Here is a 475,581-nt window from a genome sequence, read left to right as displayed (position 1 = left end):
ACCCTAACCCTAACCCTAACCCTAACCCTAACCCTAACCCTAACCCTAACCCTAACCCTAACCCTAACCCTAACCCTAACCCTAACCCTAACCCTAACCCTAACCCTAACCCTAACCCTAACCCTAACCCTAACCCTAACCCTAACCCTAACCCTAACCCTAACCCTAACCCTAACCCTAACCCTAACCCTAACCCTAACCCTAACCCTAACCCTAACCCTAACCCTAACCCTAACCCTAACCCTAACCCTAACCCTAACCCTAACCCTAACCCTAACCCTAACCCTAACCCTAACCCTAACCCTAACCCTAACCCTAACCCTAACCCTAACCCTAACCCTAACCCTAACCCTAACCCTAACCCTAACCCTAACCCTAACCCTAACCCTAACCCTAACCCTAACCCTAACCCTAACCCTAACCCTAACCCTAACCCTAACCCTAACCCTAACCCTAACCCTAACCCTAACCCTAACCCTAACCCTAACCCTAACCCTAACCCTAACCCTAACCCTAACCCTAACCCTAACCCTAACCCTAACCCTAACCCTAACCCTAACCCTAACCCTAACCCTAACCCTAACCCTAACCCTAACCCTAACCCTAACCCTAACCCTAACCCTAACCCTAACCCTAACCCTAACCCTAACCCTAACCCTAACCCTAACCCTAACCCTAACCCTAACCCTAACCCTAACCCTAACCCTAACCCTAACCCTAACCCTAACCCTAACCCTAACCCTAACCCTAACCCTAACCCTAACCCTAACCCTAACCCTAACCCTAACCCTAACCCTAACCCTAACCCTAACCCTAACCCTAACCCTAACCCTAACCCTAACCCTAACCCTAACCCTAACCCTAACCCTAACCCTAACCCTAACCCTAACCCTAACCCTAACCCTAACCCTAACCCTAACCCTAACCCTAACCCTAACCCTAACCCTAACCCTAACCCTAACCCTAACCCTAACCCTAACCCTAACCCTAACCCTAACCCTAACCCTAACCCTAACCCTAACCCTAACCCTAACCCTAACCCTAACCCTAACCCTAACCCTAACCCTAACCCTAACCCTAACCCTAACCCTAACCCTAACCCTAACCCTAACCCTAACCCTAACCCTAACCCTAACCCTAACCCTAACCCTAACCCTAACCCTAACCCTAACCCTAACCCTAACCCTAACCCTAACCCTAACCCTAACCCTAACCCTAACCCTAACCCTAACCCTAACCCTAACCCTAACCCTAACCCTAACCCTAACCCTAACCCTAACCCTAACCCTAACCCTAACCCTAACCCTAACCCTAACCCTAACCCTAACCCTAACCCTAACCCTAACCCTAACCCTAACCCTAACCCTAACCCTAACCCTAACCCTAACCCTAACCCTAACCCTAACCCTAACCCTAACCCTAACCCTAACCCTAACCCTAATTAGGACCAATGCCCTCTTGGGACGTCAAAATGCCCACTTGGGACGTGATGGGTCCGAACGTAACTTTTTTTTTTCGGCATTCTCACCCCCACGGGACCCCCCTGGGGGGGTTAAAAAAAAATATTTGGGGGGGTGCCAAATTTTTTTTTTTATTTCACAACATGCGTCTGCACGAGTAGAGTGACCAGAAGCGAAAAATTTTTGAAAAAAGTTGACCGGAAGTGACCAAAAAATTATGTTATGTAATAGGTGCCTACGTCCCAAGAGGGCACTTTCACGTCCCGGGTGTCCATTTTTTGGGGTCGATCTCGGAAAGTTGGGCATCGGGAAGTCCAATATTTGGTCAAAGGGTTGAACTGTTGTCACTGTACACCCACCCACACTTCCGGTCAGTTTGGGTCACATGACTTTTTATTACAGCCATAAAATGCAGTTGACTTAATATAGTACCTTACTGTTTCATTTTTGAAAATGACTACCCCTAGGGTTATGGTCGAAAATCGTAAACTTTGACCTTTGACCTCCAAATTTCTTGTGGATGTTAAGGCTCAATAGGGCACTGACATATGCAAAGGGCAAGTATATGTCACTTCCGGTTAATGTGTTATAGGGGGTCAAAGGTAAAAAATGTCGTTCCTTCAAAAAAAGGTCAAAAATCGTGAGAGTGACCGATTTCCACGAAACTTGCAACGATGACCTGTGAGGTCATAAGGAATGGTCACCTGAAAAATTTCGGCCATGAGGTCATCGGGTCAAAGGTCAATCAGAGGTCAAAAATTTACTTCATCATTTTTTATTAGTTTTTATTGGATATCATAAGTCGGACCACCGAAAATGGTCTAAAAGTTTTTTTTTGACCTAAGGTCATACCAATCCAAGATGGCTGCCACTCAAAGTTAACCCCAACCCCTAGCTTTGGCTAGGGTTAGCTTGGGGTTAGCATATTCGACTCCTGTGTGTACACGATATGGTTTTTCGGGACACAAATTGGTGTCGTGATGTAACTCGATGCGTACTATCACGTGATTATCTTAAACTTGTTTCAAGTCGTTTACTTTCTGAATGAGGGCGCTGTAAAGTTTTACCTAGGGGTCCGTTTCTGAGACGGGAGGAATAAGCTATCGACCTGTAACTCACACCGAAGACTTATCACTTGAGCCTGTACAAAATAAGTTCCGCTTTTGACCCTTTTTTATTTTGACCGGAAGTGACGTCACAAAACACATTATCATCGATTATTACAAAATTAGATATTTGATTACCTTTTGAATAGCAGCAAAAATATGTCGCAACATGTTCTATCGATTCTGTGAATTTAAAAAAATTTCATCAATGTTTGACAAAATGGCGGCCAAAATAAAATATTAATAAGATAATATTTAACAAAAGTATAAAAAAATAATCAAAGACCGGAATTAGATTAAACGACATTTATATAATCTCTAATTATTAGTTTTAACTAAATCTGAAATTTCGAGCAAATTGGGTGAATCTGAATTTTTCGCCGAAAATAGCGCCACCACCGGATGACGTCAGAAAATAAAAATCGCGCGAAATACATGAAAATATTGTTCCCGATAGTATCGGACATGCCGAATCCATTAGTGCTATTTTTGGAACGATCGAATGTTCCGTTCTTGAGATATGGGTACAGATGAGTCGAAAAGTGGGTCGATGTGACGTCACGCTACAGCAAAACCGGGCATCCGGTGGAAACGGGACATCCGGTAATTAAAGATCACAGATAGGGCTATCCATCGATTATAACTTTGCCTGATTTCCATTTGACCTAAGGTATTAAAAAAGCTGCTCGAATGTTGACGTCGGCGCTGGCGTCCTTGTTCAGGGTTATCATAGCTGCTACCGGTGAAAAACACCTATTTTTGGGGGGACCTCAAAAACGTATAGACTATACCCCCTTCCCGAAATTTAATGCTACCGTATGAGTTGTCTACACGTAGCTACGACTCTTGTCTCCCACATAGCCAAAATTCAGCCCCGTCACATACCCTCGGTGGAAAGGAAGGGGTACCGAAAAGAGGTACTTTTTTCAACTTTTCAAGACAAAAACACCTATTTTTGGCGCAAGTAGAAATCATATAGACAAAGAGCTTTTCCGGTCAGATAATTAGACGAAAGTGACGTATGACAAAGACGAGGGTGTCTTCTACTACACGTCAAAATTTCATTTCAATGGGTACTTCAATGAGGACAGGAGGGGGGGTTGAAAGAGGGGGTTTTCCGACTTTTGCACGTATGAAGAACACGTATTTCTATCGGGTCCTCTGGGACCCTATATCTCCCGAACGGAAGCAGGTATGGACATGGGAGTTGCAGATTTGGACTCCTGGGCATCGATTACCCCCTGTGACGTCATTTTGACCAAATCCATTTTGGGGCAATTTCGGTAAAAACCGTAAGGGGTACCCCTTATGGTTTTTTTGGGTGAAAATAATTTTTGTCGCAAAGACGGGCAGTGTGTATCTTTTCTGATTGTTCTCGACACGCTGATCACGAATCTGAAGTTAATTTTGGAATTAGGTGTTGTGTGGGGGCTGGGGGGGCCAAAAACCATTGGGAGGGGGGCACCACCCCATGTGGGTGTCTCCATAAACGAACGAAATACACCTGTTCTGGTGCTTCTTGGGGTGCTGATGATGAATCTGAGATTATTTTGGCGGTTTGGAGACGTGGGGAGTGGTGGGGGAATTTAATGCCTTCCGGGCGTTCCATGGCGCACAATACAGAGACTCTTTTTGCTGAATGTTGGTACTTTTTCTCAAAATGCCCCCCTACCACCCCGGAAAAGAGACGCACCTACAAGTTTCATCATATTTTGGAAAGGGGACACCCTAGCGGTGGTACCCTTAGTAGATGGCCGTAATCGGACCACCCCAGTAACCATGGTAACGCTCCAAAGTAGAAGGGTCGGGATTTTCCAGTACATAGTAACACTAATTATTATGACTTTTTTTCGGATTTTTTCAAAACTAACCCCCCTACCACCCCGGAGAAGAGACCCACCTACAAGTTTTATTCAAATGTGGTAAGGGGACACCCTAGCGGTGGTACCCCGAAAAGATGGCCGTAATCGGACCACCCCAGTAACCATGGTAACGCTCCAGAGTAGAAGAGTCGGGATTTTCCCGTACATAGTAACACTAATTATTATGACCTATTCGGATTTTTTCCAAACTGACCCCCCTATCACCCGGAGAAGAGACCCACTCACAAGTTTTATTCAAATGTGGGAAGGGGACACCCTAGCGGTGGTACCCCGAAAAGATGGCCGTAATCGGACCACCCCAGTAACCATGGTAACGCTCCAGAGTAGAAGAGTCGGGATTTTCCCGTACATAGTAACACTAATTATTATGACCTATTCGGATTTTTTCCTAACTGACCCCCCTATCACCCGGAGAAGAGACCCACTCACAAGTTTTATTCAAATGTGGGAAGGGGACACCCTAGCGGTGGTACCCCGAAAAGATGGTCAAAATCGGACCACCCCAGTAACCATGGTAACGCTCGAAAGTAGAAGGGTCGTGATTTTCCCGTACATAGTAACACTGATTATTTTGACTTTTTCGGATTTTTTCCAAAATGACCCCCCCACCACCCCGGAGGAGGGACGCACCTACAAGTTTATTTTATTTTGGAAAGGGGAAACCCTAGCGGTGATAACCTGAAAATATGGGGGAAATCGGACTGATTCCCATAACCATGGTAACGCTCAAAAGTATAAATGTCGGGATTTCGAAAAAACGTTTACAACTACTACCGGTGAAAAACACCTACTTTGGGGGGGACTTCAAAAACGTATAGATTATACCCCCTTCCCGAAAATTAATGCTACCGTATGAGTTGTCTACACGTAGCTACGACTCTCTTCTCCCACATAACCAAAATTCAGCCCCGTCACATACCCTCGGTGGAAAGGAAGGGGTACCGAAAATAGGTATTTTTTTTAACTTTTCAAGACAAAAACACCTATTTTTGGCGCAGATAGAAATCATATATACAAAGAGCCTTTTCCGGTCGTATAATTACACGAAATTGATGTATGACAATGACGAGGGTGTCTTCTACTACACGTCAAAATTTCATTTCGATGGGTACTTCAGAGAGGACAGGAGGGGGGGGGGTTGAAAAGAGGGGGTTTTCCAACTTTTGCACGTATGAAGAACACGTATTTCTATCGGGTCCTCTGGGACCCTATATCTCCCGAACGGAAGCAGGTATGGACCTGGGAGTTGCAGATTTGGACTCCTGGGCATCGATTACCCCCTGTGACGTCATTTTGACCAAATCCATTTTGGGGCAATTTCGGTAAAAACCGTAAGGGGTACCCCTTATGGTTTTTTTGGGTGGAAATAATTTTTGTCGCAAAGACGGGCAGTGTGTATCTTTTCTGATTGTTCTCGACACGCTGATCACGAATCTGAAGTTAATTTTGGAATTGGGTGTTGTGTGGGGGCATGGGGGGCCAAAAACCATTGGGAGGGGGGCACGACCCCAAGTGGGTGTCTCCAAAAAAGAACGAAATACACCTGTTCTGGTGCTTCTTGGGGTGCTGATGATGAATCTGAGATTATTTTGGCGGTTCGTAGGCGTGGGGAGTGGTGGGGGAATTTAATGCCTTCCGGGCGTCCCATGGCGCACGCTACCGAGAGTTTTTTGCTGACTGTTTGTACTTTTCCTCAAAATGACCCCCCTACCACCCCGGAGAAGTGACAAACCTAAAAGTTTTATTCTAATTTTGGAAAGGGGACACCCTAGCGGTGGTACCCTTAAAAGATGGCCGTAATCGGACCACTCCAGTAACCATGGTAACGCTCCAAAGTAGAAGGGTCGTGATTTTCCCGTACATAGTAACACTAATTATTATGACTTTTTCGGTTTTTTTCCAAAATGACCCCCCTACCACCCCGGAGAAGAGACCCACCTACAAGTTTTATTCAAATGTGGGAAGGGGACACACTAGCGGTGACAACCTGAAAATATGGGGGAAATCGGACTGATTCACATAACCATGGTAACGCTCAAAAGTATAAATGTCGGGATTTCGAAAAAAACGTTTATAACTACTACCGGTGAAAAACACCTACTTTGGGGGAGAACCTCAAAAACGTATAGACTATACCCCCTTCCCGAAATTTAATGCTACCGTATGAGTTGTCTACACGTAGCTACGACTCTTGTCTCCCACATAGCCAAAATTCAGCTCCGTCACATACCCTCGGTGGAAAGGAAGGGGTACCGAAAAGAGGTACTTTTTTAACTTTTCAAGACAAAAACACCTATTTTTGGCGTAAGTAGAAATCATATAGACAAAGAGCCTTTTCCGGTCAGATAATTACACGAAATTGACGTATGACAAAGACGAGGGTGTCTTCTACTACACGTCAAAATTTCATTTCAATGGGTACTTCAATGAGGACAGGAGGGGGGTTGAAAAGAGGGGATTTTCCAACTTTTGCACGTATGAAGAACACGTATTTCTATCGGGTCCTCTGGGACCCTATATCTCCCGAACGGAAGCAGGTATGGACCTGGGAGTTGCAGATTTGGACTCCTGGGCATCGATTACCCCCTGTGACGTCATTTTGATCAAATCCATTTTTGGGCAATTTCGGTAAAAACCGTAAGGGGTACCCCTTATGGTTTTTTTGGGTGAAAATAATTTTTGTCGCAAAGACGGGCAGTGTGTATCTTTTCTGGTTGTTCTCGACACGCTGAACACGATTTTGAAGTTAATTTTGGAATTAGGCGTTGTGTGGGGGCATGGGGGGCCAAAAAACCATTGGGAGGGGGGCACGACCCCAAGTGGGTGTCTCCAAAAAAGAACGAAATACACCTGTTCTGGTGCTTCTTGGGGTGCTGATGATGAATCTGAGATTATTTTGGCGGTTCGTAGGCGTGGGGAGTGGTGGGGGAATTTAATACCTTCCGGGCGTCCCATGGCGCACGCTACCGAGAGTTTTTTGCTGACTGTTTGTACTTTTCCTCAAAATGACCCCCCTACCACCCCGGAGAAGTGACAAACCTAAAAGTTTTATTCTAATTTTGGAAAGGGGACACCCTAGCGGTGGTACCCTTAAAAGATGGCCGTAATCGGACCACTCCAGTAACCATGGTAACGCTCCAAAGTAGAAGGGTCGTGATTTTCCCGTACATAGTAACACTAATTATTATTACTTTTTCGGATTTTTTTCAAACTGACCCCCCTACCACCCCGGAGAAGAGACCCACCTACAGGTTTCATCCTATTTTAGAAAGGGGACACCCTAGCGGTGGTACCCCGAAAAGATGGCCGTAATCGGACCACCCCAGTAACCATGGTAACGCTCCAGACTAGAAGAGTCGGGATTTTCCCGTACATAGTAACACTAATTATTATGGCCTTTTCGGTTTTTTTTCCAAAATGACCCCCCTACCACCCCGGAGAAGAGACCCACCTACAAGTTTTATTCAAATGTGGGAAGGGGACACACTAGCGGTGACAACCTGAAAATATGGGGGAAATCGGACTGATTCCCATAACCATGGTAACGCTCAAAAGTATAAATGTCGGGATTTCGAAAAAAACGTTTATAACTACTACCGGTGAAAAACACCTACTTTGGGGGGGGGACCTCAAAAACGTATAGACTATACCCCCTTCCCGAAAATTAATGCTACCGTATGAGTTGTCTACACGTAGCTACGACTCTTGTCTCCCACATAACCAAAATTCAGCCCCGTCACATACCCTCGGTGGAAAGGAAGGGGTACCGAAAATAGGTATTTTTTTTAACTTTTCAAGACAAAAACACCTATTTTTGGCGCAGATAGAAATCATATATACAAAGAGCCTTTTCCGGTCATATAATTACACGAAATTGATGTATGACAATGACGAGGGTGTCTTCTACTACACGTCAAAATTTCATTTCGATGGGTACTTCAGAGAGGACAGGAGGGGGGGGTTGAAAAGAGGGGGTTTTCCAACTTTTGCACGTATGAAGAACACGTATTTCTATCGGGTCCTCTGGGACCCTATATCTCCCGAACGGAAGCAGGTATGGACCTGGGAGTTGCAGATTTGGACTCCTGGGCATCGATTACCCCCTGTGACGTCATTTTGACCAAATCCATTTTGGGGCAATTTCGGTAAAAACCGTAAGGGGTACCCCTTATGGTTTTTTTGGGTGGAAATAATTTTTGTCGCAAAGACGGGCAGTGTGTATCTTTTCTGATTGTTCTCGACACGCTGATCACGAATCTGAAGTTAATTTTGGAATTGGGTGTTGTGTGGGGGCATGGGGGGCCAAAAACCATTGGGAGGGGGGCACGACCCCAAGTGGGTGTCTCCAAAAAAGAACGAAATACACCTGTTCTGGTGCTTCTTGGGGTGCTGATGATGAATCTGAGATTATTTTGGCGGTTCGTAGGCGTGGGGAGTGGTGGGGGAATTTAATGCCTTCCGGGCGTCCCATGGCGCACGCTACCGAGAGTTTTTTGCTGACTGTTTGTACTTTTCCTCAAAATGACCCCCCTACCACCCCGGAGAAGTGACAAACCTAAAAGTTTTATTCTAATTTTGGAAAGGGGACACCCTAGCGGTGGTACCCTTAAAAGATGGCCGTAATCGGACCACTCCAGTAACCATGGTAACGCTCCAAAGTAGAAGGGTCGTGATTTTCCCGTACATAGTAACACTAATTATTATGACTTTTTCGGTTTTTTTCCAAAATGACCCCCCTACCACCCCGGAGAAGAGACCCACCTACAAGTTTTATTCAAATGTGGGAAGGGGACACACTAGCGGTGACAACCTGAAAATATGGGGGAAATCGGACTGATTCACATAACCATGGTAACGCTCAAAAGTATAAATGTCGGGATTTCGAAAAAAACGTTTATAACTACTACCGGTGAAAAACACCTACTTTGGGGGAGAACCTCAAAAACGTATAGACTATACCCCCTTCCCGAAATTTAATGCTACCGTATGAGTTGTCTACACGTAGCTACGACTCTTGTCTCCCACATAGCCAAAATTCAGCTCCGTCACATACCCTCGGTGGAAAGGAAGGGGTACCGAAAAGAGGTACTTTTTTAACTTTTCAAGACAAAAACACCTATTTTTGGCGTAAGTAGAAATCATATAGACAAAGAGCCTTTTCCGGTCAGATAATTACACGAAATTGACGTATGACAAAGACGAGGGTGTCTTCTACTACACGTCAAAATTTCATTTCAATGGGTACTTCAATGAGGACAGGAGGGGGGTTGAAAAGAGGGGATTTTCCAACTTTTGCACGTATGAAGAACACGTATTTCTATCGGGTCCTCTGGGACCCTATATCTCCCGAACGGAAGCAGGTATGGACCTGGGAGTTGCAGATTTGGACTCCTGGGCATCGATTACCCCCTGTGACGTCATTTTGATCAAATCCATTTTTGGGCAATTTCGGTAAAAACCGTAAGGGGTACCCCTTATGGTTTTTTTGGGTGAAAATAATTTTTGTCGCAAAGACGGGCAGTGTGTATCTTTTCTGGTTGTTCTCGACACGCTGAACACGATTTTGAAGTTAATTTTGGAATTAGGCGTTGTGTGGGGGCATGGGGGGCCAAAAAACCATTGGGAGGGGGGCACGACCCCAAGTGGGTGTCTCCAAAAAAGAACGAAATACACCTGTTCTGGTGCTTCTTGGGGTGCTGATGATGAATCTGAGATTATTTTGGCGGTTCGTAGGCGTGGGGAGTGGTGGGGGAATTTAATGCCTTCCGGGCGTCCCATGGCGCACGCTACCGAGAGTTTTTTGCTGACTGTTTGTACTTTTCCTCAAAATGACCCCCCTACCACCCCGGAGAAGTGACAAACCTAAAAGTTTTATTCTAATTTTGGAAAGGGGACACCCTAGCGGTGGTACCCTTAAAAGATGGCCGTAATCGGACCACTCCAGTAACCATGGTAACGCTCCAAAGTAGAAGGGTCGTGATTTTCCCGTACATAGTAACACTAATTATTATGACTTTTTCGGTTTTTTTCCAAAATGACCCCCCTACCACCCCGGAGAAGAGACCCACCTACAAGTTTTATTCAAATGTGGGAAGGGGACACACTAGCGGTGACAACCTGAAAATATGGGGGAAATCGGACTGATTCACATAACCATGGTAACGCTCAAAAGTATAAATGTCGGGATTTCGAAAAAAACGTTTATAACTACTACCGGTGAAAAACACCTACTTTGGGGGAGAACCTCAAAAACGTATAGACTATACCCCCTTCCCGAAATTTAATGCTACCGTATGAGTTGTCTACACGTAGCTACGACTCTTGTCTCCCACATAACCAAAATTCAGCCCCGTCACATACCCTCGGTGGAAAGGAAGGGGTACCGAAAATAGGTATTTTTTTTAACTTTTCAAGACAAAAACACCTATTTTTGGCGCAGATAGAAATCATATATACAAAGAGCCTTTTCCGGTCATATAATTACACGAAATTGATGTATGACAATGACGAGGGTGTCTTCTACTACACGTCAAAATTTCATTTCGATGGGTACTTCAGAGAGGACAGGAGGGGGGGGTTGAAAAGAGGGGGTTTTCCAACTTTTGCACGTATGAAGAACACGTATTTCTATCGGGTCCTCTGGGACCCTATATCTCCCGAACGGAAGCAGGTATGGACCTGGGAGTTGCAGATTTGGACTCCTGGGCATCGATTACCCCCTGTGACGTCATTTTGACCAAATCCATTTTGGGGCAATTTCGGTAAAAACCGTAAGGGGTACCCCTTATGGTTTTTTTGGGTGGAAATAATTTTTGTCGCAAAGACGGGCAGTGTGTATCTTTTCTGATTGTTCTCGACACGCTGATCACGAATCTGAAGTTAATTTTGGAATTGGGTGTTGTGTGGGGGCATGGGGGGCCAAAAACCATTGGGAGGGGGGCACGACCCCAAGTGGGTGTCTCCAAAAAAGAACGAAATACACCTGTTCTGGTGCTTCTTGGGGTGCTGATGATGAATCTGAGATTATTTTGGCGGTTCGTAGGCGTGGGGAGTGGTGGGGGAATTTAATGCCTTCCGGGCGTCCCATGGCGCACGCTACCGAGAGTTTTTTGCTGACTGTTTGTACTTTTCCTCAAAATGACCCCCCTACCACCCCGGAGAAGTGACAAACCTAAAAGTTTTATTCTAATTTTGGAAAGGGGACACCCTAGCGGTGGTACCCTTAAAAGATGGCCGTAATCGGACCACTCCAGTAACCATGGTAACGCTCCAAAGTAGAAGGGTCGTGATTTTCCCGTACATAGTAACACTAATTATTATGACTTTTTCGGTTTTTTTCCAAAATGACCCCCCTACCACCCCGGAGAAGAGACCCACCTACAAGTTTTATTCAAATGTGGGAAGGGGACACACTAGCGGTGACAACCTGAAAATATGGGGGAAATCGGACTGATTCACATAACCATGGTAACGCTCAAAAGTATAAATGTCGGGATTTCGAAAAAAACGTTTATAACTACTACCGGTGAAAAACACCTACTTTGGGGGAGAACCTCAAAAACGTATAGACTATACCCCCTTCCCGAAATTTAATGCTACCGTATGAGTTGTCTACACGTAGCTACGACTCTTGTCTCCCACATAGCCAAAATTCAGCTCCGTCACATACCCTCGGTGGAAAGGAAGGGGTACCGAAAAGAGGTACTTTTTTAACTTTTCAAGACAAAAACACCTATTTTTGGCGTAAGTAGAAATCATATAGACAAAGAGCCTTTTCCGGTCAGATAATTACACGAAATTGACGTATGACAAAGACGAGGGTGTCTTCTACTACACGTCAAAATTTCATTTCAATGGGTACTTCAATGAGGACAGGAGGGGGGTTGAAAAGAGGGGATTTTCCAACTTTTGCACGTATGAAGAACACGTATTTCTATCGGGTCCTCTGGGACCCTATATCTCCCGAACGGAAGCAGGTATGGACCTGGGAGTTGCAGATTTGGACTCCTGGGCATCGATTACCCCCTGTGACGTCATTTTGATCAAATCCATTTTTGGGCAATTTCGGTAAAAACCGTAAGGGGTACCCCTTATGGTTTTTTTGGGTGAAAATAATTTTTGTCGCAAAGACGGGCAGTGTGTATCTTTTCTGGTTGTTCTCGACACGCTGAACACGATTTTGAAGTTAATTTTGGAATTAGGCGTTGTGTGGGGGCATGGGGGGCCAAAAAACCATTGGGAGGGGGGCACGACCCCAAGTGGGTGTCTCCAAAAAAGAACGAAATACACCTGTTCTGGTGCTTCTTGGGGTGCTGATGATGAATCTGAGATTATTTTGGCGGTTCGTAGGCGTGGGGAGTGGTGGGGGAATTTAATACCTTCCGGGCGTCCCATGGCGCACGCTACCGAGAGTTTTTTGCTGACTGTTTGTACTTTTCCTCAAAATGACCCCCCTACCACCCCGGAGAAGTGACAAACCTAAAAGTTTTATTCTAATTTTGGAAAGGGGACACCCTAGCGGTGGTACCCTTAAAAGATGGCCGTAATCGGACCACTCCAGTAACCATGGTAACGCTCCAAAGTAGAAGGGTCGTGATTTTCCCGTACATAGTAACACTAATTATTATGACTTTTTCGGATTTTTTTCAAACTGACCCCCCTACCACCCCGGAGAAGAGACCCACCTACAGGTTTCATCCTATTTTAGAAAGGGGACACCCTAGCGGTGGTACCCCGAAAAGATGGCCGTAATCGGACCACCCCAGTAACCATGGTAACGCTCCAGACTAGAAGAGTCGGGATTTTCCCGTACATAGTAACACTAATTATTATGGCCTTTTCGGTTTTTTTCCAAAATGACCCCCCTACCACCCCGGAGAAGAGACCCACCTACAAGTTTTATTCAAATGTGGGAAGGGGACACACTAGCGGTGACAACCTGAAAATATGGGGGAAATCGGACTGATTCCCATAACCATGGTAACGCTCAAAAGTATAAATGTCGGGATTTCGAAAAAACGTTTATAACTACTACCGGTGAAAAACACCTACTTTGGGGGGGGGACCTCAAAAACGTATAGATTATACCCCCTTCCCGAAAATTAATGCTACCGTATGAGTTGTCTACACGTAGCTACGACTCTCTTCTCCCACATAACCAAAATTCAGCCCCGTCACATACCCTCGGTGGAAAGGAAGGGGTACCGAAAATAGGTATTTTTTTTAACTTTTCAAGACAAAAACACCTATTTTTGGCGCAGATAGAAATCATATATACAAAGAGCCTTTTCCGGTCGTATAATTACACGAAATTGATGTATGACAATGACGAGGGTGTCTTCTACTACACGTCAAAATTTCATTTCGATGGGTACTTCAGAGAGGACAGGAGGGGGGGGGGTTGAAAAGAGGGGGTTTTCCAACTTTTGCACGTATGAAGAACACGTATTTCTATCGGGTCCTCTGGGACCCTATATCTCCCGAACGGAAGCAGGTATGGACCTGGGAGTTGCAGATTTGGACTCCTGGGCATCGATTACCCCCTGTGACGTCATTTTGACCAAATCCATTTTGGGGCAATTTCGGTAAAAACCGTAAGGGGTACCCCTTATGGTTTTTTTGGGTGGAAATAATTTTTGTCGCAAAGACGGGCAGTGTGTATCTTTTCTGATTGTTCTCGACACGCTGATCACGAATCTGAAGTTAATTTTGGAATTGGGTGTTGTGTGGGGGCATGGGGGGCCAAAAACCATTGGGAGGGGGGCACGACCCCAAGTGGGTGTCTCCAAAAAAGAACGAAATACACCTGTTCTGGTGCTTCTTGGGGTGCTGATGATGAATCTGAGATTATTTTGGCGGTTCGTAGGCGTGGGGAGTGGTGGGGGAATTTAATGCCTTCCGGGCGTCCCATGGCGCACGCTACCGAGAGTTTTTTGCTGACTGTTTGTACTTTTCCTCAAAATGACCCCCCTACCACCCCGGAGAAGTGACACACCTGGGAGTTTCATTCTATTTTGGAAAGGGGACACCCTAGCGGTGGTACCCTTAAAAGAGGGCCGTAATCGGACCACCCCAGTAACCATGGTAACGCTCAAGAGTAGAAGGGACGGGATTATCCCGTACATAGTAACACTAAGTAACACTAATTATTATGACCTCTTCGGATTTTTTTCCAAAATGACCCCCCACCACCCCGGAGAAGAGACGCGCACCTACAAGTTTCATCCTATTTCGGCAAGGGGACACCCTAGCGGTGGTACCCCGAAAAGATGGCCGTAGTCGGACCACCACAGTAACCATGGTAACGCTCCAAAGTAGAAGGGTCGGGATTTTCAAAAACGTATATAGCAAATTATTATGCCTTTTCAGATTTTGTTTCAAAATGACCCCCTATCACCCAGGAATGAGAAGCACCTACACGTTTAATCCTATTTTGGAAAGGGGACACCCTAGCGGTGGTACCCTGAAAGGATGGCCGTAGTCGGACCACCACAGTAACCATGGTAACGCTCCAAAGTAGAAGGGTCGGGATTTTCAAAAACGTATATAGCAAATTATTATGCCTTTTCAGATTTTGTTTCAAAATGACCCCCTATCACCCAGGAATGAGAAGCACCTACAAGTTTAATCCTATTTTGGAAAGGGGACACCCTAGCGGTGGTACCCTGACAGGATGGCCGTAATCGGACCACCACAGTAACCATGGTAATGCTCCAAAGTAGAAGGGTCGGGATTTTCCCGTACGTAGTAATACTAATTATTATGACCGTTTTAGACTTTTTTTCAAAAATACCCCCCTACCACCCCGGGAAAGAGACGCACCTACAAGTTTCATCCTATTTCGGACAGGTGACACCCTAGCGGTGGTACCCTGAAAAGATGGGGGAAATCGGACTGACCCAGTAACCATGGTAACGCTCCAAAGTATAAAAGTAGGTATTTTCCCGTATATAGAGTAATTTAGTGTTAGGCAGATCGGTTAATGAATTTTAATTAATTAACCGAATATGCAAATGAGCTGAAATTTTTATGACGTCATCAATAGGATGTAACGGAAGGGTAAAAAAAGTTTGAAGATGCCCCCCCAAGTTTTGCACTGGGGGTGGGGTCCCCCACCCCAAAAATTCACCCCCCTCAAATTTTTACCAAAATGACGCCAATTTGTCGAAGGGGTGCAGGGGTATCTAAAAGTATGAATTACGACACCCCCACCCCCGGGGAAGTATTTTTTTTATAATATTTTGTCACGTCCCGACTGTCCATTTTCTTCACGTCCCGATTGGGCACTTTCACGTCCCGATTGGGCACTTTCACGTCCCGACAGGGCATTCTCACGTCCCGATAGGGCATTCTCACGTCCCGAAAGGGCATTTTCACGTCCCGATAGGGCATTTTGTACTTAGAAATTTTTTCACGTCCCGACTGGGCATTTTCACGTCCCGAGTGGGCATTTTGACGTCCCGACTGGGCATTCTGACGTCCCGACTGGGCATTCTGACGTCCCAAGTGGGCATTGGTCTGAACCCTAACCCTAACCCTAACCCTAACCCTAACCCTAACCCTAACCCTAACCCTAACCCTAACCCTAACCCTAACCCTAACCCTAACCCTAACCCTAACCCTAACCCTAACCCTAACCCTAACCCTAACCCTAACCCTAACCCTAACCCTAACCCTAACCCTAACCCTAACCCTAACCCTAACCCTAACCCTAACCCTAACCCTAACCCTAACCCTAACCCTAACCCTAACCCTAACCCTAACCCTAACCCTAACCCTAACCCTAACCCTAACCCTAACCCTAACCCTAACCCTAACCCTAACCCTAACCCTAACCCTAACCCTAACCCTAACCCTAACCCTAACCCTAACCCTAACCCTAACCCTAACCCTAACCCTAACCCTAACCCTAACCCTAACCCTAACCCTAACCCTAACCCTAACCCTAACCCTAACCCTAACCCTAACCCTAACCCTAACCCTAACCCTAACCCTAACCCTAACCCTAACCCTAACCCTAACCCTAACCCTAACCCTAACCCTAACCCTAACCCTAACCCTAACCCTAACCCTAACCCTAACCCTAACCCTAACCCTAACCCTAACCCTAACCCTAACCCTAACCCTAACCCTAACCCTAACCCTAACCCTAACCCTAACCCTAACCCTAACCCTAACCCTAACCCTAACCCTAACCCTAACCCTAACCCTAACCCTAACCCTAACCCTAACCCTAACCCTAACCCTAACCCTAACCCTAACCCTAACCCTAACCCTAACCCTAACCCTAACCCTAACCCTAACCCTAACCCTAACCCTAACCCTAACCCTAACCCTAACCCTAACCCTAACCCTAACCCTAACCCTAACCCTAACCCTAACCCTAACCCTAACCCTAACCCTAACCCTAACCCTAACCCTAACCCTAACCCTAACCCTAACCCTAACCCTAACCCTAACCCTAACCCTAACCCTAACCCTAACCCTAACCCTAACCCTAACCCTAACCCTAACCCTAACCCTAACCCTAACCCTAACCCTAACCCTAACCCTAACCCTAACCCTAACCCTAACCCTAACCCTAACCCTAACCCTAACCCTAACCCTAACCCTAACCCTAACCCTAACCCTAACCCTAACCCTAACCCTAACCCTAACCCTAACCCTAACCCTAACCCTAACCCTAACCCTAACCCTAACCCTAACCCTAACCCTAACCCTAACCCTAACCCTAACCCTAACCCTAACCCTAACCCTAACCCTAACCCTAACCCTAACCCTAACCCTAACCCTAACCCTAACCCTAACCCTAACCCTAACCCTAACCCTAACCCTAACCCTAACCCTAACCCTAACCCTAACCCTAACCCTAACCCTAACCCTAACCCTAACCCTAACCCTAACCCTAACCCTAACCCTAACCCTAACCCTAACCCTAACCCTAACCCTAACCCTAACCCTAACCCTAACCCTAACCCTAACCCTAACCCTAACCCTAACCCTAACCCTAACCCTAACCCTAACCCTAACCCTAACCCTAACCCTAACCCTAACCCTAACCCTAACCCTAACCCTAACCCTAACCCTAACCCTAACCCTAACCCTAACCCTAACCCTAACCCTAACCCTAACCCTAACCCTAACCCTAACCCTAACCCTAACCCTAACCCTAACCCTAACCCTAACCCTAACCCTAACCCTAACCCTAACCCTAACCCTAACCCTAACCCTAACCCTAACCCTAACCCTAACCCTAACCCTAACCCTAACCCTAACCCTAACCCTAACCCTAACCCTAACCCTAACCCTAACCCTAACCCTAACCCTAACCCTAACCCTAACCCTAACCCTAACCCTAACCCTAACCCTAACCCTAACCCTAACCCTAACCCTAACCCTAACCCTAACCCTAACCCTAACCCTAACCCTAACCCTAACCCTAACCCTAACCCTAACCCTAACCCTAACCCTAACCCTAACCCTAACCCTAACCCTAACCCTAACCCTAACCCTAACCCTAACCCTAACCCTAACCCTAACCCTAACCCTAACCCTAACCCTAACCCTAACCCTAACCCTAACCCTAACCCTAACCCTAACCCTAACCCTAACCCTAACCCTAACCCTAACCCTAACCCTAACCCTAACCCTAACCCTAACCCTAACCCTAACCCTAACCCTAACCCTAACCCTAACCCTAACCCTAACCCTAACCCTAACCCTAACCCTAACCCTAACCCTAACCCTAACCCTAACCCTAACCCTAACCCTAACCCTAACCCTAACCCTAACCCTAACCCTAACCCTAACCCTAACCCTAACCCTAACCCTAACCCTAACCCTAACCCTAACCCTAACCCTAACCCTAACCCTAACCCTAACCCTAACCCTAACCCTAACCCTAACCCTAACCCTAACCCTAACCCTAACCCTAACCCTAACCCTAACCCTAACCCTAACCCTAACCCTAACCCTAACCCTAACCCTAACCCTAACCCTAACCCTAACCCTAACCCTAACCCTAACCCTAACCCTAACCCTAACCCTAACCCTAACCCTAACCCTAACCCTAACCCTAACCCTAACCCTAACAACCCTAACCCTAACCCTAACCCTAACCCTGCGAACCCTAACCCTGCGAACCCTAACCCTAACCCTGCGAACCCTAACAACCCTAACCCTAACCCTAACCCTAACCCTGCGAACCCTAACCCTAACCCTAACCCTAACCCTAACCCTAACCCTAAGCCTAACCCGAACCCTAACCCGAACCCTAACCCGAACCCTAACCCGAACCCTAACCCGAACCCTAACCCTGCGAACCCTAATAACCCTGCGAACCCTAACCCTAACCCTGCGAACCCTAACCCTAACCCTGCGAACCCTAACCCTAACCCTGCGAACCCTAACCCTAACCCTGCGAACCCTAACCCTAACCCTAACCCTAACCCTAACCATAACCCTAACCATAACCCTAACCCTAATATATATGAAATGTCCTTTTTTTCCAGGCGGACATCTTTGATTCTGGCCGCCATCTTGGAAATGGATGACCCAAGCAACGTTACATGACCATCATCTGTTTCAGTGACACCCGAAACACCTGAATTGAACCCTCATTTGTTCATTTATGATTTTTACAGCCAGATATATGACATTTCAGGTTTTTCTGGCGGCCATCTTGGATTTTGGCCGCCATCTTGAAAAATCGGAGCCGATTAAGTGGGTTCTACTGATAAAATCGATAGATAGGTCGAAAAGAAACTCCATGCCAAATTTGGTACTTTTGTCCGGCCGGTAACTTTAAAGTTGCTAAGCCACCTGACTATTAACAAGAAGCTCACGCTTCAATGTCTTTGTTTACATTGCAGCAAGCAGTAAGAATGTCGGTTCCTTTCAAGACGTAAATGAAAATGTACAATAGGTTTATGCCCCGATACTATCGATGAATTCGAAGCAAGTATAAAAGAAAAAACGGATTCCGAAAAATCTTCTTATTCACAAAAGGTTGCTTAAGATTATGCTCGCAAGAGAGGTCTCGCTGTAAGTTGTCTCCCTTTACAACTATATTCGATGCAGACGATCATGTACTAGGAGCCTGAAATTTCAGTAAACAATACCTATTCACATTTTCAGACCTTTTGGAATGAGGAAGGGACAATACTTATTAAGTCAAACACGTTAACTACATGTGACTAATCTGAATGGCTGGAAATAACACGGTAATTCGACACCCGATACAGGATTCATAGGGTTTTGAGTTTATGCAAGTAGATTTGGGAACACGGGGATCTGGAAATTCGTCAACTAAAAGACTTTGATTAGTCCGCAGTGACTTGATGTATTTATTGATCCTCTGAAACTGCCGTATTTGCGTGTTTAGCGCCCCCCCCCCCACCATGACTGTGTTACACACACATAATGTTTATTTAATTAAATACAAATATTAAATACAAAATATTAGAATCATCTATATAAATGTCAAATTTTGATCTATTTTCAACCAACGTTGTTTTATAGCTTTTCTCAACACTGACATGGTCGACTCTATCAGCAGCTAAAATCTTTATCAAGCATTATTATAAGTTATAGGAGGCAATAGTTATAGGAGGCAATATCATCCCTTTCAAGGTCGTAGCTGCTCTCCTTTCACCGCCACCCCTCCTCATTTCATTTGCCGATACGTTACTGAACCATGAAAATTGTATCTCAGATCTCTATAACAAAGAAATAAACGAACGAAATAAATAAAAATTAAGTTTGCTCCTCCTATTGATTCTAAAAGAGGTATTTGCGTCACCTCTCATAGAGTTTGGGTTGGAAATAATTGACATAGAACAACAAATTATTGGTCTTTCATCCAGAACTCTGCGGTAATGCACATTCGATTGAACAGTACCGTACATTCGATTTAACGTTACCGAACATTCGATTGAACAGTACCACACGTTCGATTGAACGGTACTGCTCAATCGAATGTGCGGTACAGCTCATTACATTTAAAGGTACGGCACATTCACGCAAATTCCATTGAACGGTACCGAACATTCGAAATAACAGTACCGCACCATCGAATGAACGAATATGCGGTACCGTCAAATCGAATGTGCGGTTCCGCACATTAGATCGAGCGGTACCGTTCAATCGAACGCGTGGTACTGTTCAATCGAATGTTCGGTAGCGTAACATCGAATGTGCAGTACCGTTAAATAGAATGTGACGTACCGATAAATAGAATGTGTGATACCGTTAAATTGATTGACCGGTAACGTTAAATAGATTGTGCGGTACCGTTTAATCGAAGGTGTTGTACCGTTAAGTAGAATGTTGCTTACCATTAAATCTAATCTGCAGTACCGTTTAATCGAAGGTGTTGTACCGTTAAGTAGAATGTTGCTTACCATTAAATCTAATCTGCAGTTTTTTTCAAACGAATATGCGGTACCGTTCAATCGAATGTGCAGTACCTCACATTCGAATGTGCGCAACCGGTAGATCAAATGTGTGGTACCGTTCAATCGAATGTGCAGTACACCACATTCGAATTAGCTTTAACTGTAAATCGAATGTGCAGTACCGGTTAATTGAATGTGCAGTATCGTTACATAGAATGTGCGATACCGTTAAATCGAATGGGCGGTACCGTGGTATAGAATGGGCGGTACTGTTCAATCGAATGTGCGGTACCTCACATTATAATGTGCTGTCACGGTAAATAGAATGTGCGATATCGTTAAATCCAATGTGCAGTGAAGTTATATAGTATGTGCGACACCGTTAAATAGAATGTGCTGTACCGATCAATCAAATGCGGTATTGATCAATCGAATGTGCGGTACCGTTTAGTACAATGTGCGGTACTGGTAAATCGAATGTGCTGTACCGGTAAATTGAATGTGCGGTACCTTTAATAGAATTTAAGGTACAGGTAAACTGAATGTGCCGAACCGGTAATTCGAATGTGCGGTACCGTTTGATGGAATGTGCGGTACCGTTTAATGGAATGTGCGGTACCGTTAAATGGAATGTGCGGTACCGCCAAATAGAATGTGCTGTACCGGTAAATAGAATGTGCAGTACCTAACATTCGAATGTGCTGTACCGTTGAATCGAATGTGCGGTACCGTGCAATAGAATTATCGGTATCGTTAAATTGAATCAGCGGTACCGTGAAATAGAAAGTCCGGTAAAAGTTAAATCGAAGGTCCGGTACCGGTAAATTGATTGTGCGTCAACGTTCCATCGAATATGCTGTGCCGCTGAAACGATTGTGCGGTACGATTCCTTCAATTGTGCTGTACCTTTAATTGAATATGTGGTACCGGTAAATTGAATGTGAGGGACCGTTAAAACGATTGTGCGGAACCGTTAAATAGAATGAGCGGTAACGTTAACTCGAATGTTTTTTACCACACATTCGATTGAGCGTTACCGATCAATAAAATGTGCGGTACTGGGAAATAGAATGTGCGATACCGATAAATCGATTGTCCGGTACCATTAAATCGATTGTGCAGTACCGTTAAACATTATGTTCGGTACTGTTCAATAGAATGTGCGGTACCGTTTAATCCAGTGTGCGGTACCTTTAATAGAATGTGCGGTACCGTTAAATAGAATGTGCGGTACTGGTAAATAGAATGTGTGATACCGTTAAATAAATTGTCCGGTACTTTTCAATCTATTGTACTGTAACGTTCACTTGAATGCGTGGTACCATTTCATAGAATGTGCGGTACCGTTAAATAGAATGTGCAGTACCAAACATTCGAATGTGCTGTACTGTTGAATCGATTGTGCTGTACCGTTAAATAGAATGTGCGATACCGTTTAATCGAATGAGCTGTACCGTTAAATCTACTGTTCGGCACATTCTATTGAGCGGTACCGTTTAATTGAATTCGCGATAGCGTTTAAAGGAATGTTCGACATCGTTAAAACCAATGTGCAGTACCATAAGGTCGACTGTGCGGTCCCGTTTCATCAAATTTGTAGAACCTCACAATCGAATGTGCGGTACCTTTATTGGAACGTGCGGTAACGTAAATTGAATGTGTAGTACAGTTCAAACGAAATGGCCGTACCTTAAAATCGAATGTGCGGTACCGTTAAATAGAATGTGCGGTAACGTTTAATAGAAAGTGCTGTACCGTTAAATCTATTGTTCGGCGCATTCGATTGAGCGGTACCGTTAAATCGAACTCGCGATAGCGTTTAAAGGAATGTGCGACAACGTTAAAACCAATGTGCAGTACTGTTAATCGACTGTTCGGTCCCGTTTAATCACACTTGCAGAACCTCACAATCAAATGTGCGGTAGGTATAAATAAAATGCGCGATACCGTTAAATCGATTGTCCAGTACTGTTAAATAGATTGTGCGGTAACGTTAAATTTGATGTGCGGTAACGTAAAATAAAATGTGCGGTTCAATAGAATGTGAGGTACAGTTAAATGGAATGTGCGGTACCCGTTTAATAGAATTTGCTGTACCGGTAAATAGTATGTGTGATACCGTTAAATTGATTTCCCGGTACCGTTAAATAGAATGTGCAGTACCCGTTAAATAGAATGTGCCGTACCGGTAAATCGAATGTGCTGTACCGGTAAATAGAATGTGTGATACCGTTAAATTGATTGACCGGTCACGTTAAATAGATTGTGACTTTTCGAACATGCACTACCGTTTAATCTAATGTGCGGCACCGTTAAGTACAATGTGCGGTACCGTGAAGTATAATGTGCAGTACCTCACATTCGAATGTGCAGAACCGGTAGATCGAATGTGCGGTACCGTTCAATAGAATGTGTCGTGCCGTTCAATCGAATGTGCGGTACCTCACATTCGAATTAGCTCTAACTGTTAATCGAATGTGCAGTCCCGGTTAATAGAATGTGCAGTATCGTTAAATAAAATGTGCGACACCGTTACATCGAATGTGCGCTAACGATCAATCAAATGTGCGGTACTGGTAAATCGAATGTGCTGTACCGGTAAATAGAATGTGCAATACCGTTAGATTGATTTTCCGGTACCGTTAAATCGATATTGCCGTACCGTTATACAGAACGTGCAGTACACTTCAATCGAATGTGCGAGACCGTTAAAATTGAATGTGCGGCAGCGTTCAATCGAATTGGCGGTGCTGTACCGGTAAACCGAATGTGCGATACCGTTAAATAGATGAGCGATATCATGGTAAAGAATGGGCTGTACCGTTTAATTGAATGTGCCATACCGTTCAATCGAATGTGCGGTACCTCACATTGGAATGTGCTTTACCGGTTAATAGAATTTGCGATACCGTTAAAGAGAATGTGCGGTACTGTGAAATAGGATGTGCGGTACTGTGAAATAGGATGTGCGGTACTGTGAAATAGGATGTGCAGTACAACTATACATCGAATATGCGGTACCGTTCATAAGATTGTCCGGTACCTTAAGTGAAATGTGCGGTACCTTTAAATAGATTTTGCGGTACAGTTAAATCGAATGTGCGATACCTGTTAATCGATCGTGTGGTATCGTTCATTCGATTGTGCGATATCTTTAATGGAATGTGAGGTACCGTAAATTGTATGTGCAGTACCAGTAAATCGAATGTGCGAGACCATTGAATAGATTGTGCAGTACCGTTAAATCGAGTATTGGCACACGGTTAAATTGAATGTGCAGTACCAGTTTATCGAATGTGCGGTAACATTTTATCGAATGTACGGTACAGTTAAATCAAATGTGCAGACCCTCACATACGAATGTGAGGAACCGGTAATTAATAGAATTCACGAAACCGTTAAATCGAATGTTCAGTTCTGTTTAATAGATTTTTATGTACCCTTAAATCGAATATGCGGTACTTTTAAATCGAACGTGCGTTACAGTTAAATCAAATGTGCGGTACCTTGTAATAGAATGTGCCGTACTGTGAAATGGAATGTGCTGTACCGGTAATTAGAAATGTGCGATACCGTTAAATAGAATGTGCGGAACCGTGAAATAGAATATATGCGGTACAGTTAAATCGAATGTGCTGTACCCGTTCAATCGAATGTGCGGTACCGTTAAGTCGATTGTGGGGTACTGTTCATCGATAGTGCGGTATCTTTAAAAGAATATGCGAGACCGTTAAATCCAATGTGCGGTAGCATTAAATCCAATGTGCGGTACCGTTAAGTCTAATGTGCGGTATCGTTCAATCGAATGTGCGGTACCTCACGTCCGAATGTGCTGTACCTCACATTCGAATGTGCGGTACCGGTAAACGGAATTTGCGATATCTTTAAAGAGAAAGTGCGATACCGTTAAATCAAATGCTCGGAACCGCGGTGCGGTACCTTTACTCGGATGTGCGGTACCGGTAAATTGAATTTGCGGTACCTATGAATCGAATATGCGGTACTGTTCAATATATTGTGCGCTACAGTCAAATCGAATGTGCGTAACCGTTAAATCTTATGTGCGGTACCGTTCTATAGAATGTGCGGTAACGTTTAATCGAGTGAGTGGTACCGTTAAATAGAATTTGCGGCACCCTTCAATTGAACGTGCGGTACTGTTAATCGAATGGGTGGTGGCTTAATCGAATGGGCGGAACCGTTCAATTGAATGTTCCTTACCGTTATATCGAATGTACGGTACCTCACATTGGAATTTTTGGTACCGGTAAATAGAATGTGCGGTTCTGTTAAATCAAATGTGCGATGCCGATAAATAGAATGTGCGATACCGTTATAGAATGTGCATTACCGACAAAAAGAATGTGAGGTACAGTTAAATTGAATGTCCGGTACCTTTTAATCGATTGTGCGTTAACGTTCAATCGAATGTGCGGTCAGTTATATCGATTGTGGGGTACCGTTATTCGATTGTGCTGTACCTTTACTTGAATGTGCGGTACCACTAAATCGAATGTGCGGGACCGTTAAATCAAAGTGTGGTAACGTGGTATAAAATGAGCGGTACCGTTCACTCGAATGTGCGGTACCTCATAATCGAAGGTGCTGCACCGGTGTATCTAATTTGCGGTACCAGTAAACGGAATGCGCGATATCGTTAAGAAGAATGTGCGATTCCATTAAATCCAATGCTCGGAACTGTTAAGTCGAATGTTCGGTACCGTTCAATCGAATGTGCGGTACCCGTAAATCGTATGTGCGTTAATGCTAAATCGAATGTGCGGTACCGTGAAATAGAATGTGCAGTATACAGTTAAATCGATTGTTCGGTACCAGTAAATTGATTGTGCGTTAACGTTCAATCGAATGTACGGTAGCGTTAAATCAATTGTTCGGTACCTTTAATGGAATGTGCGGTACCGTTAATTAAATGTGCGGTACTGTTCAATCGAAATGGCGGAACCGTTAAAAAGACTGTGTGGTACCGTTAAATCGAATGTGCGGTACCGTTCATTAGAATGTGCCGTACCGATAAATCGAATGTGCGGTACCGATAAATCGAATGTGCGATACCGTTGCAATGCGGAGCTCAAACTTTTAGGTTAATGTCACGGACGAAGAAAAACTGTCGGCCGCTAGCCACAATACTATACAGTAGGAAATGGTCCTTAAGATATAAGATATAAGAATCTTTATTGGCCATAAAAGGAATTGGAGTTCACTCCATCTCAGTATAACATACATAAAACAGTCATAAATACATCAAAACATACGATTTATAATATATACATTTCTTAAGACAATAAATATCCATGTACTGGAATATAGAAAAAAAAACTATTTCCTACAAAACTCGTTGGCAAGACTAAGAATGGCCCTTGGCAAGAACGAACTTCTGTATCTTTCTGTCAGGCATCTGATGACAATTGGCCTGTCAGTTCGACTGCTATACTCAACCTGATTTCCTAGAGGATGTTCCGACGACGTAATTGACATAATATTTCTTTTAGTTACCCTGACAAGCAACTCATCTACTGATCTGAGATCATCAGACCGGCAAATTCGCCTCGCTTTTCTAACAAGTGTATTCATCTTAGCCATGTCTCTAGCAGTCGTATTGCCACCCCATGCAGCCAAGCAGAATGTAATAATGGTCTCGATGGCCGCATTGTAGAACAAAGAAATGAGAGGGGCGTCTAGTCTGAATAAATTGAGCTTCCGTAGAAAGAACATACGTTGATTAGTTTTGGCCAGAACAGTATTTACATGTTCACCCCACTCCAATTTATCAGTAATGGAAACTCCCAGATACTTATAAGAATGGACTTTTTCTACTGGCTCGTTCCTAATTTCAATTCTCTCTAGTTGGTGCCCCCTAATCCGGAAATCAACAACAAGCTCCTTTGTTTTAGACACATTCAGTTGTAATCTGTTTTCGTCACACCAATTCGTAAAGGTGGATATTTCATGCCTATACCCGGTTTCGTCACCATTCTTCTCAATAAGACCTAAAATGCGTGTGTCGTCAGCAAATTTAACAATATGCGTGTTGGGTTGTGTGCTGCGACAGTCAGAAGTATAGAGGGTGAAAAGAACGGGTGATAAAACAACCTTGTGGGGCACCAGTATTCATCACAATATAGCTAGAAACTCTGCCATTCACAAATACTCTTTGTGTCCTATTTGTCCAACACCCACTTTGTCAGATTATAGTTGATTCCATAACCACACATTTTGTCAACTAAGATGTGTGGAAGGATGGTGTTGAATGCAGATGAAAAATCTACAAATAGGACTCTAGCAAAATTACCAGGACTGTCCAAGTGCCTATACATGGAGTCAACAAAAAACAAGATTGCATCTTCCACAGAGCGCTTTTCCCTGTAAGCAAACTGCAGGGGATCCTCATGATCAAGAATTTGGGGGCGCAATCGTGAAAGTACGAGACGTTCCAAGATTTTCATGGGGATCGAGGTGAGTGCCACTGGTCTTAAAGCAGCATTTTGCGTTGATTCTCGAGATTTTACAATACTAGGATACTATACCAATGACGTAAACTAAGCTAACTGTAAAGTTTCAACTCAAATTATTCCCGAAAAGTGCAAAAAATATGACATTTTCTGGCTCGTATTTTGAATCTTTGACTTCGATAGACTCCTCCCACTAAAAGGAACCTTGTGAATATGTATAACGGACAAGGTACTTTTAATAGCAAGGTAAACAGTAAACAAAAATCAGCTGAGGAGATGTACATACTGCGCGAAGGGACAGTTACGGCATATCTCATTGCATACGATGCCCTAAAAACCCAAGAAAATTCGTCGCTCCGCGGAAATAAAACCTTCTTTGCAGCAAGGATACATAAGAGAGAAAGTCATTGAACCAGCAAGAACTCGATCGGTACGTAACATTCTCTAGAACGATATTGTATCACTCTACTCGGTGTTACATAGGATAGTTACTGTAGTACAATCAGACCTATTAGTGTGTGACTTACATTGGTTAGGCCTGAATAGCGTTATGTACACGCTGTGAATTGTGCACTAAAATCAATGTAGCTATGAGTGTAGCGCAATGGGGGCCGTTAGTTTCCGGATCCGTTAGTTTCCTCTCTTGAAAAACGTTAGTTTCCTCCTCTAACAACATGGGAGAAAATAACGTTTTTCAGGAGAGGAAAGTAACGTTTCTCATAAGGGAATGCAATGAGGCATACTGGCTAGGCCATGTGGAGATGTAAGCGAGAGGTCCCGGGTTCAATTCCCGGACAGGCCCCCATAAATGTCACGGATTCTTTTCAAGAGAGCAGTCGACAACGGTGTAAAGACGGACAGAGAGAGTATATGAGTTTCACAAGTTCAATATAATTGTTAACAACAACAATAACATTAATATTGGTTACATAGAACAAAATAAATCATCATTTTCTATATCCTTTTAATCTTCCACCTCTATACTTCATATGGCTTTCTTTCTTATGGTCCTAGTTTTGTTTCGTTGAGGGTTCTGTCAACGTGTATGGTTAATACAAATGAATGTTCCTTAATTCTTTCTATATACGAGCGTCGGCCGTTTCCTTTTCGTAGTTTCACGTTCTCTTCCTTTTCCTCGTTCAAGCTTTAATTTAGCCTCTTCCCTGCCTCTTTTGCCATCTATAAAAGTACCAAAAACACCGAATTTAATTCGTAAAGTAATGAGTCCATGTTATCTCAATGAAGGTGGAAATTGGTTTCTTTTGAACTAAATTCTGAGCTAACATGTTATAATTAAACAAGAGCAACTTACGGTTTTGCTTTCGGTTCAAGACCGAGATTGAAAAGAGAGAGCACGTGGCTTTACTGTTCTATTTATACGCCATGCCGACGGAATTCCGATACTCGTTAACAAAAGCTGATTACGTAATGCTTAAGGATGCACAAAACCATGGCTAAATAATTAGCATCCAATTAAATAAACACGTAAAGCAATCAATAAAATACTTGAGGGGTTATCCCCGAACGGGTTGTGACAAGTGCTTTGTAGCAAGTGCTTTGCAAAACTGAAGTAATTGTAATTGATTATTTAGGCGATTTTTATGATTATGTGTGAGTGTAGTAAGTAACCCTTTTTTTTAGTTTCATTCAACAAGCATGGTTAGTTTCCTAACCTGAATGCGATAGTTTACTACCTTGATGTAGGGGAGGAAAGTAACGTTTTTAGAAGAGGAAACTAACATTTTCAGGGTAGGAAACTAACAGGTCGGGAAACTGAAACCTAGGGCAACATGCAATGTCTGCTGTTCTATAAATGTCATAGTAAAGTGTACAACCATTCCATGAAAGTGATAAATAACATGTAGTCCTATGACACCAGTAAATGAGAGCAATACATTTTAGCAGCTGATCCCAAGACACGTTTATAATTTGTAACCTTTTGCTACCTTCCTAGCAACCATCTGGTGATGAAACACCAAGGAGGGCTGGCAGAAGTAGAGGTTGGATAGGCCTCAGGTAACACCAGACAACGGGACAAGCCGGCTAACAGCAGCTGCAGCTAGGAGGCAGGTAGAAGAACACCAACAGGAGCGAATGGGAAATATTCTTGGGTAAGTTTGAGTAAGTTTCAATATGCATAATTGTGGGATTTGGTGCAAAGTAACAGCTGATAATTCTTTAAACAGTAAAACTCAGTGTAATAACAGGATGGCTTTCTCAATTAAAGAATACTAGCAACATAAGTAGCTGGCTAGATTGTCATACTGAATATAGTTATTTTACAGTGACATCAATTATCAAAGGGTTATATTTGCTAAACCTTTTTGGAAGCAAAATACAGTTTGTCTGAAAGCAAGTTTTGAAAAACAGAGCACTTCGTAGTACTTGGTGTAGTGTTCAAACAATAATTTTATGTCTATCTTCAAATATCACATGTATATTAAACACCCAAAGCTACACAATCAATCAGTGCTGTCTATCATCAAAGCAATGATATTGTTACTTAGGCAAAATAAATGATACTCTTTTTTCTTCACTTTTCTTTTTAGGCAATGGTTGGTAATGTAGATGTTCAACAGCCCCGACAACTGGTAATGCAACTGCTTGAAACCCATCCGGCACTCTTTTTTGATATATGTACACTCAACATCTCAAGAAGTAAAAGTTGCTTGAATTCAAACTTGGTATATAGGTAGTCTTTGAAGAGTAGATGGTCCTTATTGTTTTGCATCGAGTTTAAAGGTCATTTGAGGTCAACTCTTGAAATCTGTGTAAAAACAGTATCTCAAGAAGTGCTAGTTGGTTTGACATCCAACTTGCTATGTAGATAGCACTTGGTATGTAGATCAACCCTATTGTTTTTCATGGAGGTTAAAGGTCATTTTAGGTCAAGAGATGTTCAACTCTTGAAAATTTATAAACAATATCAAGAAATGAAAGTCGGTTGAACTTCAAACTAGCTATGTAGGTGGCCCTTGGTGAGTAGGTAAAACATTTTGTTAACCATGAAGGTCATTTTGAGGACAATAGTTCATATCCCAAGAAGTGAAAGTTGGTGTCATTGCAAATGTTGATAACACTCGGTGGGTAGATAATCCCATTGTTATGCTTATGGCCAGTAGTGCTAATGCCATATCTCAAGAAGAGAAGTTGGTTAACTGTTACATTTTAATATGTAGCCCCTGGAGAGTAATTGATTGCTATTGTTTTCCATGGGTCAAAGATATTCTCTATTTCCTTGACTTAATCATTCACTTGTATTCATTTCTTTATTTCTTGATCAGTTGTATTCCTAGCCAAATATAGACTTGTTTTCACTATCATCTAAGATTATAGACATGTTATTAGTATTACATTTTCTTTTTGTGAAAGACGTGATCATGGTTTTTCTCTATTTTTCTGTGTTCCTTAACTTTACCATTCAGGGCTTTTTCTTTCACTGCTGTTCTTACTTCAATCTGAAAAATCTTCCAATTTAATGTGCTAATTTATTCTTAAACATGGACATTAAGAAGCTTCAATACACATAACAAGTTCAATTAAGTGTTCATTTGTTATTGATGAATGTGCTTAGAATAAGTCTGCTGATTTTTACAATAACAAAAATTTAAAAAAAAGGAATAGTTCTTCGAGTCCAAACCTGATTCCAAACTAGTACATGCATTATGTTTTAGATCAATTGGCATGACTGATGACTTTGAGAAAAGAAGCCCCCCCCCCACCCCTACCACTTTTTAAATTACTGCAAAGTTGTAGGAGACATGCAGGTTGCAATCACTTCAACCTCCCCCCACCCCCCAAATAATATTACTTGCTGAAGCGAGGAAGATTAATAGATTTGACTTATTACAAATAGAACTAGGCCCCATGCTGCTCTGATGGCTTGCAACAAGCTGTGCAACAACTCCATCCCACCCCCCCCCCACCCAAAAAAATGATATCACTTGCTGATGCAAGGAAGACTTATAGATTTGACTCATTACAACAGTAGAACTTGGTCCCATCCTGCTATGATGGCTTGCAAGAAGCTGTAAAACTGATGGAGGTTGGCTCGGGCGAATTGTACCAGAGATGTGCCTTGGGTCATCCTCGGCAAGAACAACACGTCCTAGTTGAGAATTGTCATCATCAAGCCTCCGTCTAAATATGTCCTTCATCAGTTGCGGAATGTACTTGTAACTATTCTTTTCCATAACAGGAACACGGGTCCATCTGCCTGCAGACTTCGAGAAATTTCTTGTTAACTTGAAAGTAGAATCACAAAAATAAACTATCACTCAGAGAGGAAAGTACTGTTTCTCAGGGGAGGAATTCAAGCAAGAAGACATTTGGCTAGGCTACGTAGAAAGAGTTAGGTACTGAAGTAACTGTAATTTTTGATTTAGGAGAGAAAATAACTATTTCAATCAAAGAAACATTTTTCAATGGAGGTAAATTGGCTAGGCTATATGGGAAGAGATATTTGTAGAAAAGGTAGAAATGATAAGAAATTCCTACAGTTATTCCACTTAGGCCCTAGGCCTACTAAATTTATTCTTTCCACATAGCCTAGCCAATATGCTTTCATCAGCTTCCTCCCTGGAAAAACGATAATTTCCTCCACATGATTGAGGAGGTACAGAAATAAGAAACGTTTTTAGGGGAGGAAACAAACATTATTTAGGGCAAGAAACTAACGGGAACCGCCAGAACGTAGACCTCGTGATTTCGGTTACTGCATACGAAATTACTGCCATCATAGCCCATGCCTTGTAAGGTATCCAGTCAAAACGTCCCTTTACCAAAACGTCCCCGCTTTTTTAAGACCAAAACGTCCCCGCTTTTTACCAAAACGTCTCCGTAGTAAAAACGTCCCGGTAAGCTGTAAGTTATCCAGTCAAAACGTCCCTTTACCAAAACGTCCCAGCTTTTTTAAGACCAAAACGTCCCGCTTTTTACCACAACGTCTCCGTAGTCAAAACGTCCCCGTGTATGGCAAGCCATGTGGGACAAACACCGCATAATATATCCGCGTATTAATTCGAATATATACGCGTATTAATTCGAATATACATGTGTTGTAGCCTACATGTGTAAAGTTTCGCTTTTTGAAGCGATCTCGCAAGCCCGCCAAAACATTTATCGTTGGTATATGTACACAGCAAGAGCGGAAATGTTTTTTCGTGTATATTCTAATTAATCCGTGCATATATTGGATTTAATCCCCATATGTATTTTATTTAATACGTGTATATATTCGACTTAATACGTGTATATATTCGAATTAATACGTGTATATATTCGAATTAATACGTGTATATATTCGAATTAATACGTGTATATATTCGAATTAATACGCGGATATAGTTAAGCCATATGATTGGCTAATAATATATACGCTTATATATTCCAATTAATACGCGTATAAATTCCAATTAATACGCGGATATATTATGCAGTGTTTGTCCCACATGGCTTGCCATACCCGTGAGTCAAAACGTCCCCGCTTTTAAAATCAGTTGGAATGCTAGTGTGGATGTTTTTAGTTCAAATCAACTTACGACTAAGGATAAGTATAGTTCAGGTTGAAAACACAGTTTTTATGGAGTGGGAAGTGCCGGTTATGAGGGCGGAAACATTTTTGAGTATAATTTTCTGAGGTTAGATAATATAAATAGAAAAGGGAATGCAAGAGGGCTGTAGGTTAATAGGATTTTTTTTAAACACGATTTGCTTTCTGAATTAATATCGATATTGAGGGAAGGGAATTTTTTTTTTTTTTACTTACTTTTGGAATATGCGAGACGGGCTGGATGAAAGTGATATATATTTTCCTACAGCACACTACGTTGAATTTTTTTTTTCTGAATTCAAATTATAACTTAAAATTAATATATATTTACAACTGTGAATGAATGTGATAGACTGGGACGTTTTGACTTAAGGGGACGTTTTGACCAAAAGCGGGGACGTTTTGGTACGGGGACGTTTTGGTAAAGGGACGTTTTGACTGGTAAGCCCTTGTAAAGTCTAGTGTAAAGTATCTATGCGTCGGCGTGAACGTTAGTTAGCACTGTATCAAGAACAAAAACTTGTCGCAATTTGATAAGACTATGATTGTGAAGAAAGAGTTAGAAAAGTAAGAGCGTTTAGCCTAACTGGCCTTGGTTGTGCTAGTAAATAGTAGGCTAAGTACACTATACTACTAGTAGTACCATAGACTTAGTAAAGGCCCCTAAACTGGCCTAGGCTAAACTAGATACTGTAGTAATAATAGTGGAGGCAGAGGTTCGGTCTCAGTTTCTCTCACCGATAATGAGAAGTAACGTTAAATCATGTAAACAAAAATTGTAACGAACAATTCTATCCTTTGCTTACCTGTCGAGTAGAAGTCGAGCGACTTCTGAATCACTCTTCAGATGTAAATTCCTCTTCACTTCGCTCCATCTTTCCCAGTGATTCCCGAGAGGGACACGGTGTCGTGGTATTTTTTCTTCTGGGCTTTCCGCCATTTTCTCTTTTCAGGTGAAGTTAGGTTCTTCAAAAATTTATATTTCCCTTTTGAGCGCTTCTCCATTGTTTTATTCTTTTGTCACTTCGTCACCAGGTTATAGTATTATGTGCATGTAGCAATTATACGACGCTAAATACTTTGCTACTACGTACAGTAGGCTTACGGGCGTGTATATTTTACTCACGGTAAAGACGCTGAGGGATTACCATGCCAATGACTGAGTCTATTTTAAGCTCTAAGTCATACATAAACATCTCTTCACTGATTGGTTGAATTTAAATAGGCGGTTTGTAGAGCTGCATGTGATAAATAGTAATGTCGATTGTGTCAGGGAGACACAATTCTCAGAATCATATAATATCCTTAATTACTTGCTAATTAACGTTCGATGTGGGGAAAAAAGTATGAGAAAGTCTTAGTTTTGTCTTTTGTAATCGTATTATGATAAAAACTCGATAGACACGGAAAAATTCTGGACAAACGCAAAATGCAGCTTTAAGTCATTTAAAACACTAAAGGCAGATTTTTTAGGGATTGGCAACAAATGGGAAGTTTTCCAGGAGACTGGGAATTGATGAGTGAGTAGAGACATGTTAAAAATATGATGATAAATGTAAGAGAGCTGTTCATGACACAATTTGAGGACTTTACCATTAATACCATCTGGTCCAGAGGCCTTGCCAGGTGTGACCGGCCTCAATTCCCGGGAGACTTCACCAAGGGTAAACTCTATTCTTTCAGATTGACAAAAACCATCTAGTCTAAGAGAGGCACGCCGAAGCTCTGCTGAAAATTCATGGTTATCAAACCTAGCATAAAACTTGTTCAAAACATCAGGCATGTTGTCAGAGGTTATATTGTCTACAGTGTGATATCATTGGTTTTATGGTTTTCCCACCCAGTCATGCTTTTCATGCCTTTCCATACCATGCTAGTGTCATTTGATTTGAAATGACTTTCTATTTTGTCCTTGTACACTGAAAACTTAAATTGGTTCACCGACTAACAAAACGTTAGTCCATCTGGTGCCTCTCCCGACTAACATAGCCTTAGTCAGTTGCTATACCGACTAATTTATTCCTTAGTCAGTTGGATTTCTTAGTCGGTCATCTTAGTCCGTCAGCTTAGTCGATCAACAATTTTTATCGGTAAATGTTTATTAGTCAGTTACATTAGTTGGTGACATTAGTCGGTCTTTACCGACTAATTTATATGAGCCACCGACTAGTTTATAGCAGGTTTTACATTAGTCAGGATGGTGCCTCTCCCGACTAACCTTTCTTAGTCGGTATCGAATGACTAGTTGCACTGACTAGATTCACTGAAAGAATTAAACCCGACTAGTTTCACTGACTAGTATCACTGAAAGAAAAGAGAGCAGAAGAAACACAAATAATGTGTACGTTGGCAGTATTTATATCTGATAAAACTTCTGATGTCTACAAAAGGCTGACTTTCGACAGATAGAGAAGAAATCACTGTAAATAAAATCTGAAAATCTGATTTTTTTTCCAACAAAGTTAAGACAAGTTAATGGATCAAACATGAATCGCAAAAGTATAGCACTGCACAATAATGCAAAGTTGAGTCTTGGGCAAGGGTTCCTCATGACTTTCGTTTTAAAGTGGTACCCCAAATCGACACCAGTTAAGTCTTCACGAACAAAGAGTGTTTCTCTTAACTACAAATGGCCTCCCACTTGTCTTCAGGAAGCCAAAATCTGCACCATTATTGACCTGTGAACAGAAAATATGATATACGTGTAAGCACAGATACAGATATAGCACATGATAACTCACATTATCATAAACATACAAATTTACATTAAAATTTTATAACATATTGGGAGGTATACATTTAAATCTAGATCCCTCAAATTATAAGCCAGGAATAGCAACTTTACCAAATTATTATTAGCTTTGCACAGCATAACACCAAGTTATTTCTCAAAGCTTAATAATTATGTTAATCATGTTAATAATGATCCCAATAGACCGGGATCCCAGAGGGTTTGGTTAGCTGGGAAGGTAACCAATCGCCTTGTACATCACAATGTTCACAGTGCATTCCTGTATATGAAACCAGACGACTGGCAAACCGACTGTGGTGGGTGTGGCTGGGAGAGCAATTTTAAAGTCACCTGATAGCTAACCTAGATCAGTTTTCATGGTAACACATCAAAGTAAGTACAATATGTCAGGTATGGCCCCAAGAGCAACAAATGGCCATTGCCAGTAATTATTGGTGGTGGGGTACCCCTGCCAGTGATCTATAATTGACCCCTCAAGGCTGACCTAGGTCAGCTCATGAGGTAACCACTTGAAACCTACTGGAAAATGTTGGTTAGGGCTTCAGATACAACTGATGGGCATTGCCAGTAATTTTTATTGGTGGGGTACCCCTGCCAGTAGACCCCCAAAATGCCCATCCCCCATTGACCTAGATGAGCTCATGATGTAACCAGTTGAAAACTACTGGAAAATGGTATCACTTCATATGTAAGGGATGGGAATTTCCAGTAATTTATATTGGGGGGGGGTACCCCTGCCAGTAGACCCCCAAAATGCCCATTCCCTCATTGACTTAGGTCAGCTCATGAGATAACCAGTTGAAAAATTACTGGAAAATGATAGGTATCACTTCATATGTAAGGGATGGGCATTTCCAGTCATTTACATTGGTGGGGTAACCCTGTCAGTAGACCCCCAAAATGCCCATCCCCCATTGACCTAGATTAGCTCATGAGGTAACCAGTTGAAAACTACTGTAAAATGATTGGCAGGACTCTATATATATGTAAGGGATGGGCATTTCCAGTAATTTATATTAGTGGGGTACCCCTGCCAGTAGACCCCCAAAAAGCCCCCCCCCCCCTCATTGATCTAGGTCAGCTCATGATTTAACCAGTTGAAAACTACTGGAAAATTATTGACAGGATTCTATATGTAAGGGATGGGCGGACTCTGGCAGTGGTGGCCCACCAATATAAAATACTGGAAATGCCCATCCTTACATATGAAGTGATACCTATCATTTTCCTGTAGGTTTCAACTGGTCAAATCATGAGCTCACCTAGGTCAATGAGGGGATGGGCATATTGGGGGTCTACTAGCAGGGGTACCCCACCAATAAAAATTACTGGCAATGCCCATCAGTTGTATCTGAAGTCCTAACCAACATTTTCCAGTAGGTTTCAAGTGGTTAACTCATGAGCTGACCTAGGTCAGCCGTGAGGGGTCAATTATAGATCACTGGCAGGGGTACCCCACCACCAATAATTACTGGCAATGGCCATTTGTTGCTCTTGGGGCCATACCTGACACATTGTTCTTACTTTGATGTGGTTACCATGAAAGCTGCTCTAGGTTAGCTATTAGGTGACTTTAAAATTGCTCTCCCAGCCACATCCACCACAGTCGGTTTGCCAGTCATCAGGTTTCATATACAGGAATGCATTGTGAACATTGTGATGTATTAGGCAATTGGTTACCTTCCCAGCTAACCAAACCCTCTGGACTCCCGCTCTACAGATCAGTGAAAATTTGACCAAACCTATGAAGCTTGCACGTAAATGATATACTAGGCTGGTTTTTTTTTTAAAACAGGTTATGAAAAGTATCTTAAATATCATTAAACAGTTGGGTACAATAGTTAAACTCACTCTTCCATTTTTTTTTCTATGGTACTTGTTCCTTTGCTTTTTGGACTCTTGGATAAACTCTTTTGTTCTGCGAAGGGTACCAATATATCATCTTAAAACATGTCTTTAAGCCATATATAACACAGTTCTCCTCTTCTGTTGTTGCCTCCACACTGGTGTCGTACATCACAGGAAAGCTCACCCTTGACTTAGATATTTGGCTTTTCAATTCCTGCTGGAAGAAAGAAACAGCAAAGTATTCATCATTTGAAAAAAAAAAAAATAAAGTTGTCACCACAAAGTTATGTGAGATTTGCTTCCACTATAGTCTCAAAAAACAATCCCAAAGTTTGAAGCAGACTGTATAAAGCTGAAAATTTGAACGAGAGTGTCATCACCATTGCAACCAGAATCAAATGCCCAGAATACAGAGATAATAAAACATGGGCTAAATCTTTGTTTGTTTTTATGATCTTTAAAAATATAAAATTTTAGAAACAGAAATGCACTAAGCCAACTTATTTATAGGCCTAATCGTTTTTAGTTGTTATTTTGCTTGCTCACATAACAAGCCTGTTTAGACCTAGGCTAGAGGAGAATCAGTACTTTGTTACACTAAGTTTGTCTTCGGTTGTTTTGATATAGTCTTACTAGTAGTACTAAAGTATATAATGGACCGGCGAAGACTAGAGAATACCCAGAGTTTTAGCAACTGCGTTAAACTGTATCATCTGATCTATTATTTACGCCAATGAGTTTCATTCAATCTAGGATCAAAAAGAGAAAACTAATTAATCTTAACCTTTAAACTTTGCTACTAAACAGATATGCTTGAATTACAAATAAATGTCAAACAAAACATCATAATCTAAGAATCGATGCATATACATATACATAAACAGAATAATTTGAATTCGCGCAAGTGAACCCTGCACTACATTGGACAGAAAAAAAAAAACGTGCAATTAGACCAAACTAAACATACTCAATTTTCCGTTACTTCTACATAAAATATCAATGCAAATACAACAACTTACTCTTTTGGCAGTATACTAAAAGCACATGTTATAATAACTTCAGACTATCAAGCTTTCCTGAGAAAAAAACGGTTAATACTTCTTACAGTAAGCAAGTCGACCGTGAAGGAATGTCGCAATTGTTTCCTGGGCGTGACCGGAAATTAAATACTAAAAAATGATAAATGAAAACGTTAAATAGAACTGAAGCGTGCATCCTGACTGCTCGCAACATATAATACCGTTGACTAGCCAACATAATGTGTTCAGCCGAATGTGACTGTACGTTTGAAGGTCTAGCCTTGCTTATTCAATATCACAAAGCCTACCCATTTAGATTCACATGGGAAATTACAGGAAATCTTTACAAAATGAGTGTAGACTTCAAATAAACTATTGAGCCTTATAGTTCCAGCATTTGTTTGGGAATAAATAAGAAGATTATGTGCCACTGTTCAATCTAGCCCAATACACACATAACACATTGTTAATTGGTGTTTAGGATGCACACTTTAGTGTTGAGAATGCACTGCAGTACCCAGTAGAAGCCTATAGGCTACTCACTGTCATTGCACTTGTGTATTGCGAAACGCCAACGTGACAACGGTAGCGTTACACTAACCATAATACAGTACTATTGCCAGTGGCCTAGCAATTAACTTTAATTTTACCTTCAAATTAAAGGAATAACAGGTAGGCCGATGATGCAGTTAATACCTCCATTCTTCTAAAGACCTTCTTGGGTGATTTACGGTTGAAAGTTGCTTAGAGTGATCGTATGAAACTATGCCAAGCCCAGCAAGCCGCCGTTGCCTCTCGGTTTCCAAATTGAAGTGAATCGAATTGGGTTAAAATACATTAGTCTGTCGACACCGACTAAGCTACGATTATGGCGTAAATCGGGTGTCCGTATCGTTCTTAGTCCATGGGTTAAAATACCTTAGTCCGTCGCCACCGACTAAGCTGCGATTATATTTTTCTTAGTCAGTGTAAACTAACTAAGAAGCAGCGATGAAACGAAGATTTTTGCTAGTCCGTGTGCATTGACTAACGTTACAGACTAATTTAACGTTAGTCCGTGGCAATATTGACTAGTTTATTTTTTCAGTGTATCTATCCTTGGCCTTCCGTATTTCACCATCTAATTTCCGGTTCACCGTTCTCAGTTTATCTCGATCACCTTCTCTGAAGCAAGTTTTCTTCTCGTTGATAACAGCTTTCAGTTCTGACTCAAAAAAACAACAACTAAAACTCAATCTTGGTGATATCAAAAGTTAATTGTTATGTATTGCCCTCATTTACACACTCAACAGAGTAACCAGGTGGTAACATAAACATGAAACTTCTTGTGATTCTTACGTAAAAGTAAAAACTAAGAAAACACAATACTACAATGAAGCTAGCAAGCCTGGTGGACATACAATATGTTTATTATTTGGAAACCATCTTCAGTATCTCTAAACTGCACTGTCAATTACTTAGTGAAAGAAATAAAAAGAAAAACACCTAATATGTTTAGCGATCTATTGTTCTACTTAATGGGTAATAGTAACAACGTAAATTATATATATTAAATCAATTTAATAGTCAATAAAGCATAACAATTCTTTGTCAAATTTCATGCAGTTTTTATTAATATTTGTAATGAAACTGAAAGAAATGACACTAGCGCAATGTACTAAGACCTATATCATACTTTATATTAGATAGTGACATGTGATATGATCTCACAGGAAATTTAATTCATAAAGTAGAAAGCAGAAAAGAAGAAACCAAATTTCATATTTACTTCGCTGTTGCCAATTATTACACTTAAGGTGAAGGTGCGTATGTTTAAATAACTTCTGGAAGATTCATGTTTGGGGAATTCATCGACCGATATTATGGGTAAACACGAAACATATTGTTGCCAGTACGACTATTAAAGTAAATTACCGTCTCAAAGAGGGAATTTTATAACCTTTTATGAGGGCGGCATAAGGTTATAGCTTTCAAATATATCAGAGTTTACACCTCCTATTGGTAGAAATATAGAATATTCCGTACTAGTAGTGCGTGCTTCAATAAATTCACTTGGGATTGAATAGTATAACAGATCGTTCCAGGAGTTTTGTTAGCATAGGTAATTAATTGATATGTTGTCCAGTATATTTTACAGTGTTCATAGACTGGGCTTTTGTCAATTTAAGACTTCAAGTTTTTGATTGTCTTCTTTCTTCTCTTAATTGGAAAGAGGATTTTCACATGAAACTTAATAGTCACTGTATTGCAAGATCATTTTTAGCGACTCTTCACCTATAAACAAGTATTTAGGTCATCCGCCTAGAACATTGAGAGAGCTTTTCCAGTTCATGAAGTGACTGTAAGCTAAAGTAAAAAATAATAAACAATTACAGAAACTCCTTCATTGGATAACCTTCCAGCTCGTTGGGCAAATGACCTTTATCGTAATTATTATCCAGCACAGTGTAGAAGGTAGACCCAGGAAGGGAACTATACTCGTAGTCTTCATACCAACTCTGTTAATAAATAAATCACAGAACAAAAATAGACATGAAGGAGACAAAACATTATTTGTACGGTCAACTCAACATTCTTGTACGCGGTTAGTGTGGACTGAGTACCAATGGAAAGCTTACTTCAAGAAGTATTTTAATAATAACGTAGTCTTACCGTATCAGTAGAATCTTTCAGGCTTGTCAGCTCTTCATAAATGTTGTTGAACATCTTTCTTTCGCTGGCGTTATTCTTCCAGCAAGATAACATCAGGGAGTATCTGAATAAAGATTAACGTACACAGTTTTCACTGAGCTATACCCAATACGACATGAAACCCCTTACATATACATATATATGTGGGAATGTACCATGAGAAAAGCTCTTGACGAAACACAATCTAAAGCTTCCAAATAGTTCATTCCACTTCTGTGTAGACATTCAAGGGCGGCGGAGCCGGGGGGCACAGGGGGCACATGCCCCCCCCACTTTTCCTCAGGTTAAAAATGTGCCCTTTTTCTACATAAAAATTCTAAATAAAAAAGAGTTTACAAAGCGAAACCCACTTCGAATGAAATATTTCGGGAAGTTTAAATGTTTACTACCATAGGCGTAGAAGCGCATTTTATTTGGGGGGCTGTAACGACTTACCGGAAAAATATTACCAAAATTTTTCGCGCGCTCCGAGCGCGTTCAACATGTGCATATCATATAGGCATGCGTCGGTTATCACATCGCATGCCAATAACATACAATCATTTACCGTGTTATTACCCTTCCATATTGGTTATAATTATCGGGAAAGTTGTTACAATAATAATGATCATAATGCAGCCCCCCCCCTCCCCTCCTCCTACCCCTTTTTTACTACCACAAGGCTTCTTACATTGTGGTGAGTGCCATTATGCATATTCAATTTGCCCAAAAAATCCTAATGCATTTCAAAAAATGCATTGCTGTATTACATTGTGACTTTGTAATAAGCAGTGCCCCCCCCCCCCAATTAAAGTGCTTCCGCCGCCCTTGTAGACATTACAGGCGAAACCGCAGTAAATTTGATTTTGATTGGATTTGGACTCAATGAAAGTATCTCACATTGCGCCAGGACAGTTGTTTGGCTGAACTAAGAATCGCTGATTTCGTAAATCGAGTTCCAGATTCTCACGAGATTTTCCACAATGTGGAGTTCTCCCTGTAAATTGAAAATACAATATCATAAGCGATATGGAAATACGTTCAATGGTAACGCCAATATATTTTACCCTCACTTTGAATGTTTTACACTAGACGAAATTTTGTTTGTATCATAAAGTCATACAGAGTCAACTGTTTTATACTCAAATGTGCATAATGATATCGCATCATAAAATTAACAATGTGAACAGATTCTAAATCAAGCCAAGTTAGTGCGCATGCGATTCGTGCGTCGTATATATGCAGGTTATAGAGTTTGGTGAATCACTGAGCACTCAGAACATAGGGACGCCCGTATGGCAGGCCGTTTTATTTCAATTCAAAACAAACAATTGCTGATATCATCAAGTATTCATTGATATCAGCATATATTTGGTGATATCAACAAACGAATTGGTGATATCATAAAATGAATTGTTGATAACAGTACATGAATTGCTGATAACAGCAATTTTTTATGCTGATATCATCAAGTAATTCCATCTTCGTTTGAAACGTGTCTCTATTGTATTAAGCAGAAGCCTGCTCCGACAATTATGACATATCGCGGCCAGTCTTCCCACATTACATAATTGTCAATACATTGCTCTATCAATACATTACTATGACAAACCGCCGCACCAGAGTTCCCACATTACCTCATTGTCAATACATTGCTCTATCAATACATTATTATGACATACCGCCGCACCAGAGTTCCCACATTACCTCATTGTCAATACATTGCTCTATCAATACATTACTATGACATACCGCCGCACCAGAGTTCCCACATTACCTCATTGTCAATACATTGCTCTATCAATACATTATTATGACATACCGCCGCACCAGAGTTCCCACATTACCTCATTGTCAATACATTGCTCTATCAATACATTACTATGACATACCGCCGCACCAGAGTTCCCACATTACCTCATTGTCAATACATTGCTCTATCAATACATTACTATGACATACCGCCGCACCAGAGTTCCCACATTACCTCATTGTCAATACATTGCTCTATCAATACATTATTATGACATACCGCCGCACCAGAGTTCCCACATTACCTCATTGTCAATACATTGCTCTATCAATACATTATTATGACATACCGCCGCACCAGAGTTCCCACATTACCTCATTGTCAATACATTGCTCTATCAATACATTATTATGACATACCGCCGCACCAGAGTTCCCACATTACCTCATTGTCAATACATTGCTCTATCAATACATTACTATGACATACCGCCGCACCAGAGTTCCCACATTACCTCATTGTCAATACATTGCTCTATCAATACATTATTATGACATACCGCCGCACCAGAGTTCCCACATTACCTCATTGTCAATAAATTGCTCTATCAATACATAACTATGACATACCGCCGCACCAGAGTTCCCACATTACCTCATTGTCAATACATTGCTCTATCAATACATTATTATGACATACCGCCGCACCAGAGTTCCCACATTACCTCATTGTCAATACATTGCTCTATCAATACATTACTATGACATACCGCCGCACCAGAGTTCCCACATTACCTCATTGTCAATAAATTGCTCTATCAATACATTACTATGACATACCGCCGCACCAGAGTTCCCACATTACCTCATTGTCAATACATTGCTCTATCAATACATTACTATGACATACCGCCGCACCAGAGTTCCCACATTACCTCATTGTCAATACATTGCTCTATCAATACATTATTATGACATACCGCCGCACCAGAGTTCCCACATTACCTCATTGTCAATAAATTGCTCTATCAATACATTATTATGACATACCGCCGCACCAGAGTTCCCACATTACCTCATTGTCAATACATTGCTCTATCAATACATTACTATGACATACCGCCGCACCAGAGTTCCCACATGACCTCATTGTCAATAAATTGCTCTATCAATACATTACTATGACATACCGCCGCACCAGAGTTCCCACATGACCTCATTGTCAATACATTGCTCTATCAATACATAACTATGACATACCGCCGCACCAGAGTTCCCACATTACCTCATTGTCAATACATTGCTCTATCAATACATTATTATGACATACCGCCGCACCAGAGTTCCCACATTACCTCATTGTCAATAAATTGCTCTATCAATACATTACTATGACATACCGCCGCACCAGAGTTCCCACATGACCTCATTGTCAATACATTGCTCTATCAATACATAACTATGACATACCGCCGCACCAGAGTTCCCACATTACCTCATTGTCAATACATTGCTCTATCAATACATTATTATGACATACCGCCGCACCAGAGTTCCCACATGACCTCATTGTCAATAAATTGCTCTATCAATACATTACTATGACATACCGCCGCACCAGAGTTCCCACATGACCTCATTGTCAATACATTGCTCTATCAATACATAACTATGACATACCGCCGCACCAGAGTTCCCACATTACCTCATTGTCAATACATTGCTCTATCAATACATTATTATGACATACCGCCGCACCAGAGTTCCCACATTACCTCATTGTCAATACATTGCTCTATCAATACATTACTATGACATACCGCCGCACCAGAGTTCCCACATTACCTCATTGTCAATACATTGCTCTATCAATACATTACTATGACATACCGCCGCACCAGAGTTCCCACATGACCTCATTGTCAATAAATTGCTCTATCAATACATTACTATGACATACCGCCGCACCAGAGTTCCCACATTACCTCATTGTCAATACATTGCTCTATCAATACATTATTATGACATACCGCCGCACCAGAGTTCCCACATTACCTCATTGTCAATAAATTGCTCTATCAATACATTATTATGACATACCGCCGCACCAGAGTTCCCACATTACCTCATTGTCAATACATTGCTCTATCAATACATTACTATGACATACCGCCGCACCAGAGTTCCCACATTACCTCATTGTCAATACATTGCTCTATCAATACATTATTATGACATACCGCCGCACCAGAGTTCCCACATTACCACACCAAACGCCCAGATATCAGTCCACTGATTGTATTCTTCAAGGAAAATCAGTTCAGGTGCAAGCCAAGCCAGTAGTTCGCTCTGCATAAAGATATGGTCACATTAAATATAGCCTTTACCAACGATCACTACAAACAAGGCTCGCATTTTAAAATGGTGTTAAATAATGAACGTTTGGCGTCTGGAAGCAACATGAATTCTAAAAGTCACAGTAGACATTCAGTTAAAGGAAGTTTTGGTCCCAATAATAATAATAGGCTTAAAGTTAATAGAAATTGTTAAAAGTACTTTCTTGGTGATTCTGCAACTCCAAGTTACTTCCAGACATTAAGTATTAAATTAGACAATAACAGTTTTCAGTGTCAGAGGAACACAGTGAGGGTTGTAATAATGTGTTTGTTGAGGTTGGAGCACCAGATACCATTGTTTGACTTTATATCATATTTGGTGCCAATATTAAAGATTTTTAAGGCAAATTTAAACAGCATATCTTACAGCTAATCATAATTGTAATAAACTTTGGTATCGAATATACCTTAGGGTGTCAACATACCTCATTCAGGAAACCTACCGCAGTCCGTTGAGATTGCGACGAGAGACAAAAGTCGTAAAGTTTGCAGCTTGTTGTTTGATCTATCAATATCTTTTCAGTTCTGAGTGCGACATGATCGAACTGCAAATGTAGGAAATAGAGAAATCGGGTCACTAGAGTTTTCCAGTACTCTGGTGATCGTGAAAATCACAACTATGATGGTACTAAAACTGAGACATTTAACATAGAATTGATATTTAATTTCTTCAATGTTTTATGATAGATTCTTGGGAAAGCCGCCATGCATCGATGTAAAGGTAAAAACAGACATTTGACGACACCATGGTATCCATCTGTGCAGTTAACCTCTTGAAGTTTCAGAGGTGACGGTAATTTGAAAAAAAAAATCAGAAGTATTAAAGTAATGTTAGATGCGATTCTGGCAAATACAGCGTCAATCGATTCAAATAAATTACAATACAGAAATTCATTGTTAGGTTTACTAAGTTGATGTCACTGTTGTAGAATAATTTTAGTGCTTCATTTCAATTAATAATAAGTTCATCGAATCCAACTTACGGCGTAAGACTTCAAGAACACCATGCCGTTTGCAATACCAGTTGCTAATGCTATTAAAGTCTGTGTCTGTCGCACTCCGTTCTCAGAAAGACCATCAGATGATTGGAAGTTACCGAGAAGATACTCGCGAATTGAGGTTGAGATGTGAAACTCGTAACATATTCGATAAGGCACTGTGAGTTATAAGGTCGCAACAATACAATGTCAGTAGTAAATAAATTGTTACTGTATAGAATATGGAATAAGTTGACAATGATGAAAAATAGGAGAAGTGATCCTATTTTGCTCCAACATTAGTATTACTAGTTTTCATTTTACTCTGTAAGTCTCAGCGTGCCATGCTCCTGTCTTCTCTTAGATACACCACACCACTTCACTACTGCAGGTAGAGATTAGTATAAACGAATCAGGACCATGTAAATGCTGACATGTATAAATATAAATAACCCTCCCCCCACCCTCCCATGTCCATCAGTAATGAAGATTATAAATGCCACTCACGTTTGTCTGTACAACATCCCAGGACATTCCATACGTTTGGGTGTGATGGAAGATCATTCAGTCCAACCTGAAATTTTCGAAATTCTTCCAGAAGATCTACAGTAGCTTTACCTTAAATATATAAAAATAAAATTGATACAGATAATTCTTCCTAATATCAACATAATTGCATCGAAATGAAAGATATTCTAATCAGGCTTATGTGAAGCATCGCTGTTTTTTTGTTGTTGAAGAAATTAGGATTTCCCCCTCCCTGCAATATGTTCCCCCTTCAAATTCTTTGTGCTCATGGAGTTCAATGGCCTGTCATATCCTTGCAAGAAGTTGGTATGACTATGTCTTTATTACAGTACAATACATATCAAACATGTTTAATACTCGTCCGGGCCATCACGTTGCAGTTGAGACGGCACGTCAGGTGTTTGCGGCTGTCCACGACCCGACTGCAATCCGATACTAATGGATAGCCAATGATGAAGCGTCGTGAAATCAGTTGACGGCTGCAGAAAGTCAAAATTGCGGCCCCGGATGGATTGATGGACATGAGATTAAACTGTTGGGTCAAGTCGGGTTGGGCTAGTGTGCGGCTAACCTACGATCTAACTAGGTGTCCACGACTATCTCCAACTCACGCAGGAAGTTGTGTTATCTTAGGATACTTTGTTTCCTGGCTCTATATAATAATGCCAGTCTACCTCAGCCGTCTAGGATGTCAAAGACATCACCATTAGAAATGCTACATTAATTTCTATGCAGGTATGAACCAATTTGTTTATCCAGAAGCAAGGGTTTTAGTTAATAATGTCTTAGTTACTCTGTGATGGCTCCGAACACACAGATGCGTGTTATGTTTAATGTAGTCATACTATATATGAATATTTTATATATTCCATTGTGTATTTTAATTATTGTAGTGCGCATGCGCGGTACAATATTGGGATTACTAGCCCGCTCCATATGCGTAGGAGGCGGAGGGGGGCTTGGGGATGCATCCCCAACGGGGGGGGGGGGCTGGGGCCGCAGCCCCATAACAAAATATTTATGGGAAAATTCTGGCAATATGCTGAGAATGTTTCGGGCACCTACTGAAAGAAATAAAGATTGGAATGTGTTTTTTCAATGGTTAAACTTCTAATATTATGATCATTATTATTGTAACGACCTCCAAAAAATTCAAATCAATACGGAATGGTCATAACAAGGCAAATGATAATATGTAATTGGCATGCGATGTAATAACCGATGTCTGTCTATATAATATGCACATTAACATGTTGGTTAAATTTTTCGGGTAAGTCGTTAACCCCCCTCCAATCAAATTGGGCTCCTACGCCTATGGCCCGCTCCATCATCTACATAACTGGCTTGTGAATGCCAGCTGAACATACACTCTTCCTAGCAATCTCAAATTCACAGGTTGGCTACGCAGGCAAAAATATTCATAGAATTGTGTCGGCGAACAGTTAATTCTGCACACTTAAATACAATGGATCTCCTTGCGTATCACACTTCTTCAAAACAATACGTAAAGTTCTCCACTCTGGTGCATTATTCTCGAATTGCACATGACATGCAACATTTGAACGCATTTGGGTTAACAACATCCTGCCGTAAAGTTACACGCAACAAAGCGTATTTATATGCAACGATTCCTCGTTATCTGTGCTATTTCAGCTCTTGCAACACAGGCACTTGTAACGTTATTATTGTACGTATATGGTTGGCCTTTTATGATTGGATGATGAACAACCAGGACCAGGAAATCGACCAAGAAGTTTTTAATAGACCGGAGAGTTACTTATCTGCAATGATATAGACTAGATATGTACATTTTATTCCTTAGATTAACAGTGCACTAGGCCTTCGGTGTATAAACAATTATGTTCGTTAAATTCCGCCATCTAGCATCTAGTAACGTTAACGTGTTGTTCAATTTGACCAATCAGTGTCCAGGACTCTGTGTATTCTCTGTCACGTTCGAAATAGGCGTGATTCGTGATTGAGAGCTTCGTTGTCCGGTTAATCTGTGACGGTTTTATTCATCATTTTCTTCGTTTATATTGCAGGCGCATGCTAGCTAGATCACTGTTTATAATCATTACACAATATAGCATAGCTTTACGTTAAAGGACCAAACGCCGAACTGGTTTATTCGTGACCGAAATAACTTCAAAAGGGTTGCAGTAACAAAGACCCCTCCATTGAATATCGACAACTAACTAACTTTCACCGCGCATTACAATGACATGTATTTGTATAAAAATACAGTTGTCCTATTTTAGGTATCTCCTTCAGTTCCGTTTGTGACAGTTTGAGTGAGAAGTTGACCCACAATAGTTTAACTATTTAGTGGTATCTATGTCATGTATCTGACGAGAGGATGATATATTGCAGTTCCTATGTCAGTTGAGGCATATACGGCTATGTCAATTGCCATAGCAACAGTTGCCAAGGTAATGTTAATTACCTGAGTAGCTCCTCCTGGGGAGCACCCATGATGGGATAACCCCCAGGGTGACAGGAAGTCCATGACTGAGGAAAGGCGCACAACGTATGCCCGCGCGTGTATGTGTGTGCGTGTTTGTGTCAACTAGTAGGAAGGTACCCCATGGTAAACCTTGTGTCTTGCAGGCCTCCTGGACGAAAGGTCACAGTTCAAAGGTCAACGTAGTGCAAATCGAGTTTTTCCTATAACTCCAGAGAGAACCATGGAATCGACATGGAACCTTTACAGGTATCATGGCAATATCAAATACTATCAAAATATGTGGTTGCCATGGTTAAAGGTCAAATTTCTAGTTTATACCAGTAGCCAGTCCTAATTTACATACTTAGCGAAAATGAGGAGCAAGACGTAGCCTATACTCAACCAATACCTAGCTAAAAGCCGCACTAGACTGAACCTAACTGTTAGGCCTTGGGCAAATGATTAATTCAACTGGGCTACAAAGTTCAATATTTTGCCTGGCCTGGTCAAGTAATGTGTGAAAACTTGTCTTAATTTCCTGCGTTAAGGAGCGCAAGAGGACAAAGTCGGCCTAGTTGTACGGTAACCTTAACGCGACATTATAATTTCACTGATTTAAAATGAGTGGTTATTTTTCTATTAGTACAAAATGGACACAAAAATGATATTTAAAATATGATTCTGTAGTCAGGACTCCCAGCCTAGCTTTGTTAAGTGTTTGGTTCACAAAAGAATGTAGTCATATTAACTTTACATGACTACATTAAAAACGGTATTGTCAGATTGCACACCTAATAATATATTTGTTTATCTGAATGAGTGTTTGCTGGCGATGAGATATGCAACTCTGTGGATTGCCTCTCTGTGTAAGGTATATGGTGTTATATAGGGTTAGTATTAATGCATTTAGTTGTCTGTTACGAACCTGCTGGTTATTAGCACTTGAGTGCCGAGACTCGCTGGATGATATCCATTACTGCATGACTGTCACACCGTCTTGATGTAAGCTTTATACTTATGCTAATTGTTCAAAAGTTCATGGGCTATCACAAGTTTGAAAGTATGTTTACTTAAAAATACATAATGCGCAAGGGCATCACGCATCTGGCCCACCCGTTGTTTTTGCATCTGTGAATCGGCATCAGAACAAAAGCCATATTACGCAATATGCGGTAACGGCAGCGCTCAGGGGGGCGGCGATTTGTTTCAAATATTGGGTGTTTACAGGCGCGTAACCAGGATTTTCTAATCCGAGGGGTGCGAATTACTATCTAAGCGGAGCGCCATCATTGTTTGGCACGCAGCGTACAAGTAAATTTCTGGCTTTGATAGCCCCCCCCCCTCCCACCCCCCAGATCACCGGAAAAGGCAGTTCTCGGGCTTGAAAATGACCAACCAGATGTACACTTTTGCCCGAAAATAAAGTTTTTCCCAATATTTTTTTTTCCATCCATAACCTTTTTTCAAGATTGTCACCAGTCACACATCGTGTTCGACCTCATCGCATCTCCTGTGGATCATTGCTTTTGTATGTAATTCTACGTAACGGCCGACAATACCCGTCAGCCACACTTTTCAAGGTTTAAAGCCCATTATTTGTTCAGAATTTTAATAATAAATTTACTTTAGAACATACCCATAATGTTGCGAACATTTTATCTATGGACAACCAATATAGAAAAAAACCTACAACCCCTCACAGACCGGTCAAAATAACACGAGTAGTGGGAAGTATGATGAAGAATGTTGGTCAGGGAATCTTCGAAAATTCAGACACAGTTCATTTATTGATGTACAAATATTAAAACCTCTTATAACGGCTACTATAAAACTTCAGTATCATAAAAGAAATTTAAAAAAAAATATGCTCGAAGGGGCGGTATCTCCCTTCGCCCCATCCCCTTGTCTACGCGCCTGCGGTTAAAAATCTTGTAGGAAACAGGCCAAATGGAAACCCAGTGAACCCATATCGATGTGGATCATATATATGATTGTACGTACTTATACTCATACACCAGAGATGTACAGGCATGACCATGAGTGACAACATGCTATACGGTCACATGTCACAGAAACGACCACGAAGAGTCATTTACCTCATGCAGCATGTGTTGCCAAATATGATTGGGATAAATAATCTCACGCATTATTTTCTATTCATAGCCACAACAAAAAGCTATGCCACCAAATATTGGGGGGATATTAGATTCTATATCCCCCACCTAACATATTGGGGGACATGCCCCCCGTGCCCGTCCCCTCATGATCGCCGCCCATGGCCGCGCTAACGATATCACCTGAATCTGTATACAGAGCCTTATGGTCGTTCGCACTGTGTTTAATGACGCTGTCCTGACCTTATCATTCCTGCCGTCATGTATCTGTCTTCCTCCTCAGACTATTTTCGGGAAGTTTCTGAGAGGGTTTCAGTTTCTTTATTTTACATACTTTCCTTTTCAACCGATTAAATTACTTTCACTGGATTCAGACACTTCTGCTGTGAAAGGACTTTTATTTTCCATTTAACTTACCGCCTACTTTCATCCAATTTCGAGGCACCTTCCAGGGAAAGCGAAACTCGCCAACTTCGCGGTAGCCAACGCTCCAGCTTATGGAAACCGACAGTGTTGTAGTACTCAATGCTCGGGTATATTTGAGTGATACTCGGTACTCGAGTACTGACTTTTGAAGTACTCGTACGACATGACTCGTACTCGATCATCGATACTCGACAGTCGAATTACTTGTACAAAGGTACTCGGTGCTCGGAATGAAGAGTACTCGAATATACAAGTACTTTACGAGTCCTTTCAAAAAATTACTCCTGAAAAATACCGAATATATGCAACATTTCTCTAAATTTTTCTCTCCCTTTCGGCAATAAATAACTTAATTTATCAATTTCATAACACGCAACATTATGCAGTGTACGAGTGTTTCCACGTTCAACACATTATTGCTGTATCTGTTATTGCGACATTGGCTCATTGCCTGTAAATGCCCAGAATTAATCACGGAGATGCAAACTGGAGGGTGGAAACACACTGCAATCACTAACGTTACAAGTTTGTTGCACTCAGTCTCACCAGGGAAATTCATAACAACACACTGCAATCACTAACGTTACAAGTTTGTTGCACTCACTCTCACCAGGGAAATTCATAACAACACACTGCAATCACTAACGTTACAAGTTTGTTGCACTCACTCTCACCAGGGAAATTCATAACAACACACTGCAATCACTAACGTTACAAGTTTGTTGCACTCACTCTCACCAGGGAAATTCATAACAACCCACTGCAATCACTAACGTTACAAGTTTGTTGCACTCACTCTCACCAGGGAAATTCATAACAACACACTGCAATCACTAACGTTACAAGTTTGTTGTACTCACTCTCACCAGGGAAATTCATAACATCCCACTGCAATCACTAACGTTACAAGTTTGTTGCACTCACTCTCACCAGGGAAATTCATAACAACACACTGCAATCACTAACGTTACAAGTTTGTTGCACTCACTCTCACCAGGGAAATGCATAACAACCCACTGCATTCACTAACGTTACAAGTTTGTTGCACTCAGTCTCACCAGGGAAATTCATAACAACCCACTGCAATCACTGACGTTACAAGTTTGTTGCACTCAGTCTCACCAGGGAAATTCATAACAACACACTGCAATCACTAACGTTACAAGTTTGTTGCACTCAGTCTCACCAGGGAAATTCATAACAACCCACTGCAATCACTAACGTTACAAGTTTATTGCACTCAGTCTCACCAGGGAAATCCATAACAAATCACTGCAATCACTAACGTTACAAGTTTATTGCACTCACTCTCACCAGGGAAATTCATAACAAATCACTGCAATCACTAACGTTACAAGTTTGTTGCACTCAGTCTCACCAGGGAAATCCATAACAACACACTGCAATCACTAACGTTACAAGTTTGTTGCACTCACTCTCACCAGGGAAATCCATAACAACACACTGCAATCACTAACGTTACAAGTTTGTTGCACTCAGTCTCACCAGGGAAATCCATAACAACACACTGCAATCACTAACGTTACAAGTTTGTTGCACTCAGTCTCACCAGGGAAATTCATAACAACCCACTGCAATCACTAACGTTACAAGTTTATTGCACTCACTCTCACCAGGGAAATTCATAACAACACACTGCAATCACTAACGTTACAAGTTTGTTGCACTCACTCTCACCAGGGAAATTCATAACATCCCACTGCAATCACTAACGTTACAAGTTTGTTGCACTCACTCTCACCAGGGAAATTCATAACAACACACTGCAATCACTAACGTTACAAGTTTGTTGCACTCACTCTCACCAGGGAAATCCATAACAACCCACTGCAATCACTAACGTTACAAGTTTGTTGCACTCACTCTCACCAGGGAAATTCATAACAACCCACTGCAATCACTAACGTTACAAGTTTGTTGCACTCACTCTCACCAGGGAAATTCATAACAACACACTGCAATCACTAACGTTACAAGTTTATTGCACTCACTCTCACCAGGGAAATTCATAACAACCCACTGCAATCACTAACGTTACAAGTTTGTTGCACTCACTCTCACCAGGGAAATTCATAACAACCCACTGCAATCACTAACGTTACAAGTTTGTTGCACTCAGTCTCACCAGGGAAATCCATAACAACACACTGCAATCACTAACGTTACAAGTTTATTGCACTCACTCTCACCAGGGAAATTCATAACAACCCACTGCAATCACTAACGTTACAAGTTTGTTGCACTCACTCTCACCAGGGAAATTCATAACAACCCACTGCAATCACTAACGTTACAAGTTTGTTGCACTCACTCTCACCAGAGAAATCCATAACAACCCACTGCAATCACTAACGTTACAAGTTTGTTGCACTCACTCTCACCAGGGAAATTCATAACAACCCACTGCAATCACTAACGTTACAAGTTTGTTGGACTCACTCTCACCAGGGAAATCCATAACAACCCACTGCAATCACTAACGTTACAAGTTTGTTGCACTCACTCTCACCAGGGAAATTCATAACAACACACTGCAATCACTAACGTTACAAGTTTATTGCACTCAGTCTCACCAGGGAAATTCATAACAAATCACTGCAATCACTAACGTTACAAGTTTGTTGCACTCACTCTCACCAGGGAAATTCATAACAACACACTGCAATCACTAACGTTACAAGTTTATTGCACTCAGTCTCACCAGGGAAATTCATAACAAATCACTGCAATCACTAACGTTACAAGTTTATTGCACTCACTCTCACCAGGGAAATTCATAACAACCCACTGCAATCACTAACGTTACAAGTTTATTGCACTCACTCTCACCAGGGAAATTCATAACAACCCACTGCAATCACTAACGTTACAAGTTTGTTGCACTCACTCTCACCAGGGAAATTCATAACAACACACTGCAATCACTAACGTTACAAGTTTGTTGCACTCACTCTCACCAGGGAAATCCATAACAACACACTGCAATCACTAACGTTACAAGTTTGTTGCACTCAGTCTCACCAGGGAAATTCATAACAACCCACTGCAATCACTAACGTTACAAGTTTGTTGCACTCACTCTCACCAGGGAAATTCATAACAACACACTGCAATCACTAACGTTACAAGTTTGTTGCACTCAGTCTCACCAGGGAAATCCATAACAACCCACTGCAATCACTAACGTTACAAGTTTGTTGCACTCAGTCTCACCAGGGAAATTCATAACAACACACTGCAATCACTAACGTTACAAGTTTGTTGCACTCACTCTCACCAGGGAAATTCATAACAACCCACTGCAATCACTAACGTTACAAGTTTGTTGCACTCACTCTCACCAGGGAAATCCATAACAACTCCCTAATTTCACTTTCTGTCAGTCAGTCAGTAGCATACTCTTTGCCTTGGCAGTTTTAAAATAATTCTTTTCAAAACTATTAATTTTTTAACTTCTTTCAGTGATTAACATATGTAATGAATATCTTACTGTGCTAACATTTGTTAAAGCTTCAGCAGGCTACGTAAACATTACTTCCTCTTATATTCACAATATCACATATTAAATTACTGGAATTAATAGTTTGCTCAGAGGGGTTATTTTCCACAGAAAACCGCCCTCGTGAGCAAGTTCACATGGGCTCTTTTGCATTACACGGGTCTATTCATTTTCATTATTTATGTTAGCCTAAATATAGGCTACATTAGATGTACTTCTAAAAGGGGTTTAATTGGCCCTTTGCCAAGGTTGTACTGCAACATGAAGCCTATTTTATGCTCAAAACAATTGCCCACCTAAAGTGTTTTGGGGTAAATTTTGGGTACTCTGGGGGCAAATCGTTCATCGCCCCTGCAGTATTTTCAGCCCTGACTGGTATTGTGTTATGTTTCTCTATTGACACATGTTGATAGACAAAATGTATGAAGGATTATGTCATATTTACTGTTGTACAACATTAACTTCGGGAGATTTTTAAGGGAGGTTTCAAAAGTATACCCTCGAAAGAGGGAGGAGGTATGTACAAAATGCATTATTTATATACAAAATTAGTCGTTTAATATAATACACCACAGCTTAATTAAAAGAAATTTTGTAAGGTGTACTATACTTTAAAGTATCATAAATGAGTTATCAACATATGCTTTACAATATATTTATCATCGATTTATCTCATACTGTACATTCATCCTATGATCATATCTGCATATTCCAATCGTCTTCAGTAGGGTATTTGTTAACACATTTGGTTGCGTGATGTAGATTCACATCAACGTGCATTGTAACACAATGACTTGTTGCTGTGACTAAAAGGGGTCCAAAATATTTCATACTTTGTTTCCCTAAATGAAGATATATACTAATTGAAGCTGTAACAGTTTATATGTGTTGAAATAAACGCATACAATGCTTGCAGTTTTATTAAACAGTATGTCTACTGGAAACTAATCGAAAAATACTCGAAAAGTACTCGGATGATAAAGTTCTCGTAGTCGATATTCGGAACCCCAAGTACTCGGACTCGGACAGTGGTACTTGCAAACTAGGATCATAAAATACTCGGACTCGGATAGTGGTACTTGCAAACTAGGATCATAAAATACTCGGACTCGGACAGTGGTACTTGCAAACTAGGATCATAAAATACTCGGACTCGGACAGTGGTACTTGCAAACTAGGATCATAAAATACTCGGACTCGGACAGTGGTACTTGCAAACTAGGATCATACAATACTCGGACTCGGATAGTGGTACTTGCAAACTAGGATCATACAATACTCGGACTCGCACAGTGGTACTTGCAAACTAGGATCATAAAATACTCGGACTCGGACAGTGGTATACTTGGTACTCGGACACAAAAGTAATCGGAAGTACTTAGTACTCGGATACAAGTACTCGACTACAACACTATAAACGAACCAGCCAACTACGCAGTAGCCACCATAGACACCATAGCCACCATAGACACCATAGCCAGCCTAGCCACCATAGCTAGCCTAGCCACCATATCCAGCCTAGCAACCATTTACACCATAGCCAGCCTAGCCACCATAGCTAGCCTAGCCAGCCTAGCCAACCTAGCCAGCCTAGCCACCATAGCCAGCCTAGCCACCATAGCCAGCCTAGCCAGCCTAGCCACAATAGCCAGCCTAGCCAGCCTAACCACCATATCTAGCCCAGCCGTTGACGAGTGTTCCGGGAGGTATACATCCTCGCGCGTTAGATTGTGTAAGCTTAACATTTTTGTAATTTGTAAGGTACCACTGCCCATGACCGTGTTATGATGGATAGTTAAATATGATACATTTCTCTTTGTTCCTTGTTTCGATTATACTTTCATGTTCATGTTGTTTTTAAGACGAGTCAGTAGAAGTAAGAGAGTTTTCATACGTCACAAGGTGCAATGTGATAGTGTGCCTAACCGGGTATCTCGGTGCAGGTGAGAACTGCAGAGGGTATGTATTGCACGCTACATAAAGAGGAAGACATCAAATTACTTTCTCAAAGCAAAGCTGCATATGTTTCATATTGAAAGGACATGAGCTCATATAACAGCAAATAGTCATAACCACCAGTGTCTTACTTAGCGCACAAGTTTATTATTCCGCGTGATGGGATTTTTTTGCTGTTTTGTCGGGTTTTTTCTTTCTGGTTTCTTTGTATGTAAACAAAATGTGAAATGCGAAAAGTGTCAAAATCTTGTTTTGTCTGTAAATGTGTGTTTTTTACCTGCTTTCTTGTAAACGTAGACTGGCCGGGGGGGGGGGGGGGTACCGACACGCTCTTGTTTTTAGGGAATGGTTCGACGTGGTGAACCATTACCATGCCAAGTTAGTCATTCGTCGGACAACCATAAACAGTGGATTTGGTTGTCCGACGCGATTTGTAGTAGTCGCAGTCAATCAAATGACCACTTTATATAACATGTTAAAAGTTGTAAAAAGCGGGTTGATGAAAAGTGATACATTTCTTACATGTGAAATTCATTTTGTTGTTACACGGTAAATTTCGGTTAATCCGGATTTGCAGGCAACATGCATATTAACTTTAATGCTGCAAAGTAATATATTTTTAATGTTAAGTAAAGGAGCCATACAAATACAAACTAGAAACTGCAGGAACGATACTCGAGCACTGTCGGCATCACCACATCATGAAACAAGATAATGAAAACTGATGACACCGTGTTATCCATACAATTAGCCTATCACGTATAACACTGATGACACCGTGTTATCCATACAATTAGCCTACCACGTATAACACTGATTACACCGTGCTATCCATATAATTAGCTAATCACGTATAATACTAATGACACCGTGCTATCAATACAATTAGCCTACCACGTATATAGTAACACTGATGACACCGTGCTATCCATATAATTAGCCTATCACGTATAATACTAATGACACCGTGTTATCCATACAATTAGCCTATCACGTATAACACTGATGACACCGTGTTATCCATACAGTTAGCCTACCACGTATAACACTGATTACACCGTGTTATCCATATAATTAGCCTATCACGTATAACACTGATTACACCGTGTTATCCATATAATTAGCCTATCACGTATAACACTGATTACACCGTGCTATCCATATAATTAGCCTATCACGTATAACACTGATGACACCGTGTTATCCATACAATTAGCCTACCACGTATAACACTGATTACACCGTGTTATCCATACAATTAGCCTATCACGTATAACACTGATGACACCGTGTTATCCATACAATTAGCCTATCACGTATAACACTGATTACACCGTGCTATCCATATAATTAGCTAATCACGTATAATACTAATGACACCGTGCTACCCATACAATAAGCCCATTACGTATAATACTAATGACACCGTGCTATCAATACAATTAGCCTACCACGTATATAATAACACTGATGACACCGTGCAATCCATTCAACCAGCCTATCACGTATCATAATAATAATAATAATAATTGATTACATTTTATAGCGCTTTAATACAGCGTTTCAAAGCGCTTTTCAAAGTAGGAAAGAGACAAAGGAAACCAAGGGGAAACAAAAGACTAGGAATCAAACAGAAATGTTTTAAGTTGTCTATTGAAAATACAAAGGGAGGGATAGTCACGAACCTGAAACGTATAATGGACACTGCTTACCCCTAATCACTGTCTATATGAATCAAATATGTTTCTACAAACATTACTTATGAATAGTCCATAGGTAAAAACAGAATATGAGACATATCAACGCAGTGAACCTCTAAGTCGACCTATATACCCTATCAGTTATCACCGATAATAACACTCCGTCCAATAGTCAATATTAACAGCCAAGATCACTTACCACTGAGACTTCTAACGACAAACTTATCCTTAAGGGTCCCGTCATACAGAGAAGCCTCCCAAAATTCATTGAGAGCGTCAGCAGACCTGAAGGACTGTAGATTTATCCCAAACTGTTGCACCTGACGTTCAAATGAGTTGCAGCTTTCATTCTTTGTCTGCACCTTGTTGTCACATTCCTCTTGCTCTGTAGACTCTACCGGAGCGTAAGAATAATCAATAGAAATGTAATGTTTATGGGCATATTCCACTTTCCAGTCGAGAATCCCGACATACACCCGTCCTGACATCTTACATACACCAGTCATGCAGTCTTACATACACCAGTCATGCAGTCTTACATACACCAGTCATGACATCTTACATACACCAGTCATGACATCTTACATACACCAGTCATGACATCTTACATACACCAGTCATGACATCTTACATACACCAGTCATGACATCTTACATACACCAGTCATGACATATTACATACACCAGTCCTGACATCTTATATGCAAAAGTCCTGACATCTTACATACACCAGTCCTGACATCTTATATACACCAGTCATGACATCTTACATACACCAGTCAAGACATCTTACATACACCAGTCATGACATCTTACATACACCAGTCATGACATATTACATACACCAGTCATGACATCTTATATACACCAGTCATGACATCTTACATACACCAGTCAAGACATCTTACATACACCAGTCATGACATCTTACATACACCAGTCATGACATCTTACATACACCAGTCATGACATCTTACATACACAAGTCATGACATCTTACATACACCAGTCATGACATATTACATACACCAGTCATGACATCTTACATACACCAGTCATGACATCTTACATACACCAGTCATGACATCTTACATACACCAGTCATGACATCTTACATACACCAGTCATGACATCTTACATACACCAGTCATGACATCTTACATACACCAGTCATGACATCTTACATACACCAGTCCTGACATCTTACATACACCAGTCATGACATCTTATATACACCAGTCATGACATCTTACATACACCAGTCATGACATCTTACATACACCAGTCATGACATCTTACATACACCAGTCATGCCATCTTATATACACCAGTCAAGACATCTTACATACACCAGTCATGACATCTTACATACACCAGTCATGACATCTTACATACACCAGTCATGACATATTACAAACACCAGTAATGACATCTTATATACACCAGTCATGACATATTACATACACCAGTCATGACATATTACATACACCAGTCATGACATATTATATACACCAGTCATGACATCTTATATGCACCAATCAAGACATCTTACATACACCAGTCATGACATATTACATACACCAGTCATGACATATTACATACACCAGTCATGACATCTTATATACACCAGTCATGACATCTTATATGCACCAGTCATGCCATCTTATATGCACCAGTCAAGACATCTTATATGCAACAGTCAAGACATCTTACATACACCAGTCATGACATATTACATACACCAGTCATGAAGTCTTACATACACCAGTCATGACATCTTATATTAACCAATCAAGACATCTTACATACACCAGTCATGACATATTACATACACCAGTCATGACATATTACATACACCAGTCATGACATCTTATATACACCAGTCATGCCATCTTATATGCACCAGTCATGACATCTTATATGCACCAGGCAAGACATATTACATACACCAGTCATGACATATTACATACACCAGTCATGAAGTCTTACATACACCAGTCATGACATATTACATACACCAGTCATGACATATTACATACACCAGTCATAACATCTTATATACACCAGTCATGACATCTTATATGCATCAGTCATGGCATCTTATATGCACCAGTCAAGACATCTTACATACACCAGTAATGACATCTTACATACACCAGTCATGACATCTTATATACACCAGTCATGGCATCTTATATGCATCAGTCAAGACATCTTACATACACCAGTAATGACATCTTACATACACCAGTCATGACATCTTACATACACCAGTCATGACATCTTACATACACCAGTCCTGACATCTTATATACACCAGTCATGCCATCTTATATACACCAGTCAAGACATCTTACATACACCAGTCATGACATATTACATACACCAGTCATGACATATTACATACACCAGTCATGACATCTTATAAACACCAGTCATGACATCTTACATACACCAGTCAAGACATCTTACATACACCAGTCATGACATCTTACATACACCAGTCATGACATCTTACATACACCAGTCCTGACATCTTATATACACCAGTCATGACATCTTATGTGCACCAGTCAAGACATCTTACATACACCAGTAATGACATATTACATACACCAGTCATGACATATTACATACACCAGTCATGACATCTTACATACACCAGTCATGACATCTTATCTGCACCAGTAATGACATCTTACATACGCCAGTCCTGATATGTTACATACAACAGTCCTGACATCTTACATACACCAGTCATGACATCTTACATACACCAGTCCTGACATATTACATACACCAGTCATGACATCTTACATACACCAGTCATGCCATCTTATATACACCAGTCAAGACATCTTACATACACCAGTCATGACATATTACATACACCAGTCATGACATCTTATATACACCAGTCATGACATCTTACATACACCAGTCATGACATCTTATATACACCAGTCATGACATCTTACATACACCAGTCAAGACATCTTACATACACCAGTCATGAAGTCTTACATACACCAGTCCTGACATCTTATATACACCAGTCATGACATCTTATGTGCACCAGTCCTGACATCTTACATACACCAGTCATGACATATTACATACACCAGTCAAGACATCTTATATACACCAGTCATGACATCTTACATACACCAGTCATGACATCTTATATACACCAGTCAAGACATGTTACATACACCAGTCATGACATATTACATACACCAGTCATGACATCTTATATACACCAGTCCTGACATCTTACATATACCAGTCATGACATCTTACATACACCAGTCCTGACATCTTATATACACCAGTCATGACATCTTATGTGCACCAGTCAAGACATCTTACATACACCAGTAATGACATATTACATACACCAGTCATGACATATTACATACACCAGTCATGACATCTTACATACACCAGTCATGACATCTTATCTGCACCAGTAATGACATCTTACATACGCCAGTCCTGATATGTTACATACACCAGTCCTGACATCTTATATACACCAGTAATGACATCTTATATACACCAGTCATGCCATCGTATATGCACCAGTCAAGACATCTTACATACACCAGTCATGACATCTTACATACACCAGTCATGACATATTACATACACCAGTCATGACATCTTACATACACCAGTCATGACATATTACATACACCAGTCATGACATCTTACATACACCAGTCATGACATATTACATACACCAGTAATGACATCTTACATACACCAGTCATGACATCTTACATACACCAGTCATGACATCTTACATACACCAGTCCTGACATCTTACATACACCAGTCATGACATCTTACATACACCAGTCATGACATCTTATATACACCAGTCAAGACATGTTACATACACCAGTCATGACATATTACATACACCAGTCATGACATCTTATATACACCAGTCCTGACATCTTACATATACCAGTCATGACATCTTACATACACCAGTCCTGACATCTTATATACACCAGTCATGACATCTTATGTGCACCAGTCAAGACATCTTACATACACCAGTAATGACATATTACATACACCAGTCATGACATATTACATACACCAGTCATGACATCTTACATACACCAGTCATGACATCTTATCTGCACCAGTAATGACATCTTACATACGCCAGTCCTGATATGTTACATACACCAGTCCTGACATCTTATATACACCAGTAATGACATCTTATATACACCAGTCATGCCATCGTATATGCACCAGTCAAGACATCTTACATACACCAGTCATGACATCTTACATACACCAGTCATGACATATTACATACACCAGTCATGACATATTACATACACCAGTCATGACATCTTACATACACCAGTCATGACATATTACATACACCAGTAATGACATCTTACATACACCAGTCATGACATCTTACATACACCAGTCATGACATCTTACATACACCAGTCCTGACATATTACATACACCAGTCATGACATCTTACATACACCAGTCATGCCATATTACATACACCAGTCATGACATATTACATACACCAGTCATGACATATTACATACACCAGTAATGACATCTTACATACACCAGTCCTGACATCTTACATACACCAGTCATGACATCTTACATACACCAGTCATGACATCTTACATACACCAGTCATGACATCTTACATACACCAGTCATGACATCTTATATACACCAGTCATGACATCTTACATACACCAGTCATGACATCTTATATACACCAGTCATGACATCTTACATACACCAGTCAAGACATCTTACATACACCAGTCATGACATCTTACATACACCAGTCCTGACATCTTATATACACCAGTCATGACATCTTATGTGCACCAGTCCTGGCATCTTACATACACCAGTCATGACATATTACATACACCAGTCATGACATCTTATATACACCAGTCATGACATCTTACATACACCAGTCATGACATCTTATATACACCAGTCAAGACATCTTACATACACCAGTCATGACATATTACATACACCAGTCATGACATCTTATATACACCAGTCCTGACATCTTACATACACCAGTCATGACATATTACATACACCAGTCATGACATCTTATATACACCAGTCATGACATCTTACATACACCAGTCATGACATCTTATATACACCAGTCATGACATATTACATACACCAGTCATGACATCTTATATACACCAGTCATGACATCTTACATACACCAGTCAAGACATCTTACATACACCAGTCATGACATATTACATACACCAGTCAAGACATCTTACATACACCAGTCATGACATCTTACATACACCAGTCATGACATATTACATACACCAGTCATGACATCTTACATACACCAGTCATAACATATTACATACATCAGTCATGACATATTACATACACCAGTCATGACATCTTACATACACCAGTCATGACATCTTATATGCACCAGTCATGACATCTTATATGCACCAGTCATGACATCTTACATATATGCACCAGTCATGACAGCGCCACCTCAGGAAAATCAAACTATAGTGCCAGAAATATCTAAAATGCTATAGCTTTCCGAGGTTTCGCATCCTGGACCCCAACCAGTGATATCTCTATCTGAGATAAACTGATGTATCTGAAGTTGAAATTTCAAAGCTAACGCTGAATGACTTACAATAGGGCTTAGAAAACATTCCAGAGCAATTTAATTGCTCTCTCTGACTTTTATTTCCAATCTTTACTAGCTATGAGAGAACAAGAAGTGTTTGAAACGCTGCAACTTAGGAGAATTCTCTGCCTGAATCTACTATTGGGGTCTGAGATACATTCCACAGAATAAAATACGAGAAATTCCTCTTTCTGATATGTATTTAAATGCATCATAATCTCAAGCATCTAAACAAAACTACACAATAGGAAATACTTCATACTGTCCCACGCGTATGAGTATACACAGTAACTATAAACACATTTCCTATTTGTTTAATTTTGATTTCGTTGCACGGCAAGAGACGGTCTTCCCAGATTCTTAGAGTCTTCATCTGCCAAAATTCTTGAAAAAAGCAAACAATTGCCAAAATAGGATGCAATCGACCAAATGACCAGATAGGGTACGGTACTGATATAAAATCTGGAGAAAGACCCTCAGAAAGTCGCGTGACAAGTACCGAAAAAACAATTCACTTAATTATAAGATCATATTCTGCCCGATACCCACCAACATGGGAATTAAAAAACCTTTCCTCAACAGAGAAAGCCCGAGAGTGCCATAACATTGTTCACTACAGCCCAAACCATTTGGTATCTCTTTTGGAGTCCACACCACTCCCACAAGCCCCTGGACCAAACAAAGGCTGGTCAACTATTAAAGTTAAACCAGTTTACTCTTTGGGCAATTAGCCGATCATTCAAAACAGAAGTACTTGCCCCCTCCCCCCCCCCCCCATATTTACTGCGAACGACCAAACCTCAAAAAGGTTGATATGTAAGAGTTTTATATTCAGTGAAGTGAAGGTATCAAAAAGCTTACCTAGGCGATATGATTTCCAATTATCACAGTCTGAATATTTCAATTATTTGGTTTTCGCTAAAACTGTGCCATTATGAGTGATATCTGACCACTCTACTCCCGGCTTGAATCTAGTATTTCCTTATAGAATGGCGTAAGTTTCGGTTAAACTCACTTTAGCTAATGTAGGAGTTATTAAACCTACCCTGCTTGGAGACTGCGTCAGCACGACGTTGTCTGTCAGAGGATGCGGTGCTCGGTATTCTGTATCATGCGAAGAAATATCAGCAATGAAATAAGCTAATTAAAGTTACATTATTCATATACCGAATGACACAAATTAGGGAAAGAATATGTACAAATGGTACTTTTAAATTATTGAAGAGCTCAAAGGAGAGAAATCTACATCATTTCATAAATTATTTCTATGCACATGTTGTCACTATATTACTGATATAAAAATGGTGGGATTACTTACGAATAAATTGATGACCGGCGGGACTCCTGATCTATCAGTACAAGAGAATATCAGTGATTACATTAAGGGTCAATATTACATCCTATGTTCTGAAACACACAGTTTGATAAGGAGAGAGGATTACATACAGATATATATATATATATATATATATATATATATATATATATATATATATATATATATATATATATATATATTATATATATATATATATATATATATATATATATATATATATATATATATATATATATACTGCCTTACTTGCCGCTGTTTCCTGCTCACAAGACGACCTGTGAAATATTTATATAGTTTATTATATTAATACATCGGGTACATAATACAGGCAAGTGTTGAAGACACCGATCTTACATCTAGACCTAATACGTACATGAAATGCCGTGATAGAGATATTTCGTTGTTGTTAGGTCTAATACGTGCAAACAGCTTTACAATGCTTCAAGTTTTCTTTGCATATACCGGTAGGCCTATAAACTTAGTTTCATACTTGGTTGATCTACCTTTCGATATTGGATAGGCATATGTGAACACCACGTATGAGAATGAGGCTATAACCAAAATTATGACAGCGCTGGCTCCTGTTATCCAGAAAAAATATATTGATTCTTGTGTGTCATCTGCTGAAGAGGAGATGAGAAAACAACATTCTGAACAACTCCGACTAATAAGGATATTATACTCTGTTAAAATAATTGATTTCTGTTTTTTCTATTCATCTGTATCTGAAGTCTTTTAAACTATTAATCTCGCTAACTGCTCTATAATGCATCGTCAATAAAACAATATCGATCAAGCGTTAACATTCGTATACCAATCCGGAATAAGGATCTCGATGAGTCCTGGGTGATACTGCTTTACATATTACACCAATAAAAAGATGAAAAATGAATCGGCCAAATCTATATGGAGGGGTTGACTTATGTTTGGTGTTTCGTCGCTGTGTTTAATACTGGGCCAGACTGAAAAAAAGCTACGAACAAAACATTATTCTATTGAATCTGAATTGATTCTATTCTCTTTGTTATAGACAGAACTTTCAGAAGTATTCAGTTTGAGACGCTCAACTCTCCCGTAGGGTCCACGAGTAAAACTATGAGGATGGGTAAAGCTGTGAGGATGGGTCAAAACTATGAGGATGGGTAAAACTATGTAGCTTTATGGTTGAACTTAAAACTATATAGAACTTGCAACACACAACATATGTAATTGCTGCAGCATTGTCCATTGAATCAGGGACCAGGGATCATCGCCTTTATAAGAGCAGCCCTATACTGCCTGGCAACAGATTATCCAGGGGGGGGGGGGGCTTATCAGAGAAGTACTCTCATATCCCTCTTACAACTTGATCATATGGGTCCTTGCGTCACCTTTCCTCTACTTGGGAATTCTAAACATAAAAATGCCAATAAAAATATCGGCCATGTAACACATATGATAAAGGAGAGGCTGTCAAAATATGACTGAGCGTTTCCGTAATAAATTGTCCACCACATTATAGCATGAAAATGAACAAGGGAAGGTAGCACAAGGTTTAGCAGCAATCCAAAGTTACATGCACTATTAACCAAGCAATTGATTGCAAATTGAATTAGTGTAGCGACATAATACAAGTTGCTTCTTATTTTCGTTATTACTATCTTAACGTATCTCCATTTAAGATTTGAACATCATGACATTTACTTAATATGGTAATCAAAATTGTTTTGCTACATTAGTACTATGTACTTCCTTGTTAGCATTAAAACATTAATAGAAATTACCGTACCTGTTTTTTCATCTAGGTTTTTCGAAACTGATACACTTCCGTGTTCGCACGTGACTGTTTTATTGGCGCTGCTCCGTGGGAGAATTAAAATAGATGCATTAACAAAACCTTCTGAAGTATTATGCATAACTACATAACTGTCTTTAACAGCAATTTCTCCATCGATTCTCCATACAAACGGCTCTGTTGGCTGCTGGTCCCCGAAACAGAGGATATAATAATCCGAGTCATTTGAAACTTCAAGAAATAGCTTTGAGATGGGCACTGGAAATGAAAACAAGACAGTAAAAAACATGTATTCCTCAGTTATTGCATTCCTTACAGGATAGTGAAAAACATGTAATGCTCAGTTATTGCATACCTTACAGGATAGTAAAGAACATGTAATGCTCAGTTATTTCATACCTTACAGGATAGTAAAGAACATGTAATGCTCAGTTATTGCATACCTTACAGGATAGTAAAGAACATGTAATGTTCAGTTATTGTATACCTTACAGGATGGTAAAGAACATGTAATGCTCAGTTATTTCCTTACAGGATAGTAAAGAACATGTAATGCTCAGTTATTGTATACCTTACAGGATAGTAAAGAACATGTAATGCTCAGTTATTGCATACCTTACAGGATAGTAAAGAACATGTAATGCTCAGTTATTGCATACCTTACAGGATAGTAAATAACATGTAATGCTCAGTTATTGCATACCTTACGGGATAGTAAAGAACACGTAATGCTCAGTTATTGCATACCTTACAGGATAGTAAAGTACATGTAATGCTCAGTTATTGCATACCTTACAGGATAGTAAAGAACATGTAATGCTCAGTTATTGCATACCTTACAGGATAGTAAAGTACATGTAATGCTCAGTTATTGCATACCTTACAGGATAGTAAAGAACATGCAATGCTCAGTTATTGCATACCTTACAGGATAGTAAAGAACATGTAATGCTCAGTTATTGCATACCTTACAGGATAGTAAAGAACATGCAATGCTCAGTTATTGCATACCTTACAGGATAGTAAAGAACATGTTATGCTCAGTTATTGCATACCTTACAGGATAGTAAAGAACATGTTATGCTCAGTTATTAGCATTCCTTACAGGATAGTAAAGTACATGTAATGCTCAGTTATTGCATACCTTACAGGATAGTAAAGAACATGCAATGCTCAGTTATTGCATACCTTACAGGATAGTAAAGAACATGAAATGCTCAGTTATTGCATACCTTACAGGATAGTAAAGAACATGCAATGCTCAGTTATTGCATACCTTACAGGATAGTAAAGAACATGTTATGCTCAGTTATTGCATACCTTACAGGATAGTAAAGAACATGTTATGCTCAGTTATTAGCATTCCTTACAGGATGGTAAAGAACATGTAATGCTCAGTTATTGCATACCTTACAGGATAGTAAAGAACATGCAATGCTCAGTTATTGCATACCTTACAGGATAGTAAAGAACATGTAATGCTCAGTTATTGCATACCTTACAGGATAGTAAAGAACATGCAATGCTCAGTTATTGCATACCTTACAGGATAGTAAAGAACATGTTATGCTCAGTAATTGCATACCTTACAGGATAGTAAAGAACATGTTATGCTCAGTTATTAGCATTCCTTACAGGATAGTAAAGAACATGTAATGCTCAGTTATTGCATACCTTACAGGATAGTAAAGAACACGTAATGCTCAGTTATTGCATAGCTTACAGGATAGTAAAGGACATGTAATGCTCAGTAATTGCATATCGTTGTTACATGACATCACGTTCCCATATTGAGATTGTAAACGCAGGATTCATATGCAAAACCTGTAGAATCACTTATACTATTTTACTTATAACGAATCTGGAGATTCATATTTGATACCGAAGGTGATGATTTTGAGATTTGGAAGATGCATTGCAAGTAGACATATTCACAAACTTACCTCTTACATCGATTTTATAGATTGAAATAGTTTTATTTCCGAGAGTACACTTATATTCCCCTGTATTATTTGTAGTACTGTTGATGATGTGCAGTCGTGTATATTCTTCATCCAGTGTCACATTCAAGTTATGTTCAGTACCGATAGCTTGTCCTCCATGGTAAACTATCAAGTGGTTGAACCACCATATGGACGTGTTAGTGTTGTTAATGCAACACGTTAAGTTAGTAGAAGTGCCAGGAAGAATGGATTGGTGGGATCCATTCTTATTCATCATACCTTGTATAAAAAAGAGCAATTGATCATATACTGTGCTGGATCATCGGGCCAGCATCATCAATCTAGCTCTAGCCTCCCATCAGCTAACAAATTACAAAAGGAAGAGGCAGGGGAAGGGGGGGGTTGTAGTAACCTACGAAACACATTAAACCTTTTAATCTTTCAAATCTTTTAATAAACGATTTCTCCCTCCTCATATCACTTTCCTCATTATACTGCACCCTTACAATTTAATAGCTCCCTGCAGCACTGGGTGTTCCCCTCATCTGTCAGAAATTTTGACAATCGAGATATTCAATAATGCAAACTGGTGCGACTTGGAGATATTTTTGCTCTTTTTCCTCACATGAATCACACAAAATTTCACATTTAAGATGTGAAAAGGAAATATACAACTTCCATCTGAAGAAATTTGTAATCATTCCCGTTAATTCCGTTAACAGTCTCCAAATACGGCTTACCAAAGGGCAGCGATAGGACCAACTCTACCGAGCTACATAAAGCACAGTCATGACGACATATCCAGGTTACATAACAGTATTCACATCTGTGTAGCTTCCTAGCGATATCAACTTATAGGGTCTAATCTATAACATGGTACAGATGATTACATGGGTCATTCCTAGTAAAATGTTAGGGAATATGTCACCGTATTCCACCGATCTTGTAATGTTGTAAAGAATTAAAACGCATCTTAAATTGTCACTTTCTTAATTAATCATAATTTTTCATGTGGAGAAATGTGCTTTCTGGCATATCTATAACATTGGGGATGGCGCGGGGGGGGGGGGGGGTGGGGGTGTGATTACATCGATCGTCGCCCTAGTGTAATGTTGAGGATACATCCACCCACCCCGGCAAACCAAGCATCTTTACAGTCCTTCTTAAAATCAATCTATAACACATTCTTTGATCTATTGGCAAACACAAACAAATGGAATCGATTATAGATTACATGTATCATGCGGCTGATTCGCCTGGCTTTCTTGAGTGATCGAAACCATGTTCGTTGGTGAGGCTGACGACAACTCTGTAACGGCTAGTAAGAAAAACAGCAATAACACAGCTATAAACATTACAAACACACACTTCATTATTTTTTACTAGTAGTAAGTCAATGTATACAATGAGATTGTGTTGTGACATGTTAAGAGAAACACATATATTATTTCAACGTAAGCGTTGCATAAGAATCAAATACTTTCAAGTACACAACAAAGACAGGAATCTTCGACAATATACATTATTGAGACAATAAAATTCTACCTAAATTAATCGTAATAATTCACAACATCATCCTCCCAGAAAGTTAACAAACGAAAGATGTTTATGAAAATAAGACCCCTGTGGCTGTTACTCTTCTCTCGTTCAACTTGGAAGCTACGCACCTGCTGCTGTAAGTGGCATCCATGTTACGGCATAGAGAAACACCGTTACAGTGTTGATATGGCGGCTAGAAAACAACAATGCACAAAAAGACTGTTACTATGTTAAACACGATTTCATAGCAGATGTCATGTCCGCCTATCAACGAGCTACCGACGCGCATAAGTGGTAACAACTGCAGCAAAAAGATATTTGATATATTATGTCTAAGGAGAATATAAAACATAGACTTAATCATTTGACAGTTCGCGGTCAATTTCCACATCCTCAATTGAAGAAAATGATGATAGCAAAGAGCCCCCCCCCCCACCCACCCATTTGCACAGATTTCAGAAAATTAGATCTTAATATTGTTCAAACATTAACATTATATACATTAATATATCATTGTATTATGATATGTGTTATTTACATATAAAAGTATTAAGAAATGCTCAGATATAAAACATAACTAATATCCATCAATTTTGAAGTCCATCAGTTTGAAGGTTTTAAAAACTTGTGAATCATTCCTTCTTTTTGCACAAATCTGGTCAAATTTAACTTTTTTGGACGTTTCGGGGTGGGGGGGGGGGATCTTTACTTTCATCACTTTCTTAAATTCCGGATGTGGAAATTGACCGCGAACTGTCAAATGATCAAGTCTATGTTTTATATTCTCCTTAATCCGTTGTAAGACCCTTTCCGCTAAAGTTATATAGAAAGTCGAAATTCTGTTGAACCAATGAAATTATTCAACAGTTTATTTCGAACTTTCGTTAATATTAGATGCTAGACTAAACTTGAAAGAAAGTGACAAAAGTCGACATTTTCCGATGAAAAAAAGACAATTTCAGTACAACCGGTTGAAATTTAGAAGAAAATGGCATTTTTCAGTAAAGGATAAAACTACTTCTTAATGTCAGACGGAGATCTTCTAGCTGTTGCAATATAACATACCGTAGGACTTGTTATCAGCAAGATATGTGTTAGAGTGGTATATTCTGCACCAGGGGTTTCTTGGACAAATATGTGACATTTCATGACGAGTTCTGACATGACATTATTGACGAAATAATATTGAAGAAATCTTTCAGACTTAAAAAGCTTTCTGGATTTTCAAAAGCGTGGTTCAAAGTTTCAAAGTTTGGTAACAAAAATACCTATGGCTTGTGAGTGGCTGGAGGTTGTTTCCGATAAGGCTATCTAATAAAACCCTAAGCTATTTGGCTTACAACTACAAATTGACTGACTAACGTTGTAAAAGGTCTTCGGCTTGGCATGATACATATCTTCCAGCTCACACGTACATGCACTAGAAACACACTCCACTTGTTCTTTCATTTCAACATGCATATTGCAGATATATATCTTCCAGCTCACACTTACATGCACTAGAAACACACTCCACTTGTTCTTTCATTTCAACATGCATATTGCAGCCCATAGTTTGGAAGGTGAAATCATACGTCATAACTTCTATTCTAGGGAATTGTCATCTTTTTGAAAGTTAATAGTGTGGCGTAATGATTACAGTGTCCGCCCCACAATTATAAGGTTCCTGGGTTAAATCCTCATCAAAACAAACTCTCCTGACCTATTCAAAATTACTGCTTTTGCAGTGTTGCTGAGAGGAGTTGTGTTTCTGTTCTTTCGATAGTTTCAAAACAACTTTGTTCAAAATATCTGCGCTGCAATGATGATGATTCATAGTGGGTGCCTTCACCTCCCTCAGTACTTGAGAGAGTGGTCTGGTGCGGAGGTACAATCCTGTCCGTCGGATGGGGACGTTAGGTTATATTAAGACATCAGAGTAATATTCCGTTTACCTTTTTGTGGTGGATGTGCAATTTCTTTCATGTGTGGGCACTAATATAGTTAATATGTATAGTCTGTTGTGAATGCAGAAAATAAACTTATCCTTCTTATTTACTACCATTAATGGAGGAGTAAAACGGCTGTTCTGCGACTGTCTTTTATCATTAGGTTAAGTTATGAGGCAGGGATGGGGCAAGGAATGCGTTGAGGTATTTTGCTAGATGACATTCTGATGCTGTCTGTAGTTAATAGGTCTATTACAACATACTCTTTCTTAATTTGGCGATCCAATTTTCCTACTTTATACCACTGCCTAGTACCACTACGGCATGTTTTCCACATCACTGAATTGTGTTTTGTTAAAAGCACATAGCCTGTACTTGCATACTGATTTAAAAACGACATCGTGTTCAGAGTTCGAATTGTCAAAATAGCCTAAGCCAGCTACCAAGAGGGACAATAAATACATTTCTGGACGCTTTGCCCCCTTAGTTCCGCCCCTCCCTCATGCACTGGCACACAGAATATTACAACAACAGAAAATACTAGTGTAGTTGAGTACATTACCTAACTATGTATGTTCAGTAAACTCTTCAATATTGTTCCAGACTAAGATCACCATATAAGCAACCTCTCTTTTTCCAAGATTTCTCAGAGAGGAGGGTATGCCCCTATCCTTAGCCCCTCCCTCCGATATCATAACATATTAACTTTCTCTCCCCTCACCAGTACAAAACTTGAAGGCTATAGGGTCTACTATGAAGGCTAGTGTCTGCTAGGAAGGCTATTGTCTACTAGAACGGTTATGTGTCTGCTAGGAAGGCTAGTGTCTGCTATGAAGGTTATGTCTACAGTTGAAGGCTATAGAGTCTACTATGAAGGCTAGTGTCTGCTAGGAAGGCTGGTGTCTACTAGAACGGTTATGTGTCTGCTAGGAAGGCTAGTGTCTGATATGAAGATTATGTCTACAGTTGAAGGCTATAGAGTCTACTATGAAGGCTAGTGTCTGCTAGGAAGGCTAGTGTCTACTAGAACGGTTATGTGTCTGCTAAGAAGGCTAGTGTCTGCTATGAATTTTAGTGTCTGCTATGAAGGTTAGAGTCTACTTTGAAGGCTACTGTCTACTATCAAGTCTAGAGTCTACTATGAAGGATAAATTCGATATTTGTTTAGAGAAGCAAAGAGTGTAATCATCCGTTGTTTTCAACTAAGTATAATAACTATATGAAACGTCTCTGTTCAAGTTGAAGGCGAGTCCAGTGATCATAGAAACGCAACCTGTATCCCTTATACCCTGAATATCAGTCAAAAATGTCAGATTTTAAATTATGAAATTTTGGAAACAAATAGCAAAACGCTAAATTGAAAGACTACTTACATCATCTCCCGTTTTAAGTGATTTGATGAAACCTAATCCTGGTTTACTCACAACACGGTGAGCTGTTGAATCTTCAGTGTTTGTTACAAAATAATGGCATGTGTGATAATGGCATGTGTGATGTAAACATACGAGGAAATACGATTAAGTGAAAGTTAGCCCCTTATACACTTCTGTATGGAAAATGAAAGAATGAATACTCAGTGACCATTAACTATTAGGTATTAACTACAATACAATACAGAACAATAGTTCTACCTGAAACAGAAAGAGGAAGAGGACAGCTATAATGTAATAGAGCTCAATATACATAGTAGTATTACAGCATGCTAGAATATTAAATATAACTTCCTGGTGACTTAACCTTCAATTAAACATATATATATATATATATATATATATATATATATATATATATATATATATATATATATATATATATATATATATATATATATATATATATATATATATATATATATATATATATATATATATATATATATATATATATATAATGTATTGCACATAAGTACATACCTACCTAAACATGTATGACAATATGAAAATCACAATACGAGTTCATATTTGCAGTAAAACAACATGATGACATTACATGGAGTTGCAGATCTAATCGCAGACGTTGGTCACATTTCTATCATGATGTTATCATTTATACTTTACAAATATCCTCTAAGCATACTTCCTACAGTATGTTAACTCCACTGACTTTATAACCGGTGACGTTTTACATAAATACACTTTTAAACTTCCCGAAGCTGATCTCTTATATCAGTCAGTCACCAACGAGAGCAGTTTCCTTGTAGCCCCGTCCCTAAAATATGGTCAGACGTATGACATTTCGAGAAACTGCCTGCGACATACCCCTCTGTTTTGAAATGGAGGATAACTAGGAGTGATAAATTTCTGGCCATGACAAATGTATATGACAGCACAATTATTCTTTCAGATTGACTGAAAGGCTCAACAAAAAATGCAAGTTTCTTTTGAGAAATGTAATAACAATTGATGGAAACTAGTCAGAATGATAAGAAGTCACTGTTTGCACATATTTCATCTGAGCCCTACTATAGTTACCAGTTGGGCAATTATTTATTGTCAACAGTTTAACCTGCATGTCTCCACAAAACTAGTTAAAAGGCCCCTGTCTTGTTACCATCAGGGCTCCACATGCTGATTACTAGCAGCCGTACAAATTCAGGAGGGTGCATTTGAAGGGGGGACTGGCAGGGATTGTACTCGTTGCAGTGGAAGTAGCGGGGCTGGTACTTGGAAGAGCACCAGGATGAATCAATCTTCGTGAGAGCCTCTAAAATAAAATGATTGCAGGGAAGAAATGCAAACCAGTGTTGAGTGTCTGATTGTACAGCTAGTACTGCTGCATTTCATCTCAGAGGCATCTACAAATTACGAAAATATTTAAATGATAAGGCAACTGAACAAATTGTACATTCTTTTATCACTTCAAAGTTGGATATGGGCAATTCCTTACTCCTCGGTCTTCCACAAGAACAGATTCATAGACTCCAATTAATCCAGAACTCAGCCGCGCGTATTATAACTCATTCTCATAAGCATTGTCATATCCACCCTGTCTTAAAAATCCTGTACTGGCTACCTGTAAAATATCGTTTTATGTATAAAATTTTCCTTATTGTTTATAAATCACTTAAAGGACATGGTCCAATGTATATTTCTCACTTATTACATATTTATGTCCCCTCTCGTAATCTAAGATCCAGCTCTCAATTTTTATTATCTGAAATTAAGTAAAAAACATTCTTGGGGGGGGGGGGGGGGAGGTCATTTATTGTTTCTGCCCCTCGCTTAAGGAATCAACTTCCCTTAAATATCAGACAAGCATCTACTCTCTCTAACTTTAAGAAGAGCATTAAATTCTACATAATGACAAAAGCTTTGATATAATCTTGTACCATTAAGTTTTTCTTCTGTCATTGTTTTGTATTATTCTGTATTATTTGTATCGTTTCTAATTGTCAATTGCGCCATGAACATTCTTTGAGTGGTGTGTGCGCATTATAAGTCGTATTATTATTAATATTATTACTGAGTACTGGAAGTAGCGATTGTTACGATACGGCATTGCTTGCATACGTTGTTGATTATTGCGTGATCTACAAGCATCCTCATGCCACAACCCACACAGAAAATAATAGTTCCTCCTATCATTCGATGTATGCAATTCAATGCATTTAGTTTAATCACGCTTAGTTAGAGCATTTCGCGCAATACGTACCAACGAGGATCGGCACAGTCACCATACACGTAACCTGTATTTGTACCCTGTGTGTCCGTATATATTTCACTGGCGGATCCAGAGCCTTTGTTTGGGAGGGGCCAAAGTGGCATTAGAGTGATATGGGGAGGGGTCTAAGGGGAGGGGGTGCCCCCTCCCCTTTGGAAAATTTTCTATTGCTCAATGCCCTCAGATGCAATTTGGTGCGACAAAAGTGTACAATGGTGATGTTAATTTACTTCTAAAAAAATGTTTCCCAGGTGTAATTTTCTAAAATATTTATAAAACAAAGTTGGGATCATCTTTCTCAAGAAATTTTATTTCTCATAGGTTATAAATTTCTTACAACCAGCCTGTAACTGCAAAATGGTGTTAAACTATAAATCCTCATGCTCATACATTTACATAGCTCCCAACTCTTGAGAAGGCAAATGCTGGTCCATGCCACGAATCGCAGTCCTGGGGGAGGGGTATAAGGGGAGGGGGTGTCCCCCTCCCCTTTTGAATTTTTTGGGAATCCTGGTGATGCCCCAATGTAAAATGGTGGCACTTAGAAAGGCTTTTGCCACCCAAAATTTTCTGAGAATTATGCATTTTTTTTGTGTGTAACATCAATCAATTGAATAGTAGGTGATAATTCATTCTTTCCCGTGGCATGAAAATGTTCGCTGCTCGTCCCAATGAACAGTGGCGTCACCAGACTTTTCAGTCTGAGGGGGCACAGGGGGGGGGCACCAGTATTTGATGGGGGGTACCTAGGTGGATATGGATCGCCGTTCTGGGGGAGGGGTCTAAGGGGAGGGGGTGCCCCCTCCAGGCGCGGCAGAACGGGAAAATTATTGGGGGGGGCTAATGTGTAGAGACTATCTAAGCAGAGCGCCACCATCGGTTGGCGCGGAGCGTACAAGAAAATTTGGGGTTTTTCAAACCCCCCAATGGCCGGAAACGGCACTTCCCAAGTGTTTTATGCTGCGAATACCTAGCCCTAAAATATGGGTCTCAAGCCTGCAATTTCTCAGATTGCACGTAAAAGTCTGTAAGAACATTGTAATTTGCATATTCGATGGTGTTTTAAGAGAGTAGCTATTACTCGTAGTGTACTCGCAAAGACGTTTTTGAGTGTAGTAAGGGGATGTTGGAGAACTGGCTGAAATGAAGCAAGTCATTGGCCTAAGACGAAGTTGTGTTGCGCTTACCGGTACTCACACTCACTGCTTCCACTTTTCACGGGGCGTGAAGACGCGGTTGGGGTGACAATGTGGTCTATAGCCAGGGGACGGGCCGAGGGTCCCCCAGCATTTACTAAAATTATTACACCTATATAGTATACGTGTGCATCGGACAGATCGACAAGTATGCATTGAAAAATGGGCAGATGCACGTTTCGGAGCCTTGGTAAATATTGGGGGGGGGGGGGCTTTTCATGCATTTGCAACCTCATCTTTTTCATTGGGGGCTGAGTCCCCCAAGCCCCCCCCCCCCCGGTGCCGCCGCCACTGCCCCCTCCCCTTTGGAAAATTTTCGCATACGGAGGATGAGCTAGATGCAAAATGCTGCCACATTTGATGCTAAATTCGATCTGAAGATATCTCCAGAAATTGCTATTTTTGAGGTAATGATTTTAACAAGGGGCAGAATTTTGCAGAGGATATGAACCACTTGCTGTCGATATTATGCCTAACCCTATATCAATAGAACCTACATTTGTTGAATTAATGTGTGCATGACCCCCGACTCCTTTCTTGTCTTTCTCGTTTTCGCCCATTATCTATTAAGATGTAACAGGTTCCAGCATCGTTATTGTCTCCTATCAGGGATCTCACCATGCAATCCAAAGTTTGATCACACATCGAGTATGGCTCAGTATGCAGGTGTGAACATTCGCCATTTGTTCCTACAAGCATCTGACCTCAAATGACCTCTGCACCCCCTACACAACAGGGATAATATATGGGTCCACAAATATAGGCAAGTATGGTGCCTGCGGACCCTCACATTCTCACATTTCGTCAGCTCCTAACCTGTCAACCTCAGACCAAGGCAGAATATCGCAGTACCCTCCCTTCTCACAGTCATGTAGCTCGCGAAGCGGACGTGTACTGTATGTCCGTTGGTATGGCGTGAGCACTGACACATTCAATGTAAATATCGACACCTGTTGTGATGGCGCAGGTCACGACTTCGATACCGGACGTTCAAGGATAAACTTTTTCATTTTTTCGCAGCTCATTTGAAGAAAATACGAATTACTGTGCTTCTTTGTCCTTATGAAAAACCAACTCAGATGATGGGAGTTGAATATAACAAAATATATATATATTTTTTTACCAACCCAAATCTCAGATGGGGGGGGGGGGCACTCGGGGGGGGCACTGGGTTTTCCAGGGGGCACGTGCCCCCCTGCCACCCCCCCCCCCCCCTTGGCGACGCCACTGCCAATGAAAAGAAATATAGGCTAATTTGAGGTTCAAATGATGCTGTAAAGGAGGTTTTATACTATATTATGCTAAATGCTAAAGAAATGATGGTTGCTAAGTCAAAATTTGATGCAAATTTTTTTATGTATACTTGACAATTACAACGCGTTTTTTCGGACGCTTGTGCCGGTCAGCGGGTTTGGGTGTTAGAATGCGGGTCTAATTCCCGCGAATTGAGGGTCAGTTGGGAGCTCTGCATTTAATTTTAAACCAGAAAACGAAAAGGTTTAGACTAGTCTACCATGATTGCTATTCCTCTCGATTTTTTTAATTTCCAATCATATGATTTAGCGGATGTTCGGAAAAACTTTTTGGCTCACCTTTGGGGGGCATGGCCCCCCTTGCCCCCCCCCCCCCTTGGATCCGCCAGTGATATATTTGTTGTGACCTTGACCTCGTTACAGGAAGATTTAAGTGAAATGGATATACAAGGAGCGTTAAAGGAGTTTCTTCCGCGAATATACCAGTTTTTAAAATTGGAAATCATGACATTGATGCCAACGAACAATTTTATAAACAATTCAAAAGTGGTTAAGTACGTTCGGAAAATACGGCCAAAATTCCCTTGCACTTCTTAAATGTGTCTGCATGTTGTAAATAACGATTGGATTAAACACCTTTCCTTCATCAAATTCAACTCTTATCAGACATATTTGGTTAATGGCTGAAAAATTGACTTTCGAAAATGACAAGTTTTACCTAATTAAATATTAATGAATGTGTAAAAGTAAGTTGGCCTGACGTTTCGATCCTAGCAGGATCTTCTTTAAAGGCTACATGACAAGTAACAGTAACAGAAGGGACAAAAACACACAGAGAATACAGACAGGTTAATGAGCATGGTGAACACAAAGAGATAGATGTAAGGGATTAATAGACAAGGGATGGAGAGAAGAAAGAAAGAAACCAACAGGGGAAGAGGAGAGGTAGGAGATAAATAGTGGAGATACAAAGAGAGGATTAAGGGATAGGGAATAAACTACAGAAGGACAAAGACAGAAAGGTGTGGAGGCAGGAGAGCTATGAGAAGAGGAGTGACGAGGGGGGGGGGGGAAGGGGAGAAGGAGGGGGACAGAAGAAAAGTTAGTCATGTCCTTCCTGAATGTTGAGCCCATGAGGTTTAATGGTGCGAAGGCGTTGCATCCACAGCCTCTCTCTGCTGATTCATACTAGGTGAGGACGGCTACCTAAGGATCCAATCCCCTGTAGGGATATGTCGTTATTGGTATGGTTGGGAAGGTTTAAGTGTTTTCCAACTGGAGTCTCAGTCTTCATGGTGTTGAGTGTAGATCTGTGACCATAGAATCGCTTCTTGAGGGTGGTTTTGGTTTCGCCAACATACTGGATGCTGCAAACTCTACAAGAGATCAGATAGATGACATTAGAGGTTGTGCAAGTAATGTGACCCTTGGTCTTGTGTGTGAGTTGGGTGCTTTGGCTGGTGATGGAATTGGATTCAACAATGTGGTGGCTGCAGACGATGCATCTCGAAGTACGATCACATTTGTAAGTACCATGCTGAATGGGTGTGGGGTTAGAAGTTAGAGGTGGAACAGCACTACAGCAGCACGCAAAGAAGGTCTGGTATGTTGCGGGTCGTTTGTAGGCGATGGTGGGTTTTTCAGGGACGGCTCGTCAGGCGCGGCGGAACGGAAAAATTATTGGGGGGGGGGGGGGGAGGCTAATGTGTGGAGACTATCTAAGCGGAGCGCCACCATCGGTTGGCGCGGAGCGTACAAGAAAATTTGGGTTTTTTTCAAACCCCCAGATGGCCGGAAACGGCGCTTCCCGAGTGTTTTATGCTGCGAATACCTAGCCCTAAAATACGGGTCTCAAGCCTGCAATTTCTCAGATTGCACGTAAAAGTCTGTAAAAACATTGTAATTTGTATATTCGATGGTGTTTTAAGAGAGTAGCTATTACTCGTAGTGTACTGGCAAAGACGTTTTTGAGTGCAGTAAGGGCAGTGGCGGAGCTACGGGTATTGTTCAGGGGGGGGGGGCAAGAATGGTCTGTATATGTAGCTTTCGACACTATCTAAGCGGAGCGCCACCACAGGTTGGCGCGGAGCGTACAGAAAATTTTGAGTAAAGTTACTCCCTAGATTGCAGGAAATGACCCTTTCCGGGCCTTGCTAATTTGCAGATAAACGGAGAATAAAAAGGTGTCTTTGCCATCTTGTCGGAAAATTACACCAACAGAATATGACAAATGTCAATAAGTATATGAGAGCGCAATAAAATAGTCAATAATCGCGAATAAGTTAAAAGTAGTGAAAAGCTGAAAAGGGCGCCAGCAGTCCATTTGAGTCCGTCAGGAGGGGGGGGGGGGATCCGCCCCCTGACTGTATATATGGACGCTCCGCCACTAAGTAAGGGGATGTTGGAGAACTGGCTGAAATGAGGCAAGTCATTGGCCTAAGACGAAGTTGTGTTACGCTTACCGGTACTCACACTCACTGCTTCCACTTTTCACGGGGCGTGAAGACGCGGTTGGGGTGACAATGTAGTCTATAGCCAGGGGACGGGCCGAGGGACCAGGGTCCTCCAGCAATTACTAAAATTATTACACCTATATAGTATACGTGTGCATCGGACAGATCGACAAGTATGCATTTAAAAATGGGCAGATGCACGTTTCGGAGCCTTGGTAAATATTGGGGGGGGGGGGCTTATCATGCATTTGCCCCCTCAACTTTTTCATTGGGGGCTGAGCCCCCCCCCCAAGCCCCCCCCCCCCCCCGGTTCCGCCGCCACTGCGGCTCGTTGGAGTTTATCTGAAGTAAGGAGAATGTTGTGGTTGTTAGAGGTGATTTTCTGGAGAGGAGGAAGATTTGGGTGAAAAGTAACAACAAGGGGAGCTTGCTGTCGCAACCTCGCCCCTTTTTGTCCTTCACTGCCAAAGTAGATGATCTGGAAAGGGAGCGGACTCTCTGAATGGCTTCACGCACCCTTCTGGCACTATAGCCTCTGGCAGTAAGGTGTTTTTCCAAATGTATGGCGAATGAAAGAGGAATTGTTAGAGCAAATGCAACGAAGACGAAGTGCTTGACAGGGATAGCAGTCTGAAGAATGGAGACACTGGTGTGTGTCTGTGAGCTTGGTGTATAAGTCTGTAGAGAGAGAACCGTGTTCCTTGCGAACAGTCACATGGAGAAAGTTAACCTGTTGGTGAGAGTAATCAGTTGAGAATTTGATAGTGCTGTGGAAAGAATTGATGTGTTAATGAAGGTGAGCAGGCTGTCCTCATCACTGGTCCAAATGAAGAAGATGTCAGCAATGTAGCGCCACCAGTTAAGAGGACGGCAGGGAGCTGTACTGAGCATGCGCTCTTCAAGGCTTAGGCATAAACAGGCAAGCAAAGGAAGGAGCCATCTCATTGAATATTAATGACGAGGGACTTCATGTTACGTCGTACATATTCTACAAGAAAAAGAAAGCACGTTTTGACCACTGGGGACGGATATAAGCTACACGTTTCAAGGTTTTTGGACATTTTGGTACGGACGCAATGGTCAAAATGTTGTTATCTTAAACTTTCACAACAAGGATATAGGGAAGAGATGTTATATACTCTACTGTACTATTTCGAATGTGTGTTACCGATCAATGGAATTTGCGCTACCGATCAATGGAGAGTCAGTCACGTTCAATCATATGTGCGACACCCATCAATCGAATGTTCGACAGAGATCCATTGAATGTGCGGTACCGATCAATCGAATGTGCAACACACATCAATGGAATGTTCGACACCGATCAATCGAATGTGCGGTACCGATAAATCGAATGTGCAACACACATCAATGGAATGTTCGACACCGATCAATCGAATGTGCGGTACCGATAAATCGAATTTGCGGCACCGATCAATTGAATGTTCGGTACCGATAAATCGAATGTGCGGTACCGATCAATCGAATGTGCGAAACCGATGAATCTTACGTGCAACACCGATCAATCGAATGTGCGAAATCGACGAATCGAATGTTCGGTACCGATTATTAGAATGTGCAACACCAATCAATCGAATCTTCGACGACCAATCGAATGTGCGGTCCCGTAAATCGAATGTGCGGCACCGATCAATTAAAAGTTCGGTACCGATCAATCGAATTTGCGGTCCCGTAAATCTAATGTGCGGCACCGATCAATTGAATGTTCGGTACCGATCAATCGAATATTCGACACCAATCGATCGTATGAGACACACCGATCAATCCAATGTGCAAAACCGATGAATCGAATGTTCGGTACCGATCAATCGAATGTGCGACACACATCAATCGAAGTTTCGACACCTATCAATCGAATGTTCGACACCGATCAATCGAAAGTGCGGTACCGATCAATCGAATGTGCGGTACCCATCAAGCGAATATTCGACACCATTAAATAGAGTGTGCGGCACCGATCAATCGAATGTTCGGTACCGATAAATCGAATGTGGGGTACCGATCAATCGGATGTGCGATACCCATCAATCGAATTTTCGACACCTATGTATCGAATGTTCGACACCGATCAATCGAATGTTCGGTACCGATAAATAGAATGTGCGGTACCGATCAATCGAATGTGCGACACCCATCAATCGAATTTTCCACACCTATCAATCGAATGTTCGACACCGATCAATCGAATGTGCGGTACCGATCAGTCGAATGTGCGACACCGATCGATCAAATGTGCGGTACCGATAAATTGAGAGTGTGGTACCGTTCAATCGAATGTGCGACACCCATCAATGGAATGTTTCGCACCGATCAATCGAATATTCGACACCCATTAATCGAATGTGCGGTACCGATAAATAGAATGTGCGGCACCGATCAATCGAATGTGCGGTACCGATCAATCGAATGTGCGACACCCATCAATCGAATGTTCGACACCGATCAATCAAATGTCTGATCGATCAATCGAATAGTGCGACACCCATCAATCGAATGTTCGACACCGATCGATCGAATGTGCGGCACCGATTAATAGAATGTGCGGTACCGATCAATTAAATGTGCGTAACCAATGAATCGTATGTGCCACCACGTTCAATCGAATGTGCGAAACCGATTAATTGAATGTGCGGTACGCATCAAGCGAATATTCAACACCATTAAATAGAGTGAGCGGCACCGATCAATCGAATGTGCGACACCCATCAATCGAATATTCAACACCATTAAATAGAGTGAGCGGCACCGATCAATCCATTTTTCGACACCTATCAATCGAATGTTCGACACCCATCAATCGAATGTGCGGTACCTATCATTCGAATGTGCGAAACCCAACGATCGATCAAATGTGCGGTACCGATAAATTGAGAGTGTGGTACCGTTCAATCGATAGTGCGACACCCATCAATCGAATGTTTCGCACCGATCAATCGAATATTCGACAACTATCAATCTAATGTACGAAACCGATGAATCGTATGTACCACACCGATCAAACGAATGTGGGAAACCGATGAATCGAATGTGCGACACCTATCAATCCGAAATTCGACACCGATCGATCGAATGTGCGGTACCGATCAATCGAATGTACGACACCCGTCAATCGAATGTGCGGTACCGATCAATCGAATGTGCGACATCCATCAATCGAATTTTCGACACCTATCAATCGAATGTTCGACACCGATCAATCGGATGTTCGTTACCGATAAATAGAATGTGCGCTACCGATCAATCGAATGTGCGACACCCATCAATCAAATTTTCGACACCTATCAATCGAATGTTCGACACCGATCAATCGAATGTGCGGTACCGATCATTCGAATGTGCGACACCGATCGATCAAATGTGCGGTACCGATAAATTGAGAACGTGGTACCGTTCAATCGAATGTGCGATACCCATTGATCAAATGTTTCGCACCGATCAATCGAATATTCGACACCGATCAATCGAATGTTCGACACCCATTAATCGAATTTGCTGCACCGATTAATAGAATGTGCGACACCGATCAATCGAAGGTTCGACACCCATTGATCAAATGTTCGACACCGATGAATCGAATGTGCGGTACCGATCAATCGAATGTGCGAAACCCATCAATCGAATGTGCGATACCCATCAAACGAATGTGCAGTACCGGTGAATCGAATGTGCGGCATCCATCAATCGAATGTTCGACACCGATCAATCGAATGTGCGGTACCGATAAATCCTAGCGCCACCGGATAAGAGGACGGTATGGAGCTGTACTGAGCATGCGTTCTTCAAAGCTTGACATAATAAGGCAAGCAAAGGAAGGAGCCATCTCATTGAATATTAATGAGGAGGGACTGCATTTTACGTCGTGCATATTCTACAAGAAAAGAAAGCACGTTTTGACCACTGGGGACTGACGGATATAAGCTACACGTTTCAAGGTTTTCGGACATTTTGGTACAGAAGCAACGGTCAAAATGTTGTTATCTTAAACTTTCACAACATAGATAGGGATGAGATGTTATATACTCTACTGTACTATTTCGAATGTGTGTTACCGATCAATGGAATTTGCGATACCTATCAATGGAAAGTTCAGTAGCGATCAATGGAATGTGCGGCACCGATCAATCGAATGTTCCGCACCGATCAATCGAATATTCGACATCGATCATTCGAATATGCGGTACCGATAAATCGAATGTTAGAAACCGATAAATCGTATGTGCGACACGCATTAATCGAATGTGCGGCACCGATCAATCAAATGTGCGACACCCATCAATCGAATGTGCGGCAACGATTAAGGGAATGGGCAAAACCGATCAATCGAATGTGCGACACCCATCAATCGAAAGTTCGACACCGATGAATCGAATGTGCGGTACCGATCAATCGAATGTGCGAAACCCATTAATCGAATGTGGAACGCCAATCAATCGAATGTACGGCACCGATGAATCGAATGTGCGACACCCATGAATGGCATGTTCGACACCGATGAATCGAATGTGTGACATCCATCAATCGAATGTTCGACACCGATCAAACAAATGTGCGGTACCGATCAATCCAATGTGCGACACCCATCAATCGAATGTTCGACACCGATCGATCGAATGTGCGGTACCGATCGATCAAATGTTCGACATCGATCAATCGAATGTGCGGTACCAATCAATCGAATGTGCGACACCCTGGTGACCCCAAATGACCTTTGACCTGCACCAAAAACAAATGGTTAGTGGTACTTAAATAGGTGACCCTACACACCAAGTACGAAGTTAGTCCGGCTTTCCCCACTTGAGATATCGTGTTTACGAGAATTTTACAATTTGACCCCTGGTAACCCCAAATGACCTTTGACCTGCACTAAAAACATAGGGTTAGTGGCACTCAAATAAGTGCTCCTACACACCAAATATGTAGTTGGTCTGACCTTCCCCACTTGAGATATCGTGTTTACGAGATTTTTACAATTTGACCCCTGGTGACCCAAATGACTTTGACCTGCTGTTACTATTGTTTTTGATCCGGAGTTTTTTACCAGTTGTTGTTTGTTACTTCTAGAATCTACTGGACATTCCTACGTGGCATCTTTGTTTGGATTTCGTGAGTTTTTAATGATTTTCTGGTCAACATCTCCCCTGTTTTTAACACTGACTGTATAATATAGTGCACCATATTAGCCACAGACATTCCAATAGACTAGAGCCATTAGCTAGCTCGACCATGCATATCATCTAAGCTTTTGTAAGGATTTTGGAATTCAACCATGGCACTAGTTCAACTCTTTATGCTGTATGGATTAGGTCTGCTGTTTGGAACTCAAAGTAATAAGCTTGGTGTATTCTCCTATTCATACAATGGAATCAGCTCTGTTCATAGACCTTTGGTTAGTCAATCAATAACTAAGAAACATCTTGTGGGCAAGAGCATTACCCTGTATTCCAACTCATCAGTAACTCTTCATTATCGCTTTCTCATCGCCGGTGATATAAATCCCAATCCCGGCCCACAATGCGACAATAACAATGATATTACCATATTACTATTATTCAAGTGCTATCTTACCAGCCGGCACACAAACCAAGTTGCACATCACATACAGTCGGGAGGCTCTTCTGAATGTGAATGGTTCTCATCGTTTGCCCACTGAAGTTTGGTAGAAGTTGAAAGATCTTAAATTAAATACAAACCGTCCCACTCGTCGTAGGAAAAAGCGTCGTAGCCACAGAAACAAAACTTCTAGTGTACCCGCACCATTAGATCTAAAGGTGATGACTCTGATACTAGACATGATGTGTGCTGGCTACTCGAAGACAGAAGCTAACTCAGCGCCAAAGCCAAGTTCAACAACTTTAACCGACAATAATTGTGATAATGACATTAATGACTGTTTCCGTACCAAAGACTTTCACTGTATTCACTTGAATGCTAGATCCCTCACTCCTAAAATGTCTGAGGTTAGGCTGATTGCCTCTGAAACTAAACCTAGTGTGTTTGGCATCAACGAGAGTTGGATTGAATACTCTGTAACCAACAGTGAAATTGAAATTCCCGGCTTTTCGGTGATTCGCAATGACCGTAACAGACATGGAGGAGGTGTCTGTATTTATGTGAGATCTAGTCTAGCTTTTAATCCCAGGCCAGATTTACATGTGCCTAATATTGAAGCAGTTTGGGTAGAGATTCTGCTACCAATGTCAAAACCCGTTATTATTGGTATATGTTATCGGTCTCAAACCCATCTTGAATCTGATTTCACCACTAAGGTGGAGCATGTTCTGACTAAACTTCCTAATGACTTTGATGTTATAGTTCTCGGTGTATTGACATGTGTAGTATCAAGGCGGATGATAAGTATAAATACTACCAAAATATTTTGAATATGTCTGGTTTCAAGCAGATGATATATACTCCTACAAGTCACTAACACATCATCCTCAGCCATTGATCATTTTATAAGTAACAATATGATAAAAAAAATCCAGCAATATGGGGTCATACCATATGGTATAAGCGACCATTACATTGTTTATTGTACAATGGGTAACATCAAAACCAAGTTTGATTCCCATAAAGGGATTCAGATTAGGTCCCTTAAAATGTACAATAAGGAATATTTTGTTGATGAGCTGAAACATGTTGACTGGTCTTCTGTTTATATGTCTGATAATGTTGACGAATCGTGGGTATGTTTCCGGGGTTTATTTACCACTGTTCTTGATTCTGTGGCTCCAGTTAAGGAAGTTAGGATCAAAAATCAGTCTGATCCTTGGATTTCAGCTGAGATTCTCGAGAGTATTCGTGAACGGGACAGTTGGTTACGTAAGTCCCGGGGGGATACCCACTCATCTGAAAATTACCAAATGTACCGTAAGATGCGCAACAAAGTTCATAATGACATAAGAAACGCCAAACGTCATTACATGATTGGAAAAATAGACGAATACAAGCCTAAAGAGTTATGGAAACATCTCAAGACTCTTGGCTACCAATCAAAGACTAATGCATCGACGGATATTGTTTTAGATGTGAATGGCGAAAAATGCCATGATAAAAAGGATGTTGCTGATCATTTCAATCATGTTTTTACTCATGTTGCATCAGATCTTGTGAGTCACCTTCCAAAGCAAGAGTTTAACTCGTACGATGTGGACTCACCTGTTTTGAAAATTCAGTATAAAAGTATTGTTCCAGATTCTTTCCAGCTTCAAGAAGTTAATGAGGAATTTGTCCTGAATGAGATCCAGTCTTGACATAAGTAAAAGTACTAATCTCGATGGTATCCCAGAGCGTCTTACTAAATATGCTGCTGAGATTATAACAGGCCCCATCACAAGCATATTATTAATGCTTCTTTAAGATGTGGTGTTGTTCCTAATGACATGAAAATCGCAAAAGTCATTCCTCTTCATAGAAAGAAGAGTAAGCTTGAAGCTGGAAACTATAGACCAGTGAGCATCCTCTCTGTTGTGTCAAAATTCTTAGAGAAAGCTGTTTTCATTAACTAAACGGTTATCTGGCTAACAATAATCTCATTTACCATTTCCAATTTGGTTTTACAAGATCATATTCAACCGACACTTGCCTTATTCGTCTGCAAGATCATATCAGGAAACAAAATGCCGCTGGTAATTATACCGGCATGATCTTATTGGATATCAGAGGGCGTCCGATACTGTAAACTTTCTGTAATACGCTGTCCGCAATGGGTGTCCACAGTACATCAACTGACTGGTTCCAATCTTATCTTTCTGGTAGACGGCAAGTTGTTAGCATAAATAGAGTTGAATCTGATCCTCTGACCATCACTTGCGGGGTGCCTCAAGGCGGTATATTTGGCCCCATTTTATTTCTTTGCTATGTAAATGATATGCCAAACTCCATCAATTGCTTGTTTTTACAATATGCCGATGACAGTGCTTTAATTTACTCTGACAAAGATCCTAATAATATTGGTAAAATCTTTCATCTAACCTGGAGAGTGGCAATAAATGGCTCATTGAAACAAATTGTCGTTACACATGGGTAAGACTGAGTTGATTTTGTTTGGGACGAAACGTAAACTTAGTCAGTATACTGACTTTTCGATTGTTTGTGATGGACAACTGATTAAGGCCAAACATTCTGATGTTTACCTCGGTCTGGAGTTAAACCAATACCTTGATGGCGAACAAATTGTTCTTTGCATTATTAGTAAAACAAAATGTCGGCTCAAATTCCTCTACAGGCAAGCTTATTATTTTAATCAAAATGTGAAAGAGACCATCTGTACCAGTGGCGTAGGAAGGTACTTTTGAGTGGGGGGCGGGGGCTGAAGACTGATGGCTGGCCTGGGGAGGGGTCTAAGGGGAGGGGGTGTCCCCCTTTGAATTTTTTTTGCATTTCCAGGTGGCCTCAGATGCAATTTGGTGCAATATAGCACACTTCAACCCACCCACTCCATTTTGTATATAATTTTGCATTTTCACCTGGCCTTAGATGCAATTTGGTGCTCCAAATGAGATTTTTTTTCTCATTTGGAAATGAAAAAGGGGTTTTCTGACTTGCGAAGCTGGGGGGCGGAATGATACTTCTGCCCTCCATATTTTTCACTGGGGGCCGGCGCCCCCCCCCCCCGGTTCCTACGCCCTTGATCTGTACAGCCCTTGTTCTTTGTCAGTTCAATTATTCCATCTCATCTTGGTATGGAGGTATATCTAAATACCACGCTCGTAGATTACAATGTGCCTAGAACAAAGTTATCAGATTCATTCTGGGTAAAGATTTTTGTTATCACATTAACCATGCTGACTTCAAAACTCTTAGTATTTTAAACATCACTTAGGGCTAGGGCTGAACAGCTTTGTCTGAATCATGTTTTTAATGTTTTACATGGTGCCTCTGCAGTTTATATGAGGGAGTGTCTAATTAGAGTAAATAGTGTTCATAGCCATAACAAAAGAGGTAGTGTTTTTAATTTTCAACTTCCAAAAATTAAAACACACAGTGCTGGGTCTTTTTATTACAATGCAATTAAAAACTGCAACAGGCTACCTGAAAACATAAAATCCATCCTGCTGAAATACAAATGTAAAAAAGATGCCAAAAAAAGATGTGCAATATTTTTGTATGTAGATGAAGAATGATATTTAGCCGAATAAAATAAAACCAAACTCCTACACCAAGTATGAAGTTGATCCGACCTTCCCCACTTGAGATATCGTGTTTACCAGATTTTTACAAATTTGACCCCTGGTGACCTTTGATCAGCACCAAAAACATGGGGTTAGTGGTACTTGAGGGGTGCTCCTACACACCAAATATGAAGTTGGTCTGACCTTCCCCACTTGAGATAATGAAAAATTATCCTATCATTTTCCTTTCTGCCATCGCTACGAGACCCCATCCCTCAATATTAGGCAAATCATATGAAGCAGGGTAAATAAACAATACTGTTTCAAGTGTTTGGGAATAATGACCAAACTGGATACGCATGAAACTTGCCCCTCACTCGAACTTTTTGCCCCCCTCAGCGTGACAATGCATACACAACTGTTATAGTCAAACCCATTAAGAAGATATTAAATAAGAACCATTTGTATAATTATACTGACACATCCAGTGCCTGCAACTGTATTTAGCAAAGAGAAAAACAAGTCTACAGGAATATCTGAATTACTCTTAAAATGTCAAAGACTAAACTAGAATAGGTTAGTTTATCTGGGGCTGGACAAGGCATACTAATTAAGTTAAATACTGGTCAATGGTATTATATGGGGTTACACAATGCATACTTATTAATTACGTGCAGGTCAATGTTGGCAGCAAATTGGGATAGACTTTCATAACTCTAAAAACTAAACTATGGGGTTGCATAAGTCCCATCAGTTTTATGCCAACTGTTCAATCGAACACACGTAACCAACTGTTCAATCAAACACACATAACCAACTGTTCAATCAAACACACCTAACCAACTGTTCAATCAAACACACGTAACCAACTGTTCAATCAAACACACATAACCAACTGTTCAATCAAACACACGTAACCAACTGTTCAATCAAACACACATAACCAACTGTTCAATCAAAAACGTAACCGACTGTTCAATCAAACACACGTAACCAACTGTTCGATCAAACACAGGTAACCAACTGTTCAATCAAACACAGGTAACCGACTGTTCAATCAAACACAGGTAACCAACTGCTCAATCAAACACACGTAACCAACTGTTCAATCAAACACACGTAACCAACTGTTCAATCAAACACACGTAACCAACTGTTAAATCAAACACACCTAACCAACTGTTCAATCAAACATACCTAACCAACTGTTCAATCAAACACACTTAACCAACTGTTCAATCAAACATACCTAACCAACTGTTCAATCAAACACACTTAACCAACTGTTCAATCAAACACACGTAACCAACTGTTCAATCAAACACACCTAACCAACTGTTCAATCAAACACACCTAACCAACTGTTCAATCAAACACACGTAACCAACTGTTCAATCAAACACACGTAACCAACTGTTCAATCAAACACACGTAACCAACTGTACAATCAAACACAGGTAACCGACTGTACAATCAAACACATGTAACCAACTGTTCAATCAAACACACGTAACAATGTAGAATAGCAGTTCAAGGTTGATTAAAATTTGATTAAAAATTTTCAGTATGAAGAAGCAAAACCTTTCACAATTTTTCAAAGAAATGTCCCTTTGTATACTTAGGACATAAATATTACAACAACAATATGAAAACCTTCACAAGCTGTATGTAACACTTTAGTTGTACTGATGAAAAATTTAAGTGAAAGTTAAATAATTTTCAAATAGTTGAAGCTGTTCTAATGAGATGTCAGGTTTTAATAGAGTATGTCAAACTCAAAACAATAAAAATTAAAAAAGCCGAGTCTTCATCCCACTTGTTGATGGTGACTTATTGCTACTGAAATTGTAAGTTAAAATTGGTAGATAAGTCAGACAAAAATAAAGAGTACAAATGTGTGTGGAGATGAGGGGGAGGTTAGCACTATACCACCTTGTCATCAAAATGTATATGAAACATTCCAAGATAAGTCCTCATCAATATGAAGTGCATAGAACTAACAGAAATGACAGCCAACACTCTTAATTTAGTTGCACATAAAGGAAATTGCATAAGGTAAAAGATGCATTAGAACTAACATAGCTAAGTATATAGATAATGGATAACTTTTAAGCTCTTTTAACCCCAAACACATAATTTGGATATTTTATACAGCTGGACCACACTGGTTCCTCTATTCTACACCCCAACAACATATATATGTTGTTGGGGTGTAGAGTAGAGGAACCAGTGTGGTCCAGTTGTGACCCCCCCCCCTCCCATACCATTTGTATGAGCAAATAGAAAAAAATAATGAAACAAATCTTTGCATACTTTCAAAACCAAACAACCAATTAACTACAACCAATCAATTACAATGGTCTTCATTTGTGCTGTTATAAGTGTTACAAAGCATTGACTACATAAAGTAGGATATACCACAGAAGTAACACAAAAAGTTCTGGTGATATGTCTTAATGTTGCTCCACATGTGGGGCTTAAAAGTTGTACAAGTATTTGTTGTGTGGTAACATAAATTAACATAAAACACTATTGATTGCAGAAGATAAAGATCAAAGTAAGACATGATCTCAGAACATCAATCATGAAAACATTAAAGTAAATCAGGTTAAGGCAAATCAATAGTTCAATCAAAATGATGTTGTTAAATATAGGAAACAAACACAAATTATTTATGGAAGTACTACTACGATCTTACATGTAAAGAAGCCCATTATATATCCTACTGAATAGGATTATTTCAGTTTAGGGACATTTTTCATAGATATATCATAGATCAATCATAGATATGTTGTTGGGGTGTAGAGTAGAGGAACCAGTCTGACCCAGCTGTGTCCCCCCCCCCCCCCCCACATCCCATACAATTTGTAGGAACAAATAGAAAACAATTAATCTCATTTCATATCTTCTTCCTTTTTCTCATTGCACATTCAAGAGATCTCCAAGCAGACTGAATAGAATTACCCTGAAAGTCAAGAAGTTGTTTTGGTACATAAGTCATTGAACTCTGTCTTAATGTTAGGGCAGAGAATAAATCTTTGGCTTAGAGGTGTTGTTTAATAAAACTCAAAGGCATTTCACTTCAATACCACTCATTGCGATAAACATTTCTACATTAAATATTGAATTTGTACAGTAATAAATAGACATGAGTATTAATATTTGCACACTTCCATGTTTGACATCTTCTGTTTATCAGCATTCTGCTGTGAGTGAAAAGAAAAACCACAATTTGATTAATAAAGAGTCAAGAGTTCTCACACAACAGTGTACTATAGCATTTCACAAAGCAATATCAAAACAAGATGTAGAAATGTTTACACTTTTTTTTTGAAAGGTGTGAAAAGTTTATTGAAGCATCGTGCCCCCCACCCCCCCCCCCCAAAAAAAAAAAAAAAAAAAAAAAAAGTATTGTAACATCATCCAGTCAGACAAAACAAATTTCAGCGGATCACTATTTATATGATGAATAGATTTATGGCAGTGTCAAGAATAGTTGCTCATGGAAACTAATACTGTTAAGGTGAACTGACTGACCTTCAAGTGACATCAGACGTTTGACTCTGTGTAAGATAACCTGTCAACACTGATCTGACTACCACTTGATGGAGCTGGTTGTCTGAACGGCTCTCGATCAACAGTTAAGTATCTTTCATACTTAATATCACCTGCAAGGAAGAACAACAGTCATAATATTAATCATTCAAGACATAAATACCTAGTGTTTGCACAGGGATACCTGGGTACCCACCCGGTTCCTAAATTATTACCCGAATCCTATGCAAAGTGTGATTTTTTTGTTAGTAGAGAATATAGTTCATTTAGTATAGCATCCAATATGTAATTTCTTGAAAATCATGATACATGAGGGTAAACAATTGTTTTCAGCTACCAGGATACACGATGGGTAAAGGCTCTCTGGTACCTGGTCCTGGACCCGTGTAAGCACTTTAAATACCCTTACTAATTTATATCAGAGTTGCTTAAGATGATCAGCAACCAAAAAATTATTTGTTTGCCACATATATATATATAAATCAGAAAGCTTTGCTAGGTGTTTTACAGATTGTTCAATATGTGAATTAAAGCAATGTCATTTTTGGCAATATGAGAATCAAGATGAGTTATAAATTAAATGCATTTAATTTTAAAGTCTTTTCTTTCCTTGTTTCAGCAACACATATCTGCAAGTCAGAATTTTATTTACAGAATAGCAGTAACAAATTACTCCTGTTTTTTAGGTTACAATACCAATGAAGAAAATTGTATCATTTGCTATAAATCATAAAGAAAACTTATTGTAGAAGCTGAACTGATTAATCCAATGATCAAGTAGACACTGCTAATGATTACAATGTCAAGCTTGTTTTACATATTCTTTTAATTTCTTACCTGTACTGGCAGATCTTGTATACTGATTGGATGCAGGCACTTTCAAGGTATTTACACTCTTTTGCCTGGTAGCAGTTGGTGTATCTGACATTGTAGCATCCTCTGTTTCAGTCTTAAGATTGATACTAGAGTGATATTGCCGCTCCTTTGGCTTTTTCCTTCTGATAAAGCCCAAAAAGCGTTTCTTTTTCTTTTTGGGTGACTTTTCTGTGAATAGAAGAAATGGTTTGTGATAAAATTGGAACATATGAATGGGTGAGTATATTTCCATCATACATTGATATGTCAAAATAATAAGTGTTTACTGAAATCAATGATAAACTGTCTATCATGACAATTGCAGCTCATACAGTACGTTGTTTCCAGTTACCCTAGACATCCATTTTGTATCATGTCTCTTACACCTAATGAACATATTACAGAACGAGCTGGCAAACAAAAGTACCAACCAATCATAGAGTTGTATCCAATGTTATGTGGTGACAGAACTACTAAATTTGTAAACCAATTTTCAAAATCACTATGAATTTATGACTACACCTAGGCAACTAGGATAGTGTCGAGGCTCGCATGGTTCTAATTTATGACTAGAACTGGGAAATTAGTAAAGTGTGGAAGCTCGCATGGTTCTAATTTATGACTAGAACTGGAAAATAGTAGAGTGTGGAAGCTTGCATGGTTCTAACTTATGACTAGAACTGGAAAATAGTAGAGTGTGGAAGCTCGCATGGTTCTAATTTATGACTAGAACTGGAAAATAGTAGAGTGTGGAAGCTTGCATGGTTCTAATTTATGACTAGAACTGGAAAATAGTTAAGTGTGGAAGCTCGCATGGTTCTAATTTATGACTAGAACTGGAAAATAGTAGAGTGTGGAAGCTCGCATGGTTCTAATTTATGACTAGAACTGGAAAATAGTTAAGTGTGGAAGCTCGCATGGTTCTAATTTATGACTAGAACTGGAAAATAGTAGAGTGTGGAAGCTCGCATGGTTCTAACTTATGACTAGAACTGGAAAATAGTAGAGTGTGGAAGCTCGCATGGTTCTAATTTATGACTAGAACTGGAAAATAGTAGAGTGTGGAAGCTTGCATGGTTCTAACTTATGACTAGAACTGGAAAATAGTAGAGTGTGGAAGCTCGCATGGTTCTAATTTATGACTAGAACTGGAAAATAGTAGAGTGTGGAAGCTCGCATGGTTCTAACTTATGACTAGAACTGGAAAATAGTTAAGTGTGGAAGCTCGCATGGTTCTTATTTATGACTAGAACTGGAAAATAGTAGAGTGTGGAAGCTCGCATGGTTCTAATTTATGACTAGAACTGGAAAATAGTTAAGTGTGGAAGCTCGCATGGTTCTTATTTATGACTAGAACTGGAAAATAGTAGAGTGTGGAAGCTCGCATGGTTCTAATTTATGACTAGACCTGGAAAATAGTAGAGTGTGGAATCTCGCATGGTTCTAATTTATGACTAGAACTGGAAAATAGTTAAGTGTGGAAGCTCGCATGGTTCTAATTTATGACTAGACCTGGAAAATAGTAGAGTGTGGAATCTCGCATGGTTCTAATTTATGACTAGAACTGGAAAATAGTTAAGTGTGGAAGCTCGCATGGTTCTAATTTATGACTAGAACTGGAAAATAGTTGAGTGTGGAATCTCGCATGGTTCTAATTTATGACTAGAACTGGAAAATAGTTAAGTGTGGAAGCTCGCATGGTTCTAATTTATGACTAGACCTGGAAAATAGTAGAGTGTGGAATCTCGCATGGTTCTAATTTATGACTAGAACTGGAAAATAGTTAAGTGTGGAAGCTCGCATGGTTCTAATTTATGACTATAACTGGAAAATAGTAGAGTGTGGAATCTCGCATGGTTCTAATTTATGACTAGAACTGGAAAATAGTTAAGTGTGGAAGCTCACATGGTTCTAATTTATGACTATAACTGGAAAATAGTAGAGTGTGGAATCTCGCATGGTTCTAATTTATGACTAAAACTGGAAAATAGTTAAGTGTGGAAGCTCGCATGGTTCTAATTTATGACTAGAACTGGGCAATGAGGAAATTGTCTAAGCTCCTCTCCACTGTTTATCTCCTACCTCTCCTCTTCCCCTGTTGGTTTCTTTCTTTCTTCTCTCCATCCCTTGTCTACTAATCTCCTTACATCTATCTCTTTGTGTTCACCATGCTCATTAACCTGTCTGTATTCTGTGCATGTTTTTGTCCCTTCTGTTACCGTTACTTGTCATTTAGCCTCTGAGGAAGATCCTGCTAGGATCGAAACATCAGGCCAACTTACTTTTACACACTCATATGATTCTGATTAGCTTGGACAAACTTTTGAAAAGCCAGGATGTCTTAGCATACAAGTCTTCAAGACTGCCCACTGTGTTGGTAAACTTCCATTATTCTTGTCACATTATGCAATGTAAGTAGTCTAAGTATAGATATTTCATGTTTTTCTTGGAAATATCAGTGATTAAAACCTGGAAGGAGGACAATGACATAGGTAGCTTTTAATGTTTCATTAATAACAAACTATGAGTTCTAATGATTTGTTTTATAATTGGATGGTTTGTGTCAGTCTATGAATCATAGCAAACAGATGACATAACAGACCAATGGACACAAACAGGTACAAGGAATTGTATACATAATAAAGTCCCTCAGTGAGGTACTCACCAGATGCTATAGAACCACTAACATCAGAATCAGGAATATCCAGAGTCTTGGCCCTCCTTAACTGGGGCTCTGGAGACCGACTACTGACACTGCTCTCATCAAAACTTGAACTCCTAGAGCTTCCCTTTCCCCCTCCTCCATCCTTGCTCTTCCGTCGGAAAAACAGGAACCGTCGTTTACTTGCTTTAGAAGAATTGCCTAAAAATAACAATTACCAGAAATACCATTCAGTCATACGTACATGCTTGCAGCAGTCTTCATCCACATTACTACATACGACATTGTCCCACTTCTGAGTTTTATCACTGACATTTACAAGAAAGACATGAAATATCTATACCTAGGCTACTTACATTGCATAATGTTACAAGAAATATGCTATGTAAGAACACAGACAGTCTTGCAGTCATGGTACAGTATCAGACAGCAGGCATAAACCTGTCTGTCTCTCACTAGATTCTGAGATCAGTACAGCTTTGTCAGTTCATCATGTCCACTAATAACTTGCATCAAAGTAAAACAGCTGTCCTTATTAAGCTTAAATGTTGTTTTATTTACCAATAAGAATAAGCTGTAATGTATTCATGTTGTCTTAGAGTAGTTGGTAAAGTGCATACAATTGTTCAAAACAGTTTTATGTATGAGGACATTGGGAACAGTGATTAAATTCAGCCATACAAGGTTATACACATGTGCTATACCATGCCTTGCTATTTCTCTATTTGGATTGCTTCAAAGACTGTTCTGCCGGTGATGATAAAGTAATGGCAACATTTCATGTAGCAGACTTATCATCAACTTAGACTGTTCTGCCGGTGATGATAAAGTAATGGCAACATTTCATGTAGCAGACTTATCATCAACTTAGACTGTTCTGCCGGTGATGATAAAGTAATGGCAACATTTCATGTAGCAGACTTATCATCAACTTAGACTGTTCTGCCGGTGATGATAAAGTAATGGCAACATTTCATGTAGCAGACTTATCATCAACTTAGACTGTTCTGCCGGTGATGATAAAGTAATGGCAACATTTCATGTAGCAGACTTATCATCAACTTAGACTGTTCTGCCGGTGATGATAAAGTAATGGCAACATTTCATGTAGCAGACTTATCATCAACTTAGACTGTTCTGCCGGTGATGATAAAGTAATGGCAACATTTCATGTAGCAGACTTATCATCAACTTAGACTGTTCTGCCGGTGATGATAAAGTAATGGCAACATTTCATGTAGCAGACTTATCATCAACTTAGACTGTTCTGCCGGTGATGATAAAGTAATGGCAACATTTCATGTAGCAGACTTATCATCAACTTAGACTGTTCTGCCGGTGATGATAAAGTAATGGCAACATTTGATGTAACAGACTTATCATCAACTTGTTCTTTTCTTTGTTCTTCTTGTATTTTAAAATGTTATAGGAGAGCTGAAAACTTCAGTTCAAGCAATTCTTGGACAGGATTCAAGCAAGTCCTTTGAATATAACCTCACCAACCCATCACAGAAGAGGGAGGTTGTAAATGTAAACTAATGCATATTTCAACTTGATTCTTTGAGAGGTTGTGTTTGATTTCATAATGCTTTGTTGTGGAAAATCCTGCAAAGTTAATGATTGCTCATTTCAAACTTGCAGAATTTGTCCAATTAATCAAGAGTTAAACATTGTCTGACCAATTGCAATAGCTTAATAGAGTATTGTCTTTACCTGCAATAATAACAATTAATCAGTGAGATGTATCTTACCTCTAGTCATTGTTTCTGAGATTTTTGAGTCATCTGTTGAATCTTGTAGATTAGAGTAATCATCCGTTGGACTCTGTTGTAAAAATAAAAAAATATTAATAATAAAAACATCAATACAAAAATTATTCTGAAAAGTGACCAATTCTGAGTTACCAAAGTGATTGGATGCTCTGTCACAAGAAATAGCCACTTTAAATTCCAGCCTTCAAAAGAAACTAATGAACATCAGAATTAATTCCATCATTTCCTAAAAAGTCAGCACTAAAAGCACAAAGTATGTAAGCAATCTAGAAACCCCAATGTTCAAGGTAAAATACTTGTGTGTTCCTGATTGTACTAGATATTACTTTATGACAAGATCAGTGATAAAGTTACACAGATGTTTGCTTCAAGATATTTAGAGCACTTTCTTAGATTACTCTATAGAAAGTTGTGAGTTAACATACCTGTGTTAACAGAAATGATAAGAATAGATGTTCTCTCTGCCAAGGTACCAGCTTCCATCAAACTATACAATGTATTAAACTAGGCCATGAAACATGGTTGACTGTTCTTTAAACATATCCCAAAAACTATAATTTCTACGCAAGTATCGTCTTGGTTCTCATAGTTTATGAAGCGAACGGAAACTATGGAATCAGACTTGAGCAGGACTGAACATTGCTTACTGATTTAATTTTACATGTTGTTGAAAATCCCTTTTACTTTGAAGAATTTATGTTTTCCCTACATCATCTTTCCTTACATTGTGTTTAGCCAGGAGGTTTATGTTAAAACAGAATCCCTACACATCTGACATATCCATGTTGAGTGTGATATTTTAAATGGTGGTTATGTTACATACTAATTAGTAGTTACATCTGTGGATTGTAATTCAAAAGAACAGGATCACATTGCTTAGAGGTAATTCAGGTATTAGACATTTATGTCAATAAATCACATGCAGTGAAAGCATTGTCTTGAATATCATTTTGATTGTTGCTATGGCAAATGTAACCTAGCAATTGCTGGCAAGTTACCAAAACTCTGAAAGGGGTATAGGCTCAAAGCAAAACACAAAGTTGGATATTAATCAATGAAAAAATCATGAATTGCATGTTGTATGAAAATATGACATTAAATGTATGGATAATTATCAACCTCGAAGGAGGTGTATATTAAGGTACAAAGAAAAAATGAAACAAACGTAATATGCAACACCTCAAGCTCCTGATTATATTCCATTCATTAGGTGTGGCATAGTGTAAAGGACTGGCTACAATTCTGTGGGAAACATATAGATGGAATGTTACGTGCCACAATAACAGATAATTTGGAAAAGATGATTTGTCTCAATGGCCATATTTTCGATGACGGGAAAATTGCACTCTGCAGGTGCCATTGCCCCCTCAGCATGAACAGATGCATACGGTTGGATGGACTGAAAGGTTAGGAGACTATGTTGTTTTTACAGCAGTAATTACTGTAACCATTTTAACTTTATCGCGCACATGCCATACAGTCAGTATCTTAGAGTATTGATAATCTTTCTCACATAGCTACAGTATCAATCAGCACTAGTATCCCAATTTCTTCAGCAAGCATCTTTCAATATTGTATTTTTTTTTTAAATTAGATGGGACTGTAAGAGTTGCATGAATAACTGAGAAAAGCAAAAGAAAGCAGGGAAAACCATATTTAATGCAAGGGAAATGTGACTATTTTTGATGATACTGCAGAGTTGTAACTGCACGAGGACATGTCATGACATAACTGTGCCATCAAACAGTCATTTTAGCTAAAGTTGTGTTCATCCTAACCATATGAAAGAGAAATTGGCTAGCTGTCAGACTGCTTAAATTGTAAATATCTAAATATGGAGCTTTTTCATTATAGCCATGATACAAGTGACTCTTACAATCAATAATTTCCAGACTATCACCACCTCAGCACAACACTTTCTGGACTAGCAACTCACTGGTCCTAACAGTTGCTATATATATGCTGACTAGCAACTCACTGGTATGACTATATGCACACTCTCTGGATATGTTAAGAGAGTCAGCTCCTAACAGTTACTATATGCTGACTAGCAACTCACTGGTAGGACTATATGCAGACTCTCTGGATATGTTTCGAGAGTCAGCTCCTAACAGTTACTATATGCTGACTAGCAACTCACTGGTAGGACTATATGCAGACTCTCTGGATATGTTTAGAGAGTCAGCTCCTAACAGTTACTATATGCTGACTAGCAACGACTGGTAGGACTATATGCACACTCTCTGGATATGTTTAGGGAGTCAGCTCCTAACAGTTACTATATGCTGACTAGCAACTCACTGGTACTGTAGGACTATATGCACACTCTCTGGATATGTTTAGAGAGTCAGCTCCTAACAGTTACTATATGCTGACTAGCAACTCACTGGTACTGTAGGACTATATGCACACTCTCTGGATATGTTTAGAGAGTCAGCTCCTAACAGTTACTATATGCTGACTAAGCAACTCACTGGTAGGACTATATGCAGACTCTCTGGATATGTTTAGAGAGTCAGCTCCTAACAGTTACTATATGCTGACTAAGCAACTCACTGGTAGGACTATATGCAGACTCTCTGGATATGTTTAGAGAGTCAGCTCCTAACAGTTACTATATGCTGACTAGCAACTCACTGGTAGGACTATATGCAGACTCTCTGGATATGTTTAGAGTCAGCTTCTAACAGTTACTATATGCTGACTAGCAACTCACTGGTAGGACTATATGCAGACTCTCTGGATATGTTTAGAGAGTCAGCTCCTAACAGTTGCAATATGCTGACTAGCAACTCACTGGTATGACTATATGCACACTCTCTGGATATGTTTAGAGAGTCAGCTCCTAACAGTTACTATATGCTGACTAGCAACTCACTGGTAGGACTATATGCACACTCTCTGGATATGTTTAGGGAGTCAGTTCCTAACAGTTACTATATGCTGACTAGCAACTCACTGGTAGGACTATATGCAGACTCTCTGGATATGTTTAGAGAGTCAACTCCTAACAGTTACTATATGCTGACTAAGCAACTCACTGGTAGGACTATATGCAGACTCTCTGGATATGTTAAGAGAGTCAGCTCCTAACAGTTACTATATGCTGACTAGCAACTCACTGGTAGGACTATATGCAGACTCTCTGGATATGTTTAGAGAGTCAGCTCCTAACAGTTACTATATGCTGACTAGCAACTCACTGGTAGGACTATATGCAGACTCTCTGGATATGTTTAGAGTCAGCTTCTAACAGTTACTATATGCTGACTAGCAACTCACTGGTAGGACTATATGCAGACTCTCTGGATATGTTTAGAGAGTCAGCTCCTAACAGTTACTATATGCTGACTAGCAACTCACTGGTATGACTATATGCACACTCTCTGGATATGTTTAGAGAGTCAGCTCCTAACAGTTACTATATGCTGACTAGCAACTCACTGGTAGGACTATATGCAGACTCTCTGGATATGTTTAGAGAGTCAGCTCCTAACAGTTACTATATGCTGACTAGCAACTCACTGGTAGGACTATATGCAGACTCTCTGGATATGTTTAGAGTCAACTTGTTACAGTTACTATATGTGGACTAGCAACTCACTGGTGTATGTAGTTCAGATGAGCACCTCACTGGATCAAAATTGTTCCATTTTCTTCTCTGGTAACTCTTGGATTTAAGTACTTAAATTAAATCATTCACAGGGATTAAGGTACACTCTAATCTCTTTAATAAATAAACAGGGTCAATAAAAGTTGTATACACCTTGCTATTTCACAACTATTTATTTCTGATTTACCTTTTTTCATTGTAAAATGGTTTAACACAGTCCTTGCATTATCTTGAGAACTTAAATAAGCTTTAGATCAATGGGAGAAGCAGCACTCCTCGTAAGGAATATTACAGACACTTACCTGAACCGGTAAAGTAAATCTTGTTATTTTTAACATATTCAAGATTTATGCAAGTCATTTATCAATGGCTTAAAGCACTCCAGAAATAGACTTTCATATAAATTCTCTTATTCATCTTAAATGGCTTGCCAGTTAGAAAAAGGTTTCACAATTATTAGTGTTTACACAGGTCCAAAAATCGGGAACATGTTATGAAAATGTAAGGCAAATTAATATGTAACTGCTAAACATCAAGCATCTCCAATACAACATTTTGCAAAAATGTTTGTCCGACTTATGTATTGGCTTATGTCTATATACATCTTACAGTACGTTACCAGTGATTGCAAAACTTAGTGACTGCTTGACTTGAAAGTTATCAACAAGTAATAATTATCATGAATTTTATAGTTTACTCATTAACCACAAAGAATACAATACTAGTCCCATACATCAATCATGACTCACTGAATATTAAAAAATCCTACGGCAAAAGCGCTAATGGTTTGGAAATAATAAAACACACGAATGGTGATATGAAAGTGAATGAAGAATTAAACCAAACAATAGGGTCAGCAGTGTTGAGGGTGTTTCAATACTTGTAAGATAGGTGTCAGATTCACATCAAACTGTTGTGAAAGTAAGCATCAAGATAACTTAAAATAACATCATACTTTTTTTCACCAAAACTCAAATTTAGAAGCTATGATACAATTTTAGTAAAATATTGAAAAAAAAAACTGTCCCAAAAGCATCTTAAATATGAAATAATACTTACAAACAACTGATAAGTTCAATCGATAATAGTAATCATAAAAATGATCCATTTAAATGTTCTTTTATGTACACTTTTGTGGGAAATTTGACAATTTGTAAGTAGACTTCAATTTTAACAAATGTTTTGTTGAGCTTATTCACTGAAAAACATAAAGTGAGCCATCTGATTATAGAAGGCATACATGGAAACTATGAGGCCAAACACTTAAATCTTTAGTGACATATAGTGGCGTAATATACAGACATCCACAAACACTCACAATGTTCCTGAAACTCAAGGCATTGGAACCATGAACACTTTAAACTAATAGACTCTGGCTTTGGGTCATATTTGCTTCCCTCCAGACTAAAACAGCCATAGCACCAAGAATCATTGAGTCCATGGTACAACCTAACTAAAAAGTTATCAGACTTTAGGCATGTATTCATTTCTTAAATCTCAATGTGACAAGAAGAGTTGAGAAGCGACTGCTAACACTCAAATTGTATGATGGCAAAGAAAAGCTCTTACTGTTTATGAAAGCACTGTGAAGTTAATACAAGAACAGTCACTGCAGACACTTAATAATGATTTACTTAAATGGAGGACAGAACTCAAGATAGACTTGTGTAGTGAAGGATACTAAACACTGTGAGAGCTTTCAATTCATGTGAGTGTGATGAAAGCATGTGTGGAGAAATGAAGTGATGATGATGGTGATAGAAAACCATTACCTCAGGGACATAGGCTTCCTTGAAAGACAAAAGTAATTACATAAAGCATCACAAAACAGAATTTATAGCAATAGAAATAAAAAAAAAAACATGTTTGTCAGGATGTTATCTATGAGTGAAGGAGAGGCAGGATTTACTGCTATATAGAACACTATCAGATCTAACAACTAGAATTATTAATGATAGATGAACAATGTGTTCGTACAAAATTCCTCAAGTGCCTCTCAAGGCATAGTTTTGCAAAGTTTGACACTTAAAAGAATATAACATGCTGACGCAAACTTTATGCAATAACTTCATTTCTTATTGTAAATATTTACAATTAACAGATAATTTACCAATCCTAAAGCCATTTCCAGGAATTTATGATGTTAGGAAGAAACAATGAAAATGGATTCTTTCTTGGAATCATTAATTTTCTCTAACAATAAACTGTTTCAGCTTTTTTAAACTAACATGCTACAGCATGGTTTGAAAATAAGGGTGATGTTTACAATTTGTTTGTATATTTTGGGTGCTATCCTTTAAATTTGATGACGGTGCAAGAACAATCAGCCAACAATTGAAACCACATGACTCTACAAAACAATTAAAACAATGAAGCATGTTGTTCATGTCATAGCTTTTCTACTGCAAAGGGTACAAAGCAAGATCCAAAGGAAATCCAGGGAAGCAAGGGGAGAAAAGATAAAACAATGAGTAATACTGACACTGTTAACAGTGTTAAACCAATCATTATGGCTTGCACACAAATACTGAAGCACAATTATCCTAAGAGCCCTATTTCAAATCCCCAGTGAATCCATTGGTTTTATCACACAACTAAACCAGATGAGTCTAAAATTTACAGTTTTGCTGACACATCCAAACTTCCAAACTAAATCAGTAACATTGAAGGAGTTAATGAAACTGAATATAAAATTTGACTATCACAATTGTCAATAGTTCAACTTGAAGTAAAAACAAAACCACAGTTAGACAACAGTTTTAGCTCTACCTTTATTTTCAGCTTCACAATAAACTGAGGTTACTGCACATCTTGGGTGGAAGTAGCGTGTTGTTTGTCAAAAGATTCATAACACACCTTTCCTTCCAAGTAAATTCCTCTTTTAACAAAATGTGAAACTTAACTTCATCCAAACATCCATCAATAGGGTTTGAGATACCAAAAAATTAAGAAATGATCTCACCTCTGAGACACCATGAATAATGAGTGTGCTTTTTTTGGTGGGTGTTTTCTGGTTAGACTCAAGGGCTTGCTGCTCCTGAAAGTGACGGATGGCTGTATCTGCCACTGCTGAACGAGAGTGTGGTGATTCCCTTCCTGAATCTAACCAACAAAGTACAGATGTAAAAATGTACAACATGAGTATTAATACAAGAATTTCATGTTGTAATCACCAACATCTTACACTTTTCAAAACCACTTCATGACAATTAGGAAACTCATATGGTGCAAGTCTTAATCACCCCAGATCCACAATTATATTTATTGTAGATTTTGAAGCTTTGTGACATCTACACAAACTGCTGTTGGGGAGATCTATAAACTTTAGATTATGGATAAATATCCTGCCTTTAAGATTCAGAGCTACTCCAAATCCAACAGACAATGCAACCAATCAAACGTAAACAACAACCAGCTGTTTATGACAGAAGAGGATGCATTAAGGGATAATTCAAGGGGGTGGGGTAGGGGGTAGGGGGTAGGGTGAGGGCATAAAACACTTCTCTTGAGGAGACACACCCACTACAGACACCACAACATCCAAAATAACACATCAACAACACTACTGAACAAAAAATCACAAGACAATATGGTGTTCTTTGGAATAAGTCATGGTGCCAATGTTTCCTAAAGTCAGAACCAGGTGGTATCAAATAAAAGCTAATGACTCATTGTTCCATCAAGGCAAAGCTATATAGGACCAGGTTATCATGACAAACCATTACCTTGTACCAATAGGTACCCTGCACATTAATGCTGATGACACATTCATCATGGCAGTACACTCAAATGGTACCATACATGACACAATGTTCCATCAATGTGGTAACCTCTTGTAAGTCCTATTACATTGTTTCATCACAGAGCCATGTGGTATTCTGTTAAAGCCTATGACAAATTGTTCCATCAGGACAAAACTATGATCACTTGCTCCATCATAAGAACAAGTTAAGTGTGCAATGCTTGCCAGTATGGCTGCTGTGATGTCATGTTAGACAACATGTTAAGCTTCTTCTGATTAGTTGATGATGTTCTAATTCATTAGTATGATGTAACCCATCCACCAGAGTGTGACTAAAGAAATCTACAGTAACAGAAATCATCTAAGGAATATGAAAATAAGTATCTCTTAATAAATCTACAGTAACAGGAATCATCTAAGGAATATGCAAATAAGTATCTCTTAAGAAATCTTCAGTTACAGGAATCATCTAAGGAATATGCAAATAAGTATCTCCATGACATGTTACCAAACTCATCTGATCAAGAGTGTTTATACTTGTTTCAGGGCTAAAACACTCATTTTTTAGATTGTATATAACTCACTAAATCTGCTACTAGACAACCAAGATAGGTCTAAAACAACTCCCACAGTGTAACCAGCCTCAACCAGAAGCCAACTAGTTTAGTCATTTCTTTAACAACATTTCATAACAGCATATGTAACATATATCATTTCAAGTATTTGAACATTGCTGAAATGAAGTGATCAGGAATCTTACACATCAAGTTATAATTTAATTTGGAGATCTCTGTGTTTACGAAAGGTTTAATGAGCTCAAATGACTGCTATGTTCTAAACAAGAGGGTTCTTTAGTTACTGTGATGAACCTGCAAACAACATATGTAATTAAAACATCATTCAATAGGATTTGTATTAACACAAGTCAAGGTGTTAAAAGATCCCTATTTTGTGAAAAATTATAAAAGATATGTCTGCAACAGCAATTTTTAGAAGAGTCAAACTCATACGATTTTCACTTTAGTGGTCCCTAGTCCTCCCTTTCCCCTCCTCTACTAACCTGAGTGACCTATTGAGTTAACTATACAATATGTATGTACAATATATGCTACTGCATGTATGAAAACTTCAACTGCTACTATATGCTTTCATCAAAATATACTGGCTTTTTGTTGACTTTATCTTGCCTTGCCTATAATGCATGTTTAATGTTCTATAGTGCTGTTGACTTTATCTTGCCTTGCCTATAATGCATGTTTAAGGTTCTATAGTGCTGTTGACTTTATCTTGCCTTGCCTATAATGCATGTTTAAGGTTCTATAGTGCTGTTGACTTTATCTTGCCTTGCCTATAATGCATGTTTAAGGTTCTATAGTGCTGTTGACTTTATCTTGCCTTGCCTATAATGCATGTTTAAGGTTCTATAGTGCTGTTAAGAATAAAGCAAAAAATTCAAATGTAATTTATTTGGTAGTTAGTACTGAAAATCCATTGCCTCAAAGAAATATTGGTCAACACTTCCAATATGAATAAAGAAATCTTCCATTACATGTGAGCTCTGCCCATGTGGTTATTATACAAACAGTGAGACATTTCATTCAGACTTATCTTTAAGATGGACTAAAAGAGCCCCTGAAAACACATATTTGTAGGTTTCAACATATAAGGATTTAACATAATTACTTTCACTAGCCGAAGCGATTCCTATAACTATGTACATCAACATAGTTTATTACATGTAACAAGTGTGAATGTACTTCCATTCCCTAACAAATTACATTTTCTTTTAGTAGTATAATTTTCTTTCATATTTTCTTTCTCATTGAATGAGTCAAAGATGAACTTCACAAAACTTTAATTCAGCCTGTTATGAGAATTGCCACAACAATTCAGCAGAATTTATGGCTTAAAACACTGATAAATATGAGAGTGGACAGTTTTCAGGTTTTGATCATTTTAATGTATTTGGTGATAATGCTGTATCACATATAACAGAGCTGAAGGAAACATTGTAGACCTGGAAAGATGAAGATGAAGAGACTAATGGTGTTAAGATTCATTGTTTTTATATATCAATGATCATATTGATGTTAATAGGCCTTGTAGTACAACATATTAGCTGCTATAGCAGTATATTAAGAGCAGTCAGCATATTATATTGAAGAAGAAGCATTGAGACAGCTTTACAGGCTTAAAAAGAAAAAACTCATCAAACTAAATCATTCATGAGTCAGGACACATTCAACATTGTCACTCTTAAAGTGTGCTGATTTGTGTTTCTGATTACAGCATTGATATTTTCAATTTCCAAGAAATGGAGAATACCATTATATGCAATTTGGACAAACTAAGTCTAAAATAATGCAGCAAAAACTCCAAATTTAATAGCATTCCTGTAAGGCAAAAGTCATTCATACAAAACATAGCAGTCCAAAAGATTAGAAGCATTGAACTAAAGGTTAGTGAAGCTACAGGAAATGAAGCATGCAGATATATAAGGCTATAGAAGGGATTTAACAAGAATGGCTAACAACCTCAAATAAATACAAACCAGCAATGGTAATTGATGGTGTCTTTTTAGTAGTTACTGAATGCACTGCAAAGTAAGGAAAAACATATATGCATAGGTGTATTAAACCATATTCTAACAGGAAAATAAAGTATTGCCATCATTTGGAGGGTTGCCTCACCAATTTCATCCATACTTACAAGGAAGATGAAATGCAAGTGTCTATGATTAAACAGACACAGGACAATTCTTATCAGCTCTATCATAAACACTACAAATGCTATAGAAGCCTTCTCCATACAAAAGGTTACATGTTGGCTTTGTAACTTCGTCAAATGCACTTTTTTTTTTAATTATTGACTTGTAACTTAAATGAAGCAAGTAAGGTTGATATGACCAGTAACAGCTAAGCTAATATCTTTGACATCTTCAATAATGGTCAAAAATTAACATGCTTGTGCAGACATGCACAACATAAGTTATAAAGAATAGTGATATGCTGTAATGCTTTCCGTTGTCATTCACTCTCAGTTCTCTAATGAAACCTGTCATTTCTACACATCCTATTATGTGCTATACTTCACTTTGTTCAAATGAAACCGTCAATGGCATAATGATTGCAGTTTTAATGTGACCTGATCCATATTTGTGGCAGAATGTTGTTGATCTAAACCAACTTCTTTCACATAATTTTTGAATGACAGCAGTGTTCATATAATGTAGCTGAAAGCCTACTGTACACATTTTTGTTTCAAAAGAAATTAATTTACTTGTTATTTTAAAACCAGCTTTAGATGTTTTGCCTGAATAGAACAGTCTTACTGGATTAGCATTAAAATTTTAAGAAGAATTAGAACCAAAGCAGACTCAATGGCAATATATTATCAACACCAGACCATATATATCTGAGGATATTGTACAACTGTAACATCACACAATATATCTGAGGATATTGTACAACTGTAACTTCACACCATCTATCTGAGGATATTGTACAACTGCAACATCACCCAATATATATGATGATATTATCCAACTGTAACATCACACAATATATCTGAGGATATTGTACAACTGTAACATCACCATATATCTGAGGATATTGTACAACTGTAGCATCACACAATATATCTGAGGATATTGTACAACTGTAGCATCACACAATATATCTGATGATATTGTACAACTGTAGCATCACACAATATATCTGATGATATTGTACAACTGTAACATCACACAATATATCTGATGATATTGTACAACTGTAACATCACACAATATATCTGAGGATATTGTACAACTGTATCATCACACAATATATCTGAGGATATTGTACAACTGTAGCATCACACAATATATCTGAGGATATTGTACAACTGCAACATCACCCAATATATATGATGATATTATCCAACTGTAACATCACACAATATATCTGAGGATATTGTACAACTGTAGCATCACACAATATATCTGATGATATTGTACAACTGCAACATCACCCAATATATATGATGATATTATCCAACTGTAACATCACACAATATATCTGAGGATATTGTACAACTGTAACATCACCCAATATATCTGATGATATTGTACAACTGTATCATCACACAATATATCTGAGGATATTGTACAACTGTAGCATCACACAATATATCTGAGGATATTGTACAACTGTAACACCACACCATATATCTGAGGATATTGTACAACTGTAACATCACACAATATATCTGATGATATTATACAACTGTACATCACACAATATATCTGAGGATATTGTACAACTGTAACATCACACAATATATCTGAAGATATTATACAACTGTAACATCACACAATATATCTGATGATATTGTACAACTGTATCATCACACAATATATCTGAGGATATTATACAACTGTAACATCACACAATATATCTGATGATATTGTACAACTGTATCATCACACAATATATCTGAGGATATTATACAACTGTAACATCACACAATATATCTGATGATATTGTACAACTGTAACATCACACAATATATCTGAGGATATTGTACTAGTGTTCAACCGATTATGCATAACAGAAAATACCGATTACCGATTATTTTTTTCATAATCGTACCGATTCCGATTCCGATTATTTGAAAATGAGAAAATATCCCGTTTATACGAAATCGGCAATAAAGTTTGACAGAAACAATTATTGTTGTGATTTTCCCCTGTTTCCTTTTGCTTCGTTGTTATATAAGGCTCTAAGGTATCATTTTGTATGTACCAAATTACCTCTGACGTTTCTCGGAAAGAAAAAAAAAAGTTTTTTTTTTTGCTTTTTTTTTGTAATTTCCAAAATACGGAGATATGACATCCTACCTAGTCAGCACTGTGCTAAGCGAATGGCCTAACCACCTCGACGTGAATGTCACCTGTTAATGGCTTGAAATGGGCTAAGAATAGTTACTCAAAATATCCATCTCAAAAAGTATCTCAGACAAACCATCCATCTTCAATCTTTACCAAAGTGTAAACTTTAATGACATATTGCCTTCATTCCGACATTATTTTGTACTTATTTTCAGTATTATACCGTTTACGAACAAATAGAAATGTTACGAACTTGAAGTTAAACATACCTATTCGTTACCTATATAACTCCATTCAGGTTCAATTAGAATGTGTAAGATTAGGCCAATCAAACTGAAAAGCAAATTGTACCATCGTAACTTGTTTAAAATTACTCTAAAATGTAATACCAGATTGATGTAAAGAAATAATAACAACTAGAAACTACTCCAATATAAAATATAACATTCCCTCTATAAGACATATCACTTACAGTACCTTCCAAACAAATGCCGATTTCCAGCAAATTGAAAGTTGTAAACTAAGCTACGCATTTTTTTTTTTTTTTTGCAAACCGATGGTTAGGCAACATTTCCCATTGACTTACTGTGGTTGTTAGGCTAACATGTGGTCGAAGATTGCAGTTTCCGTGGATATTTTTAGTTTTTATTTGCGACACAACTAGAGCGAATAAACAGATGTCAAGTTTAGATTTCCATGCAGTTGATTTAGTGTGAAGTAAGGCTACCATGTGGTCCGAGATTTGTGAGGATTTTAGGTTATTTTCGCTGGTACTGCAGGCCGTAATTTACCACAGGAAGTTCCCGGTGATTGTGCGCGACCCTCTCGCACTGCTTCAAATTTGATGCGGGATGTGAGAAAACTGCACGATTCGCGATGCAACTGCAATTCCTAGCTAAAGCAAACGCATGTCACAATTAATTTTACACAGACACCTGATATAACAAGGGTGATTTTTTTATATTTCAGTTTTCTTTTACGCACTCGTAATTGCGCTTTAGGAGGGCTTTTTAGCACTTGCGAGGGCGAATCGCCCGTCGCCCAGCTTATTTCCTACCCTGTCCAGCACATTCCTGAATTCGCGAAATCAGGCACGTAGCCAAGGGGGGGGGGCGAAGGGGGCAGCCGCCCCCCCTTGAGCATAATTTTTTATATTTTTTTTAATGTGTTTATGATATCGCTAGTATTTTCAAAAGAGAAAATACTAAGATGCAACTTACAAGGCCTGGGAAGTGCCTTTTCCAGCGATCTGGGAGGCATTCTGAGGCAAAATTTTCTTGTACGCTTCGCGCCAACCATGGTGGCGCTACGCTTAGATAGTTTTCAATGCCGAATCTACAGTTTCGCCCCTCCCTTGGCAAATTCCTGGCTACGCGCTTGCGCGAAATTGCTATTGCTGTTATGCTTACTTTGCCAAGAAATATGAAGTCAATAACCACGAGGGAAGCAATATCGGCGACCCTGGCAGCCTAATTTGATGAAAGTATACACTGTGAAAGACGTATAGGGGGTGCCTTTTTTTAATATTTCGTAGTAAAAGAACAAACCTAATTCATCAGTTGATATTTTCAACTTCCATATGTTTTTGAATAATGATATTTTCACCTTCCATATATTTTTGAATAATCGGTATGACATAACTGGTATTCCACGTAATTTTTACCGATTCCGATTAGGTACCGATTATGCAATATTCGTACCGATTCCGATTAGGTTAATCGGTTGAACACTATATTGTACAACTGTAACATCACCCAATATATATGATGATATTGTACAACTGTAACATCACACAATATATCTGAGGATATTATACAACTGTAACATCACCCAATATATCTGAGGATATTGTACAACTGTAACATCACACCATATATCTGAGGATGTTATACAACTGTAACATCACCCAATATATCTGAGGATATTGTACAACTGTAACATCACACAATATATCTGAGGATATTATCCAACTGTAACATCACACAATATATCTGATGATATTGTACAACTGTAACATCACACAATATATCTGAGGATATTGTACAACTGTAACATCACACAATATATCTGAGGATATTGTACAACTGTAACACCACACCATATTTGTGAGGATATTGTACAACTGTAACATCACACAATGTATCTGAGGATATTGTACAACTGTCACATCACACCATATATCTGAGGATATGGTACAACTGTAACATCACACAATATATCTGATGATATTGTACAACTGTAACATCACACAATATATCTGAGGATATTGTACAACTGTAACACCACACCATATATCTGAGGATATTGTACAACTGTAACATCACACAATATATCTGATGATATTGTACAACTGTAACATCACACAATATATCTGATGATATTGTACAACTGTACATCACACAATATATCTGAGGATATTGTACAACTGTAACATCACACAATATATCTGAGGATATTGTACAACTGTAACACCACACCATATATCTGAGGATATTGTACAACTGTAACATCACACAATATATCTGAGGATATTGTACAACTGTCACATCACACCATATATCTGAGGATATGGTACAACTGTAACATCACACAATATATCTGATGATATTGTACAACTGTAACATCACACAATATATCTGAGGATATTGTACAACTGTAACACCACACCATATATCTGAGGATATTGTACAACTGTAACATCACACAATATATCTGAGGATATTGTACAACTGTCACATCACACCATATATCTGAGGATATGGTACAACTGTAACATCACACAATATATCTGATGATATTGTACAACTGTAACATCACACAATATATCTGATGATATTGTACAACTGTAACATCACACAATATATCTGAGGATATTGTACAACTGTAACATCACCCAATATGTCTGATGATATTGTACAACTGTACATCACACAATATATCTGAGGATATTGTACAACTGTAACATCACACAATATGTCTGAGGATATTGTACAACTGTCACATCACACCATATATCTGAGGATATGGTACAACTGTAACATCACACAATATATCTGATGATATTGTACAACTGTAACATCACACAATATATCTGATGATATTGTACAACTGTAATATCACACAATATATCTGATGATATTGTACAACTGTAACATCACACAATATATCTGATGATATTGTACAACTGTAACATCACACAATACTGTATATCTGAGAATATTGTAAAACTGTAACATCACACAATATATCTGATGATATTGTACAACTGTAATATCACACAATATATCTGATGATATTGTACAACTGTAACATCACACAATATATCTGATGATATTGTACAACTGTAACATCACACAATACTGTATATCTGAGAATATTGTAAAACTGTAACATCACAATAAGAGACATAGGCAATGATTGCAAAAAGAACTGATTTAAATAGGACATAGCAAATAGCAAAAAAAGTACAAGATCAGAGACAATAAAGAGAAGTAGAAAAGACAACTATAAAGAGAAAAAAAAAGAGAAGTACAGTACATTGGGTCAAAAGAAGCTGAAACAGCTGCATCCAGTCAGAATATGCAAGCATTATACGGACTTATAAGGAAAAGCCAAGTGAGAGTGTTTTCATTATGAATAAAGCTGGACACCTAGTCAGCAGTATGGACAAAGTAATGGAACAATGGACAGAGTACTTCACTGATATTTTAAATAGACCGGAACCAATGAATCAACTAACTGTAGACGATGAGGACAATTATCCAATAGAGGAAATTGATATTGAGGAAACAAGCCTAATACTTAATGCATTACAGCACCTAAAGCATGACAAAGCCCTGGTGTAGATATGCTCACAACCAAACATTTAAAGGAAGATAAAGAGTTTAATGCAACTAAAATCAAGCAACTAACTGACAAAATTTGGAGAGCCTAGAAATCCCAACAAACTGGAAGAAAGGGCTCATCATTAAATTACCAAAGAAAGGAAGCCCGAAAGAGTGCAAAAACTGGAAGAAAGGGCTCATCATTAAATTACCAAAGAAAGGAAACCCGAAAGAGTGCAAACACTGGAAGAAAGGGCTCATCATTAAATTACCAAAGAAAGGAAACCCGAAAGAGTGCAAAAACTGGAAGGAAGGGCTCATCATTAAATTACCAAAGAAAGGAAACCCGAAAGAGTGCAAAAACTGGAAGGAAGGGCTCATCATTAAATTACCAAAGGAAGGAAACCCGAAAGAGTGCAAACACTGGAAGAAAGGGCTCATCATTAAATTACCAAAGAAAGGAAACCCGAAAGAGTGCAAACACTGGAAGAAAGGGCTCATCATTAAATTACCAAAGAAAGGAAACCCGAAAGAGTGCAAACACTGGAAGAAAGGGCTCATCATTAAATTACCAAAGAAAGGAAACCCGAAAGAGTGCAAACACTGGATGAAAGGGCTCATCATTAAATTACCAAAGAAAGGAAACCCGAAAGAGTGCAAACACTGGAAGAAAGGGCTCATCATTAAATTACCAAAGAAAGGAAACCCGAAAGAGTGCAAACACTGGAAGAAAGGGCTCATCATTAAATTACCAAAGAAAGGAAACCCGAAAGAGTGCAAACACTGGAAGAAAGGGCTCATCATTAAATTACCAAAGAAAGGAAACCCGAAAGAGTGCAAAAACTGGAAGAAAGGGCTCATCATTAAATTACCAAAGAAAGGAAACCCGAAAGAGTGCAAAAACTGGACGAAAGGGCTCATCATTAAATTACCAAAGAAAGGAAACCCGAAAGAGTGCAAACACTGGACGAAAGGGCTCATCATTAAATTACCAAAGAAAGGAAACCCGAAAGAGTGCAAAAACTGGACGAAAGGGCTCATCATTAAATTACCAAAGAAAGGAAACCTGAAAGAGTGCAAAAACTGGACGAAAGGGCTCATCATTAAATTACCAAAGAAAGGAAACCTGAAAGAGTGCAAAAACTGGACGAAAGGGCTCATCATTAAATTACCAAAGAAAGGAAACCCGAAAGAGTGCAAAAACTGGACGAAAGGGCTCATCATTAAATTACCAAAGAAAGGAAACCCGAAAGAGTGCAAAAACTGGAAGAAAGGGCTCATCATTAAATTACCAAAGAAAGGAAACCCGAAAGAGTGCAAACACTGGAAGAAAGGGCTCATCATTAAATTACCAAAGAAAGGAAACCCGAAAGAGTGCAAAAACTGGAAGAAAGGGCTCATCATTAAATTACCAAAGAAAGGAAACCTGAAAGAGTGCAAAAACTGGCGTGGAATGACACTGCTGTCTGTCACAAGTAAAATTCTTAGTAAAATTGTGATAGATAGAATAAGGAACGGTATTGACCACAAACTGAGAAAGGAACAAGCAGGATTTAGAAAGGGCAGAGGGACAACTGAACAGATATTGATACTCCAGAATATTATTGAGCAATCTAACGAAATGGCAGGCAGCACTGTATCTAAACTTCATTGACTTTCAAAAGGCTTTCTACTCTATACACCGCGAGAGCCTCTGATAATTTTGAGAAATGTTACAATGGTGAAAGCCTTTTATGAGAACTTCCAATGTGCAGTAGTGGACAATGGTGAGAAATCAGAGTGGTTTGACATAAAGACTGGAGTCAAACAAGGGTGCAGTATGTCAGGCTTCTTATTCCTTACAGTGTTGGACTTAAAGACTGGAGTCAAACAAGGGTGCAGTATGTAAGGCTTCTTATTCCTTACAGTGATGGACTGGGTGATGAGAAAGGCAACTTTGAACGGTGAAAATAGAATCAGATGGAAATTCACTAATAAACTGGATGACATTGATTTTTGCAGATGACATTGCCCTCATGTCTTAAACCAAGATGCAAATAAAACAAATTTACTAGCTTATGAGGCAAGTAGAGTGGGTCTTGACATTAATGAATAGAAGACCGAAGTGATGCGTATAAACACTGGGAACCAGGAACATATTTATATTGGACAGGAAGAGTTAACAAGAAGTGGACAGATTTGTATACTTGGGTGCGACAATGACAAAAGATGGTGGCAGAATGGGAGACATTGCCAACAGAATTGGGAAAGCCAGGGGTGCACTAATACGTCTACAAAATATTTGTGTCTCCAAAAGCATCTGTAGAAGAACAAAAATAAGGCTATACCAAGCAATGGTACTACCGTTCCTACTATATGGATGCAAGACCTGGAAAATGAATAAGGGGGATGAAAAGACAAGCGATGTCTTTTATAACAAATGCCTCAGGAGATTGCTAGGGATGAGATGGCAAGGACGGATCAGCACAAAGGAACTGCTATTAAAGAGAGCAAAAATGGGACCACTAAGCATCAAATTAAGAAAAGAAGATGGAAATTCACTGGGCATTTATTGCACACCAGAGGGCAGGAGAAAGAGAGGGCGACCAAAAGGACAGTGGATATTTAGAGAGAGAGAGGGCTGGTTAGCGATCCTGGAATGAGGCCAGAAACGCAGCTGCCGACCAAGTCTGTGGAAGCCTTATTTGCCTCTAGGCATCACACCAATTCTTTGAACTATGACACATTCAAATCATGATGCACCGTTTGCAGTGGCAAATCTGCATATATGCAAGGAAGAAAACAACTATCATGAATTGCTTCAGTAAGTATGGTGATAGCAGAGCATTGGTTCATAAAGTATAAGAGAGAAAAACAAATGAACATGCCAACAATGCAAACAATCGCTCAGGATTCAAGAAACTTTAGATCAAGCAGTTTGAACATAATAGGAATAACAAATCAAGCAATTTAACAGCATGTTTTCTGAATGCTGTTACCAAGAAGCACAAACATTATCACTGCTGATCAAGTAATGTAGTAAGAAGTATGGATATACTCGCTGTGACAAGATTATAAGCTATTAGACAAAGCAATGGTACAGTGTAAAGGTCAGCTAACGTATGTGTAGCCCCTCTTAGTTAGCTTAGTACATCCAATTTATATATAACTGATCCTCATATTTAGAACACACTGAATGAAATATTTCAGCTTACTTACAAAAATATACCTTCTGAAGGCTAATCCATTCTAATCCAAGGCTAATCCTTGGATACTGTATATCCAGAGAGCTGATGAATCCTACATTTGACGTACCTTCCATAGTAGAGGTCTACTAAACATTAGCTAATATGATACTTCTATCAGACCTATAGCAAAGTATCAAGATTTCTTCTAGGAAATGGCGGCAGACAAAAAGTTATCTTACAAATACTTAACTCCATATTAAAGTGCTTCTATGGGATCTTGGCATTTATATACTCATTGGAATCTGTAATAGTTGACATCACACTTTTGCAATTAAGCAATGCACAACTTCTGTAGTCTGTCAGAGGGCTATGTAAGTAATAAATTGAATATTCCAACAGTTACCATAATAATGAACAAAGTAAATACTTTGTTCATTATTAAAGAAAAATAACTTTTCTTTGTGCTGAAGGTGTCTACTGTATCTTGAAATTTATTTCTCAATCTTGTTTTTTCCCCTTTTGATTGGTGAAACATTAGTGATCCAGCTTGAAACTACTACATTGCACAACAACATAAAACACAGAACAGCAACCTTACCTTGGGGCACCTCTTGGGAAGAGAGGCCATTAGTGGCAGTTCCTGTTGAACAGACAATCTATTACATGGTCACATGGTCAACTTTACAGGAACTAACATTTTAGGACATTTTCTTCTCAGATTTAACACTTGCCTCAAAGTTTGGTAAAATCCAAATGTAATGATTGCACTGCAGCAAGAACCTGAGACTAGACTGAAAGATGACTTCATATGGTGATCTAGACATTTTTCAGGAACTTTAAAAATCAGGCAAAATTATCTGCTACAAATGCCAAATACTTTTAAGTGGTAGGTTGTTTGCGTACGACACCAAACAGCCACATGATGCATGTGGGGGAAGTGAAATGGTTTGTTGCAAACACTCCACTTATAGGTGGCTATGTATAACTACCAGGTTTAGCTTTGTTAAAGGTTCTTAAACCATTAACAAAATCATTTCAGAAAACAGACAATTACTCTTAGAAGAAAAGCCGACCCCTTACTATTGCAGGGCATGGGGAATAAACATTGACCCGTTGCACGTTTCCAAAAGCCTAGTTAATGAATTGCCAAACTAAATTGTCTTTTAATTTTACTTGTAGGTTTGGGGAACAGATTATCTTATCAGCTGAGTATACAACTTCCAAAATTTCTAGATCAAAGTTAGGTGACTATGAATTGTAAGATACAGGATTTATAATTATTTATTTCACTTCTACACACATCTTTATTTAAGACTGAACAGGAAAACAATCATGTAACCAATTCATGATATAACAAAGTGTTCCCTGCTCTTATAAAAACATTTTTTAGGATTGTCAGGATAACATGCTTTGTTGATCATTTTCAATGATGTTATTTCTGTTCTTCTGCTGGCAGTTCTAAACTTCTTAGACATAATCAGCTTGCAGTATTAAGTCCATTGTAAAATGCAGCAGGGCTTGATTACTGGGGATCCATGCAGTCAAGATGCTTAATGGATAGAAACATTATAATCTTTCATTACCTGAGGTTGGAGTCCAGTAACCATCTCTGTCAGGGCTTCCTGGGGACATAGATCCATTCATTGGTGCAGCATGTTCTATTGTCTGAGCTCTGTCTGTATATACCTTTGTAGGGATTTCTAAGATAGGCCAGCAAACACTATGTTAAAATAGCTTTCAAAATGTTTTTTAGTGATTTGTAACCATTACTACATGTATCATTCCAAAGTTAATCTCAAGGAAGGCCAAATTTGAGAGAACTAGATGCAATTTATAGAAAGTATTTAGAACAATGCATTGTTTGCATATATTGTTCCTGCAGCAAAATGGGTGTAATACTTGACCACTCTATTGTATAACTATAGTTGCAGTGTTGCTCATACAGTAACACTGAAAATTCAACGTCAAGAGTAGTAAACTTTATTTCAATAACAGTTCATCTAGCACAAATACAAGGAAAAAAACTTCTTAGAAAATTTACATTCTATATCATTGTTACATAACAATTACAGTAAAATACAAATTAATTGTACCTTTTGAAATATAATTTCAAAGAGTAACAATATTTCTTTACAAATGTCATTGCAATACCAGTGTGGTATCTACCAATGATTTCACAATATTATTATATAACTAGAGCAACAAGCTGCTGCTGTCTCAATACTCTGATAGGAGTAGCACGTATTAGCTCAAAGTATGATCATTTAATACAGTAAAATACAAATTAATTGTACCTTTTGAAATATAATTTCAAAGAATAACAATATTTCTTTACAAATGTCATTGTAATACCAGTGTGGTATCTACCAATGATTTCACAATATTATTATATAACTAGAGCAACAAGCTGCTGCTGTCTCAATACTCTGATAGGAGTAGCACGTATTAGCTCAAAGTATGATCATTTCTGTCTCTGCACTTTCTGTTATGTAGGTAGTCATCTCAAGATTCTTTGCATTCATTGTGAGTTTTGGGTCTAGTAGTAGATGTGACATACATGATTAACAAGCAGCCAACTTGGCTATTTGAGGCTCACCATATTTGATTCGAACAATTTACAATTCATGACATACTGCATCTACAAACCTTTGAGAAAAAAACATTAAGCCTGCTCACCATTCTTGATGTAAAAACTTGTCTATCGCTGAGGCCATTGTGCCATGGTTATTTTGTGAACTATTAATACACAAACTGCACTGATCCATACAACCTTAAATTAACACTGAGGCCACAATCAGAATTGCACAGAAGTCACAGTAAATAGTAGTCCTAGTAGGCATAAATATATCAACACAACTATTTCTTGATGGAATTTGAGCATTGATATGTTTTGCATATTAATAAGTGTTTGGATAATTGAAAGGGTGCAACTTCTATTCCTAGCACTGTTTCACCATGTTTGTCGAAGACTTCACAAATTCAATTCGGTGTCTCACAAATATTTCAAGGGCAGAGTGATCCTTTGCAAGGACACATTGATCAAATACCTTTGAGTAAATAATTACCACCCATGACAGCTGATTCTATGACTTTACTGATCTTCCAATCGACAGGCAGGGAAACATTTACTGTTCAAATTTACTGTAGCAATTTTGAAGGTTCAGAGTTGTGTTTCTTGATACTATGGTTCCTAAAACTGCTATATATCTTTGCAATTGTGTAGCAATTTGACCATTTTGCGATACCGGATAACTATTCCCTGACAAGGGCACATGTATCCTATGTTTTCTTTTTCTGACGCTATAGCCAAACTTGCTTACTCTGAACATTGCTTTCATGAATATTATGAACACAAATGGTGACTACAATTGCTTGTGCATGCGTTATTGTTTACAATTAGGAACATAAACAGAGCCAGTTGCATTTGCTGTAACTTCTGCATGGGCCCAAAGTTTGGCAAAACTGTAGAGAATTATACTTGTTGAATTAATTATATAAATGGTGTCACAAAAGATTGTGTTGACCTTTCTTGGTTTGTTTATAAATGGAAGGCATCTTGAAATAATGAAATAGAACTTACCATTGTTGTTGGCAGTGAGATATTTGGGTCTGGATGTCTTTGTGGTGACAGTGGTAATGATAGTGCCATCAGGGGCAAGCATTTGTTTCTTTTCTATCTTCCTGGATGGGGAAAGAGGCTTCTTTGCTACATCAGGATTTTGCATGAACAATAGCTGTAGGAAGCATACACAGGAAAACAACACACACTTTTATCAGAATGTTTGTAATTCTTAAGATTTTGGTTTCTTAGATTAAATGAATCAAGATATATTTTACTCACCACAAAGGCTATAAAGCTATAAAGAATAAACTTGATTACGAACAAAGATACTTATCTAGGCCTTACTCGCTGATGATGGAGTATTGCAAGAGAAAGGGAACACCTTCTTCTGGAAGGGAAAGAAGCAAGGCGAGAGGCGTGAGTACGGGGTTGGTTTCGCTGTCAAAGAACTCTCCTACCGATAATAGAACCACCAACAGCTGGCTCTGAGAGACTGCTTAAACTCCACGTCAACACCACAACTGGTTCAGTCAACCTTGTGTCTGCTTATGCCCCCACCCTCGCCTCCAACCCAGATGCAAAAGACCAGTTCTACAATGAGCTAGCCGAACTCACTGGACAAATACCGCAGAATGAAGACCTCTTCCTCCTGGGAGATTTCAATGCTAGAGTTGGCACCAACCACCAAGTGTGGCCAACTTGCATTGGTCACCATGGCATTGGGAAGCTAAACGAGAATGGTCAGCGACTGCTGGAGCTATGCTGTGCCAAAGGGCTTTGTATTACAAACACTTATTTCAAGCACAAAGATAAACACCGAGTCTCGTGGATGCATCCCAGATCGAAGAAATGGCATCAACTCGACCTAGTAATTGCCAGAAGGAATCGCATCCAAGATGTTAACTCCACTCGGATCTATCATAGTGCTGACTGTGACACTGATCACTCCCTCGTCATCAGCAAGGTTAGTCTAAAGGCAAAGAGGCTGCACCATTCAAAGCCGAAAGGTCTCTCAAAGATCAACATCGCCCACACCAGAGATTCAGAAAGGACACAAGAATTCATCTCTCTGGTCAGTGACATCCGCCCTGCGGATCTGGTGGAATCTGCGGAATCCAGGTGGTACCATCTCAGCTCTACCATCCATAAGTCTGCAATCCAAGCATATGGGATGAAAGAAAGAAGGAATACTGACTGGTATGATGCCAATCTGTCTGTTATGGAACCGGCAACTACAGCCAAACGACAGGCTCTCATCAAATGGAAGCAGAACTCCAGCGAAACTTGAGCTCTCTGAGGAAGGTAAGATGTGAAAGCCAAGCGAGCGCTAGAAAATGTGCAAACGACTATTGGCTCCAGTTATGCTCATCCATTGAACAGGCATCTGTGACGGGTAACATCAGAGTTATGTATGAGGGCATTAAGAAAGCCACTGGCCCAGCTGTGAAGAAAACAGCCCAGCTGAAAGCTAAATCAGGTCAGGTCCTTACAGACCGCAGAAAACAGTTGGAAAGATGGGTGGAGCCTTACTCTGAGCTCTACTCTACAGAGAACACCGTTTCAGAGGAAGCCATGAACATTCCAGCCCTACCAACCCTGGACGAACTCGACAAAGAGCCCACCACATCAGAACTAGAAAAAGCCATCAATGGCTTGGCGAGTGGTAAAGCCCAAGGAAAGGATGCCATCCCTCCCGAGATCATCAAGAAAGGGAAACCAGCTCTCTTGCCCCATCTTTACGAACTCCTCTGTCTCTGTTGGAAGGAAGGTGAGGTGCCGCAAGACATGAGAGATGCCAGGATCGTAACTCTTTTCAAGAATAAAGGTGATCGGAGCGATTGTAACAACTATCGCGGAATCTCCCTCCTGAGCATTGTTGGCAAGCTGTTCGCCAGAGTTGCGCTGAACTGACTACAGACATTAGCGGATCGTGTCTACCCAGAAACAGTGTGGCTTCCGTTCCGGCAGATCCACCACCGACATAATCTTTTCCGTGAAACAGGAAAATGCAGGGAGCAACGTCAACCATTGTACCTAGCTTTTGTTGACCTAACCAAGGCCTTTGATCTAGTCAGCCGCAGCGGACTCTTCAAATTGTTACAGAGGATCGGCTGTCCACCAGTACTTCTCAGCATCATTATGTCATTCCACAACAACATGAAGGGCACTGTGAGCTTCGATGGCGATACATCCACACCCTTCAAGATCTCCAGTGGTGTCAAGCAGGGTTGTGTGCTCGCTCCGACACTCTTCGGCATCTTTCTCTCCCTCCTGCTGACCTACGCATTCCAGTCCTCCTCTGATGGTGTTTACATCCACACCCGGCATGATGGCAAGCTGTATAATTTGGCCCGATTGCGTGCAAAGACCAAAATAACCCGTGTCTTGATAAGGGAAATGCTGTTCGCCGATGACGCAGCCCTAGTCAGTCACACCAATGATGGCCTTCAGCGACTCATGGATCATTTCGCCGGTGCTTGCAAAGAATTTGCATTGACCATCAGTATCAAGAAAACAAGAGTATATAACACATAACAAGAGTATATGACACAGGATGCGCCCATCCCTCCCACCATTTCAGTCAACGATTCCAGGCTTGAAACAGTTGACAACTTCAGATACCTGGGCTCTATAATATCAAGTAATGTGAGTCTGGACGCTGAGATTAATGCTCGCATTGGAAATGCAGCTGCAGTGATGTCCAAGCTTCAGAAGAGAGTGTGGGAAAACAAAACTTTGACACTTAACACCAAGATGAAAGTCTACCAGGCTTGTGTCCTCAGCACCCTCCTCTACGGTAGCAAAACCTGGACTACACATGCCAAGCAAGAGAAAAAGTTAAATGTCTTCCCCATGAGATGTCTTTGCAAGATACTGGGCATTACATGGGAAGACAAAGTCACCAACAGCGAGGTCCTCAGCAAGGCGAAGCTATCAACCCTCTTTGCAATGCTCAGTGAACGCCGCCTGCGCTGGCTTGTCCATGTCCATCGAATGGAAGAGGGTCGTATCCCAAAGGACCTCTTGTATGGACAGCTGGAATGTGGCTCCCGTCCCAGAGGCCGCCCCCATCTACGTTACAGGGACTCGTGTAAGAGGGATCTTCAGTCAGCAAACATCAACATCAACAGCTGGGATGACTTAGCATCACAACGCTCAGCCTGGTGTGTTGCCCTTAAATCAGGAATAAACAGAGCTGAGGAAGACCGTTGCAAGAATCAGGCATCCAAGCGAGAGAAGAGGAAGGCATTTGTCTCACCACCTGACACTACTTTCATCTGCGACACCTGCACGAAAGACTGCCACTCCAGGATTGGCCTTTACAGTCATTGCAGATCGTGTTCTTTAGCAGCAAGGCGCAACCCATCATCTTCTGTGATGGACGGAGGCCAATGAATGGAATGAAAATGGACTAAACATTCTTTACAGGCAGTGAAATTTGAATTCATGATTGTTACACTTCTTCATTAAATATTTAGAAGTAAGACAGTGTGTCTCCCTCCACAACAACTCTTTGATCTATCCTTTGGAAAACGATCCCAGTAATTGTCTGACAGAATTAACTAAGACTTGTGAATTACAATACTATCATGATATGACTTAAGATAGTGCACTCCAAGTGATACTTAAAATGTAAAAGAATAGATAAGAACTTTGAACAGGTGTTTATTGTATGGATTTCTTGTTAACAATAAAGAACTTTACACCAAAGCTGATACTGTACCAATCTTACTGACACTAAAATGTCATTTAAAAATTATCCAAATACCCTAACATTGGAACCAGTTCAAACACAGATTCAATTTGTCCATTACTTATAATTTCATTAAGGGCTCCAAGAAAGGTTTTTACCATTTCAAAGCCCTTAGACTGATTAAAACACAGATCAGGTGTAATTACTTGGAGAAATACCAGTGAATGTCTCAATGCTATCAAATATTTATAGGACTTAAAGCAGCAGTTCAACTCTCTTTATTAAGTTCATTATACGTTGTCTCACTCCTTCAACACTAATTTCAAGTCACGATGATATGTATGTATTGACACAACATTGATTGAGTATGGTCTGAAATACTATTACACATTAATGGCTAGGAAGCGTTTTCCTGCATGCACAGTATGGTTCATTCAAAGAGGTCATCAAAATATTGTGCAGTCCAGACAAGGTAAATCTGTAATGTTCGAGCCATCTTCATACAGTTTTGAGGTAAATTCAGATGCTTCGATAAATGTTGTTATCTGATTATTCATGAAAAATATGAGAAACCTCTGAACTTTGAATGTTCAGTCATCAAGTATGTATTAAAGTAGACTTACAAACAATACTATTGATCCCTTGACGTTGTCATTCTGTGCAGGTCTTGACTGTAGTTGTATAATGTGTCTGCTTCCTCTGCTTCTGTCTATAGAGGCTAATGGCAGTGTAGTTCCTCCTTGAAATCGATCTGGTTATATTTAAATCACACATATAAGTTACCACATTATTACAGTATTGCATGATAGGCCATTAATTACAAGGTCATTAGTTTCCATAAATACTAGTCCTTTTCTCTTCTTGTTCAGTTCATAGATTAAAATATCCAGGAAATGTGTGTAATAATGTAATTTATACCACTGAAGCAAAACTGCATACAGTATGTATCCTTGACCAGAAGCAGCATGAACATCAGTTTATAAAGCTTCATATAATACCTTAATTTATGTAAATTTGTGCATGCCATTATAGCAAAACTGCCTCCCTAATACAAACCTTGGGTAGCTACAACATAGTCCAATAAGACCTAAGAAGATATCAGAACCACCTATTCAATTGTCATTCAATCATAGGCAAACATATTTGTAGGACATACAGGCACAGATCCATGGGGGTTTACCCTTTCCCACTCTGTTTTCAAGCCCAAATGAGCAATCCATGGTGTTGCAGATCTCATCTCCTCCATGACAGAAGTGATTGTTGGTTTACTTATGAATGTATCTGGTTGTCATCTTTGACCATTGACCTCAACCCTTAACAATCACATAAGTACTATTTTAAAGCTGTCCCTTTATTCTTGTGGTTTAATAACTTTTTCCAACATACTGACAAGCAGGAAATGGCTTAAAACAAAGTTTTGGGCTATTTGAACTTTGACATCACCAATCAGACAGGCACAAGTGTTCATGGTCAGGCACCTTTCCACCAAGTTTGAATGGATAGGACTTATGGTCTAGGAGGAGTTTGCGACACACTTTGCACAATTTAGGCCAATGTGACCTTTGACTTTGACCCTAAACACCTGAATATGTCCTATTTTAAAACTTGTCTTTGCACTCTCAACATATCGTGTTGCATAATGAGTAGCAAATGGCTAAAAACCAATTAATAGGCTTCTTGACCTTTGAGGTCATCAATCATGCAGACACAATTTGACATGATCAGTCACCTTCCCACCAAATATGAACTTGGTTGGACTATGGTCTAGGAGGAGTATGAGACACACTTTCTTGCACAATTATGGGTCTAGGAGTTTGCAACACACTTCTTTCGCTCACTCTGAAACACACTCACATTTTCCTCACATTTCTGATGCGGGGTGAAGTACAATATCTCATCCAATTATATGTAAGGAGATGAGATAAAAAATAGTTATTATCACAAACTTTCATGCAGACCTCATTTATAGCCTAAATGTGCCTCAGAATGCACCATTTGATGTCTAGTATTTCTAGGGGAAGAACCCCCACACCCAACATGGAAAACCCATTCCACTGCCTAAGGGCCACACCCCAGCCTTTCCCCTGAAAGTCCCAGCAGGAAAGCCAATTTGCTGTTCGACAATTGCAATTTATGAACATGCAAGAAAAATGGAGATATAAATATATGAAGATGTAGTGTCCTCACTCACCATTGTGGCCCCGATCATGAACCTCAAAAGTAATCTCACCACTTTCATTGACAATATGACTGTAAAATGAAAACAATAAAAGAAAATACTCCAATATCAATTACTGCAACTACCACCTATGTTTACATATTGTATATGTCACTAAATAGGAACTTGATATCAGCTCAGAGATCAACTATGTCCTTTGCTTGGAATGATTGCATTGAAATGTCCTTTACAATCCAAAAACAACTTATTCCATCTCAGATGCTGTCAGCTTGGAGTTGTGCATATTGCCTTGTTGGGTTGGATATTTGCAACTATTAGTATTATACTCAAGTACTTGAGGTTTCAGAGAACAAATACCATAGCCAAAGTACTGCTATTTTGATTGGAGTACTAAGTACCAATGTCTGAGTACAGCAGTTTAGAATCTGAGTACGGAGTACAAGTACTGTTTCATCTGAGTACTTTTTAAGTACTTTTCATTTATTGAACACGCAAGCACCTTATGCTTTATAACTGCTTCCTGATGATCATCTTAATCAAATGATATTACAGTCGAATGATGTCGCTTGGATCTTGTTATTGTTTGCCTAATACAGAATGTCTGAAATAATCAGTAAGTTTTTGGAAGTAGGAATGTGAATGTGGCAGTATCACTCAGGGGCGTAGCCAAGGGGTTTTTGTTGGGGGGGTGTGGAGAATTTAATTTGCCGACGGATCTGGAAGTGGTAACTGAAATGGGGGAGGGGTCTAATGGGAGGGGGTGTCCCCCTCCCCTTTGGCAATTTTTTAGTTTTGAAACGTCCTTAGATGCAATCTGGTGTATATTTTAAGTCAAATTTGATTTGCCGACGGATCTGGAAGTGGTGACTGAAATGGGGGAGGAGTCTAAGGGGAGGGGGTGTCCCCCTCCCCTTTGGCAATTTTTTAGTTTTGAAACGTCCTTAGATGCAATCTGGTGTATATTCTAAGTCAAATTTGATTTGCCGACGGATCTGGAAGTGGTGACTGAAATGGGGGAGGGGTCTAAGGAGAAGGGGTGTCCCCCTCCCCCTTTGAAAAATTGTTAGTTTTGAAACGTCCTTAGATGCAATCTGGTGTATATTTTAAGTCAAATTTAATTTGCCGACGGATCTTGAAGTGGTGACTGAAATGGGGGAGGTGTCTAAGGGGAGGGGGTGTCCCCCTCCCCTTTGGAAAATTTTTAGTTTTGAAACGTCCTTAGATGCAATCTGGTGCATATTTTAAGTCAAATTTGATTTGCCGACGGATCTGGAAGTGGTGACTGAAATGGGGGAGGGGTCTAAGGGTAGGAGGTCTACCCCTCCCTTTGGAAAATTTTTAGTTTTGAAACGTCCTTAGATGCAATGTGGTGCATATTTTAAGTCAAATTTGGCACGGAAGAAGCTCCCGTTCTCCTTTTCTCTATTCAGCTTTCCTTCTTTCTTCCCCTTCCGCTCTCTTCACCTTTTCTCCTTTTGCCGACAGACCCAAAATTTGCCGACAGCGACCAAATTATTGGGGGGTGTGACACCCCCCCACACCCCCCCGCTCGCTACGCCCCTGGTATAACTTCACTCCTCACTTACCTGTCTCTCATGGACACAGGTCTATCTACCTTAGTAAATTAACTGGTAGCATTCTTGCACTGCGCACCTATGACCCCCTGCAAGGTCACTTACCTACACCTTCCCAATGTACCATTCAGAAGCCTATCACGAGTGTTTCCATCGCAAGTTTTCATACCTTCGTTTCATGCCTGGTTAACGATCTTTGTTGACTGTTTTGAAGTCAAGAAGAAACTGCTTCATCTAGTTTTCATCTACATGAATGACTGATTAAGTACCCTTGAATTGTCCATATTTTTAATGCGTGTGTTTTTCCTTTCAGGATTGCCCATCACATGTATTTTCTGTTGCACCGGTTATGCGAAAAGTGTGGGTACTTGTTGGTGCCATCAACACCATGATGTTTACATACTAGTAAATAATGCAATCATGTTGTTTATTGTTCAAATGCATCCCTCATGAATTCTTCATCTTCGTCAGCCTCTATGTACTGTACTTGGCAATATACTAAGCTAGTAGTTGACAAGATGTGTTACCGCCTGAGTGAAGACGCAGGAGTACAGTACTATATTACAGAGTAACATAATGGAATGTCAAAAGAGTGGAAAAATGGTGCAGCTTCCTCTTGTAACATCAGTTTTACCAAACATTTTACCTTACATAAAGCACTTGTAAAGTACTCATCATCACGAGCAAGAACCAAGTACTTTAAATCCAGTGTAAGTACTGTATGAGTACTTTTCAGATTGTGAGTGCTGAGTACTTGCCAAAAGATACTGGCATAACACTCAAGTTGGGAGTACTTTTAAAGTACTACATCACTGGCTTAAACTTTCAAAGAACTGAACACTGCAATCATCAGTACTAATACTTGTTGAACAAATAAGCTTGTAGAAATAAGATGCTTGCCATTTCCAGCTATTTGATCCTACCAAGCAACATTTTGTGTTGATGCTAATAAATTTAATACACGATACCAATACTAAACCCCTTAACAATAAAGTTCTTTAGTTTCACTACTCCAATTTAAATCAAACTTATATAAATGACAAAAAGTCCCAAACACTTACAATTTCCAATTTGTTCATGTATGTGGATTAATACCAACAACAAAATTATCTGGCCTAAAAAACTATTCCAAATCAAATATAATCCTGACTTTTAAATGATTAATGTTTATGACAATAAAGAAAGCTGGAAGAGTAGTTTTGCTTGATCAGTAGTTTGTATAATACCTTTTGCATGAACAATACAACCAAACACATTGCTCTTATTCTGTACAGGAATGGATAACAGAAGACAGTACTATTTAATATGACAGCTTCACTCCACACAGGACTTAGAACTACTACCATATCGATTTATAGTAATGAATCCTATCCAGCTTGGAAATAAATTATTCTCTTCATGTACACTAAAGATTTTAAATGTTACTTTGTTACTGACAACAGAGAATTATTACCAAAAGAAGAGAAATACCAGCAATGGGAACCTGCATCAAACATTGTAATATTAAGAGTTAAATATAACTACAATTTAACAAGTGAAGAAGAGTTTCTGAGCAAAGCAAAGTAAACCAGAATGCAACATGGATTGTGGTTTCGATGATGTAACATGAACCGTTTTCTTTATGTGTCTGACGTAATGTATAGTGAGGGAATACATGTTTACAAAGCTGTCACAATTTGACCTGTTGTCCCCAAATGGCCTTTGATCCCCACCAAAATCATCAGGCTAGTTTTTTACTCAATGTTATACACCTTCATAGCAAGTATGAGATCTGCCCAAGCTTCCAATATTGAGATATCTAGTTTAAGGTTTTCACAACTTGATCCTTGATGACCCCAAATGACCTTTTGACCTCCACCAAAATGATAGGTTTCTTGCACTCAATGTGGTAATTCTACTCTCTACATATGAAGTCTGCCCATGCTTCCCCTCTTGAGATATCTCATTTGACCCCTGGTGACCCCAAATGACCTTTGACCTCCACCAATGTACTCAATGTGGTACTTCACCACACTAAATATGAAGTCTGCCCATGCTTCCTATCTTGAGATATCGTGTTTACAAGGTATTCACAATGTGACCCCAGGTGACCCCAAGTGATCTTTGACCTCCACCAAAAACAATAGGCTTTTTGTACTTAATGTGTTTCTTCTACACACCATATATGAAATTGGTCTGACTTTCCCTTCTTGAGATGTCATGTTTACAAGCTGGGCATCAGAAACCCACTCCAACAAACACCCACCATCATGAAATGCAAGGGTTACGACTATCATCGAAACCAAGAAACCAGAATACCAAAAGGCCTAGTGATTCCTGCCATCTTTTTGTACTTCTTGACTTTCAGACTTCAAGTTCTTCATCAGGATGAGTCCGCATACCGCATATTATGTTCATCCAAGCTTCATTTTTAGAGGTGTTTTACAGACTTTGACCTCTATTGACCTGAAATGACCAATAACCTCTGCAGAAAATACTTCTGCTATATTAAGGTGCATCCACATACGAAATATGTTTGCGGATTGTAAAGTTTTTCTTGAGTAATTTTTGCCTCTGCAGCTCTGCAGCCCTACAAATGCTTTGAATGCTTCTATAGTCATGGAGCTGTTGTGCCTTCATGAGCCCCCCCCCCCCCAAGTGTTTTGGCCATTATGCACAAGGCAAAATGACAAAATACCCATGTAGCAAATAAGAACCTCCAGTTACATCTTATCAACATAAAATGTCACATGCTCAATGAAGGTCAAAGGATTAATAAACTTGGCCAAAGAATTGGGCTAAACTATGTCCAGATTATAACCTTCTTTGAACAATAATCCATTGGATTTGAAACTTGGGGTTTTATTCACATTTGAGAATGCATAACTAGTTAATTTCAAATGAAAACAAACATTATTTATCAGTGTGTAACAATGACATCACACCTGCTTGCTTCAAGTTCATTTCGGTAGAATATCAGATAACTTCAAATGTCAATATCTCAAAATGATACATAGGAATTGAATGCAAATTTCACTAGAATGCTAAGATTATGTTCCTCTGTAACATATCAAAAAAGAATTTTTACCTGGACTATTCTTTTAATTGTGTTACATCTGTTTAGTTGTTGGAATCAATATTTCTGTTAGGCCTACAGTACTAAAAGAACTAATGTGAGTTCACACGTGAATTGTTGAAATTACACCATATATTGTGAGCACAGCTTCCCAGTAACAATATCAGATTAACTTTGAACGGTCGTTATACAACGATGGTACAAAGTTAAAAACATACACATGATATAACAAGCAGGGGGTGCAGGTTATCAGGTTGGGTAGCGTGTATAGCAAAGGTATAAGATAGTATTTAATTGCAATTGGTTGGTATTAATTTGAGAATTACTGTCAAATACAAATTAACATCAACTGCAAACTAGTTTAACTGAGCCTTTACATGCATCTTGTAATTTTGGACCAAAATTTGTTTTTTGCCCACTAACGTCACTTGGGCTGGGTAAAGGCATTTGACTGGGGCTCCCACCCCTTGCCCCTTCTGGTTATGCCACTACTAATGGTACATTGCTAAGCTTAACAACAAAGCAATTCATTGCCATACAGATTCACCTATGCTGGCTACTCTGTGATCCAAATATGAATCTACATTCAAAGAGTACACATATAATGCTGTGACCTACTTAACATCTTTACAAATGTACATTTCATAAATTTAGCCATTTAGATTTACACGAGGAGGTGAGGCAATGAGATATGACATTCCATCTGGAGTCACTTCAGCCTACTGAATTCAATAGAGCACTTGGAATTCTAGAAGACTCATACGAAAGTTATTTGAAGAATGGATGTTGTGTATCAACAGCATATCCAATTTATTTCAGCACTTCCATAGGCAATGCATGAATTCTACAGATGTAAACTTCTATGTACTAGTCTACCAGGAGAAGGTATTGAGATGTGACAAAGACACCCAAGATCTTTAGTCAAACATCACACAATTGTTTCAACAAATTCTCAGTACTTAGTTCTGATTAATTCTCACTGACAGAAATACTTTGGTGGATTCAGAGAAAATACAGCCATGCTCATACAGAATTCAAAGGGGAAATATTTTTTACAATATCCTTTATTGATGTTAATTACCAATTTACAGACAACATAGGGAAACAGCAGTTTATCACCACTGGATGGACTCGATAAATGCAGAAGTTCTGATATTAAAGGAAACATCAAACTAGAAAGGAAACCAACAAGACAGTCAAAATAAATTTAAACAGGAATATAGCAACTTAAAGGAATTGTCTGGTGGAAGATCTTGATAACAATGTCCTTTTAGTTATTATTTTTCTCTTTCTAACCATGTAAAAATTGTTTCCATTCGACGTTTTCTTCTTGTAGAAATCTGGTTTTCAAATTCACCAGTTTCTCACCAAAAGTACAGTTTGTTCGAACGCATCAATATGGTGATTGACGTAGTGCAGGCAAATAGGCAAAACAGACGACTTGAAGTTAGCACTCCCATTACCGCAGCAAATACACTCTCACGTGTACACGCACAGGTGATTGCCATAACATAGATATCGCGAATGTATACAGCCTACTGTACCATGCCCAGTTGGTATATGTTGAACATAATATACTCTCACACTCAAACCACAGTTCATAAACAGTTCTTCGAAATCGAAATAAAATTCACAGATCAAATTTACAGCAAAAGAAAGCTTGAAAAGTATTTGGAACACCGTAAAATGAAACTTGGCAGAATCAATGTCAGAGCAGAATGTAGTACTGAGAAGCTTAGGCTTCGCAGAACTGTCCGATTGTAAACGTTTGAGTAGCCTGCATGGGAACATTCTTAGCGCAGGAACTGGATAGCGGGATGTATTTATACATCAACAACAAAGAGTCTGCTTTTAAAACTTATCTTGTGTTATAAAAAGACCACAAAACCACTGATCTACTACATATATGGTGGTTTAAGGAGTTTTTAAAACATATCTAATTTATAAGAAATTTCACCGAATATTAAGGAAGAAATTAATCTGTAGGCAAATGCGGTTTTTGTTGTGATTACTGTAGGTACTGTACGGAGCGGGGGTTTCTGTATTAGCGTAGAAGACGTCACGTTCTATACTGTTCAAATCATATTGGAAATGTCCATCTTTAACGATTAAAAATCGTTTCTTTGTCAAACGCAACATTAGCGTTCTCATACTCTGACAACATGTTTGGAAAATTATTTATCATTTTTTAAGGTAACTTCTATGGGCCACCAGACAATCCTTTTAAGAATGTTAACATTCAAAAGGAAGATGAGGGGACCAAATGCGAGAATGCCGAATATGCTGACATAAATTGTTGCCATTATTTATGTAAACCAATGTTTTGTCACTGAATAAGGGAAAACACTTCCTAAACCTATATTCAATGTACAGCACCCTTGATGAAGCATAAATGTAGGTTGCTGAGTCTTATCGAGGTAAATTAGAGTTTTATGCCACAATTACAATATTATCATTAGTATACTATATACCCTACAGTTATGTATGAAATAGAACAATGTGACATTCAACTTACAATAAGAACTGTTCATCCCAGAAAGGATTCGTGGTGTTCTTGATGAAGTTAGTTTTATGCCTTTGGAAAGGTTGGTCAAGGGTCACCACACAGTAAGGGTCTCCATCAAATTCTGCTGAATGCCTTTGTAAATTATTGGCCTTAATCACTGCAATAGAAACAGTCAAATTAGAAACAAGATATCAAACAATCATTTATGGCATCATTTAGGTTAAAGGCTATCACTTAATTCTGTACAGGGATCAGAGGAACCAAAGATGTCTTTGCTAGGTGTGACAGAATGGCATCATTTAGGCTAAAAGCTAACACTTAATTCTGTACAGGGATCAGAGGAACCAAAGATGTCACTGCTAGGTGTGACAGAATGGCATCATTTAGGTTAAAAGCTATCACTTAATTCTGTACAGGGATCAGAGGAACCAAAGATGTCGTTGCTAGGTGTGACAGAATGGCATCATTTAGGTTAAAAGCTAACACTTAATTCTGTACAGGGATCAGAGGAACCAAAGATGTCGCTGCTAGGTGTGACAGAATGGCATCATTTAGGTTAAAAGCTATCACTTAATTCTGTACAGGGATCAGAGGAACCAAAGATGTCGCTGCTAGGTGTGACAGAATGGCATCATTTAGGTTAAAAGCTAACACTTAATTCTGTACAGGGATCAGAGGAACCAAAGATGCCGTTGCTAGGTGTGACAGAATGGCATCATTTAGGTTAAAAGCTAACACGTAATTCTGTACAGGGATCAGAGGAACCAAAGATGTCGCTGCTAGGTGTGACAGAATGGCATCATTTAGGTTAAAAGCTAACACTTAATTCTGTACAGGGATCAGAGGAACCAAATATGTCGCTGCTAGGTGTGACAGAATGGCATCATTTAGGTTAAAAGCTAACACTTAATTCTGTACAGGGATCAGAGGAACCAAAGATGTCGCTGCTAGGTGTGACAGAATGGCATCATTTAGGCTAAAAGCTAACACTTAATTCTGTACAGGGATCAGAGGAACCAAATATGTCGCTGCTAGGTGTGACAGAATGGCATCATTTAGGTTAAAAGCTAACACTTAATTCTGTACAGGGATCAGAGGAACCAAATATGTCGTTGCTAGGTGTGACAGAATGGCATCATTTAGGTTAAAAGCTAACACTTAATTCTGTACAGGGATCAGAGGAACCAAATATGTCGTTGCTAGGTGTGACAGAATGGCATCATTTAGGTTAAAAGCTAACACTTAATTCTGTACAGGGATCAGAGGAACCAAAGATGAAAATAAACAGCTAAGGTACATTGAAAATCAAAAGGGAAACAATATCTTCCCTGCTAAAGGAGATATGAATATATCACATTATATTTGCAGATTTAGCAATGCAGATAACACTTCATGTTTGGTATGGTTTGAAAACATACACCAAACTTACAATTTTTCAACTGTGCTGAGATAATTAATGGCTTCACAAAACATGCAGGGATATTTTTAGCAATGCTTTTCTGTACATAATGGCTTGAATATTAGAAGTAAAATTTGTAAAGTTTCAACAACATGAATGAAAACAATGAAACTTGCTTGAAGCTGGAAAGTGTCAAAATGATTTACATTTCCTTATTACCAACTTCTGTAAGCTAGATTGATTTGAGTACATATTTAGAATGGAGACACGTAAGATACTAACCTCTGACAAGGAGTCTTGGCTCTTGTGGAACTTTTGCAGCAACATGATTTGATCCTGAAACATCACTCCTACGTTCAGAAGGACTGGTCTATCAAAACCACATGAAACAATATATGAAAAACATGATACAAAAACATGAGAGCACAGGCAAGTTACTTCCTAACATTAACATCTAGGTGTATTTTGTGTTGGGATTATAACTTTCCATGGTTCTGAGCCATGCAATCTGTACACATAACTTTATTACACAAAATATAAACAAAAGTTCCATGTCGATGTACTGTAGGCATTGTATGTACCCTTAATGAAGGGGTTAATAGCCAACTGCACAATATGTGAGCAATGAATGAATTGGCATCACTAGAATATCCACTATAAAGCTTTAATCTTATCTTATGATGAATATCAACTAGTTCATGTGCAGAACATACATGCACAGGCAAGCTTGCACTGGTCAGATTCAGCAAGGAATACGAACTACACAAACACCTTTATGCATAAATTTACAGAGATGGCACACTAATCTGTAACAAAAACAGGAAGCTTCATGCAAATCATCATATATCTTCTTCTCAATGACTATAAAGAAAGAGCTTCTCCAGCTGTCACATGTTCCTGTATCGTTTCTTGCATTTCATGTTTTCTGTGGTAAAGCACTGTTTGTACAGCTTTCCATGATAGAAATTTGAAAATGTCAACCGCACTAAATTGAAATGTTTCAAGCAGTTCTAGTGTACAAACAACAACTTGCACAATATGGTTAAAGAATTGTGTATTGGGCCCTACACAATTTAGAAACCTTACAACATCCTTTAAAGTAGCATATATTGCCTTTAAGTATCACCCCAAAGGGATGCCTGCATACCATTATTGTGATCTTTTATGCTACTCCAAACATGTACCTAACAAATTTTGCACAAAAAATGTCTTGAATGTTGGCAGTTCCGTAAACTAGTAAACCTTTTCACCAAAAATTAAAAAGCGTTGAATCATTACATGTAGGGTATCAGATGAAAGCTAAAACTCTGAAGTTTCATAATATTTAGCTAATTTTTGTAGAACACATTGTTTTCAGGCAGATTAAGGTGTGTATTAGTCAACCGAAAAACTCTCAAATTTGCTTCACAAAAATCACCCCAAAACAAAATGCCTATTTTTGCCTACAGTGTATCTCCAGAGGAATAAATATTCTTGGATTGGTTAAAGTGATATAATATGTAGATTCAATTTACAAACAGATAAAGTTGCAGGGATTTTCAGTTTTCTGAGACTAACTTTTCTTACATGTGTCACTTGTCATGTGTACGTCCGTCACAGAAAAATCACATTTTTTAAAATTTCATACAGAAGGAAGTACCAAGATTTCAAGACGTCTACAATTCAATGCACATTTTGAACACTCAATAGCTACATAATGTGCCTTTACCTGTAATCCCTTGGATTTTATTTTTTCAGAAAATGCTCTGACAGACTTACGTATTTCCGTCACATACGTCCGTCACGCGTACGTCCGTCACATTATTTTTGTTTAGATAAACAATGTATTTTAACATGTTTATCACTACATTACCTCTGAATTTAATTATCAAACCCATTTATTCATTTACACAGACATTAGGTAGTTTTGTGGTCAATTCATTAGCATAAATGTAGTGGTAGGCAAACACTGCATACTACAGTGTTAACTAACATATGTTTGTGTTATTAGTTAGCACTTGGCAAGGTATCAAAGAATGGCATGGTATTGAACCACATGTACAGTATGCTATTGTCTACATTGATATACTTTCATCTGAAAGCCTTGTTCACATTAGAAAACACACAGAGGGGATCTGATCCAATCATATCCCCTGCTCGAGATCAACATCCTAGTGTAAATACTATCCTACTCAGGGTCGGACCGCGACATGTTGGTCCCCTGTTCTGGGGATATCAGTTCCAGAGTGTGAACACTCGGGGGACCAAGGTGACCGGAGATCAAGGCAAACGAGCTACATAACACCATGCCTGTTCCATGCGCTATTAGGCAAATTAACCATGGACATATGGAACTATTAGCTACAAACTATTTGATTGTGAACAACATTGTTTCTTTGTAGTTCTGCCATTTATTCTTCCCTCTGACCATGAGGTTTCCTTTTCGATATCCAACATATTTATTACCATATGTTCAACCAGTTTTGAGTAAAATAATATATTAGTTTTGGAAGGAAGATTGTCAGAGAGTCATCAAGAACTGTTATTGCAATTGTTAGTATTTTGTTACGGCTGTAGTATGCATGTTATTATTTTGATGTAATTTGTTCTACATTTGCTTTAGGTTCATTACCTTTTGTGGTAGGTCTCAGGTATCATTATGTGGAAGAAAAGTTAATTTTGAACCACATGTGCTCATAGTTTAATGTTGGTGGACAGTTACCAGATGGTTCTTCCTTAACTTCACAGTGTTTGTGTGTATTACTTTTATACATGTTTCATAGTTGCTATACTAACCAAGGGTGTGTCTCTGTATCTCTGTACCTTGACATTAGATATTTAAGAACTATTGCCAGTAAATGCTCTCATAGCTATTCAGCAGTACTGCTGAATAGGGTTGGGCGATATATCGAAAATTATTATTATCGCGATAATTTTTTTTGAAGACGATATTTTTGAGGATTGAACAAATGACGATAATTTCTTGTGAAAGAAATTTGAAATAATTTTTTTTTTTAAATTCTCCGTTTTATGTGTAAATGTTATTCTAGCATTCCATGGTTAAGAAAGTTGAAAAGAAATAAAGTTTATCAACTTCATTTACTGATTTTGAACTTAGTAAAAAACCCGTCCTTTACAACATTGACTGTATAGAGAACAAACCTCTGAAAATCAGTAGAAAAATTACCAATTGTGTACGAAAAGTAAGTTGGTACACCTTTCTAATTTTACGAAAGTTCGAGCAAAATACTTTCGAAAAATTCACGCGAAACTTGCATATCGTGCTAAATGCAAGAAATGTCATGTAAACAAGGCTCTGGTACACCCATTTATGAATAAACCAGAAGACCACATCTGGTGTTATGCGGGGGGAAAAGAAAGTATTTTCTAGAATTTCCAAAAAAAGGAAAAATTAATATCCTACCATAGTTAAGTGTATAGTAAATAGCCTAACCACTTCGTAGGTTACGTTTCTCACGTAACAACAAAAACACAACAAATTGTATTTTGCGAAGTTGACGTTTTCCACAAGGACATTGAAACAATATTTAGCATTAAGTTTATCATGCCTTGTGGCATAAAACATGGGATTAGAAGGTTTACTTTCATAAAGATGGCAATACTGTAGCTATTGGGGCCTTGATATCGTGCTATGTCTGTATGGTATAGCTAGACTCTGCCTTGTGTATCATGGGGAAAAGATTGTTTTGTTCATGCGGAGGAGTCGGTTGGCTTGAGGTGTGTTTACTTACCTTAATGTTACGGGGATATTTACCTATACTTTCCTTGAACGTCTTATATAATATTTCGCATAACTTTACCGATCCTTTACAAACTGACCTAATTAATTCTTGAGTGGAGCCAATATAGTTTACCCCATGAAAAGTTCTTTGGAACCGTGCCAAAAATGTTAACAAACAGGTGTTAGACAGGGGGGTTGTTTGTCAAGGTACTTAGGAAAGAAGCACATGTAGCCTACCGTGATATTTAAGTAGGGTAAACACTGCAGTTGTAAACTGACTGCTAGGCAGTCTTACGTAGTTTGTTTCATAATATCGAGAGTTTTGTAAGTTAAACTTTATAAAGATTGTAAGACAGATTAAATCTCTTTTCATTTTATCACAAAATATAGCTACTCTAACTTGTCATTTTAGAACTTTCATCAGTTTCGTGACAATTTAAATTCAAAAAGTTAGTCAGTATTTTGAATCCTCAATTGCGAATTTTTATCGCCAGACACGCAAAAATACTTAACTTTTCCGGGGGCCTTCGCCCCCTGGACCCCCACAAGGGGTTCACCCTTGACCTCACCGGGGCTCTAAGGCGGGCCCACTGATCTGTACAGATCAGTGGGCGGGCCCCTGGACCCCACGCCATTATGCTCGGTGTGTTTGCTGCGCGAAAACACCGGTGGGAAATCGGCAGTTGTTTTTAGTGTGTTCGCGAACACACTAAAAACAACAAGAAAAAATTATCGTAATTATCGAAATATCGCGATAATTTTTGAAGTATTTATCGTCACATTAAAAAGCAAATATCGCCCAACCCTACTGCTGAATAGCTATTTGTAATATGCACACCCTGGTTAACACTGACTTCTTTCTCCCACTTTCACCTCAATCTTGAATACACTGCATGCAGAAGTTTGTGACACTCATCTTTATTAGAAATTTGCCATACACTTTGTGCATTCGCACTTTTGTGAGGGTCACCCTACAAATATTGTAACTTCCTGTTCATTGACTCAGAGTGGGCAATCAGAGCTGGAGTATGAGTTCAAGTGTGAACAAAATAGATTTTGGTATGACATATTTGCGGTTAAATTGTCAACATAGGACCAAGAACAGGGGATCCAAGGTGAACACAGCATAAGAGCTCCTGAAGCAATCCAACATACTGTATCACACATCTGAAATTCTTCCTTGCTGAAAATTGCTGTTATATCATTCATACAGAAGCTTGCAGTACATGTATTTTAATAAACAAAAATTGTCAAGTAATTAAACAGGGTGTCAAGAAAAGTGAAAGAAAAATGGTTTGGTGCTCATACCATCTTAATGTTAATAAAGACCAATCATTCTGACCCACTAGAGAACTTCAACACCCTAGGGGTCTAACATCTGTATTGTTTATAATGATTCACACAACATTTAAATGAGCTTACCATTATCATTTCCAGTGATGATTTGCATACAACTTAAAGTGAAATATAGATTTCCAATGGAATAGAAATTTTGTGAGAGGGTAAACCTTCTTTTCACTATTACTGTTACCTAAGTTGTACCATTAGCCACAAGTAAATGCTGCAGTATTGTGTACCGTGCTGTCAACATGGAAACTCTCCAGGGGTGAAGCTCTGTCACAAATTGAAATTTTAGGGATACCAAAGTAGCACTTTTGTTTGTGACGGACATACATTTACCATATAATTTCACACGTGTACGTCCGTCGCAAAAAATTGTACGTCCGTCACAGAGGAATTTGAAAATATTGCAGGGAAGTGATAAAGGTTTCAACTGCTTGTTTACTGATATGTGTAGTTAAGAGTCTTCTTAATAACATGTATAGTAGATTTTTATTGCATCCCATTCCAGTTCACAGAAATTTCAAAAGAAAAATACGATCTGAAAAAGTCACTTTCTCTGGGTACGTCCGTCACAGGGACGTTTTTTGAGTATTTTTGTAGTTTATTTGGATGGACCACGAATGCAACTCCATACAAGAATAGTACAAGGTACAGGTAGATGTTCCATTAAACCCAAATGAAAAGTTATCTCCTATTTATAGCCATTGAGATATGGATCAACGAAAATGTACGTCCGACTTTACGGAATTGCCCATCTCACCAAATTTAGCAAAAAGTTTTGGTCAGCAATATGGCTAATTATCAAATGATAAGCCACGCCTATAACATTCTCTGTATTACATATGCATTTCATGAATAATGGGACAGGGCAAAACTTGTGAAATTTCAAAATTAATACTGACCGTCCCATATACTGTACCAGTGTGTGAATAATATATAAATAAATGTACACAATACAGGGCATTATAGTCCTATACGAACGTCATAAAATGAGCTCGCATATTGCTTTGAATATCTGTTGATTTAGATTCAACACTTTAAAATGTAAAATAAAACTTAACTGAACAAAATTTAAAATATAAACAAAGAAATCATGGCTAAAGCTATCATCAGTTTACGTAAAATCCAAACTCAAAGTCAGAAATGACTGACTATGCAATAAAGTTGTCATTACGAATTGGATGTGAGAGAAAATAATTACTCACTGATTGGTCAATTTGAACAACACGTTAAATTGAAATTTGGAGAACAGTCAGGGAAATTTTAGAACATACCATCCAGGATTATATCGAAGGCCTAATGCCTTAGGACTATACTGTAGCATAAGTAGAGTCTATAATATATTGATACACCTTGCATTTGCCATGTTTGATTCGTTTTATGAACATTTAATACACCAGCTAATGTTAATATACTAATAGCATGTACAGGCTGCATATGATATACTTACCGAAGGTAGCTCATTCGTGTTAACGAAGCTTCAATACATGTAATGAATATTTGTATACTCCTATCTAGAACTTCTTTTTCTTCTTTTTGGGGGTTTTGATTACGTGTTAAGGAAATTGCTAAAAATGAATGGCCCAGTTACATCTACTAGTATAGGCCTAGTACATCAATGTATGTATAAAACAGGGGCGTATCCAGGATTTTCCAATAGGGGGGGCGCCAGGCATGAATGATCGCCTGGAGGGATGGGTCTAAGGGGAGGGGTGTACAATTTTTGCTTTCAAAGGGCTGAAATGCAAATTGGTGTCATATGCATGGGCGGCGATCCGTACTTCCGAGTTGGGGGGGGGATATGACCTTGTTGACTATCTAAGCGTAGCGCCACCATGGGTTGGCGCGAAGCGTACGAGAAAATTTTGGGATTAACAAACCCTCTAGATGGCCGGAAACGGCACTTCCCGAGGCTTCCAAGCGGCATATACCCAACTTTAAAATAGGGATGTCATGTCCGAAATATCTCATAATCAGGATCCAAAATCCTTTTTTTTTTAAATTTCGGGTGTTATTTTGGGAAAATTGCCCCTGTCAATCTTGTTTCAGGCGCAACGTTAGAATGTTCGAGAGCTCTGTTATATTATTCGATGAAGAAAATGGCCTCATGCAGGCTATTATAGGCCTATACACATGCAATACACAATTACACATAGTTACATTCCTAGGTACCGATTGCTAGGGCATCCAGGTGAAACGTGTATTAAGCATTACCCTGGTTACATGAGATTCTCAGCTGTTCGAGGGAACATGTACGTGTGTAGGCCTACTATAGGGCCTATATGAATACTATGAGGGTGCATATATGTACTATATCAATACCGTGGGCGCAATAATACATTTTGTTGTTATAGGGCCAATGAAGCCTACAGGACACTATTTTTGCTTTATAAAGAGGCTTTTAAAAGATCGCACTGCGTTTATGGTAGGCGAGAAATGAAGCTAAAAAAGAGCCGTACATTAACGAAGATGCATAAATGTAGGCATGAAAATATTCTTATCCCTGGCATTTGGTGGGGGGTGGGGGGATATGGTGCATTACATCCCCTCCACCCATTTTCATGGGGGGATATATCCCCCCTCCACCCAGGATCGCCGCCCATGGCCATATGTGATCCATTTTTCGACCTTAATAATAAGCAACATTTCCAGTAAATATGGACACAAAATGCACAATTTAGTATGGCTGGCATGTCATTTAGTGTTTATAGTGATAATACAAACACAATTACTGTACCATCTATGTTTCTAAAACTATTATGCCGCCGAACTTCGCCAGAACCTTTTTTTGGCAAACAAAAAATAAAGCATACGGGAGGGGGGGGGGGGGTTGAGCGATCACCGACATCTCACATAAAGGTCGTCATCAATTTTTTTTTTTTTTTTTTGGCTAAACTTTTTTTTTTTTTGGTGACGGCCAATAGGGGGGGCGCGCGCCTGTTGCGCCTCCCCCTGGATACGCCCCTGTATAAAATGAATGAAACAGGTCGCTTCTTACATCTACTAGTATAGGCCTAGTACATCAATGTATGTATAAAATGAATGAAACAGGTCGCTTCTTACATCTACTAGTATAGGCCTAGTACATCAATGTATGTATACAATGAATGAAATAGGTCGCTTCTTACATCTACTAGTATAGGCCTAGTACATCAATGTATGTATACAATGAATGAAACAGGTCGCTTCTTACATCTACTAGTATAGGCCTAGTACATCAATGTATGTATAAAATGAATGAAATAGGTCGCTTCTTACATCTACTAGTATAGGCCTAGTACATCAATGTATGTATACAATGAATGAAATAGGTCGCTTCTTACATCTACTAGTATAGGCCTAGTACATCAATGTATGTATACAATGAATGAAATAGGTCGCTTCTTACATCTACTAGTATAGGCCTAGTACATCAATGTATGTATACAATGAATGAAATAGGTTGCTTCTTACATCTACTAGTATAGGCCTAGTACATCAATGTATGTATACAATGAATGAAACAGGTCGCTTCTTACATCTACTAGTATAGGCCTAGTACATCAATGTATGTATACAATGAATGAAATAGGTCGCTTCTTACATCTACTAGTATAGGCCTAGTACATCAATGTATGTATACAATGAATGAAATAGGTCGCTTCTTACATCTACTAGTATAGGCCTAGTACATCAATGTATGTATACAATGAATGAAATAGGTCGCTTCTTACATCTACTAGTATAGGCCTAGTACATCAATGTATGTATACAATGAATGAAATAGGTCGCTTCTTACATCTACTAGTATAGGCCTAGTACATCAATGTATGTATACAATGAATGAAACAGGTCGCTTCTTACATCTACTAGTATAGGCCTAGTACATCAATGTATGTATACAATGAATGAAATAGGTCGCTTCTTACATCTACTAGTATAGGCCTAGTACATCAATGTATGTATAAAATGAATGAAGCAGGTCGCTTCTTACATCTACTAGTATAGGCCTAGTACATCAATGTATGTATAAAATGAATGAAACAGGTCGCTTCTTACATCTACTAGTATAGGCCTAGTACATCAATGTATGTATACAATGAATGAAACAGGTCGCTTCTTACATCTACTAGTATAGGCCTAGTACATCAATGTATGTATACAATGAATGAAACAGGTCGCTTCTTACATCTACTAGTATAGGCCTAGTACATCAATGTATGTATAAAATGAATGAAACAGGTCGCTTCTTACATCTACTAGTATAGGCCTAGTACATCAATGTATGTATACAATGAATGAAACAGGTCGCTTCTTACATCTACTAGTATAGGCCTAGTACATCAATGTATGTATAAAATGAATGAAACAGGTCGCTTCTTACATCTACTAGTATAGGCCTAGTACATCAATGTATGTATAAAATGAATGAAACAGGTCGCTTCTTACATCTACTAGTATAGGCCTAGTACATCAATGTATGTATACAATGAATGAAACAGGTCGCTTCTTACATCTACTAGTATAGGCCTAGTACATCAATGTATGTATAAAATGAAACAAATAGGTCGCTTCTTACATCTACTAGTATAGGCCTAGTACATCAATGTATGTATAAAATGAAACAAACAGGTCGCTTCTTACATCTACTAGTATAGGCCTAGTACATCAATGTATGTATAAAATGAATGAAACAGGTCGCTTCTTACATCTACTAGTATAGGCCTAGTACATCAATGTATGTATAAAATGAATGAAACAGGTCGCTTCTTACATCTACTAGTATAGGCCTAGTACATCAATGTATGTATACAATGAATGAAACAGGTCGCTTCTTACATCTACTAGTATAGGCCTAGTACATCAATGTATGTATACAATGAATGAAACAGGTCGCTTCTTACATCTACTAGTATAGGCCTAGTACATCAATGTATGTATACAATGAATGAAACAGGTCGCTTCTTACATCTACTAGTATAGGCCTAGTACATCAATGTATGTATACAATGAATGAAACAGGTCGCTTCTTACATCTACTAGTATAGGCCTAGTACATCAATGTATGTATAAAATGAATGAAACAGGTCGCTTCTTACATCTACTAGTATAGGCCTAGTACATCAATGTATGTATAAAATGAATGAAACAGGTCGCTTCTTACATCTACTAGTATAGGCCTAGTACATCAATGTATGTATAAAATGAATGAAACAGGTCGCTTCTTACATCTACTAGTATAGGCCTAGTACATCAATGTATGTATACAATGAATGAAACAGGTCGCTTCTTACATCTACTAGTATAGGCCTAGTACATCAATGTATGTATAAAATGAATGAAACAGGTCGCTTCTTACATCTACTAGTATAGGCCTAGTACATCAATGTATGTATAAAATGAATGAAACAGGTCGCTTCTTACATCTACTAGTATAGGCCTAGTACATCAATGTATGTATAAAATGAATGAAATAGGTCGCTTCTTACATCTACTAGTATAGGCCTAGTACATCAATGTATGTATACAATGAATGAAACAGGTCGCTTCTTACATCTACTAGTATAGGCCTAGTACATCAATGTATGTATACAATGAATGAAACAGGTCGCTTCTTACATCTACTAGTATAGGCCTAGTACATCAATGTATGTATACAATGAATGAAACAGGTCGCTTCTTACATCTACTAGTATAGGCCTAGTACATCAATGTATGTATAAAATGAATGAAACAGGTCGCTTCTTACATCTACTAGTATAGGCCTAGTACATCAATGTATGTATACAATGAATGAAACAGGTCGCTTCTTACATCTACTAGTATAGGCCTAGTACATCAATGTATGTATAAAATGAATGAAACAGGTCGCTTCTTACATCTACTAGTATAGGCCTAGTACATCAATGTATGTATAAAATGAATGAAACAGGTCGCTTCTTACATCTACTAGTATAGGCCTAGTACATCAATGTATGTATAAAATGAATGAAACAGGTCGCTTCTTACATCTACTAGTATAGGCCTAGTACATCAATGTATGTATACAATGAATGAAACAGGTCGCTTCTTACATCTACTAGTATAGGCCTAGTACATCAATGTATGTATAAAATGAATGAAACAGGTCGCTTCTTACATCTACTAGTATAGGCCTAGTACATCAATGTATGTATAAAATGAATGAAACAGGTCGCTTCTTACATCTACTAGTATAGGCCTAGTACATCAATGTATGTATAAAATGAATGAAACAGGTCGCTTCTTACATCTACTAGTATAGGCCTAGTACATCAATGTATGTATAAAATGAATGAAACAGGTCGCTTCTTACATCTACTAGTATAGGCCTAGTACATCAATGTATGTATAAAATGAATGAAACAGGTCGCTTCTTACATCTACTAGTATAGGCCTAGTACATCAATGTATGTATACAATGAATGAAACAGGTCGCTTCTTACATCTACTAGTATAGGCCTAGTACATCAATGTATGTATAAAATGAATGAAACAGGTCGCTTCTTACATCTACTAGTATAGGCCTAGTACATCAATGTATGTATAAAATGAATGAAACAGGTCGCTTCTTACATCTACTAGTATAGGCCTAGTACATCAATGTATGTATACAATGAATGAAACAGGTCGCTTCTTACATCTGCTAGTATAGGCCTAGTACATCAATGTATGTATAAAATGAATGAAACAGGTCGCTTCTTACATCTACTAGTATAGGCCTAGTACATCAATGTATTTATAAAATGAATGAAACAGGTCGCTTCTTACATCTACTAGTATAGGCCTAGTACATCAATGTATGTATACAATGAATGAAACAGGTCGCTTCTTACATCTACTAGTATAGGCCTAGTACATCAATGTATGTATAAAATGAATGAAACAGGTCGCTTCTTACATCTACTAGTATAGGCCTAGTACATCAATGTATGTATAAAATGAATGAAACAGGTCGCTTCTTACATCTACTAGTATAGGCCTAGTACATCAATGTATGTATAAAATGAATGAAACAGGTCGCTTCTTACATCTACTAGTATAGGCCTAGTACATCAATGTATGTATAAAATGAATGAAACAGGTCGCTTCTTACATCTGCTAGTATAGGCCTAGTACATCAATGTATGTATACAATGAATGAAACAGGTCGCTTCTTACATCTGCTAGTATAGGCCTAGTACATCAATGTATGTATACAATGAATGAAACAGGTCGCTTCTTACATCTACTAGTATAGGCCTAGTACATCAATGTATTTATAAAATGAATGAAACAGGTCGCTTCTTACATCTACTAGTATAGGCCTAGTACATCAATGTATGTATAAAATGAATGAAACAGGTCGCTTCTTACATCTACTAGTATAGGCCTAGTACATCAATGTATGTATACAATGAATGAAACAGGTCGCTTCTTACATCTACTAGTATAGGCCTAGTACATCAATGTATGTATACAATGAATGAAACAGGTCGCTTCTTACATCTACTAGTATAGGCCTAGTACATCAATGTATGTACACAATGAATGAAACAGGTCGCTTCTTACATCTACTAGTATAGGCCTAGTACATCAATGTATGTACACAATGAATGAAACAGGTCGCTTCTTACATCTACTAGTATAGGCCTAGTACATCAATGTATGTATAAAATGAATGAAACAGGTCGCTTCTTACATCTACTAGTATAGGCCTAGTACATCAATGTATGTATAAAATGAATGAAACAGGTCGCTTCTTACATCTACTAGTATAGGCCTAGTACATCAATGTATGTATACAATGAATGAAATAGGTCGCTTCTTACATCTACTAGTATAGGCCTAGTACATCAATGTATGTATAAAATGAATGAAACAGGTCGCTTCTTACATCTACTAGTATAGGCCTAGTACATCAATGTATTTATAAAATGAATGAAACAGGTCGCTTCTTACATCTACTAGTATAGGCCTAGTACATCAATGTATGTATAAAATGAATGAAATAGGTCGCTTCTTACATCTACTAGTATAGGCCTAGTACATCAATGTATGTATAAAATGAATGAAACAGGTCGCTTCTTACATCTACTAGTATAGGCCTAGTACATCAATGTATGTATACAATGAATGAAATAGGTCGCTTCTTACATCTACTAGTATAGGCCTAGTACATCAATGTATGTATAAAATGAATGAAATAGGTCGCTTCTTACATCTACTAGTATAGGCCTAGTACATCAATGTATGTATAAAATGAATGAAACAGGTCGCTTCTTACATCTACTAGTATAGGCCTAGTACATCAATGTATGTATACAATGAATGAAACAGGTCGCTTCTTACATCTACTAGTATAGGCCTAGTACATCAATGTATGTATACAATGAATGAAACAGGTCGCTTCTTACATCTACTAGTATAGGCCTAGTACATCAATGTATTTATAAAATGAATGAAACAGGTCGCTTCTTACATCTACTAGTATAGGCCTAGTACATCAATGTATGTATACAATGAATGAAATAGGTCGCTTCTTACATCTGCTAGTATACTGTAGGCCTAGTACATCAATGTATGTATAAAATGAATGAAACAGGTCGCTTCTTACATCTACTAGTATAGGCCTAGTACATCAATGTATGTATAAAATGAATGAAACAGGTCGCTTCTTACATCTACTAGTATAGGCCTAGTACATCAATGTATGTATAAAATGAATGAAATAGGTCGCTTCTTACATCTACTAGTATAGGCCTAGTACATCAATGTATGTATAAAATGAATGAAATAGGTCGCTTCTTACATCTACTAGTATAGGCCTAGTACATCAATGTATGTATAAAATGAATGAAACAGGTCGCTTCTTACATCTACTAGTATAGGCCTAGTACATCAATGTATGTATAAAATGAATGAAATAGGTCGCTTCTTACATCTACTAGTATAGGCCTAGTACATCAATGTATGTATAAAATGAATGAAACAGGTCGCTTCTTACATCTACTAGTATAGGCCTAGTACATCAATGTATGTATACAATGAATGAAATAGGTCGCTTCTTACATCTACTAGTATAGGCCTAGTACATCAATGTATGTATAAAATGAATGAAATAGGTCGCTTCTTACATCTACTAGTATAGGCCTAGTACATCAATGTATGTATACAATGAATGAAACAGGTCGCTTCTTACATCTACTAGTATAGGCCTAGTACATCAATGTATGTATACAATGAATGAAACAGGTCGCTTCTTACATCTACTAGTATAGGCCTAGTACATCAATGTATGTATACAATGAATGAAACAGGTCGCTTCTTACATCTACTAGTATAGGCCTAGTACATCAATGTATGTATACAATGAATGAAACAGGTCGCTTCTTACATCTACTAGTATAGGCCTAGTACATCAATGTATGTATACAATGAATGAAACAGGTCGCTTCTTACATCTACTAGTATAGGCCTAGTACATCAATGTATGTATACAATGAATGAAACAGGTTGCTTCTTACATCTACTAGTATAGGCCTAGTACATCAATGTATGTATAAAATGAATGAAACAGGTCGCTTCTTACATCTACTAGTATAGGCCTAGTACATCAATGTATGTATACAATGAATGAAACAGGTCGCTTCTTATTGCCTGACATCATGTGATAGATATGATTTGATTGGCTGATTTTAAAATTAAAATAAGAAGTTTTGTTGTGTGCATGCATAATTGTTTGCGCCAATAAAATTGTCAATTTTTATGAAAAGGGAAATTACTTGTTAATTCAGGTTCGCAAAGTACAAATTGTACCATAGTCATCTCCATTGTAACATCAATCGCAAATTGCTAATATGTAAATTATGAAGTGACAATGGAATGCTAAATTTCCAGATAAATATCCTTTGATGTAAGACCATTTGCTTACCCCTGGTGGACTTGGTTTTTGCCTGGACCAGGCTAAAGTTGCCATATCCCTCGGCAATGCTCTAGTTGGTATGACAGTGGTGAAGGTGGCAGACAGGATAGCATTACGAATTATTGCCTCCATAGCATGGATGTCAACACTCTCATTCTGTGAATAGATAAAATCAACCAGTAACGACATAGCATGGATGTCAACACTCTCATTCTGTGAATAGATAAAATCAACCAGTAACGACATAGCATGGATGTCAACACTCTCATTCTGTGAATAGATAAAAATCAACCATGTACCAGAAAAGACATGTCTCTTCAGGGAATTGAATCCTTAGGTAGCATTCCTGACCTACAGTAGTACCAATCAGCAGAGAGAGGCTGTGGATGCAACCATACTAGTAATGACATGTCCCTACAGGGGATTGAATCCTTAGGTAGCATTCCTGACCTACAGTAGTACCAATCAGCAGAGAGAGGCTGTGGATGCAACCATACCAGTAACGACATGTCCCTACAGGGGATTGAATCCTGAGGTAGCATTCCTGACCTACAGTAGTACCAATCAGCAGAGAGAGGCTGTGGATGCAACCATACCAGTAACGACATGTCTCTTCAGGGGATTGAATCCTTAGGTAGCATTCCTGACCTACAGTAGTACCAATCAGCAGAGAGAGGCTGTGTATGCAACCATACCAGTAACGACATGTCCCTACAGGGGATTGAATCCTTAGGTAGCATGACTGACCTACAGTAGTACCAATCAGCAGAGAGAGGCTGTGTATGCAACCATACCAGTAACGACATGTCCCTACAGGGGATTGAATCCTTAGGTAGCATTACTGACCTACAGTAGTACCAATCAGCAGAGAGAGGCTGTGTATGCAACCATACCAGTAACGACATGTCTCTTCAGGGAATTGAATCCTTAGGTAGCATTACTGACCTACAGTAGTACCAATCAGCAGAGAGAGGCTGTGGATGCAATGCCTCAGCACCATTCAGACTCATGGGCTCAACATTCAGGAAGGACATGACTAACTTTTCTTCTGCCCCCCTCCCCATCTCCCCTTGTCCCCCCCCCCATCACTCCTCTTTTCATAGCTCTCTTCCACCCTTTTTCTCCACTCCTTTCTGTCTTTGTCCTTCTCCAGTTTACACCCTACCCCCTTCCCTTAATCCTCTCTTTGTCCCTGCACTGTTAATCTCCTACCTCTCCTCTTCCCCTGTTGGTTTCTTTCTTTCTTCTCTCCATCCCTTGTCTACTAATCTCCTTACATCTATCTCTTTGTGTTCACCATGCTCATTAACCTGTCTGTATTCTGTGTGTTTTTTTCCCTTCTGTTACTGTTACTTGCCATTAGCCTTTGAAGAAGATCCTGCTAGGATCGAAACATCAGGCCAACTTACTTTTACACAATTTAGATAAAATCATCAACATTGTCATTTTGCTGTGTTAAGTGGAATATCTGAAACAGAGTGAATATAGAGTCAAATGATATCACTGATAACACTGACGACATGAAGTGAATTGACAGTACTGATAACACTAATGACATAGAGTGAAATGACAACACTGATAACACTGATGAAATAGAATGAAATGACATAACTGACAACAGAGTGAAATGATGTCAATGAAAACACTGATGACAGAGTAGAATGACATCAATGAAAACACTGATGACAGTGGAATGACAACACTGATAACACTGATGACAGAGTGGAATGACAACACTGATAACACTGATGACAGAGTGGAATGACAACACTGATAACACTGATGACAGAGTGGAATGACAACACTGATAACACTGATGACAGAGTGGAATGACATCAATAATAACACTGATGAAATAGAATGAAATGACATAACTGACAACAGAGTGAAATGACAACACTGATAACACTGATGACATACAGTGCAATGACATCAATGATAACACTGATGAAATAGAATGAAATGACATAACTGACAACAGAGTGAAATGATGTCAATGAAAACACTGATGACAGAGTAGAATGACATCAATGAAAACACTGATGACAGTGGAATGACAACACTGATAACACTGATGACAGAGTGGAATGACAACACAGATAACACTGATGACAGAGTGGAATGACAACACTGATAACACTGATGACAGAGTGGAATGACATCAATAATAACACTGATGAAATAGAATGAAATGACATAACTGACAAGAGAGTGAAATGACAACACTGATAACACTGATGACATACAGTGCAATGACATCAATGATAACACTGATGAAATAGAATGAAATGACAACACTGATGACAGAGTGAAATGACAACACTGATAACACTGATGACATAGAGTGAAATGACATCACTGAAAACAGAGTGAAATGACAACACTGATAACACTGATGACAGAGTGGAATGACATCAATGAAAACACTGATGACAGAGTGGAATGACAACACTGATAACACTGATGACATAGAGTGGAATGGCAGAGGGTATAAAAGTGTATTGGTTACTGTGATATTTGTAGTTTATATGTTGCCATAGATTTGTGTGTATTCAATGAATATATTTCAATGCAAATTGTTGCAGAGCTGTCCATATAGCTGAATACATCTCAACTCTCTCTGCAATATCAACACAATTAAACTTAATTACTTGTACACCACAAGGCTGATCAAGCTGAAGAGCATTTGTTTATACCAACAAAAATGTGACACAACAACTTGGTTTAATAATAATTGCCCCACTTATCTGTGTAAAAGCTGTGTGGAAACCAAGAAAGTACCACTACATTGAGAGTATACCACGACACAAAATCTGACAGAAAAAAAAACACAAAATTCTGCCAAATCATGCATAATCAGAGTAGTTTTCAATGGCACAGCAGTCCATTGTTCAGGCAACTCATCACAATAAGAGTTTACTTTCTGTTGTCATGGTGACAGAAAGCCTACAATGATGGAACAGATGACCAGGCTTAGCTAATTGCTATTTTTGTTGTTGAAAGGATGGATGCTTCCAGAGTTAATTCTGCCTACAGGTATAATACAAAATGACTACAATGATACTCAGTATAGCATAGCACTGATATAGATAACAGCAGCAGTACAGTACATGAATATCAATTTCTTTCTTGATGATTGTATTATGGGTTGACTTGATGACAATCAATTCTACTGATACACTCTGCTACATAAACAGCTTCACTGAATGCTGACTACAACAAGCAACATGATACAGTGTCAGCCATCAATTTAACACAGAAACAGTTTTTGTAAGCTTTAAGAATGGTACATTTGTATTAAAAGAGAATGGGCGTGGACCAAGAAGTTGGCCAGTGGGGCAAAGGGCTAACATGTTATCAAAATTGATATGCTGTGTACATACATCTAAGACAGTGCATATATTGATTGGAGATAGGTAACAGATCTATGAAATAAATATACATTTTACTAGAACTTTCAATTAGTCTCATTTTTCTAGTGTGGACAGATTGGCCCACTGGTTTCTCTGCTGTGAACCAGTTCATTTGCCCAGGATGTCTGAGGTACCACCAAGTTGAGTTGACAAACTGTCCAATATAATAAGTGTAGAAAGAAAGACACAGCTTTACTATTTAACTTAGGATATTGTTACCAATTACATCAATGTGTTAGGATTGGACAATTCAAGTATTTCTTATGAATTAGTCAACACTGACAAGGAACAGACTGGAACTCCATACCTTCCTTCTTCATGTTCCCATTGAAAAGTAACCATATATACCCTTAATATTAGCCTGAAGTAACCATATATACCCTTTATATTAGCCTTTCTGTGATAGAAGACGTTCATTCACTGGGAGTGACCAGTCACTGAGTGCTTCATGTTCCCATTGCAAAGTAACCATATATACCCTTTATATTAGCCTTTCTGTGATAGAATGAAGACGTTCATTGACTGGGAGTGACCAGTCACTGAGTGCTTCATGTTCCCATTGAAAAGTAACCATATAGACCCTTTATATTAGCCTTTCTGTGATAGAATGAAGACGTTCATTGACTGGGAGTGACCAGTCACTGAGTGCTTCAAGTTTTACAAGATCACTCTAGGCAAGGAGTGAGATCTGTGCTGAGGTTGTGAGGAGATAAGTAAGCAAAGTAAATGTATGTATACAGTTCCCTTCATGTTGGGTGAACTATTCATTCATATTCTACAGTGTTTATTACCTGTGTGATCTGAGGAGTGATCTTAAGATGCAACACTGTATCTTCTTCTAAGGTTGCTGTAATGTGCCAGTCCTCTCCAAAGGTTCTGATGATACACTGTACCTACAGTAGAACAAACATAGAACAAGAATGGTAACAGATTGCAGATATGGCTGCCAACCGAAGGACAGAAAACATTAAATCTAGGCTGCATTAAGTGCTATAATAATTATCATGCACTGATTGAATTTAAGGCATCATTTATAACAAATGAAGGCTCCTTCTGGAAAATTAATCTCAGGAAAATTGTCAAGAGTAACAATATTCTCCATTCTCCAATAGTGAAAACTAATGTAACTTTTCATTTAAGTAACATATACAGTAATGGAAGCTGATAAATCCAATATGTGTAGCTAAAGTATTTTGAAGAAAGTTATAAACAAGTGCGAAACATAAATATCAGATGATAATATCACATACAGGATTTAGAACAATGGAACAATCTTGACAATCTGCTGCAGTTATAATGCACCACTTATTGGGCAATATTTACAGACACTCACTATCTTGCACTCTCTTGTTACAGTTCTTTATAACATCTGGACTAACATAGGGCCTTGTTATGTTTGCCAAAAAAACATATTGTTTGCACATTTCTAATGTGGAAACTTCTTTTATTGATGGCAAGAAACATCATATCCTACATATTTGGCCATGGTTGTAATGGCTGTCATAATTGTTTTATTGTGGTGGCAAAGAATCACTAGCTGTGAAGAGGGTTCAAATAGTACCTATCAGGGAATATACTGCATGTGTTGCATATGATTTGTGTGTACATAAGCAGTAGAGGCTAATATTCGCTGAGAGAATCAAACCTGCTGTATGAAATGTTTCCCGAAGTAAACATTGGTCCTACCTGTACTGAGCGTATAGCATGGTAGCCGGTGAGCACTTTAATCCCTTGACCAATCATAAATCATACGCAGTTGGCCAAACCTTCTATATACGGCTCTGTACCTGTGCTGCGTAAAGTTTGTCACAGGAGTTTGCTCGTAATGCATAAGGTTGGCATGTAATAAACATTTCGAGTAGTCAAATAATAACTTTATTTCAGAATTCATCAACAATATGTGTGTTCCTTATCATCATCTGCCGAGCAAGCCGTTATTTTCCATATATATATTTCCATTATTGACTTTATGTAAAGCCAACTTATGCAACTCCTAAACATAATGGTACTAACCTCTAAAGCTTCAGGTACAAGGACTATAGCTTGGTGATTTTCTACAATGTTGAAAACCTGTGCACCTGTGTGCCTTCCAAATCAATGTGTATGTTCTTGGATGGGGATAAGATATTTAGTATGGCAGTGAAAACACTTACTGAGTAGAGACTATTTCAAAGGTGAGAGTAGACTATCATATCTGATATCACTTTCCCAAATCATTGGCCATTTTAAACAAGGAAAAGCGCTGAAAAATTAGGTACATGAGGTGGCAAAATAAATTTGGTTCTAAACACCGATATTACAGGTAACTGGATCTAAATATTCGTAAGTTCTTACAAAGCAAGTAAACACACTTTTTTTAGAATTCTACACACAGACAACACAGCTTTATGCTCTCCCATCTTATTAATGAAGACTTGTTGAAGTGGTGCTTTTTACATTGTAATGCTTTATAAACCACATGGCCCTACACAGATGCACAAAACACTGTTTCCTGACAAATGACAAGGCATAAACACTGAAGACAATACTTGATATCCATTGAGAGCTGCAACATGAAACAATAATGCCTGGTGAGATTAATGATAGAGAAGGGATATCCTATTTATATACCATGAATACTGGGGTGTCTCTAGTCATCATCTCAACATATCTTATTATGATAATGTGATGACATGAAATCGTGTGCAGTGTGCAAAACAAGTAACTGATCTACAAAAAATTGAAACCATCTGTAAGAAAGATAAAGCCTTTTTAGGGAACAGTTAGACATAGAGAAGCAAGTAAGATACTACTGCCCTTTAACTTGATAGTCATTATCACTCTGAATCTGTAATGCTAATTTCCACCTCAAATAAAATCTCCTTTGTGAGCTATTGACTTTAAACCTATGGTTTACCTGCATTACATAAAACCTATGGGTTACCTGCATTACATAAAATCTATGGGTTACCTGCATTACATAAAACCTATGGGTTACAGGCTGCATTACATAAAACCTATGGGTTACCTGCATTACATTTGTAAGCAACGCCAACTCTGTTGGTCACACACGTCACTTCCTGTACAGTTTGCCTTGGGTCACTTAAATAGAGTGAAAATACTGCAGTTTGTAGTGTGAATTGAATGCAATTGTGTATGCATACAAAATGGTTCAATAAGTTTAATAATAATCAGCATTTATTTTTACAATGCTTAAGCGGCCACAAATGTGGAGAAACCCGCAAGGGTTTATGGATTACAACTTACATGTCGGGTAGCTTCCAATTCAACATTTTGACTCAAATTTGGAATCTTTTCAATTTAGAAAGTCATTTCAGATAGGAAAACCGTAGATTGCTCTTGGATGAAAATCCACCTTACTATGACCCGGCCGGGAATCGAACCCCAAACCTCCCGATTGCTAAGCCTCATTGCTTCAAATGCCACCGCCTTTATCCACTCGGCCACAGCACCGGTTTGCAAAGATAGTTACAATTTTTCCTTCTGAATGCAACCATTGGGTCTATAGTTTTTCCATAGTCCAAAACTGATCATCGATTCATCCTTTGCATTGAGCATTTGTCCACTTCTGAATGTGTTCTGATATAGTGAGCCTTCTTTATAGAAAAAATTCCAGTGATACACAATATTTACACACAATTATGAAGTTTAAAATGATGTGGACTGCATGTTTTCACAGTTCACTCTATTTCCTGCAATTTGACCTAGGGTCAGGAATAACCCACATGACCAGGGACATAATTGCTAGTTTCTGTTCTCTCATTACCGGTTCATTCATTGAAATTGTTGGTATTTAGCTGTCCCCATGGCAATAAACAGTAAAGTAAAAGATACACAGGATACCATTTTTGCAAACTTACCACAACTTACACAGGTTTTGTAAGGAAGAACTTCATACTATATTGTATGCTAATATTGTAGTGTTCAAACAGCTATTTTGCCATTATGAAAGCTGCAAGTATTCCCTGCTAACTATTTTGGCAACTATACATGTTAAAGTCTCAGTGTGTGTTTGCCAAATTGCAAACTTTGATCTTTCCAGCTTACTGCTCTAAAAGCTTAGTGAAAATCACTGTTCTATGCAATTTTCATATTAATGATCATTATATTTATTGAGTTACAGTATCTGTGGCTAACCATTTTAAGCTGAATAAAATTTGCCAGATTTTTAACGAGTCCGTAGATTCTACAAACTTCACTCAAAATTTGCAAGCCCCGCCCAACAGGTCATGCACCAATCAAATCTCTGTTTTGTTTACGATCGTTATAGGCATATAGGTTATATAGGTCACAATTGTGTAATGAACATGCTGATATGGGCGGTCCACCTGGTCAGAGTGCATGTAGAATAAGAAACATTGAATCTGCTTAAGAAGTTTGTTTTCAGAAATTCATCAGCAAACACGTATTGAGACTTTAATAGCTTTCACATTAGCATCCAACCCCAGTGTCAAGCCTAATATTTGACTTGCTTACACCATACTTAAATGGTCTACAGGTTTATTCATGGTTTTTCATGACTTTGGTAAAATTCATGACTTTGGTACACAATTCAAATTTATTACCTAAAAAAGGACTTACCAGGCTTTACATGGAACGATATTTTCACAGAGTAAAACATAAATTTGTACCGACATGATCAAGGCATAGCTCAAGAGACCAAAGACAATTCAAAGACTTAAACCAAGATTTCTTGTTTGAACAGATTCAACAAATAAATGTTTAACAAGAGTGGAAACATCCACAAGGAAATATTACAAAGAAATATTACAAAGAAGAAAGGGAGAAAAAAAATATGTTCTCTGCTGAGTAATCATTAAACAACAAAGACAACCTTGGCTTACTTGTCAACAGAATTACAGTAAATGATAACCATATACTGTAAAATAATATACAATACTTCACCACATTAATGATCTACAGACAGTTTAAAACATAAATACACAATGTGAGACACTGTTCTACAAGTAGCTTGTCAACTTTCATTGTAACAGTTTTAGAAATAATGAGCAATTACTAGTAAACAATGCATCTACAAACAGACATAAAGACTAATGTGCCTCTACAGAATTAAATTGATTCCGTGATGAGTGACCACTAAGAGCTGGTACTGTATCAGCAGCATGTGTAGACACAGAGTGCAGCATGCAAGAATGAAGATAAACATTGGCCAAACAATGTTCATGCAACCCACCTTCAATTTCAGCTGACCATTTTATGTAATAAATAAAAGGTAAAAACAATTAAATTGTAACTACACAGATTAACTTGTAATTCTTCAAATAGACCTGCCGACTCTTCCCATTCTCCAGAGAGCCTCCCAGTTTTTAAGGCAATTCTCCCGGCCTCCACATTTCATATGCTAATCTCCCGGCCTCCACATTTTCATATGCTAATCTCCCGGCCTCCACATTTCATATGCTAATCTCCCGGCCTCCACATTTCATATGCTAATCTCCCAGCCTCCACATTTCATATGCTAATCTCCCGGCCTCCACATTTCATATGCTAATCTCTTGGCCTTTACATTTCATATACTAATCTTCCGTCCTCCACATTTTATTTGCTAATCTCCCGGCCTCCACATTTTTATGCTTATCTCCCGTCCCGGCCTCCACTTTTGCTAATCTCCTGCAACTTCTCTTTGTAAAGTTGTTTTTCCCAATAGGCCAAACATAGCTTATGTTTCCCCTGCAATAAGAACATGAAGAAAATTCAATTCAGGTTTTGTGAATATTTGTATAAAATGTTTATGCCAGTGATTTGTTTGGCAGTACTAACATTAGTGCGACAAATCTACTTTTACATACTGTACCTGTACCCGGTTTTATTGTCCAGGTGACAATTCTGTGTTTCTTTTTATATCCCTATCTTAGTTTATTTGAATATCCCAAAACTTACTGGTCTGGATATTTATGAGTGACGAGCTTACCTGTCTCCCCACAAACCTAGCACCCTCTTTTTACAGAGCCTAAAATGAAGTGGTAACCTTTTAACACTATCACAAGCCCCTTCGGTCAATGTTCTTCCTTCTCATTCTATCATCCAAAGTGCCAGCATTGTATGTTTTATCATCTGGATATTTCTTAACGTAATTTGTACGGAACTGTGACCAGTTCATTTTAGGCACGGTAGAACAAGGGTCCTGGGTAGACAGGTGAGCAAGGAGCAAAGTAAATGTTGCATAATTCTCCCCAGTTTTCTCATAATCTCCCAATTTTAGGAGATAAAGAGGCTTGTAAGTTTTTGTGAAAGAGAAGGTTGGTAGGTCTGAGCTTCCCTCACCACAATGTACAGTAGTTCATAAGCTTAGCTAGTCTTTACTAATAAATTTTTTCAAATCATCAAATAGAGGTGAGGAATTAGGTATCTGAATTCTTCTCAGATGTCTGGTTAACAACATTTTTTAAACAAATGGAAACCTGGATCAAACTTTTTGGTGAAAATTACTTGAGACAATATTAGTTTGTTCACTTCAATCTTGTGTTGAGGTTGTCTCTGTCACATTTTATGCTTTATGAAAGACTTTGTGATCATGAGAACTCTGTTGCATATTTTTGGCATGTGTCGTATACATAGCACTATTTATGACTAAAATCATAATTATGGCAAATATAACCTAAGATCTGTATTTGTTGCTGCAGTCACTACAAGTTGTCACCTACCCTACTTAAATCAATCATATTAATTGTATAATACACACCTTACTTTACAAGCTGACACACAAAGATCTGATGTTATACTTTGATTCCAGCATTGATGCTGAAGTGGCACAGTTATTAAAAGTCAGCACTCAGATTCTCCCCCACCAATGCTATCTCTACAATGTGTATGATGTAAATTTACTCTAATATTATGAAATTACATTATGTGTGTTCTAATTAACGATACCAAGGTCCATTTCTAGCTTTCTGTAGTTACACATGCACTGATGAATTACTGATTTGATTCTTTGCACAAGGAAGCGAACAGTACTACAGTTCAAGAGATGATTAATGAAGAATTCCCCTCAAAAGTACAGTACCAGTAGTACACGGCTGCAGTATATACTGTACAGTATGCAGCGTGTGTTTGATCTCTAATCAATTCACACACACAATGATGGAAAGAATACGACATGAAGTATTGTAATAACAGTACATAAGTATATTATCAAGCAGAGGCATAGTAATTAGGGGGATGTGATGGTGAACTTATATTCAGATGATACATAACGGTGTAATGTTCAACTAGCCCCATATTAGGGGGATGTGATGGTGAACTTATATTCAGATGATGTAATGTTCAACTAGCCCCATATTAGGGGGATGTGATGGTGAACTTATATTCAGATGATGTAATGTTCAACTAGCCCCATATTAGGGGGATGTGATGGTGAACTTATATTCATATGATATGACGATAACGGTGTAATGTTCAACTTGCCCCATATTAGGGGGATATGATGGTGAACTTACATTCAGATGATACATAACGGTGTAATGTTCAACTAGCCCCATATTAGGGGGATGTGATGGTGAACTTATATTCAGATGATATATGACAATAACGGTGTAATGTTCAACTAGCCCCATATTAGGGGGATGTGATGGTGAACTTACATTCAGATGATACATAACGGTGTAATGTTCAATTAGCCCCATATTAGGGGGATGTGATGGTGAACTTACATTCAGATGATACATAACGGTGTAATGTTCAACTAGCCCCATATTAGGGGGATATGATGGTGAACTTACATTCAGATGATACATAACGGTGTAATGTTCATCAACCCCTATATTAGGGGGATGTGATGGTGAACTTATATTCAGATGATACATAACGGTGTAATGTTCAACTAGCCCCATATTAGGGGGATGTGATGGTGAACTTATATTCAGATGATACATAACGGTGTAATGTTCAACTAGCCCCATATTAGGGGGATGTGATGGTGAACTTACATTCAGATGATACATAACGGTGTAATGTTCAACTAGCCCCATATTAGGGGGATATGATGGTGAACTTACATTCAGATGATACATAACGGTGTAATGTTCAACTAGCCCCATATTAGGGGGATGTGATGGTGAACTTATATTCAGATGATACATAACGGTGTAATGTTCAACTAGCCCCATATTAGGGGGATGTGATGGTGAACCTTACATTGAACAGATGATATGATAATAACAGTGTAATGTTCAACTAGCCCCATATTAGGGGGATGTGATGGTGAACTTATATTCAGATGATACATAACGGTGTAATGTTCAAGTAGCCCCATATTAGGGGGATATGATGGTGAACTTACATTCAGATGATACATAACGGTGTAATGTTCAACTAGCCCCATATTAGGGGGATGTGATGGTGAACTTACATTCAGATGATACATAACGGTGTAATGTTCAAGTAGCCCCATATTAGGGGGATATGATGGTGAACTTACATTCAGATGATACATAACGGTGTAATGTTCAACTAGCCCCATATTAAGGGGATATGATGGTGAACTTACATTCAGATGATACATAACGGTGTAATGTTCAACTAGCCCCATATTATGGGGATATGATGGTGAATTTACATTCAGATGATACATAACGGTGTAATGTTCAACTAGCCCCATATTAGGGGGATATGATGGTGAACTTACATTCAGATGATACATAACGGTGTAATGTTCAACTAGCCCCATATTAGGGGGATGTGATGGTGAACTTACATTCAGATGATACATAACGGTGTAATGTTCAACTAGCCCCATATTAGGGGGATATGATGGTGAACTTACTGTACATTCAGATGATACATAACGGTGTAATGTTCATCTAGCCCCATATTAGGGGGATATGATGGTGAACTTACATTCAGATGATACATAACGGTGTAATGTTCAACTAGCCCCATATTAGGGGGATGTGATGGTGAACTTACATTCAGATGATACATAACGGTGTAATGTTCAACTAGCCCCATATTAGGGGGATGTGATGGTGAACTTACATTCAGATGATACATAACGGTGTAATGTTCAACTAGCCCCATATTAGGGGGATGTGATGGTGAACTTACATTCAGATGATACATAACGGTGTAATGGTCAACTAGCCCCATATTAGGGGGATATGATGGTGAACTTACATTCAGATGATACATAACGGTGTAATGTTCAACTAGCCCCATATTAGGGGGATATGATGGTGAACTTACACTCAGATGATACATAACGGTGTAATGTTCAACTAGCCCCATATTAGGGGGATGTGATGGTGAACTTATATTCAGATGATGTAATGTTCAACTAGCCCCATATTAGGGGGATGTGATGGTGAACTTACATTCAGATGATACATAACGGTGTAATGTTCAACTAGCCCCATATTAGGGGGATGTGATGGTGAACTTACATTCAGATGATACATAACGGTGTAATGTTCAACTAGCCCCATATTAGGGGGATGTGATGGTGAACTTACATTCAGATGATACATAACGGTGTAATGTTCAACTAGCCCCATATTAGGGGGATATGATGGTGAACTTACATTCAGATGATACATAACGGTGTAATGTTCAACTAGCCCCATATTAGGGGGATGTGATGGTGAACTTACATTCAGATGATACATAACGGTGTAATGTTCAACTAGCCCCATATTAGGGGGATATGATGGTGAACTTACTGTACATTCAGATGATACATAACGGTGTAATGTTCATCTAGCCCCATATTAGGGGGATATGATGGTGAACTTACATTCAGATGATACATAACGGTGTAATGTTCAACTAGCCCCATATTAGGGGGATGTGATGGTGAACTTACATTCAGATGATATATGACAATAACGGTGTAATGTTCAACTAGCCCCATATTAGGGGGATGTGATGGTGAACTTCTATTCAGATGATACATAACGGTGTAATGTTCAACTAGCCCCATATTAGGGGGATGTGATGGTGAACTTACATTCAGATGATACATAACGGTGTAATGTTCAACTAGCCCCATATTAGGGGGATGTGATGGTGAACTTATATTCAGATGATATGACAATAATGGTGTAATGTTCAACTAGCCCCATATTTGCCTACATTTAAGCAGAATGTACTTTACTGTACTTTTATGGGAAAACAAAAGAGGCATCATTTGATGGTAGGCATTCATGGTACACTGCATTTACCCTTGTGGCTATTTGAAGGGCACTCACCGCTTGGTACACCCAAAGGGTGCTTACTGTAGTTGTAGTAACAAGGTTCAACAAAATACTGATCTTATTGTTGAACTATTTTTCATTTTCACATATAGAAACACTAACAGGGCTCAAATTTAAGGGTCGTCCAATTGTCCGAGATGACCCAAAATCACGTCGGACAACCTGTGGGACAACCTAAATCCTGCTCAGGTTGTCCGACAGAAGACTAGCTTATTTCCAGTAAGTGGTCAACACTTCAAACAAAACTCGGAAATTCCCTATTCTTTAAAATCAAAATCTGCCTGAAAATTGATAGTAGCTTGTTGTTATCGCCTTCCATTCATATTAGAAACAACTTAGGAAATAAATTTGTCCGTTCCTTAATGAGGGGATTTAAATCCTACACTTTAGCTGTTTGCACAAACTGTACCTTTTCACATCACTAACTTGCAGTTAGCATGTTTCGTTATTATAAGAGACTAGTGTTTACGCGGGTCAAACTGGGTACCCGACAGCTGTTACCCGTCTGGTATTGTTACCCCTCCGTGTTTCGCGATTTTCAAGAAACTACATATTTGATGCTATACTACTGTAAATGAATGATATTCTCTACTGACAATGTTTTCATGTTCAAATACGTAGGTGTAAGATAAGGTATAAAACCTTCTTCAATAATTTCTACTTTTGCTTTTGTTTCTTTCATTAACTTGTTAATAACTTCATATAATTAGCACCACTACTAACATTGCACTGCCACTGCTAATGCTTGCTCTCCACCTCTATTGCATCAGCCACATAAATATCAAATTTAGCTCTTGAATAGTTTTTACTACTACTACAGTATCTATTATGCAGGCCCAGGGATTCGCATTTGCCGCTAGATTGCGCGATTCGCAATATTTGGAATATATAAACGTTTAGCAAAAAGGCCATTTGCGATAATTAGTTTTTAGTTTATCACGTCTATAATCCATTAGTAACATCTCGTAAAATTCCTTGTCAGTCTTTCCTTCTATGAAATAATCATATGAATAAATAATAATTGTGAGAATTCTTTCAATTTCTTCCAGAAGCCTATCACCACACTAAGTTTATGGGGAAAATCTATCCTAACCATCTATTTATTCGCTGAAATTGTGACACAGTTACAAGATATCCATGGAATCATTGCTGTTATCTTCGCCCACATAGTAGCCTAACACCACACTAAGTCAATGGGAAATATCTTGCCTAACCATGGGTTTGCCCCCCAAAAAAAACAACCACACTTTGCGTAGGATTCAGGTAATAAATTAGGAACTGGGTAGTATCGCGTCGGGCAGGTACCCTGTGCAAACATTAGTAAAGACAGAATGTGCATCTAGTGTATAAATGCACTAATGGTTACGTAAAGTGTCATATACCTCGTACTACAGAATCTGGTGGCTGCGACCGTGCTTGCTTTCTACCTCACGGACCAATGCACGTATGACAAGCTAGCTGGAGTACAACATGTATGCAGTACAATAATGTGCATGCAGGCATACCGCATGCTAGTTTATATTGCTGCAATGTACGAGCTGTATACCCCTGGGCTTAACCTCGGTCTCTGGAAATGATCGGAAACCATTACGGCAATCATTTTTCACTACGCATGATTAATATTGAACAGTGTCATACACCACATAAAATATCTATAACTCTGCAAAACAGTTCTGTCCAAGAACTCGGTCGTATTGCATCTTAGGCTCCTTAGTTTGCAATTTCTTAATTGGCAGTTTGGCCAATATAGGCAAACAGCAAGAGTAGATTGTCATCTCAGTCCCAACAAAGTTTGCTATCACCATTACTTGAGTTGAACTTTACTATCCTAGCAATTAGATATAGCCTAGCCCTGGTAACTACTGTAGCTTAAATACAACAAAACTTAATATTAATACTATTCAGGCTAGCTTGGCTAGGCACGCCATAAATACTATCGCACGTCTGTGTAAAATGCCAAAGGACAGATGCAGTCTAGCAGTAATCTAATAATGATTGATGAAAGCTTCGGTAACATCCTACGAGTTCTATTCTTTTTGCAAGTTAAAAGCTGTATTTCCATTTCTTGGAACCTTGAAAATTGTTTAACTTGCACTATCCTTAGATAAATAATGTTATATGTTAAATACGTCCCAGCAGTACAGATCCAGTAATAGAAAACTATTTTGTGGAACCAAGTTTTTTATTAATAGAAACAGGATAAGATACTGTTTTGTTTTCCATTCCGCACAGGTATAAAAATATCTTACAATCTGGAAAATTCCATGGGCACTTCATTGTCTAACGTTAAGACTCTATGTAAAATAGCAGGTAGGTTGACACTTTTGGTTGAGCTGTTGAATCTCAATTTGCTGCAAGCGACAAGCCGGAACTGGCTTCTATGTTTAAATTTCTGTCATAGAGAGTTGTATAAATCTAAACAGAGTCAGTACTTACATGATTTGATGACAGAATCTTGTGACATAAAACCACAATGATGTAAGAAATACAGAGGGTCATTGTTTGTTATTGGTAATTTATTGGCATGCTCACTCAGATTACAACAAAGAGCTGATTAGCATTTGTAATATAGTTAACCTGATGTGATCCTTATGATATTTTGACATATCTTCTGACCACAAATGAACTCCATCCAAAATAATAGGGTTCTTGTAGTCACTAGAAAGACACATGTCTTACATAAGCTTTATGATGTGACCTATCTTCAGTAATGTTATAAGTGAAAATAATAGCAGGAGAACTTTTGGTTCTTGTAAGAAGAAGTTGTGGTTTTTTGAAAAGACATAATGAAAGCTGTTCATTCAAAAATGTGTTTTGTTATTTTTTCCGTTGACCCAGTTGTGGATGTGTATACTTGGGGTTTGTTTCTCAACAAAAAAAATGTGCGTCTGCTGGACGCAAGCAATTTGAAGATTTTGGGTACCTGGCCAGACATTGCGTCCCGAAGGCAGAATCCTGCATTCGTAACGATGCTGCATCTTGGTATATTGTGCTTACAATGTTTGTGTTTGAGAGGCTTTATCCTAATGTGACCTTTGATGACCCCAAATGACCTCCATCAAAAACAATAAAGTTCTTATATTCATTATAAGGAAGCCACATCCTATTTGGACATATTGTAATAATGAGGATTTTGAGTTTTGACGACTGGTAACCTTTAAATGAACTCTGACCTACACTAAATTGTGTAAAAACTTACACTACATAAGGCTATCCTACCACACAAATATGACCTCCCTTCATACAGGTTCTGGAGACAGTGTTTTTGAGATTTCACATTTTGCCCTCTGCTGACCCCAAATGACCTTTGACTTCCACCTGAAACAATAGGGTTCTTGTACTGTTTATGGTAAAGCCACATGCCAAATATGAAAACTGCAGAGGTTGCCTATCTTGAGATATCATGTTTACAAGCTAGGGTGTAACTTACACACACACCAGCCAAGTTGACTGCATCTACAGTACACATTACTTGCCTGCCTATAGATGGCAAGTATCCAAAACGGAGGTAACACGTTATCAAAAGTACAAATGCTTTTGGTGTGTAATAAGTTTCTGGGACATGGTATCATGTCAGCATATATGCATATTTGTTATATGTTGGTCACTTACTACAGCATATAATTCCTGCTATACACTGGGTGTGAATTCAAATGCAGCAATGGTCTCCTGCAATATCAAACAAGCCCATTGGTTTCAATATTACATTATAAGGCCTAATTTTGTTGAGCACATGTTACTTCAGAATTGGGACTTGCTTGATGGATTTCAACACCCCAGGAAGGGCTTGCCTTTCTTGAGCTTGCAGACAGTGAGAGAAAATTAAATTGAATAAGAGACTATGCGAGCCTAAGGGTTTGACTGCCGCCATATTATCATTACCAGTATAAAACAATCAACAATCAATCATACATAAAATGAACCAATAAGACATCACAACAATGCAGAACTTACAATACAGACAACTTCACAAGCAACTTACATATGAACAACATAAGAAGGACCACAGACAATACAGACAACTTCACAAGCAACTTACATATGAACAATATAAGAAGGGCCACAGACAATTTTCTGCACAGAAGAACCATGACATATGCCTAAAATTCAGTTAAAGATCTTCAAAGACACTAGTGGAAAAGAACTCTCATTAATATCATATGGAGCATTATCAGATTCAACCAACAGACTGAAAACAAAACTGAAAACTGATACACATTGCCTTTAAGGAATCGGCACGTCATTAGGTTTACTTCAGGTAGTGAATACTTTTTCATTTTCTGTGAGTATCAATTCCTACACAATTTGTATGTTAGGAACTACCATCAAAAAGACGGAAATTTGTTCACATTTTTCAGAGAGATAAATATTTAAGTATAAACTTAACTGTAAACATGTCACTGACGAACCTTTAATATGAATGAAATGACTAACCAACTAGCAGTATAAAAGAAAACATATCGTGAAAATCGTGGACAGCCTGAAAGAGATATTGCTCAACCAATATGCATTGTGGTTTCGATGATGTAACATGAGTAGTTTTCTTCATGAATTTGACGTAATGTATAGTGAAGGTGTACATGTTTAGAAGGGTTTCACGATTTGACCGCTGATGACCTGAAATGATCTTTGACCTCCACCAAAAACAATAGGGTTCTTGTACTCAATGTGGTCCTTTTATACATTTAATATGAAGTTGGTCCAACCTTCCTTTCTAGAGATATCGTGTTTACAAGCTGTGCATCACAAACGCACTAACACACACACATGCGCCATCATGGATGCAAAGGTTAAGATTATCATCGAAACCAAAAACTGCCTAAACGTCATATTTCAGAACATTCACTGCTATTATAGGCCAGTATGCTGTGCTGTATGATATTGAGGTCTTGCCGCAATTGAAATGCATACCTTGTGAAATACAGTATGTCAACATCTTGGGTAGTGAAGGGAACACCACAGTAAAAAGGCACCTGACAGATTCCATACTCCATACACGAGTTTCAAATATATGCAAAACTGTTACCATCTGAGTACAATATATACATGCCTACAGTACAATACATATCGTACATTCATGTAAGTGTGCATCACTAAGTTACAGTAGCTCCATGCGTGGTGTCGTTGGTTTTGCTAAGTCACACAGGGCCAATTGTACAGTGTTCTCTTTTGTATTATGATCTTTTTTCCTGCACCTATGGGGTAAATCACGTCTGAATATTAAAAATCGAGTATGTACATTAGAATAACTGGGCAAGTATGGCTAATGAGTTTAGGCATATACCAAATTTAGGGAGTCTTTACCTTTAGAGGGCCTCTGCGTAGTCAATATTGCCTATAATACGTGTTGGAGTCGAAGTGCACTGAAAATATATTCGCTGGCAGATGGTGGGAAACCATGGGAGCAGTGTTGGAAAATCTTCTTCAATTTCCCGCCAACACACTTAAAGCAACTGCCGATTTCCTGCTGGTGTTCACGCAGCAAACAAACCGAGCACGCAGAGCGTGCGAGCATAATGGCGTGTGGTCCAGGGGCCCGCCTTATAGCCCCGGTGGGGTCAAGGGGTCGAACCCCTTGTGGCGGTCCAGGGGGGAAGGCCACCGGAAAATGTTGGGTATTTTTGCTATCCGAGGATAAAAAAATTCACAGTTTGAGGATGCAAAATACTGAAAACTTTTTTAATTTAAATTGTCATGAAACTGATGAAAATTTTAAAATGACAAGTTAGACTAGAGCTCTTTTTTATGTTATAAAATGAAAAGAGATTTAATCTGTCTTACAATCTTTAAAAAGTTAACTTAGAAAACTTCCGATATTATGAAACAAACAACGTTCAGCAAAGCCGCGTTTCTAGACTGCCTAACAATCAATAGAGTGCACTTTACTTACAGTTTACAACTGCAGTGTTAAACCCTACCCAAATACTACGGTACATGTGCTGCGAATCTATGAGCTCATTCCCTGTCTTACACTCGTTGTTAACATTTTTGGCACGTTTCCAAGGAACGTTTCATGGAGTTAACTGTTTTGGCTCCATTCTAGAATTAGGTCAGTCAGAAAGGATCGGTAAAGTTATGCAAAATATTAACTTAGATGTTCAAGAAAAGTAGGTAAAATATCCCTGTACATTCAGGTAAGTAAAATACACCTCAAGCCAACTGATTCCTCTGCATGAACAAAGCAAGCTATTCCCCATGAAACACAGTCCATACCATGTATGTACAGCATGTGGCCCCTACTGTAGCTATGGCCATCTATATGAAAGTAACCCTTGTAATCACATGTTTTAGTCCACTTGGCATGATTAACTAAGTGCTAAATATTGTTTCCATGTCCTTGTAGAAAACATCAACTCCGCAAAATACAATTAGTTGTGTTTTTGTACTTATATGTGAGATCAGTTGCATAGCCAGGATTTTTCAGTGGGGGGCGCTGGGGGGGCTTGACCTTTTCCTGGGAGGGTGTCTTGTTACGATCTAAGCGGAGCGCCACCATGGGTTAACGTGCAGCGTACTGAAAAATTTTAGCTAGAAAGGCCTCCTAGATCGTTGGAAATGACACTTCCCAGGCCTTGTAAGCTGCTCTGAAGTTTTCTCAACATCCTTTATTTTGAGATCCCATGTCTTGATATGGTCATCAAATAGTTTAGTGAAATAGAAAGAAATCCAGTCTGGTAACTTACTTTGAAATATCATGACATATCTTTTGTGAGTTTGACACCATTGACATATTTCGACAAATCTGCAAATTGCGCATGGAAAATAAGGAAGATTGACTGGGCTTTCAGCCAATGAACATACTGAAATGACTGAACTATAGTTAAACTGACATAAAAGATTGTGTCTGAAATATTATTAGGTTGATAGACTGATTGGCCAGTAGTTCTCAGCGAAAGTATTGTCTCCTTTCTTGAAAATTTGGTTTTTAGCGGTTGTAAGAGCATCAGGGTACGTCCCAGAATTGAAAACAGATTGAAAATGTAACAGAGTATCTAGAGGAAATGTCGTGAGCAATGATGTGAGAAACCTGTATGATGTCAGCATTTTTTACCTTTTAACATCTTCTTTGGCATTCCAGTAACTGGAAACTACCTTTCTGTAACCTGGGTATAGTATATTGATCAGTTAATGCGCACTGGTTACAAGATCCTGATTGGCTGTTTGTATTAGTATTTATTTGTATGTTAGGGATTAGGGTTAGTGTTAACCAATTAGGGAAATTCTTGTAAACCAGTGCGCATCGACCCTGTTTTTTTTCTGTGGAGACACTACATAACATGATAGTGTTGCTGTGTTGTTAAACCCAACTAACCGACCAACCACGAGAAAGGATAGGATATGTAACGGATAATTAGTTAATGAAAAATTCATCAAGTCAATGTGATTATGCATAGACAAGTTTGATCCTCCTGTTGTTATGTGCTGATGCGAACATTCATCAAGTCAATGTGATTATGCATAGACAAGTTTGATCCTCCTGTTGTTATGTGCTGATGCGAACATTCATCAAGTCAATGTGATTATGCATGGACAAGTTTGATCCTCCTGTTGTTATGTGCTGATGCGAACATTCATCAAGTCAATGTGATTATGCATAGACAAGTTTGATCCTCCTGTTGTTATGTGCTGATGCGAACATTCATCAAGTCAATGTGATTATGCAGACAAGTTTGATCCTCCTGTTGTTATGTGCTGATGCGAACATTCATCAAGTCAATGTGATTATGCATAGACAAGTTTGATCCTCCTGTTGTTATGTGCTGATGCGAACTTGTCAACAAACTCATCCATGTTCAGCTTTTCAGCTCTCCTGCTCTCCATAGACAGCATACCAAGGTCGCTCAGGCCTTCATGCCCCATGGAGTTCCTGAGATATGTTTGATGAGCTTCATTGTAGAAAAGCTTCTTTCACATGAGGCTGAAGTGACTGGATTAATTGCAGCGATCTTTGATAGTCGATATATCTCGAAGAACGCATCCTTGTAGGGCTCCAAAAAGACAACAAGACCCTGCATGCTGGTTGGTACTGCTTCATCTCTAGAAGTCTTCCTCTCTATCAGCCTCTTCACTTGATGAAGCTCATGTCTCAGGTCTTCTTCATCCACACCAAATAACTTCTGTTTAGCCTTCAGGTTCTCAAGGGACAGAAAGTTCCCATTGGACGGTGTCAGGGCATCTATAGCCTTCATCAGACTGCAGTTTTGTAGAGCAGGAATTATATAATTCGACAGTCGTTAACATGCGTTTTCAGTACAGTGCAACTACTGTAGATGTCTTCTCGGCCTATGCGTAATGTCACGTCAGGTTTTCCAGCAACTATAGCCTATTCCCGATCCGCGAGTTCGAATGGTCGTTCATGAGTGGTCATCATGGAGATTCGAGACCATTCAGACCAATGATATATTTTTCGCACATGTAATTTCTTTCGACACCCAAAATCCCAGTTAGAGGGCAACTTTGGGGGGCGACAAGCTTCCATGGGGGCTGTCGCCCCGCTTTGGCTACGTCACTGCGTGAGATCCGTAACAGCCGAGGTGGATAGGCTATCTGCTATACACTTAACTATGGAAGGATATTATTTTTTCCATATTTTTGGAAATTCTTAAAATACTTTCTTTTCCCCCAGCTGAACACCAGATGTGGTCTTACAGTATTTTTATAAATGGGTGTCCTAGAGCCTTGTTTACATGATATTAGTTGCATTTAGCATGATATGCCAGTATCGCGTGAAATTTTCAATAGTGTTTTTCTGGATCTTTCAAAAATTTTGAGAGGTGTACCACCTGAACACTGAACTGAAGTCAAATTAATACAAAGAAAACGTTTACTAACTAACAAACAAACAAATGTGGAATGGCAATATTGTTCACAACATATCCCGTGAGGCTGATTTATTACAGCAACCTTCCTGCGCTGGGCCGTGGGTTTCCGTGTGACACGTATACCCTGAAGTGTGCGAAAGTAGCCATGACATTGCCCTTGTGAGTGGGTTGGTGACACATCATTTACTCGTTGGTATTGTGACCTAAATTGAGAGCACGCTCTCTGAACATTTTCCTTTGTTTCTGAAACTTTTCGTGGTGAAATTTTACTTTTTGTTTCTCACAGATGTAATTTTTTCCTTTGTGTTTTTTTAAAATATGTTTTGTCCAGGTTGTTTATTCTGATTTTTTTTCTCCAGCTAGGCTGGATTTCCCGTGAGCATCGCGGATTTCCCGCAAACCTGGTTCGGAAGGTATGCAAGGTTTTGCATGGGAACGAGAAATTCTTTTCGGGTGTTACTAAAAATTTAAACCAAAGCCTGTAATGTTTATCGACGGTTTGTAATAGGAAAGAAAAAGAAACTTAAATTTTGGTTTTCAGAAGTGTTTTTGCAACCTCCTACCACACAATTTGTTGGCATTTGATTTTAACAGCAGGGCAGAGTGTCATATCAGCGTAGTGTTATTGCAGACTCCGCACATGTACATCACAGGGTGTTACAGTAGGCAGTCACATTAATTTTTGCGTAAAGAGTAAATTCCTTGTCCAAAAATGCTAGGTTTGATTAACTTTTACTGAGTCCCAAAGGAAAATAAACATACAATGTACCATACATCCAACTCTATTTGCCTCCAGCAAGGAATAGAAACAATCTGCTTATTGGGCCAACTTAGATGAATACGACAAGTATGAAAATCATCCAAGCTTTACTTGAAGTAACCACTACAATGTTTCAGTCTTTCACAGGTCAATATCACAGCCATTTCAACTACTTGCAGTATATGTCCTGTGTTGTATATTCAAAGTTAAAATTGTGTGTTCAAACTGCAAATTAGTCTACCATAAAAAGGTTTGGATATTCATGACCAGCTTACCTGTCTCCTCACAACCTCAACAAACTTGCCCTACGTGTCTAGAGTGAACTGGTAATGTTTAAACACTATGTGGCCTTCTATGACCAGACCCTGCCAGCCAATATCTACGTTCTCAGGAGACCAACAACTCTCCCAAAGTGATTCCCTACTGTAACTTAAATGCTAGCTAAGTATACCCACAACTGCCCAGGCTATAACTCTGGAAAACTCCTGTGGCTATGTTGATATGCCTGACGGTAGGTCATTACCGTTGATGTTAGTGGTGAATTGGAATGTGCATGTACACACGCATATGAGATCGATGCTAGTTGCACATATGCCCTCTCTGAGAACCAGGATGATTAGGTGAGGTTTCCATATCAGAAATAATTTGTTTTTACAGTTTGAGTCGTCTTAAATTTAGAATGGGATATCATGAGCCATCCCTGTTCTTGATTAGAAATAATGAGAACCAGAAGAGTTGTCCTCACCCTCAGGATACCATTACTAACCTTGAAGCAACGCCAAACTTTCCCCCTCTAGTACAAGCCTTTTCACAGGAACTTTGGGTACTGGAGTGATTCTTCCTGGGTCATTGGGACTTGAGGTAAACTGTTTTTTGTACTAGTGTTCGACCGATTACATGATAATCGGTTATTACCGATAACCATTCATGTGAAATCAGGCTGATGCTGATTACCGATTATTTCATCATTTTCGTGGAACTGGCCAAATGCATGATTTAGTATTACCATGATTACCAACTTCTAGGTCTATAGATTTAAAGATGTAAGTTTACGACTTAACGTTTCAAAATAAAGATTAATGGAGCAAGTAAAAAACACTGTAAACAAAATATTTGTGTCATTCTTCCTTTCTTTTTCTGAATGAATATGAAGTATTGACTAATTGATTGTCCCATCGTGGCCATCTTTACATCGAACGTTGACTCCACGCTTGCTCGTAATTAGTGGCAGTGGTAATTGTTCTCAACTCCTACTCTGAGGCATAGAATAATAAAGAATAAAAAATACATGGGGCCTGTACTTTTACAACTATGAGTGGCAATATTGCAAGCCTACCACAACACAGTAAATGGCAGTGCTGTACATACTACAGAAGGGGGAAAATAGTGGCCAATGGCTATGAATGAAAAAAAAAAATTAGGGCCAGCTTTTACAACTGGTATGATAACCATTATCAGTGTTGCAACTCCAATGTAAATAGAGTGAAAAGTACAGTAGACCGGTTCATCAGGAAATAAAATATTCATAATTCTGATCTCGATATGAAACAATCCCGGATGTTTTCAACGATTACCATCTGCGTAGTCCTCTTCCGATCGAACGTTGTTTCAAACTTTGTACAGTAACACAGTACTTTAATGACCCTGACCCATTAACTTATCTTCACACACCTACTGTAAGTCCCATTGACTTTGTAGTGCGTGTCGCTGGAAATCAGACTTGCTTTAGTTGCTTGTAGTTAAAGAGTTCAGTTACTGCAAAGGGGTTATTTTAGCAAGTATGTATACACGTGGTCAGGAAAAGAAGTTGCCTCGGGTTTTTTTGCAAAAATGTGCATAAGTGTGTTTGACAAATCACAAATACTGTAACGCAGTAGAACACCTGAAGACTTGTTTGTTTGCTTTTTGGAGATAACTGCAAACTAAACAGTTATGAGGCTCAAACGTTCTCCAGTCAGACTAGCCTAATGTACGTAGAACTCACAATGAACAAAGCATCATGTTATCGTTTTCACTTTCCAGTTTTCACAGTGAAACGGCCAAAGTGGTTAAAGTATAATAAATTGGTTTATATTTAGTCAAGACAAATCTTTCTTATCAATCATTAAACATGATAACAGGTCTCGCACCCCTAAGCTTATAGCAAGTATACTGTATGAGGTTAATTGTCAAAACTGGATAGTTTATTGAACAGCATTACTCCAATCTAGAGTGTGGGACTTGCTACCGTTACACAGTGGATTAGTGCACCTTATCAGCTATGAATAGCGTTGAATCTACATTTTTCGCCCATTGTGGTTGTGGTGAATCAAAAGCATGGAAAAATACATTCCTTTATGTGGAACATAATAGTACCTGTAGGCAATGGATTTTTCCGATGCCGTTTATTTACCAATTGCCTGATAATCGGCCCCATGACTATTATCTGACCTATTATCGTTCAAACACTATTTTGTACCCTTTCGAAATTGTTCTCAATATCCACTTATCCGCCCCAAAAAGTACACAATGGGCATTAGATCTCCCCTCACCTTGGTTTCACCAAGTTGTAGTTGGGCACCCGTAGGGTAGGTTGACGGTTCTACTGGAGGAGTCTGGTCATAGAAGACATGCTTCCTCTGTTAAATGGCTCCTCTGGTGCCTATTCATGATCCCTTTAAACATTCCTTTGTGAACTGCCCTATTCTCTCTGGATGGTATGACGTCTCTGTAGGGTCCACGTCTGCTCCTTTCCGTCAGTCTAAAGTCAGACTTGGAAAGCGTCTCCCAAAGGCCCACTTCCTCCTACAATTTCTGCTGGAAACTTTGAGCATACAGTGGTGTTCCGTCGAGGTTGACCTAATCGTCCGATTTCAAAACGTCCGAAATCGTCCGAAAACGTCTGAAAGTGTCTGAAAGTGTCTGGTTCCGTCCAAGTGTCCGGTTAGAAAAAAAACCCGTCATACCCAGTATTCAAAGCCAAAAGCGTCCGAAAACGTCCGATGTAAAGTTTACTAGCCCAATAGTAACAAAAGAGTGGAGTGTTTATCTAGAGCATTTGCGGTCACACGGCCGCGACCATTCCTAAGCGTGATAACAATAGCCTGTAAGGATTACAAGTTCACTGAAAAAACTCTATTTACTCACTATCATTTACTATTTTGAGACTTACAGCTACCAAGGAAATGTTGTTAGTGTCATACGACAATTTAATATCGGTAAATACATACAGCACTTTTTGTTAACAAATATTATTAAAAGCGTGCTACAGGTAAGTTCAAAGTTCGATTCCCCCACGAGGTGGTACAGTAACGTCTCGTCCATTTTGACACGAGAGACGGACGAAGCTCTGTGCCTAAATTGAGATTTTAAAGGTTACTAGGAAAAATACTCAGGCCAGGAAAAAAGAGGTAACACGGGAACCTCGTTCCCGGGAAATTTTAGTGACTCGCGGGAAATTTTGGAGCAGAGATAAAAAAATCTTCGTCACTCGCGGGAAATTTTGGAGCAGAGATAAAAAAAAAAAACAACAACAGACAGCACAAACATGGGGAGGGAGAAATAAAGAAAGATGGAAAGGGAAAAATGAAAAGAAATAAGACGTGTCCGACAATAAAACATCATATGTGAACCATTAAATTAGCACATTAAACTCTATTATTACCGATTTACCGTCAGTCACTATCTGCGGGTCAATATAGGCCTGCGTGCACTACGTGACCTAGGCTACACCAAATATCGAACGTTACTTGGGCTCAGCATGTTACGGGACTTCAAAGTTATTCTGAAATTTTCGTTATTTATTTTTCCTTCAAACGAGGATTGTGAAGGTTCCCATGTACAAAATCTTACCCTTATACATTTCACCTCACTTTGTTATAATAATTATAACGATTTAATAAATTTTGGGCCAAAACCCCAGGGAGTATATCCAGTTTAAATCCATCTTCGCACGGGACTATATTATTATAGCGTAGGGTACAGTACTGGTACACACTGCTTGCGGTACTTGAGAGTTGATGCTATAATGAAATGGATTCGTTTATTAATGCGGGGGGTTCTACGATGTCATTTATAGTTATATTTCTCCACTTTTTTTCATTTTTAAGATTTTTTGTACGAAAGATTGATATTGTACGTATTGAAAGTTTATTTTCTGGAGTAAACAACAGCCGATTAACGATATGAATAAATCTGTACTATTCTTATGTATGTAGTTTATAATCCCGTATTTACGTAGCCCCTATGTTACATTCTTATTGTCTGAAGTTCCAAACACGTGGTGACTTGTTGATAGTTAAAAACTTTTCATTGTGAACTTTTGAACTTGAAGGGGTTGCAGGTGCGCGCACAAAGTATTGACTACCCTGGAAATCTAGGTCATGTCCCGGTTTCTGCTCACAAGCCTGACACCTGTTAATTTGCATTCTATTCTGACCTAACAAGGAGTTGTTAAAACCCTGGCAAACTGCCAAGAAAACGTGCAACACTATATTAACCCGTGTCGCAAGAGAGGAGGGGTGGCCCAAGCAGTCTCCCAGGTACCTTGCTTAGCGCGTATGAGCTCAACCTTTGCTGCAATGTGCTTTACCCTGGATTCCTGGAAGTAAAAGTATGTGCGCCAGATTTAACGCCCTGTTGTTTGTTTCTCAACATGTTCAAATTTTGCGAATAACATTTCCTCATCGTCAAAAAACAGACTTCGATAGCCATTGAAGAAAAAAAAAGGAAAATAGCCGGACGATTGAACGGTGAGAAAAAATACACCGTAGGGGTAAAAAGTTCGTAATATTTGCATATTACTAGTACTTTCAGATGTTTCCGACAGTGTTACATTTCGTGGCGCCTTGTGTGTCTGGTAATGGGGTACGTTCGGCGTTATCAATAAAAAGCTTAGCAACTTTGGAGGAGCTACGGGGGTGACATGTTACATCATTGAAATTATTTTAAAAAAGGTTCAATACGTGTTACATATTAAACATTAAACATTTTCGGTTGTGTCGGCAGGAGGAGGTAAACAATACAGTAACGATGCTGTAGTGTATTTATATTCGTTATTCAGTCTGGGATTTATTGGATTACTTCATGTGTACCGTTGTTTTAAAAATGTTTTGGCCGACGTTTGAGCCTAGGTAAAACGATATTTTTGTTGAACGGAAGCAACTAAGAACCAGGATAAGATATAGTGGGAATGGTTGATTGTCGCCCAACACCGATGGGCATTATCATCAATATGTCGTTATTTCTCTTATTTCTTGTGACTGTTCCCCACTCCTTCTGCTTGAATTTTTGTTTCAAAAGGTTAGTAAATAGTTGTTGTACATTGCATGCTTTTGTCAAAACATGACGTTACTTCAATATATTTCTTCGCAGTTATTTTGTGTTCAAACTTGTATCACCTTTGACTTTGTTTGTAGCAGAAATACTACCCTGTACTGAAAGTTTATTCCGTCCGGATTATCGGACGGTTTCAGACGTTTTGCGGGCTGATAATAGAACTGCCTCTAAAATCGCTTTTGAATAGAAACATAGTTTAGCTTTAAGCGTCCGGATTATCGGACACATGACGCTTTTCTGAAATGAAAGGGTTCTTGCCTCTGTAATCCTTACTGTTTTGTTACTTTGAGTCGGGCTAAAAACGTCCGGATTATCGGACAGAATCGGACATATCACCATTGTAACTTCTATTGTAACAAACTGAGAAGATCGATTTAATCTGGTGTGAAAAAGTAGGCAGTAAACCGCATGTTCCGTCCGGATTAAAAGTGAATATTGTTGGAGTAAAATGTACAAAAGCGTCCGACCGTCCGGAGGTGTCAGAAAACATCCTAAAGTGTCCTAAAGTGTCTGGAAATGTCTGAAAACGTCGCGTCCGGACGGTCGTGTCAACCTCGACGGAACACCACTGTATAGTTCATCCGCTAGAAAAGGGAGGACCAGCATTCTAGTCTGAACTTCAATCGATGGCCATCTACTTGCTGAAACTATATTTTTAATCTCAAGGCAAATAGAGTTTGTAGAGTTTGATAAACTAATAGTATGTCAGCCTCGCTAATGGACGCATAAATAACAGGAACTGCAGTAACCTTTCTTATTAGGTGAGACTTGTGTCTGGTCTTCATGTACATGTTGGTGATACCATATCAACACCTACAGTACTGTTTTCGCTTATCGCCCGTTGAAAAAAATTCAACGATCATCAAATTTCGATAAAAATCATCAAAAAATTTGATAAAAATCGATGAAAATTTAAAGACTGAATCGGACAGGATTCTCAACGAAATTTCAACGAAAATTATCCTGAACACCGCAAATGTAACTCGAGACATCTGCTGGTTGTGAGTTTCATTTAGTCTGTAGAATAACCGCAGTCGTTTCTCTGACAATGCCAGAAGTTGAGGAATATTACAGACGAAGTAAATGTGGTTTCTTAGTCCATTACGGCGTTCTCTGAACGTTTATTAAGCAATAGTTGACTGTTAGCTAGGATTGAAGTCGAGTACAAGAACAATAGCCAAAGGTCGATTGTAAACGGCCGAGTTACGTGTGTTTACCCGCCGGTAAACGTAGATGAATAAACTCAACTGTGACATTAGTAACAATATTAGAGAGAAGGTTACTCACCAAGGTAAGCAAGTCGGATCAACTAGAAATATGTTAAGAAAGCGTAGCTGGATATCAGTGAGGTTTATTTCCAATAACAAATTACGCACGCACGTGTTATGCGATGGGTTGTAAAAATCAAGTTGAAACTGGTTTGAGCAGCCACCTATTTCAGCGTCGTCATGTGCCATACAGTACTTAACATTTGATACAAAAGTTACTTCAACAACAGCTTCCCAAAATTTGTGTCGCAATACAGTAGGTTAAGTTTTAACCGCGTAGCATAGCACAGTACCATTTATAATTTGCATATTACACCAAAATTTACACTCGGCATCCAGATGGCGGGAAAATGTAACATCGTGTTCAATGTGTTGTGTCGTTCCCATGGTGCGATGAACTTGGGCAAGTTCAAATTTCGATGACCTATTTATGTTCTGTGACCAATTTCAGTGGGAATTATGTGTGTAAAAACTCAGGTTTTTGCACGTGTATAGAAGTTTTACGTAAGCAGAGCAAATTTTGGGGCGGCTCGTTGATTGTGAGGAAGCACTTATCTAAGCATCAATATTTGTGAAAAATATCGTAAGGTTTTTCAGATATTCTCTTTGAATGTCCCCTCCATATACAGTACCTCTCATCAATCGTCTCAATCCTGTAAAAACTTATTTTGCTTATTTCCGCTTATTCGTGAAGTGCAGATTCTTATAATAGATTAACAAGTTCCTTTAAAAATAATTTTCCGAACAGAAGTTAAATTTTATTTATCAGTGTTGATAACAGATCTACTATGAAACATTAAGTAAGGCTTTCGCAACATTTTTTTTTTTTCAATTTCCGTGACCGTATTCGACACTTGCTGCCATTTCACTTTCATCGGTATATTATTTTCGTACCCGTTGTTGAAGTTGAAGTTGAAAAAAACAAATTGCGTGTTTTCCCTTTTCAAGATTTTATGTCCTACACATTTTACCACAATGTTCCGCGATCACAGAAAAACCCTGGCTAGACCAGTGAGCGCCTACACTTTTTATTTCATTAATTCGTTTTCATCGAAGTCTTTTACAAATGGTTGCCGATCGTGATGTCATAAAGTTAATGCAAACGACTGTATATAGACTACTTGGGAATTTTTCAACAATTTTACGCGACTTTCAACGTTCCGCGAAGCCACAGTTTGACCTCGCATTTCGTTGAAAATTCATTTTCAACGCATCGTTGAAAAATCAACGAATGCAGTAACTTAAAATCCCAATCGTTGAAAATCAATAAATTTCGATAAAATTGGATAAATTGCGATAAAAATCGTCGAAATTCGTGGATTTTTTTTTTCAACAAATTTTAACGGGCGTTAAAAGGATTGTCTGGTGGCCCAAAGAAGTTACCTTAAAAATTGATCAATAATTTTCCAAACATGTTGTCAAAGTATGAGAACGCTAATGTTGCGTTTGACAGAGAAACGATTTTTTAAACATTAAGGATAGACATTTCAAATATGATTTGAACAGTACAGAACGTGACGTCAGCTATGCTAATGCAGATTGCGACATAACCTACCCTCCGCACAGTACCTATACCGTAATCACAACAAAAACCGCGTTTGTATACAGATAAAGTTCTTTATTAACTTTCGGTGAAATTTCTTAGAAATTAGATATGTTTTCAAAATCTCCTTAAGCCGCCATACCATATATGTAGGAGATGGGTGGTTTTGTGGTCTTTGTGTAACACAAGATAAATTTTAACAACAGACTCTTCGTTGTTTATACATCGCGCTATCCAGCTCCAACGCGAAGAATGTTCGCATATACAGTACAGTAGGCTACTCTAACGTTTACAATTAGACAGTTCTGTGAAGCCTAAGCTTCTCAGTGCTACATTCTGCTCTGACATCGATTCCGATAAATTTCTTCCTAAATTTTCGGTGAAATTTCTTAGAAATTAGATATGATTTATAAAACCCCTTAAACCGCCAAATATGTAGTAGATCGGTGGTTTCGAGGTCTTTGTGTAACACAAGATAAGTTTTAACAGCAGACTCTTCGTTGTTTATACATCGCGCTACCCAGCTCCACAGGAACGATGTTCGCGTGAAGGCTACTCTAACGTTAACAATCGGACAGTTCTGCGAAGCCTAAGCTTCTCGGTGCTACATTCTGCTCTGACATCGATTCCACCAAGTTTCATCTTTCGGTGTTACGAATACTTTTCCAGTTAACTTTTACTATTAATTTGAACCATGAATTTTATTTCAGCGATTTCGAAGAACAGTTTATGAACTGTGGTTTGAGTGTCAGAGTATATTATGTGCCACGCTATACGTACTGTATACCAACTGGGCATGGTAGGCTGTAACGTTTGCGATAGGTACGTTATATGTAATAGCAGGGAGCTGCTAGAATAGCAGCTCCTGGGTAATAGGCGGTCACCTGTGCATGTACAAACGTGAGAGTGTATTTGTTGTGGAAATGGGAGTGCTATCTTCAAGTCGCCTGGTTTGCCTATTTGCCTGCACTACGTCAATCACCATATTGATGCGTTCGAACAAACGGTACTACCTGTAATTTGAAAACCAGATTTCTACAAGAAGAAAACGTTGAATGGGGAAACTTTTTACATGGTTAGAAAGAGAAAAATAAAAACTACAAGGACAATGTATCAAAATCTTCCACCAGACAATTCCTTTAAGCGAAAACAGTACTGCAGGCAACCAGCATTATACTGAAGTGAACATGACTAACCGGATGGCAACATCCATATCCACCAGAATTTCTTCCTCTGTGTGTTAAATCCTTGTAAACCTGACAGTACAATGACCCCAGTTTGGCCTGAACTTTTCTTTTGGCCTCATGTGGAATTACTTGGCATCTGAACAGCTTCTTCAACCTGTTATCTTGGACTCTTGGCCCTATCTTCTTTTCTTGCATTGAACCTTTTAAAGCAGGATACATCCACTTGTGGTATGCTATGCGCCTTTTAAAAATGTTGACTGTATTGATAGTAAACATGTAAGCAACGGGAGGGAAGGTGGGTAAAGTAGTGGTAGCAATTGGTAAAACCAAACTTTAGACACTTTGGATGGTAGAATGAGAAGGGAGGTCATTGATCGGAGATTGTCCAGTAATAGAGGATGCACAGTAGAAAATGGTTACCAGTTCACTCTAGAGCTAAGGTAGAATGAGAGTGATGAGGTTGTGAGGGAACAGGTAAGAGAGCCTGAGTGAAGTAAATTCACTATTTTTCTGCAGGTCTTGGCCTCTGTACAGCTGCATTTAGCTGTCACAATAAGTAAACTTTCTGAAGAGAGAGTTTGTTGGTATACAAGCGCGTAGAGGGGGGGCGAAGGGGGAGCCGCCCCCCCTTGAGCATCATTTTTTTTATTTTTTTTTAATGTTTTTATGAAATCGCTAGTGTTTTCAAAAGAGAAAATGCTAAGATGCAACTTACAAGGCCTGGGAAGTGCCGTTTCCAGCGATCTACAGTAGGAGGCATTTTCATCCAAAATTTTCTTGTACACTTCGCGCCAACCATGGTGGCGCTGCGCTTAAATAGTTTGCAATGCCGAATCTACAGTTTCGCCCCTCCCCTGGCAAATTCCTGGCTACGCGCCTGTTGGTATATCATTTGCAGTAAAACTTTTCATGCACAATCTGTCCATAACATAACATACCATATTTATTACAACCACAAATGGGGCCCAAGTCATGCACCCTAGTGTGATTCATTAATACAGTATATGTCTCTAGTACAACCCTTGCTGTGATACAAAGCTAAGCAGTTTGTATTATGAGGTGGTATTAAGTGACATTCTGTTAATGTACTTACCTTTCCAGAGAGCTTCTGGACAGTTGCATTGCAATTGGATACTTTCACAGTGGAGGCTGTGTGCTGAGATGCAAACACACCAAAATCAATTCCCTCTGCTTGCAAGTCACAGGTAACAGTCTACAAAAGAAGAAAAGATGGGAAATTCCAGAACTAGACACTTTGGTTATAGGATGAGGAGGCTGGTTGAAAAGTCAACATGGGATATTAGTGCTAAAGCTTGCCAGGTTACTTGAGATATGGTAGAGGGTGCAGTAGTTGTGAGGAGACAGGTAAGTGAGGAAGCAACATAAATTCCCCAAACTTATACTTTGAATCAAGAATTTAAATGTTAACATTTACAGACTGAAACTAATCAGTTCAATATTGTTACAGATGTGTGAACCTATAGCATCAAGTTCATCCAAGCTGTGTCAAATACACATTGACACAAGTCTGGTCTCTGGCAAGACCTTCACCTTCTTGAAACCAAATGATGGCTAATGAGCACATAATCAATTATTTCATTGGGTACTCAATTGCATTTCTTCATTGAACAATGTCACAAGTTTGCATGTAAAATGCAAATTGGACAAAAGGCAACCTTTAATGTCATTATTTAAAATGAAAATTTCATTTAGCATTATGGAATTTAAGTATCATGAACAGTAGCCTTGCCCCTCATTTCACTTCATAATTCACTAAGTTGGATTTAAGTAAAATTAAACAGTACATAGAAACTATGCATAAAATGTACACCTTCTCGCACAGCAGAGTTACACTGTAGGGCAGTTCATCCTCAAATTCACTTCTTATGAATGATAGATTGCCTGAGTATATACTGGTTCTAAGTACAAATTTCAACCATGGGTCGATATTAACCAGCACTCAGAGATTTCAAAATTCTTGATTTCATTAGAGAGCACTAAATATTACAAACCTTGATGAGTGGCAATGACAAAATACTATACTCCTTTCTCAGCTAATAATCATATGTGCTTCTAAGATAAACTGAAAATTAGCACTAACTTCTACGTACTGTAACACAGAAGCCAGCTTTCGTGTGACATTTAAAGGTAAATTAATTTTTGCTTTTACAAGGCACAGCAGGACTTGCATTGATGAGAAGGTTTAGCGTTTGAATATGTAGCTGCAACGGCATCTGAAGAATGCAACATTATAAAGATGAATTGAGATGTTCGTTTAGCCAAGGGACCTGAATGATATATGCAGAAAGCCTATGATGTTTGAACCATGAACAAATCTAAATGTTCTCTGAAACCAAAGTCACTAAGAGTAGTATACAGTAAACAGAGAATTTCTAAGAGCTGTAGTGGATATCATCTTCACATATCAGAGTGCTCACATAAATTATACAGGTTTAAAAACATTGCAGTAATGAATCAGAACAACATATGGGTTAGTAGCTCTTTGTGGAGAGTGAAAGAATATAGCCACAGCCATGTATACTGTATGTGTCAAGTCCACAGACTTTACAAAGCTCTTGGCTTGCAAGCTCATGGCAGTCTGTCTACTGTATATCTGTTTTTCACTGACATACCATATGAGTGCCTATGAATAGCAATCACCTGAATCTCTAAGGGTTGGTACTGTGACAAAATGTATGTCAATTTGAACCATATTCTGAGAATACAATGAGCTCAGTTCACCACATGCAAGAGAAACTGTTCTTATGAAGCTAAAAGAATATCATTTGGTTGAATTAAGTACCGTAATTTATAAAACAGCTGATTGACATCTCGCACAGAGGAACAGACCTAGTCAACAATTTAGGCCAAAAGGACCATTCCAAAGATTTAGCATACAGTAATAGGCTAAGTAGATGGGAAGGTGCATTCATATAGTGGAAACAGGTAACAGAGGAGCAGAGGTTATTTAGCATTTCAAAATTGAATATCTTGATTTCCTGAATAGCTATAGAATCTAATTAATTAACCAGCACTCATTTTGTTATTGACTTTCTTTTGTGCTAGCATTTTCAGTTGTAGTCACCATACTGTATATTACAGCTGTTTTGCTTTCTGTAAAGATAGCAGCAAAATAGCTAAGACAATTACATGTATATCAAGGCTAACATTCAGCTGTAGTCACCATATTGCTAATTACAGCTGTTTTGCTTTCTGTTAATATAGCAGCAAAATAGCTAAGTCAATTACATGTATATCAAGGCTAAAATTCAGCTGTAGTCACCATATATATTACTAATTACAGCTGTTTTGCTTTCTGTAAATATAGCAGCAAAATAGCTAAGACAATTACATGTATATCAAGGCTAACATTCAGCTGTAGTCACCATATATTACTAATTACAGCTGTTTTGCTTTCTGTAAAGATAGCAGCAAAATAGCTAAGACAATTACATGTATATCAAGGCTAACATTCAGCTGTAGTCACCATATATATTACTAATTACAGCTGTTTTGCTTCAATGTGTAAAGATAGCAGCAAAATAGCTAAGACAATTACATATATATCAAGACTAACATTCAGCTGTAATCACCATATATTACTAATTACAGCTGTTTTACTTCAATGTGTAAATATAGCAGCAAAATAGCTAAGACAATTACATGTATATCAAGGCTAACATTCAGCTGTAGTCACCATATATTACTAATTACAGCTGTTTTACTTCAATGTGTAAATATAGCAGCAAAATAGCTAAGACAATTACATGTATATCAAGGCTAACATTCAGCTGTAATCACCATATATTACTAATTACAGCTGTTTTACTTCAATGTGTAAATATAGCAGCAAAATAGCTAAGACAATTACATGTATATCAAGGCTAACATTCAGCTGTAATCACCATATATTACTAATTACAGCTGTTTTACTTCAATGTGTAAATATAGCAGCAAAATAGCTAAGACAATTACATGTATATATATCAAGGCTAACATTCAGCTGTAGTCACCATATATTACTAATTACAGCTGTTTTACTTCAATGTGTAAATATAGCAGCAAAATAGCTAAGACAATTACATGTACTGTATATCAAGGCTAACATTCAGCACATACAGTAGTCACCATGTTGCTAAAATTTTACAGCTGTTTTGCTTTTTGTAAAGATAGCAGCAAATAAGCTAATTAGACAATGACATATCAAGGCTAACATTCATCTGTAGTCACAAACATCAGCACAGCACAAACAAAAGATCCTGTTGGAATCTTACCAAGACATTATTTGGTTCTGTCTCAATGGTGATGTTGCTGAACTTTGGAGGAACTGGTCCAAGAGCCATTGCTTCAAATGTTACCTGTACAGAGCTCTGTAGAGAACAAAATCACATATATACTGTAATAAGTATTTAGCTGCAATGATCTGATAAACCCTGTTAAGGATCATAATTAACAGTGCAGTCTAACTGTATACATGTACACGAAATAAGTTATACACTTTTACTCATAAATGCAGTTGTGTTTTCTAACTGTTTCTTCAACATAATTATCAGCCGCAATTAATGCAAAATATATGCATAGGATCCGATGCATAGGATCAAAAGCAGTTTTTGCTTGTGAGGTGATCCATTGATTGATACATGTGAGAGTAGAGCATCTCCAGAGAGCGTATGAAAAAGTTGCAAAAGTTGCAAAGTTGCAAAAGTTGCGAAAGTTGCAAAAGTTGAAGCTTAAGACCTACTGTACTTGCACAACAGTATTTACTTGAGGTGTTATCAGACAGAGATACAGTACTGTAGTTGCTCATGGGTGACACACTACACAAATATATATCATGTTCACTTTATCTACAATTAACATTGTTTTTACCTCAGATTCACTGTACAGGCAGTATCAAAGTTACAATCACAATACCAATTGGCTGTTACCCAGTGTCCCCTTTATTCCTTTAATGTAGTACACTTAAAACACACATTGTGCCTGTCTTCTAAACACCCACCCCAACTGACTCTTGCCAATACATCTACTGCAAGAATGTTGCTCAACCAACGAAAGCTCTTGAAGCATTTCTGGGACAAGTTTTATGAAGCACTTTGTCTCAAAGGAATGGAACACTGGCATGAGGAAAATTGTAAATGATATCTAAGTTTTAATGCACATAACAATGACCACAATCAGCTTTTGGAACTTTCAAAAGTTTAGAAGCAAGGGATGAAATCCAGTTACAAGTTGTGCCTTCAAAAAGACCTCATTACATCCTTTCTTTTCCTTTCTTTACCCACTCCCCTCCCTTTCATTCCACTTCAATTAGATGGCAGATTATATTAATGTTGCATTCCAGTGTCACCAAGCAACATTTATGTGCACTACAACAAATCATCGAATTGGCAGTATATTCAATTTGTACGATGTGTGCTTGCTGATGATTGAGATAGCTTCATGCAATGACATCCACCCATTCCCTGCTGTACTTGACTGCTAAATATGAATTAAACTTGCTCAATACATTCCTTGCGCATTGCTAAGAAACATGGCATAAGTTCTGTAAATATTGAAGATATCAACAAACAAATGATCAAGCCTATGCAATATATCACAAAAGATTCCTTCCACAGTTAATAAAGAATATTTACTGATCACTCAAAATTGATTTTTGGTTCAATTCTCATCACTCTTGAAAGTCATATGGCTTCCTTTGCAAATAGACTGGCCTGCAACCACGAATGAATATGGGCATTGGAATGAGTATAAAGCCCGCAACAACAATGTCAAATATAAACCTCTGTGAGAGCATAGTCACTGAAGTGGTCTCGAGCTGGTGATGCAACCTATGTTAAATTTGTGTATCTGAGATTCTGTGCGATTACTGTACTGTATGCCCAATAGCAAACTTATTATTATTTGGAGTAAAAACACCAATAAACTATGTGCTTACAGTATATTCTTTTAGGCAACAGATGCATTTTGAAATGTTATCACAACTATTAGAGAAGTATATACTGTACATGTATATAATTAAAAATACTGCTGACTGGTAGTCTGACTTCGGAGAACATAATTTAATAATAATTATTGTAATAATTGTTCTTCTTATAATAATTCTAATAATTAGGGATGCACCGGGTCCGGCCGGAATATCCGGCCGGATAGTGAGCAATTATCCGGTTCCGGCCGGATATTTTTCAAAATCAGGCTGAATATTTTTCAAAATCTGGTTTGAATTGTTCCTTTAAAAGGTGTTGACCAGTAATCAGGGGTCGAAATTTACGCTATTCCGCTATCCCGCGATAGTGAAATCATGAACGGAATACCAAGTTGCTTGGGTTCACTATTCCGTATGGATAGTGCTAAAAGTGATAGCTAACAACAAACTTTGACAAATCCATCTAAATTTACTTGCCTGTCACTAGTCAGGCAACAATTTTAATTTTATTTGTTTCCCGGGCGTAAAAACTTGCCCAAAAATACAAAAGAAACTCTCTTTACACGTGAGTTGCAGTTACGTACAGTACATACATGTTCCGTAGCCAACATATTCCTCCGATTTATTGCACTTTACACGTTCCGTATACCATCGCGTATGTAGGGAAAATTATCACCTCGTGTGTAACAGGTAGTACAGTGTTGGAAATCCTTGTTCAATTTCCCGCGAACACACTAAAAACAACTGCCGATTTCCCGATTTTGGTTATATTTTTCGGGCAAGTCGTTTCAGCCCCCAAATCAAATTAGGCTCCTACGCCTATGCTTGTGGGTGTCCAGGGGCAAAGGCCCCCGGAAAATATTGGTAATTTTGCGTGTCTGGCGATAAAAAATTAGCAGTTGAAGATGCGCAAAATAATAACAAATTTGGGAATTTAAATTGTCACGAAACTGATGAAAATTTTAAAATGACAAGTTGGAGACTGTACGTAGCAATATTATGTTATGAAAAGAGATTTAAAATGTCTTACAATCTTTAAAAAGTTTAACTTACAAAACTTCCGATATTATGAAACAAACAACGTTCGGCAAAGCCCCGTTTCTAGACTGCCTAACAATGAATATACGTACATAAGTTTACAACTGCAGTGTTTAATCCTAGTTAAATACTATACGTTAGGCTATACATGTGTTGCGAATTTCCCCAGGTACAGTACCTTGCCAAACAACTGTGAGCTCATCCCCTGTTATAACACCTGTTTGTTAAGATTTTTTGGCAGGTTTCCAAGAAACGTTACATGGAGTTATTAAACTGTTTTGGTTCCATTCTAGAATTAATTAGGTCAGTCAGTAAAGGATCGGTAAAGTTATGTGAAATACTATCTAAGACGTTCAAGAAAAGTAGGTAAAATATCCCCGTAACATTTAGATAAGTAAAACACACCTCAAAACTACTGACTCCTCCGCATGAACAAAACAATATATTCCCCATGATACACGAGGCACAGTCCATACTATACAAGCATAGCACGATATCAAGGCCCCTATAGCTACAGTATGGCCATCTTTATGAAAGTAACCCTTGTAATGACATGTTTTAGGCCACTTGGCATGATTCACTAAATGCTTAATATTGTTTCCATGTTCTTGTAAAAAACGTCAACTTCGCAAAATACAATGAGTTGTGTTTTGTAGTTACGTGTGATCCGTAACCGACGATCGAGGTGGTTAGGCTATTTGCTATACACTTAACTATGGTAGGATATTATTTTTGCGTATTTTTGGAAATTCTAGAAAATACTTTTTCTCCCGCTTAATACCAGATGTGGTCTTCCGTTTTATTCATAGATGGGTGTACTAGAGCCTTGTTAACATGACATTAGTTGCATTTAGCACGATATGCCAGATTCGCGTGAATTTTTCGAAAGTGTTTTGTTCAATCTTTTCGTAAAATTTGAAAGGTGTACCAACTTACTTTTCTTACACAATTGGTAATTTCTCTACTGATTTTCGTTTTTTCCCCTCAATACAGTGAAGTGAATACCTTGTGCATTGAGTATAAACTTATCGCGAATGCAAGAAAACGATGCGGGGATTTCCAGCAGACAAATGTTTTCTTTGCGGGATTACTGAGTCAGTTGAAGGGAATCCCGCACCTTAGAGGGAACACTGAATTGAAGTCAAATTTATATGAAAGAAAACGTTTACTAACATTCAATATAAATTAAAAATTTAAAAAAAAATGTGGAATGGCAATATTGTTCAAAACATTTCCCGCGAGGCTGATTTATTACAGCAACCTTCCCGCGCTGGGCCGTGGGTGTCCGTGTGACTCATATACCCTGAAGTGTGCGAAACTAGCCATTGACATTGCCCTTGTGAGTAGGTTTTACAACCTCCGTCCTGGGTTACATGCTTTCTTGCCTCAGTACACAAAACACTAATTATTATCAATAACCCAACAGAAGACTCAACATATAATTTTGTTATGTTATTTTTTTTTCTTTTTATAGTTTGAAAGGAAATTAAGGAATAGTGGAAAATGAGACGGAATAGTGTATTTTCAAATCCACTATTCCGCTGGAATAGTGGTAAATATTCTAAATTTCGACCCCTGGTAATTAACTTAAATCAACGTAAACTATTTCCAAAAATTAATAAAAATATTCAAAGTAAGGAAAAATTAGGTTTACAGGTAACATGTTTAATTTAATTTTCTCAATGGTCTGACCTAAGATTTGCTCCTTGTTTCATACTTCTACTTCTTATTAATGATTGTCTTTTAAGTAATGAAAAAATCTGGTTCCGGCCGGATTTCATGTACTGTACTATCCGGCAAAATGTGGTTCCGGCCGAATCCAAAAATTTGGATCCGGTACATCCCTACTAATAACTAGAGCACCAATGGTGCAGAAGCTCATACCTTTTCGAGCTTAAAAATGTAGGGCCCACAAAACTTTATGGCCCACCAAATTTCAGGCTATTTTTCAGATTCCACCAATTTTGGGCCCATGAGGGATAACCCCCCCCCCCTCCGTTAGCAGAATCCTGGCCACACCACTGGCTATAATTCCTATTTTCCCCCTTTAAATCCTATTTTACCCACTCTCTCAAACAATACCACTGACCTACCCTATTAAACTTTTTCCCCTGTTCCTGAGCAGACCTGAAGCACTCCTTGCCAACATTTTGGCTGGCTGCCTACATACCTCAGGCTCAAAGCCTTCTAAGAATCAGCAAGTGCTGATTGGCTATAGGGTTCTCATGTTTACAGTTCAACAGTTAATAACAACTCCCAGTCCTGCTTTAATTCCACTAGTTCAGCCTCTGCAGAGCTTAACAACAAATGTAAACAAACACTGCAGAGACTGGGAGACAAATTAAAGGAGCTTTGGCAATAGGTGAAGGCTCAGATTTTTTTAAACAATGGGGATTAATTGTAATTAACTTTTGACCAAAAATTATTAGGCATCACCTTATTCATACACAATCCAACAATCATCAGTTCAACTCTGAATATGATCAATGGAAATCTTGAGGAGATTGAGATATTTGAAAATATTACAAAGAATGACCCCCGATGACCCCCTAAATGACAGTTGACCTCAATTTTCCGAACAACCCTCATAACTCTCATCCCAAGGAACGTTGTGACAAGTTTCATTATAACTGGCCATACACTGTACGAACAGGAGCAATTTGAAAATATAGGGCCGCGGCCCGGGCCACAAAAGACCCCTAGTTGATCTTTGATCTCAAATTCATGAACACCCTGATGGTAAAACTTCCATAGTACTATCGTGACAAACCCTCAACATTGTACCATGGAATCTGTAGGAGAAGAAGTATTTTGCGTATTTCCACAAAATGACCCATTACGGCCCACAGGTGATCTTTGACCCCAAATTTCGGACCATCTCTGATGGCCCTATACCGAATGGTCCTTGTGTCTAAGTTTCATGAAATTCCATCAAACACTGTGCGAGTTGAAGCAGTTTTACCAATTGTTGACGGATAGAGTGACATATAGAGTGATAGACGCCGCACTGTAACAATAGCTCACACCAGCATGCTGGTATGAGCTAATAATAATAGCAACGAGAAACGATGATGATATTAATAATAAGTATAATTATAACGATAATTATAATCATAATAACAACAACAAATGGACCATGTTTCTAATTATTTAAATTTAGAAGATATATATACAAAATATTTTACTATCTACAGTAGCCTGCTAGGGTTAAGGTACATTTCATGTTCTCTTACACCTAAGATAATGTGCATTGAGTTAGCCCAAAACACTGACCTGTCGGAAATAAGAGGTGTTTACCTGGCTTCACATACTGGAGAATCAGAGGTACAGGCAGTGGTAAACCAGGAAATATTTCTACCCCCACACACACAAAAAAGGTCCACCAACCTGACTCCTCCACCCCTCCCTCTCGCTTCACTAAAATTCTTCACTGATTATTAACTTCAGCCTTCAGGTCCTCTTTGTGTCTAAAAACTTTGGCAGCTCTATAGAGTACATACTGTATAACTACTGTACATATACTTTGGGTGGTACAGTACATCTCATGCATAGCCTTGCACTAATACTCATACCAAGGGGAGTGCTACTGGTACTCATGTACTTTGCTTTTGTACAGTACTAATACTCATATCAAGGGGAGTGCTACTGGTTCTCATGTACTTTGCTTATGTACAGTACGAATACTCACACCAAGGGGAGTGCTACTGGTACTCATGTACTTTGCTTATGTACAGTACTAATACTCATATCAAGGGGAGTGCTACTGGTACTCATGTACTTTGCTTTTGTACAGTACTAATACTAATACCAAGGGGAGTGCTACTGGTACTCATGTACTGTACTTTGCTTATGTACAGTACTAATACTCATACCAAGGGGAGTGCTACTGGTTCTCATGTACTTTGTTTTTGTACAGTACTAATACTCATACCAAGGGGAGTGCTACTGGTACTCATGTACTTTGCTTATGTACAGTACTAATACTAATACCAAGGGGAGTGCTACTGGTTCTCATGTACTTTGCTTATGTACAGTACTAATACTCATACCAAGGGAGTGCTACAAGTTCTCATGTACTTTGCTTATGTACAGTACTAATACTCATACCAAGAGGAGTGCTACTGGTTCTCATGTTCTTTAAATGTACAGTACTAATACTCATACCAAGGGGAGTGCTACTGGTTCTCATGTACCCTAAATGTACAGAACTAATACTCATACCAATGGGAGTGCTACTGGTTCTCATGTACTTTAAATGTACAGAACTAATACTCATACCAAGGGGAGTGCTACTGGTACTCATGTACTTTGCTTTTGTACAGTACTAATACTCATACCAAGGGGAGTGCTGCTGGTACTCATGTACTTTGCTTTTGTACAGTACTAATACTCATACCAAGGGGAGTGCTACTGGTACTCATGTACTTTGCTTATGTACAGTACTAATACTCATACCAAGGGGAGTGCTACTGGTACTCATGTACTTTGCTTTTGTACAGTACTAATACTCATACCAAGGGGAGTGCTACTGGTACTCATGTACAAGCTTATGTACAGTACTAATACTAATACCAAGGGGAGTGCTACTGGTACTCATGTACTTTGCTTATGTACAGTACTAATACTCACACCAAGGGGAGTGCTACTGGTACTCATGTACTTTGCTTATGTACAGTACTAATACTCATATCAAGGGGAGTGCTACTGGTTCTCATGTACTTTGCTTATGTACAGTACTAATACTCATACCAAGGGAGTGCTACAAGTTCTCATGTACTTTGCTTTTGTACAGTACTAATACTCATACCAAGAGGAGTGCTACTGGTTCTCATGTACTTTGCTTTTGTACAGTACGTATGTGTCTGCTGCATAATGAGAAACAGGCACAACTGTACCAAAAAACTAAATCGATAACCATTTCATGATCCATTTCTATTCAAATGTGCTACAAAGACCATGTAATGCAAGTTGTAGCAAAACAAGTTGGCAGAACTGGTAAAAACAAACTTGGATGGCTCAAACACAGTTGTAGACATCGAGGTAAATGAATGGAGGGTCATGCATGGAGGGTCATGTGATGTGTTCCAGGGTGGTACCAAACTGATATTTCTCTGTAGCAGTTCGAAAATAGTGTTAGTGACTTCGTGAAAGATTTGCACCAAGACGGATCGGACATGGGAACTAACGGCGTAAGAAGGTACTGGTACTTCAGGCAGGCGAAATAGTGCTAATATGCTAACGTTCAGCCTTATTCTCTTGAATGAAGGCAGGCCTTCTACATAATAGATCTTACTTATAAATGCAGCTCCAGGGGCAAGCTTTGTCTCATACGGCCTAACGTTATTACTACTTGCTGTAAGTGAATGTAGAAATGGGAAATGTGGGGAAATGTTTAGTTCAGTGCAACCCCGGAATTCTCCATGGAACAGAGCCTAATGCTGCTCGACGGGAATATAGCTATCACGTTAGGCTACAGGCACGGTTATTGCTAGGTAACGGGTGTCGTCTGCTGCTCTAAGCACGCACACACATTTACGTACTAGTTGAAATCATCATGCGTAATGGGGAGAGTAATATATTAGTACCACCCTGGAACACATCACATGACCCTCCATGCATGGTACGCGCATATTTACTGTGTGATAGTTTCTCCAGATTCATTTACCTCGATGGTTGTAGAGGTATGTGGAAGTATGCTAGTTTATAATCACCTATTGTGAGTTGCAGTATATGCTACTGCAGTAGCTACAATCTTCGACAAAAATAGATGGGACACCCCACTCCCCGTATCAATGTTGCAGTTTCTGAGCGCTGTTGGCTACAACATTGAACGGGGAGAAGGGGGTGTGCTTAAGCCAATATCGCTCGTTGTTGCTCATACTGTCCCATCATTTTTGTCGAAGATTGTCTGAATGGCTGTACAACGGTTCATTGGGGTATATATCGAGGTCTAAGCTGCCCCAAGCGTTGCGCGATAGCAATAGTTGTTAATATTGCCTCGTAAAATTATTATAAGTCGCAATTGCTGATTAATTCGAAGAATTAGGTCGAACCTCATATTCAATAGGCACGCATCTTTCAGCGAATAAAGCGAATAATTTCACAAGAAAAACATAATATTTTCGATCCGTTTCTTTCATTTATTTCGTATGTATCTTATACTGGTTTCTTACTGATGTTTCACATTATATGTCCTAATATATATACATATTACACTTAATTCCGTGTGAGAGGAAAATAGTAAATAGATGATAGCATGATTTTAACATAAATTCTTGAGTTTTTCTTTCTAAACTCTCAGGATAAGAAAGAAGAATAATGTTAATTAGTGTCCGGTGTAAATGTTATTGTTGGGTGTGGGCTGGGTGGGTTGGGGGGGGCGCTTTAGGCAAGTAGGGTTTCACAATTTCAATGTGCTGCAATACAATAGCCCCAGAAAATTATGTGAGAAAGTTTAGTTGTATATATAGGTTGCCAGGGCAACCCTGGGCAGGAAGCAACTTGTGGATGTACAATGACGGATTTCTAAATTGAGGTGTCAATACTATTGTTTAGCTTCTAAACAACGGAAAGCCGCCCATTGTATGATGCATGTAAGCCTTTAATACATCGGTTAGTGGTGTAATAATTCTCCAAAGTGTTAGTTTATAGACATATAGCCTCATTGCTACACACGAAACATCTACAACAACGACACCATTTCAAAAATGGCTTCTTATTCTCTCATTTCACCGGAGAGTAAGGCATATGCGCGCCTATTGCGCGAAAGAGAAAACCTTGCAGTAAACGTTTATTGTGGGGCGAGGCTCTACCAAGTACTCATGGAGAGGGACCGGTTCGAAAGAGGGGGCGGCCACCCAAGTTGAGCGTTCGTCAAAAGCGTGCTATTTTGAAGGAACTTAGAAAAACAAGGAGTGAGGGACAGTTTTCTGTGAGAACTCTCAGGACAAAATGTGAGTTACATACAGTGTCGGAGAGAACAATATCTCGATTTCTCAACAAGAGTGGTTATAAGTACTATCAAGCCAGAAAGAAGGGTCTCCTATTTCCCAAGGACCTGCATCAACGCTGGAAATTCGCCAGAGGAATTAAACGGTCTCGAGGTGAGGCATTCTGGACTAAAGATATATCTTTTTATTTTGATGCCACCGCATTTAATTATAAGAGCCACCCACGACAGCACGCAAACACTTTAAGTGGGCGTGTTTGGCGTAAGAAAAGTGAGGGATTATCATTCGGTTGCACGGCCAAAGGGAGTAAGGTCGGGAGTGGCGGAAAAGTTGTAAGGGTGTATGCCGCCATCTCATATGGAAACGGCGTGGTGTTGGCTAAACCATACCGCAAGTTAACTGGGAAGCGTTTTTCGAAATTTATGAAAAAGGAATTCCCGGCAGTCTTCCAAAAATGTGAAGCAACCCATAACACTCCACGGATTTTTCTTCAAGATGGCGACCCTTCTCAGAACTCAAAGAAAGCTATCAAAACACTAAGTCGCATGGATGCAACCATTTTTAAGATCCCTCCTAGGAGCCCCGACTTAAATCCAATAGAAAATATCTTCAAACTTTTGGGGGATAAACTGAAGTACGATGCCATCGAGAACAATATTGAATTTGAGACATTTCGAGCTTTCAGAAGTCGAGTTGTTACAACTCTCCTCCAGATGCCGCGTGCTATCATTGACAAAACAATCGCTTCAATGGGTAAACGAATTGATGAAATTATTCGAAGAAAAGGAGAGAGACTGAAATATTAGTATTTTGGCTGTAATGCGCTATCCATGCTATGCTTTTATATTATGATCTGCCACATGAGGGCGGTAATCTCCCGAACTGATGGTGAACATTGTACGATTTACCAACGATGGACCCCATGTTTTTCCCAAATTTCAGCTCCAGAATACCAATATTCCGAGTTTGGAGCACACTCAGTTACAGTTCAAGTTTCTTTAAATCATCACGTTCGTGAAAATTGGACGAACATATACATAATCGCCGATATACGAACGGTTAACCATTTATTAACGATAAAAGGCTTTGGTTAACTTGATGCTTTTAGACTATTTCAACGGTTGACCATCCATCCACATTGAAATACTGTGTAGGTCAATGGTATACCGTGCTCGGGTCAAGTGTGTATCGTGGCGGTCTTTCACTAGGATGTCAGTCGATGTCAGTCGAACCTAATATTCAATAGGCACGCAATAGTTGTTAATATTTCCTCGTAAAATTATTATAAGTCGCAATTGCTGATTAATTCGAGGAATTAGGTCGAACCTCATATTCAATAGGCACGCATCTTTCAGCGAATAAAGCGAATAATTTCACCAGAAAAAACATAATATTTTCGATTCGTTCTTTCCTTTATTTCGTATGTATCTTATACTGGTTTCTTACTGATGTATCACATTACATGTCCTAATATATAATTCCGTGTGAGAGGAAATTAGTAATAAATGATAGCATGATTTTAACAGAAATTCTTGAGTTTTTCTTTATAAACTCTCAGTTTAGTGACGGTGGAACCCCCTCCCCTCCCCTCCCCTCCCCTCTGTTCCCCCTCCGTTCCCCTCCCCTCCCCTCCGTCCCCCTCCCCTCCGTTCCCGTCCGTTCCCCCTCCCCTCCCCCTCCCCTCCCCTCCGTTCCCCTCCGTTCCCCTCCCCCTCCCCTCCCCATTCCCTTCTCCCTCTCCCCCTCCCCTTCCTATCCCCACCCCTTTCCCTCTCCCACCCCTCCCTCAACTCATTCCCCTCCCACACCTCCCACTCCCTGTCACTACCACACCCCTCCCAACGCTACTCGACGACGTAGTTTGAATAATAGTGTAACCAAATATGGAGGGTTGGATTAAGTTAGAATAAACTTGGCAAAACATGGTCCACATGGGGGGACATCAACCTGTTCGTTGGCTTGGATTTGCGAGCGGAAGGTAAAATATCGCCATCGAACCGTCATCATCTCCGTTTCTCTTTCTTCAATTTGGCCCCCCTTTATGTATATCAGTGGATTCTTGCCAGTTGCGAACACTGGTGTTGAACCACTAAGGACAAAATCTTGCGAGAAGTGTGTTTTTGGAGCGGGTAGATGTACCATTTGACCTTCTAATAGAAGCAGGAGGTCATGCCACGGCATGATCTGCGGACTCCATCTGAAGTCATTTAGGAAAATGACTTCAGCTTTCTCAGCACCAACCCATGCGAAGCTCGTTGAAGCGGGATTGGAAAAGACTTTGAAGATTGGGTCAGAGGCGCCAGAATAAACGTTTTGCCGCAATTCGCGGGACCAGTTATAAAAATGTTCCGGTATTTACCCCGGCCCTTCTCGAGGACGTCGACAACAGCTCGTTTAAATGTACCGGCGGGAATATCATTCCGGCGCAGAATGTCTTCCGCGATTGTGGACCATAGCCCGTTGCAGCCAGGTACACAGGGTTGACCTTTAAAGGAGTCCAAGATTTCCGCTCCAGCTTACTCTCGGCGTCGTGTAGTTCCCACGCGACCTATCGAAAAAAGACCTTTATATAGTGACAAATATAGTGAATTCGAGGAATTAGGTCGAACCTAATATTCAATAGGCACGCAATAGTTGCGTGCCCTCCCCCTCCCCGTTCCCCTCCCCCTCCCCTCCCCTTCCTATACCCAACTCATTCCCCTCCCACACCTCCCACTCCCTGTCACTACCACACCCCTCCCAACGCTACTCTACCACGATCCTTACCCACAACTTCATCACGCACGACCCCCCACCACCAGACCATGGCATGGTGAATGATTTATACCGTATATTCAAAATGTTGGGACAATGTATTTATGAATTATTGGAAAATGGATTTGCGTACCTCGATCGCTTCCGCGACACACTTTTGTCCCCGATTCACCACAAAGTTCAGCCAAGTCGGTTTTCCCCTCTCGTTTCTGCATTTCGGGCAAAGCCAGCAGTTCTGTCCGGGTCTTTATGTTCCGCTGAACCACCATCTGGGACACATCGAACGCGCTAAGCCGTTTGCGCTTTTTTAGTGGCGCACGTGCTGATTGTTCCCCCGATGCCTGGAGGACCCTAGAGGTACTGGCCGATGTTGTAGCTGGTGGGCTGGCCCCCAGGTCCGGGTGACCTGGGCTTTGCAGGACGCCAGCGTCCTCTTTAACAACACACTGCCATGCCGTGTAGTAATTAGCATGGGTTGAGGAGAAATGCACAATTCCATGCTGGTTTTCTAACAGACTCTTAACTCTTAACCATCGACGTGGCCGATCAAGCTTTACCGCTATGTGATAGTGTTTGCCGCCATCTTGGTGGGTTTCTTGACAACATACCCATTGGATGATATGTGCCCCTATCGACTCGAACGAACTTCGTACCTGTTCTGCGAAATTTTCACGCGAAGCGCATAGAGTTTCATCGGCTTGGCTATATGTTATCAAATATACCATCCGAACTTGACGTACTCCTAATGTATCAGCCATGATGTTGGATAATACCTGCAATACTGAAATCTCCCGGTCCTATGTTATGAATTCTATATTAGCCTATATCTATACATATATATATGTGTATATAAGACTTGCTGATATCATGTGGTGATCTTTATATGTCTGGTTGCATTTACACATGACGTGTTCATCTGTCTAATAGCTAACAATTGGCCCTGAATCTCATTTACCAAATTTGGGTATTTACTGACGTGTTATACTGTCAGTGGCTGGATTATAGGTTTGAAGGTGTAAGATCTTCCTGTTGTGATGAAACGGCTGATGATGCAAGCTTATAAAATCATTCTATGAACCCTTTCCCTGGCTGGGTATTGCGACTGTCAGATGTTCTCTCACGCAGTCACGTGGTGTTGATCTACGTAGATATACGTACCGTACTGTTTCTCTATATATGTACAATCCGAGTTTATCGAGTCGAGTGCGCCCTCCAACGTATGCTATGCACATGCGCATATGCACATGCGCCTACAATCATCTGGGCTGTTAACTAATACTGATCGAAATTACCAAGTAACCATGAAGGAATCATATTTCATTTATATGCTATATTGAGAACCATGGGTATTAGCCTTACACTATATATATATATATATATATATATATATATATATATATATATATATATATACACTATATATACACTATATATACACTATATATACACTATATATACACTATATATATACTATATAACAATGTACTAATCCTACAATGTCTAATGCCCAGTAGTAAATCCTTATGGTCCTATACTTATACACAGGCTTTCAGACAATCTTCGACAAAAATAGATGGGACACCCCACTCCCCGTATCAATGTTGCAGTTTCTGAGCGCTTTTGGCTACAACATTGAACGGGGGGAAGGGGGTGCGCTTAAGCCAATATCGCTCGTTGTTGCTCATACTGTCCCATCATTTTTGTCGAAGATTGTAGACGCTAGTTAAATGTAATCACCTATTGTGAGTATGCTAGTTAAATGTAATCACCTATTGTTCTCATGCCTTGTTGTAATGGCTAGATTGAATGCTGAGGGGGTAATAGAAACAGTACACTGGGTGTGGTACAAGGAAAAAAGGAGTTCAGCTCTGACATCGGTTGTGTAGTGTTCTCTTTGACTGTCTCGAGTCTCTCACTCCCACCCAACCTCTACACAGTTGACAGTTAAATTGGATTATTTGGAATATATACATGTACTCAACTCTAATGCAGCTTTGCAAGAGTGTTCTTCTTGACATTACTGGCACTTTAAAGGTTATTATTAAGTGCTCTCTAGTATGCTAGCAATGACCAAAAAACATCATTTTTTGTACCTCTACCCTACTGTCACCTTCCCTTCAACTCAGTGTATGCAATGTATAGTAGTCTAGCCTACAGTAGGTATCAGGTATGGACTGGGGCATAATTACTAGCACTCATTGATTCCACTTGCAGTCTTGAGCCCTTCGTAAGAAGAACAATTGATGCTTCAGGAGTTTGTATGAAACTAGTTTTCTTCATGCCCAAGAGCCAATCTGTGGCTGCTTGGAAGTATGTACAGTTCCTTAGAAAATGATTTTGTCCCTAGGTACTTTAAGTGTTGCTGGTGTTTTCACATATGTACACACAAAAAACCATGTTCAGTGGTGACATGTTGTGGAGGTAACTCTTCCATATATTGTTCATTTATGGTTTGTCATGGGCTTTTTAAACAAGTTCATGCACCATGGCTACACTCCAATGCTGAGGTACTACACTTTTAATCCATAAGAAGGGAATGTTCAATGGCAGTCCCCTGAGCATGAACAGCTGAGCACTACAAATGCATGCCTGCCTCGTAACACTCTGATCACTAATCAAAAAGAGAAGGCTTGATATTAGCAGGTGTTTTTCAACAATCATCACTTGGTTATGGTTGCAAATGAGCTCATTTATTCCGTTGGGTTCTTCACCCTCCGGATTCATTACACCAACCTTAGCCTCGGCCTAAACTTTCATAAATTAAAGAACATGTAAACCAAACTTCTGTAGGTAAAGTGTCTAGAAAAGACAAATAGCAACATCTTCCTTGTTCAGTATTGACTAATGTTTTAATAAACTAACATTTTGTTTCTACATTATATTTGTCTGGTTTTCTAGAGCTGTCAAGTTAACCTAGGCTTATACAGCCTCAGGTAACTGTTAAGCTTGAATCATTGTTTGTTCAGCAACCTGACCATCACTCGTACATGTGAAATCTCCAAACATTTAGAAACAATATCAGTAGATCACATCCAGTAGGTGGAGCAATGATAACAAATGCCTAGCCTAGCATGCTGGAAACATTTGTATGCCTACCCCTTGTCTCTTAGCTTCATCATTGAGGGCCTTCAGCCATGACGAGGACACTTGCTGTGGGGTGCACAGTGATTGTTGAGAGTAAATCCACTGAGCGATAGAATTAACCCAGTCATTGTTGTAAGCGCCACTACTTGGACCGCCAGGCCTATGTGTAAAATCACTGCCTGGACTGGACATCTGGGAGTATCCATCATTGTATAAAGACTGGTATACCGATGGTGTGTTGGAAGTTGTTTGTCTGGGTTCAACAATTACTTCACGACTTTGAAGCTCTGTTTTCCGCCTTGTTTTGATGGCTTTTGCTTGATCATACAAGGTAAAACCTAGGTAAACGAGAACAGTTGCTAAAATCCAAAATAAGAAGTAAACATCCAACACATTTACATTCCCCATCCTAATGTCATGTAGAAAAAGCGCAACGTCTGCCAAGAACGACCCTCCAGACTCTTCTGCACTACTCGAAGAAGTCATCTCAGCTATTTAAGGGAACGGCACTAACACTGAAGACGAATGTGATGGGTAATTAATGAAATACAAGTCCAATGATGAAACCTAAAGCAACCCTATCACGAGCCTCGCAATTATACCACAGACATGCGAGGGTTCGTAAGCCTCGAATTCTTAACCACATTCCTTGTCGGGTCAGTTGTGTTCAACTGAAAGTACAAGTTTTAACTCGCCTAGGCCTACGTACGTAGTGCAACTGATATCCTCCACGTAGCATGTACACTGTACTACTGGCCTAATAATAACTCAGCATGTCTGTCACACATCAATTTATGCATTCGGCTGACAACGATATCATTTCCAGCGGTTTGATTGTGGCTCGCGCCACCTTCCTCATCCCCAAAACAAGAACTCGCGCAAATGATTCATACGTTTACTGTAACGACGTTGCAACGAAATCCTGATCTATTATTTTGTTGTCACATATATACAAAAGCAAACATTAAAATTATTTCAAATTTGGAAAAAAAATAACAATAAGGTTGAAACGTACAGCCACTTGTGGCTTCTCAGCTTTAGCTGATAGGAATGGTGTACTTATCAAAATATTTAAAAACAAAAATACGGTATAATTATAACTTGATTCTTTGTTGCGTTGTGTTGTACAATATGATGTTAGGCCAGTGTACATACGCACCCGGACTGTTACCAGATAGCAAAGTTGTGACACGGTCTGAGTTTCTTGCATTTTTGCCCGACACAAATGTGTGCTTAACCCGAACCTTAAAAGTTTTGAATCATGTCACCAAATCCAAAACGACAATGGACGGACATCATACATTAGAAGCTGACAGACATTTTACTCTCATTGGACTAATTCCATCGCATAGGCGAATTTTATGTCGACATTCGTGAACAGAAACATATATAAAATCCAATTGAAACGTCCAAAGTTGGACATAGGCGTACGAGGCGGGGGAGGGGGGCAGGGGGGGCAGGCTGCCCCCAAATTTCCAGAGGACAAGAAATTCGGGCAAAAGTCCTGAAAAATTCGGGCAGCCTAAGAGGAGAAAAATATATATATATATATCTTCTTTTTTTTTTCTCCACTTAGGCTGCCCGAATTTTTCAGGACTTTTGCCCGAATTTCTTGTCCTCTGGAAATATATATATATATTAATATGCAGTAGCTTGCCCGAATCTTCTTCAAATTTTTGCCCGACAATTCCATGATTTTCTTTATTTAGCATCATGATGCCCGAATATTTCCGTGTAACACCACCGTAAGCGCAGTTCATCTGGGCTACCACGCTTTTTGCACAATCAATTTCTTTTCTAACTAGTCAATTGTATATGTGGACCAAGGGCGGCGGAACCGAGGGGGGCACAGGGGGCACGTGCCCCCCCCCCACTTTTCCTCAGGTTAAAAATGTGCCTTTTTTCGACATAAAAATTGAGGTGCCTCAAGTTAGCAAGAGGCCAGGGAACCAGAATGAACACTCGGGAAGGGCCGTTTCCAGCCATCTGAGGGGTTTGTAAAACCAACAATTTTCTAGTACGCTCCGCGCCAACCGATGGTGGCGCTCCGCTCAGATAGTCGTACATACAACTTTGCAAATCCTGGCCAAGCCCGTGACTTTTAATGAATTTCTGTTGGTCAAACTCAAAGCTATTTCGAATGGAAAAAAAATTGTTAAGATATTAACAAGAAAAAAAAAACTGTAATTCGGAAGATTCCTACATTAGCAACTAGCATGATTTCACCTCATTTTGTCTCAAAAGAAAACTTGTTCCTTGTTTCCCAATTTGCGCATTGGATATTGCAGTGCTAGTATGCATATTTTCCCTTGGGGGGGGGGGGGCGTTGATGGAGTGATGTGTATACACAAATAAGATGATAAAATAAGAGTTATACAGGGTATTAATTATAAGGCTGTATCATTCCAATCGAATTTCTGCAAAGTGCCCTTTGATGTCGGTGCCCCCCCCCCCCCAGAATAAAAGTGCTTCCGCCGCCCTTGACCTGGACATCCCCAACATGAGTGTATATAAGAAACATTTTCTTTTTCATGGATGGTGGGGGGGGGGGGAAGTACAGGTTTATCATATATATATTTTATACTTTTTTGTGAGACAAATTGCAGTCTCACCCGACACAGCGACATTATCGCGCCTACGTGTCGTTGAACAATGCATGTTTTTTCTGGAGGTAGCTGAGTACTGTGTTAAAATAATAAATAAGGTAACTAAATAGGAGCTTAAAAAATATACTGTCCCATTTTTCCCCTTCAAAGTGATGTAACCATTTTTTCTTCTTCTAATTTACCAAATTTTTCGGGAAGTGTAAATTTCTAAAACGTGAGATTATAAAATAAAGAATGTTTAGATGCAACTTGCAAGGCCTCAGAAGTGCCGTTTCCGGCAATCTGAGAGGCATTGTGTGCCAAAAATTTTCTTGTGCGCTACGCGCCAACCGATGGTGGCGCTCCGCTTAGATAGTGTCACGGGAACTTTCGGGCACAAATAGTTCTGCCCCCAAACTGAAATGGTCCCGTGCGCCTATGAAGTTGGAGATCATTTATAAAGGCAATGAAACATCAAAGATTAGACATGACACATCAATTCTATGTCAAAATTTGAAGGGGCCACAAATCCAATTGAAATGTGGGGAGGGGGAGGGGCCGGTGGTAAAAGACAAAATGACTGAACATTAATAAAACTGAAGGATCCGGTTCGCGTGTGGTCCCTGAATTGATATGCCAATCATAAATATATTTTAACAATAGTCAAAGCTGACAAGTAATTAGAAAGACATATCTATTGAACATCCAGTATACTACACCAGTGGCGGAGAAACATGGGGTGGGGGGGGGGGGTAACCCCCCCCACTTTTTGAAGAGGGGTGGATTGGCCCGCACAATCAACCCCCCCCCCCCCTAGTTTTTGCCAGTAATGTTCTGTTACAGCCTATGTTATGTGCTCCAAATGGCATAATAAATCAAATTATTAAATTTGAAATTGTTAAAGTCATTTCAACCTTTTACCTGGTAGGCTGCATCAACAATTAACGACCGAAAACCGAGTTAGAATTGACCCACACATTATTTCTAGCCCATTTCCCCCACCTTGCGCAATTGGAACTTGTACTGTAGCTCATATAAATATGCTCATATATAAATATGTTCATATAAATATGCTGTAGCTCATATAAATATAAATATGAATATTAAATATGAATGTGAGAGACTGACTTCAGTCATCTTGCGGCTTTGATATGCCAATTAGGCTTCTTCGCGAGTTCCTGCTTGCAGGAGGATCTAATATACATACATACATACACTCATACACGCATACATACATACATACATACACATACACATACATACATACGTAAACACATACACGCACACACACCCATACATACATACATACATACATACACTCATACATACATACATACACACACGCACACACATGTTTGTGTTTCATTCAGACCGAGGACCCCATTGTGTTTTCCATTGTTCAAATCCACGTACCCTAACTTTAACAATACCCCATACAATAGAATTCTTCCGAGGACCTGGTGATTCTTTAGAAATCACAACCGAGGACCTGAAATTCTTTTGTTCAAGTCCTCGGTTAGATAGCAAAACAAGTGCACACACACACGCATGATTGCAAAGGTTACGATTATCATCGAAACCAAAAAGGTCTTGAAATGTGCATATAGGTATTGTTTGTTGAAATTTCAGGCTTAATAACAGTTCATTACCAATTACCAATAGATTGTATCCAACCAATAATACCAATTTAAGCTCCCAGAGGGTAGAGCAGTGGAGTGGTAACCTGATGAACTGAGTTCGACTCCATCAATGGTTGGTTATACACGTGTAAAAAATTCTTTTTCTCTTTCAGTAGTCGACGCTGAAGTCTTGATACATTAATTCAACCATATAATTTACTAGCTGATGTGATGGCCGATGCTGTTAAGAGGGTGACGAAAGACTCATTCTCGTCGGTCGTGTAAATCGTGGCTAGGGTTCAAGACAGGCCTGAGGCGTTCATACCTCGGGCTGTGGCATGGTGCTTTTTGTGGTCTAGGATCCCGTACCATGTCTCCCTTGTTGTCGCAAAAGAACCCGGGAGGATGCGCAGAGGGTCGGTCAAATCGACCAGAAGCGTACTAGGTGGCGTGCGTGAATCCTTGCCTTTGGCCAGAGGTGGGGACACTCTCTGCGACCGGCATGCTTGCAGCCACCGTCCACTGAATACGTGGTCTGATGAGGCGCTATTCTCCTAAAAATGTATCTATGGATGCTTTTAAAAGCCATACAATTATTTTATATTAAAAAACACCCTGTTTCAATCTAGCGCCATCGAATTCCTTAAAAGCCGTTTTTTTTTCTTGTCACTCTGAAGGTGGAATGGATTTCATTGTAATAGGTTATTTGTGGTAAGCTAAGCAACACATTCAAACAGTCATGCGGTTCACAAGGTTACAGGAACAACCCCCCCCCCCCCTCTGCTACTCAACAATGGCTTGGACTATCATGGCACCTACATGTTACCATACCACCACCGTTGACATGATTGCGCTATAAGAGGTAAACTGAAAGGATGACTTCTGCCACAATATTACTTTTATTTTGACCGTTAGAACAGACAGCAGTGCCGGTTGCATTTCTATAACACTTCTAGTTTTTGAGATATGACCCTTTAAACATTTAAAGCTCAGACCACGGCTGGACTACGGTACTTATTATAACGCGCGTATATACATTCAGTCAGTTCCTCAGATGCAACACGAAACTCAATAAGAAGCATGAGATGTTAATGGACTCAAATAACACGTTTAAAATGTCATTACAAATGATGCAAGGACAAATAATCCAAGGGTACTCTGTTGTTCATGTGAAGATAGGAAAACATGGTTTGGTTGCGGTATCAGGATTGATAAAACATTGGATTATAGTTTTAACTTGAATTAAGCTGATGACGTCATCATTCATTATTTTTCAGGAGATGTAGCATATTTTTGTTTAAGTTAACGTAATTGAAAAGACCAGAACACCTTAAGAAACGTTACCACATCTCATCCCTTCAAGTTCCTTCTTTATTTAGTTTTCAGCTTATGCTATTATTACTTTTTTTTTTTTTTTTAAATCTTAGGCTATGACATTTCAAGATAACATTCCACCTAACGTGTCATTCTCTAAGGCACAGCAAACTCTTATAACGTAATTGTCCCATTTCAACAACAAATGTCTGAAATGCAGTTATGAAGACCCCGTCAATCCTCCTAATATATTTAACATTATTGTAAAGGTCTTACATTGTTTTAAGACTCTTTTGACTTATCACGTCAATTTGTTCCTTTTGGCAAACATCTATTGTTCTTACTTTTGGCCAATCCCTCGTCACAGATTCGATATCAAACCTGACTAGATGTTGTCTTGATGCTTAGTATAGCATACGTCAGTACGGAAAGGATATGTTTATCAATCCTCATTAAGGTTTTTGTTTTTCAATCAGTTGGTTGAACACACTCCTTGATTAAACCGGGGATATATATATATATACATAGTATAAACAAATCAAAACAGTGTCTAGGAAATTGGCTGTTATCCCATAATGAGTGAGGTCTGAAGAGAGAGTGGCGTAGACGGTCCAGTGTCCAATGGCAGGTATGATAAGCGCCACGTCGTAATTATACAAACTTACATCACACAATAGAGGTGACAGCAACGTAGACTGTGATCATTACTGCCCATTTCTATTGCCGAGTAGTCCATACAAAGAATTGAAGGTGATATAACGTGTGAATTTTCTAGAACAGACATAAATTGAACATATTGTGTTGAAGATATTTAGCCCGACTGGTTTATAACATCAAAAGCTGTCTCTTTCTCTTGTGATTGGCTCTTTGGATCATATTGCTAAATGATATCCCATAATATCGCGCCGTTCGATTCACGACCGATCGTCTTATATAGGTCCAACAAGGTTCACAATGCTTTGTTGTACTTCGATCCTTTCACGGACAAAGACAATGAAAGTCAAATGACGACTTAAATAAATTTCAAATTTGAATAAAACCCATGAAGCCTTAAATTGATATGCGAAATGATTATTTTCCAGTTAAATAAATGACATTACCAAATAAGGTGAAAAGAAACTGAATATTTTCATGTTTTATCACATCTAGCTGTTTATACTGAATTACGCCAAACGAAACCTTAAAGTTAGTTAAAGTCGCGTTCCACTCATAAATTTTACATTCAGTACCGTAGACAATTATCACGTATCAAAACGACGAAAGGAACTCAGTAAGAGAATAAATATGCAAATTTATGCTAAATATTTTGATTTTAATTCGAAAAAATATCTATTGGAGTTCATTGACTTACACTACATGTATTCAGTTCTTTCGTTTTATATGTTGTAATCAACATTGAACAGTCGTTCCTCACTTTTAAATCTAAGAGGAATTTATTACTTATTGAGGGTTCGAATTTTTCATTTGTTATGTTGTTCAACGGGAAAGCTCGTGTCATAACAATGTAATAAATGGCGGCACGTGACGTAACATCTTATTGCACGTTCAGCATCTTTCTACCGCAGTGCCTTATCAGACTCTAGCAAAAACCACAATGATAAAAAAAAATTATCGTCGGGTACAGGTGACACTTTCCATTCTGTTTAAGACGTGCATTACGCTTTTAAGTTTAATCAATGACGTCAGAACACCAGGCATGACGTCAATCTTTTCCATCAACAGGGAGGAAACAAGGTCATCAAGTCGGGAATTAATCCAGTGTGTATAGTTTTTTTTCGGGAGATTCTGATATCAAGGTTGGTGTGTACTCTACGTCCTGCAGAGTCGACGAAGAGACCTTTGCCTACTGGCAAAGGTCTCGTGACCCCCTCCCCTTTGGAAAATTTTCGCATACGGAGCATGGGCTAGATGCAAAATGGTGCCACATTTGATGCTAAATTCGATCTGAAGATATCTCCAGAAATTGCTATTTTTGAGGTAATGATTTTAACAACGCGCAGAATTTTGCAGAGGATATGAACCACATGCTGTCGATATTATGCCTAACCCTATCAATAGAACCTACATTTGTTGAATTAATGTGTGCATGACCAGGGCCGTCTTAGCGCATGGGCCCACTGAGCCCTGGCCCAAGGCCCCGCGATGTCAGGGGCCCCGCAATCGTAGTAACCCCATGTCTTAATCTGGGAGGAAAACTTATTGAATAGGCCATTATGCCTTATTGAATTCGATACTTGACAACTTGTGACGAGAGTTGGTGAAACACTTGAAAGTTTGACATTAAAATATTCGAATCTGAGTTGGCAACCCTGGAATATACAATGCCCCGAAGGCTTACAACACCAGACAACTCGGGTCCGCGGTCCGAGCACCAGTCATTTTTTCAGTGCAATTCTCACCCAGGAGAATATATCCGGTAAATTGCCCTCCGAATTGTCCTATGCATGATGGTTACAAATTGTAATGGGGAACGTTCATTTTCAAGAATAATCTCCGGAACAGAATGGGGCAACGGCGCCTTAATAGGCTCTCCCTCATGTGCATAGAAAGTGACATCCTCAAAAAGATTGACTTTCAGCCAATCATACAACAGTTTACGATCAAGAAATACCGCAAGTCCCGTTAGTTTCCCCAGTTGAAAGACTCAACACAAGGGTGTTACAAATGGTGAGTCCAGTATTGTTAGGGAAGGGATGGAGGGCAACTGGAAGATTACTCTTCTATAATGTATTTCAGCTTTTAGATATATCACGTATGTTATTCAGCTCAAGTTTTATGCTTTACCCGCGACATAGGGAGGGGTGGTAAATGCAGGCATGTCTATGCTTGAGCGATTGTCAAGGATGTCAATTTTTCACGCAACTTTTTTCGATCTCACTTGATTGAGGGGCCCCTCTCCATTGCCGGGCCCAGGGTCCGGTGATCTCTTAAGACGGCCCTGTGCATGACCCCCGACTCCTTTCTTGTCCTTCGCGTTTTCGCCCATTATCTATTAAGATGTAACAGGTTCCAGCATCGTTATTGGCTCCTATCAGGGATCTCACCATGCATGCAATCCAAAGTTTGATCACACATCGAGTATGGCTCAGTATGCAGGTGTGAACATTCGCCATTTGTTCCTACAAGCATTTGACCTCAAATGACCTCTGCACCCCCTACACAACAGGGTTAATATATGGGTCCACAAATATAGGCAAGTATGGTGCCTGCGGACCCTCACATTCTCACATTTCGTGGTATGGCGTGAGCACTGACACATTCAATGTAAATATCGACACCTGTTGTGATGGCCCGGGTTATGACTTCGATACCCGACGGTCAAGGATAAACTTTTTCATTTTTTTCGCAGCTCATTTGAAGAAAATACGAATTAATGTGCTTCTTTGTCTTTATGAAAAAACAACTCAGATGATGGGAGTTGAATATAACAAAATATATATATAAATTTTTTTACCAATACAAATCTCAGATGGGGGGCACTCGGGGGGGGGCACTAGGTTTTCCAGGGGGAACGTGCCCCCCTGCCCCCCCCCACTTGGCGACGCCACTGAATACTAATTACTTCGCACCACCTTCGGGAAGTTCCAACCACGGCTTGGCGTAAAGATTCTCACGCCACCGATCTAAGCTTGGACTGAGCGACGGTGTACTGTGTGTATTTCTTGTGTACTGAAGGACCGGCCACTTCTCATATAGTTTACTAGACGGACTGATCCGAATTATAAAGATCAGAGGTGAGTATTTTACAACACCTTTATTAAATCTCTGATTTAGAGAACGTTAGCACTAAAGAGGTGTGTATTGTCAGGTGCAGTAGACTGACCTGTGATTATCATGCCATAGTGTTACTGTATCAAAATGGTGGTTTGGGCCATTTCTATTGTTACAGCTAGTTCTGGTTATTCTAACAAGCAGAAGTCTAGTGCACTGGAGTCATCGAAACCTCATTGCATTTTGCATTCTAGTTATAGAAGAAATAAGAATTTATTCCTTGAGAAGTGTCTAGTTTTGCTGCTTGTATACAAGCATATCATTAACCAAATGGGTGTCATATATTCTATTTTCACGTTACTCATTTCGCAATTGGTTCATGATGTGCGTAATTGTATTTATCAATGTTTTGAGAACATGTTAGTTGTTACTATCAACTGGTAAATTGAACTAAGTAAGCTGCGGAAGAAATTCCTCGTACCGCTTACCTTTCCTGGAAAATGATTTCGAAAGATAACTGGATATTTGGATTCTGGTACGTAAGACATTACCGATCAGCAACAGATTTCAAATAAACACGATTTCCATTCAGTCAATGCCTCAAACTTCATACGTCAATTTGACTTCAACATGATTCCCTGAACGTCTGTTGTGGTTTTTCTATTAACACTTATAATTGAATGCTACAGTTTTCTACGGTAGTGCTGAAGGGTCAGGCGAGTTCTAAACTTGGAGTGTTAGACAACTTGACAAATTTCTATATTTTGGTTTGGTTTGGTTGTCGAATTACGTATATACATAAATACTTGTGAGGGTTGACAAAAGAGGGGGAGGGGGTGGGAGTGGATTGATAGAGTGGTGTATATCTGTAGTAGTACTCCCATTCTTCCCTGGAAATACAAACAATCCCTTGGGGCATGCCACTGATTACGAATGCATTCAATGAAAAGTATCATGAATGCTCAAACAAGAAAAAGAGTTTTAATGCACAATTAAAAAGAACTTTAACAAATTTATTTCCCTAAAACGTTTCTTCTCCCAAGACATCATGCATTAATTAACAGACAGTCACAATATTAAGAATACTTTAGAAATTTGGATTATCATCCGAATACTGCTATACATGTGATAAAATCGCCAACACTGTAGGTCATCATTAAAAAGATAAGAACAAACTAGGAATGATATGATAATAAGTATGGTGTGTGTGAATTAGAAATGAGATCCCCTGGAGAATGGAAAGCTTCAAATGTTTGAAGCATCAATCTAGTTATTTGGAATGGTTTCTCAAAACCTATTCAGTGAATATATTTTCTTACTAGAGTACTATCCCAGTTTACTCTCCCACTCTTACTAAATTTTACCAATCCTTTCTCCTTCATACCAACCGACACTTTTTTCATACCCAAGGTTTTGTACCTTCCAAATTCCTGTACATGAAAGTAAAATATGAAAAAGAAATGAAAAGACAAGCATTCAATACTTAATAATAATTAAGAGAGCAGAGATGCAGATATCTTATTTGAATACACACCTTGGTACTGTACTCCCAGGTATGTGCTGACACCGGGAGGGGGGGGGGGGCATGCTGCTGCCTCTGGCAGTTCTGAATGCCGCCAAGCATAAACAGTATTTTAAACATTTACGCCTGACACTGTTTTTGGTGATCAATTTAACAAATGTTACCATTACTATATGGGTGAATAATTGGAACACAACTTAGCTCCAGAACAGGATAGAGATAGCACCATTCGTCTTCTAAGCATACTTCATTTGCAAAAAGTTTCCAAGGGGGATGGGAAAACCCCACCCTTTAACCCCTCCCTGTGGGTAACACTACCACACAGATCCGCCCGACACTAAAATATTCCTTAAGTTATTTGCAGGATATTTTGGTCAGCCTACAATTAATACTTCTTTAAATTACTACCAAACCACAAATTCAGAAATTGTTATTGATGATGTAATTATTTGCAATTTCTGTTTCTGCCCCTCTCAAACCTCTCTGCCCCTCCTACATACACTGCAAAATATTATATGTAAAATGTCTACTGTTTTGAAAGCTTCTCAATAATCAATGCATTAACATCAATAAATGTGTTTCCTTCATTAATATGGATATCAGTGAACATGGAGAAATGACATGACTCATTTTGTACAGTCTGTACGCAAGAGATGATTCTGTTGGACTGAGGTCAGTATATATGCCTCATGCTACCCCATATATATACTGGAAATGTCAGCCTTTTTGTGTGATACAGATGTTTTTAAATGTTTTTTCTTATCTTTTTCTTGTAAGACGTAAGGTTGTGGGGTGGGGGGGGTGGGATGATCACCAATCCACGCTCCCCCTCTGGATCCACCCTTGAACAAACACAATTTATTTGGTACATGCATGATTCAAGTGGTGACATTATATAAAATAAATTAAATTAAGTTAAATTATCAATTGTGGAGAACATGTCACCACAGTGTCCAAGTGTACTGTTTAAGTGTACAAATGAGAGTGGAAGATACTTCTGTACCCTACCACCTTCCTGCTTCACCACCATTACCTTGCCAGCAAATGCACAATATTTTTATTAAAATGAAAACAATAAACATGAAAAAAACGGAGCAATTACTTGAGTATTTGTGTAATAGTGTCTATATATACAAGTTATATATTCTCATCTCATTTCTCAGTCTTTTTCATTGTAAACATATATTGTAAACATATAACCCCCCCCCCCCCCCATTGCCACAGCCTTCTATCTCCCTTCCCCTGTGATAAATACAATCTAACTCAATGTTATTAGAAAACCCACCACAAATGATTTCAATGAATGGACCAAAATTCTCAAATTAGCAGAAAGAGCTTTTCACATCAATTAAAATGAACATTTCAGAAATATAGCCACAGTATTAAGAATACTTGAGAAAGATTTATTATCCAATGCTGTCATGGGCAAAACATTATTGACCACTGTTTGTACCTGGGTCATAGTGTATCATAACAAGAAGTCACTGTGTGGTTTTGCTATGCACGTGCAATGACCAAAATGCTGTATTTATGTTATTTGACATTGACCTCTGACCCTATGACGTTATAGGTTCCTTGGCCTACCTGCTTTGGCGTGAAGTTTAAAACTTGTTCTGAAGACCAGCAGCTATTATTCATTAAAGTGACTTTGCAATGAGAGATATGCAACTCTGTGGATTGCCCTCTAGTTTTTATTATTAGACAACCTATGCTTAATGATAGAAAAGTATGTTTTCCATCAATAAATGCATCTAGAGTAATAAAAACTTCTCTCCATGTGAAACTACAGCTTGTGAAATCTTCAACATCTTGGCTCTGAAACAACTGGTCCAAACATGAGTTGGTCATTGCAGTAGTGCTCTATAGTCATAGATGCTCCACCTATGATCTCATTGTCCCCACAACTCAATACCCACCATGCCCTTGGATTCATTCTTAGCCATAGATGTATTGGTGTTAGACAGCTGGGTGATGCCTGCTCTGTGTCTCTGCTACAATAAATTACTATAGCGCTGCTTCTCATCTAGCATACTTTCAATGGTTACATATCCTGTCATATATCCATTGATGGCCGTTTCTGGTGTAGATAAGGCAAATTCAAATGCTGTCTGACACTTTTGCAGTTCAAGTCAACATCATCTATTCTTCTTCACTGTATAGAAATCCAAATTGAATTATGAAAAATGAGAACAACTAACTGACGTCACATATAATGTTTCTTGTAATTGGTCATTTAAAGATTCGTCTGTTGGTTTGATTTATTTCGTATCTGGTGATCATTGAGATCAGTTTTTCTCTAAATGTAGTACTTTTAGCAACATTTAATCACATTGAAATATATTTAGAGACCTTTAATTCATCAGGTAATACTACAACTTTCTCATAAATTATTAACAATGATCCTATTGGTCAATTACCACAGCTTGACAGTATTTGCATTTGACAAAGGTTTCATAGTAAAGCTATTGTCACCAAACTCAAATACATTTAGTAATTCCACTATTAAATTTAACAAATAAATCAAATAATGAAAAAGAGGCACAAAAAACGTAGGACATTGGTAATAGATAATGTCTAAAAGTGTAAAATGGCTTTGTTACATCATGAAGGTAAATCTGTTTTACCTGCATGGTTGAACATCAATTAGGTCAAGAACTTTTAATCACATTCCTTCTTGAATGGTACATCAGTCGATATTATTTGGAAAGACACTGAATATATGTAACTTTGCACTTCTTGGCAAATCGCTTAAACTTAGCTCTACTGACTTTGCTGTCGCAGATTTGGGTAAGAAGAAACAATGTCTCAAAAGCAGTGTAAAACATGCACAATGCATACCTGGCATAACATATGAAGATCACCAAGCTTTCGTAAGTGCTTGGATACAGCTGTTATATACACATCGCAACAGTGTAGGATATGCAGAAAGAAACATCCCAGGCTGATACAGTTCATGATATCATGTACGCATCTAAAAAGAACAACAAAACATATTACTAAGCAGTTGAATCAAGATAACTTTGTTATGTAATTTGGTAAGAACTACTAAATTATACTAATGGTGACACCCATGTTTGAAATCTGACTGTTAACATTTAACTAATATATATTATGACAAGATGATTTGAGATGGTCTTGTAACTTGTGGTAGAAGACCAATCAATCCTGGTTATTAGTAATGAGACCAGAAATAGATCAAACAGTGAAAATGTGGGAATCTCTTGTACCTTGTTTGAATATTGCTTCCAATTCCAATGAGGATATCTGATCCAGTCATACCTACTGACTCTGAAATGATCAATGATATAAATGTTGTAAACATAACAACGTGAAAACTGATATGCATATTCATAGCTGTAACTATGATGGAAGCTCATTACAAATTCAAGTCTACCATTGATATGTTATGAATGTGATCAATATCAGTCTAAAAGCTGAAATTTACAAATAACTAAAAAGTAAATGAAAGTTGATACGCAACTGTAATATGTGATCATTGCTTTAAGAGAGTTTTAGGTTTGTTACTATTATTTTCTCATATCTATTCAAGTTAGGTACTATCAGCTCCCATTTTAAACATTTCAAATATGAGTTATCACAGTTACAATTTTTCAAATGTACTCACCTTGACTTAACACATATTTTTTTCCACAATAATATGTCAATTGTTGTAATGAACATTACAAGTTGTCTCACTACCGTATTTGTTGATCCATGAAATGAGCAGTTGTGAGATCTCTTCCGTCCGACAAGCAGAACGGATTGGCTGCATATTGGACGCTTTTACCTCAGTATGAACTCCCGCCTGTTTCTAGCCACTCATTAGCTTTCTTGTTTGATACCAGCTGAACAGGTGAGATGAGTAAAACAAATATTTAATGAAATAAAGTGGTCTATATGTAAAGACAACAATATATTTTAATGCTGAATGGCTTTTTTTATCAATATAAACATTATTAAAATGCTTTAGGTGCATATGGAATGATACAGAATACCCTACACAGACAAGGGAGGAAAAATGGAGAACTTTCTGACATACAGAGCAGTTTCAGGCTGGAGATTTGCATTTAACTGTGATCTATCACTGTGAGTTGGCAAAGCACTTGCCTGGATCTAACCAATCATCAGTTATCATTTTTGGTAGTGGTTAAAAAGGTAGAAAAGAGTTAAGAAAATAAAAGTTGATGGTCAAATATGTTCTAAGTGCCAAAGGCCAAAAGAACTTCTTAATGCAGAATACTATTTTACAAAACGAACACAATAAAGACAGGTTTCTGGCAGTGTTAATTTAAACCAAAGAAGTGTAGCCTACACAGAAATGACATATAAAGTATCCTTACAAAAATTAGTGTTGTTTTATGTTGAAGATGTTACTTGGTGTCTTACTTGAACATAGGTGGAAGCTTAGTGATTATAAAGCGACGAGATATTATGGATATTTTACCTGGAATACTGAAATTAGATTCTATCTGTACACTTAATTAATACGAAAGTTGTTAAAGTGAGATTCTAAACAGTTTATTTGCTGTTTTAATGTTGCAGAAGGAAATCAAGTTTACTTTATTTGGGAAGTTGGTATCTGTAGCAGAAAGTAGTTTTACGTATAATTCAGTTATATATTTAATTGCTAAGGTCCTTTGAGGTATTTGTATGATTACATTAATTATTTACCCTGAATGTACAGTATCTCTTGCAGGTCTCTGCGACCAGCTGCTTCTAAAGCCTCTCCCAGTACTCTGTATGTGGAATTACTACCATTGCTTTGTTTCCAAGTCAGCAACATCTGATAAACAGTTTCCTTGTGTCCCTGGTTGTTAGAATCTGTCTGAAGTATATAAAGCTCTTCATCTTTTCGTCCAAGATTTCTACCTACATTTTTCCATTCTTTTGGAATTTTCCCAGAGAGATCCTGTAATATGATAAAAATATATGAACATTGAGTGTTACATGATTAGAACATCCACAAACTATATCAGTTCTCTATCAGGTCCCCTGTCAAAAGTATTTTATAACGTTTAATGAATTGATTACAGAGTGAATTAATATGAATCCATTGTGTTCCAATTATTGTTCATTTACAAATTAATTATACTATAACTGACACCTGATGTATATCGTTTATGTATATATTAAAGCATGATACAGAATGGCAGAGTTAACATGTGCGTCATGAGTCACTAAAGTCTAAGAGTGGAGTCACTTAAAGGAGTTCGTGAATTTCCCCCAATAAGGCAACTATGGTGCCTTTCTTCACTGTAATAGTTGTCACTGGCTAGATGTCTCTCATATGTGATGAAAATAATAAAGATTCTCCCAACTCATTTGCACACGTCCAGAACAAGAAGATCGAGAACATAATGAAATAAAACAAAAATGGTGACAAGTTGTGAGTCACCACCCAACCGGAGTGTGTAGCACACTCAATTTATATACAACAAATGTTCTGGTTGCACATTGCACCGTGGAGCCCTTGCACATTTCTGGAAGGAATGGCAGTGTGCCACCACGCACAATGCTGTGTAATTTTATTCAAAATGTTTGCAATGTCCTTGTTCTGGGCGCATTTCAACAATTAGACAAGGCGGTGAGAAGAGACGTGCCCAGTCAATCAGTTGCATTGTGCATTTCCAACTAATTAAGTCTCTGAGGGAACAAAGGATCCAATGAACATGCTTGTATCAATTATTTATTGGAACTTTTTGATCACCATAAACACTTCTTGAGGTAAAGAAATCTAATCATATAGAACCCCCAAAACTCGTATTTACGTGATTGCAATTAAGTTTGTACACTCACTTCAACTTTACACACTCAGGGAAACTGAAGCTGGACCCAAAACTAGAATCTGTGCACAAGGCAATGGTTGAAACTGTGAAAAGTTGTGCTTAGTACTTAATTTATTGTATGTAATCTCCAAAAGATGACTTATGAACCAACATTGTGCCGGTTGTATCCTTCTTGTGTACAAGTTGCTAACATGTGTGTCAGTTGTGTACGTTACACATTGTTGGCAAAAGGCGCACAGTCAGCATTTAATTGACACACTCTAATTTGTTAAGCTCTTTCACAAAACATGGCACGAAATCATGAGGGCTTGGTCGTATGCTGTCAAATATCTTGATAAGTTACTGCATTCACTATTGTAACATTTCAGTCTTAATCTAACTGCAGCAAGAACATACCTCATAAAACTGAGGTATCATCAACAGCATCAGTACTAGAAGGCAAGCATTTTAGTAGAAATAAATCATGATGTAATATATACAAGCAAACCATGGAACTTGAACGTCAAAGTAGGTATGCCTTAAGGGCCAGTATGGACTGTAAAGCCCCAATTTATGTAATATGTTCTAAAAAGACTCTTTTTTTAGGACAACAGAATCATGTATGTAAATTATTACCCTGAGACATCCTGTTCTGACTTCTAGATCAATGTTTTCCATGGGTTGTTTGACAGTTAGACTTTCATCATCAGTCTTCTTCTGTGACTGAGATGGTCCTGCATCAACTACTTTATCAGAGCTGCTAGCTGCAGAATCTTCCACTCCATCCTAACATCAGAAAACAAGAAAAATATATTAACTATGTTAACATGGACTTTTAATTTTATTTGATCCAGTGTTGTAACCAAGTCGTATATCGTTCTCATAAGTAAACCAGTCAATCTTCTCAAGTCAAGTCACAGGTAAAGTTTATTTCATCAGGTCAGGTCTTTACCAGGTCATAGACTTCATTGCAAGTCAATCAAGTCACAAGTCAATGCTTCTTAATTCAATTGATGTCACCCCGTACAATTGATTTCATCAGGTCTAGTTCTATCACAAGTCATTTGACTTCATTGCAAGTCAAATCAAGTCACAAGTTAACGTTTCTCAGTTTAATTTAAGTTACAAGTCAAAATATAAAAGCAACTTATAGTCATGCTATAGGTATGGGCATTTCAATACTAATGATGCAATATTATCAGTTGCAAATATTCATTCTCAACAATTGTAGTCAAGGTTTCCCAGATGATATGCTGGTGTCAATGCCAAGTTTTCTGAAGAAAAATACCACACAAAATTCATAGTCTACACCAGAATCCAGCAAGTTAGGATATGCCAAGAAAACAGTTTAAAATGCTCAATATTTATCCACTTCTGCAATACACAACATGTGTCTTCCTTTATAAGTGCAATGTACGTGTAAGAACAAAATACACTGATTATTTGTTTCAATTGGGCAGAGTATTTCCTCCCAATTTTTATAAAAAATCCATAGTGTCTACTCTAATAATTTCCATGAAAAAAATTCCATTAAATTCAAGTCAAGTCACAAGTCATTGTACAAGCAAGTCAAGTCATATCAAGTCATTGTCCATTTGTTGTCAAGTCACATCAACAAGTCCACAAAAATGTGAGTCAAGTCTGACTAGTCACAGGAAAAAAAATTGACGTGTTCAGCAATTAGGAGAATATATCATATGACAGCATAACCAAAGACCCAATTTCCATCACATAGATTCAATCTGGTCACTAGCAAGGTACAAAAAGGCCACAGTTTTAAATTTAAAGTATGAAACTCAACATTTTCATATATTTTTATTGTCTTTATCTGATCATCATAACTGTGTAAGACCTTTGTGACCTTTAAATTCCATCTTTGAAAATTACATAACTTCATCTAATTGATTCAATTTTTTAGGTCCCGCTTAGTTCTCACCAGTGTTTCCTCTAAGAAATTTCCCATTGAGTCAAAATGGCTAATATCTGATTATTTGACTCACTTCTGTCCTGGGGGAGGGGTCTAAGGGGAGGGGTAAAATTCCATGCCTTTTTTCACGATGTTACATTTTGCCGACAGTATTAGTACCAGGGGTAAGCCAGGATTTTCAAAGTTGTAGGCACGACTATCTGAGCGGAGCGCAACCATCGGTTGGCGCGGACCGTACAAGAAAATTTTTGGTTTTACAAACCCCCCAGATGGCCGGAAACGGCCCTTCCCGAGTGTTCATTCTGGTTCCCTGGCCTCTTGGTTACTTGAGACACCTCATTTAATATCACTTTTAAACCACAAAAAACAAACAAGCTAAAATAGTACGTAATTCGATACTACATAATGTATTTAAAATTAATGCAAGGTACATGTACAGAGTAAGCCAGTAACAACAGCCAACAAAGTGCTGCAGCTCTATAAGGTCTGTTAATCAACAACTATAGGCTTATTTGACTGTGGAATGTTTCTCAACTGAAATATCATCTTCATAAACGGGTTCTTAACTAGATGTTAAAAAACTGACAAGATCGGATCCTAGTCTTTTTCAGTGGGTAGAGTGTTGATTGAAACGGCACGCAATAGAAATGACAGCCTACTGTAGATGACAGAAGAATAGGTCACCTAATTAAGCCATATTCTTGCTACGTTCATTTCAATATTTTTTCCTGTCTAGACTCTAAAACTCGTCCAGCAAGCTGGATTTGAATTATGGGTGTTTTTAAAAAAAAGATAACTTGGCCAAAAAAAGTGTAGGCCCGGGCCTACAGTGCTACATACGGGCTACGCCCCTGTGTACTAAACATCGGCCAATCCAATGTCTGATTTTAAATTGAGGCATGGAACCCTGAGCTTTATTTAAACAATGATTGCTAAATAATAATAAATTAGTTCGTTGCATATTACGCTTTATTTTTACAAGCTAAATTTGGCTCAAATAGTGCACCACTTGCAATGCAGGGTAGGAATTAAGATTTGGCTTTGGGGCTATTTTGGAAAATGAAAAGTTAAAACCACCCCCCTTAATGTATTTACGAGGGCTTTGTTAAGGTTTAAGGGGCGCTTTTCCAGTTCAATATGCTGAATACGGAAAGGTTGTAAGCATTCATCAGGATCAAGTAAGCACAATTACCGTCTTCCTAGTTAGCTGCGACCGTATAGCAAATTCATTGAAAGTTTAATTGCCAAAATTTGCGATCGTTTAGCAAATAACATCAATCCACCGAATACATGACGAAAAACCAATAACCCATCAACTGAAATAGAAAACACTGAGGTTTACTTCCACTGAAGGTGCCCTTTCCTTTAATCATGTATTTTTTCGTGTGTGGATAAAATCACTGACCACCAAATACGAAACCATTATACCGCTGAAAAGTAATCAAAGTTAAAACCTTCAATCCATCGCCACAGCAACGGTGTACGTAAAATACAACATTCCCTCTTTAAGAGATACCACATACCTTCCAAACAACTGCCGATTTCCAGCAAATTGAAGTTGTAAACAAAGCTACGATTTTTTTTTTTTTTGCAAACCGATGGTTAGGCTACATTTCCCATTGACTTAGTGTGGTTGTTAGGCTAACATGTGGTCGAAGGTTGCAGTATTTCATGGATATTTTAGTTCTAGCTAACTGCGTCACAATTTCAGCGAATAAAGAGATGCTTAGGGTAGATTTTCCCGCTGACTACGTGTGGTGTTCGGCTACCATGCGCGCGACGATAGCAGCAAGGAAATATGTAAACAAAGCTACGCAAAGTATTCTTATTATTATATTTTTGCAAACCGATGGTTAGGCTACATTTCCCATTGACTTAGTGTGGTTGTTAGGCTAACATGTTGTTGAAGATAGCAGTTTTTCTTGGATATTTTTATTTTTTATTTGCGACACAACTTGAGCGAATAAACAGATAGCTAGATTAGAGTTCCATGTTGACTTAGTGTGAAATTAGGCTACCATGTGGTCGGAGATTTAAGGGGATTTTAGGTTATTGTCGCTGGTACTGAAATTGCTTAGTGAAGGCAATTAAAGGACGTTAATATTAACAATTTCTAGGAAGCAATAAACCTTGCGCAAGATTGTGATACGTGGCGGAGGTTAATCACTGAGCAGGTCGGATAGACGAGACTCAACTTACTACTAAGGCCGGTGAAGACCCGGTGATTGTGCGCGACCCTCCCGCACTGCTTCAAATTTGATGCAGGATTGTGAGAACTGTTTGTGTGATTCGCGCTGCTACTTGCAACCCCTACTGTAGCTAAAGCAAAAGCATGTCACAATTAAATTTACACAGACACCTGATATTACGAGGGCGACTTTCTTATATTTCTCTTTTCTTTTTCGCCCTCGCAATTGTGCTTTCGGAGGGCTTTTTTTTAGCACTTGCTAGGGCGAATCGCCCGTCGCCCCCGCTTATTTCTGACCCTGTTGCAATGTAATGTAAGGTAGGCTATACAGATATTATATTTAGTACACTGGTAGTGCGAACCATCGTAGTGTAGGCAATGCATCAGTGCGTTATATGATTTAGCTTTACAGCAATCGAGCTACAGTAAATCTGCGTGACTGTATAGAAAAACATAGCTACGGTAAAGTAAACGATCGCTAATTTAACATTTCTGACGAAAAATTGGAAACAATTTACAGTAATAACTTTTTCACTTCAAGTTGAAGTTCTGAACACCATGCCTTTTGAAACGTTTTTTTTCTATTCACACTGTATAAAATTCAGGAGAAAATGAAACCCTCTTTCTTTCCCTCCTCTCTCTCTGAACGCCAGTGCGTCAAATCGGCAAGCCATTGCGTCAAAATCGCGTCATAGCTGAAACACTGGTTCTCACTCTGAATACAAAGTTACCATTACATTATACATGCTATTCATTACATTCCTCTCATTGCTAAGTTAAAACTAAATAGCAGTTTGATTTTCCTGGCAGTTTGTTCACTAAATTCACCCTTCCTGTAATTCAAACATTTATCATTTATGTTGTTCCTTCTGGTTTCATTCCCTTTATCTCACCATCAAGTTTTTTTATTTAACCACATCTTAATGACAATAATGAAAACTATCGCATGACTGTTAATTTACCTAAATTTCAACACAGAGTTTCTCTTTCAATATTGCATTCAGTAATTTATTGTGATTTTAACAGATTTGTTAACTGATAGTCTACCACCTTCATCAAATTGACTTTGCTTCCTTCTTACAGGCAAATTACATATTCAATACCAATCATGAAATACTTCCTTCTGGAAATCAAGGTACGAGATATGAAATAAGTAGAAACATTTGGCCAGGAATGTTACAATTAGCTTAAAAGTTACTGTAAAATATTCCAAACATTCTATACCTTTAGAATAAAGAGTAATTCCACAATCTCTGATCCTTGCCTAGCCTTGAAGTAACACGTACATTTGTGCCTTTCCTGCGTACCTTCCTTGATATTTAACACAAATGTGCAGAAACCTCCCTTGGAAGTGGCAACCCTTATGAAAGATATTTCCTGAAATGAGAATGGCGACAGTTGTTAACAGTTTTTTTAATTACTCACTATCCTATCCTATGATATAGTGCTTGATACACCAACCTAATGGTAGGATGTCTCATGGGCAATTAGTACTAACAAGAATCACAAGTCCTCCCAGTGGATATATACTGACCATCGTAGGAAAACTAAAATCCAACAGACAAATAGCTGATTTGGAAGGGAATCGTACACAGTATACATTATTAAGATATATCTGAAGAAACTGTTTAAAATCCTTTCGACATCGTATGTCAGATCTGCAGTTGCAGATAATATCTTGCCACTTCTTGGGAATGTATGCACTGAACGCAACCGATAATTGATGCCACTTTTGTCCCTTGTAAAGTGGTTGACTTGTTTGTGACTAACTGTACTATCAAAGGAACCTCCAAATTGTTGTTCTGAAAGAATTAATGGAATTTCCTGAAGGATAAAGCTTCTACTATGCACACAAACTGCATTCAGCAATGTTAGCATGTTTAAATATTGACACATATTAATGCAGCTTTCGGCACCTATTCTAGCTACCTGCAGACCTGTCAAACATCATCAAAGCAATCTGCAATGCAAATATTACCTTGCAAAACTTCTTATTTTCTATTTCTTAAAGAGCGTTTGACTTCCACTAAAATGTAAAGAAGTTGTTCTCACAGCTCTGCTCAAACTGCATACGTGGTATGACATTTATCAAGATTCCCTTTCTTGAGATATTACAGTTATAAAGTTTTCAGGTTTGAGATCTGTTCACCTGAGATAACCTGTGACCTACCCTGGAAAGTTTAGATTTGTTACATAGTACCATAACACCAATTCATTGTGCATGTGCAGAATTTAATCTCTCAACATTGAAGAATCAGTTGAAGTTTAGTTTCTTAATGTATCAGGTGTTTTTGGTCTTTACATTTTGACCTCTGCTGTTGTTTGGTTCTTAAACCATTAAATACCTCACAGTCAGAATGTGCAAGCCACATACCAAGGGCTGTGAGTATGATATTTGCCATCATCATCTCCTATCTGCAACATCATTCTTTTCAAGATTTGTGGGATTTGACCCCAACGTACCTTTCAAACCATGAAAAGCAATATTGCTTGATACACATCTTCTGCCAGATATAAATGGCATTTTGCAAACAAACAGTACTATTTTGGTAAGATGTAAAGATGATGTAACATTACTTATTTTTAAATTACATTTTGCATTTTTTCTAATGTTAAGAGCAGTTCACACACTCACGATATTCCTCATTTAACTGTTTAAATTATGTTAAGTTTAATAGTTTCCACTTCATGAATATTATTGACACAATATTTAACATTTGTATGATTAGAATCCACCTTACCTTTGAGTTTTCTTCTTCAGAGCCACAGGTCCAAGCTGGTGGCTCTATTTTGTCAAAAAGACATTTCAGGGGCAATTGTCCTTTTTTAAAAAATACTGCAGACTGTTTTACCAACACAGAGACTTCATTTATGCTGACAATCTTCAAACAGAGAAGGGAGAAAACAAGCAAAAATGGGGTAGAAGAAACAGTTGACAAGATGCTACAGATATCAATATGTGAACTACAGTAGCAACGAAAGGTGCAGTACTTCACACCAAATTGATCATTTGGATAAGTGTGTCTCAATGAATGATCCTGAATTTGGCACCCTAAGTGTAGGTGCCACCACTTTTATAACTCACCCACCTCCAGACACTACCTGAACCAACTGAGTGTTCGGCTGGACGGTGCATGCGGAGTAGTATTAATGCTTGATTCGATAGTCTTTTCACTTTCTCTGAGTTTCAGCGGACATATGTATATATTAACAAAGTATCTACTATCTAACCACAAACACAAATCTTGTTGAGATCATTCTTGATTCGTCCTTTGCAGAAACATTGAGGCAACGATCTTTTACTATTACACAGAAAGTCAATGGACCTTTTCCATTGAGTTTACAGCAAAATCACACACTCACAGCCCATTGACTTGGTCACATGACATCACACTTGCTTTAGTACAGAACCCCTTAATAGAAGTAGTAACCTCCACTTTGGAGATAATATCAGTCAACAGTTAGTTGGAACAAAGTAGTAATGTACAGTATCATGTTGTACGACATATGCCACGTAAGGAAAGGGGGGGGGTGGAGGGTACACTAACCATATCACTTTAACTGAGCTCAACAGAAGGCTGGCAATAACCCAATTGATACAGAAATAAACTTATTTCGTGTACAAATACTATTTATAAATTTATTTGCGGAAAACTTACCAAAAATTATTAAAAACTATATTGTTTCATCACTTTATCCCTCTAAAACAAAAAATGTAACATTTGGTCCTGATGAACACTTTAGTTTTTTCATGCCAGTTTCATTTTCCAGAGAATGGCCCTACGTATGATCTATATACTGACATCATATTATCCAAGTATATGTATAAAGCTAATTAGACATACTATTTCAGAGATATCTTCTTAAAAAATTTTTGTTCACTGATTATATTCATGATATCCACACACACACAAAAAAACAGGTAGATAGTATGCATGTAGTGTAGCAAACCTTATATCGTACGGACTAAAACTATGGAATATTTAAAACCATGGAATTTGCTTTTTGTCTTGTGTTTGAAAGCCATTCCTTGCAATTTGATGAATATTAATGACAAAGTTGGAGACCTCATGAAAATGTGTTTTATATGTACCAACATCACCATACCAGTATGAATAAAATTTTATGTTAAGCCTGCCCACTCATTAATATTAATGAGATGAGAACAAAGAACAATAGGTCATATTTACACACCATGGGCATCTACCAATTATCACAATGATTCAACTTGAGGTTGTTGAGATATCTTGTTTTCAGTTGTTTTTGACAACTTTCCATTAACCCCCCCCCCCAACCATAAATAAAAATGATGTAAACAATGTTGTTGCAAAGAACATGCTCTTACTATGTAGTTACATACGGTGGAAGAGAAATTGACATTTTAAGAATTTTATGCCCCATCCACTGTTTAATTTTCATGATATGCAAATCACAAACAATAGGGAACATCTACACCACATCATAAGGCATCTACCTACTGAGTACTACATTCATTCAACTTGTGATTATTGAGATATCATGTAACTTACAAGCTAGCTGTCGCATACACAAACACACCCACCCAATCCAGCACGGTTGCAAAGGTTACTGAGCCTTCAGCATCGTAACCAAAAATCACATCTTGACTTCTTGATTAATGTGAATTATAGCAAATATCAACACAACCCCACCATTTATCTCCCAGGAATCCAAATGGCAACCAATATCAACAAGTAAAGAACCTCACCTTTTCACCCCCTGGAAGTTCCCAGTAATACCCAACATGAATATGTGTTATGCTTTCAGAGGATGACAGATCTTTAGCAGCATATAACACGATACGTTTGCCTTCAACTATTTCATCGCCGATGTCAAATTTCTCCCAGCTGAAATTTTTTAATTTGATCACACAATTTCGCTCAGTTAGTACATAAGGTGTGTCTGGTTGTGGTCTCCACAGAGGCTGGGTGCCTATATAATCCAGATGAAACAGAAATGTATTTTACATTTATTAATCATAATAATAATAATAATAATAATACGTTTTAACAGGTAGCATTTATATGACAGATAGATTGTATTATGCAGGAACTAGTCTATAAAATGCAATGACTGAACATTGCAAGAGACTGAGTTCTATCATAACTAAATACAACCTATTTGTATAGGTGGAATCAATTAAAAAGCGATACACATGCATTTAAATATACCTTCTTCATGATGGCTGCTATATATCTTTGCTTTCCATTCACATCCTTTCTTGAGAACCAAGCAGTGAGGCAATGTCAGTTTTACTGGTTTCAGTAGCTTCAGGTTACTAGGCAGGAGCTCAACCACAACTGATGAATTACTACTGAAGGAAAGATCAGAATCACCCTGGAAATTATCTGGAATAATTCTCATCTGGATTAACTGATCCTTCTCCAGAGCACCAGGAGGTATTTCTAAGCTGACACCGGTATCTGGAATCTCTAGCACTCCTCCATCCTTGTTGATCCAAAGCTCCATTTGCAGTGGGTAAGGTAAGTTGTCTGCAATATAAATAATCAGACAAGTTCAGGGACATTCAGCAAGAGTATTTTACAACATTGTTTTCAGTGAAGAGTGGTCTCCTTAATGGTCTTATTCTTCTTTGCTAGTAGTTGTAGTATATATGAGTACACAGGCATTGATTCATTCTGCTAAACTAAAGTTGTAGGGAAAAGCTAATATCTCATATTTGCTTATTTGCCCAAAGCTATTATTTCCTTCAATGCTACTTTTCATATTAAAACCTGATATTAATTAAACTTTGATCTTTCTGCATTTATCAGTTGCCAAGTTTATATTGTTGTTACTTAAATAACAAAACACAGAAATATACAAGCTCAACTATTACACATAATTGATGTTTACAAATACTCAAATTAAATTACTCAGAGAGGATTGATACTTGTTGCTGATGATGTTCAAAGCAAGATTAACATTCACTTCTTTACATAATACTAACAAACTTGAAAATTACTTAGTACTACTGTGGCAAACGTCATTATGTGGAAAATAACTATGAAAATGGCAAAGTTACCATGAGAATAAAGACACACCCTCCCATTTTTTTAGGAATGACTAACAGTAAGTAAACTACATCATGCATGTTAGGAAGCCTTAAGACAATGATGTGGATTTTTTTTTCATCAGAGCAAACCTTTCTTGGCGGCTTACCCTTTCCCATTCTCCATGAGTGGTTGTTCCACTGTGTCATTGATACCATGCAGCCATACTGACAACATTATTTCAGTATTTGTTTCTTTAACCTGATGTTAACACTAGTTACTTCATGCTGAGTGTAGTAGTTCATCATTAGCTACCATTGTGAATCTTACTGCAAAGACTGGTAAGCCTATAGTTATGCTATGATGGCATTCAAGTCCTACTAACCAAGGATTTATAATTCTTTTGCACAGTATAAATTGACTTTCTCAATGTATTTAAGTTTGTTGTCACAATGATGTTAGAATTATCAATCACATATTTCGCTGTGCATGTGCTTATGTACGATCTGCATGACTTGGTAAAGTTAGGGTGAATATGAATTCAACTGCCCAATAGTACCTCAGTAGCATGAGAATCAAAATAGACCCACCTTCTAGCTCAAACACAATTGTCGGCAGAAATATTTATGATACTATTGGGTTCTTAATACTAGGAGAACACGATTAGGATTTCATAAGCAAATCAGCAACAATCTAAGGTAAAAGGAAATAGCACTTTAAGGAAAGAAGTGAATGCCACAGAATGGTCAGATAGTCTCCATATAGCTATATTCATACATGATGTGGTCTTCATAAATCTCAACGAGAACAACAGTTCAAAAGCTGTTGAACTTCAGTTTGCTTGTTGATGTTCTATCCATTGTATTTATCATGAATATTCAGCACTAACCTGTTCCAAGCATAGATCCCTGTTCTTCATGAACTGTTCCTGAAGACTTGATCTTACTCTGAAGAACAACAACATATAATTACAAATCTTATTTGAGTTAATGCTTAAAGGAGTTTGGGTAAGTTGAGCAATTTACAACATTGTATAGACGTCTGTTAGCTGTCACAAACGAGCCTAATAATGATATTAATGAACACACTTCACCAATTATACAAATATCAGAATTGAGGAAATAGAGTTAGATAATAAAATGACTTGCAGTTTGTAGGCCTTTGTCATCCTACAGCACCCCTGATTTTATGAGAAAAATACCACTTATAACTAAATTGTATAAGATATGACTGAGAGGATGTATCTACAAGTTCCACTTCTTATGTGTGATATCACTTAAGAAGATAATTTTGATATGTACATATATACATTATTGATCTGGACAATCCAAACATTTCCGATGGGTCTTATTACATTGTAGAACATCTCAAAAATGAGTCATGAGTTTAACTTACCTTTCCTCTGCTTGAAACATCACTGCTTTTGTCTTCTTGTTGTTCCACTGTTTTATTTGTTTTGTCTTTTTCTGATGAAGTAAAGTGACATTAACAATTATGTGAGTTAACCACATCAACTGAACCAATCTTTCATCATACATGCACTATATAAAACATCATAAACCAACCCAACAACAAAACAGTCTCAAAAGACTAGTTTTGTCCTTACGTTTTCTAAAGTTGACTGATCTTTCAGTAAGTATACTTTAAGGCCAGCCTCCAAAGTTTGTTCCAAGGCTGGTCAATAAGGACACAGCTATTATTGTGAAGTTAGTAACATTTAGTGAAAGGACAGAGCTCATAGGAACATCGGGGCAAAGAATGTCAATATCAATACTGAGGATGAAAAACCCTTCATATATCAGCAGAACTCCAGTCGTGAGTGAACAACTAACTATGTATGTCTGCTTCAACTGTGGTTACACATTAGTGTATGTAAAACGGTTTGAAAATTTGTAAGCTGACCAACATTTACGGCAAATTCTTGATAGATTTCATTTCTACTGTAGGGATGTCCCTATTGATAGTTACTTTTTTTTTAATTAGTAGATTGTGAGACACCCTTCAAAGATTGACACACAACGGTATTAAAATAGTGAGACCAAATGAATATCTCAGAATACTGCCAAATATCTCACTTGCATATAAATGTTTACATGATTGTTGTTGCAATTAACATGATAATCTCACACCTCTTTCAATGCATTGTTATCGGAAGTCATGTATAAGGAGAACTAAATTGATATTTAATTTGTTTCAAACATATCAACGTTTTATAACATAGTCAGAGAATTAAAGGTATGCATGACATAACACAGGTTGTAGGCTGTATCATAGAAATGCCCTTTTCAAGGGGAATAACCTGCATATGGATTTAAAAAAAAAAAAATTATGCAGTTCTACATCGCGTTATAAAGAAGTACACATTAGGCTCCTTTACAACTTATTGTTCTTTACAGCTGCTTGCTAACTGATAATTTGAAGATTGCTTTACTAGTCATATTTCCATTCAAAATTGCTTCTAGACTTATATAAGCTTTTCTTGCAAAAAAAGTAGGTTTTTCATAAGTAATGTTAATTGTTCTTACTATGCTAATATTTTTTCCATATTGTATTTGGATATTGAATGTACACCTGTATAGTGTAAAAACAAAACAAGAGATACATAATCCTCCTTAAAGGTCTCATGTTTTGTTGTATTTAACTAACCTGACGTTGTTCCACATTGTTCCCTATTGAGAAGATAATCGGACAGGTCCTTACGATCAGTTGCTATTAGAGCATCTCTCAGTGTTTTGTTTGTTGCTTTCATCCCATGTTTGCGTTTCCATAGTAGCAACATGTGGTACACCACTTCTGCCTCTATGTTGTCAAGCTCTGTCTCATCAAGCTTCAGATTTCTTCCCACATCCCGCCATTCTCTGAAAAAATTTCCTGACAAGTCCTTGAAATAACAAGAAACCAAAAATTGTTTCATCGTTCTAATGCTATTTCACGATGCCAATTGATATTGAGCCAATCCATATAAGAACCTCAATAGACGGTTAAAAACTAAAACACAATAAGGCAAATGCTCATATCATGTACTTTTAATGAAATTGAGTTGTGTAGTTGACAGTTAAAAGGGCTAATGTTATGGTTTAATTCTGATCCACACATTCATTAATATGCTTTACTAAAGCTATCATTATCCATGGACACAGCAGCAATTTTGTGTGAAAACTGTAACTTTGACACAAATACACACAGAATAGACAGAAAACTCAGAAAACCTGGAATCTGTACGAATGCGGAAATTCTTGCACAATCTCAATACTACCAATGTGCTTGTAGTATATGTTTGTTTAGAGTTAGAGTAACAGTTAATATAGGTATTTCAGGTGGAAGTTATTTAATCCATCTTGGTTGACAGACGTTTTCCAAACAGAGCATACGTTACAAAATTAATTACAAATATCACAGATTCATGTGGGGACAAAATTGGGAAGCCATTATACCATTAAAGTCAATCCCAAAAAACAGTACATAGTTCCTAGCAAAACTCTGAAAATTGCTATGATTTCATTATTGTGTTATATGTTTTGTGGGACAACAAACTAAAGCAAACATTTTTTTTTTCAAGAGTACAATCCAAGCTGTCTAGACCGTTGCAGTTCCATGGTAAAATGAAGCCTTTAATGCCAGGTACAGAATATATCAGTCACTTACAAGCTACCAATACCACTGTCACATTAGCTCAGTCTGCTACATTATTGTTCAGTTAAGTATGTCAGTGGCTCCTGCAGCACTACACGTGGTTATTGATCATACCATAGATGCACAACATCCTTCTTAACACCTCCAATGCTATGCTAAGATCAGCAACCATGTAACGTAGGTACTGCAAGACTGTGGTTGACATTTAGGTGTAACCTTATGTGAGTGTTTCAGGCATCAAAATATGGCAAAATGCCTCAAAATTGGTTTCTGAAACAATATTTCAAGTATTGAGATAAAAAGTGACAAAAAATCCTGTCTACCATTTGAATAATTGATTTCATTTCAACAATTTAATATTAAACATAAACACTACTCATGATACAAACATGCCAAATATGAAAGATATAAAACATGTACGTGACCATATTAATATTGTTTACAAAATGCCCCACCGGTATAACTTCTTACAACAATAGGAAGCATATAGGGCAACTATATTTGTATACTTTTTAGTAATGTGTGGGATGCTTTATTGTTAAATTGGGAACAAGACGCAAACCGAATTTAGCAATTATAACTTTCAGTAATGTCTAAATGTCGGTGTTTAATCACGTAGTGAAAAAAGCAAGTTATAAGTCACGACTCTTTCAATAAAGGAACCAGTGGTATCAGTCAGAAGTCACAGATTTAGAGAGATATTGGTCAAAGTCATCAATCCTACTTGTAAGTTCTCAATCACTAATACTTACTTGCAAAGTTTCATTTGTTACTTCTTCGCTATCTGTTGTCTTTGCCTCAGCTCCTGCTGGGATCCCTTCGGCTTCTCCTCTAGTTGCTTGATGAGATGGCAAAGAAGGATTCTGTGAGAAAGAAATTGCAAAGGAGTTGAGAAGCAGAAAGCTCATATGATTCATATTTATAACAAATGTTTAGCTGGTTGATGGAACATTATTTTTGTATAGTATGTCACTGACTATGTAGTCATTATGTAATGTAAAGGAATTTTGCAAAATTTTGTATTACTATGTAGATTCAATACACATAAATCAGCTGATTCTGGGCACAACTTCTTAATAGAATGACAAACAGAATGTCATTAATTACACAGTTTGTTATAAATAATGAGATCACAATTATCTTGATGATGCTTGCACTTATTTTCTTTCACCTGCAGAGTATAATGATCCGCTACTGAAGTCTAGCCTAATAAGACTATGCTTATGTTTCTAGTAAGGCTTATGTGTGAATTAAAGTTCTTGAGTTTCAGTGAACTTGAGTTTCAGTGAAATGTTAAATATTTTACAGATATCATTATTCTGATATACGATGTGAATATTATTTTTGTATCACTAACTGTTAAAATTTAATATTAACCAGGATAAGTAGGAGGTAATGTGAAATTTGTCGTTATTTGTTGGCACAATTGACTTACTGAGACACACTCATACAGAGACCTCACAACGGTGACAAATCAGCAGTTGTCCTTTAACCTCTTAAATGTCTACATCAGTCATAATTGTAATTTTAAACTATATATATATCAAATTGAAGAAGTCATCTTCCAAAAAAGGGCAAAGTTATGAGCCAAATCAAGCGAATAAACGTATAATAATAATAATAAATAATAATAATAATTTCCCTAGAAGGCAGCTCTGTCCATAAATTATATATGTATTACAAGGCAAAACATAATCATTTACAGCCCAATTATCATAATGACATCATTTGCTCTACTGTCTCCAGATGAATCCGAAACCGAACACTACACACATAGACAGTTTGAAGGCTGTTCATCCTGGAATGCCATTTTTATGCTCACTGATATGATGTGATATCTGCTGTTTGCTTTATAAATTCGAATAATTGAAATGAGACTGAAATTAATAACTTTTATTTGTTCATTGGCAATGCCCCACATTCTTTTCATTTCGAAAGACGCACAGTTTTAAGTTCATTACACACTGAAGGTTTCGATTCTTTATTCGCCTTCAGTTTAGGGAAGATCTTATAGATATCGCTAGATATTGCTAGATATCCATACAGTTCAGTGTCTTTGGGATTTTTCGGGGTCTGATCTTGGGATATTGACAAATCGGGAGTGGTCACACTCCACGTAGGTCAGTGCAAGACCTCTAGACGTCACCAAAACACAACCCGATAGGGTTGTGGGGCGCGCGTTTTCACGCAGATGGGAACAATCTCAAGAGGTGATGGGTGCGTCCGCCCCCCCCCCCCCCCCTCAGCAGTGATACGCCCTTGGATCCACTACATGATATTCACAGGAAATGTGCTCGATTCTCAAATCGCATGCGGAATTAATTTTTTAGATACATTGTATGAGTAAAGGTACTAGGTTTGGGGTAACTATTAGCAATTAGTTCGGAGTGTATAGCATTTTACCTCTGGATGGCAGTGTTGCATCGAAGGACATAGGTCTAGTGCAGTTCGCATATCTCTCTCTCTCTAGTCGACAGAAGTCGGAATCATGATGAGATTTGCCCAATTATTTCTGTCCCTCATTAAGTTAGGAAGATCAGTTTGAAGCACCCCGATGTCCCTAGCAACTACATCTATATAGCTGAGCTTATGTTTTCCCCTATTTCTCCTTCCATGTTTTGGTGTCCACATGATAAGTTGAGAGACTGGTTCCTTGGTGTTCCTGTATGAGTGCCCTGCTAGTTTGAGACGGCGTTGTTGAATCTTACAGGATAGTTTTGGTTCATTGCCATACAGTTCAGTATTTGTCATATGTTGACTCCAATGAACATTTAAACATTTCCCTAAAAGTCTTGTGTAGCACCCATCTAATTTTGCTTCCAATTCCTTCGTAACTGTCCATGTATCGGAGCCATACATGATGACAGACTGTACAGTTGATTTAAAAATGTCTAGTTTGGTCTTTCTGTTGAGGCCAGATTTCCACACAGTGTCCATTTTATTACAAGCAGACCATGCCATGCCAATTCTACTGTTGATTTCACTTTTACTGTCTCTCACAAGGGAACCAAGGTACTTGTAGTTGTCGACTTCATTTAGTTTTGCGCCACTACTTATTTTGATGTCGATTTTGTCCTGGGTTTTGATGTTGACTGTGAGATATTCAGTTTTTGACTCATTAAGTCTAAGGCCCACACTTCTAGCATGCTTTTCAACCTTTTGCAGTAGCTCTTGACCGTTGTGCTGATCATCGCTACATAGGACAATATCATCCGCAAAATCTAGATTACATAGGACTTCTTTTGGATATCTTGAGCTTCTTCTTTGGTTGAGTTCGCATATATATCCTGGGCTAATACCGAAATGCGTCATGTTCCCCGATGACACGGTCGAGTTCAAGACCTACAGCCACAGTTGGTTTCATAGCACGATTGTACATTTGTTTAAGGCGTCCATACACACACACGTCATTATATATTACTATATCTAGTATATATATGTATATATATATATATATATATATATATATATATATATATATACATAACATTTGATCAACCGCTGCAGTTTTACAGTATCATCTCATTTAAACAGCCCATGTAATTGGCTTTATTTTTTTTTCCTCACAATTCTTAAGCTCAAAGCAAAATTGTAATTAACCATCTATATGATTCTGTCTTCATAGTATATCCGTACCATTTCTCTGCAAGACAAGCTTTCCACTTAACGAGCCTTTTTTTTTTCCTTTAGCCCTTTGTTCATTTCCTTCAAAAATTGTTTCTGATATCTTTACTTCTATTTCTTGATGGTCAAACAATGATCATGTTGTTCCACCTTAGCTCATCCATCCCATTTTTCTCACATTCAAGTTAAAACGTGGAGAGTAATGCAAGAGGCAGAGCATAGATATGCTAAAGTGCACCATTGCATGACGAACCATTAGTCAGCAAGTTTATATTAAACACAAGATGCTTGCCATTAATGCAACAACACAGAGTAGCACTGCATGGTAGCATATCACACAGGTGAGTATAACATGGCATTGTATTGACTTTTCTCCATCATATCAAAGTAACCTCACATCGTTGGACCAGACTTGTAGTGAGTGTACAAAGTGTACTCATACTCAGCCCTGTTCTAGCATAGTAATGTGTACTCATACTCAGCACTGTTCTTGCATATTTATGTGTACTCATACTCATCCCTGTTCTAACATAGTTATGTGTACTCATACTCAGCCCTGTTCTAGCATTGTAATGTGTTCTCATACTCATCCCTTTTCTAGCATAGTTATGTGTGCTCATAGTCAGCCCTGTTCTAGCATAGTAATGTGTTCTCATACTCAGCCCTGTTCTAGCATAACAGTGTAAAAAGGTATTATCTGCATGGTAGCCAATGACGCAGGTGACTATAACATGACATTAAATTGACTTTTCTCCATCATATCAAAGTTAACCTAACTACTTTGGACCAGACTTGTAGTGAGCTCATACTCACCCTCATATTCTACCATAGTTATGTTAACTCATACTCAAACCTGTTCTAGCATAGTTATGTGTTCTCATACTCAGTCCTGTTCTAGCATTGTTTTTTGTACACATTCTCAGCCCTGTTCTAGCATAGTTGGGTGTACCTATAGTTACACCTGTGGGTGTGTACTTACAAAACTAAACAACTAACGGTTCTGTTCTCTAACTGTATATTTCATCTTTGTCTCTTAAGAACCTACTCTACGCAAGAAATTTCTCATTTCTCAATGTACTCTGTCTGCACCCAACGTTTGAGAAAATTTATGTGGTATTTGCTAGTATTTTATCAGTTTTATTCAGGTTTTTACCTGGTTTCAACGCATAGTTTATTTATTTATTTATATCAAGTTTCAAGTTATTTATGAATCATCCAGTAGAGTCAAGAGCTTAATATTTATTAGTAACTTAAAGCAATGTTGATAAACTGAATTACATTGGTAAAGATGGCACAATATGGTACCATGTCGATAAAATTGCTTGTCATTTCCTCAAGCTCAAACATAAGCAGTGTGTTCCGAAATGATCTAAACATGTGCAACTCCAACATTCCAGCATTGTCATTATCACTGGTAATCAGTCCTTAGTGGGCTCGCTTTTTATTTCATCTTTATATAGTTGAAAGTATAAACTTGTCAATGTTTTGGAAAAAAACCTGAGATGACAAATAGACTGAATTTTACCATCGCTGCAGCTGTATATTCATTAAAGCATCTCTTCTTTGAGTGTGGGACATCTGCTGACTGTGATGGCACACGACTGTCTAAATGGGATGATGTTGATACGTCCTGCAGATAAAAAGTTTGAAATGAGTTAATAGATACACAGTAAGGAGTTTACAAAATAACCAGGTAGGCTTAGTGAATCCTGACTTGCCAGATTAATATGTATTTGATAGCAGTGCAGACAAGATTTAAGGTTTGACCATTGGTGAATTCACAAACTATTCATGAAATTTCTTACTTAACCAAAACAACCAAAGGAGTCTAGTTCTTGAGAACCTCTACATAGCAAGTAGGAAGTTCATCTAAGATTTACATTTGTTGTGAAACTGAAAAGATACATGTACTTACTAAAGCAGATCCACATTCCATGTACAAAGGTCATGCAAATTATTAGACATTAAATCCTATCAATTTGCGCAGAGGTGCAAGGTCATTTCAGGTCAATATGGCAAAAATGAACTATAATAGTAAACTTCAATATTGTGTGCTAACAAGGATTTTAGACTAGTTGAACTCAACTCACCTATGACTTCTACAACTAACAAATCTTGTAATTACCTTGGAGAATCCACATGGAATTATGAAATGCATCAAAGCTGAACTTTTGGAGTTACCATGCTTGAAAGTTTCCTACATTGCCAAATGACACTTTAAAACTGTAGCAATGCATAAAATTCCTATCATTTTCAAAATAGATTCACAAATCATGTATGCAAGTTCACACAAGCTTTATATAATTTGACCATGATAAATTAGTTTTCAGATCAAGCTTACACGAGGAAGAAATTTCACAAAATAAATTGTGTGTTTTTTATTCATCATGTCCTTGTACAAAAATACCATTCTGTAAAGCTAGTTTTATTATAGTAATCAAAATATTGAGAATTATCATCATTCAATCAGTGTCGGCAACAATTGGGCATCCCGCCCCCTTCCAATCATGACAATTGCCCCCCCCTTGCCATATTTGAATCAAAGTCGACTGCAGGAAACAAACCTGACTCTGCCTTCGGTTCAATTTCCTTTATTTGGGTAATATTAGGCTAACAAAATTGTGACACCTTCGGGTATTTTCCATCTGAACCCATATATTCCAATGACATTGCTATGTATTTCTGTGCTATTGTGCTTCACAGTCGCTACAAGGTAACAAGAAATATCTTAAAATCCAGCAACTTCTGGGGTCCCTCCCCCCCCCCCCCTGACCCCAGCACTGCTTTGAAATGCATTCCATAGAAATTGATTTCTTTCTCCCATATATTGTGTGCTTTTAAATTGCTTTTAGAAATATAGCTCAGCTAGTCACTGCAGTCAATATTATTCATTGTAAAAAAAAAACAAGGGATATCTTAACATGCTGAAGCTTCCAGGGGCCAGCTTCGTGGACTCTTCAAAGGTCCCTGAGATATATTAGTGTAATTCCTTTTTCTGACTTGTTTTTTCTAAATTGAAAGGTGAATAAGTGCAGTATTAAATAGCTGCTGCTTCTGGGCACTGAGCTCCTAGCCAATATCAGTGTCCAGTTGCAATCATAAAGCAAGTTGCTGCATTGTTGGTTGGTTTTACGAAATGTTGCTCAGCTAGTCACTACAGTCAATCACAAAGAGCGAAGTCGGTCTTGAAATTGTTTCACAACCTTCTTGAAGGATGGTGAATGTAAGACCCTGGTTATATGATACAATTTTTCATTTCATACAAAATAAAAGTTTTGATAATTTTAATTTCAACATGTGCAACGGCAACATCCAACATTGTCATAGTCAATTTTGATCAGTCCTTTACAGGCTTGCTTTTCTGTATGATATTAATATTGTTTAACAGTCGAAATCATCAATATTTTGGAAGATATTCTGAGATGACCAATAGACTGAAATTTACCGTCACTGCAGCTGTAGATTCATTAAAGCGTCTCTTCTTTGAGTGTTGGACATCTGCTGACTGTGATGGCACAGGATTGCCTGAGAGGGATGATGCTGATATGTCCTGCAATTAAATACGTTGAAATGAGTTAGACACATATTATGATAATATTGACTAGTAAACAGGTAGCCATAATTGGGCTTAAAAGTAAATCCTTACTTGCCACAATTGAGGATATTAAGTGCAGCACTGCAGACAAGATTGAAAGGTGAATTCACAAGAATTTCATACTTTGACTTTTGTTGACCGTAAAAGACCTTCCACGGTTTGATTCCTATACTTGAGCATCTCAACGTATTATAGCAAGTATGAAGCTCAACCAAGCGTTACATTTGGAGTTCAACTGAAGGATATGTAATTACTAAAGCAGATCCACATTCCAGGTACAAAGTCATGCAAATTGTATTACTGAAGTTTCCCATAAGTATTGCTTTAGAACCCTATCGATATGAATAGAGGTCAAAGTTCATTTGAGTTCATCAGAGATCAGAGTCATTAAACAGGATCTATCATTGTAAACTCCAACCAGAAAATGAAAAAGTTTAGTTGTTTCGATAGCCAAACGGATATATAGTGTGGTAAGCCATAGGTGTAAATATTCATGAACTTGTGCACACCACAATGAAGATGATTATCTATTGACATTGTGTGGCAACATTTAAAGGAAGGTACCAGGAATCTGTTATCATTTTGATAAAGCCTATGAAGTGACATAGTATGAAAACATATTTATGCATGAACATCAGTGAGGTCAACGTTTATGTGGCATAAAATCTATAAACTATCTCTATACTTACATTATCTTATCCAAGTACATGATGTATAAAGCTAATTAGAAATATATTTCAGAGATATCTAAAGTTCTAAGAAGAAGTATATGTTCACTGATTTATATTCATTATATGAATACAGGAACAACATGGTTGATTGTATGAATATAGTGTGACAAACCTAATATGCCAAGGATGAAAACCATTGAACACTTAGTTCTTGTCTTGCAATTTGATGAATATAAATGACATAGAGTTGGATACGTCATAAAAATGTGATTATTATGCAGCAACATCACCATACCAATGTGAACCAAATGTTAGTTTAGCCTCAACCACTCATTAATATTCATGAGATGAGAACCAAGAACAATAGGGTACATTTATTCACCACGGAGAATCTATCTACCATGTATCCCATTGATTCAAGTTGTGGTTGTTGAAATATCATGTTTACAAACGCTTTTGACAATTTCTGTTAAGCCCAACCACCATGAATAGAAACACGGTGAAAAGTGTTGTTGCAAACAACATGTACATACTCTGTACTTACATCACCATACCAAGTATAAACTTAATGGGACATAAGGTTGCAGAGATATTGACATAATCATAAATTATGGTAAGCCCTGCCAACTCATTAATATTCATGAGATGGGAAACACATCAAAGGGCATCTGGCTACCAAGTATGACATTGATTCAACTTGTTTTTGTTGAGATATTATGTTTACAAGCTGTTTTTGACGATTTTCTATTAAGCCTCAGTGCCTCACCAACTAATGAATATTAACGAGGTAAAACTTGTTGTTGCAAAGAACATGTACTTACAACCTACCTGTCACATACACACATATACACACCCAGACATGCCAGCGCGATTGCAGATGTTTACTGACCCTTCAGTGTCGTAACCAAAATTGCATTCACATATATCTTGTATGCAAGTAATAGTTTGAACATGATTACTAGCTCTTTATACATTTCAAGCTTACAGGAGAAAGAAGGTTTAATATTAGTTATTGAGATTTTATTAATCATGTCCTTGTATAAATATCACTCCTGTTAAAATTTTCTTTTTCGTTGACAGCTTAAAAGATTCAGAATTATCTTCATGAACTCAGTGTTGACAACAAGGGGGGCATTGTCCGACCCCTACCCCTTTTTTTATGATACCTCCCCCCCTATTTGACCTCCAAGTCATCTAATGTAAACAACAAGAGCATAAGGGCACTCTGGTTTCTTGCTTGTAAGGAATATTTACAAGCCAGCAGCACTGTCCTTAAATTGTTATGTGGTCTGATGTACACACACCATATTATTGCCAAAATTATCACAAATCAACCGTTGGTCCTTCTGAGAACCTTTTGAGTACCAGGTGTCTGATATGAGCAAGAGTTGTTTTTTTTTTTTTACAGAACTCACAGCATGATCCTAACTGTACTTATTAAGAATTTTAACAAAACCAAACAAAACCTTGATCTCTAATAACTTAACACACAAAGGTTGCAGAGGAGTCAACTTATGGACAATTTAGAACAGAATATGGCCACAAAAATTCATATCAACTTGAAAGAAACTAATACAGGTCACTGGAGGTCAACCTGAGGTCAAAGGTCACCTAAAGGCAGGTCAAATATTAGATTACAATAGCGTAACTTCCAACCTTGATAGACATTTGGTTCTTAAGTTATGGCAAAATTACTAGTTTTTGACCCCTAATTGTCCTTTGTTAACCTTGGATCACATGACTGTTATGTTTGGAAACGATCCTTTACCCCATTCACAACTAGTCCACAAATGTCAACAATGTCTGACCCTGTCAATGGTAGTTTCACAAGTTTATTGCCAAAAAACACATTTTGACCCCTAATTGACCTTTGCTAACCCTGGATAACATGACTGTTATGTTTGGAAACGATCCCTGACGCCATTTACAACAATATCATCCATGTCAGACCCGTCAGGGGAAATTTCACAAGTTATTGCACACAAAAAAAACACATTTTGACCCCTAATTGACCTTTGCTATAACCCTGGATAACATGACCGTTATGTTTGGAAACGATCCCTTACGCCATTTACAACAATATCATCCATGTCAGTGGAAATTTCACAAGTAATTGCACACAAAAAACACACATTTTGACCCATAATTGACCTTTGGTGACCTTGGATCACATAACAGTTATTTTGGAAAACGTGCCCCTACTTCATTCACAACTTGTCCCAATATATCAGCCATGTCAGACTTCGTGACTAGAAGTTGTTGCCAAAACTTGCAAAAGTTGGCAGTGTTTTGCACATAAGCAACCTTGAATGACCTTGGATGACCTGATGGTTTTATCAAAAAATGTTCCCATCGATGATGTGAAATGTGTCCTAAGATTTTTATGCGCTCCAATTTACACACACAATGTTATTGCTAAGGTATCAAAACCAACCTTTGGCCCCTCATGACTTGAGAACAGGGTGTCCGATTGAAGAGGAAGTTGGTTTCTCTATAAATCACAGAGAACTTTATGTGATATCAAAATATTGACAATTTTTTTTGGGGCCCTGTATCTCCTAAAATGAGTATATTTTTCAAGATTGACCTTTGACGTTTTGACCTCACAGTCAGATGTAGTGTGACACGCTGATTCCAAAAAGCAACATGAAAAGCCTGTAGGACCATCCTAACTCTACTTATTTAAAAAAAACTTAACCTCTGATAACTTCGCATAAGAAGGTGGCACAGTGGTGAACCCATGGACAATTTTGATCAGAACGTACCTTTGAGATCCAATTAGCCAAACAGCTTGAGAAATCTGTGAGTATGTGAAAGATCTGTTTTTCTCCCTTTTCCTTTTCGTCTGCGTCTGAATATCCTTCAGATGCTCTTAGTTTGATGTACTTAATATTTTAGTAACTATAAGAAAAATGATATCTACAAGGTCCACTTCTTATGTGTGAGGGTACTCAAGAAAACAATTTGATATGTATATATGATCTGGACAAACCATAAACTCCCAACAAGCCTTATTACAATGTAGAACATTTCAAAAGTAGGTCATGATTCTTAACTTACATTTCCTTTGCTTGGAACATCGTTGCGTTTGTCCTCTTGTTGTTCCACTGTTTTATTTGTTTCGTCTTTCATTGATGGAGAAAAGTGACATAAACACTCATGTGAGTTAACCACAAAAAAGGTTATGGAAGACATTATATCATCAGCTGTACCAATCTTTCATGCAATATATAAAACATCATAAGCCAGCCCAACGACAAAAAAGTCTCAAGGACTAGTTTTGTCGTGAAGTTTTCAAAAGTTGACTGAACCTTTAGTAAGTATACTTTAATGTCAGCCTCCATGGTTTGTTCCAAGGCTGGTCAATAAGGAAACAGGTATATTATTGTGAAGTTAGTAAAAATTAATGAAAGGACAGGGCTTGTAGGACCATCAGGGCAAAGAACGTCATCAAAACTGAGGATGAAAAACCCTTATTTATCAGCAGAATTACAACCAGGACTATGTATGCCTGCTTCAATTGTGGTTACAGATTATTGCATGTACTTCAGCACTTGTTCTAGAGTGACAGGTATTGTTTTGACAATAAAAAAGAAAACCTTGTTAATTACACATTTTAAGTTTTAAATGATTGTTCCTATTAATACCAGAAACTCACCAGAGATTGGTTTCAGTGATGATGATCTTTCTGACATCCTCCCCGGTATTCTTAAGTCCATCTAAATGAAGATTTCATCAGACAAGAAAAGACAAAAATAAATATTGTGGAAAATCATACAAACCTGAATGAAACTATATCATGAACCAGAAATCCCAGAAAATTTGTGATGCATTGTTATATATATTTTTTCATTTAAAGAGTTTGCTGATGTAGGTCAACTCAATAAAATGTAATCAGAATTAGAAGATCACCAAATTCAAGCTCCATTTGCCATTACATCAATATATTTTTATAATCACTTATCACGAAAGGATCTTATAATATACAACAAAATGACCCAAATCCAGACCAAACAGCTTTCTAATGTTGGCTAAAAAAGTCAGATGGATGTTTTATATAATAAGGGATATTTTCCTGTTGAGCTTTAGAATAAATTAGATCCATCATTAGCCCTTTCAGAACTGTTACTAAGGAAGGAAGCTCATGGCATTATATAATTCATTGTGAAATATTTGGATAATTTGCAACTTTCCTTAACAAAAACTTCTAGTGTATATCACAGAGAATTAGGTAAAATACTGCAGACAGCAAAGATAACATGTGTGACAAGACATAGGTTGTTAAAGTCCCCCAATACAAGAGCATAAATTCTCTGATATATATTTCATCTTCTGACTACTGTATACAGTGTTCCAAATTGATTGAGCCCTATGTACAATATTGTGCCTCATCACAAAATGTGGCAACCAAGAAGTCACTATCAAGAAGTATGAACATACTAAGTATGACACTCATCAATGGTGAATTTCATGAGTAATTTTTTACACAGTTTTCAAATTTTGACCATAGCTGACATTAAAATGACATATGATCCCTGCCAAAACTACTACAAGGATAGTATTCATGAAGGGGTACATACCTACTGTACCAAGTATGAGATTCACTGACACTAAATTATATTGGCCAATGGTGACCTTAAATTTTCTTTACCTAATTCTATAACAAACAGCCAAGAATTCACTAGGAATATCTATAAACCAAGCATGATATTCAGCAAAGCTACAATTATTAAGTAAGGTTGGTTTGAAATTTTGTATTCTTCAGTTCTCCATTGACCTTTAATCTCCACTAAAACATACTAAAATCTAGGATTCAGATGACCTCTGACCACCACAATAATGAAAACAGCCAACAGCTTTCCCATAGAAATCTTGATGCAATGCTTAAAATTCAATGATGCTTGATAATGCTTTAGCAGACATATCTCATTCACACACCCCCAAACACACAAAAATCACATATACTTGTTTGCACTTTGTTAAAGAATAAACCAGGAAGCCAAGAGGCTTAGATATTCCATGCAACATTTACAGTGTGTCAGAACATTTACTGAATTCTGTGCACAGACAGTTTTAATACGTAATAGGCTTGATTCACATACCAAGTGTGAAGTTCATCCAAGTTTTACTTTTGGAGCTAAAATTGTCACCATGAGTGACACTTGAACTCATTATGGTTGAGCCACATACCATGTGTAAAGTTCGTCAAAGCTATCCTTTGACTTTTGGAGTTTTCAAAATTACAATTATTTGAGATTTGACAACTACTAACCCCAATTGAAATTTCCCAATAACTAAAGCAACCTTGAACTTACTGATTGAGGGGCACCCACATACCAACTATGTGATTTGTCAGGCCAGATTAATTGAGTCTGCTTGTTTATGTTGTCAGAGTTTTCCTCCTGTTGACATCACTTGACCTTTGACCTCTACCAAAGCTGCTTTATGGAGCACCTAACACCCAAGTATGCTATTGATGTCCAGTAAGTTTGTTTACAATGTTTCCATATTTTGTCCACAGGTGAACTCAAATGACATTTGACATTGTAAATAAACTAAAACAGCCCAGAGAGCTTTGTAACTGTTATCAACATACAGAGTTTGAAGTTCGTGGACCACACGCTTGGTGAGTTATTGTGTTTACAAGACAGTGATTATTGTGCTTACGAGATTGTGTTTGCAAACTTGTTTTTTAATAAATGTTAGAACACAATCTGAATTGAAAGACAATAATTGCAAAAAATACAAGATAATGCATCTCACCATCCATTCTCCAGTTGTCACATTTAATGTGTGAATACAGTTTGCTCCAATGATCCATTCAACTGAAATGAGTATAAGTATAACAATAGGACCCTTAGCCACTCTCACATGGAATATTTTATTGAACACATTTTTGTATTCATTGCCACATTTCTCTGCTTTGAGGATAAAAAGAACATTTCAAAGTTACAGGTTATATTGGCACTAATTCTTATCATCATATAAACTGCTTCACGATCAACTTAATGAAAACCACAACATTTTGCACTGATTTAATCTTAAATATTTCCTCCCTCCTGAACAAATAGAGCACTAATGCAGTTAAACTGTGCATAATCCCTTTCAATGTAGTAATTTATTTTACTCAGCTGATGATGTTCAAGCTACTCTACTGCTCTACACTCATACACACACTAAAACAAATGTAACACCTTCTTGAATTGCTGTCTTCATGAAGTGTGCTTATTTCCTTGTGATGAATGTTATCACTGTTAATATTTCTAGTTCTGTATGAAATGAAGTTTTCTGATTTCAGGCTATTATCACTATTATCATAATCTATCTAGCTTAACTGTTGATACAATTAGTACCATTTTGCGGGCTACAAGCCTTAAGTTACATTTTTTCAACATGCTGGACAGAGCTACGTTTCTTACCACTATGCAGAAGCAGGACTAGAATGAAACAGCTTAAAACAAATGTCAGGCTAAGATCTTGTATCACATACAGAGGAATATATTTTGTATCTAATCATCAATCTCTTGTTATTCATAAAATAAAGCGTACATTACCTGAAATGTTTCGGGATTGTAAGTTACTTAGAACTTTTTCATCTTTAACAGCCACCGGTGGACTTGGTAATAGTAAGCTGAGAATAAAAAAAGTAAAATGTACGATAGAATATCTCCCTGTGCTGAATTTTCTAAGAAATGAAAAGAATAGAATTGTTAGATAAATTAACATAGAAAGAATTTTGTAGAGGGCATAGGCCTCAATTTTTCAGGAAAATGCTTAGTTTTCTACAATTATATATCATATGATAAGTACTGTATTTTGTAAAGGGAGAATTGACACCAGCCATGCTCACCCACCCACCCTCGATACTGTACATACATACCAACTCTTGGAATTACCTTTTTACACAAGATTTTAATATTTTGACCATTGCTGACCTCAAATGGCCTTTGATCTACTGTAGAAGTCTCATGTTAAGTATGGGGCACCTATCAATCTAGTCTACATTTTACAGATATTATAAATGTTGAGTAGGCTTGTTTCAGTTTTGGATCTGGTGAACCCAGATATCTAATGAGCTCTCATGATAGTGAGAGCAGTTGAGAACTTACCATTTAAGAGTAGAACTATTAACTGGAAATTTGAAGACCAAAAAGATCCTGATATAATGATACTTAATAATATGCAGATCAAAAAGACAAATGATGCTTACAGTCCATGATAACACTTCTAGGCACCATGGGTGGAAGAGTTTGATTGACTTTAACCAATAGCACTGGTCATAGAGGGCGTACAGTGCTAAAAAGATTACCAGTTCACCGTAGACATGGTCGAATGAGAATGAGCTCAGCTTGTGGGGAGACAGGTAAGCAAGGAGTGGAGTAATTTATGACTAAGTAATCTCGTAGTAGCAGACTGTCAGAAAAAGTAATGATGCAGTGAGAAAGCCAAACATTTTACATGGTTCCCATTGTTCATAGATGTCAAATGCTTGGGGATATTTCTGCTGAATGTTCTCCCATTAGCTCTATAAATCACACATTCCAATATAACCTTATTTTCAATATCACATATAACGAAAGCTTTAGTTTGGTTTGCCAACTTTGAATTAGTCCTCACCGTGCTACTTCAACCTTTTCATTGTTGATAATGAATTTAATGAGATCTTTATAATCTTGTTCAATCAGCTTCTGGTCCCACCGATTCACTTCAATAGCCCTCAGGGTATTCAAAACTCCCAGCGAGACATCAGCCTTCAAGATCAGGGCTTTCTCTGCAATTTTTTCCACAACATCTGAAAGCTTCAGACGTTTGATTGGAATCTGGAATATAATCCACAGATATTGTAGTATTTCAACCTGAAATCAGTACCTAACAATAACAAATGGAAACCATAAAACTAGAAACCTGATGAGAGACATTAAGATTAACTTTGTTTGCTAGTGAAGATATGAACATTGTAATATGTCCTATGTTGTGTATTCAATCAGCTAGAGTTGTCTCATGCATCACAATATCCTAAGCATTGATTAATAGCCAACCTTTGTTTCATACCATTGACGAAATGTGTACTTTACGATACACTGATCTTGTAAATTAAATAGATAGTTCAGCAAATGATGATGTTGTATTGAAAATGATTCACACATCCCAGAATGATCTGCCACTGTATAATACCTGTAGATCAATTCATATTTTAGTCTGATATCCCCAGAATGAGTACATTAGGTCGATCTTGTACCAAGATCAAATTTAATCTCTGGATTGATAACTACATTTCAAGAAGTAACATATTTAAAATAAACTTACACCATTAATATCTCAACATACTAGATTTACTTAAGGTCTGGCACAAATTGGTGGTAGACCTATAATGTTGCATCCTACAGATTGATGCTGTACTCGACACTGGACAATTGAATGTTGTATTCATGCACATTTCAGATTATGTATCACATATATCTGGATATAAGCAGAGGTTTGCTGTGTATTTGAGCTAAGAAAGTTGTATTCACACTTTACCTGTGATCTTGAAGCAAAGGTGAGCATAGAAACCTTTGACCTCAGTAGCAGTCGAGTATCTTCAGAGCTGAAGTTGACGGAATCTCTTCTACAGACCTCTTTGACAATGTCCTTGAACTTGTGCCCTTTGTAACCATCATACTCAGCAAAACAGAGGCAGATGCAGTTCATGATGTAATCAGGAATCTCACCATCTCCTGTTTTAAAGTCTCTCATTAGAAAACTGGCAATGACATGAAAGCTGGGAGGACAGATGTGACAAGTGAAGCGCAAGACATAATGGAGATCAGCTGGGTCTATGTTATCCAGGTGTTCTCTGAACAATTGATACTTGTAATGTTGTTCAGTTGATTTGTGACCCCAGAACAGGAGAGCTAAATACTGTGCTGCAAACCACTCTTGGATTAACTTATGGAGGAATTTGACCTGTAACGAGATATAGTTCGTAGTTTTTCTGTTCAGTAAAGGTTCTGATTTTTCCTCTGTTGATTCCAATATTGGATTACTCTCTGATTGATTGACAGATGCCAAAATATCAGGTTCAAGGGATACTCCTCTATTTATCTTTGTAGTAACATTAGACTCATCACTGATGGAATCATTCTGGGGACTTCCACTGCCTGAGTCAGTCTGAAGATCTGGAGTTCCTTCCTCAACAACAAGTATCCCAGCATCTGTCCACGTTTTGCTATTACTGACACATCTATCCACGAAGTTTTTCTGCCAAAACAATTGTTGGTTTCCTTTACAGAGGCCGTTAAAGGCAAGTTTCTTCAATGTAATGTGGGGTTCTATTGATACTTCACTCTCTAATCTGCTCTCATCCTCTTCACGAACTGATTCCGGCTGCTGGTTAAATAGATGACTCTGGTTGTCTTCCTCATCCTGCACAGAACACAGAATATCTACAATGGCCTTCACGAAAGGAGTAACCCTGTCAAGCTGACCCTCTTGTAGCTTTCCTAAACTATCAATGTTATGTACTAACAGCACAAAGAGTAGTGGAACATTAATAAGATCAAGAATAAATGGAACATTATCAATCAATTCCTTTACTTCTTCTTGCCTTTTTCGATCATCAGAGTAGACCTTTTCAATGTATTCATTCCTCTCATCCTCACCGAAGCTTCCTATCTTCAACATTGGACCTGTAGGTAGATGCTTGGTATAATCTGTCCTAGCTGTGATTATAACAATGCAGTTGGACAGTTTCTCCTTTGTCATTACTCTCATGACTTCTGAGGGACTTCCATCTTTGGTTCCACCATTGTATTCTTCTAACCCATCCAATATAAGGTAGACTTTCTTCTTACCACTGTTAAGCATAGACTCAATATCCTCTTCTGTGATGGGAATGTCTTTACGGATGTAGAACATCTTGATAGCTTGAATAATTGTCATGTCATCAACAATTTTCAAGGGCAGATAGATGACCATGGGGATATCCATAAGCTTTCCACAACACCAATCATAGGCCAACTGAGAGGAGAGCATTGTCTTGCCGGAGCCTGGCTGTCCTTCCACAATGATTCGAGTCTCTGCTTTTAGTCTTTCATCAGTAAAGATATCTAGGTAGTGCAGCTTACATTTTCGATCAACTTCTCTGCTAGATATTTTTGAACCAGAATTTGTTAAGACTAAGCGGCTGGCAATAAAGAGATCATTAGATTTCCATTGACAAGACTTCATCCAGGGGACAGGAGTCATTGTTTCAAACCAACTCTTCATCTTCTGTTGTAAGCATTTCAGGAATAAGCTCTCTTTGTCTTTAAAACAAGGAAACAGAAACCACAGTTCAATTTATATTGAAACAAGTTAAAATGTTACACAGTTTATGACAATATAAAGAATATCTACCATACTGAAAAACAAGTGTACTTTGATATCAATAGTTTGGGCAATCTCGTAACACTGTATCTTTAGTAACATTTCTTAACAACTACAGTAGTATAATCTTCAAATGTAAAGGAAACTCACTCCTAACACAAACTAAGACACTGTCATTGCTCAAACATGCTAGTCAGTTTAAAAATTACTCAATAAATACAAACAGCAATAACAATATTTATTTAATAACAAATAGTGCCATACATCGAGACTTGAATTGGAAATGCAGATGTTATTATATTTCCTTCATACCATCAGATACTGTTCTCTATCTGCAATTTATTTTCAACGACACTACATGTACCACTATTGAAAAATCCAAATTTAAAGATTAATTTTCTTTTATTTAGAGACAAAACTTGCACAATGATTGCTGTCATAAATGGAAAGAATTGATACTGTCCTTATTTATTTGTCACTGATCAAGTAGGACTCCTCCATAATTAGGAGCATTGTTTAATTGTGAAGTCATTTGAGTACACTGCAAACTGCAGCTTCCTGGGACACGACTAAATCATTTTCAAAGGATTAATATCATAACTTTAATTTTACAAGAGAAAGAGCTGTTGGTATAGTCACTGTATGACATCACAGATTACACAGTAGAACAATGCACTCATCATAATAAAGTGAAAACCTGCATTATTATATTTCTCAACAACATACAATGCTATGAAGCTGTGAGTTGCATCAATGTGCTTCAGTTCAAAACATATTTTGACATCTCAGTCTTCATTCTATCCCTAAAATATTTATATATTCATTGTATATTTATTATATCCCTTATATATATATATATATATATATATATATATATAAATATATTTTATAACATATCAATATATATATATATATATATATATATGTGTGTGTGTGTGTGTAAATATAAATATTATAAAAGATATAAATATAAGATATAAATATTATAAGATATAAGGTATAAATATATAAGATTCATTATATCCCTAAAATATATTATATCTATATAATATATCTAATATATTTTATCTAAAATCTATAATATATTATATTATATCTTCATTATATTCCTAAAATATCCTGTAATCCACACATAATATTTTTAGATAATGAGTGCATTTTGTGTGTTTAACTGTTTTCGAGCTATGAAATATAAAGTCAGGAATGTTCCTTAAAACTGGCATGAAACTTGTACCAGTGGGGTATAAAAGTTTGTTACATGTACACATGAATTTACAATACCTTCATCTCGTGGCATAGTTTCGTCAGAAAGTACCAAGGACTGGTATTCGTGTATCTTAGCTACTGCCTGGAGAAGACGATATTCCTCTAAAGGAGTCTCTAATTTGCTGACATCAGAAGGATTAATGATACCCATCTTATCAATTGTCAGGAGGAAGGAGAGTCCTGGATTCTGACTGGAGATAACTGTCTTCTTGTTCTTATCAGTAACTTCAAAGTTATCACACAGTTTCACTGTTATGGAAAATGTCAAATGAGCAGAGAGGCCGGCGAGGAATCTATCGTATTCAGTCTCTTGATCTGAAATGTTTAAGGTAAAACATTAAATTAAGTTTCCAGTTTTTGTTAAATATCCACAGATACGTACAGGCACACTGATAAATGCATAATCCACATCATGGCACAGGGTGACTTTTGCTCACTCACACAAATGTACATATGTACTATGTTTTGGTGTGCACATTTTGGTTGCCAGCATCTAGAATAAATCACCACCTGTGTTATGTTTCAATACTTAAAGTGGGATCTTTCTGGGGGGGGGTAGGGGTGGGGAAGGGGAATAGGGCAAGTTAGGGGCAGGGGTATGGCTTTTTAAGTAAGTGCATTTTGGAACTACCAAAGGTGAAGCAAAATACATAATTACAAGAGAGCTAGTGATTATTGGCCTACCTCTCAGCTTCATGTACGTCTCTGTTAATAAGTGAGTATGGTTGATCTTCAGCTCAGTTAGTGCATTAGTTAATCGATTCACATTTGAAGGGTGTATGTATCCTCTCTCTTCAAGTGCAAGTAGAAAGTTCTTGGAGTACAAGGGACTTGTAATCATGGTCTTCACTTGATCGGGTGGTAGTGAAAAGTAGCGGCCTAAGTTCCCACAGTCAGTTTGGGTAAGCTTTGAAGAAAGTTCTTCTTTGAGATGGCTGAAGGTGAAGATGGATGCCTAGGGAAGAGAGAAACAACAATCAATCCATTGATTTAGTAAATCTTTGCCAACTAATCACATCAATTACTTTCATTTTAGACTAGCCTTGGTCAGAAGATTTCTGAAACGTGATGTTTGAGATCTAACCAACAGCTCATCTGAGACTGGAACTTCTCTTGAGCTCCACATAAGAGAGTAAGATTCTGGTTACTTGCACAGAAGATCCTCACACTAAATGAAGTCAAAGCAGCTACTATACTGTAGGTATTGACCTCTGATAGGCTTAATGGGATATACTGTACATCACATATATTGTAAGGAAGGAAAGAAAATCTACGAAACCACATCTAAAGTTAACTGTGTGTTCTCTCCATTTGTTTCTTATTGATATTTAGGTGAACTGACCTATGACCTCTATCTAATAAGAAAGTAAGAAGGTTATTGTAGATGTACATTATTTAGGGTATATTTGTTCACAGACATTTTAATGCACACAGACTCAGTGTCATGTGCAAAAGTAATTACTGATCTATTCTACTTTACAGAATGATTTAAGGACAAACAATATGTATATCCTTCATTATGTACAGTGCTTTAAAGCCAATTCCAACAAACAAAATATCGTTAAAAGAGCACTAGCTATCTGCTCACTGAAAGCAGACCTTTCAAACTTGATATGATTTCACAATTGTATAATATACAGTACTTTCAAGCAAACAATATCTTTGCAACAGTTCAATCTAAGATGTTTAGACTTTTGTAACTCCACTGTCAAATCAAGGCTTCACTGCCAGGTAAGAAGGAAACTGTAAGACACTTCCGGCTACTGGTGGTATTACTGGTCACATTTGCACAGAGCTCTCTAAACTTCAGATGCCTAACATCCTTTGTTTATTGCTTTACTGCTTGCAAGCATTTCTGGAACCAGTAGGTCAGGTGATTACAGCAAAACTGTGGTTGACACCTAGATGTAACCTTCTATCAGATGAGATGTAACCACAGATGATTAATGCACCAAATTAAGCCATAATTGCCTCATAATTTGTGGCTGAAATGCTTTGAGGCTACAAAACATTACATTCTGTAAACGATTCCATGTAGTTAGTACCAAGGGAATATATTTCAAGAGCATTGATTAAGCAATGTGGCAGAAGAAGTAAAACACCATGATGCTGTCAAGTATTACAATATTAATATACATAGAGGTATTGAGATGTATACTGTAGGGCTTTAATGTTAAGTAACTGCACATTTGTGATGTTTTACAAATTTATTAAGGTTTTGGTCCTGTTGGATGTCATCTACAGTAAACATGCTTTAAAATGTATACAGGGGACTGTACTCTAGCCATTGTCTGTCATTTTCTAACAAAACTAATCTAGAATGTCCTCGAAGTTGCTTTGGTGTATGTGCAGGGCTGTAGCCACAGTCTGTTCAAAAACATGAAATCTTAAACTGCACAATGCAGTTAGAATGTTGGAATTGATAGACACATTTTGCGTTTAACCCCTAATCCAGAGAAATTATCCAATGGGTGGACAATACTGTGTCTGAGACCCCTCTTTCAGGGGGACATCAGACTCCCTCTCCCACTTCAAACTCTGGCTAGATGGCATTGTAAACTGCATGTGTAAAGTTTAAGAAACATTGTTGCTTGTTATACGCCAAATCCAACTGGCTGGAGTCTTGAAATTTTTTGTGTTTAGGCATCACATGCAGACACAGTAATACAAATACAGTACTGTAAAAGCAAACTTGAAATTTAATATAGGTTCCTGATGCTTTCAGCATAGGAACTGAATAAGATACCAAAATGGCAAACTACATTAAAGGTTTGATGAAATAACTGGTTGCGAATCGAGACATTGTTTAAAATTACAAGGCTTTCACATATTTTGTCCCTGCTGACCTCAAATGACCTATGACCACGATAAAAAGATAAAGAGTTCACCTAATCAATTGAGGGATATTGGTGTGCTAGACTACAGTGAGACCCATCTATGTTTCTCTTTCATACTTATCAATTTTACAAGAATTTCCCATTTTTGACCTTCATGAAAGCAGGATTCATCTAATTACTAAACAAGAGCCCAAGGGCACTATGGTTCTTTGCTTATAAATAAGGACTAAGCACTATCCTAAAATTGTTATTTCAGGGTTGAATGTACACACACAATATCATTGCCATAAATATCACAAATCAGTGATTGGTCCTTTTGAGAATCAATTGACTTTTGTTAGATTTGTTTATAAGAACTTGCAGAATCATCCAAACTGTACTTAATAACTTTGGTTGCACAGGAGTCAACCCATGGACATTTAGAATATATGGCCACACAAATTCAAAAATTCAACAAAAAAAAACTAATACAGGTCACTGGAGGCACTATTCCAAGGTCATGTGAGGTCAACAGTGGTCCACCTCTCAAAACCAAACAAAACCGCATGAAGGTCACACAGGAGGGTCAACCATGGACAATTTTGATCAGTTTGGAGATTGAGTTTTTGACCCTTGTTGACCTTGAATGACATGACCATTATGTTTGGAAACGATCGCTTACCCTTTACACAACTAGTCCAAAAAAAAAGCATATTTAACCCATAATTGGCCTTTGGTGACCTTGGATTACATAACGGTTATTTTGGAAAATGTGCCCCTACTTCATTCACAACTGGTCCCAATATATCAGCTATTTTATATTTCGTAATTGGAAGTTGTTGCAAAAATTGGCATGAGTGGGCAGATTTTTTGCCCATAGGCGACCTTGAATGACCTTGGGTGACATGACTGATTTTATTAAAAATTTCCCCTCATTGATGTGCACATTCTCGCATAATTGCTATGCACTCCAATGTACACACACAATGTTATTGCTAAAAAGGTATCAAATCCAACCTTTGGGACCAACCGTTTCGACTATAGAGCACAGAGCTATATAAAATATTGACAAACTTTTTTTCTTTGCCCTGTATCTCCTAAATTTAGCATATTTTATATAAAAACCTTAACCTCTGATTAACTTTGCACCAGAAGGTCGCACAGGGGTCAACCCATGGACAATTTTGATCGGAAGACCATTTGAGATCTGAATATGGCTACAAGAATTCAAATATATAACCAAAGAAACTAATACAGGTCACAAGGGTTCAACATAAAGTTGAAGGTCACAAAGATGACTAATGGATTACAATAGCGTAACTCGGACATTTTGTTCTCAAGTTATTGCAGAAATACTAGTTTTTGACCCCTAATTGACCTTTGATGACCTTGGATCACACGACTGTTATGGTTAAAACGATCCCCTACCCCATTTACAACTAGTTCTAAAACAAACATGTCGGACCCTGTCAATGGGAGTTATTGCTTTGTTTATTATTTTGGCTTTTTGGCCCTAACTGACCTTTGGTGACCTTTACAAGCAGCGAAAACAATAGGGCCCACCTTCTCACTATGGCGAATCTAAATACCAAGTTAGATATCATTCAACGTTTCCTTGTTGATGAAAACATCCCAAACATCCCTAGGACTGTGGCGATGGTAATTCCAAATCCAGTATTCATACAGTAGGTAAGGCTTTCTTTCATTCTTGATTAAGTCTTTATAGTTATTTCATGTTCTGTGTAATCTCTGGAGGAATAAGTTAAAGGTATGGGAAGACAGTCTGCCTACTTCCTGGAGAATTTGTGACCAAGGCTTAAGTAAAATCTTGTCTCTAGGGTGGGGAAAATGATTTCTCTCAAAGCTTCTTTGTTTTTCTTTAAATTTCTAAAAAACACTTAAGTTTGCAAGCAACTCTACCATTCACCAAGAGACTCCAAGCTGTCATGCATGTGCAGTAGAGACAAGCTAGAAAACTGTTAGAAATTAGTTACATTAATTTCAATACAGGTAAAGAGTTCATCTTTTAATTTTGCCCCAAACCCCTCAGGAGCCTAGTCAGTTTCATTGTGCATACCTTCTGTATATTACCTGTGAATGTATGCACTAATGCAGGTTAATTCTGTGATAGCAATGTGCACACAGAGTACCAGCCCTTATTAAGTGTAATTTGGAATTAATTAGTATATTGATCTCCTATGATTGCAGAATGCACAAAGAATGTATTTATTATTTAGGACTTAATAGCAGTAACAGCTATAGTGAGTCTACAGGTACAGTAATTACTATTGTAATGTGTGTAAAGTCTGTATCATTTTAACTGAACATTGTTTAATAGCTGTTTACAGGGTTGATTATGGCACTTATATTCCCTCAGCCATAATGTGTGTATGGTTAAGTCCTAACCTACATTGAATTAATGTGAGAGAATTGAAAGTGCTTCAGGTTATTGGTCCAACGAGAACCCACATTGGGATATAAATTTATAAGGTTTATTATGTATTGCTGTGATTATGTCGAGCATTACCCGTCCCTCTCACATGCACTCACATTTATTTTTCAGTTGGTATAAGTGTCGCCATTCGAGCTATGTTTAGATCCCATGATGCAATGCTACACTTTTACTAGTTGCCATGGTGACAGGATTTGCTGAACTTTCCATCAACTTCTGGGTTGAAAAGATCTGTAGCAATATATTTTAGTAGATAGGACTGAGGCTCTGTTAAGGTTTTGTTAGAATGTTAGCAAGTATTAGCAGCCTTAATAGTCACTACTAATTGGTACAGATTCCATCAGACCAGATAAAGCTGATATTCTTCTATGTGATATAGTCTCTGCTTAATTGTAGCCTACTTTTGGTCCAAGGGGTTGCTTAGACCTGTACATGCAGCCTAAACAAAGGTGTTTGTTGCCATGGCAACCTGTTGTCTGAGCCAGAAGTTGCAAATGGGCCGAAGTGGTTAGAGTGCTACTTGTTGTCGTTATTATTACTAGATGAGGGATTTCCCCGTTAGAGTTTACTGAAAAATTTCCCGCTCCCGAACTTGGCAGTCATTTGTTGCTGTTAATTAGCTACAAAATTCATCATAAATTTAATTTTTCTTTCTTGACCTATAACTATGGGCTTCTGTTGGGCACAAGCCAATGTCTTGTCAGGAGTCATTATAGCTAAGTATTGTGTTCATGTAAGGGTATTTTAAAGGGCATGTTTTCATGGACTGCAGGGACATAAGTTTTTCTGAGCGAGTTTTCAAAACTTTTTAATTCCTAGTATCAATACTGTATTAAGGGTCCACACAGTATTAATAATGAAAGAAATTTCAGAGGATTTTGGCATTTATTTGCCCTGTGCTGTATGTATGTGTTTGCTATGAGAGGTTTTGCTACTTCAATCCTATTCAAATTTCTTCTCATTTTTTCCCTTAATTTATTGATATTGTCACAAAATAGTAATAAGTGTGCTCTTAGGAGATGTTCGTATGCACCGAACCCAAATATTGTTCTATTTGAGGTCTTAACAGTATTTATAAAGCAAGAAATTTCAGACGATTTTGAAAATTATTCGCCCTGTACAGTATGTATGTGTTGCTATGAGAGGTTTTGCTAGTTCAATCCTATTAACATTTTTCCCTAAATTTATTGATATTGCCACAAAATAGCAATAAGTGTGCTCTTTGAAGATGTTCGTATGCACCGAACCCAAATATGTTTCTATTGGAGGTCTACACAGTTTTTTACAATGCAAGAAATTTCAGACGATTTTGAAAATTATTTGCCCTGTACTGTATGTATGTGTTGCTATGAGAGGTTTTGCTACTTCAATCCTATTAAAATTTTCTTCTCATTTTTGCTCTAAATTCATTCATGTTGCCTTAAAATAGCAATAAGTTTGATCTTAGGAGATGTTCGTATGCACCGGACCCAAATACGTTTCTATTTGAGGTCTACACAAGTTTTCATAATGCAAGAAATTTCAGACGATTTTGGAATTTATTAGCCCTGTACTGTATGTATGTGTTGCAAAGAGAGGTTTTGCTACTTTAATCCTACACAATTTTTCTTCTCTTTTTTGCTCGAAATTCATTCATATTGCCACAAAATTGCAATAAGTGTGCTCTTAGGAGATGTTTGTATGCACCGAGCCCAAATATTGTTCTATTGGAGGTCTACACAATTTTTATAATGCAAGGAATTTCAGAGGATTTTGAAAATTATTCGCCCTGTACTGTATGTATGTGTCACTATGAGAGGTTTTGCTTCTTCAGTCCTATTAAAATGTTCTTCTCATTTTTGCTCTAAATTCATTCATATTGCCTTAAAACAGAAATAAGTGTGCTCTTTGGAGATGTTCGTATGCACCGGACCCAAATACGTTTCTAATGGAGGTCTACACAGTTTTTTATAATGCAAGAAATTTCAGAGGATTTTGAAAATTATTTGCCCTATACTGTATATATGTGTTGCTATGAGAGGTTTTGCTACTTCAATCCTATTAAAATTTTCTTCTCATTTTTGCTCTAAATTCATTCATATTGCCTTACAAGAGCCCAAGGGCACTGTGGTTCCTTGCTTGGGGTATATGACAATACACATAATATTATCAAGCAAGATTGGGCTCAAATAGTCCAAGTAATTGTGGTCCTACATGTTCCCATAAAGTAACCAACACTATGGCCAACACTTTTGTGATCACAAAATGTGATCGGATTTTTGATCAAAAGGCACTTTTGAGATCTAAATATGGCGTCGAAAATGTAAGAAATATAAGAGACCTACAAGCGTGTCAACAGATATGATAACATTGGTGACCTCAGATGACATGACCTTTAAGTTTCAAAATGTTCCACCACCCCATTCACAACTTGTCCCAAACTATCAACCATGTCACACCTTGGAATTGTATTTGTTGCATTTGTTGCATTAAATGTCAAAAAATTAACTTTGAACTTGTATACATAACTTCACACACAAAGGTCACCCGGCGGTCAACCAATTGACATTTTTGATCGGCGAGACCTAAATAGAGCATGACTGTAAAAATTCAAACATTTTTTCTTTGCCCATTTTCTCCCCCCAAAATACTACTTTTTTAACATTAGCTGACCTTTGGTGACATTGGATCACATGACCGTTAAGTTTGAAAAAATTCCCCTATACCATTTGCAACTTGTCCAAAAAAATCAACCTTGTCACACCTTGGCACTGGGAGTTATTGCATTAAATGTGTGAAAATTAACTTTGACCTCATATAACTTCACACACGAAGGTCAACCCATTGACATTTATGATCAGAAGGTACCTTTAACATCTGAAAATAGCATCAAAACTGTAAAAATCCACAAAACACAAAAAGGTCACCAGAGGTCAAATTGAGGTCAAGGGTCACCCAGATGCGGGTCGACAATTGGATTACATTGAAGCAACTCCCAACCCTAACGGACAATTTGTTCTCAAGTTATCGCAAAAATACTAGTTTTTTATTATTAATTGACCTTTGGTGACCTCGGATCACGTGACCGTTAAGTTTGAAAATATTCCCCTATACCATTTGCAACTTGTCCCAAAATATCAACCGTGTAATACCTTGGCACTGGGAGTTATTACACTAAATGTCTGAAAATTAACTTTGACCTCATATAACTTAACATACAAAGGTCACCTTGGGTCAACTTTTTGACATTTTTGATCGATGAGACCTAAATAGAGCATCAAACTATACAAATTTAAACATTTTTTCTTTGCCCATTTTTTCCCCCCAAAATACTAGTTTTTTTAACTTTAATTGACCTTTGGTGACCTCGGATCACATGACCGTTAAGTTTGAAAATATTCCCCTATACCATTTGCAACTTGTCCAAAAATATCAACCATGTCACACCTTGGAAGTGGGAGTTATTGCATTAAATGTCTGAAAAATAACTTTGACCTTGTATAACTTCGCACATAAAGGTCACACGGGGTCAACCTATTGACATTTATGATCAGAAGGTACCTTTGACATCTGAAAACTGTAAAAATCCCCCAAAACACGTAAAGGTCACCAGAGGTCACCAGAGGTCAAATTGAGGTCAAGGGTCACCCAGATGCGAGTCGACAATTGGATTACATTGAAGCAACTCCCAGCCCTAACGGACATTTCGTTCTCAAGTTATCGCAAAAATACTAGTTTTTTATCATTAATTGACCTTTGTTGACCTTCGATCACATTACCGTTAAATTTCAAAATGTTCCCCTAACCAGTTCACAACTTGTCCCAAAATATAAACCTTGTCGCACATTGGCACCGGGAGTTATTGCAGTTTTAATATTTTGGGTTTTTGGACCACAACTGACCTTTGGTGACCTTTGTGGGCACCAAAAACAATAGGGATCTTCCTCTGACTATGTGCTATCCACCCACCAAATTTGATCATGATACATCTTTTCCTTATTGAGACACACACACACACACACACACACACCAAGTTGAATGCATAGGTTCCTTGCTTTGCAAAAAGCAAGGAACCAAAAATAGCAATAAGTTTGATCTAAGGAGATGTTCGTATGCACCGGACCCAAATATGTTTCTATTTGAGGTCTACACAAGTTTTCATAATGCAAGAAATTTCAGACGATTTTGGAATTTATTAGCCCTGTACTGTATGTATGTGTTGCAAACAGAGGTTTTGCTACTTTAATCCTACACAATTTTTCCTCTCTTTTTTGCTCAAAATTCATTCATATTGCCACAAAATTGCAATAAGTGTGCTCTTAGGAGATGTTCGTATGCACCGAGCCCAAATATTGTTCTATTGGAGGTCAACACAGTTTTTATAATGCAAGAAATTCAGACGATTTTGGAATTTTTTAGCCCTGTACTGTATGTATGTGTTGCAAAGAGAGGTTTTGCTACTTCAATCCTACACAATTTTTCTTCTCTTTTTTGCTCGAAATTCATTCATATTGCCACAAAATTGTAATAAGTGTGCTCTTATGAGATGTTCGTATGCACCGAGCCCAAATATTGTTCTATTGGAGGTCAACACAGTTTTTATAATGCAAGAAATTCAGAGGATCTTGAAAATTATTCGCCCTGTACTGTATGTATGTGTTGCTATGAGAGGTTTTGTTACTTTAATCCTACACAATATTTCTCCTCATTTTTGCTCTAGATTTATTGATATTGCCACAAAATAGCAATAAGTGTGCTCTTAGGAGATGTTTGTATGCAGTCAGCTCAATTATGCTTCTATTGGAGGTCTACACAGTTTTTTATAATGCAAGTAATTTCAGAGGATTTTTGGAATTTATTCACCCTGTGCTGTATGTATGTAATTGCTTTGAGAAGTTTTGCTTCTTCAGTCCTATTAAAATTTTCTTCTCATTTTTTATCTAAATTTATTCATATTGCCACAAAATAGCAATAAATGTGCTCTTAGAAGATGTTTGTATGCACCGAACCCAAATATGTTTCTATTCTAGGTCTACACAGTTTTTTATAATGCAAGAAATTTCAGACGATTTTGAAAATTATTGCCCTGTACTGTATAATAATAATCATATAATAATAAATGAGACTTATATAGCGCCAAATCAGTAAACAAAAGTTACTGCTCAAAGCGCTTTACAAAGAAAGTAAATTAATTTACAAAAGAACAAGTGAAAAAATGGGTCTTAAGTAGACTTTTGAAAGTAGAAAGTTTATAGCATGTCCGAATGTGATCTGGTAACTTGTTCCAGAGATAAGACCCAGAGTATTGGAAGCTTCTGTAACCATAGTTCTTCAATCGTGGTTTTGGAACAGTTAAAAACAGTTTGTTGGAGGAACGAAGTGTGCGAGTTGGAGTATATGGCAAGAGAAGTTGTGACAGGTACACAGGCCGTTCAAGATGATGAGCACAGAAGGTGAGAAGAAGTATTTTATACTGGATTCTGTAGCTGATAGGTAGCCAATGAAGTTCCTTCAGAAGTGGGGTGGTGCGGCACTTTCTTCCTTTCCTTTTCACAATACGGGCAGCGGTGTTTTGGATCTTTTGGAGTTTCTTGATGGTCGAATCAGGAAGGCCAAATAAAAGTGAATTAAGAAAATCAAGCTTTGATGTCACAAACGCATGGACCAGTATCTCGCAAGTCTTATTATCGAGGTAATTCCTCATCAAACTGATTTTCCTAAGTTGCCAATTTGCAGAACGACAGAGATTAGTAACGTGATTTTCAAGTGACATGGTCTGGTCAAAATATGCACCAAGGTTTCTAACAGTTGAGGAGATATTAATAGAGTCTTTACCAACAGTAAGTGGTGGAAAATTAGGTGTAACTTCAGAGAAACGTGATCGAAAAACAATAAACTCTGTTTTATGTATGTATGTGTTGCTATGAGAGGTTTTGCTACTTCAGTCCTATTAAAATTTTCTTCTCATTTTTTCTCTAAATTTATTGATATTGCCACAAAATAGCAATAAGTGTGCTCTTAGGAGATGTTTCTATGCAGTCAGCTCAATTAAGCTTCTATTGGAGGTCTACACAGTTTTTATAATGCAAGAAATTTCAGACGATTTTGGAATTGATTAGCCCTGTACTGTATGTATATATGTCATTGCTTATGAGAGGTTTTGCTACTTCAATCCTATTAAAATTTTCTTCTCATTTTTGCTCTAAATTCATTCGTATTGCCTTAAAATAGCAATAAGTGTGCTCTTAGAAGATGTTCGTATGCACCGAGCCCAAATATTGTTCTATTGGAGGTCGACACAAATTTTATAATGCAAGGAATTTCAGAGGATTTTGAAAATTATTCGACCTGTGCTGTATGTATGTGTCGCTATGAGAGGTTTTGCTACTTCAGTCCTATTAAAATTTTCTTCTCATTTTTTGCTCTAAATTCATTCATATTGCCTTAAAACAGAAATAAGTGTGCTCTTTGGAGATGTTCGTATGCGCTGGACCCAAATACGTTTCTAATGGAGGTCAACACAGTTTTCATAATGCAAGAAATTTCAGACGATTTTGGAATTTATTAGCCCTGTACTGTATATGAGAGGTTATGCTACTTTAATCCTACACAATTTTTCTTCTCTTTTTTGCTTGAAATTCATTCTTATTGCCACAAAATAGCAATAACTGTGCTCTTAGGAGATGTTCGTATGCACCGAGCCCAAATATTGTTTTATTGGAGGTCTACACAGTTTATATAATGCAAGAAATTTCAGACGATTTTGGAATTGATTAGCCCTGTACTGTATATGTCATTGCTATGAGAGGTTTTGCTACTTCAATCCTATTAAAATTTTCTTCTCATTTTTGCTCTAAATTCATTCATATTGCCTTAAAATAGCAATAAGTGTGCTCCTAGAAGATGTTCGTATGCACCGGACCCAAATATGTTTCTATTGGAGGTCTACACAGTTTTTTATATTGCAAGAAATTTCAGAGGATTTTGAAAATTATTCACCCTGTACTGTATGTATGTGTTGCTATGAGAGGTTTTGCTACTTCAGTCCTATTAAAATTGTCTTCTCATTTTTTCTCTAAATTTATTGATATTGCCTTAAAATAGCAATAACTGTGCTCTTAGGAGATGTTCGAATGCAGCAAATCCACCTCAGTTTCTATTGGAGGTCTACACAGATTTTTTAATGCAAGTAATTTCAGACGATTTTGGAATTGATTAGCCCTGTACTGTATGTATGTCATTGCTATGAGAGGTTTTGCTACTTCAATCCTATTAAAATTTTCTTCTCATTTTTGCTCTAAATTCATTCATAATACCTTAAAATAGCAATAAGTGTGCTCCTAGAAGATGTTCGTATGCACCGGACCCAAATATGTTTCTATTGGAGGTCTACACAGTTTTTTATATTGCAAGAAATTTCAGAGGATTTTGAAAATTATTCACCCTGTACTGTATGTATGTGTTGCTATGGGAGGTTTTGCTACTTCAATCCTATTAAAATTTTCTTCTCATTTTTTCTCTAAATTTATTGATATTGCCTTAAAATAGCAATAACTGTGGTCTTAGGAGATGTTCGTATGCAGCAAATCCACCTCTGTTTCTATTGGAGGTCTACACAGATTTTTTAATGCAAGTAATTTCAGACGATTTTGGAATTGATTAGCCCTGTACTGTATGTATGTCATTGCTATGAGAGGTTTTGCTACTTCAATCCTATTAAAATTTTCTTCTCATTTTTTCTCTAAATTTATTAATATTGCCTTAAAATAGCAATAAGTGTGCTCTTAGGAGATGTTGGTATGCACCGAACCCAAATATGTTTCTATTGGAGGTCTACACATTTTTTTATAATGCAAGTAACTTCAGACGATTTTTTGAATTCATTTACACTGTACTGTATGTATGTGTTGCTATGAGAGGTTTTGCTGCTTCAATCCTATTAAAATGTTAGTCCTAAATTTCATATTATTTCCAAGACTCGCAAAAACAGTACAAATAAACGTTATCTACAGAAATGTTCGCAGTCACTGATACCTAACTTGGTAGTTTTTCTAGCCTATTTTCATTATTCTAGATGTAAAATAAAATTCCTATGTTTACTTTTTTACACTATCCTACTGTACTTACTGTGCTGTATACACTCAGTATTCCTCGTCTTGTTGTTGTAAACATAAACCTGTTTACATCGTTTATCCTGATTCTAGTCAACAAATCATCAATAACTTGGAAAGAAAACAATGTATGATTCTCAGAGAGAGAGTAAACAACAACAGCAGGAACAGCAGCAGCAGGAGCAGGGAACCAACATGATACAAACACCAGACCAAACTCACTGCTTACAGTGATACTGCGTTCATTTGAGTAGCTTGATGGTGTGTTGTATTCATGTAACATCACTCCCTCCATGTTGTATCTAATGGCACTACCAATGCGTGTAGATATAAACAGATTATCTCCATAAACTGTTATATCTACAAGATAATCACTTACTACTAATCCTTCCAAGGTGATTGTCTTGATTTTATTCAAACTTAAATCAAACACAATCACCTCGTTAGAACGTGACAAACCAATAAATATCTCTCCCTCTCTGACACTAGTCATACACTCGGCTGTTCCATCGCGTAACAGATCACTGTGTGTGTGTATGTCGTCTGTATTGATATTGAAGACATCCAACTGATCACCACACACAGTGACTATACGAGAATCATCCAAGAATGAAACACAACGAGGCCGCCATCTTGAATGATTCTTAAATTTTTTAGAATAAAACCGAGTTATAAATGGCGACGAAGAATCAGGAATATTCAATGAAAACAGGTCTATGAATGATGTGTCTTCGTTGTAACCGCTAACAGCAACTTTAGTAGAATCCACCGTCATATCGCACAGCGTCCATGCCCGACGAGCTTCACCGGTAAACCTGGGCAACTGCGTACGATGAACTCTTTAATATATACAAGGCAAAAAAAAGTACAATATTAGGTCAAGTTAACAAGGCCGTATCCATGGTGACGGAGAATGTTGTCAGACAATGCCGCTGGAGAATGGAGAATGTGTTCATTATAAAAACAAGAAAATAACTGAAGAACCCTCCCCACTACCAAATAATAAACAAATAAATAAGGAAATAAAGAAACAACTAATTAACTAACGGATCGAGTATATTTGCGAACATATTGAGAGGAATTTCGCCCTAAACACGAGCTCTGGGATATGGAAATAGCTATTTACACGATCGAGTGTATCAATTCATATGACATACAGTATAAGCGATTGGCCCGTAAGACGGGCTTTCGTCGAGCACCCGGATGACGGGTGAACATTATGCTGTGATTGATTAATTATTAAAATTAACAAACAAACAATAAAATAATTGTGGATCAATGAGACGCGAGGGCTTAATTAGGTTTCTCAGAAACTTGGCATATAGCTGCTGGTGATAATGTGTATTATATTCTCAGACTGAACTCCTCCCCGTGCAAATTAAGAAAGAACGTAAAAAAAGAATTAACAGGAAAAATTTACAGAACCTGATCGAAGCCCCCCCCCCCCCCCATGCCAATTCAGAATAAATTGTAAACAACTATTAATAAATAAGCAAACAATTACACTAACGGATCGAGTATGTTGAGAGAATTTTCGCTCTAAGAACGAGCTATAGGATATGGAGATACATGTTTACACGATTGAGTGTATTAATTCATATGACATATATACAGTATATATAATAGGCGATTGACCCGTAAGACGGGCTGTCGTCGAGCGCCCAGATCACGGGCGTACATTATATGCTGAAAAGTAACACCATATGGAATTGATCGATGAAATATTTATGATATAATACAATATCTTTCTTACCCGCCGGCCGTTCCCTATATAGATATATACGCCGTACCATTCCGTAAGAATGGCACTATGTATAGTGCATGCATGGATGGCGTAATATGACGCAAACGACAATATTAAGCCGTAGCGTATGATCACAACTTACAGAGGAGCATTAATTGTTTCAGTCATATTCCTCTTGACGGATCGTAGGCTTATAATGAAAAGGTCGGCTAATTCGAGGGAATGCGAAATTGGATCCGAAAAAAGTTACACCACATGGAAACGATCGATGAAATATTTATGATATAATAAAATATCTTTCTTACCCGCCCGTTTCCTACTTTCTATGTATATATAACATATTTGAGGCCAATAAATTTCAATCGATTTTAGGCCATTCTTTCAATAAAAGTAGGCAAAAAACTGAGCGAAAACAGCAAGGAAAACATCGCTAAGAAAGTAGGAAACGGGCGGGTAAGAAAGATATTGTATTATATCATTCAAATATGCCGGTCACGTTTGGTCAAAAATGTTTTAATGTCAACCTTCAAGGAAATTTTCCTCACTCGGATTTTCAGTTATCTTGAGTGTTCCTTAAAAATGTTGAGAACAATCTGGAGAGTAAAGACCTGAAGGAAAGTACTTTTTGAAAACTTCTAGCAATTTTAGCGTTCTATAATTTAGGGCCACATACTGGCTATACCGACCTTTAAGGACCTTAATTCTCCACAAATCTTGCAGTTGTCTGCAACATGCGTAGCAAGCAATAAGGCCCTATACTGATCCTTCTTCCTCTTTTGAGAAAGTTCTTTTCTTAATTAATTTCGGGTCGGAAGATACTTGTCCCTTGGCCAACTATCAGAAGTTGCAACACCTAACAGAAAAGAACTGATCCAGGACCTCCGCACAATTTTGCAAACATACACAACGGGGCGAAAGTTTTAAATCGATGGCGCTATACCAATGTAAATAAAGCGAAAATGTAAAAATCGATGGCGGGCTTCCACAATTCATTATTGTTATACCCTGGATTAATGGAGGATTATCCTGATTCCTAGCGATATAACAAGAAGACAAATGCTAAGTGTTTACAGCACATGCGGCCATATTGAACTGTTTATTTTCATCAGGTCACATGCAGGTCACAACAACTTTACCAAAATAGATGGCGTGATACTGATATATAACACTCCTTCCTACCAGATGATGAAACAATCAAATATTTTTCTTCATTAAACAACCCAACTTTTATTAAATCAATCAATCGTTTATCAAATCAAACAAACAAAACTAACAACTTGAGGGTATAGTTAAATCTCTAACCTCTTGGGTGGTCTGACAACTCTGCCTGACCTGGTTACTGTAGTTGATGGTGCAGGTGACTCTGCTACCACAACTGGGGTTTGACCTGTGTGGACAGGACTACCAGATACTACTGGGGATGTGGTGGAAGATCCTGGCTGATCCAAGTTAGAGCTCTGCCCTAATTCCCTAGTTGTCTGAGGTACATTAACTGGAACTGACACAACATCATCATCCATAGGGGAGTTGATGTTTGGTTTTCCAGCCATAACATTTGCACCAGTATCGTCAGGGATAAGATGATCTGAGTGTACAAACCTACGATTATTGCCAGGGATCCTAACAATATATGTACGAGGCCCCTTGACTTTCACTATGGTACCAGGAATCCATCGATCCTTCCCCCCCCCCCTAACATTTCGCACCCTCACTGGTTGATAAAGGTCGAACTGCCGCACTGATGAACTGCGGTCCCTTTGCTGTTTTGCAGCATCCTGTCTCTTTTCCACCTTCCTCTGCAGGTTAGGTTTCACTAAAGAGAGCCTAGTCCTTGGGGATCTCTTAAGAAATAACTCTGATGGAGTTTTCCCGGTAGTTGTGTTCGGGGTATTTCTAAGAGTAAATAAAACATTAGCTACCTTGTGACCCAATGTCTCCCCACTTGACTTAGCAAAAGCATTCTTGAAAGTTTGAACATTGCGTTCTGCAAGCCCATTTGTAGCTGGATGGTAGTATGGTCCACACCATTGGACTTCAGAAAGTTCTGAAATTCCTCAGATCTAAACTGAGGACCATTATCACTTACTAGCTGAATGGGTAACCCATAACGTGCAAAAAGTGTTCTCAACACATTAATCGTGGCAGTACTTGTTGTGGTATTCATTGGTAATACCTCCAACCACTTTGAATGGCTATCCACCACTAGCAAGAAATTCTGACCTTTGACCTCTGCATAGTCTATGTGAACCCGCTGCCACGGCTGTGTGGCCCATGGCCATAACAGCAATGGTTCCGGGTTAGGCGCCTTCTGCACTTGTATACATTGCGTGCACAGCCTAACTTTATCCTCAATATCCTTGTCTAAACCTGGCCACCACACATAACACCTAGCAAGTGCCTTCATCCGACTCATGCCCGGATGACATTCATGAAGTTCACTCAGGATAAGCTCATGCAATTTGGATGGAATAATTACTCTACGCCCCCAAATAAGGCATCCATCCTCCAGGGATAGCTCATCTCTGCGTGTGAAGTATGGTTGTATGGCAGGGTCAACACAATGATTTGGCCAGCCGGATAGAGTAAACTCTAAAACTTTGGCTAAAACTGGGTCCTTGTCTGTATGTTTTGAAATTTCAGTCGCAGTAATAGGGGTTTCCATTAGGACTGTCTCAAAAACAAAATACTCCTCTGGGTCACCACTGGAGGCTTCCCCAACTGGGAGTCTGCTGAGCAAATCTGCATTTGCATTCTTTGCAGAAGAGCGGTACTCAATATTGTACTGATATGCGGACAATAACACTGCCCATCTCTGCATCCTAGCTGCCGCCAAAGCCGGGATACCATGTTTTGGTCCGAAGATCTTAGTCAACGGTTGGTGATCTGTGATAAGTGTGAAATTAGTGCCATACATACAAGTGGAATTTCTTGATCCCAAAAATAATGGCAAGAGCCTCTTTTTCGATTTGGGCATAATTCTTCTCGGTCTGACTCAATGTCCTAGAGGCATATGCTATGGGGCGATCTGAACCATCTGGATATCGATGGCCCAAAACAGCTCCAAGTCCACATGGACTAGCATCCACACTCAACACTAGAGGTTTATTTGGATCAAAATGGGTGAGCACCTGATTACTAGCTAAAGCATTCTTTGCATTAACAAAAGCTTGCTCACAGTCATCACTCCAGACCCAACTAATGTTGTGTTGCAGTAGGGCATACAATGGTTGCATCTGAGAAGAGAGATTCCTTACAAATTTGCCATAATAGTTCACCATGCCCAGAAAGGACTTCAATTCAGATACATTGGTTGGTCGAGGTGCCTTTTGTATGGCCTCGATTTTGTCCTGCAAAGGGCTCACACCTTCACTGGTGAGCTCATGACCAAGATACCTGATCTTTGATTTCATGAATTGACATTTTGTGCCATTCAGCCGAACATTGAGCATGTTTAACCTCGCAAACACTGCATCGAGGGCCTTAAGGTGACTATTCTCATTCTCAGTTGCAATCAAGATATCATCTATGTAACAAAATACATTGTCTAATCCAGATAATATTTTGTCCATCGTTTCCTGGAAAATAGCTGGTGCAGTTTTCACCCCATAACACAAACGTTTTGGTGACAGTAACCCCTTATGTGTATTCATTACTAGGAGCCTAGCTGATTCGTCATCAAGAAACAGCTGATTGAAGGCACCAGATAAATCAAGCACTGAAAATACCTTAGGGTGTGTACCTCCCTGTGCCAGTTTTGCAAATAAATCATTAGTATTTGGTAATTTGTATCCCTCATCTTCAATACAATCATTCAAAGCTTTGTAGTCTCCACATACTCTTATTTCACCGTTTCCCTTCTGTACATGCACAACTGGTGAAGCCCATTCACTATAGTTGACTTGGGTAACTATATCATTCTTGATAAGTTTCTCATATTCATTTTCCACCTTTGACAACAATGAGTAAGGCACTGGCCTACTCTTTTGGTATTTGGGTCTACTTTTTGCTTTCACCCTCAACCTAGCAGAGAATCCCTTAATACCCATTTCCCTTGATGAGAATATTTTCTGATTTTGACTCAACAAATTTTCCAAGGTTGGTGACACAGGATTCCCCAAATTTTGGATTCCAACCTTTGCTGGTTTTGGCTCAGATACCACAAAAATATTCTCCCAGTCCAGTTTGATTTTACTCAAGTGGTCTCTGCCGAAAACGGATGGACGGCTTCCCTTGACAACCAATAAATCCATCCTACAACTAGTACCTCCATACTTTGCCGTGACTACAATACTCCCTATCACAGGCACCTTTTCACCTGAATAGCCACGTAGGGTTATATTGGTATCCTTTATGGGGTAATGGGCCAAACTGGACTTGTACACATACTCCGAAATGGTGGAACGAGCCGCACCGGTGTCAATTTCCATGGTTATTGGAACATTAGTGTCCCCTACCACTAACGTAATCAAATACGGCTTATTGGTCTTTACACCTGATAATGTATGATATAAACCATAATGTAAATCACTTTCATCAGTTTTAACACTATCTACATACTGTTCATTAGTGTCCTTATTACTAGAACTAACGTTAGGCTCACCATCCTCCATAGGCCTATAGCTAGTTGAGACGGAGTGGTTGCGGTGACCCCCTGTCCTTGTCTGATTCTGCAAACTTTTCTGGCTTTGAGGTCCCTTAGCCCCAGATCGGCAAGCTCTTTGAATATGACCCTTCTTCCCGCACGAATGACAGTTTACCTCGCGAAACCTGCAATCATCGGGCTTGTGGTTGCTTCCCCCGCAGCGATAGCATGATTGTGCACTGTTAGCTTGCCAGGGTTGCTGATTAGGCCTATTGTGCTTGTCGTTGTTTCTATTAGTCCCCTGACCCCTTCGTCCTTGACCTTGAGGGCTCCGCCAATTCAATCTGTTTGTACTCACAGAACTTCCAGCATCGATATGTTCCCTTGTTGCTATGCCAGCCATTTCGTCTGCAAGGCACTTGGTTTTAGCTTTTTCAATCGTCAGATCAGCGGTTGAGAGTAGCTGCGTCTGAGTTTTCACAAATCTTGTGTGCAGTCCCGAGACCAGTCTGTCTCGCAGTGCCTCCAGTAGAAATGCGTTGAAATCGCAATGGGTTGCTAAGTTCTTCAAGCGAACAATAAAGTCTGCAACTGACTCGGTTTCAGACTGTGAAGCAGCCCAAAATTTAAAACGTTCAGCGATCACGATCGGTTTCGGTGAAAAATGTCCTTTCAGGATGGTTTTCAGATGCGCGTACGTCTGTGTACACGGCTTGTCTGGGCTACATACCGTTTTCAAGAGCTTGAAAGTGTCAGCGCCCACCATAGCGAGAAAAAAATTAGCCTGTCTCGCCTCGGCAATATCGTTTGCCACTATAAAGGCATCGCAGCGATCTGCGTAATCTTCGAAGCTTTCGACTGTGTTGTCAAACGGCCCGATATTCCCGTAAACTGCCATGTTTACGATACAGAAATATTCTGGGTTATATTATAGGTTCTTCCTTAGTTCGTCGCCAGTTTGTTATACCCTGGATTAATGGAGGATTATCCTGATTCCTAGCGATATAACAAGAAGACAAATGCTAAGTGTTTACAGCACATGCGGCCATATTGAACTGTTTATTTTCCATCAGGTCACATGCATGTCACAACAACTTTACCAAAATAGATGGCGATATACTGATATATAACACTCCTTCCTCCCATCCTCGTCGCCAGTTTGTTATACCCTGGATTAATGGAGGATTATCCTGATTCCTAGCGATATAACAAGAAGACAAATGCTAAGTGTTTACAGCACATGCGGCCATATTGAACTGTTTATTTTCATCAGGTCACATGCAGGTCACAACAACTTTACCAAAATAGATGGCGTGATACTGATATATAACAATTATCAAATAAAGTTTTACACTCTACAAAGCGGCCGCAATGTGCTTTTCGCATTAGGGGACGTCATATTCTTATCAAAGATAGGTTTAATTATAAGGATATATCATATAGAAAGTGCATTTCCATGAACAAAGGGACCCCTTGTCTACGCTTATATATCCTTCACAAAGAAGCACATCCAGAAGGGAATTTCAAATATTATGCAGTATTGTAGTGAATTACCAAAATTTATGATATTGCCCGTGTACGGCGTTAATCTGTTCTCTGAGCTCCAAACCCGAAATGCGAACCACAAAAGATAGATTTATGGAAGGGATCACGCGTAAAGTTCCTCTGGTTCAATATAATATGGATATTTCAAAGACATATAATGGTTGTATATGGCATGAGAAATGCCTATAGCTAAATTATACTTTCGTTTAAAATATCCACAGCTCTTCATTGTTCACTAATCAAATCAAATCATACAAATACCTCATTTATACGACAAACTACATTAATGGTACATTAATAATAAACCTGGCTAATCATTCATAGATAAACCTGGCTTTTATCCGTATGACATCTATTCAATAAGATCAATAATAAAAGTAAAATGATACATTAATGTTTGAACGGAAACTCTAGTCTACAAGGATCACACGGAGCATACATTCAATCAATCAAGGGGAGCGGTGGGGCAATCACACCTAATTCAGGCTGGTTTTACACCCCTTGAGGGATGTTGGAGCGGTGCGGTTTGTCTCTTGGTTAGTATTTCAGCACTTGATTGTGTTCACGAATATCGAATCCGGATTACAATGAAATGAAACCACTTATTTATCTGTACCCTTGATGTAAAAGTACTTCATTTCTCTCACATTTATTATTATGCTTCCAAGTCTCTGCGAAGGAATTTCTCACACTTTAACAGCTTCCGGTGAATTCGTCACCCCCCCCCCACCAGGGCTTTAAACAAATTCCAGTGATATAAAAAAAGTTCGCTCTGAAAAGTAATATGTGTGCGTGTTTCGAGAACAAGAATATCCAAACCTACACAGATCCAGGACACCAGGGCTAAAAACACATCCCAAGGAATGGTCCTCTTGAAAAGAAATAACACCGCGGCGTAAATATTCTGGTAAGGCGGATCCCAACGAAAATAAAATAACCTTGCACCCACCCTCCAAAGACAACGTTTCAAAAAAATATCACTTTCTTACGTCTCTTCGTACACCCACCAAAATGGTAAGTAAAGCGATTTAGGGGGGGGAGGTGCTGTGGGGGGGGGGGGGGGCTGTTGCTCCTTGCTATACGCCACTTAAATATTTCAAAACGCTTCAATGTCTGAAGGCTTGGCCCTCTAAACCCCGCCGGGCCTCTTTCGAATATATTTGACGATTAAGCAGTTAACATGATGATTCTTTTAATGTAAATCAATGAACCAGTTATCGAGATCCCTATGTTTGTTTGACCGCTCAGATATTTTCTGCAGACGCCGATAAATCGCTCGCAAAAAACAGAGGGGGACGTTAAATTAACATGTGATTTACCGTATTCCACGCCCCTTAGCCATTTCTCTGTCTAAGCTAGTGAATTTAAACAAAGCTACCAGTATCTAAGTCTTGTCCGTCGCCAATAGATGGAGCTACTTATTTACCTCAGAGATGACTTTTTCCTGCTTGTTTCCAGTTACCACCATTCCGTCTGCACCATAGCAGTCAAAGCACTTATGTATATATTGGCATTGATATACAACGGTTTTATTTACTTCTAAATCTAAATTTAAGAACGGTATAATCGTTCTAGTTTCAGTTTCAAACTTCTGATTGACAGGTTTTGAATTTCACTTGTCAATGTTGTTTGATATTCTTCTCTATCGTGAGGTTTCCTTGAAGACTATTTGCTGTCTGGAAACGATGCTATGAAAACGAACTAGTTGCCGCCAATGCAACATGTATAACTGACAAGTAACGGTTGTTTACATTTATCAGCAAACGCACTGCCTTTTACTATGAAATGTATCTCAACAAAACAACCTACTACACACCAACTATAAGACTTCCCTTTGAATATCAAAATATATAAATTCCGCATTTCTCCTCATTATTTCTAGTATTTATATTCCACAGCCTCAAATACGAGAGCGCAACCCTCTAGCTTCATTATGAAGAGAGATAAAGAATTTGAAATTAGATTTACGGTCGCATTAATGAATACTGAGATTTCATCAGTGAGTAATACTATATTTATAGGTCTGTGTGCTAAGCATACCTGTTTGTTTCTACACACGGGTTAGTCCTGAATGTATCAGTGACGTTGGCGTCTTATATATAATGACCTTTGACCTCATAAAAAGCAATATATTTGTACTGACCCAGGTGAATGTAGGCCTACTTACAAATTATTTAGTTCATTTAAGTTGCACCTCTGGAGTTATGGTGTTTACATGATTCTCAGACTTCCATCACTGTTAACCTTGAACGATCTTTGACCTCCACTATAAATACAGAATGATTCTTGCACTCACTAATATGAATCTCTATACCACACATTCAGCCCATTCAAGTTTCAATATTTGTGGCACTGTCACAACAACATTATCAGACTTTGACCACTATTGACCTCACATGAGCTTTGACCGCAACATAACAAAATGCTTTCTTTGTACTCACTACGGTAAAGTGTCTTACAACGTATGTTTTAAGCTTGGAGTTATGTTTATATCAAGATTATGTGTTATTATTATTATTACAAGGTTTTAATTTTTGGACCTCATTAGAACATAATAAGGTTCTTGAACTAGCTTAGATGGATTCACATACGACTTATGAATTTCATCTAAACTTTAATTTAGAGTTTTTACAATGTTTTCAGACTGTAACCTGTGTTGAACTCAAGTGATCTTTAATCTCCATATAAAACAACAAATTATTGTCCTCATTAAAGAAATAACACACCAAGTATTAAGTCCATCCGAGCTTGGCTTATGGCTAGAAGTTTAACGACATTGTCCTTCCTTCTTGGGTTATCTTGTTTATAAAGTTTTCAGACTTTGACATCAGTTGACGTCGTATGTCTATTTGCATCCACCAATTTCAATTGGGTTCTTATACTAACTTAAAGACAAATCCATATACAATGCATTAACTTCGGCCATCATATACTTTTTGAGTTATTGTGTTTACAAACACAGTGTCGCATACACACAGACGCACCCGCACAAATAACGACATCACCATCAAACAAATTCGTTATGCCTCCGCCAATTTAATGAAAAAAGAGCCGAGGAAGAAATTAACCGTAGCATCGCTAAAAGGAACACATGGATATATTTATGCCATATTAGAATAATGCATTGTTAAGTGGGAGATGGGTGTAACCTTCAGTCTAAACAGATGGGGGACTTAATTCGGTAAAGTGGGAGGGGGTCACATTAGAGGCAATTGATTAAGGCGGGTTACTAGAGAGGGTATTACTTACGGTGTGATGGTGGGCTGCTTCCAAAGTTTCACAGGTTTCCAAACCATCTTCTGACAGATATCTCAAAACTTCGCACGATCCTGCTCAACTAAACCGAAATAATAGTACTTAATTAAAGGTTCATAGTAATCATATAACACAAGTGCAAAATGTTTCTGTCTTTCGTATAAGTAAGCAGTATTGCACCTTCAACATATACTGATTTGAAAACTATATATATAAATATGTCTAACATACGCACAGCGTTGTTTGGTCTATGTAGACATGTTCAATAGGCTACTTTCGGAACACATAATTTTAATACAAGGTGTCATCGATGTTGAGAAATATACAGCATAAAATAAGTGCGTCCCAGAAGTGATTGAATCTTTGGAAGAATTAATGTGTTGAACTAAGTACAGTCAAATTAAATCATATTTAGTAGAAATATCATTTTTTTTTAATGTACCTCAAATGCAGTATCAAATGGTATTATAAATAACTAGTGTGATGTACGTAAACAAAATAGTGTAACAGTGAGAAATATTGATGCAAACATGTTAGTTCTCTCATTAAGATTTCCAATAATGAAGTAAGTATTTTACGAGTTGACAATAGGCTTACACTACAAGAGCGTCAAGAGGAGTCTACAGTTTTTCATCTGAATCGAGTTTGACCACTCACTAAGAGTGAATGTTTTATAATGGAGTGATATGTAAGATACAGTAATAACGCTATAATAACTTCACGCTTAAACTTGATATACTAATCAATCTACTTAAAGCATATTCCCATAGCTGCATTGAAATAATTATTGAAAATCTTCAATCCCATCACAAATTTTGATGAACGTATCTGGCAACAGTTCCATATTGTTTGTTTCTATCCACAATTTACGAATCGCTTAATCACCGATGAAAACAATACAATATATCAGTAGAAAGTTGATTAAATTTAACAATATAAATTAACATGATATAACAGGAACGTAAAGCTTGCCACGATCATCTGCCATTATGAAACCCATATAACTTAACCTACACTTCCTGGTGGACAAACGGTTTATACGGTAATGGGTATATAACCATATCTAGAGTTAGTAATAGGATATTACGGTGGTGGTCTCAGCTAAGACTATAGACTACCTTTCTCTTTAAACTTAAGTGTCACGTTGCCTACTGCCGGAATAACTCATAAAGCTACCGTCTAAACCATAGCCATTTACAAGTATAATACGATATAACTGTGTAATGCTGTAATACATACAGAAAGTGGAACACTTACATTGAAAGTCAATATAATTCACTTGTGTGATGTTGCCTTGAATCCTTCTTCGTCAGCTTAAAAGAGACACCCGAGCTGAAAATGATGACGGAGAGTGTATTGATGTAGCCCGAAGAGGAGGAAGTTATCCCGATATGCTGAGGATGACGCCACTTAAAGACGACAAATAGAAATGAGCCGTGAGAGTAGCAATATGAAAGCAGAATATTGAACTGAACTAGACTGTACATATCAAAACTGATCGCGTGACTGACTAACAACGCCCACTACAATAAGTACCCTATTGTTGCATTGAGCGCCACAGCTGGGTTCTCAGGTTGATTTGTATTTTGTGCTTTGCAAATACGCCTACTCCAAAAATGACAAAGGTGTCTTCTACATTTATTAAAGTCAGGGTTGTTTGAGTTAAACTGAAAGCATACCGCTGACCTTAAAAGTTATGAAAGCTTTCAACTGAGGTACAGTTATCACGCCATTTTGGAAACTTTCTGTCACTTTTTGACACCTTGTTTGAATGACTGCCTCTGCAGCATTGCTGGTCTTAATTGTTCCTTCGTGTATCACACCTTTCTAACAGTACTTTTCACAGTAGAATGTATACGTGGTGTTCATTGTGTAGGCACACTATGGATGTATCAACAGAACCTTGTATTACCATTGTATTACATATTATGTAGACCGTGTACTGAGTCATAGTAGGAAGTCAGTAGTGAACTCGAATTAGCTGTTTTGTACTCTCGAACAGAAAATTGTGAATGCAGGGACACCCACATATTATATTCCCATTGTGAAATTACAGCAAGTTTTAACGTTATCCTGCCAGCTTAAGTCGCCAGAAAAGTACTCTTTAAGAGAAGTTCCTTTGTTGCTATTAGTGGCTGAAACAGAAATTCTGAAGTGGGGGAGATGTCATGTGCGGGGCAATCATTCAACTTGGAAGTGCAAAACACAATCTACAAAGTGTACTGGACAGTTTAAGGGGCTAGGGAACACTTCTAACCCATCCTCATATCAAGCTTAACGGTGAACCAATGATCAATTTTTAATATTTTAGAAATTCAAATTTGGGATGAAACTTTTGTACATTCAACATTTTTCAAGAGAGATCAGATGTTAACCGATGTCGAGACCGACTTTCAGTGAATAGCTGAACAACTGCACAATGTCTTAGCTGAGAACTCAGGTCCCCCAGAAGCTTAAACACTTTAAGATAGGTCTTGTACGATTTGGGAATGCAAATATACAAGTAAACAAAAGGTATTACACATACATTTCTGTGGAATGTATCCGAGGTCGTAGTGGTCATCAAGGGGCCAGACCGCTCCCCCCCCCCGCCGTTGGCTGAAGCTTTCAGATAACCCCTGCAAAGGACAAAATCACATCTCAGCAAGGGTGATTTAATTTCTGTAGGTGGTACGTATTGAAAGCTTCCTCACTAGACCCGATCAGCGCTTTAACATATCTTCCATAACAATGGAAATACTTTTCATATAAGTTTAAGTGTAAACTACTCCTTCCGAAATGCATTTCTTTCTTCTGGGGGCCCGTACCTCCTGGCCGCCCCTTTTCTCCTGAGGCCAATAACAATGTACAGTTGTAAAATATTACGCACCCTCCTCCCCACCACCACTACCAATTGTGAATTATTTAAAACGACGGTGAGGTATTCAGCTCCGATAGCACTCACAGCAGTAAACTTGAGGAGACCTGGAAAAACAACCAGTAGTGTGAGAATGTGGAATACCACTGCACGTTTGAACAGGGCTACGCATAAACAAACAAAATTGATCTAGGTTAATTGCTTAACTTGAATACCCCATCTTAATATCATGTTCATAAAGTTATTTGAACTTGAGACTTAATTAACTTGATTTGTTGTTGCTATTAATGCGTGTATTTCAATAAGAGGTTAGTTGGCACATCGTCCTAACAAAGGATATTTTGGTTTATATCTCCTAGCCTGGAATGTTTCACAACTGGTCACGTAAGTTGACTTTAAGTCAAAACAAACATGACAATATAGCTATGACGAATATACCTGCTTGTACGGCAGAAGGGTGAATAGGGAACACACGTATTTTGTGTATGTATTCTGAAAACATTTCTAGGCTCATTTGACTACTCAGAAATGTACTTTGCATGCCTAATATTTACGACTCAAAACAAAATGAGGGAGAATTGAGTAAAACTATTCAATTTTGCATGGGTAAATATGCATTCATACTCGTTACTTACTCATTAACCAACTAAAATACATTACATTTATTTTACTTGACTAAGTAAATTTAGTATCAATAATACATCTTGGAAGTTGCAAACATATCTTTTATTGTCTTTCCAAGCTATTACTCAGATTTGTTTAACCTAAAACAAACTGAGTAAGGAAGGCACGATGATTCCCAGTAACGCGTAAACGAACTGGAAAGAACCAGGTATGTTTAAGGAATACGAGGCATATTAAATTTCGGTGGCTACTACTAATATTATATTGGTCAAGGCATCATCATCATCATCATCATCATCATCATCATCATCATCATCATCATCATCATCATCATCATCATCATCATCATCATCATCTTCATCATCACCGCCACCGCCATCGCCATCGCCCCACCATCACCACCACCACCATCATCACCACCATCATCACCTTCGATCATCAACTAGCAATTCGAACAAATCTGAGATTTAAGAGCTACATTGGCGTAAGTTCGTAATGGTTTAATATACTAGACGGTAATATACTAGACATGTTGCAATCTATGGTTATTTTGTCAAGATTTAGACTAGGTTCACTGACAAGAGACATCAAAGTCAACCCATACAATGGTTGCACATACACGGGCGCTTACCACGCTGTCGTATATGGAAGTAACTTAAATGAACATTTACAAACATAAAGTTAGACCTACATTAGGCTATGTAATATGTATAATTATAAGGCTGGCATATCTAAGTAATATTACCTCAGGCACTTTTTAATCCACTATGCAGATCAGATGTCACATTTTGAGCCTCTTGTATACTGCACTAGCTTGCGGATTGAATCCAAACAAAGCTATTTCAGAACCTTAGCGAGAAAAACCAAAAATATGAAGAAAAAATTCTCCTTGAATTTGGCACTAAACATCAGTTGATGCAGTGTTTGTATACCATGTCTCCTTGTTTTTTTGGAAGCAGATAATATAGCTTCAACACGAGGAAAGGTTATTGACATCAGTAGTTTGAATTGTAAGGTAAAAGAGGCAGCACAAGTTTGGCTTAGGTCTTGGTGATGGACAAATGGTCTACAGAGCCTTATCTATGTTAGTTAATGGTGTTTTGTACAGTGAGCGGGCTTGGGCAGCGCTTCCTCCAGTTTGCCTTCTCACTTGTTTTATTTGTGAAATCAGGAAAAATTTATTTCTAAGTAGGTGAGCTTGAAACTGTATTTATTCATAACACTACCATGCTTATGTTGCCAGGCTTAGCTCACCAACAAGCTATAAGGTCTTACAGGAGCAGCATCTCCTTGATCCTCTGCCATTGCAGTTTTATGTATGCAATACTGGGATGTGTGTGCCACAGAAGTACCGTTTGTTGTTAGAATTCTAGTAACTAGACATAAGTTTTACAATTTTACCTAATTTCTGCTTCAGTTTACCACAGGCAGTCCAATACACATCATTTGCCATATTCTTTCAAAAAGAGAACAATTTGCCACTGAATTAGAAATTAGTGGAACACGGTTTGACGTAACTAATACCCTAATTTGTGAAGAGGGTTCAATTTTTTTCATTTGAATGGCTTTATAACTATTATTAATGAAATGTTAAGGAAATCCTGGTCGGCTCGGGTACACATTGCCATTAATTGTGCTTAGTACGTGCAGTACGTCATTAAAACAAGACTATGGGGTTTCTAGTATCATATAACAATGATTGTGTTATCATAGAAGTAATCAATAATGAGTAAGTCTTTAGTTATTATCCAAGATAGGCTGAAAAAAATAACAAAGTTAATGTTGTTGAGAATTCAAACAACTCCAAGAATGAAAATCCCAACTTTCTATTATGATGCAGTTAGGAGATGAAAAAACTGTTCACCAACTTAAATAAATGGGGAAGTCCATTCAGTGATGACATCATTTCCTTGCAATTAAAATTAATTATTTTTTAACATTGAAATTTAAGCAATGGAATTGAGAGCTTATGATTATGAAGAGATGCCGTTATATGTATTTTATCATTTCAATACATCAACATATTCCATTTAGAAAGCATCTGGTATCCCTCAAGCCATGGACAGTGCCCTTCAGTACCCCTAAAGAGAATATGTCATCGCAGCTTGTAAAGTATCTTAATACCGGTCTCTTTCCAACCGAAAAGCAGAGAAAAAAAGATTGTCCACTACGTTTTTGACAAAACCTCAGAATAAGTAAGGTGGGCATGTCTTTCATATGATAATTTCCAGCTATGGTATATTTTACCATGTTTAAGATGTGTTTAACCCTGCTGTAATAGACAAAAATAAATGCACACTATATTTGATTATGAAACTTAAAAAACGTACTGTAAATTAACTGAACAATTAAGAAATAGCAAGTAAGATTGACAAGCGCCATAACCCAATTACAGCCGGTTAACGCTCTCTACAGTGCTATACGAATATGAGCTAACCCCGCCCCACTGTCTATACACCCCTAGTTCCCCGTATACTAAGAACAAAGGCGGCCTTGTCCACCGGACTGATTACATAAAGCCCCGGAAGCAAGAACCAACTCTCTCAGCCAGCAATAAACTGATATTTAAATTACACAAACTAGGGACCTCCCAACTTAAACATTAAAGTAAGAAACATTTTGTAAGGGTAAAACAGGCAAGATAGAAAATACGTACACACGAGAAAAGTAGGTTGCTTTCTCGTAACACTCTTCCCACCCAAGATACAAATGCGTCCTCGCATTTCTTTACCATCTAAATCATGAACTAGATGTGTAACCTAAATCAAAATGGAAAACCTCGTTAGTCGAAACAACGGAATACCTATCAAGTGCATAACCCGCAAAGTGAACGTTCATGTATGCAAGAACAAACTTAACATTAAAATGTTACTTAACGTGGAAAACATGACATAAACTCAAAATATAATAGCATGGAAAATAAATAAAAAAAGTAAACATAAACAAAATATTTGAAAAAAAATAGTAAAACTTGTTTGGTGGAAACAAACTCAGGAGAAGAAAATTCAACGATAAACTTAGATGTCGCACGGTTATATACATTTCACAATAGTGTCTGACTTTGACTTTACCTGTGCAGAAACTACTACTGCTAACCCACTCCGCCACACCTGACAGACAACAAAATAAACAATGAGAGAGAACATCAGCAACACAACAATTTGAGTTTCACCCATGCAACGCTTAAATACAGCAGGATAAAAACATTAATTTGATTTTACTACCCCTTCTTGCCCAAGAACCAAATGCGTCCTCGCATTTAACGGCAAAACAAAACAAAAATCAAAATTCAAGTTACAACCTACGTCGGCTAATTAGAATCATGAATACAGGACTGACCTGCGTACGATCCAAACAGAACACATGAATGGAAATATTCATAAACAAGTAATAAAGTCGTCCATGTAAAAGTATAACAAAATTAATCTTTAAGTGTCCAACTGTCCATGAACAACTTGTAACTTTCAACTCCATGAAAAGTAAATACCGTAGCAGAGCGTCCAAAGTAAAACACGTAAAATATAAGTTTCCGCGGTCCACAGACAATCAAATTGGGTGGTTACTAAATAAAGCAGAAACGAGCAGAAGTTTCGTGTGGTATAAGTGTCACTAAAATTTCGGAAGTAATGTGAGATACACCGCGATTATCAGGCAGGGAAAGATTTTGCGTGTTCTTGTTGCTTTATCTGCCTCACCTCTAAATTGGACGTGTGAGTTACATTTAAAGCTTTCTTTTCAAATTTGTCGACCGTTACAAAAACTTTACAGTGGTGATAGCTCCGGAGGTGTTGGTCTGAGCAGGGAGTTAATAAAAAATGGCCTGCGATGGTAGGGCGCTACGTGGGTATCTTCCCCAGCGGGATATCTTCCTTCTTTTGTTTCTGTTTTCCGGGGAAACTTTTGGACGAGAGATGGTAGAGCCACCAAACAAAGTGATATTTTCTTCTCTGTTTTAGTGTTTTCGCAGTTCCTCTATAGTGGGTACAACCAGGAGCGTTGAAGACTGAGTTTTCAGTGGTGTCAGTAACCACAATGGTGGATCGTCTCCTATATAACGGTTATGGTGTACAACGGTTGGTTTCTTCTTAGGTCCCATCTACACTCGATATACAACATCCGTTGGTTTCTTAATCACCCGTCCCGGACCGTCCCATCGTTTCCGTAACTTGGGAGACACACCTTTCTTTCTCTTGGTGTTCAAGAGCCAAAATATGTCTCCAGCTTTACAGGTATGGATGTGTACGGCCTTGTCATGGAACTTTTTTTGCTTCTCACCATATAGTTTTAACCGTTTTCTCACCGGGCGGATCATAGTAGGTTTCGCAGTACCAGTATCGATCTCGTGTTTACACAAGTCCATACGACCAAGGTCTTCTTTCGATCGAGCGAAAACATTTGCGTTATCCTCAAGAAGCTGTCTTACCCTATCCATCTCTTCCTTCGAAAGGTTGACGCAACTCTTTTCGGCTAGAATTTCAAGGTGTTCTCCCAACGCAGTTATCCCTCTAGCTCCTGACCTCTCCCCTTTAGTCACCGTCCGGCATTTCGCCCGCTCAGAAGCGACTCTGTCTACTAGCTCAACGGGCTTGCATTGCCCTACAGAAGCTCCTTCATAAAGGGTCACTGGTTGGTCTGTCACATTCATCAGCCTCGAAAGAATCACTCCCTTGTACGGGTCCACGAGTGCCCTAGCCCCCATCAACTGTCGACGTCTCAAGAGGTTTTCGCTGCACTCCACAATTGCACATGCCGTCATATCCATCTGCGCAGACGTTCTCGCAATTTTCTCGCTGTTGGCAGGAACAACTACAGTGTTAGCAACAACAACCCGAGTTCCAACAGACTTATCCACATCTGTACTCAATTGCTCCAGTTGCCTCTTCCCTATTGTTAACCTTCCTGCTCCAGCGTCAATTGTGCAGTTGTATAACTTCAAAAAGTCATAGCCCAGAAGCGCATCAGCATCGATATCCGCCATCAAAACTTCGTGCCCCACTTCAAGTTCACCCCCTTTCAGAAGGAGATTCCTCTTCCAAGAAATGTCAGCGGCCTACCGTCAGCAGCAGCCAAATCTAAAGGAACTTTATCCTGTCGCAAAGCTTTTCCCGTGGTCAGTCTCCTAAACACTCCCGTCTGTATTACAGTAACTTCAGCACCAGTGTGTACCAGGAAATTCACCCTAACACCTTCCAGCTACCCAGTTACATACAAACTATTGGATCCAACTGACCACAATCGCTTCCGCGAAAGTGCTAGCTCTGTGGGCTCATTTTGGAAACAAGTTGACCTTCGCCCCGCAAGGTCAACTCCTAGCAGTTTTCCTTCTGAAGTTCAGTTCCCTTCGATGCTTCCTCCTTTCTAGAGCTCGTGCAATCTCTCCTGACGTGGCCCACTTCCCCACAGTTCCAACTTGTTATGGTCGTATTCTTCCCTTTTCCCTCATATAAGTTATTCTTTGTGTCTTTCCGCAGTAATTTCTTGAGGTTTTCCGTCAACTCAGCGAAACCCTTCGACAAAGCATTGCTTAAGACTTCACTCATCCCTTTGAGACTTTCGTCCTCTTTCACACTTCTCGTTCTTTCGCCTACCGCCCTCACTCTCTTCATGTTCACTCTCTTCTGTTTAGACAACGCAAAAGCCTCGAGCTCAACAGCGATGCTAACCGCCTCGTTAAAGGTTTTCGGGCGCCCCTGGTAAATCTTCCACCTGAAGTCACTATCGCCTACAGCGTCAATGAAGAATTCTCTTGCAAGAGTTTCCTTCATCTCAACTGGTGCGTGAGGGTACGCTCTAGATAGGAGGCGCTGAGTGTCGTGCGCAAGCTCAGATACCGTCTCACCGGGTTGCCTACTCCTATTCCTTAGGAGTGTCCGGAACAGCTCCGTCTGATTCGCCTAACCAAATCTCTGTTCAAGGGCCCAAGCCACACAATGAAATACGCGACGTTTTGCGCTCTCGAGGTCACTTAAAACCGCCTGAGCCGGCCCTCGTAGGCTTGCCGCTAATTGTAGCGCCTTCGTTTGCTCAGTCCAACCATTAAGTTCTGATATCAGTTCAAACTGTACCACGTAGTCTTCCCACGGGGTTGAACCGTCATATGTGGGGGCCGTTACTCTGTTCACTTGAGGCCTATATTCGGAAAATGGTGGCTCATAGGTCACCACTCTATCTGGGGGCTTCTCTGCAAATGTGTTCTTTAGAGAAACCTTGTTACCCATGACACCAACAGTTGGATACCCAACGTATCCAGGTCTACAAGGCTCTCCCTCACCAGGGTGGCATGATAACCCCCATCTCTCCAGCGTAACATCCCTCCTCCTATCCCGCTAGGACTATTATTACCCCTGGTATTACACCAGTGACCCTCCTGTCTGTGAGCTCTCCCCCTTCACGCTCTCCTCCGGCCATCCTGAAGGTCGGTTCATATTGTCATTCCTTTCATGTACATCTACCCAGTCCCATACTGGGGTTTGTTAGTCCACACCTAGATTATTGTCAACAATGTCCCTGACCCTCTCAGGACCCTTAAATGGATTCCCAGAAACCCGCCGGTTGTAGGTGTCATCCATCTGCCTGTACCCAGGAGCACCGAACCCGAGATCACCTTCCCGTCTCTCGTCCCAGTCTCTACGTCCAGATGGCTCCAGCCTCAGTTCCTGTACAGCCTTCGGGGATCCTCAGCCTGCATAGTAAAGGTCCTCCTCGCCTCCAAGTAAGAGGAAACACCATATCCCTCACTTGTCCTCGTCTCTGACGCCCCTCGATCTGCAAGGTCCGATCTGCCACCAGTACCTCCAGCAGCACCCGGTCTGCGCCACGCCTGTCTGTGATCGCATTTTGAGAATCTCCGCTGTCCCTCGTCTAGTAGCTGGATTAGATCCCCGACACCAGATGATCTCTCAGGAAGAGTCCACGCCACCTGATCACTGCAGACTGAACTGCCATCAAAAGGGTTGGTCCCAGACATCGTTGTCAACTCACCATATGTAACTGCTCTTGGGCTCAGAGCCAGTTTGGTGTAGAGGGCGTTCTACGGTCTCTACGGTCACGTCACACAAACACGAAGAATGACAATTACTTAGACGACCATCAGTTAAACTCTTTATTTGGTTCTAACTGTGTCTTACTTTCTTCAAGTTGTACATTCGTTGTTCGGTGACTACATAAGAATCAAGGAAATAACAAAAAAACATGCTTAATTGATAAATCTACAACGTAACACGATATCAAACATTATATATGATGACACTGAAATTGGGTTGATGAAGAGAAACACGGTAGGAATATGGGAATATGTCACAATCGTCTTCTGACCACAATATCTCAACCTGCAGGTTGTGACCATTAGCATTAATGCAAATATAAGACTTTACAATAGACTGATTCACAGCGATACACAAATACAGTGCTACATTCTATGAAACCTATAAATAATACAACAGTGCTCACGTGAATATGACCGCTCTAGGCCTCACAAATCGTAAACATTCTCTCAATTAAGACATCAACTTTCCCGACTTCAACCCTGTAACATAAACATGACAACAATTACATCTTTTCATTAGTACATCTTGCGATACAACTTGCAGTAAAACACAATAATAACAAACTGAACAAATCTGCGTTGTTTATAACACAATAGAGGCTATCACAAAGTCTCCACAAGGTCACTGAACCTTTACAACAACTGAATCCACATAGCTCATGAATATTCATGACACCATGACAACCAGCGTGACCCCTGTCTTAGCACAGACCATGTGTATAAATATCCTATAATAATTAACCGCAGCTCTCACGGTGCATAAGCCATCGATAAAACACACAATTTCTACTGAAATATTCCCACTCATAAAACCCTGAAATATCGTGAACATAATATGAACGATCGTGTGTGTGTTTGATAGAATTAAAGGACATATATGACTTAGTAGATTACCATTTAAACTGTTACGAATCACGCTACTTTCCAACAACATAACGCTAGGCTAATTTACAATGGCCGCACTGGCGGTAACGTTTCATTGGAATCACTAAATAATACATGAAATTTGGTCATCTTGGATACCAAGACTTAGACTTATGATACAAGCTTATAATTACAAAATACATCTTACCCATTATCGACTGTTTCTGATGACAATGTCCACGTAAACACAACAAAGATTAAGTTCAGTGGCTTAGCATAAATTTGTTAGATTACGCAGCCAGTGTGAAAATGTGCAGTGCACGACAGTCCGACGAACCTGCTGAGTACTGATATTTTTGGCAGGCCGACTGAGCAAAAATGGGAGCGCACTAACAAAGCAGGGAAATACCTAACACCATACGACCGGAAATGCACCTAAAATTCCATTGCTGCCACCAATGTAACGCTTTCCGCTTCGGTAGTATGGTGAAGTACCCATTCGGCAAGTAAGGAAGGGGGTTGTAGAGAGAGAGACTCGAGGACACCGTTGAAAAGAATACACTCACAGGGCATTAAGAGTTTAAAAAGTATAATTATATATACAATGTACCTGTCGTACATCTTTCGTAAAGTAATAAACAAATAATATAAACAGAAAGTAATACAGTAAAACCTAAACACAATAACAAGGGTGGCGTACATTAACTAGCCCTGTCAAGGCAAGCTAATCCCTAATATGTAAGCTGCCTAGCAGCGCAGCTAATTATATGCGCTGCATCAAGGACAATGCAGCGCAGGCACAGCGCAGCCTAACTATAGGTACTGCGTCAAGGGCGGCGCAGCGTAAGGACAACGCAGCGCAGCTAACGATGAGATTCGTCAGCCCGCGAACCCTACGCTGCGACGACCTTGCGCAGGCACAATCAGTTACGCAGCGCAGCTGCAGAGTGCATAACTCGATCCTCTGCAGAAGCCAAAGTCCCTAAAACAACGTACGAATTCGGCATAGATTCTGCCTAGCAACTTACACTAAATATACCCCAACTTAATGCCTAAAACGCTCCTTGCACGACATTACAAATGACTCCGTAACTGTGCAGAATCCTATACACAAATTAACTGACCAATTAAGAAATAGCAAGTAAGATTGACAAGCGACATAACCCAATTACAGCCGGTCAACGCTCTCTACAGTGCTATACGAAATATGAGCTAACCCCGCCCCACTGTCTATACACCCCTAGTTCCCCGTATACTAAGAACAAAGGCGGTCTTGTCCACCGTGTTGTGATCTTCACGTTCTGTGCTCAAACTGACACAAAGAAGGCAAATAAACGCTTGATAAAGTTAACAAAATTTAATTACGTTCTCGTGCTTCGCTTGACAACCACAGAGTGGTGTCATACAAGTATACAAACTTTCATATCGTTACACCCTTCCTTCTTTAAAAGAACACTTTCTTAGATCTAACTTCTATTTTTAAACTCTAATTTCCTTTTTTCAAAACTAATCATATTTCTTACTATTAAAAGTATTAAAACATATTTGCAAACACTTAACGCTAACAAGTGTTCATCAATGGCCTAATATAGGTCATTTACAGCAAACACAATCGGGTCTCTGCTTACGGTTCCTTTGGCTTCTTCTTAAATATGGTTCTGGTTCCTGAGTTGTGCTTGAACTCTCATTACGTGCTGCATCGTTGTTGCTGCAATCGACACTGGTTGGCAGTGCGTTTTGTGAGTCATTTACATCATAGAACAGCTCGCTTCTGTCAATCAGTGGTTCTTTGGTAGCTCGTAAATGTTTACGATTACGACGGAATTCACGTCCATCTTCTGTGATGATTTTGTAGGAGCGTTTGTTGACGAGTTCTTCAACGCTAGCTTTTTCCCATACTTTCTCTCGTCCTGATGGTTGAACGCGTACTGTTTGCCCTTTGTTCAGTTCTGGAAGAAGCTTAGCACTACGATTGTAATATCGTGCTTGTTTTTCATTTCTCTTCTTTTTCTTCTGCTTGACTTCCTTCACAACCTTAGGTGTGAGAAGTTTCTTGGCAGTAGGTATAACTGTTCTAGTCCTTCGACTAAAATGACGTTGTGATGGCGATGACGACAGACCCTCTGAAGGAGTATTCCTCCAGCTAAGCAAGCTAAGATAGAAATCTTGCTTATCGTGCTTCGCTTTCTTGATCAAGTTCTTAGCGGTCTTTATCGCGTTTTCGACTTTACCATTGCTTTTTGGGAAGAGCGGCGAACTGGTTACATGGTCGAACTGATATGATTGCGCGAAATCAGCGAACTCACGGGAGGAGAAAGGTGGTCCGTTGTCTGACTGAACTGTAACTGGTATACCATGTGTAGAGAAATATCGCCTCATGATTTTGATCACTGCCGGCGCATCTTTCTTGTTTAAGAGCGTGTCAACTTCGAAGTAATCCGAAAAATAGTCCACAATACAGAGATAATCTGTACCATCGATGGTGAAAATATCGACACCAACTTTTTCTCTCTGGTGATCTGGTATGTCGTGGCTCACCAATGGTTCTTTGGATTGCTGAGTGCGGTATGTATTACAGATACTGCACTGTTCCACATAGTCTTTGACTTCTTTACTCATACCTGGCCAATAAACCGTATCTCTCGCTCTCCTCAGCGTACTTTCGATACCAGTGTGTGAGTTGTGAAGTTTTTCTTTAATGTCCCTTCTCAGAGGTGTAGGGATGACACATCTCTGTGCTTTGAATATGATACCATCTTGGATGGAAAGCTCTTCGCGAATTTGGAAGTATAGGCTAGCTCCGGTTGGCAATAGCTTTTTGTCTTCAGGCCAGCCCTCTGTAATGTATCGTTTCAGATTCTGACAGACAGGGTCACTGTTGGTCGAATCCTGAATTTGCTTGCGAGTTGCTTTAGATACCGGAAGGAAGTCTATAATGTTTACACTTTCTGTCTCGACTTCCACTGCAGATCGTTCCTCATTCTGTAGGAAAGCTCGCGATAATGTATCTGCGAGATACATTTCCTTTCCCGGCTTGTACACAATGTCAACATCATACTGCACCAGTCTTAGAAGTAGCCGTTGGAGGCGCTTTGGGGCAGTCGTGATTTGTTTCTTAGAGATTGAAACCAATGGCTTGTGATCTGTCCAAAGCTTTCTCTTGCGTCCATAGGTGAATTGGTGGTTTCGCTCCAAACCAAAGATTAACGCAAGAAGTTCTTTCTCAATTTGTGAGTATCGAGTCTCTGCGGTGGTTAACGCTCTACTCGAAAATGTTACCGGCTGTCCCTGTTGCATCAGTGTGAAACCGATTCCTTTTTCCGATGCGTCTCCCTGACCTTCAGTTTCGCTTTGCGGATCGAAGTACTTCAATACTGGTGTGCTGCTGACACTACGCTTCACCTCCTTGAATGCTGCATCTTGGTCTTGTCCCCAGCTCCATTTCGCGTCCTTATGTGTTAGACGTCGAATCGGTTCGCACGTGTCTGATAAGCTTGGAAGGAACTTAGACAAGTATTTCACCATTCCAACGAACCGTTGTACTGCAGCAATGTCGGTTGGTTTAGGCATATCTCCAATTGCCTCAACTTTCTTTGGGTCGACTTTAATACCATCTTTAGTAACGACATGCCCTATAAAATTGATTTCTTTGCACTTAAATTCAAACTTATCTCTGTTAAGCTTAATAGATCTCTCTCTGCATCTTGCAAGCAGCTTAGTCATGTTTCGGTCATGATCTTTGTCTGCTTCGGCTTCTGTTTTTCCTTTGCCAGTGAACAATATGTCATCAGCTATGATATGAACACCCTCGAGCCCTTCAAGGTTTTGATCTAGCCTTTGTTGGAAGAGTTCAGGTGCTGGGGAGATTCCAAACGGCATGCGTTTATACTTGTACCTCCCCCATGGGGTTTGGAATGTGGTCAACTTGGAAGAACTTTCATCCAACTCACATTGGAGAAATCCTTCTTTCAGATCACATTTGCTAAATACCTTTACATCATTAAGACTTGGCAAAATATCTTCGATAACAGGCAACGGATAGTGTTCCCGTTTTAGAGCCTTATTTAATGGTTGAGGGTCAATACAAACACGCAGTTTACCACTGGGTTTGATTATGCTAACCAGACTTGACACCCAGTCAGAAGGTTCATCAACCTTCTCTATCACATGCAATTTTTTCCAATCGTTTCAGCTCCTCTTTAAGCTTAAGCTTTATAGATAGTGGAACACGTCTTGGTGGTATAATAACTGGCATGACATCAGGATCAGTTTCCAGGTGTACTTTACCTGGCATACACCCTAGGCCTGTGAATACATCATGATAATCTTTTATCACATTTTCTTTTTTCAGAGGTAAGTTAGTTTTCTCTATTTGCTTTACTTCCCCTTTAATTTCAGAACTTTCAGTTGGTTTGTTATCTATGTTTTCATACAACACTTAATCAATTTCATTTGCTGTGATGCCCGCGATCCAAGAAGTGGCACTTGCTTGTTTCCTTGCACAACAACAAACTGCACAGAATATTTCTTCATATTCTTTATGTTTCTCAACCTCAGTTTACAAGTCCCCACAATTGGTATTGGATCATTGTTGTACATGCTCAGATTTTTGTGGTCTGACTCCTTAATCGCAGTGCCTTCAGGGACATACCTTTCAGGTATCACATTACATGATGCCCCTGAATCAATTTGAAACTTTGCAAGTGATCCTTCAACTTGGAACGTGGCATATAATTTGGACGCATATGGACTCACTGTTTATATCAACATTGTTAACATCTTCCTGTAATGTTACAGACAGAACGGATTCACTCGAAGATTGTGCCTTTTCGTCACTACTTTCACTACTCAAGTCAACCTGTTTGACTGATTTCCCATGACTCTTATGAAAATCTGACTTTTTCTTTGACTTCCATTTGGTTTTACATTTCACTGCGAAATGATTCATATTTCCACATTTCGAACAAGATTGGTCATATGCTGGACATTTCATTTTGTCTGCCTCATGACTTCTTCCGCAGTACCTACAGTCTTCAACCCATTTACCTTTGTGGCATCTTGTCTTTGGGTTGTACTTGACAGCATGGACTTCAGTACTTTGATCACTCATACCTTTTATTTGTGCTGCAGCCACTTCAGCCGCCTTACAAATGTTAATACATTTTGGGAGATCTAAATCTGCTGTTTGCAATAATTTTTTCTGAGTATTTCTACTAGCTATGCCGCATACAATACGATCTCGAATCATTTGATCCTTTAGTGTGCCATATTCGCACGAGGATGCAGAAATTCTCAGTTTCACAACAAATTCGTCAAACAATTCATTCGGTTCCTGAGTGCAGTTATTAAACTTGTATCTTTCAAAGATTACGTTTGTCTGCCCAATACAGTATGCTTCCCATAAGCTCATTATTTTTGCAATTTTTGTACGATCTACAGCATTTTCATATGGCAAATTGTTGTGGATTTTCAATGCCTCAGGGCCTATACAAGTTACAAATGTTGCCACCTGGATTTTCTCATCTTTTTTATCCAACTCAGTCAGAGTGACATAACTATCCCACAACAATCTAAATTGCTCCCAGTTCTTCTTCAAATTACCCCTGAGGTCCAAGTTTTGTGGTAATGGCACTGTAATAGTACTCATTTTTGTCCCAAAATTATGCTACTCTACGGCTAAAGTCTGATCTAACAATGATATTGAATTTGAAAAACAGACCTTAACTCTTTTCAATTACTTTTATGTACTTTGGGAGTTTGGCCTATCACAAAATGACTCTTTTATTACTGTCGACTTCAATGTGACGACTTTACTTTGACTCTGTGGTGTCAACACAAAACGTTATTTAGCAACCCTTCTAGACGATACCCGCTGTAAATTGCTTCAGTACTATGATCATTTATGTTCACACAAAATACAACGCAATACTCGGAAACGTCTCCACACAGGCTATGCTCATAAACACGGCAATCACCAATGTTATACTGTACGTGCAAAAGGCCTACTGTACGTTATCTTTAACGTCTACACGTGCAATAACTGTATTAGATGCTACGGCAGCCTAACACGCTTACGTAAAATAGACTAGATTCGGATATTACCCTCAGGTTGATCATACAAGATCGCCAATTTGTGACCTTGGACGTTAAACAAAACCCTATACTTTGGTCATTAAACCACTCACTTCTGACACCATGTTGTGATCTTCACGTTCTGTGCTCAAACTGACACAGAGAAGGCAAATAAACGCTTGATAAAGTTAACAAAATTTAATTACGTTCTCGTGCTTCGCTTGACAACCACAGAGTGGTGTCATACAAGTATACAAACTTTCATATCGTTACACACCGGACTGTTTACATAAAGCCCCGGAAGCAAGAACCAACTCTCTCAGCCAGCAATAAACTGATACTTAAATTACACAAACTAGGGACCTCCCAGCTTACACATTAAAGTAAGAAACATTTTATAAGAGTAAAACAGGCAAGATAGAAAATACGTATACACGAGAAAAGAAGGTTGCTTTCTCGTAACAGTACTATTTTGTTTTGTCCTCAAACATATTTTCTGTCACATAAATTAATATTATTCACATTGGTATGGGAGATTGAAGCAATAATACCCCGAGTTAACTGATTTTATCAGATATCAACCTAGTCCGCCATTGCCCATTTACTCATTAACGCTTTTGCTCGGGTGTTTAATTGAGGTTTTTAAGGGGGTTATTTGGTGTGACGGAAAACATGCGAACATACTCCTTCAGTATGTATGATAGAATTTGATGAAACTTAATTAAATTAAATTAAATGATCTTTTAGCTAGCAACACTAAGGGAATTCATGTAATAGTAATTAATACACATTATTATACAGTGCTTCACATAAAGCATATATCAAAGCACTTTTCAATGAATAACAGAGCATAATAGAGAAAACGGAAATTATATACAAAACAATTTAATAATTATAATACTTAGCAAAGAGGAAGGCCTTAAGAAAAATCTCATACGCAAAGAGACAGTCATAAGGCTTTCAATAATGTTGGTACGCTAACATTACACAGAACGGCCTACCGCCTAAGCCATGATTGAAACTCACTACCTCCCACACCATACCCAAGTGCTCTAATTACTGAGCTACTGTATGTTCCCTCTCAATTCTACAAATTACTAACCCTAAAACTAGCAAAAAAAATTCACATCTGTTTTGTAATTTCTTGGCCAAAACTACAAATAGGCCCAGTCCTGTTCTTGATATCCTTATATGAAAAGAAATTATTTTGTAAAGAACCATGAGGTGAAAATGTCATCACATAGGTTCGTAAGATAGAACTGTAGAATGTAAGACCAAATATATCGGCAACAAAAACACTACTTTATATGTTATCATTACTTTCAAACAAGCCCTTGGTGTTATTTATATGTGATATAAAGGATCATGAGACTTAAGTCACATGACACTTTGATGAACATGCTTGGTAAATAACGAACTTTTGGTTTCGATGCGTGTAATTATGTATGTGTACCATTAGCTTGTGGACATGATATCTCAAGAACTAAGTGTTGCATTGATATCATACGTTATACATGTTGGTAATGGGCAGTAGACGATCCCTGATGATTTTGGTGCATTCAACATGAATATCAATAAGTGAGCGGCCTTCAGGTAAAATTCTTAAAATCGCAATATCCTTACAACTGTCAGCATGAGTTGCCTTGTATTTGGTGCATATATATCACAGTTCGCGGGTGTTTATATACAGTAGGAACTGATATCATCACATTAATTATTCACGAGAGGTAGAATTAGTATCTTATTACGTGTTGGATTTATATCATTATTGGTAGATCATGGGTACTGGATAATCCATATTGATTCTAGTGAAGGTCCCATGAAAAGGAGTGATGAGCATGAATTAATTAAGACAAATTAAAATATCAGCACTGTATATTTGCAGCCGTAAGCATAATTTTGCCCATATTGTTTATAAATGTATATATTGGTGGTGTGCAAGTATTTATATTTGTTTAGCATTTCAGCTAGGAGAGTGATATACATGATACTTATTCACACGCCACATTAGCAAAACAATTGAAGAATTTCCTTTGGAATCGGAATATCGCCTGATTTGTGTCTGGTTTAGTATTAGTGAACTCACGCAGTCATGGCAATGTGGAGTATTGTGATATAGTTTGTCTCTAGGAATGTCATGACTGAGGTCAGACGTTCTACAATTTTCAGTTACTTGGAGGTTTTACACGTTGAGCTTAAATATAAAGTTTTATTACCTCCAGTATAAGAGAAGTTGATTTCCTAATTTCAGTTGGAAGTTGCAAGAGATGAAAAAGACAAAGAGAAATGAAAAGAAACTTCAAGGACTGATGACTTATCACCATCGAAGAAAAACCATATTGAAGGGGAAATGTCTGTAACAGAAGTTAAGGAACTCCTAGCCAGCTTTACTGGAAGAACGTGAGGTAATTTGCTGTACCCTCTGTTAAATATAAGGGTATTTTATGAGGGGGGGGGGGTAGGCATAGGTCATCTGAGGGATGAGAGTTAACAAAATTTCTTTTTCATTCTACTTGGAATGTTGATTAAGCTTTGGGACAATGATTTTTGTGCTTTGAACCATAAGTGGTGTTTCAAATGGGAGATCAAAGGTCATATACAGGTCATTTGGGGTTATTGTTTTGAAAATGGTCAGGTCCTTCTCATAAAATTATAATAAAAATAATAAGTTGATAATATATGTTGCTTAACACTGCCATCATTATCACAACTGGTATGAACACCGTATTTGACACTTTCTATACATTGAGTAAAATACACTCTTGGTTGGAGCAGAAATGAAAAGTCAGTTAGGTGAAAAATATATATGAAATGTTGCATTATAGGTTGGGCTATTCAAAGCCAAAATCAGAATCATTCTAAGGGCCACCATATTGTAAGTACCTCTGGGACATTTTATAGTGTTCGCAGGTGAGTGATAGCACATTCAGGAAAAGGAATCACAGAGACTTGTTTTCCTGTTAAAAATGCGTTGAGCAGAAATATATGGTAAGAAATATACTGATGTAGGACTCACTGCAACATAATGTTTTAGTTCTGTCCTGAAAAGCCGTTAGGTTACATGCTGGAAGCAAAGGAACATATGCAGTCAGGTTGGCGTGTGTGTGTATACGTCTGTGACACTTGCTTTGGTCCGTCATAACTCAACAATGGAGTGGTGGATATTTGTCATACTTGTTGTGTAGGTGTATTCAAATGAGAAGGTATGCCCTATTGCGTTTGGCAATGACCTTATGAATATTAATGAGGAATGGGTTCAAATGTAAAATATTACATTGTAATAACACTGCAATCTCAAGACGGATTATAACCAAACTTGGTTTACAGTTGTTGGTTAATAACATGTAAGCCTAACTGCGTTGAGACCATCTGGGTCCCCCAAAATTTTGGGCTCATTTTTGGGCATGGTGGACCCAGATTTTATTTCCACCTCAAATGCATTTTAGGACACACTGTTTAGGCCCCAAATTATGAAGACCAATTTTTGTGGGGCCATTTTTGCACTCAAATCTAGAGCTTCAATGAAATAAGGGGGGGGGGGCTCAAATATATGTGTAACCCAGTTTGTTTTGGCCACATATTTTGGGACCAGGCAAACTTTTTTCTCGCCTAATTTGTTTTGAGGAGGGGCCAAATTGTTAAAACTGCTTCAACTCCACAACTTTAAATTAATTGTTTCCAAATATGGAATACAGTTTTTGTTTAATAGGTGGTACATGTGGGCGTAATTATTTTTGGCCCATTTGAGCCCAATATTTTGTTGAGCCCTTTTTGGGGTGAGTGGTTTCAAATGTTATTCCCATCTCAAATGCAACACTTTGTTATTTTACTTAGCATTTGGCTGTTGTTTCTTTATATTTTTTTATGATTTGGTTGGTGAGTGGACCCCTTGTTCCATTATACTGCATGAACCAATTTCATAACTATTTAATTTAATTTTAGTTACAGAGAGAGTTTGAGAGAATAACTGGAGAAGATATTTAATTACTTCATGACAACCTTTCTGCAGTGGCTTAAAGAGTCAAGGAGTTTGCAGAGGGTAATCAGCTACTGCATGAGTCTTTGAAGACTTGAAACCTGGACATACAGGCATTAACAATTGATGAGAAAAAAAGCAAGGTATGTTTTAATGCACTATTTACTAGTCATTTGTAATCGTTACATACCTTTGCAAGATTAATACTGTTTGTAAATTACTATTAGGCAAAACAACTCTCATATGCAGCATGGCAGATGAAAACTACATTTCACTAGCACATTAATTCTTCTATGCTGCTGCTTAAATATTGTGTCTGTGTGTTGGTTGTTGTATAATTATCTGATATTTACAAGTATTTTTTAAAGGTCAACAAATGCACACAATGAATGTTTGCAACCAAGACCTCTCAATAATGCGACAGGGAAGGTGAAAGGGCCACTTTGTGGAAATATTGGAAACCTATTATGCAGTGATATACAGACACTATGTATGTTCCTTGTCATGGGTAGACATAGCCCAGTGCTTATGGTAGTGGTCAATGATTAGTGCAGGTCAACATAAATCCAAAACTTAATCCTTGTAATGTTGTGAGTGGCAAGTTGGATAAATACCATAGGCCTCTACCTAGTTGAGATGGTTGCACAATTCAGTCTGCCTCTCCAAATAGAACTTGTTATTGACTTTTACCACAGTTGATGAGGGTTGGAAAATGATTTGGAGGTTGCAGTAGATTGATAACAGTGATCAAGTGGGTGATGCTACATCACGACTACTAAGACAGATTGCTTTGCTATTTGTAATCGGGTTATTTGAATTTGAATTTCCAATCAGAAGTCCATCTTGCTTTGTTAGGCCAGTTGCCATACTGCTATGTTGAGGTATCATATAGCCTAAGTAATGCATATATACACACAAAACTGAGATCTAGCATTTGAACTGTGCACTGATGTGTTCGATCGAAGTAGACACTAACAATGGAAACAATTCCATACATTCTGTAGCTATAGGAATTTTCTGCCATAAGACTAGTAACAATACAATCAACTGAACTCTACATGTACTGTATTATTTGTTGGAATGACGATGTTTATTTAACAGAAGTTTTATGGCTATAGCCTGTGATTCCTTTAAATAAATCTGGTTTAGAAGTAGGCAACAATAGTTTGTTCGTTGAGTTTGACGCACTCATGCAAAGCTTACATATTGTGCGTTGTAGATCGAACGGGTTGTAAAAATGCAGGCAAAAAAATTATGATTGTCGAGAATCCTACATGAACACAATCTGTGAATCCGTGTAGTACAAAATACTTTACTATGGTAAGAAAATGTTTGGTGTTTATGTATGACTTATAAGTGAATAGGGCATCTTTCAAGTACTGGTAATCGAGTGTTACCTGTTCTTAATCATTACAAATAACGGTACCAAAATGTCTTGGTACCACCCGAAACTACTGCTGTTCTTTGTGTTAGCCATAATAAGAACTACACTCAGTGTCATTGACATTGACATTGACATCATTTATTTCCATCATCAATTAAATACAAGAATGTTGAGCGTAACATTTTTAAGCTCACAGAAAGCACAATGCAATATAGAGACAACATTCGTTGAATGGATATATATATAGATAAATCAAGATTTAATGGAAATGGAGAAAAAAGAAGCAAAATGCTTATAAATACTTTCCCCAGTTATGTATCTGTCTATACATGTAATACAGTGAAGGTAAATTGGTGATGGCAATAATAAATGGAAGAAAAAAAAAATACAGAAAGCACTAAAAATAAAAACACAGATGTTGTGGCATATAAGAGAAGGTGTATAACTTAATTTAAACAATCATCATCATAGGCTGTCAGGAAATTGTTTTTAAGTCTTTTTTTAAACAAACTTAATGTAACAGCAGATTTAATGGTTTTATCCAATGAATTCCAAATTTTAACACCAGAGAAGGAAATAGAAAATTGTTTTTTCTTTGTTCTTGCATAATTCAAATAAAAATTGCCATAAAATCTCTTATTGTTACTAAGTACATAATAGCTTTGCAAAGTTGATGGCAGACTATTATGAAAAGCTTTATACATGAAAATACTTGTATTGAAATCAATAAGATCAAAAAACTTAAGTGCTCGTAACTTATGAAATAGTGGGGAAGTATGGTCCAAAAATTTAGCCTTACAGACAATATGAATAACCTTTTTCTGTTTTAAAAATATTGGATGTACATTGGTTTTGTAAGTGTTACCCCATGCTTCCACACAATAATTCAAATAAGGAAGGAAAATAGCACAATATAAAGAATACAGAGCATGTGTATTAAGAACATGGCTAGCTTTGTAAATAGCACCAATACTTTTGGAAAGTTTACTTGAAATATGGGAAATGTGATCTTTCCAGGAGAGTTTGCAGTCAAGGAACACACCAAGAAACTTGACACAGTTAACTTGGTCAATTTCTAAACCATCTATAGTAATGTTGACATTGTTACATGTGGTATGGTTGGAGAAAATCATATAATTTGTTTTGTTTACATTCAATGATAATTTATTAAGGGCAAACCATCTGCTTAACTTCTTAAGTTCGGTACTGACCAAATTACATAATGTTTTGATGTCACTATGACTGCAGAATATGTTTGTGTCATCTGCAAAAAAAATGAAATTCAATATATTGGTAACATTGCAAATATCATTCAAGTACAAAATGAAAAGTTTAGGTCCAAGGATTGATCCTTGCGGAACCCCACACAATACATTACATAAACCAGACTTTTTATTGTTAACTTGAACATACTGATTCCGGTTTGATAAATAGCTTGAGAGCCAATTTTGGACAATACCACGACAACCATAATGATTTAATTTCTTAAGTGTCAGTGTAACTTTACACTTTGTTATTATTGTGTAGATTCTTCTACAGCTCAATAACATATGATCATTTCTAAAATGCTATCGAATGAGGATATAATATGCAAAAGAAAATAAGAGCAGCTTGGTAAAGATTTCTACAATTTAGTTGCGCATCATTAGTAATAAGATGCTTTAAACATATTTATTGCAAAGAGGACCAGCTCTTTCATCACCTGTCAATGATGCAGTTAATGAAACATTTAATACACCAAATTAAAAAAAATCTACAAACTTGTCACGACAAATGTTTACATTAAAACTACTTGAAATACCTCACAATAAATTATTGATCCGAAGAAAACTTAAACCAGTAACTACTGGTACATACTAACTGTTACAATTGTGGAGATATCACATCTGAAACTGTTTTCAGTTTTACCCCAAAATAAGTATTAGGACATCAGTCCTGGGAGGCTGATTGGTGTAAACATAGAGAGTTGCTTTTCCTCCTATTAATTTTTGGTTCCTTATATTCAGCCAAGGAACCTATGTATTCACCCCTGTATGTGTGTGTGGATGGGGTAGGGGTGGCATTGGGAGTGTAAGTCTGTGTGTCTATGTGGCGATATCTCGACACCATAAATCGACGAGTAAATGATGGATCATTGTTATGTTTGGTGGGTGGATGGCCCATGGTCTCATCTCATGAATACTAATGAGGTTGTGGGGTAAAAAGTCAAATTCTTCAAATTAAAATAATTCTGCAACTGGAAGCTTTCATTTGTTTCAAATGAATGTATATTTGTTATGTTTATTACTCATATTTGGTTGATGGTTTCTGGTAAGTACATTTGAATGTGTATTCAAATTTTACATGAATAAACATTATATTTTTGATAATAATTTGTATGATATACACAATAACTCAAGAAAATAATGATGGATCATTGTCATACTTAGTGGTTGTAGATAGCCCATAGTGAGTAGATGAACTCATTGCAATGACTTTGCAACTGGAATTTAATTTGGTTTCCAACCAATTTCTTGTTATATATGTTGATGACAGTTTGATATGCCCCCAAAAATTTAAAACTTTGTCGACATCATGGAAATGTTCCTCATTGAAAATAACACCGTGACTCGTATCAGTGACACGACGAGTCAGAAAAATAGATCAGCCCACTTGAGTCAATATTTGAGAGGCTTTTCAAAAACTCTGACGAAAGTAATTGTTTTTTCTGTTATTGACAGGATGACCACACCACTTTACCACGTATTTTCTGAGAAGGTAATATTCTGTTTTTGCCAGGTCTTTCTATATAATTGCTGAAGAAGAGAAGTTTGGAAGAACAACATACCTTTGAGCAGGTCTGACTAACCTGGTGGCTTCATTTCGGGTGTTTAACATGTCACACTCAAAAGATCAAAGGACTTTGTAACCTTTATAAAAATCGGATTGCCTGAAGATATTTTCAGTGAAGCCCAAAAGAGCTGTGAGAAAACTAGTAACTAACATGAAGAGTCTGTAAACAATTAGGTACAATCCTACATATTGTGACTAACCATGATTTTTTCAACCAGGAAACTGTAATTAACCAGTAAAATTCTTAAAATGGTTTGCATACAATATAGCAGCAGAGCTAATATGCAAATTTTATATAAATTCTGTAATTGGTTTTCAGCCAATAAATTATCACTAAATGTACAAAAAAGTAATAACATTGTCTTTAATACTCGTAATACACTTATCTATCGGAAAACTACTCAGAACACTATATCAGACCCTGGTTGTACCGCATCTCACTTATTGTTCCATTATTTGGTCTGGTACATACAACACCAACTTTAACAATCTTATAATACTCCAAAAGGCAGCCATTCGCCACATAACACACTCAGCCCCACGTGAGCACACCAGTCCCCTATTTAAAAAAACTCAACTTACTAAAATTGTACGATCTCATTAAAGCTAAGCTTGCATTGTTTGCCTACAAGACCTGGAATGGATTACTACCAGCTGCCTTTGACATTTTTTTAACCAGTAACAGAAATGTTCATAATCATATCACGAGGCATGCTAATCATGCCCACTATAATCTCTACAATACCACCATTGGAACTTAAGCCTACAAAACCGTGCAACAAAAACATGGAATCTTCTAACGAACGATTAAAAGAGTAAAAAGTCAGTCACATCCTTTAAGAAGTGGTTTTGTAAGGAAATAATAGCTAGTTACTGACTAAAACTAAATTATACCTGTATGTAATTACTATATATATATATATATATATATATATATATATATATATATATATATTGAACATCTAGTTTGTACTTATATTTATGTATGTATTTATACAAATATATATATATATATATATATATATATATATATATATATATATATATATATTGTCTCTTTTTTGTCTTTTCTTTTCTTTCTTCAGGAAGTCTTCCACATTGTTAAGCTTTATGGAAGACTTCCCTCCACTTTGTACTTTTGTGGCAAACAAATAAGTAAATAAATAAATTTGAATTCTGGTTTTAGTGGATGCTGGTCTTCTTATATCATGTGACTGATATTGTTAAAGGGGAAGAAAACTCACAGGGAGTACTTGCATGAGCTTATAGTTATTAGTTTGCATATTGGATTTAACACTAGTTACACACTTTCTCAGATATAGTAGACTATGTAATTGGATATATCACATCAATCATTGATATGACTAAACCATATTTTGGTTTCTTTCACATTTGAAAACTGGTTTAAAACAATGAATTTTCTCTGCTATTCAAAACACTTACTAAATGACACTTGTGTCAGCACATTGTATCTGCTATTCAAAATACTAACTTACCTTGGTAAGCAGGGCAGGTATATGTTTTCATGGGGAAACGTCACAAAAGGTGCAATTTTCATGACAGAGAAGAAAGGAAAATGGAGTAACCTATGAAATATAGCTGATTTTCGGTGTTTCATGTTCGAACCAATTTCAAGTTTAACACAGGCAGTCCAAAACACTTCATTTGCCATATCCTTTCATAAAGGAGAACAATTTGTGGAACACGGTTTGACATAACTGTTACTTAAGTTTTTTAAGATATTTTCAACTACTTGTTTTGCTTGATTGGCTTCATAACTCAGATTAATGAAATGTTAAGCAAATCCATATTACATACTTTCATATTCACACCAACCTTTTTAATCCTCTATGCAAGTCAAGTGTCTTCGGTAATTTATGTGATGTGACAAATTTAGTTGATATGAGTTCTGGATCATTATTATTTGCCAATAACTTTAATTTTATTTTGATTTTTAATTAATATCAAGTGCAGTATAATCTATGTATATCTGTTCTCTTCTGGTGGGGTGTAAGCCTGGGAAGTTTCTACTTCATACATATGTATGAAGTAGAGAGCTTTTCTTGCGCTGTAAATCATATGGTTTACAGCGCAAGAAAAGCTCTCTTAAAGAGAACGTTCTCTTGTCTTCAGTGGCGTCACAAAGAGGCGACCTGTGGGGCACGTCCCCCTCCCCCAGAAAAATCGTGCAAACCAGATGCGATTTGTAGTTCTAAAAAACTACTCAAACAATTTTGTTTACAAAGGAAGAAACGTATTATGTTCATCAGTTAAACTTCTTTCCACCGACTATGACAATAACCATTCGTTTTCTCACTAACAAGGTCACAGAAGCCTAGGTGTGAACCGCTAGTGCTTAAACTTCACTACTACTTTGCATAAATTTAAATTTCATATTTTCAACACTTTTATTTAAAACATTATCAAAGCAAAAGGATTAATTTCCATTTTTTGTATAACTCTTTTGCTCACCTCAGTTGAAAACAAAAATATCGGACAGGCTAAGCCCGAAAATTCTTGAACAAAAATTTACTCCAAGCTGCAAATTATAGCACCAGATTGCACCTAAAGACCCTTAATCGATCAAACATTCCCCTTAGACCCTCCTTCAGAACAGTATTCACAAATATACTCTTATTAAGTGCTGTGGCCCCCCCCCCCACTGCCTTTCTTGTAAAACATTTCATATACATAAAAAAGGAATTATGAATGATGGATCTCCTATGCATAGCAACAACATAGCATCCCACTTAGTAGTATTCTGGGATGACAGTACAGTGCTTTACAGAAACTATAAAGTGCGTATTCCTTTCTTAGACTCAATTTAACTGAAATATGTCCTTCATTCCCTTCTAACATAGTACAATTATTTTTCCATGGAAAGTTGGTTAACATTTACAAGTCTTGGAAGCCATCTTATGTCAAGATCATGCGGCCTTTGGCATTATCAGTCTCAATGTCTGAGCTAACAAGTTTCAGAAGATGAAATAGGTCATGGGTTATCACAATTTGGTCACGGAAAACTCAAGTCAGGGACCTTAAGTTTAAGTGGTAATTTACATCTCGTAATTGCAATTACCATTGATCTCTTAACCCATCATGTTGATCAAGATGCTATTTTTGTTCCTGTGTTAGTGAATAAAAAGAGAAAACTTATGTATGATTTGAATGTGCATGTTTTAACTGTCCTGAGTAATGTAACTTAAAGTGGCCATGACACGAAAATTTCAAAGTCCTATATTTTTTGGATCCATCAAAGAATGTTCTCTAGAACATGTATCAACCAATCTGCCAGTTTAAAACTTGATTTTTCAAGTCGAAAATTGAGAATGAATTTACCCTTTTCGGCGTTTGAAACTTTGTTTACTCGAAAATTTTCCGATTCGCATGACGTCATGTGACGTCACGTTTTGAACACATTTGTTGTCGCTGCTTGCGATCCTCCGAACATACCATTCACGTACACAGTAGACAAGTACACATACCGCTAGTAGTTACTAAACAAAACACCGATCACAAGTGCGATATCAAATCAAAATTTCCTGTGAAATGGCGGATCCAGAACCAATTGCGGCAACCGAAGTTCAAAGTGATAATGGTTCTTCACTAGGCAGTGATATTGGGCTATAATTGGAGTGCCCTTTCTCATATTCGAAGCAGAGAGTGAAGGCGATGATCATTCCAATATCGAACCGAACGTTGAGGGTGGAGCGGAGGTGTTAGAACCGTATCAGTTCGAGCCTGTTAAACGAGCCGAAATTGAAGCTCCACAACATATCGAAGAAGAAATCCGTTCGAAACCATTGCAAGGAACATACAACGTGGTAAGAATTTATTAACGAAGCATTTAAAAACAAAATCCAGTCCATTTTGTGCATGTGTTGTTGGAATTCGCGGAACACCCTAAACCGTATTGTGCGTTGTGTTACGGTAACTTACAACCCATATGTAGAGTGTGTAGTACTAGTAGGGTTGGTTGCATACTGAAAGTTTGGCTCGGGGATGTAAGTTGCATTATGCAGCCATGCTAGGTAGGCATATGTGTTATTTCATACTCATTATTACTTGGCTAGTACTTTGGCCTGGAGTTTTGCAAATCAATTTTCTGAAACAAAAGAATGTTTCATGATACATGGAAGGTGTAAAATCACAACAAATGTAACCATAACTGTACATTGTATGCCTGCTTGATATTGTGGACATCATGGCCAACATTAATACATTTTGAACTTTCATAAAATTTTTCCCAGGCAGTACAGATACATAGCCTACGGTCAACAGGTTCAATGATACTTGGGGTTCCTAGCAAGACACGTCAGGTTGTGCTACCATCATGTGCAGTCCAAAGGATCAGAAGTGATTTTCCAGCCAATGGTCATTACACTGGATTCAAGTTGCCAGGAGAAAACTCATTGTATAGGAAGCCTTGGTTGAGAAATTCCTCCAGAAACACCTTTTCTAAACTACGATTGTGTTGGATTATCAATCCGTCAGGGTTCCCTCAGTGTTGATATATTGAAATTCAAGACTTTTAATTCAGGATGAAAAGGTTATTTTCCAGACCCAACATCAACAATGAAAGAAAAGGCATGTTTTGAAGCATTTGGACACAAGTATTGGCATGACCGTGATGTCATATAATATGTGCATAAGGGAACGGGCATTGACCTTTTTAGGGGCATTTACCTCCCAGACGTTTGATTCGTACCTTTAATCTGGAAGCCAAAATATCCATATCACCAATGATATTTGACAGAAAAGTCATAATAAAGACCAATGGAGGCAGCAGAACTCTTGAATGTTTAGACTTTGTTTCTTCAGCAGCAGTTGGTTTGTTTTGTAGTCTTTCTTCAAAAACTCAGCTGTACACCCTGTTAATGGTCTTCGATTGTTTTAATGCGTGTGATGCTGTGTTTCACATTGCCCATTTTGTACGTGTCGTCGTGCTTGTGTAACATTTTTGCATGTGAGTTACTTCGTGCAGTGTTTCTTGGTTTAAATAACCCTTTATTGTATTTGCTTCTGGATTATTCTAATTAATTTGTCATAACAACGATTGATAGCGATGGACATGCAACTGCTTTGTAGGCTTAAAGCCCAAAAATTCATGTAAGTTGTTTTCTTTTAACCTCCTTTGATGTCACAAATTACATTAGTGTAATTTAAGAATGATAATGTTTATGGAAAGTACAGTTTTACTGTTATGTCATATAATACAATGATTGCTGTTAATGTTAGTTCAGATTGTCCAGAATGACTGTCTAGAACTGATATTGAATAAATTTTGTTCAATGATTTAACACTTGAACTATGTGGTGTGAATTTTTGGCTCTGTGACTTTAAAATAAATCGCTTTGAGATTTAATTAAACACCCTTTGGAATAAAATCTTTTTACCTACCTATTTTGACCCATCCCCATTACCCCCACTCCCTCCACAACATAAAAAATGGTTTTCCTGGAATAGGAATAAGAAATTATTGCTATAACTAACTGATCCAGCATATTCCAGAAATAAATTGGGGCACTGAGATTTGTTCACAAGAAGATGTAACCCATCGCATCTGAAGGTAACCTCATAGCTTATTAGTATACAATAGAGCAATGAAGGGGGTGTTAATTTAGATGATACAGTAAAATCTCTTCGTCTATTGCGACTTCAGTGTAGTAACGCTAATACTATAGTACTACTAGTGCTCGGCGCGCTACCTCCTAAGGATCGCCACTTGCCCCATTGGAGGTTTCCTGTTCCCCGATCTGGTCTTCAGAGTAGTTTTTTTGTGGATTACTGGACAGAAGAATGACTCTTTTATGTCGAACCGTTAAAGTCCATTTGTTTTATTTCATAACAAAAAGGAGGGATCGTAGTATGCTTCCGTGAAGTGTTCGCTTCATTCGGAGCTGCATACTGGCTAGGCCCAGTGAAATCGGCGCTGGTGTTGTGCACTACCTTGGTCATAATCGCCGTGTTTTTTTCGTCCTTCAGCCATGGATGAAGGCTAATTGCATGGGAAATGATATTTATGCAGCCCCCAACAACACAACGGACCGGCATTTCTCTCGGATAGTTTACAACAGTTGTAAAACAAACTTGAAATTTCTAACGATATAGCGTAATACAGTGGTTGCTCTCTCCGTGTAAATGTGCGTGTACTGTATATGGAACGGTATGATCGTCGCGCATCCGATACATGCCTGGGCTTTGCACGTGTGTTCCTAACATGACGTCATCATTGTCTTGTTGTGAAATCGCATTCTCAGATATCTATTTTCGGATGCGAATATTAAAACGTTAATTACTAATTAGTCCTTGAGGTTTTCAAGGTGTTGAGGATAGTTTTGAACATAGATTTTCTCATAGATTCAGAGGAAGTTACTCTCGATGAGTTGGATTTTTCGTGTCATGGCCTCTTTAAGGTGAGTAACTTAACATAGTGAGTACTACAGTGGATGGGAAGGAGAACTCGTCTATCCAAGTCATTGAACTATGCCTCTAAGTATATACCAGGGGCGGATCCAGGATTTTGAGAAAGGAGGGGCCGACATCCCGATGGTAGCACTTTAGTGATCTGCGTCCTGGGGAAGGGGTCTAGGGGGGGGGGGGTTGTCCCCCTCCCCCTTGGACATTTTTGGTTAATTGTGAGTGCTTAGATGCAAAATGGTGAAACATTTCGCCAAAAACTAGAAAAACCAGAAACGTTGCAGACACGCTTTTTTGTGCACATATTTTTTCTCCATAGACACATATTTAACAACGCTCAACAGTGCATGTACAATGGATACACTATTATTGCGTCGATTCGTTTTTTCTTTTGCGCGAAAATTATGACACCAGATTCACCCCAAGAAAAAACATAAAACAAGATATATTCAATGAGATAATTATGATATACTTATTAATGAAAGGGGGTGTAGGCGGTTTTACACTATCTAACGCAACGTAGTCGTCAAGAACCTGAAGTATTTTTAAGGGAGGGCCCGATAATAAGCGGAAACGGATCACCGACCGAAAAAATATCGGAATTTGTGGACTATTTCTTGCTTCCTATTGTATTAAAACAAAGCACCTATGTGAAAGACACAAATCACATTCTGAAAATTGTGGAAGCCACCCCGTTACCAAAAGCAGTAGTACTTGCTACACTCGATGTCGTCGCCATGTATACCAATACTCCCCAAGAGGAGGCATTAGATATATGTCAAGAAGTCTATGAAAAGGCGGAAAAAAAGCGAATATGGAATAAAGAAAATATCTTCCATATCCATGCGCAAACTAATTGAACTTATTTTTAACAAGAAACTGTTTCGAGTTCAATAATCAATTCTATCTACATAAGATCGGTTGCGCCATGGGTAGCCAAGCATCTCCGGAAATCTGTGATATCGTCATGCATAGACTGGAAAACCAGATTTTACCGACAGATAATAAAATCTTAAAATGGCTCCGCTATAGAGATGAAATTCTATTGCTTTACGACGGTTCACCTCAGGAACTTGAACAATTCACCGCTTCTTAAAGTTTACGGTAGAAATATTACACACCGAGGTAACATACCTAGATTTGAAAATCTTCAAAGGTCCAAGGTTTGAAACCAATGGGTTATTAGACACCAAAGTCTACACCAAACCCACGGAAACCTTAAATACCTCGACAGAAACTCTGCACACCCACTTGCCACTTTTAAAGGCAGGCTTCATTAAAGGGGAAGTCTTACGATACGCACGTCTATGTAACAATGAGACTGATTTCTTACAGAAAAAGAATGCGTTCACAGAGAAACTGTTACTCCGTAACTATAAGAAAGAGGAAATTGCCTCAGCCACGAAAGGCATAACATTTTAAAACCGTGGGCAATACCCCACTACCAAACCTAAACAAAAGGAACCACCAATGGTGTTCAAGCTTACCTATACACCCCATATCAAAACCACGCATTTGAAATTTTTTAGTTTTGAAACATTGGCACTTAATCTCACAACACGCGGACAGGGGCGTAGCGAAGGTTTTTTGTTGGGGGGGGGGGGGGGGTGTGGAGGATTTGATTTGCCGACGGATCTGGAAGATGTGACTGAAATGGGGGAGGGGTCTGGGGGAAACGTCCTTATATGCAATCTGGTGCATATTTTAAGTCAAATTTGGCACCGTAGAATTTCCATTTCGATATTATTTTTATGGCAGTCGGCAGAAGAAGAATTAATTGGGACCAATTATCGAACTGTGTTTTCTCTTTCACCGATCGTTGAAATAGTGAAACTTCGTGATGAAATGTTCAGAAAACTTTCCGGTAATGATGAGAAATAACAACATTCATTGATATACAAGCGAGAAACGTTAAAAATTGTGTACAATTCGTGAGCCGTGTCCTTAAGTTTTCCACGGAGAACGAATGACATCTGCGATGACGTCATTCTGAACAGAGGATAATAACAACACGTTGTCACACGATAGCACGACTCATGGGCTGCGGCCTATACGGAAGCCTTTAATTCCATTTCTTTCACTGAGTTGCCGGCGATTCTGGCACTCGTCTAGCTGAGCCTGACTACAGTAGCTATACTGACGGCCGTGACATTATCAGTTATTTGCCGAGAGGTTTTTAACTTGCAGGCGTCGGGTGATTGGATTGGTGAATGAGTTTATCAGATGAAGAACTGGAAAATCGAAATAACCGATAAAGAAGCTCCCGTTCTCCTTTTCTCTATTAAGCTTTCCTTCTTTCTTCCCCTTCCGCTCTCTTCACCTTTTCTCCTTTTGCCGACAGACCCAAAATTTGCCGACAGCGACCAAATTATTGGGGGGTGTGACACCCCACCCCCCCCCCCCCCCCCCCCCCGCTCGCTACGCCCCTGCACGCGGAATTATCCAAACTGTTTCCAAAAGAACCGATTCTAGCCTACAAAAGGGCCCAAAATCTCAAAGATTTACTTGTTAACTCAAGGTTTCATACTAACGAAGAATCAGCTGACTCTCAAGGTTCACACGAAGCTCTTTTAGATGCTCTTATAGCTGCACTATGAGTCCATAAAAACTCGTGCACAGAAAAAAGATGCATTTTGAGAACAAGACGCCCAGGCCGAATATAAAATATTCAAAGGCTACTACTGATGAAGCTCCTCCTATAAAGTTTGAGAGCAGAAACCGGTCTAGTTGGTCATAAGAACCTACACTAGTCTCTCCTACTATTAACAGTACACTCAATTCACCTAATAGGTGCAATTATGTTTCACCACGAGGAGCATGCTATAAGTTCATGTTCCTCGGGCCCTCCCTTAAAAATACTTCAGGTTCTTGGCGACTACGTTGCGTTAGATAGTGTAAAACCGCCTACACCCCCTTTCATTCAGATAATTATGATATACTTGCTAACTGTGCATTGATTTTCCCTGACAGTAATAGTCAGCACTATAGTACTGAGCCGTATCTAATTAATACGTGATGTCGCGTAGGCCTGATAATTGCCTTAGTTTCAAATTTGGAATAAAAACGATCGCGTTTCAGGGAAGAGCAGCTGGATATATATTAGGCTTTTCTTTCACCAAGTTATGCCTATTAGGAATTTGAATTACTCCCACATAAAAAAACGCAACTGATTTCCAAAAAGGGGGGGCCGGGACCGGGTCGGCCCCCCCTGGATCCGCCCCTGTATACTGTCATTTTAAACGAGTATTGTTTCTCACATTGATAGGCTGGATAATATTACTCATGTCTTCTAACTGTTTTTTTTTCTCACTGTAGAACCCATGTGAAAACAATCTTATATTGTACGAAATAAGCAGGTCAAACATCCAGAGTCTAAGCATGCTACGTTCTTCAATACCACTCTCATTCCCTTTCGTGGAACATTTCATAGTATAGTTTTGATTTATCAAATTTCGCCACTAGATGAAAATATTAAGAAAACACGGTCATGGGTAGGATATTCACCTGTCGTTGATCCAGCCTACACTAATAGCACAAAAAATGATACAAATGCAGTATACATCAGTGACTCGCATTGAAATTAAAAGGTAGAGGGGGCGATTGTAAATTCTTCCCAAACTGAGCTAGGTAGAGCCATGGACAGGTACAGAAGCGGATTTGATAAGGAGGGTGTGGTTTTGGGGCCATTGAATCCGAATTTAATGAATGGTAGTCTGGCGGTCCTCCCATTTCACATAATGCATCTGAAGGCGTATTCAGAATATATTCGATCTACAATTAGATATAAATGTAAAGCTGTACTAATAAATGCTCATCCGCGCCAGAGTGCGTCGTGGATTAATTCTTTCGCGATTGAACGTATACACACAGCTTTGCAACGCCTATATATATATATACACACACACACACATATATATATATATATATATATTTATATATGTATGTATATATATATATATATATATCCTTATATATATATATATATATATATATATATATTTATATATATATATATATATATATATCCTTATATATATATATATATATATATATCCTTATATATATATATATATATATATCCTTATATATATATATATATATATATATATATATATATATATATATATATATATATATATATATATATATATATATATATATATATATATATATCTCCCGGTTTGGTAAAAGTAAAAGATTTAGGGATATAAATTTCCAACGGCGATAAGAAAGTTCCCTGAAGTTCTGTACAACTATCCGTATGATTTTGCGGGCTATCTGCCCTTTTAAGATTACCAAGTGTACCTAATGTAGGCACACTGACCCTGAACATAGTTTTCATAAAATCTTAATAGAATATAAATTATAGATTGTAGGAGTCAAAAGGAATATGTTTCAAGGTTAACATTGGTACTTGCTGCAGTATTCGCAAGTAGGTTTATTGAAAAGGGGCATCGCCTGGGCATTATTCACGGTGGGGGGGGGGTGGTGGTGTCATCTTCTGCGGCCGAAAAGGAAGAAAACACGGGCAGGAAGTGTTGATAAAGGAAGTGAGAGTCCAACAGGGTTTATTCCAGTGGGAGGGGTCCACTTGAGCCTGAAGGACCCATAGTTAGGTTTAGGCCCTCCTACAGAAATGCTGAGATTTTCGTTCTCTTTGAGCTGAAACGGGGCTTACATTCGACCTGTACTATGGCATACGTTCGTAAAGCAAATATAGGGCGTTGTCTGCAGTTTACACAGACATTCCAATCTCCTTTCCTCCCCGCACTTCCCTTTTCCTTAAGTCTTTATCTCGCCCCCCCCCTCTCTCTTTCTCCAGTGACATACCAAAAATAGTTACCACCCGGTTCGGATCCTTCCTTTGTTACCCCGTGCAGCGGATGCTGTCCTGGGGCAGGTATAGATCTAAAGGAAGTGGTGACCCACTTTGAGAAATTGTTATGTAATGTGGCTTAGACGCAAACTGGTTCTATCTTTGGCAAAACGTTCACCTGAAAACATGTTTAGGAATTCTCATTCTAAATTAAATGTTTGCTATTTTTTCCTATTGTTTGTTCACAATATTCGTTTTTTACTAGAAAATTTACATCGACTTAAACAACCACAATGATATACACAAATTTCCACTTTTCCTCTATAGCTGGCCGCCACTAGCTATATCTATTTATTATTTTATCTCAGTTTTCATTTATTAATTGGGGGCTGTGGCATCGCAACCCCCTAACAGGTAACCAGGAGGACCACCCCATCCCCATTATGTACGCCACTGCCTCTCACTTCTTCTCTTTATTCTATCTTTCTTTTTCTTTTATTTGCCGTCTGGTGCAGATTCTATGAGTGAATGGGGTGTCAACCCCACCGCACTCTATCTACGGCCCTGCTATGGAGGTATGTGTGGCTAAATGCAGTTTTATTCGATGTTTATCCAACCAATGCAAGTATCAACAGAGTTTTGTAAATCCATAGGAAGCATTTCCATAAGAAACATAAGAATCTTATTGAGAACAAACGGTACTCAACCATTACCGGTAAGGATTTTACAGTATATACTTTTATTCCAATTCCTATGTGAAATATATTGCAGACCATTAGATTGTATGAATAAAAAAACGTTTTCCGTTACTAATTTTGAGCTTCCAGATCCCTAGAAATGATTTGTTATTATAGACTGAGAGCTCTGTATGACACTAATTAAATGCACTGTGGAATATCTTGACAACCTACAAATCATCTGATATAAATCACAAATTGCTTAAAGCAATACCACATATCAACTTTATTTGAACTATCCTGGATGACTCTATGTTCTGTTAAAGACTTATTGAGCCCTTCCACAAAACTTAACTGAACTGAATTTTACCAAAAGAAAAGTTTAGAGAACTGACAGATATATTGCAGCTTCAATTTTGGATTATGATGCTTGAAAGGTTTTTTATACTTTGGCACCCGTTGACCTCATACGACCTTGACCGATTTCAATCATGGGACTCTTTGTTTACGAGATGTTATTGACAACTTCCCTTTACGTTATATATTTACTATGTAGTTACATCATCACACCAAGTATGCACTAAATCAGACATACTGTTCAAGAGATATCGATATTTCAAGAATTTTGTTAAGCCCCGTCCACTCACTAATATTCATGAGATGGGAACCACAAACAATATTGCATATCTAAACATCATGGGGCATCCACCTACCCACTATAACATTACTTTAATTTATTGGTCTTGATATATAGTGTTTACAAGCTTTTACCGTGATAACACTCTTGGTTGGAGAGATATTGACATTTTAAGAATTTTAGGTAAAGCCCCCTCCAATCATTAATATTCATAAAAATGGGAACCACCTCTACATCTAGGCCTACACATCATGGGGCATCTACCTATAAAATTTGACGTTGATTTAACTTGTATTTAAAAATATCGTGTCTACAAGCTGACCTTCATATTCACATTAAACACACGCCGACGCCCAAGCTCGATTATATAGGTTACTGAGCCTTCGCCATCGTAACCAAAATGATTGAAGGGCCAAACCCGCGCGCCTCCTCATTAACAGACCCTCTCCTCCATCCTCATCCCTGTTCTCCCTGTGAGGTGGCATACATAATAAGACTCACTCCTCCCTCTCATTATTTTTCATAAATCTTTCTCAGTGTTTTCGAAAAACGTGCAATGCAGATTCCCCAAATGTTTGTTGGCACTGTTCAAAAACTATTACTAGAGCTTTTCATTCTGTAATGATAAATTCTTTAACTGTGAACCATTCACCTATACTTGAATCTTCTAATTATTGCTACCAAAACTGTGACTGTATCTCATTAAAAACATACTAACAACCAGTAATGGCGGTTTTAAGGTTTTGGAAGTAACTGAAATGGGGGAATGATTTCTTATACGACATAGCACCAATGGCCATTTACAAACTTTATCATTTAATTTTCCATATCTGGTACGAATAACAGGTAGAGAAAGAGGGTGTGTGAGTAGATAAAGTGAGACACGAAGGGAACTGACAACTTAAAATCTTTGAAGTACTATTTACAAATAGGAATGGCCTCTGGTGGACATTTCAGCAGTGACAATTTTCCTACCCCTCTCACAGTGTTCTTTCCCACTTTTCCTCAACCTTCAACCGCAAATCTTTGACCACACCCAATCCCTTGTTGTTCCTAAACAATCTTTACAATCTTCTAAATCTCTGAAAAGATACACTTATAAAGCAAACAGACAAGCGTCCAATGTATACAATAATTAAGAGGTCAGAGATGCAGAATTTTTGTTTAAATGTACACGTATACTTTACTCCTCAACTAATTTCTTCTGTTGATTTTATTTGTTTTATTTCCGTCAAATGTGCAACTTTACCAATTTTTATCGACGGTGTATTTATCACCATATGTGATCCTGTCTGTCTTACGCTTGACTGTCCAAACATATACACTACAATCTATATATAAATAAATTGACTGATTGTGTAGTATGGCTCAATCTTTAACCCTTCCAAGTTCCTCAATTTATGCCCCTCCTCGCGTTTTCACAGCACTTGACTTCATTTAACAATAACACAGAATATTCAAGTTATTGATTTAGATTTTTTTATATGCAGAAAAAATACATATACACTAGAAGTGATTTGTGTATGAACACACATCATTTATTTGGTACTGTAAGCCTTTAATCGCTCAGACAGCTGTCGGTAAATTTCGCACATGATTCATCTAGTGACAGTACCTTATATCATCAACTCAATTAATATTAGTTAAAATCTAACATAGCCAAAAAATATATAGTTTCACCAGTGTCCTACATCAGAAAGTGTTTAACTGTACATATGAGAGGGAAGGTTGCTACTGTACCCTTCCATCACCTTGTTTCCCTTACCATAATCTACCTATGAGATGTACAAAATATGTTTATTTTATTTGAAATACCAAACATGGGTAGAGCATTTGAGTACTTTAGTTAAAGTGTCTGTATACTTCACAACTCATTTCTTACTGATTGTTGTCACATACTCTGCCACACCCGTCTACCACCCCACCCCTAATGTGTTCAATACAATATCACTCAATGTTCTTAGAAGACCCACCATGAATACTTCAACTCAAGAAAGATTAATTCTTCAGATAACAGGATAAGATTTTTACAGCAATTGAAATGAACATTTTTTATGAAATCGGTTCTCTCATTTTTCTACCAAGACAATATGCAATATTAAGCAGACAGCCAAAGTATTAAGAATATTTGAGAAAGATTTATCATCCAAATGCTGTAACGTGAAAAAAAAAATAATCTTGACCACTGTTTGTACAAGTCCAGTGTGTAATAACAAGATGTTGGCAATGGCCAACATGCTGTGTTTAGGTTATTTGACATTGGACATCTGACCCTATGATGGTATAAGTCATATATGCCTGCAGCCCCCAATCAAATATTATTTTTTGAAAATTCGGGCAATATGCTGAGAATATTTCCCATCCTATACCCCGCACATACCCACCATACTTGAAGTCATTTGCAAAACGCTTACTTGTTCACATTTAGCCAACCTTTACAGTTGACCTCCTTTGATCTAATTACCTTTGGTGCAATAATTAATGCACTGTAGACATAGCCTGTTGATATACTACATGGAGTTGAGGGTTTCGGCCCTTTTGTCATGTTAACAATTTTCAAAATGATTTCTGGTAACTTCAACGCTGACTCCATGACAAAAGTAATAATGCAGACACTACCACCCATGCCCAGGCACTTACCCACCAAATTTGTTGTCAATCTCCTTCACTGTTAAGAAGCAGTCACCATAATTATTTTTGTACAAATTTGGCTATTTCCGACCTCTTTGATCACATGACATTTGGCATTTTTCATTAATTAATGAGCTGCAAGTTTCCAGTTTGAAATCCCACATGTGTTATTTCGTCATTTCGCTTGGCGGCAAAATTGTTGTTTTTAGTCATGTGATCTCTGAAGTGGTAAGTCACAATTTCAGTTCAGTACCTCAAGGGTGGGTAGCAATTTTACAACCAAATTTGCAAATAAAGGTCGATAGAGTAAAATATCTCATCCCAATACACTACGTGTAAGGACGAGTTAGAGTCCAAAGCATAGAAGTATTTAGAAATCAGAGTTACAGAAATCTTGTTTGAATGAACAAGACTCCCGTGATGCAAGTACTATACAGCTGATATATTTTTCTTGAGAATAGAGTATTGTTATCTTGCCTCCTCAAAGATTATTCAAACTCCATTTTATTCCGGCCTACAAACATTCCATTAAGTTGCTATGTGTGAGAAATTTCCTTATTAAAATTGAATAGATGCCTAAAGCTTAAATCTTGGCCAATAATTTGAATACAAGTCTTAAGACCAGAAATTAATTCAAATAAGAAATTAAGCTGCATTGAATTCATTAGTTTTATCCAATATTTATTATTCGTCAGTGCATGCACCAATCTTGTTAATAGTGTCAGGTACATTATGTGGAATACAAACTATCAATGGGCATGTATGTTGCAACACAAAGGAAATATGTGGTGGTGGGGGTCTCCCTTCCATACTTTGTAAAGTACATGTAGGCAAATTTGATTATCCCCGTTATGGTTTTTTTCTTAATTCTGAGCCTTTGCTCTTTGTCATAGTATGTCCCAATATCCTCTGTCCAAGCATTGTATTTTGGAAGGTGGAAATATCATATTAAGGACAGTAGCTTGTACGAAAGTTTTGAAGGAGTAGGATTTTGCAATGAAGTCCATCATGCAATCCATGTTAGAGTGAGTAATGCAAGTACATAATCACAAGCTGAGATATGGTCACATTTGAATTTTCTGTATGTCATCAGTTTTCTTTTCTTCATATAGCTGACCAATGAAAGCTCTATGGTTTTTACAGTGACCAATCTTCATTATCCAGCTTTAAAATTGTATAAACTACTCTCAAGCAACTGTTTTCATCACCAGGTCACAGGATCCCTACTTTACTACGCCATGCCATTCAGCCATTTACTCCATGATGCTACAAGTCCCTACTCTAAAGAACCAAGCAAAGCCAACAATAATGTTATGAACGAAACTTCTTTTAAGTAAAATTGATTGTTTTGCAGTTATGAAAACTACCATCCTAGCTATGACATGTTCACAAGAGCAACAATGAACAACAGTAGATTTTGTCATCAATCGTTACTACAATATAACTGAATGAGGTTTGCTTCAATATAAAGATGAAATGTGGAAACAATTCTTCCTATACCTTGCAGGCTTATTATTCTGCCAGAAAAACCTGAACAGCATCCACACTTTGTGTAAAAAGGGTTTGTTAGGATAATGGTTGCCTGGGGTTTTAACATGGATAAGTTGTTGTCCTTTACCTGACAAGTAAACAAATGAGCACAAGCAAAGTTAGCTGTTGATATTGTACAAAAACATGCCCAGTGAAAGGGTTATCTTTTCTATACATGTTGTATTTGCATCTGCAGTTGTGTTTGGGGCCACTCGAATAAAAGGGATACACGTTGTTATTGTCTGTTTTGTGAGACAAGGCATAGAAAGCTAGCAAGGCATTGTATGATAAATCACTCCAATAAGTTGATGTAGCGAAGGCAGTTAATTTAGAAGATGGGAATCAAAGACATGAGGGAGACATGATATAGACCAAAATATGAAACCTTAGCAACCATAGAAAATACGTAATTGTGCAAAGAGGTGAATGCTATAACTTCATTGAAATTATCAACGAAACTATGGAAGTGCTGTAGGCATCAACATGTTTGTTCTTTGTATTGACTGCTACAACTAATGTCATGTTAAAATTCTATGCTACCATCAAAGAGAACATTGTCTGTGTAGGAAGGTCTCTTAATACCAAACACAGGTAATTTTGCAGGACATTTTAAAATAGTTATTGACAGCATGCTCCCAGATGAAACAACGCTCATTGCAAAGTCTGATTTATACATTTTGGATGTGGGACTGAAAGAGTTTGACAGAAAAGCAACTCTACAAAGAAAAGTTACCTTGCAAGTGAAAAACTGACAAATATTGCCAATTTACTTTAGATGGCAAGATCATATCATAAGGAAATAGATGCTGCAGTTGATGTTCTGACACCATTGGCATTTAACAACACATTCAATGCTGCATAGTGCTTGTCTGGTTATGACAAGGAGCACAGAAGGATGCAAACTATTCATATGTATTGGTTTTGTTATAACTACAAGGCAAAGTATCACATTGTCCATCATAGGTGTAATGAATACGTCAAGTACTATAAAACAATGCGACTAAAATGGTAACTGAGGTCAAATGTCAAAATCAAAGGTCATATGAATCAAAAAGTTACTTTTTGCTATATTACTACAAAGGCGAAGTATTGAATTGACTTGCAACCTTCACAGGTATAGTAGGTATGTCAAGTAATATAAAAACATGTGGTTACTATGACAGCAAACATGAACAGTCAGGTTGAAAGGTCAATATAGGATGGCACTGCTTGCTTTTATTCCAAGGGAACCATTTAATTGACTTGCAACCTACACAGGTATGAATATGTTATCACATTATATGTAAGATGTAACTGAGATAATAGTCAAATGTCTGAGTATCAATTGCCAAGGCACTATAGCAAATCTTTGGGTATATAATCAAATAATTTTCAAAAGCCTATTAGATTACTGCCTGTACTTCTTAAACACTTCTTAAACAGGTGATGCCAGTGCACTCACCTAACAGCCTGCACATGTGTTTCACAACAAGATTTCTTAATACACTTAATGATGATGCAACCTAGTGTGTGTTCCCGCCCACATTCCTATGATTTGATTGATGATGTGTTTGCAGACGTATTCGTAAGGTGTGGTTGATCATTTGGCTTTCATATAAGATGATTTCTTCAAATGTGGTCAGGAGGTGCCCCTCCTAGGAACTCAAGATAGGTGAGAGGTCAATTAAAGCAAACAAGTGACTTTCTGCTTTGAATACAAGGACAAATGTTGAACAGACTTGACACTTTCACAAAAAAAAGTAGAAAACTGAAAGGAACACTATAATTCATTTAAGTGATTTTTGCAATGAGATGTTTAACTTTGTGGATTGCCCTCTAGTTAATATTACTAGATAATGTTTAATGCTAGAGAAGTATGTTTTCAATCAATAAACGCATAGAGTAATTAACACTTCTCTCCATGTGAAACTATAGTTTGATATATGGCATTAAATTAAATCTTCAACATCTTGGCTACATTAGGTAGTCATCACAGTAGTGCTCTTTTGTCATAGATGCTAAGCCAATGATCTGTGTCCACAAAACTGGTCAAAACATTAGGGGGTAGTCACAATAATGCTCTATAGTCATAGACGCTATGCCAATGGTGTCAGTGTCCACACAACTAGTCCAAACATTAGGTGGTAGTCACAGTAGTGCTCTATAGTCACAGATGCCCCACCAATGATCTCAGTGTCCCCACAACTGGTCCAAACATTAGGTGGTAGTCACTGTAGTGCTCTATAGTCATAGACGCTACGCCAATGATCTCAGTGTTCACACAACTGGTCCAAACATTAGGTGGTAGTCACAGTTGTGCTCTATACTCATTGATGATCCACCAATGATCTCAGTATCCCCACAACTCAGTCAATACCCACCATACCCTTGTGTTCATTCTTAGCCATAGATGTATTGTTTTTTAGACAGCTGGGTGATGCCTGCTCTGTGTCTCTGCTACAATTAATAAATATAGCGCTGCTTCTCATCTAGCATACTTTCAATGCTCACATATCTTGTCTGTTCACTTATCCATTGATGGCCGTTTCTGGTGTAGATAAGGCAAATTCAAATACTGTCTGGAACTTCTGGAGTTCAAGTCAACATCATCTTCTCTTCTTCACTGTATAGAAATCCAAATTGAATTATGAAAAATGAGAAGGACTAAGTGACGTCTTATATAATGTTTCTTGTAATTGGTCATTTGTAGATCCGTCTGTTGGTTTGATTTATTTCGTATCTGGTGATCATTGAGATCAGTTTTCTCTAAATGTAGTACTTTTAGCAACATTTAATCACATTTAAATATATTTAGGGACATTTAATTCATCAGGTAATACTACAACTTTCTCATAAATTATTAACAATGATCCTGTTGGTCAATTACCTAAGCTTGACAGTATTTGCATTTGACAAAGGTTTCATAGTAAAGCTATTGTCACCAAACTCAAATACATTTAGTAATTCCACTATTAAATTTAACAAATAAATCAAATAATGAAAAAGAGGCACAAAAAACGTAGGACATTGGTAATAGATAATGTCTAAAAGTGTAAAATGGCTTTGAACATTACATCATGGAGGTAAATCTGTTTTACCTCCATGGTTACATCAATTAGGTCAAGAACTTTTAATCGCATTCCTTCTTGAATGGTACATCAGTCGATATTATTTGGAAAGACACTCGATATATGTAACTTTGCACTTCTTGGCAAATCGCTTAAACTTAGCTCTACTGACTTAGCTGTCGCAGATTTGGGTAAGAAGAAACAATGTCTCAAAAGCAGTGTAAAACATGCACAATGCATACCTGGCATAACATATGAAGATCACCAAGCTTTCGTAAGTGCTTGGATACAGCTGTTATATACACATCGCAACAGTGTAGGATATGCAGAAAGAAACATCCCAGGCTGATACAGTTCATGATATCATGTACGCATCTAAAAAGAACAACAAAACATATTACTAAGCAGTTGAATCAAGATAACTTTGTTATGTAATTTGGTAAGAACTACTAAAATTATACTAATGGTGACACCCATGTTTGAAATCTGACTGTGAACATTTAACTAATATATTATGACAAGATGATTTGAGACGGTCTTGTATCTAGCGGTAGAAGACCAATCAATCCTGGTTATTAGTAATGAGACCAGAAATAGATCAAACAGTGAAAATGTAGGAATCTTTTGTACCTTGTTTGAATATTGCTTCCAATTCCAATAAGGATATCTGATTCAGTCATACCTACTGACTCTGAATGATTAATGATATAAATGTTGTAAACATAACAACGTGAAAACTGATATGCATATTCATAGCTGTAACTATGATGGAAGCTCATTACAAATGAAAGTCTACCATTGATATGCTATGATATCAGTCTAAAAGCTGAAATTTACGAATAACTAAAAAGTAAATGAAAGTTGATACGCAACTGTAAAATGTGATCATTGCTTTAAGAGAGTTTTAGGTTTGTTACTATTATTTTCTCATATCTATTCAAGTTAGGTACTATCAGCTCCCATTTTAAATATTTCAAACATCATTAGTTATCATAGTTACAATGTTTCAAATGTGCTCACCTTGACTTAACACATATTTTTTTCCACAATAATATGTCAATTGTTGTAATGAACACTACAAGTCATCTCACTATCGTATTTCTTCCTCCAAGAAATGAGCAGTTGTGAGATCTCTTCCGTCAGACAAGCAGAACGGATTGGCTGCATATTGGACGCTTTTACCTCAGTATGAACTCCCGCCTGTTTCTAGCCACTCATTAGCTTTCTTGTTTGATACCAGCTGAACAGGTGAGATGAGTAAAACAAATATTTAATGATATAAAGTGTTCTATGGTAGAGAATACAAGATATTTTAATGCTGAATGGCTTTTTTTATCAATATAAACACTATTAAAATGCTTTAGGTGCATATGGAATGATACAGAATACCCTACACAGACAAGGGAGGAAAAATGGAGAACTTTTTTGACATACAGAGCAGTTTGGCTGGAGATTTGCATTTAACTGTGATCTATCACTGTGAGTTGGCAAAGCACTTGCCTGGATCTAACCAATCATCAGTTATCATTTTTGGTAGTGGTTAAAAAGGTAGAAAAGAGTTAAGAAAATAAAAGTTGATGGTCAAATATGTTCTAAGTGCCAAAGGCCAAAAGAACTTCTTAATGCAGAATACTATTTTACAAAACGAACACAATAAAGACAGGTTTCTGGCAGTGTTAATTTAAACCAAAGAAGTGTAGCCTACACAGAAATGACATATAAAGTATCCTTACAAAAATTAGTGTTGTTTTATGTTGAAGATGTTACTTGGTGTCTTACTTGAACATAGGTGGAAGCTTAGTGATTATAAAGCGACGAGATATTATGGATATTTTACCTGGAATACTGAAATTAGATTCTATCTGTACACTTAATTAATACGAAAGTTGTTAAAGTGAGATTCTAAACAGTTTATTTGCTGTTTTAATGTTGCAGAAGGAAATCAAGTTTACTTTATTTGGGAAGTTGGTATCTGTAGCAGAAAGTAGTTTTACGTATAATTCAGTTATATATTTAATTGCTAAGGTCCTTTGAGGTATTTGTATGATTACATTAATTATTTACCCTGAATGTACAGTATCTCTTGCAGGTCTCTGCGACCAGCTGCTTCTAAAGCCTCTCCCAGTACTCTGTATGTGGAATTACTACCATTGCTTTGTTTCCAAGTCAGCAACATCTGATAAACAGTTTCCTTGTGTCCCTGGTTGTTAGAATCTGTCTGAAGTATATAAAGCTCTTCATCTTTTCGTCCAAGATTTCTACCTACATTTTTCCATTCTTTTGGAATTTTCCCAGAGAGATCCTGTAATATGATAAAAATATATGAACATTGAGTGTTACATGATTAGAACATCCACAAACTATATCAGTTCTCTATCAGGTCCCCTGTCAAAAGTATTTAATAACGTTTAATGAATTGATTACAGAGTGAATTAATATGAATCCATTGTGTTCCAATTATTGTTCATTTACAAATTAATTATACTATAACTGACACCTGATGTATATCGTTTATGTATATATTAAAGCATGATACAGAATGGCAGAGTTAACATGTGCGTCATGAGTCACTAAAGTCTAAGAGTGGAGTCACTTAAAGGAGTTCGTGAATTTCCCCCAATAAGGCAACTATGGTGCCTTTCTTCACTGTAATAGTTGTCACTGGCTAGATGTCTCTCATATGTGATGAAAATAATAAAGATTCTCCCAACTCATTTGCACACGTCCAGAACAAGAAGATCGAGAACATAATGAAATAAAACAAAAATGGTGACAAGTTGTGAGTCACCACCCAACCGGAGTGTGTAGCACACTCAATTTATATACAACAAATGTTCTGGTTGCACATTGCACCGTGGAGCCCTGGCACAGTACTACAAAATGTTTGCAATGGCCTTGTTCTGGGCGCATTTCAACAATTAGACAAGGCGGTGAGAAGAGACGTGCCCGGTCAATCATTTGCATTGTGCATTTCCAACCAATTAAGTCTCTGAGAGACAAAGGATCCAATGAACATGCTAATATCAATTATTTATTGGAACTTTTTGATCACCATAAACACTTCTTGAGGTAAAGAAATCTAATCATATAGAACCCCCAAAACTCGTATTTACGTGATTGCAATTAAGTTTGTACACTCACTTCAACTTTACACACTCAGGGAAACTGAAGCTGGACCCAAAACTAGAATCTGTGCACAAGGCAATGGTTGAAACTGTGAAAAGTTGTGCTTAGTACTTAATTTATTGTATGTAATCTCCAAAAGATGACTTATGAACCAACATTGTGCCGGTTGTATCCTTCTTGTGTACAAGTTGCTAACATGTGTGTCAGCTGTGTACGTTACACATTGTTGGCAAAAGGCGCACAGTCAGCATTTAATTGACACACTCTAATTTGTTAAGCTCTTTCACAAAACATGGCACGAAATCATGAGGGCTTGGTCGTGTGCTGTCAAATATCTTTATAAGTTACTGCATTCACTATTGTAACATTTCAGTCTCCTTAATCTAACTGCAGCAAGAACATACCTCATAAAGCTGAGGTATCATAAACAGCATCAGTACTAGAAGGCAAGCATTTTAGTAGAAATAAATCATGATGTAATATATACAAGCAAACCATGGAACTTTAACGTCAAAGTAGGTATGCCTGAAGGGCCAGTATGGACTGTAAAGCCCCAATTTATGTAATATGTTCTAAAAAGACTCTTTTTTTAGGACAACAGAATCATGTATGTAAATTATTACCCTGAGACATCCTGTTCTGACTTCTAGATCAATGTTTTCCATGGGTTGTTTGACAGTTAGACTTTCATCATCAGTCTTCTTCTGTGACTGAGATGGTCCTGCATCAACTACTTTTTTAGAGCTGCTAGCTGCAGAATCTTCCACTCCAGCCTAACATCAGAAAACAAGAAAATATAAATATATATATTGCACATGGACTTTTTACTTAAAAATGTTTTGCAATAAGCTATTTTCGACAGAAGCAACACAAATGCTTGTAAACATTACTTTCAAGCTTACAAATTGATTTAATTGTCACCCATTTTGAACTTTGAATTTGTTTGAATTCCGACAGTTCCCGCTTGTTTGGTAAGGGAGCCACATATTGCATTTCAAGACAAACATTTACTACGTGCCATTCACGATAACTTTTTCTAAACATGAGAACATGGATGTATTTGGACTTGACCTGCTATCAAATCCAGCCTGAATACACAGTAGAGGATTTGAGACAACAAGACCTATAAACCTTGTTAAGCAGATTGGAACTGTGGCCGACACTGGCAGTTACTGTGATGTTAGAACTTCTAACACTAGTAACAGTTCTGCGAGGAGGGGCCAGTCTGGTGCTTTTGTTTGTTCCTTTTTCTATGAAACCCTATTCCCGTCAGAAATAACATAATATAATTTTCCCTTCCCTGCTCCTTTTCCGCTCTCCTTTTTGAACAACCAAATGCTCGGTACTCCAGCATTTTCGACCAGCTTCGAAACAATCTCTGAGAGCAAGTGTACAGTTCATATGCAGAGAGGAGAATGTGTAACTTATGATGTGGCTGCAAGAAGTCATTTTGGAAGCGCCATCTTTACATAATGGCCGCCAACAGTTGGTTAGAAGAAGAAAAAACTAGAGCATTCCTGGAAATTTGGGGAAAGGTAATTTTGCCTAGTTATTTCACAGAGGGTGTAAGAATATTAGTCTCTACGATAAGGTCAGTGAAAAACCCCAGGGTTTAATTCTTCTTTAAATCTCGTGATTCAGCGTCTTAACCAAGTCATTTATTTTGTGACATCAATACATCAGTCAATGTTTCTCAATTCAAGTAAAGTCAAAGGTAAAGTTGATTTCATCAGGCTAAGACTGTAACAGGTCATTCGATTTTATCACAAGTCATATCAAGTCATAAATGTTTCTCAATTTAAGCAAAGCTACAGGTAAATTTTATATCATTATGTCATGTCTATCACAAGTCATTTGACTTTATTGCAAATCAAACCAAGTCACAAGTCAATGTTTCTCAGTCCAAGACAAGTTGTAAGTCAAATTTAAAAGCAACTTATATAGTCATACTATAGGTATAGGCATTAAAACACATCAACAGTTCAGCAGGCCAACAGGTTATTTATGTGTCTAAGCGATGCTGGTATGCGGTGAATGGCATGCATCAAAGAACTCCAGCTGCATTGCTTTTTATTGAAAGTGACAATTTGGCCAATAACTAGACAGGAAATGAACTTTATAGTAAACCAGGTACTTTTTAATTCCCTCTCCCAATTAAATATCCTACATAGTATACATAAATATACACGTACTCATGAAATAATTCAACATTCAAATGGTGAATGTTCCGCCATGGTTACATGATACAATATTTGATTTCCTTCCATTTTACATTTCAATTCAGTATGCGCAACATCCCACATTGTCACTTGTGATCAGTATCTAACAGGCTCGCTTTTCTGTTTGCTACTAATATAGTTTTAAATTCGAAATTATCAATATTTTGGAAGATATTCTGAGATGATCAATAGACTGAACTTTACCATCACTACAGCGGTAGATTCATTAAAGCGTCTCTTCTTTGAGTGTTGGAGATCTGCTGACTGTGATGGCACAGGAAAGCCTGAGAGGGATGATGATGATACGTCCTGCAGATAAATATGTTGAAATGAGTAAATAGACACACAGTTAGGATATTGCTAAATATACCAGGTAGCCAGTTAGGCTTAGTGAATCCTTATTTGCCAGATTAATATATATTTGATGTAGCAGTGCAGACAAGATTGAAAGCTTGACCACTGGTGAATTCACAAACTGTTCATGAGATTTCATACTTTCACTATGTTGACCTCAACAGACATTTACCAACAAAACCAAAGGAGTCTTGTACTTGAGAGCACCTATATAGAGCAAGTATGAAGTTCATCCAGGCTTAACATTTGTTGTAAGACTGAAATGATACATGTAATTACTAAAGCAGATCCAAATTACATGTACAAACATGAAATCCTATTGATTGTGTGGAGGTGAAAGGTCATTTGAGGTCAATAATAACTACCATGGTAAACTTCAATGATGTTTGCTTACAAGGATTTTAGACTTGTTGACCTCAAATCACCTATGACTTCTACAATTAACAAGTACAGTAGTCACCTTGGTGAATCCACATGGAATTATGTAATGCAGCTCTCAATTGTTAGAGTTAATGTGTTTAAAGTTTTCCTACATTGCCATATGACGCTTTAAATATGTAGCAATACATAAAGTACTATCATTATCAAAATGCATTCACAAATCATGTGTGCAAGTTCACAAGCTTTATATAATTTGCCATGATTACTAGGCTTTCAGGCCAAGCTTACAGGAAGAAATTTAAGACAAGAAATGGTGTGTTTTTATTCATCATGTCCTTGTACAAACATCACATCCTTTAAAGGTATATTTGATAACGATCACAAGGTTTAGAATTATCATAATTTAACCAGTGTCTGCAAAATTGGGGAATCCCCCAATCAAGACACTTGCCCCCACCTCCGCCATATTTGACTTCAAGTTGGCTGCAGTAAGCAAACCTCACTTTGCCTTCTGCCCAATTTCCTTTATTTGGGTAATATTAGGCTAACAAAATTGTGGCACCTTGGTGGTTATTTCCCTCTGAATCCCCCACAGGGGTTTGAAATTTATTCCAATGACATTGCTGTATATTTCTCTGCTGAAGCTAAAATAGCTATATGAAGTTTCTGAAGGTGTCCAGGCTTGAGACATTTCCCACAGACATAAAATTCCTCTTCCTGACATGTGCTATTATGCTACGAAATCGCTACAAGGAAACAAGAACATTTTTAAAATTTACAACTTCTGGGGGTTCCCCCTATCTAGACAATCGGCACTGCTTTGAAATGCATTCCATATAAGTTGATTTCTCTCTTTCACACATATTTTGCTTTTAAATTGCTGTTAGAAACATAGCTCAGCTAGTCACTGCAGTCAATTTTCAAAAAGCCAAGTCAGTTCAGTGCTGTTTTATCTCTCACACGTATATTGTGCTTTTATTTTGTTTCTAAAAGACAATGGATATCTGAAAAAGTTTGAGCTAAAAGTGGTTGCGTCCCTGGACCCTCTCAAGGTCCCTGAGATACACCCCATGAGATACACCCTATACATACCATGTCATGGTAGTTATATTTTCTGACTTGTCTTTTAGTGCTCTAAAATTGCTTGAAGGGTAAACAAGTGTAGTCTTAAGGAGCTGCTTCTTCTGGGACTTTGAACTCCCAGCCAACATTAAACAGTGTCCAGTTACAATCAAGCAAGTTGCTGCTTTTATTGGTTAGTTTTTCGAAATGTTGCTCAGCTAGTCACTGCAGTCAATCACAAAGAGCAGTTGGTCTTGAAGTCGGTCTTTGTCTCATAAAAAAATACCCCATTAAAAAACTTACTTTTACACAAAAGAATATCCCACTTGACAAATGGTGAATGTACGACCATGGCTTTATGATACAATTTTTTATTTCCTAAAAAAATTATAAATTTCATTTCAACATGTGCAACTGCAACATCTAACATTGTCACTTGTGATCAGTACTTGACAGGCTCCCTTTTCTGTTTGCTGCTTTATAATTTTTCTGTCGAAAATATCAATATTTTGGAAGATATTCTGAGATGATCAATAGAAATAACTTTACCATCACTACAGCTGTAGATTCATTAAACCGTCTTTTCTTTGAGTGTTGGACATCTGCTGACTGTGATGGCACAGGATTGCCGGAGAGGGATGATGCTGATACGTTCTGCAGATAAATATGTTGAAATGATGTTAGACACAAAGTATATATTATAATATTGACTAGTAAACAAGCAGCCATAATTGGGCTTAACAGTGATCCTTACTGGCCACAATTGAGAATATTTAATGTAACACTGCAGACAAGATTACAAGTTTGACCACTGGTGAATTCACAAGATTTTCATACTGTACTTTGACATATGTTGACCTCAAAAGACCTTTCATCTTCTGATTCTCAAGACCTGACCTTAAGAAATTTTGTTGGGTTTGACTTCTGCAAACCTGAAATGATCTTTCACCTGTACAAAATTGTTGAGCAATTTAACTTACCATTTGGATAATGTACCATGCATATATTCTCTCCCGAACTTAAAGTTCTCAAGATACAGTACTTTTGATATTTGGACCTCAGCTGACCCCACATGACCTGTGACCTTCATCAAAAGTAATAGGATTCTTGTACACACTATATGAAAGACACATGCTAAATACGAGAGCTAGTAAAGTTTCCCATAACTTAAAGTTCTCAAGATACAGTACTTTTGATATCTAGGCCTCAGCTGACCCCACATGACCTGTGACCTTCATCAAAAGTAATAGGATTCTTGTACACACTATATGAAAGACACATGCTAAATACGAGAGCTAATAAAGTTTCCCATAACTTAAAGTTCTCAAGATACAGTACTTTTGATATCTAGGCCTCAGCTGACCCCACATGACCTGTGACCTTCATCAAAAGTAATAGGATTCTTGTACACACTATATGAAAGACACATGCTAAATACGAGAGCTAATAAAGTTTCCCATAACTTAAAGTTCTCAAGATACAGTACTTTTGATATCTAGGCCTCAGCTGACCCCACATGACCTGTGACCTTCATCAAAAGTAATAGGATTCTTGTACACACTATATGAAAGACACATGCTAAATACGAGAGGTAATAAAGTTTCCCATAACTTAAAGTTCTCAAGATACAGTACTTTTGATATTTAGGCCTCAGCTGACCCCACATGACCTGTGACCTTCATCAAAAGTAATAGGATTCTTGTACACACTATATGAAAGACACATGCTAATACAAGAGCTAATAAATTTTCCCATCTGGAAATCCTCGTGTTTACAAGGATTTCAAGTTTTGACCAATGGTGACTTATAATGAACTGTGACCTACTCCAAATTCTCTAAACTCTTTACAGTACAGAAGATATCCTACCATGCATACAACCTCAATTGATGCCCATGTTCTGGAGATTTAAAATGTTCAAAATTTACCCTCCGCTGGCCCCAATAAGCTAAGTCAGTAGCCAAGATTTAACCCATCCTTTTTTCCATGTTGAAATGCTAGATGCAATTCAAAGCACAAGAAATGTTGTTATTATTGTTAAGCTTGCAAAAGCGTACAAAAGAAGTTGTGTTGTAGGACAGGACAATCCCATAACCAGAATAACAGATTTGATATTGATCTAAGGCAGTAAATGGGACTGTAGTTTGTAACGCAGGTGTGCGAGGGGAAAAAAAGCTCTAGGTGGGGGTGGGGGGGGGGAAGACATGTGTTGTCTATCAATTGCATAGTGCGTTTCCAACGAACTCATTCCAGGGAATAAAGGACGCAATGAACATGTTAATATCTATTAAGTTTATAGGAACTATTTGATCAACATAACCACTTCTTGAGGGAAAGAAATTTAATTACACAGCTGAACCCCCAAACCTAGTCAGTACTAATTGCTTGCTGCTACTCAGTTTGCACACTCACAGAAACTCTTAGTATTATTTACGTGATTGCATTGATGTTTGTACACTCACTTCCACGCTCAAAGAAACTGATGCTGCACCGAAGACTAGAATCTATGCACAAGACAGTTGTTGAAACTTTGGGAAGTTGTGCTCAGTACTTAGCAAAACTTATTGTATGTAATCTCTTAAAGTTGACTTGTTAACCAACATTGTGCCAGTTGTATCCTTCTTATGCACAAGTTGCAAATGTGTGTCAGCTGTGTACATTACAAATTATTGGCTAGAGGTGCACAATCAGCATTTAATTGATGCACTCAAATGTGTTAAAGCTCATTCACAAAAAATGGCACGGTTTCATGAGGGCTTGGTTGTATGACAAAAATATTTAGAAGTTACTGCATTTACTATTGAAACATTTCAGTCTCATAAATGAAACTAACTGCAGCAAGAACATACCTCAAAAAACTGAGGTATCATAAACAGCATCCGTACTAGATGGCAAGCATTTTAGAAGAAATAAATCATGATGTAATATTATACAAGCAAACCATTGAACTTAAACATCAAAGTAGGTATGCCTTAAGAGCCAGTATGGACAAACTGTAAAGCACCAAATGGTGTTATATGCTTTGAAGAAGACTGTTTCCAGGAAAACAGAATCTTGTATGTAAATTATTACCCTGAGACTTTCTGTTCTAACTTCTAGTTCAATGTTTTCTAGGGGTTGTTTGACCGTTTGACTTTCATCACCAGTCTTCTTCTGTGACTGAGATAGTCCTGCATCAACTACTTTATTAGAGCTGCTAGCGGCAGAATCTGCCCCTCCATCCTAACATCAGAAAACAAGAAAAATATAAATAAACTATGTTAACATGGACTTTTAATTTTATTTGATCCAGTGTTGTAACCAAGTCATAGGAAACCAAGAGGCTTAGATATTCAACATTTACACTGTGTCAGAACATTTACTGAATTCTATGCACAGACAGTTTTAATACTTAATAGGCTTGATTCACATACCAAGTGTGAAGTTCATCCAAGTTTTACTTTTGGAGCTAAAATTGTCACCATGAGTGACATTTGAGTACTCATTATGGTTGAGCCACATACCATGTGTAAAGTTCGTCAAAGCTATCCTTTGACTTTTGGAGTTTTCAAAATTACAATTATTTGAGACTTGACATCTACTGACCCCAATTGAAATTTCCCAATAACTAAAACAACCTTGAACTTACTGACTGAGGGGCACCCACATACCAACTATGTGATTTGTAAGGCCAGATTAATTGAGTCTGCTTGTTTACGTTGTCAGAGTTTTCCTCCTGTTGACATCACTTGACCTTTGACCTCTACCAAAGCTGCTTTATGGAGCACCTAACACCCAAGTATGACATTTATCAATGCTATTGCTGTCCAGTAAGTTTGTTTACAATGTTTCCATATTTTGTCCACAGGTGAACTCAAATGACAGTTGACATTGTAAATAAACTAAAACAGCCCAGAGAGCTTTGTAACTGTTATCAACATACAGAGTTTAAAGTTCGTGGATCACACGCTTGGTGAGTTATTGTGTTTACAAGACAGTGATTATTGTGCCTACGAGATTGTGTTTACAAACTTGTTTTTTAATAAATGTCAGAACACAATCTGAAATGAATGACAATAATTAAAAAAATACAAGATAATGCATCTCACCATCCATTCTCCAGTTGTCACATTTAATGTGTGAATTAAGTTTGCTCCAATGATCCATTCAACTGAAATGAGTATAAGTAGATAACAATAAGACCCTTAGCCACTCTCACATGGAATGTTTTATTGAACACATTTTTGTATTCATTGCCACATTTCTCTGCTTTGAGTATAAAAAGAACATTTCAAAGTTACAGGTTATATTGGCACTAATTCTTATCATCATATAAACTGCTTCACGATCAACTTAATGAAAACCACAACATTTTGCACTGATTTAATCTAAAATATTTCCTCCCTCCTGAACAAAGAGAGCACTAATGCAGTTAAACTGTGCATAATCCCTTTCAATGTAGTAATTTATTTTACTCAGCTGATAATGTTCAAGCTACTCTACTGCTCTACACTCATATACACACACTAAAACAAATGTTAAACCTTCTTGAATTGCTGTCTTCATTAAGTGTGCTTATTTCCTTGTGATGAATGTTATCACTGTTAATATTTCTAGTTCTGTATGAAATGAAGTTTTCTGATTTCAGGCTATTATCCAGGCTATTATCATAATCTATCTCGCTTAACTGTTGATACAAATAGTACCATTTTGTGGGCTAAAGGCCTTAAAGATTAACGATAGTGATTTTTCAGCATCGACAAACAAATACGATTTTATTCAAGAGTATTCCAGTTGGTTTCCATATTACACATGTGAAAATTCAAGTCAATCCGATGTTGGGAAAGGCTTAAATAAAATTCCTAAACTCGTTGATATTTTAAACAAAAATTGGGTTTTTCTCGAAAAGCGATATCATGATCACGTGATCTACAGTGACATGTGACGTCATTATGATGATAACAAAGTGAGCTCGGCGTAGTGTACTTCAGCAGTGTGCACTTAGTGTGTAAGTTTAGTTGCAACCTACTCTATATTGGACTCGACGAACAACCTAAACCACTAGCAAAATGCCAAAAAATTGCGTTGTAGGGGATGCAACAGAACAAATGTGGACTCTACAATAAGTTTTTTTTTCAATTTTCCAAGCGGAAAAAGTAGTAAGAGATATCGGAAACTATGGATACGATTTGTGAGGAGAACCAGGAAAGACTTCATCACACCAGGAGTTTCTCATGGCAAGAATGTGAAAGTTTTTTCTGCCCACTTCACAGAAGATGATTGGGACCCTAAATATTTGATGCAGAAAAAGTTGCATGTGTCAGGAAAATTCAGACCGCTGTTAAAGACCACTGCAGTGTATGTCATGGGTATGACGTTAAACTGCAACCAGGCAGAGTGGGGAGGCTGTGTGTGGGGTTAGTCAGTCCCAGGCTAACGTCCTATAAAAAGCGCACAAGAAGCCATTTTTACCTACAATGTGACTGGCGGGTCGGTCGGCGCCATAAAACCGAGCGGGCCCATGGGTTGGGTTGGGAGCAGTCTGCATGGCGGAATTGGCGTTCTACGGTATTGAAGGCATGCAGCAGAACCAGCAGTAGGTGTGCGTGTAGTAAAGGGCGGTTGTACTTGCTAGTATGTTCCGGCCAGCTGCATTCGTAGCGGTTTGACGTCCCAGCGGATTATTAGTCTAAATTTCTCTTGTATTTGAATGATGTATGATAATGAACAGAACGTTATGGAGTCTGCAATTAGGACCCCCAGGATTGACCGTGCTCCTAGAGCTACTGGGGAAGGATCAATTCCAGATAGGAGCTCTGAGTTATACAATGACGAGCCACGCATTTGAGAGGCATGGTTCTGATACTTCTCAGGCAACTTCTGGTAGAGGTCTACGATATCTGAACATCGCAACATGGAATGTCCGTACTTTGAATGATTGTGGCAAATTACATCAGGTCCGCATGGAAGCAGAGCGTTTGAGTTTGGATGTACTAGGGCTTGCAGAAGTTAGATGGACATCATCTGGACAGGTGAATACAAATGGATGGATGTTCTACTACACAGGCGATGACAAAGTTCACCAAAGAGGTGTGGGTTTCCTTGTAGCACCAAAGACTGTCAAAACGGTACTGAAAGTTCAGCCAATTTCAGATAGAATTTTTGTGATCCGTCTCAAGTCAAAGCCACAGCCAATGACAATTATCCAGGTCTACATGCCAACATCTGAGGCAGAGGATGATGAGGTGCTTTCGATATATGCAATGTTGCAAAAAGTAGTGGATGATTGTCCAAAGAAAGACCGTCTTGTGGTGTTGGGAGACTTCAATGCTCAAATTGGTGCAAATTGCCAGCACATGTCCTGTGGAAAGTTTGGTGTCGGAGAAGGTAATGACCGGGGGCAAATGTTCCTTGACTGGCTCAGTGATAACAAATTAATTGCTGTAAACACCTGCTCTCAACACAGAAAGAACCAGTTGTATACTTGGTGCTCCCCTGGAGGTCAATGGAAGAACCAAATTGACTTCATTTCCATAAGGCTACGTGACAGAAGAGAATGCAAGGATAGCCGGGCATTACGCAGTGCTGACTGTGTTTCAGACCACCAACTAGTTTGGATGAAACTGAAGGGACGCAGTTGGAACAACAAAAAACTGCTTACCAAGAAGCTCAAGCTAAATCTGGAACAGTTCAAAGATCCAGTCACTGCAGCTTCATTCGAATCCAGTGTCAAAGGTCATCTAGAAGGCAAGGATGTCACATGGCCAGTTTTGGCAGATGCACTTACTTCAGCAACAAAAGAACATTGTCCGGTTGTAAGGAAGACAGAGAAACCGTGGATAAATGACCCAGACTGCCAAGACTTGATTGACCAAAGACGACAAGCGAAGATAACCAACTTTCAAGGCGCAGATTACAGAAACCTATGCAAAGCTGTCAGGACAGTATGTCGCAAGGCCAAACGGAAGTGGTTGGCTGGTTTGAGTGCTGAAGCAGATCAATCATTCAGGTCTGGAAATACCAAGCGTACCTACCAGCTGATAAAGCAGAATAGTGGGAGGAGATCTCCTCAGCCACGCATTGGTATCAAGGATAAGAATGGAGAGATGCTTTATGAAGCCGATAAGATCAAAGACCGAATGGTTAGAGTATGGCACACAACTCTTTAGCTCAGACCTACCAGGGCACACTCCTGATGAACTTCCACCAGAAGCACTGGAACCAGAAGTTGTGCCAAGTGAAATTAGAGCAGCCATAAAGAAACTAAAGGTTGGCAAAGCGGCTGGTCTGGATGGGACTTCTGGAGAAATGATAAAGGCAGGAGGAGAGACCGTAGTACAAGCCATGAAAACAATAAGTGATAACATCTGGAGGACTGGTGTTTGGCCAAGCGACTGGACACAATCTGAAATTATTACCCTACCAAAGGTACCAGGAACACAGGACTGCTCCAAGCATAGAACCATCAGTTTGTTGTGCCACGCTTCTAAAGTGCTGCTGGAAGTTATTCGTAACAGGTTAGCACACTTTGTAATGCCGCAGATCGCTGAGGAGCAGTTTGGTTTTGTTGCCGGCAAAGGGACAACTGATGCTATCCTCACCATACGTAACATCATTGAGAAAACAGTGAAAACACAAGATCAACAACAGTGGCTGATGTTGGTTGATTACAGCAAAGCCTTTGACACAGTCAACCACGCTGTCCTGTGGAAAACTCTCTTGGATTATGGCACACCTAAACACCTAGTCTGGCTACTGGAGAGACTATACTCAGAAGCTACTGGAGTTATTAGAGTCGAAGATGACCACACAGACCAGTTTCCATTTGAGAAAGGAGTTCGTCAGGGCTGCATTGTGTCCCCCTTGCTTTTCAATGCCTGTGGTGAAGCCATCTTGCGACAGGTGAAAGAGACACTAGATGAAAGATCGGGTAGCATTGTTGGTGGGAGAGCAATATGGAATATACGCTATGCTGATGACACCACACTGATTGCACGCTCAAAAACGAAACTGGAAAAGCAAGCAGTAGAATTGGAGAAATGCAGCCACACCTTTGGTCTCCATATAAACTCAGCCAAAACTCATGTTATGGTTCATGGTAGCAAAGAACAGATCTTTCTTGGCGGAAGTGAAATCAACCAGGTGGACAGCTTCAAATACCTTGGCTCAATGGTAAGGATTGATGGAGACTCTACACCAGAGATTTGTACTAGGTTGGCAATTGCAAGAGATGCCACCAGCCAACTAATTGGATTGTGGAAGGCAAAAGAGATCAGCCTGAAACTGAAGAAACAGCTGGTGAAATTTTTTGTGTGGAGTGTAGCTCTCTATGGTGCAGAAAGTTGGGCATTAAAGCAGAAAGACATGAAGAAAATAGATTTATTTGAGCTGTGGGTGTGGCGTAGAATGCTTCAGGTCAGCTGGAAAGATAGAAAGACAAATGCTTGGATCCGCCAAAGGGTAGGAGTTTCAGAAGAGGGAGGTCTACTTGTCCAGTTAAGGAAGAGGAAGCTGTCCATGTATGGACATTGGAAGCGCCGATCAGATAGCCTAATTCAGATGACAGTAGAAGGAGAAGTAGAAGGGAAGGCCAGGCCAGGACGCAGGAAAACAGGATGGATCGATAACATCAGGAAGTGGACAGATGGAGGAATGGCCGTGGTAAGAGCAAAGGCAAACAAGAGAATGCCGACGGTTCTATGAGGACTATGGCAATACAGCAGCAGCAGTGCCAACAAAGCTGGCGAAGAAAAACATGGATTCGCCTATGAAGAAAAGACGTCGTCTTTCAATCATTGTGTGGCAAGGTCACTAAAGTAAAAAAAGTTTGAAAGTTTGATGCTTTTATGCCGCATTATTTATATATATCCCGATAAATGCAACAGTAAGTGTTGGAACTGGAAGACATGTCAGACGTGAACAACCTAATGACTATGTGAGGAGAGAATCCACATGCAAATTTCAATTGGGGCATGGACGTCACTTAGGCAGTTTTTTTTGGGGGGGAAGAGATGTGTTCATACCCTCCAAACCACTTTAAATGTAATACGAATAGGAAATGTGTGTATGCCAGTGGCGGTGGAACCGGGGGGGGGGGGGGCTTGGGGGTTAATGGCTCTGAAAAAGGCTCTGAAACGTGCATCTGCCCAGTTTTCAATGCATACTTGTCGATCTGTCCGATGCACACGTATACTATGTAGGTGTAATAATTTAAGTAAAAGCTGGGGGGAACCTTGGCCCGTCCCCTGGCTATAGACCACATAGTCAGCCCAACCGTGTCTTCACGCCATGTGAAAAGTGGAAGCAGTGAGTGTGAGTACCGGTAAGCGCAACACAACTTCGTCTTAAGCCAATGACTTGCCTCATTTCAGCCAGTTCTCCAACATCCCCTTATACTACACTCAAAAACGTCTTTGCGAGTACACTACGAGTAATAGCTACTCTCTTAAAACACCATCGAATGTACAAATTACAATGTTTTTACAGACTTTTGCGTGCAATCTGAGAAATTGCAGGCTTGAGACCAATATTTTAGGGCTAGTTATTTGCAGCATGAAACACTCGGGAAGTGCCGTTTCCGGCCACCTGGGGGTTTGAAAAACCCAAAATTTTATTGTAAGCTCCGCGCCAACCCATGGTGGCGCTCCGCTTAGATAGTCTCCACACATTAGCCCCCCCCCCAATAATTTTTCCGTTCCGCCGCACCTGGTGTATGCTCGAGCAAAACAAAACATCGTGTAAGTATTACTTACAGTAGCGCACACTGTCACTAATGTTTGCACAGTGGGAAAGTACCATTTGCGGACTACGTGAAGTTGGGCTAGAATACGATTCCTCCTGAAGCCCAATCCACGAGGCATGCATGTGAATAAACGCAATAGGCATGTAGTGAGAAAATTGTTCGAGCTAGACTAACTACTCGATTGAGTTCAAATGCGGTTGTATTTCAAGCTCAATGAAACCTTTCTGTTGGATTTAATGAGGCACGGTACAAGGAACGTTTATGTTTTACAGTAGGCCTAGTGCATACAAGCCAATCTACTTTGTTTAGAACTTTGGATTTTCTTTCGGATGTTATACTAAACTACGTTTGAGACTATCATCACTATTGTTATTGTGCCAGTTTGACTGGTAAGTGAGCACATTCATACATCACTCTGTATAAAACCCGCCAAAAATGTGATCTTGAGATTTACGTTACTTTGGGTCAGCTTGCGAGTTACCTCTTCAGATATTAGGAAATCGCTGCAAAATTGCAGCAAATTTTGTAAAAAAACTTGTAAACACGTGGTGAAGAAATCAAGAAACACCATGATATTCATTATCTGTTTATGTCTTGAACATTACGCCGGAAAATTAAACTAAAATAACAGTTATGCTGACATGAAATGCACACACCGCTCCGTACTGAACAGTGCACAAACAGAAAAGATCATCACAGTGACGTCATGCACTGACATGAGGGCTGTTCAAGGTCGTTGCAGTGTTTGCAAATTCCTAAATTACGGAGACGAAAAAACGATGTTATAATTCCCCTTTTTATAACTTTCCGGTGTGCTCTTTGGAAAATTAAAAAAAACATGTTGCTTGGTAACATATAAACTACATTATATATGAAAATGAGAGATATTTTTTCTGTCACTATCGATCTACTTTAAGTAACATTTTTTCAACATGCTGGACAGAGCTACGTTTCTTACCACCATGCAGAAGCAGGACTAGAATGAAACAGCTTAAAACAAATGTCAGGCTAAGATCTTGTACCACATACAGAGGAATATATTTTGTATCTAATCATAAAGCTCTTGTTATTCATGAAATAGAATGTATGTTACCTGAAATGTTTCGGGATTGTAAGTTACTTAGAACTTTTTCATCTTTCACAGCCACCGGTGGACTTGGTAATAGTAAGCTGTTAAAAAAAGAGTAAAATGTACGATAGAATACCTCCCACTGTGCTGAATTTTCTAAGAAAAGAAATATAATTGTTAGATACAGTAAATTAACATAGAAAGAATTATGTAGAGGGCATAGGCCTTCATTTTTCAGGAAAATGCTTAGTTTTCTACAATTATATAATATGATAAGTACTGTATTTTGTAAAGGGAGAATTGGCACCAGCCACATTCACCCACCCACCCTAGATACTGTACATACATACCAACTCTTGGAATTACCTTTTTACACAAGATTTAATATTTTGACCATTGCTGACCTCAAATGGCCTTTGATCTACTGTAGAAGTCTCATGTTAAGTATGGGGCACCTATCTAGTTACATTTTACAGATATTATAAATGTTGAGTAGGCTTGTTTTCAGTTTTGGATCTGGTGAACCCAGATATCTAATGAGCTTTCATCATAGTGAGAGCAGTTGAGAACTTACCATTTAAGAGTAGAGCTTTTAACTGGAAATTTGAAGACCAAAAAAATCCTGATATAATGATACTTAATAATATGCAGATCAAAAAGACAAATGATACTTTGTGCACGATAACACTTTTAGGCAGCATGGGTGGAAGAGAAGGATTGACTTTGACCTATAGCACTGGTCGTAGAAGGTGTACAGTGCTAAAAAGATTACCAGTTCACCCTAGACATGGTCGAATGAAAAGGAGCTAAGCTTGTGGGGAGACAGGTAAGCAAGGAGTGGAGTAAATTATGACTACTGTAGGTAATCTCGATATAGCAGACTGTCACACATTCCAATACAACCTAATTTTCAATATCACATAGAGCAAAAGCTTCAGTTTGGTTTGCCAACTTTGACTTATTCCTCACCGTGCTACTTCAACCTTTTCATTGTTGATAATGAATTTAATGAGGTCTTTATAATCTTGTTCAATCAGCTTCTGGTCCCACCTATTCACTTCAATAGCACTCAGGGTATTCAAAACTCCCAGCGAGACATCAGCCTTCAAGATCAGGGCTTTCTCTGTAATTTTTTCCACAACATCTGAAAGCTTCAGACATTTGATTGGAATCTGGAAAATAATCCACAGATATGTCAACCTGAAATCAGTACCCAACAATAACAAGTGGAAAACATAAACCTAGAAACCTGAAGAGAGACATGATGATTTTTGTTTGCTATTGAATATATGAAAATTGTAATTTATGTCCCATGTAGTGCATAAAATTAGCTAAAGTTGTCCCATGCATCACAATATCCTAAAGCAACACTGAGGATTGATTAATAGCCAACCTTTGTTTCATACCATTGACGAAATGTGTACATTACGATACACTGATCTTGTAAATTAAACAGATGGTTCAGCATATGATGATGTTGTATTAAAAATGATTCACACATCCCAGAATGATCTTTCACTGTATCATACCTGTAGATCAATTCATATCTTAGTCTGATATAACCAGAATGAGTACATTAGGTTGATCTTGTACTAACGATCAAATTAGTTCTCTGGATTGAGAGCTACATTTCAAGAGGTAACATATATTTGAATAAACTTACATCATCAATATCTCAACATACTAGATTTACTTACGTTTTAGCACAAATTGGTGAAAATATACACCTTGAATTTTGTATCCTACGGATTGAATACTGTACTCGATTACTGGAAAAATTAACGTTGTATTCATGCACACTTCAGATTATGTATCACAGATATCGGGATATAAGCAGAGGTTTGCTGTGTATTTGAGGTAAGAAAGTTGTATTCACACTTTACCTTTGATCTTGAAGCAAAGGTGAGCATAGAAACCTTTGACCTCAGCAGCAGTCGACTATCTTCAGAGCTGAAGTTGACGGATTCTCTTCTACAGATCTCTGTGACACTGTCTTTGAAATTATGTCCTTTGTAACCATCATACTCAGCAAAACAGAGACAGATGCAATTGATGATGTAATCAGGAATCTCACCATCTCCTGTTTTAAAGTCTCTCATTAGAAAACTGGCAATCATATGAAAGCTGGGAGGACATATGTGACAAGTGAAGCGCAAAACATAATGGAGATCAGCAGGGTCTATGTTAGCCAGGTGTTCTCTGAACAATTGATACTTGTAATGGTGTTCAGTTGATTTGTGACCCCAGAACAGGAGAGCTAAATACTGTGCTGCAAACCACTCTTGGATTAACTTATGAAGGAATTTAACCTGTAAAGAGACATATTTTGCAGCTTTTCCATTCTGTAAAGGTTTTGATTTTTTCTCTTTCGATTCCAATGTTGGTTTACTCTCTGATTGACTGACAGATGCTGAGAGATCAGGATCAGGGGATGCCCCTCTCTTCATCTCTGAAGTAACATTAGATGTGTTCAGTGACTCATCACTGATGGAATCAGTCTGGGGAGTTCCATTGCCTGAGTCAGTCTGAAGATTCCTATCAGTGGAATTTGGAGTTCCTTCCTCAACAACAAGTATCCCAGAATCTATCCATGCTTTGCTATTAGTGACACTGCTATCTACAAAGTCTTTCTGCCAAAACAATTGTTGGTTTCCTTTACAGAGGCCATTAAATGCAAGTTCCTCCAATGTAATGTATGTTTTCTGGCCAGACAGATGACTATGTTTTTCTTCATCATCCTGCATAGGACACAGAATGTCTACAATGGCCTTCACAAAAGGAGTAACCCTGTCAAGCTGAACCTCGCATAACTTTCCTAATCTATCAATGTTATGTACTAACAGCACAAAGAGTAGTGGAACATTACAAAGATCAAGAATAAATGGAACATTATCAATCAATTCCTTTACTTCTTCTTGCCTTTTGACATCATCAGAGAAGACTTTTTTAATGTATTCATTCCTTTCGTCCTCACCGAAGCTTCCTATCTTCAACATTGGACCTGGAGGTAGATGTTTGGCATAATCTGTCCTAGCTGTGATTATAACAATGCAGTTGGACAGTTTCTCCTTTGTCATTACTCTCATGACCTCTGAGGGACTTCCATCTTTGGTTCCACCATTGTATTCTTCTAACCCATCCAATATGAGGTAGACTTTCTTCTTACCACTGTTAAGCATAGACTCAATATCCTCTTCTGTGATGGGAATGCCTTTACGGATGTAAAACATCTTGATAGCTTGAATAATTGTCATGTCATCAACAATTTTCAAGGGCAGATAGATGACCATTGGGATATCCATAAGCTTTCCACAACACCAGTCATAGGCCAACTGAGAGGAGAGCATTGTCTTGCCAGAGCCTGGCTGTCCTTCCAGAATGATTCGAGTCTCTGCTTTTAGTCTTTCATCAGTAAAGATATCTCGGTAGTGCAGCTTACATTTTCGGTCAACTTCTCTGCTAGATATTTTTGAACCAGAATTTGTTAAGACTAAGCGGCTGGCAATAAAGAGATCACTTGATTTCCATTGACAAGACTTCATCCAGGGGACAGGAGTCATTGTTTCAAACCAACTCTTCATCTTCTGTTGTAAGCATTTCAGGAATAAGCTCTCTTTGTCTTTAAAACAAGGAAACAGAAAGCACAGTTCAATTTCTATTTGAAACAAGTTAAAATGTTTCAAAATTTACGACAGAATATTTAAGAATATCTACCATACTGAAAAACTAGTGTGCTTTGATATCAATAGTTTGGGCAATCTTGTAACACTGTATCTTTGGTAACATTTATTAACAACTAATGAAGTATAATCTTCAAATGTAAAGGAAACTCACTCCTAACACAAACTAAGACACTGTCATTGCTCAAACATGCTAGTCAGTTTAAAAATTACTCAGTAATACAAACAGCAATAACAAATTGTGTCATACATCGAAACTTGAAACTATTGGAAACCCAAATGTTATTTTATTTCATGCATACCATCAGATACTGTTCTCTATATCTACAATTTAATTAAAAAAGACACTACATGACCACTATTGAAAAATCCAAATTAAAAAATTTATTTTATTTTATTTTAGCGCTAGACAAACATTGCACGATGATTGCTGTCATAAATGGAAAGAATTTATTTATTTATTTTAATATATATATATATATATATATATATATATATATATATATATATATATATATATCATATTAATTATATATAATATCATATTAAATATATCATATTAAAATTATAAATATTAATAAAAATATGTAAAAAAATTAAATATTAATAATATATAATATTTATTTATAAATTCTTTATTTATTTGTCACTGATCAAGTAGGACTCCTCCATAATTAGGAGCATTGTTTTACTGTGAAGTCATTTGAGTACACTGCAAACTGCAGCTTCCTGGGACACGACTAAATCATTTCCAAAGGATTAATATCATAACTTTAATTTTACAGGAGAAAGAGCTGTTGGTATAGTCACTGTATGACATCACAGCTTACACAGTAGAACAATGCACTCATCATAATAAAGTGAAAACCTGCATTATATTTCTCAACAACATACAATGCTATGAAGCTGTGAGTTCCATCAATGTGCTTCAGTTCAAAACATATTTTGACATTTCATTCTTCATTATCTCTAAAATATCCTGTAATCCACACATAATACAGTATGTTTAGATAAAAAGTGCATTTTGTGTATTTAACTGTTTTGAGCTATGAAGTCTTAAGTCAGGAATGTTCCTTATAACTGGCACAACACTTGTACCAGTGGAGTGTAAAGTTTGTAACATACACATGAATTTACAATACCTTCATCTTGTGCCTTTGTTTTGTCAGAAAGTGCCAAGGACTGGTATTCGTGTATCTTAGCTACTGCCTGGAGAAGACGATATTCCTCTAAAGGAGTCTCTAATTTGCTGACATCAGAAGGATTAATGATACCCATCTTATCAATTGTCAGGAGGAAGGAGAGTCCTGGATTCTGACTGGAGATAACTGTGTTCTTGTTCTTATCAGTAACTTCAAAGTTATCACACAGTTTCACTGTTATGGAAAATGTCAAATGAGCAGAGAGGCCGGCGAGGAATCTATCGTATTCAGTCTCTTGATCTGAAATGATTAAGGTAAAACATTAAATTAAGTTTCCACTTCCAGTTTTGTTAAATATCCACAGAGACGTACAGGCACACTGTTAAATGCATAATCCACATCATGGCACAGGGTGACTTTTGCTCACTTGTACAAATGTACATATGTACTATGTTTTGGTGTGCACATTTTGGTTGCCAGCATCTAGAATAAATCACCACCTGTGTTTTGTATCAATAATTCAAGTGGGATCTTTCTGGGGGTAGGGGTGGGGAAGGGGTAGGGTGATTGGGCAAGTTGGGGAAGGGGTAGGGCTTTTTAAGTAAGTGCATTTTGCAAGTACAAATGGTGAAGCAAAAAAACATTACAAGAGAGCTAGTGATTAGGGGCCTACCTCTCAGCTTCATGTACGTCTCTGTTAATAAGTGAGTACGGTTGATCTTCAGCTCAGTGAGTGCATCAGTTAATCGATTCACATTTGAAGGATGTATGAATCCTCTCTCTTCCAGGGCAAGCAGAAAGTTCTTGGAGTACAAGGGACTTGTAATAATGGTCTTCACTTGATCGGGTGGTAGTGAAAAGTAGCGGCCTAAGTTCCCACAGTCAGTTTGGGTAAGCTTTGAAGAAAGTTCTTCTTTGAGATGGCTGAAGGTGAAGATGGATGCCTATGGAAGAGAGAAACAACAATCAATCCAATGAGTTAGTTATTCTTTGCCAACTTATCACACCAATAACTTTCATTTTAGACTAGCCTTGGTCAGAATATTTCTGAAACGTGATGTTTGAGATGTAACCAACAGCTCATCTGAGACTTGAACTTCTCTTGAGCTCCACATAAGAGAGTAAGATTCTGGTTACTTGCACAGAAGATCCACACACTAAATGAAGTCAAAGCAGCTACTATAGGTATTGACCTGTGATCGGCTTAATGGGATATACATCACTTGATACAAATTGATATACATGAACTGGAAGCAGATCACTTCGCCCAACAACCATTTCGCCCAGCTGCCGTTTCGCCTAACCTTACCATTTCGCCCAACCAGCCTGATCATTTCGCCCAACCAGCCTGGTCATTTTGCCCAACCAGCCTGGTCATTTCGCCCAACCAGCCTGGTCATTTCGTCCAACCTTGATTAAATATGATACTTTAGTAAGGACACGTTCAGGAATTGTTAACGTTAGTTACGGGATACGAACCGAATATTAAGGAAACTTGAAGTCGTGGTTAAATTGATCACATATGTGATTACATACTGTATATGGTTACATTGATATATTATATGTATTTTTTAATTTAATAAGGAAACGTTTGGGAATTGTTAGTCGGTAGGATTGATCAGTGTTTCAGGGGTTAGGTTTTATAGGTTTTTATGGAGACCTATTCCCCTTTGTTTGTATAACATTAAATTAACACTACTGTATGTAGAACTAGATAAATGCCTAACTGCTGTGAACAATACCTTGATTAATGCCTGGCGGACTTGATAAATGCTTGACCGAAGTCATCAAGTAGAACAGAGCTCTATGGATTAATAAACCAAATTGAACTAGTAAAATAGAAAAGGTGATATTATTCCACACCGATTCCCCTTTGTTTGTGTAATAAAATAACTTCTGTTGTATGCGTAACCGCCTAAAGTGATGTAATCCTCTCATTATACCCGAAATAACTGCTTAGACTCCTATCGATATCGAGCGGACCTCACTTTATTTACCTACCACGAAGTAACATAACCCAAAATAAATCAAATTGAACTAGTGAAATAGAAAAAGTAATATTATTTTAACTGAATATTAGTAAAAAAAATGGTTGGGCCAAATGACCAACAAGGTTGGGCGAAATGACCAGGCTGGTTGGGCGAAATGACCAGGCTGGTTGGGCGAAATGACCAGGCGTGTTGGGCGAAATGGCATTTGGGCGAAATGGTTGTTGGGCGAAGTGACCAGAAAGCCATGTTCAAACTTATTAAAAAAAAAAACTTGACCTCTGATAACTTCGCACACAAAGGTCGCACAGAAGTCAACCAAGGACAATTTTGATCGGAAGGTACCTTTGAGATCCGATTATGGCCACGAAAATTTGAATAACCAAAGAAACTGATAAAGGTCACGGGAGGTCAAACTGAGGTCAAAGGTCACCTAGATGCGGGTCGACTAATGGATTACAATAGCATAACACCCAACCTTAACGGACATTCTGTTCTCAAGTTATTGCTAAAATACTAGTTTCTGACCCCTAATTGACCTTTGTTGACCTTCAATTACTTGACCGTGGAAACAATCCCTTACCCCATTCACAACTACTCCCAAAATATCAACCATGTCGGAACCTCTCAATGGGAGTTATTGCTGTTTTTAATATATTGGTTTTTGGCATCTAACTGACCTTTGCAGGCACCAAAAACAATAGGGATCTTCCTCTTACTATGGGCTATCCACCCACCAAATTTGATCATGATACATCATTTCCTTATTGAGATATCGTGTACATAAGCCAAGCGACACATCCACATGTTTGTATTACATTCAGACCGAGGACCCCATTGTATTTTCCATTGTTCAAATCCACGTACCCTAACCTTAACAATACCCCATACAATAGAATTCTTCTGAGGACGTGGTGATTCTTTAGAAATCACAACCAAGGACCTGAAATTCTTTCGTTCAAGTCCTCGGTCAGATGGCAAAACAAACGCACACACACACACGCACCCACACACACACGCCAAGTTGAATGCATAGGTTCCTTGCTTTGCAAAAAGCAAGGAACCAAAAACACTTAAGTTTGCAAGCAACTCTACCATTCATCAAGACACTCCAAGCTGTCATGCATCTGCAGTAGAGACAACCTATAAGACAGTCAGAAATTAGTTACATTAATTTCAATACAGGTAAAGAGTTCATCTTTTAACTTTGCCCCAAACACCTCAGGAGCCTAGTCAGTTTCATTGTGCGTACAGAGTAGCAGCCCTTATTAAGTGTAATTTGGAATTAATTAGTATATTGATCTCCTATGATGGCAGAATGCACAAAGAATGTATTTATTATTTAGGAATTAATACCAGTAACAGCTATAGTGAATCTACAGGTACAGTAATTACTAAATTGTAATGTGTTCAAATTCTGTATCACTTTAACTGAACATGTTTAATAGCTGTTTACAGGGTTATTATGGCACTTATATTCCCTCAGCCATAATGTGTGTATGATTAAGTCTTAACCTACATTGAATTAATGTGAGAGAATTGAAAGTGCTTCAGGTTATTGGTCCAACGAGAACCCACTTTGGGATATTTATTAGTTTTATTATGTATTGCTGTGATTATGTCGAGCATTACCCGTCCCTCTAATGCACTCATATTTATTTTTCAGTTGGTATAAGTGTCGCCTATTCGAGCTATGTTTAGATCCCATGATGCAATGCTACACTTTTACTAGTTGCCATGGTGACAGGATTTGCTGAACTTTCCATCAACTTCTGGGTTGAAAGATTTGTAGCAATATATTTTAGTAGATAGGACTGAGGCTCTATTAAGGATTTGTTAGAATGTTAGCAAGTATTAGCAGCCTTAATAGTCACTCTTAGTTGGTACAAACTCCATCAGACCAGATAAAGCTGATATTCTATGTGATATAGTCTCTGCTTTGTAGCCTACTTTTAGTCCAAGGGGTTGCCTAGGTACATGCAGCCTAAACAAAGGTGTTTGTTGCCATGGCAACCTGTTGTCTAAGTCAGAAGTTGCAAATGGGCCGAAGTGGTTAGAGTGCTACTTGTTGTTGTTATTATTACTAGATGAGGGATTTCCCCGTTAGAGTTTACTGAAAAATTTCCTGCTCCCGAACTTGACAGTTTTGTTCCTGTGAAGTAGCTACAAAATTCATCATGAATTTGATTTTTTTTCTTGACCTATAACTATGGGCTTCTGTTGGGCACAAGCCAATGTCTTGTCAGGAGTCATTATAGCTAAGTATTGTGTTTTCATGTACAGGAATTTTAATGGGCATGTTTTCATGGACTGCAGGGACATTAGTTTTTCTGAGCGAGTTTCAAGACTTTTTAAATCCTAGTAACGGAACTGTATTAAGGGTCCACACAGTTTATATAATGAAAGAAAATTTCAGAGGATTTTGTCATTTATTTGCCCTGTACAGTATGTATGTGTTCCTATGAGAGGTTTTGTTACTTCAAGCCTATTAAAATTTCTTCTCATATTTTAACTAAATTTATTGATATTGCCACAAAATAGCAATAAGTGTGCTCTTAGGAGATGTTCGTATGCACCGAACACAAATATTTTTCTGTTGGAGGTCTACACAGTTTTAATAATGCAAATAATTTCAGAGGATTTTGGAATTTATTAGCCCTGTACTGTATGTATGTGTTGCTATGAAAGGTTTTGCTTCTTCAATCCTATTAAAATTTGAGTCCCAAATTTCATATTATTTCCAAGACTCGCAAAAACAGTACAAATAAACGTAATCTACAGAAATGTTCGCAGTCACTGATACCTAACTTGGTAGTTTTTCTGGCCTATTTTCATGATTCTAGATGTAAAATAAAATTCCTATGTAGGCCTATACTTTTTTCACTATCCTACTGTACTTACTGTGCTGTATACACGCAGTATTCCTCGTTCTATTGATGTAAACATAAACCTGTTTACATCGTTTATCCTGATTCTAAGCAACAAATCATCAATAACTTGGAAAGAAAACAATGTATGATTCTCAGAGAGAGAGTAAACAACAACAGGAGAAACAGTAACAGAAGACCAACATGATACAAACACCAGACCAAACTCACTGCTTACAGTGATACTGCGTGTATGTGAGTAGCTTGGTGTACCGTATTCATGTAACATCACTCCCTCCATGTTGTATCTAATGGCTCTACCAATGACTGTAGATATAAACAGATTATCTCCATAAACTGTTATATCGTCAAGATTATGACTTACTATTCCTTCCAAGGTGATTGTCTTGATTTTATTTAAACTAAAATCAAACACAATCACCTTGTTAGAACGTAACAAACCAATAAATATCTCTCCCTCTCTGATAGTCATACACTCGGCTGTTCCATCGCGTAACCGATCACTGTGTGTGGGTATGTCGTCTGTCTTGATATTGAAGACATCCAACTGTTTACCACACACAGTGACTATACGAGAATCATCCAAGAATGAAACATAACGACGAGGCCGCGATCTTAAATGATTCTTAAATTCTTTAGAATAAATCCGAGTTATAAATGAAGACGAAGAATCAGGAATATTTAATGCAAACAGGTCTATGAATGATATCCCTGTTTCTTTGTTGTAACTGCTAACAGCAACTTTGGTAGAATCCACTGTTATATCGCACAGCACCAAACGATTTCCACCGGTAAACCTGGGCAACATCGTAAGTTGAACTCTATTATATACAAGGCAAAAAGTACAATATTAGGTCAAGTTTACAAGGCCGTATCCATGGTTACGGAGAATGTTGTCAGACATTATGCATATAGCCGCTGGAGAATGTGTTCATTATAAAAACAAGAAAATATCGGAAGCTGAAGCACCCTCCCACAATACCAAATAATAAACAAATAAGGAAATAAACAAACAACTAAACAATTAACTAACGGATCGAGTATATTTGTGAACATGTTGAGAGGAATTTCGCTCTAAACACGAGCTCTGGGATATGGAGTATATACTATAGCTGTTTACACGATTGAGTGTATCATTTCATAGGACATAGGCGTAGGCCTACAGTATAATAAGCGATTGGCCCGTAAGACGGGCTTTCGTCGAGCGCCCGGATCACGGGTGAACATTATGCTGTGATTTATTAGTTATTAAAATTAAGAAACAAGCAATAAAATAATTGTGGATCAATGAGGCACGAGGGCTTAATTAGGTTACTCAGAAACTAGGCATATATAGCCGCTGGTGATTATGTTTTTATATTTTCAGGCTGACCCCTCCCTGTGAAAGAGAAAGAACGTGAAAAATGAAAGAAACTTAACAGAAAAAAAAATTACAGAAGCTGCTTCATGAAGCCCGCCCCCCCCCCTCAATTCAGAATAAATTGTAAACAACTATCGATAAATAAGCAAAACAATAAACAAACGGATCGAGTATGTTGAAATAATCTCCGCTCTAAACACGAGTTATATGGAGATATACATGTTTAGCCTACACGATTGAGTGTATTAATTCATATGACATACGGTACTATAATAGGCGATTGACCCGTAAGACGGGCTTTCGTCGAACAAATAATTGTGGATCAGTATAAGGCGCGACGGCTATTATAGGGTTCAAAGAAACTTGGCGTATGCGGCAAACAACAATATTAAGCCGTAGCGTATATGATATCACAAATTAGAGAGCATTAAATTGTTTCAGTCATATTCCTCTTGATGGATCGTAGCTGGCCTATAATTAATACTAGCCTACTACTTAATAGGTCGGCTAAACAGCGGGAATGCGAAATTGGATCCGAGAAAAGTACCACCACATGGAAACGATCGAAGATACCTGTCCCTTGGCAAACTATCAGAAGCATAACACCTAACAGAAAAGAACTGATCCAGGACCTCCGCACGATTTTGTAAACAGACACAACGGGGCGAAAGTTTTTAAGTAAATGGCGCTATATATACCAATTAGTGTTCTGGATTAATCAATGTAAATAAAGCGGTTATGTTTAAATAGATGGCGGGCTTCCACAATTCATTCTCAAATAAAGTTTACACCCTACAAAGCAGCCGCAAGTGCTTTTCGCAGTAGGGGGGGGGGGGGCGAAATCTTATAATCAATGATAGGCTTAATTGTAACGATATCATTCACAAATTGCAATTCCATGAACGGAAGAACACATGTCCTACGCGTTTATACTGAACAAAGAAGCACATTCCGAATTGAATTTCAAATATTATGCAGTATGTAGTGAATTACCAAAATTTATGATATTGCCATCGTACGCCGTTAATCTGTTCTCTGAGCTCCAAAGCCGAAATGTGTACCACAAAAGATAGATTTATGGAAGGGATCATGCGTAAAGGTCCTCTGCTTCAATATAATATGGATATTTCAAAGACATTGTAATGGTTGCAATATGGCGTTGAGAAAGGCTTGTAGCTAAACTGATCTATCGTTTAAAATATCTACAGCTCTTTATTGTTCACTAATCAAATCAATTCATACAAATACCTCATTTATGCGACAAACTAAATGTTCTGTTAATAGTAAATAATAAGCTGGCTAATCTTTCATAGATAAACCTGGCTTATATCCTTCTATTATATATAAGTAAAATGATACATTAATGTTTGAACAGAAATTCTAGTCTACAAGGATCACATGGAGCATACATTCAACCAAGCAATTGGTATTGTATAGCTGTGGGGCAATCACACCTAATTTAGGCTGGTGTTACACCCGTTGAGGGTGTTTCAGCGGTGGGGTTTGCGGTGGTGTTTCTTGGTTAGTATTTCATTACTTGATGGTGTTCATGGATATCGAATCGGAAAGAATAATTCCTTTCCTGACATTTATTGTAATGCTTCCAAGTCTTTGCGAAGGAATTTCTCACAATTGAAACCCGGTGAATTCGTCACACCCCCCCCCCTTCCACCACTCCACCAGGGCTTCAAACAAATTCCGGTGAAATAAAACCAAATCTCTCTGAAAAGTAACATGTGTGTTTGTTTCAAAGCGAGATTCGAGAACAAGAATATCCAAACCTCCACAGATCCAGAACACCAGGGCTAAAAAAAATCCCAAGGAATGATCCTCTTAGGAAGAAATAACACCGCTACGTAAATAGTCTGGTAAGGCGGATCCCATCGAAAATAAAATAACCTTGCACCCATCCGCCAAAGACAACGTTTAACAGTCAAAATATTATTCACTTTCTTTAAGTACAGTGACAATGAAATTTGTCTCTTGCATACACCCACCAAATGGTAAGTTAAGCGAAATAATATTGGTTGGGGGGGGGGGGGCTGTTGCTCCTTGCTATATACGCCACTTAAATACTTCAAAACGCTTCAATGTCTGAGGGCTTGGCCCTCTAAACCCCGCCTGACCTCTTTAGAATATATTTGACGGTTTACTTCAGTTATATAACATGTTGATTCTTTTAATGTAAATCAATGGACCGGTTATCGAGATCCTGAAATTCGTTTGACCAGGGAGTTCATAACAACTCCCTGATTTGACCGCTCTGATATTTGACGCCGATGAATCGCTAGCAAAAACAGAGGGGAACATGATACGCCTCTTAGCCATCTCTATGTCTAAGCTAGTGAAGTTAAACAAAGCTGCCAGTATCTAAGTCTTGTTTGATATTCTTCTCTATCGTGAGGTTTCCTTCAAGACTATATGCTGTCGGGAAACGATGCTTTGAAAACGAGCTTATTGCCGCCAATGTCACATGAATAACTCACAAGAAAGTGAAATCGGCTGTTTACATTTATTAGCAAATGCACTGCCTGTAACTATGAAATGTATCTCAACAGAACAACCTAACACACACACACACACAAACTATAAGACTTCCCTTTGAATTTCAAAAAATATTAATTTCGCATTTTTCCTCATTATTTCTAATATTGATATTACACAGCCTCAAATACGAGAGCGCAACCCTCTTGCTTCATTATGAAGATAGATAAAGAATTTAAAAATTAGATTTACGGTCGCATTAATGAATACTGAGATTTCATCAGTGAGTAATACTATATTTATAGGTCTGTGTGCTAAGCATACCTGTTTGTTTCTACACACGGGTGAGTCCTGAATGAATCAGTGACGTTGACGTCTTATATAGAATGACCTTTGACCTCATAAAAAGCAATATATTTGTACTGACCCAGGTGAATGTACTTACAAATTATGAAGTTCGTTTAAGTTGTACCTCTGGAGTGATGGTGTTTACATGATTCTCAGACTTCCATCACTGTTAACCTTAAACGATCTTTGACCTCCACTATAAATACATAATGATTCTTGCACTCACTAATATGAATCTCTATACCACACATTCAGCCCATTCAAGTTTCAATATTTGTGGCACTGTCACAACAACATTATCAGACTTTGACCACTATTGACCTCACATGAGCTTTGACCCCAACATAACAAAATGCTTTCTTTGTACTCATTACGGTAAAGTGTCTTACAACGTATGAAGTTTAAAGTTTGGATTTATGTTTATATCAAAATTATGTGTTATTATTATTACAATGTTTTAATTTGTGGAGCTCATTAGAACATAATAAGTTTGTTAAACTAGCTAGATGGATTCACATACGACGTATGCATTTCATCTAAACTTTAATTTAGAGTGTTTACAAGGTTTTCAGACTGTAACCTGTGTTGAACTCAGGTGATCATTATTCTCCATATAAACCAACAAATTATTGTCATCATTAAAGTAATTACACACACCAAGTATTCAGTCCATCCGAGCTTGCCTTATGGCTATGAAGATTAACGACGTTGTCCCTCGTTCTTAAGTTATCTCGTTTATAAAGTTTTCAGACTTTGACCTCAGTTGACCTCGTATGTCCATTTGCATCCACCAATTTCAATTGGGTTCTTTTACTTACTTAAAGACAAATCCATATACAGTGCATTAACTTCGGTTATCATATACTTTTTGAGTTATTGTGTTTACAAACAGTGTCGCATACACACGGACGCTTCCGCAAAAATAACGACATCACCATGAAACAAATTCCTTATGCCTCCGCCAATTTAATGAAAAAAGAACCGAGGAAGAAATTAACCGTAGCATCGCTGAAAGGAACACAGTGATATATTTATGACATATTAGAATGAAGCAATTGTGAAGTGGGAGATGGGTGTAACCTTCAGTCTAAAGAGAACGGGACATGAGGGTAAAGTGGGAGGAGGGCCAAATAAAGCGGGTTACTATAGAGGGTAGTTACTTACGGTGTGATGATGGGAGGCTCTCTAAAGTCCATCTTCTGACAGATTTCTCAAAGTTGTGTACGATCCTGCTCAACTAAACCGAAATAATAGTACTAAATTAAAGGTTCATATTAATCATACAAAACAAATACAAAATGTTTCCATCTTTCGTATCAGTAAGCAGCATTGCAACTATAACATATACTGATTTGAAAACTATATATAAATATGTCTAACATACGCACAGCGTTGTTCGTTCTATGTAGACATGTTCAAAAGGCTATTTTCGGAACCGTACACAATTTGGATACAAGGTTTCATTGATGTTGAGAAATATACAGCATAAAATAAGTGCGTCCCAATTGAAGTGATTGAATCTTTGGACGAATTAATGTGTTGAGCTAAGAACAGTCAAATAAGATTATATTTAGTAGAAATATCATTTTTTTTTAAATTTACCCGAAATACAGATTATAATGGTATTATAAATAACTAGTATGATGTACATAACCAAAATAGTGTAACAGTAGGAAATATTGATGCAAACATGTTACAGTAGTTCTCTCATTAATATTTACAATAATGAACGAAGTATTTTTCGAGTTGACAGATATGGCTACATTGCAAGAGCATCAAGAGGAGTCTACAGTTTTTCACCTGAATTGAGGTTGACCACTCACTAAGAGTGAATGTTATAAAATGGAGTGATATGTAAGCTACAGTAATAACGCTATAAGAACTTCACGCTTAAACATGATATACTAATATCAATTCAGTCAAAGAATATTCCCATAGCTGGACTGAAGTTCATTGTCTAAAATAATTACTGAAAATCTTAATTCATCACAAAATTTGATGAACGTATCTGGCAACAGTTCAATATTGTTTGTGTTTCTCCATGCACAATGTACGAAAACAAAACAATAAATAAGTAGACAATTTATGAAATTTAATAATGTTAGTTAACATTATATATGAGGAATATAAAGCTTGTCAAGATCATCTGCCATATATTACTTGGAATGATCAGGAAGTTGTAAACCTACACTTCCTGTAGTAGAAACGGTTTATAGGTAAAGGGTATACATAGAAGTAACCATATCTAACGTTAGAAGTAGTGTATTAAGATGGTGGTCTCATTTAATTAATACTATAGACTATCTTTCTCAAGTCTCACGCAAAAAGAAACGTCTAATGCCGGTAATTTGACCTAGTTTCGAATGAGGTGTAACAGAAGTGTTAAACACAACCATCGATTCCAGAAACTCCAGCTTGCTACCGTCGGTAATTAGACACTAGTGTACAATTCAGTACATACAGCTGAGGTCAATACCCACAGCACAGTACACAAACGATACAGCGATGGACATCTCAGGTCCAGCTAAAGATAACAAGGTATCACGTTTCATTACTGTACTGTCTGCATTTTGTAGCGACACGAACAAAACGGCACTTGCAAGCAACAGATCAAAGTTAACTTTTTCAGATGGCCGCACACGGTTTGGGGCGAGTCTTCAATGCCTTTAATTAAGCTTATGTGTCACAGTATACCCGCTACCGGAGTACCCATAACGCTACCTTCTAAACCACAGCCATTGACAAATATAATACTGATAACTGTGTACTGCTGTAATACAAAGGGTTACACTTACATTGAAAGCCACTCTAATTCACTTGTGTAATATTGCAGAGTGAATCAAGGATCCTTTGAATCCTTCTTCTTCAACTTAAAACACACCCGAGCTGAAAATTATCACGAATAGTACCTTGATGTAACCCGAAGAGGAGGAAGCTACCCCAATGTAGTAAGAACGACGTTATGGAAATACGATAAATAGAAATGAGTTGTGAGAGTGGCAATATGAAAGCAGATTATTACACTGAACAACACTGTACATATCAATACTGATCGCGTGACTGATAAACAACGCCCACTGTACACGTACGCGACTGTGCATTGAGCTCCACAGTTGGGTTCAAAGGTTCATTTGTACACGTACACACAAACTAGCAGATTTATGGTTTGTATATTCAAGTCAACTAGTGTAGATTTTCCTTTCCTTTGTTTCCCCTTCCAATATTCAGTTTCACAGTAGAATGGATATATGATATTTATTGTGTAGCCACACGACTATGGCAAGCCATATGGGACGAACACCGTATAAAATATCCACGTATTAATACGAATATACGCAGTGGCGTAGGAAGGTACTTTTGAGTGGGGGAGGGGGGCTAAGACTGATGGCCCGCCTGGGGGAGGGGTCTAAAGGGAGGGGGTGTCCCCCTCCCCTTTGGATTTTTTTGCATTTCCAGGTAGCCTCAGATGCAATTTGGTGCAACATAGCACACTTCAACACCCACTCCATTTTGTAAACTTAATTTTGTATTTTCACCAGGCCTTAGATGTAATTTGGTGCTCCAAATGATTTTTTTTTCTCATTTGGAAATAAAAAAGGGGTTTTCTGACTTGCGAAGCGGGGGGGGGGGGGGGGCGGAATGATACTTCCGCCCCTTCAAATTTTTCACTGGGGGGCTGGCGCCCCCAGCCCCCCGGTTCCTACGCCCTTGAATATACGCGTATTAATTCGAATATATACGCCTCTGGAAATCGCTTTCCTACCGCTTCTCGGATTGTATCGAATGGAACTGTAGCGTGATGCCTGATTACACAGCATGTACTGTTCTGTGGCCAGAGCCGTATATAGCCCTATATACGGCTCTGACTGTGGCTTCTGACTGGCGCCCCAACAAAGAAATGTCCAAATAGGGATCGCCACCAACTAAGGGCTGGTTAATGTTGCTATGCTGCTTACTTATATATTGTATACATCTACGTTTATGCTCTAAGTATGATTAATATAAACCATAACTATTATTTTGGTACAGTTGAGCAGGAACGTGTGCAACATTGAGATATCTGTCAGGAGATGGACACTTGGAACCAGCCCACCATCACACCGTATGTAATGATTTCTTCTGTAGCTCGGTGGTTAACGCCAGTGCCTTTCAATCATAAGGTCCCGAGTTCGAGTCACTCCAAGATCAATGTATGTTGTCCAATTACAGAGTTGTGGAAAATTGAAAATAAGGGGTTAATCAACGGTCTAGCGTGCGCTACTCACAGGATTAATGCACGATCGGGGATAATGCAAGCGATGCACAGCGATGATCAGTCAGAAAATCCATCGTTACTCTAGGAATCATCACAAACAATACTAAACTGCATTATTATACACGTAGGAAAGATACGAGAGTTCGTGTTTTTAATCACCAATGACCAGTATGCTGGTACTGATATGGGTACAAGGTTCCTAGTACAAATATGAGTATGAGTTACAAGGTCCCGGATAGGTGACCGAGTACACATCCATACTTACGAGTACGCGTGTATATGATTGTCACATATTACTCTGCGTATTTGAACCTTCAAAACTCCCATGTGTTTAGAAAATCATTACTCGAGATAGGAATACACTAGGGAGCTTCCTATAGCTTTATTTTGCACGTAAGACAGCCTGCATCAATAAACAACCTTTTTTTCCGAGGGGGTCACATGGACCTTTTTTTTTTTTCTCAAAAAACCGGTCGTTTTGACATTTTTTCAAAAAAATGTTGAGAACAGTGAAAAATGTCAAGTTAACTGACCTTATCTTATACAATTAGCTAATACATACAAGGAATCAAATCAGAAGTCTCACAGGCATATGTAGAGAGATGGCTCTATAATTGGGGAAAATATGTCAAAAATGACATTTTTTGGTCTAAGTTTAGGCCAAAACACTGTCAGATTTCCGAAATTTTTTCTCCAGAATGCCTCACCCTACAGAGTAGATTTTTAGCTCTCCAGAAGCGCCACACTGAAACGCCTGTCTACATAAAAACGATTTAGCAATAGCGCCTCCACTTTGTGAGTAATCCCTAGCAATTCAACTCGAGCATTTCTACGGTATAGAATTTCGGTCAACCACAGTTGACCTATGCAATCACTCACGTAATTGAAACTGTAACTATTTAGCACATATTATCATGGCTAAATACTTCTTAGAGGCGTTAGACCTTCTTTTTATGGGCAATTTGACCATCCAGCCGTTGGAGAAGAAGATTCTGACGATGAAATTCTGAAATTCTGATACGGTAAGCCGCATAGTTGCACACTGTACAGTATGTACTATGTATTGTGTATGTAGCGCAATTGGTATATATAGACTTACCGTTACGCGTGGCTACCATTGTATTACAGAATACATTTGTTTGTTTGGAGGGGGGGGGGGGGGAATCAGTCATATTCCTCACATTCAAACATCAAATTATACTTTACTTATGAAATAACATGTCTTGAACTCATCAAACTATCAAAAGTCCAGCAAATTTCATCAAAATAATTTCAAATGGGCAAAAAAAGTACATTGTTTGTATCATAACCTCATTTGCATATTTGCATATCTTATCAGCTTAATTATAAAAAATTATAAAAATTAAAACCTCATTTCAATACCTATCTGTCAATACTTGGGTCCCTATTGACAAAAATGAACAGATTTTAAGTAATTACAATGTGTAAATAGTTTCCCCTAAGGGACAATGATATGACAGGAAAGAGTCTATAAGGAGTTAAGAGCTAACACATGAGTAAGGTACAGATAAATCGTCTTGAGTGCCTGGACAGACTGGGTACTAGAAGGATGATTTATCCCGCGACTACCTTAACCTCCGCACTTTTTGGCTCTATAAAATTCTAGCATACTGTAGAATTATTATCGTGCCCTTACATGATGTACGTAACAAGGTAAGGCTAAAAGAAATAGAAAATAAATATTTGGTTTAAATACCCTTATGGGTGTAATGTTAGTAGTGTGGTCCTCTTGTAGCGCCTCATGTTTAGAAACGGTTGAATGGACCTGGGAATGTATAGTCCCACGTCTAACTTGTGTATGACGACTATTCGAGCATAACTATTAACAGTCAATTTCTAGGGCACGATTGTTTTATTTCGTATTCATATGAGACATTCTAACAGAAATAAGTTTTATATTTCAATGGCAGTATTAGTAAAAAAGGAAGATTCTATTACTTCCTTTTAATAATCACAAGTTTAGAGACAAAGCTGTTGTCAGCTGAAGAAGCTAAAACTAATTAAACTCCTTGATTTGAAAATTCAATGAAATGCTTTTAGAATATTAATGTATGGAGACCAGTATACGGGACTTTCGATAGGTTACTATTATAAACATTTCATTATTGGGATGAATTGTCTTAAATTTGATTTACAAACAATTATTGAGTACCACTGCACCTTCACCGTTGGTTATCTCCTTGATTCCTGATTGCCCGTAAATGAGCACATGTGAAGACATGCTTTTAGAAAATCATTACTCGAGATAGGAATACACTAGAGAGCTTCCCATAGCTTTATTTTGCACATAAGACAGCCTGCATCAATAAACAACCTTTTTCCGAGGGGGTCACATGGACTTTTTTTTTTTTGTCTTCAAAGATTTGTTTACATTCAAAACACCGGTCGTTTTGACCTTTTTAAAAAAAAAAAACGTGAGAACAGAGAAAACTTTCAAGTCAACTGACCCTATCTCATACAAATAGCTAAGACATACAAGGAATCAAATCAGGAGCCTCACAGGCATATGTAGAGAGATGGCTCTATATTTGGGGGAAATATGTCAAAAAATTACGTTTTTCGGTCTATGTTAATGCCAAAAAAACGGTCAACTTTCCGAAAATATTTCTCCCGAATGCCTCAACCTACAGAAAAGATTTTTAGCTCTCCAGAAGCGCCACACTGAACTTCAATTCTACATAGAAACAATTTAGCAATAGCGCCTCCACTTTGTGAGTAATCCCTAGCAATTCAACTCGAGCATTTCTACGGTATAGAATTTCGGTCAACCACAGTTGATATGCTAGCGTCGTGAGGGCCAATGCAACCACTCACGTAATTGAAACGGTAACTATTTAGCACATATTATCATGGCTAAATACTTCGAAGAGGCGTTAGACCTTCTTTTTATGGGCAATTTGACCATCCAGCCGTTGGAGAAGAAGATTCTGATGATTAAATTCAGATATGGTAAGCCGCACAGTTGCACACTGTATGTACTATGTATTGTGTATACATGTGCTGTCGTAGCGCAATTGGTATAGCCTATATGACTTACCGTTACGCGTGGCTACCATTGTATTACATAATACAGTACTTTGAAGAAAGGGGGGAAAATCAGTCATATTCCTCACATTCAAACATCAAATTATAGTTTACTTATGAAATAACATGTCTTGAACTCATCAAACTATCAAAAGTCCAGCAGATTTCATCAAAATAATTTCAAATGGGCAAAAAAAGTACATTGTTTGTATCATAACCTCATTTGCATATTTAAATATCTAATTAGCTTAATTATAAAAAAAAAATTATAAAAATTAAAACCTCATTTCAATACCTATATGTCAATACTTGGGTCCCTATTGACAAAATGAACAGATTTTAAGTAATTACAATGTGTAAATATTTTCCCCCAGGGGGACAATTATATGATCACAACATGGGAAAGAGGAGTTATTGTCCGCTAGAAAATAGATGGCGCCCTCCGCTTTTCTCCTTATTATCTGCTCTTATTGTCCGCTACTAATGTCCGCTACTAATGTCCGCTACCTTCAAGCAGGTAATGTGGGCCGGGTGGCGTATTTTTTTTTCCCAAACTGAACTGACACTGAAATTATTTCCTCGATTCTGATTGGCTGATCAAAGCCGGAATGGTAGTCTGCGTTTATCAATGAATGTATGTGACACTGTTAGTGTTGGTCATGCCAATCCTCATGGGCCGCATCATGTCAAAAATATGTGTGTAGGCCTTATATAGGCTAAGTTAGTATGTAGGCCTAAGTGTGCCTGCATGTACAGTAGATACAATGTGAGGCTTCCACTTTCACTGTTTCAGTTATCAAGAGCTACTGTAAAGGCGGTACGGCCTATATTAGTGAATTTGAGATCTCGAACTAATACGAATACGTATATACGGTTAATGCAGGCCTACTAGGTCACCATGTACAAGAAATTCTAATGGTGCTGGTAAACATGTGTTTCCGTACGTACAAATGCCATGTTACAAGTGTACACTCAATGGCTGACACACACTCGCGCGTCTTCATGGCCAATGCATATTCGATTAGGCCTATCTAGATTCATTTACTGTATACATTTTGAATTTATGATTATAAAACTAGAAGTATCGCAACCCTGAATGTACACAAACACCTCGTACACACGTACATCGGCTTCAAGTATACAATTACAAATGCACTGTTTTATTGTGTTGTATACTATACACAGTACAATAGGCTACATTACATGTATGTGCTGTGTAGAGCGGAGTCAAGCAAGTAAACAAACGATCGAGGACTGCCTATAATGGGCGCAGTAGTTGGGAATAGTTGCTTCACTACATACTTTCGTTCATATATACCTACCAAAATTTCTGGGAAGTTGCTAATGTGAATATCTTAAATTTGTTCGGGTTGATCAAACTGATATCGACAGATTATGGAGGATCGATGTTGAAAACTAAAGTATATCACATGCTCGCTGAGAACCAATCAGAATCGAGGAAATAATTTCAGTGTCAGTTCAGTTTGGGAAAAAAATATTCGCGGCCGGGTGTCCGAACTTCGCAATACTCTAGCAAAGAAACACCAGTTCCACAATCACGAAGAATCTTCTTGGAATGCAACGTGAAAACAGTTTGCAGGAAAGAACGTTTGGCCCTGTATCGTACTATGACACACTTTTCCCACCATATCAAGTATATTTTCAGGTGATTTATACCAGAAGATATAGTTTTATAGGTTTAGGTGTCCGAACTTCGAAGTGTCCATGCTACTAGTACTAGGCCTAGTATACCCTGCATCGTGCGTTGGTTTTTGCAAATGCGGGAGTGTTTGATGGTCAGAATTGAACACAAGTCCCACTAGGCCTAGGTTATTAAAGTCGTACAGCCTCTATGCCAGGTACCTAAGGTTTTTCCCTAACAAAAGTAAACATAGTAGTATTTAACCCGAATCTAGGTCTAGTGCCATTCCGCCATAGCCTAGGTACATGCCGCCATATTTTTCCGCCATAGGATTCGTGCATTTCCCCCATGGCACCGTCTCTTGCGGAACGTACATTTTTGGAAGGACTTTACACTGGTGTACAGGAATGCACCCGTGAAACTTACTTTAAATCGCATGGAAGGAGAGGTATACCATCTTCAAATGTTCAAAGGTTGGTCAAAGTAATTGAATTAAAATAAAAATTGAGAGATTCTAGTTGTTGATATAGAAATTAGAACTTTAGAAGACCTATTTGGGGACAGACGGGCCCTTATTGGTTGTGTGAAGTGGAGCAATATACAGTGCATGTGTTGAACATTGAACAGTGCTTGAATCATAAGTTGTCCTAACAAAGCTTTACAACTATTCCTAATTACCTCATAATTCTGGGAATTTCTTGTTCCCTAGCCCATCTTTACCCCATCCTAACAATCCATTCCTTGTTATTCCTAACCTACATATTAACGTTATCCCTACCCACAGTTATGTACTCTTACCGCCATCATACAGTAGAAAAAGTGCTCTACCGCCATGGTGTTAACATGGCGGAAAGGCATGCACTTTTCTAAGTGGTAAGTACCCCTTTTGACCCTAATTCCTAAAGGCGTGTGTAGTTGAAGAAACCATAGATATTTTTGTGACATTTAGGTTAGGCCTAAACGGTCATTAAGCCGACAGACAGGCATTCCTGGTGTTATACAATTTACACAGTAATATATAGGCCTATGTACAAGAAGGTGAATCACTTCTAAGCAATGTACAGTAGCACCAAATTATCCACCCTTGCCCTTAAGTCGCGGAAAAAAAACAGGTACTTTATGCAATCGTTAATACCTTGCCACTGAAAAGTATAACCTTTTGGTTTGAACTGAGCAGTAAACTATATATACTAAATGCATGAGAAACAACTCTGGAACACTTGTATGTAATTTGAAGGGGGAAAATGTAACACAATTAAGGCAGAGGAAATAGGATTTGTTTTCTTTTGAGTTTGGTGCTAGATTGACGAGACGGGGTTCTCCTACTCGCATATATGATATAGGCATAAATATTTATATTAACCTACTGTGGAAATTGTATAATGCTAGGAAACAAAAATGGTCACTGTTTGTGATAAACCTAACTGAAAGCATGCCAAAGACATTAAAGGTGTGTCCTACATACAGTATAGCACATTTGTTTTCTTTTTTTGCAAATGCCAATTATTCAATCAAGGTGGTGCAGTTTTCAACACAAATCCTCATAATACTACAACATGCAGACCTAGGCGTCATTGAAGTATCGCTGGGTACGGTGTTTTATTCTTCGTATATTATCTAGTCTATTATCATTTAGTCTAACCTGCCAAGCCTAGGATAGGTCTTCTGTGCATTAGAAAATGAAATTTGCCCCTTAAGAAATGTCTGCTTTAGCTAGTTATCAAAGGGGTGATAAACTTCAGCTTCTCAATCTGTATGCAACTAAAATAATGTCACTGCTAATTTGTTTACAGTATGTGTGATCATCACATTTGGTGATTACATTAAGTTGCTGGTAACCAGACAGTTTGAAAAACCAGGAGAAATCTGTCAGCCAGTGGGTGTGCACGAGTCACGCGTGACATATCCCATGGCGGCACATAGCTGTTATTTCCCAATATCCGACGGTGCAGTATATAATTGTAATGTACTTCAATACAGTATAGGCCCACAAGAAGGGTAGTCAAGTTCAATTAGCGTCTGGCAAGAAGTGAAGAAATCACATATGCGATATGAAGGTGTACCACCAAATTGAGTACCAGACGCCTATTATTTTTGTGAGAGGTAGTGAAGATCAGAGGTCATTTGGGTCAACAGTGGTCATATTGTGAAAACATTGTAAGCATCATACCTCAAGAGACGATTTGACAAATCTTTAATTTGGTATGCAGGTGGACCACATTGAGCACCGTTTTTTATTGTGTGGAGGTCAGACTGGGTCAGATTGTAAAAACTTTGTTACTTTAATATCACATGTTCAAAGGAAACTTGGAGGCATATCTCATGTTTAGTATTGTAGGGAAGGTGTTCCATACTGAGTACAAGTAGCCTTTTCCTTTTAATGGAGATCACAGGTCATTTGGGTCAAGAGGGGTCAAAATATGACCTCATATGTACACAATATCTTAAAACCAGAAACAACCTCTGTTAATAATGGTTGTTAAAATTGGAAAGAATTCAAATGTAATGTGGTATTGTTTTTCTTGAAGGTTTCATGGACTTTATCTTTCCTGTGATTCATCTTTTGGTTTAAGTACTTAAACAAACTAAACGCAGTATCTGTAGTACTAATAGGCTTTCGCCAACTTATTGTATGAGCCCATTGCTATTTACTCAGTATTTTTTTGGATATCAGTTGTAGTTTGAATGTGAAATGTGTATGTACACGACAGTTGCATCATGAATAGAAATAATATCTTTTATATCTTGAAACTTTAACTAGGAAACAAATGTAGTTAAATGACTCACATATTTTCACTGTTATATTGTACAACAGAGGAGAAGCTTTCTCACATTAAATTTTCATAGAAAGTCGCGCTTACTCACCACTTCGATAACATGTTACGTTGGTTACTCAGCATCCCTCTGAACCTAGAAGTGACTCTCTAAAGCTCTCTAATAATGCCTGTGTTCTTTGCCAAATTACAATAACAATAAGTCATTCAAGCTTCCATGTGGCAATATAACCAAAGAAAAGTAAAACCAACTGCCAGACATGTACAGGATTGTAAGAAAATATAAAAAAAAATACTTGTCATCATCTTTTCACAGAGTATCATGCCTCTGAAGCCACCAATTAAAAAGCAGAAAGTAAAGTTTTTCCATATAAAGGTAAACAACGACCTGACCCAGACGAGGGCCCCATTTGTGTACACAAGAAGTACGGCAATTCCGTAAAGTCGGACGTACATTTCCGACAGTTTGTTGATCCATATCTCAATGGCTATATATAGGAGATAACTTTTCATTTGGGTTTTATGGAACATCTACCTTGTACTATTCTTGTATGGAGTTTCATTCCTTGTCCATCCAAATAAACTACAAAAATACTCAAAAAACCTCCCTGTGACGGACGTACCCAGAGAAAGTGACTTTTTCAGATCATATTTTTCTTTTGAAAGTTTCTGTGAATTGGAATGTGATGCAATTAAAAACTACTATACATGCTATGGAGAGGACTCTTAACTACGCATGTCATTAAACAAGCAGTTGAAACCTTTATCACTTCCCTGAAATATTTTCAAAAATTCCTCTGTGACGGACGTACAATTTTTTGTGACGGACGTAAACGTGTGAAATTATATGGTAAATGTACGTCCGTCACAAACAAGAGTGTTACTGGGTATCCCTAAAATTTCAATTTGTGACAGAGCTTCACCCAGAGTTTCCATGTTGACAGCTGTTCACAATACTGCAGCATTTACTTGTGGCTAATGGAACAACTTAGGTAACAGTAATAGTGAAAAGAAGGTTTACCGTCTCACAAAATTTTTATTCCATTGGAAATCTATATTTCACTTTCAGTTAAGTATGCAAATCATCACTTGAAATGATAATGGTAAGCTCATTTAAATTTTGTGTGCATCACTTTAAACAATACAGATGTTAGACCCCTAGGGTGTGGAAGTTCTCTAGTGGGTCAGAATGATGGGTCTTTATTAACATTGAGATGGTATGAGCACCAAACCATTTTTCTTTCACTTTTCTTGACACCCTGTTTATTGACAATTTTTGTTTATTAAAATACATATACTGCAAGCTTCTGTATGGATGATATAATAGCACTTTTCAGCAAAGAAGAATTTCAGATGTGTGATGCAGTATGTTGCATTACTTCAGGAGCTCTTAGGCTGTGTTCACATTGGATCACCTGGTCTTGGTCCTGTGTTGACAATTTAACCGCAAATATGTTAAATACCAAAATCTCCTACAGTTTATATGTGTTCATACTTGAACTCATGCTCCAGCTCTGATTGCCAACTCTGAGTCAATGAACAAGAAGTTACAATATTTGTAGGGTGACCCTCATAAAAGTTCGAATGCACAAAGTGTATGGCAAATTTCTAATAAAGTGTCACAAACTTCTGCATGCAATGTATTCAAGATTTTGGTGATAATGGGAGAAAGAAGTTAGTGTTTTAACCAGGGTGTGCATACTACAAATATACGGTAGCTATGAGAGCATTTACTGGCAATAGTTCTGAAATATCTAATGTCAAGATACAGAGATACAGAGGCACCTCTTTGTTTAGTATAGCAATTATGAAACATGTATAAAAGTAATACACACAAACACTGTGAAGTTAAGGAAGAACCATCTGGTAACTGTCCACCAACACATAAAACTATGAGCACATGTGGTTTCAAAATTAACTTTTCTTCCACATAACGATAACCTGAAAGGCTGAAACCCACCACAATAGGTAATGAACCTAAAGCAAATGTAGAACAAATTACATCAAACAATAACATGCATACTACAGCCGTAACAAAATACGAACAATTGCAATAACAGTTCTCGGTGACTCTCTGACAATCTTCCTTCCAAAACTGATTTATTATTTTACTCAAAACTGGTTGAACACATTGTAAAACTAATACATATGTTGGATATCGAAAGGAAACCTGATGGTCAGAGGGAAGAATAAATGGCAGAACTACAAAGAAACAATGTTCACAATCAAGTAGTTTGTAGCTAATAGTTCCATATATCTCCATGGTTAATTTGCCTAATAGTGTTTGGAACAGAGCAACAGGCATGCACCCTAACCCTAACCCTAACCCTAAGTCTTCCGTATTTTTACAGAAATCCTTTTTTTTTTTTAAATTCCAATAAAGTTCCGCCAAATTGTACAAATATCAAAGACACAGCGCGGCAAAAATGCCTGGCCCGTTGCAGCAAGCTAACTTCAAGTTTTACTCATCGATCAACCAAAATACCATTTCCTGTTACACATCGCATTGCACTGTACAACATTGTGTGTGCCATGTGAACATCGTTGCGTACGTGCGAACTTCAAATCGCCATAGCTCATTTCTGTCGTTGAAAAACCTTGCCTAATTCAAGTTATGCACAGGGAGCGATAGCTCCCACTAGTCTATGGAACGCGAATAGGGCAAACATATTTCGTTGCTAAGTTTAACGGAATTTTAGACATCAACGTGAGTTTGAGCAACAGCATGGTAAAACAGCAGCAACAACTTTAGTTTAGGCAACAACAAACTTAGATTAGACAACGAAATCAGTTTGCCCTAAACTTACGTTGTTGCCATCGGCGCTGTTCAACAATTGCTTTACCACGCTGCCTTCATATGATTACTATACGCAGGGGGTTGGTTCTTACGAAGATCTAGAGAGGACATGGTACAAAAAAAATATTACGTACGTACGTAATATTTATAACGTACGTAATAAATATTACGTATGTACGTAATATTTATAACGTACATAATAAATATTACGTATGTACGTAATATTTATTACGTACGTACGTAATATTTATAACGAACGTACGTAATAAATATTACGTACGTACGTAATATTTATCACGTACGTACGGTACGTGATAATTTTACGTTCTATACTGAAGATAGTAAGAAGTGGCAGTACATACTGTAACATATTTGTCAACATGCAAGATACGTATACCACAGAAGTCAAGCTTATACTTATAGTTAAGTAAAAAATGCCGGAGACAGACAATTGGTACGTTCGTTCGACTAACACCGCAGGAATGTATGTGCTTAGGCTTGCCACAATATAAAAATCTCCACATCCACAATGTCTGAATGTTTCATGCGATACAAGAAAAGGCTCCTCAGAATGCGCCTGAGATGTCTTTCGCCTAACTATTATCCGATGCTTTGCTGTCAAAGTAATAAAGGATTTCCTTCTGGCTAAACCCTAAATTAATGTACATACGAACAAGTTCATCCCTCTCCATCTTTGATATGAAGATGTATCACCCGCAGTATATAACGTAGGCTCGCTTACGTTAGACAAGTGTTAACATAGGCTATATCACTAAACACGTACATTCGTTATAATTATTAAATACGTACGTGATAATCCCTATATAAGTACGTAGTAATTATTATGTACGTACGTAGTAATTATCACGTACGTACGTAGTAATTATGACGTACGTACGTAGTAATATGACGGACGTACGTGATATTATTACGTACGTACGTAGTATAAGCACGCTCGTACGTGATAATTATTACGTACGTACGTTGTATTATTACGTACGTACGTACGTAATATTTTTTTTTTAACCATGTCCTCTCTAGATCTTCGTACGTTATTGCTGCCTGGGTTTAGGAAAACAGTCCTGTGGACAAGGCCGCCTTTGTTCTTCGCATATACGGGAAGTTACTAGAGGAGCAAAGTGGGCAGCGTCAGCTCATATATGTAGCATGGTGGAGAGCGTTGACCGGCTTGTAATTGGGTCGGGATATGTGTCAAACTTACTGACTATTTCGTAATTGGTCAGTAAATTAACGACGCGTTTGTATACAGCGCAAGTCGAATTTCGCGCGAAATGCCCATATTTTTTATATCACGTGATTGGGCAATAACGTTAGTTTAGACAAGTTTAGACAACAACGTAAGTTTAGACAACAATGTAAGCTTAGACAACAATGTAAGTTTGAGCAACAACATGATAAAACAGCAGCAACAACTTTAGTTTAGACAGCGAAATATGGTTTCCCTTTTCGCGTTCCATATCTGCATTCCATAGACTAGTGGGAGCTATCGCTCCCCTGTGCAAAAATTGCCTAATTCACGTTGATTCGTAACTGCTGGTGCTCGACATAAGTTTCGGAATTTACGCTTGTGATATTTGTGAGAGGCTAAATCTACGGGATACGCATATGATAGTCGATATTCGTGATCGCTTTCAAATGTGAGACTGTTTTTTATTCCGGATTTCGCTGCGACGTATTCGTTACTCGGAGCTAGCCTAACATAACGATAGTGTGTAAGTAGTCAGAACCAACGGTAGGATGTGTTAGCGCTAATACTTTTGAGCTAGCCTAACATAACGATAGTGCTTAAGTATTCAGAGCAAGGAGTAGGATGTGTTAGGACGGCATTCCCCGGTTTCTCCGAAGTTTTCCGTTTTTTTTTTTTTTGGGGGGGGGGCTGCACTTACATCCCTGGGCATGGTGTTATGTAGTTCGTTTGCCTTGATCTCAGGTCACCTTGGTCCCCCGAGTGTTCACACTCTGGAACTGATATCCCCCAGAACAGGGGATCAACATGTCGCGGTCTGACCCTGAGTAGGATAGTATTTACACTAAGATGTTGATCTCGAGCAGGGGATATTATTCGATCAGATCCCCTCTGTATGTTTTCTAATGTGAACAAGGCTTTTAGATGAAAGTGTTATATCAATGTAGACAATAGCACACTGTACATGTGGTTCAATACCATGCCATTCCTTTGATATCTTGCCAAGTGCTTACCAATAACACAAACATATATGCTAGTTGACACTGTAGTATGCAGTTTGCCTACCACTACATTTATGCTAATGAAACAACCACAAAACTACCTAAAGTCTTTGTAAATGACTAAATGGGTTTGACTATTAAATTCAGATGTAATATAGTGATAAACATGCTATAATACATTATGTGACGGACGTAAGCTTGACGGACGTACTTGACGGACGTACCAAAATACGTACGTCTGTCACAGCATTTTCTAAAAAAATAAAATCCAAGGGATTAAAAGCACATGATGTAGTTATTGACTGTTCAAAATGTGCATTGAATTGCAGATGTCTTGAAATCTGGGTACTTCCTTCTGTATGAAATTTTTAAAAATGTGATTTTTCTGTGACGGACGTACACATGACAATTTACATTTGTAAAAAATGTTATTCTCAGAAAACTGAAAATCCCTGCAACTTTATCTGTTTGTAAATTGAATCTACATATTATATCACTTAAACGAATCCAAAAATATTTATTCCTCTGGCGATACACAGGCAAAAATAGGCATTTTGTTTTGGAGTGATTTTTGTGAAGCAAATTTTAGATTTTTTCGGTTGATTAATACACACCTTAATCTGCCGAAAAACAATGTGTTCTACAAAAATTAGCTACATATTATAAAACTGCATAGTTTTAGCTTTCATCTGATACCCTACATGTTATGATTCAACGTTTTTTCATATTTGATGAAAAGGTTTACTAGTTTACGGAACTGCCCTGTAGTCAACAGAAAGAGAGGAGTGGCCCTTTGACTAGGACATACCCTGAGAGCAGTTTATTTGCTGGGGAGACATACCCATATCCACCTGCTACCGAGGAGCTCCTTCAAGGTGATCCAAGCCCTCTCACAGGAGAACTCAGTATTCGTACTGTGTCAGCATCATCATCACCATCATCTGATGGCTGGAGAAACAGGAAGAGAAGCTGCAAATGCTTGGCAGGCACTTCGTTCCAAGCTTACCAAGGCTTTCATTGAGTCAGTTGCCCCAAGCTCCAACATGTGTGATTCCTGCAACACTGTAACTTCATAACCAGTAATGAGTGAAGACTGCACCTCAAGACCTATCTTCTGTGGGGTCACAGAGAGAATGCACAGTTCCACCACTTACTACAGTTTAAGGTAAAAGCCATTTTTGTGTTCAGAGAGCATATTTTACATCAGTCCCTCCAGATTGAGGTAGCCAATGCTCTAGTTGAAGATTACCAAACTACACACAAATAACTTCAAACCCAATTATTATAATCACACAAAGTAAAAAAAGATAATAATGAGAATATGTGACTTTGTTCTTTAGCACCATGTTTAGGGGTTGGCACTGCGATGCCAATTCCTGAAATTGGATCACAGTGAAGTAGATTGTCTTGGTCTGTGCGCTGTGATCTGTAAGTACTTACACATGTATGTCCTGTCAAGTACAGGTTATCATTATTTCATGCCCAAAATTATAACCTTATTGATGTATAATTTGAACTGTGGCTAATTTTTCTGCATTGGCATTTGGCTCCAAGAGATAGCTGTTCTGAAAGAGATATTGAAACAGTAGTATACATTGGCATTTGCTGCAAATTTCACAACATGGAATGCTCATGATTGCTTTGGTACCTTTCACTGAATGATCCCAAGGTGGGATTTACAGTATGGAAATCACGGCTTCCACTAACAGTAGTTCCTCCTAGCAGGAACTTACAGTATATGCCAATTTCTAGTGTTCTTGTATGGTTACATTTCTAGGGTACTGTAATGTGTAGTGGCATGGATGAATTAAAACAGTACACTCAATGAAGCTACAAATTCTGATTCTCCCCTCACCTATTACAGTATGAGCTTTGTGAATTATGAATGTAATGCATTTTGTCACACTGTGTGTTCCACAGTTAAAAAAAACTATGATGTTCTGTGAAGTTCCTACTTAGATTAAACTGCAGGTTAGGACAATTGATTTTCATGCTTGTTTCGATCATGACCTTATACAATACCACACTGTACTCTACTAGGCTGAGCTTTATGTAACACAATAACATGCAGGGGAGGGGTTGGGGAGAGGGTCATTGAAGAGACCTATTCGCTACTGGTTGATCATTTCTGGTAAATTAGGATCGATAGCGACTAACTGTGTAATTTAACAGAAAAAGTTTAGAGTAACCTACTTCAATGCATGCAAGTCTCGTAGAAGGCTGCCTGCAATGATATGCAACCTATTAATGTAAAATCATGTTCAGGAAGAGGAATATGACACCTGCACACCTGGTACACTGGGCCTTCCATTTTTGATGGAGTCAAACTGTCTGCTTGGGGCCTACAAATCTGGTGCCCTATATTCAGATAAAAAAGTACAATGGGCATGGCAGAAAGAGACAATACTCTAAGATCCAAGATATTAAAAAGACATGTTATTTAAAGCAACAGTCTGTGCAAGGCAACCTCTCTTGCTCAAGACACCTCCCATCTGCACCCCCCCCCCCTTTCAAAAAACCATCAAACCATCAAAGCCATCAAAAAACAGTACAAGGAATCTTGCACATATGAAGCTTTCATAAACTTTCTACACATCACTTGTAATACACACATTTTCAAAATTCTTTATTAAAACTACCTTCTGGAGAGATTAAAGGGGACCCTGCTGCACAGTATTATAAAAATCTTCAAGAAATGAAAGTTGCTTTTATTTGACAAAACTTTTTTTGACCTTTTAAGTGATGAGCATAATGTTGTCTAGATAGCTATCTATCTGCTTTTTATATGTATTTGCTCACAGAATGGATACCGCTCAACTTTCAATTTCTGCAGAGAGCTCATTGCCACACAACACAGTTGTAACAAGAAATATTTGAAGTCAATGAGGTTATTTGACAAACATGGTAAGAGTTATACACCATAGTGGAATACATATACACTGTATAATATCATGCTGTGATATGCTTCTATGTGCCATTCAACTGATAATGCTATGTTGCATTTTTGTATTGAAGGATATGGGTACTCGCACTACAGTACCCTAGTTGCCATGTTTGGTAATGCACTGAATTCCATGGGCAAGTTTGAGGGTATAGCTTAGGATCTTACAACCACTTGGGCTGAATATGCCATTTTGATGTGGTTGGGAATGGCCGATAGATTTAAAGCCTGTAAAATGTTTGTCATAGTGCAGATGCTCTGTAAACATATCTTTGACTCTTTCAAGATCCTCTGCCATATTTTAAGCCTAATTTATGTGTCACAACTATGAAATGTTGAGCATTAATAGAGAATACCAAGATATCCAGGGATCGACAGGCCACAGCTACTGTTATTTCTAACATAATCTCATTCCATAAGTTATTGTATCTTTAACAAAGGAATATAATTACTGAAACATCCTTTCTGGGCTCTGTGCCACATACTGTACACTTCCTTGACCATAGGTCTGATGAAATGGATTAGTAGGCAAAGTACAAATGCATAATGTTTGTGTTGCTTTGATTTATGATGATATAAGTGAAGTTCAAGTGATGTAAACCAAAACTTCAAACCTATTTGGCACATTTGCATGTCAAACTCAACTTGCAAGAACTCTTTTGACTCTCAGGAATGAAATTTAGTTTGCATACTTCAGAAACTAGTGCATTGTTTGTAGTAACTCTTGAAGGTTATTCATCACGTGAACACAATGAGATATGCTGGTGGTTGTCGTGAGCATTCCTGAATGAAGTCCTGAACTGCTGTTCTTTGCCCTCTTTTTATTTGAAGACTATGCCTTTCTTCAGACCCAACTACTATATCCTTTTAGAGATGTTAACATCTTTTCTTAGTGATGATAAGATGCATCAGAGGTGCAAAGCACACTCAGTATCCACAATCGAATTAATGCATTCATTGATCTTGTCATCCTAGAAGCCTGCACATGTATCGTAAAGTGTATGCCCTCCCTAAGCTGCATGTTAATTTAATTGTATGTAATTGGTTTCTGTAGCATTTACACACCATATATTAATGTTTATGTGGTGTAACTTGGCCATTGTGGTTGCATGGATATCCAGATCGCTGGAAATAACACTTCCCAGACCCAATAATGCTCCAAAAGGGCAGGTCCAAGCTATTTGCACTGTGACGTACGGGACATTTCAGAGACTTAAATGTGTCTAAAAATTATAAAAAATCTGTTTTCCAGAAACTTTTTCAGGTTTTCATATTTGTTATTGCTGCTACTGTATTACAAACTCATGAAGATTTCCTACACTTGCTTTAATTAGGTCGCATCTTAATTAATGTACAGTGTGACGTACGGGACCAGAGAAATTTGTGTGTTTTTTACTAAAGAGCAAAGCTGAAATCGCTCTGAAATTAGGAGGGCAGTGATCAAGCTGTTATAACTAGTGAATAGTCTAACCTTCCAAGGGCTAAGCTGTAACATATTAGAAAAAAATATGAAGCCATTCCAGTTCAGTGATTACACAAATGAAAATTGTCCTGTGACGTACGGGACATGTGACGTACGGGACAATTTGTCCAAATAAAAATTGACTATGAAAACTCATATTTTTATTCCTGAATATACCATAACAAGCTGATTTCTACATAAAAACATTAATTTGGATATGCCAAAACAATGTCATTGGTAATTTCATGCCATATTTCCTTCTTTCTGGGATCGAAAAGAGCAGTGACTGTACTTGTGAGATCATTCCACTACATAAAACATGGAATGCATAAAGTATAAATCTACTCTACACATTCATCAAATACTCATAACATCAATTCTAGCTTTGTTAGACCACAAATGATTCAGGATGTAAAGTTTTGATGCAAATCTGTTTCGGTATATACTGTACAACACTGTATCATACTCCCCACTATTGACCCTGAATTTGAAATATGATCCATCCCATTCAAAACATACCAAAATGTCCACAGTAACGTCCACATAATGTCCATCTATGAAACTAGTACAAGAAAGAAAACTCTATAGACCTAACACTGGTTACCAGACCAAATACTCATAACATCAATTCTAGCTTTGTTAGACCACAAATGATTCGAGATGCAAAGTTTTGGTGCAAAACTGTTTTGGTTTACACTGTACAACACTGTATCATACTCACCACTATTGACCCTGAAGTTGAAATATGATCCATCCCATTCAAAACATATCAAAATCTCCACAGTAACGCCAACGTAATGTCCATCTATGACACTAGTACAACAAAGAAAACTCTATAGACCTAATACTGATTATGGAACAAACTCATGAGTGATTGTCCTCTGCAAAAATTGGGCGAGCGAAACTCTACACTTGTAACTAAAAGTCTCAATGTCTACTATCTAAGTTCAGGACACAAGAACATTGCTGCACAGTCATGATAGTCACCTTTCACAATAGGCCTAGGAAATGTTGAAATGCAAACTCAACATTCTTGAAGTCATCCTCATTCAATGTCAATGTTGAAAAGCATTGTAGATGATTCTGTATTCCACACACACACACACAATTGACTTCCCGATAGTTTATTGAACAACACCTGGGCTGTTGGTGGTCATCGGTCAATAGTTTATTTGAAGCTACCATCTTTCAACAAAATCAATTTGTAAGCATTGGAAGGTTTCCAGTAGAGGTCCCCATTGGAGCCCATGCATGTTTATTATGTATAAATACAGGGTTTCCCCCACACTATGTCCCGTACGTCACATTTTGTCCCGTACGTCACATTTTTAATTTTGATAATTAGATTTGCTGTGAATATTATTCCAATTTTTTTGGGATGGATTTTGTTGAACAATGTTCTTAATTAGAACTTTACAGAATATCACCCAAAAAAAATTGTTCGTCCATATCAAAACTTGAAAAAAAGTGCTGAAAATTGTGACGTACGGGACATCATTATTTGGACACTAGCTAATTAGCATATTTAATTGATGAACCCCCAAACATAATATGTCAAAATTATTGGAAGGAAGGGTGTATCATGTCCCACATAACTTATATTCAATAAGTTCATATTGCTGGCAGGGAAATAGGATTCCAAATGTCCCGTACGTCACACTGCAATTTGAATTTATGCAAATTAGCCGGCTGTAATTGTTCGAATAGGCAAAACCATTCAAAAAATTTTGAAAATCTGAAACTTCAATAATTCAGCTTTAACATGACACCACATTTAGGGTGCTTCAGTAAAGTTTGAAATTTGGCTTCTAGGGATACAATAGCTTGGACCTGCCCAAAACCTCCTTAAATTTGAAATCTCATGGCTTAGAAATTTAAGTTGGGAGAACACATGGGCGTCTGCAGAAATAAAAATCAGGAGACAAATAATCCAAGTAGACTTTTGTATACAAAACTTTTGTCTGGGTCCTCTCCCAGAAAACAATTATAGACTGCCGCAAATGCGATTTCCTTCCAAAATTTAACAAAGTTTTGTGGATTAATGTAATAAAGTGAGAACAGCTGCATGCCATTTGCACAATGCTGGATCAAACTGCGCCAAAGTTCAATACAGGGAAATTTGGAATGCAGCGTTTGGTCAAGACAAATTGGTGGGGACACAGTATATCATGTCCCCACAACTGAAAAAGTTGGTGGGGACGCGTCCCGCTGTCCCCACCAGGATCTGCGCCCATGGTCTGTCTAGCTAATTCATTAAAATAAGTAAAAACTACTCTCGGTGAAAGTCTGTGTTGTTTTTTGGTGATATTTAGTAACAAATTGTGACACGGTTAGACATGTGCGTAGCGAGGAATGAGTTGGCGCCAAGCGTTAAAGAAAATTTTGGCCGAAAATGCCTCCCAGATCGCTGGAAATGGCACTTCCCACCAATTGTAAGTTGCATCTAAGCATTTTCTATTTTGAAATTACTAGCAATAACATAAAAAAATATGCTCTTATAGCCACAAAGAAAAAACTATGCCACCAAATATTGGGGGGATATTAGATTCTATATCCCCCACCTAAACTATTGGAGGGGGGACATGTCCCCCCCTCCCGTCCCCCCCATGATCGCCGCCCATGGTGGCAGTACTGTACATTACACTATCATGTAAGTTATGATATTGTGTGCAAATTCAAAGAACACATTCAGGTGCATACCTCTTACACCTGTATGTGGAATACAATATGCCCAATACGTAATGTATTTTCCTTAGCATTGGAAACAGATTCACAATGTAGAGTTAATCTAGGTTTCAGAGTGATTTCTAAATCTTATTCCTTGAATTTGTTGCGGCACATTGTTCTATTAATTGAATTTCATGTAGGAGGAAAATATGCATCACATTCTTAGCTCACACTAGTATCCGCCGTAGACATCGCCCAATTTCAGATCCATCTATCTGAAACTATCTGTCTATAGATCTGTCTGACCGTCGGTCTGCCCATCTGTCCGTCTATCTACCATGTCTGTACGTCTGCCTATCCGTCTTTCAATAACTACAAATAGAATGCTACTATTCCTGCATTCTGTCGTGAAAATTTATCACAGTGCATAATCACCATGTTAGGGGCATTTTTAGTGCTCAGGAAGCTTAGATCAAAGGTCACTTACAGTAAGAGTCATTTGTTCCATTTATCACTAAGGAGTTTAAAATGTTTGAAATGATGATAGCTCTCTAAGGTGTAGGAGTAAGCATGTAGCCAACAGCCATATGCCCCCAGTCTGTATCAAGTATACATCAGCATGCGTGAGTGAGAATTAATTGCCTTTGCATAATTTTAACTTTATCTGAAACATCAATGACAGGAATCCAATTAGAGCACATTAAAGTGCATGCAGTGCAAACCTTCTTTGCCAACTCATGTCTCCTAACCATATAACATTTCTTGGTACTGACCAGAACTGAGCCTTTCAATGGCAATGATCCACAGCACAAACCACTGTATACAGGTACATTTTGTTGACCTTATAAGTGGTCATTTCCTTTGCAGTAATGTGATACTCATTTCTTATACAGATTAGCAAGGATATTACAGTGTAAATGTTACAGAACAAAAAGATAAGTTTTGTACAAAAATGGAAAAAATGTTATGAAATAGTAGTTAAGTACCTTTTACCAATCTAAGATATTAAATGCTTTTACTACAACTATCTCCTTTTTGGCAACTTGGTAACAGTAAGTGATTAGTGTGTTTATTGGTCATTGCATGAAAACTACAGCCCCCTTTCTACCATAGCCTTGCAAAATCCATCTTCCCTAAATACTTTTTACCTCATAGTAAGATATTATGCACTGTTGGTGCTCTTGTTACTGTAGTACATGATAAATGACCACAAAACTGTCTAATTAATGTCCATGAAATTGCCAATTGAGTATAATGCAAACAACAAATTTATATTTTGAATTAAATAAATCATTAACAATTGTTCTTTATCCACAGAGGAATATGCCGGAATTGGGAGGTTTTGATATGACACTGCCTGTATTTCATGCATATGGACATAAACTTCATTGCCAGGTAAACACATGCACGTTTCTGACAAGTTGTCTGCTTTACTATTCATTTTTTAGAACAGGCTTGCAAGTGTCATATGCCACCTAGTTTTATAATTGAGGTAGTTGTATGAGTATGTATGTACAAATACTATTTTATTGGGTGTGTGTGTGTGCGAGGGTGCGTTTGTTTTTCTATCTGACCGAGGACTTGAACAAAAGAATTTCAGGTCCTCGGTTGTGATTTCTAAAGAATCACCACGTCCTCGGAAGAATTCTATTGTATGGGGTATTGTTAGGGTTAGGGTACGTGGATTTGAACAATGGAAAATACAATAGGGTCCTCGGTCTGGATGTAATACAAACATGTGTGCAGGTGAGTGTGTGTGCCTTGAGTTAATTGGAGACCATTACAGTTTTAAAATTGTGCATGTGACTATGAACCTAAAGTAAGTACAGTACCAGTATTATATTGTTTTTGGTGGAACCAAATCACAGAATGTTGATAAGGAAAAAGCTAGTGTACTAGATGTATATATGGAGCACATGTATTGCATTATATGTTAGTCCGCTGGGAGTTGGGGCACGGTGAGGGGAAGGCTGGTTTAACCTGCGTCATTTGCAGAAATTTGTAAATTAATTTTTGGTCTTAATTCGTTTAGTTGATCTATCAACTTAAGTGCTCCCATTTCACCTTGTCAGTGCATGTTATATTTTGAAAAAATCTGTGGTTACATAACATCATTCGTAAGAGACATTACAGGCTAGACAGGAACAGTCTGCTCTGCTTACATTCTGCTTAGATGCTTTTTGTACAGAGAACATGTGTGTTGGCTTTAAAGCAATATCTTCATTGGTTGGTAGCTCAAGCACATCAGATCATGCGGCGAGTAATGACTTATTAATTAAGGGCCAATACACCAGACCTTGACTTTACTAATAGAGATTTGTGAATTTTGCTTTAAATTAATAACTATCAGCATTCTCTGTTTTTGTTTTTGGTGGTGTAGATGTCATATAGCACAAGATGGAAGAAAGCATTTGGCCGAACGGACGGGGAATGTATGGAAAGATTATGGTCAGTTCTGAGAAAGTTCTCTCATATCACCAAAGAGATGGCCCAATCACACAGGATCGATCTTCTAAGCGATGCACTGTTGCATTATTCTGCATGCAAACTTGCAAACCTCAGTGAGTTATTTTAATGAATGCGCCTTACATGATCAGTTATTGATGTTAAGTTAATGACTACCATGTGCATATACATCAACTATCTCAGTCAGTACAGTAAGACAGCTTTCTCAAACCATATGACAGACCATTTCTACCAAGTAATACTGTGTGCCACAACCAATTTGTTTCAGTAATACACAATTGATGAACTTCCAAGATTATGCAATTTGAGTGATTTGCAGCACTTACAGAGAAATTGGTTTTGTAGGCTAAGTCTTGATATGTGTTACTTATTAAAATTTGTTTTGTGACATAACTAAAAAAAAGCAAAGAATCACCATATTGTGATATTTTTTGTTTCAGCCAGCACCGCAAATACATTGTAGAGATATGATTCTTTTTGTGGTAGTAGGCCTACATACATTACGGATACAGACATCTCATCTATATGCGCTGGGATATGTAAGCAGAAATTTGGTAGTGTTTACATTAAGATTCACCATACTTGTAAAAGGTTAATTCATAAATAAAATCAGGAGCAAAGTAGACTAAGGGTTTTTTTTCCATGGAGAATCAAAATCACCACAACCCTGATTACTGCACACATGCTATAATTATGCCTGCATTAGCTAGAAGTTACAGCTGATAGAGCTGATAAGTGAACAGGTACAATCGAACTATTTTAAGTTAAGTATGCACACATTACTCAATATCAGAACCTGCCACTTTGGTCACAAATGGTGAACTATAGAGTATCTTGTTTCCAAATTTATGTCATTAATTGCCAATTAATAGGGTATTTAGGTTTATTTGCATAATGAAGCATTTTTATCTTAGAAAATTGGCATACGTATGATGCATGGTTAGCTGTATAGGGAAGGTTTAAGGTAAGTAACAGAAGTTCTCATGTGTAGAACCCTGTTGTGTGGACAATCCTGTGGATCGACCATCAAAAGAAAAAGGAATGTAGTTAGTCACCCACACATACCATCACCTCCAACCCTCCCCTCTTAAAATGACTAATTGTTATAACTCAGCTGCTTTTACCCCCCCCCCCCCTCTCAAGTGCACAAAATCTAAGAAACACAACTTGGGAAGATTCTCTCACCACACTTCCCTAACCCTTCCCCCTTTGCAACTCTCACTGAGGTATGCATATACAAGTGAGGTAGGCCTATATACTGCTATATTATTGGTTCTTGACCTTGTGAGCCATTATAATTGCTAATGATTCCACTCAAAAATATTGATATTTATACTATATTCTTTGTTTTCCTTTTCCAAATTTAGGCACATTACTCTGTGTGTCATTGCAGAAGGCAAAAGATATCACCAAACAGTCTGAAAGCAAATTAAGTCGCATTTGTCAAGAATGTAAGTTACAATTAGCATCAAACACACTCGTTCATGACGTACAACAATATCAGTTTCATTGCAGGATGAAAATTGTCAACAGCACCACTATTTTTCCAATATTTTCAATAGCCTTTTCTTGCAGAGGTGTTTCAGTTTTAGTTCTTTCATCCTAGCTCTTTTTGCATTCTCCATATATTGGCAAGTAGATGTAAAATTATGATATGTTTGTGCTTTCATATTATTCCTATAGCTAACTGTCACAATGAACACCATTAAGTCATGGCATGAGGAAGCAAAAACAATCTTGGCAAAGAAGCAAAAAACATCAAAGAGTGAGTTTATGACTTCTCTCAATAATTCAGGGCTGGATGCTTGGAGAAGAGGGTAGTATCTATAGGATTGCTATGCTTTTTGTATTATACTTTTTCATTTCAGTCAAGATTCCACTAATAAGATAAACAATGCTAAAACCCTTTTATATCAACATGGCAAAAGTAATTCTAGGCCTGATGTTTTGATCTTGACAGATTATTCTTCAGAGCAAACAGTTCGCCGTTGAAGAAGATTTGTTAAGATTGAAACATATTTTAAATATATTGTTCTTATGCTGAATCTGTTTGCTATGAATTTTCCTAAGACTTCATTTGTCATTATCCTTTACAATAAGAGTCAGCTGCCAGGGTTTTTTTTTCTTGTATCTTTCAAGATTGACAATTTTTTCCCTAAATTGTTACTTTACTGTCTTCCTGGAATGCATACTGCTTGGCCAGATTTCTCAAAGTGAAGGACTCTTCGAATGGGACAAAAAAACGAAACAAAAGTTAGATGCAAATTGTTTTTTTTTTGTTACCTGCAAGCTCTTGCACATATAATATGTTTTTGGCTGGAAGAGCTTGTATGTAAATTGTATGTAACCTTTAATGGAATGTACCTGCATTTGTTGCTTACATGGCTATTTTCAAGCAAAAGAGAAAGTATCTTCTGTTCATCTTTTACAGAAATCAATCTTTCTTGGAAAGACATTTACGTTAAAAATCTGGATCTGTATCAAGCTTTGTGGTATGTTATGAAATTGGTTGCAATGAAATCATACACTTTGTATAAACCATGCTGCCTTGTGAGTGTGCATACAGTATCTGTTTGCATGCGTGCGTGTCTGTGTGTGATACCTTGCTTGTACCCACCATATATCACAGACTGAAAAAGAAGTTCATGCAGATCTGAAGTATACATAGGTGAAGGGTAACAGAAGGGTAACACTGTTTCCCAAGAAGATTACAGTACATCTGAGACATATCTTTACTTCGATTTGTTAGATTCTTCACAAAAAACATGCTTCATTTAAACCCAAGTGATTTCTCACATTTCTGTACATATTCCTGATAGTACTACATGATTGCATGCCACCACTGTAACTCTCTGTATATGTAGTGGAATCAGAAGGAAGGGGGGGGAGGGAGTTGTCATGGATGATATCATTATTTTCATATTGTGTAATGAATTTTTTAGTGCACACACATGGCATTGTCTAAGGAGGTCTGCCCCCTCTCATATACTGGTCCCCACATGTTGTATATATTTAATGCAGTTTGAATGTGTTTGCAATGTATCAGTGTCATTGGCTCTAGGATGTACAATTGGGTTGCTGTCTGTTACTTTTTTTTGGAGGGGGGGCAGGGGGAAAGAATATGTCAGTGAACTAAAGCGTTTTCAGAGTTTGAAATCATGCAGCTATGAGTTAATCATATTTAGTGTAGTAGCCAATGGAACGTTCTATATCTTTCTAAATTTCATTACCCATTTATTAATAACGCAGTGAAAGAATTAATCAACAGTAAGTGATTTAAGGCAATAAACTGCAACCCTACACTTCAAAACCAAAATTTGAGTTTCCTTTTCCATGCAGGTATTAAGCTGGATACTTAAAAAAGGAGGGGCGGGGGGGGGTCACCAAATGGTCAAAATAAAATGGAAATTTATACAAGAATAAAAAAAAAATAATCACAACAAGTGTGCAGAATTTGAACCTTTCACCATTCTTCGCAAAAAAAGTGAATGTTGGCTGTTTGACTTGAAGCTGTTTACACTTGACTTAAATGTATTGCAAAAACAAATGGGACATACAACAACACATCTTAATAACAACTGTGTCATTAAATGAAACTAGAAGACACTAATTTTAGGATGAAAGCTGAAATACTTGCAGCTGATGTGGGGGACTATCATTTCATCAGTGATTGGGGAAGAGTCTAACCGGGCCACTTTATGCCTCTGCCATCAATCAATACAAGGTACTGTATGAAGTCAGTCAACCATTATTCTACATAATAATGGTGACAATACCAATTGTTCATTTTCCATCTACTCATAGCTAATTGGCACATTGTTCTTATTGCTCTAAATATTTTCAAATGTTTTACAGGTACCTTATCTAACATTCTGTATACAGGGCAGTTACAACATAAGCCTATAGTTTGTTTTCATTCCCCCCATCCTCAATCAATGTAGTGATATTCTTGTAACTGTTCCTAAAGCAGGTTTTCTTTTAGCTGTTACCGGGCCTGTTGATTAGTGCTGTAGAAACTAAGTGTTTCTGAAATAAATAAATATAAATTCCACTGCAATTTGTAACTGCATCCTGTCCTTGGAATTTATCTCAGCTTGAGAAGATTTTGAGGTTAAAGTTATGGCGTTAACCCTCAGCAGCAGCTGTGATGACATTTACCCTGGTTACAACCTTCTAAAGTCTTGCCATATTCCCCGTTGACAAATTAGAGAGGAATCAACTGAGGTAGCATATAACCTTTAAGTCACTTGTAAAACAAATAGTGAGGACAAGCTATAAGGCATAATGTAGGAAAGACCTGGGCACCTTGCATGCTCACCTGAATATTGCCAAGTAAGGACATGCAGAAATGGTAAATTTCCTCTAGATTGGTAATAAAAAGATTAAGAATTTTGTCCAAAGGTGATCATATTTGAAAATCTAGCATATAGGGCCAAATACAGTAAACCTTCAATTTTTTAAAGTCAATTATAAAGTTGCTAGTACATGTAATATTGGTTGGTTTAATTAAAACGTAAATAAAAATTTAACAAGCATTTAAGCAATTATGCTTTTGAAATATGACTACATGTTGCTAAATAGGCTTCTTGTAAATTAAATTTAATTGCTTCCCCAGCAGAATTTACATTTCTGTTTCTTTTGTAGGAATTAACTTACTGCTGATGAGATTAAACTACTTGAGGAATATTGGTGTAATGGGCTGCAGAGTTATGGGAGCAGTTTGAACAAGAAAAAGACATTGGAGTTAACAAAACAAACTTCATTAAGTGCCAGAAGAATAAAGGTCAGTTTAATATTTATTATTTTGCTCAAATTTGAACAATGAGTTAATTTTCTGCCACCGCTGTTTCGTTTCCTATGAGTTTGATATTTTGAGAGCTCAACCCGGGCGTGATGTTAGAAAGCCCACTTAAATGTACTCTAGGGTCTTTCCAGTAAGAAAGCCAATAATGACTGGTAGAGTCAGTTGTGCCATGTAAAATTAATCCATAATTCATCAGAATGTGAAAGTTGGTGAACCGCTGTACTGTACATCGGCTAGGGATGGTGCAGGTGTAAATTGTGCAAACTGTTCTGTCAATTCAGAGGTCATCACTTCTGCATCTCTCAGAAACCTCATAAATAGGTCTTGCCTGGACACATTGTATAGCACTTGTCTATGTGTTCTCAATATACTGTAGGAAAAACTCCCTGTTTAATTTCCCATAGGAGCAGTACTCTGTGACTCACAGACCAGAGTGAGCAGTTTCATGCAAGCCATGATACATACCTGTCTGTTCTCTTGAGAATTGTGATAAATGCATTCTTTTATACCCTTATACAGTGTTTACATAGTACATAGGCCTACTCATTCTTACCCTGGTCAGCAGTATAATTTAGTCATTAACCTTTAAGAAATGCTGCAAACATGACATGTATCTGACATTTGTAAGATTGCAAATTTGGATGTTCTATAAATTATTCCCACTCCCCCTCATCCACCCCCCCCCCCCCCCCCCCCGGCTACACTGGATGTTCTTTCAATAGGCCAGTTTATTATGAATATCCTGCTTACACTTAGATCCCCAGTATGTGATCATGCCGTTGGAATTAAGTATAAAATGTTATGTAGCTGTCTTGCCATATGTATAAAACTATGTCACATAATTTGTGTACAGGTCTCAGTTAATCTGTGGTCATGAATAAACAGCTTTGTTAGGGATCGTCTACTACCCCTCTGCAGAGCTTATCTTGTAAATTCCTCAAACACAGGGTCTTTAAACTTTTCATGGTTCAGATCTGCATTTGAACTGCAGAACAAATTTACCATCCATAATCTCAGGATCTCCTAGATTGGACCTGAACTCCTTCAGGGGGTCCACTGTAAACAGAGAAATTTATTTCATATATTGTAATTGTACAGTATGTTTTGTGTATAGTGGAGGCAAATTACCTCAATCTCTGGCCATATCCTGAAATGTCACAGCTGAATGTATTTCCAGCGCATTGTGAAAGAAGTTTTGTTTGGGTCTTCCTAATAAAGAGTTAGCAGATTGATTTGAAAATTTACATAGTTTGGGTTCATTGGAATTATATGATTGTATGGCAGCCTGCAGCAATCAGGCTATCAGGATATCTCAGAGCTCAGGTTAAGAAATCATCATCTCAGCTACCAGTATGTAGAATGCTGGGGCCTTCCTTGCAAGGCTTAAATGTGTTTGCTCTGTGGTGCTCTACATTAAGCATTTGAAGCAAGTCTTAGCAGCAGCGTGGCAAGTTCTTTTCCATTAAACCTACATCTCCCATCATTACGTTATAACAATACTTGACTTCAACCTTCTTTCACTTAAATTCATTGGCAACATAATGTGCTACATCAGCATATTCTTAGGCCTGTCTGGATTTTGTATGAATTACACTGTTTACCAAAATTTGTAACCTACACTTGCAGCAGTGATTATTCATTCAATGCTTGCCACGCATGGCAATTGCCATCAGCTACCATGATGTTGATGAGCCAAATGTTGGTAAGCTGAGTTGACCAAATCTGTGTTATTAATCTGACGATTAAAAATTGCATTCAATAGTTGAGAAGGTGAAAGACAAACATGAAGAAATGTTCCAGGAATGTTCAATATCTCTAGGCCAAGTACCATCACTAAATTGAATTTAGCTTCTGACTTGATCATACTTTATTGGATTGTTTGTAATTGTTTGAATGACACTAGACACACCTTTTTTTTATGTATTTTTGTTATACATCTCATTAGAACTGGATTGACAACAAAAAAACAAAGCAAGTCAGAAGAAAATTTGGCAGCCGCAGCAAAGTACATTCACTAAAACCCAGGAAAAAGAGTGCCTATAGCTGCTTCATGGCAGAGTATATTTCAGAACATGGTGGGTACAGTAGACATGAAGTTCATTATATTTGAGTAGTCAAGAAAATCCAACCTTGTTACTGATGCAAGTCACAAGTCTTTTAATTGTATTGTTAGAAGAATTGAGCGAACATCCAGCTTTACTATTGGCTTTCTTTGTGGTGGTTTTGAAGGAGGTGGCTTGAGCCCCCCCCCCCCCCTTCTATCCTTCCCACAATCACTTTCCTTGATTAGCTGTGACATAGATTGTTAGCATGCATGCCATGACATTTCAAATAAAAACAAATTAAGAAAATGTGATACTAGTACTGATCATAATGGTGGTACTACACCCAGGTGTTTGCTCTTTCTGACTGGGGTGGGAGTCTAAAATCCAACACAGGACTCACAAAATGTGGGGTGACATGTTGGTTACTAAATTGCCATAAGAAGAGAAAGTGGTGAGCTTTTAATAATTTCTTTACCATAAGTCAGCTCATACACAGCTCAACACGACAATGTTCACCTTTATGCAACCAAGGTAAGGATATCATGTCTGTCTGTCAGCCTGTCTATCTGTCTGTCAGCCTGTCTCTGTGTCCAAATTTGGAAAGATTCTTCTTTTCACACGGTGTCCAATGTAACTGAATAAAATTTGATGAAGTTGGATGATTGGTATCTGTGTTGTTCATGAGCTTGTGATCAAGGTCATGTATGGCTTACGATGTGACGTAGATATGCCTGGGATATATTCAAGAATTTGAATTGGAGCCTACTTCTAGAGATTATTAACATGTGTTCATTATATTAAGTTTGCAATGCCTGATCAAGATTCATAGTGTTCTCTAGTCCTGATTGTTTGTGAGAATTTAATTACTTGAGGCCTGATCACAAGTCGTGTACTGGTTCCAGTCATTTTGTGTTCAAAATATCTTCTATGTAAGCATGCATGGTTTGTGGGATATAGGACAATGGGTTGTCTCCTGCACAAATGTGTCCAATAGATCTGCATGCAAGTAGTCAAGTAATACTGTGTAATGTTGTCTGGAGTGGTCTATACTGTATATGCTACACTCCGTACATTCATTGCATGAAACAAGTTCTCTGTCTGAATTCCAAGTAATTAACCACCTTTAGGGATGCAGCTATCTGTATAAAATACTGACATTGAGCTGCCTTTATCATAATTGCCTAAATGAGTTAATCTTCAATTTTTTTTGTTTTGCAGCAACATCACCTGAAAACCAGGCTACAACCCTTAACAAAGCCAATGAAGCATGGAAGAAAGTCAAGGGTACACCAGAAGTAAGCAAATACAAGGAGCAAGCAGATAGCAAAAATAGGATGGAAGCCAAAGGTGCTACAATCAGGCAGGAGCATAAGAAGGTCATGGCGAGGCACATTTTGACTGAAATCAAGAAAATGGTAAAAAAACTGAAATAGCAGTAACCAAGGCTATCATTTGCAGTGAGAGTGTTTATAAACACAATTTCATGGTATGTCAGTTACATACTGCAGAAATTTCAATGGAAGACTGATGACTATAACAATCTGTATGCATATAAAAAACAATTAGAGCTGCATATTGTTTCACTCCCATCTGTAGGTATGACATTGCAGGTGTTATCATGGCTGCTTATTAAATAGTCTTTCACTTATATTTTTATTACCTGAGTAGGACTCCAATGACTATGCCAAATTATGTTTCTCTATATTTCATTACCGATGAAGATACTCTAGTACAACATTCCCATGCACTTGACACTTGACATAAGAATTAAGACGCAAACTCTAACCAATTTCCCCCATATGATAGAACTTGCATGGAACCGCTACGTACCTCCACATTTGTTACTATAGAAATATAAAAGTGGAAATATTAGTGTGATATTATTGCAATTAAAGCAGAGGAAAAACCTTCACTGTTCCTATTGTTTTTATTAATATCCAACTAGGAAGCTACAGTGATGTGATTTCAATAGTAGTGGGTGAGGGAATTTTCTGCTCTGTACTGAAGAACAGCAAAGTCATATTTCAAAGTATTAAACAAAAAACAACAATCACAATCAAATTATCACAAAAGTCATAACCAGTGAAACAGATTGACTCTGTGATGTTGCATGTTAACTCCAGTTACTGTATTCTTTCATAGAGGTCACAAGCATATCTGCTATGTTATCGTTGGCTCAAATAACTAGCAATTCAATAATTTACCTGAATATTGCAATGAACTGTGTGTGTGCGTGTGTGAGATTGTTGAGGGTGCTTAAATGTCTGTTCATATTACTGGGAGTAATATAATTGTTCTTCATTTCTTTCCAGTGTTTTCAACTTCAAGAATTGGACTATGAAGCAATGTTCGTTGCCATAGATACAGAGCAAAATCTCCATAGTTCGGGAACTACTGAAGGCCAAACGTTTTAGATAAAGAGGTAGAACTCTTACGAAAATTTGGACTGAGTGTTATAGGTATGCAAAACAATTTCATTGTTGAGTTATTATTCATTGCAGTTATTTATTAGTCAAGTGGCATAGAGACTTTAATGCCTGGAAGTCAGATTGCTTTGACTTCATCGCTCTTACCGACCAACATCCCTTTCAAATTCTAGCAAACCAAGAAAAAAAGAGTGGCTGATGTAAATTTGAAGTAGTAAGTAGAGCAATTATATGAATGGGTTTTCCAGTAGAAGTCAAATCTATTAGGTGGTGTAATGTACAGTAGCATTAGTAGCGCGAGTTCCTGCTTGCAGGATGATCTAATATACATACATATACATTTATATATATACGTACAATTATCCCACAAATATCAACTGCATATGAGGAAATATTCAAAGGTCATACATTCATTTTGAAGGTCGATCAAACTTGTGATTTTTTTCTTCTTTCTGTTTCATTCAATAGGGGGTAATGCTGATGGTCTTGTTAAAGAAGCAACCCGTGCAACACTACGTACCAGCGTGCAGGATCTCTTTAACGAAAAATACTGTAAGTAAAACTGACTAACTCACGTTCATCGATTGCATCTTGGGAGAGAAATATTATTATTGTCTTATTGTCACTTATAACTCATTAGCAATGAACAGGAATTTTTTTGATATGATAAAGTCAAATTCCATTCTTTAACTGCTGAGTGAAATACGAACAACTGGAACATCAGTCAATCAGTTTCCCAATTGTTCACAGTGCTACTTACATTAGCTGCCTAATATTGATTGTTCATTATTATGAGCTGCAGACATTAAAATGCTATATTCCAATTTTTCGGCTCATAGTAAAGTATTTACTACACAAACAATACAGTGGTTTCCGTTTAGTTGAAAAAGAAAGCAATTTAAAGGAATTTGATGTTAAAGTTAGCAGATTCTCACTGACCAGAAATGTGATGCGTACAAGCTAATGAACGTACAGGTCACCGTGTGTCGTCATTCTGCAGAGTGTACCCCATACGCAAAACAATAACAATGGACTTTCTTTTACTTCTCTTAAGAATGTGAGCCATTTATTAACTTCAGTCTTGCAATAAACATGTAGCTACAGGAGAAAGAAATGGTTGTTAGAATTGTTCACACATGGCTACTTAAACTCATTTTGGTTGGCAGTTCTTCAATTACAAGTAAATTATGGTTACAAACCTGCATCAACGACTGATCATATTTTGTAAGATTCGTTGCCATTATAGGCCACTTTACATAGTGTGCGATATGATATTGAAGCCTTGCCGCAATTCCGATTCTTACCTTGTGAAAATATCAACATTTCAGGTATTTCTTCATTTTTGTTGCAATTAATCGTGTTTGCAGTTAGTTTCGGTCAGTGGATGCAGTTGAATCCAAGAAATACAAAGCTCTGCGGGGTATATGTCTCAGTCTTGCTGCCATAAAGTATAATGCTTTCAGCAAGTCACAACTGCACAAAAGCAGATACACAAGCAATTGGAACACCACAGAAAAAAATGCCTGATGGATTCCTTGTTACACATTTTAAGAGTTTCAAATGCAATAACTTTTACCGTCTCAGGAAAATATATACATTAGGAAGTCTGTAGTCGAGCACAATTGGCATGGATAATTTCAAATTGTATAGCAAACATGCCAAATATTCAAAGCATACTTCCAGCCTACCAATAAGGATGACTATCTCTATTAACAGAAGGCCCAAAAATGGTACTAATCAGTATCGATCTAGTATAGCCCATCATTCTTCCTAAGGTAAATAAAAAAGCTTAAACTCTTCGCTGGTTGAATAAGTCATATTTTCTCTCATCCCCATTGTCTATAACCCGTCCGTATAAACCTGGATTTACCTAGATATGACTAAGTGACGTGAAAACAACGGTCAGCCTGGCATATGAAAGATATTGCTTATACCACCCACAGACTGAAATGTGACGGTAATTATGACCAGGGTAAAAAAATTGACGTACAAAAGGTAACAATTCTGAGTTTAGAAGTAAACATCTAACATAACGCCAATTCGTTCCAAGGAAACTTTTCGGAAGAATGTATCCTCTGTCCCAGTCATCATTTCTGGAGTGTGCTGAACATATTTTTGCCGGCATACGGTGGGAAACCTGGGAGCGAGAAAGGCTTGGAGAGTTCTCCTTACAAAATAAATCCAAAGCCTGCAGCGTTTGTCGTCGGTTTGATGACTGGGAAACACAAAGAAACTAAAGCTTTGGTTCTAAAAAGTGTATTGGCAACATCCTACTACACAAATCATTGGCATTTTGCTACTAACAGTTTATATATGACAGAGTGTTGTACAGGCATAGTACCGTACTGAAGTGAATAGCTGGATCGAAGGTTTTCCTCACACAACTCCACACATCTACGTCAGGGTGAACTACAGTCACTTGAGCGCTTAGGAATGTTTGTGAAAATAGGAATTTTTTTGTCCGAAAGTGCTAGGTTTTACTGAGTCCCACAATAACATAATGCAATTTGTCATAATGGAAGTGAAAAGATGTAACATAAATATGAACAGATTAGAGAATGCAGAAAAACCACCAGATATGCAAGTTTAAGGAATCTTTTTGTCCGAAAGTGCTAGGTTTTACTGAGTCCCACAATAACATAATGCAATTTGTCATAATGGAAGTGAAAAGATGTAACATAAATATGAACGGATTTGAGAATGTAGAAAAACCACCAGATATGCAATTTAAAGGAATTAAAATGTTTTCAACTTAAGGAAACTTGCAAAGCTATAATGTTGGGAAGGTAGTTTCCAGTGAATAGAACAGTTCTTGTGTGTTAATATTACACTGTTAGCTGGATGGAGGCATGAGCTCGAGTTTATCATGTAAACTAGTAAACTATGTTACTAGCTATCTGATTTAAGGCACATTGCTATCCCTGCAACATTTTAAGGACACATGTTTGGTTTATATGATCACAGATGCAGGTACGGGCAGAAGAGCAATGAGCTACAAGCAGCTTGCTATGGGGAATATTGTGGTAGATGGTCTGCCACCTGGTATTACCTGTAAACGACCGTCTGCGTATGGAGTCCATGATCTGCAAGCAATATTACGCAGCAAAAATAGTATTACCATCCGTAAGTTTGTTGTTTTATTTGTATGTCTTACTAGCCAGCTCACGAGGCAAACTAGTGTTATACCTTTCAGTGAGCAGATATCCTTTTGCTTTTTACAGTCATTTACAGTCATCAATTGTTATAAAGCTAAACAGGACAATTTGAACACTTACAAACATGATATGAGAGTAGAAAGGGGGGGGGGTGGGTGAGTGGACATAGGGGCTGGGTGTTTTTGCTGCAGAACTTCATTGAAATTGTCACATGATACATGCTGGTAGGTACACACAATACCAGCTTAAAAGGATATAATGACAATGATATATATTCACTGAAATGGAGGAGGGAGGGGTCTGTCCATAATATAGATAGTGGTATGTTATAGTTACACCACTGCATAAACATTTTGACCTGGGCTTAGGGTACTTGCTGTTTTTCGTCCTGTAATGGTGCTCATGACTGTACACATATTGTCCATATATTGTTGTATATACTTATAGTGTAAGTTCTCATGAGAACATATTGTAACCAATCAAATTTATTTCACTTTCATTGCTTTTCCTCACAAGGTTCTCCCAGCAATGCAACTATTACTCCAGATGCCAATTGCCCATCAGCAAATGAACATGTTACGTACAAAACTTATTTCGAACTTAAAGTTTGCTGATATAACATACCTTTTAAAAATATCTTTCGTTCGATTTTACAGCACAAGTCATTTCACTTCCTGTTCAAAATCTAAACTTTTTGGTTTAAGCTAGTTGACCATTTGTTAAAAATTCTCTGGAGCAAAATGTCTGTACTACACTCAGGCTAATTGTAGTTCTGCAGTTTTGTTCTGCAGTTTTGTAGGGACCATGATCAGAATGTTAATATGTCGGCAGCAGAATTGCACATATCAAAGCTTAAAACAAAACAAATATAATCAATTTTATATAATGTGCTTGCTGACTGTGTTGTTCCCTTTCTCTGTAATTTCTGTTTGCAGTGTCTGTGAGTGATGATAGTCAAATGCTAGACCAGGATCAGGACCAAGGCTCTAGACGCGTGGTGAAGCTGTTCATCCATCCTACGACCAAGAAGGTTAGTGGTTTGGCTGTCATGTTCTACTTCATGTATATCTTTATTGCAGTGGTTAGAACATTCTTTGCTTATGCATACAACAAGCATTGCATTTCATCATTTTTGGTTTTGATGATAATTGTAACCTTTTTAGTCGTGATGCATGCATGTGTATGTGTTGTGAAGTAAAGCTTGTAAACACGATATCTCACAGAGAGAAGCGTGGACATATCATGTGAATGTCAGATTTAATTAGTGACATGCAAGGTGATATATTACAGGGTATTTATTTTGTATCTATTATCTCCAAAAGTTACTGGAGTGACAAAGATTTGTAGTATCTTAGGGGAGTATTTGTCACCATGACACTCAGGCAAACCCTTGTTAGTACTCAGTGTGTCAGTGAGCATTCCTATCCTAAAAAAGTGTCAAATGTCATGTCCAGTGCATGATGTAATTCCCAATGTGATAGTTTCTTATTAAAACTAATGAGTCTCACATAAACATCCATGACAGAAGTGAATTACATTAAAGTCATTAACTTGTAGCTTCTGTCCTTCTTAAATGTGAATTGTACCATTACTTCCTGTCATTACATTGTGCTGAAATAGCAAATTGTTTATTCTTTTTATCCATTTCATCATCTCATTTCATTGGAAGTTACGAAGATTGCAACATCCAGATGCATGAGTTTGCACTTCTAATGAAACTATGAATCATCTTCATTTCTCCATAGGACCTTCAGTCATTCTGCTGGACATATTGGAAGACTTACACTCATGTCCAGAAAATACTGAGGAAGATGTGCATGAAGAGGTAGAAGCAGGAGAAGAAAAAGAGCAGGAAGACGAAGCAGGTATGGTGACCCTCTTTCCATAGTATTACACCTTAACCAACAATGTAGATGATTCTGTTGCTTTTAACAGATTTCTCAACATGCTTACATCTGTTGCACATTGTGGGTTTCTGCTTCTAGGGCATAGGCCTATACTGATTTGAACATAGTTTTCAAGCTGGAGTAGCAACTTCCTGATTAATCATTCACAACTATTGTTGTTAAATGATTAAGTTTTCCATGCTATTAAAAGTTTTTTTTTTGTTTCAGCTGATTTTTTCCCGGTGGAGAAAGTCCTTAAGAAGAGGCAGAAGAAGGGAGAAACTCAGTATCTGGTCAAGTGGCAGGGGTACTCTTCCAAATATAATCAATGGGTAGATGCAGGGAGCATATCAAAGGAAGCGGTGGATATGTATAAAGGCATTTAAGGATTTCCACTTATATCTCCTCAATTTTTTCTTTAGAATAGCATAATTGTTTAAGTAGTAGCTGGGCAAGTGTTTGGTTGTATGTTGAGTGTAATTAAGATGTTTTAGTAGAGTAAATGCCAGGCTACGGCATGACGTTGTCATGTTTCCTTGTTTAGGTATATGAGTTCTTTTAAGCAATCAAGTAGAACACAGTCGACGTAGAGTATTAACAAATAACATGTTATAATTTATTGCGTTACATCATGCTGTACAGGACAGATATATAGGACGACATGTCCAAGGTTACTTGTTGACAGATGGAGAGACAGGGTGAACAAGGACGAGCAGACGGCATGCTGTAACTTATATATCAATATGCAAATACACAGCTCATTAACATACAGGTGCAGATTATACAATGTAGTGCATCGTTTGCACACGTACATATGAATGCATATTCAATAACATTACATCCCCCTTTCTTTAATAAGTTGGGAGTCTTAGATAGGCTACAATTCAGTTAAACTTTCTTAATAATTACAAGGGTTTTGTGTAAGTCTGGTAGTATTTCGCAACAATACTACACAGCTTGTAAAAATTATACATCCAACATTATTCTCTTCTTTACTCTCCGACCAGACCTAGTAACATAAACATCTTCTTGTGGGTCTGGACCTTCTGGTTCTGGTGCCAGAATATTTTCTATTTCTGAACTGGGGTCAGATTTATGGTTTATAACCTCTGACTGGGGTAGAACCTTTTCCCCTTCCTTTAAATGTTTCCTATTCCTCCTCAGGATTCCGCCCGAGTCGGTTTGAATTTCATACGATCGTGGTTCATGTCTTTGCTTTAGTAATGTACCTGGGGTCCATTTGCCTGAAGTTTGGTCTTGTACATACACACTTTGTCCGGGACCCAACGGACTCAAAGGTTTTGCTGTTTTATCAGGATAGAATTTCTGTGTCCCGCCTATCCTGCATACTGTCAAAAATTGAATCACGATCGAGGTTCTTATTTTGTACTCTGACAGGAAGATTAGATTTCACCTTACGATTGAGCTGTATTAATATATATTTAATACATTTACATGTGTGGTTGGGGTTTCTTAAATGTATTATGAGGAAATATGAATAAAATATTTGTATTTGTCAAAAGATGCATGGAAAAATGAGAACATTTTCAAAGGGCATCGGTAGCATATTGCATGTTTGAAGTATTTTAGACAGCTGCTGTGTATGTCAATGATATTTCTGTTATGTGTATGTTTAGTAGTTGCAGTAGCAGCTGTAATTGTCAGTAGTTTGGAGGGCATTCGATTTCAGGTCTTGAGTGAGACAGACACCTCATAGATGTACTAAATGCACGCAACTCATCATGTATGCTTTCTCTTTTCAACCACGCATCGCTCCGCAGGAAAGCCCTCATAATTATTTATATACTAGGACACATTATAACACCCTAACAACGCCCATTTCAACAGTGTTATAGTCAAATACCAGTTTAATATGGTATTAGTTGATGTACAGGTTTAGCCTGCAGATATGAAGTTTTGGATACTTTTCCATTTTTTCTAAACCTAAAACTACAACCCATCGTGATAGGTCATTTGCTAAGTGTGGTCAAAAGGGTAGAACGCCCTCCCTCCCGATCTCTGCATCATTCCGAGCATTCATAGTTTAAGAAACGTTTGAAACATCTCTTTCCAAAATCTGATTATTACTTTATGAGACTAACTGCAGAGAAACAAACATTGTTTCAACTTTCTTTTTTTTAGTAATGTCTGCCTTGTAGTTTGTATCATATTGTCTGCTTTGTTTTCAACACTACCATACATGCCTTGTTTTCAAGGCCATGCATAAACCTTTTCATTCAAAAGGTTTTTCTTGAACACAAAATTGCTTGCTTTCACTCATAATGCTTCATTAAAAAGTGACATATGTATCATATCGATAACATGACATAAGATAAAAAATACTAGGCACACAAGGATGTAGACAAATTTGAGTAAAAAGGTTTTATTTGCTCATTTACAGGATTTTCAATTTGTAACCATTAACATTACAACCATTTAACTTTCTACACAGCATTTCTACCCCCCATCTGGGGCAATGTCAGCAAATATTTTACTAAGTTTTGCCCCCATATCAAGTATGAGCTGAAGTTTGTCATGAATGGTCAGGTGCTGTGTTTTTAAAGTTTTCAGTTTTGAAATTTGGTGACCTCAAACAAACTTTCACCTCCCCAAAATTTAACAAGGGTTATGTACCTACAGAGTTTGATGTACATGTAAGCTGCTCATGTTTCTATCTATGCATCTGTTGAATCTTTTGTTTATGGATATACGTTGAATTTATTGATGAAACTTAATTGGACTGTTACCGCCACTTTTTTTTCCCTGAAAATTAAAGAGATTATGTTCTCACTTTAAAACAATGTTTTGAAGTTTAAAAAGCAGTCCGTTGAAATATGCGTCAAGAAATTCAGAGAGATATAAGATACTCAGGCCAAGGTCGACAGTCAAAGTTTCAGCTAGGTCCACAAAACTTCAACTACCTAATACTGCATTAGATGGTTCTCATATTTTTCACCACTGCTGACTCTCTTGATTCAATCTAAAACAATTGGAATTATCTGATATGTAACATTAACCTAGGAACAAAATTTGAAGGGCAAGCATTTTTGCATCTAGTGATATTGTGTTAAAATGTAGTCACTACACAAACAACATCTCATGATTCTCTCAGCTTGTGTGTAGGAATAAAACGAAGAATTAAGAAACATGAGACTACTTCACATACCACTGTTAACCCATTTCTTGCAAAATGTTAGGTTTGGGCAGGAAAAGACGTAACATACAACAGAAAGCCATATATTTGAGCAACTTGGAGGGAAAAATTGCAATGAATTTGCAGCAAGCAGCTTGGACTTATTTACTATTTATATGCCACATAGTACACCACCAAGAAATCTCTTTTAGTGCTGCTGTTAGTATACATACATTTTTCTTGACCGCTGTACTAGCACTAAAACTTTTCATGGATTTCTGTACAAGAACACATAATGTTCTTTACATACTATAATAAGAGACATTGGTAAAAATGGTAATATGAAAAGATGTAAATAACTGTTACTGATCACCAACATTATACTGTAAGCGAGTTAACCAGATGTGCTACTCCCAGTGACATTAGTGAAAGATTCAACTTGGAAATAATTTTGGTTTTGCAATGAGATCAACGCTATGTTGGTAAGGACAGAGTCCACAGCCATACTGAAATATTTGGGGTTCCTTGCCACGGATGATGGTACCAGACCCTTCATTCATGGATTATCTGAACCAGTCTTCATGGGAACCAGACACAATTAACTTCTTTATGTGGTATGTGATGCAGTGTGGCTCATCTTCTGGCAAATTGAATACTCTTACATTATCAGATATAATCATCATTTGACATGATTCCGTGTATACCTGGTAGTACATGTATCTTGGATATGTGTCTTCTGCACATGCGGAGTAACAAAATGAACATGAAATCATTTTAAAGCATGGATTTACCTATTGGGATTGGTAACTACTGGTACCTTGAAAACTCTCAATGGGACTTAACAATGAATGAACTTAATATTAAAAATTTGGTAATTATTCTCTAATCAGTAGAGCTGCTACATGTAAATTACACGTATGGGCAATGATCACTCAAAACCTCACTGCTATGACTTAACAATTAGAAAGGTAGGACCAGCTTTCTAGAACCATTCAGTACTTCAGCAAGAGTAAACAATGAAAGATATCACCTGAAACATAAAATTCACTTAAGAAAAGTTGTCCAGTCTGTCTGATATCCTAGAAAAGTTGAATTATGTTCCCATTACTTCAATGAAAATCTCAATTACTTAAGTTTAAAAGTTATTCAGAAGTTGAGATATGCTTTTATTATTTGGAACCCAGTTAAATCAAATGACCAGCACCCTCATCCACTACTCAAAGGTGATCATATGCATCATCCTGACATAGATATATGTATTACCATTAAATACAAAGAATACATTCTAAGTTTATCCGCATTATAAGACGGTTGACCTTGCATTACACTCTGACTACCTTGGTAGGCCAACTAGCCTGTTTGACTTTGAACATTGGGCTTTTAGATAATGACTTTATCCCCTTAGAACCGTGTACATTTGTCTTAATTACTTTACTAAAATATTGTCTTGAATTGTCACCTTTGCAAACAAAGTCCTCAGTCATATATGTGCAACATTAATATGTTTGGGTCTGGGAGGGTCTTTTGTGATTTATGGGGAATTGAAATTGGACATCTTATACATTCTAAGAGAAATTCAACACAGCTATCTTACCACTTAATGGTAACTTGGGTTTAACTGAGCACCTTTCATCACAAGTTGCTGGACATCCCCCTGTCAGATTAGCTAAGGGAACAGAGGGTGGTAATTAAAGGCTGTGCTTCTTCTTGGCAGAACGTTACTAGTGGGGTTCCACAAGGGTCTGTATTAGGTCCCTTGTTGTTTGTTGCCTATATAAATGACATCGACGGAGATATTTTGTGTAAAGCTAAGAAGTTTGCTGATGACACCAAATTGTATTCTGAGGTCTCTTCCAAAAGCAATTCTGAGAAATTTCAAGCGGATTTGGATAAGATTTGTTCCTGGTCTCAGGGGTGGCAAACAAGGGCGGCGGAAGCACTTTTAATCTGGGGGGGGGGGCACCAACGTCGAAGGGCACTTTGCAGAAATTTGATTGGACTGATGCAGCCTGATATTTAGTACACTTTATAACTCTTATTGTATTATCTTATTTGCGTATACACATCACTCTGTCAATGCCCCCCCCCCCCACCCCACCATCGAGGAAAAAATGCATACTAGCACTGCAATATCCAATGTGCAAATTGGGAAACAAGGAACAAGTTTTCTTTCGAGACAAAATGAGGTGAAATCATTATAAAGTCCCTGCACACGCGATCGATACATGCATGAAAGCAAATGAAATATGTCAAAATACGAAAGGATGGGGTAGGTTATGGGATATTAAACTATACTCATTATTCACAGTAGGCTATAAATGGCTTCTGCTTATTAGAAAGTTACAATATAATATAGCAATGCATTTTTGGAAATGCATTAGAATTTTTTTTTTTGAAATTGAATATGCATAATGGCACTCACCAGAATGTTAGAAGCAGTTGCGGAGCTAGGGATATTGATCAAGGGGTCGAGAATGGTCTGTAGGGGCGCTTTCGACACTATCTAAGCGGAGCGCCACCACAGGTTCGCGCGAAGCGTAGAGAAATTTTATGAGTCAAGATACTCCCTAGATCGCCGGAAATGACCCTTTCCAGGCCTTGCTAATTTGAAGATGAATGAAGAATAAATAGGTGTCATCGCCATTTTGTCAGAAAATTACACCAACAAAACGTGACAAATGTCAATAGGTAGATGAGAGCGCAATTAAAAAGTCAGTAATCGCGAATAAGTGAAAAGTGGTAAAAAGCTGAAAAGGGCACAAGCAGTCCATTTGAGTCTGTCAGGGGGGCGGATCGGGGCATCCGCCCCCCTGACTGTATGTCACTCCGCCACTGGTTACAAACCTTGTGGTATTAAACATTTAAAACTTCCCGAAATATTTCATTCGACGTGGGTTTCGCTTTGTAAACTCTTTAGCGATGTCCCGTATAACTAATCAGTCCGTTCTTGCTTTATGGATATGAAACATTAGCATATTATTATACCGTTTACACCAATTGAGCTCCGCAAGTATGTCTTTATCCGGCGTTGTACGGAGAAGGATCTCTCTCCGGAGGCTGCGCTCATTGGTGCCAGTAGGTATATGTGTATAAGGCATGCAGAGAACATTCGGAATAGCCAGGCTGACCTAATAAGGTAATCAAGAGTACAATTTTATGTAGAAAAAGGGCACATTTTTAACCTGAGGAAAAGTGGGGGGCACGTGCCCCTGTGCCCCCCTCCCCCCCGATTCCGCCGCCCTTGGTTGCAACTATAGCCAGTAATTGTCTTTGATACAACTGTATCTAGTAAATGTTTATCGAAAAGGCTGTTTTGGAACTTGGAACGCCGATCGTGACAACAATAGGCAACAAAGTGCTGCAGCTCTATAAAGTCTGTTAATCAAGATAGGCCCGGGCCTACAGTGCTACATACTGGCTACGCCCCTGATAGTTCTAAATTAGGATTAGATTTCTTACTGAAATATCGCTGACCTAATAAGGTGATAACATGTACAATTTTTATGTAGAAAAAGGGCACATTTTTAACCTGAGGAAAAGTGTGGGGGCACGTGCCCCCTGTGCCCCCCCGGTTCCGCCGCCCTTGTTGTTACTGTAACATATACTTTGTTGTACATTCAGTAGTACTGCAGTATATATTTGCTACAAATGCTGGTGATTTTCCAGTGATGTTAATGAAGTCAGTGATCTCTACCAGTTTCTACAGCATACATTACATTTGTCATACTTGCAGCTTGTAGGTAGAGTAGTTCTTTAGACTGGTCTGATGTCAAACTTCATGATATCTCCTTCAGATGAGAGCCTGGGGAGTTGCCCAGTGTTCATACCAACATCCTGTTATCCCCTATTCAGATTGCAGCTTGATGACGTAGATGCATTCTCCTGACAATAACCTTTGGTCAAAACAGCAGAAGCTGGTTCCTTCAAAATAGCAGTACTCTATTGCCACAGATGTTGTACCAAATTTGGTGCCCCCAGCCCAGTCAGTTCACATTGTGCCCCTTGGATTAATTCTCAGGCATAAATTAATTGGTTACAAGGGGGCCACTTGAAGTCCTTTCCTTTAGATTCAAAGTCTGTACCTCTGCTGCAATATTTTGCTTCTTTTTCATAGCTTGTATAAAGATAGCTTTAAGTGAACCATAATAGACTCTTTGTCTATTGATCTCAAAGTTACAATGATTGTGGATATTCAGTTAATTTTCAGTACTGTGATAGATCATCGAGTTCATGACTAACAATTCTGATGTCATAACTGTCTCAATCCCTAAAAGAGCATCCTTGGAGCAAAACTTTAGAATTATAGGTTTGTTGGATGGTCTGGCCTTCAAGTTGAAATGCTGCTCTCCTGATTGTATCGAATTCAAAGCTGTTCATGAAAAAGAAATCATTCATTTCAAATCGATTAATTTCACAGTTTTTTGTCAGTTTGGTTCAAGTTTCCATTTAGTGATTATTCATTTCTATGTTGAATTATACATCTAGTACATTGTACAACATTTATTAAGATAGGCTAAGATAACAAATTTAATTTGTAATATAAAACTACAACTTTACAATAAGAATCATCAAGATTGGTCCATCATCCAGAGCTTCACTGCAGAGAAAATGATCCTTTTTATGTAAGGCTGGTTATGCAGTATAGCTATTGCAACCAATGTCAATTATATTAAACCATTTCCACTGTTGTATTAATATTGGAACAAAGAACAGAAAGTATGACACCATCATTCCAATGATGGATTTCCAACTTAATTATCGAACTGCCCTGGAAAAGGATGTTAGGTCAGCAAATGACCTATATATGTCACGTAGATACAGATTACCAATTCTGTTTCTATATCCTGATTCTTGACTTAATAATGATATACTGATTTTGTCATTGCAGACTGTCTGATATAGAGAAGATGCTCAATACAATCCAGGGAGGTCCACTAGTTTAGGGTCCCTCGGTGGCTGGAGTGTGTTTGAGTTTAACCCCTTTGTGGAAGACAGCAGTCACATGATGGGCTCTAGTTGGGAGGCTGTTCCTTGGGGAGTGTGGTGCCAGATCTGGGATACCCAATCTGCTCAAGCTTTTAACGCCATAGTCTCCTGTTTACTTTTCCAAATTGTGCTTATTTATCTGTCAAACAAAAGTTATTTTCTGTTTTGCCTACCCTTATTCAAGTCCATCTATATTTCCATAATGATATCAGTTTTCCACAAACATTTAACCTACCAGACGGTCAACCTGGATCACATTCCTACACACCCAATCAATCAAGTTTTACTGTTTACTTGCTATTTCTGACTATCTGAGTTGAGACTGATTTCAGATATATACTGACTGGTATCAAAACACCAATCAAATCCAGCCTACTAACTTAATACAGAGTAAATAAAAAAGGTTGCAACAAAAGTCCAAGAAAAACGAAATTATAAACTTATTCCCACATTTAAATGGATATTGAGGTCACGAACAATGTAAAACCTATATGAAAAAAAAAATGCTCCACTGTTACATATTTGGTCAATTGCAAAAAGTCATTTCAATGTCTTGTCCCTCAATCAAGATATGGCTGATTAATTCACTTGACTGATTGTAACTTACTTTGACTGACTGAACTCTTGATTCTTCCCTGGAGTGGCGGTACCACTGCAATGTCAAATATTCTTCAAAAGCTCTCCTTGTTAAAATCTTCTTAGAGATTTATCCTTTGAAATCTGATATATTTTCTGAATGTCTCACTTTTTAGATAGAAACGATATTTTTCCTCTGTAGAAAAAGGGAGTTAAATATTGTATAACAAGAGAAAAAGGCAGATTCTAGCTAAATTTCAATTTCCTCGTCATAAATTCAGCCGTAAGCAGCCTGTATTTACACAAATATACCTCACAAATGTCATATTCCTGCGATACAAAGAGCTACAAGAATGTGGTATGAATCTAAAGATGCAGAAAATTCGTATATCAACTAAAGTATATCAACTTGAAATATTGCTTTCATAGTTCCTTGTAGTCCTATGTATTGCATTTCTGTCATGTAGTCTTATTTTCTTAGTACATAAATTTATTGGTACCAGTTCAGTTACTTATTGAGCTACTGTGTCATTCTCAGTAACAAGTCACTAGGGGGGTGGGGGGGGGGTCAATATACATGTTGGGAATCAGAGAAATATAAATAAAAACACAGCAGGCTTCATTTACTTGCTTGAGTGCATATCTCGAACCAGAATGTAAACATTCCATGGTTTCTTGCTGCTGCTCATTGATTAACAGGGAACACTCCAAGTATGTAATCATGAAGCATCCCCTGAAGTTATGTGTACAAATTGTTGTTACCAAAATATGCTAGCCAGGGCTCTTTATTAATATGAATGAACCATGCATTGTATTAGCACACATCAGCATGTGTCTGCTATCTACAAATATCACTGATCTAATTTTGAAGATCAAACATATGATTTCCACATAAGTTAACTGCAATTTGATAAATAATCCCTCATCCGGTACTCATCATTAGTCATGACATGAGCACAGAAAACAATTATGTTCACCTACTCACTAAAAATTGTAATGGTCAATAATTGCCTTGTGAAGTTATAAATCATACACACTTGTAACCGTAATATTGTTAAGCCACACCTCCTCAAAAATACAGACATCATATTGGAACCCACATTGCCATTTGTAGGCAACCTACCAATAACATACTCATGTTTGAACTTGAAGAAACTGTGACTCATGATTGTCAAGTTATTACAATTTGAATATTTTGCTGTTTCATCCTATGACCTCATTAATATTCATGATATGAGCAACAACATCAATAGGATTCATCAACTCATTGTGGACCACCCACCCATCAAGTACGACATTCATCAATCATTCCCTTGTGAAGTTATCATGCATACAAACTAAAGAGTCACACACACCCATACACACAGGCCGACCTAACTACAAAGGTTCTTTTGATTTCAGCAAGGAGCCAAAAACAGTATCTGCCAAAAAAACATACATTTCATATGATACTTCTTTTTTGGATTTTTGGTCTCGGATATTACTAGTGACTCAATTACTGCACAATGTTTTCATGAAGTGCAGTAAATAGTACTACAGATATTATGACAGCTGTTTACATATGTAACCAAAGTTACATTACCACATTCATTATATCATGCAAGGAATTCACTCAAGTAAATTAGGGAAATATAATAGTTCTGGATATCTGACAAATCTATGAATAGATAACATACCATATGAGATGCTGACGTTCATACTGTCATACCATTCAGTCATACTGTCAACTATGAAATGATATTCTGTTTAACATTAGAATGGGTAAGCGCACTTATAGCGTTGGCTAAGATGGTAGTTGATTATAAATGCAAGTCTCTTATTCTAAATTGATGTATGTTATTAATATTACTTTAAAAGCTGCAATTAACAAAAATCCAAGTAGGAATTAAAAAAATCTGCAACTATAAATTAATTTAATTGCTTTAAGAGAATTCTGAGATTTGCGTGTTTCTTGATATAGTTCATTCAAATATAATTTTTATGTTAATATCAATTGAAGGGAGCAATGATCAGCTCACATATAGCTTCATATATTAGTTATTATGTACAGTTACAATGTTTGAAATATACTTACTTCTACATAACATATTTCCATTCCACAAGAATCTGTCAATGTGTTGTCAAGAACACTACAAGTTGCCTCACTGAAAGTCACTTTCACATTCGTTCCTCCAAGAAAAGAGGAAAACTGGAGAACCTTCTGACAAACAGAACAGTTTGGCTGGAGATTTCTACCTCTGTCTAAGCAATCACCAGTTATCATTTTGGATAGTGGCTAAAAAGGAAGAAAAGAGTTTAGTAAAATGAAATTTGATGTTCAAAAAGGTTCTATATGCAAATGGCCCAAAAACTTCTTAATACAGATATTTTTTGTTTACAAAATAAACACCCATAAAGAAAGCTTTCCGGCACTGAAATTTAAACAAAAAAAGTAAATCCTACACAGAGATGACAAATACAAGATAGTCACAACAATGAGTGATATTTTTGTAGTTGAGGATGATACTAGGTGTCTTACATAGGCAGCAGCTTTGTAAGTTTACAGTGAAAAGATGTATGGTTAGATTACCTGGAACACTGAAATTTGATTCCATATGTCCACTCCATATAATGGGAAAGTTGTGAAATTGAGATACTAAACAGTTTATTTGCTGTTTAATTATGCAGAAGGAAATCAAATTTACTGTATATGTTGTATCTGTAACAAGAAGTAATAATGTATGAAACAGTTATGTAATTAATTTCTAAGTTCCTTTGAGGTATTTATATAATTAAATTAAATACTTACCTTGCTAATACAGCTTCTCTTGCAGGTCTGTGCGTCCAGCTGCTTTCAAAGCCTCTCCCAGTGCTCTGTATGTAGCTTGACTTCCAATTCTCCTTTTCCAAGTCAACAACATCTGATAAACAGTTTCCTTGTGTCCCTGGTTGGTATAATCTCTCTCAAGGTTATAAAGCTTTGAGTCATCTAGTCCAAGATTTCTACCTACAGCTTTCCATTCATTTTGAATTTCCTCCGAGAGATCCTGTAATATGATCAGAGTTTATGTACATTGAGTGTTATCTGAGTTAAACATACACAAACTATATCAGTTTTCTATCGGGTCACTGTTTAAGTATTTAATAATTTTTGATGCATTGATTACAGAGTGAAGTAAAAGTTACCTCAATCATGTTCCAATAATTTTTCACTTCCAAAGTATACGATAACTGACACCTTCTGTATATTGTGTGTATATATATATATATATATATATATATATATATATATATATATATATATATATATATATATATATATATATATATATATGTATATATATATATATATATATATATATATATATATATATATTGCGACTTAACAAGCGGGTCATAAGTCACTCAAAGGAGTTTGTGAATTCCTCCGTCCCCCCCACCCCCATTAAGATAATATTGTGACTTGGTTCAGGAAAATCACTGGTAATGACTAGACTCGCAAAAAAATCCATGACCACACTGCGGAATAAATAAGGAAAACTCCAAAAGTTGTTACTAGCTAGATGTCTCTCAGATGTGATGAAAATAATATATACTGTACCGCCTCTCCCAAGTACAAATGTGAAACTCCTTTGCACCTGTGCAGACCCAGAACGAGCAAATCGAAACATTACGAAACAAAAATTGGTGACAAGTTGTGAGTCACCACCCAACCGAAGTGTGTAGCACACTCAATTTATACGCAATGCATGACCTAGTTGCACATTGCACCATTTAGCCCTTGTACATAACTACAAGGAATGGCAGTGTGCCACCACGCACAATGCTCATGTGATTTGTTTAAAAATGTTTGCAATTTCCTCGTTCTGGGTGCATTTTTTTATCTTGCATGATTGCAGACAAAGCGAGCACTGATGGAGTTTGCACGTATAGATATGCTTGTAGTATGGAATTTGTTTAAACTATTTACAACTGGTGCACATCCCCATCTGTCACACACACACAAATGGCATACAGCATATTCAAAATAAGCACAATAAGACTTGTGTCCCCTTATTTTGTGTGCTGGAGTATAGGTTTATATATGGAATCACCTGATTGATAGAGCAACTTAGGAAAATGTGTCCTAGACACAAACACTAGAAGAACAGAAAAAAGATTTCAGATAACCTGACAACGCAAAGTCATTATCTTTTGAAAGTTGACAACAGCAGTGTCATAAGTGGAAAGACTCTGTCACTTAAAAGAGTAAAGGTCAAATCCTGTCACAGTTAGTGACATATAGGAATGCAACTTGTCGAAGATATTGTGCTCAAAAATTAAAATAATGATATGAGAGTCATTTTGTAAGCAGGTAGTAGATCTGTCATACTGTTGCTCCTAATATCAATTTGGCAATTTAAGACTTAACGTTGTCTGTCACCAGGATGTCAGATATTATGAGTGATAAATGTCTTGTCTCTCTGAAATATAGAACTGGGACCTAACAGTAGTTTTCAGAAATGGTGACCACTAAGGTAAAATTATCAAGAAGCCCAAAGTGTGAAATAGACATTTCCCTAGCCCATGTAACATATGGAATTTTATATGAATGCTGCAATTCTACCCCTTCCTCAACACAGGTTTACAGAACAACCTTTGAGAAATCTATGTGTAACCTTTTGGAGGGAAATATAAACTCTGTAATAATTTGTTTTGGCTAATTGCAGGTAGTACACATTATGGGGCACCACTCATCCAACTACAATTTTCACCTATTCTGTAGTTGATCAAGTTATATATTGTAATGTTTTTACTACTAACTATCTTAAATTAAGTAGCTTACACAACTTTTTAGACTTTAACCTCTGTTGACCCCAAATGGCATTTGAACTAAATAACAAGAGGTCTCCTCTACTCAATAACATGCATCATTGTGCTTTATATGGAGTTCATCGAACTTCTACTTTGCGAGTTGTTTACAAGGCTTTTGGACTTTGACTTTGGGAAGGAATAAAAAAATGAAATAACAAAAGTCAAATGGTGCAGTCAGAAGCATACTTAGACTATAATTTAAGTCCTCATAAATAGCTAATAGTGGAAGGTTTAAATTTTAAATTCCAAATTTCTCCCTTCTGTTTGTGGTAGGGGCATGGACTTTAATGGGAGGGGCAGAGGCAAAGGAAGGATTTTAAAATATGAGCGGGTGCTGCCCCGACATAGCATACAGAAATCACACAGCCTATTGTATGTCAAGACAATGCAGATATATCATAAAATGCAGCAAATAACTGAATCTTTGTTGCAGGATATATTGCAGAACTTGTAAAGAAAACTAATCATGTTAGTGAAACATATATTTCATTCTTGCTCTAGTACAAGATGGTATAAATTAGACAGTAGGAGACCAAATACTTGTGCAGTTTACTCTTGTCAGAGTACAATATAAATATTACTTCAAGGTGCTTGCCAATGAGAGACTTGCTTACTTGCAAACAAGCTAAGTTAGTAGCCAAAATTAAGCCCAATATTTATTCCATATTGAATTGCTATATGCAAGTCATAGCACAAGAAAGTTTATTATTCTAGTTAAGAGTGTGAACTTGGGAAGCGGTGATTATAGAAATCAACAGAACAAAAGAACTTGTGTAGTAGGACAGGGCAATAACCAGAATAGCAAATTAAATATTGATTCAAGGCAGTACACTGAACTTAAGTTCATAACGCTCAAATAAACTGAAGCTGGACCCAAGACTAATATCTATGCACAATGTTTGTAACTGTGTAAGGTTGTGCTCAGTATCTAGCATTATTTATTGTATGCAATCTCCAAAAGTTGACTTGTTAACCAACAGTTGTCAGTTGTATCCTTCTTGTGAACAAATTGCAAACATGTGTGTCAGCTGTTAACATTACAAATTGTTTACAGGAGGCGCGGCACACAGTCATCATCTTATTGACGCACTCTAGTTTGTTAAAGCTCATTCAGAAATCATGGCACGGTTTGGTAAGGGTTTGGTCGTATGCTGTCAAAAATTGTTATACGTTATTGCATTCACTATTGAAACATTTCAGTCTCACATATCTAACTGCAGCAAGAACATACTGTACCTCATTAAAATCAGTTATAATAAAACAGTATCAGTACTGATGTCAAGCATTTTAGTAGATATAAATCATGTTGAAATATATGAAAGCAAAACATGAAGCTTGAACCTCAAAGTAGGTAAGCCTTAAGGGCCATTATTGACAAACTGTTAAGCACCAATTTGTGTTGTATGCTCTTAAAAGACTGCTTCCAGGACAACAGAATCTTGTTTATGTAAATTATTACCCTGAGACTTTCTGTTCTGACTTCTAGATCAATGTTTTCCATGGGTTGTTTGACAGTTAGACTTTCATCACAAGTCTTCTTCTGTGACTGAGATAGTCTTGCAGCTACTAATTTATCATAACTGCTAGCTGCAGTATCTTCCGTTCCATCCTAGTATCAGAAAACAAGAAAAATATAAATAAATATGTTAAATATGGGCTTTAACTTTAGATGATGTGATTCAGCGTTGTATCCACGTCACTTGTTTCTGACTACTTTACACCAGTCAAACTTTCTCAATTGAAGTCAAGTAACAGGTAAATTTTATTTCATCAAGTCAAGTCTATCACAAGTCATTTGATTTTATTGCAAGTCAAATCAAGTCACAAATTAATGTTTCTTAAGTTAAGTGAAGTTGAAAGTCCAAAATGGAAGCAACTTATGTAGACATACTATAGGTATAGGCATAGGCATATAGGTATAGGCATTTCAACGCATCAATGGTTAAGGACCAACAGGTTACTTTTGTGAAGTGATGCAGGTGTGCGGTGGATGACATGCATCAATGACCTCCAGCTGCATTACTTGAACCAATTATAGTCAATGTATTTATATGTATCCTTAACCATGGCAATACCACAAAGAGAAAAGTCGGTCTTGAAATTATTCAACATTCCTCTTGAAAATGGAGCATGTACAACCCTGTCTATATGAAACAATTTTTTATTTCATGCAAATATAACAATTTTGATAAATTTAATTCAACATGAGCAACTCCAACATCCAACATTGTCAATGTCACTTGTCATAAATACTTTGCAGGTTTGCTTTTCTGTTTGATAAGAATATAGTTTTACAGTCGAAATTATCAATATTTTGTAAGATATTTTGAGATGACAAATATACTGAACTTTACCCTCACTGCAGTTGTATATTCATTAAAGCGTCTCTTCTTTGAGTGTGAGACATCTGCTGACTGTAATGGCACAGGAATGCCTGAGAGGGATGATGCTGAAACGTCCTGCAATTAAAATTGTTGGAAAGAGGTTAGAAACAGAGTATTACGATATTGACAAGTAAACAAGTAGCCATAATTGGGCTTATAAGTAATCCTTACTTGCCACAATTGAGAATATTTAATGTACCACTGCAGACAAGTAGGCAAGTTTTGACCTCTTGTGAATTCAAAAGATTTTCATAATTTGACTTCTGTTGACCTCAAAAAACCTTTCACCTTTGGACTATTGTACTTGGTGCAAATTCAACCAAGCTTTACAATTGGAGTGCAACTGAAAGGATACATTAGATCAGGCAAACTTTATAACTGAAGTTTCCCATAGGTTGAATCCTATCAATCTGTACAGAGGGTCCTTTGAGTTCACCAGAGGTCAACTGTAAAACAGGAAATATCACTGTAAACTCTAAAGAAAATGTGCTTACAAGGATTTAAGATTCCAGAATGAAGGATTCCAATTTTAACCCCTGGTGACCTTAAATGAACTGTGACCTACTCCAAGTTCTCTAAACCTTTTACAATAAAAATGGATATCCTACCATGCATACATAACCTCCTCTGATGTTCAGGTTCTGGAAATTTGAGATTTCACATTTTGTTCTCTGCTGACTACAAATGACCTCCACTAAAAACAAGACAATTCTTGTACTAATCATGGGGAAGCCAAGTGCAAAATATGAGAACTGCAGAAGTAACCTATCTTGTAAAATCATTTTAAAAGCTAGAGTTCCACACAAACCAACCACACACCCAAACACACACACGCATACACACACCAACCTGACAGAATAGGTTCCTTTGCTTCCAGCAAGGAACCAAAATGGTTGATAGGGTGCAATATCCCATTCCCATAACACGATGGGGTTGGAATGGGATAACAATATGTGTAGTTAAACACCAAACTTATGCATCTAGATCATAGCATGTCTTACTCAATGAAAATATCTGCTGTTTTCACTGATGTGTATGCACTGAGGCAGAACATATTCAATAGTTTTATAATTAAGTATATGAGTATCTTTACCAAGAAAAGTCAAAGAATTCACATAGGTACCTGATAAATGATGTCAAGTGATAACTTAAAACCAAGATGAATCTATAATTGTTCACAAACCTGGAACTGGACAATCAAATCTACTGGATCTTTTTGATCTTCTTGAGTAGCTCCAAAGAATAAAAAACAATCTTCTTCTCCAACCTTCTCAAAGACAAATGAACGCGGACAGTCCACGACAGCTGCTACGTTTATGAAAGGAATCGTCTACAGCAAAGTGAAATTAGTTGTTAGTTATCTAATAAGCAGGTTTCTTTATTTTAAATATGTTAAACTCCAATATTTATTATTCTAAAGTGACAGTTATGTTTCTGTTACCCTTAATAAAAAATACCAGCTTGCTAAGTGAGACTGGCAAAATTACAAAATTTTACAAACTATCAAGTTTCAAACACCTTGATATCTTTGTGTTATCACATAAACCAATTTGAGATACTACTGTTTGTCCTCTTCTTTTATGGAAGCCTTTATGAAACTATCAAAGTATATACTTCCTTTGGAGGTAAAATTATCTAGCTACACTTACAAATAATTGACCTCAGCCTCATTTCCTACCCTCAAAAACTCCAAATATGTGCAGGCAATTGTTTTGATTGACAGAATCTATCCACTGCTTTACAATAAACTCATAATGTAGATCAACTTAGTCACTGACTGAATCAAGTCCTTCTTAAGAGTTTTTACAAAAACCATCCCTTGAAAATAATTTCCATTTAACTGGCATCAAACTAGGGCACAATTTGACCACTGGGTTTAACCTATCTACCAAAAATGCATTGGTACAATGTGATAAATTGATAAACTATGAGAAATTATGTACTGTAACCAACTTTATGTCTTCTTTTTATAACATGACATGCAAAAATTAAGCCCTTTTATATTTTGCGGTACTGATCATGTGCCAACTCCCAGTGGCATGCACAAGGGGGGGGGGGGGGGGGGTGCTGATGCTGATAATCTGAACAAGCATCTCGGATATTCACGCCAAATAAAGAAGATTCACTTGGAAATATTTCACTTTTCAGTTAATTAGTTCCTGAAACATCCTTATCCTTGTAACACTTTTTGGCCCAGTCATCAACCAACCACTCTCATAAACTTCATCCCGATTAGAATTGAAACCCTTGGAGGAGAAGCATTTGAAAGGTTTCTATCTTTGGACCCCAAACCCTTAATCCCAAATGAGCTTTCACCTACTATACTTTATGTGAAATGTTTATAAAGCCCCATAGAAGGACACAGCTTGGACATCTTCACAGACTGGTGGTTAAGTGTGCAGGCATTCCGAAGCACACATGAAATTTAAACCAGCGTTAATTAGCGATAAGAAGAAAAAGACCATTACCTTCACTTTTTCCTCTCCTGTATATTTCCAGGACATTGGCTTTACCTCCTTAAATATTATCTTCAGAGGCAAGTTTCCCTCTTTCCGGAATAGGAACGGAATTTCTTCCAAAATTCGCAAATTGTTCTTGATGGAAAACAAACAAAGTATTAATGAAACAAACAGATAGCAATACAAAAATAAATGTGAAATTAAGATGCTTAGACCTAGTACTTGCAAGTGATTCAATCTCTATTAAATGGCATCCCTAATTGATATTATTTTGAGACATTGATGCTGGTTAATAAGGGGTTAATCGATAGCATTAACACCCGGAGTGCATTAATCATGTGAGTAACGCCCACTAGACCGTTGATTAACCCCGTTCATTCATACACTACCATTTGTGTGGGGGAAAAATCATAAAACAGAACATTTTTGGTTACATATAACCAAAAATTTATTAAAGTGATGCCCCGTAATTTTACTGTGCGTTACTCACAGGATTAACCCCGGTCAGCTGACCTGAATGGACCAATAGGATTTAGGAATCTTTACTAAGTATGAATGAACAAGTTTTTCTATGTTATGAGCTAAAACCAGATTTGCCCATATACCTTGAGGCCTATCAATATGTAGGTAAGCAAATAGAGCAGAGGTATTCTTTATATCAGATTATGTTAAAAGATGTTTGACAACAACGATGTTATTGTTAGCATTATGCACCAGGCTTGTATTCCCAGAGTCTGTATTCATAGATGAATACATTTGACAAACTCCCAATCTTCACTGTACTAACTACTTGTACTAATGACTTGGTTATCATACTTTTTTTAGTCAAACACCCACGTCTATTTCCATATTTATTATGACTGCAGTAATAACCCTATTCTTGTATGGATACATTTGCTGCATATATTTTACTTTCAAACAACTTCACAAAATGTTGCATACAGTGAGTGTACACTTCATTATGGAACATCATTATCATTATGGTTATCGTTATCATTATTATTATCATTACAATATTAAGTGTAATCCAAAATCTTGTAAAAGTATGCACTATGGCATCTCTTAAACACTGCTCGAGTGTGAAAACCTCTACCTCAAGTAAAATTCTCTAACATTGAGATGTTTTTGCATGCACACAGTGTGGCTGATTTCACCATTAAAGATGTTTCTCTTCCAAGTAATCGAAACAACCCCCCCCCCCCCAACCAGCACACACACACATACACACCCTTATCAACTTTTCATAAAATCTACTGCCTCTTTCCCAAACAAAGAGTTCTATATTTTATACCAACTGTACTGTAGTGTAGCTTACTATTAGTGTTTTTGTAACCTTTTCGGTGTCGTTAACTAAAGATGGTGTCTAATTTTCCAATTACTTCATCCTTTGTATTAATTACTCGCTTCTTGTTAAATCGCATGTTACTACGTGTTGTTACAAACAATAATACTATAAAACTATTAATTGGTGTTATATCTTGCTTGGACCACAAATTTAGGAGCACTGCTCTCAGAACCCCCTCCCCCCCCATCCTGGTGTCCCTTTCTTGTTCCCTCCTGCAAGTTCTCTCCAAATGGAAAATCGATCTTGATAATGTACAAAAAGATCTAGTGATTTCCATCAATTTCTGACAAACTAGAACAAGTTTCCTTTGCAAACTTCTGACCAAGGAGATTAAACATCATACATGTTTATTAGTATTAGATCACGTAAATCAGAACCACAGTTTTATCTGTACTCATACTGCTACTCATGTATGCTTCCTGTACTCATACTTGCACTTGCACTTGGGCATCATAATCATACTCATGCAAATTGATATTCGCAATATAAGTGTGGTATGTACTGTAAGTTGGTTTGTGTTTATCATAAAAATAACATTGCAAATAACTTAAACTACGTGTTAGTGGCTTCTAATTAACACAATTATATACATTACAAACATATGTAGCTGACAATTTATTGCAACAATGATAATCATTCACTTTGACTCACCGGTCTTTCACCTGGCAGTTTAGGGTAGAAGCCAACATGTATGGGTATTATTTTAGAAAGTGGGTTCAGGTTACCAGCAGCATAGACTTGGATCTTCTTAAATTCAACAATCTTGCCATCAATCTCACATGTCTCCCAGGAAAAGCTTTCAACCCAGATAACACAGTTTGTGTCATTCAGCTGATACAAAACATTAGGTTTTGGTCTCCACATTGGCTTACAACCTGAATCAAAACAAAAGACAGCACGAGCCTGAAAAGTTGACACTGTCATTTCTTACTGTCATTTCTTATTTTCCTTTCTTTTCAAGCACACACTTTACAGATAATGCAGAAGGTTATAAAGTATTTCCAAGAAAAATTTTGCTTGCAACCCAGTGGTACTTGTAGTGAGTTAAAATTTCACGAAAGACATGGTTATGTTTCATTATGATGGTTACATTAACATCTTCACCTACTAAGTAATATTGTGATGAAATGTTATATTCCTATTATTTCTAAAAGTCAGCTTTATAACATGTATGGAATGATGACAGCTGTATTAGTTAGCAACATTTAAATATGTACTGCATATCTTTGTTGTAAAAAAGAATTTTTTACAATCATTTAGCATGCAAATATTTCTTCATGTGATGACTGCTGCATGCATCAAGAGTATGAAACCTAACACACTGTCAATTATCTGTTGTGTGTTGACAACACTAAAGGCAACATAGACACCAATATAGTCTTGGTAGGTGCGACAGATACTGCATACCAGGAATGAACAATACATCCAGTATACATGTACTGTGGGAGTTGGTGTCTCTGCCATGTCTGCTTAGTCAGAGTTCCTACACTACATATATAAAGTACCTTTAGCATGGTGACTGCTGTACACCATGGCTTTACGTTCACCAGTGTTCTTCAACTGCAGACAGTGAGGCAGGGTGAGTTTTGCTAACTGATGTAACTTCAGATTATCAGGTAGAAGTTCCACTACTGCTGTTGAGTTACTGGTAAATGATGATTTAGACTCTTCTTGAAAACTGATTGGTATGATTCTCATCTGGATCAAGCATTCCTGTTCAATAGCACCAAAAGGAATCTCTAGTCTAACGCCAGTCCCTGGTATCTCTAGAATCCCTCCTTCCTTGTTAACCAAAGATTGTATGCTAAGAGATGTGTCCAAGTCAATATCTTTTGATGAGTGTAAAGAGATTATCATGAATAGCACCACAAATTAGTTAGAAAACAAACATGCCAGTAATATCCAATTGAATAGTTTTAACATCAATCAGTGGAGTCAAGTATCACTGTTGCATCCATAAAGTATGTTTATTTGTTCTCTAAAGTGTGTCATTTAAGCTCCATGGTCAGTTCAACTCCTTATTGAGCCATTGACCTTATTATTAATTTAATGCATTAGCTTTCATATAAACTATGCAAATTCAAGTTCATAAACTTGCTGAGTATTACAATAAGACATAGCTTTACCATCTGTGCACCTTATGTATGGTTCTGTATGAGACCCACAGATATTGTATGTTCAGGCATCATCAAAGATATCATAAAACAATGTTTAACAACTGGTAAAGAGGGTATCATATCTGTCAGTATACAGTTCTACATCTGTTAATGGCCAGCTTATGAAATATGAACAATCTCAACTGCTCATGTTAGGTAACGCAGAGCATGATAGAAGTGTGAAATATAAGAGAGAAAGGTCAGACAATGTCACTTTCCCTTTCCACTTCGATCCAACTAACTTGTCATGTGCATTGCATGTTTGCTTGAATCTAATGAAGCACACTGTTTATGGTGTTACCACACAGACTAACACTGTTCTGATTTACTTTACCAGCTCAAGCGTGTTCTATACATGTGGCTCTGTGAGTGTGAAAATGCATCTTAAGACCTAATTCATTTTCATCCTGGATAGTTCCACACTAAGGTCAGGATCTATGTTTATATCCTCAAAGATTGCAGGCTTTGAAGATTGCCATATCTCAGCCTACAGTATCTACTAAACTAAAATCTATGTCAAAGGCTAGTGCTGCCATTGTTATTCACTTCATTCCATCATTCATCATTGCTACAGTATTACATCTTCAATATATAAAATGTCTACTATGTGAAACTATTCTACACTCCATCATGATCCCTTTTCTAAGAAAGAGTGATTCCAATAAATATCTCCTTGGTACTGTGAATCATAAAGTTTAAAATAAATAAGTTTAAGCTAGACACACCTTTAACTGCTTTTGTTGCTGATGGTTCATTAGAGTTCCTACTGTGTAGTCTAAACTCCATCTGAATAAAGAAATAGTTACAGATAAATATAATAGCACCAATTATCAATTTACATTTGCTGGTAACTGACAGAACTTCTCGAAAGCAACAATCCAAACAAATATGATGGAACCAGAAAGTCACGTGACTTAGTGATTCATTGCCAATATGAGAAAAAAAGTTTGAATACAAGATTTTCTACCGAGCTGGAATGCTGAGCAGAAATGGAAAGTCTTGCAGAATTGAGTAATGCGTACCTATACAAAGAGGGTCGATGGTCAAACAACCTTCACTTCTGCATAATTAAATTAATTCTGACTGTAACCAACATTTGACATTCAACAACCATTGACCTCCAAGGAAAACAATAGGGATCATCTGCTCACCAAGGGCTATCAACATATAAAGTTTAAGTTGAAGCAACTTTTGCTTCTTGAGATGTCGTGTTTACCAGGTTTTCAGCCTTTGACCACTGGTGACCTCAAATGAACTTTGACCTCATGAAAAACAATAGGGATCATCTGCTCACCAAGGGCTATTGAAAAACAAAGTTTAAAGTTCAAGAAACTTTACTTCTTGAGATATCGTGTTTACATGTTTCTCAGCCTTTGACCTCTGGTGACCACAAATGACCATTGACCTCATGAAAAACAATAGGGTTCACCTGCTCACCAAGGGCTATTGAGAAACAAAGTTTAAAGTTCAAGAAACTTTACTTCTTGAGATATCGTGTTTACATGTTTCTCAGCCTTGGACCTCTGGTGACCGCAAATGACCATTGACCTCATGAAAAACAATAGGGATCACCTGCTCACCAAGGGCTATTGAGAAACAAAGTTTAAAGTTCAAGAAACTTTTACTTCTTGAGATATCGTGTTTACATGTTTTTCGGCCTTTGACTGCATGACCCCAAATGACCATTGACTTCCATGTAAATCAATAGGGATCATCTGCTCACCTACATCAATTTACAGTCCAAGTTAAAAGTAGCATCTTTTACTTCTTGAGATACCGTGTTTACAAGGTTTTCTGCCTATGACCTCTGGTGATCTCTCAAATGACCCTTGACCTCCATGAAAAAAAATAGAGAACATCTACTCATTGAGGGATACCCACATACTAAGTTTGAAGTTATAAAAACTTGTACTCCTTGAGATATTGTGCTTACAAGGTTTTCACACTTTGACCTCTGTTGACCTCAAATGACCATTGAACTCCATGAGAAACAATAGGGATCACATACTCACTAAGGGCTACACACACCAAGTTTGAAGTACATCCAACTTTAACTTCTTGAGATATCATGTTTACGAGTCAAAGTGTCACATACCCACACACGCACATACACACGCCATCACCATCTCATATATTCCTTCAGCCTTCGGCAAGGAATAAACAAGAGCCCAAGGGCACTATGGTTCCTTGCTTGTAAGGAATATTTACAAGGGAGCAGCCCTGTCCTCAATTGTTATGTGATTCGATGTACACACAAAATATTATTGCCAAAAATATCACAAATCAACCGTTAGTCCTATTGAGAACCTGTTGAGGACCAGGTGTCTGATATGAGCAAGAGTGGCTTTTTTACAGAACTCACAGAATCATCCTAACTGTACTTATTTAGAATTTTAACAAAACCAAATGAAACCTTGATCTCTAATAATTTCTCACACAAAGGTTGCCGAGGAGTCAGCTTATGGACAATTTAGACCGAAATATGGCCGCGAAAATTCAAAGAAACTAATACAGGTCACCGGATGTCAACCTGAGGTCAAAGGTCACCCAAATGCAGGTGGACTATTGGATTACAAAAGCTTAACTCCCAACCTTGATGGACATTTGGTTCTCAAGTTATGGCCAAAATACTATCTTTGACCCCTAATTGACGTTTGTTGACTTTGGATCACATGACCGTTATGTTTGGAAATGATCCCTTACCCCATTCACAACTACTCCCAAAATATCAATTATGTCGGACCCTGTCAATGGGAGTTATTGCTATTTTTAATATTTTGAGTTTTTGCCTCTAACTGACTTTTGGTGACCTTCACAGGCACCAAAATCAATAGGGCAAACCTTCTCACTATGGCGGATCTATATACCAAGTTTGAGTTAGGTCCAACTTTCCCTTGTTGAGTTACAGTGTACCCAAGCAAGTGTCACATACGCACACACAGACACAGACACCCAAACACACAAACCTGACTACATAGGTTCCTTTGCTAAAGCAAGGAACCAAAAATGCTTCCATACTTGCATTTTCACAAATGATACTTTATCATGTGACAAAAAACCCCAAAAGATTATGTTTATCTCACCGGCCATTTTCCAGTGTGCACATCTAAAGTGTGAATTACATTGGCTCCAATGGTCCATTCAACTGCAAAGAGTAGATCACATATAACTGTTGTAGTCACTGCAAATATAACTGCAATTCTCTTAAATTAATGATTTACTATTCGCTAAATGGTGACAATTTGTTTCCATGGAATTGTAGTTACATCTCGTTCTAGACTAGATCTGCAAATAACTACGTGTTTGGTAAACTTCTGATTAAAAAGTAACAACTGATTGTTTAACAATTTGTGAGAAATACTGTTATGCCTGCAGAAAAAGATAATCAAAGAATAGCCTCAGTCTGATCTTTCTCATGATCTTTTTCTATCAAGTACGTTAAACAACCAGAAAACCAACTTACTACTGGATCAACATAGAAGTGAAAAAAATCAGCCACCCTTTACACTTGGGAGGTTTTGTTGTGACAAGGTTTCTAGACTTTTGACCTCAACAAGAAAACAAAAGGGTTCTTGCACTCATCAATGTAAAGTGAATCGATATGACATATATGCTTAAGTTCAATGATGCTGTAGTTTTGGAGAAGTTTGTCATTGCTAAAAAGTATTCAGACTTTACAGTAACTCATGTTATCTCAAATGAGAACTGCTTCTCACAAACTCAGTATAGCTCTAAATTCACCCATATATACACAATCAATATGATGCAGATTTTGTGTTGCCTTTAACAAGGAATCAAAACTCAATTGATCCAAGTTATTTCTCTATACTTTGAGTACATTACAAAGTGCTTCAAATCAAGATATTAGAAAACCAATGTAGATTTCACTTGTTTTAAATGTCAAGTCGACTACACATTACTTCCTTTGACTGCGTGGTAAGTATTTACCTACAACATGCTACCATGGGACTTAATTTACATAACCAAACAAAAGTGGTATTCATTAATTACTAAGTGACATTGTACCTGAAATATTTCGGGATTGTAAGGCTTTCAGAATCTTGCCATCTGTCACATCCTTTGGTGGACTTGGAAAGAGTAAACTAGGGGTAAAGACAGTGTGAAACAATACATGGCTGGTGCAGACACTGCTCTTATATACATACATTATTAGCAGCAAAGGTTAAAATATTGAACCATGTGTTTTAGTTGTTCATTTCACTGTTGAGTTTTTGATGAGTGTTTACAATGCATTGTGTCCTTTTATTCTCCATGCATTGTATATATTTCATAAAAGTATTATTGAATGTGCATATATTCTCTATATCTTGATTAAATATGAATGCATACATTGGTCCGTTATGTAAACAACAAAACAGTTACAAATGAACTCTGTGTGACCTACAGAAAGATACTTAATTTACTATTTCTTTCCTGTTGGCTTTACTTATATTCATCTTTAACTATTTTTGTCTCTATGTCCATATAGTTATGTATTCTCAGTTCTGTTTTCATTGTTTCAATTAACGAAAGATATTAAATATCTACTTACCATGCTGCATTAACATGTTTACAATTTAAAATGAATTTTAGAAGGTCTTCATAATCTTTGTCAATTAGTTTCTGGTCCCATCGATCCATTTCAATAGCCTCAAGAGTTTCTAATATACCTAGCCATACATCGTCCTGTAAGACAAGGGCCTTGTCTGTAACTTTTTCAACCACATCTGAAAACTTCAGACGCTTTATTGGAACCTGAAAAGGAACAGAGTGTTTCACACATTTAAACCTGACATCAGTATTCACAGATAACAGAGGGTTTATTTGTTCCGTGGAATAAGGGAAGGTACTTAAAAAATGTACTCACCAAGAGAACCAATTCAACACTGACTTGATCATAAAACATTATGACGTATATATTACTAGGAATTCACTCAAGCATAATTTGGGCTGAAATGTTTATCAAGCATCTTCATGCAACCAATATGTTAAGGAATATGGAGTAACTTTTAAAATGGGCAGTGTTAAAAAAAAGTGAATGTACCTTTGATCTTGAAGCAAAGGTCAGCATAGAAACTTTTGACCTCAGCAGCAGTCGACTATCTCCAGAGCTGAAGTTGACAGATTCACTTCTACAGATCTCTGTGACAATGTCCTTGAACTTGTGTCCTTTGTACTCATCATGCTCAGCAAAACAAAGACAGATGCAGTTCATGATGTAATCAGGAATCTCACCATCTCCTGTTTTAAAGTCTCTCATCAGAAAACTGGCAACGAAATGAAAGCTGGGAGGACAAATGTGACAAGTGAAGCGCAAGACATAATGGAGATCAGCTGGGTCTATGTTAGCCAGGTGTTCTCTGAACAATTGATACTTGTAATGTTGTTCAGTTGATTTGTGACCCCAGAAGAGGCGGGCTAAATACTGTGCTGCAAACCACTCTTGGATTAACTTATGAAGGAATTTAACCTGTAAAGAGACATATTTTGCAGCTTTTCCTTTCTGTAAAGGTTTTGATTTATTCTCCTTCGATTCCAAAATTAGTTTACTCTCTGATTGACTGACAGATGCTGAGACATCAGGATCAGGGGATGCCCCTCTCTTCATCTCTGAAGTAACATTAGATGTGTTCAGTGACTCATCACTGATGGAATCAGTCTGGGGAGTTCCCCTGCCTGAGTCAGTATGAAGATTCCTATCAGTGGAATTAAATGGAGTTCCTTCCTCAACAACAAGTATCCCAGAATCTATCCATGCTTTGCTATTAGTGACACTTCTATCCACAAAGTCTTTCTGCCAAAACAATTGTTGGTTTCCTTTACAGAGGCCATTAAACGCAAGTTCCTCCAATGTAATGTATGTTTTCTGGCCAGACAGATGACTATGTTTTTCTTCCTCATCCTGCATAGGACACAGAATGTCTACAATGGCCTTCACAAAAGGAGTAACCCTGTCAAGCTGAACCTTGTGTAACTTTCCTAATCTATCAATGTTATGTACTAACAGCACAAAGAGTAGTGGAACATTACAAAGATCAAGAATAAATGGAATATTATCAATCAATTCCTTTACTTCTTCTTGCCTTTTGACAACATCAGAGTAGACTTTTTCAATGTATTCATTCCTCTCATCCTCACCGAAGCTTCCTATCTTCAACATTGGACCTGGAGGTAGATGCTTGGTATAATCTGTCCTAGCTGTGATTATAACAATGCAGTTGGACAGTTTCTCCTTTGTCATTACTCTCATGACCTCTGAGGGACTTCCATCTTTGGTTACACCATTGTATTCTTCTAACCCATCCAATATGAGGTAGACTTTCTTCTTATCACTGTTAAGTATAGACTCAATATCCTCTTCTGTAATGGGAATGCCTTTACGGATGTAGAACATCTTGATAGCTTGAATAATTGTCATGTCATCAACAATTTTCAAGGGCAGATAGACGACCATGGGGATATCCATAAGCTTTCCACAACACCAGTCATAGGCCAACTGAGAGGAGAGCATTGTCTTGCCGGAGCCTGGCTGTCCTTCCAGAATGATTCGAGTCTCTGCTTTTAGTCTTTCATCAGTAAAAATATCTCGGTAGTGTAGCTTACATTTTCGGTCAACTTCTCTGCTAGATATTTTTGAACCAGAATTTGTTAAGACTAAGCGGCTGGCAATAAAGAGATCATTAGATTTCCATTGACAAGACTTCATCCAGGGGACAGGAGTCATTGTTTCAAACCAACTCTTCATCTTCTGTTGTAAGCATTTCAGGAATAAGCTCTCTTTGTCTTTAAAACAAGGAAACAGAAAGCACAGTTCAATATATATTGAAACAAGTTAAACTGTTTCACAATTTATGACAATATAAAGAATATCTACCATACTGAAAAACAAGTGTGCTTTGATATCAATAGTTTGGGCAATCTCGTAACACTGTATCTTTGGTAACATTTATTAACAACTACAGTAGTATAATCTTCAAATGTAAAGGTAACTGGCTCCTAACACAAACTAAGACACTGTCACTGCTCAAACACGCTAGTCAGTTTAAAAATTACTCAGTAATACAAACAGCAATGTTAAAATATAGTGTCATACATCCAGACTTGAAACAATTGGAAACGCAGATGTTATTATATTTCATTCACACCATAATATACAATGATTGCTGTCATAAATGGAAAGAATTTATTTATTTATTTAGTTTATTATATTTATTATATATATATATACATACATATATATATATATATATATATGTATGTATATATATATATATATATATATATATATATATATATTAAATATATATATTAATGTATATATTGAAATTATAAATTTTAATTAAAATATTAAAAAAAAATAATAATATTAAAATATTAATATTATATATATATATAATATTTATTTATAAATTCTTTATTTATTTTTCACTGATAAAGTAGGACTCCTCCATGATTAGGAGCATTGTTTAATTGTGAAGTCATTTGAGTACACTGCAGCTTCCTGGGACACGACTTAATCATTTTCAAAGGATTAATATCATAACTTTAATTTTACAGGAGAAAGAGCTGTTGGTATAGTCACTGTATGACATCACAGATTACACAGTAGAACAATGCACTCATCATACTAAAGTGAAAACCTGCATTATTATATTTCTCAACAACATACAATGCTATGAAGCTGTGAGTTCCATCAATGTGCTTCAGTTCAAAACATATTTTCACATCTCAGTCTTCATTATATCCCTAAAATATTAATATATTTATTATATATTTATTATATCCCTTATATATATCTATAAATATATCATAAAAGATATATTATATAAGATATATAAATATATATTATATAAGATATAAATATGATATAAGATATATAAGATATATTCATTACATCCCTAAAATATATTATATCTATATATTATATCTAATAAATTATATCTAAAATATATAATATATTATATTTTATCTTCATTATATTAATAAAATATCCTATAATCCACACATAATATTTTTAGATAATTAGTGCATTTTGTGTGTTTAACTGTTTTCGAGCTATGAAGTCTAAAGTCAGGAATGTTCCTTAAAACTGGCATGAAACTTGTACCAGTGGGGTATAAAAGTTTGTTACATGTACACATGAATTTACAATACCTTCATCTCGTGGCATAGTTTCGTCAGAAAGTACCAAGGACTGGTATTCGTGTATCTTAGCTACTGCCTGGACAAGACGATATTCCTCTAAAGGAGTCTCTAATTTGCTGACATCAGAAGGATTAATGATACCCATCTTATCAATTGTCAGGAGGAAGGAGAGTCCTGGATTCTGACTGGAGATAACTGTCTTCTTGTTCTTATCAGTAACTTCAAAGTTATCACACAGTTTCACTGTTATGGAAAATGTCAAATGAGCAGAGAGGCCGGCGAGGAATCTATCGTATTCAGTCTCTTGATCTGAAATGTTTAAGGTAAAACATTAAATTAAGTTTCCAGTTTTTGTTAAATATCCACAGGTACGTACAGTCACACTGATAAATGCATAATCCACATCATGGCACAGGGTGACTTTTGCTCACTTGTACAAATGTACATATGTACATAAGTACTATGTTTTGGTGTGCACATTTTGGTTGCCAGCATCTAGAATAAATCTTTCTGGGGGGGGGGGGAAGGGGGAGGGGGATAGGGCAAGTTGGGGGCAGGGGTGTGGCTTTTTAAGTAAGTGCATTTTGGAAGTACCAAAGGTGAAGCAAAATACATAATTACAAGAGAACTAGTGATTATTGGCCTACCTCTCAGCTTCATGTACGTCTCTGTTAATAAGTGAGTATGGTTGATCTTCAGCTCAGTTAGTGCATCAGTTAATCGATTCACATTTGAAGGGTGTATGTATCCTCTCTCTTCAAGGGCAAGCAGAAAGTTCTTGGAGTACAAGGGACTTGTAATAATGGTCTTCACTTGATCGGGCGGTAGTGAAAAGTAGCGGCCTAAATTCCCACAGTCAGTTTGGGTAAGCTTTGAAGACAGTTCTTCTTTGAGATTGCTGAAGGTGAAGATGGATGCCTATGGAAGAGAGAAACAACAATCAATCCAATGAGTTAGTAATTCTTTGCCAACTTATCACACCAATAACTTTCATTAGCCTTGGTCAGAATATTTCTGAAACGTGATGTTTGAGATGTAACCAACAGCTTGTCTGAGACTTGAACTTCTCTTGAGCTCCACATAAGAGAGTAAGATTCTGGTTACTCGCACAGAAGATCCACACACTAAATGAAGTCAAAGCAGCCACTATAGGTATTGACCTCTGATCGGCTTAATGGGATATACTGTACATCACATATATTGTAAGGAAGGAAAGAAAATCTACAAAACCACATCTAAAGTTAACTGTGTGTTCTCCCATTTGTTTCTTATTGATATTTAGGTGAACTGACCTATGACCTCTATCTAATAAGGAAGTAAGAAGGTTATTGTAGATGTACATTATTTAGGGTATATTTGTTAACAGACATTTCAATGCACACAGACTCAGTGTAATGTGCAAAAGTAATTACTGATCTATTCTACTTTACAGAATGATTTAAGGACAAACAATATGTATATCCTTCATTATGTACAGTGCTTTAAAGCCAATTCCAACAAACATAATATCATTAAAAGAGCACTAGCTATCTGCTCACTGAAAGCAGACCTTTCAAACTTGATATGATTTCACAATTGTATAATATACAGTACTTTCAAGCAAACAATATCTTTGCAACAGTTCAATCTAAGATGTTTAGACTTTTGTAACTCGATTGTCAAATCAAGGCTTCACTGCCAGGTAAGAAGGAAACTGTAAGACACTTCCGGCTACTGGTGGTATTACTGGTCACATTTGCACAGAGCTCTCTAAACTTCAGATGCCTAACATCCTTTGTTTATTGCTTTACGGCTTGCAAGCATTTCTGGAACCAGTAGATCAGGTGGTTACAGTAAAACTGTGGTTGACACCTAGATGTAACCTTCTATCAGATGAGATGTAACCACAGATGATCAATGCACCAAATTAAGCCATAATTGCCTCATAATTTGTGGCTGAAATGCTTTGAGGCTACAAAACATTACATTCTGTAAATGATTCCATGTAGTTAGTACCAAGGGAAAATATTTCAAGAGCATTGATTAAGCAATGTGGCAGAAGAAGCAAAACACCACGATGCTGTCAAGTATTACAATATACATACATAGAGGTATTGAGATGTATACTGTAGGGCTTTAATGTTAAGTGTGTATACTGTAGTCTACACTGCACATTTGTGATGTTTTACAAATTTATGAAGGTTTTGGTCCTGTTGGATGTCATCTACAGTAAACATGCTTTAAAATGTATACAGGGGACTGTACTGTAGCCATTGTCTGTCATTTTCTAACAAAACTAATCTAGAATGTCCTCGAAGTTGCTTTGGTGTATGTGCAGGGCTGTAGCCACAGTCTGTTCAAAAACATGAAATCTTAAACTGCACAATGCAGTTAGAATGTTGGAATTGATAGACACATTTTGCGTTTAACCCCTAACCCAAAGAAATTATCCAATGGGTGGACAATACTGTGTCTGAGACCCCTCTTTCAGGGGGACATCAGACTCCCTCTCCCACTTCAAACTCTGGCTAGATGGCATTGTAAACTGCATGTGTAAAGTTTAAGAAACATTGTTGCTTGTTATACGCCAAATCCAACTGGCTGGAGTCTTGAAATTGTTTGTGTTTAGGCATCACATGCAGACACAGTAATACAAATACAGTACTGTACAAGCAAACTTGAAATTTAATATAGGTTCCTGATGCTTTCAGCATAGGAACTGAATAAGACTACAAAATGGCAAACTACATTAAAGGTTTTGTGAAATAACTGGTTGCGAATCGAGACATTGTTTAAAATTACAAGGCTTTCACATATTTTGTCCCTGCTGACCTCAAATGACCTATGAGCACGATCGAAAGATAAAGAGTTCACCTAATCAATTGAGGGATATTCATGTGCTAGACTACAGTGAGACCCATCTATGTTTCTCTTTCACAGTTATCATTTTTACAAGAATTTTCCATTTTTTACCTTCATTAAAGCAGGATTCATCTAATTACTAAACAAGAGCCCAAGGGCACTATGGTTCTTTGCTTATAAATAAGGACTAAGCACTATCCTAAAATTGTTATTTCAGGGTTGAATGTACACACACGATATCATTGCCATAAATATCACAAATCAGTGATTGGTCCTTTTGAGAATCAATTGACTTTTGTTAGATTTGTTTATAAGAACTTGCAGAATTATCCTAACTGTACTTAATAACTTTGGTTGCACAGGAGTCAACCCATGGACATTTAAAATATGGCCACACAAATTCAAAAATCCAACAACAAAAAACTAATACAGGTCACTGGAGGCACTATTCCAAGGTCACGTGAGGTCAACAGTGGTCCACCTCTCAAAACCAAACAAAACCGCATGAAGGTCACACAGGGGTCAACCATGGACAATTTTGATCAGTTTGGAGATTGAGTTTTTGACCCTTGTTGACCTTGAATGACATGACCGTTATGTTTGGAAACGATCGCTTACCCTTTACACAACTAGTCAAAAAAAAAAAGCATATTTAACCCATAATTGACCTTTGGTGACCTTGGATTACATAACGGTTATTTTGGAAAATGTGCCCCTACTTCATTCACAACTGGTCCCAATATATCAGCTATTTTATATTTCGTAATTGGAAGTTGTTGCAAAAATTGGCATGAGTGGGCAGATTTTTTGCCCATAAGCGACCTTGAATGACCTTGGATGACATGACTGATTTTATTAAAAAGTTCCCCTCATTGATGTGCACATTCTCGCATAATTGCTATGCACTCCAATGTACACACACAATGTTATTGCTAAAAAGGTATCAAATCCAACCTTTGGGGCCAACCGTTTCGTCTATAGAGCACAGAGCTATATAAAATATTGACAAACTTTTTTTCTTTGCCCTGTATCTCCTAAATTTAGCATATTTTATATAAAAACCTTAACCTCTGATTAACTTTGCACCAGAAGGTCGCACAGGGGTCAACCCATGGACAATTTTGATCGGAAGACCATTTGAGATCTGAATATGGCTACAAGAATTCAAATATATAACCAAAGAAACTAATACAGGTCACAAGAGGTCAACATAAAGTTGAAGGTCACAAAGATGACTAATGGATTACAATAGCGTAACTCGGACATTTTGTTCTCAAGTTATTGCAGAAATACTAGTTTTTGACCCCTAATTGACCTTTGATGACCTTGGATCACACAACTGTTATGGTTAAAATGATCCCCTACCCCATTTACAACTAGTTCTAAAACAAACATGTCGGACCCTGTCAATGGGAGTTATTGCTTTGTTTATTATTTTGGCTTTTTGGCCCTAACTGACCTTTGGTGACCTTTACAAGCAGCAAAAACAATAGGGCCCACCTTCTCACTATGGCGAATCTAAATACCAAGTTAGATATCAGTTCAACTTTTCCTTGTTGAGTTACAGTGCACCCAAGCAAGTGTTACAGACACACACATATGCCAAGCTGAATACATAGGTTCCTTTTGCTAAAGCAAGGAACCAAAAACACTGTGATTGATCTACATGACATCCACCTGCTTAGTTTGACATCCATTCAATTTTCCTTGTTGGGCTACTATATTTAACTGGCTTGACATTGTGACTTCTGCTGACCTCAAATGACCCTCCACTATATGAGAAATCATCTACTCAATATTGGTTATCCACATACTAGTAGTAGACAATCCATCCATCCATGATTTATATTTTTAGATATCATGTATACCCTAGGGCTACTCAGGAATATGCTGCAGCCTTGGTCACATTGCATGTAAACTGTACAGTTAAATGTGAGTAGATCATTGCAGCAGCTGATGAAACTCAAATGGTAAATATAAGTGATGGTGCACTGATCATACTGATTTTGTTTTAACAAAATTTAGGCAGGCAATAAAGCAGACATTCATTGCTAGTGATCATTAGCCCCATTGTTTGCTTTAAAGAGGAGCACACTGTTCCCTTTGTGGTCTCTGGCAGGCTTTACCACCACAAGCTCTGTTATGCCTTGTTTGTTAGAGGAATTTTCTAGTAAAAAATGTGATCCAGTCCTTCCTGTCATATCATCCTTTGTCTTAGTATTTCACTATTAAGCCTTGCCATATCATGAATTGTAGTTTCTGTGATAGAGTGCTTGAAACATTGGCTCTTCCTGCCAGAAAATTTGAATCTAAGGACCGACCTACATCAAGACGTGACGTCAGTGCATCACATTGATCAAACTCGATCAGATCTCACTCTAGGCTTGGCCTTGATATGCTACACAGGAGTGTGTATAGACTTCGCATATGCCTGTGAATACAAAAGATCTCACTCTACGCTTGGCCTTGATTCACTACACAGGAATGTGTACATCACAGGGAAATTTCCATCTACACCATATTTTACTTCAGCAATTTTAACTTTCCTGGCTACAGTGTAGCTTGCTAATGATAGCGTCCCTGCAGCCCCCCTCCCCCCCCCAACGAAGTGAAGCAATGACGTCACCGTCGATCTCCAATGTTCAAATCATATTATATTAAGTTGGCGCAAGGTTCAAAAATTCACTTCTCCTGAATCATAGGATGAAAACATCCCAAACATCCCTAGGACTGTGGCGATGGTAATTCCAAATCCAGTACTCATAGGTCAGGCTTTGTTTCATTCTTGATTAAGTCTTTATAGTTATTTCATGTTCTGTGTAATCTCTGGAGGAATAAGTTAAAGGTATGGGAAGACAGTCTGCCTACTTCCTGGAGAATTTGTGACCAAGGCTTAAGTAAAATCTTGTCTCTAGGGTGGGGAAAATGATTTCTCTCAAAGCTTCTTTGTTTTTCTTTAAATTTCTAAAAAACACTTAAGTTTGCAAGCAACTCTACCATTCACCAAGAGACTCCAAGCTGTCATGCATGTGCAGTAGAGACAAGCTAGAAAACTGTTAGAAATTAGTTACATTAATTTCAATACAGGTAAAGAGTTCATCTTTTAACTTTGCCCCAAACCCCTCAGGAGCCTAGTCAGCTTCATTGTGCATACCTTCTGTATATTACCTGTGAATGTATGCACTAATTAATGCAGGTTAATTCTGTGATAGCAATGTGCACACAGAGTACCAGCCCTTATTAAGTGTAATTTGGAATTCATTAGTATATTGATCTCCTATGATTGCAGAATGCACAAAGAATGTATTTATTATTTAGGACTTAATAGCAGTAACAGCTATAGTGAGTCTACAGGTATAGTAATTACTATTGTAATGTGTGTAAATTCTGTATCATTTTAACTGAACATTGTTTAATAGCTGTTTACAGGGTTGATTATGGCACTTATAGTCCCTCAGCCATAATGTGTGTATGGTTAAGTCCTAACCTACATTGAATTAATGTGAGAGAATTGAAAGTGCTTCAGGTTATTGGTCCAACGAGAACCCACATTGGGATATTTATAAGGTTTATTATGTATTGCTGTGATTATGTCGAGCATTACCCGTCCCTCTAATGCACTCACATTTATTTTTCAGTTGGTATAAGTGTCGCCATTCGAGCTATGTTTAGATCCCATGATGCAATGCTACACTTTTACTAGTTGCCATGGTGACAGGATTTGCTGAACTTTCCATCAACTTCTGGGTTGAAAGATCTGTAGCAATATATTTTAGTAGATAGGACTGAGGCTCTGTTAAGGTTTTGTTAGAATGTTAGCAAGTATTAGCAGCCTTAATAGTCACTCCTAATTGGTACAGATTCCATCAGACCAGATAAAGCTGATATTCTATGTGATATAGTCTCTGCTTTGTAGCCTACTTTTGGTCCAAGGGGCTGCTTAGACCTGTACATGCAGCCTAAACAAAGGTGTTTGTTGCCATGGCAACCTGTTGTCTAAGCCAGAAGTTGCAAATGGGCCGAAGTGGTTAGAGTGCTACTTGTTGTCGTTATTATTACTAGATGAGGGATTTCCCGTTAGAGTTTACTGAAAAATTTCCCGCTCCCGAACTTGGCAGTCATTTGTTGCTGTTAATTAGCTACAAAATTCATCATAAATTTAATTTTTCTTTCTTGACCTATAACTATGGGCTTCTGTTGGGCACAAGCCAATGTCTTGTCAGGAGTCATTATAGCTAAGTATCGTGTGTTCATGTAAGGGTATTTTAAAGGGCATGTTTTCATGGACTGCAGGGACATAAGTTTTTCTGAGCGAGTTTTCAAAACTTTTTAATTCCTAGTACCAATACTGTATTAAGGGTCCACACAGTTTTAATAATGAAGGAAATTTCAGAGGATTTTGGCATTTATTCGCCCTGTGCTGTATGTATGTGTTGCTATGAGAGGTTTTGCTACTTCAATCCTATTCAAATTTCTTCTCATTTTTTCCCTTAATTTATTGATATTGTCACAAAATAGCAATAAGTGTGCTCTTAGGAGATGTTCGTATGCACCGGACCCATATACGTTTCTATTAGAGGTCTACACAGTTTTTATAATGCAAGAAATTTCAGACGATTTAAAAAATTATTCGCCCTGTACAGTACGTATGTGTCGCTATGAGAGGTTTTGCTACTTCAATCCTGTTAACATTTTTCTTCTCATTTTTCCCTAAATTTATTGATATTGCCTTAAAATAGCAATAAGTGTGCTCTTAGAAGATGTTCGTATGCACCGGACCCAAATATGTTTCTATTGGAGGTCTACACAAGTTTTCAGAATGCAAGAAATTTCAGACGATTTTGGAATTTATTAGCCCTGTACTGTATGTATGTGTTGCAAAGAGAGGTTTTGCTACTTTAATCCTACACAATTTTTCTTCTCTTTTTTGCTCGAAATTCATTCATATTGCCACAAAATTGCAATAAGTGTGCTCTTAGGAGATGTTCGTATGCACCGAGCCCAAATATTGTTCTATTGGAGGTCTACACAATTTTTATAATGCAAGGAATTTCAGAGGATTTTGAAAATTATTTGCCCTGTACTGTATGTATGTGTCACTATGAGAGGTTTTGCTACTTGTCCTATTAAAATTTTCTTCTCATTTTTGCTCTAAATTCATTCATATTGCCTTAAAACAGAAATAAGTGTGCTCTTAGGAGATGTTCGTATGCACCGGACCCAAATACGTTTCTAATGGAGGTCTACACAGTTTTTTATAATGCAAGAAATTCAGAGGATTTTGAAAATTATTCGCTCTGTACTGTATGTATGTGTTGCAAAGAGAGGTTTTGCTACTTTAATCCTATTAAAATTTTCTTCTCATTTTTGCTTGAAATTCATTCATATTGCCTTAAAATAGCAATAAGTGTGCTCTTAGGAGATGTTCGTATGCACCGAACCCAAATATGTTTCTATTAGAGGTCTACACAGTTTTTATAATGCAAGAAATTCAGAGGATTTTGAAAATTATTTCACTCTGTACTGTATGTATGTGTTGCAAAGGGAGGTTTTGCTACTTTAATCCTACACAATATTTCTTCTCATTTTTTTCTCTAAATTTATTGATATTGCCACAAAATAGCAATAAGTGTGCTCTTAGGAGATATTTGTATGCAGTCAGCTCAATTATGCTTCTATTGGAGGTCTACACAGTTTTTTTATCATGCAAGTAATTTCAGAGGATTTTTGGAATTTATTCACCCTGTGCTGTATGTATGTAATTGCTTTGAGAAGTTTTGCTTCTTCAGTCCTATTAAAATTTTCTTCTCATTTTTGCTCTAAATTTATTCATATTGCCACAAAATAGTAATAAATGTGCTCTTAGGAGATGTTCGTATGCACCGAACCCAAATATGTTTCTATTCTAGGTCTACACAGTTTTTTATAATGCAAGAAATTTCAGAGGATTTTGAAAATTATTTGCCCTGTACTGTATGTATGTGTTGCTATGAGAGGTTTTGCTACTTCAATCCTATTCAAATTTTCTTCTCAGTTTTGCTCTAAATTCATTCATATTGCCTTAAAATAGCAATAAGGGTGATCTTAGGAGATGTTCGTATGCACCGGACCCAAACACGTTTCTATTGGAGGTCTACACAGTTTTCATAATGCAAGAAATTTCAGACGATTTTGGAACTGATTAGCCCTGTACTGTATGTATGTCATTGCTATGAGAGGTTATGCTACTTTAATCCTACACAATTTTTCTTCTCATTTTTGCTCTAAATTTATTCATATTGCCTTAAAACAGCAATAAGTGTGCTCTTAGGAGATGTTCGTATGCACCGGACCCAAACACGTTTCTATTGGAGGTCTACACAGTTTTCATAATGCAAGAAATTTCAGACGATTTTGGAACTGATTAGCCCTGTACTGTATGTATGTCATTGCTATGAGAGGTTTTGCTACTTCAATCCTATTAAAATTTTCTTCTCATTTTTGCTCTAAATTCATTCATATTGCCTTAAAATAGCAATAAGGGTGATCTTAGGAGATGTTCGTATGCACCGGACCCAAACACGTTTCTATTGGAGGTCTACACAGTTTTTATAATGCAAGAAATTTCAGACGATTTTGGAATTTATTAGCCCTGTACTGTATGTATGTTATTGCTTTGAGAAGTTTTGATTCTTCAATCCTATTAAAATTTTCTTCTCATTCTTGCTCTAAATTCATTTATATTGCCACAAAATAGCAATAAGTGTGCTCTTAGGAGACGTACGTATGCACCGAACCCAAATATGTTTCAATTGGAGGTCTACACAGCTTTTTATAATGCAAGAAATTCAGAGGATTTTGAAAATTATTCGCCCTGTACTGTATGTATGTGTCGCTATGAGAGGTTTTGCTTATTCAGTCCTATTAAAATTTTCTTCTCATTTTTTCTCTAAATTTATTCATATTGCCACAAAATAGCAATAAGTGTGCTCTTAGGAGATGTTTCTATGCAGTCAGCTCAATTATGCTTCTATTGGAGGTCTACACAGTTTTTTATAATGCAAGAAATTTCAGACGATTTTGGAATTGATTAGCCCTGTACTGTATGTATGTCATTGCTATGAGAGGTTTTGTTACTTCAATCCTATTAAAATTTTCTTCTCATTTTTGCTCGAAATTCATTCATATTGCCTTAAAATAGCAATAAGTGTGCTCTTAGAAGATGTTCGTATGCACCGGACCCAAATATGTTTCTATTGGAGGTCTACACAGTTTTTATAATGCAAGAAATTTCAGAGGATTTTGAAAATTATTCGCCCTGTGCTGTATGTATGTGTGTTGCTATGAGAGGTTTTGCTACTTCAATCCTATTAAAATTTTCTTCTCATTTTTGCTCTAAATTCATTCATATTGCCTTAAAATAGCAATAAGGGTGATCTTAGGAGATGTTCGTATGCACCGGACCCAAACACGTTTCTATTGGAGGTCTACACAGTTTTCATAATGCAAGAAATTTCAGACGATTTTGGAATTTATTAGCCCTGTACTGTATGTATGTTATTGCTTTGAGAAGTTTTGATTCTTCAATCCTATTAAAATTTTCTTCTCATTTTTGCTCTAAATTCATTTATATTGCCACAAAATAGTAATAAGTGTGCTCTTAGGAGACGTACGTATGCACCGAACCCAAATATGTTTCAATTGGAGGTCTACACAGCTTTTTATAATGCAAGAAATTCAGAGGATTTTGAAAATTATTCGCCCTGTACTGTATGTATGTGTCGCTATGAGAGGTTTTGCTTATTCAGTCCTATTAAAATTTTCTTCTCATTTTTTCTCTAAATTTACTCATATTGCCACAAAATAGCAATAAGTGTGCTCTTAGGAGATGTTTCTATGCAGTCAGCTCAATTATGCTTCTATTGGAGGTCTACACAGTTTTTTATAATGCAAGAAATTTCAGACGATTTTGGAATTGATTAGCCCTGTACTGTATGTATGTCATTGCTATGAGAGGTTTTGCTACTTCAATCCTATTAAAATTTTCTTCTCATTTTTGCTCGAAATTCATTCATATTGCCTTAAAATAGCAATAAGTGTGCTCTTAGAAGATGTTCGTATGCACCGGACCCAAATATGTTTCTATTGGAGGTCTACACAGTTTTTATAATGCAAGAAATTTCAGAGGATTTTGAAAATTATTCGCCCTGTGCTGTATGTATGTGTGTTGCTATGAGAGGTTTTGCTACTTCAATCCTATTAAAATTTTCTTCTCATTTTTGCTCTAAATTCATTCATATTGCATTAAAATAGCAATAAGTGTAATCTTAGGAGATGTTCGTATGCACCGGACCCAAATACGTTTCTATTGGAGGTCTACACAGTTTTCATAATGCAAGAAATTTCAGACGATTTTGGAATTTATTAGCCCTGTACTGTATGTATGTCATTGCTATGAGAGGTTTTGTTACTTTAATCCTACACAATTTTTCTTCTCTTTTTTGCTTGAAATTCATTCATATTGCCATAAGATAGCAATAAGTGTGCTCTTAGGAGATGTTCGTATGCACTGAGCCCAAATATTGTTCTATTGGAGGTCTACACAATTTTTATAATGCAAGAAATTCAGAGGATTTTGAAAATTATTCGCCCTGTACTGTATGTATGTGTCGCTATGAGAGGTTTTGCTACTTCAGTCCTATTAAAATTTTCTTCTCATTGTTGCTCTAAATTCATTCCTATTGCCTTAAAACAGGAATAAGTGTGCTCTTAGGAGATGTTCGTATGCACCGAACCCAAATATGTTTCTATTGAAAGTCTACACAATTTTTATAATGCAAGAAATTCAAAGGATTTTGAAAATTATTCGCCCTGTACTGTATGTATGTGTCGCTATGAGAGGTTTTGCTACTTCAATCCAATTAAAATTTTCTTCTCATTTTTTCTCTAAATTTATTCATATTGCCACAAAATAGCAATAAGTGTGCTCTTAGGAGATGTTCGTATGCACCGAGCCCAAATATGTTTCTATTGGAGGTCTACACAGTTCTTTATAACGCAAGAAATTTCAGAGGATTTTGGAATTAATTTACACTGTACTGTATGTATGTGTTGCTCTAAGAGGTTTTGCTGCTTCAATCCTATTAAAATTTTAGTCCCAAATTTCATATTATTTCCAAGACTCGCAAAAACAGTACAAATAAACGTAATCTACAGAAGTGTTCGCAGTCACTGATACCTAACTTGGTAGTTTTTCTGGCCTATTTTCATTATTCTAGATGTAAAATAAAATTTCTATGTTTACTTGTTTACACTATCGATACTGTACTTACTGTGCTGTATACATTCAGTATTCCTCGTTCTGTTGTTATAAACATAAACCTGTTTACATCGTTTATCCTGATTCTATACAACGAATGATCATTAATAACTCGGAAAGTAAACAATGTATGATTCTCAGAGAGAGAGAAAACAACAACAACATCAGCAGCAGTAGCGAGAGACCAACATGGTACAAACACCAGACCAAACTCACTGCTTACAGTGATACTGCGTGCTAGTGAGTAGCCTGGTGTGTTGTATTCATGTAACATCACTCCCTCCATGTTGTATCTAATGGCTCTAGCATCGAGTGTAGATATGAACAGATTATCTCCATAAACTGTTATATCATCAGGATCATCACCTACTAATCCTTCCAAGGTGATTGTCTTGATTTTATGTAAACTAAAATCAAACACAATCACCTCGTTAGAAATCAAACCAATAAATATCTCTTCCTCTCTGACAGTCATACAGTTGGCTCCTCCATCGCGTAACCGATCACTGTGTGTGGGTATGTCGTCTGTATTGATATTGAAGACATCCAACTGATCATCACACACAGTGACTATACGAGAATCATCCAAGAATGAAACATAACGACGAGGCCGCCATCTTGAAGGATCCTTAAATTCTTTAGAATAAAACTGAGTTATAAATGGCGACGAAGAATCAGGAATATTTAATGCAAACAGGTCTATGAATGATGTGTCTTCGTTGTAACCGCTAATAGCAACTTTGGTAGAATCCAACGTCATATCACCCAGCAGCCAGTCGCCTTCAGCGGTAAACCTGGGCAACTGTGTACGATGACCTCTATTATATACAAGGCAAAAAAGTACAATATTAGGTCAAGTTTACAAGGCCGTATCCATGGTAACGGAGAATGTTGTCAGACACTATGCATATAGCGGCTGGAAAATGTGTTCATTATAAAAACAAGAAAATATCGGAAGCTGAAGCACCCTCCCCCAATACCAAATAATAAACAAATAAATAAGGAAATAAACAAACAACAAACCAATTAACTAACGGATCGAGTATATTTGCGAACATGTTGAGAGGAATTTTGCTGTAAACACGAGCTCTGGGATATGGAGTATACTATAGCTGTTTACACCCAGTCATAGGACATACAGTATAATAAGCGACTGGCCCGTAAAACGGGCTTTCGTTGAGCACCCGTATCACGGGTGAACAATATGCTGTGATTTCTTAGTTTAAAAATTAAGTAAAAAAATAATTGTGGATCAATGAGGCGCGAGGGCTTAAATAGGTTACTCAGAAACTAGGCATATATAGCCGCTGGTGATTATGTTTATTATATTCTCAGCTGGCTGTCCCCTCCCGTGCAAATTAAGAAAAGAACGTAAAAAAAGTAAAACAATTAATTTATATACTAGCTGTTGACCCCAAATATGTTATAGGCCTATATTCAAACAGTGGCGTAGGAAGGTACTTTTTGAGTGGGGGGGGGGGGGCTGAAGACTGATGGCCGGCCTGGGGGAGGGGTCTAAGGGGAGGGGGTGTCCCCCTCCCCTTGGAAATTTTTTTTGCATTTCCAGGTGGCCTCAGATGCAATTTGGTGCAATATAGCACACTTCAACTCCCACTCCATTTTGTAAAGAATTTTGCATTTTCACCTGGCCTTAAATGCAATTTGGTGCTCCAAATGAGATTTTTTTCTCATTTGGAAATGAAAAAGGGGTTTTCTGACTTGCGGAGCGGGGGGCGGAACGATACTTCCGCCCCCCATATTTTCCACTGGGGGCTGGCGCCCCCCAGCCCCCCCCCCCCCCGGTTCCTACGCCCTTGTATTCAAATATGCCGGTCACCTTTGGTCAAAATTCTTACACTGTTTTAATTTCAACCAAGGAAGTTTTCCTCACTCGGATTTTCAGTCATCTTGTGTGTTCCTTAAAAATGTATGAGAACAATTTTGAGAGTAAAAACCTGAAGGAAAGTATATTTTGAATACTTCTAGCAATTTTAGCGTGCTGTTATTTAGGGCATGCATATACTGACTATACCGACCTTTAAGGACCTTAATTCTCCAAAAAGCTTGCAGTTGTCTGCAGCATGCATAGCAATATCGCCCTACTGATCCTTCTTCCTCTGCTGAGAGAGTCCTTTAATTAATTAATTTCAGGTGGGAAGATACTTTTCCCTTGGCCAACTATCAGAAGTACAACACCTAACAGAAAAGAACTGATCCAGGACCTCTGCACAATTTTGCAAACATACACAACGGGGCGAAAGTTTTTAAATCGATGGCGCTATACCAATGTAAATAAAGCGAAAATGTAAAAATAGATGGCGGGCTTCCACAATTCATTATCAAATAAAGTTTTACACTCTACAAAGCGGCCGCAATGTGCTTTTCGCATTAGGGGTCATATTCTTATCAAAGATAGGTTTAATTATAAGGACATATCACATACAAAGCGCATTTCCATGAACCAAAGGACCCCTTTCCTACGCTTATATCCTTCACAAAGAAGCACATCCAGAAGGGAATTTCAAATATTATGCAGTATTGTAGTGAATTACCAAAATTTATGATATTGCCCGTGTACGGCATTAATCTGTTCTCTGAGCTCCAAACCCGAAATGCGAACCACAAAAGATAGATTTATGGAAGGGATCATGCGTAAAGTTCCTCTGGTTCAATATAATATGGATATTTCAAAGACATATAATGGTTGTATATGGCATGAGAAATGCCTATAGCTAAATTATACTTTCGTTTAAAATATCTACAGCTCTTCATTGTTCACTTATCAAATCAAATCATACAAATACCTCATTTATACGACAAACTACATTAATGGTACGTTAATAATAAACCTGGCTAATCATTCATAGATAAACCTGGCTTTTATCCGTATGACATCTATTCAATAAGATCAATAATAAAAGTAAAATGATACATTAATGTTTGAACGGAAACTCTAGTCTACAAGGATCACACGGAGCATACATTCAATCAATCAAGAGGAGCGGTGGGGCAATCACACCTACTTCAGGCTGGTTTTACACCCCTTGAGGGATGTTGGAGCGGTGCGGTTTGTCTCTTAGTTAGTATTTCAGCACTTGATTGTGTTCACGAATATCGAATCGGGATTACAATTAAATAAAACCACTTATTTATTTGTACCCTTGATGTAAAAGTACTTCATTTCTCTCAGATTTATTATTATGCTTCCAAGTCTCTGCGAAGGAATTTCTCACACTTTAACAGCTTCCGGTGAATTCGTCACCCCCCCCCCCCACCAGGGCTTTAAACAAATTCCAGTGATATAAAACAAAATCGCTCTGAATGTGTGTGTGTGTTTCAAAGCGCTATTCGAGAACAATAATATCCAAACCTACACAGATCCAGGACACCAGGGCTAAAAACATATCCCAAGGAATGGTCCCCTTGAAAAGAAATAACACCGCGGCGTAAATATTCTGGTAAGGCGGATCCCAACGAAAATAAAATAACCTCGCACCTATCCGCCAAAGACAACGTTAAAAAAAAATCACTTTCTTACGTCTCTTCGTACACCCACCAAAATGGAAAGTAAAGCGATTTAGGGGGGGAGGTGCTGTGGGGAGGGGGCTGTTGCTCCTTGCTATACGCCACTTAAATATTTCAAAACGCTTCAATGTCTGAGGGCTTGGCCCTCTAAACCCCGCCGGGCCTCTTTCGAATATATTTGACGATTAAGCAGTTAACATGATGTTTCTTTTTATGTAAATCAATGAACCAGTTATCAAGATCCCGATGTTTGTTTGACCGCTCAGATATTTTCTGCAGACGCCGATAAATCGCTTGCAAAAAAACAGAGGGGACGTTAAATTAACATGTGATTTACCGTATGCCACGCCCCTTAGCCATTTCTCTGTCTAAGCTAGTGAATTTAAACAAAGCTGCCAGTATCTAAGTCTTGTCCGTCGACAATAGATGGAGCTACTTATTTACCTCAGAGATGAAATTTTCCTGCTTGTTTCTAGTTACCACCATTCCGTCTGCACCATAGCAGTCAAAGCACTGATGTATATAGTGACATGGATATACAACGGTTTAATTTACTTCTTAATCTAAATTTAAGAACGGGATAATCCTTCTAGTTTCAGTTTCAAACTTCTGATTGACAGGTTTTAAATTTCACTTGTTAATGTTGTTTGATATTCTTCTCTATCGTGAGGTTTCCTTGAAGACTATTTGCTGTCGGGAAACGATGCTATGAAAACGAACTAGTTGCCGCCAATGCCACAATTGTATAACTAACAAGTAACGGTTGTTTACATTTATCTGCAAACACACTGCCTTTTACTATGAAATGTATCTCAACAAAACAACCTACTACACACCAACTATAAGACTTCCCTTTGAATATCAAAATAATAAAATATATAAATTCCGCATTTCTCCTCATTATTTCTAGTATTTATATTCCACAGCCTCAAATACGAGAGCGCAACCCTCTAGCTTCATTATGAAGAGAGATAAAGAATTTGAAATTAGATTTACGGTCGCATTAATGAATACTGAGATTTCACCAGTGAGTAATACTATATTTATAAGGTCTGTGTGCCCATTATACCTGTTTGTTTCTACACACGGGTGAGTCCTGAATGCATCAGTGACGTTGACGTCTTATATATAATGACCTTTGACCTCATAAAAAGCAATATATTTGTACTGACCCAGGTGAATCTACTTACAAATTATGAAGTTCGTTTAAGTTGTACCTCTGGAGTGATGGTGTTTACATGATTCTCAGACTTCCATCACTGTTAACCTTAAACGATCTTTGACCTCCACTATAAATACAAAATGATTCTTGCACTCACTAATATGAATCTCTATACCACACATTCAGCCCATTCAAGTTTCAATATTTGTGGCACTGTCACAACAACATTATCAGACTTTGACCACTATTGACCTCACATGAGCTTTGGCCCCAACATAACAAAATGCTTTCTTTGTACTCACTACGGTAAAGTGTCAATTTTGGAAGTCAATAGTGATTTTATTGTATTTTGGTGTTTTCCATTAAAAACAAAAGTGCGTCCTAATTTGCATATTATTATTTGCATATAATTTGCATTTTTTATAAAATTATCAATTCCAAATTGTGTTCCCTATTGATCTAAATCAACTTTCTAATAGAGAAGTGTCCCTAACCTTTATAAGCCAACCCTTAACAAGATAAGTGCCCCACACCCTAATTGTTCCCCCCCCCCCCCCATGCGGAAAAATCCATATACAATGCATTACCTTCGGCCATCATATACTTTTTGAGTTATTGTGTTTACAAACACAGTGTCTCATACACACAGACGCACCCGCACAAATAACGACATCACCATCAAACAAATTCCTTATGCCTCCGCCAATTTAATGAAAAAAGAACCGAGGAAGAAATTAACCGTAGCATCGCTAAAAGGAACACATGGATATATTTATGACATATTAGAATAAAGCATTGTTAAGTGGGAGATGGGTGTAACCTTCAGTCTAAACAGATGGGGGACTTAATACTGTAAAGTGGGAGGGGGGTCACATTAGAGGCAATTGATTAAGGCGGGTTACTAGAGAGGGTATATTACTTACGGTGTGATGGTGGGCTGCTTCCAAATGTCCATCTTCTGACAGATATCTCAAAACTTCGCACGATCCTGCTCAACTGAACCGAAATAATAGTACTTAATTAAAGGTTCATACTAATCATATAACACAAGTGCAAAATGTTTCTGTCTTTCGTATAAGTAAGCAGTATTTCACCTTCAACATATACTGATTTGAAAACTATATATATTAAAGTGGCCATGACACGAAAATTTCAAAGTCCTATATTTTTGGGATCCATCAAAGAATGTTCTCTAGAACATGTATCAACCAATCTGCCAGTTTAAAACTTGATTTTTCAAGTCGAAAATTGAGAATGAATTTACCCTTTTCGGCGTTTGAAACTTTGTTTACTCGAAAATTTTCCGATTCGCATGACGTCATGTGACGTCACGTTTTGAACACATTTGTTGTCGCTGCTTTACGATCCTCCGAACATACCATTCACGTACACAGTAGACAAGTACACATACCACTAGTAGTTACCAAACAAAACACCGATCACAAGTGCGATATCAAATCAAAATTTCCTGTGAAATGGCGGATCCAGAACCAATTGCGGCAACCGAAGTTCAAAGTGATAATGGTTCTTCACTAGGCAGTGAAATTGGGCTATAATTAGAGTGCCCTTTCTCATATTCGAAGCAGAGAGTGGAGGCGATGATCATGCCAATATTGAACCGAACGTTGAGGGTGGACCTGAGGTGTTAGAACCGTATCAGTTCGAGCCTGTTAAACGAGCCGAAATTGAAGCTCCACAACATATCGAAGAAGAAATCCGTTCGAAACCATTGCAAGGAACATACAACGTGGTAAGAATTTATTAACGAAGCATTTAAAAACAAAATCCAGTCCATTTTGTGCATGTGTTGTTGGAATTCGCGGAACACCCTAAACCGTATTGTGCGTTGTGTTACGGTAACTTACAACCCATATGTAGAGTGTGTAGTACTAGTAGGGTTGGTTGCATACTGAAAGTTTCTCGAAAGTTTGGCTCGGGGATGTAAGTTGCATTATGCAGCCATGCTAGGTAGGCATATGTGTTATTTCATACTCATTATTACTTGGCTAGTACTTTGGCCTGGAGTTTTGCAAATCAATTTTCTGAAACAAAAGAATGTTTCATGATACATGGAAGGTGTAAAATCACAACAAATGTAACCATAACTGTACATTGTATGCCTGCTTGTTATGCAATGATACTTGGGGTTCCTAGCAAGACACGTCAGGGTTGTGCTACCCTCATGTGCCGTCCAAATGATCAGAAGTGATTATCCAGCCAATGGTCATTACACTGGATTCAAGTTGCCAGGAGAAAACTCATTGTATAGGAAGCCTTGGTTGAGAAATTCCTCCAGAAACACCTTTTCTAAACTACGATTGTGTTGGATTATCAATCCGTCAGGGTTCCCTCAGTGTTGATATATTGAAATTCAAGACTTTTAATTCAGGATGAAAAGGTTATTTTCCAGACCCAACATCAACAATGAAAGAAAAGGCATGTTTTGAAGCATTTGGACACAAGTATTGGCGTGACCGTGATGTCATATAATATGTGCATAAGGGAACGGGCATTGACCTTTTTAGGGGCATTTACCTCCCAGACGTTTGATTTGTACCTTTAATCTGGCAGCCAAAATATCCATATCACCAATGATACTTGACAGAAAAGTCATAATAAAGACCAATGGAGGCAGCAGAACTCTTGAATGTTTAGACTTTGTTTCTTCAGCAGCAGTTGGTTTGTTTTTTAGTCTTTCTTCAAAAACTCAGCTGTACACCCTGTTAATGGTCTTCGATTGTTTTAATGCGTGTGATGCTGTGTTTCACATTGCCCATCAGTGTTGTACGTGTCGTCGTGCTTGTGTAACATTTTTGCATGTGAGTTACTTCGTGCAGTGTTTCTTGGTTTAAATAACCCTTTATTGTATTTGCTTCTGGATTATTCTAATTAATTTGTCACAACAACGATTGATAGCGATGGACATGCAACTGCTTTGTAGGCTTAAAGCCAAAAAATTCATGTAAGTTGTTTTCTTTTAACCTCTTTTGATGTCACAAATTACATTAGTGTAATTTATGATGTCATATAATACAATGATTGTTGTTAAAGTAGAACGATAGTGACAGAAAAAAAATCTCTCATTTTCATATATAATGTAGTTTATATGTTACCAAGCAACATATTTTTTTAATTTTCCAAATTGCACACCGGAAAGTTATAAAAAAGGGAATTAAAACATCGTTTTTTCGCCTCCGTAATTTAGGAATTTTCAAACACTGCAACGACCTTGAACAGCCCTCAGGTCAGTGAATGACGTCACTGTGATGATCTTTTCTGTTGTGAACTGTTCAGTACGGAGCTGTGCGTGCATTTCGTGTCAGCATAACTGTTATTTTCCGGCGTAATGTTCAAGACATAAATAGATAATGAATATCATAGTGTTTCTTGATTTCTTCACCACGTGTTTACAAGTTTTTTTTACGAAATTTGCGGCGATTTCGCAACGATTTCCCAATATCTGAAGAGGTAACTCGCAAGCTGACCCAAAGTAACGTAAATCTCAAGATCACGTTTTTGGCGGGTTTTATACAGAGTGATGTATGAATGTGCTCAATTACCAGTCAAACTGGCACAATAACAATAGTGATGATAGTCTCAAACGTAGATTAGTATAATATCCGAAAGAAAATCCAAAGTTCTAAACAAAGTAGATTCGCTTGTATGCACTAGGCCTACTGTAAAACATAAACGTTCCTTGTTCCGTGCGTCATTAAATCCAACAGAAAGGTTTCATTGAGCTTGAAATACAACCGCATTTGAACTCAATCGAGTTGTTAGTCTAGCTCGAACAATTTTCTAACTACATGCAATGCCTATTGCGTTTATTCACATGCATGCCTCGTGGTTTGGGCTTCAGGAGGAATCGTATTCTAGCCCAACTTCACGTAGGTCCGCAAACGGTACTTTCACACTGTGCAAACATAAGTGACAGTGTGCGCTACCGCAAGTAATACTTACACGATGTTTTGTTTCGCTCACACATTTCCTATTCGTATTACATTTAAAGTGGTTTGGAGGGTATGAACACATCTCTGCCCCAAAAAACTCTGCCTAAGCGACGTCCATGCCCCAATTGAAATTTTCACGTGGATTCTCTCCTCACATAGTCATTAGGTTGTTCACGTCTGACTTGTCTTCCAGTTCCAACACTTACTGTTGCATTAATCGGGATATATATAAATAATGCGGCATAAAAGCATCAATCTTTCAAACTTTTATTACTTTAGTGACCTTGCCACACGCAAATTTCAATTGGGCCCGAGAATCATCTTCTGTGAAGTGGGCAGAACAAACTTTCACATTCTTGCCATGAGAAACTCCTGGTGCGATGAAGTCTTTCCTGGTTCTCCTCACAAATCGTATCCAGAGTTTCCGATATCTCTCACTACTTTTTCCGCTTGGAAAATTGAAAAAAACTTATTGTAGAGTCCACATTCGTTCTGTTGCATCCTCCTACAACGCAATTTCTTGGATTTTGCTAGTGGTTTACGTTGTTTGTCGAGTCCAATATAGAGTAGGTTGCAACTAAACTTACACACTAAGTGCACACTGCTGAAGTACACTCACGTTGTTATCATCATAATGACGTCACATGTCACTGTAGATCACGTGATCATCATATCGCTTTTCGCGAAAAGCCCAATTTTTGTTTAAAAAATCAACGAGTTTAGGAATTTTTTTTAAGCCTTTCCCAACATCGGATTGACTTGAATTTTCACATGTGTAAAATGGAAACCAACTAGAATACTCTTGAATAAAATCGTATTTTTTCGTCCATGGTGAAAAATCACTATCGTTCATCTTTAATGTTAGTTCAGATCAGGGTTGTTTGATTTAAATCACCTTGATTAAAATCACTGATTTAAATCGCGATTTAAATCAGATGATTTTTTTCAAAAAAATCACTGATTTAAATCACTTTTACTACTTTTCCATTTTTTATGTGAATAGTTGCTTGAAATCATTGCAAATCACCAATTCTATATTAGAGTACACACAATAATTTATTGTAAGACATTCAGGCTACCCCCCTCATTATTTCCAGTCTCTGTGGTACCAGAATTACTAGGCCTAGATTACTTGAACCAGACATACTGTACACTGTAGTTCGTTCACACACTAAATTTCCATACTCATTACGCTGGAATTTGTAGCTAAACCCTACAAAATCAGGAATGTAGTTTGCTATATTTTGATGCCATGAAAGTTGTATGCATGCATATGATATATTGAGTGATGTATTGCATGGTTGGTTTTGTTGCGGCACAACTCAGTGGTGATAGACAGGAGGTGACCATTCCTTTCATTGTATCCAGCTGTATCCCCATGAGCAGGCGTTGAAGTACTTGCACCACCTTCATCTTCCTTCCCTGAGCACTTGTTGTAGTGAATTTTCATCCTCTTCACAAGACCTTGCAATTCATGCCCACAGTTGTTACACTTCGCACGGCACCCAGTCATGGTATTGGATGGTATTTTCTTGAAATGATGCCAAATGGCATCCTGTTTCCTACCAGACATACTGTATTTAGGTGTGTTCTAGCTGAGATATGATAAGACTAAGGCTTGGCAATGTTCTGCTATGTCCATGTGATTATGATATAGTGCAATGAGCTCACTGGATGACTAGTGGTCACTATGTGATCTGTGTACAATTATGGAGGTACCTCCATCCATGGCACAATCAATAGGCCCAATGGACAAGGTGTCTTAGGCATGAGTCATGACACTTCAATTCATAAGTCAAGTGCTCAAACAACACCCCAGAATACAATAGGTGTTAGTGTAATCTCCAATTATCACTAGTGGAGTGGACCAGAATGTATTTCCTGTGTATATTGATGGATAAACTATGAAGTGTTAGGCCCACAGTGCTTGCACAAACAAGCTCCCCAAGTGAATGACTGGAATTGGTATTCTTAGACTTGCAGTAGCCTTAGGTCATGTGTGTTCAATGGGAAATTGATTGAGGCCCAGGGCCCAGGTTTAATTAGCCTGCAAAGTATTCTGAATATATTATAGGCCTATAAGGCTTATATATTAAAACTAGACATCAGCTGGCGTTAAACCGCCAACGTATATCCCCACATCATAGCAATCACAGTGTGTTTAAAAGCCAAATGGGAGAATATCAGGAACTATATGAGATCACCACCAACTTTTGGTACCACCATACGTTGCTCTCATTTGTTTTGTTCAAATTGGATGAATTAAATGGCCACTGCAGTGGGTCACATGTGGTCAAATTGAAAGTGATCAACACCATAATATCCCCAATGTGGGGATATAATGATCTGGGTGGATATGGGTGCATATATGTGATAATGTAGGCAACAATGGGGTCCAACTGAAATGTGGTTTTAAAAAAATCAAAAAAATCCGATTTAAATCAAAAAAATCTGATTTAAATCAAAAAAATCCGATTTTTTTGATTTTTTTAAAAAAATCAAAAAAATCAACAACCCTGGTTCAGATTGTCCAGAATGACTGTCTAGAACTGATATTGAATAAATTTTGTTCAATGATTTAACACTTGAACTATGTTGTGTGAATTTTTGGCTCTGTGACTTTAAAATAAATCGCTTTGAGATTTAATTAAACACCCTTTGGACTAAAATCTTTTTACCTACCTATTTTGACCCATCCCCATTACCCCCACTCCCTCCACAACATAAAAAATGGTTTTCCTGGAATAGGAATAAGAAATTATTGCTATAACTAACTGCTCCAGCATATTCCAGAAATAAATTGGGGTACTGAGATTTGTTCACAAGAAGATGTAACCCATCGCTTCTGAAGCTAACCTCATAGCTTATTGGTATACAATAGAGCAATGAAGGGGGTGTTAATTTAGATGATACAGTAAAATCTCTTCGTCTATTGCGACTTCAGTGTAGTAACGCTAATACTATAGTACTACTAGTGCTCGGCGCGCTACCTCCTAAGGATCGCCACTTGCCCCATTGGAGGTTTCCTGTTCCCCGATCTGGTCTTCAGAGTAGTTTTTTGTGGATTACTTGACAGAAGAATGACTCTTTTATGTCGAACCGTTAAAGTCCATTTGTTTTATTTCATAACAAAAAGGAGGGATCGTAGTATGCTTCCGTGAAGTGTTCGCTTCATTCGGAGCTGCATACTGGCTAGGCCCAGTGAAATCGGCGCTGGTGTTGTGCACTAACTTGGTCATAATCGCCGTGTGTTTTTCGTCCTTCAGCCATGGATGAAGGCTAATTGCATGGGTAATGATATTTATGCAGCCCCCAACAACACAACGGACCGGCATTTCTCTCGGATAGTTTACAACAGTTGTAAAACAAACTTGAAATTTCTAAAGATGTAGCGTAATACAGTGGTTGTTCTCTCAGTGTAAATGTGCGTGTACTGTATATATGGAACGGTATGATCGTCGCGCATCCGATACATGCCTGGGCTTTGCACGTGTGTTCCTAACATGACGTCATCATTGTCTTGTTGTGAAATCGCATTCTCAGATATCTATTTTCGGATGCGAATATTAAAACGTTAATTACTAATTAGTCCTAGAGGTTTTCAAGGTGCTGAGGGTAGTTTTGAACATAGATTTTCTCATAGATTCAGAGGAAGTTACTCTCGATGAGTTGGATTTTTCGTGTCATGGCCTCTTTAATATGTCTATCATACGCACAGCGTTGTTTGGTCTATGTAGACATGTTCAATAGGCTACTTTCGGAACACATAATTTTAATACAAGGTGTCATCGATGTTCAGAAATATACAGCATAAAAATAGTGCGTCCCAGAAGTGATTGAATCTTTGGAAGAATTAATGTTTTGAACTAAGTACAGTCAAATTAGATTATATTTAGTAGAAATATCATTTTTTTAATGTACCTCAAATGCAGTATCAAATGGTATTATAAATAACTAGTGTGATGTACGTAAACAAAATAGTGTAACAGTGAGAAATATTGATGCAAACATGTTAGTTCTCTCATTAAGATTTCCAATAATGAACTAAGTATTTTTCGAGTTGACAGATATGTCTACACTGCAAGAGCGTCAAGAGGAGTCTATAGTTTTTCATCTGAATTGAGTTTGACCACTCACTAAGAGTGAATGTTTTATAATGGAGTGATATGTAAGCTACAGTAATAACGCTATAATAACTTCACGCTTAAACCTGATATACTTATATCAATCCAGTTAAAGAATATTCCCATAGCTGAACTGAAGTACATTGTCTCAAATAATCACCGGAAATCTTAATTCATCACAAAATTTGATGAACGTATCTGACAACAGTTCTATATTGTTTGTGTTTCTCCATGCACAATGTACGAAAACAATACAATAAATAAGTAAACAATTTATTAACTGTGATGATGTTAGTTAACATTATATATCAGGACTGTAATAGCTTGTCAAGATCATCTGCAATTATGAAACACACACGTATTACTTAGAATGAGCAGGAAGTTGTAAAGCTTATACACTTCCTGTAGTAGAAACGGTTTATAGGTAAAGGGTATACATTGAAGTAACCATATCTAACGTTAGAAGCAGTTTATTAAGATGGTGGTCTCATTTAATTAATACTATAGACTATCTTTTTCTTTCAGCTTATGTGTCACAGTATACCCGCTACCGGAGAACCCCATGACGCTACCTTCGAAACCACAGCCATTGACATATATAATACTAATAACTGTTAACGCCGGCGTCTCCCAGTCATGAGATCCCCGGTTCGATTCCCCGCCGACAGCAAGGTGTGTCGTCTGGCAAGGGTGTTGTTCAATAACAACTTCCCGACATGGACGTTAAATGGATGTGTGCCGAGAGATTGGCTTCGGTCAGCTTGCGAGTCTATAAGCCTCCATGGCTTCTTTCGCGAGTTCCTGCTTGCGGGAAGATCACATATACATACATACATACATACATACATACAACTGTGTACTGCTGTAATACACACAGAAAGGGTAACACTTACATTGAAAGCCGCTCTAATTCACTTGCGTGATGTTGCCGTGTGAATCAAGGATCCTTTGAATCCTTCTTCGTCAACTTAAAACACACCCGAGCTGAAAATGATCACGAAGAGTACCTTGATGTAACCCGAAGAGGAGGAAGTTACCCCAATGTAGTAATAATGACGTTATGGAAATACGATAAATAGAAATGAGTTGTGAGAGTGGCAATATGAAAGCCGATTATTACACTGAACATAACTGTGCATATCAATACCGATCGCGTGACTGATAAACAACGCCCACTGTTACACGTACGCGACTGTGCATTGAGCTCCGCGGTTGGGTTCAAAGGTTGATTGTCTTTTGTGTTATGCACGTACACATACTCAATCGAAAGTAGAAAATTTCTGATATGTATAATCAAGTCATCTAAAGTAGTTTTTCCTTTCCTGTATAACTTAACTCTCTACTCTCTAAAAGTACGTTTCACAGTAAACTGGATATATGATATTCATCGTGTAGTCACACGACGGATGTATCACCGGCTACCTTGTATTACAATGACCATACTGACATAGTATGTAGACTGTGCACTGTGTCATTCCAGGAAGTCATTGGTGAACTAGAATTAGCTGTGTTTTGCCCTCTTGAACAGAAATTTGTAATTAAAGTGACACCCACACATTAAACTACATTGTGAAATGATATCAAATTTCAACGTTTTCCTGACATATTACTCTTTAAATCATCTTTCGTTTTTTGCTGGCAGTGACGGCACCAGCAGTTGCAAAATTGGGAGGGGGCTAAACACAAGAATAAGCAAACAGTTAATGGGGCAAACATTTTGGAAGTGCAAAAACCAACCTGTATCTATTGCATATCAAAGGGGAATTTAAGGGACTAGAGATCACGTCCTAACCCATCGCCGCATAGCACGCTTTATCGGTGATCCACGGTTTAATTTATTAATATTTTCATGTTTTACATGAAATTCAAATTGTAAGAAATCCAGGGTCGTCTTCTGAAGCACTCTCTTATACGCTCAAATTAACCAAAACAAAATACTGCAACTTCCAGGTATCGCCGTCTGAGACCATACAGGAACTTTGAATTTTATTTCAATGAAACACATCCATCTTTGGAATGTGTCTATATTCTGTCTTATGGTTCTACGTTTAAGATTACAAGAGACCTGTCTACAAGCAGTGCAGTGAGAGAACAAGAAATATCTTGAATCCTACAACTCTGGGGATTCTCCCTGGATTCCCCACTAGGGCTTTTATATAAATACCATATATTGTCAATCTCACGAGTACTTTGTGCTTTAAACTCGCTACGAGAGAACAATGAATAACACATTTATATTCATCTGAGCTTCACAACTAAAGTTACAAAGGTTAAGTGGTTTATTATTATATGTCAATATTTGACAGTATTCGATATTCTAAGGTTGCTGACATGGTAAGCCAGCTACAGTGGTTTCTCTTTCTCTTCGTAACTGTAATTCACAGGGGCACAGTAGCGGGGCGTACATACGGATGCCCCCCCCCCCCTGACGGACTCAAATGGACTGCTGGCGCCCTTTTCAGCTCTTTACCACTTTTTACTTATTCGCGATTATTGACTTTTTTATTGCGCTCTCATCTACTTATTGACATTTGTTACATTTTGTTGGTGTAATTTGGCAATGACACCTATTTATTCTTCGTTTTTCTGCAAATTAGCCAGGCACGGAAAGGGTTATTTCCGGCGATCTAGGGAGTGTCTTTACTCAAAAAATTCTGTACGCTACGCGCCAACCAGTGGTGGCGCTCCGCTTAGATAGTTTCGACAGCACCCCTACAAACCCTTCTCACCCCTCCTGACCAATACCCCTAGCTCCGCCACTGCACGGGCAGCATCCATTGTGTAGCCATACAATGAAAGTAATGACTTCCTTGTTCACGGACAGTATGTCCGCAGGTGGTAGTATGGTCACTTGGTGGGTTCTGCAGTTTAGAATGGATTTCCCAGGGAAGGATGGTGCTCGGTCTGGTCCCCTCCTCCCTGACCCTACTCCTCGTTGGTTCTTTGTTTCTTCAGTTAGGCCGATCCTAGTTAAATGTTGCAGGAGCTGCTCGAACGGGTATACGGTAGGCCCTGGGGAAACAAATATACCATATATTTTACGCATACTAATTGGAGTTTATATACAATTCCAATATATATGCGTATTAATTCGAATATATCAAGTATTAAATCAGCTGATAATACATGTATGTATTTGAATTAATATACGATTTAAGACAACCATAGAAATCGACCTTCCGATTAGCTAATAAAATATGCGTGTCTATATTGGAATTGATACGGGTACAAAGTATGTTATATTTGTCCCACATGGCGAACCATAAAACGGGGACGCATCTCAAATACGTAGTCGTTATTAAAGGATTGGTTCAGTTGCCATATATGTTTATGTTATATGAAAGAGTACAATAAAAGAAACACAATGGTAAAAAAATGTTCAAATATCTTTTTCGGTTACAGAGATATTCAAGTGTAAAGTTTTATCAGATTGTGTAGAAACTGCTGAAATCTGACTAACTGTGATGTCATATCTTCACATTCCTGTAAAGTCTTTGTTTTTTTCTCTAAATATTTTGTGAGATTTCATGACTTTCAACCAAAAGATATGTCATGAGATCTCATATTTGTCAAAGGAAGTATTTGAGATTAAACATCTGAAGAATTTTTGATTATATTATTTTCAAATGTGTTAAAAAATGTAAATAATTTTTAAAGAAATATATTCACAGATGGTAAGGAAGTTAGGATGTGACGTCACAACCTCATAGTTAGTCTTTCTAAACCAGTCGTTTTCAAAGAAATTTTGATATCTTCAAAGTGTCATATCTCCTTAACAGAGCATGCTATCATGGTAGTGTCTTCACTGTTCTTTTTTTGTCTTTTTTGTGCTCTTTCATACAAAATAGACATGTCAAACACCTTAATACTTTCAAAAGAAAAATTACACTTTTATTGTAACAGCTTCAGGTCTTCATTCTCAGTGTACGATTATACGCATACGAGATTTATGCATATGAATAATCGAAGGCCCCAGCTTCGATTGTAAGAATTGTAGATTTTGTCACATGCTAATCTTTTCTGTAAAACTCACTGTGTTAATGTGCACTATAAACAATAGTTCTGGAATTATGATGATTGAGCTGTAACCAAAACCATTCTTAGTCCCTTAAACTCCTCAATACCTTGTAATTTATTAGTAAGTTAGTTTGTTTTACTTTGTCAGTTTGATGCGGAAGGGACTCTTACGCTCATAAACTTACCCCCCCCCCCCCTCCCGGTAATTTAGTGGTAGGTCCCCCAAAAAATGAACAGAATCACTCTATGCTTGAAAGAATCAAACCACATTTGATTTGCTTGTAAGTATAACATTAACTCAACTATTTAATAATAAGGGTTGAATGATATTACAGTTACTAACTAGTCTACGAATAGCCGCGGCCTCCTGAAGCACGTTCAAAGCAAAGAAAGAGCAGGTGTTGGATGTACAAATCAGTTCGCAGGTTAATTTAATTAAACGAACAATTCTTACCGTTACGTGACTGAAGGCCTGTATAGCCAATATTAAGCCCATGTAATAGTATTGACCGAGTTTGGTTTTAGATTGAGTACGTATGAACGCATACCCGCTATAGACCGACCAAACCGCTGAGACGCAAACCAGGTTAAGATTTTTGGGACCGGCCCCATCACTTAATTCCCGGCCTTCATTCTCCTACCCTGCCCATCAGTCCCTCTATGAACAAATTGCCATATATAGTATTAAGTTACGTTTTGCGATAGTTATATTCGGGTCGGTAATGTGGAAATCCATATCAAAGTAAGGGAGTTGGGGAGGGGGGGGGGGGGCTGATCAGATCGCTTGTTGGGCGCCTGCGAAAATAATGTTCTTCGTGGTAAGGCTCTGCCCTCGTCAACATTCTAGTCCATATTATTGGGTTTTACGGTGTTATATTAACCCTACGTGACATTATTACAAAATGCGGCAAAATTTTCAAGATGGGTCAGGATACTTCAAAATGTGGAAGTGTATACCTCCTGTGCCCTTCATTGGCCGTGTATGGTATACTGCCAGATTGTATACGTGTGCAGTTTGTTCTACGTCAATTCTGTGACAATCTGAATGCGACATTTGACAGTTAAAATTGACATCCACTTAATATATATATATATATATATATATATATATATATATATATATATATATATATATATATATATATATATATATATATATATATATATATATAGGTGTGACATGATGTACCGTTTTAAATCAAACAGAAGTTAAAGAGTATGATTTTTCAAGTTTGGGCAAGAGTGAGTTTCTAACCAGTGACCTCGTGGTTACCACATTACGGTCACACACTGGTTACTCCCTTAAGTAAGTAGTTCTCATGAACATGAACAAATCGCTTTAATTCCTTTATCCCCCGGATCATATACGTTAATAAACTGTTTATGGTAATTGCGTTTATGATATGCATAATTATGAAAAACTTCAGTGGGTTTCTTTACACGGATACGTGTAGGTCCTTTTGATTCCAATAGGTAACAACATACAAGAAAGAGGAATGAGAATGGATCTATTCATATTCTCATTTTGTTTGTATTAAAATGAACATTTCAAATTTGTAGTACATTATCCCGTTAATCAAATTGTGTGACGTATTCTAGTGAGGTCAGTTCAGCGTTCTCATATGATGTTTAACGAAACATGATGTTCAGATAGCCTTGCCTACAGCACCTCCATTATATTACCCTTTTTGGGTTTTGTTGGGCAGCTTTCCATAACAACTCCCTGCTTATACCTAGTCACGATAACCTGTATTTGAAGGGGACGATGATAAGGAAGGGAGGGGACCAGTATGGATGGTATGATGAGAGCTATGGAGGGGATGACGGACGTTGAAGAAAGAAGACGGTCAAACATTGACCACACCCCTATCTTTTCCACCTTTGGTTCTTCTATAATTGATTGATACAGTCACCCCAACCCCCCCCCCCCCATAACCGTCCTTGTTGCTCAAAATGAGACTAATTATTGTTATATGTCTATTGCATATTGTTTGTAAGGGGGGGGGGGGGCAAATACTGTATTACACAATACATCTTTAGTACGTAACAAAAAAGTAAAACCGATTTTGTATTTCCTTAAGTCATATTTTATTCAAACACGTTCTGCAGGAAGGTTGGATTTTCCACTTCAGGTTCTTGTGAAATTACATCTCAAGCATTGACGTTCATCCAACATTTACCTTCGGAGCTATCCTAAAGTTTGAGAGAATTGCATCTCCATTCTCAGATCAAATATCTGACCAACAAATTAACAAAAAGCAAAAACGATAGCCGTTCTTGTACTGAGCCATTACGGTTGTAATGCATACGAGGTTTATGCAAATAAGAATGAACATCGAAAATATCTTGTAGAGTTGATGATGGATTTAAAGACAACATATCACCTTCACTTCGGGATTTATTGTACTTAAAATTGGCGCTACATATAGCGTATGGTAGACATGGATACCTTACGATATCAGTTATTAATTAAAAGACTTTCAATTGTTGACCTCTGCTGACTGAAATGACCCTTGACCTGCAATTTACAACACAACTCAAGACGGTGGATCTACAAGGGACCGTCATCGAATGTGCGGTACCGATAAATCGAATGTGCGATAACGATAAATCGTAAGTGCAATACCGATAAATCGAATTTACGGTACCGATAAATCAAATGCGGTACCGATAAATCGATTGTGCGGGACCGATAAATGGAATGAGCGATACCGATAAATCGAATGCGCGATACCGATAAATCGAATATGCGGTACCGATTAATCGATTGTGCGGTACCGATAAATCGAATGTGCGAGACCGATAAATCGAATGCGCGATACCGATAATATGAATTTACGATACCGATAAATCGAATATGCGGTACCGATAATTCGATTGTGCGGTACAGATTTATCGAATATGCGGTACCGTGAAATCAAATGCGGTAACGATAAATCGAATGCGCGATACCGATAAAAATGAATTAACGATACCCATAAATCGAATGTGCGGTACCGATTATTCGATTGTGCGGTACCGATTTATCGAATAAGCGGTACCGATAAATCGATTGTGCGGTACCGATAAATCGAATGTGCGAGACCGATAAATAGAACTTACGATACCGATTAATCGATTGTGCGGTACTAATAAATCGATAGTGCGGTACCGATAAATAGAACGTGCGATACCGATAAATCTAACGTGCGATACCGGTTAATCGAATGTGCGATACCGATAAATCGAATTTACGATACCGATAAATCGAATATGCGGTACCGATTAATCGATTGTGCGGTACCGATAAATCGAATGTGCGAGACCGATAAATCGAATGCGCGATACCGATAATATGAATTTACGATACCGATAAATCGAATATGCGGTACCGATAATTCGATTGTGCGATACAGATTTATCGAATATGCGGTACCGATAAATCGATTGTGCGGTACCGATAAATAGAATGTGCGAGACCGATAAATCGATTGTGCGGTACCGATCAATCGAAAATGCGGTACCGAAAAATCGAATGTGCGATACCGATTAATCGAATTTACGATACCGATGAATCGAATGTGCGGTACCGATAAATAGAAATTGCGGTACCGATAAATCGAAAGTGCGATACCGACTAATAGAATGTGCGGTACAAATAAATCGATTGTGCGGTACCGATAAATCGATTGTGCGGTACCAATAAATCAAATGTGCGATACCGATAAATCGAATGTGCTGTACCGATAAATCGAATGTGCGGTACCGATAAATCGAATGTGCGGTACCGATAAATCGAACCTGCGATACCGATTAATTGAATCGAATACCGATTAATTGAATCGAATACCGACAAATCGAATGTGCGATAACGATAAATCGAAAGTGCAATACCGATAAATCGAATTTACGATACCGATTAATCAAATGCGGTACGGATAAATCGATTGTGCGGGACCGATAGATCGAATGTGCGGTACCGATAAATCGATTGTGCGGTACCGATTTATCGAATAAGCGGTACCGATAAATCGATTGTGGGGTACCGATAAATCGAAAGTACGGTACCGATAAATCGAACCTGCGATACCGATTAATCAAAATGCAATACCGATAAATAGAATGTGCGATACCGATTAATCGAATCTGCGGTACCGTGAAATCGAATGCGGTAACGATAAATCGATTGTGCGGGACCGATAAATAGAAAGTGCGGTACCGATAAATCGATTGTGCGGTACCGATAAATCGAATGCGCGATACCGATAAAAATGAATTAACGATACCGATAAGTCGAATGTGCGGTACCGATTATTCGATTGTGCGGTACCGATTTATCGAATAAGCGGTACCGATAAATCGATTGTGCGGTACAGATAAATCGAATGTGCGAGACCGATAAATAGAACTTACGATACCGATTAATCGAATGTGCGGTACTAATAAATCGATAGTGCTGTACCGATAAATAGAACGTGCGATACCGATAAATCTAACGTGCGATACCGGTTAATCGAATGTGCGATACCGATAAATCGAATTTACGAAACCGATTAATCGAATGTGCGGTACTGATCAATCCATTGTGCTGTACCGATATATAGATTATGCGGTACCGATCAATCTAAAGTGCGATACAGATAAATCGATTGTGCGGTACCGATAAAGCGATTGTGCCGTACCGATCAAATGAAAGCGCATAACCGATAAATCAAAAGTGCGATACCGATTAATAGAATGTGCGATACCGATTAATCGATATGTGGTACCGATAAATCGAATGTGCGATACTGATAAATCGAATGTGCGATACCAATAAATCGAATATGCGATACCAATAAATCGAATGTGCGGTACTGATTAATTGAACGTGCGATACCGATACATCAAATGTGCGATACCGATAAATCGAATGTGCGGTACCGATAAATCGATTGTGCGGTACCGATAAATAGAATGTGCGATACCGATACATCAAATGTGCGATACCGATAAATAGAATGTGCGATACCGATTAATCGATATGCGGTACCGATAAATCGATTGTGTGGTACCGATAAATCGAATGTGCGGTACCGATAAGTCGTTTGTGCGATACCGACAAATCGAATGCGCGATACCGATAAATGGAATTTACGATACCGATAAATCGAATGTGCGGTACTGATAAATGAATTGTGCGGTACCGATAAATCGATTGTGCCGTACCGATCAAATGAAAGTGCAATACCGATTAATCGAATGTGTAATACCGATAAATCGAATGTGCCGTACCGATAAATCGATTGTGCCGTACCGATATATCGAAGGTGTGATACCGATTAATTGATATGTGGTACCGATAAATCGAAAGTTCCATACCGATAAATAGAAGGTGCGACACCGAAAATCGAATGTGCGGTACTGATAAATCAGTTGTGCGGTACCGATAAATCGAATTTGCGGTACCGATATTTCGAATGTGCGGTACCGATAACTCGAATGTGCGATACCGATAAATGGAAAATGCGATACCAATAAATGGAATTACGATACCGATAAATCGAATGTACGGTACCGAAAAATCAAACGTGCGATACCGATAAATAGAACGTGCGATACCGATAAATCAAACGTGCGATACCGGTAAATCGAATGTGCGGTACTGATAAATCGATTGTGCTGTACCGATAAATCGATTATACGGTACCGATAAATCGATTATACGGTACCGATAAATCGAATGTGCGATACCAAAAAATCAAATGTGCGATACCGATAAATAGAACGTGCGATACCGATAAATCAAACGTGCGATACCGGTAAATCGAATGTGCGGTACTGATAAATCGATTGTGATGTACCGATAAATCGATTATGCGGTACCGATAAATCGAAAGTGCGATACCAAAAAATCGAATGTGCGGAACCGATAAATAGAAAGTGCGGTACCGATAAATCGAACGTGCGGTACCGATAAATCGAATCAGCGGTACCGATAAATCGAATTTACGATACGATTAATCGAATGTGCGGTACCGATAAATAGAAAGTGCGGTACTGATAAATGGAACGTGCTATACCGATTAATCGAATGTGCGGTACTAATAAATCGATTGTGCGGTACCGATCATTCGATTGTGCGGTACCGATAAATGGATTGTGCGGTACAAATAAATCAAATGTGCTGTGTACCGATAAATCGAATGTGCTGTACCGATAAATCGAACGTGCGGTACCGATAAATCGAATATGCGGTACCGATCAATCGATTGTGCGGTACCGATAAATCGAAAATGCGGTACCGATAAATCGATTGTGCGGTACCGATAAATGGAGTGTGCGGAACCGATAATTCGAATGTGCGGTACCGATAAATCGATTGTGCGGTACCGATCAATCGATTGTGCGGTACCGATAAATCGAAAGTGCGGTACCGATAAATCGAACCTGCGATACCTATTAATCGAATCGAATACCGATAAATCGAATGTGCGGTACCGATAAATAGAATGTGCGATAACGATAAATCGAAAGTGCAGTACCGATAAATCGAATTTACGATACCGTGAAATCAAATGCGGTAACGATCAATCGATTGTGCGGTACCGATAAATAGAATGTGCGATACCGATAAATCGAATGTGCGATAACGATAAATCGAATTTACGATACCGATTTATCGAATGTGCGGTACCGATGAATAGAAAGTGCGGTACCGATAAATCGACTGTGCGGGACCGAAAAATCGAATGTGCGATACCGATAATATGAATCTTCGATACCGATTAATAGAATGTGCGGTACAAATAAATCGATTGTGCGGTACCGATAAATCGAATCAGCGGTACCGATAAATCGAATTTACGATACGATTAATCGAATATGCGGTACCGATAAATAGAAAGTGCGGTACTGATAAATGGAACGTGCTATACCGATTAATCGAATGTGCGGTACTAATAAATCGATTGTGCGGTACCGATCATTCGATTGTGCGGTACCGATAAATGGATTGTGCGGTACAAATAAATCAAATGTGCTGTGTACCGATAAATCGAATGTGCTGTACCGATAAATCGAACGTGCGGTACCGATAAATCGAATATGCGGTACCGATCAATCGATTGTGCGGTACCGATAAATCGAAAATGCGGTACCGATAAATCGATTGTGCGGTACCGATAAATGGAGTGTGCGGAACCGATAATTCGAATGTGCGGTACCGATAAATCGATTGTGCGGTACCGATCAATCGATTGTGCGGTACCGATAAATCGAAAGTGCGGTACCGATAAATCGAACCTGCGATACCTATTAATCGAATCGAATACCGATAAATCGAATGTGCGGTACCGATAAATAGAATGTGCGATAACGATAAATCGAAAGTGCAGTACCGATAAATCGAATTTACGATACCGTGAAATCAAATGCGGTAACGATCAATCGATTGTGCGGTACCGATAAATAGAATGTGCGATACCGATAAATCGAATGTGCGATAACGATAAATCGAATTTACGATACCGATTTATCGAATGTGCGGTACCGATGAATAGAAAGTGCGGTACCGATAAATCGACTGTGCGGGACCGAAAAATCGAATGTGCGATACCGATAATATGAATCTTCGATACCGATTAATAGAATGTGCGGTACAAATAAATCGATTGTGCGGTACCGATAAATCGAATGAGCGGTACCGATAAATCGAATTTACGATACGATTAATCGAATGTGCGGTACCGATAAATAGAAAGTGCGGTACTGATAAATGGAACGTGCTATACCGATTAATCGAATGTGCGGTACTAATAAATCGATTGTGCGGTACCGATCATTCGATTGTGCGGTACCGATAAATGGATTGTGCGGTACAAATAAATCAAATGTGCTGTGTACCGATAAATCGAATGTGCTGTACCGATAAATCGAACGTGCGGTACCGATAAATCGAATATGCGGTACCGATCAATCGATTGTGCGGTACCGATAAATCGAAAATGCGGTACCGATAAATCGATTGTGCGGTACCGATAAATGGAGTGTGCGGAACCGATAATTCGAATGTGCGGTACCGATAAATCGATTGTGCGGTACCGATCAATCGATTGTGCGGTACCGATAAATCGAAAGTGCGGTACCGATAAATCGAACCCGCGATACCTATTAATCGAATCGAATACCGATAAATCGAATGTGCGGTACCGATAAATAGAATGTGCGATAACGATAAATCGAAAGTGCAGTACCGATAAATCGAATTTACGATACCGTGAAATCAAATGCGGTAACGATCAATCGATTGTGCGGTACCGATAAATAGAATGTGCGATACCGATAAATAGAAAATGCGATACCAATAAATGGAATTACGATACCGATAAATCGAATGTACGGTACCGAAAAATCAAACGTGCGATACCGATAAATAGAACGTGCGATACCGATAAATCAAACGTGCGATACCGGTAAATCGAATGTGCGGTACTGATAAATCGATTGTGCTGTACCGATAAATCGATTATACGGTACCGATAAATCGAATGTGCGATACCAAAAAATCAAATGTGCGATACCGATAAATAGAACGTGCGATACCGATAAATCAAACGTGCGATACCGGTAAATCGAATGTGCGGTACTGATAAATCGATTGTGCTGTACCGATAAATCGATTATGCGGTACCGATAAATCGAAAGTGCGATACCAAAAAATCGAATGTGCGGAACCGATAAATAGAAAGTGCGGTACTGATAAATCGATTGTGCTGTACCGATAAATCGATTATACGGTACCGATAAATCGATTATACGGTACCGATAAATCGAATGTGCGATACCAAAAAATCAAATGTGCGATACCGATAAATAGAACGTGCGATACCGATAAATCAAACGTGCGATACCGGTAAATCGAATGTGCGGTACTGATAAATCGATTGTGCTGTACCGATAAATCGATTATGCGGTACCGATAAATCGAAAGTGCAATACCAAAAAATCGAATGTGCGGAACCGATAAATAGAAAGTGCGGTACCGATTTATCGAACGTGCGATACCGATTAATCGAGTGTGCGATACCGATAAATCGAATGTGCGGAACCGATAAATCGAATGTGCGGAACCGATAAATCGAATGTGCGGTACCGATAAATCGAACGTGCGGTACCGATAAATCGAATCAGCGGTACCGATAAATCGAATTTACGATACGATTAATCGAATGTGCGGTACCGATAAATAGAAAGTGCGGTACTGATAAATGGAACGTGCTATACCGATTAATCGAATGTGCGGTACTAATAAATCGATTGTGCGGTACCGATCATTCGATTGTGCGGTACCGATAAATGGATTGTGCGGTACAAATAAATCAAATGTGCTGTGTACCGATAAATCGATTGTGCGGTACCGATCAATCGATTGTGCGGTACCGATAAATCGAAAGTGCGGTACCGATAAATCGAACCTGCGATACCTATTAATCGAATCGAATACCGATAAATCGAATGTGCGGTACCGATAAATAGAATGTGCGATAACGATAAATCGAAAGTGCAGTACCGATAAATCGAATTTACGATACCGTGAAATCAAATGCGGTAACGATCAATCGATTGTGCGGTACCGATAAATAGAATGTGCGATACCGATAAATCGAATGTGCGATAACGATAAATCGAATTTACGATACCGATTTATCGAATGTGCGGTACCGATGAATAGAAAGTGCGGTACCGATAAATCGACTGTGCGGGACCGAAAAATCGAATGTGCGATACCGATAATATGAATCTTCGATACCGATTAATAGAATGTGCGGTACAAATAAATCGATTGTGCGGTACCGATAAATCGAATGAGCGGTACCGATAAATCGAATTTACGATACGATTAATCGAATATGCGGTACCGATAAATAGAAAGTGCGGTACTGATAAATGGAACGTGCTATACCGATTAATCGAATGTGCGGTACTAATAAATCGATTGTGCGGTACCGATCATTCGATTGTGCGGTACCGATAAATGGATTGTGCGGTACAAATAAATCAAATGTGCTGTGTACCGATAAATCGAATGTGCTGTACCGATAAATCGAACGTGCGGTACCGATAAATCGAATATGCGGTACCGATCAATCGATTGTGCGGTACCGATAAATCGAAAATGCGGTACCGATAAATCGATTGTGCGGTACCGATAAATGGAGTGTGCGGAACCGATAATTCGAATGTGCGGTACCGATAAATCGATTGTGCGGTACCGATCAATCGATTGTGCGGTACCGATAAATCGAAAGTGCGGTACCGATAAATCGAACCTGCGATACCTATTAATCGAATCGAATACCGATAAATCGAATGTGCGGTACCGATAAATAGAATGTGCGATAACGATAAATCGAAAGTGCAGTACCGATAAATCGAATTTACGATACCGTGAAATCAAATGCGGTAACGATCAATCGATTGTGCGGTACCGATAAATAGAATGTGCGATACCGATAAATCGAATGTGCGATAACGATAAATCGAATTTACGATACCGATTTATCGAATGTGCGGTACCGATGAATAGAAAGTGCGGTACCGATAAATCGACTGTGCGGGACCGAAAAATCGAATGTGCGATACCGATAATATGAATCTTCGATACCGATTAATAGAATGTGCGGTACAAATAAATCGATTGTGCGGTACCGATAAATCGAATCAGCGGTACCGATAAATCGAATTTACGATACGATTAATCGAATATGCGGTACCGATAAATAGAAAGTGCGGTACTGATAAATGGAACGTGCTATACCGATTAATCGAATGTGCGGTACTAATAAATCGATTGTGCGGTACCGATCATTCGATTGTGCGGTACCGATAAATGGATTGTGCGGTACAAATAAATCAAATGTGCTGTGTACCGATAAATCGAATGTGCTGTACCGATAAATCGAACGTGCGGTACCGATAAATCGAATATGCGGTACCGATCAATCGATTGTGCGGTACCGATAAATCGAAAATGCGGTACCGATAAATCGATTGTGCGGTACCGATAAATGGAGTGTGCGGAACCGATAATTCGAATGTGCGGTACCGATAAATCGATTGTGCGGTACCGATCAATCGATTGTGCGGTACCGATAAATCGAAAGTGCGGTACCGATAAATCGAACCTGCGATACCTATTAATCGAATCGAATACCGATAAATCGAATGTGCGGTACCGATAAATAGAATGTGCGATAACGATAAATCGAAAGTGCAGTACCGATAAATCGAATTTACGATACCGTGAAATCAAATGCGGTAACGATCAATCGATTGTGCGGTACCGATAAATAGAATGTGCGATACCGATAAATCGAATGTGCGATAACGATAAATCGAATTTACGATACCGATTTATCGAATGTGCGGTACCGATGAATAGAAAGTGCGGTACCGATAAATCGACTGTGCGGGACCGAAAAATCGAATGTGCGATACCGATAATATGAATCTTCGATACCGATTAATAGAATGTGCGGTACAAATAAATCGATTGTGCGGTACCGATAAATCGAATGAGCGGTACCGATAAATCGAATTTACGATACGATTAATCGAATGTGCGGTACCGATAAATAGAAAGTGCGGTACTGATAAATGGAACGTGCTATACCGATTAATCGAATGTGCGGTACTAATAAATCGATTGTGCGGTACCGATCATTCGATTGTGCGGTACCGATAAATGGATTGTGCGGTACAAATAAATCAAATGTGCTGTGTACCGATAAATCGAATGTGCTGTACCGATAAATCGAACGTGCGGTACCGATAAATCGAATATGCGGTACCGATCAATCGATTGTGCGGTACCGATAAATCGAAAATGCGGTACCGATAAATCGATTGTGCGGTACCGATAAATCGATTGTGCGGGACCGATAAATCGAATGTGCGGTACCGATAAATCGATTGTGCGGTAAAGATCAATCGATTGTGCGGTACCGATAAATCGAAAGTGCGGTACCGATAAATCGAACCTGCGATACCGATTAATCGAATCGAATACCGATAAATCGAATGTGCGGTACCGATAAATCGAATGTGCGGTACCGATAAATAGAATGTGCGATAACGATAAATCGAAAGTGCAGTACCGATAAATCGAATTTACGATACCGTGAAATTAAATCCGGTAACGATAAATCGATTGTGCGGTACCGATAAATAGAATGTGCGGTACCGATAAATCGATTGTGCGGTACCGATAAATCGATTGTGCGGTACCGATCAATCGAAACTGCGGTACCGATAAATCGAGTGTGCGATACCGATAAATCGAATGTGCGATAACGACAAATCGAATGTGCGGTACTGATCAATGGATTGTGCGGTACCGATAAATCGAATGTGAGGTACCGATAAATCGAACCTGCGATACCGATTAATTGAATCGAATACCGTTTCATTGAATCGAATACCGATAAATCGAATGTGCGGTACCGATAAATCGAAAGTGCAATACCGATAATTCGAATTTACGATACCGATAAATCAAATGCGGTACGGATAAATCGATTGTGCGGGACCGATAAATCGAATGCGCGATACCGATAAAAATGAATTAACGATACCGATAAATCGAATGTGCGGTACCGATAATTCGATTGTGCGGTACCGATTTATCGAATAAGCGGTACCGATAAATCGATTGTGTGGTACCGATAAATCGAAAGTGCGGTACTGATAAATCGAACCTGCAGTACCGATTAATCAAATTGCAAAACCGATAAATAGAGTGTGAGATACCGATTAATCGAATCTGCGTTACCGATAAATCGAATATGCGATATCGATAAATCGATCATGCCATACCGATAAATCGAATGTGCGATACCCATTAACCGAATGTGCGGTACCGATAAATCGAATGTACGCTACCGATGATTCGATTGTGTGGTACCGATTTATCGTATATGCGGTACCGATATATCGAATGTGCGGTACCGATAAATCGAATGTGCGAGACCGGTAAATCGATTGTGCGGTACCGATCAATCGAAAATGCGGTACCGATAAGTCGAACGTGCGATACTGATTAATTGAATCTGCGGTACCGATAAATAGAATGTGCCATAACGATAAATCGAATTTACGATACGATTAATCGAATGTGCGGTACCGATAAATCGAATGTGCGATACCGATAAATCGAATGTGCGATACCGATAAATCGAAAGTGCAATACCGATAATTCGAATTTACGATACCGATAAATCAAATGCGGTACGGATAAATCGATTGTGCAGTACCGATAAATGGATTGTGCGGTACAAATAAATCAAATGTGCGAAACCGATAAATAGAATGTGCTGTACCGATAAATCGAACGTGCGGTACCGATAAATCAAATGTGCGGTACCGATCAATCGATTGTGCGGTACCGATAAATCGAAAATGCGGTACAGATAAATCGAACCTGCCATACCGATTAATCGAATCGAATACCGATAAATAGAATGTGCGGTACCGATAAATCGAAAGTGCAATACCGATATATCGAATTTACGATACCGATAAATCAAATGCGGTACCCATAAATCGATTGTGCGGAACCGATAATTTCGAATGTGCGGTACCGATAAATCGATTGTGCGTACCGATCAATCGATTTTGCGGTACCGATAAATCGAAAGTGCGCTACCGATTAATCGAACCTGCGATACCGATTAATCGAATCGAATACCAATAAATCGACTGTGCGGTACCGATAAATCGAATGTGCGATTACCATAAATCGAATTTACGATACCGATTAATCAAATGTGCGGTACCGATAAATCGAATGTGCGATTATGATAAATCGAATTTACGATACTATTAATCGAATGTGCGGTACAAATAAATCGATTGTGCGATACCGATAAATCGATTGTGCGGTACCGATAAATCAAATGTGCGATACCGATAAATCGAATGTGCCCTACCGATAAATCGAATGTGCGGTACCGATAAATCGAATGTGCGGAACCGATCAATCGATTGTGCGGTACCGATAAATCGAAAGTGCGGTACCGATAAATTGAACCTGCGATACCTATTAAACGAATCGAATACCGATAAATCGAATGTGCGGTACCTACAAATCGAATGGGCGATTACGATAAATCGAAAGTGCAATACCGATATATCGAATTTACGATACCGATTAATCAAATGCGGTACCGATAAATCGCTTGTGCGGGACCGATAAATCGAATGCGCGATACCGATAAAAATGAATTAACGATACCGATAAATCGAATGTGCGGTACCGATTACTCGATTGTGCGGTACCGATTATTCGAATGTGCGATACCGATAAATCGAACGTGCGATACCGATAAATCGAATGTGCGATACCAATAAATCGAATATGCGATACCGATAAATCGATTTTGCGGTACCGATAAATCGATTGTTCGGTACCGATAAATCGAATGTTCGATACCGACTAAAAGATATGCGGTACCGATAAATCGAAAGTGCAGTACCGATAAATCGATTGTGCGGGACCGATAATCGAATGTGCGATACCGATAAATCGAATGTGCCCTACCGATAAATCGAATGTGCGGTACCGATAAATCGAATGTGCGCTACCGATCAATCGATTGTGCGGTACCGATAAATCGAGAATGCGGTACAGATAAATCGAACCTGCCATACCGATTAATCGAATCGAATACCGATAAATAGAATGTGCGGTACCGATAAATCGAAAGTGCGGTACCGATAAATTGAACCTGCGATACCTATTAATCGAATCGAATACCGATAAATCGAATGTGCGGTACCGACAAATCGAATGTGCGATTACGATAAATCGAAAGTGCAATACCGATAAATCGAATTTACGATACCAATTAATCAAATGCGGTACCGATAAATCGATTGTGCGGGACCGATAAATCGAATGCGCGATACCGATAAAAAATGAATTAACGATACCGATAAATCGAATGTGCGGTACCGATTACTCGATTGTGCGGTACCGATTATTCGAATGTGCGATACCGATAAATCGAACGTGAGATACCGATAAATCGAATGTGCGATACCAATAAATCGAATATGCGATACCGATAAATCGATTTTGCGGTACCGATAAATCGATTGTTCGGTACCGATAAATCGAATGTTCGATACCGATTAAAAGATATGCGGTACCGATAAATCGAAAGTGCAGTACCGATAAATCGATTGTGCGGGACCGATAATCGAATGTGCGATACCGATAAATCGAATGTGCCCTACCGATAAATCGAATGTGTGGTACCGATATATCGAACGTGCGGTACCGATCAATCGATTGTTCGGTACCGATAAATCGAGAATGCGGTACCGATAAATTGAACCTGCGATACCTATTAATCGAATCGAATACCGATAAATCGAATGTGCCCTACCGATAAATCGAATGTGCGGTACCGATAAATCGAATGTGCGGTACCGATCAATCGAATGTGCGGTACCGATAAATCGAATGTGCGGTACCGATAAATCTATTGTGCCGTACCGATAAATCGAATGTGCGATACCGATAAATCGATATGCGGTACCGATAAATCGAAAGTGCTGTACCGATAAATCGATTGTGCGGGACCGATAATCGAATGTGCGATACCGATAAATCAAATTTGCGGTACCGATAAATCGAATTTACGATACCTATGAATAGAATGTGCGATACCGATCAATCGAATGTGCGGTACCGATATATCGATTGTGCGGGACCGATAAATCGAATGTGCGTAAACTATATATCGTGTGCGGTACCGATAAATCGAATGTGCGATACCGATAAATAGAATGTGCGGTAACGATAAATCGATTGTGCTGTACCGATAAATCGATTATGCGGTACCGATCAATGGAAAGTGCGGTACGATAAATCGAACGTACGATACCAATAAATAGAATGTGCGTTACCGATAAGTCGATTGTGCGGTACTGATAAATCGAATGTGCGATACCGATAAATCGTATGTGGGGTACCGATAAATCGAATTTACGATACCGATGAATCGAATGCACGGTACCGATAAATCGATTGTGCGGTACCGATAAATCAAAAGTGCGGTCACATAACATTATTTTAAATTGGTTTCTATACTCTCGCATTGTTTAACTCAAATTAAGTGAAGAATTAAGTCACTGGGTAGACGGTTTAATAAAATGAAATAAAACTGCATGTTACGTAATTGGTGATATCTATGACCAATACATATAATATTCACACATAACTGCAACTAATTAAGAGATCTGATAACTTGACTGCTATACTTAGGCTACTAGTGAGTTGTTTATCGTTTAATCATAATCAGACAATACTGTGTCCGTCAAATTAATTGTCATGTTTTATTTGTTTGTTTCCAAACCTTTAAATCTCTTCCTACTCTCATCTTTGCCTGTGTGATTTTAGGGAAATAAAGTAACATTATGATTTCAAGGACCTTATCTTTCCTTTTGCCGCTAAGTTTACTACCAGCAGATTGTAGAAAAAACAATACAAATATCCAATATGATATTCTTCCTTTGAAATTAAATCTTTCTAATAAATTAACTTTGTTCCTTTAAATTCTTCAGGGGTTTTGCAGGATCACTTGCTTAAATTATTATTTATCCATATTAGTGTATACATGACTGACATAAGTGTGTGGGTCCAATCAGGCTTAGATATAATGAAAGGACGGGTCTGTTTTTATTTAAAACTAATAAACTCTGGTATATTCTTCTGAATGGTAATGCTTGCCATGATCTTGATCATTTGGATATACTGTATATGAAGGGAAGAGAAGCTATTTTAATTACTGACATTTCAAGGATTCCGATATAATACTCCTTTTTTCCTTTTTTTTTCTTTTTGAGGGGAGGGTGGTGGTGATTATTGCATTCGTTTGAAATTGGAATAAATTAGAAAATAGGAAGAAACTCTGTATAGTAATATATGTACAGTAGCTCTACTAACCCGCTTCGTTGTTCTGTTGTACGGATACCATGTAACCAAACATATGCAATCACTTGATAAAATATGAATATTAGACAAATATTCGTATTATTTCCCAGCGTGTTTTGAACAGACACATACATACATACATTAGACGATTTTGAAGTTGTCAGGATCCGAAGGGGGGGGGGGGTGGAGTGGAGTTGTTCCAACTACGGTGTAGTCGGTAACTAAAATCTGATTTAAATATTCATATTTATCGTTGGCTAACTGTTTATTGTATCTTGATAATTATCTTCAATTATTAAGGATATTATATTGCCACACCTGGACTTAACAGCCTCATTCATCTCTTATCATTAGTGTCTAGGTTGAGTGGCGATTTGAGGACGCCAAATAATAGAGGAACAACTTACGTTAACTTTTGTATCACGTTTATTCCAAACGTAGAAACAAACTTATACAAATCTGGAAGTGAACAGAAATACATATCTTTTTAATATAATTTTTTGAGATAAAATTCTGTAAATGATTCACGAGCATCGGTATGATAATTAACAACCGAGCATAAATAAATAATAATCAACAGTTATTTTTACGACACTTAAGCGACCAAAAATGTGGGAGAAACCCGCCAGGGCTTATGGATACAACTTACACGTCTGGTGGCTTCCAATTCAACAATTTAACTCAAATTGGAAATCTTTTCATTTAGAATGTCATTTCAGATGGGAAAACCGTAGATTGCTCTTGGATGAAAAACCCTTCTTACTATGACCCGGCCGGGAATCGAACCCCGAAACTCCCGATTGCTAAGCCTCATTGCTTCAAATGCCACCGCCTTTATCCACTCGGCCACAGCACCACAGCATTTCAATATTTAGTAGAACACTGGTAGCGTGAATGACTTTGAAACAACATAATTGACATAACCGACATTGCTTAACGTTTCCAACATACCACTATAAATCCTCGTGAAACATTGGTATTATTCTACTGAAACAAAACTTAGCTGTAGTAGAAATCAATGACATAAACAAATATCTTAATCAATTAATTTGTTCTCCTAGAGGAATTTAATGAATATATCCCGCTTTTACTTCACCGTCTCGATGTACATTAAATATGGAACCGTACAATGTTGTCAATCATGTTGCACCTTTCTTGTTTATGTTCATTTAATTTCGGGGCAAGTGTTCATCATAGCACATACAGCTGTATAAACAGTATGTTAAGCCGACCCTGTAGCTTACTGTAGCTGCCCTTGTATGTCTTTGTAGCAAGCTCCCTGGTTTTCACTGGGATGTTAGGAGAAGTTAGTCTTCCATTAAGTAAAGCTGCCTATGACGTCAAAGGTTGTAAATTGGACACCCTGCAACTAACTAAGATATCTAGATATGTTGTCACAATCACGTGACTGCTCATGATTAGGGAGATATTTGTCGTTTATCCAGATTTAGATAATTTGTGTCCCAAAAATGTAGTGCCATAAATATTTGTTGTTACAAAACTATAACTTTAATCTTTCCTGGTGGACTGAAGTAACATTATGTTTTCAAGTCATACTCATTCCTTGAACGGCCAAGCTTGCTACCAGCAGAGTGTAGCAAAAAGGGCGCAAAGTACAGAAATTGTAAAAGTCCACGTTTGCTACTCTTTTTTCTAAGTTCAATCTTACTCAATTATTAATAAGGGGTTAAAATGTGTTTTTGGGGGCAATAACTTGTGAAACTCCCACTGATGGGATCCAATATGGTTGACATTTTGGGACTAGTTGTGAAAAGGGTAAGCGATTGTTTCCAAAGTGTAATGGCCATGGGATCCAAGGTCAACAACGGTCAATTACTCAACCTCCAAATTGATCAAAATTTTCCATGGTTGACCCCTGTGCGACCTTCATGCGCAAAGTTATCAGAGATCAAGGTTTTGTTTGGTTTTGAGAGGTGGACCTCACATGACCTTGGAATAGCGCCTCCAGTAACCTGCATTAGTTTTTTTTTTAAGTTACATTTTTGAATTTTTGTTGCCCATACTGTCCCTTCTCCTTTCTAGCAACGCCCTTTCATCTGATATGGAACCATATTCATGTGTTCCTAAAGCAACCATATCCGTTGCTGTGTTATATTACTCATTCAATATGAAACGAAAACTTGTATAATCGTAAATGTTTAGATAGATGTGTGCGCATTAATGAAGTGGTAATTAATGTAATCACACCCCGCACTGTAGGATATTATTCTAATACAGTAAACTTGAACCCAATTAAGGACAATCGGTCATAAAAATCCATATATTGCCTAATTATCGTAATAGCATACTTTCTCTGGTTTGATTTGTTATTAATAAATGAAGATATCAAAGATAAAAAACAACTTCCTTAGATAATCTAATGGAGGGTGGGGGTGGCCAGGTTTCTATACTGAATTAACGATAATTGTATTTAAAAAAATGTTCATTTGTCAACGACGAGGAGTTATTTGTCCAGGATGTTTGTATCGTACAATACAACGTATACGTAAGGAACCCTTGTGACTAGGTATAGTGCAAATAACATGAGGTATGTTACAAATAACATGAGATATGGTACAAATAACATGAGGTATGGTACAAATAACATGAGGTATATACAAATAACATGAGGTATGGTAAAAATAACATGAGATATGGTACAAATAACATGAGTTATGGTACAAATAACATGAGATATGGTACAAATAACATGAGATATGTTACAAATAACATGAGGTATGTTACAAATAACATGAGGTATGTTACAAATAACATGAGGTATGGTAAAAATAACATGAGGTATAGTACAAATAACATGAGGTATGATACAAATAACATGAGATATGGTACAAATAACATGAGTTATGGTACAAATAACATGAGATATGGTACAAATAACATGAGATATGTTACAAATAACATGAGGTATGGTACAAATAACATGAGGTATAGTACAAATAACATAAGGTATGGTACAAATAGCATGAGGTATGGTACAAATAACGAGGTATGGTACAAATAAATTAAACTAATGAAGTCTCCCTTACTCTTCTCGTACTCCAGCACTTCGTCCTATTTCCTAATTATTCTTGTCCTTCTTTCTCTGCATTCAGACCCCTAACATGTGCTCTCGTTATATAGAAGTAATTGCCTTGTGAAATAATGAACATTCTCTATGTTTAAGTAGAGAATATTCAGACGGATAAATCCTTATAAAGCGAAATGAATCTATCGTGCTTGCAATGTCTCTCTTTCACACCGTCTCAGTCAAAAATGTTCTATTGGTAAAAATATCGATGCATACCATTCATTTGACGTTTTGGCGTCACTGTACGCAGTAATACAACAGTCAGTAAATGTAACTCGGTTCTAATAGTTTGAGTTGTAATGGGATATGAGGGATCCTTATTGATTATATTTCATTATTTTTTAGATTAATGTATATATTCGTGACTGACATAAATATGTGTGT

The 475,581-nt window shown here is 38.0% G+C and overlaps 5 protein-coding genes, 2 long non-coding RNA genes and 1 pseudogene across 26 annotated transcripts; 1 reads left to right on the top strand and 7 right to left on the bottom strand.

The window, feature by feature from the left end:
- Window positions 1-26,786: 26,786 nt before the first annotated feature.
- LOC139977874 (uncharacterized) lies at window positions 26,787-29,274 on the bottom strand. Its single transcript, XR_011796728.1, has 2 exons — window positions 28,626-29,274; window positions 26,787-28,492 (listed from the first exon to the last, which is right to left on the bottom strand). It is a non-coding gene; the product is annotated as an uncharacterized lncRNA (long non-coding RNA).
- An 8,197-nt stretch (window positions 29,275-37,471) lies between these two features.
- LOC139977369 (uncharacterized) lies at window positions 37,472-39,559 on the bottom strand. Its single transcript, XR_011796516.1, has 3 exons — window positions 39,134-39,559; window positions 38,484-38,633; window positions 37,472-37,681 (listed from the first exon to the last, which is right to left on the bottom strand). It is a non-coding gene; the product is annotated as an uncharacterized lncRNA (long non-coding RNA).
- A 159-nt stretch (window positions 39,560-39,718) lies between these two features.
- LOC139977368 (uncharacterized) lies at window positions 39,719-74,741 on the bottom strand. 3 transcript variants are annotated; one of them, XM_071986669.1, is made up of 16 exons: window positions 74,568-74,741; window positions 71,395-71,459; window positions 70,962-71,036; window positions 69,728-70,006; window positions 67,779-68,042; window positions 66,514-66,633; window positions 65,990-66,020; window positions 65,717-65,775; window positions 59,168-59,362; window positions 46,786-46,896; window positions 46,285-46,457; window positions 45,727-45,846; window positions 45,146-45,254; window positions 42,054-42,150; window positions 41,136-41,238; window positions 39,719-40,981 (listed from the first exon to the last, which is right to left on the bottom strand). In XM_071986669.1, the coding sequence occupies exons 1-16, from the start codon at window positions 74,570-74,572 to the stop codon at window positions 40,853-40,855; spliced, it is 1,935 nt and encodes a 644-aa protein (XP_071842770.1). In that variant the 5' UTR covers window positions 74,573-74,741; the 3' UTR covers window positions 39,719-40,852. The 3 variants fall into 3 exon arrangements, with proteins under 3 accessions (XP_071842770.1, XP_071842768.1, XP_071842769.1); XM_071986667.1 differs by having other exon boundaries at window positions 70,962-71,045; window positions 74,568-74,737; XM_071986668.1 differs by having other exon boundaries at window positions 66,514-66,630; window positions 70,962-71,045; window positions 74,568-74,737.
- Window positions 74,742-90,770: 16,029 nt separating this feature from the next.
- Window positions 90,771-205,262, bottom strand: LOC139978069 (phospholipid transfer protein C2CD2L-like). Of its 8 annotated transcripts, none has more exons than XM_071988025.1 (21): window positions 204,164-205,259; window positions 188,677-188,772; window positions 185,496-185,615; window positions 160,493-160,504; window positions 156,090-156,191; window positions 151,895-152,041; window positions 137,202-137,289; window positions 135,530-135,677; window positions 128,398-128,456; window positions 126,830-126,957; window positions 122,531-122,684; window positions 120,534-120,650; window positions 119,549-119,590; window positions 109,641-109,685; window positions 106,310-106,449; window positions 105,120-105,137; window positions 99,714-99,786; window positions 97,966-98,163; window positions 95,283-95,489; window positions 94,428-94,558; window positions 90,771-94,093 (listed from the first exon to the last, which is right to left on the bottom strand). In XM_071988025.1, exons 1-20 carry the CDS (start codon window positions 204,635-204,637, stop codon window positions 94,440-94,442), a joined length of 2,487 nt encoding a protein of 828 aa, XP_071844126.1. In that variant the 5' UTR covers window positions 204,638-205,259; the 3' UTR covers window positions 90,771-94,093; window positions 94,428-94,439. The 8 variants fall into 8 exon arrangements, with proteins under 8 accessions (XP_071844126.1, XP_071844125.1, XP_071844132.1 ...); XM_071988024.1 differs by having other exon boundaries at window positions 90,771-94,096; window positions 204,164-205,258; XM_071988031.1 differs by lacking the exon at window positions 151,895-152,041 and having other exon boundaries at window positions 90,771-94,096; window positions 204,164-205,262.
- Window positions 200,138-201,825, bottom strand: LOC139977288 (uncharacterized; annotated as a pseudogene).
- Window positions 205,263-214,379: 9,117 nt separating the features above from the next.
- On the bottom strand, window positions 214,380-358,737 carry LOC139977729 (uncharacterized). 10 transcript variants are annotated; one of them, XM_071987264.1, is made up of 27 exons: window positions 358,441-358,737; window positions 278,408-278,495; window positions 267,304-268,126; window positions 254,614-254,884; window positions 253,945-254,244; window positions 250,837-252,602; window positions 249,934-250,136; window positions 248,871-248,947; window positions 248,080-248,141; window positions 245,975-246,035; window positions 245,377-245,441; window positions 241,496-241,600; window positions 239,576-239,680; window positions 235,179-235,289; window positions 233,440-233,674; window positions 232,189-232,259; window positions 231,683-231,740; window positions 229,972-230,292; window positions 229,509-229,732; window positions 227,524-227,664; window positions 226,007-226,159; window positions 221,304-221,453; window positions 219,574-219,811; window positions 218,528-218,747; window positions 218,130-218,190; window positions 217,741-217,873; window positions 214,380-217,054 (listed from the first exon to the last, which is right to left on the bottom strand). In XM_071987264.1, the coding sequence occupies exons 2-24, from the start codon at window positions 278,452-278,454 to the stop codon at window positions 218,725-218,727; spliced, it is 5,610 nt and encodes a 1,869-aa protein (XP_071843365.1). In that variant the 5' UTR covers window positions 278,455-278,495; window positions 358,441-358,737; the 3' UTR covers window positions 214,380-217,054; window positions 217,741-217,873; window positions 218,130-218,190; window positions 218,528-218,724. The 10 variants fall into 10 exon arrangements, with proteins under 10 accessions (XP_071843365.1, XP_071843369.1, XP_071843364.1 ...); XM_071987268.1 differs by lacking the exon at window positions 278,408-278,495 and adding an exon at window positions 356,810-356,882 and having other exon boundaries at window positions 358,441-358,736; XM_071987263.1 differs by lacking the exon at window positions 358,441-358,737 and adding an exon at window positions 279,671-279,945.
- A 6,168-nt stretch (window positions 358,738-364,905) lies between these two features.
- LOC139977760 (uncharacterized) lies at window positions 364,906-396,834 on the top strand. Its single transcript, XM_071987396.1, has 22 exons — window positions 364,906-365,060; window positions 365,372-366,683; window positions 367,678-367,737; window positions 373,106-373,531; window positions 375,168-375,270; window positions 380,754-380,831; window positions 381,817-381,997; window positions 383,270-383,353; window positions 383,586-383,667; window positions 384,334-384,394; window positions 385,503-385,626; window positions 386,547-386,685; window positions 388,652-388,781; window positions 389,970-390,166; window positions 391,064-391,210; window positions 391,646-391,729; window positions 393,052-393,134; window positions 394,142-394,300; window positions 394,849-394,909; window positions 395,269-395,363; window positions 396,078-396,197; window positions 396,447-396,834. The coding sequence occupies exons 17-22, from the start codon at window positions 393,092-393,094 to the stop codon at window positions 396,602-396,604; spliced, it is 636 nt and encodes a 211-aa protein (XP_071843497.1). The 5' UTR covers window positions 364,906-365,060; window positions 365,372-366,683; window positions 367,678-367,737; window positions 373,106-373,531; window positions 375,168-375,270; window positions 380,754-380,831; window positions 381,817-381,997; window positions 383,270-383,353; window positions 383,586-383,667; window positions 384,334-384,394; window positions 385,503-385,626; window positions 386,547-386,685; window positions 388,652-388,781; window positions 389,970-390,166; window positions 391,064-391,210; window positions 391,646-391,729; window positions 393,052-393,091; the 3' UTR covers window positions 396,605-396,834.
- LOC139977737 (uncharacterized) lies at window positions 396,806-452,300 on the bottom strand. Of its 2 annotated transcripts, XM_071987299.1 has the most exons (21): window positions 452,029-452,300; window positions 443,985-444,057; window positions 438,388-439,192; window positions 426,883-427,153; window positions 426,245-426,544; window positions 423,135-424,873; window positions 422,643-422,845; window positions 422,117-422,193; window positions 421,174-421,235; window positions 418,816-418,876; window positions 417,440-417,763; window positions 416,586-416,809; window positions 414,599-414,724; window positions 413,314-413,460; window positions 412,101-412,205; window positions 411,206-411,355; window positions 407,702-407,939; window positions 406,988-407,188; window positions 404,945-405,109; window positions 403,079-403,720; window positions 396,806-402,479 (listed from the first exon to the last, which is right to left on the bottom strand). In XM_071987299.1, the coding sequence occupies exons 2-17, from the start codon at window positions 444,014-444,016 to the stop codon at window positions 407,706-407,708; spliced, it is 4,860 nt and encodes a 1,619-aa protein (XP_071843400.1). In that variant the 5' UTR covers window positions 444,017-444,057; window positions 452,029-452,300; the 3' UTR covers window positions 396,806-402,479; window positions 403,079-403,720; window positions 404,945-405,109; window positions 406,988-407,188; window positions 407,702-407,705. The 2 variants fall into 2 exon arrangements, with proteins under 2 accessions (XP_071843400.1, XP_071843401.1); XM_071987300.1 differs by lacking the exons at window positions 396,806-402,479; window positions 404,945-405,109 and having other exon boundaries at window positions 402,493-403,720.
- Window positions 452,301-475,581: the final 23,281 nt, after the last annotated feature.

This window comes from Apostichopus japonicus, chromosome 12 (genome assembly GCF_037975245.1).
Source record: "Apostichopus japonicus isolate 1M-3 chromosome 12, ASM3797524v1, whole genome shotgun sequence".
Lineage (NCBI taxonomy): Eukaryota > Metazoa > Echinodermata > Holothuroidea > Aspidochirotida > Stichopodidae > Apostichopus > Apostichopus japonicus.
The sequence above is the reverse complement of the archived record's forward strand: the minus strand, read 5'-3'. Positions and strand labels throughout refer to the sequence as shown.

Coding starts and splice junctions, on each gene's coding strand:
- LOC139977760 (XM_071987396.1), top strand. CDS start 393,092: ATGAAAGATATTGCTTATACCACCCACAGACTGAAATGTGACG. Junction 393,135..394,141: donor CCACAGACTGAAATGTGACG/GTAATTATGACC, acceptor ATATGATCACAG/ATGCAGGTACGGGCAGAAGA. Junction 395,364..396,077: donor CCATCCTACGACCAAGAAGG/TTAGTGGTTTGG, acceptor ATTTCTCCATAG/GACCTTCAGTCATTCTGCTG.
- LOC139977729 (XM_071987264.1), bottom strand. CDS start 278,454: ATGGTTTGGAAACCTGTGAAACTTTGGAAGCAGCCCACCATCACACC. Junction 246,036..248,079: donor TGACAACTGGAGAATGGATG/GTGAGATGCATT, acceptor ATCTTCATTTAG/ATGGACTTAAGAATACCGGG. Junction 241,601..245,376: donor ATGTTCCAAGCAAAGGAAAT/GTAAGTTAAGAA, acceptor ATTTAATTGCAG/GACATATCAGCATCATCCCT.
- LOC139977368 (XM_071986667.1), bottom strand. Junction 71,046..71,394: donor GATGCCACTTACAGCAGCAG/GTGCGTAGCTTC, acceptor TTTTCTTACTAG/CCGTTACAGAGTTGTCGTCA. Junction 66,021..66,513: donor TGCCTATCCAATATCGAAAG/GTAGATCAACCA, acceptor TTGTACTGATAG/ATCAGGAGTCCCGCCGGTCA.
- LOC139978069 (XM_071988025.1), bottom strand. CDS start 204,637: ATGACTTCTTCGAGTAGTGCAGAAGAGTCTGGAGGGTCGTTCTTGGCA. Junction 137,290..151,894: donor AAAAACCAAGTCCACCAGGG/GTAAGCAAATGG, acceptor TGGTTTTGATAG/ACCAGTCCTTCTGAACGTAG. Junction 119,591..120,533: donor TTACTGGACTCCAACCTCAG/GTAATGAAAGAT, acceptor TCTGTTCAACAG/GAACTGCCACTAATGGCCTC.
- LOC139977737 (XM_071987299.1), bottom strand. CDS start 444,016: ATGGACATTTGGAAGCAGCCCACCATCACACC. Junction 426,545..426,882: donor GACGTACATGAAGCTGAGAG/GTAGGCCAATAA, acceptor TAAACATTTCAG/ATCAAGAGACTGAATACGAT. Junction 407,940..411,205: donor TCAGAACAGAAAGTCTCAGG/GTAATAATTTAC, acceptor ATCATATTACAG/GATCTCTCGGAGGAAATTCA.